This window comes from Pristis pectinata, chromosome 9 (assembly GCF_009764475.1).
Source record: "Pristis pectinata isolate sPriPec2 chromosome 9, sPriPec2.1.pri, whole genome shotgun sequence".
NCBI classification, from domain to species: Eukaryota; Metazoa; Chordata; class Chondrichthyes; order Rhinopristiformes; family Pristidae; genus Pristis; species Pristis pectinata.
Genome location: NC_067413.1, coordinates 76812650 through 77389365, shown reverse-complemented (window position 1 = coordinate 77389365; position 576716 = coordinate 76812650). Strand labels below are relative to the sequence as shown.

The 576716-nt window shown below is 40.7% G+C and overlaps 5 protein-coding genes across 9 annotated transcripts; 3 read left to right on the top strand and 2 right to left on the bottom strand.

The window, feature by feature from the left end:
• Nucleotides 1-18589: 18589 nt before the first annotated feature.
• ythdf3 (YTH N6-methyladenosine RNA binding protein F3) lies at nt 18590-49959 on the bottom strand. 3 transcript variants are annotated; one of them, XM_052022665.1, is made up of 5 exons: nt 49596-49959; nt 49292-49316; nt 45106-45185; nt 32943-34502; nt 18590-19550 (listed from the first exon to the last, which is right to left on the bottom strand). In XM_052022665.1, exons 1-5 carry the CDS (start codon nt 49617-49619, stop codon nt 19530-19532), a joined length of 1710 nt encoding a protein of 569 aa, XP_051878625.1. In that variant the 5' UTR covers nt 49620-49959; the 3' UTR covers nt 18590-19529. The 3 variants fall into 3 exon arrangements, with proteins under 3 accessions (XP_051878625.1, XP_051878627.1, XP_051878626.1); XM_052022667.1 differs by lacking the exon at nt 49292-49316 and adding an exon at nt 43359-43563 and having other exon boundaries at nt 49596-49616; XM_052022666.1 differs by lacking the exon at nt 49292-49316.
• Nucleotides 49960-74079: 24120 nt separating this feature from the next.
• On the top strand, nt 74080-104367 carry ttpa (tocopherol (alpha) transfer protein). Its single transcript, XM_052022670.1, has 5 exons — nt 74080-74309; nt 88132-88285; nt 95562-95755; nt 102716-102826; nt 103699-104367. The coding sequence occupies exons 1-5, from the start codon at nt 74109-74111 to the stop codon at nt 103870-103872; spliced, it is 834 nt and encodes a 277-aa protein (XP_051878630.1). The 5' UTR covers nt 74080-74108; the 3' UTR covers nt 103873-104367.
• A 15347-nt stretch (nt 104368-119714) lies between these two features.
• LOC127574059 (gamma-glutamyl hydrolase-like) lies at nt 119715-144867 on the top strand. Its single transcript, XM_052022671.1, has 9 exons — nt 119715-119894; nt 124418-124532; nt 127110-127160; nt 134373-134457; nt 136218-136356; nt 137627-137733; nt 142483-142576; nt 144444-144581; nt 144746-144867. Exons 1-9 carry the CDS (start codon nt 119744-119746, stop codon nt 144865-144867), a joined length of 1002 nt encoding a protein of 333 aa, XP_051878631.1. The 5' UTR covers nt 119715-119743.
• A 6064-nt stretch (nt 144868-150931) lies between these two features.
• LOC127574057 (gamma-glutamyl hydrolase-like) lies at nt 150932-180675 on the top strand. Its single transcript, XM_052022668.1, has 9 exons — nt 150932-151423; nt 154588-154699; nt 156212-156262; nt 159419-159503; nt 164770-164908; nt 168471-168577; nt 176272-176365; nt 177784-177921; nt 179079-180675. The coding sequence occupies exons 1-9, from the start codon at nt 151291-151293 to the stop codon at nt 179213-179215; spliced, it is 996 nt and encodes a 331-aa protein (XP_051878628.1). The 5' UTR covers nt 150932-151290; the 3' UTR covers nt 179216-180675.
• A 2180-nt stretch (nt 180676-182855) lies between these two features.
• LOC127574266 (sodium/potassium-transporting ATPase subunit beta-1-interacting protein 3) lies at nt 182856-507058 on the bottom strand. Of its 3 annotated transcripts, XM_052023122.1 has the most exons (7): nt 506789-507058; nt 323964-324101; nt 317211-317291; nt 228722-228919; nt 206425-206485; nt 199203-199284; nt 182856-186545 (listed from the first exon to the last, which is right to left on the bottom strand). In XM_052023122.1, exons 1-7 carry the CDS (start codon nt 506840-506842, stop codon nt 186536-186538), a joined length of 624 nt encoding a protein of 207 aa, XP_051879082.1. In that variant the 5' UTR covers nt 506843-507058; the 3' UTR covers nt 182856-186535. The 3 variants fall into 3 exon arrangements, with proteins under 3 accessions (XP_051879082.1, XP_051879084.1, XP_051879083.1); XM_052023124.1 differs by lacking the exon at nt 199203-199284 and having other exon boundaries at nt 206385-206485; XM_052023123.1 differs by lacking the exon at nt 199203-199284.
• Between the last annotated feature and the right edge of the window lie 69658 nt (nt 507059-576716).

Below are 576716 nucleotides of genomic sequence, written 5' to 3'. Positions count from 1 at the left end.
AGGTCACCCCCTCAGGCTCTGCCATTCCAGAGAAACAATCCAAGTTTGTCCAACCTCTCCTTATAGCTAATACACACCAATTCAGGCAACGTCCTGGCAAACCTCGTCTGCACCCTCTCCAAAGCCTCCACATCGTTCCTATTAATGAGGCAACCAGAACTGCACACAATACTCAAAATGTGGCCTAACCAACATTTCATACAACTACAACATGACTTCCCAACTTTTATTGCTGGGAAGTCATGTTGTAGTTGACTTCCCAACCCCGACTGATGAAGCTGTATGCCTTCTTTACCACCCATTCCACTTGAGTTGCTATCTTCAGGAGGCTATGGACTTGCACTCTAAGATCCCTCTGTACATCAATGCTCCTTAGGGTCCTGCAATTTACTTTCCTCTTGTATTTGACCTCCTAAAATGCATCATCTCACACTTGTCCAGATTAAACTCCATCTGCCATTTCTCCACCCAAATTTCAAACTGATCTATATGCCACTGTATCCTTTGACAATCCTTCCTCACTATCCATGCCTCCACCAATTTTCATGTTATCTGCAGACTTATTAATAAGTTGTAGATCAGTTCACCACTTTAAATTGCCCCTGGGGGGAGTTATGGGAATGTGGTGAGGATGAAGTAGGTTAGGGTAGCATTAGTGTAGATGGATGCTTGACGGTTGGCATGGATTTGGTGGGCTGAAGGGCCTATTTCATGTTGTATAATTCTATGAGATATTATACACCAAGCAGTTAAATACAGAGAGGTTGTCTGCATGAGAAACCTAGATCTCTCCATCCACAGAGGCTTAACAAATCTCCCAAATGACTACTTGGTCTCCTGGAAACCTTTTAAAACATGGCAGGGAATGAAACTACCATTCAGAATAAACATTTCTCAACAGCTTTAAACTTAAACTGGACTTTTATCTTTGTTCCAGCCATACGGAAATAAAACAGCTGTGCTTCTCAATTTCCACAGCTTGGGTACTGCTAAATATTCAAAATTGTAGATAGTCACCAGAACCTCTGATCTCACAGATCCACCTCCTGTTGTAACTAGTGAGACTTTAACCTGTTCCCAAGTATAAGCTTATTTGGAAGACAACAGTGACACCAAATGGTTGCTTAAAAGAATATTACCATTTATTTCCCTGGGAGGATAGAGCTGAAAGACCAGCAAGTTTGGAAACATTGATTGAGATTAAGGACAATTATTTACTTGGAGATAATTCTCTGAAAGATGTTCCTTAGAAAACTGAAATGGGAAAACCAAATTTATTCCAAGAAAATATATCAACAGGAATAAAGTAACACCAGAATAACTTGCATTACTATAGTGGCATAATATGCTAAAGCATTCCATAGAACCATAATTGAAAAAAAATAGTGAAAGTAAGAGAGTGAGAATGGGAGGACAGGTGGGTTTTGAAGCCAAGGATGGGGACCATATGATCATAGGGTTTCCATTCTGGGATCAACTGCAGCTCAGTTAGAATGGTAAGATTGGAGGTCAAAGGGATTCAGATCCAGCCAGCAGAGCTTTGAAAAAGTTTATGTAAAGTAGCTTTGGACCTCTCAATAATTAGTTTGAAGAAACTTCTGCTCTGTGAGACTGGACTTTGAACAAGCAGTGACACAGAACGTAAAACTGTTGAGGTGGTGAAGTAGAGCTGGGTGCCATCAGTAGTCATTTGAAAAGAACATATATAAAACCTACACGGATTTGTGAGTACAACATTTCAGCACTTAACTGTGTGATGTGCATTGCCAATTTTATTAATCCTTATGAAAATCCTGAAGCTAGAAAGGGGGGAAACTCAAAAGCTAATAAAAAAGGAATATCTTAATTTGTGTTTAGCATTACAACAGGTAGCTGGAAAACAATACCTTTGCAATATTTTGATTCAAAAAGCATTCCCAGAATTTGCTATAAAAATAACTGATTACTGCTATTCAGAATTCGCACACCATAGTAAATCCACAAAAAATGAGCAAGTTACAGTGAAGAATAGCACGAGGTGGGAATAACCACAAATTGTTGGACAATAATACCACTTTTTAGTTAGTCTCGTAAAAACAAAATTCTAAAACAAATTAAGAAATTACTGGATTAACTAGGTAAACAAGAATTGAACATTTACTGCAGAAAATTAGTACTGGTATTTTGTGTCACGGATCCCCTTTTCCTGCCATACCACCCAACCATGAAGAACAGGAAAGCAGTAATTTTCACTGTAGTGTCTCATTCCTGCAGGACATTGTTTCTGGGTTTTCTTTCTTTTTCTTTCTTTTTACTTTCACTTGACCCAATTGCTTTTCTGCATCTTTTTCTCTTCCTTTCTCCAATTCAGGTTATTACCTTTGCTGCAGTTCATTGGTATATCTTTTCTTAAATGTATTTTGTTAAGGAGATAAATTGTAATTTAAATGATTTGCCAAAGCCCCGGATGCCCTGTGAGATTATCAGCTTGCACTTCCAGCATCCTGTAGCACAGGAATATCGATTGGAGAGTATTGGAAAAGAAGCAGATCATGGCATTCACAAGATGCCCCACACCAGTAAGTTCTAGGCTAGTCATTCATTCAAAGAAAATGTATTTTGTTAAAAATATCTATGTAGGTTAACTGTAACTTCTATATTTCTAAATTTCCATTAAATTTTATGAATGGATTAAATACAAGGGTCCAGGATCATTATTAGGAAGTTAGGAACACAGAGGCAACTAATGAAAAATCTCCTAACAGTAAATAGACATGTAGAATGACATACCAGGAATAATCATTTAGCAGTGGTATAATTGTACCTAATAAGCATTCAGCAGCAGAGTAATGCCAATATACATTTTCTTTGATAAGATAAGATAACTTTATTAGTCACATGTACATTGAACCACACAGTGAAATGCATCTCTTTTGCGTAGAATGTTCTGGGGGCAGCCCGCAAGTGTTTCCACACTTCTGGCGCCACATAGCATGCCCGCAACTTCCTAACCCGTACGTCTTTGGAACGTGGGAGGAAACCGGAGCACCCGGAGGAAACCCACGCAGATAAGGGGAGAACATACAAACTCCTTACAGGCAGTGGCTGGAATTGAACCCAGGTCGCTGGCGCTGTAATAGCATTACGCTAACCGCTACACTACCATGTAGAGGCCTATACTGAAAGTTAAAAGCAAGTGTATTCCAGAACAGCTATCAAATGCACACTGGCCATTGTTACGTACCAGCAACAAAAGAAACACACCAAGTCATGTATAAGTGTTAGAAACTATTTAATTAATAACTACTTATGATAATAAGAAAAATAAAAATGTTAGAATGTTAGAAGTAAAAATGTTAGATCTTAAACATTAACCCCAAAACTAAACCCGAAGTGTGTGTGTGGCAAATTCCCAAACTCCAAGTCCAGGAATAGTTCTCCAAGTTCAGTTCAGCAAGCCATAAGGTGAAACGTGAGCAAAGGCTTCTACAAAACCACCATTGACTGAAGAGAAGATGTAGAGAGAAAATAGAGAGAAATTACGAAATCCAAATGTTCCACGATGGAACCCATACGACACCTCAGTCACCGAAGGTCTCCATTGAATTGTTCCGAAGTATCTGCCACCCCGAAAGGCATTCGAATCGTGGCTGTCCACCGAAATACCTCTTTCCTTCTACAGGTTAACGACAAAGTGGACTCCACTGGATTATTCCAAAAATCCATATGTGGATTGTAGTGACAGACAGTTATTGTTTTTCATGCATCGATACAGAGAGCAGCAGGCAGGGTGTCCCTCTCCCTCTTCTCTGACTGTCTGCTCCAAAACATCAGCACGTCATTATCTCCTGTTGTTGTCGTAATCATGCCACACACACACACTACTGTGCTATGTCCTAAAGGGACATTCACCAAATAGTAACCTAATCCATAACACCATTAGTGAATAGTAAATAAACTGATACATTTTGAGTAAATTAATGGTGATTTTCTCTTTTAATGTCGTCACGTAAAACAGAAATCAATGTCGATTTGGCTCCCTCCAGTGTTAGTTTGGTGCAACTACACCCATAGCCCTAAAAGGTTATTGATCATATTTCCATTGGGCATTCTATGCATGCACAATTAACCTGTTCCTGTTTGATCTAATGCAGGACAGATACAAATCTTGTGGTTTTGCCACCAGCTGACCACAATTTCAAGGACCATCCAACACTTCCTGCTGTTTATTACCTTGGTGCATATCCAAAGAGCCCATTTTACTGTGTAGCTGAATTTGAATATTAAGGCTTTGCCTGCACTTCTTAAAGGGAAGATGCTTTATGGTTGCAACTGGCAATGGATATCATTCTGGAAGCTCTGGAAACTTATAGAGCGGACAGCAGAGTCTTCACTGCAGTCCTCGAGGTCTTATGGGATGAGGTGTGGTGGTTCACTTCCTACAATGAACCAAAAAATCCTCCAAGGTCCCAGTCTAGCATTGGCAGGAGGAGGCAGTAAGCCAAACCTCAAAGACAGAAGACAGAGGAAGTGCTGGAAAAAAATTAATTACCTCATGTGCATGCTCAAGATTAGTGTATGCATCATCAAATCCCCCATTTTGTCAACTATGCTTAACATTGCAACAATCATCAATCACTCTCACAGACAGGTTTGGAATCTAACATTCAAACGGTACACCTTCACACATATTCTAAGCATCACACCCATCTCTGTTCGACACTCACCTGGGTACTTTATTCTCTATTGCAGGACAGGAGAGCACCTGATCAGAGTTAGCAGCAACAAGCTGCCAAGGCCAAGTGAATCTAAAGGCTCACCTACTGGAGGAGAAGGTATCAGCCATTTTTAGAGCAGCTGGCTTCTGCCCTCTTCCTTTCCAGTCCTGATGAATGGTCTCGGCCCAAAACATCGACTGTTTATTTCCCTTCATGGATGCTGCCTGACCTGCTGAGTTCCTCCAGCACTTTTTGTGTTTTGTGTCTTTGATTTACTCCTGTCTTTCTCCGTTCAATTAGCAAGAACTTCGATCTGGCCAGGTGGGGGCAGCTCCACAGCAAGGGAGTATCATTTCATCAGGTTTTGTTAGTGTTTGACAAAATCTGGTATTTTCAGTTATTGAAAAGCTTCTCTTTAGAGACCAAGGTAAACATATCCCTTACAAGTGCAAAAAGCTCACAATCAATAGCAATGATTACTAACTAGTTCAGGCTTTATCTTAATTACTTCAACAAATCTTCATTTTCTCCTTTTATGCTCATGAAACACCAGCTTTACATCCCAAAAGTGGGATTGGATAGTGGTCTTTTGAAACCCAGGCCTAGCACCCTTAAAGCCAAAATGGATGAAAATATCAGTTATGCATTGTTAATATTTATTGCTGGCATTGCAAGGTAAAGAAATAAAGCAATTTAAGGAGTTCCCTATTTTTAAATCGATATTAAAATCAGGACAATGCTCACATCCCATGACTAAATGTAAATGGCTCCTTTTTGATTTTAATCGATTTAAAAATAGGGAACTCCTTAAATTGCTTTATTTCTTTTACCTCATCGTTAGTAAAACCAATATTTAGCACTTAACCTTAAATTCCCTCCAGCATAGTGGTGGGGAACCACTGTCTTGAACCAGTCCAGTGCCTGTTGTGAAGGTTTTCCCATTAGATAAGGAGTGTCAGATATGGAATTTCGAGACTTTGACCCAATGACAATACATTTGTAAACCAGAGTAGTACGTGACATAGGAGAGAATGTGCAGATGGTGATCCATGCAATTATTCCCCTGGCCTGGATTGTGAAGGCAATAGGTTTGGGAGATGCAGTTAACTAAGACTTGATGAGTTTTAACAGTGGATCTTGTACAGGTTGTCTGGGGCAGTTATGATGCACCTGCAGGAAGGTCAGAACATGGATGCTGTATCAAACAAGTTAGCTGCTTTGTCCCTGGAAGATGTCAAATTTGAGTGTTGTTGGGGCTTCACTCACCAAGCAAATGCAGAGTATTCCATCACAGTCTAGACTCGCACCTTTCAAACAGTGGCGAGGGTTTGAGGATTTCAGTACTGAATATCTTCACCACAGTATATTTAACTACTAAATTGTTGTAGTCTGTATTAGGTTTCCAGCCAGATGTCACAGCTTCCAGTTAAGGTAATGGTACTGAATGAAAGAGAGGTCTTTGCCTTGCACTTGTATGGCATGCATTTTACTAGACATTAATCAATCTATGCTTGAATGTTCTCCAGATGTCACTGCATGTTTGCACAAATAATTTCATTTGAGTTATTTCAAATGGAATTAGGATTCTGTCTTCTGACTGCTTGGGCAGTAAGAGGCTCACTATCACTTTCTTCTCTTTTGCTACCTCCTGCTATTCTACATTCCCCTTATTGTGGAGGACTGAATTTTAAAAACTACTCCTAAATACACCTGCAATGTAGTAGAAGCAAGGGAGGTGTTTCACAATTCCTCAGTGACATTCCACATTTCAGAATGGTTTGCTTTAGCATTCCTCTCTGCTCCACAGGCTTTAGGTTGGTATTAAGAATACCCACCTGCCCTTATGTAGACACCATTTGATCTAGCAAAACATTCAATAACAGACAGTACTTTAGACTGTCACAAGATGAGAGAGATCTGATTTAATTTCTTATGCTTCCAGCTTAGTCCAAAACTCAATGACTTTCAATGTCCTAGCAAGGCAATTCTGCTCCAGTTTTGGTTGCAGGACATGGCAAATCTCTGCTTTTCTGGAGTTGCTTGGAATCTCCTCACAAAGATGAAAACTATAAGACATCGGAGCAGAATGAGGCCATTTGGACCTTCAAGTCTGCTCCTCCATTCAGTTGTGACTGATTTATTTTTCCCTCTCAACCCCATTCGCCTGCCTTCTCCCCGTAACCTTCAATGCCCTTACTAATCAAGAACCTATCAACCTCTGCTTTAAATATACTTAATAACTTGGCCTCCACAGCCATCTGTGGCAATGAATTCCACAAATTCACCATCCTCTGGCTAAAGAAATTCCTCATCTCTGTTCTAAAGGGACTTCTTTCTAATCGGAGGCTGTGTCCTCTGGTCCTGGACTCTTCCACTACTGGAAACGTCCTCTCCACATCCACTCTATCGAGGCCTTTCAATATTTGGTAGATTTCAATGAGATCCCCCCCCCCCCCCATCCTTCTAAACTCCAGTGAGTACAGGCCCAGAACCATCAAATGCTCCTCATACATTAACCCTTTTATTCCCAGGATCCTTCTTGTAAACCTCTTCTGGACCCTCTTCAATATCAGCACCTCCTTCCTTAGATATGTGGGCCCAAAACTGCTCACATACTCCAAATGTAGTCTGACCAACACCTTATAAAATCTCAGCATTACATCCTTGCTTTTATATCTAGTCCTCTCAAATGAATGCTAACATTGCATCTGCCTTCCTTACTACTGACTTGGAACTTTGCTGAACTTGGAAGAACTACTGAGTTTGGGCCTCCCTATCATTCCCTTCCAGCAAATCTGTAAGCCATCTCCTCCAACTTTGAATATTCAACATAATGTGACAAATTTAAGTCACCTGACTGCACCAAGTTTAGGCTAAAGTTTAATTGTATCTTCAGATATGGCATTTCCTCAAACGTCTCAAATTACTATGTCAAATGTCAGATGCTTTTCTTTTCACAATATTTTTATTAATTCCACAAAAAAAATAGAGTACATGCATCAAAGAGAGGATAAAGATACTACTGAATACATTGTGTTAATCATACTGAGATCACAATACTCTAAATTAATAATCACGTGATAGTTAAGAAAAAATTGAAATAATTTTTATTATAAAAATCTACACCCACTACCAGAAACCAGAGCTGTTTGGTTAAAAAAAAAGACAAGGAAAGACCCTTGAGACATAACAGTATCAGCCAATATCTGTACTTTAGTCACCAAATCAAAAGTTTCAAAAATAATTCAAGAAAGGTTGCCACAGGGTTTGAAAGTCTGAGTCAGATTCAAGAATTGAACAACAGATCTTCTCTAGATTCAGGTATGACATAACATCCCGTAACCATTGAACACGAGTAGGCAGAGTAACTTCCTTCCATTTAAGAAACCCAGCCCTCCTGGCTATGAGAGAAATAAAAGCCAGAATGTATAGATCAGAAGCCTCCAAAGTTATCTTTTTCTCTGACAATCCCAAATAATGCAGTCAAAGGATTAAGTTTAAAATTATTTTAAAAAGCACAGAAAAAGTTGAAAACACCCTCTGTCAATATTTTTTTAAAGATACCGACACGTTCAAAACACGTGAATTAAAGAAGCCTCTCCGTTATTGCATTTGTCACAATAAGGAGATATATCCAAATAAAACAGGATAGTTTGTCGTTAGACAAGTGAGCTCTGTGGACCACTTTAAATTGAAGGAGAGAGTGACGGGCGCATAACAACGAAGTATTAACCAATTTAAAAATTTCATTCCAAGTTTCCTCAGAAATTGACATCCGCCAAGTCTTGTTCCCAGGCATTTTTAAATTTTATCTAATGGAACCTTACTCATTCCTAATAACTTGTCATAAATATTAGATATTGAGCCATCATGAAAGGCTCAAATTAAAATTGGATCTAGTAAATTTTATCAGGACTCATAGGAAAAGAATGTAATTGATATCAAAGAAAATCCTCTAATTTGTAAATATCAGAAAAAATGAGTTTTTGGTAAATTATATTTGGTTGACAATTGTTCAAACAAAGAAAGATTCCCTCCAACAAACAGATCCTGAAAACAAGTGATACCCAATGTGTCCCACTCTAAAAACTACATCAGTCATAGAAGGTTTAAAAAAAATTAGAAAAAAATGAGACTAGACAAGAAAAATCTCGATAAACCAAATATTTTCTAAATTGTAACCAAATCCTCAAAGCGTGTTTAACTACTAAATTATCAGTTAATTTATTTAATGATCAAGGAAGTGAAGAACCAAGCAGAGAAATAATAGAATTTTTTTTTATACAGAGTTAGTTTCCAAAGAAACCCATATTGGACAAGCCTCTTGATTAATGTAATGTAACCAAAACGTAAGATTTCGTATATTGACTACCAGTAATATAACTAAAATTAGGTAAGGCTAAACCTCCATTCTTTTTAACCTTCTGAAGATGAGCTTTATTTAGTCTAGGATGTTTGTTTTTCCATATGTAAGAAGATCTAATTGATTCAAGAGTATCAAAAGAGGACTTAGGAATGAAAACAGGTAAAGCCTGAAATAGATATATGAATTTAGGTAGAATATTCATTTTAATAGAATTAATTCAGCCAATCAATGATTATAGAGAGGGGTGACCAACTTGACAAAAACCCTTTTCACATAATACAGTAAGGTGAGAAAATTTCTTTAAATGTTTATAGTTTTTAGTAATTGATACGCCCAGATAGGCAAAATGATTTCTTACGATTTTAAAAGGAAGGATAATATCAAGGGGTACCAGGTTATTCAAGGGAAAAAGTTCGCTCGTGTAAATTCACTTTGTATCCTGAAAACTGAATAAAACAGGAAAGGTAGAGAAAGCATGGGAGGTAACAAGGTTTCAACATTTGATATAAAGAGTAATAAATCATCAGTGTATAACGAAACTTTATGGTTAATACCTCATCTAGAGATACCAGCAATATCTCTAGATTCTCGGAAGGAAATAGCCAAAAGTTCTAAAGCCAAATCCAAAAGCAAAGGGCATCCCTGTCTGGTTCCACGTTGAAGTTTAAAAGGTTTAGAATTTTGAAAATTAGTAAGAACTCGGGCAGAAGGAATAAATAATTTATCCATTGGATAAAATCGGGCCCAAAGTTAAATTTCTCTAAAGTTTTAAATAAGTAATTCCATTCAATCTGATCAAAGGCCTTCTCAACATCTAGAGATATCACACATTCCGATATTTCCTTAGAGGGAGAATATATAATATTCAATCAATGATGAATATTAAAATGAGAATATCAATTTTTAATAAAACCAGTCTGATCATCGAATATAATTGAAGGTAAAATGTTTTCCAATCTACAAGCCAGAACTTTAGATAAAATTTTGACATCCCCATTAAGTAACAAAATTGGTCTGTACGAAGCACATTCCGTTGGGTTCTTATTTTCTTAAGAATGAGTGAAAATAGGGGGCTTCATAAAAAGATTGTGGTAACCTACCCAATTTAAAAGAGACCGAAAAAACAGAACATAAATGGAGGTATAAGCAAGAGGAAAAGGCCTTATAAAATTCTCCAGGAAATCCATCAGGGACCCAGAGTCTTTCCAGAGTGTAAAGATATTACAACCCTGGCAATTTCCTCATATGTAATAGATGATCCAACTGTTTTTGGTTATCGGTAGAAAGGTAGGAACATTTAATTGGTCCAAAGAAATTATTCATTACAGTGTCATCTTTAGGAAAATTAGAACTATAAAGTCTAGAATAAAATTCTCCAGAAGTATTCATTTATTCTAAAGATTCAGTTGTCCTCTCACCATTGGCTTTACAAATTTCTTTAATTTGCCATCTAGCTTTAGAGGTTTTTAATTGGTTAGCCAGTAATTTACCTGTTTTATCTCCATGAATGTAAAATTGACTTTTATCTTTTAAAAGTTGACTTCAATTGGATATGTTAAAAGAAGATCATATTTAGTTTTAATTTCAACTCGCCTTTTTATATAAAGCCAGATCTGGATCCAAAGTGTATTTTGATCTAATAGTTTCAACTGATTGACTAAATCGACTCTGTTAGCTTTTCCTCACACTTACCATATATGAAATAATTTGTCCTCTAATAAAGGCTTTAAAAGCATCACATACAATAAGACTAGAAATCTCTTCCGACGTATTCTCTTTAAAGAAGAGTAATTTGTTTCTCCAAAAATTTCAAAAAGTCTAGATAGCAAAGTTAGGTTAAAATGCCAAAATCTGTCTGAGGGAGTCCAGGGAGATTTAAAGATAGAAGCACAGGAGCATGATCTGAAAGAGCAATCTCTTTATACTCACAGGATCGAACTGATGGAATCATTTGGTTATCAATAAAAAAAAGTCAATCCTGGAATATGTATGGTGAACATGAGAAAAAAAACAAATATTCCCCATCTTCTGGATGTAAAAAGTGCCAGGCATCAGTGACACCAGATTTCATCAAAAACGATTGAAGAAATAAAGCTGATTTATTAGGATCAGCTGATTTAGTAGATGGCCTATCTAGTTTTGAATCTAACCAGCAATTACAGAGTGTAAAGATTCAAATCTGGCAGAAGTGCAAAAAATCGTTCAAAAAATCCTGGGTCATCCGTATTTGGAGTATAACTATTAGCTAGTACCATTGGTCTATTATTTATTTTCCCTGATACTATAACAAAATGACAATTAGTATCAAGTTATTACCTTATGTTGACCAAATGAAACTGTCTTATCTATAAAAATTGAGACCCCCTAGATTTAGCTTGAAAAGAGGAATGAAATTGGAACCCATTCCATTGATTAAGAAAACTTGAAATATCACAGTTATGTACATGAGTTCCTTGTAAGAAGATAACAGAGGCTTTGAGTTTTTTAGTATAGGCAAAAGTCTTATTTCGCTTTACAGGGTGATTTAACCCTTTCACGTTTAAACTAAGTAAGTTAACAACTCGATCCATTATAACATCGTCTAAATGTAAGTAAAAAGAGAATAATGAACAAACCATACTGGAATGTAAATTCAAAACAAACTGTGGAGTTCCAGATAAGGTAACTAAGCAACAGCTTTGGCTGAAAGCCCAAAACAGCTTCCTAGGAAGAAACCCACCACCCAAAGACAAAAAGCCAGCCAAGAGACAGCTGGCCACTACCTAAAGACAGATTAACTCAAATATCTGCTCACTAACTTTCAAGGTTAGTAAATTTCAACCCAGTCATAACAATGAGTTTAAAAAAAACCACGGTTACAAAATTGTAAAAAAAAGTATCCTTATTTCAAAATATATTTGAAGAAATGTATCAAAAAAAACATAGGCATCCAAAGGGGTTACCCTTTGGTAAGGGGTTACCAAAAATAAAAACAGAAAATGTTCATAGAGGAATACGAAATCATTCAATAGTCAGCTTCCAGAAAAAGCTGGGCTTCTTCAGGTGACTGAAACCACTTCTGCGAGCCATTTTTCAGTATAATTTTAAGTCTTGCAGGGTAACAAAGAGACCGTTTGTAACCTTTCTGATAAAGATCCGACGTGACCTTTTTAAATTTAACCCGTTCCTTCATAACTTCGGGTGAGAAATCTTCAACAATTCTGATCTTACAGTCTTGGTAATCAATCATTCCTCTTCAACGTGCTTCACAAATTAGAAGCTCCTTAGTTTGAAAGTCATGGAAAGAGATAACTGATCTGGGTTTGACTTGCGTAGGGAGTATATACATTGGAGATCTGTGTGCACAATCTTAGGCGAAGATTCTAAAATAAAGAAATAATTGAGACAAAAGTTTTGCAAAGAATTCCATAGGTTGATTACCTTCAGACATTTCTGTTAGACCCAGAATTCAGAGATTGCTTCTTCTGCTTCTGTTTTCTAAGTCAGTAACCTTCTGCTTTAGTTTTTCATTAGCTTTGGCTTGCTTTTTACAAAGGTTCTGTAAGTCATCAATTTTTCCATCCAAAGAGACGCTCCATTCACTTTAACTCGTTCGTCATGATCATCCAGGATTTTTTGAATAGAATCAAACCTGGAATTGAGCTGTCGAAGCTGCTCAAAAATAGATTCCAAAATTACAGGAGGATCATCTTCCTTAGTGGTTTTCGTAGCTTTAGCACTCCTTGTATTCAATGAAATAAAATCATGTTTAAATTTGTTACTGAGGATGAAAGAGCAGGATTTCGAACCAGGTTGAAGAGGTTAAATATAGTGGGAGCAGCAGCAAATAGCTCCATTAACAGCCAGCAGAGACTCTGTCAGATGCTAACAAATTTCTAAACTTCCCTTCCAATTAAAATGCCTGCATTTAACTTATGATCCTATTAAATAGTGCCGGAGGGCAAAAGCATTTTTCCATTTCAAAACACTGGTCCCTCTCTCTGATTAATACATGCTAATAGCTGGATTATCAAGATCCAACTTGACAGCATTGGAATCAAATTTGCTTTGCAGGAGGATTATGTGATTGGTCTATTTCTGGCAAAGAATCATAAATGATTCACAGATGCATCAGTATGAAATTCCTGTCAAATCAGTGTGTAAATCTCAGCCATTAGGCACGAGGATCCAGTTTCAGAGTCCATAGATTTGGTTAAAATTCTCGGTAAGGACTATAGTTCCAATCTTAGTCTACAAGTATACTTGGATTTCAGTACCTGCATATATTCCTTCATCCACATTTTATCTCACTCCCTTCCCCAATCTAAGTTTGAAAACCCCAAGGCATTTTGTACATCCTATACAAAAAGATGTTGTCTGGATTGGAGAGTACAGGTTCCATGTTAGAGGGGTTGCATCCTCAAAAAATGTTTCACAATTTTCTATATCACATCATGCTTCCCATAGATAAGTGGAGAATGACATAAGAGATGCATTTCTACTGAATGTTTTTCCTTTCAATGGTAACTAGTACCACAGCTGCTGGTTCATAGCAGGCTACCAATTAAGTAACTTGCTTTGGAAACTGATAAAGCAATCTCTTAAATGGTCAGCAGCTATGTGTCTGGAGGCGTAAACAACCGCAGATGCTTTCACCTTCCAGCCTTTGGTTTGAAGGGAGCTATTACTCAATTTCATATGCGTTTAAGTGTACGATGGTCTAGTGATAATTTACAACAGACAAGTGGTTATTTAGGTTTACAACTTGCTGACCCTGTTTCAGATATCTTGAGGGAAAATAACATGGAGAAAACTTAAACTGCTACGACAGCAAAATGAACCTACTGCAAAAAAAAGTAAACACCATATTGTGTGTGCATCCATCAAGAAATTAGTTGAAAAAAAGACAAAATTTGTTTCCTCCACATATTGCATTTATTTGTCTTTTGTACACCCCCCCCCCCAAATTCCATGAGTGAATTTTATTCCATATCTCGGAGTTTTGGGTAGTGATTTGTGAATTCTGTAAGGTGAAATTCCTGTAACAGCCACAATGCAGGGTTTGCTGTATTAGCTCTAAGGAGAGATTGGACAAACATGGATGTGTTTTTCTGGAGGCTGGGGTTGACCTACAGAAGTATGTACAATTATGAGAGGGATAAGGTGGCGATGTCAAGTAGAGGGCATAGCTTTGTGAGAGGGAAAGTTTAAAGGAGATGTGCAAAGCAGATTTTCTTTTTATGAAGAGTAGTAGGTGCCTGGCAATGCACTGCCAGGAAAACTGATAGCAGATATGATGGTGACATTTGAGGCATTTCGACAGACACATGAACAAGCAGGGAACAGAGGGATACAGACTATGTGCAGGTGGTTAGGATCAGACCATCATGGTCAGCATAGACATAGTGGGCCAAAGGGCTTGTTCTATGTTTGCATTACATTAAAAATTCTCCTATGCATTTATATAATCACTTTTATTTGGCTAAATTGCATTTCCAGAGCTCTGTAGGATTCTTCTATTGCATTTTTTTTTGCCAGTTTAACATACAAATCTCAATACTATTCCATTTTTCTGCTCCTAAAAAGGATGACGGCCACATTTCAAAAGATAAAATAGAAACAAGGTTTACATAAACAGAAAATCTGTAATGTAATAGCATTTTGTGAATTTAACCAGCAGAATACAACTGGGGATCCATTGCAAGTAGTATGTCAGGATTTTCAAACAGCAATTAGAAATAAGGACTTCCTGGGTTAGTACATAGGAATAAATAGATGGAGGATTGGTTAAAGGAAAAAAAAGATATAAATGGGTTAAAAGACATTAATATCGTGCCATGGTAGAGGACCTCAGCTATTACAAGCAACTAAATGAAAAGACAGAAGTGAACAATGGACAGGGTTGCAAAGAACCTGCAAAGGGATAAAGACAGATTAAGTGATGGTGGCAGCAGCAGTTGAGAATGCAATTAAGAAAATGCAAACTTATGCAATTTGGTAATTTAAAAGAAGTTTTTAAACAGTGCAAAACTAGTAAAGGTTGATGTACAGCTGATTCTTGATATGTTAGTTCACAAAACATAGAAAGTAAATGCATATATATAGCAAGTAATTAGGAGGGCAAATCATGTGTTGGCTTTTATTGCAAAGAGGTTGAGATACAGAAGGAAGCCTTCTGGAAGTTCTGCAGGGACCTAGCAACACCTAATTTGGATACTGTGCATAGTTTTGATCTGTTTAAGGATCCACTTGTCTTGGGATTTATTGCAGACTCACTGGATTGCTTCTTCGGATAAGGAGCTTGAGCAAGACCTGCTGACACTCATTGGAGTTTATTTAGAGAGGTGACCTCAGCAAGAAACACAAGTATCCAAGATGGATAAGATGGAATCTTGGGGGGGTGGGGGGGGGGTGCATTTCTTCCAGTTGTGTATTTTAAGGAAGCAGGACTTGGGGCTGAGATGTGCAGATATTTAAGGAGAGGGCTGTAAATCTTTGGAATTCTCCACCCCAGAAGATTGTGGAGTTGCTCAGTCTATTCAATGACTAAAAATTATATCAATTTCAACCTTAAGGGGATCAGAGGGGAGGGGATCAGGCAGATTTTTAAAATAAATTAGCTGTTTTCTCAGTTTTCTGAATTTAACACTCAGACCCAAGAACAAAGAGGCTTGATACTCACCAGCTAGCCTACTTTGATCCTCTGAAGTTGCCAGTTTCAATATTTTTGCCAATTCCAACCCCAGAAGAAAATAGTTTGCTCCCACTGCTCCCGAGGTAGATCAGGGGCTTCAAGCTTCAGTTTTTCCATTATGATTCTGTCAGTTCCTTTCACAGGTTTGTTCCCAGAAATGGAAACAGAACACTTCCCAAGTGATCTTCTCTCCATTCCACCCCCCCCCCCCCCCCAACACCCCAAATTTAAAACAGCAAATGCAATTGTTTTTCTTCATACCTACCTTAGGCTACAAGCCACACAAAAAAACTCTGGGCAAATGGTCAATTTTGTTCAGGAAACCAAACCTATTAAAAGTCAAGCACCACCTCCATTCCAGAGTCTTGTAACAGAACTTTTATCTTGCAAATTCATTCAATCTGAAAGATCTAAACAGTTGTAAAGTATGATCTCAGTACTGAAGTGTCTACTGGTTAAAAACACCTCACCAACAGCATATAATATTCAAATATTTCAGATTATCTAAAGAATAATGGAACCAATATCTCCACCTCGCTACATCAGTTTAAGACAAAGGATTATAAATGGATTAAACATCTGGTTTCTTTTAGAGGTTTCAAAATGGTTCTTGAAAGATGGCTTTGTAACCTAGAGCTATACCTCCTGAAAATCTACCCTTAGTAGAGATAAATAATAATCTTTATATCATATTTAATAAAGATTTCAATGTAAAATGAACTGATTAAACCATAAGAGATTTTGTACCATGACTGGTGGCATGCTTACAACTAGAATGCCCTTTTGCTCTAAATTCTAATTTCTTAAATACCCCTGAATTTCATCAGCCATCCTTGTTTTTCCCTCTTCCTCCATATACTTTTCCAGTTCTCTTCTTTTAACACTACCTCTGACCTAACTTCTTGAGATCTCTAATACCTCATTTCTTGTGAAATCTGATAACACTTATGAAACAATTAGGAACATACCATAGGCAAGAGTGACATGAGAATCTGTTGAGAGAAGGCACAAAAGTTCAGCAAATACTTAACAGCAGAATGCTTTAAGGTACAAATTGAGCACAGGAACACATTTCTTGAGATTATTTTTTTCCAAAAATTTAAGAGATATAGGAGGAAGTCATCTAATAGAACTAACATGCTGTAAGAGACAAAATTCATTCAATTCAGCCAGCATAAAGCAGAAATATGCCTGCAGTAAAAGTGAAAACATCAAATAGACAAATCAATGGAATGAGACAATTTGATCTTTTAACCTTTAATTATACATGAAACAGCAATTCAAAATTTCTGATAGAGAAAATGACTGATGGTGCATGGGAGGATAAAGTAAAGTGTAACTTGTGGGTTATTAGCGCAGGCATAAAACAGCAATTTTTTTTTAAAAAGTATAATAGAACAATAAGCATTTTATTGAAATGCATATAAAGGTATGGAAATATTATTGGCTATGAGAAAGAATAGACTCTTAAAGTTTATGATTGCATTGTTCTATTTCTTGGATAACTATCTGAATAATAAAAGTTCAGTTTTACAAAGCCATTCCAAAATAACCTTTACTAAACAAGTTATATTAGCACTGTATTAGAATAAGGGTTCCCATTAGGACTTGAGTTCCCTAACTTGACACTTCTACAATGTCAGAGATAAAAATGGAACTTTCTAAATTAAAGACTCGCGTATTTTTGCATTCATGCAATACTTTCACTTCCTTTAATACATATGCTGTTGTACATATTCTTTTACATTCTGTCTCTACTTTTGAACATTCTTCTTTCACTACCCCAGAATTAAAAGAAATTAAACACATGAAATTCTGATCGAGTACATTCAATTATTTTTGAAACATGGGAAGAAACTGCATTGTTAAAGCTCCCATCTGTACTGATAGTTCCTCTGTAGAGGTTTGCAAAAGATGTATGATTTCATACAATATACTGAACCAGAGACAAAAATGCATGCAAAGTTTGTGGATATTAAGGCTACAGATCTAATCTTAAAATACTCTCAAATGAATGGAATCAGGGATTTACATACAGTATCACACTTTTACCCATTACAGGTGCAAACTGTTTTTTGGGACAACATATAAACATCATACAAAGATTAAATTAAAGGAAAATTAAGAACAGTTTAGAAGTAAAAAGTCAGAAGACCAAGAAATGGCTCCAAAAGTCCGCTAAACTTTGTATTTTTGCATTACTAATTTCACCAAGTACTGCACCAACTGATGTCAGTATAATAGTTGGATTGCAAGAGAAAAAAATTACTACATTTGAGTGAGGGAACTCCATGATGTAAATGTATAGAAGTTATACATAATCGATGCTAATTCACACTCAAATGTCTTCATACTAGTTAATTTAATTCCAATATATGCAAGAATGAAGCAATGAAATCATTTGTGATAATGACCTCATGTACACAATGCACTTTTAAACTACTTGGGCACTGCAAACTCTAAGTATGCACCCCTAACAACGTCATAGATTTTAAATGACCCTGGACATTATAAACACATGACAACTACAGGATCACATAGGAGACTGCCAAATTTAAATACATTGAAAATAGTGCGCTAAAATAAATTAAATAGCCTTCAAGGTATGAACAGTGATTTAAGTACTGTGCTTATAAAAAGTCCATTTTGTTTCTATTAGGCTATTGGTACCTACTGAAAATACACATTATAAATTAAGGCAATTACATCACTGAGACTCAATATATGTGATATATGTAAACAGGAGACTATGGGCTCAGCATCTCCTAAATTGGTTGATTTCCTGTAAAGTAGTACTCAGAAAAATGAAAATGTGAAACCACATTGTAAATTAACTCATGCCATAACACTTGCTAAAGAAGTACTGGATTTATTAAGCTAATGAATCATTTAGAGGAGAAAAAAAATCACTTCCATGATAGTTTCCTGCCGGAAGGGCAAACATTCAAAGCAAGGAAGTTGTATTTAAAAGATATTACATAAGTCTAAAATTTTAAATCAAACTGAGGTACATTTACTTAGGACAGTTTCATCAATGGTCGTATCAAACATCTAGTATCTTCTCCCTAGACAAATGTACTTTTCTGAAGCCTATGTAATACAGAGTACAAGAAAAAAAAGGAGCATGGCATTCAAATGGTTGCACATACATTTTTAAAAATTATATTCAAAACCACAAATAATTTGGGTAAGAATCTTGCATAACTTCTGGTTTGTTTCACATTTGGCAAAATATTAATTCAATTTATTTGCTTTATTGACTACAATAATTTTCACATAGGCATTGTATTGGATTTATCAGTTTGAACTAAAAATTACATGATATCCAAATTGTTTCAAAAGAGCTAAAATTAACTTAAAAATAAATCCTACAACAGAAAGTATTCTGAAGAGCCAAGCATTTTGAAATCTCAGATCATTGACCAAACTACACTCATTAATTGTTAGTATTAAACAAATTCAAATAAAAAGTTATTGGTTTCTCACTTCCACTCAATTTCTGTAATTCATCTAAGAGGGTGAGCTTAGAAAGACAGAAGTTACTGATAAAAGCTTAGGATGGCAGAAAGTGCTTGACAAAGTTATAGCGCTCAGATGTGTTTTGTGAGACAAGAGTATAAGGGCAAATGCAGTAACGAGAACCGACACAGAAAGCCAATTTTGTGTTCAAGTGTTCTGTAGAAGTTGCCATGAGCAGTAAAGTTCCAATAATCATGTTCCTTGAAGATACTAGGCATTTCCAAGGTTTGTATCATTAGTGTTCTAAATCTGGTAGAGCTTCTCCATTCAGTCACTACTTGCTTCTATTCCGCTCCTGCAAACATCAGAGAAACATTCATGTAATAAAGATAAATATTTAGTACTTATCAGCTTCAGACAGATTACATTTGCAACTGCATTAAATACAAGGTGCTGTGGAATATAATTCACACTGCCATGGGTTTGTCAGCTAGCATCAATGGACACTTAACATTTGTCCTTCTAACTGGCCTGCTACTTTATTAGTTACTTGCTTTTTGCATTCTGAAATTGGCTGAGAGATGAAAAACCTTTTTAAAGTACTTCCCCAGTACTTTGCACAATTGGGCAAGATCCAAGTAAACCTTCTAAGACAGATTTTAGGGCAAAAAGAACAAACTGCTGGAGGAATTCAGCGGGCTGAGCAACATCTGTGGTTGGGGGGGGGGGGGGGGGGTGTGATGAGAAGGTATTGTCAACATTTTTGGATGTAGAGATTTTAGGCAATTTTGTTTCAGCACCCCTCTCAGGTAAAAAAAAGTGCCACAGAGAAAAAGAAATTCTTATAATATGAAAACCAGAAAAACAATAATCCAAAGCTTTTTGAAGTCATCAGTAACAAACAACTCAGTAATATTACTGTAATTAATGATTCCTTGCTCGCACATCACATTCACAAGTTAAATGGCTGATCCCAAGAAAAGCAGTCACAAGGTTAAACTCAAACACTGAGAAGCTGCTTATTAGAGTTGCTTCTACTAAAACAGCATCTCACTGAAAGCATTGAAAAGTCTGAAGATGTGAGTGGGACATACAAATTCATCTTGCTATTATCTTAACTCCTGGCCATTCCAGTTTAAGTATCCTTCCAACAATGTATACTACATGCATTTGAGCCAGATGTGAAGGGCTGATCTCACTGGTCCTTCAAGTCAGGTAGTGAGATCTCAGTGGTGACTAGGCTTTGGGTGCAGAGTTCAGAAGAACTGATGCAGGGTCTCGACCCGATACATCAACCATTCCTTTGCAGATGCTGCTCAACCTGCTGAGTTCAACCATCAGTTTGGTTTTTCTTCAGAGGAATTTCCCTGATAGATTTTGGCAGAAGGCAAAGCTGGAGAGAGAGCATTGTCTTCAATCATTGTCAATTATTTTAACATTTTAAATGATTCAAACAGATTTTTATAACTATTAAGGTTGAAAATAATTAAAAATATTTTTAAAAATAAGTTAATTAGAAACAAAAATCTTGGTAATAATTAATAGTAAAGCACGTAAAACAAACTTTAAAAAAAATGGCCTTCCCCTTTGTCCCCTAATCAGCAAACCTGGAATCCACACTGAAGTCAATGTGATGCCAGATCCTAGTCAGGTCTGATATGGCATATGATCTGAGTGGAAATTCCCAGGTGCAATGCTGAGGAATTGCAGTTCCTTACTAGACTCCATGAGGAGTCATGTCAGAAGTCTGACAACACAAATCAAGGCAAAATCTTACTGAAATTTCAACAGCTGTAAGTTAATTTGCCCTACTGTAATAAAAGAATACATTTACAAAACAGTACTGAAGAAGCTGCCAATGCAATACAATCCAATAATATTTCTGAGCTCAACAAACAATCTGCCGGAGGAACTCAGCGAGTCAAACAGAATCTGTGGCATCGGGGGAAGGAATTGTCAATGTTTCGGGTCGAGGCTCTGTATTGGGACTGAGTAGAGAGGGAAGATAGTCAGTATCAAAAGGAGAGGAGGAGGGGTCAGGAGATGTTTGGTGGACCAAGGAGCAGTGAAGGATGATGGGCAGATGAAGCCAGGTGGGGATGGGGAAGGGGTGGAGTTGTGATACAGAGGCAAGTGGATGATAAATGGAAGCAGTCAAGAATAAGACAAATGGAGCCAGGTGGGGATGGGAAGGGTGACACTCGGAGGGTGATAAACAGGACCACAAAAGCTATCAGTGCTGGAATCTGATGTGAGGAGGGGATACTAGAGGGTGAAGGGCAGGTGAAACCAGATGGGGGAGTGGATCCGGTGGATGAAATGTATGGGTAGTAGGTGGAGGAGAATTATGGGAAAGGGGACAAAAATGGGAAGACCAGAGGTGGATCGGAAGGAGAGGGGAATAAAGGAAAACACAGGAGGGTAAGGGTTACCCAAATTGGAGAATTCAAATGTTACCATTATGTTGAAGACTACCCAGGCAGAATAAGAGGTGTCGTATGTCTAGTTTGTGTTGGGCCTCTCTGGCAGTGGAGAAGACTGAGGACGGACAGGTCAGTGCAGGAATGGGAAGGGAAGTTGCAAAGGCATGCAACCACGAGCCCGGGATAGCCATTGTGGACGGAGAGCAGGTGCTCACCAAATCAATCACCTGGTCTGTACTAGATCTTGCTGATGTACAGGTCATATCAGGAGTACCAAATGCAGTAGATGAGATTGGAGGAGGTGCACATGAATCTTTGCCTCAGCTGGAAGGGCTGTTTAGTTCCTGTGAGAGTGCCCATGGCTACACCTGTGATTTGTAGGTGTGAGCAGTCAAAAGAGTTGTTCTGGGTAAGAACAAGTTCAGCCAGGCAGATGAGAGGTGCGATCTCATTGCAGTTGGAGGAAGTGAAGGATGATGTGCTGGATGCAGAAGCCAGTACGGTGAATGGTGAGGACTAGGGAAACTCCACCTCTGTTCTGTTTGGAGGGAGGTGGGAATGAGAGCAGAAGTCCAAGAAATGGAGGAAATGCAAAAGAGGGTTTCATCAGCCACAGGAGAAGGAAAGTCACATTTCCTAAAAAAGGACACTTCAGATGTCCTAGAACAGAAGGCCTCGCTTTGAGAGCAGATTTGACAGAAATAGAGAAACTTGGAGAAAGCAATGGCATCCAGGAAACAGGGTGGAAAGAGATGTAGTCTAGGTAGCTGTGGGAGTCGGTGGGTTTCAATAAATGTCAGTGGATAGAGAAACAAAGGACTGCAGATGCTGGAATCTAGATGAAAAACGCTATGATGCTGGAAGAACTCAGCAGGCCAACAGACTTCCTTTTGTCTTGGAACCCTGCAGCCCAATGACATGAATATTGAATTCTCCCACTTTAGGTAACCCCCACTCCCCCCATGCTTCTTCTCTTTCCTAGCCTTTTTTTTAAAAACTCTCTTCTTGCCTTTTACCCATCCCCTGGTGGATCTGCTCTCCCCTCCTCCACACCTGCCTATCACTGTCTCTTACCTGCATGTACCCATCACCTCCCTGCACCCACCCCGCCTCCCCTCTTTTGTTCACCTATCATTTCTCTGCTTTTCCCTCCTATACATTGGGCTTCCCCTTTTCCTATCTTCAGTCCTGAAGAAGGGTCCTGACCCGAAACACTGACCACCTGCTTTTCTCCACAGGTGCTGCTTGGCCTGCCGAGTTCCTCCAGCATCATTGTGTTTTTCAATGTTAGTAGATAGCTTGTCTCCTGAGATGGAGAAAGATAGATCGAGAAAAGGGAGGGAAGTGTCAGAAATGCTCCGTATATTTAAGAGAGGGGTGGAAGTTAGTAGGGAAGGTGATAAAATTGACGAGTACTACACAGATGCAGGAAGCAGCAACAATGCAGTTGTCAATGAAACAGGGAAAGAGTTGGGGAGTGGTAACAGAAAGTTTGGAACAGGGTATATTTCACATAGCCAATAAAAAGGCAAGCGTACATAGGGCCTGTAAGAGTTGCTATTCACACACCTTTGATTTGTAGACAGAGGATCAAAAGAAAAATTGTTCATGATAAGAACAAGTTCTGCCAGGTGTATGAGAATGTTGGTGGTGGGGAACTGGTTGGATCTTTGTTGCAGAAAGGGGAGGGCTTTAAGACCTCCCTGGTAGCGGATAGAGGTGTATAAAGACTAGACATCCATACTGAAGATGGGGGGGGGGGGGGGGGGGGGGGGGTGTGGGAGGCAGGAAATCACAAGTTGTCAAAATGGTGGCAGGCATGCGAGGTGTCCCAGATGCAGGTGGGATGGGAACAGGCATGGAGAGAACAAATAGTTGAGGTAGGAGGAGATATGAATAGATCTGTGACAGGGTGGGAGACAGTGGCCTGCAGTCGAAGTCAGTTCACTAGTCAACAGCATCGCCCTCATCTGCAGGTTTGATGACTAGGTTGGAATTGGTGCAATGTGAATGGAGTGCTGCATGTTGGGACCAGGCGAGGTTGGAGTGGGTGAGGGGAATGAAGGAATCGAGGCAGTTGATGTTGTGACAGCAATTGAAAATGGGAAAGTCAAGAGAGGATAAAAGAACCAAAACGGGGTGTCCAAGAGGATGGAGAATGTTGGAGATGAGGTCAGTGGGGAGAGAAGACTCCTTGTCAAAAAAAAAAATAGGCATGGAGGCAATGAAAGAACTCAACATCATGACAGGCCCGAAACTCACTGAGGTGCGGGTGCAGGGATACAAAGGCAAAGCCTCTGCTGAGGACTGACTGCTCAGTATCAGGCGTGGGTGGAGAAAATGGTGAAAATGCAGCAGGGGTTGGAACTGGGGTCTCTCTAATCCGGGAAGTGGGGGAGAAACAAGGGGGAAAAGTATGGTGTAGGGGCTGGGGCGTGGTCGATACAGGATACAAAGTCAGAGGGTGGAGACCATGGCAAGAATGGTGGAGACCATGGCAAGAATGGCAGAGACCTGGCAGAGCATTGGGAACTTGGGGCTGGGTGGGGGAGCCTGATGGTCTCGGTGGAGTTTCGGGAGCCTGAAGTCAGACATGAGTCTCCTTTCCCATACTCCTCCTCAAGCTCCCCATCACCCACTTCTCATCCCCTTTCCTCTCTGGTTCCCTCTGCCTACTACCCACAAATTTCTCCCATGAGATCCACTTTCACCATCTGATTCCATCTGCCCTTCACATCTCCCCGGTTTCCTTACTTAACAGATTCCAGCACTGGTAGCCTGTGTTCTACTTATCATTTTTCAAGCTATCTCCATCTTCACCCACCCCTATTTTTTCCTCAGTTTTCACCAATCACTCACCTGTTTCCCAACTCCCACCTCTCAACTCCACCCTCCCCATCTGTTCATCATCCCACACCCCTTCTCAGCCCACAAATCACCTAGTGGCTCAACTCAACCCTCCCCTCACCACTTTGTACTGGCTATCTGCACCCCCCCCCCCCCCCCCCACTATGTCGATGCAGGGTCTTCAAAGTAGAGGTTATTGTCATTTGCTTGAGTACATGTATGCACAGGTGCAATGAAAAACTTGCAGCAGCATCACAGGCATATAGCATCATAAAAGCAAAAAACAAATTATACAAAATTTTAAACAAAGAACAAATTAGAACAAAAGAAACTTCCAATTTGACCTAAACATTGACAATTCCTTTTCCTCCCTCAGATGCTACTCGAACTCCTGAGTTCTTCCAGTACATTGCTTATTACTCTAGATTCCAGCATCTGTGGTCTCGTCTTTATCTACTCATTTGGCATCTATGAATCTACTTATTCACAACACGGGCCCCAAACTTAAATCTTGATTTTATTTTCCCCCTTAGAGGCTTTAAAGTTTAACATACAAACTACTGATTAAGCAGGAACTAGCCTTCAATCCATTTCCAATGAATGTATTGATACGTGCAAGCAGTGATTGGTTTTGAAATCACATGGAGCAGCTGTGGAAGACGCCAGTCATTGAACACAAGAACGAACTATGAGGGCAGTACTGCTGACTGGTGAGTAATGCACTACAGAGAGTTGCGAAATGTACCAGGTGGCTAAGAACAGCCATCAAAAGAAACAAGGGATGAATAGGCCATGCATTAGATTAAGTAAACATTTTAGACACAGGTTGAAGGAACAACACTTTATATTCTGCCTTGTGAGTCTCCAATCTTCCAGTAACTCCCCCCCTTCTTTTTCTCTCCCACCCCCCCCACTCCTGTCTTCCCTTATTCCTATGACTTCTTTCCCCCGCCTTGACGACCTGCCCATCTCCTCTCCTCCCCCCATCCTTTATTCCATGGTCCACTGCCCTCTCCCACTGGATTCCTCCTCCTTGGCCCTTTGCCTCTTCTACCTGTCACCTCTCAGCTTATTACATCTTCTCCCCCTCCCACCACCTTCCCCCCTCACCTGAACTCACCTATCACCTACCTGTGTGTGCTCCTCTCCCTCCCCCCACCTTTTTCTGGCTTCTGCCCTCTTTTTCCGGCTTCTGCCCTCTTTTTCCAGTCCTGATGAAGGATCTCAGCCCAAAATGTCAACTATTTATTTCCCTCCGTGGATGCTGCCTGGCCTGCTGAGTTCCTCCAGAACTTTTTGTGTATTGCTCCAGACTCCAATATCTGCAGGATTTTTTGTCTTAGAGTTAAGGTATTTGGCCTCACTGAGGGTGATTGAAGGATCATTACATTTATGACTCAGGACTCCAAATGGTTCTTCAATTACAATAGTATTTAAACATTATAACATGCTTATGGGTTAATGCTCTTACAGCATCAATCATGGAATTGAATTTAGGAGCCGAGAGGTAATGCTGCAGCTATATAGGACCCTGGTCAGACCCCACTTGGAGTACTGTGCTCAGTTCTGGTCACCTCACTACAGGAAGGATGTGGAAGCAATAGAAAGGGCGCAGAAGCAATAGAAAGGGCGCAGAAGCGATTTACAAGGATGCTGCTTGGATTGGGAAGCATGCTTTATAAAAACAGGTTGCGTGAACTCAGCCTTTTCTCCTTGGAGCGACGGAGGATGAGAGGTGACCTGACAGAGGTGTATAAGATGAGGCATTGATCGTGTGGATAGTCAGAGGCTTTTTTCCCCAGGGCTGAAATGGTTACCACAAGAGGACACAGGTTTAAGGTGCTGGGGAGTAGGTACAGAGGAGATGTCAGGGGTAAGTTTTTTTACTCAGAGAGTGGTGAGTGTATGGAATGGGCTGCCAGTAATGGTGGTGGAGGCGGATATGATAGAGTCGTTTAAGAGACTTTTGAATAGGTACATGGAGCTTAGAAAAATAGAGGGCTATGAGTAAGCCTAGTCATTTCTAAGGTAGGGACATGTTCGGCACAATTTTGTGGGCTGAAGGGCCTGTACTGTGCTGTAGGTTTTCTATCTTTCTAATCTTTCTTTGAACAAGAACATATGAAAATCGGAGAAAGAGCAGGCCACCTGGATCCTCAAGCCTGCTCAATCATTCAGTATGACCAGGCCTCAACTCCTTGAGGGTCAGTTCTTCGTAGCCCTGAATTACCGAGCTTTCAAAAACTATCAACTTCCTCTTTAAATATCTCCTACAATCCTCCAGGGTAGAGAATTCCACAGATTCGCCCCCCTCTGTGAAAAGAAATTTCTATGTTCCTCAGTTGACCATCCCTTTATCTTGTAATTAAATCCCCTTGTTCAAGACTTCTCACACGAGTTGAATTAACATCTACCCTGCCATAACCCCTTAGGAACTCATGTTTCTGAGGTGTACAGCAGTGAGATAGATCAGCTGGTTGAGTGGTGTCACAACAACAACCTCACACTCAATGTCAGCAAGACCAAGGAATTGATTGTGGACTTCAGGAAGGGGAAGTCAAGAGAACACACACCAATCCTCATTGAGGGGTCAGTGGTGGAAGGGGCGAGCAGCTTCAAGTTCCTGGGTGTCAACATCTCCGAGGATCTATCCTGGGCCCAACACATTGATGCAATCACTAAGGCAGCATGCCAGCAGCTCTATTTTGTTAGGAGTTCGAGGAGATTTGGTATGTCAAAGACTCTTGCAAATTTCTACAGATGTACGGTGGAGAGCATTCTGACTGGTTGCATCACTGCCTTGTATAGAGGCTCCAATATGCAGGATCGAAAGAGGCTGCAGAGGGTTATAGACTCAGCCAACTCCATCACAGGCACAACCCTCCCCACCAACGAGGACATCTTCAACAGGCAGTGCCTCAAGAAGGTGGCATCTATTATTAAGGACCTTCACCATCCAGGACATGCCCTCTTCTCATTACTACCATCGGGGAGGATGTACAGGAGCCTGAAGACAGACTCGATGTTTTAGGAACAGCTTCTTCCCCTCCGCCATCAGATTTCTGAATGGTCCATGAACATAAAAGTTGCTACATAAAAACAAACATAAAAACAAAAGGGCAAAAGAGGAATAGTGAGGTCCATGAACCTTTTGTTTTTGTAACTTGTAGCAACTTTTATGTCTTGCACTGCACTGCTGCTGAAAGACAAATTTCATAACATATGTCAGTGGTAATAAACTGGATTCTGATTAAGATCATCCTCATTCTTCCAAATTCCCAAGAACACAGATCTAACCTCTAGCTGCTTGTGATAGGACAACCTTGTCAACCAAGGAATTAGTCTCTTTTGGACATCTTCCAATACTAACACATTCTTTCTTAAATAGCAGGTCAAAACTGTAAACAGTACTCCAGGTACAGCCCCACCAACACCCTGTATGACTGTAACAATACATCCCTATTTCTAAACTCCAACCCACTTTTAATAAAGCCCAATATGCCCTTTGCTTTTGTAACTACTTGCTGCACCTGGCAGCTAACTTTATGATTCATGCACAAGAACACCTAGATCTCTGTACTTCACTCAATTTGCAGCTTCTCTCCATTTAGATAACATTCTACCTTTTGATTCCTCTTGCACTTTGCCACATTAAACTCAATTTGCCAAATTTTCACCCACTCAATCCATAATCCTGTTGCAGAGTCCAAATATCCTCATGGCAACATGCCTTCACACCTATCTTAATGTCATCGGTATTTGGAGGATGTATTGGGTACACGAGGGAGCACTTTGTATCCGTGGGAAGTTCACACTTCTATCCCTCGCAGATAATGAGGATCTAGTGTATCAATCTGGAAAGAAACGTTTCCCTCAATAATCTCAAGACATAAATTTATGGAGATCTGCTAATTTAAACCATCACATAGGAGGGGACAAGGGTTAATTTATAATTTATCTTTCCAACCCAAAGACCTGAAATTATGGACTAAATTATGGACTCCCTTTACTCCATTATTTTACCAATGGTGCCTTAGAAATTATAGAATTACAACATAGTGCTAATGTAGCAACAACTTAAACACAAGAATGTCAAAATTATTATAGAAGACAGGACTTACACACCTTCAATTATCAGAATATTTCCACTTGCAGCTAATTTTAGTGTAATCAAAACAAATCTGGAAGCCAAAGTAACAACAGCAGAAAGTCTACTTTGAGCAATGAACAGACAGAAATAAAAAGACAAACGATGACTTGGTCAAGCTCATATTTTCACAGGTAAAATCTTGAAAGAAGCACATATTCAATTGGTCTACCTTCAGAAAGGCTGAAGTGGGCAAAAAGCATATGTATCTGGCTCATGTTTATACTATACAAGTAGACACAATGTTCAAATTAATTTCCATGAAATTAAGATCCTCAAATTGCTTTGACAGCAACATCACCATGCCTCAGAGGGTAATTACAGCTGATCCAAATTTATAACTTCTACCAGATGACATGGTTACACAAGTGACAAGGACAAGTAAAATACTAATCAGAACTATATTATCAAATATCAGCAAGAAGCACAAGATACAGCTGATGTTACAGGACCCAAACTTAGAAAGAAAATCAACAAATATCCAAGTATGGCCAATGCAAATTTGAGGCCAAGAACAAAATGCCAGCATGCATTTAGATAGAATCCATAGCAGCCATGCCATGTCCAAATCTCACTGCCTCACATCATTGAGCGACTAAAAATAAAAATTGACAAAATTTGTTGTTTCTTTCACATTGTTTATTTTATTCCCATATAAATTAAGGAAGAGCTAATTTTATTCCACCTCTCAAATTTTGGGTAATTTGTGAATTCTGCAAGAGTGAATTTTTGTAACTGAGGTGGCCGTGACGTGAGGGTCACATGTAATCCAACAATTTAGCCATTTTTCACTAAAATAAAATGACTGTGTGCACCAGGTAAAAGGTCACTGAGTGAAATGCACCAAACACATCTTAAAACATCTAAATATTGTGCTAAATTTAGAAAAATCAATATTATAATGCACTGTTAAATGTAACATTCTTATCTTAATGTAAGATGGGTGTCTGGAGTTTGCACAAGTATCTTTAATAAACAATGCACAATGTATTTATTGCTATCAATTCCCTTCCTACCTTTCAACGCAATGATTTGGATCTTGATTAATTCAAAGATCATAATTATACGCATTTGTGACTGTAATTTAAGAATGTTTGTAAAAAGACTTGCACAATAGCTGGGTGTCTGCAAAGATTCTCTTCTTTTAAATTCATAAATAGCTGCTCCTTCAAAAAAAACCTATGACTCTTGACCCCACTGATTTGTACAATAGCAGAGTGATTGATTTTCATTGAAAAAAAGCTTGATAACAAGGATTTTGTTTCAGTCCTTTCACATATTTTCAAATTACAAATCATCTCTCCTCTAATTAAAATTAGCACAGTCCATACTACGAATGTCCTTGTACCAACTGTTTCCATTTCTTAAGCAAAATTCCCACTTTCCTTGGAAAATTCAGGGCTGTGCCTCTTACCCATGGATCACTAAACCTGCAAAAATTTTACCATTCATAGATAGGAGTCAAAATAAAAAGTACTGGGAAACAGCACAAACTACGATGGGCACTGTTTCCTGAACTTGGGACATGGAGGATGGGCTTTTTACATTAATGCATAGAACATGGATAGAGTTAACAAGGCCAGCATTTACTACCTATACCTAACTGGCTTTGAGAAGTGGTGTGAGCTTCATTTTTGGCCTGCTGCAGTCCATATGGCCAATATATTTCCACTGTGCTACCAGTTAGGGAGTTCCATAATTTTGAACAAATAGCAATGATGGAACAACAATCTATTATTTACAAGCCAGGACAGCACAAAATTTTGGTACAAACTTGCACATCCTGATGTTCCTATGTGCTTGCTGCCTTTTCCTTCTTGGTAGGAGAGATTCTACATCTGGTAGATATTCCTGAACACTTTGTAGATGGTACAACTTGAGCCAGTGTGTTGAGGTAAAGGGACTGAATGCTTACAGTGGCAGCTGCATGTCAATCAAGCAGGCTGCTTTATCCTGGGATCACACTCCTAACTTTTTCTGTATATATACTGGAAAGTTTTTGCATCATTTGATGCTTTTTAATCAGACTCAGACCTGTTCTTGTAGACAGAGTATTAATGCAACCTATTCAATTAAGTTTCTGCTCATTGGTGACCCCCAAAGATGTTGATGGTGGAGAATTCATTGATGGCAATATGAAGGAGTGTGGGGGTCTAAATTTTCACTGGGATGGTCAGAGCCTGACAGTGGGGCACTAGACTTATTTATCAGACCAATAATGTGAAAGGAAGAAACATATGTGAATATTGAGGATGAATTCATTCACGAACAGGACTGAGTAAAACATGTTTTCTAAGAGCATTCAGCAAATATCAGATTCAGCAATCTTTTATAAGTTTTAACCAAGCAGGTTAATCAAATTTAGCAGACTGAACACCAAATGTATCCACAATATTAAGAAAAAACTGTTCCAAAACCTTTTTAATTTAACAGATCCTTTAACATTATCACATTTGTTTAATAATTCTTGGTATGACCCTTATAAACTTCTCTCTTAAGAACTTCCCATGAAGTTTCTAGTTTGTCCTCTCTCAACTGGTGGCCTGGAATGCAAAAAAAATGCCTTTTCTTTCTTCAACACTTATGTCCTAGTTCAAAACATCTCTAGCACATTGTGAACTCTGTTTTATACTGGACTGTTTTATACTACAGCTATTACTTTCCTCCAAAATGCTAATAAAATTTCCCAGGCTGTCCAACACCAGCCAACATCTGTTAAAAGCTGATCTATTTTCCCCCACCAGAAGCCCTGAATGTCCCGTTCTCCTCTGATATTCCTTGATGGTTACTTCACTAATTTAGTTTTCTCTCAATTAGCTCTCTTAATTCATTAACTTTTGTTAGGTCACATTTGGAGTATTTTGTGCCATTCTGATCACCATGACAGGGAGGATGTGGAGGCTTTCGAGAGGGGGCAGAAGAGTTTAACCAGATTGTTGCCTGGATGAGAGAGTATTAGCTATAAAAGCAGAGATTGGACAAACTTGGATTCTTTTCCCTGGAGCATCGGAGGCTGAGGGGCAACCGGATAGAAGTATATCAAATTATGAGAGGCATAGATAGGGTAGATAATCACTTTTTCCTGGGGTGGAAATGTTAAATAATGGAGGACACAGCTTTAGGGTGAGAGGGAGACAAAGTTTAAAGGAGATTTATGAGGCAATTCCTCCCCTCCCTCAACCCCAGACAGTGATAGGTGCCTGCAACACACTCCCAGGGGAAGTGGTGGAAGCAGATATGATAGCAATGTTTAAGAGGCATTTAGACAGGTATGTGAACAGACAGGGAATGGAGAGAGATAGACCATGTGCAGGCAGATGTGCAGTTTAAATTGGCATCATGGTGGGCACAGACATTGTGTGCTGAAGGGCCTGTTCCTAGACTGTAATGTTCTTTGTTCTATATTAATCTTATTCACTTATGTTTCAAGCTTCAGCTAGTGTCTCCCAACCCCACTGCTCTTTTTAAGCTCCCGAGTCTTATTTCTTATTGCTGGAACTCACTCCAACAACAAGAATGTGCACCTTTTGCTCTTGTACCAAACATTGTGATTTACTTTTACTCCTCTTAATCTTCCCAGCTTGAAATACACGAAGTAATCCACAGGTTACCAGCCATTTCACATTCATGGTTCCAATCTGGATATGACTTTTGGATAAACTTCCTGCAGTTTTTCCCAAATACACAACAACAACAAAAAAAGCACAGCAACACCCTGTTGTGATGGAAAAAGAAAAGGCTATATATATATATATCTATATGGACACACACACACCCCTGTGTCAATTTGAAGTGTACAAATTGTATACAGGAAGTCCCCAGTTACGAACCAGTTCTGTTTTTGAGACTGTTCGTAACCTGATTTTGTCTGTAACTCAGAAGTGTCCACGCACGCGCACTTGGCCCGGGGATCACGGCTGCGCATGACCCCAGCCGCACATATGCACTTGGCCCAGGGTTCCCCGGGCACATGTGCGCACTTGGCCCGGGGTTGGGCCAAAGAAGGTGTACCACCGCCGTGGTAGGATCGGGAGCCGGGCCCGCTTACGAACCGACCACGAAGGTTGGTTCGCGAGTACGGGACTTCCTGTATATCAAATTGTCTAAATAGACCCATTTAATTCATGAACTGTGCATCATTACCCAAAGTCTTAAATATTTCGAGGATCTAAGACCTATGAGAATTAGTCATACCTTATCATGACAGACATACTTGATAGAAATATCAAATAGTTACCTGATTTGTTTGTATATTAATTATAATAACCTGAAAAAATAAGCAGAACCACATGGTCTAAGTGGAAATGATAGATATTTGTTCTATACTTACCCTACGTATGGCTTCCTCCTCTTCTTGACGCTTTTCATAATGTGCAAAATCATCAAAGATTGAAGTGGTATGCTTGTAAGTAGCAATTATTTTAAGCACTAGCTTGGCTTTTTCTAGGGGCACCTCCTGTGTGTCCCTTGAGTTGGTAACTGGTTTGTTATCATTATTTTCCAAACGAATATGCCGTAGCTGGTTATTGGGCACATCTTTTACAAAGATCCACTTCACTTCAAACTTGCCCTTCCATTTATCTTGTGACCACACTCCAGCATAAGCATTATAGTCCACAGCTGACTTCATCTCAGCCACTCCACAAAAATGTCCACTTCCATTTACACTAAACAGTAAATAGAGTGGTCCTTTACCGTTCAAGGAGCGGAAAGCAGCATCCAAACGTTTATTACCATGCTCAGTACTGCACCAAATAGAATATTTGATGGAACGGTGTATATCATCCTCAGAGTAGCTTTTAATTATAAATACTCGACCCGTCTTCAGACTCCAGTCAAAATCTTTGGGGTTGTAGTTGTGTATGCCTTTCAGTTTTTCCAACACAGGATGTACTTCTCCTCCAGGCAGTGAAGTGCTTAAAGAGGCCATACCCAACACAAAACTCTCGCTATTAGTGCCACTGTTCTGATTGAAGCCAGCTCCCCGATTGCGAGGAGCCACCCAGCGGTTTTGCAACTGCTGCTGAACCTGAGGTTGTTGAGGCCCCACATGCTGTGGTTGTTGATGTGCTGGTTGGGTCTGAATAGCAATTGGCTGCTGTGGAAGCTGATGTTGCTGGATAACAACTTGAGGAGGCAGAACTTGCTGTGTAGGTGGGGCTTTGGGCACATTACCTTTGTCTTCCCAAGTTCCAATATTCATGTTATGTTTTATAGGTGGAGGTGGCACTGCAGATCCACCTAACCCTACGTTAGTCTTAGGCTTTAGCTTGGGCTGAGGTTTTGCAGGTTTCCTAGCAATAGCAGCCCACGATGTTGGTTTAGGCGCTGAAGTGGTTGTTGCTGGAATGCTATTAGCAACAATGCTACTGCACATACCTGTGTTACTAAGAGCTGAACCTACAGTTTTAGTGACAGCTGTTGTCATATCTCCTCCAATCTTCAGTCCAGTCATGCCTTGCTCAATGCTATTTATGCCAGGCACTTTGCTCAGAGAGTCACTTCCAAATCCAGCTTGTCCATCAGCTATGGCTCTTCCAAGAGAACTGGGTGGATATCCGTAACTGTTATTATATGCAGAACTTTGTGTTGACTGTCCTTGAGATCCACTCGCTCCCCAGGTAGAAAAGTCGGCATTCCCAGGAAAAAAGTTAAATCCATGTTGATTCAAAAATGGTGGGGTGCTCCCCAAGGCCCCTGGTTGATTAAATACACCATCTGGTATAAAGTGATGCTCACCATTGCTCATCTGTCCATATGTTGTTAAGTATGGCATTGGAGGATCTCCCCCTGTTGACCAGGGAGCTTCACCAAGTGAATATGGAAATCCAATGGAAGGAGCATAGTAACTGGGCATGTACGGATCTGACATTGGTGGGTAGCTGTTGCTCTGCAAGAAATAAAAACAAAATTTAATCTATCAACACTGTGGAAGTACTATATATTTTTCCCATATTCTATCAAATTTGCAGTGCTACTCACTCCAAACTAGCATACATGCTGTTATACATGATATCTGCAATAAAAGCAACTGCATTTAAATTAGTAGTCCTTTAAGCCCAGAAAATGCTATTCTTGGGCGAATTAGCTAAAGCCTCATTTGAAACCCCCAGCAAACTAAAAAGTTAGACCTTTAAACTGATTAGTCAATTCATAGCTATTTTCAGCATGTGGGAAAGTTTGTCTAAGCCAAAACAGGCAAACTTATTTTTTCAGCTATGTCACAAATGTGGTTATATGATACAATATTTTAACTGATTTACAATTTAAGCGCACAATGCACTTCCTCATTGTTGTTATATCCCAATAAAGATTACTATTCAACAAACATAACAGTATAGATTTTTTTTAGTTGCACATTTTAAACCACAGCTGGCAAATCATTTCAAATGCTCATTTGAGGCCAATCTACAGAAAATTAGTCAGGACTTCAAAGAATTATTTACACATAGAAAACTCACACCTTCCAGATATGTGGCAATGCTTGGAATTTAATTTTATCCTCAAGTATAATTGCACCACAAACCTAACTAAAAAATTTTAGTCGACTCAGTGGTTCAGATTGTGCGGATGAGTGGCCAGTGGTTGCCTAGAAAAATGCAGTGGCACATTTAAAACTTCTGCACCTGCGCACTGCAGTGCAAAATTCAAAGGGGGTCAGATGCCAGCACAAACAACCTTCTGCAGAGTGCCTTTACGTTGCCACTTAGTCTGGCATCGTTATTAATCTTACCCACCCAAGGAGCCAGAAACACATTACACAGAAACCCTCAACCTTACACATCTAATATGGTCCCATTGAGGTCATTAACCTTTATTTGAAAGGTAAAGCAAAAGCGGATTTTTCCAATTACTGGGCATGTTGCAATAGAACGCATTTCTCAAATTTAAATACATTTCCATTGTTTCTGAATGTCTGCAATCAAAGATCTTTAGAGTCAATGGAAATTGCTTTCTGGTAGTACAAGCTATGGTGGTCTGGCTTTATAGTTGTTAGGAGCCATGCAACTGCTGGGATTGTGTGGGAGGCAAGCTTGAAGCACAGGCCAGGTCAAGGACAATTCAGCTGATTGTTTCTATTAAATGTGAACTTACACTTCTAAAAATCCCCCAAAATTTTTCATATTACAAAGCTTAGATCCTGCATAAAAATTTCTCTGCAAGATCATAAACACAAGTTTATTTCAGTGCCCAAGTGCTCTGAGCCTCCATTAAATCAAACTGGTTTCTGCAATCATAATGCTGTGGAATAATCAAATGCCCCAACTATTTTTGCTTGGAATACCATCAGAACTTTCTTCCTTTCTATTCTGCCATTTGCCTAATTATGAGTAACTTCTCCAGTTCTGTCCAACAAGACCTTCAAAGAGCAGCTTGATTTAATGTGTCAAGCAAAAGAATATAGCCAGAAATAATTTTATCAAATGTAAAGATTCCAGTAGGCAAGTGACTAGAATGCAAGACTGGATTCCTGGTTGATTTTAATTGTTCTTAACCTAGGTTCTTGAGATAACTGTACAGCATTCAATCGTGATCAGCTAACTCATAGATAAGGCACTAAACCAGAGTCTTTTTTTGCTCTTATAGACTAGCATTCTATTCTGTAAAACCTGAATTACAATAGTTATCTCAACTACCTGTTCTTGCCTGCATTCCCCATTTGATACAAAAAGCCAGTGTAATTTTAAGTTGTCCCCTGTATTTAAAAGTAGTCCACAGGATCCAGAAAGTAAAACATAGTGCTGGCTGAACCTCATCTCCCATTTGCTTAGTTCCAAAATTTTTCAAAAATTGATTTATAGAGTTGTTTCTCAGGCCTCAGTCCAAAATCATTCTCTAGCATCCACTGACTATAATAAAAGTTTCCAGATAAATAGATGCTGTTGAGCTCAATGGCGTACATAGAATCTGTACTGTCACCACCATAAGCATCACTGTGGTAATTAATCAACATACAGTTCAAATAAGACGAGTAATGCTAAAACAGCACATTTCACTTTAAAACGAGGGCCCTGATAAATCAACTCTCATCTTCCTTCTCCTTTCCATAAATGTTCTATTGAAATTAGATGTCCTCTTGTAGGTGAATTTAACTCAAACAACTAATTTCAAGTTGCGACTTATACATGCAAATAATGCTAAAAGAATTCCCATGATTTTTCTTCAAGCAGGATTTTCCAATCTTTCATTTCAAGTGTCGGAATCATATTATACAGCACAGAAACAGGCCTTTCAGTGCAACTAATCCATGCCGACTAAGGTGCCTTCCTGAGCTAGTCCCATTTGCCTGTAGTTGGCCAGTCCTGGTACGTCTTTTAAATGTTGTTAATGTATCCACCTCTATCACTTCCTCTGGCAGCTTGTTCCATATACCCATCTCCCTGTGGGGAAAAATATGCCCCGCAGGTCCCCTTTAAATCATTCTCCTCTCACCTTAAACCTATGCCCTCTAGTTTCAGTGCTTAGAAGGTAGAACATGAACCTCTAGAAGTTCAAAACTCCAAGATTATCTGCTTGAAATGTACTCAATGCCTTAACCAAATGACTTTACTCAAAATACTTTAAACCCCAAATCTTCTTGCTCAGATATAAATGCCACCATTTAGACAACAATGACTTTCAAGTCCTTATCTCCATCTCAGATAATAACCATTCAACATCAGCAATCAAGCTTATTCATTCTTTATTTGCATTAGACAGCCTTTCGATAGTTGGTCCATACTAACCCTGTCTCCCCACATCATCTGGTGTGGTATTAACGCTTCTCTTTGCTCAAAGTTTTATGCACATTTTTAAATATACTTCTGATAACTATAAATAATACACAAGACTTCTTTATGATAAATACTTCAGAATAAGAACAAGGAAATAAAAATTTGCAAATAAAATTGTTTGAGTAAGCTAAACTGATGCCTAGGTAAGTTGCTCACTACTCTTGCTTACAACCTGAATTTAAATAATGATATACAATGCAACTCCTATCAGAATCCCTATCTCAAGCTCTATGCAGATAACCGTTCTTACCAGACAGCAGGGTTTGCCGATTAACATTTCAGTTCGGTATTCTTAGCACATGAAACATAGGGGACATTTAAGAATCACAGGCTCAATGCCCTGAGCATGCTTTCTTAAGATTACACCACAGGAGACCATTCAGCCCATTGGGTCCATGCCAACTCCCATTTAGTCTCATTCCCCTCTATTATTTCCCTGTATCCCTGCAATTCATTCTCTCATTCACACCCATCAACTACAAGTCTTTTTTTTAATTAACCTATACAGAGTTAATTTACTGTAGCCAATTTAATCTTTTTTTTAAAAAAGGGAGTGGCTCCTAGAAGAAACCCAGTAAAAGATCTGTACAGATAGCACCTGAGATCAGAACTGAACATGGGTCCCTAGAGCTGAGACACCAGCACTACCTGCTGTCATCCTGTCACCCAATTAATGGCACATTTAAGGCTGAACAGCACCCTTTTCTGAACAGATACTGAAATGCCAGGAAGATGACAACTGCAAAGTTTCACGATTTTGAATCAGTTGGAACTTAGCATAACTAAATGGTGATGGTATTTCCTCAACAACTGCAGACTACCACCTGATCAAACTATACCAACAGCACATCCCTTAGTTCTACTTAAAGTACTGGTGCATTGCCCATCAATTACAAAAGGAGTCAGCTGTGGCTCAGGCTTGGGTGAAAGCCCCTTCACTATGTCTGGGCTAACACTCCAGTACTTAACCAAGAGTTTGCTGCACTGTCAGAAGTTTTGCTTTTCAAAAGAGATGTTAACCAAGATTCCATCTATTCTTTCAGGAAGGAATAAAATTATCCAATTTCAGAGAATAGCAGAGTAATTAATTACTTCCATCCTTGGGCAGCACTTGCTACTAAATAGTAAATTAAAATAGCAATAAAAAAAAACATGTTTTTTCATTATTGGTCATCATATTTCCTCCATTACAACACTAACTTCAGAATAAATTTTATTGGGCGTGAAGGGGAGATGTCCTTCCGCAGCAAAACATTATGTAACTGCAAGTTACGTCAGTTAAATATTTCAATGGCAAACAAGGGTATCCAACAATGCAATTTACTTTTGTTGTGATTAAGGTACATTGCACTGTTAATACTGAAAAATAAAAACTTTTCTATTTTAGGTCAGCACTAAGTATTTCCCTATAGAAGTGGGCAAAATTTGATGTGGACAAATTGTTCTTCACTCTTTAGGTCGTATTTCAAATTTGAGACCCTCTGTCACTCATTCATCTTTAAATTTCCCTCAGCAGCCACCCTACAATCCAACTGACAAAATGGTTACCAATCCCAAATTAGGGATGCTGCACACTGAACGTCTATTGCAAGTGGAAAAGGGCTTGAACTCATTCACTTATTTTAAACAATGTTACAGCCAAACACAGGAGACCTACCCTAATTGGGGAACATACTTCTACTGAGGAGATTGGTACATCAGCTAACAAAATAAGATTCTTATTTGTTCTACCTTTGCATCTACATTTTTTTCTACACAAATTTAAATTAGATAACTAAATACCAGAAACTCACCAATACTTATGCACCCAGTATGCATTCCATCCATTCAAGGCTTTTGCAAAACTTCCTATTGCACCTAATCCACAATAGTTTAAACCAAAGCAATGAGTGAGAAAGCACAAGAAACAACACCATACACTGACCCATTAAGCTTCATTAAAATTGGAGAAATTAAATCTGTCATTTGATTTTGCCTGCCTACACTGTTAGTTAAGAGCTTTAAATGAACGGAATAGTAGAACAGAAATCTTTTTCCAAAAAGAGCCAATTGCTTTTGAATGGAATTATAGAATAAATCACGTTTTTCTGGCAAATGCAGAGATGCACGGGATTGAGAGAAGAGCAGTAAGGAAGGCGAGACAAGGGGTTCCTGACTGATCAAGATATTGCCAGTGACAATATGTCTGAAAAACTTAAGACACTTTACATGATTTTATACTGTTCATAAGACCCAATGATCTTTTCCCTTCAAATTTTACTCAAACATGCAAACATCTAACTTCATAACAGCATATTACATTTATAATTTTGCAGCAAATTCAAAACATCCCTAAAAAGGACAACAAACAGATGCATATACATTAGGTTTCATCATTTTGCTTGACGCAAGTTTGAATGTTCATAGGTGATTTAACTAAGCTGAGGATTTTCTAGCTGTACTAGTTCAATATTTACTGTCGGTTTATTGGATTGTTTAATCATGTTACTTGTAAATATCATTAATTAACAGATATGTAGCTTTCAAATCAGAGTAAGCAAACCACTAACATAACTTATCACTGCTGTACACTGTTCTCAATCCAGATTCAAATATATAAATACGACCAGAGATTACTGCCTATTTTAGGAATGTACAGTTTCGTAAACGTGCAGAGGGGTCAGGGCCTGAAATTATGAAGAAGCTGAACTAGAGAAATAATCTAGATTTTAGTGTAGCACCGAAAACATTTATAATAACTCTCAAAGTATTCTACAGTAATATCAGAAATTCATAAGCGCACAGTAAATTTCTAAAAAATAAGCCACATTGCCACATGCAAGTGATCCTTTACTTTTAACAGCAACAGTAAAATCTGGTTAACTCCACAGAAAAGTTGGATCAGAAGGTCCTGCATCACTTCCATTACCCTGGGAGGTAGACTGAAGTGAAAGTAGCTAACATAAGAATGTTACTCAATCAGCAAGGAAATTAGTTGTGAAAGATAAAGAATGATTTAAACAACTAATCTTCAAGTGCTACTTAATAATATTTGAGGTCTAATATTAGTAGATGATTCATAAAGCATTGTCAAGGTTGCCTGCTAAACAAAAGGACTAATGCACAGGATCACAAGAGGCTGCAGAGGGTTATAGACTCAGACAGATCCACCATGGACACAAGCCTCCCCATCAAGGACATCTTCAAGAGGTGTGTCTCAAGAAAGCAGCATCTATCATTAAGGACCCTCACCATCCCGGACATGCCCTCTTCTTGTTACTACCATCAGGGAGGAGATACAGGAGCCTGAAGACCCAAACTCAACGATTCAGGAACAGCTTCTTCCCATCTGCTGTCAGATTTCTGAATGGTCCATAAACACGACCTCATTCATTTTCTCTGCACTTTTTTTTTTGTAATTTATAGATTTTTGTCCTGCTGCCACAAAACAACAAATTTCACGTCATACGTCAGTGATAATAAATCTGATTCTGAAAAGGACTTTTTGGTATGCAGATTTGCAGTGACAAAAATTCAGCTTTAATCATTCTGGCAATCTAATTATTCAAAGAAGTGCAGCTCACATCTTATGCACAATGGATCTGTCTTCCATGGCAACAGGTAGTTGGCAATTACTCCTATGTACATGGTCATCTAGCGATGATTTTATTAAAGTGCATTTCTAATTGTAGGTAATTTAAAGAGAATTAGAGAAAAAAATTAATGGCCCCAATTTCAGCTGGATGACCCACTCTCTGCAACTGCTTACACAATATGGATGGCAAGGGCCTACGCTACTGGCCTGAAGCCATGAATGGTAACTTGGTGGCAACTAACATGAAAAAGCTTCACCCTGAAACTATGACTGTTGACAAAACCCTGCCCCCAAGTATCAGAAGTCTGTGTGAGTTTCCTCCGGGTGCTCCGGTTTCCTCCCACATTCCAAAGACGTACGGGTTAGGAAGTTATGGGCATGCTATGTTGGCGCCGGAAGCATGGCGACACTTGCAGGCTGCCCCCCAAAATCACTACGCAAAAGATGTATTTCACTGTGTGTTTCGATGTACATGTGACTAATAAAGATCTTATCTTATCAGATTAAGATGATAGTTCAGTTTTAGGAAATGTCTTAAAAGAAAAACCAGACACCCAGGAAAGAAATTCTTGAGTGTTGGGTCTGGTTGACAATAGGCACAGCCAAAGATGATTTGAAAAGAATTCAAGTCCTGCAGAAAATCAGAGTTGGAGCAAACCAAGACTCTTATCAACTTGGAAAGGATGTCTGATTCACCAGCAAGACCAGCATTTATTGCAAATCTCCACTCTCCTTCTGGAAGGTGGTAATGAGGTGCTGTCCTTTTGCACCGCTGCAGTCACATGATGAAAATACTGAAAGCACCATTAGGTAAGTGGGTAATTCCAGGTTTTAAGGAATTGCAATGCTTTCCAAGTGACTTGAAAGTTACAATGAAGAATGGATTGTGTCTAATGGTGTGCAGCTTCTTGAACAGTATTGGAGCTGTATTCATACAGGCACATGCAGACTATTCCAAAACATTCCTGACTTTGCATTGTAGATGGCGTGAAAGCTTAAAAGTCAGGAGACAAGGCAATCATTGCAGAATATGCAGTATCTGACCTATTTTTGTAGCTAAAGTAATTAATGGCTGATCCAGTTAAGTTTTTGGTCCATAGTGACACCCAGGCTACTGATGATGGGGGAGTTCAACAATATCATACATCAATTTCAGGGTTAGGTAGTTAGACTTTCTCTTACTGAAGAATGGCACTGGTGTGTCATTATTTAACATCTTCCCAAGCTGACAATTCTCCACGTCTTGCAACATGCAGGCACAGACACCTTTGTAGCCCAGGAAGTTGCAAACAAAACTAAATAGAATGCAAACGTCAATGTCATAGATAGACAAACACATTATGAAGGGAAGGGCATTGAAGCAGCAGCTGCAGATGGTTGGGTCTAGGAAGCTTCCCTAGGGCCCCATGCAGTAAATGTCCAGAAGATAACTATCATAATCACCCTTGTTGTTCTAGGCATAATACCAGATAAATGATTCCAATGCTCTCCTGGGCTCCCATTTTGCACCACATTTAAATGTAGGCTCATCCAAAATTTTACACTATGTATTCTAGCTCAGGGAAGGTATCTCTACCGCATCATCCCTGCGCCCAATTGCCACTCAGGCCCCTCAATATCATACAAAGTCAAATGGTGCCCTGATTGAGAATGCATCCCTTTGACATCACCTTTGAAATTTAGTATGAGGGGTCCAATTATGATTGACCCGTCACACAAGAGTAGTAATGTGATCATCTGTAGTTGTGTGCCTTTTCATCCACAAACTATGTTCACCACAAATTAGTGTTGAGTGGTGGAAGGGGTTTAAGAGATGGAATATGAAAAAAAATTGCAGCTTTTGCCCTCAGGTCAAGAATGGAATTTTTTGCTTCCTAGTCAAGAATAGAAATAAATTAGCAATTTCATTCTAAAATTCTATTTCTCCGGCACTTTTAGGACAAGATTCTTGAACTATGATTTTTTTCCCCAAATAAAATAATGTCTGTAAGTTTAATGTTGATTTATACCAAAGAGCAACTGCTACATCAAAGGTATAGCTGTGTACAGGGACCATCAAATATATTTCCTAACATTTTAGAAGCGTTTCTCATTTTAATGAGAGCACTGCTGCAATGTGGTAATTCTTGATGCATTAAATTCTGACCGGAAACCATCTAAGATTCCATTGGAATTGTATGTTGCTCGAGGTGGTATAATTTAAAGTTATTTGATGTATTTACTTTGAATATTTCTGTTGGATCACCTCTATTGACTGGATCTTGCAATGTAACATTCTCATGTGCCATTTTACTCCATTCAGTGTGGACCAGCATATGCAATTTCCCCTACCTGTTCTTTCTCCTGGTCTGTCAGACATACCAGGAGCAGAAGTGAACTGCAAAGCTCGAGTACCCACCTGCCGCCTTGGTCATTCACAGAGTCGAGAATTCCCTTTGGCTGAGCAACGGACTGGGCAATGCAAACACACGTGATCCCACAAACACGAGCCAGGCACCTTCACTTTGAAAAGGCCGACGGTAACCCGCTCCTTCATTTCAAATAAAGGACAGAGAAGGACCTCATGGAATTTGCAGAGGCACCACAAGCAGGGACAAAGCAATCTGGAAAAGAAAGTCCAAATCCCAAAGTGCGAACTCTACTTCCCTAAGATTTTTCTCACAAGTTACTCGCAGCAGAATCCAGTAGATAATTCTCAACTCTTGAAGACTCCTGCCAATTTGACAGGGTTGGAAATGCAATTTCTATTACAGCATAACCCTAATACAGCACTCACATGTATGGACTTCCAGCAAGAACTATTGGATGGCAATTAACAATGAGCACTGTGGCGAAATATACACCTATCCTAGCTAAAGTTAAAAGAACAATTTAAAATCAGAATTTGCTAAAGCTACTGAACAGATCAAAGCTATTAATTTCAAAATTCTATTTCACCTATATTCATGATTATAAATGTTGAATGAACATCTATACAACATTATCCTTCAAAATCATTCTGTACCACAATTTGATTTCCTCATATATTTGTTCTCGAGAAAAGAGAACAAATTTTGATCTGATATTTAATAAGACTTTGAAACTTCTGCTTTCTCAGAAGTGTTACCCATTGGATGGTATTTTAAACCCCAGGGTTGGGTCCACAATAAAAACCCCCACATCACTATGCAAAGTGGAAAGGAACAATTCTTCAAGTATCCTGATCTGTTTACTCGCATAATTGGGGCAACATTTTACACTCCAGTTAATTACTCGTGCAGCAATTCACAGCATCTAATTTGAGGAAGGCTTCCACATTTTTAAAAAAAATTAATGATGTAATTAGTATTTGAAAATAAACTAAATTGCACAAACCCAATTTAAGACAAATAATCTAACAACTTAGTCTTTCTGCAAATCCTCTCCCCTTAGGCTAGTATTTTCCAGACTATGCCTGCAGACCACCATCTCATCCAAGACTTTCTCTCACTAAAGTACCAAAGCACAAAGCACAGATGGAAAATGTCATCTGCACTTTGGGGATTATTGATTTCAGAGTAGATCAAAACAGCTAAATTCTTCAGCATTAGAATGATTTCATTGCCAGCTGCAATAAGTGCCTAAAATGCTGCTGTGCTTATCTGACAGCACTGCTACCACCAACAGTCCTAAATTCAAAAACAACAGTGAAATCTTAAATGAGGCAATACAAAGACAGAGTTCAAGATACAAGATATATCATGTAGGCAACAGAGCTTAGGCAGCAATATTATAATGCTGCTACTAGCAGCAGTTAGGATTGGCTACTGATCACTTTGGTTCAAGAAAAGCTATGGACCTATCTTAAACATATCCATGTTTGCCATAAGCAGTTGTCCTCCCTGATCAAATGTCAACGTTGCAACTTCCACACAACTTACTTTGATTCATTAATATATTTTCCTATTTTTGACCTACATCACAGGCATGCAGTCCCAGGTTAAGTCAACTTTACTGCTCTATACTTACTACAGTAATTTTATCAGCGTTTAGCAATTTGAAACACTGACAATGAAAAATGAAAGTAATATCTTTCCACTGTGCATGCATTTTTGCTTTAAGAAGTAGCAATGCATACAATATTTGTCAATACTCTGAAAACATTCTTGATAAATTAAGGTACTTACCTGATTTGCCTGGCTCGTTAAATAAGGTTCAAAATCGTCATCATTCACTGTGTCTTTCTGATGCATCGAACCGTTCTGAACTGTAATTAAAAATATTCCATTAGTAACTGCTCCTAACCAATGCAGCCACCTTTTAAAATACAACTTTCTAAAGTTTGTTTAATGTAGGCTAGCTTAACATTGATTTTGTTATGTTGTAGTAGCCAATGATGAAAAAGACAGGTGGCCCATGAAATGCTAATGGATTTATAAACAGCTTCAAGACATCCTGTATGAACGTATATGGTACACTTAACTGAACATTATGTAGTTTCTAAGTTGCAGATTTTTTTTTAAGTTGCATTCCCACAATACCCAAAAGAGATTTAGGACAGTTAAGAACAATATGAATGCACAGCATAGCTGGCTAATTTTATGGTAATATGATCAATATCTGCAGAGCATATAAACAAGAACCAAGAGAAATTAATGCCAACATCTGAACAACAGTCCAGCAAAAAAAAAACGCAACTAGGAAACCACTCTGAAAAGAAACATGAGCATTTAACCTTGTAGTACACATCATTCTGCAGGTAAGGGTCAACTTAAAACCAAAATAAGTCTAACTGTAAAATTGAAAGAACCTTAAGATCAAATTTTAATTACTCAATGAACTATGCACACTGTTACACACGATGTGTAACAGTGAAAAAAAGTATTTTAATATTACCTACAACTGTAATAGTGTATTATAAGCATGTACAATTTTTAATGTATTACTCAGTTTTCTTGAAGCACGATTTACATTAAACGTCCATGCAGATTGTAAAAACTCTTCTCAATTTTTCTTGATCAAATGTGGTTAATAGTAACAAATTTTCTTACTTCTTTTTCAAAACAATGGGTGTTTTACATCCACAATACTATACCTGATCCAATACACTATTGCATGTTTTTTTGATTAAAGATTAAAGAGTCTCCCATGGCAATGTTAACAGCAAGACAAACTATTTGCTAAAACAAGAATATTATAGCGCAAGTCAATATTCAAGTACAGATGTACCTACAAAGACTATTTATTATTAATTGTTTGGCAAGTTCATACCCTGGTGAGTTCACTTTTTTAAAACAATATCATGTGACAATGAAATTTACAGTGGCGAGTACAAGTGTGATCAGAAAGTTTGTACACAAGTTTTCATAATCTTAAATCAAGAGATATGCTACAACTAAAGCAATTCATGAAATGCATATTGTATTACTCTAATGATAAATCCTTGCAATGAATGCCACATCAGAATTGGTATTAAATACTGGGTTGTCTCAGATCAATTAAGAAGCTGCTGTTGATAAATGAACATGAAAACCGTTACAGCTGGGTTCCAAAGACCATTTAATTCCATATATTTCTCTGAAAGGAAACACACGTTCATGGCCAGCTGCGAATGTAGATATGACTAATTGCATTTCTAATTAGTAAATAAAAATTGGGCATCCGATTTCACTTTCAAGTTGTGTAAACGTCTACTTTAACACTTTGGCAGTTAAGTGGCAAGAATGAAAAGCAGACAGCGCAAGTAGTTTGTTTGATTGTTGAGTACTTGCTGGGTTACTGTGACACAAGTGAATATCTGCATGTAGTACATTCACCTGAATTGCAAATTTGTATAAACATTTTCTACCAAAATTAATTCATGGGGTGAAAAATGTCATCGTATCCACACCTGTACCTGTTCTGCAATGCACAATGAAAATGCTGCACAAAATATTTGATTGCCACATTGCACTATAGGTGGATAGCTGATTTATTTTTCCTTGGATAAAGATTTCATTCTATTTTTGATCTGACATCGACCATCAGTGCATTCTACATATACAAAATCCAATAACAAAATTATTGTAACTAAGGAAATCCACAGTGGACCACTTGTATTGAATTACAATGCAGAGTTGAAATATTCTCTCAAAAAATACTCTACAGAATTATATCTTGTTTTCCTTTCTCTGCCATTACACATCTTCCTTAAGAGAAAATAAAATTGTCTGTACTGCTGCTTTTGTTTCTGCAACATAACTCTCAGTGGCCATACTGCAAATCAAACAATGCTTTCCTGCATGCAAAAGTTATCAAACATTTCCATATGGCATTCAAATAGCAATAAATTTAAGGATTTTTAAAGCTAAGATGAATGATTTCAGATCTCTGCTATTTGAAATTGGTCCATCAACTGACCCAAATGTTAACAACTCAACCATTTGAGATCCCATCAGCAGTAAACAATGCACACTACAATTAGCTGGGCTCAGCAAATGGGCATAAACAGGAAATGAAGTCAAAGCTTGGTACATTCTTAAATACTTAGCTAATTTTATTGAACAATATATGCATAGTCTATGTACTGAATTTTCTCAATTTTCCCAGAGAAATTGTGGCATTTCACAATTCTAATGTAACTAATTTTCAGTTGCATGCAGAATGGGCCAAAACTTGCTTTCAAAATAAGCTAAGATCAATAGCATATTCTGTTATTTAAGTAAAAGGCACAGCAACTTCAATTGAGAGGCAAAAACGCATTTAAGCTCTGACATCCAAATGTTGTTGGCTGGTTTATGCCATTTCCCCTTAGCTTTGCGAAACTCTGCTTCCTGTCCCACTATTGAAATTCATTAAATAGCACAAAACTGCTGCACTTGCATTTCAGATATAAACTAAGCTTGCCATAGTTATTAAGTATTATAAGTATGAAATTTCACAACCTGAGGTTTTTATTGCTGCTTGAGATGACTTGAATTTAAAATGCATTTTAAAAAATACTTAATTTTCCTTTCTTTATAATGCAGTCTTTCTTTCCTTCTACTTTCTGCCCAATTCCATCTAATTTCCTTTCCAATCACTATACTGCTAATTTCACAATACTTCAAAATTTTTTTTAGTGGTATAACTGCATGCCTTGTTCACTCAGATTCCAGATGCTTTTATCTCCCTCATAGCACTGGTCAGCTTGCCCTCAAACCTGAGACAACATTAAAAACCTGGAGCAAGTCTAAGTAATGGCAAATGGGTGAGAAATACCATGCCACAATAAATTATGACCCTAATTTTAAATAGTTGAAGACAGTGTAACTAATTGAACTCAAAACTGCAAAAATAAAACAAGCAGTTTCTTAATCCCCATATTGTCAGTATTTCAAGTATGTTATAAGGTGTGCCTAAAATGTTTGTATATTTGTAAATATGAAAGAACTGGCAACAATTTTTAATGAGCATTATATTATCAATGCATAGTTTAGGAAGGAGCCATATGGGGAATTAAGGATTATAACGAACAAGCTGGAAAGTGAAATTGAGACCATGATCAGATCAGCCTTGATTTTATTTAATGAAAAAGCATTACTCCTGCTATGCTTTTAGGTTCCAAAAATATGTACAATAGTAGCTGAATGAATTAGATAGCAACTAAGTGAAATTTACTTAAGTATTTTTTGTATTTTTAAAAAGCAAATATACAGTGCTATTTTCAGAAGTAAACAGCAAATCCTTGGATTACAAATGTTGCCACTGTAAATCAATATTATTGCAAACAAAAACAGAATGGCAGAAATACTCAGCAGGTCAGTCTGCATCTGTGAAGAAAAACAGCATTAATGTTTCAGGTCAATGGCTCTTCAGAGATGTGTCTGATAAAGAAGCACTGGCCTAAAACGATTACTTTATTTCTTTATACAGGTACTGCCTGATTTGCTCAGTATTTCCAGCATATTCTGTTTCAGATTTCTAGTATCTGCAAAGTTTTTTTTGCTTCAATTACATCTTAATTTCATTTTCAGACGTTGAATCAAAGTAAAATAACCATTTTGAAAAAGGCTACAAGCTAAAGTTCAAATAAGTGAAATTAAACCTCAGACTGAATAATCACATTCATACGCCGTCAATGAAAGCAAACTGAAACTTGCGTCAGTCAATTTAATTAATTCCCCTGGACAAATTGCCTCAGATTAGAAAAAAAATGCCCTGCAATATAAACATTAAACATATCCTTAAATTATATAAATGGAAAAAAACTAAGTTTCCAAACATAGATGAGTTCTGAAACAAAAGCTGATGTTAGGAAAAGCTTCGAGTTAAAAACGCTTTAGTAAAAGAAACAAACAAAAAAAAGTAAAAAAACAATCTGTGAAACTAACAATGAGTTACGGACCAACTCACCTTTACTTCCCTGTCCTTTCGGTCTCTGATGTATCGCGTTTAATAGAAAGCAAAAGTGCAAAAAGAAAAAAAACAAAAAAAAGAAAACACCCGTCAGTACCTTATGGAAATTCGGAATTCAGTATCAAATTATCTAAATTTTAAAAGTAATAAAAAGACCTTGTTGCGAGAGTGTAAGCGACAGGAAATGTGCGAGGGAGGGTGCGAGGGAGGGAGGGAGGGAAGGAGGGAAGGAGTCGTGGCCTGCGAGCAGGCGGCGGGCCGGAGCCGAGCACTCGCTCCCCGCCAGCAGCCAGCGCATTACCTGCTCCACGCTGGTCGCAGACATTCTTCATTAAACAACAGCGGGCAGGGGCTCGGCCGCGGCCTCAGGCTCCGCCGACTCTTTTTTTTTCCGGAAAAAAATTAAAAGAAAAACCGAGCTCCCGGTGGATGGCGCAGCGGGCCGGGCCGGTGACGGTAAATCCCAGGCGGCGGAGGAGCGGCCGCTGCCTGCGTGCCGGCGGGCTCCCGGTCGGCTCGGGTCGGGTCGGCTCGGGTGGGACGGCGGCGGCTGCCCGTGTGTACGTGTCTGCAGCTGCACGGTCCCTACTCCTCTCGCACACAATGGCGGAGCGCTCCTGCACCCACTTCCGCTCGCAGCCTCTGACCTTCCGGCATCTGACGTCAATGCGAGAAGGACAACCGGAGGAATTGAAGGGGGGCGGGGGGGGGGGGTGTGGAAGAGCTGGGCGCCAGGTGCAGTGCGGTCCTCCGGCCGGGAGGGCGTAATAGGCGGGGCAGACCACGCCTCCGAAACTGGCTCAACACAGGTCCTTAGCCCCAAACACTGCCACCTGTTGGAACCGACCTGCACAACACTAGCAATGCAACACTGTGGATCATCTCTTGCACCACAATGGACTTGTCTCTGATTGTCTTTTGTTTTGCACTAATATCTTGTGTTTTTTTTCCACTGTCTTGTATGATTTATGTATAGTTTATATTCTGTGTATTGTCTGTACCTACCTGCAATGCTGCTGCAAGCAAATTTTTCATTCCACTGTACTTTGTGCACTGTACTTGATTTAAGATTTATTTATTTCCAAAAACAAACTTTATTCATAAAAAAAATATAGGAGATGCAAAACAGTGCATGGTTTTCTTCACATTCGTGGTGTCATCAGGTTAATACATCCTTTGTACAATGCACCAATGCCACTCATGTGGCCTCTTTGTACAATACACCCTTCAAGTTTTGCAGGCTATTAAACAGGATCCAGTGGCAAGATTGCAGTCCTTTCCAAGAAAGTTGTTGCGATGGCTGCACCAAGCTTTAGGGCATCCCTTGGTATGTACTCCTGCAGCCTGAAATGGCCCCAATGGACATTTTGTTGTACTGGAAGACCAACAAGCTTCAAGCAGCTGACTTTTTTTATTTTGCACATTTTGTATAAATACTGGAAGTGTAAATGATATGTCTTTCACAATACAGCAATGCTCACCAATGATACTTTTAAGTACTTGGTACATGGTGAACATGGTAGTATAGTTGGTAATGGAAGACCATATGGAGTTCAGCAAACTGAATAAGTTGAAGCTAATGGATACATATAGATGGGACATTGATTCGTAGAGCAAGACAAATGTTTAGCTTATAAAAACATGACCCAGGTATCATCAGCAGAGGGGTGAGGCATAGCCAGCAGAAGCAGTATTCCTCAAAAAGCAAAAGAAAGATGTAAGAAAAAAAAGAGCAGAAAAGGGCAAATTGGTCCATTTCTTTGCCATTCATCAACATATACAAGATAGAAAGGCAGATCTACTACCTCAAAATTTTCTGTGCTATCCCTATATCTGTTGATTCCCTTAATGCTGGAAATAAAAGCAATCTCTGTTGTGAATTAACTAAATGATTAAACTTCCACAGCCCTCCTGGGTAGAGAATTTCAATGATTTGCCATATTCTACATCAAGAAATCTCTTCATTTCACTCCGAAATGGCCCACCCCTTATTCTGAGATTACAACCTCTGGTTTGAGATGGCACAATGGTGCCACGAGTAGAACTGCTGCCTCACTGACCGAGATTCAATCCTGACCTCTAGGGCTATCCACGTGGAGTTTGCTTATTCCCCCGACACTGCATGGGTTTCCTCCAGGTGCTTTGGTTTCCTTCCAGATGTGGGTTGGTAGATTAACTACCCAGTGTAAATTTCCCCCAGCGTGTAAATGAGTAGTAGAATTCAGAGGGAGCTGCTGGAAACGTGGGAAGAATAAAATAGGAAACGTGTAGGATTAGTATGAATGGGTGGTTGATGGTTGACACATACTCTAATAGGCTGAAGACCCTGCTTTGTACTGTATGATTCCATGACTTCTCAGGCAGGGAAAACATCTTATTGAGCCCTGTAAGGATTTTTTTTACGTTTCAGTGATATCTCCTCTCATTTTTTTTAAACTCTAGAGAATTCAGGCCCAGACTATTCAATCTCTTTTCATATGGCAAACACACCATCCCTAGAACCTGTCTAGTGAATGTTTGTTGCACTATGGCAAGTATATTATTTCTAAAGTAATAAGACCAAAACTGCACACAATATTCCGGGTGTGGCCTCACCAAACCCCTACATAATTGCAGTAAAACTCTCCTACTCTTGCTCTGCCTGGGAAGTATGGGTTAGAATGCAGTGGCACAACATGCAGGGCTGTCACTTCACAGTTTGCTCCTGGCCTTCAGTGCAGTCTGTGTGGAATTTAGACACTGTCCCTGCAACTGTGTGGGCTTCTCCTGATTTTGTCCCACATCCAAAAGAAGTGCGAACAGATGAAGTAGCCACCGTAAATCACCTAGTGTAACTGGGTGGCAGCAGAATCCAAGTGCAGATGATGGTCATGTACAAGAGAACAGGTTACAGCAGAAGTAACTAGGGGGGATGGGATCACACTGAGAGAAAGCCTCCTCCTGTTGTCATGAGAAATATATAATTGCAGTAATGCTATCTAGACAAAAAGTAAAGAGGGGGAGTAAGAGGTCAGGGTAATGGTCTATACCTTTCAACTGCATAAGGTAGCAGCTGAGGAAGCTAATTTGAAACCGAACATATTTATTCACCCTTTAAAGACACTATATCTCAATGCACACAAGGTGAATGAATTAATGGCACAAATAGTCATACAAATGGATCTAATTGCTGCTATAAAATATGTGACTGTAGGGTGACCATGGCTGGTAACAAAATACTTCAGGATATTTGACATTTAGGAAGGATAGGCAAAAAGGAAGTGGGTGGAGCAACATTTATTAGTGATGATATCAGTACAGTATTGGAAAAGATTTTGGCTCAGCAGATCATGGTATAGACTTAGTTTTACTGTTTCTATATCAACAATTTGGCTGAAGGGACTAATCATAGCATTTCCAGATTTGTTGATGACAAAACCAAATGGGAATGTGAGTGGTGATAAGGATGCAAAGAGGTTTCAAGGAAACATAGGCAAGTTGATTGAGTGGTGAGCAACTTGGCAGACAGAGTGCAATGTGGAAAAATGGGAAGTTAACTACATCAGTAGGAAAAAAAACCAGAAATGCTGAGTATTATTTAAAAGATGAGAAAGTTTTAAAAATTGATGTTCAAAGAGAACTCTGTGTCCTTGCAGTAAAAATCATTGAAAACCAACCAGCAGCAGCCAATTAGGAAGGCAAAAGTTATGTTGACCATTATTACAAGAGGATTTGAGTACAAGATGTATTACTCTAATGATATATGTTTTAGGTTGAGACCCTGCATCCTGATGCAGGATTTTGACCTGAAGTGTCGACAATTCTTTCCATTCCCCCCACCCCACAGATGCTGCTTGATGCACTGTGTTCCTTGAACAGATTGTTAGATGTGGGGAGGTTGTTTCTGCTGACTCAGGAGTCTAGCACTAAGAATCACATTCTCAAAATAAGCGGTAGGTCATTTGGGCCCAAAATGAGGAGGAATTTCGTCACTCAGAGGGTGGTGAGTTATAGTAACTCTCTACTTGCGAAGGCAATGGTGGCTCAGTCAGTGATTCCATTCAAAAGACAGGCAGATAGATTGCTGGATATTAAAGGAATATTTAGCTGGGTAGGCCTGGAAATCATGTTTGAGGTGGAAAATCAGCCATGATCTTGTTGAATAGCAGAGCAGACTTAAGGAGCTGAGTGGCCTACTCCTGTCTTTTATTTTATATCTGAAAACTTTTACATATGACAATAAACTCGACTTTGACTCATAGATAAGAAAAAATTGATGTCAGAAAAGGAAAGATTGATTTGTCAATGAACTCTACTTTTGTCAAGAAGTAGAATAAGCGATTAATGGTTTACAGAAGGTGTCCCTAATTTTAGGATGAATCCTGATAAAATTTTGCCATCAGTTGCAAGTGTGTGTTGGGTTTGGATATACAGAATGCAGAAGGATGTAGATGCTAAAAAAAGGATGTTTTTTTTTGATGCCACAAATAAGACAAAGTTACACGTACTTTTTGGGTTCTGTTATAATTTAAAAGAATGGAGCAACATTTTTTCAATAAGGTTAGCAAAGCTGGGTACTGTGAACTTGTGCTTCAGATGATATTGCTTCAGGGCACCTTACACATTGTGAAGTGAATACAGCCAAAAATTACATTCCCCTGATTAAGCACATTTGCCCATGGTTTGTTTTTACTGCATGAATTCAATGACATTTTAGTTTTCACTCTGAAGAAATGTTCCATATTTAGGGGAAATGCCTCATGAGGGGAGTTTAAACTTGGGCCCAGGTCAACATGGATCCCCCAAGCCCCGCAAAACAGTCCTAGAGTCCTAAGGAATTCAATTGTATTTATTTTACATGATTGGTTATTTTCACTTAATTTTGTGGCCCTGGTGATTAGAAAGGAATACTTTAATTACCAGTGCCTTATTGGTGGATAAATCCTTAAACGGAATACCAAGATCTATTGGTCTCAGCAAGCCAAGATATACAAAATTAAATGAAACACGAATTTAACACTTTTATGAGTTCACCATAAAACACAGCTCTGTGATCAAGAGGCAAAAAATGGACCTTGAACGTTAAATCACCATAATCAAATCCTTTCCAGACCCCCAGCAATATCCAGAGGGTAACGCCTGGTTTATAAACATGGCAGACTGAATTTGCTGAAATATGGAGTGAGCAACCATCTGGTTACATGGATCAGAATGGGGATTGGGAAAAGTGGAGTTGATGGGGTCAGTGGAAACAGAAATGATAGCATGCTAACAACAACCTACATCTATATATCATAAGTAAAACATGTCAGAAGCTGGGCTAGAGGGGTACCAAAAATAACATGACAAAGCTATATAAGAAGATATTACGAAGATAGATTTGAGAACCGTTTTAAATAAGAAAAGAACTTTAGTGAGGGAGCTCCAGAATTTCAGATCTTGGCATCAAAGGCACAGCAACCAAAAGTGGAGCAATCAAAATTAGGGTTGCTCAAGAGATCAAATTGGAGACAAATTTTGTGATATATCAGTCATTGCTTCAGCTCTGCCCAAGTATATTTGTGATTCCTTTATGCCTTTCCACCAACCATTCCTCCTCAAAGCTCGATGTCCCCTCTTAATATCTCTACATCCATTTATTTCAGATTAAATCACCATGAATTTCCTTGGTGTGTTTTTATTATACCACAGGCACTGTTTAAGAGCGTGTAGTTGCATCACTCTTATAGTTATTGTGCAGACTAGAATTCTGTTTTCAACACACGTGAAATGCTGGAGGAACTCAGCAGGGTCTTGGCCCAAAACACCTACTGTTCATTTCCCTCCATAGATGCTGCCTGACCTGCTGAGTTCCTCCAGCATTTCATGTGTGTTGCTCCAGATTTCCAGCATCTGCAGTCTCTCTCATGTCTCAGAATTCTGTTTTAGTTCTGTTGGTTGGCCAGGGCACTGGGGTGCTATCCATGCTACATTTCAACTATTATCACAGGGTTGAACTTTTACATCCACCCAAGCAGACACATTGACCTTTAGTTGACATCTTACTCAAAAGACAACATCTTCAAAAGTGAAGGACTCTTTCTTGAGTGCACTGAAGTGTCTAGTCTAGTTTAAGTGTTTAGGCTTTGAATCCATGACCTTCTGAACAAAGTGCAAGTACTGATGCAACTTAATACCTACATTTTTAAGCAATTTAAATTGTATTTAGTACAACTTTGGCAATCCTAGAAAAAAATGTTGCAGGGTGTTGAATTAACCTGTCAGGCAACCAGAAGTTTGACTTCCAGCTTGAAACCAGTTCTGATGAAAAGTCCTGGACTTGAAACATTAACTGTTTCTCTTCCCATAGACACTGTCCAACCAGATGAATGTTTCCAGCATTTTCTGTTTCTATTTCTGAAGCTTGACTTCATAATTTGAGACTGCTTGGAAGTGTTGCACAGAAGCAATCTCTAAATCTATCTTTGATCTACCTGGTGAGATGGTGTCCACTTCAGACATGTTTCGGCGGTAGGAGAATTGCAGTGGGTTGAGGTTGTCTGGGAGGCTGGAGTAAATGTGTGCCATGACCAGCCTCTCGAAGCACGTCATGATGATGGATGTCAGAGTACGGTTCCCTTATACGATAAGATGGACCCTTGTTATGACCTGGCACCTTATTGTCTACCTGGAATGCACTTCCCTGTAGCTGTGACACTTTACTCTGTATTCTGTTATTGCTTTTACCCTGTTCTACCTCAATGCACTGTGTAATGAATTGATCTGTATGAATGGTATGCAAGACAAGTTCTTCACTGTACCTTGGTACATGTTACAAGAATAAACCAATACCAATCTTGGTTAGCATGGATTAATTGGGCCAAAAGGCCTGTTTCCGTACTGTATTACTCCATGGTGCAGAGGAGACTGCGTTATGAACAATGCATTATAAGTCATTGCTTCACTTGAAGGAGTGTTTGTGGACATAACCAAATGAACGATAAAAGAGGTGTTGCATCTCCTGTACATACCAGCAAATGGGGCCCCAGGAAGGGAAGGACTTGTTGGTGGTGAATAAGAAATAGACCAGGGTGTTGTGGAGGGAAAAGTCCTGATTTAATGCTGAAAGGGGATGCCAAGGGATGATTGTTTGTTGACGACAACATGCGGGGAGTGGCACACATGGCAAAGGATGACTATTTAAACTGGCAGAGAACATATGAAACACTATCATGGTTCTGGGAGAATTGGAAGGGCTGGAGTAGACAATTGGGAATCTTCATGGCTGAGTACCTTTGCAATTGTGCAGACGAGTTCTTGAGTGGGGTAAACAGAAGTAATAATGGAAAAACTGGCATGGAAGATGGCATCATCAGAACAGATACTATGAAACTAGAGATGCTGGGAGAAGAAATAGAGTCATTTAAGGAAGCAGTGTTGAAGGAAGTTTGGTCAAGGTACCCGTGGAAATTGGTGGGCCAATTATAGATATTGGAGAATAGGCCATTCTCAGAAAGTTATAATCTAATTTTATAGTTATAATCTAATCAAATCATTGACTAAGAAGTCAAAGATAAGAGTCAAAGATGGATCATATAAAGTTGCAGGAATGTTGAAAGGATGAAGAAAAATTAATTAAATATTCCACTTTAGACAAAAAGACTCCATACATAATATGAAAAGCAGCCATAGCAAGAAGTCTTACAGGTTCCCATAGCAATGCCTTTTATTTAAGGAAATGAATAAGGGCAAAGTGGAAGCTGTTCATCATGAGAACAAGTTCAGCTGGGTGGAGGTAGGTGATGGTGGATGAGGACAGTTTGGTGTTCCCTTCAACATGTCCCCATCCAGACTGCCCTAAGTGGGAAATGGATTAGTCACAATGAAGCAGATGCAGTAAAGTTCTGAGCTAGATACACAGATAAATATTTCAAAAGAAGTGTGGATGAATTTCCATGTGAAGTGCCAGGTAATGATGTTCCAGTTAATGATGCATCTGATATAAACAGGTTATATCCAACCAGTTGGCAGACATGACTTACACACCATGGCAACAGTCAATACATTCCAAAACAATCTATGCTTGAGTAATGCTAAGAGGATAAAAAGAAAGTTGCAGCTTTTTGCAAATTAAAAATAGGACCTAAATCTAATGGTTAAATTATTGGATTAGAAATCCTGCTGCCTAAACTAATGATCTGGAAATGTGAGTTAAAATCCCACCATCCCAGCTGACAATCTCAGATACCAGCAATTAATAATTTATAACAGACATTTCTTTGTTCTGACCATCGCTCCCCCTTCTCGGAGACACAAGAAATTCTGCAGATGCTGGAATCTGGAGCAATGCACAAAAAAGTGCTGGAGGAACTCAGCAGGTCAGACAGCATCTATGGAGGGAAATAAACAATCAACGTTTTAGGCTGAGACCCTTCTCCTTCTCTGCCTACTCGAAGCATGTTCAATTTCTTATCATTTCATAGTTCTGATGAAAAGTCATCAACCTTAAATGTTGGCTTTTCAGATCAATGATTTCTCACACTGGGAGTTTGTTGGCCTGGGCATAAATTCTGTTTTTTCTCTCTCCACAGCTACTGCCTGATTTGCTGAGTAGTTCCAGCATTTCCTTTTTTTGAAATTTCCAGCATATGCATTTTGATTTTGCTTAGAGGATATAACTCATACCTGGTGGGTTTATATATTTCATTCAATCCAATACCAAGACGAGACTGAACTGTGTAGAATAGAGAGCCACAGATCATTTGGCGTTGGGGGAGGGGGGGGGGGGGAATTACGGAATGGTGATAAAGGGTGGACCAGGAACAGAGATTCAAGAGGATCAGGCAGAACTGTTGTTGAAGGAGAAACAGTTAAAAATCAAATTTGTGATGCAATCTTATATGTTCAGAAAAATTTCACAGCAAAAGATTGTTGCTGATATTAAAACTGGTTAACATGGTACAAATCCTAGTGGTGTTTTATAAACTATTATACTTAACTCTTTGCTATTTGATACATTGAGTTACAACAGCAAAAAATTGCAGTAAGCAGTAAAACAATTAGATTAAATTAGGGTGGAGTGTAAGGTATTTAAAAAATTACAATTAGACAGATATTAATGGTTATGCAATTGTTGCAGGAGACATCAAAATATGCGACGCAATACAAGATGCAATCAGAAAAACCACCATACAACAGACAGATCTGAGGATCTCAAAGGATATTAATGAACCTGCAGTCCTTCCACATCTAGTGCTGAACAATTAATCACCTAATGGGAGAAAGAGGCTCCGAGAACGTCGCCATCCTCAATAATGGCAAGACCCAGTGTGTGTATGCTAATGACAAGGCTGGAGCATCCGTAATAATACTCATCCAGAAGTGCTGAATAACTTATCTGTCTTGCTTCCACTTGAGATCCCCACCATCGCTGCAGCTGGTCTGCCAATTTGATATACTTCCCTGTACTATCAAGAAATGGCTGAGAGCACTGGATACAGCAAGGATGATACAACCAGACAAAATCACAATTGTAGTGCTGAAGATCTGTGCTTCAGAACTAGCTGCTCCCCTAGCCTAGCTGTTGCTGTACATTTACAACACTGGCATCTACCTGACTGTGTGGAAAATTGGCCCGTGCAGAAAAAGCCAGACTAACTTAATTAGCCTAATTACTGCTCAACAGCAAGGTGATGGGAGGGGTCACTGAGAGTGCAACCAAGCAGCACTTAGTCACTAATAACTTGCTTGCCGAAGTCGGGTTTGGATTCTTCCAGGACCACTTGACTTCAGGCCTCAACACAGCTTGATTCAAATATAGACCAAAGAGATGGATTTCAGACGGGAGATGAGAGTGAATGCCCTCAATATCAAGACAGCATTTAACCAAATGTGGCATCAAGGCACCCTCATTAAATTGAGGTCAATGAGCATCAAAGGAAGATCACTCCAGTGACTGGACTCATACCCCACACAAAGGAAGATGGCAGAGGCTGTCAGAGGTTAAACATCCCAATTCCAGGATACCTCTGCAACGATTCCTAAGTGCAATATACTGGACCCAATCATCTACAGTTGTTTCACCAATGACTTTCTTTCTATGATAAAGTCAGAACTTGGTATGTTCACTGATGATTGGACAATGTTTATTTCCATTCGCAAATTCTCATCAATGAAGCAGTCCATTGGCTGCATGCAGCAAGACCCAGACAATATTCAGCCATGGGCTGATAAGTGGCAAGTAACAGTCAAGTCACAGGAGTGCCAGACGATAAGTGGTTTGTCCCTCTCCAACAAGAGAGGGACAAACCACTTATCCTTAAAGTTCAATTGTGTTACTTTTGCCAAGTTCCCCACCATTAATACCTGGGTGGGGAGGTGTTATGAGAAACGTTCTTTTGGATCTTAAGGATGGAGATATCTGGACACACAGTCTTTGTACTTCAAAAAGGAGAATTTTATTACAAAGACAGACACAGAAACAGAATGAGAAGGAAGAAATACACACTCACACTCAGGTGATCGCGAAACGTGGGGGGAGGCACAACAGGGGTGAAGTGCACACACACAACAAGCTAGTACAAATGATCAGGGAACAAACAAATACATTGTCTGAAAACCCTGAATCTGGGCAAACAACAGCTCTACGCTACTGGGAATCTACTTAGGACGCTCCTAGACCCCTGTGGAAAAGCACCCTCTCACCTGTGGTCTCGACCCCAGCAGCAATCGGAAAAGAGAGAGAACTGCCCACATGTACCATCTTTTATAGGGCTGTAGCTGGGTAGAGCCTGTTCAGGTAATTCAAACAAGCCAATGATTCGGGGTCAAGAACAAAGGTGAGTTACAAGCCAATCCTTAGGTATGCTCTTGATGGGTGGGGCGGAGCCAGACCCTTGATTGACAGTGGTGTAGCTTCCAACCCGACGGGAAATGCTATCATCCGACCATGGGGGTCAGTAGTGTTGTCACTGCCATCTGACCCCTGGCCTTTCATACTACAGGAGGGAGCTCACCATTGACCAGAATCTCAACTGAACCAGTCATGTAAATATTGTGGCTGCAAGAACAGATCAAAGGTTGGATAACCTGCAGCAAGACCTGTTGCCCTGAGGCCTTTTCACCATGCACAAAGCACCTGTCAGGAATATGATGGAATGCCCTCCATTTGCCTGGATGAATACAGCACTAACAACTTTCAAGAAGGAGCCCAATATGATCTAGACAGTCAAGCAATGTAAACTGTTTGACTGGCACTACATTAACCACCCTAAACATTCATTCCCTCCATGATGGCACACAGTGGCTGCAGTGTGTACCATCTATGAACTACACTACAGTAACTTGCCCAGGCTACTCTAATAGCTCCTCCCAAACCTGAGATCTCTACCACAAAGAAGGACAAGGGATGCAAGTATATGGGTATACCATCATCTGCAGGTCCTCCTCCAAGTCACATACTGTCCTGAATTGGACATACATTACCAGTCCTTTATTGGTTCTATGTCCAAATCTTGGGATTCTTGATCCAACGGCACTATAGTAATACCTTTATCAGAAGGACTGTAGTGATTCAAGAAGCTTCTCAAGTGTTGACCGTGCCAGCAATGTCCAGGAACCAAAAATGAATTTCAAGAAAATGCTCAGTAATTATCAATTACAGAAAAGAGTTTGATTTCTACTGAAGGATACAATTATGTACTAAGGTACAAATTACATTTCAGGTGTGAGGTTTATCTTTCAGTTTGGTTCGATCAAATATTTTAGATCATGGAAGGCTTTGCTATAGGGAATAGTACTTGTAGAGGCTATTGCAACCTTTGAAGGGAAGTCTAAATATATGGATATTTCTACACTAGATCTGTCTCTAACAAAGATAAAACATGGAAAGAACTGATTTCAATTGTGTTTTCAAAGAGTCTGTCGATTCCCCTCACAGTTATTGATAGCATTGGAGAAAGCTATGTTTCAAGGGTAAGGACATTTTCCTGCATAGACAGACACAAATAAATAACAACCGGGCAGAAAAATACTTATTTTAAAAAAAAGTTTGAACGCATAAGACTAATTGGAATGCTTATTGTGCTGTGTGATTAAATTTTATGTACAACCTAATTTCTAAATGTGACCAGTCCTTTGTGGAGCATATGGAGGATTTCTGTAAATTCATTCTGGTTCCTCCAAGCATATTCCATGTATATTTACAGAGGGCATTAGTGACATACGGTGTCATCAGATGATGTGGAATGTCATTTTGTGCAAAACTATTTTGTTCATTTGAAATCTGTAACCACTGCAGGCCATTCACGCTGAAGTAAGGCTTAACTAGAGCGAAGGCCTGCTTCAAAATTACTTGGAAGTTACCAACATTATCTTGTCTGCTGCTGTGATGACTGAGGTGTCTATCCTTTCGCAAGTAGCTCACTTCTGCTGAGGTCGGCATTTATTGTTCATAACTAAATGTATTTCAGTTGCCCAGTTTGTGAGGCCACTGCAGAGGGAAGTTAAGAGTTGGCATATCTGGAGTCACATCAAGGCCAGACTGGGTAAGATGGCTGATTTATTAATGAATCAACTTCATTTTTAGAGCAATCCAGTAGTTTTGTTTATTATTAATGATGTTCACTCCCTTCATCCAGCATATTTAGGGCAACATATCCCAACATATTTAGGGCCCTGATAGCTTGTTTGGCCATAGCCCCATTCTGAAACCTGCCTTTTTCCAAATGTATTCATTTTTCAGGATGTGGGTGTCACCGGCAAGGCCAGCATTTGTTACCCATCCCTAAATGCCCTTGTAAAGGTGGAGGTGTACCACCTTCTTGAATGGGTGTAGACCCTCTGGTGCAGGTACACAGAGTTCCAGAATTTAGAACATGCTGATGAAGGACAGAACATAGAACATAGAATAGTACAGCACAGGAACAGGCCCTACAATCCACAATGTCTATGCCGAACACGATGCAAAATTAACCTAATCCCTTCTGCCTGCACATGATCCATACCCCTCCATTCCCTGCATATTCATGTGCCTATCTAAAAGCCTCTTGAATGCCACTACTGTATCTGCTTCCATTACCACCCCTGGCAGCATATTCCAGGCACCTACCATTCTCTGTGTAAAAAACTTTCACTGCACATCCCCTTTAAACTTTTCCCCCTCACTTTAAGCTATACCCTCTAGTATTTGACATTTCTACTCTGGGAAAAAGATTCTGGCTGTTTACCCTATCAATACCTCTCATAATTTTATACACTTCTATCAGGTCTCCCCTCAGCCTCCGATGCTCCAGAGAAAACAATACAAGATTGTCCAACCTGTTCTTATTGCTAATACCTTCTAATCCAGGCAGCATCCTGGTAAAGCTTTTCTGAACCCTCTCCAAAGCCTTCACAATCCTTCCTGTAATGGGGTGACCAGAACTGCATGCAATACTCCAAGTGCAGACTAATCAAAGTTTTATACAACTGCAACGTGACTTTCTGACTCTTATACTTTATGACCCTAGAAAAGGAGGCAAGCATGCCATACTCCTTCTTTACCATTCTATCTGCTCGTATTGCCACTTTCAGGGAGGTATGGACTTGGACCCCTCTGTAGAGATTCCTCTGTACCTCAATGCTGTTAAGGGTCCTGCCATTAACTGTATCCTTTCCCCTTACATTTGACCTCCAAAGTGCAACACCTCACACTTGCCCAGATTAAACTCCATCTACCATTTCTCCGCCCAAAACACTAACCGATCTATATCCTGCTGTATCCTTTGATGACCTTCTTCACTGTCTGCACCTCCACCAATTTTTGTGTCATCTGCAAACTTCTAACCAACCCATCTACATTTTCATTCAAGTCATTTATATATATCACAAACAACAGATATTCCAGCACTGATCCCTGTGGAACACCACTAGTCACGGACCTCCAGCCAGAATAACACCCTTCTACCGCCTCCCTCTATCTATGGGCAAGCCAATTCTGAATCCAAAATACCTACTCATGGATCCCGTGCATCTTAATCTTCCTGATCAACCTACCATGAGAGACCTTGTCAAACGCCTTACTAAAGTCCATGTAGGCAACATTCACTGCCCTACCCTCATCAATCACCCTGGTCACCTCCTCAAGAAAACTCAATCAAGTTTGAAAGACATGACCTGCTCTGCACAAAGCCATGCTGACCGTCCCTAATTAGCCCAAGTTCTTCCAAATATGAGTAATTCCCCTCCCTAGGAATTCTCTCCGATAGCTTCCCTACCACTGACGTGAGGCTCGCCAGCATATAATTTCCTGGATTATCCCCACCCAGGAAATTATATGGACAATCGCATTCCTCCTCCCTCACAATCATGAACCAGTTCTTTGACCAACTCCCCACTCACCTAGACCACCACCAATTGTATGCCTGACACTCCCCAACACTTATGAATGTTGTGACCATATGTGCTGCTTGATCACCAGATCCCAGGGTCCTATCCATGATCCTACTCCCTCTCAAGGACCCATCCAGAGATCACTCTGTATTGATGGCCCATTTCCTGATGCCACTCCATTTCCCAATATCACTCCATCTCCCAATGGCACTCCATTTCCCAATGCAGCATCCCTCAATTCTACATCATCCTGATGCAGCTTCCACCAAAGCTGCTCAGTTGCACAACCCCACTCCATCCACCAAACTGCTCCACCACCTGATGCTTTTCCTCCCCTGGGTAGCAGTGGAAAGACCCTTATGTCAACTTCTGTGGTGTAAGACATGTTCGATCACACACTATGTCTTGGACCACAACAGAATTTTGCTGCTGGGGACCTTGCACAAAACGTGCAGATCCTCACACAGAACCACTTTGACATGTTGTTCCCATGGTGTATAAGAATTTCAATCCCATAAACTTTCAGAACATGAGCTTTTCACCATAGAAGATGTTATATCAGGCCAGGAACCTCTGTGATAAGAAATATGCCACTTTGAGCTAATCTTTCTATGACTGTTTGCAACAAAGCTGTGGTTTAGGAAGCAAAGGTAGGATGTAAAAATTTTATGTGAAAAAGTATAAGGTATCACATCATAAAATGTGATACCTTATACTTTTGTAAATGTTTGAACAACTGAGATGTCATAAAACATCAGATGTTGTTCTACTTGACAGGAGAATGGTATGAAAGTGATGTTGACCAGTGGAACTTTACCCTTGGTCACCTACATTAATTGCACCATACAGTTGAATATGTGCATTGGACTCCACCCCCAAAGTTCTGTTCCATTGAAGTCAATGGATCCAAATATTGGAAGCAGATTAAATAAGCACAAGAAATTGTACGACACTTCCATAACAAGCGATCAAGAGTGAATTTCTGTCCAATTATATCTTTATTTGGTTAGAAAGAAAGAGTCTGTATCTACCTTTGAGACCTGGTGATGTGCATAAGCCATCCTCATTGGTCCTCATGAATTTTAGATGTGGAGCTATTCTGCTTCACTCTGTTTGGCTATTAATTAATTTTTTTTGCCAATAGTAATTGAATTGCCAAATAGTACTGTCCATAGCTTTATGAACCTGTTTACTAAGCAAATAATTTATCCAACATTTCTCCAGTGGAGATGAGCTAGTACAGATACAATGGGCTGAATAGTCTTCATCAATCTTGTAAACTTCAATAATTCCATTCAAAACAGAACTTTTCCATGATTTATAAATACTAAAAAAGAAGGCAGTAATGATAGAAAACTAAAGTATTGCAGTTGCTCTAAATCTGAACTAAAAGCAGAAAATGGAGGAAGACTAAGCAAATCAGGCAGTATCTGTGAAGAGAATGGCAAAATTAACAGTTCAGGTTGATGATTGTTCATCAAACTGGGAACAGTTAGAAGTAAAAGAGGCTTAAGATGCAGAGGAAGGTTGGTGTTGATAGGAGAGAACAAAAGAGAAAGCCTGTGAAGGGGTGGGAGGCAGGAGAGGATTACGTGACAAAATTAATGATTGTGTAAGACTGGAGAAGGTAATGGAAGGAAATGAACCACAGTATCCTTATCACAACACACTCTTTTTGCATCATCGGCAAATTTGGAAACCTTACATACTGTTCCTTCCAGCAGGTCATTATTGCAAATAGTGAACATTTATGGGCCAAGAAGTGATCCCTGTGGTACTCCACTAGATACCTCCTTCCAATCTGAGAAGAAACCATTTATCCCAGCTCTCTGTTTTCTATGAGACAACCAGTCTTCAATCCGTTCTAACACTTCCTCAGATATAATGGGCTTCTAATTTATGCACCAACCCCCTGTTTGACACCTTGTCAAATGCTTTTTGGAAATCTAAATACACTATATCTACAGGTTCTTCTCTATCGACTTTCCTCGTTACATCCTCAAAGAATTCAATCAAATTTGTCAAATGATTTACCTTGCATAAAACTGTGTCGGTTAGGTTTAAATATATTCAGCTTTCCTATGTGATTAGCTAATTACTCTATGATTATTGACTTCAGCATCTTGCCAGTATTATTTGTTAAACTAACTGGCCTTCTCCCTCTCTCCTTTTTGAACAAAGGAGTCACATTCTTCTGGTACACTCCCAGAGTTTAGTGAGTTATAAAACATTTCAACCAAGAGCCACTTCCTTTAAAACCCTAGTGTGCAGTACTTTGGGTCCTGGTGACTTGTCTACCGTTGGTCCACCAAGTTTCTCCGATACTTTATCCCTTGTAATTGAGATTTTTATAAGTTCTACCACATTATTTGAAATTAGCCCATCCTAGGGATATCTTAGGGATATTAACAATGTCTTTCATGGTAAAGACTAATGCAAAAAGTGTATGCAACATATCTGCCATTTTTTGTTTGCTGTTATTAATTCACCAATCTTGTTCTCTAAAGGCCCCATAGAGGCTGCCCTCTTCCTAGTTATATATCTATAGAAACTTTTACTGTTTGTTTTTATACTAAATGCAAGTTCTCTCTCAAAATCCATTTTCTCTCTTATGAGCATTTTAGTCTTCTGCTGCTAGGTCCAAAAGCTTCCCAGTCCTTTGGTCTAACACTAGTCCTAGCCACTTTGTATCCCCTACTTTTTAATTTAACATTATCTTTTTCGTTATATTATATTATACCTCTTTTGTTAACAACATATTGTGCCTCTTTGTCATGGAATCCCTCTTTTTGATTGGGATAAATTCTTGCTGAGCATTATAGACCAGCTGTTTGAATATCTGCCACTCTTTCTCCATTGACCTGTCCCTAAGCTTTGTTATCCAGTCCATCTTAGACAACTACCCCCCTCATCCCATTATAAATACCCTTATTTAAATGTCTTCATTTGTTGTGGACCAATGGTGTTCATTCTCAAATTACATTTGGAATTCTATCACTTTGTGGTCAGTACCCCTAGGGGATCTCTAACCACAAAAACCCTTTTAATCCTTCCTTATTACATAAGACGAAATCTAAAATAGCCCATTCCTGGGTAGTCTCCACAATGTACTGTACTGAAAAGCAACTCCTGATGCACAAATTCTTCTACAATGTGCTTGCCAGTTTGGTTTGTCCGATAAATATATAGATTAAAATCTCCTATGATAATTAGAGTTCCCTTCAAACATGCCGTTGAAATTTCCTCATTTATGCTCTGACCTATTGAGAGATGGTCTGATCATTGAGTTGGCTGTCAATCAAATAAATGGGGTATTCACATCACTCCCCCTGTTGTGCCCTGTAAGAACTTTGCCCATTTCAAAAAAGGTCATCTCTCTTTCTTCTAAACTTTGCTGTCTGCTTAATCTCTCCTCATACAGTAAAGTTAGACAACAAAATTATAATGTATTTTGAATATTTTTTGCATTATTGATCACACAATCTTAAAGAGATTTAAATTATCATACAAATACAATAATTATTGTACACCTGGCAACACTGTTCAATTGACTTCAGCTCCTTCCCCCAACCTAACATGCCTGTGACTTGTTGACTGTTTTTCAAACTTCATTCACACTTTGGTCCCAAGTAAGATTTTAACAGTTCTGGACTGAAGTACATTTTCATATGAACACAGCAAATAAAAACAGAAGAAAGCCATTTAGCCTTGTGTGTCTGATCCATTCAATAAGATCATAACCTCTTACTTTAGCCCCTTACTTTACTCCCTATAAACTCGTGACTGTGTGGCCAGATTCTGCCCTAACTCCATTTACAAGATTGCAGATACAAAAGCTTGAGAACACATATCACCGGACTCAAGGCCAGCTTCTATCCTGCTGTTATAAGACTCTTGAATGGACCTCGTATGATAAAGATGAATTCTTGATCTCTCAACATACCTTGTCATGGCCCTGGCACTTTATTTATCTACCTGCACCGCACTTTCTCTGCAACTGTAATACTATATTCTGCATTCTATTATTGTTTTCCTTTTGTACTACCTGATGTACTTATGTATGGAATGATCTGTCTGATGGCATGCAAACAAAAACTTTTCACTGTATCTCAGTACATGCGGCAATAATAAACCAATTGCTAATTACCAATGACCAGCCAAGTTTTAACCTCAATATCATGTTCTTGCAATAACCCTATTCCTTTAGTACCTAAAAATCTATTGATCTGTTGTCTTGAACATAGCATCTTGGCCAGAGAAGATTCACTATCCTCTTGGTGAAGAAATTTCTTCTCACCTCAGTCCTGAATAGCAGCCCCTTTAATTAAGGCTGTGACCCCGGTTTCTAGCTGCGGTAAACATCACTCCCCCTGTCATGCCCTGTAAGAACTTTGCCCATTTCAAAAAAGGTCATCTCTCTTTCTTCTAAACTTTGCTGTCAGCTTAATCTCTCCTCATACAGTAAACCCACCAGACATAAATCTTGTGAACCTTCAGTATATTATCTCTATCACAAGTATATCATTCTTTACATACGGAATCCAGACCAGCACACAATATTCCAGGTGTGGGCAGCATGATGTCTTTGCTCTTGTACTCAAATCATCTTGCATTAAAAGACAATATAGTTTTACCTCCCTAATTGTTTTTTTTTATTTCCATGTTTACTTTTAGCGATTCCCAAATTGAAAATTATCCATTTATGCCTACTCGCTGTTTTCTGTGGTTAACCAATTCTCAATCTATGCCTGTGTATTATCCCTGCCACATCTTACTGCAGCAAACCGCATGGATGTATAACTGGCCACATCTGGATCTATGAGAACCTCTGGATCTGGCAGCACTTTTCTTCTACAGCTGCTCTATGATGACTCTGGACAACTCCTGGATCTTTAGTACTGTAGAACTACCTCAACGTGCGAATCCTCTGAAAATCCAAATATCTCCCAGATTTCAAATCCCTACAATGCCCATTCAAATTTGGATGCAGTTCATCAGTGCTGCATGGGACTTCTGAATTTAACTCTGGACTTTCCTTAATTGTCTTCTCTTTATTGCCCCTTCACTACAGACAATATGTGTCCCAATAATTTTTATTTAACCAGGTCTATGTGACTTGGGTTTTGTAAATGCCCATCCACAAGCTTGTTTTGGCAGCCTGTCCATCACACTATTTCTACTTTTCCCCTTTTTTACAATTAGGTTTCTCTTCACTGTTCTTAAACCTCTCTCTCCTGTTGTCATGCCTCCTTTTATTACTCCCTAATGATACCTCTGCCCTCCTAACTCCCTACTCCATCCCTCCAGAGTTTCAAACTTCCTCTTCCTCTTCAGCCAACACAGGGTTGATCCTCCCTGAGATAAGCCTACAGTTTCTCATTGTGCCTTTTGCATGCTTTAAAGGACTAATTAAGACATCCATCCCTATCTCTTTTTGAGTAGCAATCCCAACTACCCTTTTCTACTCTGTTACTGATCTTCCTATACAGTGTAAAACCAAACTGCTGGAAGAACACCATGGGTCAAACAATATCTGTGGAGGCAAAGGGATAGTCAATGTATTGGGTTGGGACAGGATCTGATACAGGGTCTTTCTTGACCCAATATGGCAACCATACCTTCCACAGATGCTGCTTGACCCTCTGAGTTCCTGCAGCACTTTGTATTTTGCTCCAGATTCCAGCATCTACAGTCTCTTGTGTTTCCTATCTAGTGTGCCTGCTGTAAGCCAACAAGCCCTTTGACTGTGCCTTCTCACCTGGCCTTGCTACTTACTTCATCACAATCATAGCTAGGGCTACTTCCAAACAAATCATTGTGTCCACATCCCTTTTCCCCTCCCAATCCCACTTCCTCAATGTATGTCTCTAAAGAAAGTCCTTTCCCAATTAACTCACAACTCCACTCAAAACACTCAGTCCACCCTCAGTCTTTCATTCACCATATCATCTTTGATACATCTATACTACAAATCTGATCAATCATACCCTCATTAATGCCCTAATCTTCTATATAATTATTCTCCCTCACCCTGGGTACGATCTAATTGCCACCATGTAAACATGGCTTAAGGGTTACTGAGACTCGGGCTGAGAGTTGAATGTTCATGGATATTTGTCATTTAGGAAAGGCAGGCAAACAGGAAAAGGAAGTGGTGTAGAACTATTAGTAAGGAAAGAAATCCATGCAGTGATAAGAAAAGCTCTTGGACCAGCAGATCATAATGTAGAATTAGAATCAATTTAGGTTGACCTCAGAAATAGCAAAGGGCAGAAAACATCGGTAGAACTTATTTATAAGCCATCAAGTAGTGGCTGTGATATTGGGGATGGCAGATGTCAGGAAATCGGGTATTCACCAAGGAGAAGGACATGGAGGATAATGAGATCAGGGAGGGGTATGCCGATATTCTAGGGAATGTTGATATCAAGAAGGAGGTGGTGTTCATTCTACTGAAGAACATTAAAGTGGATGTTGTCTACATGGACTTCAATAAAGCATTTGATGAGGTCCCTCATAGTAGGCTGATCCAGAATATTATGGCACATGGGATCCTCGTGATTTGGTAGATTGGATTCAAAATTGGCTTGGCCATGGAAGACAGAGGATAATGGTGCAAGGGTGTTATTCTGACTGGAGATCTGTGACCAGTGGTGTTCCATGGGGATCAGTGTCGGGACCTCTGTCTGTGATAAGTGATTTGGTGAAGAATATATGCAGCTTGATCAGGAAGTTTGCAGATAACACAAAAATTGGCAAAGTTATAGGTAGTGTGTGGACAGCGAGGAAGGTTGTCAAAGGTTGCAGAGGCATCTGGACCAACTGGAAAAATGGGCCAGAAAATGGCAGATGGAATTTAATGCAGACAAGTGTGAGGTGATTCATTTTGGAAGGACAAACCAAAGTAGGACATACACAGTAAATGGCAGGGCACTGAGGAGTGCAGAGGAACAAAGGGATCTGGGAGTTCAGATACATAATTCCCTGAAAGTGGTGTCGCAGGTAGACAGGGTAGTAAAGAAAGCTTTTGGCATCCTGGCATTCATAAATCAAAGTATTGAGTATAGGAGCTGGGATGTTACGGTGAGGTTGTATATGACATTGGTGAGGCCAAATTTGGAGTATTGTGTGCAGTTCTGGTCACCTGACTATAGGAAGGATATCAGTAAGATCGAAAGAGTGCAGAGGAGATTTACGAGAATATCGCCGGGTCTTCAGGAGTTGAGTTACAGGGAAAAATTGAACAGGTTAGGACTTTACTCCTTGGAGCGTAGAAGAATGAGGGGAGATTTGACAGAGGTTTACAAAATTATGAGGGGTATAGACAGAGTAAATGTGAGCAGGCTCTTTCCACCTAGATTAGGAGAGATAAGTACAAGAGGACATGGCTTTAGGGTGAAAGGGAAAAGGCTTAGGGGGAACATCAGGGGGAACTTCTTCACTCAGAGAATGGTGGGAGTGTGGAATGAGCTGCCGTCTGACGTAGTAAATGCAGGCTCACTCTTAAATTTTAAGAATAAGTTGGATAGATACATGGATGGGAGAGGTCTGGAAGGTTATGGACTGGGTGCAGATCAATGGGACTAGCGGAATAAAGTTTCAGCACAGACTAGAAGGGCCAAATGGCCTGTTTTCTGTGCTGTAGTGTTCTATAGTTCTATGGTTCTATGGATAAAGCAGGATAAAGAACAGTTGGAAATATGGGGCAGAGAAATGGCAGATGGAGTTTAATCTGTTCAAGTGTGAGGTGTTGCACATTGGGAGGTTAAATGCAAGAGGAAATTATACAGTACATGACAGGAGCCTTAGGAGCATTGATGTACAGAGGAATATTGGGGTGCAAATTCATAGCTCCCGAAAAGTGGCAACACAAGTGGATAGGGTGGTAAAGAAGGTGTATGGCATGCTTGTCTTCACGGGTCAGAGTGTTGAGTATAAAAATCGGGAAGTGATATTGCAGCTGCATAAAACTTTAGTTAGGGCACATTTGGAGCAATGAGTGGAGTTCCGGACACCATGTTACAGGAAGGATGTGGAGGCTTTGGAGAGGGTGCAGAAGACGATTTTGCCTTGATTAGAGAGTATTAGATATAAGGAGAGGTTGGACAAACTTGGATAGTTTTCTCTGACTGAGAGGCAACCTGATTGAAGTATGTAAAACTATGAGAGATATGTAGAGGGCAGATAGACAGAGTCTTCTTCCCGGGGTGGAAAGGTCAAATACTAGACGGCATAGACTTAAGGTGGGGGGGGGGGGGGGGATTTGTGACACAATTTATTTTTACACAGAGTGTGGTAGGTGCCTGGAACGCACTGCCACGGGAGGCAGTGGAAGCAGATACAATAGCAACATTTCAGAGGGATGTAGACAGGGAATGGAGGGGAGCCATGTGCAGGTAGATAGGATTAGTTTGGATTGGCATCATGGTTGGCACAGATATCATGGGCTGAAGTGCATGTTCCTGTGCTGTACTGTTCTATATTCTATGAAATTAGAGGTGAAAGAGAAAATACAGTAGTATGTGGGATTTTAACCTACGTATATAGACATGGGTGGTGGTTTAGTGTTGGGAGAGTCAAACTACCAGTAATTAGGTGGAGAATGAATTCATGGACTGCATACAAGATGATATTCTAGATCAATATGTTGAGGGATCAACTGGGGAAAGGTTTTTTAGATATTTTTTGTGAAATGAGAAAGGTTGAATGACAATCTTACTGTAAAGGGACCTTATAGAAAAGTGACCTTAATGTATAATAATTTTGCAGAGTTAGAAAGTGATGTAGTTCAATCCAAAGTAGGGTCTTAAATCTTAGCAAAGGAAACTATGAAAATGTGTGGAGAAAGTTGGCTGGCTTGATTGGGAAAATGCATTGAAACATTTGATGATGGACAGGCAATGGCTAGCATTTAGAAATCATGCATAAAAGGCAAAAATCATACATTCCTTTCAGGAACAAAACTAAATGAAAAGTTAATCACTTGAGGCTGACGAGAAATTAAAGAAAGCATTAAATCAAAGATTATAAAGTTGTCTATTATAGCAGCAGGCCTGAGGATTGGGACTAACTTTAGAACTCAGGAAAGGAGGCCCAAGAAATTCTAAAAACAGGCAAGACCTCATATAAGAAAACACAAGGGATCGCAGATGCTGAAATGTGGAGCAACAAACAAGAAGCTGGAGGAACTCGGCGGGTCATGCAACATCTCCGGAGGGAAACGGACAGTTGATATCTTGGGTCGAAATCCTTCAGTCCAGACCTGAAATGTCGACTGTCCATTTCTCTTCAAAATAGCATTCAAGATAGACTGGCAAGAAACATAAAAACACATTGTTAGAGCTTCAAAAGGCATGTAAATGGACAAGTTCTAGCAAATGTAGGTCCCTTATAGACGAGGGAAACGGCAGCAGAGTAAGATCTCACCTCATGCTGTGTCTGGGTTCAACTGAGAGAAGGAAAGCATTGGGTGCTGAAGTCCTGGCAGATAACTTTCTGCCCTTGCTTGTGAATACTAAAATTAATTTTAACTGCTAAAAACATATTTAAATCAGTACCTGTTCATGGTTTCATACTCTCAGAGTTGTGGCTTATTTCAATTTGCTTTGCTGTGTGAAAGTTTTGTCTGATAGCAGGAAACTAGACCACTAAAAATATAACACTAACAGCAGATATTGCTTTTAGATTATTATAATGCTTGCATTAAATATTCAGAAGTGGTTAACAATCAATGGAAGTCTACGTGGACTGCATTAAATATCCTCCTCTACTCTCCTTATTACCTTCTGTTCGATGGATTAGGGAAGTAACAGCCCTCAAGATCCAACGGAAAGTGGCAAGTTGGATGGAAAGTCGCCTCAGTGGAGAAAGCAAATAGGAGGCGTGTACAGTGTAGTTCTGCTGGAGTCGGTACAAAGTCAGTCACTACTTACTATACCTATTAAGGACATGGACTACCGCTATGGGTCATGATTGAGGAATTTGCTGATGATAACTGACATTGCAGCAGGGTTGATAGTATGGAAAAATGGATTAGGCTTGAGGAAGATATCAACAGACTGGTTAGGTGGGCACAAAAATGGCAAGTGGAGTCCACGCTGAAGAAATGTGTGGGAATGCATTTTGGGGAAGGCACACAAGACAAGTGAACAGAGGTGATGGGAACTACAGTAAGTTTATAAATCTACCTCCATCAGCTGAAAGGAAAACTTTAAATTGTTTGCAAAACTGATAAAAGAACATCAGCAAAAAATAATTGAATCTGGTTTTACTTTTGCTCTCTCTGCAAACTAGGCAACATATTAAAACATATCCACCTCCAGTTACATTTATTATAGAGTAAAATATCAAAGGAAACAGGGTAAATGAAATTAAAGTCGTGATTGGAGGACGGCTGCTGCCACCCACAATATAAATTTAGGCGTAACTTTGGACCCCACTGTGATGATCCCGAGTGGGTTCAGAGTGTTAGTTCCTGATTGCAAGTATGTCAGCAGAGTGCATGGCGAAGGAGCAGATCCCGGGGCACAGCAGCGCTGAGCTCCACCCGGACTCCGTGCTTTGCCCGGTGTCGCAGCTCAGGCTCCGGGCACTGAAGCAGAGCCTGAACTGGCCGCTGGGCTTGGAGGACGAGTTCCTACTCAAGTTTCTGAGAGCCCGCGACTTCGACGTCGACCTGGCGCTGAAGGTAAGATCACTTAAAACGGACAAACCAAGGGGAGGAAACTAAACTCGCCATATCACGGAGAAAGGCAGGGAGACTAGGGGAAAGGTCCGATCTTCCTGTGGTGACTTTGGAACAGGGCAGTGAGCTGAAGGAAAGACAACATTTGAAATAGAAACAAAGTGCTGGCAGCACACAGCGGGATAGGCAGCATCTCTGGACAGAAAAAGAACCAACATTTTAGGTGGCTGGCCTTCAAGTGGGAAGAGTTGGTGAAACAATGCAGCAAACTAACAGTAGGATCTGGGGGAGGATGGATCGGGACAAATCAAGTGGGAAAGGCGGGTGAATGGGTTGGGTGGACCGGCTATGTAAAATGAGAGAGGAATGAAATTTGAAGTGGTACAGGAGGAAAAGAACACACCAAAGGTTGGAATGGTGACATATAAAACAAACGGCTGGTTATCTGAAATTATTGAATTCGGGGTCGAGTCCTGAAGGTTGTAATGTCTCAAATCAGTAAGGTGAGGTGCCGTTCAAGGCTGCGTTGAGCTTTGGCGTCTGAAGAGATGAGAACAGGAATGGGATGGAGAGTTAAGGTGACAGGTGTCTGGAAGCTTGAGACCACTCTTGCAGATGGACTTCAACAATTTCAGTAATGAGCTATTTTGGTTTTGTATCACACTTTGAATTTCTTTCTCTCACCTACTCTGGCTTTTAAGATTTGATTATTCCCCCCCCCCCCCCCCCCCCCCATTAGACGTAACTTTTGATATTCGCTAGCCACATCACCTACACTACTACCACGTGTATCACTCAATCTTTCTCATCTACACAATGACAGGCCTTCCTCTTAGTTCTCTCTGCTTCTTCCGCACCCACCCCCCACACTTCTCGGCAACTTTATTTTTTTGTTTCAATTTTGATGACAGATCATCAACCTGAAACATGGTTTCTTTTCAGGTTTGTTTCTCTTTCCACAGATGTTGTCTGACTTGCTGAATATTTGTTTCCATTGAAAGTGGAGCTCACATTGGGGATCCATGTGCAGCTCAACATAGAGCTTTTTTTTATTTCTGTGCACTCATCCATTCTAGGGCATTGATAACAGGATCTAAAAGTGACTTCACAATATAGGGATATTAAACCTACTCTTCCTTAGTAGATAAAATGTTCCTGCGTGAAGTACAGTCCAGTGCTATAACAAAACTGTTTCCTTGTTTACAAATTAAGTTTATCTGGTGGCATCATTGCTCATTTGAATACAAAGCAGCAGAATTTGCATTGGAACACCATTTATGGATGATTGCCTCTTAATGTGAGGTGTGTCCTGCTTCATTGTGGAGGCTCAAGAGACTGCAGATGCTAGAATATATAGCTCGATGTTGCTCAACCTCGAGAATTCCTCCAGCAGATTATTTGTTGCTCCTCCTTCATTACACCAGTTTCAGAATCACACGAGGAAGACTGACTCTCAAGTATCTGGTTGAGCAATGCACAATGGTTTTAATGATGTTTCTTCATGCAACCATCATCCAGGCTAACCACAGGAGAAGTTGATCCAATGCAATCAATGATGTTTTGCAATAAACTGATCCCTTGTGTTGTCTTGTACAAATGCAGGATCATCCACTTCAACGTGGCAACCACAAACTCTGACCTCCTGTTTCTTCTTCTCTGCTTGTTGAGAGTCCACAGTTGTGCAAAGGCTTTGGCTTCACAAAATCCGAATGTGTTCTGACACATCTACCAGTCAGTCATTCAGTAAATCTGTTCTGTAAATGTATGTAGGGTATTCTGTAATATAGTAAGGAATATAAAACTTCTGCCTTGATTTCAACCTGTCATCTTTTTCAGTCCATGTTCCAGTCTGAACTGCCCTTTCCACTATACTGAGCTGTGTGCATCTGCTTGACTTGATTCCTTTAGAGGAAGTTGACAAATTCAGTGATATAGCTTCCATAGTCAGTCGCAAAATAATATGGGAAGGCCTTGTGCAGAAAAGATCATCTTCAACCTTAAATCATTATTTGTGATGTAGAAGTATCCATTGTTGCATCTGTTTGCTTTGAATGTGCACTTACTATTATCGTGATAATCTTTTTCCATAAATAGGCCTGAAAAATCCACATGTATCCTTGCCCATGGTTTATTCAACATGGGTTGAGAGGATCCACCCGTGGATTCCTGCAATGCTATTCACATTGCTTGCATTCCTTCATGGTGTTCTCCAACTCCTGGTTTATGACCAGACACAACTTATGGCAGTTTGCTTGATGTGAGATAAATTCAGAATGTTTGTCTTGTTATAATATTAGAATAGCTGCTTTTCCTTGTGGTGGAACATCAATTCTGGATCTCCAAAGGATCACATCATGGGTTATGCCTTCATCTTCACATTCTCTTTCCATCTGTGCTGATATTTCTGTACACCTCAAAGGGCTGTAGTGATGTCTCACCATGCTAGCTGTTGGGTTGTGAACTATCCATCTATTTCAGTAATGATACAATTTCATCTGGTATTAGTGTTTTGCATAGTAGTGTCAACTTGTCCACAGTTTTACTACAGGATGTACATAGAAGATACAACAGGCCCTTTGGCCCATGAAGTCTGTGCCGAACATGATGCCAAATTAAACTATTTCTCTTCTGCCTGCATGTGATCCATTCCCTGCATATTTGTGTCTATCTAAATGCCTCTTAAATGCCACTATTGTATCTGCTTCCACAGCTACCCCGGTAGCCTATTCTGGGCAACTACCACTCCTAGTGTAAAATAAAACTGGCCCTGCACATCCCCTTTAAATTTTCCCCTTCTCACCTTAAATGCACATCCTCTAGTATTTGACATTTCTACCCTATCTATGCCTCTCATAATTTTATATACTTCTGTTGGGTCTCTCCTCTGTCTCTGATGCTCCAGAGAAATCTACCCAAGTTTGTCCAACCTCTCCTTGTGGCTCATGCCCTCTAATCAGGCAGAATCCTGGTGAACCTCTTCTGTACCCCCTCCAAAGCCTCCATCCTTCATGTAATGGGACAACCAGTATCATGCACAATACTCTGTACAGACTGAGCAAAGTTTTGTATAGCTGCAACATGACTTCCTTACTCTTCTGCTCAGTGCCCCAACCAATGAAGCCAAGCATGTCATATGCTGCCTTTATCATCCTATCTACTTGCGTGGGCACTTTCCGAGAGCAATGGACTTGACCCCAAGATCTCTCTGTACATCAATGCTGTTAAAGGTCTGGCCATTAACTGTTTACTTTCCATGTACATTTGACCTCCCAAAGTGCAACACCTCACACTTGCCCAGATTAAACTCCATCTGCCATTTCTCTGCCCATATCTGTAACTGATCTATATCCTGCTGTACCCTTTCACTATCTTCTTCACTGTCCACAATTCCACCAATCTTTGGAGTAATCAGATGCAATCAATGTCAATGTCACCTCTTCACTCTAGCTGAATCTGTCTACTTATTCCCTTGAATCCACTTTAAAAAAAAAACCCACAGAGGCTTGTGGTACTTGAAAACCACAAAGTTCTGATGGTGCAAGTATCTGTACAGCTTTATTACTCCATTGATGAGTTAAGCAAATCATTGTCCAGATGTAAGTAAGATTCAAGTCTTTACCTTGAAGAGACTTTGATGCAAACTCAACAGTTTACTCATCTCCATTCTTCCTGGACTGTGAATATACGGCACCAACACTGCAAGGCCATGATTCACAGGACAGTGACTTCACATTGATCATAATGATTAAGAACTTGAGCATTCAACCTTGCTTCAAATCTTAGGTCACAGCTTCTTGATCTTTCCTCTGTTTTCATGTTGGCTTGTGATTCAGCAACTCGTGTAAACATCCTAACATTTTTGATGAAGATGGCAGGAAATATCCCAGTGGTTGAGAAGTCCTAAGGAGGCCTTCAACTCTGTCAAGATCTTTGGACTAGATGGATTGCATTTCTACTTCTCAGAATCATTGAAATATGCCTTCTAGATCCCACTTGTGTTCTTGCTCTGTCCTTCCAGGCACAAAGGCATCATTTAGGTAGCCCTTGTTACCACTTGGATCGAGCTATCCATTGTCCCCAGAAAATAAGCAGAGCTGATACTATCCTAAGTAGAAGTCTGTTCTGTTGGAACAGTCCAAGGTGTGCATTTATCTTTGAGTATTCCTCTGAACTTTCGAATGTGATTTTTCTGGTAAGCATGTGAAATGTTCCAGCTTGCAATCACTGATAGAGCAGTACCAGTGTCAACTTCCACTGACACTCTTCCTTCGGTGCATACTGATGTGCAGAAAGGTTTGGTAGAATTCTGACATTGTGAACAGTCTGTAGAATTCATCTAGGTCACCAACTACTTCAATTAGTTTATGATACCCTTTACTATTCTTCCCATTGGGCTTTGTATTATTTGACTTTGACGTGGACTTACTTTACATAGTTTTGCTTTCAGTGAAACTGTTGGTAAATTTCCCTTGAGGCCATGATTATACGAAAGAGGCACTTTGTCTGCACTCACTACCTCTGTTGTGTGCTGCTGCAGTGATAACTATTCCCATTTGGATAGTTCTTCCATTTTTCCCAAAGCCAGGCCTTAACAGTCTGAGCCTTTGATTGATGTTTCAAGTCCTGTGCTTGCTCAACTGTGGTCCCAATTGCCTGGGCAATGCCAAATGTCTGCTTGAAATTCAGTTTCTTGACACTGACCATCCTCCTTTGAATGCTATGCAATCCTGAAACACCACTTCCAAATTTGTACCACAATAAAAGTTAACCACAATCTGCAGCAAAAAAATTGTTCCATCCTTTTTACACATTCAGTCCATGATTCGGTTGAACTATTGAAAAATTCTGAACTAATCATGTTCACCACAACATATGCAATGGCATTCAACCAGGTTTCAGTAAACCATGCTGCTCCACCTCTCCAGGAAGAGACCTCAACATGTCATGAAAAGAAGCTGGGACCTGACTAAATGGCCAAGCAGGAGACCAAAGAAGCTGCAGATGCTGGAATTTGGAGCAAAAAAACAAACTGCTGGAGGAACTCAGTGGGTCAGGCAGCATCTGTGGAGGGAAATGGATAGCTGATGTTTTGGGTTGAGACCAGTAATCTGGACTGGAAAAGTAGATGGGATGGCTAATATAAAGAGGTGAGGGGGAGGGATGGGGCAAGCTTGTCTGTATTTCATTGGTGGTCATCATTGATTCCTTCACTGAAACTTCTGAGGATGGGCCTTAAAGTAAACATCTTGTAAATGAAGGTTCTTGATCAAACTGTCCCAGCTACAGAGTGCTGTCCTTTGTGATCAAAATCATGGTGAGATCCTGCAAAATGCAGATAATCTTCCATATTTTGAGAGCTGCTTCTCGGCAAAGGTAGCATTAATTAATGCGATTTTTAAAAGAGAACCCTAGGGAATTATGCAGCGCAGATCAATAGGAGCAAGTATTGATAACGGAGAAGGAGCCTGTTGGGTGTATTGATTTCATTAATGACCCCATGCACTTTATGGTTTGCACAGTGTAGTTAAATGGCACAGTTACATCAGGCTTCTCTTGTGCTTCAGGAGGAAACAAGATGAAAGTGCTAGACATCCATCAATTTTCTATTAGATATACCTGTTGTCAGCATATTGGGTGATTACAGTAATGCTGGACAAGGCATAAGAGCTTGGGCTGAGGTGACCTTGACAAGTTCAGACACTGTACTGCTGCCGCAAAACAACAGATTTCATGATGTATGTCAGTGATAATAAATCTGATTCTGAATCTTGGTTAATATATAGACAAGTCCATGTATCCCAGTCTCCTGTTAAAATTCTGGCTAGCAGGATAATGGTAAGTGAGAGCAGTACTTCTCTGCTTCTGATTCCCTTTTCCTGAGAGCATGACAAAGGTCATTTTCGGGTATTTAGTTCTTTGCATTTCCAGCAGAAAGGTTACAAAAAGTAATCATTGCCCCATGGTAACTGACCTATCACAGTGGCATTCATGTTACTGTTCTTGTTTACAAATAGTGCAATATTTACAACTGAATAAATGTGCACTGTTTTTGGAATAACTGGTCTTGAACATGAGGTCAAAATTTTTTTTCTCCTTTTCAGGGTATGCTGCATGTTATCCAAAATAGGAAAGTAGGAGAAATTTTTGATTTGAAGATCATTTTTAAAAAGTGTGTGATGGATGATACTGAGCTCTAGAGGCCTGAACTAATAATCCAGAGAACATCAGTTCAATTCCAGCCACTGCAGTTTAAGAATGCAAAATCTGGAAATAATGTAACATTGGCAAAAGATGTTGCATTATTTAAAAGATTACCTAGCTAGTGAAATAATATTATAATTTAAAGAAATGAGCCATCTTTTATCAACATGATCCATATGCCTCCAAATGGCCTTGCTAGCCACAGTATTGCTGGAAGGAAAAGCAAGCATAAACTGGAAAAACAACTCCTCCCCCCCCTGCAGCCTAGGCATTTAATCGGGACACAAAAGGTTCATTCTACTCAGTTGATCTTGAAAAATGCTCTTCGCTAACGTTGGGGGATTGGTGCCAAAATCAGGAGAACTGACCAACAAACTAGTAAAGCAACAGCCTAAAAGAGTAACACTTATTTATCACCATAGTGTACCAAATTCCTTAATTATCCTCAAATATTATATTCCAGCAAAATATCTACATTGACTCCAGCTCCTAAAGTTTTTGTTTTAAGTATGGTTAAGGAAACTTGTGCTTAACATCAACTGACTTCCCCTCCCCCACAAATACAAGCACCTAAAGTTTGTGTTGAAACTACTTCCAGAAAGCACTTAGTGGGAAGGGGGAGATAAGAGCCCACAATGTACTCTCTGGACCTCAATCTCTTTCACTCAGTGATTCATTAGTCCAACCAATAATGTAATCTTGAAGGGCATAGCAGACGTACTTTTGTTTGTTTAAAAATCAACTTGACCTCTTCATCAATATAGGTGTTGCAGATATGTCGTTCCATGAGCGACCATTTTGCACTCCCTTTATATTCCTTTGGTATTAAATGAGATGATTAATAATAGATCTAACAACTCAAATCACAGCATCCTTGAGGGTTAGGATGTAACCACAGCTGGAAACTACCATGGAGACACAAGAGACTGCAGATGCTGGAATCTGGAGCAAAAAATAAATTGCTGGAGGAACTCAATGGGTCAGGCAGCATCTGTGGAGATAAAGGGATGGTCAATGATTTAAATCGAGACCCTGCATTAGGAGACTAGAAATAACTATGATCCTTTGCTGCTCCATCACCATCAAACAGATGTTCATCCCCTTTTTTAATGAGGTAAGTATATGCAAATGAGTGTTGAACCAACAAATGGTCTTCACTCATGAAAGCTGCAATGCAGAACTGTATGGGTGTTAAATGGGGAAACCTGCATGTAGGTTAGGATAGATCCAAGTAACGGTTCTAATTGTTACACATCCTCAGCAGATCTACTCACTACATCCATTCATGAGTGGTGGGGAACAATTAAGTAATTGGCAAGATAAGATGATTGCAAGATCACCCATTCCAAATGACTCCAGAGTTCAGTAGTTGAGAGCAAAAGTCCTTTTTAGCTGAAAAGCAATAGGTGAATATTTCTTGAATAAAAATGTATTGCTAGAAATGCTCAGCAGATCAGGCAAGAGATGTCTGATTCTCTGAGGTCCTCTTTTTCAGTTGTCAGTCTTCTATCAACTTTATGATATGAAAAAGCAGCTGCATGTATTGTATATAAACTCTGGGCACCAAAAACATATTAATAGTACTGAAACCTATGCTCCAGAACTAGACCTAGCTATGCTGTTCTATTATGGCTATGACATTTGTATCTACATGGTAGTTTGGAAATGTGTCCAAGTCGGCCACGTACAAAATGCAACCCTTTTACCCAATTCCTAAACATTAAGTTTATAGGACAAGTAAACTATGCTTGCATGCATTACTTCCCCTCCAGTGCTCCAAATGGGTTCCACCAAGACCTCTCACCACCAGACTTCAATACAGTTTTGATCCAAACATGGTGAATTCCACCACAGCTATTGACATCAAAGCATCACTCAGTGTGGTACCAAAGAGCCTAAGCAAAACTGAAGTAATTGAGAACTAGTGTGGAAACACTTCAGCAAGCTGCCATCAAAACTGCATAAATGAAGGTAACTATGATGTTGGTTCTTAAAGTTCAGTTCCGCAAGCCATAAGGTGAAACATGAGCAAGGGCTTCTTCAACAACCACCGTTGTCTGAAGATAAGATGTAGATGTAGAAAAACATAGAGAGAGTACATACGAAATCCAAATGTTCCACGATGGAACCCAAACGACACTTCAGTGTTTACTCGGTAGTGACTTCCTCACCCCGAAAAGCATCCGAACCGTGGTCGTCCACACACAAATACCTGTTTCCTTCTACAGGTCAGCAACAAAGTGAACTCCACCGGATTACTTCCAACTTCCATACATGGATTTCAGTGGCAAACACAGTTATTGTTTCTCATCCATCGATAGAGAAAACAAGCAGGCTGGTGTCTCTCTCCCTTCTCTCTCTCTCTCCTTCTTCTTCTGCCTTCTTCAACAACGTCATTACGTCCTTTATCTTCTATTGACGTAAGCACGCCCCACACACACAAATGATTGGCTTCAACTATGATTGGCTTCAGAATGTTGTGGCACAAGTTCCTTAGGATAGCATCCTTGGCACAACTATCATCAGCTATATCAGTGACCTTCCCTCTCTCATAAGGTGAGAAGTGGGGTTCACTGAGTGTTCAGCATGCAGGTCCATGCAAGAAAAGACTCACCAGCAGCTGATCAAAGGCTGCTGGGGATGGGTAATAATTGGCCCATATATCAAAATTCTTTTATAAAACAAAAACTGGAATGAAACTGAAAAGTAATCCCATGCTTTGGAGAAATGACAAGTACAATGTTAAAGCAAATGTACTTTAAATATGTAGAGAAAATGCAACTACATAGAGTGACTGGGGAAATTAAGATTAATGTATTTAGAAGAGAAGCCAGATAAATTGCACTCATTATTCAGGTCCATTTTCAATTTCTCCAGTGATGAAATAGTGTCTGCTCACATGCAACAAGGCCTGGACAAGATCTAGACTTGGAATAGGTGCTAAATAATATTTGTCTCACAAGTGCCAGATAGCAACCATCTCCATGAGGATTCAATTAATTGTGGCAAGGCGTGAGATGTAGGGACGGTGGGGTTAGTAAACCTCAAGACATAGAAACTACTAAGAACATTAGTCATCAGCCTAATTCTGAAGATTACAGTTATCACACCCAGGGTGGTGAGTGGGTGCTGGGGGATGTTTGTGCCAGTCATCAGGAAGGTGCTTTAAATTCTTTGTAAAATAGAATTGGTTTATTATTGTCACTTGTACTGAAGTACAGTGAAAAACTTATCTTGCAGACTGTTCATACAGATCAATTCATTTACAGTGCATTGAGGTAGTACAAGGTAAAACAATACAGAATGCAGAGTAAGGTGTCACAGCTACAGAGAAAGTGCAGTGCAGGGAGACAATAAGGTGCAAGGTCATAATGAGGCAGATTGTGAGGTCAAGAGTCCATTTTATGCAAGGGAACCGTTCAATAGTCTTATAACAGCAGCATAGAAGCTGTCCTTGAGCCTGGTGGTATGAGCATTCAGGCTTACAAATAGATATTTAAGTAAGACAATTTGAACAATGGAGGAGTGGAATGAAACCTGGTTTGTGTTTTTTTTGGGGGGGTAAAAAACTGTTATCTGGATAGATTAAATAAATCAATACTTTTGCTTATAGACCCTGGCCAGGGCTGTGATATACGGTATGAAATTTGTTTCAAAGTGAGGGGTTTAGCATTGTATGACCTGTGGAGAGGATTGTACACTGTGGTTTACCAAGTGTAAGAACACTGCACGCAATTAAATGAAATTTGAAATAGTTGTTGAACCAGAATCTTCATTTAAATAAAGCTTTATTTCCCTCTGCTCTATTTATTCTGAAAAGGGATCCAATTATTGTACAGACAAGTTGATGGCTATTTTCTGCTACGACAGAAACCAGAAGCCTTTGAAGATGCTCATGATGACATGTAAATGTGGTATGATGGAATTCCCTAGTTGAGTCATTGTGACAATTGTTGCAAAACGAGCTAAAGAGGATTAATTATACACCACGTCAAAAAGTGGTGTGATTGCATTAATATAGTCCTCTAACTAAATGTGGCCATTATGGGAAACTAACACAGCATTTTGATAAATCAACAATTCAGATGACCTGATCACAAACAAGAGTCCCTGGAGCCCCAGACCTAACTCCTGTATTAATAGTCATGCAGGAAGACGCTACTTGTGATCAGCAGCCAAGGATTTTGTGGGACTCAGAAGCTTCGGGCTGGCTGGATTTCACAGGTGATGGTGGAAGATCTACGGACACGGGAGCCCGCGTCTAGTGACCCTCAAGGCATGGGGTCTTGTGAGAAGGGAAGTTTGCATGACAGCCTGATTCTGAAAGTTAGGAAATTGCAGCCAGAGTAGTGAATGGGTACTGGGAGATGGGAGTGCCAGTGCTTAATGGTTACCTTCTCTCTGTAAGGTGATCTGCAAGTTGGAAAGCACCCAGCCTTCAGGCCAACTGATTGTTCAGCAGGGATCAGGCTGTCATTGTGTACCATATTTTCTGTGTATGCAAAGGATCTAGTGTTTGCTTGAGATGTGGGTGAAGAGCACACTGTATATAACATGTGTCATGTGCAATGGATGAAAATGCAGATGCTTTGATGCCATCTGATGTGGTAAATGCGGGCTTGCTCTTAACTTTTAAGAGTAAATAGGATAGATACACGGACGAGAGAGGTCTGGAGGGGTATGGGCTGGGGGCAGGTAAATGGGACTAGCCGAATAATGTTTCGGCACAGACTAGAAGGGCCGAATGGCCTGTTTTCTGTGCTGTAGTTTTTCTCTATGGTTTCTATGGAACAGAACAGGGAAGCAGTAAAACAAACGCAATTCACTCATTGAGAGGAAGTTGTTGGAAATACACCCTCCAAGATGTGTTCCAGTGGCTTTCGAGGTGTTGGAGAGGCTGATTGAGGCAGGGATAGTAGTTGATACTCCATCTGGGAATTCAACCTGATGTGTCCTGAGAAATTAAGTGACAAGCTGAGAACTTGACTCGATCAAAGACACTTTAATGGAACTCTGAAGAGGAGCCACTAGCCTATGATAATAGATGCTTTGATCTAATCTTAACCCCTCCACAGGGAACTAAAGAGGTTGCAGTGAATACCTGTGAGGAAATGGGCACAAAAGTACAAAGATTTGGTTCTGCCCAGGCAAAGATTTGCATACAGTCTTCGTGTTTAGCTGAGGAACACTAGATGCCAAGAATACTGATCCAGAGATGATTAGCAAGGTGAGACATATTCCAGTTTTTCAGTCATTTGACCAGGAGATTGAGGAGGCTGCCAGACAAGTTAATACTAGTCAGCACTTGGACAGGATGGAAAGAACCATCCTGTGCAGATTATTCATTTCAAGTGCTGCATTGTACTAACTTGTGGCAGACACCATGGGGATGAACTCATTGGGTATGGCAGTAGGCAGTGGGACTGCAGAAATGCCACACCCCCAATCATACAAGGTTATGACAAAGGAAGCCATCCTATAAGTCTATTGAAGAGACTTGCTTGATGGAAAATACAGGAGGGTGCATCATACAGAGAGACAGGAACACTGGAACCCAACTACTCAGTCACATCCAATAATGAAGTGTCAAACTGACCTTAACTATTACAGGTAGCAATCCAAGTTCATTGTGTGAGTGAGACTGGCCTCTGAATTTGGCAGCAAATTCAGTATTGCTCTGGTTCCATGAAAAATTATGTGTTGTTTGGTACTTTTGAATGTGCCAGTCATTGGTCATCTCATTGATTACATTTTTGTTCCACCTTCTCGAGGCACTGACACCAAGATGTTTCCCCTTCTATCAGTCCTTCCATAATGTGGCATATGCACATCCTTCCTGTGACCGCTTGGATTTCCTCCACTGCTCCAGTTTCCTCCCACATTCCCAAGGATGTGTATGTTGGCATGTAAACGTTGGAATATAAATTTCCCCCCGTGTGTAGGTGAGATGGAGAATCTGGTGGGGAGCTGAGGGAATGTGAAGAGGATAAACTAAGATTAGTGTAAATGACTGGTTGATGTGGAATTGGTAGGCCAAAGGCATGTTTTTGCACTCTAAGAATCTAATCACTGGAAGTCATATAGTCGTACTCATTCATGAGCTTAAACAATGAAGGTTACCAGGCTCTTCAACCACTGAAGAATCACGTGTCAATTTGTTTTTAATACTCTGCTTGTTGTGGGTTTGAGTATCTCACTGACAATTGATTGCTAATCTAATCTGACTCTCCTTTGCAATTAAAGGTAATGCTGCATTATTGAGACTTAATGACAATCAGATGAGACACTAAATGCATTATTGGGCAAGAAATTCTTCAGTGTGCATTTTCCACTGAAGAAGTGTTGCATTGGGGAATCTACACTTTGGGGACCACGTATGGTAGAAGCTGCATTGCCTTTCACAAAAGCCTTTCATCCACAATTTATTACTGTAGTGGAAATGCCAGGAGATTGTGGCTGTAGGGAGAGAGATGGGGGTGGGGTGGGCCAGGGAGACCAGTTGTGCTGGGAAGAGGATGTAATGGGTGATGATCAGGGCTGGGGATAATTGAGAGGGGAGAATGTCAAAGTGAGCTGGGGAGATGAACTGGGACCAAGTGAGAGGAGGAGGAACAGAGCAAGAGATTAGATGTGGCACCGAAGAGGTTTGGTGATAGTGGAGAATAAGATATCTTTATTCATCACATGTACATCAAAACACAGTGAAATGCATCTTTTGCGTGGAGTGTTCTGGGGGCAGCCCGCAAGTGTTGCCACGATTCCAGTGCCAATATAGCATGCCCACAACTTCCTAACCTGTACGTCTTTGGAAAGTGGGAGGAAACCAGAGCACCCAGAGGAAACCCACACAGACACGGGGAGAACGTACAAACTCCTTACAGACAGTGGCCGGAATTGAACCTGGGTTGCTGGCACTGTAAGACGTTACGCTAACCGCTACACTACCGTGCCTTGTAGTGTGATTGTAGATAAAATCAGAGTTGGGATTGGTACTTACTAGGTAATCAATGGAGTATTCCTGAAGGACTTTGACAAGGCATGGAGATGAACTGTAGGGTTAGGGGATGTGGTTGTTGTTCCTTGGGGAGGGGCAATCACTGTGGATGAGAAGATAAAATAAGGATGTAACAACTAATACAGTGGATTCCCAGGCAGAAATCCAGGCAATGATAGGCCATTTAACACCATAGTATGCCTCAACCCTTCAGTTCAGACCTTCTGCAATGTTTGTGGTCTGTGCCCATGGTAGGTTGCATACACACAGTTTAAAAATTAGACTTGTGACTGTGTTAGACACAGATTGACGTACCTGTGGATGCTCGGCTGTGTCCATGGGTACATGCAAAATGCATATGGAGGGCGGGGGAAAATATATCCAGGAGTGTGCATGTGCATAAAGTACTGATTTGAGTTTGGTTAAAATTCATTTGTGCAGTATACTGGGATTTGTGGCATCATTTGATATGTTATCTGGGCCTGTGCATTAAGAATGATAATTTCCAGAGTGGACAATATAAAACTGAATTTTTAAAAATAAAGCAAATATTTTGACATTAGTTCTCAATTAAGAGTGAGGATTTCTATCTAATTGCCCAAATAAGACCTTTTCACATTCACTTCACAGTTACTGTCAAACTACCATAAATGGAGAGCTGAATGCCCTGAGATCAGTGCAGACCTGAGGCCTTTATCCATCTTGGGTCTTCTAAAGGCTGGTTACCATGGGGTTTTGAGGTCTCGTGATTCCAGTGGAAGCAGAGTTTTGATATATAAAATTGGTAAGTACTGCATCTTCCAAATCTTTCTTTTCCCATTGATTTTTTTTTAATTAAAAGACTAGCTCATTGTACTGCACATGAATAGCATAAATGTACAGTATATTCTCTAGTCAGGGAATTATTTGCTAAACAAACAAAAGTGGTAAAAAATGTTTGAATGTGTCACATTGAAGTCTAATTCCATTGACTTCAATGATTTAAACAGTTACAATACATTAACATGAGGGATGTACAAATATCTCCTCATTAGCTGAAGAATGATTAGACAACCACATTGATTTTTTTTTCCTCATCAAGATTGCAATATTTTGAGTATATTGGAAATTTTGTTGTGCAAGTTTATGGAGACAATGTTGCAGTCTTTCTAGGTAAGCATTTTCATGCATTCTACCTTCCCCATGCCATCTCCTCGTTAAGCTAGTAACATTATCTCTGCAGTGTTTGGTATTATTACAACACTCAGTATTTATATTTTGCAATGCAGATGCACATAATGTGAATGTCACTCAGGACATTGTAAGTAATCTTTCTATAGACATTTTTTCAAAAAGGGGAAACTAGAATACACAGTAATATAGGTTAAAATGTAATACCTTTCGTTGGAAAATTTAGTTGTTCTTTTGAAGTTGCAAAACTTGCAATCAGTTGATTCTGCTTTCTGCTATGATTCATGCCAAAACAATAGTCCAAATCCCTTGGAAAATGGAGTTTTATGAATAGTTAGTAACTATACTTGTAAATGAGACAAGTGAAGCATGCAATTTGAATGCAGTCCTATATGGCGATGGATGCAAGGGGAGTTCCATATTTAAATAAGACCAAACATTCTGCAATGACTACAGTTAAAGAAGCTTGTCTCCAATGCTGACTGTTTGTTTTGTCATGTGAGTTAAAACCTTTCAAGGGAAAGACATCCCAAATTTTTTTTACTGTTCATAAACATTTGGTAGAAAGTATAGCCTAGAAATGAAATTTCACCCTTTATTTGGTTTGCTAAAAGAACATTGCATTTATCTAGTGTAGCAGTTAGCATAACGCTATTACAGTGCAAGCGACCCAGGTTCAATTCCACCACTGTCCGTAAGGAGTTTGTACATTCTTCCTGTATCCATGTTGGTTTCCTCCCACATTCCAAAGACATAGAAGTTAGGAATTGTGGGCATGCTATGTTGGTGCTGGGAGAGTGGCGACATTTGCGGGCTGCCCCCAGCACATTCTCAGTAACGCAAAAAGACGCACTTCACTGTGTTTCAATGTGCATGTAACTAATAAATATCTTTTATCTTATCGTAACACCCATTTGGACCCAAAAATAAATAGCAAAAATTTAACTTTTGACTATTACGGAGGAGGGGGAGGAGTTTTACCCTGATTTCCAAACTAAAATGTGACTTGTGCCATTCCCGACAGCAGCTGCCTGCAGAAATCACTGCAGTATCTTTGCTGTTAGGAATCATGGGAAGCAGGTCACAGCCCTCTCTCCTCAGCAGCCAGATTACAACAGTTTAAATGGCTACCATGGAGATGAGACAAAAGCAGTGGAGTGGGAAACAAGTCATTAATGTGTACGGCCACAACACCTACCCTTGTGATTGTTCTCACAGATTGTGCCTTGTATCCACTGTGAGACATGGGCTCATTATTAAGGCAGGGATCACAGTATGTCTGTTGTGCATGATTTTGAAAGACCATAATAAGCAAATTGAGATTCAGTAATAACCAAGTATGTTCATCATTGAAAACTCAGGCAGGCATAGGCAGGCATGTGCAGGCAGCAATATTGCAATCCTGGTCTTAATTCTTTAATGCATGTCTTCTAGACAATTTGTTGCAGGGTTTGCTTTTTATTTTACTAGAAGCTATAAATTGAGGTCATAGGTTGCACATTATTACTCCATTTTGTTTTGGTTGAGCACTACAGGTTTGGTTAAATTATCACATGGGGAAATAATACCAGAAAAGCATCAGCTACGCTAAGCTGAGTTGCATGCAGAGGTTGCAGTGGGTAGGACTTTACCAGAAATGGTCACGATCTTTTCAAAGCATGTACAAAACGGCGTGTTTATATAAAAAAAGGGCACAATTGTAGAGAAATAAAGGATTGCAGATGCTGGAATCTAGATGAAAAACACTATGATGCTGGAGGAATTCAGCAGGCCAAGCAGCATCTGTGGAGAAAAGCAGGCGGTCAACATTTTGGGTTAGGACCCTTCTTCAGGACTGAAGATGGGAAAAGGGGAAACCCAATATATAGGAGGGAAAAGCAGAGCAGTGATAGGTGGACAAAACAGGGGAGGTGGGGTGGGCACAAGGTGGTAATGGGTAGATGCAGGTAAGAGATAGTGATAGGCAGGTGCAGGGGAGGAGGGGAGAGCAGATGTACTGGGGATGGGTCAAAGGTAAGGAGGAGCTTATCTTCCTATTCCTAGCCTATCTCTCTTTATTCTACCCCCCTTTTTTCCTCCTTACCTTTTGACCTATCCCCTGGTGCATCTGGTCTCCCTTCCTCCCCTGCACCTGCCCTTCACTATCTCTTGTCTGCATCTACCTATCACCACCTTGTGCCCACCCCACCTCCCCTCGTTTGTCCACCTATCACTGCTCTGCTTTTTCCTCCTATATATTGGGCTTCCCCTTTTCCTATCTCAGTCCTGAAGAAAGGTCCTGACCTGAAACATTGACCACCTGCTTTTCTCCATGGATGCTGCCTGGCCTGCTGAGTTCCTCCAGCATCATCGTGTTTTTCATGGGCACAACTGTATCTGATTTCTAGGCATATGTGTGTATTAGGATGTCGAATGAGGACAGGTTAGTGTTTGTGATGCTGTTTTTTTTTAAATATCATTTTGCTATTCACTGTTTCTGCTGAAACATAAAGGATAGTCATTTGGGTGTCACGTGGGAGAGACTGCACTGAAGTGTATCTTAACAAGAGTAATTAAGTAGTAACATAAACAGAAAATGCAGGAAACACTCAGCTGGTTGGGTAGCATCCATGGAGAGGAAAGCAGTCAGGCATAATACTTGATCAGAACTCTTCTGCTGTATTAAATTGTATTTGTGTGAACACACAAACCATTCAAACAAAATCAGTGTTTCAGTAGAACTGGAAACCATGGAGGATTATAATGCAATAGAACAGAACAGCACAGGAACAGGCCCTTTGGCCCATGATGTCTGTGTCAACCATGATGCCAACTTAAATTAATACCAACTGCCTGCACATGGTCTAATAGAAAAATAGCTGCTTGGATTTGAACAAGACTGGGAACTTGATATATCTGATTATAGTGTGTTCAGAAGAGAAAGCAAAGTAAAACAAAAAAAGTACAAGGCTTACAACATAGCACTTGTAAAGAATTATGGCTGCATTTTGTTTAATCCTGTGCCTCATGGTTGGAACCTTCCCCCCCCCCCCCCCCCAAACTGTATTATCACACCAAACTACTTTGGTTCCATGGTTTAAATCAAGCTCTTATTTGCAGCCATGACTGTCCCACAAAGTGAAGTGTCTAGGCAGTGACTTCTGTTACGGATTAGGTTACTATTTGGTGAATGTCCCTTTAAGACATAGTACAGTGTGTATGTGTGTGTGTGTATGTGTGTGTGGTGTTATTACGACAACAACAGGAGATAACGACGTGCTGACGTTTTGATTCAGTCAGAGTCAGAAGGAGGGAGGAGAAAGAGACACTGCCTGCTGGTCTCTATCGATGGATGAGAAACAATAACTGTGTCTGTCACTACAATCCACGTATGGAATTTTGGAATAATCCAGTGCAGTCCACTTTGTCGTCAACCTGTAGGGGGAAACAGGTATTTCTGTGGATGGCCACATCTCGAATGCCTTTCGGGGTGACAGATACTTCGGAACAAAGCAGTGGAGATCATCAGTGATGGAGGTGTCGTATGGGTTCCATTGTGGAACATTGGGATTTCGTAATTTCTCTCTATTCTCTCTCTACATTTTCTCTTCAGTCAACGGTGGTTTTGCAAAAGCCTTTGCTCACGTTTCACCTTATGGCTTGCTGAACTGAACTTTGAGAACTATTCCTGTACTTGGAGTTTGGGAATTTGCCACACACACACTTCGGGTTTAGTTTTTGGGGTTAATGTTTAATATCTAACATTTTTACTTCTAACATTCTAACATTTTTACTTTTATTTTTCTTATTATCATAAGTAGTTATTAATAAAATAGTTTCTAACACCTATACATGACTTGGTGTGTTTCTTTTGTTGCTGGTACGTAACACTTGGTCTTTGGCAATTAGACCTGAAGGCACTGCTCCTGGGCTTCACTGTCAGCCTTTTGATGTTAGTTGGTGTCAAAGATCCTTTCAATTGTATCAATGTGTCCCTGATAATTGGATGCATTAAAAACAATTTGAGAGGATTAAAATAACAAATAAAAACTATCAAAAAGCAGAGTTACATGATATAAATTAAAAAGAAACACTTATCTGCACCTACCTTTTCGTAGAATCACAGAATATTTGCAGCACTTGGTCCATTGAGGGCATTTGGCCCATTGAATTTGTACTCCGTGTGAAAGCAATCCAGCAACTCCCACTCAAGTTGAAGTTTATTGTTATAAGCATGCATACAAGGGGTAGAAATGCCATGAAAATTAGTTTCTGCAGTAGCAGCACAGTGCATTACAAGATGAGGACAAACCAAGTTCACAAACCTAAACTAACATAAATTGTACAGAACTTGCTCATGCAAAATAAACATGATGACACTAGTGCAAGACAACAAAATAAACGTAATTCCCTCATTCTGTTCCTATGGTCCTGGAAATTCTTTTCTTTCAGGTAGTTATTGAATGCTAAAGATCCCTTTTGAATGCTAAAATCGAATCTGCCTGTCCTACGGCACCAGGCCTTAACCACTCGCTGTGTAAAAGAAACTTTCATCATTTCACTTTTATACTCTTCCCAATCAGTTTCATTCTGTGTCCCCCAATTTTTGACCCTTCTTTCAATGTGAATAATCTCTATCCACTCTGTATCTTTCATGAATTTAAATATCTTCCGGGCATTTTAGTATCTGTTCAGAAAAGGCTGCTGTTCAGCCTTAAATGTGCCATTAATTGGGTGGCAGGATGACATGGCAGGTAGTGCTGCTGCCTCACAGCTCTAGGGACTGATATTCAATCCTGATGTTGGGTGCTATTTGTACAGATCTTTTACTGGGTTTCTTCTGGATGCCACTTCCTTAAAACAGTTAGGTTAATTGGCTGCAGTAAATTAACTCTCAGGGGAGATTAATGATTGGGGGGGAAAAGAAAAGACTTGAAGTTGATGGGTGTGAAGGAGACCATAAGTTGCAGAGCTACAGGGAAACAGAAGGGGAATGGGACTAAATGGATGGCTCCTCGGAGTTGGGATGGATCCTATGGGCTGAATGGTTTCCTGTGTGTAATAGTAAGAAAGCATGCTCAGGGCATTGAGCATTTGATTCTTAAATTTCCCCTATGTTTCATGTGCTAAGAACACTGAAATGTTAATTGGCAAACCCTGCTGTCTGGTGAGAACAGTTATCTGCATAGAGCTCGTGAGATAGTGATTCTGATAGGAGTTGCATTGTATATCATTATTTAAATTCAGGTTGTAAGCAAGAGTAGTGAGCAACTTACCTAGGCATCAGTTTAGCTTACTCAAACAATTTTATTTGCAAAGTTTGTTTCCTTCATGTTATACTTACTCTGAAGTCTTTATTAAAAAGTCTTGTATTATTTATAGTTATCAGAAGTATATTTAAAAATGTGCTTTAAACTTTGAACAAAGAGAAATGTTAATACCAGATGGCTTGTGGAGGTGGGGTTGGTATGGACCAACTATTGAAAAGCTGATTAATGCAAATAAAGAATAAGCTTGATTGCTGGTCTCAAGTAGTTATTAGCTGAGGTGGGAGTAAGGACTTGAAAGTCATTGTTTAAATGATGGCATTTATATCTGAGTAAGAAGGTATGGGGTTTAAAACATTTTGAGTAAAGCCATTTGCTTAAGGCATTTTGAGTACATTTCAAGCAGATAGTCTTGGGGTTTTGAACTTCTGGAGGTTCATGTTTTGCCTTCTAAGCACTAAATCTAAGGGACATAGGTTTAAGGTGAGAGGGGAATGATTTTAAAGGGGACTTGAGAGGCAAACTTTTCCACACAGGGAGGTGGGTATATGGAACAAGCTGCCAGGGGAAGTGATGGAGGCGGATACAGTAACAACATTTAAAAGACATTTGGACAGATACCAGGGTTGGCCAAATATAGGCAAATGGGACTAGCTCAGGAAGGCACTTTAGTTGGCATGGATGACTTGGGCTGTAGGGCCTGTTTCTGTGCTGTATAACTTGAAATACCTCTGACAGATCCCCCTGCAATTTGCTGAGGTTCATTATGACTTCTTTGCTCTTGTACAAATATTATTTGCCTGTATAAATACTAGATTCCCTTCTGCTCTTATAACAATGTTCTCAATTTGGTCTGCCATTGTCAACAAATTTGTGTACATGTGTCCCCTAGATTTTTGTTCTTGCACCCCTTTTAGAATTGTGTCCTCTAGTTTATATTGCCTTACCCCATTCTTCCAACCAAAATGTAGCAGTTCATATTTCTCTGCCTCTTATCTGCCTGTATGCATCTCCTCATACTTCATTACACCTCCAAATGTTGATATTTGCATATTTACAAATTGTGGTTTGTACATCCAAATCATAACCTTTAATATGTAATATATTAAAGCAATGGTTGTAGTACCACACTCTGAGGAAGCCTACTGTACACCTACCTCCAGTTTGAAAAATAATCTTTCATTATTACCGTTTCCTGTTACTTAGCACATTTCCTATTCATATTGTTGCAGCCCTTGTTCCATAGCCTTTAATCTTTTTGACAACCCCTAGGTCAGTGTTCCCATTTAAATGAATGAGGTCATGCTAAAGCTGAGGGTCTGGAAACAGTCTATCTGGTCCCTCAGTTCAGCCCGACTGAGTCTCATCTTGATTTCCAGTAGATTCCTGACTTTTGCATTGCAACTCCTGGTTGCAGTTCAACATGATCCTGGCTGACAATACAGTGCTGGAAGATAAGGATGTCTTGGGATCATGTGAAAATGGTGATGGAGATAAATAATGAATGGAATGAGAATCATGCTTTATGTTCCTTAGAGGTCACCAAACAGTAGAAATGAAATAGCTGTGGAAACCTGAGACAGTTCTGAGGTTGGAATAAAGGAAGATGACTGGTATATGATCACTGCCCATTTCTTTTTCCAGGACATTGGGATCCCAAGCTTTTTTCGGTCTATGACGTGTTTCGTGTCAGCCTAATCACATCGGAACTAATTGTGAAGGAGGTCAAAACCCAACAAAATGGTGTGAAGGTTATCTTCGATCTTTATGGATGGCGATTTGCTCATGTTTGGCAGATCAATTCAACAGTTGCTAAAAGAATTGCTGCAGTGATTGTAGTAAGTTTGTCTTTAATTAAACTTGGAATTAAAGATCTGCTTTATGACAAACCTCAGTGACAATGGTCTTGCTTTCTACCACTGTATACCTGCTGCTGTGCTACCGTACTATGTTCCCTTTCACACTACACCCAGATTTTTTGGGTCCATGTCAATCTAGCTAGATCTAGGATTCTTCCTAGAATGACCATAACCTTAGTCCTGATCCTAATTATATGAGACCACATTTTTAAGTTTTCCCAAACTTTACAATTTTAGTACCCACCTTCCAATAATTTATTATCTTTCAGTGCCATGAAATCCACAAATCTCCACAGTTTCCCAACATCCCTTACTAGTGTCTTATTTCTGGAACTTGCACCTATGTATTAACATCCAATCATTGTAGAAAACATCAGCAAAAAGGCCCACTTTTATCCCACTGATTTCAATTTCACGTTCTTAAATAGCACCAAACCTGAACTCCATGAATGTGATCAAATGAGCAAAGTTTACCAAAACACCCTTCTTTTTGAAAGAAAAAAAAATCAGTACCCAAAAAAAAAAATTGAATATCATTCCAGCCTTAAACCCAGCCTGCTTCTGGAATGCGATACAAATTCACTGTTCAAAAAACAAACTGAAGGAATCGTTACTCAAATCTGGTCTGATTTTATTTCTTTCCCCATAATCTAAATACCTACAATTCAAGATTTAGAGTTTTTAGTATATTAAAGTACTTATTTCATGACATGACAAAACTCAGATAATTTTTTTATTTTGGCCATCATAATTGTCACAAATATTTATCAGTGTTTATCCAAGGTATTAGATTATGTTGGATATTTTTCCCAGAGTTAATACTCTGTAAGCTGGAAGGAATTTCCAGCTACCATTTTTGGCTGTCAAACCTGGACTCCATAAGGCAGGATGCAGCATTCCTCATTATAATATCACTTCCAAGTAATTTTAAAAAAATTGGAAAATATTTAAAGCTTTGATTAAAATTATGTTAAATTATGATTAATTGCTAAAATTTATTACCAAGGGAGAAAATGAGAGTGATTACAATTCAAAATGGCAATTTTTACCCCTGTGGAATTCAGTGCAAGCAAGGTGAAAACAAGAAATTCTCTGAAACTGCACAAATGTGAAACTGTAATGTATATTGAAAGAACACCAGATATAATTATTATGCATTTATAATATAAAATTATTGGATCCTCAGATAGAAACTGTTGAACTAAGGGCAGCATTAACAGTATGTGTTTTAATTAAACATGGATGAGAAACTGTTAACGCCTCAATCTTTGGTGTTAAGCAATGGAAGATGATTTGTTTGAGGTGCATGTTCCACTTGGAACAAGAATCAAATTGTGAGTAAAGAGATCAAGCTGTCTAGAATGATAAAGTATATGAATCATGATTTGTGCTCAATTCGGATGAAGGATTCAAGTCCTTATTTTGCCACTCTGACTTTAAGTCTTTTCTTTGAATCCATTTTCCCCAAACTTAACTGGCCAAGAAGTATTGGTTGGCCTAGTGAGGAGCACCAATGGAATTGAAGATATTAGGAATCCTTAGAAGAATGGGATGATTTTAATAAAGTGAACAAAATCTGCATGAATATTACTGGAGTGAAAAAAGGGAGACTTAGGTGGCAGATGAATGCAAATTTAAAATATATGAAAAATGCAGAAAAATATTTTAATGCATTGAGTTGATGTGATCTGGAAGACGCAGCCTGAATGGTATTGGTAGTGGATTAACTTTCCACTATAAAGAAGAATAAACTTTCAAAAGGGAATTAGCTAAGTACTGGGCTGTAAATAAGTAATTGAAAAAACTTAAAATGTGACCCAGAGAAAGTCAAAATGTATCAAAGGCCTAAGGAGACTAGTGGAGTTGCAATGCAGAAATTCATGACGAGATGTGAGAGAAGTGACACTGCAGAATTGGCTAAAAGGTGACCATGAACTGGAGCATTCAACGTACTGAAAGGTGTTTAAGGTGGATTAGGAAAAAACAGCTGGAGGGGGATGTTTCAACACTCCAGAACCAAAGAACCTTCCTAAGAATGATGGGGGTAAAACATTGGCAGTCGATAAACTAACTGAACAAGCTGTTGCGAAGATGGGAGGACAGTAAAATCATTGAGGGAAACAATTGGAAAGTGAAGGACAGCAGGGCCCTGACTGGGAGTCTGGGAACTTATTTACAACAGGAAAGGGAAGGAGGGGAATTATTTAAAGCATAAAACAAAAGCAGCATGCTTTTAAGTTTAAAAACAAAATTACCCATGACAATCACTTTTAGAGAAACCAGAATGGCACCCAATTGGCAGAACCATTCCAACAATTTGCTTCTAACCCTAATGCCAGTGTGAGGCGAGAGTGTGAAAGTAAAGACAGACCTACTTGAAGATATTGTTGGAATAGAACCTTTGAAAGTAAAGCAGGGAGAATACATCATTTTAATAACCTATGCAATCATGTTACAAGAACAGTTTTATTTTTCTTTATGTAAGTTTATTAGCATTGCTTGATTCATTGCATCGACAACATAAGTTAGTTTACCAAACGATCTGATAGTAAACTGTAGGACATCATCAATGAAGTTTTGTGTAGTAGAGATTTATTGGGGAAAAAGTTGGTGCATTTTGTTTACTATACAGGCACTGGAATAAGGCTAAAGGTTGAATCTTTGACATACAATAGCTGCTGATCCTGCAGGCACCAGTTTGGGTCCATCTGCCACAGGCCCATAAGATAGAAATAGTTAGAAATGAGCACCTTCAGGGCACAAAGTACAACTGAGGAGGAACAAATGGGAAGGGTGGAAGGAGAATAAAACCAGTCTGAATAGAGGGCAAAGCCCAGACGCTGTTATATTCTAATTTAAGGGGATTTATCAAACAGATGTGCTTCAAGCCATCCTTTGTTAATGTATGGAACACATTGTTCATCATACTGGAAGCTCTTTAGAAATGCTGTCTTAATATCTCTGCAGTTATGAAAGACGGAGAGAGAATGGAAATGCTACAATCCATTCTGGAGCCCTGAGCATTTCTGCATTTAATTTTAAGCAAGCTTCAAACATAAACATTCAAACAACATCTGGTCGATTTTTTTTTACTCCAGAAACCACAGCACAGGTGCCCCAGCACTGGATATTGGGGGGAAATCAAATCAATCCAGTCTTTATGCCTCAGAATTTCATTGGTGTTTTGGCTGGGTGGTGAAAGCACTCATTCAAAATAGGCAAAAGCTTCATGAATATATGGAAATAGCTGGAAGGGATGCCATGTGGATGTCAGTGATTTTTGTAAGATTTCTATCAGTATTATCCCAGATCATGATCCTATCCAAAGAACTTGGGATGTACATGGATATAATGCAAGTGTTTTAATTGTAAATCATGCAGATATGTTTGTAACATTTTCTTTTCATGCCATATGAATTTCATGTGAATGAATTTTCAAAACTTTTTTTTGCACTTAGCATGAAAGAAGTTTTGAAAACCTAGCTTTTGGACAATGGGTGACCACTTGAAAATCCTTTATCTGGAGAAAGATTAATAGGAAGACTGCAAGGATGCTGCTGAAGGAACATCATCTAGTAGGAGGCTTCCATTTGGCCCATATTTAAAATGCCTACGGGATTGCTAGAACGTGGAACAGTACAGCACTGCATAGGCCATTCAGCCCACTAAGTGCCAGTAGAGACCACAGTCCCCCAGAGAGACAATGCCAAGTTGTCTCATGTGTAGCAAAGTGACCAATGTTTAACCTCCTGGACGAACAAGGCATTTGTTGGAAACATTGCAGCCTTGAGCTTATATTTTTAACTCCAACTTCTTTGGAGCTCATCATTATTATAAAGCAGCTGAATAATGTGTGAAAACCTTTTATCATCCCATCAGTGCAAGAACATTGAGTGAATCTGTAAAAGCATAGTGAGATAAGATTGCTGAAAACCAAACGCAAGAAAATAGGAGCAGGAGACATTACGAGGTTCTGCAGATGCTGGAATCTAGAGCAACACACAGAGAGTACTGGAGGAATTCAGCAGGTCATGCAGCATCAATGGAGGGAAATAAACAGTCGATGTTTCGGGACGAGACCTTTCATCAGGACTGGGAAGGAAGAGGGCAGAAACCAGAATAAGAAGGTCGGGGGAGGAGCACAGGCTGGCAGGTGATGGGTGAGTCCAGGTGAGAGGGGGAAGGTAGGTGGGTGGGGGAGGGGGGAGATGTAAGAAGCTGAGAGATGATAGGTAGAAGAGGCAAAGGGCTGAAGAAGAAGGAATCTGGTAGGAGAGGGCAGTGGACCATGGAATAAAGGGAAGGAGGTGGGGAATAGAAGGGCAGGTCATGAGGATGGGGGAAGGGGAAAGGGAGTTGTTCACCTGGCCCCCCGAGCTTGCACCACCATTCATGAGATCATGCCTTAAGTCCTCTTCTGTGCCATTCCACATAGCCCTCAATTCCTTGATATTTAAAAAACATTTACCTCCTCTTTATATACCCCACAACTCCAGCCTGCATGACGCTCCAGGATAGATAATTCCAGATGTTCTTCACCTTCTGAAAGAATAAATTCCCACACACCTCAGTTTGAAATGGCGAGTCCCTTATCTTGTAACTATCCCCCTCATTCGAGACTCTCCCTCTGTCTACCCTGTCATGCCCCCTTAGTTTTTTCTCATTATCAGTCTTCTCCCCTTGGATTAGCTTTTTTAGTTTCTCGCTGTTGGTTCCTGAAAAAAATTCCCAGTCTTCTGGTCTACCACTAGATTTTGCCACTTTGTAAGCTCTAGACTTAGAACTTAATAGTTTTCCTAACTTCCCTTGTTTCCCAGGGATGGTTCAACTTTCTCATTGAGTCCCTCTCTCTAAGTGGATAAATTTCTGCTTGGCATTATGAACTAGCCACTTAAATATCTGCCACTGTTCCCCTACTGATCTTTCCTTCAGCTTATTTCCTCACTCTGCTCTTGATAACTCTTCCTTGATGCCTTTGTAATTGCCTTTATTTAAGTTGAGGACACTAATTTTGGACTTGAGATTTTGCCCTTGAGCTGTATCTGGAATTCTATTATGCTGTCATCACTACTCCCTAGAAGATTCTCAATTACAAGATTTCTTATTAATCCTAACTTATTACATATGACCAAATCTAAAATAGTCTGTTCCTGGGTAAGTTCTGTAACATATTGCTTTAAGAAACAATCCCTGATGCACTCCACAAATTATTTTTCTATGATACCCTTGCCAGTTTGATAAGTCCAACCAATATGCAGATTGAACTCACACACAATCATTGCAGTTCTCTTCATACATGACTTTAATATTTTGCTTTCCTACTCTGTCCTATTGCAAGGCAACACTATGGGGACCTATGGATCACTCTTACCCATGTCTTTTTTACCCTGCTATTCCTTCTTTCTACTAAAACTGTTTCCACATCACAATCCACTGCATCTGAATCACTACTCACCACCGCACTGATACCTTTCTTGACTTCACAGCATTCATCTAAACCGAAATTTTGTAAAGTTTGTTTATCGCTAAGGTGGAGGTCAATTTGAAAACCCTTGCAATGGTGTAAAAGAGGTGATAATTGGCTCCTGATGCTATCTGCCATTTGATTTCAATGTGTTGAATGATTGAGGAACTAACTACCTATGTGAAATATTGGAAGCATCTTTTCAAACGGAGCACATCAATAATCATTAAGCAGAACCACATGTCAGGATATTCTTGAATCCATGGGGATTAATGGTGGCAAGACTTCTACCTCAGGCTTGTAGACTTTCTAAATGAAATGTTTCCTTAATAGTTGTAAATACAGACATTTTACAGCTGCCAGTGAGTTATCCTGGTAACTGTGTTTCTGGAGCAGATCTTCCAAAACTTGCTTACCCACCTGCCATTCATTATTGAGCTGTTCCTGTTCTGAAGTGTCAAATTGTACAGCATCCAGCAAAGGGTAGTTTATGCTTGAGTATTTCCCTGACTGGAGGTCTGTGACTGGTGGTGTTCCACAAGGATCAGTGCTGGGACCTTTTTTAAAACTTATACAGCATAACAGGCCCTTCGGGCCCAACGAGTCCATGCCGCCCATTTAAACCCATAGTAACCTACCCGTAATCTTTGGAATGTGGGAGGAAACCCGAGCACCCGGAGGAAACCCATGCAGACACGAGGAAAACGTACAAACTCCTTATAGACAGCGACGGGAATTGAACCCTGATCGCTGGTGCTGTAATAGCATCACGCTAACCACTACGCTACTGTGCCACCCTTTGTCTGTGATATATATAAAGTGGACAAAAACATAGGTGGGCTGATTAGTAAGTTTACCAATGACACAAACATTGGCAGAGTTGTGGATGCTGAGGAGGGTTGTCAAAGGATACAGCAGGCTATAGAGCAGTTGGAAATATGAGAGGAGAAATGGCAGATGGAGTTTAATTTGGATAAGTGTGAGGTGTTGCACTTTGGGAAGTCAAATGCAAGAGGAAAATATGCAGTAAATGGCAGGACCATTAGGAGCATTGCTGTACAGAGGGATCTTGGGGATTTTGGGGTGCAAGTCCATGAATGGTAGGGCACTAGGGAACAGAGGGACGTAGGAGTACAAGTGCATAGTTCATTGAAAGCAGCGTAACAGGTAAACAGGGTGGTGAAAAAGGTGTATAGCATGCCGGCCTTCATCAGTCAGGTCACTGAGTACAGGAGTAGGGACATTATGTTGCAGTTGTATAAGTTGTTGATGAGGCCGCACTTGGAGTACTGTGTGCAGTTTTGGTTACTCTGTTATAGGAAAGATGTGGTAAGACTGGAAAGAGTGCAGAAAAGATTAACGAGGATGTTGACAGAACTAGAGGGCCTGAGTTATAGGGAGAGGTTGGCCAGGCTCGGTCAATGTAGATAGACAAAAATATGAAATATAATGAGGGCCTCTTTTATTATTCCCAGGACTCCTTTCCACTGAAGGTCCGAGGCATTCACATGATCAATGTACCTGTGCTATTTCATCCAGTCTTTGCTATAATTACAAAGTTCTTGCCAGAAAAAATCAAGGATCGTGTGAGTAACCTTGCACATTTTTTGTTAATTGTAGAAGGATTAATTGGTTTTTTAAATTTTAATAACAGTGAAAAATAAGGCTTTATTTTAATTGAAACATAATCACATCAAAAGCATCGGAAGCCCATTTGATCTGTTCTTTTGTTTGCTTGGGAATGTTGTCATTGGGACAAAGCATCAAATGATTATTTCACTTATCAGCATGATCATCCCTCATTTAAGTGAATGGCAAGTTCACTGTTTTTAAGGTTTAAAACATCAGATGTCTGTATTTTTTAACTATTATACTTCAAACTGATGAAAAAGTGCACAGATTTTAGAGTCTCTATTAAGAGCATAACGGTTACAACGGATTAACATAATATGTATAATCTGACAAAATCAAAATACAGCAAATGCTAATAACGTGAAACTGCAGAAATTATTCAGCAGTTCAGACAGCATGTGTGAACAGTTAATGTATCACTTCAAATATCATGGTTTTCATCAGAACTTTGGGCAATCTGCTATCTTATGGATCCTGTAATCATTTGATCAGTAGATCATTTGGTCTACTGAGGGAAATTTCAGAGACATTCAGAGACATGCCAGAGACATTCAGAAATATTTAAAACCCCTGCAGGTTTAGCATCTGCCAAAGGTGGAGGCTAGGCTTTGTCAACCTGCAAAGTTTTTAGTGGAATTTCTGGAGTGGAGCTCCTCCAATGTCCCAATGGAGACCCTACCATCCCAATAATATCAAATTCATTGTCTTTATTAGTTGTTTAGATTTTTGTTGAGTTCACACAGAAAATATATGAGAACTTCTAAAATGGCAAAAAGAGTAAATGAGGATACTCTGATTTAACTTGAATCCATTGTGCTTATTTCAGATTCACATGCATGGAAATAATTACCAGTCCAGCCTTAGAAAGCACTTTTCAGTTCAGATTCTTCCACCTGAATATGGTGGCCAAGGACCTCCTTATGAAGAACTCTGCCAGGAATGGACAAATTTTGTGCTGCAGTCTGAGAAAGAGCTTCTTCAGCTCTCACTTGTTACTTGATGCCATATGGCAGAGTCTAGAGTCTGAATAACAGTGTTTTCATGGTGTTAAATCATTGTAACATGTGCCAAAAAATGAATACATATTACAGAACCAGTCTATATCCAGTAATGCACTGACATGTTTTATAAGTACATTTCTTTTAAAAGATATTAAATATTGAATACAATTGGTAGTTTATTTGGTATTGTAGATTATTGTGTATTAAGTATTTTACTGTATATTTTGGTTTCCAACTGTTTGTTTAAATTTTAGAAGTTGAACCTTTAGGATCTGAAGTCTTTTTTAGCTATGTTTCTACAAATTTGTTCATGAAGTTAACATAACTACCTTATTTGGAGTATAATTCTTTAACAACCATATTTTGAGCAAGGAATTCCTCTCTAATTTTAACTGCTATAGTAAGTATTTGACCATAATGGTCTTCTGAAAACAAAATGGTGATGTCCTTGGATTATGAGATATCAAAACCAGTAAACTCTGTTTCTGAAAGAAGCCATGGTTGGTGGAACTTCAAGTCAGTGATGAAGGTACAGTAAATAGGTTTCATTCTTTGGTGTGTGCTTCTATTCATTCGGGGTCTGCACATTGAGTACACTGACCATTTTTAAGATCCATGTTCTGTAAGCGGGGCTCTGCTAGCAAGATGACATTGGAAGGTGTGTCATATAATATTTAACAGATAAATCAATGTGCCTAAAAAAAAAGAGAAGCTTCCAGGTCTTGACCATAAATGGAAGCCAGTTTTCAGTGGGAAACTCACCCTATGCTCCAGATGTGACACCCTGGCTATTTTAAATCCTGTGGATAAGAATAGTCTTTCAGCTTCTGTGCATGTTCCTACCTCTCAATGAATCTACGATTGATCAGTATTTTCATTTCATTTACCTACCTTTGTTCATAGCATAGAAACAGAAAATTAGGAATTATGCCTCTCAGCCCTTTGAGCCTGCTCCATTATTTCAGTACAATCATGGCTGATCCCCTACCTCAATACCAAATTCCCACTCTGTCCCTGTAACCAATGAATCTTTTTCTTTTGTCTAGAACTCCCATCTGTCATTCTTAAATATATTCAGTGACTTGACCTCCACAGCCTTCAGTGGTAGAGAATTCCAAAGGTTAACCATGGAGGAGAAACTTCACCACATCTCAGTCCTTTGAGTCCTTAAAGGTCTCCTTAAAGATCCTGTGTCTGTGACCCACGCTCCTAGTCAACCGTAGCTGGGGAAAACATCCTCTCTGCATTCAGCCTGTCAAACACTGCCAGAATTTGATATGTTTCAATGAAATCTTCTCTCGTTCTTCTATAGTCTGGTGAGTACAGGCCTAGTCAATCAATCTCCCCTCTTACAGCAGTCCTGGTGCACTATTGTTGTACTCCCTCTATCACAAGTATATAATTTCTTCGGTAAGGAGACGAAAAGTGCACACAGTACTTCAGGTGTGGTCTCAACAAGGTCTTGTATTTAGATATCTTTGTTTAGGTATTCAAAACCTCTTGCAATGAAAGGCAATTTACCATTTGCCTTCTTGACTGCTTGACTACTATTGCTTTCAGTGACTCGTGTACAAGGATACCCAGATCCCTTTGTACATCAATATTTCCCTATCCATTACCATTTAAATTGTATTCTGCCTTTCTCTTTTTCCTACCAAAGTGGATAACGACATATTTTTCGACAGTATTCTGCATCAGCCATGTACAGTAAAACAATGATAATCCATTATCTGATTTTTCAGAAAATCCAGTGTTTCAGCATCTGGTTCTGTATAAATCCACAGGGGTCCTTTACTTGCACTCTTTTTAAACACACCAGGGCCCTGTTCTTGCTCTACCTTCAAACTCAATCAGGCTCCATTTCCACACTCCTTTGAAACTCACTGAGGCCCAGTTCTCATGTTGCCTTTAAACTCATAGGGTCCCTGTTTCCACAATCTCTTTATGCTCACCGATGCCCCTTTTGCGACACTACCTTTAAACTATATGGGAACCCATTCCCACGCTCACCCGGTTAACCGCAAAATTTATTATACCACTTTGAAACATCTAAAGCAAAACTTAATTTAAAGTGTGCTGGGGTATTAATAGGAATAACATCCAATAGTCCAGAAAATCTGCCCCTACCACTTCAACACTACAAAATCCTGAGGGTGCCTGATTTTTGGAGTTTTACTGTATTTCCCACTCCCTCAATTTGTCTAAATCACCTTGAAGTACTTATATGCTCTCCTCACAAAGACCAATTTGTATTGTTGGCAAACTTAGAAATATTACATTCTGTTTCCTCATCAAAATCATTGATATACTGTATATTGTGAATAGTTGAGGCCCCAGCACTGTTCACTGCAATACTTCACTAGATACTGCTTGCCATCCTGAAAAGCCCCATTTATTACTATTCTCGGTTTCCTATCTGTCCACTAGCTTTCTATCCATGCCAGTACATTACCCTGACTCACTTCTGCATTAATTTTTCACCCCAACCCCCTTTGTGGGTCTTTATCAAAAACCTGCTTCAAATCCAAATATACGATATTCACTGATTCTCTCATATCTATTCTATCGTTTGCATCTTCAAAAACTCCAGTACTTTTGTCAAATTCGATTTCCCTTTCAGAAATCTATGTTGACTTTGTCTAATCTTGTTGACATTCTCCAAGTCTCCTGATATCACATCATTCATAATAGATTCCAAAACTTACTACTGAGGTTAAGCTAACCAGTCTGTAGTTCCCTGTTTTCTTTTTTTAAGTAGAAGGGTTACATTTGCCACCCACCAGTCTGCAGGAACTGATTCATAACAAACAAGGTTTGGAAGATGACAACCAATATTTCCAAGCTACCTCTTTATTCTGGGATGCAGATCATCAAGCCCTGTGGATTTATCAGGTCTCAGCTCCATTAATTCCTCCAGCATTATTTTTTATGATACTAATTTTCTGGTAAAACATGATAAAACTCCTATAAAGCACTTTCCAAAAATCAGTCAATCGACTGAAAATTTATAGTGACATTGCATCAACACCCAATTGGGGAAGGTTTTTAAATTGCTCTGGCTGACATACCCTACCCTTCCCAGTCTCATTGGAAATTTCAGGGGCTTGGATGCTACAAAGGATGAGTGGCAGGGTCAGCTGTCAGGCTATGCTATAATTGGTCAATGAGTAAAAATGTGGGCACGGAAGGTTGGGGGTAAGAGGTGTCTGTTCATGATTTTAGCAGGGGAGGACTATGCTTTTGATAAAAGGCCTGGCTGTACATACCCATTTTCTTATGGCATCATGTGGAAGGTTTTCTAAAAATTCTTGCCCTTTTGGGCCTCTCCTGACCTTGAACCATTTTTCTGTTGGTTTGACTTGGGAGGAAATGCTGCCAGTTGTCTGGTGACGGTCAATTAGCAAAACTAGCAATCATCTCAATGACAACATCAGTCTAGATCAAGCGTCTGTTATAAAGAACCCCATAGGGTTTTGCTGGGCGTTCCTGCTATTTGCAGACTGGAAAGTTCTGCTCAGCCCTAAGGCAGGTAATTACCCCTGTTTAATTTATTGTTGCCAAGAAGAGTTAAATTTTCTTCTGTGTAGAAGACAAATAGTCTGATTTCACACTCATGGAAAAATGCAAACTTTTAGAAACTAGGTTTTAATGGCAGTCCTAATGTTGTGAAGTGCAATTGTTCAATTTAACCTTGTTCTTCTCATAGTGCAGCAGGATAGCAGCACTGAATCTTATTCTTGGATTTTCTAATGCTTAAGCAAAACAAGAACATGCTGGAAACACTGAGCAGGCCAAGCAGCAATTGTTGAAAGAGATATAAATGTTTCAGGTTGACATGCCTAACCAGCTGAATGTTTCCAGATTTTCTGTTGTATTGTAGCGACTCACCGCACCGGCATCAAACCAGCTCCCGACATTGCGAACGTCGTCGGAGGCCCCGATCCAAGATGGCGCGGGGCCCTCCTTCTTCTCCATCGTCAGGCTAGGAAAGCCCGCGTGCGGGAAGGTCAGGTGACCTGCGCATGATGTCAGCGCGGGAACTGTAGCACGGGAAGTTTTCGGATATTAAAGGCGCATCACGCCCCTGTCGTTCATTCAACTTCTGATTTCAAACCAGCGACTCTGTGTCTTCATTTCGTAGTGTGTAGCTAGCCGCTACCTTGGTGACCCCGACGGGCCCAAACGTTTTTGGACCCATGATGTCTGCACAACAAGAGGTACAGGCAGTAGCCCTTAAACTGCCCACCTTCTGGACCCTCAGGCCTCGTGTCTGGTTCGACCAGGCCGAGGCCCAGTTCCAGATTCGCCAGATCACCAGGGACGACACCAAGTACTACTACGTGGTGAACACCCTCGACCAAGACACCGCAGCCCAGGTCGAGGACTTCATCCAGGTGCCCCCAGAGGAGGAGAAGTACGATAAGTTCAAGACCCTCCTTCTCGAGACTTTCGGCCTTTCCCGACGCGAACGGGCCTCTCGCCTCCTCCACCTCGATGGGTTGGGTGACAGATCCCCCTCTGCACTCATGAACGAGATGTTGGCCCTGGCAGATGGCCACAAACCCTGCCTGATGTTTGAGCAGGCCTTTCTGGAGCAGTTACCCAACGACATCCACCTGCTCCAGGCAGATGCTGATTTCAGCAACCTCCGGAAGGTGGCTGCCTGGGCGGATGTCCTTTGGCGGGCGAAAAAGGAGAGCGTGGCGTCCATCGAGTGCGTTCCCACACCATGTACCGAGCAGCCCAGCAGGCCAGACCTGGCAATTGAACGCACCCCACCCGCCACCAGGTCTGAGACACTGACCGACCAATGGTGTTTCTACCACCAGCGGTGGGGCGCTGACACCCGCAGGTGCCAGCCACCATGGAGGTTTCCAGGAAATGCCAGAGCCAGCCACCGCTGATGGCTACGGTGGCTGGCCACCCGGATAGCCTCTTGCATGTGTGGGACAGGTGTTCCTGCCATCGTTTCCTGGTGGACACCGGAGCCGAAGTCAGCGTCATGCCTCCCAACAGCCACGAGACTCGCAACTGCACACCAGGACACGCCCTCAGAGCCGCAAACGGCAGCGCCATCTTGACCTTTGGCACCTGTTCGGTGCGACTCCAGTTTGGCACCTGCAACTTTACTTGGAAATTCACCCTGGCCTCCGTCGCGCAACCACTCCTTGGGGCAGACTTCCTTTGCACCTACAGTCTGCTGGTTGACCTGCGGGGTAAGCGTTTGGTACATGCCAGGACCTTCCATATGTTCTTGTTGGGTGAGGCCAAGCTGCCGGCCTCACACCTTGACTCCGTCACCACGTTGACCACCGAGTTCGCCAGGGTCCTGGCAGAGTTCCTGTCCGTACTAACGCCCCAGTTCTCCACCACCTTGCCCAAGCACGGCATCCAGCATCACATCCTCACCCAGGGCCCTCCCGTCCATACCTGCGCTCAGCAGCTACCCCCGGACAAGCTCCGCCTCGTGAAAGAGGAATTCAAAAGAATGGAGGAGTTGGGGATCATCCGCAGGTTGGACAGCCCATGGGCCTCTCCGCTACACATGGTCCCCAAGGCAGCCAGAGGCTGGTGACCCTGCGGCGATTACTGACGCCTGAACGACACTACTACCCCAGACCAGTACCCCATGCCGCATATTCAGGACTTCGCTGCCAACCTGCACGGGCGGTCCATTTTTTCCAAGGTTGACCTCGTCTGTGGGTATCACCAGATCCTGGTGCATCCAGATGACGTTCCAAAGACGGTGCTGATCACACCTTTCGGCCTCTTTGAATTCGTCCAGATGCCCTTTGGCCTCAAGAACGCTGCTCAGTCCTTCCAATGACTGATGGACGCGGTTGAGCACGACCTTGACTTCGTCTTCATATACCTCGACGTCATCTTGATCACCAGCAGCAGCTGCCAGGAACATTTCACGCACCTCCGCCAATTCTTTTCTTGCCTGAGGGATTTCGGCCTGACTATCAACCCAGCCAAGTGCCAGTTCGGGCTTGAGACAATCGACTTCCTGGGCCATCGGATTAACAAACACGGCGCCATGCCCCGCCTGGAAAGGTTGACGCCATGTCCCATTTCGCCAGACCCACCTCCATCAAGGGCCTGCAGGAATTCCTCGGTATGGTAAATTTTTATCACCGGTTCATACCATTCGTGGCCCGCATCATGCGCCCGTTGTTTGCTCTCCTGTCGGGCGGAAGCAAGGACATTGTTCGGTCGGAGGAGGCTCACACCGCGTTCATCAAAACCAAGCAGGCCTTGGCGGACACAGTCATGTTAGTGCATCCTCGTACGGACGTCCCAACTGCCCTCACGGTCGACGCCTCCAGCACAGCGGTCGGAGGTGTTCTAGAGCAGCTTATCGCAGGGTGTTGGCAACCACTGGCATTCTTCAGCAGGCACCTTCGACCACCAGAGCTCAAATATAGCGCCTTCGACCGCGAGCTGTTGGCGTTGTACCTGGCCATCAGACACTTCCAATACTTCTTGGAGGGCAGGCCGTTTACAGCTTTCACTGACTGTAGTATGAAAGGCCAGGGGTCTGGTGACAGTGACAGCACTACTGACCCCCATGGTCAGATGATAGCATTGCCTATCAGGTCGGAAGCTACACCACTGTCAATCAAGGTTTGGCTCCACCCCATTAGGTAAACACCTTTGTCCTTGCTGGACGACTCGCATTGGTCTGTGCGAGCACCTTTGTTCCTGGGCACACCTACCATTGGCCCGTTTAAAACACCTTTGTCCTTGCTGGGCCACCCAGCACCCCAGCAGCATAAAAGTGCTGCATGTTTGGTTTTTCTCTCTCTCTGTCTCTGAGGATGTTGAGGTAAGCTGTGCACTACTTCAGGGCAGTTAGTTAAGGACTCCCGAGACCAAAGAGTCAATGTTTGTCCAGAATATCAGGGTGTTCAAACATCGCATTGTTTATTCCCTGATCATTTGTACCCAGTTATTTTGTGTGTGTGTGTGTGTGTGTGTGTGTGTGTGTGTGCGTGCGTGCGCACCTCACCCCATTGCGATCCCCTCCACGTTCACACGTTCGCGATCTCCTGCTTGAGAGTGTGCATTTGTTCCTTTCCATTCTGTTCCCGCGTCTGTCTTTGTAAATAAAATTCTCCTTTTTGAAGTACAAAGACTGTGTGTCCAGACCTTTATCTTTAAGATACCAAAAGAACCTTTCTCACAACACCGACCACAAGCCGTTGACCTTCGCTTTCAACAAGGTCTCAGATCCCTGGTCAGCAGGGCAGCAGTGGCACTTGTCGTACATCTCAGAGTACACCACTGACGTCCGCCATATGTCTGAGAAAGAGAACATGGTCCGGATGCACTGTCATGGCCCACCATCCAAGTTTTGTCCCGGGGGTGGATTTCGGCACCTTGGTGGAGGCACAGCGGACGGACATGGAGATGCCCAGCTATCGCACCGCAGTCTTGGGCCAGCAACTGCAAGACCTACTGGTAGGCCCTGGTGAGCGCACCCTGCTCTGCGATATCTCCACAAATAGACCCCGCCCCATTGTCCCAGCTGCCTGGTGTCGACAGGTGTTTGATTCCATCCACGGCCTTGCACACCCATCCATCTGGACAGTAGTCCGGATGGTGTCCAACAAGTTCGTCTGGCATGGCCTGCGTAAACAGGTTTCCAAATGGGCTTGGTCCTGCACACACTGCCAAACCTTGAAAGTACAGCAGCATGTCAAGGCCCCCCTGCAGGACTTTCAACCTACCCGCCGATGGTTCAACCATATCCATGTCGACCTGGTCGGCCCCCTCCCAGTCTCCCGAAGAGCGGGGTACCTCCTCACGATTGTTGACCGTTTTACCCGCTGGCCTGAAGCCAGTCCCCTCGCAGACACCTCCACCCAGTCCTGTGCACGGGCCCTTTTGTCAACTTGGGTGGCCCGTTTCACCTCAGACAGGGAGCTCAATTCACCTCCGGCCTGTGGTCTGCCGTTGCCGACTTGTGGGGTTCCCGGATCCACCTCACCACCGCCTATCACCCGCAATCCAATGGGCTGGTGGAGAGGTTCCATCGACACCTGAAGTCGGCACTCATGGCCCACCTTAAGGGGACCAACTGGGTGGACGAACTCCCCTGGGTCCTGCTGGGGATACGCACCGCGCCAAAAGAGGACCTGCATGCCTCGTCTGCGGAGATAGTCTATGGAACGCCCTTAGTCATCCGGGGTGAGTTCCTACCAGCCCCTCGGGGGCCAGAGGAAGAACCTGCTGCGGCTCTTGACCGGCTGCGTGAGTGGCTTGGAAACCTGGCCCCAATACCCACCTTGCGACATGGACAGGCCCCAACCTGTATGCCAACTTCCCTCCGAGACTGTAAGTTTGTCTTTGTCAGGGCGCCGCTGCAGCGGCCGTACGAGGGGCCATTCCGGGTCGTCAAGGACAATGGGTCTACGTTTGTGCTGGACATTGGGGGGGCGCGAGAAGGTTTTTACAATTGACCAGCTGAAGCCGGCTCATTTAGACTTGGACCAACCCGTGGTGGTACAGCGGGCACGGCGCAGGCCACCCAAGTCATAGTTTATTTAATTCTGGTTTTCGCAACGGTATCGCCGGTTCTTGGGGGGGGGGGGGGGGGGGGGGGTATTATGTAGCGACTCACCGCACCGGCATCGAACCGGCTCCCGACATCGCGATCGTCATCAGAGGCCCCGACCCAAGATGCCACGGGGCCTTCCTTCTTCTCCATCGTCGGGCTAGGAAAGCCCGCGCGCACGTGTTAAGGTCAGGTGACCCGCGTGTGACGTCAGCGCGGGAACCGTAGTGCAGGAAGTTTTCGGATATTAAAGGTGCACCACGCCCCTGTCGTTCATTCGACTTCTGATTTCAAACCAGCGACTCTGTGTCTTCATTTCATAGTGTGTAGCTAGCCGCTACAGTATCTTAATTAAATCCTGCTAACAATGACACAATAACTAATCAACCACTAGAGGGCAATACAGTGCAACTATTAAAGCTCATTTTGGGGGGGACACTTGAAATCTTGAGAACTCAGCAAAGAAGCACGCTAATTAAGAACGTGGACGTTGAAGGTTATGGTTTTCTAGCCCAATATCCACAAGTGCACCTCCAAATTGGGACCATAGGAACTGTGAAGTTTTATTTTACCATGAAGCTTGAAATTTCTTGGTACAGCAGAACATAACTCCTGACTGAACTGAACAGTCTGGAACCTGACTGAAAAATGTGATTGGATTGTTTGAGTGTATGTGGTCTGTGCTGTGCCAGTGCGTGGAGGCTACATTGCAAACATGGTAATTGCCAATGGCGTCCAATGATATTTTGACATCACATGAACAAAATTGTTTTGTGCATTTTTCAGCCTGTGGAATCACTTACATCAATGCAGGCCTTAACTGGAATGTTGACACCTACTTCTGCAGTGGTTAAAAGAGAAGTAAATATAGGGAATTCTGGAAACGTTTGGGCGGTCAGGCAGCAGCGGCAGAAAGAAAAAGAATTAATGTTTCAGGTTGATAACACTACATCAAGGTTATTAACTTGAGACATTCACACCAATTCTCCACAGATGCTATTTACCACACATAATATTTTCTGATTTTATCTCAGATGTCCAGCATCTGCAGTATTTTGCTAGTTTAAATCTAAATAACTCCAAACTACTAGCTGTGATTTTTTTTTTGTAGGCAGATCCTCCTTAAGGTATTTTCCTTAGTGTTTGTTCTTGCCTTTCCACCTCACTTGCATTGTATGTCTGAACCCCTTACACTGGTATTGGTATTGGTTTATTATTGTCACTTGTACCGAGGTACAGTGAAAAACTTGTCTTGCATACCGATTGTACAAGTCAGTTCATTACACAGTGCAGTTACACTGAGTTAGTACAGAGTGCATTGATGTAGTACAGGTAAAAATAATAACAGTACAGAGTAAAGTGTCACAGCTACAGAGAAAGTGCAGTGCAATAAGGTGCAAGGTCACAACAAGGTAGATCGTGAGGTCATAGTCCATCTCATTGTATGAGGGAACCGTTCAATAGTCTTATCACAGTGGGGTAGAAGCTGTCCTTGAGTCTGGTGGTATGTGCCCTCAGGCTCCTGTATCTTCTACCTGATGGAAGAGGAGAGAAGGGAGAATGTCCTGGGTGGGTGGGGTCTTTGATTATGCTGGCTGCTTCACCAAGACAACAAGAGGTAAAGACAGAGTCCAAGGAGGGGAGGTTGGTGTCCGTGATGTGCTGGGCTGTGTCCACAACTCTCTGCAGTTTCTTGCGGTCCTGGGCAGAGCAGTTGCCGTACCAAGCTGTGATACATCCAGATAGGATGCTTTCTATGGTGCATCGGTAAAAGTTGGTGAGAGTTAAAGGGGACAAATCACTCCACTTCATGTCCAACCGTCCCCCATCAATTACCTGAACTTAGCCACCAGTGCTCCATCCCTCAATGTTCCAACCTGTTCCTGTTCTCTTTGATACTTAAAGACCAAACATTTCCTAACAATTACCTCATCGCCATGATGTAATTAAGCCTTTAGGCATGTGAAAATAATTCTAAATGCATTTGAAAAACAGATTACTAGGCATTAGAATAATACTTTCATTGGCTACTAAATGAAACATTCCACGCAACGTGCTTTGCATCTGGCAACTTGAAGTGCATGAGTTAAAAACTTTTGAGTGTGTATGGTGTTACGACGTGATACAACTTACTGCTGGAACTAACCTAAATTTTAGTCCTTTCTCTGCTACTCTGCCCAAGACCGCAAAAAATTGCAGAGTTGTGGACACAGCCCAGTCTATCACCAGAACAAGCCTCCCCTCCATTGATCCTTTCTACACTTCCCATTGCCTCAGGAAAGCAGCCAACATAATCAAAGACCCCTCCCACCCCAGTCATTCTCTTTTCTCCCCACTTCCATTGGGCAGAAAATACAAGAGAACACATACCAGTAGGCTCAAGGACAACTTCTCTGTACTGCTGTTGTAAGACTCTTGAATGGACCTCTTGTATGATAAAGATGAAACTCTTGATCTCTCAATCTACCTCGTCATGGCCCTTGCACCTTAACTGCATACCTGCACTGCACCTTCTCTGCAACTCTTAACACTATATTCTGCATTCTGTTATATTGTTTTACCTTTCGTACTACCTCGATGTACTTATGTATGGAATGATCTGTTTGGATGGCATGCATAAAAGCTTTTCACTGTATCTTGGTACATGTGACAATAATAAACCAATTACCAATAACCATTTATGTAGAGGCAGAATCCACAAGGAGAGAAGCATGAATAAACTTGAGCTGTTCTTGAGCTTTCCTTACAGTCAGCTGAAGTACTGCAGGGAGACAAATCAAGATGACACCTGGCTAGATGCTCTGCAGTATTTCATTCCAATATGGCAGTTTCCCCTTTGACTGGCTCTTTCCCTGCTCATTATCACTATGTCCAGCTTGTGCCCACTGTCCACCACAGTGACCTGCCTTTGAGTTCCTTACTCAGTCTGGTTCTTTCCCTTTCCTCCTGTCTCAGCTGTGCTGCTCCAGCATTTAGAAAATACATTGCTGGTAAACTCAACACTTGGACCAAGTGTCCCTTGTGTTGAATCAAAGCTGATGTGCAACGTACTGCAAGTCCCCCATTGAAAGGCTTCAGGAAACCATTGGGCCCTACGGATCACAGACACTAAATTTAAAGGTCCTGCTCCACCTGTTATGTCAGTCTACGCTCCCTAGGCATCACTACATCATGCTCCCACTATGTCTTACTGCTAGTCCTTCTTGCCAAGCTCTTATAGCAGTCTACTCTGTCTGATGCAGCTGCACGAAGACTACCAACAAGTTTGAAAGATGGTTCTGCTGTTAGCACTTTTGCTCCTGAATCAGTACATTGTGGGTTTTATTCCTACTTCAGAGATTCGAGCCCAAAAATCTAGGTTGACTTTTCAGTGCAATATGAGGAAGTGCTGCAGGATTATTTACTAATCTCTTGGCCCTATTCCAAAGAATAGGCTGTGCTGGATTACATTTATCTCTAAAGTTACACCTGATTAAAAAGTTTACTGGATTATTATCACATTGCTCCTTGTGCACAACTTCTGTTTACAAATTGGCTATCATGTTTTGTGCATTTCAAAGTAACTGCATTTCAATAATTCTTTGAATTGCCTTAAGTGTTTGAGAATGCACTGAGGTTATGAAAATGCTACATTGCGAAATGGGAATTTCCAAAAGTTCTTTTGAAAGGTCCCAGACCTATAGTGTCAATTTCTCTTTGACTGATGCTGTCTGACTTGTTCACCTTTTCTAGTATTTTCTGTTTTTATGTTATATTTGAAGACACTATTCCTCCATTGCTATATATGTCTTTCTTTTGTAAAATAACCTCAAAAAAATAGCTCATGTGTTGTGGATGAAGAGGAACTGATGGCTGTTCTGCACTTTCCTGATAAGGTCTGCATCAAAGGTTATTGAAGGAAATAAAAGCTTATGGTATAGGAGGTAACATATTGGCATGGACAGAAGATTGGGTGGCTAACAGGAAACAGACTATAGGCATAAATGGGTCTTTCCTGGTTGGCAAGCTGTAATTAGTGAAGTACCGCAGGAAAAAGAGCTGGGGCTCTACTTTTTACAGTTTATGTACATGACTTGGATTAAGGCACTAAGTTATGGTTACTAAATTTGTTGATGGCACAACAATAGGTAGGAAAGTTATATGTGAGGAAGACATAAGGGGTTTTAAGATGTATATAAATAGATTAAGTGAAGAGGTAAAGATCTGGCAAATGAAGTATAATGTGGGAGTATGTGACACTGTCCATTTTGGCAGGGTAAGTAATACATATTTAAATATATATTCTAAATGGTAAGAGATTGCATTGCAGAGCTCTGAAATGCAGACGTCTGGATATCGATTTTCATGATTCACAAAAGGCTAGTGTGCAGATACAGCGAATAATTAGGAAAGCTGACAGAATGTTATTTATTACAAGAGGAATTAAATACAAAAGTAAGGAAGCTATGCTTCAGTTACATTGGGCATTGGTGAGATTCAATTTGGAGTATTGAGCTCATTTTTACCTCAATATGCTTGGTTTATAATCACTGATATTTAGAAGAGTGAGAGGGGATTTGACTGAAGCTTACAAGATCCTGAGGATTCTTGACAGAGTGGATGTGGAGAGGATGTTTCCTCTTGTGAGAGAATCTAGACCAAGAGGGTACTGTTTAAAAATAAGGGTTGTCCATTTATGACAGAGATGAGATGATTTTTTTCTCAGAGAGTCTTGAGTTTTCAGAATTCTTTTTAAGGTAAATATAGATAGATTTTTGATAAGCAAGGGGTTGAATGGTTCCTGTGCCTAGATTGGAATGTGGGGTTGACAAAAGAATCAGATCAGTTGCAACTTTATTCGATAGCAGGGCAAGCTTGAAGAACCAGGTGGGCCTGTGTTTGCTCCTACTTTATATGTTCACATGTACAAGAGGCACAGGCAAATTGGTGACAAAGGCTTCAATTTTACTGTGTAGCTAAAGGACTTAAAGATGGAGAATACCAAAATCACTGTAGGAAATTAAATCAAAGGAAACTGACTACAAAGGTAACTGCCACCTCACCATCACAGATTCAGGACCTCTCCACTATTGGGTCACAGCTGGCCATGGAAATCTTTCACCAGCTGTCAGCAACAACCATAATAACACCTCACTCTACAGCTTCCAGACTCTGCCTCATGACCATTATCATGACATGCTTTGATCTCTTGTCTCTTATCAACAACAACAGAGAATGTTGAGAATATTCAACCGGCTAGGCAGGCATTAGCAGGGAGAGAAACAGAGTCAACGTTTCAGGCCAAGGATGCATCATCAGAGCTGGAAAAGTGAGAAAATAAGTGCTAGTTAAGGTGCAGAGGGATGGAGAGGAGGAGAACGTCTGCGATAAGGTGCAGACCAAAATTGTCAAGGGAACAATTGCTTTAAAAACTGACAGTTGGAACATAATAAATTGAAATCAGAAAGTACAGCTATAACTGTGGGAAAGAAAGGGGGATGGGGTATTACCTTAATGTTAAACTTTAAGTCCTGAGGGTTGTAATGTGCCTGGTCAGAAGATGAACAGCTGTTCCTTGAGTTTACGTTGGGCATTGTTGGAACAACATAGGGGGCCGAAGACAGAAAGGTCAGAGTGTGAGTGAGAGAGAGAATTAAACTAGAAACTGAAAGCAACTGGAAGCTTGGGGTCACCCTTGTAGAATGAATGGAGGTGTTCTGCAAAGCAAGCCCTTAATCTTTGGTTTCTCCGGTGTAGAAGAGACCACACTGAGATCACTGAATGCAATACAATAGATTGGAAGTAGTGCAAGTGAATTTCTGCTTCACCTGGAAAGACTATTTGGGTCCCTGGGTGATGGGAAGGGAAGCGTAAAAGACAGGTGTTGCATCTCCTGCAGCTCCATGTGAATGCGTCATGAGAATGGAAGTGGTTGTCATAGATGGAAGAGGTGACCAGGGAGTTGTAAAGGGAATAGTCCCTCTATAAGGTTGAAAAGGGAGGACAGGATGTGCCTGTTGGAGCTGTGGAAATTATGGAGGATGATTCATTGAATGTGTAGGCTGGAGCAATGGAAAGTGAGAAGGGGAACCCCATCCTTTTCCTAGCTGGGAGGAATGTGGTTAAGAACAGAAGTGCTGGAACTAGGGAGACACCATTGAGAACTCTCTCAACCATGGTAGAGGGAAAGCCATATTTAGGGAAAATGGAAGACATCTTAAAGGCATTGGTGTGGAAAGTTTTGTCATCAGAGCAGATCTGATGGGGAAGGAGAAACTGGGAGAATGGAATGGGTCTTTGAAGGAAGCAGGATGGGAGGGAATAGAGTCTAGCCAGCTATGGTTCAGTGGGCTTATAATGGCTATTGGTATCTAACCTATACCTTGAGACAGAGATAGAGACATCAAGAAAGAGAACCGAAGAAGCAGAATTGGACAACGTGGATGTAAGAGCAGGGTGGAAACTGGCAACAAAAGTAATGAAATTTTCATGTTCTATATGAGTGCAGGAAGCAGCACGAACAGGGTCATTGATGTAACAGAAAAAATTGGTGAAGGAAAAGTCCTGAACAGGACTGAAAGACTTGTTGCACATATCTGATATAGAGACAAGCATTGCATGAACCCATGTGAGGGTCCAAACCACGCTTGTCTCATAGCTATACATGCTTGTTCTCATTGCTATACAATTGACTTGAAGAAAGTGAGTAGAGTTGAAGGTGAAGTTCTTCGATGTAAGAATGAATTCAGCCAGGCGAAGGAGAGTGGTGCTGGAAGGTGAATGACCTTGTGTGCCTTCCCTGCTGATCTCTTCTGCTCCTGACCTCAAGCGACATACCTGCTTTGAGCCTATGTTCTTGGTAACTCAAGGTAAGGTAGTGTAGTTATTGTTGCTTGGGAGTGATGGAGAAGGACAGCAATCATATGCAGTGGGGTTGGTGGGAGTGGTGTGGGCTTTGTAAGGACCATGTAAGTACTCTGTTTATCCATCATTTTATTCAAGGTTATGAAAGTCATGTGAGTTACATGTGGTATTCCTTTCATGTGGCTGGCCAGATAACCATTCAGCTGGTGGGGAGAAAAATCTGGAGTCTTCAATAGAAATGGGATGATAGAAATACAAAGGCTAAAATTGTTCAAACTAACGTTCCCGGGAAAAGACGAACAGCACTTTCTGTTGTTACCTTTGTATTTCCAGGAGGGCAACAATTCCCTTTGCTGTAAACGTGCCGCCACTTTGAGTGCCACCCTGCCGCCTCCAGCACGCGCACGTTCACTGCGCGGGAGCGCGCCCGCTCTCGGGAGTGCGCCCCGCGGCCTGACGCGGTTTCTATGGTTACGCAGCGCTCCGAGCCCCCGAAGCCGATGCTGCGGGGTAGGCGGATGGCAGCTGCCCGGCCGCATTTCCTCGCACTCTTGCTGTGCGTCGGCCTGCGCGGTCAGCAGCTCTCGGCCGCCCTTCTCAACCAGCGGCCCGTCATCGGTAAAGGACTCAACTCCTGGGCGAGCGCGGAAAATCCACCCTGAAAGTCAGTGCAGCGGGGGTGGGGCTGAGCCCGGCTTGGCGCAAACTCTTGCAGAGAGGTTACAGAGCAACCAATTGAGAGATGAACTGGGTTGGAAGGCGTGAAGCATATTTGGGATGCTTTGGCCATTATGTATTCCAGTAGCTTGTGGGAGCTTGTGTTTCCCCAAGAAATTATCCTCTGCGTTTTCCGTTTTCATTCCATATAAATGGAAATTGTCGTTGTTATCTATGAACCTGCTGTAATTGTACTTGCCTCTATAGCTTCATCTGGCAGCTCATTCCATTACAGCCACCACCCTCCGTGTGGAAAAAGTTGCCTGTCAGATCCCTTTTAAATCTTTCCCTTCTGGCTTTAAATCTGTGTTCTCTGGTTTTAGACACCCTACCTTGGGAAAAAGTCTGTGACCATCCACCTTATCTTCGCCCCTCATGATTTTATATATCTCATAAGGTCACTCTGCAGCAAACTACACCAAAGAAAAATGTCCAAGCCAATCCAGCCTCTCCTTATAACTCAAGCCCTCCGGTCCTGATAACCTCCTGATGAATCTTTTCTGCACCCTTTCCAGCATAATCACATCTTTTCTATAGCTGGGCAACCAGAACTGGGCAACCAGAACTGCGCACAGTAATCCAAAGTGTGGTCTCACCAACGACTTGTACAGTTGCAACATGATGTCCTAACTCCTGCACTCACTGCCTTGACTGATGAAGGCAAGTGTGCCAAACACCATTTCCCCACCCTGTCTACCTGTATCACCACTTTCAGGGAATTATGCACCGTACTCCTAGATCCCTCTGTTCTACAACTCTCCAGGGCCCTACCATTTACTGTGTAGGCCCTGCCCTGCTTAACTGACCAAAGTACAACTCCTTCACCTGTCCAAATTAAATTCCATCTGATATTCTTTGGCCCACTTCCCCAATTCATCTAGATCCTATTGTAATCTTAGATAATCTTCTTCACTGTCCAATACACCACCAATTTTGGTGTCATCTGCAAACTTACTAACCATGTTAATGACATTGTCATCCAAATCATTAATATATATGACAAACAACAGTAGACCCAGAGTCGATCCCAGAAAGATAAATTAGAACAATTTATGAGGCTAAAGGCAGAGAAGTCAGATTGGGAGTGGGACAGAGCATTAACGTGTTAGGCAACTGGAAGCTCAGGGTCACTGTTCAATATTCTGTGGGATCCATTGTCTCAGCCTGTTCTTGTTCCACAGGACTAATTTCTCCCTGCCTTGACTCTCTACTCCCGTCCAGTCTCTTTCTACTTCCATTCATAGTATCCTCTGATGCCCCATGCTGCTTTCACAGTCTTCTGGCCCCAACTGACTCGTTTTCACAATGGTGAAAAATATGCTGGAGGAACTCTGCAGGTCTGGCAAACATCTGTGGAGGGAAAGGAATGGCTGACGTTTGGGGTTAAGACCCTGCATCAGGACTGAGAGCCTAGAGGGAGGATAGAGAGAATAAAGAGCAGAAGGCAAGGGGTGAGGCAGGGGCTAGTGGGTGATAGCTGGGCCCAGGTGGAGTGAAGGATGATGGGCAGATGGAACCAGGTGGGGGAGGGGGAGGGGTGTAGTTGGAAGACTGAGGCTGTGGGTGATAGATGGAAACTGACAAGGAAGGAAAAAAAGGGGCACAAGGACCCGGAGTGGGTGGTGCAGGTGAAAGCAGAGACAAAGACTGGAGGGTGATGGGGAGACTCAAGAGGTGCAAGCGCTGGACTCTTAATAAGGAAGGTGATAAGTGGAACCAGATAAGAGACAGCTGATGAGAGCTGGAACCGGGGTTGTGGGTGGGGGATAGGAAATCCCATGGGAAAAGTGTGTGGTTGATAAATGGATGGAGCCAGTTGGGGGAGAGGGGACAAAACTGGATGGTGAGGGGCTCGGGGGAGGGAAGGGATATATAAGTGGACTGGAAGGACAGAAAGAGAGAGAAGAACACAGGGATTGCAGGTTATGTGAAGTTGTAAACAATGCAGGTGGAATACGAGGTGTTGTTCTTCAAGTTTGAATTTGGTCCTGCCCTGGCAGTGGAGAAGGTTAAGGATGGACAAGTTGGTGTGGGAATGGGAAAGGGAATTGAAATGGCATGCAAACAGGAGCTCAGGATGGCAAATGTGGACAGAGCACAGGTATGTGAACTATTTGCTTAGTCTGTGCTTGGTCATGCCGATGTAGAGGAGGCCACATCTAGAGCACCAAATGCAGTTGATGAGGTTGGAAAAGGTGCCATGAATCTTTTCCTGGAAGGGCTGTTTAGGTCCCTGGATGGTGGTGAGGGAGGAGGTGTAGGAAGAAATGTTGTATCTCCTGCAATTGCAGGGGAACATGCAGGGACAGGAGAGGGGTGGGTGGCTAGGGATGAACGAACTAGGGAATCATGGAGAGAGTGGTCCCTGCAGAAAGCAGAAAGGGGTGGGGCGGGGCAGATGTGGCTGGTGGTGGGCTCCCATTGCAGCTAGCAGAAATGATGGAGAATGATTTGCTGGATACAGAGATAAGTGGGGTGAAAGGTGAGGATCAGGGGAACTGTATCTCTGTTGTTTCCCACAGCTACCTCGACAATGGAATGGGTTGGTGACCAATATTCATCACAAGCTCACAGACTCTCACAGCTATCTTGACTACACATCTTCTCACTCTGCTTCCTATAAGGACTCCATTCCATTCTTCTGGTTTCTCCAGTTCATTGCATCTGTCCTGAGGGGGACATTTTCCACATCAATGCTTCTGAGATGGCTTCCCCCCGACCATAATTGACAGAGCTTTCAAATGTATCTGTTCAATTTTCTGCACTTCCTTGCTCCTTTCTCCCACCCAGAGCAAGGATAAGGGCTCTCTTTGTCCTTCCATTCCATTCTACTAGCCTACACATTCAACAGATCAACCTCCATAATTTCAATGAGGTGCCACCTCTGTTCCCCTCCTCCTTCATAATTCTGAAGGGACAATTCCCTCTGCAGCTTCCTTGTTTACTTTTTCATCCCACCAATATCCATTTCTTTTCTCATGGCACCTTCCTATGCAACCACAGGAGATGCTTACCTCTTCCCTTCCAACCTTCTAGGTTCCCAAATATGCCTTTCAGGTGAAGCAGTGATTCAGTTGTACCTCTTCCATCTTAATGCACTGCATTCAGTGCTCACAATTTGATCTTCACATTAAAGTAACTAAACTCATATTTAGTGGTTGTTCCATTCAATTCACAAGGTTGATTCTAATTCTAGTTGCATATCACTCTGACGTCTCTGTCGTTGGTCTCTTAAACTGTGCTAATAAAGTCCAACATAATGTTGATGGGCAACATTTCATCTTCCATCTAGGACACACTTCAGCCATTGTGGCTCAACACTGAATTAAACAATTTCAAGTGACTAGCTTTTCCAGTTTGTGTCAGAACTGGCTGATTCTGGTGTAAGAACAGGGGATGTCAGGCTGTATGGCATCTGTTGGGAAGGGAGGTGTGGGCAGGCAGTATAGCATCTGTTGGGAAGGGGGGGGGCTGGTTTCAGCACTGCTTGGCCTGTTAAGTACTTCCACGTTTTCTATCTTTGCTTCAGATTTCTACTAACTGCAGTTTTTTTTGCTTTTCAATCTCTGGATGGTTTGTAGCTCAGTTTTTCTCTCTCCACAGATGCTGCCTGATCTGTTGGGCTTTTCCAACATTGTCTCTTATTTCTGCTTTTGAGCTACTGCTGTGTTCTGTATGTCAAAGTTTCAGCAGGATTTTTCATCTCCCCTTAGTCCTCCCTCTGTCTATACCTCCTCCAATCAGATTGGCTTCCTATAATAAACCTTCAGCATCCCCTCCTAATCAAATCTAATTTTCTCATCCATCTTTTCTTAGTCTCCACATTATCACAAATATTTCCTTTTTGCCTCCATCCCTCCCCCTTCCCTCCAAGTTTAACCATGCCTACGTTCCAGTTTGTTACATTTCAGAAAGATCATTGACCTGAAACTTTAACTCCTTCTCTTTCCACAAATGCTGCCTGACCTGCTGAGTATTTCCAGCATTTTGTGTTTTATTTCAGATTTCCAGCATCTGTAGTTTGTGCTTTTCCATTTATATAGCACTTTTAATACACCAAAGTGTAATAAGAGTATTATCAAACAAAATTGATGCTGGGCCAAATAAGTTATTAGTTCAGGTGATCAAAAGCTTGCTGAAGTAGTTTGACTTTAAGAGATGTGTTAAAGGTGGATAGAGAAGTTGAAGGAGGAAATTCCATGGCCCTGGACCTTTAATTGGTTTGTCAGTTGCATCTATGATGGATGTCATAAAATCTTTAAGAATTGTTATCCTCTCACATTGCAGCATCCAAAGTATTACTGTCATACAAATTTATGCAAAACAATATCATGTTTCCTACAGTCACAAATAAGACATCAATGTATTACATTTTTATGTGCTCGTATTATACTCCTTTTACTTTTATTTTTCTGTTTGTTAAGGTGTGCTGGCTCAGGAAACAGGCGGTGATATTATCAAGTTTGGCAATAGCTATATTGCTGCTTCATATGTGAAGTTTTTAGAATCTGCTGGTGCAAGAGTGGTGCCTATAAGGGTGTTGGTAGGTCTGTTTATCCAATACAGAACTCCTCTCAATAAGTTCATAAAGTTATTACAGTTTACCTGAATTCAGTAATAGGCTTAGATTTCTCACTAAACTCACTCCTGGCTCCTGGACATAAGCAAAATGAATTGGGGAATTCTTAATGAAATAATATTGTTTATCAAATATTGATATTATATTGGATTCAGAAGTGATGACAATACTTCCAGTGATTTGTATTTTAATGAGGTGAATGCTTCTGAGCATTCTTCTACACCACCAGGTTCAAGAACAGCTACTTCCCTTCAAACATTTAGTTCTTGAACCAACCAGCAAAACCCTAATCACTACTGTTTAGCAACACAATGACCACTTTGCACTACAATGGACTTTTGTTCTAATTGTGTATAATTTGTTTAACGTATGTTTTTCTTGTGAATGCTGCTTATCTGATATTATGTGCTTGTGATGCTGCTATAAGTAAGTTTTCATTGCACATATGTACTTGTACATATGACAATGAACTTGACTTTGATGTTGAAACAAATTAGGGACCAGGTGTTCTTTCTGTCTTTGCGTACCAAAATGACTAAGAATATGTTCATCCGTGGTAATTTAATGTAGTCCGCTACAGTGTTTCTCTGGTCCATTTTATGTGGGCTCCTAAGCAGGTATCAAAGGCAAATTCATTAAATGACCCTGACCCCAAACCTTGGCAGGGATTAGCAGTATATCTTAGCGATGTTGCTAAATTTCCACTTGGCCACACTTGCATTATTCCTGAGTAGGGTAATATTACAGAGAATAATACAGAGATGCAGAAGTGTTTGTACAGTTTGGATCATTCACTAAGGTTCAAGCAGCTTGGGTTGTTTGTGGAAAAACTATAGACTCTTTTCAAGTTTTCTTTCTGAATATAGATCAAATAAATAAAATACAAAGATAAAAACTGCACTTGTGAAAAGGTAACAAGTTATAAATATATACATGCAAATAAAGACTTTGACATGAGGTTCAGTATTCAGGAGATAATTTGTTAATTTTCATTTTTTGTTTCAGAGAATAATTTATTGGGAAACAATTATTTCTATGCAAAATTCTGAGGGGCTTTGATAGGGTAAACATTAGGAAGCTTCTCCTTACAGCAGAGGTTTAGGCTAAGGAGGTTTAAAGGGGATCTGATAAGACCTTTTTCTTCCAGAGTGTTTGAAATCTGGAATGCACAGTCCAAGAGGGTGTAGAGGCAGAGATTCTCACAACATTTAGTAAGCTTCTAGTTGAGTGCTGGATGGGTATGTATTGGCTTGCATGGGCATGGTGGACTTAAGGGCTTGTTTCTGTGCTGTGTGACTATGTTCAGAACCTTCTCAATGCAGTTAATGAACTGATTATTTGAATTGCTTCAAACAGAACTGATGTTCCCAATAGCATTTGTGAAGCACTAAAGCATGGATAGTTCTAGAAAACATTTGAGGTGTCAAGTGATTTTGATATTGCTGGCACAAAATTCATTTGCACTATTGGGACCTGTGAATTATGCAGGGCATTCACACTGAATCAGGTCTTGACAAGTTAGGCAAAGGTCTGCATCTGAACTACATAAAGCAGACCTGCCTTAACTCATCCATGCCAGATGAATCCAATGGGTGGATTCACTTGCAGGTAGATCCTATAAGATGTTTGCTCCCACCACCAACCCATCATTGCACATGTCATTCTAGCTGCCATCACATTTTGGACCTCTGATACCCAACACATGAAGTCAGGGTATTCTTATTTAGCACTAAGACCCAACTTTTGATGTTCTGATCCCTGCCTTACCCCCTCCAACTAAAGGTCAGATCTTCCAAACCTCTCCAACTTCCCTTAACCAAACTACCCCAACCCCCTAGACTTATGTGAGCTAGATGACAGTTGCAGAAGAAATGCCTTTCGCAAAGCCTTGGGCCTCGTGCAATAGAATATTGTTGCAGAGGTCCATGCACAAAATGTGCAGTGCCCCCACCCCACTCTGCTGTTGCCTTTCAAAGTGCAAGAAAATATCTAGACCATCAGTTGCAAACACTAGGGGTGTATACCAATTAAGTTATTGGACTACCAGTTCCAGGCTATTGATTCAGACGATGATTTGAATCCTGTCATGGCAGCTGGAGAATTTAAGGCAAAATAATTACTTTATGAAGACAAATATGGCTTTAAAAGCAAAGCTAGTCAAAATGATATTAAACATGAAATACTGGATTGTCATTAAAAAATCATTGGTTCATTAGTGTCCTTCAGGGAAGAAATCTGCCAGTGTGGCATTTATGTGACTTCCGATCCACCTATGCTGGTTATTTTTAGTTACCTTGTTTTTCCACCCCCCCACCTCCCCAGGGGAAGTGAGGGATAAACAACAAATTCTGGCATTGCCAGGATGTCCACATCCATGAAAAAAGTAAAAAGCCAATTCTATTGGATTTTACATTTTATTTGAAATACATTCCAAATTCTAGTCCTTGCACTTGAACTACACAATTTAAAAAAATAATGTCTTATTGTAATCACTTTACAATGACCATTTATTATTTTGTTTGTTTTATTTAATGCAGTATTAAACTAACAGTTGCTGAATACAAGGAGCTGTTTCATTCAATAAGTGGGTGAGTTATTATTCAATTGACTAAGCTATGATATTCTTAATTCTATAAGAGGATCAGTTGTTGGAGTTATTCCAATGAGTGTTTCATGCTTGTAAGCAGGATTTCCTGTTAGTTGGGTGATATTGATATTCTTTCATTCACTGTTTTTATAACTAGTTGTCTTATTGATCTTAAAGACTGTTACGAGAGTTGGTATTGTCAATTCTGCAAAGAAGGTAGATGAAAACCAAGGGGAATCAGGCTCACTGCCTCAGTAGAGTAGACAACATAAAAGACCCCACCCACCCCAGACATTCTTCTCCCCCCTCCCATCAGACAGAAGATACAAAAGCCTGAAAGCACATGCCACCAGGCTCAGGGACAGCTTCTGTTCTGCTGTTACAAGACTATTGAACAGTCCCCTAGTATGATAAGACAGACTTGACCTCAATCTACCTCATTATGGCCTTGTACCTCATTGTCTGTGTGCACTTTCTGTTTCCAACACTTTACTCTGCATTGTTATTGTTTTACCTTGTACTACCTCAATGCACTGTTGTAATGAAGTGATCTGTATGGACAGTATGCAAGACAAATTTTTCCATTGTATCCCTGTACATGTGACAATAATAAACCAATTAGCAATAACCAAAACATTTGATCTGTTGGCTTTTTGAAATTATAACTTTCATGGCCATCCCTCAAACCTGATCTCCTGTGGCCCCTCTGCTCCCACGGTCTTTATTGCAGGCAAGGCAATTTCTGACCACTTCCACACATCCACTTTTGCACTTGTTCCCAGCAAAATTTTCTCCTATCCTGATGGGGCTGTCAATTTTTTGTCATCTTAATGGCTGCAGATTTGAATATTTCTGGTACACATCTGGTTAAACCCCTATCAATGAATCTGATCAGCAAAACCATCTCAGTACTTAACTAAAACTAGCCACTACTCAAGAATCATCCTGGATGATAACTCAACTTCTTTTCTTCACTGCTAATAATTTCCTTAAATCCTTCTCTATTCTTTCCATCAGCTCTAATTAGAAAATACAAGGATCTCTATATCTTTATCACTTTAATTTGAAATCATTATTGCAGCTACTTTGCTACTTAGTCCACCCATTTTACTCTTACCCATTAATCACCCTTGTCAATCCAGAAGTGATACCCACAAATTTTGACTATTCATGTGCAGGCAGATGTGTAGTTTAAATTGGCATGATGACATAGTGGGTGAAGGTCCTGTTCCTGTGCTGTACTGCACTATGTTCTATTCAGTTTCTCTTGGCCACAAGCTAAAAGAAATCATCCTCCATGCCTTCTTGCAAGTTCTGACACAGTTGATCATATCAACACAAACCTTGGTGCCACTCTTTTCCATTAAGATAACAGGCAACAGTGACCATGCCACCCAGAATATCTTAAAACAGTCAGAACTGTTTAAAGCAAATCAAGAACAATTAAAAACTACACTAGTCCAGCACAGTGCAGAATTTCCTCACTATAAATGGTGGGGAATTATCTGCATTTCTGGCTCCTTTGACAGATGACACAAGGAATTCACCATTAAAGTGCATTCAGAAAAAACAGTGGCAAACCACTGACTGCAATTTTGGAAAGTCACAATTGCATAGAAATTTTGACATTGATTATTGTTACATGGAGTAATATTGGCAGTTACAGAGAGAAATGCTGGATTTCTCTGAAAAATATTATCTATGAGTGGAATTGAAATAATGAGATCATTTTACTTTCTCTAAACACATTCTTCTTTACTTCTTAGACAGTCCCTCAAGGAGGATGACTTGCTTCTGCTCCAGTTCTGGGTTCTGAAGAGTCCTATGCAAGATTTGCAGGCTTCGCCACAATTTGGGGCAGGTGCTGCTTTGTGGGAGGTGTAACCAATTTGGGATGTTTTATACTTCTGTTATTTATGAAAGACTTTCATGTGCTCCAGTGTTAGAGACTTAAGGTATTGGTGCCTTCCCAGGTGCTTTTGCATTTGAGTAGTCATGGGCCAGGGATTCCCACAAGTGGGTGAACATCACCTTTCTTTCAAGGAGACTGAGAACTGAAATATTCTCTTTGCCCTTCTAGAGCACTCTTCCCATTGGCAGAGCTGAGAGTTGGTGCTCATTTTGGAAGTCTGGTATTGGGCAAGAATTGTGGCTTGTTTACCAGAACTGATTGACATTGATCAGAGCTTCTGGGAATGTTGGCCTAGGAGGACATTAATGTCCCTCCTATGCTACCAATTGATTCAAAGGATTTGAGTCACAGCATTGATGGTGTTTTCCAGTACTTTGAGCTGCCACCCTCCTTTATAGAAAGGAACAGTAAAGCACAGTATGGGCCCTTCAGCCTATGATGCTGTGCCAACTTGTATAAACCTACTCCATGATCAATCTAACCCTTCCCTCCTACACAGCCCCTAACCCTCCATTTTCTTACATCCATGTGCCTATCCAAGAGTCTTTTAAATGTTCCTATTTTATTAGCCTCTACTGCCACCCCAGCAGTGCATTCCAGGCACCCACCACTGTTTAAAGTCTCTCCTAAACTTTCCTCCACTCACCTTAAATGGATGTCCTCTGGTATTGGCCATTGCCACCCTGGGGAAAAAGCTGGTGCCTGCCCATTTTATCTATCCCTCTCAATCTTATACACCTCAAGTTGCCTCTTATCCTCTGTCACATCAAAGAGAAAAGCCTTAGCTCATGCAGCCTTTCCTCATAGGACAGGTTTTCTAATCCAGGCAGCATCCCAGTAAATCTGTTCTGCACCCTCTGAAGCTTCCACATCCTTCTTATAATGAAGCAACCAGAACCAAACAATACTCCAAGTATGGCCTAACTGGAGTTTTGTAGAGCTGCAACATTACCTCACGGCTCTTGAATTCAATCCCCTGACTAATGAAGGCCAGTACACCATATGCCTTGTTAACCACCCTATCAATTTGCATGGCAACTTTGAGGGATCTATGGACTTGGATCCCAAGGTCCTTCTGTTCCTCCGCACTGCTAAGACTCCTGCCATTAACGTTGTATTCTGCCTTGAAATTTGATCTTCCAAAAGGTATCACTTCACACTTTTCCAGATTGAACTCCATTTGCCACTTCTCTGCCCAACTTTGCATCTTATCTATATCCCATTGAAACTTATGACAACCTTCTACACCACCCACACCGCCAACTGTTGTGTCATCTGCAAACTTACTAACCCACATACTATACAAAAACATCACAAGAGCAGGGGTCCCAGAGCAGACCACTGAAACACTAGTCATCAACCTCCAGGCAGAATACTATCTACTACCACCCTTTGCAGGCAAGCCAATTCCAAATTCATTCAGCCAAGTCTCAATGAATCCTATGCCTCATGACTTTCTGGATGAGCCTACCATGGGGAACCTTGTCAAATGACCTACTAAAATCCATACACACCACATCCACCACTACCTTCATCAATTAGCTTTGTCACCTCCTCGACAAACTTAATTAGGCTCACGAGGCACAACCTATCCCCTCTCAAAGCTATGTTGACTATACTTGTAAATCCTGTCCCTAAGAATCCTCTCCAATAGTTTACCCACCACTGATGACTCATTGGTCTATAATTCCCAGGGTTATCCCTATTACCTTTCTTGAACAATATAACATTTGCCATCCTCCAATCCTCTGGTACCACTCCTGTAGCTAGGGAGGACAAATATCATTGTTAATGTCCCATCAGTCTCTTCCCTTGCTTCTTGTAATAACCTGGGGTATATTACATTTGGCCCAGGGAACTTATCTATCCTCATGTTTTTCAGAAGCTCCAACACTACCCCTTTCTTGACCTCAATATGCTCCAGCACATTAGCCTGTTTGACAAATGTGAGGTCAGAGTAAAAGCCTCACTTCCCAGTGAACACTGAAGCAAAGTATTCATTAAGGACCTCCCCTTCCTCCAGGCACATGTTTCCCCCTTTATTCCCAAGCAGTCCTACCCTCACTCTAGTCATCCTCCTGCTCCTCATGTGTAGAATGCCTTGGGGGTTTTCCTTAATTCTACTCACCAAGGTCTTCTCACATCCCCTTCTAGCTCTCCCAAGTCCCTTCTTAAGCTCCTTCCTGGCTACCTTATAATTCTCAAGAGCCCCATATGATTTTAAGTATGCTTCCTTCTTCCTCTTAACTAAATGTTTCACTTCTGTCAGCCATGGTTCCTTCACTTTACCATCCTTTCCTTGTCTCAGTAGGACAAACCTATCCAGAACCCTATGCAAGTGGTCCCTAAACAACCTCCACATTTCTGCCGTGCATTTTCCATCTGTTCCCATTTTATGCTCCCAAGTTCCTACCTAATATTGTAATTAGCCCTCCCCCAATTAAATACTTTCCCATATCATCTGCTCCTTTTGTTGTCCATTGCTATGCTAAAGGGTAAGGAGTTGTGGTCACTGTCTCCAAAATGCTTTCCTACTGAGAGGTCTGTCACCCAACCAGGTTCATTACCTAGTACTAGATCCAGTGTGGCCTCTCCTCTAGTCAGCCTGTCCACATACTGTGTCAGGAATCCTTCCTGGGCACACCCAACAAATTCTGCCCCATCTAAATTTTTTCCACTAAGGAGGTACCAATCAATATTGGGGAAGTGGAAGTCATCCATGACAACAACCCTGTTATTTTTGCACCTTTCCACAATCTGCCTACTCAGCTGCTCCTCAGTGTCCCAATGGAAATTGGGGGGCCTATAGAATACTCCCAACAGAGTGATTGCTCCCTTCCTGTTTCTGACTTCCACCCGTACTGACTTAGACAAACCCTCCATGATGTCCTCCCTTTCTGTAGCCATGATACTTTTTGATTAATAATGCCACTTCCCCCCCTTTTTACCTCCTCTCCCTTTTGAGGCATCTAAAACCCAGCCAATCCTGCCCTTGCAACAGGCAAGTCTCTGTAATGGCCACAACATCATAATTCCATGTACTGATTCATGCTTTAAGTTCATCACCCTTATTCTTAATACTTCTCACATTAAAAGTGAGCACATTTCAACCCACCCAACTCACTGTATTTATGCCCTATCCACTGCCTATCCTTCCTCAGTCTCTCTGTATATTGCATCTACATCAATTCCAACTGCTCCATCATCTGACCTAACACTGGTTCCCATACCCCTGCCAACCAAAGCCAAATAGAGGATAACAAAATAAAATCCTACCTGTACTCACCTGTGCCTTTGCACTGAAGACTTTTTTCCTGAAGAGTTGCTCTCACTCCCAACACATGGGCCACTTACTCCACCTCCACACACCAAAGCCTCAGCTCACCACTCTGACACTAACCACTCCAACAATGAGCACTCCAAAATAGCCACTCTGGTTGACCCTACCTTCTTTTTATTGGCTGCTGCTAATTAGCCAATCAATTATTAACTAACAATATGCAAATGTGCATCTCTTAGGGTCCTGCTAGCTGAAACTGAATAGAAAGTCCCAAGACTCACCTCTTTTAAAATCTCCCGCCTCTCGCTCCAAGTCCTGGCTCCTGCTAGCTGAAACTTTATACTTCAGGTCAATAACATTGGTGCTGACTTTGAGGTTTTGGTCTTCAAACATTCTTGATCTCAATTGGCCAAAGAGATCATGATGAATTTTGTAATGATGTCTTCCTTTGTTGGAATGTGGGTTCTGTGATCAGGCAAGTCACTTGTTTTCCAGCATCTTGCTGTGGATCTTCATTATTCGGGTTGTTGATTTGGAATCATTGTTATTGGTGAAAGACCTTTATCTTCTGCATATTTAATGCAAGATCCATGATAAGTGATTCAGTGAAGTTATCACCTTGGTCTCTGAGTGTACACATGTAAAAAAATTACCTGCATACCTTAACTTGGTGACTGAAGTTGGGGGAGATTTTGATTCTGTAGTAGAGAGGATAAAGGGTCAACATCTTCCAGCTTTTCCTGTAGATTAACTCCGCTCCAGCTGGAAGCTTGTTGGAGGTAAGTTATGGTACTGCAGCAAGGAAGATTGAGAAGAGGCTTGGTGTGATGCCAGGGGTTGCTTAATCTCACTGTACACTGTGGTGAAAGTTTTAGTCAGGATCACAGCTATATGTCATTGTAGAATGGCAAAGAACTTCTGGATGCAGTCAACTTTGAGAAGGATTTTCCATAATCTTTCTTGGTTGACAGAGACAAAGATATTTGTAAGGCTGAAAAAGGCCACACACTGTGATTTGTATTGTTCTCTAAATTTTTTTTGGAATTGTAGTGCAGAGAGGATCCATTGTACCTCTTGATGGGTGGAATCCACGTGATTCTGGGAGGAGTTCTTTGGCCATTGGAAGGAGGTGGTTGGGGAAAATCTTTGCAATGACATGCCCTGTGGCAGATAGCAGAAAGATCCTTCTGTAATTCCCACCATCAGAATTGTATCCTTTCTTAAAGATAGTCACAATAGATCATCTCAGAGGTGCTTTCCCATGCACTCCTCTTTCTAGATGAGCGAGATGAGGTAATGATTTTGCATCAGAATTACTTCTCTGCCATGTTTTAACACTTTTACTGGGGTTTTGTCTGCTCTGGAAGTCTTATTGTTCTTATGCTGTTGAATAACCTTTTCAATCTCTTGCCTGGCTGGGATGGAGCCAAGACTGCAGCAGATATTTTGCTGTGGTATGGAGTCAATCACATGCATTAAAGATAAAGCCTCAGTAGAGAAGATCTTCCATGAGCAGGCTCTGACCACTGCTCTGTCTTTGATATGCTCTTCTCCATTCTTAGTTCTCAGTGGCATGAGTGCTCATTTGGTTGTAGATGATCATGAGAGCACTAAATTCTGTGGCCTTTTCACCTACTATCCATTCTTTAGGTCATTTTTTTTATTGGAGCTCAGCCTTTAGATGCTTGTTTTTATTTCCATTGAAATATGTTGTTTTCAATCCAACAATGCCTTGCATTTATAATAATTTACATCCTGAAACTCATGGTGATTCTCATCAAACCAGTCTTGGTGTTTTCTGATGGAGCAGCCAAGAGTCTCTCAAGAGCTATTTATGATAGGACTTCAGGGCACACCAAGCACTATGGGCATTCTGTGGCTCCTGTTCATTGGGAGTTATCTTACTGTTCACGAGTTGTTTACTGAATAGAGTTTTGCAGCATTTTTTTTGTGGCAGTGTTACTGTTGCTATCACCATTTTGGATGCCAGGTTGATGGACTTCTTCTCCATCTTCATTCAGGGTGCTCTTTCCAGGAGGTGATATTACTGTTCAAGAATCCAGATATTCTGAGATTTCAGCCATCTTTTATAATCTTGCACTACAGGTAACTTTATAGCACTTATAGAAAGTACAGACGAGTTTTTTAAAAAGATATAAAGAAGAGAGGAACTCTTCATCAAAGTCATTGTTTCCCCCAAGAATATTTAAGTAACTAGTCATCAGTATGAATGGGAGCCATAGAACCAGGGCTTTGGAAAAAAGATGCTCAAGGATGATAAACTAATATAGAATAATTGTTGTAGCTATTTATTATGTATAAAAATATTCCAAAACCCTAGTCATGAAAACACAGTCTCACAATTGGGCTTTAGAGGGAATGTTTAAACCTGTTTGCCTTGAGCAGCATTTTGCATCTCCTAGGCTTCTTTGAAGAGCTAAACACATTGGGGGAAAAATTACTCAAAGAAAAAGACTATTTAAAAGTAAGTGTCTTAAGTCCCAAAAATTAAAATTAAAGAGACAAACAAGTCCTAACCGATATATCTAATGGACCTAACTGCTGTTCTGGAAATCTATATGGAGTGCTTAAAAGTGAGCCCTGAATTTAGTAATGAGATCTGGGTTTTTGTATTTTATATTTGGGGTACTCCTAAGCTGATATCTTTTGTGTGAAAGTGAGTAGAAAGCAAAACGTTCCCTTCCATGTTTCTATGGGTTATTTGCCTATTTCCCACACTGTACTCTGTAAATCAAATCAGCCAGAAGTCCCTCCTTATTTGATACGCTCACACTGCAAACTACTTAAATTTTGTAGATCATAGATTTCAAAGTCCATGCCCCTCTTTTGCTTCAACCAATGTCTATTAACCACTGCACCCTTATGGCCTGGCTCAACTTCTGCAGCCTCTAACTTTAACCTCTTTTGTATTTCCTTTTCTCTCAGTTCCACCAATTATGGCATAACTTTCAAGTATGCAAAGTCCTTTGTGCTATATGTCAATGACATGGACTTGAGTACAGAAGTGATGATTAAGATGTATGTAAATGGTATAAAAATTGGCTGCTTGATTATGACTGAGAATGGACTGGTGAAGTGGAAAATACTGTAACATATGAATTCTATCTAAATAAGTTTGAAGTAATGCATTTGGGAAAGGAACCTAGGGAAGGGAATACACAAAAGGTTGCCAAGCTCTGTAGAAGAAGAAAGGGCTCTTGCTGCTTAGGTCATCAAATCCATGAAGGCTGCACTGTATTAGATAAAGTGGTTAAGAAGGAATTTGGAATGCTGCCTATTGGGTGAGGTATAAAATCTAAGAACGATGATGTCATGCTAGAGTTAGCAAACTTTATTTGTGAGGAGAGATTGGCTGGGCTGTGTCTTTGTTTAGGAACAACAAAGGTGAATAGAAGATTATTGTCTAAAATTACAAGAGACCTTGACAATGAGAGGAATGATTAGTTTCCCTCAGCAGTGAAGTCAAGTAATTAGTTTTAGGTAATTGGTAGAAGAACTTCATTCTTAAAATGTATGGATGAGCACTTGGTGCTGTAACCTACAAGGCAGTGGGCTGGAAAGTGGTATCAAAGTGGTTTTTTTCTTTGTTGACATGGTGATAATGTGCTATAGTTCACCCCCTCCCCTAATAACTCTTATCTTACTTTTACATTGCTAGATTTTTAAGTCTTGCTCAAAGTCTACCATTTCAGCCTTGATTTTGGTTATTTTCCTAGCTCTCATTTTATTTGTCTGTGTTTAGAAACTTGTGACATGTTAAAGGTGAAAACCCTGCTAATAAAGACTGGATGCATTGTTAATGAGTTTTTTTAATAGTGTGTGTTGCAACTACCTTTATTTAACAGGTAAAAGATAAAGGTATTTACTTCCCAGTGTGGGGAACTTGTCTTGGGTTTGAAGAACTAACAGCTCTTACCAGTGGAGAAGATCTTCTTACTATCACGAACACTTCCAATCATGCTCTCCCTTTGAATTTTACAGATGGTAAGGAATGCTGAACATGCCCTTTAGCTTTCCGCTAACATGCCTCCTTTCAGTTGTACTACTTGATCTAACGATCTTGGTTACCGTATTTTTTCATAACTTCACAGCGCATATGCACTACTGGTAAGGTCATTCATCTAGAGGTACTGAAAGCTGTTCTTGGTGTTGGACATTGAAATCACCCATTCACAGTACAATCTGCTACACTTGGTGCCTCTTCCACATTTGCTCAGCATGGAGAAGTATTGGTTCAAAAACTGAGGGAGGCTGATAGATGGTAATCAGCAGGAGATTTCCTTACCTAAGATGCCATGAGATTTCTCTTGTGGTCTAAAATCAATGTGGTAGAGTGCTTCCTGACTCTGTACCACTCTGCTGTTGCCTTCAGTGGATTTGTTTGCCATTTGATTCCTGTTCATGAATTGTGATGCGGGAATCTGGGACTGTCTGCCAACAGCCTTACTTTATTCAATGTCAGTATTTCTTAGAACACTCCTAATGTAGAAATCTCATCAAATGTTTGTAAGGGCAACTGGGCTATGAATGATATTGCCTTATCTAATTGTGATGCCAAGGCTGACGTTGGGGTACTCGTCCTGTTTTATTCTGCACCCAGTTTTGATTTAGCTGGAAGGCTTGTGAGGACCTTTCAGAAGGCGGTGAAGAGTCAAGCATATTGCTATGTGCCTTGAGTAATACAGTATATAGGCCAAGCTGGATAAGCAGAGGAGATTTTCTTCAGTGAAGGACTTAAATGAACCGGATGGATTTTTACTCCAATTCTGTAGTTTCATGTTTACCATTACAATTATAGATTATTTTAATTAAATTTATATTCTTCAACTGCTGTAGTGTGAATTGAACTCCTGTCTCCATTTCTAGGCCTCTAGATTACTCTAGTAGTGTCATTATTCCCTTAACACAAAGCTGTATTTTGTTGCCATGTTTACAAATGGGCTAAGGTTCAATGTATTGGGTGCCATGTGTATACTAGATTTATATATTTTTTTCTAAATCAGATGCATTCTTAAAGCTCATTGTAAGTTAATATATTTCTAGCTTATGAATCTGGGTCTTATTTTTATTTTATTTTCTTCCACATGATTTTAAAAGATAAAATAACATGCTTTCTTCCACACTCTTTTTAAGATTTAAGTTGGTTGAGGGAAAACATAGGGCAAGCATGATGAGAGGGTGACAAATGAAAAATTTATAATTGTGACTGATGGAGTAGCTGAATAAATATTTCAGCTTCTGTTATTTTGTTCAGATGTTTTTCATAGTCGAATGTTCAAGAACTTTCCTAAAGATCTGTTGCAATCATTACAAACCAAACCTTTGACAGGAAACTACCACAATTGGAGTATTTCTCGGAAGGTAGGATTTAGCGAGGTTTTTTAGCTACCATTGTTTTACTTAATATGCTTTGAGTAACGTAATTATTTTTATACTGTTGATACATGGGCCTAGAATTTGCAGTGCTATTAGTTTATCTGCTACAGTTTTCCATGTATGTATAATTTTGATAGTGATTCATGATCACAACGTTGTTGTGTATTTCATGCTTAAACATAACAAAGAATTGTATGGATATGTACCCCTGAAGTATGCAGCAGTGGTGTCAAGCCTTGTGCAGCATTTATTTGCCGTCTATTCTGTCCCATAAATATATACATTCTGTTGCATAACAACACTACACAGAGTGGTGATCAGTTCTGAATATCAGGAAGGTACATCACACCTATCCTAGTTAAAGGGATTCATGATTATATACAGATTTGTTAGGGATTCAGACCTCTTGCTGTTCAACAGGGCTGAACTTGAGATTTGCCAGGATCACAAAGGGTTACTGTCCTGCTGTGAAGGATGCTTATTTTCTTGTGGTGACTAGGGGGAGCCATGGCTGAAGACCCAAAAGAAGATCGTCCCCACTGTTTGCCTAGGCTATGGAGTCCACCCAATGCTGGGGCACCGGAGAGTGATGTAGACAGGTCTTCCTTAAAGCATTAACTACAGATTTATTGAGTTCTTTTGAAGAGTTGTTACAGGCATTGAGCTGAGGATCCTATTGACCTACCATTCTGTTCCTAGCTTCCCTCCCATATTTGCTAGAGCCAGGCAAATAGGTCAATTTCAGGGGTTCTGATGCTGGTAAGGACAGTGTTTTTTCAGGTTTTCAGAAGAAATGTATCTGACATCTTGACTTGGAAAAGCTGAGGAATGTTTGTTATCTGATATTAAGTGTGAGCAGCTAACTTTCTGAGAAAAAGTTAATATTTATGTATTTTTGCTGAAGGACTTAAGAGTTTAGCATTTGGAGTTTAATCATAAGATTTCAGGAATAGGTAACTGGCAGATCCTATACTGTATTCCCTTTTATTTACTATAATTTCATTGTTAGAGGAGGCACTTTGGCCCATTGAGCTACTCTTGGAGTCTTCTGCTGTGCTGCGATACAATAACAAGCTTTACCCACAATAATCCCCACTCACAACCTGGCCCTTTTTGTTGAAATGCTTGCATAGTTGGAAGTGTATGTAAACTACTAGGCAGGTATATGTTTTGGAGTAGTGGCAAATATTCAAGTCTGCAGGGCATGTGACTGTTGGGAGGAGAACTGATTGATAATGAACAGTGTGTGAATATTACATAGTAGCTTGTGCATGGACTTCAGAGATGTTTTCCCTGACCTTGGCCAGACCTGTGAGGCATTTCTTTGTCACCACTATTGTTGTTAATGGAGCTTGCAGCAGAGTTAAAGGGCAAATTAGAATTGCTTTTGTTCTATTTTGACAATTTGGTTCCACCATAACCTCTAACACAGAGAATTAGCCTGAGACTTGCTTTCCTTATCTCATTTAGAGTAGTTTGGTGAAAAAAGAACACACACTTTCATTATCTTAAGATGGAACTCATTACAGATCCACATATATCCCAAATGGCCTATCAAGTTTACACAGACATTTTTGTCGAGATAAGACACCTTATTGTCTTACTTTGTTTGCATCTTCGCCTTTTAATATCATTCTTTTCACTCTAGTATTCATTTTGTTAAAAAAAGGCATTTATGACTGCTCCAACAACAGTGGAGAAATAATGCTAAAGTTGTATACAGTACTACTTCAAGTATTATAAAGTGGGTGTGGAGGGGTATAAACTTTCTCCAAACTAAAGATGTAGCCATGGGCATTCACATGATTCCAGCTATGCCTGCCTCTTTGTCAGCTACGTGGAACAGTTCATGTTCCAAGCCTACACTGCCCCCCAACTCTTTCTCCACTACATTGACGACTGCATTGGGGCTGCTTCCTGCACCCATGCTGAGCTCGTCAATTTCATCATCTTTGCCTTCAAATTCCACCCTGCCCTCAGATTCACTTGGTCCATCTCCGACACCTCTCTCCTCTTTCTGGATCTCTCTGTCTCCATCTCTGGAGACAGATTAACCACAGACATCCTCTACAAACCCACTGACTCCCACAGTTACCTTGACTACACCTCTTCCCACCCTGCCACTTGTAAGGACGCCATCCCCTTCTCCCAGTTCCTCTGCCTCCACCGCATCTGTTCCCATGATGAGGCTTTCCATTCTAGGACATCAGAGATGTCCTCCTTTTTCAGTAACCAAGGTTTCCCTTCCATCATCATCTATGCTACCCTTATCTCTTCCATTTCCCGCACATCTGCCCTCACCCCCTCCCCCCACCAACATAACAGGGATAGGGTTCCCCTTGTCCTCACCTACTGCGCCACAAGCCTCTGAATCCAACACGTCAACTTCTGCCACCTGCAACAGGATCCTACCACCAGGCACATGTTCACCTCAACCCCTCTCTCTGCTTTCTGAAGGGACCGCTCTCTATGTGACTCCCTTGTCCACTCGTCCCTCCCCATTGATAACCCCCCTGGCACTTATGCCTGCAACCCACCAAGTGCTACACCTGTCCCTACACCTCCTCCCTCACCACCATTCAGGGTCCTAGACAATCCTTCCAGGTGGGGCAGCGCTTCACCTGTGAGTCCGAGGTGGTCATTTATTGCATTCAGTGCTCCCGGTGTGGCCTCCTGTACATCGGTGAGACCCGACACAGATTGGGTGACCACTTCTTCGAGCACTTTCGCTCCGTCCGCCGCAACAGCCAGGACCTCCCGATGGCCACCCGCTTCAATTCCACATCCCACTCCTATACTGACATGTCTATCCATGGACTCCTGTACTGCCACGTTGAGTCCAGATGCAGATTGGTGGAATAACACCTCATATTCTGCCTGGGGAGTCTCCAACCTGATGGCCTCAACATCGATTTCTCCAACTTCTGGAAACCCCACCCCTTCTTTTTCTTCCCTCCCACTCCTTTGTCTTCCCTCATTCCTGTGGCTTCTTTCTCCTGCCTTGATGACCTGCCCATCTCCTCTCCTACCCTTCCCCATCCTTTATTCCATGGTCCACTACCCTGTCCTACCGGATTCCTTCTTCTTCAGCCCTTTGCCTCTTCTACCTATCACTTCTCAGCTTATTACATCCTCTCCCCTCCCCCATCCACTACCTTCCCCCTCTCACCTGGACTTGCCTATACCTGAACTCACCTATCACCCGCCTGCGTGTGCTCCTCCCCCTTCCCCTACCTTCTTATTCTGGCTTCTGCCCTCCTCCTGACCAGTACTGATGAAGGGTCTCGGCCCAAAACGCCTCCTGTTTATTTCCCTACATAGATGCTGCCTGACCTGCTGAGTTCCTCCAGCACTTTTTGTGTATTGCTCCAGGTTCCAGCATCCGCAGAATTTTTTGTGTCTCCCCTCCATTAACTCTGCCTACACTTCCCACTGCCTCGGGAAAGGAGCTAACATAATCAAAGACCCCTCCTACCCTCGTCATTCTTTCTTCTCCCCCCTTCCATTGGGCAGGAAATACAAAATCTTGAAAACGCGCACCACCAGCCTTAAGGACAGCTTTTATCCCGCTGTTATAAGACTCTTGAACAGACCTTGTATGATAAAGATGAACTCTTGATCTCTCGATCTACCTCATTGTGGCCCTTGCACCTTATTGTTTACCTGCACTGCACTTTCTCTGTAACTGTAACATTATATTCTGCATTCTGTTATTGTTCTTCCTTTCGTACTACCTCTGTGTACTTATGTTTTGAAATGATTTGTCTGGTTGGCATGCAAAACAAAGTTTTTCACTGTATCTCGGTATATGTGGCAATAATAAACCAATTACCACTTAGCCCCTCAAGCTTCATTCAATATGATCATGGCTGATCCTCCCCAGGCCTCATCTTTTCTTCTGCACTAATTCCCCATAGCTCTTAATTCCTTGATCTACTTCCACTTTAAATACCCCCAGTGATCTCGCCTCCACAACCCTCCAGGATAGGGAATTCCAGAGATTCACCATCCTCTGTAAAATGAAGATGTTACGGACAGTTTTAAATGTCCATCTCCTAATCTTGTAGCTATGTCTCCTTGACAAGATTCTCCCAGTAGTGGAAACATCTCAACATCTACCCTGTTGTGTTCTCTCAGGATTGTATATGTTTCAATAAGATCACCCTTCATTGTTCTAAACTCTAAAGAATATAGCTCTAACTTCTTTAGCTGCTTGTGATAGAACAACCCTCTCATTTCAGGATAAATCTTTACAATTTTAGTAATTTTTTCAGTTAATTTGCAGAGCTGTGCTTTAGTGCATTACTTTAGCATTAATATTTGCTCATAATCCTGAAGGCCAATAAAGTCAGCAAAACACAATCATTTGAAACTTACTATTAAATGAAACATAGCATTGTTTGTCCAAGCTTCACTGAACTCCACAGTGCAAAAGGCGCATTCTGAAAAGTGCAACTATGAATAGCAAGATAAATATTATTTCAAGTCGCTATATTTGAAATTGGAGGAATTATGTTTTGGCAACCTGGGCAATTATTTTTGAATGGTGACTACTAGATTACTTAACAGTTTTCAATATTAAGTCAACATATACTTTGTTTTGTGTGAGCATACAATTTATATACCTTTTACAAAACAAATTTTATAGTTTGGTTGCACAACATACATAATAGATACTTAAAGATTTGTTAATTTCTTTTAGTATTTCTCATAATTATTTATAATATATTTCAGAATTTTACAAACAATGAAAAATTAAAGAACTTCTACAGAATCCTGAGTACAAATATGGACAGCCAACAGATAGAATTTGTGTCCACCATGGAAGGTAAATTAAAATAACTGCAGCTGATTTTACGTCTTTGAACAAAAGACTTATATTCTGCATATTGTGCATATAATTTATTAATTTTTATCTGTAGGTTGAAAAAGCTGAATCTGATATTCCAATTTGCATTAAGTTTTCTAACTTATAAAGATCTGATTTATTGAAGCTGCCAAATGGTCCCCTCCATTACAGTTAAGAAGAAATACTGGTAAATGATTAGAGAAGACTGAGAGAAAAGACAATATTCCCTTTTGTAGTTGTATTAGTTATAAAGCTGCACATTCAGTTTCAAAGGTTATTTATTCTACCAAATACACTTTATGGCTGTAATAAGCTAATGCTACTCATTACAGCACCAGTACACTATAGCATATAGAGGTTTCTAATCTGAGTATTATAACTATTCTTTTAATTAATTTTTGCACTGCCTCCTTTCCTGGAGAAAAGGACTGCTTGTGTTATCACATTTCCGAGGACATTAGCCACCCTAGGATTTCTTTGTGTAGTTGAGCAATATCTATTTGCAAATTATGGTAATTTGTTGTGAATAAATTGACTTCTATGCTTTAGCTAAATAATTTATTGTACGTAAGCACTTAAATTTTTGAAGCTTATTTTACCACTATAGCATTTGAAGTTGAATCTAACGCAGCCTTTACAGTGAATGTTAACAATATATGTAATGTAAATGCCATAGCAGTGAAACCAAATCATTTTTCTCAATCTGTGACCATTTACCTCCACATTAGGCAGAGATCACCGGATGCCTATCAGAAATGAGGGCCTTGATTTTTTTTCTGTTCCTTTTGCCAAGGCACATTGAGGCCTATTGAAATCTTCTGATGCCCACAGATGAAGTAACTCACCATACACTGAAACCGAACTCAGGTCTTCCAATATGTACATCATAGCTACTTAAGATTCCAATAATCCTGCACCCTAGGGACTTTGGAGATGCTGGATGAGCAGATTTTCTGGACTATTAGACATTACTCCTATGATATCCCAATACACTCTTACTTCATTTTTTTTATGTCACACAGTAGTATAATACATTTGACAGTGAATCTGGTGAGTTTTAAAAGAGTGGAGGAAACAGGACTCAAGTGAGTTTAAAGGGAATGTGGGAAATGGGACACAGGTGTGTTTAAAAGTAGAGTGGGGAATGGGGTTGCAATATGAAAGGAGTGAGGAAACTGGGGCCCTAGTGAGTGCTGGAAATGAGGCCTCATGAGCCAGGTGCCAAACCATCGGGATTTCTGGAACAATCGGATAACAAATTACCAGAGTTTACTGTCTAAACTTTATGAGCTATTAAATGAATTTTATTTGAGCAGATCTATAGGACATAAATAAACTTTGATAGAAAAGTTCCATTTCTCATTGAAATGAACAAAGAATGTGATTTTGTGGATTGCAGTTTGCCTGGATAAAATGAATTACTTTATAAATGGTAATCTATTGATCGTTTTGTTTTACATTTGTCATCATGTAAAAGAAGCGAATGTTGATCTGTGTACACGATGTTATGTGCTTGTAGCATGAATAATAACTTTATCATGCAGTTTATATATTTTTGTACTACTTTGAAATTGAGTGTTACAAATGGATTTGACCTATTTCAGTGAGTGCTCAAGGTGAGTATGATACAATACCCCACAACCCCTCATAATTTATTGGTAAAATAATTTTGCTATTATATTTGTGTGTACATTCATGTTAAACTTTGTGATAGTTCTTCACCTTGGAAATTTTCACTATAGTTTTAACCACTTACTGTGGTGAATAGGCTTTAAATGTAATGTAATAGATGAACTTTTGGGTGTGATAGTCCTGCTTAGTCTGATTACTTGCTCTGTAAATGTAGCTTACAGATACCCTATTTATGCAGTACAGTGGCACCCTGAGAGAAGCCCTTATGAGTGGAAGTCAACAAAGGAAATCCCACATTTCTCTGAAGCAATTGAAGTTTCTTGGTATTTAGCTGATTTTTTTGTTAATGAAGGTACGGTTGGTAACACACATTGTTTTCTGTATTTAGCTTTTTTTTTCTAGCTGATGAGATTTGCTGAGCTAACAATTAAATATTCTTGTTCAGTTTTTATATGCAAATATAAGAAATGGTCAACAAAATTTTCTCCTGAAAAAAAAATGCATTTTGTTTTTCAGCACGGAAGAATTTCCATCACTTTTCTAATCGGGCAGAAGAAGCGAAGGCATTGATTTATAATTATTCACCTGTTTACACAGGAAACATTTCTAACTTTGAGCAAATTTATTTAATTGATTAGATTGAATTCAGGTGTACTTGTCTCAGTCAGTCAATTAAATTTAAATAATTACTTGTTGCAGTTTTCCTATTCTTGGCCTATTAGTAGAAACTGATTACCTGGTGTGTTATACTTGCTAATGTGTGGGCATATGCCTTTCACAGCAAAGTAAGTGCAGTGAACTAAGGTCAGGACCTATAATTTTTACAGGTGAAATAACTGATGCAATAATATTGGCGAAGACGATGGTGTGAAAAGAACATTAAATCTTTCCAGGCAATAGTTCCCTAGTAATAGCCTAGAAATTAATGAAACATAATCTAATACAACTATTTTTTTTACTTAGTAATAATGTCTTGACACTAAGTAATGCTTTTGTTTTATGTGGCTTTAAGAACACATTGCTACAATTCTGAAGTTTTGTAGTCAGGGTACGTTTTAACATTATTCATATTGGCACATAAATAAGAATTCAAGAGTAAAAAATGTGAGATCTTGCTATTGTTCTTTGTTGAGAAACAAAAAGGGTTTGGTTCCATTATTTGAATTCTTCAAGCTTCAGTGCTCTATAAGAGCCAAGTGATGGAGACAGAACTATGGCTGCCAGAATTTAGTATATATTTTCAAGCTACTAGATATGTAACTGTCAACTATGGTCTAAATCTGCAAGTGGAAGTGACACACTGAGAGAGTACATCCGAGCAAGTCTCAGTTCATGATTCTGATTCAAATTTGAGGGTTAGACCCATTGTACATTTTTGCCCTTAGTCTTAAGTAGTTCAGATTCAAAATTCTGAGCAGTGGCAGTGACCACTTAACCTGGAACTAATTGTCAATTTCTTTCCTTTGGGACTATTTGAGTTGATCACAATTTTATTGGTTAAGCTCTAAAAACAGAAAAGTGTATTTTTTTTAATGATTGTGGGCAATTCTGGCACGGCCAGTAGTTATTGCCTGTTCCTAATTGTCTTTGAGAATGTGATGGTGAGCTTTCACCTTGTGGAGCTGCATTCCATGTGAGTACTCCCACAGTTGGTTAGGGAGTTTCAATATGTATACCCAGTGATAATGAAGGATCAGCAGTACATTTTCAAGTCAGCATATTATGTGATAGTGGAGAATTGCAGGTAGTGGTATCCCCATGCATCTGTCTTTGACCTTCTAGGTGGCAGTGATCATGGGTTTGAGAAGTGCTATCAAAGAAGCCACCATGAACTGCAAACCAAATTGCAGATCGTACAGACTGCATCAGCAGTGGAAGAAATGATTTTTAGTGTGGTGGATCACATAACAACTTGCATATTCCATTACTGAATAAAAACATTAAGTCTAGGTTATCATCAGTGGCATGACTTAAACATGAGTCAACCATCATAGAACCTCTCGTCTCTAGATGAGTTCAGAATAACCTGACACAAAAACTGCCAAATATACCTCTGACCAGGTAAGGTGTTATCAATTATTTCCACCTTCCACTTGCTTTATTGGACTTTGTTCATCAGCAAGACTGAATTACCCAAAATTCAAACAGCCATTTGTGAATGTGATCCATTAATTAAATAATTTAGTGGCTGTGTGTTGTGCAAATAAAATTGAGTGATAAATTTGCCTTTAAAATGACAATTTGCATTTGAAACATACAGATCTGTGACATGCTTTGAATCTGAATGATCAAATAAATCAATGGAATTCAAAATAATTGGCCTGCTTTAACTGGAACCATCTTATGATAGCCACATAAGACTCCAGTGAGAAAGTTACAGCATCCAATGTCATCTCAAGTAGATAATTAAAATATATTGACTTGCCACTTTGAATTGTGATATGACTTCAATCCCCTCTGTGCAAAAAAAGTTGGACACCACTGCATTATAGCAGAATCAAAGTTTCCTGCCTGGGGAGGGCTGGTGCTCTCCTGGCCAGAATATTTTTCCATTCTTCCTCCTGCTACTTGGCAACATTTCTCACTACACAAAACTTTCAGACCTCCTTGCAGTCAGCCATTCCCATCTCTGATGATAGTATTTAAAGCAATACTAAGGGAATCTTTAGACCCTACAGTAAGCAAATATAGAATGAGCTAATGGAAACCATAGATTCTTATTGTTTCACACCTTCATCCAATTTGGTTCATTTACCCCACCCCCTCACCCCAATCACCAGACACTTCCCTGCTTCCCCTCTTCTGCCATGTTTTTTCCCTACCCCTATTGTTGTCCATCACCTTCCGTTTTGGACGCCTTCCTGATTCCAGGAATGTGCTGCATGATAGCTACTGGTACCAAACCACCATGAAAAATTCTTGATTGCAGGTATCCCAATCTCCATAAAGTAATGCAATAATAATTCTGGGAGTTATGTGATTGTGAATGGCGTATGTCAGAAAACATATAATGCAATCTCCAGGAGAAAAAGGAATGCAGGAAACAAAGTCCCGGTGAGAAAAAAAGAGCACAGTAAACAGTTCTAGTGAGTTTAAACAAAGAGCTGGAGTTTTAAGATATTTGTTAAAGTGAAGTAATGGAGTAATTTAATAGTAATATTTAATCCTTATTAATTGTTAATTTAAAAACTTGGAAGCACGGCAGGGTAGCTCAGACCTACAGAATTCTCTGTCATGTAAGAACTCTAGTATCCCCTTTTGTATCCTGGAGGAAGGAATTGTCAACTGGAGGAGATCGAACTCTGGTTTTGAAACTTCTTGAGCAATAGCAATTGTCATGGCAGTCCATCGTTGTATCATGGATTGCACATTTTAGGAAGTGGTTGAGGCACGGCACTGGAGAGTGCAGTCAGAAAGGGAAAGGCTGATCACTAATTCAGAAGGACAGGCATGAGGACATCTTGCTCTCTGATCATTATTGGGTTCTGATGGGAAGGTTTCCCCTGGGGAGTGCAAACAGAGCCAAAACCATAGCACTGTGGTTGGCTCAACTGTACAGGGAGGGAGAAGAAGAATCAAGAGAGCAATAGTCACAGGGGATTCTTTAGTTAGAGCAGACAAGCATTTCTGTGGTTGCCAGGATGACTTGTCTCCCTCAAAATGAGGTTAAAGATATCACTGCAGAAAATTCTGGAGGGAGAGGCCAGGCATCCACATCAATATCAATGGTATGTGAAGAAAAAAAGGACGGTCCTGTAGCAAATAATAAGGAATTAAGAAAGGGATTAAAAAGTAGGACTTCAAAGATGGCAATGTATCATTTACTCCCTGGCCCACAAGCTAATGAACAGCAAAATATAGCATTAGTTAATGTATAGTAGAAGAAATGGCGCAGAACAGAGAACTTTAGACTCTTGGAGCATTTGGACCAATTCTGGGGAAGATAGGACTGCACAGATCAGACTGATTGCACTTCAGCAGAGCTGGAACCAATGTTGATACAAAGTGTTTAGAAGAAATAGGGAAGGGAAAAAAAAGTAGGGAGAATGGAAGTAATGATTATGGAGAGAGAAAGAAAATGTTTGGATTGATCAAAGACAGAATCCATCAGTTCAGAATTAGGAAACAGTAAAAGGTGTGTTAACACCACTGGTACTATTCTATAAATGGCAAACTAGTAGGAAGAATATTGAGGAGCACATTTGCGGAAAATGCACAAAAACCCTGGAATGTGATAATTGGTGACTTCACCTATCCAAATATGGACAAAGGGGCAAAGAGGAAGCTGTCCCTTGGAATGTGTTCAAGTTAATTTTCTCAATCATTATGTTTTCACAGAAGCCCGGGGTGGGGGGTGGTGGTGGCAGCATTGCTGGTCCTAAGAAATGAGCAAAGCCAAGTGGAGCAAGTATCAGTTGGGGAAGATTTAGGAAACAGCGATCATAATATCATAAGTTTGGAATAGATTGAAAAACAATATAGTCAGCTCCAAAGTGAAAGAAAAGTCAGAGGAGAAGGGCTAATTGCTATGGAAGGAGAACAGATCAGGCCTGAGTAAATTGGAATCGGAGCCTGGTAAGAAAACTCGTAATCAAACAACGTGAGGCAGTCCAGGTGGAGGTTTTCAGCTATAGCTCAGGTACATTCCTATGAGAAAAAAAGATAGTGAATTAAAGCCAGAGCTCCCTGGATGACCAAATTGATAAAGCAAAATAGGGCAGAGAAACTACATACTGTATATCAGATGCCACATTATTAAAAAGTGAGAAACAAGCTTTCCACAGAAAGATTACGGAAAGATGGGGCTGTGTAAAGACCAAAAAGGAAATTTACTAATGCTGGCAGAAGGGATAGCTGACATGCTAAGTAGTACACAATTCTTTATCAAAGAAGATGCTGCTGGAGCCTCAGCAAAGAAAGATGGCGTTCTCGATAGGCTAAAAGAATTGACAAAGGTACTGCAAAGGCTAGCAATGCTTAAAGTGGATAAATCACCTGATTCAAATAGGATGTATCATAGTTACTGAAGGATAGAAGGGAGGAAACTACAGAGGGGCTGGCCATAATCTTCCATTCACATAGACTCAGTGGAGTTGCTTGGGGCATAGAAAAGTGGAAATGTTACATGACTGTTTGAAAAATAGGTGTTGGGATAAACCCAGTAATCAGAGACCAGTTGGTTTAACCAAGGTTGTTGGGAAGATCTAGAAACAATCGCGGACAGAATTAATAATTACTTGGATAAGGTCAGTTTGATCAGAGAAAGCCAGCATGGCAAATCATGTCTAACTACTTTGATAACTTTTTTAATGAATCAGTAGAGGGTTGATGAGGGAAATATGGTGATGTGGCATATATGGACTTCTAAGATGATAAGCTTGTCATCATTGCTCTAGAATAAAAGCATCTCTGGAGCACAGATGGAAAATTGGCTACATACAGTAAAACTCTGATAATCAGGATGTTTGATACTTTGGTAGTGCAAGAGTGGTAGAGTTTCCAAAATATTGGATGTCATTCCCATTAATACCCAACACACTTTTAATTCACAATTTTTTGACGTTACACAGTAATATAATGAATTTTCCAATGAACCCGATAGTGCAGGAAACAGCGCCCCAGTGAGTTGAAGGAATGTGCAGGAACCAGGGCACCGGTGAGTTGAAAGGGAGAGAGTAACCATGGCCCTGTTGAGTTTCCATGGATCCTGATTCTTAACCATCCGGATTTCCTAATAGTCTGATAGTGGATGATCAATGTTTTACTATAACGGGAAACAGTGATTGTGAAAAGTTGTTTTGCATATTGTAAGGAAGTGTTTGTGGAGTTCCCCAGCATCAATTTGAGAACCACAGTATTCATATATCAGTGACTTGGACCTGGATGTACAGGGCACTATTTGTGAATTTGTAGATGACACAAAACATGGAGTCATAGTCTACTGTGAAGAGGGTAGTAATAGCATCCAGGTAGATATGGACAGGCTGATGGAATGGGTGATAGGTGGCAAATGAAATTTAATGCTGAGCAATAACAAATGTTATCGTTAAGTTGGATGAATGAGAAGAGGCATTATATACCATGGGCCACAATTCTAAAAGGGCTACAAGAACAGATCTGGTGTCAGGACAGGTTGAAGTGGTGTCCAAAAAAGGCATATGGGATCCGGACCTTTACACATAGTACAAGAGCAATGAATTTACCATGGACCTTTATAAAACATAGATTAGCTTATTGTGTCCAGTTCTGACAGTGCATTTTAGGAAGGATGTAAAAGAGAGGAGGCAGAAAATGCTTAGTAAAAGCGTAAGTGCAATGAGGGCCTATGATTATGTAGATAGATCGGTGAAGTTGCGGTTCTCTTGGAGCAGAGGACGTTGTGAGGAGATCTTCCATAATATTATCAACATATAGAACAGGTGAACGCTGTGGGTGAAAGAGTTCAAGGACGAGGGGACATGGAATCATGGTGACTGGCAAAAGAACAGCCAGTGCTCAGGGTCTGGAACGTAGTCCAGGGGAAGCAGAATTTAAAAAAAACATGAGGACATAAGAAATCAGAAAAAAAGAGAATGGCGACAAAAGGGTCTTCAACATGAAAGGTAATTTTGTTTCTCTTTCCACCGACGCTGCCTGACCTACTGAGTGCTTCCAGCATTTGCTGCTTTTATTTATAAAAGTGAAGGCAGCTTGAGCTACAGTGTTCGAATGAGAGCCGGACATGTAGCTGAAAAAAAACATTTGCAGGCCTATTAGAAGAGGAGATTTGGATGCTACCAACCAGTCAGTGCGGTATGAATGGGGCGAGTTGAATGGGACATGTTGCAACATTTTTGTTTTCTGAGCATGTGACCGATTTAATCTCGCTTTGACGTTGAATCTCGAATGCTGAATGGGCAGTTCGTGCGGGACGGAAGTAGGGAATAGCTGGTACAAACTCCATAGAGCGAGAAGTCTGAGCAGGCATTAGGCTGCAGGAATTCAGTCGCCGTGAATCTGGTTTATTGAAAGATTTGTCGCAGCAGCCCTGAAGTTGTGTCGGTAATTTCCATAAAGGGAGAATGGAGATTCTCCAGCCGCGCGTCATTGTCCTGCTGCTGTGCGTCTCCGTGGCTCTACACTGGCAGGGACTTTCAGCTGCCCCATTCAGCCAGCCGTCCTCAGCTGCCCCGCTCAACCAGCGACCCATAATAGGTAAGGAAGGCGAGTTATTCACGACAGGGCATTGCTCGCGGTAGAAATGACTGGTAGTGTTTTTTTTCTGGTATAGCACGTATCATTTCGGCCTTCCTCGACAATATCGACAGCTCTAAGGGTGCTATCGGATTTTTTCAAAAATATTTGTGTCTTTTTTTTCTCGAGTGTCTCACTACCAGTGCCACTGCCAACTCGGTTTCTGCCAAAGTTTACAGCCTATCGATGCGGTTACCTGCTCTATCTGCCACCGCGGGGAATGCCTACAATATGATTTTTTTGGTAAATTTCAAAAATGACCCTTATCCGAAAAAAAACTGCTGGAGGAACTCAGTGGGTAAGGCGACATCTGTGGGAGGAAATGGATGTGGAAGGACTGGCGACCCATAACGTGAACTGTCCCATTTCCCTCCGCACATGCTGCGTGACTCGTTGAGTTCCTCCAGCCGTTTGATTTTTTTTGCACCAGATTCCAGCATCTGCAGTCTCTTGTATCTTTTTTTTTAATCCATAAAAATATGTACAAAGAACACCATACATTAGCACGTCTTTATGTAAACAATGTCACAAAATCAATACATTCTATTTACAAGGCATCAATGCTACTTGTGTGGCCTCTGAACAATACACCCATCAAGTGTTTGTGAGACTTTCACAGGACCTAGACCCTCAGGGCCTGGTGCTGTCAGAACCTTAGACTGCAGTCCTTCCTCACAAAGCCTTTGTGGTGGCTGCACCAAGCTTCAGTGAGTCCCTCGGCACATGCCCCCTGGACTATGCTGGTTGGCAGCATTTGCATATGCATTCGTTGCACTGGAAGAAATTTCAGAAGCCAGTGATGCTATACATGTAGAGGGAGGCTTTGTTCTGAGTGGCCCCACTGCCTGGCATCATCATCATCCCTCTTATACTCCCATCCTACCTGATGGGTTCAGCGAAAGGTTCAGTGCAACACACAGACAAGATGGGAGAGTAGGCATCCTTGCCTGTTTCCAAACTTGATGGGGAATCTTTCTGTATCCCACCTGTTAATTTGGACTGCACTACTGATGTCTGTGTAGTGCAGTTGGTTCCAATTCCTGGTTCTTACCCAAAGCCCGTTTTGGAGAGCATGTCCATCATGCAATATTCTGTTAATGGCATTCTCCTGATCCAAGCTGACCAAGCAAGTGTCCAATCCCCTGTCCTGCATGTAAGTGATAGTGCAAGACTGTCAGAGATTTTTCTGTTGAGTATGGTGCAGACTTGGTCTGGGTGGCTCACTCCTGTCCCAGAACAGACTTGATTCAATTGGTGATGACTTTTACAGACTTTGTAATCCATATGCAACAGTGATCCATAGGCAACTGTAACAAAACCTTCCTATTCTTAAAACATTAACCCCTTTGCGACAAAGGGCAACGTGTAATTTGCCTTAACCAGTTGTTGAACCTGCCTGCCAATTTTTTGTGACTAATGCACCAGAACACCTAGATCTCTTTGAACTTACTCATTTGCCATTTCTCTCCATTAGAAAATAATCTTTGATTCCTCTTACCGAAGTGCATGACCTCGCACTTAACAATATTAAAGCTATTTTTTAGGTTGTTGCACAATCATTCAATCTATGTATATCTTTTTGTAGAATCACAATGTCTTCCTTGTCACAGCATGCCCTTCCATCTATTTTCATATCATCAGCAAAATTGGAAACCTTACATTTCGTTCCCTCCTCCAGATCATTAATGTAAATAGTAAACAATGGAAGGTCAAGAACAGATCCCTGTGGTACTCCATTAGCTGCATCCCTTCAGTCTGAAAAGGACCCATTTATTCCAACTCTGTTTTCTATGTGTCAACCAGTTTTCAATCCATGCTAATGCACTTCCTCCAATACCTTAGGCTCTTAATTTATACACCAGCTTCTTATGTGACACCTTGTCAAATGCCTTTTGGAAATCTAAATGCACTGCATCTACAGGTTCCCCTCTATAAACTCTCTCCTGTCACTTCTTCATGGAATTTGAGCAAGTTTGTCCAACATGATTTGCCTTTCATAAAACCATGTTGACTAGGTTTGATTATATTCAGTTTTCCTAAGTGATTAGTTATTTCCTCTCTGATTATTGACTTGAGTGTCTTGCCCAAACTGGATGTTAAACTAACTAGCCTACAGTTCCCTGCCTTCTGTCTTTCCTCCCTTTCTGAAGAAGGGAGTTATATTGGCTATTTTCCAATCTTTTGGTACCCTCCCAAAATTTAACGAGTTTTTGAAAGATTCCACTGATAGGTCCGCTGTCTCTGCACCCACTTCCTTTAAAACTCTTGTTGTAGGCCACTGAGTCCTGGCGATTTGTCCACTTTTAGCCCTGTGACATTCTCTAATAATTTATCCTTTGCAATTGGGGGATTTTTACAAGTTCCTCAGTATTTGAATTTAGCCTACCCGTTATCACTGATATTTGCAGTGTCCTCCATGGTGAAGGCATGCAAAAAAAAATTGATTTAACTTATTTGACACTTCTTTGTTTCCTGTTATTAATTCATCAGCCTTGTTTTCCAAAGGCCCAAAATTACCTTAGTTGCCTTTTTCTATTTATATATCCGTATAAACTCTTACTATTTGTTTTCATGTTATGTGCAAGTTTTCTCTCAAAATCAGTTTTCACCCTTCTTAAAAGGTTTTTAGTTATTCATTGCTGGATCCTAAAAGCTTCCCAATTCTCTGACCGACCACTAGCCCTGGCAACTTTGTGTGCCCTACTTTTCAATTTAACATTATCCTTAACCTCCTTTGCTAACCACAGATTATGCCTCTTTCTTATGGAATCCCTCTTTCCAATTGGGATAAATTCCTAGTGAGTGCTGTGGATCAGTATTCAGCTGTGATGATCTTTAAAGACTCTGTGAATGACTTGTCTTAGACTCATTTGATCTAGTGGAAATGAATTACTTAATATTTGATTGTTAAAGTTGGTATAAAATAGTCCAGATTTAGAATTTCATATTTCACTGGCATTGACCTGAAATGTTAATTTTTTTTCAAATGCTGTCTATTCTGCTGTGTGTGTCTAACATCATCTTATTGGCTTTAAATTTTCCAGCATTTGTACCGTTTGGCATTTTGCATTCCCAATGCATTTAATAAGTGTTTTATTGATGCTTATATTTTTGTTTTGCTTCAGGTGTTCTGGCTCAGGAAACATTTGGTGCTTTTGCAAACTTTGGCAATAGCTACATTGCAGCATCATATGTGAAATACCTGGAATCTGCTGGAGCAAGAGTTGTACCCATTAGGTCAGTGAGGATTTACATTTTTTTTACTCAGTATGAGCTTTGTTTATTGCACAGGAGGAACTACTGTATTGCAGATCTGTGAAAATGGAAATTTCCAAGTTTAAACACATAATCAACTGTTTTAGTATTTGTTTTAAAAACATATTTAAGATGTCTTTCTAAGGCTACACCATACTCATTGCATCTTGTTTTTACTTTGCGGACCAGGATCTCCTAGTCCAGTTTGCATTCAACGTGTTTATGTTGTGTATCTTTCTGGCATTAACTTTATATTTCGTGGTCTCAATGATTTGTCTCACTCAGATACTGATCACCTTGATTTAAGAAGATCATTTAATCTGTATTAAATGGCCGTCTTTAATTAAGAAGGCCATTTAATCCATCATAGCTCCAACACCTAAAAATGCAATAGTCTCCCCAATGTAACATTAAACAATTTCCTCCGCTATTCAGCCTAGGTACTTATCCAGCAGTTAATCAATCCTTGTGTGATTAAAATCATGTCAATTAATTTCTAAGTTTTTCCTTTCCATGTCTGATCCTCCAATTTCTTCTGTACCATTTAAATTGAAGTACTATTCCAGATTTACCTTTTTTTTATGTGTTATGCAATGTCATTTGCAGATCAATGGGACCTGTAAACTAATTGCATTTCTGGAGATTAAATAAAAATATTTTAGTACTTTGATGCCAAAGAATGTTACCATCTTGAGGCTGAATATATTCTTGGTATTCAAAATCTATTAAGAGGAGTAAGGTTTCTGCAAGTAAATAAAATATGAAAAATACTTTAACATAATAGAATTAATTAGAAATACATGAAACCACTAAGAAATAATTAAGAACATCAAAATAATATGTAAATAAAAGTAACAAAATTATGTTTTTCCTCTTAATCACCAGACTGGGAATCCCCTTTCAAGTGATAGGGTTGTCATGTTCTCCATAAATTCATGCATCATTTAAGCAACATCACAAGAGCTAGTAGATAAGATATCTTTATTGGTCACGTACATCGAAACACACAGTGAAATGCATCTCTCTGACTACATTTGTTGATCTCCTTTGGTCAAGAAGTCAGGATCAACTTGAAATTTTCAGGGTCAGTAGGCTAAAAGTATGGGGAATAATGAAATTGAAATGGGGGAGCAAGGGGCTGGAATTGTACTCAATGGGAACATAAATTCTCCAAATCTTGCTCATTGAGGGCCAAGGCCTTTTCTGATTCAAGTTAATGTGACATTTATTTAAGTGTCTTTAAGCTGGTTTATAATGAAGTCTATGACCATTTTGGTTATTTGAACACAGTGATAGTGTCCACTCAGTTGGAGTGGTGATGAACACTTCACCAGATGCCTAGTATTCTCATCTTTAGTTGTGTTTATTTAGTATATTTAGCCTGAGTGTGACAAAATTCAGATTTTAGTTTTCTACAATGAAGCTGTTTAGCAGCAGGCACTGTTTCCAAATAAAAAAAGTTAATGTAATGTTTATATTTCTCTTTTCCTGTAGCATTAACCTAAGCGAAACTGAATACCAGAAAATATTTTATTCTATAAATGGGTGAGTATTTTATTAAGCCATAAGTTTTGTTTTTGTATTGGTTTATTATTGTCACTTGTACCGAGGTACAGTGAAAAGCTTGTCTTATAAACCGATCATACAGGTCAATTCATTACTCAGTGCAGTTACCTTGTGTCAGTACAGAGTGCATTGATGTAGTACAGGTAAGAAAGTTTGGCTTTTTCATGTCTTGTCTGCAATCTGCCATAAATGTGCTTTTTTAAAAAAAAATGAAAAAGCATAGGGTAAGGTTCAATTAATAAATTGCTGTTAGCAAAAGAGTAGTGAATGAATGTAATACAGAGCATCCAGCTTTGGTACTACTTTATGTAAAAACACAAAAATCAACTACAGTTATTGAGAGGTTTGGTAAATTAATTTGCATGGATTTGCCTAGGTAAGGATGAAAAAATATTCTGGTTTGTCATTGTTGTACTTGAGTATGAGTCTCCCTTCCACTTTTTAAGATGCTAGACAATTTTGAACCAATTTCTGAGCTACAGCAGTTGCTTTTACAAGCATTAAAGCAATGGATTTAAATTAAGCAATTTTGAAATGAAGAGGAATCAATTCTGTTTTGAATGTCTAGACTCTGGGAACAAAGTGAGCCAGATCTTATTTATTATTGCTGTCGTTTTCAAATGAGACACTGGCTGTCAGTTGTTTAAAAGGCAGGAAGTCTCAGAATTTTGTGCAAGCAATGTCAAACTTGAAAGTTCCAAACCTGTTAACAGGATTTTAGTATGAAGTTTGTCAGTTTGTTCTACTACTGTAGTAGATTGACAAATCACCTCTTGAATCCTGCAGTAGGTCAGACTGATGCAGATTCTAAGACTCTTTGATTTTTAGTAGAAGAAAACTTACAATCAACAGGACACTACAATGCATGTGTTGTACTTATGACCAGTATATCTGCAACCATATAGACTTGTTGTAGTCATGGCAAGTCTCTTGAGTTAGTTTAAATCAAAACTTGAAAGTAAGGCAAAACTACAAATTGGTAAATCTTCTACTGATAGTCTGGAACATGTATGTATCAGGAAAGAGGAAGAGTTAGAGATACTGATGGACATTAAGGTGGACAAATTCCCAGGTCCTGATGAAGTCTATCCTGGGTGTTATGGGAAGCAAGGGAGGAGGTTGCTGGTTGTCTTATGGAGAATTTTGCACCATCCTTAAGATAAAATATCTTTATTAGTCACATGTACAGTGAAATGTATCTTTTGCGTAGAATATTCTGGGGGCAGCCCACAAGTGTTGCCATGCATCTGGCACCAACATAGCATGCCCACAACTTCCTAAGCCGTACGTCTTTGGAATGTGGGAGGAAACTGGAGCACCTGGAGGAAACCCACACAGAACGTACAAACTCCTTCCAGACATTGGCCGGAATTGAACCTGGGTCGCTGGTGCTGTAAAGCATTATGCTAACCACTAGACTGCCGTGCCTGCCCATTAGCCACTGGTGAGGTGTGATCACTTGGAACGGCAGGGACTGATTAGAAGGAGTCAGCATGGTTTTGTGCTTGGGCAATCCTGCCTCACAAATCTGATTGATTTTTTTTTGAGAAGGTTGCTAAGAAAATTGATGAAGGTCGGGCAGTAGGTGTGGTATACATGGACTTTAGCAAGGCTCTTGACAAAGTCCCACACAGTGGCTGGTCCAGAAGGTTGGAACTCATGGGATCCAAGGTGTTTTGGAAACTGGATCCAACATAGGCTTGGTGACAGGCTGCAGAAGGTAGTGGTGGAGGATTGTTTCTCTGACTGGAAGTCTGTAACCAATGGTGTACCACAGGGATCCGCGCTGGGACCTTTATTGTGTGTTGTATATGTAAATGACTTGGATGAGAATGTCTGCGGTCTGATTAGTAAGTTTGCTGACAACACAAACGTTGTTGGAGTTGTTGATCTCAAGGAAGCTGCCTGAGTATATAGAGGGACGTAGATCAGCTGGAAAGTTGGGCAGAGCAGCGGAAGATGGAATTTAATCTAGACTAGTGTGGCATAATGCATTTTGGGTTGTCTAATACTGGCCAGACATGTGTAGTAAACAGTAGGGACCATAGAATTGTTGACGTACAGAGGGATCTTTGTGTGCAAGATCATAGCTCCCTGAAAGTGGCAGCACAGGTGAATAAAGAAGGAATTTAGCTTGCTTGTCTTCATAGATGGGGGTATTGAGTAGAAGAGTTGAAACATCATGTTGCAGCTGTGCAAGACTTCAATTAGGCTGGTCACCACAATATTTAAAGGACGTGCTAGAGCTAGAAAAAATTGCAGAAGAGATTGAGCAGGATGTTGCCTGGAGCAGATGGACTTAGTTACAAGGAGAGCTTTTGCAATTTATCAGACTCTTCCCTTCGCAACATCCTCATTTGCTTGTTCTGTTCTCCAGATGGTTCACGGAGGGATGTGAAGCTATCTCAGCTTTGCTCTCACATTGTTACAGACCTGGTATTGATCATGTGACCTTCCTTCAGTGTGCCTCTTTGTTCCTGGTTCCTAGCATCTCTTTCTGGCCAGCAGTGTGTCCTCCCAGAGCCTGAAAGGATACTTGACATCGCTCTGGCTACTATACTGGACTCAATAGCACAGAAGGACCCATGCAGGCCATGATTATTGGCTAATTGCTGGATCTCCTGCACTATTCCATTGCCCATAGATTGTTGGATTTTAACCTTCACATGACTCTGGACCTTCTGCTTAATCTTAAAAAAAAAATGAACTAATGTAAATGCTCTTAATAAAAGTAATTAAGGAAATACTGGGAATACTGGCCGTGTGGTTACAGATTATGATTGTATATAAATCTGCTGCTGTTCCACTGTACCCTTTAGATGCCCAGTTTAGAGAAGCTAAATCTGATATTCTATTCAGTTAACCTGGTGATGATGGCACATGATATAACTGTGGGCATCCTGTGTGTGAGGAAGGGTCTTAATTGGAAAAATGCCTGTGCAAAGTGCCTACTAACACTTTAAAGAGTAGGTATATCTTGCCAGGTGGATTGGTGAGGACAAAGTCAAATGGATTATTCCTTATGAGAGCTCAAGTCAGTTCAACGTGGTTTTCCCTCACAGCTCCTCAGCTGTTATAATATATGCTTCAAAATGTTGTTGTAAACTAATAATATCATGTGCTGATTATTTTCAGGGTGCTTTTTCCAGGTGGTCAAGTAGACCTTAAGACATCACAATATGCCAAGATTGCATCTTTGTTTTATAATCTTGCAATACAGGTAATTACATTTGTTTGTTAGAAAAAATTATCAAGTATGGAAGATATTGTGTGTGTATAAAGGCTATTTTCTGCACACAGTTCAAATGGAATGACAATTGTGCCTATGTATTTTCAAAAATAAGCTTCTGTATAGGAGATAAGATGATAAATGGAAGTGTGGCAATATGGATAGGAGTCTTTGAAGGAGAGAAAACTGAGATATTGGTTAGATTATTTTTCTGAACTTAAATTTTGGGCCCATTTTTCTTGGTTTTTGCTCATTTTGTATCTGAATGTAGCACGATATTCAGATTTACAGAAAGAAAATAGTGAGTGTGATTAACCATTAAAAGAACTTCAGGTGAATTCAGAAGAGGTTAAAAGATTGAGTTGATACTTGGCTGATTATTGGTGATACTTGGAATGATTCCTTTCTACCTAACCTGCCCCCAAAATGAATACATGGAGCTAAATGGTAAAATTTCACATGAAGTAGAGAAGCAGAGACATTTAAGGGTTCTAATATATAAAGCTTTGTGAGCAGACCCAAATTTGGACCAAAGAGCAGAATTCCAGTGGTGAGATAGGAGTGATTGCCCTGGTTATTAAGAATTTTTAGAAGTCAATCATCTCAGCTGCAAGACATCACTGTAGGCATTCCTTAGGTCAGGGATTCAGGCCCAGCCAATTTCAGCTGCTCATTGATGACTGCCCTTCCATCATAAGTGGGGATGCTCATTGATGCTTGCGTAGTCACTTCAGACAATGAAGTAGTCCATACCTGCATGCAGTAAAACCTTAACAACATTCAGACTGGCAGTGGCAAGTAACCTTCATCAGGTAATGAGCAACTGCAGGCCTTGACACTCCTCCTTCAAATCCCTCCCAGTTAACATTTTGATGGTCATCATTGACCAGAGACTGAGCTAATTCACTCACATAAATATTGTATCTCCAAGAGCAGGGCAAAAGCTGGGTGTCCTGCAATGTCTTGCTTCCTAACTTTGAAAAGCCTTTCTGCCATCTGATATGTTAGGAATGTACTATCCAATGGCCTGAATGCATGCAGTTCCAACAGCACACAAGTCAATTGACATCCAAGAAAAAGCAGTTTGTCTGATTGGTACCCCATCCACCATCCTTAACTTTCTCAGTCCTTTCCGTGCTGTTACACCTCCATTAAGAATAATTTATTATGCATTGCATGTAGACACCTAGGCTATTCTGATAGCACCTTCTAAACTCAAGACTTCTCCAACAAAGAAGGGGAAGGACAACAGACATATGGGAACAGTAGTGAGACCACTTAAAGGCTTCTCTCCAAGTTGCACACCATCTGAAATTTATCGCTGTTCCTTCACTGTTGTTGGCTCTAAATCCTGCAACTGGCTATCCAAAGGCAGTGTGCAAGTACCTTCACCAGCAGGACAGCTACAACCACCTCAAAGATAGTCAGAGATTGGCTATTAATGTTGGTGGTGTTAGCCATGTTTTCATCCTGTGAATTATTTTTGTTTGGAAATTTATGCAGTAATGTTTAAATTACCTTAATTATTAGTTAGACCACAGTTAGAATACTGTGAGTTCTAAAGGAAATTGAGACAATGGAAGGAGTAGTAGAAAGACACTAATAATAATGAGAGGCTCTAGTAGAGTCACCAGAGTAAAACAGCCCGGAAATGGCCCTTTGGCCCAACTTGTCCAGGCCAACCAATTCAATCCATCTAACAATGAAGGCCAACATTCCATTTGCCTTCTTGATAACCTGTTGCACCTGCAAACCAATCTATTGCGATTCATGCACAAGTACTCCCAAGTTCCTCTGCATAACAGCGTACTGCAATCTTTCACTATTTAAATAATAATCTGATCTTCTACTTTTCCTTCCAAAGTGGATGACCTCGCTTTTACCAACATTGTACTCTATCTGCCAAACCCTTGCCCACTCGCATAACCTAGCTATGTCTTTCTGCAAACTCTCCGCATCCTCTGCGCAATTTGCTTTTCCACTCATTTTCCACTCATCAGTAAACTGAGATATGCTACACTCTGTCCCCTCTTCCAAATCGTTAATGTATATCATGAACAGTTGCAGGCCCAGCCTTTGCAGAACCCGCACTCTGCTCACCACTGATTGCCAACCAGAGAAACACCCATTTATCCCAACTCTCTGCCATCTATTGGTTAACCAATCCTCTATCCGTGCTAATACATTACTACCAACTCCATGCATCCTTATGGATAAGTCTTTTATGTGGCACCTTATCAAATGCCTTCTGGAAATCCAAGTATACAACAACTACCTGTTCCCTTCTATCCACTATGCTCATTACATCCTCAAAGAACTCCAGTAAGTTTGTCAAACAGGACCTGCCCTTCCTGAATCCATGCTGTGTCGGTCTGATGGAGCCACTTCTATCCAGATGTCTTGCTATTCCTTCCTTAATGATGGCTTCAAGCATTTTCCCAACTACAGACGTTAAGCTAACTGGCCTACAAGGCTACCTGCCTTTTGCCTACATCCTTTTTTTAAACAGTGGCATGACATTTGCTATCTTCTAATCCTCTGGGACCTGCCCAGAATCCGGAGAATTTTAATAAATTGTCACAAATTATAACTTCCGCCATTGCTTTCAGTACCCTGGGATGCATTCCATCATGCCCAGGGGACTTATCTACCTTTAGGCTCACCTAGTTTACTCAACACTACCTCTTTAGTGACAGCAATTGTATCGAGGTCCTCACCTCCCATTGCATCCATAACATCTCTCTTTGGCATGTTAGACGTGTCCACCTCCGTGAAGACCAACACAAAATATTCGTTCAAAGCCGTGGCCATTTCCACATCACCCAATATTAATTCCCTCTTCTTGCCTTCCAAGAGGCCAACATTCACTTTAGCCACCCTTTCTGCTTTATATAATTATAAAAATTTTTGCTATCTGTTTTTATATGTTGTGTTTGTTTTCCTTCATAATCTATCTTCCCTTTCTTTATTGCTTGCTTAGTGGTTGTTTGTTGCTTTTTAAAGTTTTCCCAATCTTCCAGTTTCCCGCTACTCTTGGCAACTTTGTATGCATGAGTTTTTAGTTTGATGCCTTCCTTTATTTCCTTATTTATCCAAGGTTGGCTCTCCCCACCCCTACTGTCCTTGCTTTTAACTGGAATATACTTTTGTTGAGCACTGTGAAAACTCTCCTTGAAAGTCTTCCACTGTTCCTCAACCGTTCCACCATATATCCTGTGTTGCTACTCTACGCTAGCCAACTCCTCCCTCATTCTGTTGTAGTCTCCCTTGCTTAGGCATAATACACTGGTTTTAGATCGAACTATTGCACTCTCCATTTGTGTGAGAAATCCAATCATACTTTGATCACTCTTTCCAAGAGAATCCCTAACTACAAGATCGTTAATTTTACCTGTGTCATTGCACAGAAGAAGATCTAAGATAGCATGTTTCTTTGTAGGTTCGGTAGCATGCTGTTCAAGAAAGCTATCACGGATGCATTCTATGAAGTCCTCCTCAAGGCTGCCTTGACCAACTTGATTTGCCCAATCTATATGCAAGTTAAAGTTCCCCCATGACAACTGCTGTTCCATTCTTTCATGCATCAGATATTTCTTGGTGTATTGCCTGTGCCACTATATTATTATTTGGTGGCCTATAGACAACTCCCACCAGTGAATTTTTTTTTCTTCGCCCCCCCCCCCCCCCACCCTTTACTATTCCTAATCTCTACCCAGATGGATTCAATGTTCTGCTCCTTGTATCTTGTATCATCTCTCACTATCACCCTGATCTCATCCTTAATTATGAGCGCTATCCCACCTCCCTTACCTGCCTGTGTATCTTTCCATACTACCTGATACCCTTCGATATTTTAATTCCCAATCATCTCCACCCTGCAACCACGTTTCTGTAATGACCACTAAGTCATTACCCCTTTGTACTGATTTGCACCACAAGTTCACTGACCTTGTTTAAAATACTAAGGGCATTCAGATAAAGTGTCCTTGCAGTCATTGTCCTTTTAGAATCTAGTAATCTTTGTGTCTTTTGCATTTGGCTTTTCTGTCCTCCACTCTTACTTTTCTCTTTTCTAACTTTTGCTTTGGTCTCTGCATTGCTTCCCTCTCTTTCTGCATGGATTCCCATCCCCCTGTCATAGTAGTTTAAACCCTCCCCAACAGCATTAGCAAACAATCCCCCTAGGACATTGATCCTGGTCCTGCCTAGGAGTAGACCATCCAATTTGTGCTGGTCCTACCTCCCCTAGAACTGGTTCCAATGCCCCAGGAATCTGAAACCCTCCCTCCTGCACCACTGCTCAAGCCACATAATCATCCTAACTCTTCTGCTATTCCTACTCTGACTAGCATGCGGCACAGGTAGCAATCCTGAGATTAGCCAGCCTTCCCTCCGTTGACTCTTATCTACGCTTCCCACTATATCGAGAAAGCAGCTAACGTAATCAAATACCTCTCCCACCCCAGACATTCCCCTTCCATTGGGCAGAAACAAAAGCTTGAAAACACGCACCACCAGACTCAAGGCCAGCTTCTATCCTGCTGTTATAAGACTCTTTAACGGACCTCTTGTATGATGAAGATGAACTCTTGATCTCTCAATCTACCTCATCATGGCCCTTGCACTTTATTGTCTACGTGCACTGCACTTTCTCTGTAACTGTAACTCTGTATTCTGCATTCTGTTGTTATTTTTCTTTTTGTACTACCTTGATGTACTTATGTTCTGGATATTGTTTTATGTTTGGAATGATCTGTCTGGATGGCATGCGAAATAAAGCTTTTCACTGTATCTTGGTACATGTGACAATAATAAACCAATTATTGTGCTGCCCATTACACACGGAAGATTTAAAGTACAAGTGCTATTCCAGGGAAGATTACTATGGGGATAAAATAAAAGCAGCAACTCCAGAGCAAGATGCTATATGTATCATTAACATGCACAATGTCATTTCAAAAGGCATATCACTTTTGAGTATGGCTGTAATATTGCTTAAACTTCAGAATACAGTAATTGGAAAGAAGGCAGAAGGTAAAAAGGATAGAAATAGCAGCCACCAACCAAAATATTGCTGCAATATTTGTGTTTGCTAATGTAAATGCAGTGGAGTAACTGCAGCAGATTTAGACCTGTCAATCTAAGTTGTATAGTATCAGTTATGAATACAAAGCCCTACTTGTACTAGTACTTGATATGATTGTTACTGCCAAAGGCTGGCAGTAAATGCAATTTTTCTGATTTCGTTTTAAAATAGGCCAATGATAATGGGACTTATTTCCCAGTCTGGGGAACTTGTCTTGGATTTGAAGAGTTGACTGTTCTTACCAGTGGAAAGAAACTTCTGATTGCTACAAAGACCCAGAACCTGCCTCTTCCTTTAAAATTCAGCAAAGGTAAAACATTGATTGGGAATGTAAGATAATTTTGATTATGAAAATTGTGGTATATGAAAGTGTAAATCGGGTGGCTCAATTAACATATGTGTTACATGATCAAAGTCAAAAAGAGTCTCTGCATTATTATATTGTGGAATAGTGCAACCAATATTCTCCCAAGTGGAAAGTAATTCACAAATAAAAGGGGTATGGCTTCTGAAAACTGAAGGTCTTCATGGTTATTGAATGTTATAATGTATGAAAATATACAGCCGTAAAAACTTTAGTTCTCTTCACTGTTATCACGTCCTTGTTAGCCATGTACTGTTAACCTTTCATCCAGCTCAATTTCTTATTCATCTGCCTGTAGTGGCAATTATATATATTCATCACCTTTTGTCATTTATTTTATTTTTTTAACTCTTGACTTTTGCCACCTACTTACTACTAGAAAGGGATAAAAACCTATTATATTAGGCTTAAACAGCATGGAAGAAACACTGCACCAGAGCTCTATGTGACAAAGATTAAACTCCAGGAAGTTGGTGTACGATACAAACTAATAGTCCAATGCAGTACTGCATTGTTCAACTTCCTGCCTGTTAGATTGCATGTAATATCCATTTGCTTGTTCAGTTAAATGTTTCTTTTAAAAAAAAATCTTGTGGTACAAGACAAAAATTCAGCATTTTGATCAACATTTCCCCCATTATCTATAAAACTATAAGCAAGGTAGCTGGTCATTTATTTCATCTTTGTAGCATAATGTTCCACATGGGCTGAACAATTGCATGCACGACAATGGCTAGGGTATGTCAGGTTTTGTATAAAAGTAACATTTTCCTTTCTCTTTCTCCTTTCGTGTGTGTGTTAAGCTTCTATTAAAATTTATAAGAGCAGGTCTTCAAACTGCAGTCTTCAGTTGTGATTTTACTTTGGACCCAGTGGCAGGCACACCTGCCTACAGAATCTTGTGAGGCAGCACAATTATCTTGGCAACAATTAATTGCATGCAAGGTCTTACTCAACAATGTAGCTGCTATTTATTGTAAAGGTTATCCCTATCTCGTCAGAATACGAGTCCAACCAAAGTTCAAAAATTCATTTCTTTTTTTATAGTTCACTCATTGTAAGTGTATGTTTAAATTGGTTGCAGATTTAGGCATTCACAGTTTTTTTTTATGGCTGTCAGCTTATCTGTTTCTTATACTGTTGTTCAGGGAAAGTTGAGTTATCATTTTCTTTGTCATTTTCTGCTTGTGTTCTAATGTTCACTGTTTCGGCACTAAGATTCTATTGAATTCGGACATCTGAGAGACTTGTCAGTATATCCCATGGTTCCTTCAATTGAATCCATGACTTTGTAATATTAATCAATTTCTATGAACTCATTAACCTCACCAGCTTTGGACTGTAGTTTGATTGCAGATATTTGTTCTTGCAGTTTGCAGCTAGCTTTAAATAAAACAATTATATTAAACATATAGGTAACAGCTACCTGACATGGTACTTGTCATTGACTTGAAATAATAACTCTATAGAATTTCTTACCTTTTCAGATAGTGATTGCCTAGTAGCAATATGAATGACACTGTTCTATTTGCAGTAAAGCCTGACTACCAATTTGTGTGTCATGAACTTTTTAAAAAAATTTCCTTTAAAAGACAGATCCTTAAGGCAGGAATTAACAATAGCTTGCTGAACTATATTTTAAAAAAAATACAACTCAGGAAGCTACACATATCTGACTGAGTTCTGTTCTGTTTCTGAACCTATTTCTATTCACCTCCTGGGTATTGAAGTTGGCATTCTAAGTCCACAAGTTGAAAGGAAATCTGCTCTGTTTGTGACTCTGAAAAAGATGGTGGTAAACTACTGGTGATGTTAACTGCTATTATGATGAGGCCAGAGTTAATCCAGTGATTCTATTAAGAATTCATAACTGAGTGTCCAATTATTTAAGTGCCCTTTTCAATATGGTACAATCTGCTGTAGTTGGCCTGAGATGTGTAAAGGTGAGGTATGATGTAATGGATTCTGCTGCTGGATCTCTTCCCCACTTGTCCTGGCCAGGTTTCAAATCCATCCACCATTATCTGTGCCTGTGGAGGGATTTGATTTCTTATAACTCCAGTACATCTGCTGAGCTTTGTCTTAAAATTTTCTTAATTTGGATTTGAAAAGTTTGTAGACTCGTGCAGCATGAAAACAGGCCCTTTGGCTCATTGAGACTCCACCAGCCATCAAGTACTGCTGTATCGCATTTCCTGACACTTGGACCAAAGTCTTCTGTGTCATAGCGTTTCAAGTGCTCATCTAAATGCTGCTAAAATCTGGTGAGAGTACTTGCCTCCATCATCCTCAGCATCCCTTCCAGCAGTGGGCTTGAGGATGGAAAAAAAAGCTTCCTCAAATTCCCTTTAAATCTCTTACCCAATACCTCAAATCTATGTTTGCTCGTCACAGACACTTCACCTATGGGGAAAACTTACTCGCTGTCTGTCTTTGTTCCCCGTACTTACCACAATCAGGTCATCCCTCTGCCTCTGTTCCAAAGAAAGCAAACCCAGCCTATCTAGTCTCTCTAGCTGAAATGTTCCATCCCAGGTGACATTCTGGTGAATCTTCCCTGCGCTCTCCAATGCAGTCACATCCTTCCATTAATGTGGAGACCAAAAGAGAGAACAGTACTCCAGCTATGGCTTACTGATTTATCATAACCTCTCTGATCTTGTACTCCATGCCCTGGCTAATGAAGACGAGTATCCCACAAGCCTTCATAATCACCTTACCTATCTGTGCTGCTGCCTTTGGGGATCCTTGGTCCTAAGGTTCCTCAATGTTTCTAATGGTCCTACCATTCATGATGTACTGTTTCTGGCTTGACTAAGGGCTAATCGTATTCAATAAATGTGTTTTCTATGGGTAGGAAATAAACCTGATCTTTTATTTTCCTTTCCTCCCTTTGGAGAATAGGGATTAATATATTTAAACCAGTTTTGGCTGCTAACACATTCAAACTTGTATTATGATTATGAAAGTGCACGGATTCATGTGCCCTGAATGCATCATTCTCAAAATGATTGCACATCTGCCAATATATCTTCCCATTTCATACTATTATGTGTCATAGGCTTAGACAATATTAAGTGTGTCTAGACCCTAGCAAAGCCTTGTAACTGTTGAAAGTTTCAACCCAATGTTCTGTAAAGTAAACTGCTAGGTGTCAAATAAACTAGCTTATTGTCAGAAGGGAATTAAGTGCACTGTGAAAATGCAATAAATTACTTTATATGCTTAGTTTGGAGAAAGTTATTTTTAGAACATAGTCTACATAATAGAATTAAGATGTTAATGAACTAGAAAGGAAATGACTTAACTCTTCCACAGAAAGTAAGGACTTGATGCATACATCAGAAAGCTGCCCTTGAGCAGACGTAGAAAAGCCAGAGCATAAAATTGTTTGGAGTATACATTCAGGGGTATCCCTGATTTATGGGGAACTCTGGAAAAGAAAAATAATTCTAATTTATTGAATAAGAAAGTAGTTATTGTAAGTCATTTATTTCATTTTGTTCAGATGCAGCAGGCAGTCGGATGTTTAAGAGCTTTCCTGAAGATCTGATGCATGCATTGGCTGTAGAACCTTTAACTGCAAATTTCCACAAGTGGAGTCTCTCTGTAAAGGTCTGGTAATTAGCACTTTCGAGCTATAGAGCTCTTGAGCATATAAAATAAAAGGTTAATGCACAATATAGGTAACCAGTTGACTCTGTCTATAAATTAAAACTGCTTTGTGTGCTGTGTTTTGTTCTGTCTATAGATATTACTGGTTAATGTCTTGTTAAAGCATTGACAAAGTTTTAATTGAAACTGCAAATGTAATACTCAAAGAATACAGTTCATCTGTAAATACTTCGTCTGCAGTGACCTGTTGACAAACCACCTGAAGGGACTTGGTTACTTTTGAGAAAATTCCTCATCTGTCATTCTTTTTCAGTAACTGGAATTTCTAATACCTAAAATAAGAACTTTGTATTTCTTAACATTTATCGCATCAATCTTAAAATAGCAAAATTAATATATTAATAGCTGTCTTTTAATACCATCTTTAAAAATGTTTAAAGTAAGGGTCCCAGGTTCTTTGAGCACTTATACTTGGACTGAATTTTTATTTTGTCAACTGAAGAATGGTTGTGATATGTAGAGACAAAGTGTGCACAAATTCCCACAATTCATCAATAGCGTTTAAGCTGGTGAGCGCATCGAACCTACAGAAACGGTTTAGAATGACATCTGTGTAGATTTTCGAACAATATTTGAAGAGCTAGAGGACAAATTCATTTTATATGCTCTCTTACCCTAGTTTCAATATGCAACCTGCCTGAGGTGGGGTCGGTGATGGAACCAGGCTAAGTGACGCTTTCATTGTCAGCCCCGTGGGAAGAAGACCATCAGGGTATCCCCATGGTTGGCTGAGTCCAACAATCATACACCTGACTTTTATGTAGATAAAATCAGTAAAGAAATCAATTAAAATAAAATAAGACATAAAAGTGCTAGAAATACTCAGCAGGTCAGTCATCTTTTGGAGGGAGAAACACAGTTAACTTTACAGGTTGATTAGCGTTCATCAGAACTGGAATCAGTTAGCGGTTAAGAAAGCTTGCAGGGAATTGGAGGAGACAACTGGAATCTAAAATCGCCAGCCTTGTGTCTCACATTTCTAGCACTCACATTTTTTCTGTAATTTCAGATGTATTTTACTTTTTCCTTTTTATACTCTAAAGAAGTAACTTTTGCTGTTTACTAGCTTTTACTACCCTCTTTCGGCAAGTTCTGTCCTTTGATCTTTCCTGCCTTCCACCTTTTTAACTCTCTTTAATTTTTCCCTGTGTCACAAACCAGCAACAAAAGAAACACACTGAGCATGATTCAGTGTTAAAAACTATTTTATTAATCACTACTATTGATAATACGTAAAATAAAAGTAAAAATGTTAGTATGTTAGAATTCAAGAATGTTAAACCTCGAACGTTAACCCCAAAACTAAACTCTTCGTGTGTGTGTGTGACAAAGTCCAAAACTCCCAGTTCCTGAATGGTTCTTAAAGTTCAGTTCCGCAAGCCATAAGGTGAAACATGAGCAAGGGCTTCTTCAACAACCACCGTTGTCTGAAGATAAGATGTAGATGTAGAAAAACATAGAGAGAGTACATACGAAATCCAAATGTTCCACGATGGAACCCAAACGACACTTCAGTGTTTACTCGGTAGTGACTTCCTCACCCCGAAAAGCATCCGAACCGTGGTCGTCCACATACAAATACCTGTTTCCTTCTACAGGTCAGCAACAAAGTGAACTCCACCGGATTACTTCCAACTTTTCCATACATGGATTTCAGTGGTAAACACAGTTATTGTTTCTCATCCATCGATAGAGAAAAACAAGCAGGCTGGTGTCTCTCTCCCTTCTCTCTCTCTCCTTCTTCTTCTTCTTACTTCTTCAACAACGTCATTACGTCCTTTATCTTCTATTGACGTAAGCACGCCCCACACACACATACACACACACTCTCTATCTTAAAGGGACTTTCACTGAGTCCGTAACACCTCCCACCTAAAAAAAAAATTTTCCCAAGAAAATCTTAACCGCGCATAGAGTTAGTAATGTTAATAATTATCATGTTACACAACTACAGACTATCAGATTAGTACAGATATATGTTTCCCATTTAACATCGGGAAAGACAATCAGCAATCACATTATCTTTGCCTTTAATGTGAGTTATCATGAGATCAAACTCTTGCAAAATTAAACTCCAGTTTAACAGCCTTCTGTTCTTGTTTTTGACTCGGCTCAGAAACACCAATGGGTTATGATCTGTATACACAGTCAATGGTTTCTGAGCGGTGCAAACATATACACTGAAATGTTGCAAGGCTAAAACAAGCGACAGTAATTCTTTCTCTATGGTGGAATAATTCTTTTGATGCTCATTAAATTTCTTTGAAAAGTAAGCTACAGGATGGTCAATATCATCAAGGTCACCCTTCTGCAACAACACAGCTCCTGCAGCTTCATCACTGGCATCTACTGCTAATGAAAATGGCTTTTCAAAGTCAGGTGTTCTGAGCACAGGATGGTAGCATAAAATGGCTTTCAGCTTCTCAAATGCTTCTTGACAAGAATCTGTCCAAACAAACTTTACTCCCTTCTTCTGAAGATTAGTTAGGGGAAGAGCAATATCAGCAAAATTTTTACAAAATTTTCGATAATATCCAACCATTCCCAAAAATCTTCTAACAGTCCTCGTACCTGTGGGAATAGGGAACTCAGATATTGCTTGAACTTTTGCCTGAACAGGAGCTTGCTTGCCTTGACCTACAACATAACCAAGATACGTCACAGTGGCATGGCCAAATTCACTTTTAGCCAAGTTAACTGTAAGGTTAGCCTTGGAAAGTCTTTCAAACAACCTTTCTAACGCAGAGATGTGATCCTCCCATGTATCATTCCCAGTCACTAAGTCGTCAATGTAGGCATCTGTATGTTTTAACCCATGAATCACTGAATTAATCATTCTTTGAAATGTTGCCGGAGCATTTTTCATTCCAAATGGCAAAACATTGTATTCATACAATCCAGAAGGGGTTACAAAGGCTGAAATCTCCCTTCCTCTATCTGTTAATGGAACACACCAGTACCCTTTTAATAGGTCAATCTTTGTAAGAAATTTTGCCTTTCCCACTCTGTCTATGCAATCATCCACTCTAGGAATAGGGTAAGCATCTGACTTTGTTACAGCATTCACTTTCCTGTAATCTGTGCAAAATCTAACAGTTCCATCAGGTTTAGGTACAATAACACAGGGCGAACTCCAATTTGAAGTAGAATGTCTAATAATATCATTTTCCAACATGTATTTTATTTCCTGATCCACAAGTTTACTTTTTTCTACATTCATTCAATATGGGTGTTGTTTGATTGGTTTTGCATCCCCAACATCAACATCATGGGTAATTATCGATGTTCTGTTTGGAACATCTGGGAACAGATTTTTAAATTTTAAAATTAATTCTCTCATCTGTTGTTTTTGTGAAACTTGTAAATGGTCCAACTTCGTTTCAAGGTTCTCCATGATATTTTGGTTTTTCAGTTTCGATGGAACAATATTTGGTCTAAATTGGCCTTCCTCAACATCAACATCAGGCATTCTAGAAACAACCTTTTCACCATCCACCAAGGCCACAACTGAATCCCTCTCATAATAAGGTTTTAGCATGTTTACATGACAGAGTTGTGTTTTGTTGCGTCTATCTGGTGTTTTGATTATATATGTTAGATCAGTCACTCGAGATTCAATAACATAGGGTCCAGAAAAACGAGCTTGCAAGGGATTATTTTGGCTAGGGAAAAATACCAACACCTTTTGCCCCACTGCGAATGTCCTAGGCCGAGCACGTCTATCAAAATATGTCTTCATTCTTATCTGGCTTGTTTTCAGATTCTCTCTCGCTAGCTGGCAGACTCTCTCCAACCGAGTTTTAAATTTTTGGACATGGGGAGGTCTCCATTTCCTCATTAACACTCCATTTTTGACATAGTATCCAGTTGGCACCTTTTCAATCTCCTCACATGAGAGAGCTTTTTCTTTCAATTCTGTCAACTCAGGGTCCTTTGTCTGTTCCACCATAAAATCCTTCCTTGACAAAGACAAATCTTTAAATTCAGGCTCACTGTAAGGATGTTGATCCTCCAGTGAAGACAGAAAAGTCTCAGATAAGGCATCAAAATTTTCTTCCTGTTTAGGACTGTCACAAGGAACTACATCAGACTGCACCGGACTGTCTGTCTTGGCTAATTCTTTAGCTCTAGCTCGAGTCACCGCACATGATGGGTAAACATCTGAATCATCCTCAGACTCATCAATCCTTGGTTTGGTTGTTAACCGTACCACAGGATCACTTTCTCCATTTGCAAGGTCATTTCCCAATAACAAAGAAACTCCTTCCACTGGCAAACTAGGTCTTATCCCTATCTTGACTGGTCCTTCTACGAACTTTGACTTTAAAATCACCTGTGAAAAGGGACAGACATGGTCTCACCTGTAACGCCTCGTACTAGATTTACTTCACCAGTGTCACTTTCTTCACCAAAATTTAAAACACTGTCCAGCAAGAGAGATTGACTAGCCCCAGTATCTCTAAGAATTTTCACTGGCACCTGGGGTGACTCATCATTCAGTGAAACAAAACCCTCTGATACATAAGAACGGAATTCTTTTCTCACCTCCTCCAACTTTTCCGCTTTTCCCTCTTGCAAGGACTGATCTTTAACAGCATCTCCTGAACCTTTTTGATTTTTAATTGCCTGAAAGCAAGCATTGGGCCCAGCTTCCTTCTTTTTCTTCAAAAGGGCACAATTAGATATCACGTGGCCAGGTTTCCTACAGTAATAACAAGTATGCTCAACAGGTTTCTCCAGCCCTGGCTTCTTTTCATCTTTTCCTTTTTGATTACCTCCCAATTTAATCTCTGGTTTACCTGGATTGTCTTTGTAACTCTTTTGAAAGGTTTTAGGTTGTCCCCATTTGGATTTATGGGTTAAAGCATAATCATCTGCCAACCTAGCAGTTTCTTGTAAAGTTTCCACTGCCTTTTCATTTAAATATGTTGTTAATTCAGCTGGAACACATCTTTTAAAGTCTTCCACCAGTATCAATTCTGTCAATTTATCGTAATCCCCATCTACATTTTTAGCCAGGCACCATCGTTCAAAACATATTCTCTTTCCATTGGCAAATTCCATATAAGTCTGATCTGCAGATTTCCTCAAGTCTCTGAATTTTTGTCTATAAGCCTCCGGGACCAATTCATAGGCCTTCAATATAGCTTGTTTTACCTTGGTATAATCAGCTGCATCCTCAACAGACAAAGCAGAATAAGCTTTTTGAGCTTTACCTTTAATCACACTCTGTACCATAAGAGCCCATCCTTTCCTTGGCCAGTTTGAACTCACAGCAACCTTTTCAAAATGTTGGAAATACTGATCAACCTGATCTTCTTCAAACGGAGGGACTAATCGAACCTCCCTGCTGGCTGAAAAACCATCATCAGAATCAGATTCCGAACTCCTACGCTTCATTTGTAACTCATGCTGCCTCTGTTTCTCCTTCTCCTCACTATCCAGCTCCATCCTCTTCAATTCCATCTGCTTCATTGCTAGATCAGCCTCTATCTTCATCTGAGTTAGCTTTTGTTCGGCCTCTAATTTCTTTTGTTCGGCCTCTAATTTCTCTCGCTCGGCCTCTATCTTTAACTGGGTTTGTTCTCGTTCGGCCTCTAACTTTGCCAGCTGCACCTGTGCCTCAGAAATTGCTATTTCACTGCCAGGAAACTGTTTTAACACTTCCTTCTCAAACACCTTCTTTTCCACATAATGGCCAGCTATCAGTCTCTGAATATCTGCCTTTCTCATAGACTGCTTTACTTCTGTAAGGTTTAGCCTTGTAGCAATCTTTATCAGATCATCCTTTTTCGCCACCTCCAATCCCTTTTGGGTTGGTGACTCCAAAAATGCCTTAATATCCATTGCTGCTGGTTTCCACACACACAAGCCAATTAAAAAAGAATTTATCAGACCTCCCTCAAAAATCTTTGGATTGAATCTCGAACAAATCTCGTCAATCTGGGGTACGATCCCAGACGACACTCGTTAACCTTGGGAACTATCCCGGACGAGCCCCCAATTTTGTCACAAACCAGCAACAAAAGAAACACACTGAGCATGATTCAGTGTTAAAAACTATTTTATTAATCACTACTATTGATAATACGTAAAATAAAAGTAAAAATGTTAGTATGTTAGAATTCAAGAATGTTAAACCTCGAACGTTAACCCCAAAACTAAACTCTTCGTGTGTGTGTGTGACAAAGTCCAAAACTCCCAGTTCCTGAATGGTTCTTAAAGTTCAGTTCCGCAAGCCATAAGGTGAAACATGAGCAAGGGCTTCTTCAACAACCACCGTTGTCTGAAGATAAGATGTAGATGTAGAAAAACATAGAGAGAGTACATACGAAATCCAAATGTTCCACGATGGAACCCAAACGACACTTCAGTGTTTACTCGGTAGTGACTTCCTCACCCCGAAAAGCATCCGAACCGTGGTCGTCCACATACAAATACCTGTTTCCTTCTACAGGTCAGCAACAAAGTGAACTCCACCGGATTACTTCCAACTTTTCCATACATGGATTTCAGTGGTAAACACAGTTATTGTTTCTCATCCATCGATAGAGAAAAACAAGCAGGCTGGTGTCTCTCTCCCTTCTCTCTCTCTCCTTCTTCTTCTTCTTACTTCTTCAACAACGTCATTACGTCCTTTATCTTCTATTGACGTAAGCACGCCCCACACACACATACACACACACTCTCTATCTTAAAGGGACTTTCACTGAGTCCGTAACACCTGTTCCAATGAAAGGTCATCAGCCTGAAACATTAACTTTGTTTCTCTCTTCACAAATGCTGCCTGACCTGAGCTTTGGTACTATTTTCTGTCTAGGTTTAGATTTCCAATATCTGCAATGTTTTGCTTTTGAAATCGATGAAAGTGGTTGAGCCAAAGTTTGCCATAAGGAGCACAGAATTGAGATGCATAGGCTCAATTGTTGGACTGGATCATGTGACCTGCTTTGTTTCTAGTCATTAGGTGGTTGGATCAGCAGAGTGGCTTGCAGATCACTGGCCAACCATCTCCCAGCCGTCAGCGAGGTCCTTCCCTCATTGCAATCCATGAAGCTAGATTCTCCTGACCTTTGGCAGCCCCAGAGATTCCAGCCCTCATCATTTGGTTATCAGTGCAGATAGGATTTTTTTTGGATCTCAGCTACCAAGTGGTGGGAGGCTTCTTGCAGGGGAAGATCCTGGCCATTGCTAGGGTGGTATGGATCATTCTGGGACTCCAGGTATGGAATGGGGGAAATTATGAAGTTAATTTTATTAACATTATGTGCCCATATCATTGTTTGCAGAAAATACCAGTAAACAAGGCAAAATCTTCTGGGCAAGTATCTAAATACAGAATTTCTATTTTATTTACATTTTTCATGTGAGCACCTCCTCTCAGATAACTGACCAGGAGGTTCCAGTGAGGTCTCTCACAAGTGTCCTTTTTTGGGTTGTGAGGGGGATGTGAAGCCATGCACCACCCAATAAAGTTTGCAGCAGAGAATAGTCACCAGGGGTTTCTGTGTCAATCTCTGTGAAATGAAGGAAGTTGCATCATCATTAAGTGGTTTACTATGCCCAGATCAGTAGACCATCATTGAACGTATGTTGATAACATGCATTAACACCTTTTTATGATTTAATTTTAGACATTTACAAGCAATACAAAATTGAAAAACTTCTACAAAATCTTGGCTACTAATACCGACAGTCAAAAGATTGAATTTATATCTACAATGGAAGGTACTTCCAAATTAACAGGAGTTTCCTTGGATTGATTTCAAACCATTATGTTTACAAATTATTGTCATAATTTTTCTCATTCTTAACAAAATAAGCTACTGCTGTGACTTCTTCCTTTCATTATTACTATTTCTAAAGGTATCTGTTTGTATGACACCACCAGATGGTACAGGTGTGTGGAGAAACAAGCACTTAGGCGGTGATTGATAAAGATGAGCATTCTCCAGCTGTACACTGACTGTGCATTCAGATCCCAAGCTCCCTCATTCAGCCAAGCATGTATTGAGAATGTGTTTGTGCTATTCTGCCATTAGCAGATTATAAAGCTTGTTTTTTTTCTTGAATACTTAAATACTATTTTCATTTTCTGTTGCAGTGCTCCAGCACATCCTACCAAAACGCAAGAGTGATTATGGACAAGGTCCAATTCCAATACAAATAATTTGGCATCCATTATTTTGCTGATGAATAAGGCATCCCTGTCTTAAAATTAGATTATTGAATCCTTTTATGTTTATATGTGGGATCATGATGTATATTAGTTCTCAAGAATAAGTTCTTAATTGGCAGCCTCAGTGATTTCTATTAATAATTTACTTTGGAGACCTGCAGCCAAAAAATCAGTTTCTGGTTAACATTTAAAACACTTAGTGTAAATAGAATAGGACTGGATCAAAAGATCTGCACCCCCTTCCTGGGTCTTAATCAATTAAGTCTCTTATTCCAAACTTTAGGGGGAAAAAAGGCCCGATTTAGATTTTACCAATGGAAGTTAGTCTAATTCTATCTAGTCACTAATTAGTTTTGTCCATTTTCCTAGTTTAATAAAAAAAATTGTTTATTTGTGTTTTTTTTAATATTTGGATAATTCTTCAGTAATCCACTCCTATCTCCGGCAAATCTAGCATGGAGCAACACACAATGATTAAGCCACAGAGTGTATATAATTTCCACAGAGAAATGTTTTTTAATGGAAAAGCAATTGTTCAGCTGTACATGCATATGTATATTAATGAGAGAAGAATGAAAAAACTAAACCTGATAACAATAATGTGTTTGCGTTGCAATGCTTCTGCGATCTTACTCTGCAAAGTGCAATCAGGAGTAGCTTTTTTATCAATGAAGTTTGTAATTTCTATACAGTATTGATTTTTTTTTTCTGTGAAGCATAATTACCTTCCACAGAAAAGAAGTTGGGGGTGGAGGGAAACCACTATATTTATTCATTGATCAGAATCATGTATTTTTAAGAACTTTGTACAAAGAGAGAATCGATCTGTTTTTAGACATAATATATGTAATTGAAGTGCATGTTTCCAGTAAGGTTTTCAGTAAGTTATTGTGAAGACTGCCATAAATTTGGAGAACAGTTATGCTCATTGTATAAAGGGAATGATGATTGGTTTGGTTTATCGCAGCACGCAGATATCCTATTTATGCAGTTCAATGGCATCCTGAGAAAAATCCTTATGAATGGAATCCAAAAAAGAGCATCCCACATTCCAGCAATGCCGTGAAACTAGCATGGTACATGGCAGACTTTTTTGTTAATGAAGGTATGACCATGTGAAATAATTAATCTATTTTGTATACTATAGTGCTATGAAGAACTTAGTTTTATATTAATTGATTATCATTAGCAAAATGGTTTAAAGAAGCTAACGAGATTGATCTAGTTTGGGAAATCTGTGGAGTTGAAATTTGCCCAAGAAAGCCTTTGAATTTAGAAGTAATATTAGCATCTTGCTGCCGTTTAAGAAACAGACTTTTGCAAGTTGTTAAAGTTACACTGTGGCTGTCTGTATTCTTCAAAATTGAGACTGAAATCAAAAAAAACAAGATTGGTCAAGTTCGCCAGCATCAAAGTTGATAATGCACTAATTGTAAAGAGTAGAGTATGTTGGGCAAAATTTACAGGTTAAAAAATCTATTGTGTTCCCCTCATAACAACACCCTCCACAGCCAATCTATCCTACTTAAATAAGGTAAAAGCATACCATTTGTTAGAAACAGAAACTAAACAAATAAAGCCAAATTATTCATTGACTTTCTTCTTTGAACTGACTTCGTCAGCTGCCTTTCCCCCTTAGTCCAATTCTGAGACCCCCTGTTTTCCATTAACTCATTCGAAGTTGCATCTATATGGCCTAATATCTGTGAGCCTGCTCTTGCAGTTGATACTTTTATTTTGTGCTTGATATTTGGATTGTTCTCCCCTACCACCTGGCAATCTCAATATGGATCTCAATACGGTTAGCATAACGCTATTACAGCACGAGCGACCTGGGTTCAATTCTGGCCACTGTCTGTAAGGAATTTGTAAGTTCTCCCCCTGACTGCGTGGGTTTCCTCCCACATTCCAAAGATATACGGGTTAGGAAGTCGTGGGCATGCAATGTTGGCGCCGGAAGTATGGTGACACTTGCGGGCTGCCCCCAGAGCACTCTACGCAAAAGATGCATTTCACTGTGTGTTTTGATGTACATGTGACTCATGAAGAAATCTTATCTTACCCTTACATATTTCTCATAGATAAGCAGAAGGTCTAGTTTTACCTGCTTCTGCTCTGTCTGGTAATTCAGCTCGTCATCACATATAGAAGCAATTTCCTTGCATTGGCAATATCACCTTACATATCTTTCCCTTATTCATTTAAGAATTGTAAATCAGTACAGAACTGTTAATATCTGAAGATTATTTTCTTCTTTTCCAGCTCGGAAGAATTGGCATCATTTTCCTAATGAAACAGAAGAAGAGAAGGCTTTGATTTATAATTATGTACCAGTTTACACTGGCAACTTCTCTGGCTTTGAACAGATTTATTTAATTGATAATCCCCACTTCACTTAAGAAGTGGCCTTTGGCAAATAAGTCCTCTTTGTGCCAAGGTGGGGAGAACTATTTGAAATTGTATGGTTTCCCAACCAGGCAGAAGTCAGAAAATGTCCTTTAAACTTAATCATTTAATTCTAATGATCTCTGTATAAAAATGGTTATGTTAACTTTGTGGCCTATAGGAAATAATATATAATTGTCTGGATAGTGGCACTATCAGGAGAAAATTAATGAATGTTGTGAGATTTTTGCTTTTGCTTGCTTTTTCTGACTGATTTGGATTATCCAGTGGGTAAAGCTACAGTTTTGGCTACAGCAGTTCATTTTGATAGAAGCACACCATCTCTGCTTCATTATACTGACAAGGTAGGCTATCAGTGCTGGTTTCTGTGTTTGTGAAATAAGCTCCATAAGGAATATGGTTTGTATCTTGGTGGTGAAGTTCCTTTAATTTATAATTTTATCAAGTCACACTAAATGTAAAATCAGATTCTCCATTTTGTACTTGCATGAACTCTAAAGGAAATTTATCTGAAGGGAAGCATCTGAATAACATATCTGAATACATTATGCCTTCTCCATCCCAGAATACTTTCGTAAAACTAAATTGTCATCCTTCATGTTCCCTCGACAGTGCACGTCAGAAAATCTAGCAAATTTGATCCAGGTTTGAGTAGAGAATCACTGTTACTACCCAACTGACAGTCTAATGTGAATCTCTCCTGTTGAATGCAGAAATGCTAAACATGAAAATTTATCCTGTCTTTTTTAGACAAAGGATAAATTTTGAAGCTTGCAGGTGAATTATATATAAGCCAATTTGCTAAAAATGTATTTTCTTAATTATAAACTATAATTTCACCACAAATCCCATTTCAATACAAAATGCAATTTGCCTCCAAAAACTTTAGCTTGGGTGCACTTGCAGAATGGCTAAATTCATCGCTATATTTTCAAAGAGCTTTTGTGAAGGCTAAAGTTAACCAAACTATGTCTGTAAATCAGGATTCCTGTTTATTTTAATCAAACAGTGTGAGATTGCATACTGCTTCTGCAGAACAAAGGGGGAACAAAATCGTGCAGCTTCTAAACTGAGCTGTCAGTTCACCTCTCATCCTCTTGACACTGTCTGTCCAATTTCATTTCCAAAGTTTTTGTTTTGTTTTGTCGTGAAATAGCATTAACCAAGTAAAACGAAAGGCAAAGCATTTTTTATAATTTAACTGTTTAAGCTCTCCTTATGAACTACATATAATCTTGCATTTCAGTCTCTGATTTCAGTGTCTGAATTTGAGAAAACTGTGGTCTTTGTAGTAAGTGAATGTTTTTGCCAAGTATGATTTGCTGAATATCAGAGGACATTTTTATGCATTGCACAATTCTGCACATCTGTTCACCTGTAATACAGGGTATACAATAGCTTTTGGAAAATGAAATTGTTTTCTTGATCTGTGATAAAGCTCAATAAAATTAAACATTGTCTTTTCTTATTTCCCAAGTAGTCCAGATGTACAGTGAATTTAATTGTGTAGAAAATTCAAGTACAGAATGCAGCAAATTATTAATTTTCAAGTTTGCTTTAGTTACCATGATATTTGTTTTAAGCTTATTGTGGACCAAACCACTAGAATTTAAGGTTGCATCATTTTACCACAGGTGTGTGCTGCATTTAATTCTTTAACTACTCAAGGAAGAAACTTAACACTTCAATGTGCTTGATTCTTTGCGACTATTCAGGGTGAGCCAAAACTAGTTTTAAAAAAAATATATTGTCAGGGTGGAGCTATACAGGCCTCGAACTTGTAATAACTTCAGGAAAGAACTTGTTGACCTTAATGGTTTTTGAAGACCACAATGAGAATCTTTCTAAGGTGGAAATGAGCTATTCTCCAACTAACTTCTCTAAAGCAATAATTTAAGGACTTCTACCCTGGAACATACCTATATTACAGCCCTCTGCAAGGAAGTTCCTAAGGATGGAGGGACCGTTGTCAGTTGCCATATCTGAGATTGACTTATTTTGATAAAAATAATGCCCTGTTTTTGCCTGAAGAACGGCAAAGGGTAATCATTTGATCATTGGCATTGACCTCTACCTTTTAATTATTCCTAGTAAGAATAGAGCTTTTGGGATATCTTCAAATGTAAAAACAAATCGGGACAACAGAATACTTTGTATATATATATTTACTTCAGTCTTTGCAATTTTTATTTATGTTGCTGTGTTTAATACTTACCATGTTTGTTTAAATGCATTCTTATCACTGCAGCAATGCACAGGTTAGGAGAAGATGTTGCTTATTATAATCAGCAAACCAAGTAATACTGGGATTCATTTTCCAAGTCGGTAACATGTGATGCACTTAAGCCACTGGTAAGCACCAGAGGGTACGATAGAAATCTTCATTTCTGGCAGTTGCTCTGGGTGGAGGATGAATTCATTCCACTCCACTTTTGTGGGCTCTGAGATATCTGTTGAGACCAATATGTGATCCATAAACTTGGCCACAGCTGGAGCAGGAGGTGCTTGATGGAGGTGGGCAGGAGTGGTTCATGAGCTGGTGCATGAGTTGTTTTAGTGGGATTCTCTGTTTTGCCAGTGAGAAAACTCAAAGTTCTTGGCACAATCCCAATTGCTGTTCCTCCATTTTGAGCAGTCATGGGCTAGAGATTCCCATGAGTCAGTGAAATTCTACACTTCTCAAGATGGTTTTCAGAAAACCCTTGAATCTTTTCTTTTGTCCTCCTGCAACTGAGCTCTGGTGCCTGTTTCTGATGTCTGGTGTTGGGCATGAGATGACATGATGCACCATGTCCCATGAATGGATTTGGAGGATTTTGTATTGGATCATGTGCTTTGCGATCCCTATTGTAGATAATCTGCATCTCAGAAGCATATGGGAACCAGGGGATCACTGCTGCCCAGTAGTCCATTAGTTTTATGCTGGATTGAGGCCCTGATTTTTAAACATTTCCTAAGAAGGCCACTGGAGGCAATGATGTCTGAGTTAACGGAGAGGTAGCTCTGAATATATATGAAAATTAGACCACATTTTCCAGGGTCTCACTTGTTATTGTTGGGGATTGCTGCTGTATAGCAGGGTAGGTGATGGAAGACCATTATAAGGACCACTCTTGCCTGTGTTTCTCCAACCATCAGTTGGAGTAACACAAAATGCTGGAGGAATTCAGCGGGTCGGGCAGCATCTATAGAGGAAGATCGACAGTCAACGTTTTGGGTCGAAACCTTTCATCTGGATTGATAGATGCTGCCTGACCTGCTGAGCTCCTACAACATCTCATGTGTTGCTTCAGATTCCAGCATGTGCAGTCCCTTGTGTCTGAACAATGACTCGAAGTTTACCTTCATCTGCGTCCTGCAGCTTGGAGTGACTTTGGAAAGAAAACACTAGCAGAAATGATCTTTATAGTCAGTACTTAACAAATTCTTTGTGTGCATCTGTGTGCACACGTCCATGTGTGTGTGAGAGCACCAAACCAGAGGGACCCAACTGGCTGAAGAAAAGTTTCTTTATGGACAATTTAGTAACAAGGTGCAAAAAAAAAAGAGGAATCCTTACAAGCTGGTTGTAATCCAATGTACAATTTAATCAGTTTAAGCTGATATGAAGTATTTACCATCCATGTGAATTTTTACAAGGTGCCCAAGTGATGGGTTTTCTACATAAGTAAAAATTGTTTACATAAAATACTATCAACAAACACCCTCAATACACTTAATGTGCATATATGTACAAGTTTTTTAAAAAAAAATTGTTATGCACAATGTGCTTTATTCATCAGGACTATGCAACAGATCCAGTATCCAAAGACTACCATTAATGTACATCCAGTAGCTGTGTTAGTAACCCTACACATTTGCAATCAGAAGGATCTTGGCAGTTTTCTTTGAAACCAAAAGAATTGCAACCCATAATTAAACATTACTTTTAGTTCCTCCTCTGCATGCCATTGCTGCGCAGATGGCTACAGGAACAATGGAATGAATTAAATTTAGCACTGTGCACAGTGAGGGGTGTTGCCCAGGAATCTAGTCCAGCAGGAGTGATTCAACAGGATGAAACTTGGCTTCTCAGGAGAAACAGTCTGAAATTTAGGGTTATATTTTGCAACATCAGCCTGGGTTGTTGATATCCTGACAGAGGAACAGAAAATTAGAATGTTTGCAAGAGGCCTGGGAAGGACTTAGCAACTGATATGCTTGATCAGAATTTTGGGGCCTGCACTGTTCAGCTATTCTGTTAAAAATGCGCCCACTGATAAAGCAGAAAGCAAAACACCTCCACAAACTGTTTTGCTGAAGCTTTTAGTTAGCTTTCTTGACCCTTGTATGCTTTTATTCTTCTGTTAGTAAATTTTATAATGGTGGCTGCTCTCTCTGCAATTCAATTTATTCTGAGTATGGTTGACATTGGTTCAGGGCTGATGGAGTATGGGAGTAGTCCAGAAGATGGGCGGAGGAGAAGGCAAAATCGGGCATTGGGTTGACTGCTATTTCAACAGTAAGTATTGAAGGAGCATTTATTGTACCTCAACAACATTGAGGACCAATGTTACAAGTGATTTTGTTCACTAAAGAGGATATCATCAAACTACGTTACCAGTTGCAACCATAACTCAGTCATTGTTGTCCTTAGATTTTATGTCATGGTGCTGTGGCTGCTGTAACAAGTGACATCTCATTGTGCACCCTAGTTATAGCAAGGTGACAGTACATGCTGCACTATCTCATGGGAAGAGCAGAGATGAGACTTTGCTAACATTGCAAGCTTCCTATAGACTCCATCCCAGCACCTGCTTAGTGTATTTTTTTCAGAAGACTCAGATAATGTTCCTGAATGCATAGCTGATTTGTAACCACAGACAGCACTCTGCAAACTGCTCCTTTTATTCTGACCCAATGTCAATGGATATCTTTTCCAAATATGATTCGTGATCTCTGAAATTGAGTCAAAGACTTAATGTTGGCCAACAATGCAAGTCATAGTGTTACCATCGACTACTGAAGAAGTTATGCAGTGCACCTCTTACCTAGCTTATCATTTGGCCACATGCTAAATGAAAACATTAGAAACAGGAGCAAGTGTAGGCCAGTCAGCTCCTTGAGCCACCTTTGCCATTCAATAAGATCATAGTTGATTCAATCCTGCCCCCCACATCACTTTCCCGCTCAGTTCTCATACCCCTTGACTCCCTTGTAGTTTAAATGTCCGTCAAAATATTGAAACACCCAGCCCCCACAACTCCCTGTGTTGGAGGCTTCTGAGGATCAATGACCTTCGTGAGAAGAAATTCCTTCTCATCTCCATCTCAAATGGATGATACTCCTTTATTCTGAAACTATACTCCTTAGTTCTATATACTCCCACTGGTGGAAACATCCTCTCAGTAGCCACCCAGTCAAACTTGACCAGAATCTTATGTTTCACTGTCACCTCATTATTGTATGTTCTAAGGAGTAATAGACCCATTCCATCCTCCACATTGTCAACCCCTTCAGCCTGAGTTTGTCTGCACTGCCTCCAATGCAGGCATGTCCTTCCTTAAATACAGAGACCAAAACTGAACTCTCTGATACAGTCTCACCAGTAGTTACAAAGTTGCGTCAAAACTTCTCTACTTTCCCCATCCCCCCCCCCCAGGTAAAGGCCAACATTCTATTATCATTCCTAATTTCTTGCTACCTACATGCTAACTTTATGTGTTTCTTATACTAGGACCTTCAGATCCCTTGTAGTCTCACACCAGTTAAATTATTTGTTTTTACTATCTTCCTCACAAGTCTTTCATTTTCCCCATTAAGTTCCATTTGGTGACTTCTTGCCCACTCATTTAACCCATCTCTATCCTTTTGTCATTCTCACAATATGCTAACCCATCTATGCTGCCCTTGGCATCAACAAATGGAGGAAGAGAAGGAGATAGAAGAGCACTATTGACCTACCTGTTCCTTCGTTGCTAGGGCCCATGGAGTGATACAAGAACATTTCACCTGAACTCTTCACAGTTCATTAGCTGCCCTGCCATTCTTGGATATTGGTTGTTAGGACAATGCTTATGAATACCTTTACAGTAACACTGAAGACACTCAGTCCTTTTACTTTCATACCCTCAGAAAGATGGGTGAATGCCTATGGATCCAACACCCATGTTTCTTCTAAGGCAGTCTCCTGGGATGAAGGATGAATTGCTTTCTCCACTTTTGTGGGTCCTAAGATGGCTGATGAACCCAATGTGACATCTGTAGATTCTGTCCCAAATGTAATGGGAAATGTTTGTGAGGGTCTGTAGCTGTATGGGAAGCGGTGCATTCCTTCCACCCTTTTTATTGGGCTTCTGCCAGTTCTGGGCAAAGACAATCAGGAACTCAGTGACATTCCTGGATGCTCACCCATATGAACAGATATGCACAGGTGACCCATCCCCAACTGTTCACTTGCTCCTCTTTAGGCATGATGGAATTCCTGGGCTCTCATATTTAGAAGTCTGTGGGTGTTTTTGTTTAAGTATTGTGTATTCCAGGTAAAGGCTTTAAAATGTAGCTTTCTGTAGGCTCTGAGATGAGGATATTTAAAACTGTCAAGTGCCTGTGAGAATGTGAATGCTGTAAATTTGATCTAGCAGTTAGGGTAATACAACCATGTCACATGCTCCATTCAACAGAAGACTTACAAGATCCTCAACTACTTCAGAGAGCAAAATGCAGCAATAATGAGAATAAAAGGATTCCTTTAATCGCCTACTCTATAATCCATAAATAGCCTAAAAGATATGTTTCACATAAAATGTAACATTCACAAGACTACAAAATACTGGAGTGCTAACATTATCTTACAAATGTGTTAAGAATTAATAATTCATAAATTCATAAAAAAGTATTTTTGTACAAGTTGAAAACGGAATTGTTTAAATATTCTACAGAGAAACAGTTGCTACTGTCAAAGGACTGATTCACTCTCAGCACAAATCCAGCAATGTTTTCCTTTTGCACAGTGGGTTTTACCTGAAACAAATCACTTGACTTTACCAAATTCACTGTTTGCTACAGTGTACATACTTTAACTAGACGCTCCATACAAGATACCATTACTGTACAGCAAAGGACAAAAAACACAGTCATAATCAGAACCAAGTATTTCATACTCAACTTGGATTTGTCTAAAATTAGTCCTTGACTTGAGTTTTGGTCAGAAATGAATTATGTGGGAGTACCTGCCCACACCTGATATTACATATAACTTGTTTTTCCCTCTGAAGTTTGAAATACGTCATTGCCAGAGGCCTCCGTGTCGATGGTCATCTGTTATCTGTCATTTACTTCGACCTGGAATAGAAGCAAAAACTTCAGTAATCTCACTTTTGGACATTTTTAAACAATACTGTTTTCCATATATACTGTATAAATCGTACCTTGAAAGCATTAACCTTTCCAGGATAAAATATCAGAAAAGTTATTTGAATGCATTAATAAAAAGTCTGATGGCGCATCAACTTACACATCTTATTACAAATCCCTGTTATGATTGTCAAATGTTTTAATTGATAAGTACAACACATGGTACAACTATGTACTCATATTAATTGAAATTTAAAATGATCCTGAACAAGCTGATCTCAGACAAGACATCAATGAGCAACAATTTATTGCAACAATGGGTATGTTTCAGAAGTAACTCATTAGTAACATGAAAGGGACAATGTAAGTAGAAGTGATTTTAGTACAGTCATGAGATGAAGGTATTGATAGCAAAGCCATCCTTAGTTTCCCCTTGAACTGAATGCTTTGCTAAGCTACTTCAGGGGACAGTGTTGAATCAAACACATTGCAATGGCTTTGGAGACACATACTAACCAGACAGGATAAGGAAGGCAGACTTCCTTCTCTGAAAAGACATTGAAGCAGAGATATTTTTACTACATTCAGGTAATAAACAATCACCATTGAAGATGCTATCTCGTATTTCCACATTGTTTAATTAACTAAATTTGAATTTCTTGTTGGCTGAATGTGCTATGGTGGGATTTGAACTCACATTGCAAGTCTTTAAAACTGGCCTTAAAAACCTGGGTGAGGAAGGGAATATTGGCTGCAAATCCCTTATCATAATCCAATAACGCCCGCTGGAACATGCACACATATTAATATCAGGTCAAGAAAGGAACTGGATTTGGCTAACAGTTCACTAACCTGCCAAATCTCTATATCCATAATAATCATGACTACTTGGAAAAGTTCTGCTGAATAGAAAAATGTTCCCTTGAGAGGGTCAAATGTTTCAGCAGATGGAGAGGAAATTTTACCTATAGAGATTTCTCATTCTTATGGGAGGGTAATGCTATGCTTCAGAAATTTCAAAGGCATGTCTATTAGGGCAGGCTAATGTTCTGCTAATTAGTGGGCTCTGCTAAAGTAACTCCCTCAAGTTTGAACACTTTGACTTCTTGGGAGCAGCTAAAACCATTCTAAACTTCACTGTGATTTTTTTCCTGAGATTGAAATTTGAATTAGAATTTTCTGAATGAGAGTTAATCTCTCAGTTTATCGATCTTATGTCACTACATTAAGGTTTCGTTGCTATTGTTGAAAACTAGCCAGAATCACCCAAACCAATGCCACGGAACTTTAAACAATAGTGAACAGTTGGTTCAATGTTCAAAATCTGAACCAAGCTCTGTCCAAAAGCTAATCACAGAACCTCACAAGATTCTGCCAGATGCCATGATGCTGGAAAGCTTCAAGTTCCGCTCATTTTCAGTGGTGCAAGAAACCTTATAACCTTTTCATATAAGGAGTTAGGTCATAGGTTTTATATATTAAAATACTAAGTAGTATATGGTTATTAACGTGTTTCATTACCTTTTTTTTGAAGATATCTCCAGTGATTTTAGTTCAGATGAGGTGGAGGATTGCACACTCTAATTAAAGATGCCTGTTCATTTTCACTATATTATGTTCATGCAGTAATACTTTTAATAGGAATAGTTAAAAAGTTTTAAAACTAAGCTTCCTGATTTGCACTGATCTATGGGAAACTTTATATTAGTAATTACACATATTAATTTTAGTGGAAATTTAGAAGCCTGGCCTAACTAACTCAATTTCAAGTACATTTTGGTGCTGTTTCCCAATTGTATCTAAAGCAGAAACTGTAATCTCAAGTTGAACAAATAAGTGATTTGGCTATTGAAAGTGTTACCTTGACTGCTAAAGTATGTCTTGCTTCTGCAGAGGATGGAGCTTTAGTGGTTAAATTACTGGGGTAGTAATTTAGAGACCTGAAATAATAATCTGGAGACCATGATTATAGAACCCTCATAATAAACAAATATTAAGTAACAATAATAAGCTAGTCTGGGTAATGGTGACAATGATGCTGGTTTGTCATTAAATACCATCTGATTCACTTTTGCTCTTTGAGGGTGGAAATTGCTACCCTTACTCCTCTACCTCTTGTCCACCTCAATGGTGCATTTGACTAAATTTTGCAGCTGAAATCAATAAAAACCAAGCAGAGAACTCTCTACTGATTACAGTCATAACTTGCCCAGACAAAGGTGGTTCAGTTGTTGGAGGACAGTCATCTCAGGATATTACTGCAGGAGTTTCCAGGGAAATGTCATGGACCCCAACTACCTTTTGCCGCTTAATCAATAACCTTTTTCATCATGTTCAGAAATGTGATTGGTTGCTAATGATAACAAAATTTTATTTGCCATTTAGAATTCCTCAATGAAGTTCATGCCCACATGCAGCGAGACCTGGGTAACATACAGGCATGAGCTAACAAATGGCAAGTAATATACAAACCACACAAGTGCCTGGCAATGTCCATTGCCACAAACTGAACCAGGTCTTAAGTTGGGAGCTGAGACTTGCTTCAGAGACTGTTAAGGGGCTTCATCCTACCTGGTCCGCCACTGGTGAGTCAGGGTTGTCCATCTTTCTTCAGAGAGGTAACTTTTTAAATTTTGCAACACACAGTTTGATCATATCCTCCCTCATTATGAATTTCCTCAGCCAAACCCTCTCTCCATTATCTGCCTGACCAATCCTTACATTACTTATCCAACCCTTTCATAACTTGCCTGACAACCTCAACATCCCTACCCTCCAACCCAATTGACTGTCTCCCTAACTCACTTCATTCCTGAAATCCATTCTCCACAATGGCTGGAGATCACAGGTCTGTTTTGTTTTGAAAGCTGTGCTACCAGTGTTATCAGCTCTCAAAACTGCCAAAGAGATTGAATGTTTGTGAATGTCTGACATTCATAAACATTCAAAAGCTATGATAAATATCCTTAAAATGTTATTTAAGGATGTAAAATTTCTTAAAAATTAAAGTGTTTTCAGAAGTATCAAAACATTAACTAGCAGCCTTAGCAGCGGAAGGGAGCAGCCAGCAGAGTTCAAAACTTGTTTTGCAGGTATAAAAGGGAGGCAGGCTCTTGCAGAGTGGCTGTTTTGGGGGTGGCCCTGTTTGAGTTTGAAGTGCAGAGTTTGAGGTCAAAGTGCTGAGGCTTTAACTGTGAGACTTCAGTGAAGAGGCTGAGAAGAGTTAAGAGTCAAGGTAAGCACAGGTAAAGTTTTTCAAGTTTAATCTTCATACTTGGAGCATCAGGATGGCAGTTAGGGCAATGGTATTCTGCAGGATGTGGGAGATCAGAAAGACTTCCAGTATCTCTGAGGACTAAACCTGTAGAAACTGTGGCCAGCTGACTGCGTTAAGAAGCTGGAGCTGGATGGACTTAAGATCATCTGGGATGCTGAGAGAATCATAGGTAAGAGTTTCATTGAGGTGGTCACACCTAAGCTGCAGGCTGCAGGTAGTTGGGTGACACCCAGGAAAGGTAGAGAGGGTAGATAGATAGTGCAGGTTCCCCTGGAAAACAATTATATTGTTTTGGATATTGTTGGGGGGATATCGTTCCGGGGAAAGCAGCAGAAGCAGCCAGATTTTGATGGTATCAGACAGGAACTTGCAAAAGTTGACTGGAGTAGGTTGTTTGCAGGCAAAGGGATGTCCAGCAAGTGGGATGCTTTTAAAAGTGTGTTATAGAGAGTTCAAGATCTGCATGTTCCTGTAAGAGTGAAGGGCAAGGCTGGTAGGAGTAGGGAACCCTGGATGATGAGGGATACTGAGGTTCTGGTCAGGAAAAAGGAGGCATGGGTCAGGTACAGGCAGCTGGGATCAAGTGAATCCTTGGAAGAGTATAAGGGATGCAGGAGAATACTCAAGAAGGAAATCAGAAGTGTAAAAAAGGGGCATGAGAAGATTAAGGAAAATCCAAAGAAATTTTATGTATATTAAGGGAAAAGGAGTAACTAGAGAGAGAATACGGCCCTCCAAATACCAAAGTGGACACCTTTGTGTGGATCCGCAGGAGAGGGATGAGTTACTCAATGAATATTTCTCCTCTGATTTTACTGTGGAGAAGGACTTGAAGATTTTGGAACTTGAGATAGTTAATGGGGATGTCTTGGGGATAGTCTGCATTACAGCAGAGGAGGTACTGGAGTTCTTAAAGCATAAGAAGGTAGATAAATCTCCAGGGCCTGATCAGATATATCTAAGAACACTGTGGGAAGCTAGAGAAGAAATTGCGGGAGCCCTGGCTGAGATATGTGCATCACCGTTAGTGATAGATGAAATGCCAGAAGACTGGAGGGTGGCTAATGTTGTGCCTTTATTTAAGAAGGTCTGCAAAGATAAATATGGGAACTATAGACCAGTAAGCCTAACATCTGTGGTAGGTAAGTTACTAGAGGGGATTCTGAGGGATAAGATATACAAGCATTTGGAAAGACGGGGTTGATTAAGGAAAGTCAGCATGGCTTTGTGTGTGGAAGATCATGTCTCATGAATTTGATTTAGTTATTTTAAGAACCAAGAAGGTTGATGAGTGCAGGGTGGTAAACATAATCAATATGGACTTCAGTAAGGCCTTTAATAAGGTTCCACATGAAAGGCTGTTATGGAAAGTTAGATCGCATGTGATCCAGGGAGAGCCAGCTAACTGGATACACAATTGGCTTGATGGTAGGAATCAGAGGGTGATGGTGGAAAGTTGTTTTTCAGACTGGAGGCCCATGACTCGTGGTTTTCCCCAGGGCTAGATGCTAGGCCCATTGCTATTTGCCATCTACATCAATGATTTGGATGAGAATGTACAAGGTATGGTTGGTAAGTTTGCAGAAAACACTAAAATAGGTGGTGTCATTGATAGTGAAGACAGTTATCAGGATTTACAGGGGATCTTGATCAGCTGGATAAGTGGACCGAGGAATGGCAAATGGAGTTTAATTTGGATAAGTGCAAGGTATTGCATTTTGGGAAGTCAAATCAAGGTAGGACTTTTGCAGTGAACTGTAGGGCCCGGGGAGTGTTGTAGAACGGAGGGACCCAGGAGCCCAAGTACATGGTTCCCTAAAAGTGGTGTTGCAGGTAGACAGGGTGGTTAAGAAGGCTTTTGGCGCATTGGCCTTCATCAGTCAGGGCATTGGGTACAGAAGCTGGGATGCTACATTGCAGTTGTACAAGATGTTGCTGAGGCTGCGTTTGGAATACTGTGTTCAGTTTTGGTCACCCTGCTTTAGGAAAGACATCATCAAGCTGGAACGAGTGCAAAGGAGATTTACGAGGATGTTGCTGGGACTCGAGTGACTGAGTTATGGAAAGAGGTTGAGCAGGTTGCAACTTTTTTCATTGGCGTTTAGGAGAATGATAGGTGATCTTATAGGGGTTTATAAAATCATGAAGGGCATAGATAGGGTGAATGCACACAGTCTTTTTCCCAGGGTTGGGGAATCAAGAACCAGAGGGCATAGGTTTAAGGTGAGAGGGGAGAGATTTAAAGGAACCTGAGGGGCAACTTTTTCAGCCAGCGGGTGGTCAGTAAATGGAATGAGCTGCCAGAGGAAGTGATTGAGGCAGGTATATTTAAAAGGTACTTGGGCAGGTACATGGATGGGAAAGGTTCAGAGGGATATGGGCCAAACAAGGACAAATGGGACCAGTTTAGGTGCGTGTCTTGGTCAGCATGGACCAGTTGGGCCAAAGGGCTTGTTTCTGTGCTGTATGACTCTATGACTTTAAAACTCTTAAAGTATTAGAGAAAAAAATAATTAAATACATTTATCTAAATTTTAAGTTACTTTGTTCTTACCCTGCTTCATCACAGCTGTTCTCAGTTCAAATGGATGTGCTTGATTAACTTGCACCAGGTCTAAATAGGCAGCATCAGAAATTTCCTAGATTTCCTCTGTGAAATCTGTGGAAATGTGTGCTCTGCTGCTGGATTCCATAGAACACCAACTTCTGCACAGTTACAGAGGTAAACTCCTGCAGTTCCACGTAAAATTGATGGCATTACTGCCGATGATATGGGTCATTATTACATCTCAAGGCAATAGATGAAAGATTGCATGCATTGTAGCTCAAATGTTGCTACACTGGAGTCAGATCCACCGTGAGTTGCTGTGCTAAGCCACTGGATGGCACAGCTGCATCAAAGTGCATTATTAGGAGTAAAATGTGCTCTATTTTTAGTAGTAAGTAGAAAATACATCAACTGGACAGCATATTACTTACTTCTATATGGATGACTATTTCCAACATTGTGATCTTTATCCATGAACTTCATAACGAGTGCCTCATTTATATGTAGTTTAGCTAAGGAGCTTTCAATCTTATAATTCTATTTGCAAGTGCACAGGCTTTGAACATCCCAGAGATAAAGGCGACAACACAATCAGAAGCTGTCAATCTCTAATAGTCTGTTCTTCTGTCAACATTTCATAAGCTTTGACTGCAAACAAAGTTCATACATAACACTGAGGAATATGCTCTATGCATGATCAAGAGTTGTCCACAGCAATACCTGTCAGTGGTAATTATGGATTGTCATATATAAAATATAATTTTCCTTATAATTTATGAATATCAAAAATGCATGTCTATATATGATATGGTCATTAATATTGTACACTGCAGGTAGAAGGGAGGAGTCTGCTAAAAATATTCCTGCAAGAGATAACAAATGCCATTGGTATTGAGTCAGCTATTGCCAAAGTTCACCTTAGGGGCTGGGTCAAAAAAAAATTAACCTAACTTCCTGCTCTAGATTGCTGCTCAGTGAATTCTACTGAAAAACAGACATTGCTATGGACAGAATTAAATATTTAATGCTACCAGCAACTAGTCAGATTTCTTGAACCTAATTCAAAAGGAAATAAGTTATATGACCAGAAAATTCATACCTGAAAATCAACCTTTAAGATGAGCAGTGAGGTAAAGGTAAATAAGCTATTTCAGTTTTTGTTATCAATACAGCAAACATATAGTTTGACATTACAGTCTTTCTCTTCTATTAAACCTTAAAGGGCTACATAGGGTAAAACTGATTGGAGTGAATTGATCATCTTTATATATCATGTCCAATTTCCAGTGACGTAAATTAAAGAAAAATCACGTGGGTCATATAACAGACAGGAGATTCAAGGCTGCTTATTTTCTCTCTCCTGCTAAAGTTGAATTTCACCTCCAAAATCTGGTGATGACTGGCCTATATGCAAAGTTAATTATTTGACTGTTTATAGCTATGTTAACAAAAGAAAGCAATTAATTTTTGCTATGCTATGCCTAATATACTTGTAAACTGCTAAGACTGTGAAAGAGAACCTTTTCAGAAAAATATATTTTAATAAAGTGTCTTTAGTTGCATTGACCATTTCATCATTGAAGGTATCTGTTTGTTCCATAAAACTACTAAGTTTCTGAAACAATAATTTCTTGAATGACAGGAAAAATGTCAAATTTTAAAAATCCATTTTCCTATCAAGTCCATCAGTAAGAAAAGTGAAGGTCTTTGTAATCCTGTTTTCTCCAATCCCATTGGAAGAAAGAGGAAAATACTAATTTTTACCTGGTGATTTATTATTTTGGCCTAATTTTACATGCCACATTTTTTTCTATTTTTAATATTACATTCATTCTTTATTTCACTTTAATCAGTATGATTTCTCTATCATTCTTCTACTCATTGGCATATTTCTTTTTTATATAAGTAACCTTAACAGTCAAAAATTACTAACTGAATATTTTCTAATGAGTAAAATGTAACAGCTCAATCTTTAGTTCTTAACTATTGAATGGCGACTGTGGGTTTCCGTCTTTACTCCAGTGTAACGTTAGTGTGAGTTTAAGTGGTCCTTTTCACCCTCATCATTTGAGAATAGAATGCCTGCCAGTTGTACAACAGGCCCGATATTCATTTCAATTCCAGTGAATGGAAATGAAAGTCAGGCAGTTCCAAAGAATAGGGCATGAATCAGTTGGATTACACTAGGAGCAAATACGTGCAATACAAAGTTCAGGAGAATGTCATTATTTTTTCCATTTCCCTGATAAAGACTCTTAAGAAACATTAGTATTTACAAATGAAACACTTTCCATTTCAGAAATATAGACTTAACAATCAAACCCTCCCAGATCAAGTGCAACATATTTAGAAGAAGAGTAAAGGCCTTGACCATATACTTGAGCAACAATCTCAGAAGAGCATCTTCTACTGCTTTAATGTGATATTTTGGTTGCCAGATCCTGTGACCAAGATGTGAGATTGGCAATAGTCTTGCTTGGAGTTGAATTAGAATGAAATGTTTTGTAAAGATGGCTATTCTATAGAATGGACTAATCTATATTGGGATAGACATTTATTCTCAGTCACACATTCTAAACACACAAGGTAGTAGCTTCTGAAATTTTTACCGTTGAAGTCAATCGAACCTAAGTTTGAAATTGGAGTTCAATGCACATACGTTACTATATCAGACATTTAATGCATGTAGCCAGGGACAAATTTCTTGCTCTGGAGTCTAGTAAGAAAAGTATAGTCATGTTACTTGCCAGTTCTGTCAATTGAAACAATAACAATTTTGGGGTTAAGTTGTTGATCTTTATTTATTTCTGATTCTTTCAAGAAGTTAGTTTTCCTTCTCAAATTTGTTCTTAAACATTGCTCAATCAAGCCAGTTGAAAGGCACTAGGAATGGTCATGATATTTTCAAATAAATCTATTAGAATAAATCCCACAATTTCACTTTAGTTAGATACCATAAAAACAAACAAAAAAACTTGAATATGACCTTAAAATATGTCCCGATTATGTTATATTATTGGCTGTAATTCCACTGTATTTTTGCAAGAAGGAAACATTAGTCTTTTAATGATAAATGATAAATGAATGCTGAAGTAGGCTCTGTTGCAAAATGTAACCTAATTTTCCTATGTTCCTTCCAATCATTAATAACTTTGAAAAATCAGCAGTAACAGTGGTATTAATTAATTATGCAGAAGAACAAAACGAAACAAACTAAGAGAACTCATCAGTTCCTGGCTGACACATATAATCCAACCCTAATCTCTTTACATAACTTGTTTTTGATTAAGGTGCTGTTTTTATCCTTTGAAATAAAATGGTTTCAACCTCTTAATTTTTGCTTATCCCTGGGGAAATTCAGAGCAAACCCTTGACGTGGACAATGCTCTGAGAAGCCCTTTATCTGATGCTTATGAGTAAAAAGAATGTTGTTTAACTTCCCTGGGGATACATTCTTACACCTTATCAAAGTGATTTTGGCTGCAGATTTTAAATTAATACAATTAATCCCAACTTCAAAAAGCTAATTTCAAATATCATCTGCTCAGATCACTCATTCGTTTAAAGCCATTTTAAATTTCCTGTCTTTGTTCTGCATATTTCTTCCTATCTATACTGTCACCTGACAACTCTAGCAATGTTTCCATCTCTGGAATTAGTTAAAGAAACAGACATTCTAATGAAAAGAATATCATCTGAAGATTTTCTCTAACCGTAAGCACCATTCTTAGTGTAATTCTATCAAACAAATCTTCAGTGACACTTAGCTGAATTAAAGATGTGTGTGTGTCTTGACATACAAGTAACCCAATAACAAATATGAACATAATGCACAGCATTCAAATATCATGGATTATAAACTAAGGAGACTTTTTTGGATATATTTCTAACTAGAAAAAACTGATGACTTAGATACACATGAAGTTTAACATATTTCATAGACCACAGTTCACAGGTTTATATCTAGCCCTTTGTTCTGTGACTCCCTGGTTTGCTCATCCCTCCCCACCCATCCCTGTCCTGGCACTTTCCCCTGCAACTGTAAGAGGTCTAACACTTGTCCCTACACCTCCTCCCTCACCACCATCCAGGGACCTAAACAGCCCTTCCAGGTGAGCAGAGATGCACCTCTACTGCATTTGGTGCTCCTGATATATCAGACTAGGCGGATGTTTTGCCGAGCACCTGCACTCTGTCTGCCATGGCCATTTGGGGCTCCCGGTTGCTCGCCACTTTAATTCTCCTCCCCATTTCCACATTGACCTGTCTGTACTTGGCTTTTTCCACTGCCATGGTGAGACCAAATGCAAACTAAAGGAACAGCATCTCGTATTCTGCCTGGGTAATATAGAACCCAACGGCATGAACACTGAATGCTCCAATGTCAGGTAACCTGCTACCCCTCTGTCCCTTTCTCTTGTATTCTACCCAGGTCCTCCTAGACACAACCTTCTTTCCAACCACCACCCCTCCCCCACAACCCCCTATCACGTAGTTTCTTTCCCCTCGCCCAACTATTCCATCTGCTCATCATCCACACCCTATTCCCAATGGGTCCCCTTCTCCCTCTATTCCCAGCTGCCCACCCATCTCTCTTATTTGGTTCTAAGCTCCACTTCCTTTCTTATCAGATTCCACCATCTGCAGCCTTTTGTTGCTTCCACCTATCACCTCCCTGTCAATCCTGAAAAATTGGAATATTCCTACCGACTCCTGGGAATCCCCGGCACATGTCCTCTCGAAGTGGAGGAGGAGCATTTGGGATGGTATTGAGATACAGGCACACTTGCCTTGTTCATCCAAGTCCCATACTACCAAGTTCCCTCACTGTGACATGATTGGCACACACTCTTAACACAGGCCATTAGAAATCTAAACGCAAAGCGCCAATTTAACTAACAGGAGACATCGATGTGTTGGATCACACTGGATCCAGCCCATGCCTGTGTTTGCCTCTTTTCCAATGCCCAAGGCCACAATGTGGTTCCTGACTTGCTGCCAAACTTCACTGCTGCAGCCATTCCACAAGCATCAAACGGGCCACAGGCAGTGGGAACCGAAGCCCGAGGCAAAGGTAATGTGCTGTGCATTAGTGTGTTGGTGAGCCAATGTAGACTAGGATATGCAAGTGTCTCCTGGAGCAGCCAGTATTCAAGACATTAAAAGCTGTGATGACTTTAACAGCCAATGACTGCCTGGTGTAGCAGATGATGTGACTAGAGGGTTGCAAACTTCTATAGCAGCCTGCTGGACAAGCTCTGCCTCCAGAGATACTGGTCCTTCCACACAGAAAGACATAGGAAAATGACACTTAGCCTATAGATTCTTTGGTCCTCGTGAAGTCTCTGGGGACAGCTCACTCACTTGCTGCAGTCCCTCCTGTTCCACTTCTTCAACCTTCCCAGGCAGTGTAGCAAATAGCACCCATAATAAGCTGCACAATCTTAATTAAAGTAAGTGAAAAACTCTCAGAGAAAAAAAAATTTTGAAGTTGAACATTCCCTATAACCAACTGGCAGGTGGCAAGTGCCCCTGATGGACTGTGCACTGTATGTCTCCTGCAATTACGATTATGTTGTGGTTTTAATGACAATTTGAAAAGCATTGATGAGGCCCCAACTTCCTCTGGAACTTGCCTCGACCACTGGAAATAAAAAGTGTAGTTAAAATAGCAGTGAGCAGAAAAGCAGTAAGAAAGTGTATGGAGGCAATTTTCAGTGAGCACTGCTTGCTTGCTGCAGGGCAAAGCAGGTTAAAATCACTCCTCTCATATTGAATTTAAGTTTGACTTGTCAAAATTCTCTTCACATTCTGTGAATAATTTGATTTAATCCTCTGAGCTAAGTGGCTTCCAATTCACCATTATTTCCAACTAAGGGCTGTCTGAGTTATGGTGGGGAGATCTGAGTCAACCTAATGTATACTACCTGGAATCGTAGGAGAATAACACTAACAATTTAATCAGAATCTTCTGAAGCAATAATATCAAAAGATTTCCACTTTCAATTTAACTGCTGTAGTTGTTGTACCTAAGATTGCAAATATGAAACATTTTAAGAATTTAATTCATACACTTTGCTACGTTTCTGTTGTTAGCTTAAAGTATTAGCATATTGATATTATTCTGAATGTTTCCTTAGGCTTCCATTTTCTGGACAGATGTTGTATATTTAAAATAGGGTGCAGAGGAGGATATAGCACCTACATACAAAGGAACTGTGTTTTAATGAGCTGCTGCATAAACCTTTCTGTGCATGGTTTTTCCTCAGTCTTGTCTGAAGTGCTATCAATACAATAAGAGCTTCAATATTAATAAATGGACCTGTAATAGAAACTATTTTTGTGTCCCCTTTGAATTTGTATGTACAGGCCGTCCCCAGGTTACAAACACCTGACTTACAGACACCCATACATATGAACAAACTCCCATAATATTATTAAATTCAGAAGTCTCATGTATGTACATATGTTCATTCCTATGAACAGCAGAACTAGCTCCCTCTTTCTCTCCACATCTAGTAATTGTTCATTTTTATTAGTCTTATGTTTTTGATTAGAATACTGTGGAGGTACAGTTACCATATTGAGTAATTGTGTATTTTCAGACTTATGGACAAAATCATTTTAAGGATATCTGTAAAAATAGAACCCGTTTGTTACCCAGGGATGGCCTGTACATAGTTTGAAGGTAGCAGAATGATTGTAGCTTGCTATAACATAATAACAAGTAATATAATCACACAGCAGGCAATTTCTTCTTGTTAATCTGGTGCCTACGCCTGTAGATTAGTATTATATTAAAACACTAAGCCTTACTTACAGGTAAACAGGCCTTAACTGTGCATGGGAGGGTTTCTGGGGTGCGTGGTAGGTGTAGGAATCAAGTCCACCTATGAAATCAACTGAAACCACAACACAACCACAAATAAATACATGAATGAAATACACACTGAAATGAAAAATGAAAGGAATAAAGCCACAGAAAACTGATAAATAATAAATACAAATAAAAATACATTTAACAAATGAAGTCACACTTGGGTCCCAACATTCTTCAATGTGCTATTTAATGCCTTTCCCCATTTTATGGTGACATAGCAGATTTAATTCACCTTTCCATGGTAACTCAATGCTCTGTAGATAATTCCAGGGTTTTGTTTTCACTACCTTAAAAATTGCTCCAGTCCAGTTATCAGTTATTTATTGTGTGATTCAGAAACTTCTAAACTCAATTTTGAATATTTATTCTGGCAAGTTAATTTCTTATTTATTTTGAATGGGTCGACGATTCTAATGAGACAACAGACAGTGGAACTGATTTGTCCAGGTTTTGCTGGATCTGGCCCATACCTCACACTTGTCTCTCAGCAGGATGCCTGTTACCGCCTGTGGCTGGCCTCACTGCTGCGGCTGTTCCGTGAGACAGGGAGTGCCAACTAGGCCACAGGTGGAGGAAACTGAGGCTCTGTCCATGGAATGGCCAAGTGGCCTTCTGACAGCTCGGAAGACTTCTCCACAGTTTCTAAATGTCTAAATGAGCAGAGACATTGAGAAACAGTTGAAAACATTATATTAATATAACTTCATATAAGTAATTATAAACACATTCAACTTATGCAGGTTAATTGTAGGCATTAATATTAAAGTAAAAAAATCTTTTTAAGGTAGGTGGTGAGCCTATTCTACTGAATGGGGCTGCATTAAATACACGCCAGATATTGCTGCCTTCACGCTGCAAGGTGTGTCCAACCTCTCAGCTCAGATGCCCCACCATCTGACTTCCAGTATGTTCCTCACCTGCTTCTCTATAGATCCACTGGCTCATCATCAACATGACCTGGCCCATTACCTCTCCCTCCACTAGGTCAGTTACAGAAAATTTTGCTTGGAATCTTTGCTTGGAATGGTGATGAAGCTGTGTGTTTTCTTTAGACTATGTACACACTGTTCAAGTTGAAGAATGTCAAAAATGCAATTTTCCAATTTTGCACACCCAAACACTGAGACTGTAAGGTTTCACCAAACATTGCAATATTGTAAAATAACCAATGTGCATTTAAATTATGAATATTATTTCAGTCTCCTTCCTCCAGTTATGCGGTCAGAGGTATTTGCTACAGCTGGGAATCCCCAGTCTCACCAAAATACTGCAAGTTCAAGAATTCCCATTCAGCAAATGCAGCAAATTTCTGTTCCCAGCTCAGCCTCTGGATGAGGTGCCAGAAGGCAATGTGCACAGGATGGTGCACTTTTCTGGGGTGGCACCATTTACTCAGATCCTGCAATTAAATACAGCCACAATCTTCCAGTGATCATGGTTGTGTTTAACTGCAGTGAACCATCCACACTCTCCTATCTGTTCAGAGTAACCATTGCTTTACATTTCTGCTTTCAAACTAAGTAAAACCTCAAGTGAATATTCCACTTTAATATCAATGAATGCCATTTTACAGGCTGCTGTGGGGTGTGGAGCCGACTCTCCAGGGAAATGGGTTGAGAGTTCCCAAGCACATTTTACCTTGGATCATTACCACTGTCTGAGAATGAAATCTAGGTTGGTAATTTTTGATAAATTAAAAAAACTCCGTAAATGAAACATTCTATATCACATTAAATCCTGTTCCCTATGACACACTTTTGTCAGCTGCCACAATTCCACAATTCCATGATGTCCATGGTTTTCTCCCAGCCTTCGTCTTACCACAGGCAACCTTGTTTATGCTAATTCATTAGTCCTGTTCCCACATGTAGTCAGACTCTTCAGTTTCCCATTTGCTCTGGTTTTTCTTCAATTCAGTCATAGCCCCACAATTGCAATGCTATCCCTGAAACCTCTGTATCTTGCCTGTTCTCTCCTCTTTCTGAGACTTGGTCACGGTTTCAGGTATCTCCTTTATCTTTCCTTTCCTTAGTTTTTATGTATTTTTGCCTTGAAGAAGTATTTTGTGGTATGTTATTATAGGTGTTGCAGGTGATTTTTTTTTAAATCCTTTCTTTTCCTGAATTTGAGCTGGAGGACAGATCAACAGGCTTGTTATCAACAATGATTTAGCATCAGCTCAGTCTAACTATTTTCCCTACTTAAACCTAGCTTTTAAGTGGCTTCAAGGTACTTCAGTGTGAGACATTCCAGGACATGTACCGATAAGAATGAATTGTTTCATTTGACAGATTATAGCACCTAGTGTGGGTTAGAAAGAGTTACATTACATTACACAACTAAATATGTGATAATTAATGTTCATTGGTGCCCAATAACCATTTGAATGCCCTCAGATGAGCTCTCTATTAAAACTCAATCGCTTATACAATTAGCTGTGTTCAAGCGTAGGTGGAGGCTTGGAATTAGTTGATTAGCTATATTAGTCATTTGACAAGACTGTACTACTTAGGTTGATGTCATCTACATTTATTGTCTCCCTTAAAGGAGAAAGGCATAAAGTAGCAGGCACTCATTTAACAACACGGAGAAGGCCATTAACCATTCAGAAGTTGCTGGTTAACAATGGGATGGTTTTCTGTGGTTTCTACACTTTTTCCATCACTTGCCTCTTAAGCTTGAGCACGGTTTACTGCCAGTATTGGAAGGCACATCAAAACAATTTATTATGGTTAATTTTCCTCCTAGTCAGCAGTAATCTTGTCAGAAGGAGCTTTGGTACATGTTATTTCAGCCTTTCCCATTTGAGAACTAGGCTAAGGTAGAGACTGAGGAGGAGAAAGAAAACCCTTTAAAAATTAGTTTATGAAAATAATTATTCAAATCCTGTAGCTGCTTAATTTAATAATAACTATATTGGGTCATGCAGCAGCAAGTAAAATCTAATTGATGTGTGCTATTATTGTGGAAAGTGTATGATTTGTAATAGCTCCACATGAGCCCTGTTTTTTAAGGGAAAGTAGTTTGATGTTCATTTAAAAAATTCACAGCTTTGAATCAAAATCAGCCAATTACATTTAATTTTACACCTGAGCTTAAAATACAGAGCTCAAAGAGAAAATAAATCTTTAAGGAATTCTAAGCTGCAGTTGACCTTCAGCTAACATCCACAAATTCTACGGTGGTATATATCAAGTCAGGAAAAGACTGCAATGAAACACTGAGGTGCAGTCTCAGCATGGAATCTAATTCAATTCTTGGAATTTGTCTGTCAATTGCTCTTGCAATATTTTTAGACCAACTGCCAATTCCTTCTGGTTATGTACATTGCTGGATCATCACATTAAACCAACAGTTAAACTTAGAAGATATTATATCTGTTATTGCCAAAGTACATTCTCTTGATTTGTATGTTTTAAAACTTCATAGCTATTGACTTTGATTTTCATCAGGATAAAGGACCTTATTGATTTTTGACTTACCTTGACACATTAGATATAATAAAATTGCCTTGCATTAGCCATTAAAATAAACCTCAATAGGCTTTACACAACTACCAACAATTTTAGCAGAGGAACACTTAATAGGTTCAAATGGCATTTCTCCAATCCATTATCTAAATGAAGGTTGTACTCCATTTATTTTAAATGGGTGTCTGCAATGGAAATGGGGATAAAAAACCATTATAACATGAAGTGATAAACTTCTGGGGTTTGGGTGAGGATCCAGCCCAATGGACATTAGTGGTTGTGTCAGAGACTGGCCTCTCGCAGGGTTCTGCCACCACTGCAACTTTTAAGATTGACCAGAGTGACAGGAATACCTGGGTGGCAGTTCAAAGGAAATAGCACAGCATTGAGATGAACTGCTGTAGGATAAAGGGCATTGGGAAACACCCGAGCATGCTGTACAATGGAAGATATTTTAAAAACATTGCAAGTTATTCTGGAAGCTGGGACAAGTCTTGGGCTATAATGTCCTTATATATGATCAGACTGCAAACATTGAGGCTTGGAATGAGCACAATGGAGAGAGCCTTCTTGGCATTCTTTGTAACCAATTGCATTTGACCACGAGGAAAGAATTTGTTGATGTTATCAGTACATTTAGGACCGCTATTTCACAGGTAGGTGGCGGTGCAGAGTGAGCTCTGATACTAATGGCATGACAAGAGCAGGCATGAATAACGATGCTGTCACAGGATAGCAGGAGCAGCTCTTTTGCTGGCTCTATCCAGTGCCCACAGAAAGCTTGAACTCACCCATGCAGCAGGTTGAGGGGACAGCCTGCAGCAAGATGAGGGCCAGTCCCAAATTCTTACTTTATTGCCGCTCGGGTAAGACCTTGGCAGAAGCATAAGCTTGGGTTTATGAAAACCCAGTTCACACACTTATGCCAAGGGGGCAAGGAGTATCAAGACACACATTCACACTGTAGATATTATGGGAACTGAAAGTGGGTTTGGTGAGATAGAAGCAGAACATAGGTACATCAACAATTTCATTGGAAAAGCAATAAAATATATGATCCTTTTTGCTTCTTCCATCAATCAAGGAATTGGGATCAAAACCAAAACCCATCAGTGACTTAACCCATATACTCACCTTTCTTTTATGTTCCATATTACCTTCAGTTAACAGTAACCTTCTAAACTCAGATTTAAATTTAACACTTGGCTCAGCATAAATTGCCATTTGTGGGAAAGAGTTTTAAATTTCTACCATGCCCTGTATGTAGAAGTATTTTTTTAACCACCTCCAGAATACTTAGCACTAACTTTAGACTATACGTCCTTGTCCTGGGCTCCACAACGGGTCGAAATGGTCTCTCTTCATCTGCTCTGTCCATTTGACTTAAAATTTAACTCAGAGCCTAGGGCCTAGAAAATGTATCATAATTGAAAAATCCTTCACGAAGTGCATTCTGGGAGTTATTGAGCAATCCAAGATGTCCACAACTTTCATTCCAGATCCTCTGTTTATCTATGGCACCAACACATAAGGGCATTAAGTCGTGTACAGTGGTGTGCAACACATGCTTAGATGTTACTTCTGTAATTTTTATGGCCCACAGACAACACTAGCTCTAAAGTGACCCTTCACTACACAAGAGGCCTACTTCACCATAACTTAAAAGGCTCCCACATTTCACAGTGTGCCAGTCGATAGGTTAACCAGGCACTGCATGCTTAGGTGAGTGCTAGAATCTGAAGGGGGGAATTGTTGGGAACGCGGGAGATTAAAATGGGATCAGTGTAGGATTAGTGGAAATGGATGCTTGATGATTGGCAATGGACTGAATGAGCCTAAAGGCCTGTTTCTGTGATGTGGGGTGGGAATTTAATGACCCACCTAATAGCTCTAAATTAAGTTTAAAAAGTTCTGCTCTCCCTCAACCCCCAACTCTCCCTTCTTTGGTTGTGACCTCCAACCTGCTCATGAGCTGATGCTTCCTTGCAGCACAGGTTGCAAATCCTTCTCCCTGAACAACCCCCCCCCCCATCCTCCCATCCTCCCATCCTCCCATCCTCCCAGTAATGTCCCAACCCCATGACATTCTGACTGACTTCCAATCCCAACCGCTCCTTTGGCTTGTTCTGCAAATCAGCACCCATCCCCCCAGACACCTCCCCACCAATCTACCTCCTTTCTTCATACTTGTAGAGTGAGTGCAGGGTGAGTGCCTTTGAAAACTACAGTGATGGATAGGCAACTCTGTAATGCATGACATCTTAGGCCTCCGTCACTATGGATTTGTCCACCAGTGGGATCTTGAACAAACATTTCTTGGCTTTCCTCCCATTATCTATTGAGCATGCCTTTCCGAGCACCAGCATATTTCTAGTCCAGGCTGTCATTCCAGAAAATCGATGCTGTGCTCACTCTAAACCTAGACAGCTCATAGTACTTCATGCGTGGTCAGTTAAAGGTCTGCAGCATAACTTCTACCCTTTTGTATGACAGACTTATAGACATAAAGTTCAATGTCACATTATCATTTTTTGATTATTTTCTGTACCTGCCCATTGCAGTTCAATGATCAATTTACCCGAATCCCCAAGTCACTTTGAACCTTCACTGTTTCTAGCATTTCATCTTTTAGAACAAGTTTAATCCTTTTTAGGTCTGAAGTCACATTGTCCTAAGTTACTACAGTTTTGCTTATTGGCTTAATCTACTAATGCTGGTATCTCCACTACTAACCAGCCTACTTTTTTCATTGGTTAGCCTAGATCTGTGGCTTGTTATCTAATTGTCTAAGCAATTCAGAAATAGTTGCAACCCCAAAACAGATTCTTGAGAGGTCCCACCAGTCACTTCCTATCCACAGACCATTGGATCACAGCCCAGCTGCGAATCCCCACACAAAAACTACTGGGCAGTGTGTTTTTGTTTGTTTATGTGGAAGTGTCTTGTCAAATGCATGACATTTGTTCCTGAGGGGGAGAGAAAAAGGCAATAGTGATCAGCTATTTTATACCTTTCCTTTGAAGCTAATGGAAATGATAATGGAGAATCCGTTTAAAGAGCACTCAGTCTGCATTTACAACCCACCAGTGCTGGACGTTCTGTCCTATAATTCCATCTATTCTTTTCCCTCACCTTGTCCTGCACCCCTACCCAACTCACCCCTAACAATGGAATAATATGTTGGTTTTTTTGAATGCACTTTCAATCAAAAAGTAGAAATGATCTTCATTTGTATCCCAAACAGTTCGTCACCTGACAGGAATGAATACCAGCCAGGATTACAAACCCTGTCCAGCCTTGGTGAATTGAAATCATTTGAATATCTGATTGGTATCCAATGAAGATCAGATAATACTCAATGAAAGGCTTTGCACAAGGAACCTTGAACATTGCTTTCCATAGGTTTTGAAACCAGTGCTTCCCATTGCACATGAATCTGTGGGACAAGTGGTAATTACTACCTTTACACCCTTACTTCATATTGAAGAAATAAAACTTTACACAACTTACATAATGTTACGAGTTTTGTTATTGGCTCATCAAAGCCAAAAAGAGCTGCTGTCAAAAGAAAATTCTCATTACTTTAATGCATGCCTGATGAAATGCAGTCCAAACCCATGTCAAATTAGTTATTACAAAGGTCATGTCTCACCCTGGAGTGATCCAGAGACGGGTGTTTTTTCAGTACTTACAGCTGTCCTCTTCTTCAGTGAAAACGCTGATCACATAGCAGGCATAGACAAAACCAATGAGCTGTAGGGAAATGTAACATAGAGATGTCAAGGTTATCTACTGTTTCAAGTAGTTTTCAACATATCTATCCTAGACTAATCAGACCAGAACTACATAATACCTTATCTACCTACTCCTATTACTATGGGCCAGTTCTGTCAAACAATATTGTTTTTTTACTCTTTTCCTTCTTTTTAGACAAAGTTGTGATCAATTCAGGATGGTTTAATATCAGTTCACCAAAATATATGTAGGAATTGAAAGCTATGTTCATGAAATGAAAAACTAAAATTTAATAAAATATCTTGACTACTTTTCTAAAATGTCTTTTATAAAATATAAAGCAATTGCCTGGTGAAATGAGCAACTAAGCTATTTCAAAAACAATAATTCAGGTATCTGGAAATCAGCTTGATAGCTTTTAAGTGGTGAAGAAATATGCCATAAGACAGATTCTTTCTATAACTGCTGCAGTTCATTTTCATCTTTCTGGTGCCCTGATTGGGAGGTAAAGAAAAGGCGCTATTCCCCCAAGCTGGTACTTCTGGTTCTTGGATTTCATGAACTTTCTTCCAATTGCCCTTGGACAAGTATTTTGTCTCTGTTAACATCAAAGTAAATGATATCAGAAGGTTTGAGCAGATGTGTTTACAGGGAAAAGAGAACAGGAATGATTGGTGTTCTGTCGAAGTGCTCTGGTCCAGACCTGTATCCCAACATCTTATTTTGACCAATAATGTCCCCTAAATGGTACTGGCAACAGCAGACTTTAGTGAGGTGACAATGAGGCTCGAAAAACTGCCTAATATTTCTGCTGGAAGGCTTTCTACTAACATTTCAATCATAATTTCCCATAATTTATATGGCATTGCATCAAAGAATGCAATGTCTATTTGATGTCACTAGTTAAGATGCCATCAACTGCCAAATAAACAGAAGAAGGAATAATTGCGGTAATGTCGGGAAGCTACCAGCTAATATCATCTCCTGTTAGAACACCTTGCAAATTAGATTAATTGTCAATTGTCTCTTGTGCCTTCAGACAGTCATATGGAATGCTATGAATGATAATGATATTCTCTCAAGCAGCACCTCAACACAAACTGCCATCAAGCAGGAGGCCAAGTACTGGGCTGCATGATTCACACTCACGTCTTCACCTTTCCCTGCCTCCTCCTTAATCCTTCAGCCTTCGAAAAGGTTGCTCTCTGAAGCTCTCCAATTCTAAAGTTCACCTTTGCCATGTTGGAAGTTTCTGGATTATTTGTCCCTGTTGCTTTAAATTTATGTTGTACTGTTGCTGAACTCTGCTAAATTTGCAGGAAGTTGCAAGCAATTATATAATTGAGGATATAGCAGAAAATTGAGAGCAATTAGCATTTGGGATTTAAAGGGGATTAAATCAACGTCAATCAAACCACAAAGGCTTTACATTAAAAGATGAAAATCACCTTCATTATTTTATCATTGGCACCATGTTGAGTTAGTTATGTTTAAACAAAGATTATGACATTTATTTTACAGTAAGTAATTCAAACCCATGTAGAAAGATACCTTGGATTTTCTTAAAGTTCTATTTAGCGATGAGCTGGATTGGTCCTAAAATCAAATAATTGTCTGTAAATATTTCCTTTGTGGTTTTGCCATCAGCCTCCTATATATTGGCAGTGATTGGATGAAAGCCAGTCAAGAACTCTCATATATGCCTAAAGAACTCAAGGTAGTGAATGGGAATAATCCCTGAGGAAATTCCCACTAATCAATACATAATTGTTTTCAAGGCTGTACTGAATTACTAACCTGTAGAACTATCAATAGTTGATTAATAAGCTTGAGTTCATTATTACCAGAAAACACATGCATTCAGTAAGAAACCACTGGTAAGTTTTGAAGGCTGGCAATGTTAATGTTTAATGAATAATTTGGTACAGCAGTGACCTGGCCAATTGTCATACTGACACTGGATGTTGTCTGTCAGTCCAGCAGCTTCTGTTTAGTATCAGATGCAGCAAGGTACTGATTCTTCTTTGGTATTTCTCATGGGGATCAACAATATGTAATATCTGGTAAAGCATAACTTCTAAAAGAGGATTGTTTTTCCCACATGTGCTGATTTAGCATTCTACAGACACTTATTTAAATTGATTTGCGTTGTTACCTCAATCTTACATCTATTAAAAACCTTTTATGATTCTCTATTAAAAACCTTTTATGATTCTATTTCTCTCACAATAAGCTTACATTCATGTCAAGCTTAAAAAACATTCAATGAGATAGAATTTTCATGGAGGTGGGGGAAGCCTTCAATTTCCCGTCATTATTTCAGAGTTTATTTCTCCAGGCAAAACCACTGAGAAAATACCAACAGACAATTCTTTGTTTGATTTTCCATTAAAACTATGACAAGCAACCAGCAGAACACCTGCACAAATACTAGTCCCAATTCATGATCACATTTTACTGCACAGAAGGCGGCACGGTAGCGTAGTGGTTAGCACAACGCTATTACAGTGCCAGTGATTGGGGTTCGATTCCCGTCGCCGTCTGTAAGGAGTTTGTACGTTCTCCCGTGTCTGCGTGGGTTTCCTCCAGGAGCTCTGGTTTCCTCCCACATTCCAAAGACGTACGGGTAGGTTAATTTGGATTTAAAAAAAAATGGGCGGCGCGGACTCGTTGGGCCGGAAGGGCCTGTTACCACGCTGTAAATAAAATTTAAAATTTAAAAAACCTGTATTTCATTCCTCTGAAAAACATTTATTTTCTTTACTTGGGATCCTTACAGAATAGGTAGGAAGTAGAGGCAAGTAAGAGGTTAATGCTTCAGGATTTGGCAAAACGTGTGCAACAGTGATTAAATGTTGATCAATATTCTGCATGGTAATGCCCTGAAGTCCTGGACCAATTCCACCCAATGTAGGGAAGTCATCCCTACAAATTTCTGAGCATTTCTAAGAATGTGAGATCATAAGAAGTAGAAAGCAGAGCATTCAGCTCTGTAAATCTGTACCACTATTCAAAACCATTTAATACTTTACCTCAATTTACCAAGTATCCAAAAACTTCTTAACCTTGGCTTGAATATGCTCAGATTTCTAAAGATGTATAACACTTTGAGAAAAGAAATTTCTCCTCACCCCTTTCCCTTTGTAGCCAAGTTCTTATTCTGAGACTGAGATCTTCAAGCTAAGGGAAACATTCTCTAAGCATCTACCGGGTCAATCCCCATAGGTACTTAATGTTTAATGATTTCACCTCTTGTTCTTCTAGATGAGACAATATAGGTCTAGTCTATCCATTTCATTAGACTACTTAACGGCTGCACTCTGAGGAGTCTAATGCTGTCTAATAGACCAACCTCTATTATTAAAGTCTTCCTCAAACTTCTCCTCATCTCAGCCCCACATGGCCTATCCCTTATTCTGAGACTGGGATACTTGGTCCTACATTCCTCAGCTAGGGGAAACATCCTCCCTTATCTATTCTCAAGCCCTCTAAGTCTTCAGTGATTTTATTGAGCTCATTTCAGCTCAGCTCTCATTCTTCTAAACTCTAGAGCATACAGGGCTAGTCTAGTCAGTCGCTCCTCATGCAGAAAACCTGCCATCCCAGAAACCAGCCTGGTGAATCTTCATTGCATTTCCTGCACGACAAATATATCAATTCTTAGGTAAGGAAACTGTAATTGTAAACACTATCGAGGTGTGGTCTCATTGCAGTAAAATATCATTAGTCTTGTACTCAGATCATGGATTAATTAAATCATATTTTCATTCAAGCTCGGGTTTAGGGCCAGCCTACTTATTTAGAGTTGTCAATCATGGGCATGTTGTGAGTGAAACTCATTTAATTTTCATTCTGCTTTAAGACGGTTAGTAAAATACTCTTGTTGAAGTAGCCAAGATACAGAGTCTTTCTTGAAAGTCTGTTTATATTAATCTATGATTACTAACATAGTGAGATGAAATAATTTTAAACTTCTGAACAATGAATGTGATTTGTGTTGCGTTTGTCATCTTGGGAATATAGTTTAGTGTTGAGGAGAATTGTAATATAATAGTTTTAGCTCTTAACACTTAAGCACTATGTCGATGAAGTATTTAATGAAACAAATTAGTTTCAAATGCTATTATTTTAATGTGGCAAAATTATTTTAATTAACAATTTAATGACCTAATGAATATGTCCACCTGTTAAACAACTCAGTGAGCAACCTTTAGCACAGTGTATAAAGACTAATATCATTGCTATATAGAAAGTCTCCATTGTCTAGCTGGGATGAATTTAATGACAAATATACTGTTCGCAAAAATTTGGTGTCTGGCACTTGTGCACATTCACTAATTTATAGGACTACTTAATATAGCTACACTCTGAGGAGTCTATCAGATACTTGCTGTCTAAAACAGTGACCTTTAAGCACTTTTATTAAAATCTTCCTCAAATACAAAGAATTTCTGGCTTATGATCAACAAAACCATGCACGAGTGACAGCATGAAAACTGCCTGCTATATCTGTAATTTGTCTGAAGCCAGCATTTTATTTTAAATGAGAGTGTTTCATTGTGCTGCTCTGTTATATTTTACTTTCAAAATTATGCTGGACTCAGAGATTCCCAATTGTACTCCTTCGAAATACAATTGATGAACCTTCCCAGAAAAAGCAGCGAGTTCTGGAGACAGCTCAGCTCACTTCATGGCCTTAGGTGAGCCACGTTCCACAGAAGTTTTGTGCTGAGAAGATAAGATATTCAAGGGGGGGCTCTTGGAGAAATAGTTAAATATTACACAGCTTGGGAGGCAGCACACACTGTGGTGTAGCTATGGCTCAGGTGTAGTGCCAGTGGTAAAGAATGTCATCAGGACTAGGAGTGGGCAGATGCCCACAAAGGACCACAGCACTGGGAAAAGGCAGAGTCCAGAATTTTAATGAGACAAAACTCCTGGATGAAGAGCTGAGAAACAGAGAAAGATCCCTGGCATTGGAATTGAATTCGGAGGCAGACTATAACAAGCTGCTTCTTGAGAATTGCTGGAGCTGCACATATTCAGGCAAGTGGAGAGTATTTTATTACATTCTCGATCTGTGCCTTTTACATGGTGGAAGGCCTCAAAGAGTCAGGAGTTGAGTACCTCGCCTCAGGATATCCAGCCTCCAGCCTGCTCTTAAAGCCACAGTACTTACATGGCTGGTCCAGTTGAGATTCTGGTTAGCGGTGAGCCTCAGGATATTGATGATGGGGGACTAGGTAATGATAATGTCACTGAATGTCAGGGATATGTGGTTTGACTCTCTCTTGTTGGAAAACGTCATTGCTTGACACTTGTGCCACAAATGTTACGTGCAACTTATCAGCCCATATACAAATGTTTTTCAGGTCCTGTTGAATACAAACATGGACTGGTCCATTTTCAGCTGAGTTGCCAATGGAATTGAACATTGTGCATTTAGAACATAGAACATAAAACAGTGCAGCACAGGAACAGGCCCTTCGGCCCATGATGTTGTGCCGAACTAATTGAACAGGCAATTAAATGCTTAACTAAACTAATCCCTTCTGCCTACACAATGTCCATATCCCTCCATTCCCTGCACATTCATGTGCCTATCTAAGAGCTTCTTGAACACCCCTATCGTATTTGCCTCCACTAACACCCCTGGCAGCACATTCCAGGCACCCATCACTCTCTGTGTAAAAGAACTTGCCCCGCACGTCTCCTTTGAACTCCCCGCGCACCCCCCCCCCTCACAAATGCATGCCCTCCGGTATTAAGCATTTCAAACCAGGGAAAAAGATACCAGCTGTCTACTCTGTCTATGCCTCTCAATCTTATAAACCTCAAAAAGATCTACCCTCAATCTCAGCTGATCCAGAAAAAACAACCCAAGTTTGTTCAACCTCTCCTTATAGCACATGCTCTCTAATCCAGGCAACATCCTGGTAAACCTCTTCTGCACTCTCTCCAAAGCCACTACATCCCTCCTATAATGGGGCAACCAGAATTGAATGCAATACTCTAAATGCGGCCTGACTAGAGTTTTATAAAGCTGCAACATAACCTGTCAACTCTTGAACTCAGTGCCTTGATTAATAAAGGCAAGCATGCCATATGTCTTCTTTACCACCCTATCAACCTGTGCAGCCACCTTCAGGGAGCTATGGACTTGGACCCTAAAATCCCTCTGTACATCAACACTGTTAAGGGTCTTGCTGTCCCTTTACATTAGATCTCCCAAAGTACAACACCTCACTTGTTAGCCCACCCATCTACATTTTCATCCAGGTCATTTAAATATATCACACCACCAGTCACGGACCTCCAGCCAGAATAAGTTCCATTGACCACTACCCTCTATCTTCGTGAGACTCACTGGTCTATAGATTCCAGGATTATCCCTATTTCCCTTGATGATTAACAGAACAACATTAGCTACTCGCTAGCCCTCCAGGACCTTGCCTGTGGCTAGAGAGGACACGAGCTTGGTCAAGGCCCCAGTAAGTGGCAAATGTTATTTCTTTGTTCAAGGAAGGGAGCAGGGATAACCCTGGGAATTATAGACCAGTAAGTCTTCCTTTAGTGGTGGGCAAATTATTGGAAAAGGTTCTTAGGGACAGAATTTATGAGCCTTTGGAGAAGCATAGTCTGATTAGGGATAGTAAGCATGACTTTGTGAGGGGCAGGTCTTGCCTCGTGAGCCTGATTGAATTCTTTGAGGATGTGACAAAATACATTGATGAGGGTAGAGCAGTGGATGTGGTGTATATGGACTTTAGTAAGGGATTTGATAAGGTTCCCCATGATAGGCTCATTCAGAAGATCAGGAGGCATGGGATCCAAGGAAATTTGGCTGTGTTGATTCCGAATTGGCTTGCCCATAGAAGACAGAGGGTGGTGGTACATGGAGCGTATTCTGCCTGGAGGTTGATGACCAGTGGTGTTCTATAAAGATCTGTTCTGGGACCCCTGCTCTTTGTGATTTTTATAAATGACTTGGATGAGGAAGTGGAAGGGTGGGTTAGTAAGCTTGCAGATGACACAAAGGTTGGTGGTGTTGTGGATAGTGTAGAAGGTTGTCGAGGGTTACAACAGGGCATTGATAAGATGCAAAGCTGGGCTGAGAAGTGGCAGATGGGGTTCAACATAGAAAAGCGTGAAGTGATTCACTTTGGAAGGTCAAATTTGAAGGTAGAATATAAGGTTAATGGCAGGATTCTTAGCAGTGTGGAGGAACGAAGGGACCTTGGGGTCCAAGTCCATAGATCCCTCATTGCTTTGCAAGTTGATAGAGTTGTTAAAAAGGCATATGGCGTGTTGGCCTTCATTAGCCGGGGGATTGAGTTCATGAGCTGCGAGGGAATGTCGCAGCTCTATAAAACCCTGGTTCGACCCACACTTAGAATATTGTGTTCAGTTCTGATTGCCTCACTATAGGAAGGATGTGGAAGCTTTAGAAAGGGTGCAGAGGAGATTTACCAGGATGCTACGTGGATTGGAGAGCATGTCTTATGAGGATAGGTTGAGCGAGCGCTTCTTTGGAGCGAAGGAGAATGAGGGGTCACCTGATTGAGGTGTACAAGATGATAAGAGGCATAGATTGAGTGGACAGCCCGAGACTTTCTCCAAGGGGGGAAATGGTTAACATAAGGGGGCATAATTGTAAGGTGATTGAAGGAGGGTACAGGGGGGATGTCAGAGGTAAGTTTTTTACACAGAGAGTAGTGGGTGCATGGAATGCACTGCCAGGGGTGCTGGTAGAGGCAGATACATTAGGAACATTTAAGAGACTCGTAGATAGGCACGTGGATGATAGAAAAGTGGAGGGGTATGTGAGAGGGAATGGTTAGCTTGACCTTAGAGTAAGTTAAAAGGTTGGCAGAACATCGTGGCCTGAAGAGCCTGTACTGTGCTGTAATGTTCTATGTTCTAAGTCTCATCTCTTGCCTCTCTCAACAACCTGGGGTATATCCCATCCGGCCCTAGGGACTTATTCACCTTAATGTTCTTTAGGAGATCCAACACTACCTCCTTCTTTATCTCAAAGTGCCCTAGCACATTAGCATGCTCCACACTGATCTCCCTATCCTCCATATCGTTCTCCTTGGTAAACACTTGATGCAAAGTACTCATTTAGGACATATCCCACATTCTCCCCCGCCAAGCACATGTTCCCTCCTTTATCCTTGAATGGTGCTACCCTCTCCCTGGTTATCCTCTTGTTCCTGATGTATGTATAGAATGCCTTTGGATTCTCTTTAATCCTACTTGCCAAGGACTTTTCATGGCCCCTCCTGGCTCTCCTAATTCCCTTCCTGAGTTGTTTTCTAGCTTCTTTTATTCCACAAGGGCTCCATTTGACTTTAGCTTCCTAAACCTTACATACACTACCTTTTTCTTCTTAACTAAATTCACCACCTCTCTTGACGTCCAAGGTGTCCTTACCTTGCCATCCTTGTCCTTCCTTCTTACTGGAACATACCTGTCCTGTACTCTGTGCAGTTGGTCTTTAAACACCCTCCAAATGTCAGATGTGGATGCCCAAAAACAGCTGTTCCCAATTAACTGTCCCTAGTTCCTGCATAATACTCTCGTAATTTGCCCTGCTCCAATTTAATACTCTCCCACCAAGTCCATGCTTATCCTTATCTAGAGCTATCTTAAAACTTAAGGAACTGTGGTCACTGTTCCCTAACTGTTCTCCCACTGAAAGATCGGTCACCTGGCCAGGCTCATTACCCAATACCAGGTCCAGTACGGCCCCTCCTCTTGTTGGACTATCTACATACTGATTTAAGAAATCCTCCTGGATGCACCTAACAAATTCTGCCCCGTCTAAACCTCTTGCACTAAGGAGGTCCTTAGATCCATTGTTGGTGAACAAACCCACTTCTGATTCTATGACAAAAGCAAGGACATTGTTGAAGCAACTAAAGATGGTTTGGCCAAGGACACTGCCCTGAGGAACTCCTGAAGTGGGTACCCCTGGGCTGGAATAATTGACTCCTAAACACCACAACTGTCTTCCTTTATGCAAGGTTCAACTCCAACTACTGGAATGTTTTTCACTTCACGCCCATTGGTTTCAGTTTTATCAGGGCTCCCTGATGCCTCATTCCGTCAAATGGTACCTTGATGTCGTGCATGGTAACTCTTAACTCACCTCTGGAATTTAGATCTTTGGTCCATATTGACCCAAGGCTATAATGAGGTTTAGAGCTGAGTGGTCCTGGTGAAATCCACATTGGACATTTGTGAGCAGTTAGAAACATAGAAACATAGAAAACCTACGGCACAATTCAGGCCCTTTGGTCCACAAAGCCGTGCTGAACAAGTCCCTACCCTAGAAATTACTAGGCTTACCCATAGCCCTCTATTTTTCTAAGCTCCATATACCTATCCAAAAGTCTCTTAAAAAGACCCTACCGTATCCACCTCCACCACATTCCACACACTCACCACCCTCTGAGTAAAAAACTTACCCCTGACTCTCTTCCTTCATCAATGTGTTTAGTCACCTCCTCAAAACATTCAATCAGGCTCATAAGGAAGGACCTGCCCTTGACAAAGCCATGCTAACTATTCCTAATCATATTATACCTCTCCAAATGTTCATAAATCCTGCTTCTCAGGATCTTCTCCATCAACTTACCAACCACTGAAGTAAGACTCACTGGTCTATAATTTCCTGGGATATCTCTACTCCCCTTCTTGAATAAGGGAACAACATCTGCAACCCTCCAATCTTCTGGAACCTCTCCCATCTCCATTGATGATGCAAAGATCATTGTCAGAGGCTCTGCAATCTCCTCCCTCACCTCCCACAGTAGCCTGGGGTACATCTCATCTGGTCCCGATGACTTATCCAACTTGATGCTTTCCAAAAGCTCCAGCACCTCCCCTTTCTTAATATCTACATGCTCAAGCTTTTCAGCCTGCTGCAAGCCCTCAGTACAATCACCAAGACCTTTTCCATAATGAATACTGATGTAAAGTTATTGGTGATTAAGTGTCATTTGACAGCACTTTTAAAGACAAACCCTATCGTTTCACTAATGATTGAGAGTAGGCTGAGTATCCTTATTGGAGATGTCTTACTTTATGTGGACAAGACATATCTGGCAATTTGCCACATGGTCTGGTGAATGCCACTGTTGTAACAGTACTGGAATAGCCTGGCTAGAGGAACAGGTAGTTCTGGAACGCACGTCCTCTATGCTATAGCTGTAATGTTGACTGGTCTAGTGCTCTCAGCTGTTTCTTAATATTGAATGGAACACATTGAATTGGCATAAGTCTGGTTTTTGTGATGGGTGTGATCTCAAGCGGAAGCCACGATGGATCTTCTAATTGAACATGGTTGCAGATGTTTGCCTTTAGCACTCAGGTGCTGGGCGCCACTATTGTTTAGCATGGGAAAATGCTCGAAGCGTTGTCTTCTGCTGGATATTTAAATGTCTACTACCATTCATAACTGGATGTGGCAAGTCTGCAAAACTATGTCTGATTATCTGGTTGTGGGATCATTTAGCTCTGTCTTTTGCATGCAGATTTTGCTGTTTAACACGTATCTAGTCCTGTGTTCACCAGGTTGATCCTTCATTTTTATGTCTGCCTGGTGCTGTTCCTGGAATGCCCTCCTGCACTCCTCATTAAACCACAACGATAGTGCCACACTGCATGATGAATGGGGTCCTCCACAAGGACTGTGTGGTGATCACTCCTACCAGTACAGCCATGGACGGATGCATCTGTGACAGGTGGATTGATGAGGACCACTCATTGATTTATCTTGTGTTGGTTCACTCATAACCTGTCACAGACCCAGCCTGGCAGCTATACCCTTCAGGACTTGGCCAGTGGAGATGCTATCAAGCTGCTCTTTGTGATGGACATTGAAGAGCTCCTGACATTTTGTGTCTTCCACACTAGGGACTTAGGAGCCAGGTTAGTAGTTGAAAAATAAGCTCTTATGTAGCTCAATTTCTAGGTTATTGGCTTTGTTAAATTGGGAAGGAATTTTATAGTAACAAATAAATAGTGCGCTTTTGTAGTCTTTCCCTTCTCTTTAACTGACAGTTGAAATCATACAAATCATCCATCAATACTGTTGTCTCTTTTAAAAACTGAACCTAGGAAACATTTATACATTTTAACTTAGCCACAGAAATACACAGCTTTTAAAAACACACTATCGAAGTGGTCGTCTATCACTCTATCAATTTATCTACTAAACACATGATTCACTGAACTCCATTACACTCTCTAATCTTCAGGAACCTATCGATTTAAACACCATTTATCCTGCATGCAGTGTTCCGTTCTACTCTCAGCACCACTCTCAGAGTATTTAATGCATGGAGCATTAAACAGTTGCATTGCACTGAGAGGAAAGTGATATTTACTCATGGGGCCTAGTTAAAATCTACAATAACACCAATAGCTCTGGCTTGCTGAAGAATCCATAGGACAGCAGCACCACCTGCTCAAGCCCCTGAAGGTGGACTGTGTATTGAACATCCTCAGCCCATTAAAAAAAAATGCACTGAAACAGTGCTAGACACGGGACTTGTGCCAGTGTGTTCCTGTGTCATTTGTATATTTTTCTGTGTCCTCTGGAAGTTTGGAAGGATTGATCAGGATTTCTTTTATGCACAAGTAAGTTCAGGAGTCCCAAGCGCCCTCTGAAACTGACCAGTGCTAAATGGCATCATGCCGGTATCCTTTAAATGGGATACATCCACTGCAGGAGGTCATTGTGCAGCTTGGGGAGCAGTTACTCCAGCACGAGCATGGCCACCTCATTTCATGGACCCAAACATTTTATTGGAAGGTATGGACATGTTCAGGGAGGCCCTGGATACTGGTAATGAAGAAAGCCCTTTAGAGTAGAAATGAAGCACCACTGGAAGCCATGGCAAGAGATGAAGTGATAGCCTGAGGACTTGATCCCAGCCTGATAAGAAATGTAATAAACTCTCCCAAATGGTTGAGGTCAATGTCTATAGCAGTTTGCTTGATGCTTACCTGGGAGAAGTGTTAGTTGGGGACTCTGACATTGTTGCTATGGTGGCAGCTCCAACACTGTCAATGAGCAAACACTTGGCAAAGAAAAGCTATTTGGAAGTGACAGTGATGTATTTTTTTCAGTCTATCTTGACCAAGTCACAACTACCTTGCCTTTCTGGGAACTTCTCATTGTGATAGGGACAAAGTCACTGCTTCCCAGTTGAATAATGGCACACATTCAGGCATTGTGTCAATGTTCCATTGCAGTACAACATCAGGATGGAGAGTGGGTTTGGAAATACTTTGTGTTGAGTGAGGTGGAACGTTGTTCAGTGTCTTTGTAAATGAACTCACAAAGGCAAATTGAAAGCACATTTCAGTCTCTTTGGAACAGCAGAGATTTCTCTTACAGACAAACTTGAGACGTTCAGATGCCGGAACAACTCAAAGAAATTGAGTCCTTCACTACAGCATTAGGAGCATTCAACATGCCCTTGCAACCACAGTAATGGTCCTATTCAATGATGATCAAAAGGATGTTTGATTTGGAAAATGCCAATAGGAACGTCACTTAGAAATGCCCAATCAAACATCCCCTGAGTGCAAAAGACCCCTCATGTCACTTTTGATGCTTTTGTTAATCATCTTTATACTACGTTCCCAAGTTCTTGACCCTCCCATGAATGTGAAGGTTCACTCAGACTACTCTGGAGACAACCCCAACTCTCCAGTCTTTCCAGATAACTAAAGCCCCTCATCTTTGACGTCACTTTAGGAACTCCTCTGCACCCTCTCCAAAGCCTACACACTTTTCCTAAACTGTGGCACCCAGAATTGGTTACAATACGCTGGTTACAGTTGAACCAGTGTTTTATAATGGTTCAACACGAAGGCCTTGTTCTTGTGCTGTGCTCCTATTTATATACTGCAGGATCTTGTATGCTTTTATAATCACTTTCACAACCTGCCCTGCCACTTTCATTGAACAATGAACATGCACATTTACTTCTAGGTCTTTCTGTTTTGTATCTTTTTTAGATTTGTGACCTTCATGTTATATTGCACCTTGTAATTCTTTAAACCAAAATGTTACATTTCATGTTTCTCAGCAATAAATTTTATCTGCCATCAATTGCCCCATTCTACCAGCCAGATTATATCTCTCTGAAGGCTACTGGGGCAGGAACACCAATTGTTTGGTCAGTGTGGACTGTTTTAAAAAAAAAACATTTTAAGAGAGGGAAGCAAGATAGTGAGCCAACATATTTGAGGGGGAGTGGGGTGGGTGGGATGATTACAGAAAAAGGGAAGGTTGAAGCCATGGAGAAACTTGAAGACAAAAGTAAGATAGCAGTATCCTCAAGGACTTTGGAATAGGAATGATTGGTGATGGGATGGTGGTTTGGAAGGCAGAGGTGGCCAAGGATTGGTTTACTGAGAATAAGGAAGATAATAACTCTTGGAGATTTGAAACCACCCATTATCAGAGGAAAGAGAAGCGTTAATAATATCAGCATTCATGGAAGGAAAGTTGGGTGGTCAGCTGCTTAGTTGGAATAGTTTGAGTGGGTCTTATGGACAGGGTAAACTCTGAGGGGGGATAAACAGAGGAAGGGATAGAACTGGAGAAATTTGAGAGCATGAGGCTAGGGATGGAGCAAACCTTAAGAGAAAGTCTATCCTGGTGAGTTGGGAACATGTGGAAGCATCAGAGAGGCACCTAAACAGACAGTCTCAATTTTACTGACAAGTCTTCAACCTGAAATCATGACCCTATCTTTTTTTTTCCACTGATGTTGCATGACTTGCTGAGTATTTCCAGCATTTTCTCTTTTAGTCTTAGAAATCCACTGCAATTTAGGCTAAGGCAACAGAGAGTCCACAAAAAGAAGCATTAGAGTCTACTGCTAGGAAAGTGGGTTTAATTACAGCATGATGTGTTTGTATTTCTGGAAAGAGTTAGTAAAGAAGTAGTCTTATCAAGGTTTCACTGCCTTATGAGAATTTGGTTACTCAGTGGAGGCACTCCCACATCTGAATCAGAAGGTTGCAAGTTTGAGTGGCCATATAATTCAGGCTGACATCCCAATGCAACACTCAGGGAACATTGTCATGATAGAGTGCAATCTTTCAGAAACGCTTTTACTATTACCTTGGAAAAGGCAGATCTAATCACTTAATTCATGTTCCTTCACAGCCTCTTTCTGTCTTCCTCACACCTTATCTTCTATTTTGCAAACATTATGTGTATTACACTCAGTTCCCTCATTAAAATCATGTTTGACTGTGCACAGCTGAGTCCCACTGTCCCACCAGTTTTAATCTGCTACCCAAAGATGGCCCGTTTATTCCAATTCTCAGTTAATCAATTCCCAATCCTCCGTGACCTAATTTTGTGCAGGATCATCTTGATGTTACCTCACCAAACTTACTGAATACAGAAATACACACATCATGATTCCTCTTTATCAATCCCAGCAATTACATCCTCAAAAAAATCTCCATTTATTTGTCAAGAACAAATTACCTTTCACAAATCCATGTTGCAGCTACCCTATCATATTCTCCTTTCTCAGTAGCCTCCCAGCAAATCCCTATAAAAAGATTATAGCATTTTCTGCCTGACCCACACAAGCCTAATTGAGCTTTAGTGCTCTGACCCTTTCTTCTTGAACAGCTAAATTATTTTTACTATGTAGCCATCCAAAATAAAAACAGTTTAAATTCTAAGCACACCGCAACATCTGGAGTCATCAACAATTTCAAGTATTCAGCAGTTCCAGCATCTCCACCTCAGATTTCCAGCATTCACATTTTTTCCTTCCAGCAAGTTCAGATAAGATTTTTTTTCTCCATTTACACCTGCTCCAGACATTTTGTTCCTTAACTTGTACTAATAGCATCCTCTTTCGCTTTGTCCCATTGACCCACTTTGTCAATCAACTTGGCAAGGAATGGAGGTGAGTTATGAGGGTGTGTGTGCAGATGGTGAGAGGTGGAAAACACTTTGGATCTGAGTCTAAAACAGGAATTTGTCTTAAGGAAAATCAATGCCTTGAATTTATCAGCAATAGTCCAGATAGGGATGGGTATTTTAACTAATGCCTCAGCAGGCTCCGGTGTTTGAGAACTGAACCATTCATCTGTATGGCAAGAATTCGTAGAAGGGATGTTAATTGTGTGCTGTGTACCAAATGTCATCACTGCATGTGACCAGTTGCCAGCGTGCATACATGGGTTGTACTCACAGGGAACCAGATCAAATTTACAGATGTGTACACAGGTATACAAAGTACCCAATCGTATTGTAATCACTTGTGTGGCAGTTTGAGAGAACTTCTAGAGGCTTTCCTTTAACTACCATATCTTTTAGAATACTTAAAATGAAGGATCCTCCCAAATGATTAGACATTCTTAAACGTTGTCCACAAAACATAAAGCACCTCTGAGTTATTTATCACGATTTTCCTAATTCTCATCTTCAAAAGCTGAAGCGAGCAACAATTTCCTTACTAAATTCAGTTCAGTGCAATTCTTTTTGAAGCAATAATATTCAATTACGTTGCATCCATTTTTACATTCAATTATTAATGTCAGAGCAGGTTTTCTTTAAACTAGGGATCCACAACCCCAGACAATAATTCATAGTGAGATGTAACATTTACAATGTGTCAGGAGTACGAGTCACTGCTTACTGGGCATGGAGCATTTTAGTTATTGGTATTGGGTAATTCTTTGAATTTGTTAGAGGTAGTTGTTAAAGTCCTGCTCATATTTCTATGATGCCAGCATCATTTAAGTATTGAAAATATTTACAAACCATTATCTCCATCAGAGAATTAGAATAGTCTGAGTGAAATCTAGTAAAACTTAATGGTCAATGAACACTATATAGCTATCATCTGGCAATTACTGTTAGTGTGAAACTACTGGGATTGACTGAGTGCTATATTTAGTTGGATTTACTAACCATAATTGTATGTGTCCGGTTTCCTGGAATTGCACAACATGAAACAACAATATCAATAATACTGATAATGGGCTGTGAACAGCAGCTGTAAACTGCTGTAACAACTGAAATGCCTTGGGAGAGGCCGAAACAGTATTTTTTCTGAGTTGTATTAGAAGAATGGAACATAGTAATGGGACGAAAGCTGGACTTGCTGCCCAAACACTGGAATGAGTTAAGGAATTATGAGCACCATTCTCTGAAGATATAGCCAGAATGACAGGAAGAGTGAACGTGGTTTTCAACACCAACGAGAGCCAGCAAGACGTAAAAATTTGCCACAGTAAGCTAATATACTTATTTTGCTTAATTAGTTCCTGCTCCAAGAACATTTACAAGAAAATCTTCCCTGCTAAAAGTTGAACTCTTCAGTTCTGGAGAATGATGAGCAATACGACAGTTTCAAGGGGACATAGAATACATAACTGCCCAAATGAAGAGCAATGAGCGGTATTGCTGGCATCTGGTGACAGGAGATCCAGCGTACTTTCTGTCATTAGTACAGCAAGGTACAGCGTGTTCTTGGCAAGCTGTGATGCCAGCAAGAACAAAGTTACCCACGCTGTCAGTGCTATAATGCACAAATTCCCATGTCATCTGGATAATATTTTGGCAATAATTGCAACATGGCTGCAAGGTGAACACAAAATGGCACTCCTAAATGATTGCTTGGTATCCCACTTCTCAGGCATTAGTGTCAATGCTGGCAATAACCTCTGGTGTATTGACATTCCTTATGTAGGCCATGTATGGCTCGTCTGTTGCTTGAGTCATAAATGTTCAACTACTGGATAATTTTCTTCCTTATTGGTTATGTGATTAGGGAAGCTCCTGCCTGTATCATGTGGCAAAGCAGATCAGAGACCAAATTCAGTGCCCATATCTCATTTAAAAGTGTGGATTTCTGAATTTGAATGTAATCCCTGTTAAAATGGCAAGGCAGACACTCCCTGCTTTACTACCACAATTAGAATGCACAAAAGAGCTTCTGCAGAGAACCAATGCTTTCCTGAAATCACTCTGCCCACCGTCAATCAAGTGATCTCAGTCTGTTCTTGGAAGAACCTGCCTCAATCTTGATCTTACACAGGAAGGTCAACTGCTGCCAACCTAAACTGCTTGAGGATCATCTGAGCTAACTCTTTCTGAATGTGCTGGACAACTTTCTATTCTGGTTTTGTTTATACACATATTTAGATAAATGGCAAAGTGGTGATGATAGAATCATAGAAAAGTTATGACATAGAAGAAAGCCATTCGGCCTATCACGTGGGTACTGGCTGAAAAAGAGCCCCCTGCCTAACCACACCACATCGTCCTTAGCCCTGTGGGTCATGGCTATTCAAGTACAATCTGAATACTTTTTAAATTTGATGAGAGTTTCTGTCTCTACCACCTTTTCAATCAGTTACTTCCAGCCCCCTATCACCTTCTGTGTGAAAATATATTTCCTCATCCTCCTTCTAATCCTTCTGCCAATTACATTAAATCTATGCCCCCTTGTTCTTGACCTCTCTGCTAAGAGAAATAGCTCATTCCTATTTAGTCTATCCAGGTGCCTCATAATTTTATACATCTCAGTTAGGTTTCCCCTCAGCCTCCTCTGAGCCAAAGAAAACCATCCTGGCCCATCCAATCTTTCTTCACAGCTATGATTTTCCAGTTCTGGCATCATCCTTGTAAATCTCCCTTTAGTGCAATCTCATCATTTCTGCAATGTGGTGACCGGAAGTGCAGATAATACTTAATCTGTGGGCTAACTGGTGTTGTACACAGTTCTAAAGTAACCTCCCTGCTCTTATTAAAAACTCAACAAACAAAAAATGTTCCAAGGCTCTTCAGCAAGGGTATCAAACTACAGTTGACCCCGAGCCACATTATAGCAATGTTAGCTCAGATCAAATTAACCTAACATTTTCCATTCAATTCCTGCATGCGTTTATAATATTTGAAAAGCTCCAACTAGCTTCATGAGTTTCTATCTTGGACCAAAATCTACACATGGTTTGAACACACACACACAACTCATAGTAAAGTAATTCCAAACTTTACTGTGTTCAATACGCCTCAAAATTGCAAAACATATTTATCTCCTGACTATGTAAATTTTATCTTTATTTCACTAAACACTTGAGTAGTCTACTACTCATTTTATGGTATTATTGATTATTCAGTTGCATTTTGCAGGTATGATTATGAACTTAGATTCTCTTCTTCACAGAAACTCGTTATGTATCCTCCAGATATAGTTTACCCTGTTGCTGCACAGACCTTGCTTGGTGTCCTGGGCTGAGGGAGTGACCTTATAGAGGTATCTAGAATCATGCAGGGCATAGATAGGGTGAATGCACACAGTCTTTTCCCCAGGGGAAGGGAATCAAAAAAGGTTTAAGGTGAGAGGGGAAAGATGTTAAAAGGACCCAAGGGACACACAGAGGGTGGTGCATATATGGGATGAGTTGCCAGAGGAAGTGGAGCAATGTTGACAATTCCTTTCCCCCACAGATGCTGCTCAACCTGTTGAGTTCCTCTGGCAGATTGTTTATTGCTCCAGATTCCGGCACCTATGGTTTCTTGTGTCTGCCGGAGGAAATGTTTGGGGCAGGTACAATAACAAGATTTAAAAGTCATTTAGACAGATACATGGAGAGGAAATGTTTAGAGCAATATGGGCCAAACATGGGCAAGTGGGACTAACTTTGATGGGCATCTTGGTCGGCATGGAAGAGTTGGGCCAAAAGGCCTGTTTCCTTGGTGTATGACTTTATGACCATGACTAAGTCTCCCTGAAATGTTCCGAAAGCAGGGAGTAGCATCGTCTTTTAAATGACTTCACACAGAAGTCAAGTCAGTTGAACAAGGATAACTCAGGGTGGGAAGTGCCAGCAAAATGACCTAGAAACGATGCTTGTCATGGTTTGAGTTTGACTAGATACATTTCGAGGCGTGTTCTTGAGGGCTGATCCTCAACATCTTTTCAAGAGCACTGCTTTCTTTCAATGTCTTCAAAATGCAGCTAAAACATGCTGAAACTGTTAGAAACCAGTGTGATTTTACTGACCCTTTGAGAAAAGGAGGGGGTAATTTTGCCTTTGTGCCATATTGCAAAATGTGGAGATGGTGATTGGTGCCATTTTTATATTTCTCCTAGTTTGATTTTCATTGAGTTGAGGAAGTGATAATAGAGATAAAGTAATTCAGTCCGCTGATAACTATCGTCTGATTTATACTACTACATTACGTGAAGATTACTCCTACAATTTTTGTAGACAAGACAAGCTTATCAATTCTATTTTGTTTTGATCTACAGCTGACAGGAGCAACACCTAATTTATTGCAGATGTTTTTTTTAATGTTCTTATCTGCTTCCTATTCATTTCTAAGGCACTAAATCTCTGCTGAAATCTAGCTATTAATCTTAGGTTTCCTTTGGCATTCATCTGGGCTGGTGAGCCATTGGTTCCTTGTACTAGCAGTCAATCATCTGTCAATCCAAGTCTTGTTAAATTTTTAAACATGGCTGCATTATTTGTGATCCCCTATCATGTGCCATTTATGCTTAGGTACAAAGGGATACATTTTGCAAGGACTCTTTCCATAATAGATGAAAATGCACAGTGGACTCATGATTTTCAAATGTGCACTAGCTAATTAATTACTTAAAGAGGCAGCATCACCACAATGCAACCTACATGCATCAGAAGGCAAAGATAGAGCAGTAATTTTTGCAGAAGGTGAAACAAAGTGAGATTAAACCCAGACATGACAGCATTTATCTGTGAAACTTTCAGCAGCTTCAGGATTCCTACATGAATGCAGAAGTCCTGAAATCGTGATTGTTGTTCACAGCGGTTTTCCCATCTGCACTCCCATGATGGGCTAATCATGGAGTGCAGCAAAGGAGTACCAAACATTTCCATATTACTTAGAGTGGTGACTCACAGAAACACCCTGTGGTGAGTTGGACTTTCTGTGGGAACTTATTCTCCATTGAGGCTAATGGAGAGGAAAGGCTGGGAGCGACTAAGGTTAGATTTTGTTAATTTGGATTTTTAAAAAATTGTTTGAGTTAATTTTCCTGCTCTTACGTGTTTTCAGTTTTTAGATTTGGTGTGTTTTTTAAAGTGTTTACATTGTAGAATATTGTTAATAGTTTTTGAATGTTTCTGAATGTCAGAATCATTCAAAAACATTCCATTTTTTTGAACACCTGTAATAAGCCAGCTCAACCAGTGGTGTGACCTAGCAAACTACAAGTGTTTTTTTTTCAGCCATCTTCTGGGAAGGCCTTGTTTTGGGCATGGCCCTCTCACCATATGAATCTGTAACATCATGGAAATCTGTGTTATATGAGATTAACTTGCCTATCAACCATGGTTCCATGGACAGAACCTCACAAGTAGGTTCAACTTCATTTGAAGGTTAGCAGTGAGCAATGGTGACTCCCTGTTGATTACAAATTTAGGGCCAATAGTTTTCAGCAGTAATATTACTCTGGTTGAGTAAAGATGGCAGAAATAAAGAAATGAAAATGCTGGGATTGTGTAACAAGTCAAACAAACTCCACTTTTATGTTTTTTATAGAAGAATTTTACATTTTCAAAGCTGCTGCTTAGTTTTTCTGCTGGTCCAAGTTGCTTAACTACACAGCATACAGATTGTGGGAACATTCATTGTTGACATCAGCTAACATAGATCACCAGGAGTTTTTTATTTGTTGCCAGAAAGCTGACTCTGAAATGAGTTAAGAAATGGAAATTTAACATCATTACTTGTTTAGAATTTCCTTACATTAGTTTTCCATATTACATCATTAAAATAAGCATCTCTTATTCTAATATCGAAATCAAAGGTTCAATTTCTTTTGACCAGTAGAAATACAGAAGCAAACAGAAATCATTTACTCTGTGAGCTGCATAGAGGCAGTACCAATATAAAGATACCTTGTGGTGTCTTTATTGTATAACTAATGGGTTATGTCTTCAGTACTGAATTGGCCCTATATTTCAAAACACTTTCTCAACATTAAGTAGTTGATGGAAGACTAAACTTGCTCCATACTTGAGTTTGCATTCAGCACTTATGAGTTATCTTTTGGCTATTTATTAAATTCACCAGCAGTACATTTGACTGCATGATGTCCGTCCTTCTGTGTCCAATAAATGCTGAACTGAATAAATCCTGATAGAGGTAAGATCATGAAGGGCATAGACAGGGTGAAAACGCATAGTCTTTTCCCCAAGGAGGAGGTGCTAAAAACAAGAAGGCATAGGTTTAAGATCAGAGGCGAGAGATTTAAAAGGAACATCAAGGGCAGCTTCTTCACACAAAGGATGGTGTGTATTTGGAATCGGCTGCCAGAAATAGTGGTTGGCCAAGCACATTAGCAAGGTTTAAAAGCTATCTAGATAAGTACATAGATAGGAGAGGTTTAGAGGGCTAGGGGCCAAACGTGAGCAGATGGGATTAGCTCACTGGGCAATACAGTTGGCATGGATGAATTGGGCTGAAGGGCCTGTTCCTATGTTGTAAAATTCTTTGACTCTATGACCATAACAATTACATTGAAAGTGTCCATTAGCTGTTGTTTCCACAGTAACAAAGCACTCAAAAATAGTTAAAAGGCTGGAAACATAGTTTTGTTCATCATCTAATTATGCTCTTGTGTGGTTTAAAATGTGTAGATTTTTTTCTGTATGTTTGGTGAAAAAAAACCCTGTATCAAATAAGGTTTAGGTGCTTGGGACAAAACGTTTGGTCACATCACAAAGGCTTGCCTCACTTTGCCTTTGTTTACATGACTGAAGTTGATGGAAGCTCCCACAATGAATGCATTGGTGCATGAGCTCTATATGTGTTCATAGAATTTAAATTTTGGCAGGTAAAGTTTAAACTAGGATAAGTCTGTTCAAAGTAGAACGCAAAACATTTTGGGAAAGTGTGTGTTTGATTCGTCTGGTAATGAGCTGCTTTAGGGCACAATGATTGTGTGTGGGAAGACATAACCATTTTTAGTTTTTTAAATGCAGACAGGTCAAGTGTCTGCATAATATAACAACAACTCTGATATATATCGCAACTTCAATGCAGTAAAATGTTCCATCAGGAACAGATAGTCCAGAAATAACAATGACCTGAGTGAGAGTTCCAGCAGCAGAGGAGCTGAGGCAGGGGAAGAATTATAATGCAGTTGCCTGGATTGTGATCTCTAACATTTGAACCACATTTTCAAGGACCATACTTACTGACAGTAATATTTGGAAGGAGCTGTGAATAACCTCCAGGTACTGAAAGTCGACAATGCAGCCTGTCACTGAGATATAGGTGCGATCATCCAAGCTTTTGCTGGCTGAAGCAGTCAACTCCTTACGCACGCACCCAGGCCCATGCTCCCTCCACCACGATCGGTGCATCGAGATATTAAAGGTCATCAGATCACTATCCTGCAAACATCACAAAAGAAGGCAATTTAAATCCAATTTACTTAACTGGGTTACTAAAATCATAGTTATAGACATAATGAAACTGTTGATTGTGTTCTGGACCCTATTAGCATTGCCACTGCAAAACTCTATCGTTTATCAAAATTAAGTCATTAAATGGAGTACACAGCTTTATTTGTTTCCTAGTTTGAGCTGAAGCTGCCAATTTCAGCCAGTGCATCAGTTGAGATGCTACAATTCTTGGGCACCTGAGTCAGCATAGAGAAAGTCTGCTCTGCTCAGGTTCCTGATTCTGATTGGTACTGAGTGATTGCTACAGTGATTGGCTTAGAACATACATAAGAGGACAGGACCATGCTTGGCTGCAGTGTTATCACCTTGGCAAGGTGATAACCTACCTTAGACTACTGCCTGGATTGCCAATGATGCTTGGTCAGTTGAGTGAGGTTCTTGAGGATGGTTTTCCAGCGAGAGTAAACATCACCAGCACCCTCTAAACCCGAGCTCTCTACTATATTTGCCATTGTTTGTTACAACATAGAGGAGGACATTTCAGCTCATTAAGTTTATGCTGGGTCACGTGAGCAATCCCATTCCCCACTAATTTTCCATGTAACCTATTCTTCCCACAGTCCCATCAACTTTCCACCCAATCCAAACACTTTACCGCTCACCTACACACTAGGGGTAATTCACGGTAGTCAATTAACATATCAACATGCACATCTTTGGGCCGTGGGGAGAAACAAGTGAGCTTGCAGGAAATGCACACAGTCAGCTGGAACGACACAAGCAGCAGGTACATTGTAGCATCAGCACCTGGATGTTACCCTCTAAGCTGCATACAAGAACACAAGAACTAGGAGCAGAAATAGGCCATCTGGTCCGTCGAGCCTGCCTCGCCATTCAATAAGATCATGGCTGATCTGGTAGTGGACTCATATCCACCCACCTGCCTTTTCCCCATAACCCTTAATTCCCCTAATATGCAAAAATCTATCTGTGTCTCTCCCGAATCAATCTGGGGAACCTCCTCTGCACCACCTCCAAAGCCAGTATATCTTTCCTCAAGTAGGGAGACCAGAACATAATTGCTTGACTTGGAAATATATCACTGTTCCATCATCATCAATGGACCTAAATCCATGAACTCCCTATAAAGCAGTACTACAATAGACCTAAATTGCAGAATTCCCTATCAAGCAGAACTACATGGGCACCTTCATTAGACAAGCTGCTACAATTCAAGAAGGTGGCTCACCAGTACCTCCTGAAGGGCAGATCAAGATGGGCAATAAATGCTGACCTCACCAGCGATGCCCACACCTTACAAAAGAAGAATAAAATGTAAAGAGAATGACAGGATGCTGCAGAAAGCGATTTGAAAAACAAATCTGCAATGAAATTCAGAAGTATGGATTTCTCACTGCACTCTGGAGATTAACTACAAGATGTCTTTTTAAATTTCTCACACGTTTCCTGTCTAACAATCATCTGGACTGACACAGATTCTGCTTGATTTTCTAAGTGGTTCCAGCATTTTTTGACTGTATCTCAGTGAAGTGGGTATATTGTTGTGCTAATGGCATGGATTGAGGTCTTCTCTCCTTCAGATACCTCCTGGGATATCATGCAGCCTTCATAAAAAACAGTGGGTTGGTCATGTACAGCTATGCTGCCTCCTGAGATTGATACACACCACCTAGTTCAGGTTGTGAGAGTGACTCCTGCCTCTAATCCACCCCCACCCTGAGACAGACAGGTTCCTTCCTCCATCCTGCTTCTTGAGAGTAACACTCATCCTCACCCTCACCCCACCCTTCCCAAGTCTGCTCTCTTGAACCACAAATGGAGAGTTTGGAGCTGCTCGAGATTTTCTTTCATTTTTTTACCTCTCCTTGTGGTTAAAATTTCCTCATGCTTATGTAGGTGTGGTATTAAAATTATCGTACTTACTGAGGCCATCCATCGGTATAAATGAGACAGCTCCATGATACCGTCTCATCCAAATTAAGTGTCAAATTTTTTCTGCTTACAATCAATGCATCACTTTTAAGATTTGGAAACCGAAGAGAAGGGGAATTTTAACTCACCCCCGCAAGATTAGAAATTTGATTACATTCTTACCATTTATAGGTGTAAATGGGGACCTGGAGGCCAGAACTTAATCCCAAACTTGTTACAATGAAGATTAAATTACATAATGTGCTATCTCTCTTCAAATAGTCGCATTCTACACTATATCTCTAACCCGGAGAAATCTATCCCTGCAGCACTATCATTGCTTGCTCAGTTTAGTGTTTTCTCTGGTTATAGATTAAATCTTAATAAGAGTGAACTTTTCCCATTAAATATGCAAGTCCCAATTTATAGGCAATTACCATTTAGATTAGTAACTGATTATTTTACGTATTTGGGTGTTAAAATTACCAAGAAACATAAGGACTTACTCAAAGTTAACTTTTTACCTTTAATTGATCATGTTAAACAATTGTTTACTAAATGGTCCCCACTGTCTCTATCATTGATTGGTCGAATTAACACGATTAAGATGAATATTTTACCAAAGTTTTTGTATTTATTTCAGGCAGTTCCAACTTTCATTTCGAAATCCTTTTTCAATTCTATTGATTCTAAAATTCTTTCATATATATGGCAGAATAAAAATCCAAGGTTAAGTAAGAAATATTTACAAAAATTAAAAAAGGATGGTGGTATGGCTTTGCCTAACTTTAGATTTTATTATTGGGCAATTAATATTAGATACTTAATTTTCTGGGCACAAGATTTAGATGTAATTCAATGTCCTTGATGGGTGTATCTTGAGTATGAATCAGTGCAAGGATTTTCATTAGCTTCTACTTTGGGAGCCTCACTCCCTTTTGCACTTACTAAATTGAGTAAACAAACGATTAACCCAATAGTTAAACATACAATACAAATATGGTTTCAATTTTGTAAATTGTTTGGATTGAATAAATTCATTTTATCAAGTCCTATTCAATCTAATTTTTTCTTTCAACCATCTAGAATTGACTTAGCTTTTTCTTTATGGAAAATGAAAGGAATAACATGTTTTTGTGATTTATTCATTGATAACTGTTTCATGTCTTTTGAATAGTTGTCTAATAAATACAGTTTGCCTACATCACATTTTTTTCGATATTTACAGATTAGAAACTTTTTAAAAGTCACTTTACCTTCTTTTCCGATACTATATAAAACTGAAATTATGGGAAAAATCTTAGGTTTTAATCCTTATCAGGAGGGCTTGATAGCAGTAATTTATGATCTGATTATGAAAATACATCTAGAGACACTTGATATAATTAAGAATGAATGGGAAAGAGAACTCCAGATACTTTTGCCTACAGAGCCATGGAAGAAAATTCTTCAATTAGTTAATACCTCTTCAATGTGTGCTAGACACTCTTTGATACAGTTTAAGGTGGTCCACAGGACCCATATGTTGAAGGACAAGTAGCCTGTTTTTATCACCATATAAACCTTATATGTGACAGATGTAATTCGGAGGTGGCTTCCCTGACACATATGTTTTGGTCCAGTCCTCTTTTGGAAAAATATTGGCAAGACATTTTTAATATTATTTCAACTGTATTGAATATTGACTTACAACCCCATCCTACTACTGCAATTTTTGGGTTACCAATGATGGATTCTGGCCATTTACCCGCTTCTGCTTGTCGTATGATTGCTTTTGTTACATTAATGGTCAAGAGATCCATTCTACTTAAATGGAAAGACCCTATACCCCCTACTACATTTCAATGGTTTCCTCCAACTATAACATGTTTAAACTGAGAAAAAATTAGGAGTGGTACTGTTGATCCTTCGCTTAAATTTGAGGAAGTTTGGAATCCATTTATTCAATATTTCCATACAATATAATCCCCTTCAATAACCTTTGAATATAGAGGAGCGGAGCTGATGACATAAGAATGTGTTTTTTTTTAATCGAAGAAATATCAGTCCAGTTTTTTTTTCATTGAAGTTTTTGGTTTGTTTCTGTTTAATATTATATATTTTTTTGATCTGGGGGTTTTCTCTTATAATTAAATTTCTTTTCAATTATTTTGTCTCCCATCATGTACACTTAGCTAGAGTGCGGGAGGTCTAGATTACATATTTTACTCCTTGTATGTATAAATATTAACTGTTATTATTGTTATCCCGATCTTCTTGTATCATATGTATAATCATTAATGTTATGTATATTAATTTGAATTGACATGAAATTCAATAAAAAGATTGAAAAAGAAAGAAATAGTCACATTCTTATTTCACTAGTGGGAGTTAAATTTAACAATTAACATGATAGAAATTAGGATATAGCAGAAAGGATATATTTGATTATCCAATCCAAATATTTTTGCAGATCATTTCTTCTTAAAAGATAGAACACTTTTCCTGGAAATGCTGATATAATGGACATAGATAATTATTTGAAGCAGAATGATTTTCAGGATTAGGGAAAGTGAACCAAATGACTTTCCCATCTGCAATATGATGCTATGATTTGCCAGTAAATGTATGTTTCCCTTTTGTGGGAATTTCTTTTAGCTCTAGATAATATGTTTTGGCCTGGAAATTTAACTCTGATTGGTTGTGTAAATTGTATTGTATAGTAGAATTGGTACGTTGTATTCTATCTCCAGGATTCATTCCATTGAAGTTAATGATCTCTCCAGCCACTGTACAACATTGCTTTGTACCCCAGTTATTAGGTGCATTTTTATTATTATCATTAATTTCAAATTATTAATTTATTATTTGATTCCTGTCTATTCAAAATGCTTCCTTAGCTTTAACGTTGTGTCCTTTCACAATTTACCCTCTATTAACTTTTACCCAGCCTCTTTCCAGTCTAATTATTGGCAACTGGGCAATTATTTCTGCCACAGAGACATTGCAGTGGGACAAATGCTGATGGCTCTCTCCATCATTTGTGGGTAACCAGCATAGACAGAAACTTCAGATGAGGAACGAGGAGAAAGCACTACAGATGCTGGAAATCTGAAGTAAGGGTAAAAAAAGTGCTGGAAATAGTCAGCAGATCAGATTGCCTCTACCCGAGAGAAGAACAGAATTAATGTTTTATGTCAATGACCTTTCATTAGAACCTTCATCACCAGTTCTCATGAAAGGTAATCCACCTACAACAGCAACGCCACTCCACAAGTACTGTGATTTCCATTTTTTTTTACTTCAATAGTTCTGCAATTACATGAGCTCTTTTGATGATGCTACAAGTGTTGATTACTGCTAATCAAGCTAATTGGCCCCCTAAAATGGTGGTGCAGCTAGTAAAGCTGCTGCTTCACAGTGCCAGAGACCTGTATTCAGTCCTGACCTTGGGTGCTATTTGTGTGGAGTTTGCACATTCTCCTTGTGACCACATGGGTTTTCTCTGGGTGCTCCAGTTTCCTCCTACATCCCAAAGACATGCAGGCTGGTAAGTTAATTGATCACTTTAAATTGTCCCTAATGTAGGTGAGTGGCAGAATCTGGGGAGAGCTGATGAGAATGTAGGATCAGGCAGATTTTAAAACTATCATATATAAATTTTAATTTATTTTTGTTTGTCTCTATTTTCTATCCCTTTAAACCCAATCTTTCTTTATCTCTTTTTATTTCTCCTCCTGCATTAGCTTTGACATTGTATTCCTTCCCTTATTTTACCCTCCTCAGGTTCTTAATTTGTTTCTGAATCCTTTCATATTATTTGTTAAGGTGATGCACAGCTGGTTTCTCCCTTTGCTCAGATTCCAGACATTATATTTCTTGCAATTTCCTTAGTTGCTTACATGTGCAACTGCTTGGTTGGAAAAATTTATGGACCTGGGGAAGATCCAATGAATAAAAGATGTGGTTAAATGCACTGCTACACCATCTCTGGCCCAATGTTTATTCTTTTTCAAAGTGGGAAAAGGCTGTACCAGGTCATGTCACGGAATATCAAAAGAGTTATTAACATTTCAACTGAGTGCTGATAATGCATGCTGTTAGTAGTAAGACCTCTTCAGAGACCCTATTTTGACGATATTCAAACTACGTTTCAAACTGTGTTGCGGTCGGTAGTGTAATCTATCATAATTACCTGCAAACCAAAATAACAGAAGGCAGATGCTAAAATATTTACTTCTATGAGTTTGCTGTCATGATTTTTTTAATACAAATGAAAAGCTTGCAGAACTGTGATCCTGATCATACTTAATGGCAGGCGTGGTGACTCCACTGCTGTCTTGATTTGCTCCATTGAGATTTGATTTTAAGTTAAATGCCAAGCAATTTTTTTTCCACAGTTGAGATTCAAGGTCAAATTATGTTTATTCTTTGCATCAGCATCTTACAGCTTTTTATTTTAAACAATGTTCCAATGCAATATTGCTTGTGACCACAGAGTACGTTTCAAGCAGTTAGTTTACATTTGCCTTCCTAAGAGTTTTCTCTCTTTCCCTTGTGAAGCTACAGTGAGAGCCAGCTCTATTCTGAGTACCTTCTCCAAAGAACCATTCTTTATTTCGAAATCCGGATAATTAATTTTGCTGGACTATTTGACTGTAGAGGCATCACTTCCTATTCTCATGCAGATTCCAGCAGAAGTGCATGAACCTACAGGTGTTTACTGCATGGAAGAAGACAGTTTGACCCATTATATCTATGTTGACTCTTTGATTGAACAATCTGAGAATATTGTCATGCCCCTTTTCGTCTCAGAGTTCTGCAAATTTCTCTGCTTCAAGTATCTTTTCCCATAATGTAGGAATTAGTATGCATTACACCCATTTATGTGCTGCTACATAATTGAAAAACATATCGATGTACCTGTGAAACAATCTGCACCAATTACCATGCAAAAATTCATCCCACAGCGAAAATTATGGTGCTTCGCTTTAAGGTGTCTGGGTAGACACCTAAAACAGATAACAATGAGCACATAAGTGACTGCTGATGACCCTATCAAGAATCTAACTAAACTTTGCATATGGGAGGCTTATTGCCTTACAAGCTCAGGATGTTTTGCAATAGTAGGGCAGGCACGGTAGTGTAGCGGTTAGCGTAACGCTTTACAGCGCCAGCGACCCGGGTTCAAATCCAGCCACTGTCTGTAAGGAGTTTGTACCTTCTCCCCGTGTCTGCATGGGTTTCCTCTGGGTGTTCCGGTTTCCTCCCACATTCCAAAGACATATGGGTTAGGAAGTTGTGGGCAGGCTATGTTGGCGCCGGAAGCGTGGCGACACTTGCGGGCTGCCCCCAGAGCACTTGACGCAAAAGATGTATTTCACTGTGTGTTTCGATGTACATGTGACTAATAAAGATATCTTATCTTAGTTGAGAAATACTAATTTTATTTGGGTTAATAAAAATCTTAAATTGTAGATCCGGAAAAGCAGGAGTGCTTCTCTGATTTCATAGGTGTTGTCATCAAACACTTCACTACAGCACAACCTGCTCCATTTCCCCCTTAAGGGACCTAACTGTGGGCTACCAAGAGTGGGTTTGGTAGCCTGACAAGATACCACACTTCATAAACTTTTAATATTACTATTGTGACCTTCCATCAGTGGGGTCACCAGAAAACTTTTGATGAGATAATATTATTACAGCTTGACAAATTGACATGAGCTATTTTCAATATAAACCTGGATTAGAAAATTATTGTGGATTATGTTACACAAAGGCACACACAGATGTACACACATATGCACACTCACACAATAAATAATTGAGCTAAGTTGTCACAATGTTGAAAATTTTAAGCCTTCATCAACATCTTGGGTTAGCAACGCTAGTCTCTCTTTTCTTTTTTGTTTTTTTGCCTTACATCAATGATGTGAAGTGAATTGGGATGCAAGTTCTTCTTTTCATACAAATGCAAGTTCTTCTTTTCATACTTTCCATAATATATCACTTTAAAATGTAATGTTACTGACAATATGACTTTACCAAGAAAAACAGAGGCATTGACGGCACCAGAGTATTTCATTGCAAGAAATGTTGATACTTAAACTATAAATGAAAGAAGGATTAAAATAAAAACAAAACAGAACAGAAAATTCTGGAAATGCTCAGCAGGTCAGGCAGCATCTATGGGAAGAGAAACAGGGCTAATATTTCAAATCAGAGTCCCTGCAACAGAACTGGGAAAGGGAGATTAATGAGGTAATTTTAAATTGCAGAGAAGGTGGTGAGAAAGGGATTATCTGTGATAGGGAGAGACACGACAAGTGGTTTAATGTGGCACCTAAATAGTGATTACATTTCTTTCTCTGTGTTATGTGTTACTCATAACAGGGCTGTGGAACAGACCAAACAGGTCAGCCTGTAGCAATGGAATGAGAAAAACTGAGTCAAAATCACAGACTGATAACTTACAGCAGAAATGTCCAGTTCTGATATAAACAGAAAGAGTGAGTTAACACAAGTTGGAGAATTCGATATTGAGTTGGGACAGAATACCACTTTTGAGATGCTGTTTTTAAACCTCTTTCCTAAGTCCTTAAAATCTGCCTGAAGGACCACATCCCATGGTTACAATATTGACTTGGCATCTGCCTATTCACCCCCACCACCACCCCCCCCCCCCCCCCAGAATTCTCTCTAGCGATATCTTTGACCCTGGTGGGAGAAGATGACGAACTATTCTGGAATCTGTTCCACAACTACAGATATGTCTATCTGCTCTGCTCACTATAGAATTCTTAATAGCTTTGGTTCCTTTGACCTTCCTCCTCATCTCTGTGAAGTTGGACTCTCATATTTCCATGCTCTTGCTTCTGCCTGCACTTCCTGGAAGAATCCTCCCTCCTATCAGTATTCAGAACTAAATACTGTATAGAGCTCAAGATTCCTCAGGGGGCACTGAACTATCCGTCAGGTGCCCACCTCCTACAGTCCACCAAACACTGAACCTTACAGATTTACCATGGAGATGTTGGGCTGTTGCTGAAGCTCCAAAATGTGTAGCGTGAGCTTCTCCAGTTGATGACTCTTCCCTTCCCCGCGGTTGTCCAGTACATGGGAAACATCCTGGAGTTCCTACATGGCAATAGCATGCACATTGCGTGGGGCCAAAGTGCCCTGCCATGTGTCTATTTATTAGATCAAATCAATTAATAGATAAAGAGTATAATTACAATACTGTTACCATTGAGTTGCTTGCTGATTTGCATTACCCTGAAGGAACCTTTTGAATTCCCAGGATCTTTCTTTTAAGCAAATGCCTGTTTAAATTCACTGGGGCACTGTTCCCACATTCCTTTTAAAGTCATGTTTCCTGCACCCAGTTTAGAATTACTCCTTACTCCTTTTACTCAGCTGGATTTTGTTTCCCATGCTCCTTTCAGCCAATGGGATTATGTTTCCCAGGTCTGCAGCAATCCCTTCTCGGATTTAGAATCCCCTCATAGTGGAGAAACACCAAAAGAAATGGTATGATTTATCAGGGGATCTTTACACCACTGTTTATAGCTGCAGAGTGGAAATCCTCATAGAAAACGTATGATTCTGGAGGTCTGACTTACTTAAGCAAGGTGGCACTAATGAGGAAATACAAAGACATCCCCTACCAACCTCATTCAGCTACTGTGCTGCTCCACGCCAATCATTTTTTAAGATAAGATAAAATAAGATATCTTTATTAGTCACATGTACTTCGAAACACACAGTGAAATGCATCTTTTGCGTCAAGTGCTCTGGGGGCAGCCCGCAAGTGTCGCCACGCTTCCGGCGCCAACATAGCATGCCCACAACTTCCTAACCCGTACGTCTTTGGAATGTGGGAGGAAACTGAAACACCCGGAGGAAACCCACACAGACACGGGGAGAACGTACAAACTCCTCACAGACAGTGGCTGGAATTGAACCCGGGTTGCTGGGGCTGTAAAGCGTTACGCTAACCGCTACACTACTCCTCGTCCTGGTTCTTTATGCTGCTGCTGTTCCCTCAACTACTTCTATTTCTCAACTCGACTGCATAAGTAATACTGGCACCAATATCAGAAGGTATGTGTTAGGGTGAGTGAAGCTACTATCATGGAAATCTAATAAGCTTTGCTTCACAAACATCTCCATGATTTCTTTATTTCAAGAACATTACATTATTCATAACATTGCCATTATATTAAACAGTATTTTCATGGGTTACCATTCTTAGTACAACTGTATCATTCCATTAATGTTAGTGTGACTTCACTTTTCATTTACACATGTTTTTTGAACAAACACTATGAAGGATTCTCATGATGATTCCAGTCCCTCAATGTGTAATGGTGGCAGGGCCTTGAACTGTGACCTTTCCCCTTTGAGACTTTGCAGCAACAGCATCAAGTGAAATGCACCTTTTGCATCAAGTGTTCTAGGGGCAGCCCACAATTGTCACCACGCTTCCAGTGCCAACGTAGCATGCCCACAACTTCTAACCCGTACGTCTTTGGAATGCGGGAGGAAACAGCGTCAAGTATTAGCACGTTCCTCAAAATGTAATCCTGCACTTTAGAACGCTTGGATATGCAACACTTGGTTGTGGACAACTCCTTGAACAAGCAAGTTTTGGCAAAACAGAGGGTGAATTCTAACCAATCTTCCAGCAGTAACTCCACTCTATGATCTCTTTGCCTTTAGTTCAGTTTCCCTTTAAGGTTTTGTGCAAATTTAATCAATCAATCTTTAATCAATTCTGTCCGATTGAAAGATCATGGGGTCCTAATGACACCTGGAAATCAAAAGTTGTTTAATTATTCAGCAGCCTCCTACTTCTGAGATGGTCTTTCTGACACATATCAGTGCAAGATTTAAAGTTGTAGTATCATCCAAGTTTGTTCCTTATATCATCTGTAGTTGTATGAGGTATATTTATTTACAAAACTTTAACCCCACAGCCTTCCCACTTGTGATGTGATTAGTTGAATTATTGAACTTTCTGTGCAGGGAAGATGCTATCATCACTGATGGGAAGCTGTAACCCTGATAAATCGATTTTGTGATAAATCTGCATGGGAAATTTCCATTATGAATATGGTCACAGCAAATTTTGAATGGAGCAGAGCCAGATGCAGAATTTGTAAAATATTAGCTCACTCTTGTGTGAAAACTGTGTTGGCCCACAAAGAATAATAACTGCAAAAAATAACTCATTGGATGTTAAGTGTTTTCGGGATGCACTGAGAGATGTGATAAAGCACTGTATAAAAGCAATATTTTTCTTTATTTATTAGGTAACATAAATTGTAAGCTGTCTATTTGTCTTTGGAGCATAGAACTAGAACCCACGGGATTAAACTACAAGCCTCAAGCAAGACAAGAAATAATAAACATAGTTCTTTCCACTAAAGAAGAATGGATATATAAAGAAAGCATTGCAATAAAAGCAGTTTATTGGCATCTTCAAAAGGAGAGCCAGATAAATATCTACTTTCACACAGGATTGGACATTATCAGCACATGAAAGGCATGCAATCAAATAGTGTGAGGAGTGTACAGGAATACACAGAATAAAGAATGTACGAGGCTGAATTATGTTTTGGAATTTATAAAAAATTGCTTGTCAATTGTTGTTAAATCTTGATTTTGGTTTCAGCCTTATTTCTCTTGCCTTGTGAGTTGGAAGGTTCTGGATTTAATCTTCAAATGAAAGATTTGACTACTTAAGCTGGTACAATGGTAAGGAAGGTTACACTGATGGCCGTGCCACCTTTTCAAATGCACAAAAACCAAGAATCAAACTCCCATCTCAGCTGGAATTTAACCCTTCCATAGCTCCACTTGAAGATAATGCTAGCAGCTCATTATTAATGAGGTTTGCAGAAAACGCTATCGTTTTATTGATTTGGATATCTGTTTAAGATTATAGAGAATCTAGGTGGCTTTGAAACCATTTGAAGTTATTTGGACTTCAAAGGAATGCCCATTTTGGCTGCATACAATAGGAAAATACTTCCTAATAGAAAAACAAAATCCTCCTCAGTGAACACTGATGCTGTGTAATTATTCAACATGTTTGCAATTTCTTTATTTTCTGTTAGAATATCACTCGTACTCCTTTTTTGTAGCTCATTACTCTTTGTGTTGTCACTTTTTGGTCTTTGTGTTCTTTTCAGTCACCAGAATCTATGCTAGTTTTTATCATTTTTTGTTTTCTCTTTTAGTATTTTATTGCATGTAGAAATCTGGCCTCTTGTATCATGCTAAATTCATTTCTGAACACTTTCCACTGATCTTCTGTTGGTTTACTTTTTCAAAAAAATATTCATTTTACCACATTTAGTCTCTAGAAAATCGACTTATCCAAAACAAGAAGCTGAGTCACTGTATGCATTTCTTCTTTTCAAACACTCCATTGAACTCAATGAACTCTTCAGTAAAATTCATTCATTGTTTGGCTGCTCACTAGATCAAAGTTAGCTCTCATTATGAAAGTAATTTTGGCCTGCCTCTTTGTTGGCTTTCGTGCAGAAAACAAGTTACTAATGCACTATGGAAAGTGAAGAATTTCCTCACATGAGCTGTCCTACTTGTTCCAATTTTCATGAAAGTTAATTCTGAATTAATCTTTTTTCAACCCTGTGTTCTCCTGTTTCTGATTTGACTCTAGGATCATACTTTCCATAATCCGCAGTTCTCTAAATCTCACTGATGAAGCAGTAGCTTGGTTCCGAAGTTTATTGTGGTCCCAGACTGTATCAGCTCAAACTTCCAGTTATTATAGCGCAAAACAACTTAAGATCATTTTTGCTCCACTTAGTGTCACGAGTCTCTGCTGGAAGTAGATGTGCCTCTCTCATGATCATGAGCTGTGACGGGGGTGGTATAACATACCAACTAGTACTTAGATGTAGTTTCACATGGTCTTAGGAGTACAATAAAACTCCAGTTATCCAGCATCCTTGGGACTTTCTAGTGCCACAATAGCAGATTCTTTAGATTATTTGATGTTATCAATACACAAACACTCTTTCATTTCATTTTTTTCCCACACATTACATGGTAGTAGTATAATACATTTTCCAGTGAACCCAGTGAGATTGAAAGGAGCAGGAAATATACAAGTACTCCTGACTCCAGCTCCAGGCACAACCCCCCTATCCACATTCCTAAACCCCTGGCAATCTGGATCCCAACCCCTGCTCCGGTAGCACCTTCTCTCCTCCCACCCTTCCCACTGTCTAGACCACAGCACCAGTTACAGTCCTGACCCCTTGCTCTAGCCACACACCCTGCTTGCACTCAGGACCCCCAGCTCACATTTCCAGATGAATGAGTGAGCCAGATTCTGAACCACTGATGCCATATTATCAGTCTTACTGTATAACAGCATGATTCCCCTTGGTAAGTGTATTATATATTTTAACTCTCACAGCCCCCACATACACTACCTCAGTCTTTCAAAAACTGAACTGGTTAACACTTCCATTAGATAAGGCCCGAATCTAATCAAGTGAAACAGAGTAATTTCGGGAATTTATGATGTGAGGTCAGGCCTGGAGAAGTAAACTGCCTTCACTTTACGGTGACACTCAAGCAAGTAACTGGAGCTATCCTCTGCTTGAAGCTTCCTGCCATTGGCCATGATTTTACTACCAAGATAATGGCAGTGGCAAGTTTAAATGTGTCTGACATTAATGCTGTGTAAATCATCCAACATCTCGTGGTGAGGAAAGACAGGCTGTGAATCGTGAATTGCCACGTTGCTGGATGATCTGCACCACTCTGTCATCAGCCTTGTGAAAATGGCAGTTTGCTCTGAGCCTCTCCATTAGTTGCTGCATTTGCATCCTAATTGCCAGTTAAATTAGCTGCAGTAAGTTAGAGCTGCTATTAGCACCTTTTCACTGAGAATTATGTTCCTGCAATGTCAATCAACCTCTCTAGCTCAGAAAGAGAACACTTGAAATTGTGGGTTCTCATTCCTAAGGTTGTTGTTGAGATGTGTACAAGAGTGAAGAAAAAGCTCTTAACTAATGGGGCATACTGTAAATGCAAAGTTCCAACAAAGTCAAAGCCTTAATTATTTTTAATTGATAAATTGATGATGATGTACTGCTGTTGACAATTAAGGATACGACTTACTTTAGAAAAAAAATTGGAAATAAGATTAGTTAATAGCTTTGTGTAGGTGGCCACAAAACAGTAAAACACACCCAGAGCCAAACAGCAGGATTGAACTGTTTTATTGATCTTCACTATTTCTCACAGATATCTAAAAGACACCGATTAGACACAAAGGTGGGAAGATGTGCCTGGAAGCTGTGGAAGTGGGTGAGGTCCTCAATGAATACTTCTCTTCCGTATTCACCAAGGAGAGGGGCATTGATTGACGCTGAGGGACAGTGTTGGTAAGGTTAATGTTCTAGAGCATGTGGATATCAGGAAAGAGATTGTATTGGAGCTGTTGGAAAATATTAGGGACAGATAAGTCACCAGGGCCTGACGGAATATTCCCCAAGCTGCTCTGTGAGGTGAGGGAGGAGACTGCTGAACCGTTGGTTAGGATCTTTGAGTCCTCGTTGTCCACGGGATTGGTACCGGAGGATTGGAGGGTGGAAAATGTTGTCCCCTTATTCAAAAAAGGTAGTAGGGATAGTCCAAGGAATTATAGACCAGTGAGCCTTATGTCTGTGGTGGGCAAGCTGTTGGAAAGGATTCTTAGAGGTAGGATTCTATGGGCATTAGGGAATCGTGGTCTGATCAGGGACAGCCAGCATGGCTTTGTGAAGAGCAGATCATGTCTCACAAGCCTGATGGTGTTCTTTGAGGAGGTGACCAGGCAGATTGATGAGGGTAGGGCAGTAGATGTGGTCTACATGGATTTTAGTAAGGCATTTGAACAAGGTTCCACATGGTAGGCTTCTTCAGAAGGTCAGAGTGCATGGGATCCAGGGAAGCTTGGCCGTGTGGATTCAGAATTGGCTTGCCTGTAGAAAGCAGAGGGTTGTGGTTGAGGGAGTGCATTCAGAATGGAGGGCTGTGACTAGTGGTGTCCCACAGGGATCGGTTCTGGGACCTCTGCTTTTCGTGATTTTTATAATGACTTGGATGAGGGGGTAGAAGGGTGGGTTGGCAAGTTTGCAGATGACACAAAGGTTGGTGGTGTTGTGGATAGTGTGAAGGATTGTTGAAGATTGCAGAGGGACATTGATAGGATGCAGAGCTGGGCTGAGAGGTGGCAGATGGAGTTCAATCCAAAGAGTGTGAGGTGGTACACTTTGGAATGACAAACCCCAAGGCAGAGTACAAAGTTAATGGCAGGATTCTGGGTAGTGTGGAGGAGCAGAGGGATCTGGGGGTTCATATCCACAGATCCCTGAAAGTTGCCTCACAGGTGGATAGGGTAGTTAAGAAAGCTTATGGATGTTAGCTTTCATAAGTCGTGGGGATCGAGTTGAAGAGCCGCGAGGTAATGATGCAGCTCTATAAAACTCTGGTTAGACCACACTTGGAGTACTGTGTCCAGTTCTGGTCGCCTCATTATAGGAAGGATGTGGAAGCGTTTGGAAAGGGTGCAGAGGAGATTTACAGGATGTTGCCTGGTTTAGAGAGTATGCATTATGAGGAGAGACTAAGAGAGCTAGAGTTTTACTCTTTGGAGAGAAGGATGAGAGGAGACATGATAGAGGTGTATAAAACCATTAAGAGGAATAGATAGAGTAGACAGCCAGCGCCTCTTTTCCAGGCCACCAATGCTCAACACAAGAGGGCATGGCTTTAAATTAATGGGTGGGAAGTTCAAGGGAGATATCGGAGGAAGGTTTTTTACCCAGAGAGTTGTTAGGGCATGGAATGCGCTGCCTGGGGTGATGGTGGAGGCAAGTAAATTGGTCAAATTCAAGAGATTGCTAGATAAGCATATGAAGGAATTTAAAATAGAGGGATATGTGGGAGGAAGGGGTTAGATAGTCTTAGGTGAGGTTTAAAGGTCGGCACAGCATTGTGGACCGAAGGGCCTGTATTTGGCTGTACTGTTCTATGATTCTATGATTCTATGATTAACATCTGTTCAGATGTAGCTGTTGACGTTGAATTCTGTAATCTGCAAATATTTGCCAGTTGGAATACTAAACATCAATGACATCATTGGTACTGGTTCCAATTTTAGTAAGTTGGTAATGTAAACTCATTCAACAATAAATTGTTAAAAACGTCATTGCTTTATTGCTATTGGGGTGCAACGCAAAAATATTTTAGAGTGGTAAACAGGCCCTTCGGTCCACAGAGTCCATGCTGACCTTCTATATTAACCTCACTTTTAATTCTCCCTGCATTCTCATCAACCTCCAACACCCACCCAGATTCTACCCCTCACCTACACATGAGGGGCAACTTACAGCAGCCAATTAACCCCAAACCTGCACATCTTTGGGATGTGAGAGGAAACTGGAGCACCCAGAGGAATCCCACACGGTCACAGGGAGAAACTGCAAACACCACACAGACAACACCAGAGGTCAGGATTGAACCTGAGTTGCTGGCGCTGTGAGGCAGCGGTTCTACTAGCTGCACCACTGTGCCAAGAAAATATTTTCTTATTGTCTTGGTATAAGAGTGGTTGCCTGCTTATAGTTCACGGTGGAGCCATTAAACAAGTTCACAAGAATATGTGCATATCTACTCAGTGGTGTTCAGCCAAATACCAGCTTTCAGGTGTCATTTTATCTGCATTGAGTAACCCCCACTACTGTCACGAACCAGCAACAAAAGAACACACTGAGCATGATTCAGTGTTAAAAACTATTTTATTAATCACTACTTATGATAATACGTAAAATAAAAGTAAAAATGTTAGTATGTTAGAATTCAAAAATGTTAAACCTTGAACGTTAACCCCAAAACTAAACTCTTCGTGTGTGTGTGTGACAAAGTCCCAAACTCCAAGTTCAGGAATGGTTCTTAAAGTTCAGTTCCGCAAGCCATAAGGTGAAACATGAGCAAAGGCTTCTTCAACAACCACCGTTGTCTGAAGATAAGACGTAGATGTACAGAACATAGGGAGAGTAATTACGAAATCCAAATGTTCCACGATGGAACCACAGCGACACTTCAGTGTTTACTCGGTAGTGACTTCCTCACCCTGAAAACCACCCGAATCGTGGTCGTCCACACATGAATACCTGTTTCCTTCTACAGGTCAGCAACAAAGTGAACTCCACCGGATTACTTCCAACTTCCATACATGGATTTTCAGTGGCAGACACAGTTATTGTTTCTCATCCATCGATAGAGAAAACTAGCAGGCTCTCTCTCCCTTCTCTCTCTCTTCTTCTGACTTCTTTAACAACATCATTACGTCCTTTATCTTCTATTGACGTAAGCACGCCACACACACACACACACACACACACACACACACACACACACACACACACACACACACACACTCTCTCCATCTAAAAGGGACATTCACTGAGTCCGTAACACTACATTTCCAGAAATTGCCCAGTCAAGTTTTTTTTAAACTTATTTATAGACTTAAACTTAAAGTATAAACATAAAGTCAGCCTGCAGAGAAAAATCAAATCTCCTCAGTTCATGGTGGTTCCACGTAGTGCATTATTAAAAGACATAAATGTATTGATGTATGAACTATTATGTCTTTTATTTGTGCTTCATTCATTTATTGAATGGTTGGATGATGTATTGGGTTAAATATGACACTGGAGCAATTCACCCTCTGTTATAAAAATTATAAGTTGGAAACACTTTACAGCTTTTCAATTGCATCAGTTAACTAAATAAATACATTTCTAAAGCTTTATGGTGTGCTTTTCAATAATTTCAAAAGGACAGAAAAAGCAGGAAATTCCTGTATTGCTACATCTTAAGCCAAACAACATTAATTAGACTTTTTAGATTTATCTCACTGTATGCACACCTTAAATTGCTGATATTGATCTGACATCATCTGAACACCGTCAATGTCTGGGATCTCACAAGTAACATACACAATGGGTTAGCTCACCGGGCCATGAAATGAATGGCTAAAGAAAGAAAGCAAAAGACAGCAAAGGAAATAGGTGAATTAAGGTCAAAATTAGGACAGAAAGGTAACAAAGAATAAGTCTAGAGAGAAATATAAAGAGAAAAAAATCCTAGGGAAATATTAATGAGAACAAGGAGGAGAGGAGAACATAGTAATTCAATAATTCAAAAGAGGAGAACTATTTCTATTGTAATTCACTCGGATTTTGAAACTTATTATCAATCTTAGAAGTTAATGTGTGAATGGCAAGTTACGTGCGAGGAATATTCAAATATTCTTGACTTAATGAAGTATAGAACCAGACAGCCCCAACCTTCACGATTAGGAACAATGCAATAAGCAATGGATTGCCTACTACACTGCTTTTATAGGAATATAGGAAATGCTGGATGATGATAAGAACAAGGACTATCTGGTTCACCTTCTGGTAGGTGTATGAAACAATTGCAATAGAGTTGTTGACTAGTTAAAGCATTTAATTGCATTCAATTAAATTACAGTTCCAGAAATGATGCAAAGAAATATCCTCTATCCTCTGTTTCATTTATCCACCTGATAATATCTTGCTGTGATGAAGCTCAGAGTTCCTATTTCAGGATTTAGGGATTGGGCTTGGGAACAAAATGGCCTGACCAATTGTAATTAAAGCCTTAATGCTGAAAATATTGGCCTGGAAGAGGACACTGATGTTGGTTCATTTATTCTGGCGGGGAATTTGATGGATTTTGACCTTTATTATAAATGTATAAGAGGTGGCTCCAAAGATTTGGGAATTGCTTCACATTTTCTAGGGTCTCGTGGATCTTTATGGTATTGTTGCAGCAGGACCAAGTTGTTTAGTGAGCCTTAAGTCTATCTCACATCTTCTCATATGCTTTGGGGAACAAGTCAGTGATGAATTGGAGCTTGGCCTCTGGTTGCACTCATGCACGAACAATATCTGTGTGGGGTGCCCTAATGACACAGGTTAGAGTCACCATGGTTCTGGGGTGAAGATGATACAGATTGAATCTATGTCTGTAGATTAGCTATATTCTAATGGAAAGCTTGTTGGAGTTGAGGTAATAACAATGCAAAGAGAATGAGTGAGAAAACTTTGCTTGATACATATCTGCACTGAAATTGGGTCTGCAATAGATCTGTTGGTTAAGATCATGGCTTGCATGCCATGACATATCAGATCTAGGATGGAGACTAATTAGGGAATAGCAAGGCATAGTTAGAATGCATATAGTTAATATAAGAACCATTGACATTAGCAAAAAAGCATTATTCAAACACCTTCCAAATGTAACTGAGAAGCAGTAATCAGTTTTGAAATCATAAGGTATCTTATGGTGATTGAGAGATTTTGATTATATTCTTTTGTGTAGCACACAAAAAATTGCTCTAAAATAAAGATCTTCCAGCCTTGAATCTTTTTTTTTCATCTAAAAGTAACATCCATTCAAGTATTACTCATGGGTTCCAAAATCATTTTGATAATGAATTGCAAATACATTGCAAAAAATATATATAGTATCATACTTACCAAGAGTCAAACTTTTGGCAAATTTCAAGTAAAAGCTCAAAGTTTGCATTGCTTAGTATTGGAAAATATACTATTACCAGTGTAGCACTGAACAGACATCATCTACCCTGTGTGTTGCTACTATTACATCACAAGGGATGCAAGGTCGACTGCACCAGTTCAATGGTGCATTAGGGTGAGAAAGACTCGCAAAGTGCTAAGGTCTTGAATTATTCATGTATTGGGAGTTAGATGGCTGTGTTTTTTTTGTCTGAAAATATGAGCTAAGTGCATATTTTCTCACAGTTTTTTCCACAGTATCTAGTAAATGGGGAATATCATGTAATATTCATAATACTAGCATGTATTTTAGCAAAGCCTGGGAGAAATTTTTTTAAAATAAACTTTCTGGTGAGTTGGCTCATGTGGGAAAAATGTCAGGACCGGTGTTTTCAAATAAAAGCCTCACTTTCAGCATCTAATAAGTCTTTCACTTTTCCTCCTTCTTTCCTTCCTTGCTGAAGGGAGATTAAAAAAAATGAAACCAGGTAATCAAATTTAAGACAAACTTTATTGACCTGCAATGGTGATCCAGAAATAAATCAAAAGAAATGTCTGCTAAAAGGACCCTTGCTGATATTATATCCTGCAAGGGAGTGGGTGGTGACGTGGAGCAGGATAGTTTACTTGGCTAGTGCATTATGATGTAGATTTGTTGTCAAAGTGAAACATTGAACAGGGAGATAATGTGAGGCAGAATGACTAACTTAAGTTTATATGGTACATTCAATGTCATAAAACATCCAAAGGCACTTCATGAGAACATTATCAAGAAAAAAAATTCATGTCTTGCCACAAAGTATAATGCCAGGATGGTAAAGTGACATAGTCAGGAGAATCTCATAGCTCCAGTGACATGGGTTCAGTACTGACCTTCGGTGCTGCTTGTGTTGAGTTGCACATTCTCCCTATGACCATTTAGCTTTGCACTGCAGAGCTCACTGGATTGTACAGAAACATATTCTTTGTATTTTTAATCTTTTCAAAATTATAGTGGCTTTTACCAACCTTATGACATGGAAACAATTGGATTAATTTAAAACATGCATACACTTTGCAATCAATTTTGCAGATTTCATTAATTTACAAAAATTTTTGTTTATAAATCCAATGTAATCTTTGATTTTAATTCCCTTTGGCAAATATATGTGTAAGATGCCTTTATAGGTTTATGTTATCAGTTCTATTATCAAATACACTCAACTGACAAAGGCAGGTATGGTGTTACCAGGATGTAGTGGACTTCACTGTGCCTTAATAACACAATAAAGGGCTGAGTTTCTTTGGTCATGCTCTTTCAACACCATGGGTTTGTGGCCTTTCTGAAACGTGATTCACTTGGGGCTGGGAATTAGGGCATGAATGTCCCGTGAGCTGTTGTCTGTGCTTTAAAGTGACACTTCTAGGGCATGTGGAGATGCGTAAGAGGTGGAGTGCCCAGAGATGATAGTGAATCCAGAACAATTTAGAACTTAAAGACAGAAAGTTGTGAACACACCAATGCTGTAGCAGGTTAACAGAGCGGCTTGAATTGAACACTATCCTGTTACCAGAATGAAAGTCTCCAAAGTAGCTGGATAGAATATGGGGCAGGAGTTAACTGAAACATCTGAACTCACATAGAAATATACTGTACGTTGCTTGCAGCACTGAAAAAGCTGACTAACTGCACAAGTAGGGGCAACTAGCAATGATTCTTACCAAGGGAATGGCAAATAATGCCTCAACACCAATTTGTTCTGTTCTCGCTATTTTTATTGCTTTGCCAGAAAATCTCCTGATGTTCCCAGATTGCATCCTTTTGGAACATCACACATATCCATTGCTAAATGCTCCCTGGATCTTGTGTCAACTCATTGTTCTTTCACCAGACACCTTATCATCTCGCCAAGTAAATTTGAACAGCTTTAAAGAAAACTGTGAAAAATGTGTATATCTAGTTTACAACAATTTGATTAATGAGGAGAGGGTCCGGACATCTATGAAATTTGCTGGGCTAGATAAAAACCATTTCAGGCACCACAAACAATCCCTGTACATGAATGAGCGAAGCACTTTGAATTTTGGCTTGATGCATCAGTTAAGGCAACCCCTGGCTGGACGGTTGAAGGGGAAGGAGACACAATTAGGTGGGAGTGAATAGTGGATGGCGGTAAAGGGAGAAGAGAGTCAGTTGAATGATCAGAATGGGAGTCAATTATGTGGACAGGACAGAGGACAATCAGAACTCAGTACAGGGTTTTGCAGCGCAGTAGTGGAGTGGCACTGAGGTGGCAGTGGAGAGGTGGTCAGGAGCAACCTACAATTTTTCACTTGGGGGTCAACGGTTTGGGGAAAGTACAGGTAAAAATTCTTCACAAACCTACTTTTGAAAAGGCAGTTATCTTTGAGCACCACTGATTAGTCAATTTGCCTACCTAATTTGACTGCATGTCATTTATAGGTTTTGATTAACCATTTAACTCACAGAAGACAAACATGGCCTCATCAGAGCTCTAGGTAAATATCAGTTCATGTTGCTGAGACCCTCATTGGTTTCTGGAGGGGACTGCTTTGTTCTGCACTGTGTTGAAATATTGCAATGAAAGCCAAAGTACTCACCTCAATTTGATGCATAAAAAGAGGGTTATCAGTTATTTTGAATGCTTGAGTGAGATACCAGTTGGAAGTTCTTGCCCAGGGAATAATACCCCAGTAAGAGTCGGGGCTATTAGGGAAAAACTGGAAGACTGGGAAGAAATAAATTAGTAAAAGAGTTGGTGATTATTTTCTATTTGGATAGCTGCCATTTATCACAGTGGAGGTCTTGCTGTATAATTCTGGGAACTGACTATTAACATGTTTGAAACCCACCACCTGCAGGAAAAGAGATGCAGAATTTGTTTCAGGATTGTTTTGGAGTCTTGTCTTACAGTTGGCAAGGAGAAGGAGAATGAATTTAGTTATTCTGGTTATTGCTTGCATAGACAGACCTAAAATGGCTTGGTGGGGATGGTAATAGCTTTTGTTTAGCATTCAGTCTCCAAACACCTGTGCTGTACACTGACAACTCCTACAGGCTCTCCCTTTAATAGGACAGCAGTTTAAATGTCACTAGCGCAAATTAATGTGGACTTTGCTCCTTAGCAGCACAGTAAGACACTAGGAATAACTGGAATATAAAACCTGTCAGGCAAAACAAGATGTAGCTTTCAATTGCAGTAGAAATTACTTCCCAACTGAAGAATACATTCAGTGCTGCAGCAGTCTGCGTGATAAATATTTGTACACACTCGTTTGTCTTTTTGTTGCCAAATACCTGTCAGTGAAGAGAATCTAGTGCATTCATTTCCAGGCTGAGTTAGGAATATATTCTTCAATCTTGAATATTGTTGCAAGTAAATTTTGTGTGACCTTTGCAAGGCAAATCACAGCTCTGTTTTTTACCTGTTGATGTAAGGCCTAGAATGGAATATTCCACCATGACTAATTTTCAGGCCTATAAATTTTTTTCATGCAGCACAATGTTTTTTCACACCATGGAAAGGAATTTAATCAAAAGCCTGATTACCAAATATGATCGTGTGTGTGTGTGTGTTGCATTAGATTGTTCTGGGTCTTCTGTGCATGTGACCCTAGCACAGGGCTTGCTCAATAGTGTCAAACAGCATGCAATGCCACTCTTTGACCTTACCATTGTAAAATTCACTTGTGCACTCATGGCCCATGAATGCTGCCAGCCACTGAAATAGTATAAAGCCTTTATAAGACACAAGCGCTGCTACTGCATTTCTTAAAGAGGACCAGCCTTACCCGGTCCATTGCTGTTGAGCTCACTGCATTAATTCTTGCAGGCAAGTCCTTTTTAAGACTTTTACGCACACTCGGCAACCCCAGTATTCCCTATACATCTGTCTTAGGCCCCTCACTGTTGGACCCTAATGCTATTGTGAACACTTAGCTCCAGTGCAGCACAAGTGCAACCACCACAATCTCTATACTCCCTTCACATAATACCTGACTTTCTATGCAACCTCTTCCCCGGGTCTCTTTCAAATCGTCCACCAGAAAGTGGCAACTCTCAAATTGGAGAGGGGGAATGGAATTGATAGGATTGCTCTGGCATCACAACAGCTCAGCAGGTGGCCTTGCTACCTCACAGCTCTTGAATGTCATTAAAGAGGCTACTGATGGGCGAGTGCAGGTCCATCTCTGATTGATTAACTCTCATTCAAAAGTTGTGTATTTCATTTGCTGATTTCATGAAGAAAGTCTTTGAAATTTCTCTTATTTTTCAATTGGATGCTATTCGTGTCAAATATATTTTCCAAACCTGAGTTTGCATTTTGGAATTCAGCACATCTGCAGTAGAACTTTTGAATCACAATATAAATTGGTAAATTGGTTTATTATTGTCACATGTACTGAGGTACAGCGAAAAACTTGACTGCATACTATCCATACAGATCAATACATTACAACAGTGCATTGAGGTAAAACAATAACAGAATGCAAAATATAGCATTACAGTTACAGAGAAAGTTCAGTGCAGGTAGACAATAAGCTGCAAGGCCATATGAGGTAGATTGTGAGGTCAAGAGTCCATCTTATCGTACTAGGGGACGATTCAATAGTCTTATAACAGCAGGATAGAAGCTGTCCTTGAACCTGGTGGTACGTGCTTCAGGCTTTTGTATCTTCTGCCTGATGGGAGAGGGGAGAAGAGAGAATGTCTGGGGTGGGTGGGGTTTTTGATTATGTTGGCTGCTTTACCGAGGCAGCGAGGTATAGACAGAGTCCATGGAGGGGAAGCTGGTTTCTGTGATGTCCTGAGCTGTGTCTGCAACTCTCTGCAGTTTCTTGCAGTCACGGGCCAGAGCAGTTGCCATACCAAGCCGTGATGCATCCGGATAGGATGCTTTTGTGGTGCATCAATAAAATTAGTGAGGTCAAAGGAGACATGCCACTTAAGAGGCATTTAGACAGATACATCAACAGGCAGGGAATAGAGGGATACAGACCATGTGCAGGCAGATGGGGTTAGTTAGACTGGCATCATGGTTGGCGCAGACATGGTGGACCAAAGGGCCTGTTCTTGTGCTGTACTGTTCTAAATTCCACATTCTGTGATGCATTTTACAGGGAATATCTGAATATATTTTGATATGTAACATGAAATATCTTAGAAGCCCTGAGCTATTGCCTTACAGCTGGGTGCCTCTAACTATTATAAAGTATGCAATGTTACCTAGTCTTCAAGCTGATGAAAGGAAGGGTTACCCTTATTCCTCGTGGGGCTCCTGAACAAAAGCTGCTTTTCCTACCAGCTAAACAATGTGGTAAATTCTTAGTTACTTGCTTGAATATTTTCCTCTGGAGACCCACAAAGGAACTACACTAAGCAAAAATTGCAAGCAATGAAATTGTTACAGCATATTGTTCAATCTATTAAATAGATGTTTTCATAACAAAATACAAGATTTATTAACAATAGGAAGAGAAAGCTGGGACTGTTTACCAGCATGGAATGTAATTTCACACCTCCAAATAAGATTCCAACTTATTAGGATTAATCTAATACCCTATAGGGACTAACGAACAGGCTAAATGGACTGATTGCCTCCAATTACTTGAAATACTACTGAGAACTTGCAAACATTCTTTTTCCATTGGGAAGGAGTGAGAGCTTGCATATACCACGCTGTTGTGATAGCACAAAAAGTTCTTGATGAAACTTATGCCCCTTATTGTGGTGTTCATTTTCAAGTTTGCTCACTACAACTTTCTCCTTTGATACTAATTCCATTCTTTCTCTGGTTTCTCAGTCTGACAAGGATCTGGTATAATATTGATGCCTATCTTAACCCTAAGCTAAGCTTTGCCAACAATGTCTGATTTTACAGAACTCTTAATATAGCAAAAATATGCTGAGGCACTTCAAAGGAATGTCATCAAACAAGCACATTGATGCCAAGCCTTGCTGGGGGATATTAGGACAGGAGACTAAAAGTTAAAACAGAGTCTTAACAGGGAAACAAAAGATGTAGCGAGGCAGAGAGGTTTAGGGACAGGATTACATAGCTTAGTGCCCCGACAAAATGGGCACAGTTGCCAATAGCGAAACAATTAAATTTGGTAAGAGCAAGAAATCAGAATTATAAAAGCACAGATGTCTTAAGTTATACACGTATAGAGTGGTGGTGACAGGAATGGAGTGCTGAGGCAAAGAGCATTAAGGAAAGTGATTGAAAATTTGGGTAAAAACATTAGACCTTTAAGGGCTGAAAAGGAGAGAAACACATTCAAAGTAAATTCCAGGCAAAAAGTTAAACTGTCTGATAGTGCTGCTGCAGAAGGATACCAGCAAGAAGAACATTGGAATAAATCAAGTCTGACATAAGTTTGAAGAAGGATATTAACATCTTAATTTTAATACAATACCAATACCAACATCTGTTGGGCTAAGAGGCAAGCGGTGTTGTAGAGATGGCTTAACAAAGAGTAAATTATGGTACTTTCCATTCTCTGTAATCTCCTCCAAGTTTTCTTAATGCCTTCACAAATGCTTTAAGGCACAGTGTATAGAGGTAGCAGTTTATTTGCAAGGCAGAACTATTAACCTACAGTATATACATACTGAGACTTCAGCTACAGACTGAGTGTTCCTGTAATTGATACAAAGCAAGCATACCACCAGATCATTCCATTCAACACAATCACTGTATGCCTACCCACATGGATACACCACTGCTCGAGGTTGGAAGGTGCCAGCTGCCGACATCCAGGTAAGTGGTAGGGAGGGTCTTGTGTGAGGAATAGAGGGAGGTGGTGGCAGCAGGCTGCAAGCTTCTTCCTGGAGCATGGAGGAGCTATCCATCGTCTCATGGGAACAAAATAAAGTTCTGTGACTTGGGTGCTTTATACCTCCCATCTGCTTTATAATTGGTGAGAAATCTTTCGCAGGTTTAGTGTTCAGGCCATGGATTAATAAAATCTCAGTCTCAGGCTCTGCCTGCAGGTTAATATTATTGACAGCAGGAAAGAGCTGACTTCTGAGAGCATCAGTAACCTCTTCACTTTAAACTGTCACCTACTGATAATTCTTGCTGTGGGAACCATTACTTGATCCACATTTCCTGCTGTTGGGACTAAAGCTGTTCTCAGGAGCACAGCACTCAACAGTGGCATCTATGTCACTTTCAGCTGCTCTTACAACTGATTTAATCCTATAATTATTAAATGTCAGTAAAATAGTAGCATTTTAGACAGCCTAATTAATATTTAAGTGGAAGAAAGTGAAAAGATACACTTTTTCAATAGAATAGATAGTGTGTAACTGATTATATCTGTCAGTACTGAAGAAGTAATATTAATTCATGTAATGAAAACTCACAATATGAAATGAGCTGCATGAGTCACAAATCACATTCAGTTTTACCATTGACTTTATTTTGAGCTTCTATTATATATATATATTTGCTGCATATCTGTTAGGGTAGCGGTTTAGCGTGATGCTATTACAACGCCAGCGACCCAGGTTCAATTCCGGCTGCTGTTTGTAAGGAGTTTGTATGTTCTCCCCGTGTCTGCGTGGGTTTCCTCCGGGTGCTCTGGTTTCCTCCCACATTCCAAAGACGTACGGGTTAGGAAGTTGTGGGCATGCTATTTTGGCGCCGGAAGCATGGTGACACTTGCGGGCTGCCCCCAGAACACTCTGCACAAAAGGTGCATTTCACTGTGTTTCGATGTACATGTGACTAATAAAGAAACCTTATCTGATAATCTTATCTTAATATTTTGCTATGAATTGGTTCATAATTTAAAGATGTACATTTGTGAGCTTATGTATGTGCACTGTTGCAAAGTTCTAATGTGGGGATGTTAGGTTGATTTCTCTCAATTCTCACTTTGGGAAGTACACTGCAACATTAAATTTACCATTGTTGCCCTATGATTCTTCTGAAGTCAATGATAATACAGTCACGGTGACAAGGTTTCAGTGAGCATTTGTGGACACTCGCTGTAACATTGATTAGAGCTTTCAAAGTAGGAAGTTAGAAAATTGGGGGTCGTACTTATTGTAAAATCTACTGCATTTGCTTACATTGATACTAAAATTATACCCAACTACCAAAACTTTACTTATGGAAGTGCAGTGTAAACTTTACACTTACGTTTGAAGCTCATAAAGACCCATATGACTGAATGACTGGTTATTGAAAAATGTAGGACTGTCTATGTAATCAGATATGGGGTAGGGTTAGGGGGCAGAGGAGAGAACACTTAACAGTGTCTGTTAATTTGAAAGAAATCAAAAATACCGATGGTAATCAATGAATGGGCATTTCTATTTGTCGGGATATTTTATTGAAAAGCTTCGACTCTCTGGATGTCCATATACAGCATACCAACATAGCTTAAGGTCCCTACATAAAGAAAGGAAGGAAGAAACAAGATTTGTAATGATCAATTCATGCATTCTATTTAAACATTTTCTCAAAGGGTACCAAAGCTGCTGGTTCAGAATGATTTACAGAGAATTTACTGCACAGAAACTGGCCAAAAGGCCTATTAATGCCTTACAATATTTTTCTCTTCTCCGCACATCTTCCCGCCACCTAACTTTTCATTTCAACATTTCAGTATGTTTCCTATTGCTTTTTCTACCTCATACTTAACTGGCTTCTCTTGTGTTCTGATTAATCTGACAATATGAATTGATGACATGGCTTCAATTTGGTACTTAAACTGGAAGATTGGGATTGAGAATTTGTATACGAGGAATTATAACCAACCTATGAGCATGTGGGAGAGTGCAGTAGCACAACTTTCTACCATAACACTAGGCTGAGGCTATATTTGACATTCTATTCACCTCATCTCCTTTATCAAGATCTGACTTAAATAAAACCTCTTTTAGATTCCTGGTCTGTGCTGTGTTACCCCATTTTATCAGGATGGTGGTGATGCTGCACATTTACATCTACAGACCAAATACAGAATGGAATAAAGAACTATTGTTCTTAGTTGCTGTCCAAAGAACCCAGCTGGAGAGTTGTTTTTGTTAGATCAGAACAGAATTGCAGCCAACACAAGGTAATGTTTATTCCCCCAAACTCAACTCCCAGTGCTCAAACTGTTGATATTCAAAAGTCCATAATGCTACATAGACTTCTGAGAAAAGAAAAGGAAGGTTGGAAAATGTGGTATAATTGTAACCAAGCACAAGACAGCTCCTTTAGGAGAAGACGTGTAGCTGGGTTTTAACTCAAAGCAGTTTCCTGGCAGTTCATCATCCCATGCTTGCCTGCTAAAGGCAGCTGTAGGCTGCAGTGAGTCTTATTGCTGGATTGGCCAGGAGTCAGACATTGAATTCCAAGTTAGTCTCATGGAGAATATGTGGGTTTCAGGAGAATCTTACAAGAGTGAAAGGAGAGGAAGGGTGGGGGTCAGGGAGGTCTGGGGCAGAGGACAACCTGACTTTCTTCGGTGAGAACTTGTGGGACACTCCTACACCTCTTGTTTCAACACAGGAACAGCTGGATTCTTTGTGCTTTCCATCAGCTGCCAACCTACCGCAGTTGTCAAGAAAGCTGTGGCAGATTGCCTTCCCAGATTCCACTAACGATACAATTGGGGTTCGACTGAAATACCAGGATCTGTAAGTTATATAAAGCTGTGAGAGTCTCTCACTTGCACAGGTTCATATTGGATTCAAGCAAAAGGTGCTCATTTGCAACTACTCAGCTGTCTGAGTCTAGGCCAGGAAGGGTTATTTAGATTGGAGAAGGAAATATCATTTTGATTGCAACTATGTCATTGCAAATAGGATGTTTTTTTGTGATTTCTGTCACTGAGTTGATGACTGGTAAACAAAGAAGGAAAGTTTTCTAAATGCTTTTCATAAAAGAAGTATCACACTTCAATAAATTTTTCCTCAGTTGAATATGATATGAAGCAGATTTTGTAACAGTGGTGAATAATGAAAAATGTATAAAAAATCATTATAGCTGTGACATCAATGCTTGAAAACAGTATAGGAGCTCATGCTTCCAGAAACCCCTGGCTTCAGGTGTCTGTATGTCCAAGAACTGCAGCAATTTCAAAAATTGCATGAAATATTGAAAGACACGCACTCCCCATTGTCATCATGTATCACCAAGGGAATTTGCTGTGCATTTGCCTCTTTTTCTGTCTAAATAATAGATCAACAAATTTCATCTATATCCATCCCAACCTACATTTCCATGTACACTTCCTAAAAACAACAAAAAGGACAACAGTGCTGAAGAACTAATTGACTGAATTTCAACCTGCACCATTTGGAACAAGATGATGAACAAATTCTTTTTAAACCCGTCTTTGTTTTTTTTTGCTACAAACAGCACACAGGATTGAATTTTACTTCATAGTGTCAATTTACAATTTGCAGTGCAGAATCAAAGCTTTCTGGTTCAGTGTGCTGCATTCATTCCCACTGCTTCTTTGACATCTAGCACCATCTTAATCATCCAAACCTGTTAAATCAACTGCCCGTTCAGGACAGACAGCAGAGAAATAAGCAGGATTTTAAAGTGTAAACCAGCTGGATAGGCACAATTCTAAAGTGAGAGTTGGGGTGGGAAAAAAACTTAAAAGTCATTGTACGACCATCTAAAGGTCCACGTGGGTTCAAATTTTACTATAGGTTGGGAATTTAAATTTAATTAAATAAAATCTGGAATTAAACAGCTAGTTTCAGTATTAGCAGGCTACCTCACTGTCATAAAAATCCATCTGGTCCATCAAGGTCCTTCAGAAAAGAAGATATGGTTATGTGCCTAAATTGGCCTTTATGTGACTCCAATGTGGTCGCCTCTTAACTGCCTCCTCAGTTCAGCAGCAATTAGACATGAACCACAAATGTTGGATTTGCAAGTGTGGATGAATCGGTTAAAAATATCTAAAACTAACGTAAGAAGAATATAATTCCATCTTTTAAAAGACCATTCCAGAATCCTCATTCTGTGGTAATGTCCAGAGGAATTTTGTGTGGTCTGTTCTAACCTCTGCTTTTCTCCAAGTCAATTAGGAATAGGAATGAACACTGCAAGCATTGTAAAAGTTACTAACAATATCACACTGTGCAAGCAGGTGGCAAGTATAAAGAAGAAAAATAACATATGGATAGATTGAGCCAATTTTTTTTGAATTATTAAAAAATGAAAATTAACTTTTATGTAAACAGATATAAACTAAAACATACCAGAAAAGTAAACAGCAACAATATGTTGGAACAGATAGTAACAGTGAAGAAATAGAGTTTTGAAGCAATTAATCATTATTTGCTGAATATTTCCATGTTAGCATGGTTACCAAAATTACTAAAATCTACCTCTGAAATATTTGACTATAAATCATAAAAAAAATTCTATGATAAAATTTCTTTTGTTTAAGTTCTAGCATGGGTACTGTGTTATTGTAATTCCTTCATAATACCAACGGCAGAAGTCTATTTCCATCCATAGAAAACATGCACTGGTTTATCGTTACCCTTAAGTTCTTCCCTAGCATTCAGTTCCGATATAAAAGTCTTGTGGGATTTATTCAAATATGTATTTATTTGATATCTTTTCTGTATTTTGGAATTTCTTAAATTTACTTTGTGTTTTTCTCTGGCTTTCAAGAAAATATTTCCCAGTCTAGCTTGTTTTTTGTGTTCATTCATTCAAGGGATTTAGGCTTTGCAGGCTGACCCAGCACTTAACTGCCCTTCCCTAGTTGCCCTCGAGAAGGTGGTGGTGGTGAGCTGCCTTCTTGAAACACTGCAGTCCTTGAGGTAGGGAGTTCCAGGATTTTGACACAGGGACAGTGAAGGAACAGCGATATATTTCCAAGTCAGGGTGGCGTGTGGCTTGGAGGGAAACTTCCAAGTGATGGTGTTCCCATGCTTTTGCTGCCCTTGTCCTTTTAGCTGGTAGAGATTGTGTGTTTGGAAGGTGCTGTTTAAGCAGCCTGGTTCAAAGTGTAGAATCTACCTGAACCCTTTTGTAGACTGATGGTCAGACTACACTGACAGTTAGACTATGGAGGTGAGCAAATGGAAAGAACTGGGAATTCATAGTCTAGCACAGAAGTCATAGTTGTGTCGTGTTTTTTAACAGGTTTTGATAACTACCCCAAAACCTATGTTGTGTCTTTTGCTATTTTCAGGACTTAAAGTATAAGCCAGAGTGGGCAGGACAGTTGTGCAGCAGATAGTGCCTCAGTCTCACAGCTCCAGGGACCTGGGTTTGGTCCTGATCTCGGGTTTGTCTGTGTGGCATTTGCACATTTTCCCTGTGACCACTTGGGATTCTCCTGGGTGCTCTGGTTTCCTTCCAGAGATGTGCCATAGGTTAACTGGCTATGGTAAATTACCCCTAACACAGCTGGGTGACAGGAGAATCAGGAGAGTTGGTGGGTATGTGAGAGCAAATAGGCTGCACTGGTGAATGTGCTCTGAGAAGTGGCACAAACTCGATGGGCTGACTGGCCTCCTGTGTTGTAAGGAAAAGTGAGATAATCTGAGAAGTCGTAGTTCAAAGAATTGCCTTCCAAGGTCAAGAACAATTTTACAAGAACGCTTGACAAAAATTAATAAACCAAATGAAGGCCCTCCATTAGATCTAAGGGTACAATACCATCCAGATAGTATAAGTCCATTGCTTTTAACTAAAGATTTTTGTGGCAAGCATTCCATTGGTTTAAAGAAGTTTATTCCCCTTATTTTCAGTGCCTAAGTAGAAGAAAGAAACAGCATTAAAATTTTAGGTCGACGTCTTTTCATCAGAATTGGCAAAAGTTAGAGGTAGTCAGGTTTTAAGATGCAGGGAATGGAGGAAAGGGCAAAAGGGAAGGGGTAGAAAACAGGAGAAGCTGCTTGACAAAAGGGATGATGGTGCAAAATGCAGAAAGGTGCAATGGGGACAAAAAGTGAGCAGCAATCAACCTGGAGGAGCTGTAAATGGGGGAAGCAGAATGATTATCTGAAACTACTAGTTTACTAGGAAATTTGAAATGAAAATATAGGAAATGCTGAAAATTTCAGTGCAGTGTTGAGTCTGGATGGTTGTAATGCTCTTAGTCAGAAAGTGTTGTCTCTTGAGTAGACATTGAACTTCGTTGGAACAGTGTAGGAGGCTGTGGACAGAGCAGCTGGAGTGAGAGTGGGATGGAGAGTTAAATTGACAGGTGATCAGAGGTTCAGCATCGTGCTTGCTCTCCAAATATTGATGATTCACAAAGGGGTCACCCAATCTGCGTTCAGTATCTCCAGTGTACAGAAGGCTGTATTGGTAGCAGTGAGTACATACTAGATTGAAAGAAGTGCAAACAATTTGCTCCTTTAAGGGGGGGGTTCATGGACAGAGGGAAAGGAGGAAGAAAAAGGACATCATGACAATTCCTGCAATTGCACAGGAAGGTGCCGGGGAAGAGAAGTGAACATTGCTGGAGATGGAAGAGAGAACAAATTCCCAAAGGGAAGATCCTTTTAAACTGCTGAAAGAGGAGGAGAGGGGAATTGTGCAGGATAATTTGTTCAATGTGGAAGCCTCTGAGTGGGTTCCTAACAAAGGGAAGCAACCCAGTTCTGAGTAAGAGGAGAAGGAGTGAGGGTATAAGTGTAGCATCAGACACTATTGAGGGCCCTCTTGTTTATGGTGGACAGGATTCTGCAGTTGAGAGAAAAGGAAGGCACATTAGAAGCACTGGTATGGAAAGTGGCATCACTAGTACAAACACAGTGTAAATGGAGAAATTGGGAGAGTGGTATGGACTTCTTACTAGGAAAGACTGTGCAGTCAAGATAGCTGTGGAAGGTCAAGGGCTTGTAGTGGATATCGGTTGATAACCTAATCACTGAACTGGAGATGGAGAAGTCAAGGAGAGTAGAGGGATGGACTAGCGGGACAGTCAGTTAGTAGATTACTTAAAAAGGAACTACCTTGGGTGAGTTTGTAGAGCCCAACTCAACAGACTGGGACCTTTTCACACAAGTCTCCTTCATGCACTGTTGAAGCAAACCTCACAAGAAGTGTGAAGGCCTGTCTCTGCACCACTGGCCTGTACCATCCTCATGAACCACATGCCTAACAGTACAAAATGCTGGAAGTAGATTCCAGGCACGTTACATGCTGTAGGACACACCTGCCCCTGTCTGATCTTCTCTCCTGTGCATTTGCAATCTGTAACACTAGACTCGGGAAGGTCACGGACTTTCTGGAACTTGCAGTAAGTTGATGATTTTCCCATCTAAATGATGCTCTTTGTAACTGAATCTAGACAAGAGTTTGTTTTGAATGCACAAGACATTAAACTATTTTTTCCATATGTGACACATTATTGGTAGCAGGATTTTCTGTGTTAGTGTTTCTTTTTCTGCTTCATTCCTAACTTTCTTGACAGCATGACTTCTGCAGGAATGTGATTCATTGAGACCCGTGTTCTCTCTACTACCTCAATGTGGCTATTCTTCATTGGGTGATCCTTGAAATTAACCACGAAGAGGTCAGAATTGAGTCCAGAATTGTCTTTACTCAATGTCTATGCACACAAAGTTGCAATAGATATCAACAGCCTGTTTTATTTCCTGCTGTTTTTGCCCCCTTTAAAGGCAAATAATTCAATACCAACAAGAATCTTATGCCAGATATGACTTGAAAACACACCATCAAGTTAAGCAGTGAGGAAATGTTGAGATATTTAATTTTTATTAATAAAAGATTGAACCACAAATTATTTTTAAAAGCAACCACTGTATATCAGTGCTCAAGGAATTTCTTACTGGAAAATACAAAGCAAGCACAGGACAGTTTGACCATTGGCAGCATTTTGCCAAGTTCTCCGGTCTACCCAAAGGTGGATAATGGTGAGGAAAATGGACTTGCACTTGGGAGATTTGTCACATATTGATAGAACAAAATAGCTACATTTATTTTTAAAGAAATATTCAGTGAGCAATACTTTGAGCTAAAGCTATTATACTGCTTGATTGTGGGATAAAAATAATAGGAAATTCAGAATGCTTTTCAAATTACAATTGTTGTGCCAACTGCCTATAAATCCTTACTATTTTTCTAAGTTTTTCCTTTCCAATCAGTTCTACTTTCTGTATACTTTGATTATACTGGGGCATGCACAAATCATGTCAAGCAAAGTAGTCATGACTGATGCTGACCACTCTGTGAAACCTTTTAACTGATGTGTTGTAACACAATAAGAACACAATTATTAAATCAGAGTCTTCTCCACTTTATTCCCCATCTCTAATGTATTGCACTAAACTAGAAATGATTAGCCATGTTTTTTTACGTTCTAGTTATATTAAAGTAACTTTTACAATGTTTGCTCCACAACATTTTCAATGTTTTTTTTTTGCTTTTTGTAAATCTGGAAGAGAATGGTTGTCCAAAAGGGAAAACAGTACTGTCAGTGGTAAGAGGGGCTTAATGAAAAATAGTTTTGAAGTAGCTTACAGGAAACAGGTACTACGGTAAATGAAAGAACTTGCCCAGAATGATTGTGGTGATAAAATCACTGAGAGTACTTAAAAATAAAACTGAATGATTTGATATAAAATTTACATCTTTCAAATTATCTTTTCTAATCCCAACCCCACTATAAGTTCCTATGTTCTAATTTCATCTTTATGGAAGTAGAGTAACTAAAAGGATTTAATATTTAGTAATAAATTTCAAAATTTGCTTTTTGGATAGACCTTTCAATGCATTTCTGGGAAAGCCAGACACATCTAACAACTACAATGCTTCCCTTCACTGAGTCCGTCACGAATAGGATTTGTCCCATAGGGTCAATTCAAATTGGTCCAGCAGAGTTGTTTACCCAGTTTTGGGTGCCGTGACATAGGACTCGACACTGTTCCATTCCATCCTTTTGGCATTATAACAGCATCACAGGTCTTCCGAATGCTGTATCTAAAAGTTATGTTAAGATTTGAATCTTCAATTGTTTGACTGACAGAAAAGGATTGTTGGGTTTCCCTGTGTAACACTGCGTTGAAAGTCAGATTCACTGTGCTGTTTTATTAATGACACATTGCAAGTTCTCAAGTTCTCAGCAGGAAGCACAACAGGTGTGATCTCTGGAGTCACCTTTTAAACGGACACAGCCTAATTCAAACAATACTCTTCTAGCTTCTTTTCTACTGAGTGAATGGTTGCTGCAATGATATGAGTAGGGTAGAGTGCTCCCAGAGGGTCAGAGAGACATGGTATATTGATGAAGAAGTATTCACAGAAGAAATGCACTTTGGACAGTGATACCTGGAGATTTGTCTGCAGATGACACTAAAATAGGTGATGTCATTGACAGAAAAGATGGTTATCAGGATTTACAGAGGGATCTTGATCAACTGGGCAAGTGGACCAAGGAATGGCAAATGGAGTTTAATTTGGATAAGTGTGAGGTGTTACATATTGGGAGGACATCTGATGGTAGGACTTTCACAGTGAATGATAGGGCACTGGGGAGTGTTGTAGAACAGAGGGACCTAGGACTACAAGTACATGGTTCCCTGAAAGTGGTGTCGCAGCAGACAGGGTGGTGAAGAAGGCTTTTGGCACAATGGTCTTCATCAGTCAGGGCATTGAGTATAGAAGTTGGGATTTTATGTTGCAGTTGTACAAGATGTTAGTGAGGCCACATTTGGAATATTGTGTACAGTTTTGGTCACCCTGCAACAGGAAGTTGCCATTAAGCTGGAAAGAGTGCAGAGGAAATTTATGAGGATGTTGCCGCAACTTGAGGGACTGTGTTATGGAGAGAGGTTGAACAGCTTGGGACTTTTTTCATTGGAACACAGGAGAATGAGGGGTGATCTTATAAAGGTGTATAAGATTATGAGGGGCATAGATAGGGTGTATGCACACTGTCTTTTTCCCAGGGTTGGGGAATCAAGTAATAAAGGGCATAGGTTTAAGGTGAGAGGGGAGAGATTTAATAAGAACCTGAGGAGCAACCTTTTCACCCAGAAGGTGGTCAGTATGTGGAATGAGCTGCCAGAGGAAGTGATTGAGGCAGGTTCATTAACAATATTTAAAAGGTACTTGGACAGGGACATGGATAGGAAAGGTTTACAGGGACATGGGCCAAACATGGGCAAATGGGACCAGCTTAGATGGGAATCTTGGTCAGCATGGACCAGTTGGGTTGAAGGGCCTGTTTCCGTGCTGTAAGATTCTATAGCTGTTTGACTTTCCAGGTCTACAGCCACATGGTCCTGCCAGGAAGTTGTCAAAAAGGCCTTTCTGAAAGGTATAATGCTACATGAGGGTTGTCCCTGAACGCTTGCACTTGAGGGAAGCCTGCAATGAAGGCAAATGACCTTGCCTGCCCTACTCACTCCTGTCAAAGTGGAAGTGTCTTTTCCTCAAGTATGGAGTTTGGACACCCTCCCTAACGTGACAGTAAGCAGAGAACTAAGATGCGGCAGAGTCTGGAATGACCCTGAGGCTAGGAAGCTGAGTATGGCATGAGCTTAAGACACACCTGCGAGGTTATGTTTGAATCCAGAGGAGGTCAGACACTTCATCAAAGGCAAAGAATGTGATTTAAATGTTGGCTCTTTAAATAGCATGGGAAAGTGGTATTAATTGTTGTTGTCGGGAAAGCCATTAGAAGCATAGTAAACTGTGAGGAGGATAGTAATAAACCTGATGGAGATACAGGCAGACTGGAGGAATGGACAAATTGGTGGCAAATGACATTTAATGCTTTTTTGGTAGCAATACTGTGAAGAGAAAGTATAAACTAGTGGGTACAATTCTAGCAGGGATGCAAGAATAGAGTCAATGGAGGGTAACAAACACAAAATGCTGGAGGAACTCAGCAGGTCAGGCAGCACGTATGGAGGGAAATGAACAGTCGACGTTTCGGGCCAAGACCCTTCGTCAGGACTGAGTCAACTGTTCATTTCCCTCCATAGATGCTGCCTGACCTGCTGAGTTCCTCCAGCATTGTGTGTTGCTCCAGATTTCCAGCATCTGCAGTCTCTCTTGTGTCAATGGAGGGTGTATGTCCAAGGTTCATTGAAACTGACAGGGCAGGTTGAGAAACTGGTTTAAAGGTCCATACAGGATCTCAGGCTTTCTAAATAGAGGGAAAGAATAGAAGAGCAAGGAAACCATGGTGAACCTTTATCAACTGTAGATTCTGCCACATTCTTAAAAGAGGCAAGTCTCGGTACTTGTAAGTTCGATTTTCCAGGAGTTAGGACTTGGAGCGAGAGTGAGAGAAGAGGCAAGTGTCGGTGCTTGTAAATTTCATTTTCCAGGAATCAGGATTTGAAGCGAGAGCGGGGGAGTTTTAAACAGGAAAGTCTCATTGATTGGCTTAGCTAATTATCAGCAGCCAATAAAAAGAAGGTAAGGTCAAACGGAGCAGCCACTTTGGAGTGGCCAGTAATAAGAGTGGGGAGCTCAGGCTTTGGTTCAAGAGGCTTTGGTGAGGAGGCACAGGTGAGGAGCAGGTAAGGTTTTATTTTCCTGTTCATCCTTAGCACGTGACTCAGTGTAGGCAGGATGGCAGTTAGGGCAGTGGAATGCTCCTCCTGCAAAATGTGGGAAGTCAAGGAACCCTGACGTCTACATCTGTGGGAAGATGCAGCTCCTGACAAACTGGGTCAAGGAACCGGAGCTGGATTTGGACGTACTCAGGATCATCCGGGATGCTGAGAGCATCATAGATGAGACTTCTATTGAGGTGGTCACACCTAAGGTGCAGGATTCAGATAGATGGGTGGCCACCAGGAAAAGTGAGTGGAGTAGGCAGACAGTGCAGGCTTCCCCTGTGGCCATTCCCCTCAATAACAGGCATACATCTTTGGATACCATTTGGGGGGGGCGGGGTGGAAATGATCATGATCTTTCAGGGGCTAGCGGCAGTGGTCAGGTCTCTGGAACTGTGAGCAGCTCGCAGGTTCAGAGGGAAAGGGTGCAGTCAGACAAGGTGATAATGATAGGAGACTCAGTAGTGAGGGGGGACAGACAGGAGACTCTGTGTCCACAGAAGAGTCACCAGGATGCTGTGTTGCCTTCTGGGTGCCAAGGTTAAGGATGTCTCTGAGCAGTTGCAGAAGATTCTTGATGGGGAGGGTGAATAGCCAGAGGTCATTGTACACATTGGTCAAATGATATAGGTAGAACAAGGGATGAGGTCCTGCAGAATAAGTGTAGGGAGTTAGGTAAGAAGTTAAAAAGCAGGGCATCGAGGGTAGTGATCTCCAGATTACTCCTGGTGCCACGTGCTAGCAAGATCAGAAATAGAAGGATAGGCCAGATAATACAGGGCTGAGGAGCTGGTGCAGGGGGCAGGGATTCAGGTTCTTGGACCATTGGGACCTCTTCTGGTGTAGAGGCGACCTGTACAAGAGGGATGGGTTGCACTTGAACTGGAGAGGGACCATTATCCTTGCAGGAAAATTTGCTAGTGCTGCACGGGAGGGTTTAACTAGATTGGCAGGGGTGTGGGACTCTGAGCAGGAGCAAGTCATGGATAAAGCAGTAGCCAGTGAGAGCAAGTTTAGTAATGAGGATAGCTAGAGGCACAGTAAAGGCAGGGAAAGGAATACGCAGTTAAACTGCATTTATTTCAATGCATTTTGGCTCCTGCGACCATAATTCTATTAGTTTTAAGGTAGTAATTGAAAATGATGGGACAGATCCACAGGTTAGGGTTCTACACTGAGGCAGGGCTAGTTTTGGGGGAATTAGGCAGGATCTAGCAGAGGACGACTGGGTGAGCCTGTTCGATGGGAAAGGAATGAATGGCACATGGGAGGCTTTTAAGAGCATGTTATCAAGAGTTTAGGGCAGCTTGTTCCTGTTAGGATAAAAGGTAAACTTGGCAAGTTTAAGGAACCCTGGTTGACGAGAGATATTGAGGCTCCGGTCAAGAAAAAGAAGGAAGCATACATTTGGTTCAGGAGGTTGGGGACAAGTGTAATCACTTGATGACTTTAAAAGATTAAGAATACACTTAAGAGGAAAACCAGGAGGGCAAAGAGAGGGTATGAGATGGATCTGGCAGGTAAGGTTTAAGGAAAATCCCAATAAGTTCTATAGATATATTAAGAATAAAAGGGTGGCTAGGGAGGGGAGTAGGTCCCCTTAGAGATCAGCAGGACCACCCATGGTCTCAAGCCATAGGAGATGGGTGGGATTTTTAACAAATATTTCTCCTCGGTTTTTACTGAGGAGAAAAAAATGGTTACTTTAGAGATGAGGGAACAAGTGGAGATGTTTTGGAGAATATTCATATTACCAGGGAGGAGGTATTTGCAGCCTTACAGCACACTAAGGTGGATAAATCCCCAGGGCCTGACCAAGTGCATCCTCTGAGAGGCCAAAGAAAATGCAGAGACCCTTGCAGAGAATTTGCTTCATCATTAGCCACTGGTGAAGTTCCCAAAGACTGGAAGGTGGCTGATGTTGTTCCATTGTTTAAGAAGGGTAGCAAGGACAAGCCAGGGAACTACAGGCCGGTCAGCCTGACATCAGTGATGGGGAAGTTACAGGGGGGAATGCTGAGGGACAGGATCTACCAACATTTGGATAGACAGAGCCTGATTAGGAGGAGTCAGCATGGCTTTGTGTATGGGAAGTCATATTTGACGAACCTTTCAGGAATTTTTTGAAGAGGCAACCAAAAGGGTAGATGAGGGTAGGGCAGTATGTGTTTTCTATTTCGACTTTAGCAAGGCCATTGACGAGGGTCCCGCATGGTAGCTGGTCTGGAAGGTTAGGTCCCATGGAATCCAGGGACAGCTAGTTAAGTGGACTCAAAATTGGCTCAGAGGAAGGAAGCAGAAGGTGGTTGTTGAAGGTCATATCTCAGAATGGAGGCTGGAGACTAGTGGTATGCTCCAGGGGTTGGTGTGAGACCCCTGTTAGTCATTATTTATGATGGCTAATGATGAAGCGAATTTATGATTTGGATGCAAATGCACAAAGCTTGATCAGTAAGTTTGCAGATGACACAAATTAGGAGGTGTTGTTGATAGTGGAGAAGGTTATATATATATTCTATGCCCTAAAGAATGTCCTGTCTGTCTTCTTTACCTCCCTACCTGTCAGGGCATTGAGTACAGAAGTTCAGACATCATGTTGCAGTTGTACAAGTCACTGGTGATGGCCGTACTTGAAGTTTTGGTCACCCCTGTTTATAGGAAAGGTGTGGTTAAACTAGAAAGAGTGCAGAGATGATTTACAATGATGTTGCCAGAACTAGAAGGGCTGAGTTATCAGGAGAGGTTGGGCCAGGCTAGGTCTTTATTCCTTGGAACGCAGGAGAATGAGGGGCTACCTTATAGAAATGTTTAAAATTATGAGAGGCATGAATACTGTGGATGGTAACAGTCTTTTCCCCAGCATAGGGGTGTCCAAACCTAGGGGGCATAGATTTAGGGTGAGAGAGGAAAGATTTAAAAGGGACCTGAGGGGCACTGTTTTCATTCAGAGGGTGGTGAGTATATGGAACAAACTGCCAGAGGAAGTGGGTGAGGCAGGTACAATAGTATCATTTAAGAAGCACTTGGGTAGGTACATGTAGGGGCGGGGCTTAGAGGGATATGGGCTGAATGCAGGAAATTGGGACTAGGTGGGTGGGCACCGTGGATGGCATGGACTGGTTGGGCTGAAGGGCCTGTATCCGTGCTGTATTGCTCTATAACTCTATGAGTGTCCAGTTCTGGGCACCACACTTCACAAAAGAAAGACTTTAGAGAGGAAGCAGAAGAGATTAACCACAATGATTCTATAGTTGAGGGGATTTAGTTATATAATAGACTGGAAGAACTGATTGCTTTCTCCTTAGAATGTAGGTGGTTGCCAAAGGAGGATTTTCAACAGAGATTCTCCTCCACCCTGCATTTGGGGGAATTTACAGTGGCCAATTATCCTACCAACCTGAACAATTTTGGAGTGTGGGAGGAAGCAAGGACACCCGGGAGAAACCCACAGAGTCACAGGAGGAACATGTAAACTCCACACAGATAGCACTAATGATAAGGATCGAACTTGAGTTGGTGTGGCTGTCAGGCAACAACAATAACTGCTGCATTATCACGCCACTGCTGGTTAATGACTGCACTGCCGGGGGTAATTTGGAGGCAGCTTCAATTGAAACATTCAAATGGGAGCTGGATAAGCAGCTGAAAAAGCTGAATTACATTTTCATAGATCCAGTAGGCCAATTTACTTCATTCCCTCTTGTATCTATTCTGTGAAACCTGTTGTAAATGTACAACATGTACATGTATAACCCGTACAGCAACTGTTTAACCTGTAATAAATAATAACTTATATCTTTCAGACAAGTTAGGTTGAAAATCTTATTCCAGTTGAATATGTTGCGCAACTGCTAACATCACTTGATGGACTTTTACACTGGAAAAAAGTGGCAATAGTTCTGCTGATAAGCTTCTTCCCCTCCACCATCAGATTTCTAAACGGTCCATGAAACCATGAACATTACCTTGTTATTCCTCTTTTGCACTATTTATTTATTTTTGAAACTTATCGTAATTTTTATGTCTTTATGTCTTTCACTGTACTGCTGCCGTAAAACAACAAATTTCATGACATATGTCAGCGATAATAAACCTGATTCTGATTCTGAGTATATGAATTTAGCAATGGGCACAAAGGCACCCAGAAATGTGTGAGAATAACCTTTAATTCAGGTATCCCAATCTTTTACATTACAGTAGTTTTATGTTGAGTTGTGAGAACAAATTTCTCGCCTGTGGTCTTTACTCTGCAGAAGGCCATACTGTAACCAACCTTGGGATATTGATCAGATGCCTGACCACAGCTGTATGGAAAGGAGTGGTTCTCAGCACTGAGATCATAAGGACTTTGTGGAGGCCTCTCCGTGAGGTCAGCTGTGAGCACCACTGCTTTGCTGGTGACTGCAAGTTCTGGGCTTTTAGTACTTCAGGGAAATGATACAGAAGCAAAATACCACTGATACTAGAAATGTCAATAAAATAGAGACTGAAGTTGAATGACAAAGTTGTGAAAAGTTATTCCACACTAAGTGCCTTTCAGCAGAAAATTCACTCTCCTGCTGTTCAAAAAGAGAGATAAAATATGCATGTTGCTGAATTTGTTTTGCATTTGATAATAACACTTAAAATGATCAATGAGTACATGCGAGTAGCAGATGACATTCAAAGCAACATTCTTGGACATACATCCACTGCAGAAGTTCCATATAATTAACATGTTTAATAATAATGTTATTTAATAAGTATTTAATAATTTTGATCCTTAATTTTTAAATTATAACTATTATTTATTTACCATTCAATATTAAGAGTTTTAGTGGAAATTCAATTCTGCAAAACAGTCTCTTGCAAAGAAAGCAAGCTGTTTTTGATGTTGGCTGTGAATTTTCTGGAATCATAGGATATCTAGGATGTAAAGCCATTTTCCAGTCATCCACCAGACTCCTTCGATGCTCATTTAGACAGCTCTGCCCACAATCAAAGCAGGTCCAGGCACAAATTTCCAATTGATGCAGATATTGTCATGGTTATGCCAAGGTATCTAGACACATCTTCTGACAAAGTCCTTTATGGGAGATACAAGGCCTGAACTGGGAGGACATCTCTACAGTTCAGAATGATTTCTTCTGGGTTTGTTTAGCTCATGTCCTTCTGACGTCTTCAGTTTGCCTGACCAGAGTTCTGTAAAGGTCTGAAACCAATAATTTCAAGAACCTGGTAATAGGTACCTTTGGGCAAAGTAGCTACGTTAGAGTCATACAGCATGGAAACAGGCCCTTTGGCCCAACTCATCCAAACTGTTCAAAATTTCCAGCTAATCCTGTTTGCCTGCACTTAGCCCATATCCCTCTAACCTTTCCTATCCATATACCTGTCCAAATGTGTCTTAAACATTGTAATTGTACCTGCCTCTAAAGCTTCCTCTGGCAGCTCATTCCAGATAATAGGTTGTCCAGTTTAAAACTTCCCCTTTCACCTTCGATCTCATATCTGCTAGTTTATACTTCCCCACCCTGGTAAAAAGATTGTGACCATTCACCTTACTTACACCCCTCATGATTTTATATACCTCTATAAGGTCACCCCTCAGCCTCCTTCACTCCAGAGAAAAAAATCCCAGCCTATCCAGCCTCTCCCTACAACTCAAGCCCTCCAGTCCTGGTAACATCCTTGTGAATCTTTTGCATCCTTTTGAGCGTTATCACATCCTTCCTATAGCTGGGCAAGCAGAACTGCGCTCAGTACTCCAGCTGTGTCTCACCAATGACTTGTACAGTTGCAACATGATGCCCCAACACCTGTACTCATTGCCTTGACCAATGAAGGCAAGCGTGCCAAACATCTTCTTCACCACCCGTCTACCTGTCTCACCATTTTCATGGAACTAAGTACGTGCCTTTCAGGGAACATTAACTGCCCTTCTGGGCAGATCCTTATTCATCATTATTGTAAATGCGGAAGTGAAGCTAGAGACTTCATTTTAATGACATTTCTACTATACGCAGTATTTTGCTGTTGTATCATTTCCATAAATTGCTGAAGCCCAGAATTTGTAGTCATCAGTGAAGCAACAGAGCTTGCAGTCAACTGCAGAGAGGCCTCTACAAAGTGCTTGTGATCTCTGTGGTGAGAGATTCCTCTTTCCCAATGGGCCTGGTAGTGGTTCAGCAGTTCCATTATTGGATTAGTAATAAAGAGGCCTGAACTAACAATCTTGAGACCTGAGTCCAAACTCCACCTAAGGAACTATGCAGCTATGGAATTTAAATTCAGTTAATAATCCAGAATGTGGAAAGGATGACCACAAAAACTCCAGTTTTGTTGTAAAAACCCATTTACTTTGCAAAATCCTTCATGGGAGGAAACCTACCATCTTTATCTGGTTTGGCCTACATGAGACTCTGGACACAACCCATGTGGTTGATTCTTAAACTTCCTCTAAGCCATTAGCAAGCCATTCATTTGTCATTACCACCTTCTCAAGGGCAATAAGGGAAAGGCAATAAATGCTGGTGTTGTCAGTGATGTCCAGATCCTGACAAATGCATTTTTAAAAAAGCTGGTTCTGCCAAGCATTGGTAAGGGTAAGCCAGGCATTCACCAACTGAGCAGCCAGTCACATTATACAACTTTTGACAACATATAAGAAAGAAACAAGAACAGTTTTTACACAGGTTTTCAAATCTTATTTAGACTGTTAAATGATGCTTGGGATATATGGTGGTAGCAGAAATATGAATAAACTTTTCACCAAAAAGTAACCCTTTTTATGAAATATTCTTGTGAATTATATTGCACATATTGTCTTTTAGGCTCCAAGTGTATGCTAAGCAGTTTGAAGCTAGTAATTATGGCACAATACACTCTTAAAAGCTCACTCACATGATGCAAAGAATAAGAATTTTAGGATGTTTTCCAGTAGTACTACTTTATTAATACCTCCACCCCACTACCTGTTCATCTGAATTCCCCTGATTCTATTGGAGAAGACTGTGAGAATCAAGACGTGTGGAAGAGCGCTGAATCATTGACAGCAGCTTCGGAATTTCTAAAATATAAGATCTGAGGAAAAATGTCCGAACATATCTATGTTTCACAGTGTAATGGTGGTGAAGACTGATGGAGTAGCAAACATTCCTACTGGAAAATTGGCAATACATTTTCCTCTGCACCACTGCAGTTTCTAAACCACACCCACTTAGGTGACAGTGCCATTAAAATAGGCATTAATCCAGACAATGCATAGAGCTCTGACAAACATGTTTAGCTTTATACAGGTTTGTAGCAAATGAATGTTTTGATGCACTGTAAAGAATTCCTCACACAGGATATATCAGTTAAAAGGGCATGGTTTAGCATAACTCTATTAGTATTCTGGCAGTTTAGAGATCTATTAATCCTATGGGATTTCATTAGTTTGATAAATTCAAGTTATTATGAGAGTGAAAGTCTACTCAGAACATTATAATAATCCTGCATCTCAGAATTTTATAGTAGTCTTGTTTATCAGGCAGATGGTTGGAGGTCACCATTGGTAAATGCAGACTTCAACTTTGTAATTCTTGGAATTGTAAATAGAGTTAGGTCATAGGTTTGTTGAAATGCAGAATAGGCTTAAGTTACAGCAAGGTGGTCTACTCCTTGTTCCTATGTTTCCATAATTGATAAATGTAAGCCATCTAGATATATATCCTACATTGCTCTCTTATTTAAGAAAAATGTTCACGGACATGATGGCTTCATTCTGAGGGCCTAACATACATTTTTCCTCCAATTTATTTTATTTTCTCTCAAATGTTTAAAATTACTCCTGAGATTAAAAGATGTTAACAAACCATTAGAGCTTCCATCTTCACTATTGTAACAAAAAAAATTGGCTATGAGTGTAAAATGCCAGCAATTCTGTTTACTTTATTATTGCCATCATACAAGAGAGGACTGTTAGCTCTTAAATATATAGGTTGTGCTACAAAATGTTCTTCAAAGGGAAGATACATAACAGCAATTTTCTCTTTTCATTTTTCTGCTCCCATTGATATTAAGTTAACAGTCTCTCTCAGAGAGCCACAAGATTGCTAGTGACAAATCACTACTGTCCTCCAGAAGCTTGTGAAAGTAAAGCCTTTTATATGTGAATTCTGGCAAAAATATTAGTGATTAACCCACTTTAAGGATGCTATAATAATCCTTTCCCCATCTTCACCTGCTGTCCAGACATGGTCACTTTCACTAGAGGTTACTGAATCAGAATCAAATTTATTATCACTGAGTTATATGACATGAAATTTGTTGTTTTGCAGCAGCAGTACGGTGCAAAGACATAAAAATTACTATAAATCACAAAATAAATAGTGCAATAAAAGGAATAACGAGGTAGTGTTCATGGGTTCATGGACTGTTCAGAAAATCTGACGGCGGAAGGGAAGAAGCTGTTCCTGAATCATTGAATGTGGGTCTTCAGGCTCCTGTACCTCCTCCCTGATGGCAGTAATGAGAAGAGGGCATGTCCCGGATGGTCCTTAGTGATGGATGCCACCTTCTTGAGGCATTGCATCTTGAAGATGTCCCTGATGGTGGGGAGAGTTGTGCCTGTGATGGAGCTGGCTGAGTCTACAACCCTCTGCAGCCACTTGCAATCCTGTGCATTGGAGCCTCCATACCAGGCTGTGATGCAACCAGTCAGAATGCTCTCCACTGCACATCTATAGAAATTTGCAAGGGTCTTTGGTGATATACCAAATCTCCTTAAACTCGTAATGAAGTAGAGCCGCTGGCGTGCCTTCTTCGTGATTGCATCAATGTGTTACGCCCAAGATAGATCCTCTGAGATGTTGACACTCAGGAACTTGAAGCTGCTCACCCTTTCCACTGCTGACCCCTCAATGAGATCCCTCACTGAAGATGATTAAGGGTGGCAACAATAGTTGAGTTTTCCCAGAACACTGAAGTGATTCCCATTCCCCTCAGCACATTCAGATCGGCTAACTTCACACAAAATACAGATTAAAGCTAATACTTTCACTCACACTAACCCAAGTTATTGGTATTGTTATAGAGTATTGCATGAAAACAAATAACATAGCATAAAGCTGGAAACTTTCTGCTTTGCCAGTGTACTAGATAAGTTCACTGAGCCACTGAGAAGCTTGGTGGAATTGGTTTGTTAGAGGGTGTTAGTTTATTATACTTTGATCACTGCATTAGGATTGTGCTTTCCTTAAGTAGGTGGACATCAATGCATTCGTCATTGACAGAAGTTATCAATCAGTTCTGTTCTGCTTAAGTGCTAGAGCTTGCTCTGATAGAATTGCTTCCAGCAGCTCATCAATACTGAAATGAAAGTTTGAAAATTAACAAATTTCTCTTGTTCAGTCACGTCACTGAACTTTCTGTCTAGAGTATTTAACTTATATTGCTACTGCCCTGGGCTACAATCCAGGACATTTATTTAAAAACTATTAACAGAGGACTGTGTGATGCAGTGTGACAAAGAACTGTAGTGCTACTGTGGTTTAAATCCAACCCGGACTGATAGAATGCAATTTTTTCTGACTATAAAGGATAAGTTTAACCGTCATTTTGTCCCATGTTGGTACTGAATTAACAGCTTCGCTGGGAGAGGTCAGAAAATTAGCTGCCAGAATTATCACATGCTACAGGAGGATGGCCTAGATTAAAGTTCAATTCAATGCATTTTCTTGAATAGTGAGGGAAGAGGCCATATTTGGCCCATGAACAGGCAGGGAATGGAGGGATATAGACCATGTGCAGGCAGATGGGATTAGTTTAATTTGGCTTCATGGTCGACACAGACATCGTGGGCTAAAGGGCCTGTTCCTGTGTGGTACTGTTTTATGTTTTATGTTCTATTACATACTTGAAATAGAATTGCTTAATACCAATTTGCTCATTACCTTACTTTACCTCCAGCCATGACCTGCCCTTCATTATCTCTCCTATTCTGTCCCACATCAGATTACCCCAGACACAACCTCTCTGCACCTCCACCCCTGGACTTCTATTCAATGGGGGTCCTTGTGGAGCTGCCAGGCAGCCAGACAGGTTGGCTGTTGGATAAGAGAGAGAAAAGAATTGAAAGTCATTGGGGAAGCTGTATTTCTAAGATCCCTGTACTCCAAACACTCAGCTCACATAGGGGCAAAACCATTAAAGCGGTGCAAATTTAAAAATCAATTAGTTTTACTGACACTCTAATGTATGTTATAGGCATATACCATCATTATTAAATACTGACTTCTCTCATTTAACTTTGCAATTTAGTAAATGTGGAGAAATTCAATGGATGTTACCTCCTGTTGGCTGACACCATTGCCAGTAGTCTGGGATCATATTGCTGTGGTCTTTCCAAGATACAATGTGTATGTGGACACATCACTGGAGAATTTCACCATGGCACTACATATAGCAAAATCATACCTCTATGTCTTGTAAAGTGCCGGCAAGGCTAATAATACCAGAAAATTATGAGTATTCTGCTTGTGATATTTCCTTGTTTGTGGCAAGGCTGGAAGTGCGGGCAAAACAAAACCCATGTTCCTGAGCGGGGCATGCTGCCTGCACTTGATTATGTTGCCTATTCCTCTGCAATTACCTTCCCTAAATCTAGAAGCAGAAACCCACTGCAGTCCCAGACCCTCAGCAGTGGCAGGGGACTGAGTGCCGAAATGGGGTGATGTGGATGGGCCTGGAAAATCCCCACCAAGAGAATTCCCTTGGCAGTTGGCAAAGCCCCCATCCCCGCTTTCTGATATTTAGAAACACTTGAAGAAATTAAGGATAAAACAAATGATCTAAATATCTTAAAATTTATCAAACATTTCAAAAAAATTGAAACCAATTAAAACACTTAAAGATTTTGAAACAATTAAAATGCACTCCAAAAATGTATTGCATTTCAGACACAAGCTAATCTGCTTATTCCAATCTATATGAATGTTTAAAAAAAACACTAACCCACCTTCCTTTGCTACATGCTTACCTAATTACTAAATTTACGCATTTTGCTGGTGCAATGCTGCCAATGAGTATCCTCGACTGCCTCAAGCATGTTTCTATTAGTTAAATTTGTTAAATACCAATAAAGTCTCTACTGCCAGCTTCACTTTCATTATATCCCCTCTCATCAATGTCATGATTTCACCAACAATCTGCAAGACTCCTCCTCTCCCTCCCATTTTTTCCCATCTTTCCTGTAGACATGCTTTGTATTTTTTGTTTTTATGTTAGGTTTCCACTATCTGCAGAATCCTGCTTCACTAATTTCGTATGCTTTCTATTTTTCTTTTTTCAAATGATCAATAAAAGAAAACTTAGTTCCCATTCCTGAGAGTCTTCACGCCATATATAAGCAGTGGCTATCACATCACACCTATCTGGCTGAATTTCAAATGACAGGTATCCTTGTTGCTTCTTAGAGTGAGGTTGCTAATTTAGTGATAGCTATGAGTCACAGACAAATGTTTACTTATAAATTGAAAAGCAAAAAAAATACAAATGCTGGAAATCTGAAATAAAAAAGAGAAAATGTTGGGGATACTCAGCTGATTAGGTGCCAGAGAAAGAAGTGGTTAACTTCAGGTTGATGACCCTTCAGATCAACTGCTTCACTCTCCACAGACGTTACCTAACCTACTGAGTATTCCAGGCATTTTCTGTTTTGATTCCATTTAGAAATCAGTTTATTTTCCCTGAAAAGTGTTGAGAAAGTGAGACAGTCTTCACTGATCAGTCTAAACTAGAATTAAAGCCAAACCTCAAAGCTGAAATAATCACACTGCAACCCCAATCACTGAGGAAAAATTATCATTAACATAAAATGGAAATGAAAGCATTAAAAGAACAAAACAGCTCGGGACATTTTGATGGGTCTGCCAAGTGAAGTAGGAATCAAAACTTATCTATTTCTCAGAAAACAAGCCTCATGGTGCAGCACACTTCTGTTTTTATCAGGACAACTTCATTCTTTTTCCCCCCATTTCTGAGCTGATAACCTTTCAGTAAAGAAGTAGAAATCTGAAGACATGCCTGGCAAAGCATGTAATCCCAATGGGCCTCAAAACTGAGCAGATGTTTCCAAGTGAAAATATTTCCATTTCTGGTAAGAAGTTGACAGATTCATTTTTCAAGTTGATACATGGCACGAATATTTTACCTGTAACCATCTGAGTACTGGAATAGGAAATCAATCATTCAACATATTACTTTAAAGAATTGAGAATTCACTGGGTCTGTAAATATATGGCCAGATCTGATTCTTTCAGTAAGCTTTCCAGGACACATAAAGTAGACTAATTATTTTAAAAAGGAATTTCAGATGCGGTACTCTTAGTGACTGGGGGTGATTTCTGCACACAAAATACAATGATAGCTGTCACAAGTAGTCAGGGTCCTGTGATGTAGACAGGTCTATACAAAAGTAGAAGTTTACTGATCAGGAGAAGATTATTTGGGTCGAATTTTTTGTTCCAGCTTTTTGCTGGAGCAATTGAAACCCAATTACAACATTCTTTTTCAGTGAATTTGCATCTCCTCCACTTCAAATATTTTTCTTAAAAGGTTAAAAGCTCTTTGCCTCAACAATCTCTGCAGTGCGACTGAAAAACTTCTGCATTAGGGAACTGCTTTTTTACCCCTCTGTCCTCATAGCAATTTAGAATTAAAGACCATAAGCTAAATAAATCATTTTATTAATGCTCATTGCATCAAATTTCTTGGTAATTAAAGAAAACCTTCATGAATTCTCCTATCTTCTTTTCTCCAGTGAAAATAATCCAAGCACAGTGAGCATATATGGCTCATCCTTTGCTGCCTTTTAAAAAGTGGCTCTCAGCTTTCTACATGAAGCACTTGTCATAAAGATATTCCTGCAATATAGAGAGACAGAGAGCTCTAAGATCTTGACCAAGTCAGAATAGTGTGAAAAATCTCCAAGCACAAGTGAGATTCTCAGTTGCCTTCCAATGAGCTATTTTGTTAAGGCTCTTTTGTTAAGGATCTTTTGTTCTGACTGATTCTAATTCTGCCTTAATGTCAAGGATAATTGCTCTCACCTTATTGAGTTCTGGAGTCAAGTTGTGCTGCCAGAGCCATTCAGTAACCTCAGCCTCAGTATCAGTGAACAAGTTATTAGTTAATAAGTGGCACTTCATAACCATGTTAATAAATCCTTCCATTGTGTTGCCATTGAATGAGAGCAGGTTAGTAGAGTACTTGGAGAAGAATTGGAATTGTCCTGCTCAATCTAGACAATTATCTATAGTTTTGTGAAGATAGCTATGTTGTTGCTATACTGAAATTACTTTGTTAGAGGCCCAGTTAGTTCCACAGCATAACTTATCAGCAATACAGCTAAGATGCTGCCAGAAACCTGAGCACTTGCTTTGTCCAATGTTTTCTGTTATTTCTTAATGTCATAATGAATTAGGCAAATTAGCTGAAGACCATGTTGTCAGGCTCCCAGGAGATGGCCAAGAAGAATCACCCACTTCGCGCTTCTGGCTTAAGATTGTGCTCCTCAAGTCCAAGTCATCTATATATACTGACAACATCACTGACTCTTGAGATACATCACTTCATTCCAAATCCAATACAATAAATGCCCATTTGCTGTAATACTCTTATTTGTACCCATCAGCCAATTTTCAACCCTGAATAGGTGAATCTTCTTCTGCACGAAACACTTGATTTTTTTTTCAAACAAGTCCCTTGTGAGGTATCTTACTGAGACTTTCTAAACATTCAGACACACTTCATTTGTCTTATGCAACATGTTTGTCATAAATCGGTGCTGCTGGTACTTCTCTAGCCTTGCAATTCTAAATGCTACTAATTTCATTCTGCATTATGTCATTCATCATATGTCAAGGGTTGGTTCACGACTGCCTTTAGATGATCTGGTCTACAGTGGCCAGGTTACGTATTCGCTCCACCTGTGAACATGGATTATCTCCCAGGCCCATGACATAATGTGAAAGGATGGAAAAATTGCTTTGACTTCGTTTTACTTGTTTTTTGTGATGGCAAGGCCAACATTTATTTCCCAACTATAATTGCTCTTCAGCAGATGGTGGTGAAACCCCTTCTTGAACTGCAGCAGTCCTTCTAGTGAAGGTAATTTCACAACACTTGTGCAGGGAGTTCCAGGATTTAGACCAAGTGACGTTGAAGGAATGCCAATATATTTCCTTGTCGGGATGGTATGTGAATTTAGCTCTTTTGTCCATGTTTGGACTAGGGCTGTTATGAGGTCCAGAGCCAAGAAGTCCTGGCAAAACCCAAACTGGGCATCTGGGAGCAGGTTATTGGTGGGTAAGTGTCACTTGATAGCACTGTTGAGAGCACCTTTCATCACTTTGCTATGATTGAAAGGAGGCTGATTGGACACTAAATAGCTGTGAAGAGAAAGGAGACTGCAGATACTGGAATCTGGAACAATAAGCAAAACACTGGAAGAACTGGCAGGTCAAGCAGCATCTGTGGATACAAAAGGTGTATGTCGATGTTTTGGGTTGAGATGTTGCTCTGTAATTAGCTGTGTTGGATTTGTCTGACTTTTGGGGAACAGAATATTCACAAGCAATAGATGTCAGTGCACAAACTATACTGGAACTGCTCGGCTTGAGGGACAGGTACGTTGTGTGCAGGCCATCTGTACCACAGGTGGAACATCGTCTAGACCCAGAGACGTTGCATTCACATGAGGGTAAATCAAATTGCCTGAAAACTGGCCCTGTGATGTTGGGGATCTCAGGAGGAAGCCAAGACCGATCAACCAGTCGGCACTTCTGACTGAGCAAGATTGCAAATATTTCTGCCTTATCTTTAGCAATCACATGCTCCAGCAATGTTCTTGAAGCCTTCTCCACCTGTTAGCTGTTTAATTGTTTACCACTATTCATGACCAGATGTGGAGGGACTGGCGAACTTTGATCCGATATTGGTTGTAAGATCGTTTAGCTCTATTACATGCGAGCTTTGCTGTTTCAAATTCATGTAGCCCGATGTTGCAGCTTTCACTAGGTTAGCACCTTATTTTTCTGTATGCTTGGCTTAATAAAAATGATAGAGTGAGGGATATGCAGGGCCATGAAGTTACAGATTGGTGTACATTTCTGCTGTTGCTGATGATCCACAGCAACCCATGGATGCTCATGCCCATTCAGAAGCCTTTCAACAACTTAGGCTGAATGCCCAGGGAGAAATAATAGAGCCAAACTGTCTTGTTTTTTCACCACCCCAAAACATTTTGTCTGCTATAATTAGATCTGATAATTGTTCCATATGTTCTAATAGTGAATATTCATATTACTTAAATCTAGAGCGGCATTTAATGTTTATATGTTTGTAAAGGATGCCTTTTAACTTCTTGTGAGACAATTTTTGAAGCTCTATTTCTGCTCCTTTTCGGTAAGGTAATATTGGAGAGTTGAGAAAGCATGTGTGGGACGACATGCATGGTGCACTTTGCGGCACCTCTATTCCCCAGTTACACTTCTGATGTAATTTTGCTGGATTTTTTTCAATGAAGTCACACACCAGTGCTATTCAGATAAATATAGAACGTTCTAAGGAGCACCATTTTCACATTTTGGCTTTACATCCCTCAATATGTGGACATTTGCTAGGTCTAATCTTAGGGCATGTCTAAGTAATGAAGACCTGTAAAACTTCAGATCGACCTTGACATATGATTTGTTGCTTTGAGCTACACATGTACAGTGGCCAGCCTGTGCTATTGCTGCTCCTCCACTGAGATATAGGAACTGCAGAATCATATGCAATAAATTCTATCACAAAAAAGGACTCTGCTGTGAACCACCCATTGATGTCCCTCCCTTCCTTGAATAAAAGCCCTCTCTTTCCTCATGTGCTTTCTCTGATGAGGTGGTTAAAGGTCAAGCTTTGTTTATGGGACTCACAAGGATAAGAATATAACATGCCACTTTACAATACTGAATATGCTTTTTACAGTGGCAAGAAATAGGAAGCACAAATGATTTCAATATACAGTATAAGACCTTGAAAGGCCAAACGTTTGACACCTGGGGCTTTGAAGGCTCTTTTTCATTCAACTACAACTTGAAATGCTGCAGTGGCTGTACATTACAGATAACATTATTCAAACTTTACAAGTGACTGGAAAGATGTTTCCTTCCTGTGTTTAAGGAGCCCCACTCCTTAGCCATGTCACTATTCAACTCAATGTTATTTTGCAAAGGTACAAATCTATTGAGAACAAAGCCAGTTAACATGTAATATCAAGCATAATTCACAGTGACAACATTGGCATTCAAGTCATTTGTTAAGCTGACTTGAAATCAGAAAGTAAGGCAACGCAAAAGTAATGGTGTCCATTAAAGTCTTCAGCTTCATGCAGAGTCTCAAAAGACTATCCCATAAAATCAATGGGAGAAGACTGCATGTACTACATACACCATCCAGTGATCCTGTGAACTTGGCTATGCCATCAGAAAATTTAATATATAGAAGATTAATTTAAGAAGGAAAGAATTAATCTAAGAAGGAAGATCTAAGAAGGAAAAATGGATTAAATCACTGACACTGCTCCCCACAAACAGTCACTTCTGAGGGAAGAAGAGGCTTTGGGGCATGTTGCCATCCTGCTCAGTTGTGGGATGCTACATTACAGGCTTCTCAGAGCTGAACAATGTTGGAGCTTAAATGAAGCAGAAAAAGAGTTAAATTCCTGAGCTGCACAGAAATAGAAGCAATTATCGATGCATAATGTGCACTATTTTTAAAGAATTTTCAAAAAGTATACTCATAACTCATTGATAATTAAACAATGGGAACTTCTTTCTTTCATGAATAGAATATTTAAACACAGGACCTTGTATAAATTTGCAAATTAAGCACCTATTTTTCTTGAACATACAAGGTTTTGCAATTTAGTCTGAATTGAATATTCAGAACTCTAAATTATTGTTTTGACAAAAAAGTCTTCATAATTGAAATATACAAATATCTGACTTTAAACCCACATACAGTGAACTGATGTGCAATCTAGCACGAACTATCTTTGCTAGTTTAATTTGATTAATGTAAAGAGATTGACCTGTTGCCTGGGCAGGTTGCAACAATTATGCATCCATCTTCCATTAGTATGAGACTCCTGCCAGTTGAGTGGAAGGAGAGTTGGGAGATTGAAGGCCAATAAACTGAGAGAGCAGGAGAAAACATGAGCAAGCCTCAATGCTCTGCTGATAACTTCCTACTGCAAATTCCCTGAGCTCCAGTAAGCACTCATCAATAATATGCTTTTGACACATTATTCCTGTTCACTTTACAAGGACAGAAACACTACATTCCGTTAGTAGTCAGTCTGTTAATGTGCTAAGAGATTCAGTAAGTGTGCGTTTGTGTTTATTTGAATATGTGTATATTTGTTTATGGATGCATATGTGTCCCTGTATGTGTATTTATATGTTTGTATGTGCTTGCAATTTTGTGTGTTTGCATGTATTCACATGTGTTTGTGTAAGTATAGATGCATATGTGTGCATATGTTTGTGTGTGTGTATTTGCACATGTTTATAAACATACCAAATTTTTTAAGAGCCTCAGAAATCACACTTACACAGCAGAACTTTTCTGTCACATTCCAGCATTTTCAAAGGTTTCTTACATTTTTTATACACTATTTACTTTCAGTTATAAAGCATATTTACAACTCCTGTACAGAAATCAAGATTCAGAGGACTTCATGATAGGATCATGATATTAACTGCAAGGGTGTGAGAAAACCCAGAGCCTCAGGGAGACTATAGCATGACAGGGGACACGCACCCTGCCGATTTTAACAGCAGCCCTCATATTTAAAAGTTGCCTCCCTCTCAGCAGCCTGGTAGATCCGGGAGACTGGGGGAGATCTTGGGCATGGCATCCTGCACTGTGAGGGGTTGGACATTTGGAGTGTGTGTCTGTCTGAGCACCCATTGGTGAGAATAGGACTGAATGCCTTCAAGTCAGACCCAATTGAAACATAACGATGGTTTGTAAGCACTAGAACTGAAGAAGAAATTGGCGAATGGAGGGGAGGCAAGTGAGAATAATGGCTTCCTAAAGAGTTCTGGGGTAAAGACAGCTGCTCCTGCTGACCTACGAGGTGTGCTGAGAGAAGCCCCATGCTGAGAGAAGCCCCATGCTGCAGAGTCAGCAGTTTCTACCTTGGATTAGCTGTGAGGAACTCCATAGATCACACTTCTCCTCATTAAATTACCATCCAATATTGTTTATTAATAGGATAGTAGCTTGGATCATGGTCTGATTCCTGCATTTTAACTTTAAGAAGATGGAAATGAGACAGACTGCCTTATCCCAAGATTTCAAAACTTTCCCCCTGATGCCCTGATCCCACACCTTCCCTTCTTGCTGTGAGGGGAGGGAAATTAAATCAGGTGTCCATGGAAGACGGGAAACTGAATTCAATAAGTTGGGTAGTCTTTGGACTGACATTATCATGAGAACTATTAGATCATTGTAAAATACCAACTGATTTATCAATGACTTTCAGGGAAGGGAACCTGTCACCCCTACTCTGCACAAGGTACTCAGTTATGAATCAGTTCCTACAATACTGGAACAACAACATAAAAAATTAGACAGGAGAAATAACTGAACCATTGAGTCAAGATAAGGCTCTGACATTCCCAATTCCATCAACCCTTTACGACCTAACCCCAAGCTGGGAGAGCTCCCTCTGAGAATAACTCAAGGAAGGATCTGATGGAATTTTACTCACAGAATCATACTCCAATCCTCTGTAATTTTATTTGATTGTGCCCAGTCACCAATGGCAGGGCTAATCAGGGAACAATCCTGCATCCCGAGTCTAATGATCCATTAAGCACTTAGGCCCTAGAAAAACAACAAAACTAGGCACCACCTTTCAGTCAGGATATTAAATCAATGCCATGTTTTCCCTCTCAGATAATGTGATAGATTCCATGGCACTATTCCAAAGAGGAGAAGCAGACTTTGTGATCATATTGGTCAGACATAACCTCTCAACTAACATCACCAAAACCCAATACCAATGTATTTTCTGTGTTCAAGGATCCAGGCTGTACTCCTGGTCTGGATTCTTTTTTGCAGAAAATACTCCGTGGAAGTATTTCAGGCCCCTCTCAAAAGGAGGAAATGTCTTCTTTATGGAAAGGAACCCTGGCTCTCCCAGAAAAACCAACTGCATTTCCCTTGAGTGTAGGTGCGAATTAAAGTGATTTCATATTGCCCATCTGCAGAGGTGCCATCTGGACACAGCCAGACACACAACGGGAACTGGCAACTAAGAAATTTTTGAGTTTTTTTTTCCCTAAAAGCTGTGCTTTGGCGACAATCCACCTTTGTGTAAAAACACCTCTTCACAGTTACTTTTGCATTCTGAGTTATACTTCAGCCTCTGAGAGGTAGTTGCTCCCTCAAATAAAAATTAGAATCCCCACATACAAATGCCCAGGATGCATTCCATCAATGAAACATGAAAAAGTACAGAACATTGAGGAGCATTGATTTTTTTTTGGCTGAAGACAATCGTAGGAAGCAAATCAATTGTGTTACTCTGTCACTGGTGAGGCAAAGGCAGTGGAAATATGCTTTTCATTTTAACTGATATTTCTCCTCAGCTGCAATAAACAGGGTGACTTCAGTGTGGTGATATGAAATATGGAAATATTTGCTGTGCAGCATACACCATGCGGCACTGCTCTTCATCACAAATGAGAAAAATAATTGGTTTATTGTTCATTCCTTCAGTTGTGTGATGTCCTTTTCTATTCATCTTCACTGTGTTTGTTGTGTTCTGTGTAATTCATCAGGGATGCATAACAACTTGAATAACCCATCAATGAAGAGAGATGGAAAATATTTTTATAACTGTGACACCCAGTGAGACCAGACTATTCTGTAGGATGTAATAATATCTTGAAGCACTGATTACACATGATGAATATTTCTACTTTATTCCTGTAACATAGAAGCAGGAACAGGGTAAAGTTTCACTCAGACATTTGAGTTAATAATTATGTTGGTGAAAGCTTGCACATAAAGCTGGATAAGTAGCTGATTGGGAGTGAGGATGAAATTCATACAGAGATACTCAGATACTCTGTACAGCAGCTGAGGTTGAAGATGGACTGTGTGGTGTCATATCATGAAACCCCATGGTTTTAACAGACTGTGCTTGAGAGTTGGCTGGTAATGGTGCATCTTTTTTTAAACCAGGATCCCCACCCAGTGGTTGGTGGGTTTACTATAGCAGGTGGAGGGGTGAAGGAGTGGGTGGGAGTCCCAAGACCTGATGTTGGGTCATCTTATCCTCAACTTTCTGGCAGGGGCGAGGTGTTGTGAGGTGTGGGTGGTGAGGAAGAAGGAGCGGCAAATCCTATCAGTGGGATCATACCATTTTAGGATTTTTGCTCCCCCACCTCAATAAGAATGGTTGAATTCTGATCAAGGGAGTCAGGGATTGGTATGGGCTAGACCTCCAATCACAGTACTGTGTGGATGTAAAGGAAGGCTGATGGGGGCTGTAGTTGAGTGGTGCTTCCGATCCCAGGGAGCCTTTGGGGTCAAGGCCTCCTCATTCTTTATTCCTGCTAGTTGTATGGGTGGACACCTTTTCTCCAAAGCTGTCCTCACCCATAGGGTTTCCAAAGGTCTTGGAAGCTTAAAATGGCCAATGTCTCCTGGGAGAAAGAATTAAATGATAAGCATTTCAGAAGAAACAATTGTTCTTTTCACTGAAGCCTAAGGAGAACTGTTTCTAATGGTAAACCTAAAAGTGGGGGCATTAGAAATGTTCAATAACATTTTAAAAAGTCTCTCTCTATCAACGAGAAGTAGTATCTTGCTGTGCACAGTATGTGCTTAACTTCAGTTGACTGTTGAAGTACTTGGAGCAAAGAAGCTAATAATAGAGACAGAACTAGGGCAGTTGCAATAGTAAGTTTCTTTCTCATACATCCAGCATATCATACAAAGAGAAGAGTTCAAAGTACAGGCACGTACACAAATTTTAAGACCTAAAAACCAATTAAGAAATTCTAACACTAAAGGATATGCAATAATGAGGTATAACTTTTCTTTCCTATTGCTGACAACTTCACAACTTCAGTAAGCCATTCTCAAAGGATATTGCATGTGGACCATCAAAACCAAAAACATTTTTTAAAAAAGGAGTAGAAAGTGAGGAGAAATAAGAAACAGGTGTTGGGAAAAACTGAGAGAGTTCTGCAGAGATCAGAGGAGTGGAGGAGAGGAAGATTGGAATGCATGTCTGAAAGACTAGTGGAAGTAACATGGCTCCCGTGCAGTAATATTCTATTGTGGACTAAAATCCAGGGGCCACTTCTTCTTTCTTCTGCTAGATTCCACCCACCTCCACCTACCATGGTGCTGGTGGATGTAACCAGGTAGGTAGATCATCACAGGTCACGGGCTGTCAGGTTTGGTGTCAGTTGAGAAATGCCTAGAAGGTTGGGAGTCTAGAGAAGGCTAAACTTAGTGTTAGGCAGAGGTAGATCAGGACTTCAAGAGCACCAGGTGATGTCATTGCCTTTGTCTGGTGGGTCTATCCATTGGCACATCACATGCATGTTGGACGCAGAATATAGTTAGTAACATGCAACCTAGGCTGAGAGGATCTGATTTTGTTTAATAATTAGTTCTTTAATCCCTTCATTCATCATGTAAGAACATTGCAGTCTGCATTCTAGCCCCTCATCTCATACCACTTAAAATCTTTGTTTTCCTTGGATGCATGTACTTCCATCTGCTACTGTTTTATGCCAACACACTTAGTCTGTATTGCATTTCTAAATTTCCACTTTCACCTATGCTACTTACTGTGATTCCTAATGTGGTATCTTCCAAAACTGTGGAAGCATAACTCTGCTCTTTCATCCAAGTCAACAACATATGTAAGAGATGGTTCCATCAAGCAGAGTGTTACGATAATCCAAAACACTGTTAGTATCCAGCAGTTAAGGTGAGAGATCTGAGTGTGTTGCCAAGATAAAAGACAATCACATTACCTGCTTGTCAGAAGCTAGTAGATACCCTAAGAACCCATAAAGTATGACAAGGAGTATTTATTAAAAGGAAGAACAAACTATACGAGATAACAATAATGTATTTAATGTAAAGCTGATGCCCCACTACACAATGCTAAGAAGATCTATTGCTCACTTACTAACTCAGACTGAAAGCTCATTTCAGGTTTCATACACTATTTTTGTTTCTGCATCTCTTGTGTGGAGCTGTATCAATTGCCTTATTTTTGCCAAACAGATCCAAGTACACAGAGGTGGAAAATATCAAGTCCTGAAGACTTACCTCAGGTCCAATTGTTCCGTTCATTACCACTTTTTTCTTAAACTTATATTAAATCCATTAAGTTCCTCCCCTTGAAATATTTTTAGATTCTCCTTATATAGAGTCATAGAGTCATAAAGTCTTACATCACAGAAACAGGCCCTTCAGCCCAATGAGCCCACTTACCATCGAGCATCCATTTTCACTTATCCTATTTTATTCTCCCCAGATTCCTATTAACTCCTCCCAGATTCTACCACCCATCTACACACTAGCAGTAATTTACACTGGCCAATTAGCTCACCCACCTACATCTTTTTGGGATGTGGGAGGAAACCAGAGTATCTGGAGGAAACCCATGTGATCACAGGAAGAATGTGCAAACTCCACACAGGCAGTGCCGGGGGCCAGGATTGAATTTGGATTGCTGGAGATGTGAGACAGCAGTTCCACTAGCTGCACCACTGTGCCACCTACTTCTTCTTATTCTATGTAAAAGTAAGTCCTTATTTAGCATGGAAGCCACTTCCTTATTGTTGGTTAAAGTATTACCAGCATTCATCTTTAAAGAGCTAGATTTCCCCTTCATTATTCTATTTTTATCAATATATTTTTAAAAATTATATTTAGATTTGCACAATTATATTTAGATTCCCCTTTTGCAGCTAATTGCTTTCGTCATCTGCCTTTAATAGCAATTACATTCTGATGAATTTCTAGTTCTCTTGAATCAGTGTGGCCATTTCCTTCACTTGATGCTGCTTTTCAGTCCATTTGTTGGCCATGGGTCCTCTAACTTCTCAGCATACACTGCGGCAGGTAGATCCCTGTTTAGAACTGTGCCTAGAACTTCTTGAACCTTGCAATTGTGTATCTGTAGCTTTACAGTATTGCTACATGGTTTTCTCTACTGAATAACTGCATTTTATCATTGTCCATATTTTCTCAATTCAATACAACGTCTAAATGGTCAAACTCCTCACCTCTCCAGGGAATTCAAAGCTCACAACATTATTACAACAATCCAAGCAACCATTGTGTGCTGTCTGTTCTATATAACTTCCTCAATTCAATACAATGTCTAAATGGTCAAACTCCTCATCTCTTCAGGGAATTCAAAGCTCACAACATTGTTACAATAATCCAAGCAACCATTGTGTGCTGTCAATTCTATATAATTTCCTGCATAACAAACTTTGTTTTTTCATTTCGCATGAAAAAATGAATATGCATTAAATAAAGAAGTTGAATACTACAATATGCATTCCATACCTGTCCTAAAAAATCCCACGTCTTTCTGAAAATGCAATATTGGCAGGAGAGCCCTTTAGGCTTCTTTTCCTTCAGCTCCATACCCCATCGATGTGAGAACATGAGGTTAATGGCAAACTTCCAGTGATGTCACAGCAAAAAAAACAGGGAAAGCGCATGGGAAATTCCTTGTATCTCAAAGAAATTGCTCATAAAATAGAAGTAACACCTCCTTTAAGGTACACTGTTTTGAGAGGAGGCTAGGGTAAGGGGCATGAGGGAGGAACCTGATGGAGCCATGAAAACTATGAGGGGCTCAGATAAGAAAATAGGAGATGTCAAAAAGCAGAGGGAATAGGTTTAAGGTTAGGATTAGGTGTGTTTTGTGACTCTGGAATATAATGGTGGAAGCAGGGACTTTCACTACATTTAAGAAGTATCTAGATAAGCATTTGAATTGCCAATTCATAGAAGGCTAAATGCTGGTAAATGTGATTAGTATAAATCAGTCTTTGATGGTCAACATGGACATGCTGAGCCAAAGGATCTGCCCCTGTGCTCTATGACTCCATGATTCTATGACTCTAGGGTGGTGCTTATTCTGGAGATCATCTTCAGCTAAAATATGACCAGCATTCATCTTTATTATTCTCTTTTTCATCTCTTCAGGTATCTGTTGAAGCTCTTAGAAACTGAAAAGAGATTACTTTGATGTACTAAGTGCGATGCCTCAGTATCTCACTGCACTCTGTACAATTTGTAAGATGAAGTGGAAATTTCACCAAATATTCAATACAATCTTCAATATAAAATACAAATTCTTCATGCATTTAATAATGCCCAAATAGAAGACAATTTTCTATTGTGAAGTACAAGAACGTCGGGGTCGCCATGTAAATGAAAATCGATAAAAACAAATGCAGATGCTGGGAACCTAAAATGGGAAGAGAAACAGATTCAATGTTTCAGGTGGAAGATCTGTTTCCCTACCCACAGATGCAAGCTGACCTGCTGAGTACTTCCAGTGTTTTCTGTTTTTATATCAGGGTCACATTCCTCTGGTAGCCAATGTTTTAAATATCTTGACAAAAACCCTTCAGCAGAGCAATGAATCTGGGACAATTCTGCACATAAAAATAAAAGATTAATTTGATTCATCCTCTTTCCAAATATGCCCTTCACCATAAGATGACTTCTTGCTTCAAAACCACTGCATTTAGCCAAGATAAACAGCCTGAGGTGGATGTCGAACAAAAAAATCCTCAGACACAATTTTCTTTAAAATTACCAATTGTTGAGGGTGAAAACTGGATTCATGAAATGCTGTTCTTAAAGGTCTTGAAGTCATTCCAGCTCCAGCAGGTTTTGAAAATCATTTGGATATTGCTGGTTTACCATAAAATTCATGGAATCACTCCATGGAATCGGCTCCCTGTGTGTAGCTCTACTCATCCACAAAGGAAATGCACTGCAAGGGATTGGTGTGCTGTTGTTAGGCAAGTTAAGCCAAGTCAATTTATTGTTTATCTCATATTTCTGGTTATTGAAAAGATATGTCTGTTGGTAATGAGGTAAAATTTAATAAACCTACTAATACTGCAAATAGCAGCTCCAACAGCTCTAAAGAGGAAAGATGATTTTCAACTGAAATCACAGGGGTGAAAATTAGTCCGGTTCTACAATGGGTGAAATTGAAAATTAACGATTTCATCTTCTAACATCAGTTTCAAATTCCCCAAAATAAAGCTGAGGAAAATAGGTTTTTAATAAGTCTCTGAGGAACTTCTAAAGGGCTGTTTCGGAGACCCAGATCACTTATTCTGACTTTTGTGTCAGCCTCTCTCCCTGAGTTGAGAGACATCATTCATCAACAGTGACACTTCCTCTAATGTGGGGAGACACCAAGTAAACAATCCAGCTGATGACTGCACCATCTGCATACACCAGTCACTTTTTGTGGATTTTCAAGCACAAAGCTTTTAGAGAGGCATTGCCATTTTCAGCCACTTTCTGACAGTTAAGGATACTTTCAATTTGGGCATAAGGACTTCCTGACTGATGAAATGTTATAATTGAGCTGTGAAACAGGCTTTTCATTTCCAGACCAAATGATTCTCATGTATCTCAAATATTGCTAGTGGGTTCCTCAAGGTTTGAAGAGTGTTTCTCCATTTAAGGCACTAGCTACCAGAAAAGATACTACGTGCTTAAACTTAAATCCTCTCAGGTAGAGAAATTTTGAAGTGTAGAATTATAAACTAATTGTGTAGGTTACATTTCATATACAATTCTGGCTGTAAAAGCAATTTTAATGTTGAAAAGGTCACTGCATAATATGTAACTGTATGAAATAAATAATAAATGCACTTCTAAATTAAAATGTAATTGAACTTTGGTTTATGAACTGGTTGGTTGCCTGGCATGCTGGTCACAAACATTAGAAATGGATTTTAGGAAACTACAGGCAACCTCCCTGTTGAATGTAAGAAGTGAATGAAAAGTCAAGCACAGCATGGCCATTGGTTTGCCAGTGCTGCACGGCAGACACAGCTGTTCTGTTCATTTGTAAATTCTTTATGCCTGGAAACTCATTTCCAGTCAGTAGCACTAAACATACTTATAGTAACATCAACTCATTGTTCTCTGCCTCCATTGGAATGAGTGACCAAATGAAAGTGCAAGTACAACATGCTGAGGCCTCTAACACAGTGAGAGCTATTGGCCAAAGATAGATGTCCATAAATCTCTTACATTAGCATTCCCTCATCAGTTATAAAGTTGGTCTATGAAAATAGAATTTACTTGAATATCTTTCCATAAAATGTATTTTTATTCTAGTCACTAGTTGTAGAAACAGTATTGTTTTAACAGGACAGTTACAGAACATAGTTTTGAAGGCAGGCCAGACAACAAATCAGGCTTTGTAATGTAATTGTGAGTGATGTTGGTCCAATCAAACATGACATTACTTCAATAATGTCTCATTTCATCTCTTTGCCTTCCAATTAGCTGCAGGGAAAGGTGCCTCTAAAGGAATTGTCTCAAAAGCAAAATGTTGTGGAGGCTGGAAATCTGAAATAAATGCAGGACATGTAGGGAATCTATCTGGACAGTCGAAGAAAATGACTAGATTTAAAAAATACTCAGAACACCAGGCAGCATCTGTAGAGAGTGAAACAGTCTGTGGCTCAGAATTTGTGGTTAGTAGCTCCCCACACCTGCTCCCTACTGAGTCCTTTTCCTGTGCAAATCTCCTGTGAGTAAATTGCTGGATAAAAGCTGCTCCATCTATTGAGCAACAAAGTCCTGTGTTGTGGTAGGACCTTCTGTAGCTGAATTGTGGGAGGCTAGAAAAAGCCCATAAAAACTCTGGGGTAAAAAATACTGGTTAAACCGCATCTCAAATTAGTCAGCTGTCAAAGCTATCCAAATACTATGTATGTTTCTGATTTAATACAAGTCTTACCTAGAGCAGGATACTTGACCTGATTCCCCATGATGCGTCAGGAAGTTTGGGACTTGCCTACCTCTGTGCAGGAATCCTGAACTTGCAGACACTTCCATGGGAAAATGCCAATATCTCCATGCAGAACTGCTGACAGTTCCCTGCAAAACTGTCAGGGACAATATTTCAGGTTGATGATCTTACTTCAGAACTGGAAAATATTAGACTTGTACATGTTGCATCTCTATCTTTTTTCCAGCTCAGATGAAAGGTCATCAGCGTGAAATTATTAGCTTATTAGCTCACTGTGTAGCCTATTGAGTGCTTCCAGCATTTTCTGTTTTTAATTCCAAAGCTTCCTGAAAATCAGTCCACTGTCTGCAACCACTATAAATTGCAATATTTTCTGTATTAGCGGTATTCTGCTTAGCTCTTCATTAAAAAGAAAAATTCAACTCGCTTGGGCAGGGAGCTTTATTGCTCATGTGCAGACCTTGGGGGCAGGTGTTCGTGAGGTTCAGGTCTGACAGCTGCATATCAGGTCAGATTGGGAGTGGATGTTGATGCACACCATCTTATAAAGCCTGTTATCTGAGGAATTAGCATAGGCTTTTCCTCAGCAAGCTCCCATAGTGGCTCTATCAACCATTCAGTGGAAGTGGACCTGGGAGGGAGATGTGGGAGAAAGTTGGTGTCCTGAGTAAAAGACTCTTCATTGGGTAGATTTGTGCAGAGCTGTGGGCAGGGTGGGGCAAGCCGCTCTCCACAACGAGTTCTAATAAAAAGTGAGGTTGTGGACACATACGAACATTTGTCCCATTAACATTACAAGTACCCATGAATTTCATCTCGAAAAATTGGCAAGTTTAATCTCCTGTAGTTGTAGTAGTTGGCCTTTTATCTCCTTGTGGGACAGATAAATCTACTATTTGTTCCTCAACATTTCAAACCTGCATCCACAACCTTTGTGTTTTTTTCCTCATGTATCTCTGTTCCATTTAAAGAAAAACTTCTTGTTATTTCTACTTGCTTTTGTTTGAGATTTACAGAATTTGCAATTTGCTTCCAAGGGGTGAGAGAAAATGAAAAAATTGTCATACTGCTGATACATCTGGGGCACTCTCTGAGATTGGTCTGAGGCATGTTAATGGGGCAATGCTTCACAACCTTTGCTTCACAACACATAGCTTTTGTGTTGATACTTAAATGTGTTCCCTTCTTTCAATGTAACATCCTCACTTTGCTAAGGTTAATATTACCACAATAACAAAAATAGATTTTTTAAGGAGAGGAGAGACAAGTTAGTATTTCAAATACAGCCCATTTGCCAGGTGCTGATTAAAAGGTTGGGGCATGCATCCTTGATGATGGAAGAGCGGCAATTTTTCTTAGTATTTCAGACATGTATTAAATATTTATGTGTTAGTTTTCCAAATTTCCCCATCTTATCATCTATTTCCCTGAGCATTTCCAGTACTTTAGTTAATTATAAATACTTTAATTTTATTTGATGTCATTCATTTCCCTCTTTGAGGCAATCCTTACTGAGAAAACATTTCATATTGCATAAAAATGTAAACTAAGAAAATCACCCAGATTATTGTGCACAAAATTGTTGTGCCAATCTGTGAAATAATTTTATCCGATTCATTATGCTGTTGCAATTTCAGCAAATTCTCCACCAAATAATATTCCTGTATGCAATTCTTTTCTTGTTTCACTGTGAATAAAGCCCATAGTCAAACTGTCAACTAAAAGAAGTCTCCTTTCTTTCTTGATAAATGGGCTCTTGTAGGAAATATCCTTTCATGTAGGTCAGTTTGGTGTGTCTATCTCTCGCATGGTTAACAACTGGGGGATATGTCAGTTGAAACCTGAAGCAGACAACAATTTATAAAACAAAAAAAAACACATAAATGGAGATGTGATGGCACTATGGAGTAAGTAAATTCATATTTATTTACAGTTTAAGAGAAATTTAAGGGATAGGTATAACTGATTCTGCCTTTTGTGAAAACAATGTAAAATCAGGTAGAATTAATAGTTCTTTCCAAATATCAATTAAAAAAAACATTTCTTCTAAAAGGTGCTGTTCCTTTTATTTAATATTATTGTGTAAAAGGCAACTGCACAGCAAAAAGCAACTTACTTTACCAGATCAGAAGAGTCCAGTTTTAAGTTCTGGCATAACTGTATCATGTGGGGCCCAGGATGGGTGTGAAGAACTGCATCAGTATTATATGAAAATTGGAAGGATTTTAAATCTAGGTCACTGGACCACATTTGAGGTAATAGTCCCCAGTGCTATGTAAAGGCCGGGGCTTATCAGAAGAGGTTTATGATTAGGTTCAGACAGAGGATGCCCAAGGTTTCCTTGTGGGTTCAGCAGCAACACTGTGGTTTTGAATAACAAACAATGAAACTCTTTAAAAAAAAATCAAATCAGAGATCTTCCTGGGCCTTTTCTTGTCCACATTTTTGGTACTATTGAGCTTCACTGGCATACCTAACACCATGTCTGATGTCCATGATCTGTGGAGAAAAAAGTGCCACAAATTGTAATATTTGAATATTAATTTGGTGTGCCATCCCCAAGATTAAAAGCACTGGGTTATTTGGGAGAGGTAGAAGCTTTCATCCAAGCATGTTAACATGGCAACAAAAAGGCAATTTAATACAAGATATGGAACTATTGTGAGATATGCAACTTCTTCATTGTAATTTTGCTAAATTGAATCTTTTTGAAAAAGAATGACAGAGAGATTTAAAAAAAGAACAGAAAGCAGTCTGAGAATTGCGGCTGGCAAAATTGCACAAAGTGATGAACTTATCATAGAATATTCATATAAATGTAAATCAAGGAATTTAGAACATAAAACAGAACATAGAACAGACGAGGATGGGAATAAGCCCTTTGGCCCACCATATCTGCATTGACCACAACACCAACCTAACTAATCCCATCTGTCTGCATATCCCTCTATTCCCTGACTGTTCATGTGTCTGTCTAAATACCCATTAAACATTGCTATCATATCTGCTTCTACCACTTCCCTGGCAGTGTGTTCCAGGCACCTACCACTCTCTGTGTAAAAGAAAACTTGCCTTGCAAATCTCCTGTAACCGTTCCCCCTCTACCTTAACCCTATGCCCTCAAGTATTTGACATTTCCACCCTGGGTAAAAGACTCCGACTATCTAGAATGGAAAAGGTTGATAGAAAATATTTAATGAAAGCACAATAGCAGAAAGGCAAAGAAGTGCAGACAAGAAATGAATGTTGTCTTAAAACTGTAATGCACTATACATAAATTGTTCAATATTCCACAAACACAGGCAAGACATTCAATGTTTGGTCCGATGTACTTTGGTCATCTTCAGCAGTGTGAAATTTGAACCATGTTGAATCTATGTATTTTAAATTACAAATTCCTAAGCATTGAATGGAAACAGAAAGTGGTGAAACTTATCTCCTCAATTTAATTCTCATGAGGAAGCAGGGTCTGGTTTCCCAATGCAAGACCAATATTCACTTAAAACCAGCCAAAACTGCATTAAAAAAGTCAAATATTTTAAGAATGAATCACATACTGCACAAATCAAATTTCTACAGGTTTGTCCTCCACCCTTAGAACTGACAGAGCTTCTACATCAAAGTAACCTGATAACTGTGTCCATTTGCAAGCCTTCAAGATGTTCTTAAAATTAATCTATTTTTAGTGTTAAGGATGCTAATAGGCACCATTTAAAAGCTTTTGCTAAAATCCAGGGAAAATTAACAGCTGCTCTGGTATTGGTATTGGTTTATTATTGTCACTTGTACTGAGGTACAGTGAAAAACTTGTCTTGCACACCATTTGTACAGATCAATTCACTACACAGTGCATTGAGGTAGTACAGGGTAAAACCAATAACAGAATGCAGAGTAAAATGTCACAGCTACAGAGGAAGTGCAGTGCAGGTAAATAAGATATAAGATATTTATTTATTAGTCACATGCACATCGAAACACACAGTGAAATACGTCTTTTTGCATTGCTTAGAATGTGCTGGGGGCAGCCCACAAGTGTCGCCACTCTTCCGGTGCCAACATAGCATGCCCACAACTCCTAACCTGTATGTCTTTGGAATGTGGGAGGAAACCGGAGCATCCAGAGGAAACCCACGCAGACACAGGCAGAACGTACAAACTCCTTACAGGCAGCAGTGGGAATTGAACCCAGGTCGCTGGCGCTGTAATCGCATTACGCTCACCACTATGCTACCGTGCCGCCCTACAATAAGGTGCAAGGTCATAACAAGATAGATTATGAGGTCAAGAGTCCATCTCATCGTATAAGGGAACTGTTCAATAGTCTTATCACAGTGGGGTAGAAGCTGCCCTTGAGCCTGGTGGTACGTGCTCTCAGGCTCCTGTATCTTCTGCCTGATGGGAGAGGAGAGAAGAGAGAATGACTCGGGTAGGTGGGGTCTTTCTATGGTGCATCGATAAGAGTTGGTGAGTGTCAAAGGGGACTTGCCAAATTTCTTTAGCCTCCTGAGGAAGTAGAGGCGCTGGTGAGCTTTCTTGGCTGTGGCGTCTACGTGCTTGGACCAGGAGTGATATTCATTCCAAGGAATTTGAAGCTCTCAACCTCAGCACCATTGATGTAAACAGGTGTGCACCACGCCCCCACCCACACCACCCCCCTCCACCATCCTGAAGTCAATGACCGGCTCTTTTGTTTTGCTGACATTGAGGGAAAGGTTGTTGTCATTACACCATGTCATTAAGCTCTCTACCTCCTTCCTGTACTCTGACTCATCGTTATTTGAGGTACGGCCCACTACGGTGGTATCATCTGCAAACTTGTTGATGGAGTTAGAGCAGAATCTGGCCATGCAGTTATGAGTATATAGGGAGTAGAGTAAAGGGCTGAGGATGCAGCCTTCTGGGTGCTCTATACCATGTTCTTGACAAATTGGTAAAGATAGAATTTGAATTGTAATTCATAAGGAAAGAGGAATTTTCTGAATTCAACATCCCAGTAGGGAGTCTCAGCCACTGGAGCCATAGGCCAACCATGAACAGTGGAATTTTGAATACTTTCTCCCATTGAGAGTCAGTAAAGCTCAGTCAGTATCTCCTTCAGTCTGGAAATTATGGCAACATTATTCCATGCCTTTTAATAATTGAAAGATAAATTCTTGTGCTATTCCTGGTTTTAATTCCAGATTTCAGCTGCTTTTATCTGCCTTTCCGTTTATTCAATTGCTCTAGGTGATAACTCCTGCAGTGATAGATGTCCATCTCTGATATAACACCAATTTTACATGCAGAAGTCCAAATGTGAGTTTTATTGTGCTATTTGGCTTAAGAGGACAGAAGCAGATAGCATTACAGCCAATCTTAACTCTATCCTGACTTGATGATCACTTCCAGCTGTGGTTATTTAATGGTGATTATTACAAGAATTTGGAATCATGGGTTGATGTATCAAACTCAACAATATGATGTGCACTGCTACTTCAACTGAAATGAATTAATTCAGCAAACACTGAGTATTGAGCCCAGGACTTCCCTGATGATTCTAAAACACATTAAAAAGGATATTCACCCACCAAGGTGACTCCATGGGGATCTGAGTAGAGGATACCTAACAACATAATGAAGTTTAACCATTGTGCAAAGTACAAGAAAAATGCAACCAGCTACAAACTTACAATATATTTGAGAGCAGGATTAATCAGTTTGAACTGCAGTATAAATCCCTGCTCATTTCATACTCAATGAACTTTGATAGCATTGTAAAAAAGGAATTTAGTAGCAGATTCAAAAACTGGCTCAAGATAACTGTATTCTGCTCATGTTTACTCACAAAATTTGAAAGTCCTCAAAACATTCAAATTATATCTGCTCATAAGCTAGTTCTGTGGACATCAATTTTAGAATGACTATAGCTGCAATTGTGCTCGATATTTTTGCTTCACATCATTAAGCAGATTTAGCTGCTATTGTTAGTTGTCTTCAAAACAGCAGTTGAAGTCATGGGTAGTTTAGTAAGACATTCATGATACAGGGATCCTTAGCAAGTCCACAAGGCTGCCTTTATTTCCAAACAAGCCAGTGGGTTACAGGCTGGCTGCCCAACAACAGATTTATGCCTTGAGTCAGTAAGCCATAGACTGAGACACATTGGTAGGTCAGAGATGAGAAGATGAGATATGGGGAGAACATGGACACACACAGGGCTACAAATCACTTCATGAAAACTTGAGAGGAATTGCAATAAAAGCTATATTGACCTCTTACAAACAGTAACAGGGAAAATAGCAAGAAAGGGTACGAGACCAATGAAGTATCTGCAATGAAGCCAGCTACTATTCAAGAGGAGTCAACATCTGATATTTCTCTTGTGAGTCAAGGCGATACAATGTCCTTAAGTCCAGAGATAATTGATACACTAATAACATTTGGTGAATTTATGATTTCAAAAGAAATAGCATCAGCACTTTTATGAAATTTACAAAGAATTTGGTGACTCAGTAAATTTGTAAAATGTTTAAGTATATGCTAAATAAGTTTTTCTTTTTTTTTGAAAGAGAAGTAGTGTAGCATGTGTTATATTGGTTGTGAACAATGATTATAACTGTAAAGCCATCGTCCTGTTAAGAACTGTTTCATGTGACAAACTGCACTCTGTGTTGTGGCAATGTTTAGTATCAAATTCCAGAGAAGTGGTGTGTGAAGAGCCTCTGAATAAATGCTCTGAGCTCCTCATGTCTCATGTATACAAGTCTTTACATTCTGTAATGGACTTTGTTAGAGGTTAAAAACCAACTGAACACACTGTTGTTTACCGAGATGTTCTGGGAGTATTCTCCTCCAGTTAGTCATTAATTGTTCACTACCAATCATGACTAGATGTGCTATGACCATAGAACTTTGATCTGATCAAGACAAAGGATTTCATTTTATAAAATCATAATTATAATAAAATGATTTCCTCCCACGTCCCAATAGATGTATAGGTTGGTAGGTTATTTGTCTACTGTGAATTATCCCTAGAAGTCAAAGTCGAGTTTACGGTCATATGCACAAGTACATGTATGCACAGGGGCAATGAAAAACTTAGTGCAGCAGCATCACAGGCACGCAGCATGTAAGTGAATGGTAGCATCCGGGGGGAGTTGATGGACTGCGAGAAGAATAAAATGAAATTAGTGTCAGATCAACGTAAGTGGTGCTTTATGGTTGGCATGGACGGTGGTCTGAAGGGCCTTCTTCTGTGCCATATGACTCTATGGTCCCATAAGGAATGTATTGTAGCGACTCACCGTCCGAGCAAGCGAACCAGCTCGGCGGTCGGGTCGCGCGTCATCGGAGCGGCGAGGCCCAAGGTAGCGTTGGGCCTTCGTCTTCCCCGAGTGACAGGGAGAACCCGCGCGCGGGGAAGGTTTGATGACGTAGCGTATATGTCAGTTGCATTTTTGGTGGGCGGGAACAGTCTTTCTTAAAAGGCCCGCGCAAGGCGGGAAAATAAACCAGTTCTTGTTCTGAAACCCATAGACTAGTGTCGTGTTTTCACATCGCGGTAGCAGCCGCTACATTGGTGACTCCGACAGTCCAAATGGATTTTGGACCCGCACGATGGATGACAGCGCAGCAGCCAACGCACTGGTACTCAAGCTGCCCACCTTTTGGACACTTCGTCCCCGCGTGTGGTTCAACCAGGCCGAAGCACAATTCCACCTTCGGCAGATCACCTCCAACTCCACAAAGTACTATCATGTGGTCAGCTCTCTGGACCAGGAGACAGCCGCCCAGGTCAGAGACTTCATCCAGTCTCCTCCTCCGGAGGATAAGTACCCAGCTTTCAAAGATTCAGAACTTCGGCCTCTCCCGTCACGAGCGCGCCGCCCACCTGCTTCATCTCAACGGCCTGGGGGACAGATCCCCATCTGCCCTAATGAATGAGATGCTGGCCTTGGCTGAGGGACACAAGCCCTGCCTAATGTTCAAACAGGCCTTCCTCGAACAACTACCCGATGACATTCATCTGCTGTTGGCCGACGCCGGCTTCAGCAACCCACGTGAGGTAGCTGCCCGGGCAGATGTCCTGTGGAAGACCAAACGCGAGAGCGGTTCGTCCATCAGCCAAATTGTCAGGCCGCAAGCCCAACGCCTGCCTAAACCAGTCCCAGCAACCAAGCGACCACAGCCCCAGAAACACAGAGGACGACACTGGTGACCAGCTGTGTTTCTACCATCAGAGGTGGGGCGCGGAGGCCCAGCGATGCCGCCCACCCTGCAAGGTTTCAGGGAAATGCCAGGGCCAGCCACCGCTGATGGCTACAACGGCTGGCCGCCAACACAGCCTCCTATTCGTTTGGGACAAACAGTCCGGGCAGCGTTTCCTCATCGATACTGGAGCAGAGGTCAGTATTTTGCCCCCAACCGGCCGCGATACTCGTAACAGGCAACAAGGTCCTTTACTCAATGCCGCAAATGGCACAACAATAGAGACTTTCGGTACCCGTACACTTTAATTACAATTCGGCGGCAGCCGTTTTACCTGGACCTTTACCCTTGCCACCATTGCCCGACCACTCCTAGGAGCCAATTTCCTTCGGGCCCACAACCTGTTAGTCGACCTGCGAGGGAAGCGGCTATTCCACTCCAGAACTTTCCAAGCCAGCCTACCAGCCCCGCGCCTGGACTCCATTTCCCTGTCTGGCAACAAGTTCACCAAGCTTCTAGCCGAGTTCCCATCAGTTTTGGCACCTCAGTTCTCAAATTCGATGCCCAAACACGGGGTGTGGCACCACATCATTACCACAGGGCCACCCCTTCATGCCCGAGCACGACGACTACCTCCAGACAAGCTCCGCCTGGCAAAGGAAGAAAGGAAGAGTTCCGTCGCATGGAGGAGCTGGGGATCATTAGCAGGTCGGACAGCCCCTGGGCCTCCCCCCTGCACATGGTCCCCAAAGCCACCGGTGGGTGGAGGCCCTGCGGAGACTACCGCAGGCTGAATGACGCCACCACCCCGGACCGCTACCCCATCCCTCACATCCAGGACTTCATAGCGAACCTACATGGGGCCCGCATCTTCTCCAAGGTGGACTTCGTTCAGGGATACCACCAAATCCTGGTCCACCCGGATGACGTCCCCAAAACTACAATTATCACCCCATTTGGCCTCTTTGAATTCCTTCGAATGCCGTTCAGCCTTAAGAACGCCGCGCAGACTTTCCAGCGGCTGATGGACGCTGTAGGCCGAGACCTGGACTTCATGTTCATTTACTTAGATGACATACTAATCGCCAGCCGTGACCGCCAAGAACACCTTTCCCACCTCCGCCAACTGTATGCCCATCTCCGTGATTTCGGCCTCACGATCAACCCTGCCAAGTGCCAATTCGGACTTGACTCTATCGATTTCCTTGGCCACAAAATCACCAGCGACGGAGCAATACCCCTACCCGCCAAAGTAGACACTATCCGCCATTATGCCCGTCCCAACACAGTCAAAGGCCTGCAGGAGTTCCTGGGGATGGTCAACTTTTACCATCGTTTCATCCCTGCAGCAGCCCGTATCATGCGCCCTTTGTTCTCACTGATGGCTGGTAAGGGCAAGGACATCGCCTGGAACGACGAGGCTGCGGCTGCCTTCGTTAAAGCCAAGGATGCCCTGGCAGATGCCACAATGCTTGTACACCCTAGGACAGACGTCCCAACCGCCCTCACAGTGGACGCATCCAACACCGCAGTTGGTGGAGTACTGGAACAATTAATTGAAGGCCGTTGGCAACCCTTGGCATTTTTCAGCAGGCACCTTAGACCACCCGAACTGAAATACAGCGCTTTTGATCGGGAACTTCTAGCGTTGCACCTGGCGGTCTGGCATTTCCGGTACTTTTTAGAAGGCAGGCCTTTCACCGCTTTCACTGACCATAAGCCTTTGTCCTTTGCCTTCTCCAAAGTCTCCGATCCCTGGTCAGCTCGTCAGCAGAGACATTTGTCCTACATTTCCGAATTTCCAACGGATATCCAACATGTCTCTGGATAGGACAATGTCGTTGCTGATGCACTTTCCAGACCGACCATCCACAGCCTGTCCCTGGGTGTGGACTACATGGCCCTCGCTGACGCACAGCAAGCTGACGACGAGCTGCCCAGCTACAGAACCGCAGTGTCGGGCCTGCAGCTCCAAGATTTCTTAGTCAGTCCAGGTCAGCAGACCCTCCTTTGCGACATCGCAACAGGTCAGCCCCGCCCTATAGTTCCTGCAGCCTGGCGGAAACGCGGTTTCGACTCGATACATGGGTTGGCGCACCCGTCCATCAGATCAACTGTCCGACTGGTCGCCAGCAAGTTCGTCTGGCATGGCCTGCGCAAACAGGTCAGTGAGTGGGCCAGGACTTGTCCGTACTGCCAGACATCAAAAATCCAACGACACACCAAGGTCCCACCACAGCAGTTCGAGCCTACCCGTAGAAGGTTCGACCACATCTACGTCGACCTCGTTGGTCCTCTGCCAGTTTCAAGAGGAGCCCAGTACCTCCTTACCATCGTGGACTGGTTCACGAGGTGGCCAGAGGCAACCCCTCTATCTGACATAACGACTGATTCCTGGGCCCGGGCGCTGCTCACAACTTGGATCTCACGTTTTGGTGTTCCGGCCCACATAACTTCAGACAGGGGCACCCAGTTTACCTCCAGCCTCTGGTCTACATTAGTGAACATGCTGGGAATGCAGCTGCACACCACCACGGCCTACCACCCTCAATCAAACGGGTTAGTGGAACGTTTCCACCGCCATCTAAAATCAGCCTTGATGGCCCACTTGAAGGGTCCTAACTGGGTCGATGAATTGCCTTGGGTCCTGCTCGGCATATGCACTGCCCCCAAGGAAGACCTCCACGCTTCGTCAGCTGAACTGGTGTACGGGGCACCCCTGGTCGTCCCAGGGGATTTCATACCTGCCCTTCAGGGCCAAGGGGAACAACCCACGGCAGTCCTGCAAAGACTGCACGAGAGGCTCGGCAATTTGGCACCGATTCCCACTTCGCGGCACGGTCAAGCCCCATCCTGTGAGCCCAAGGAACTACGAGACTGTAAGTTCATTTTCGTTCGCAGGGCACACCTCGGGCACCGCTGCAATGACCATACGAGGGGCCGTTCCGGGTCATCAGGAATAATGGGTCCACCTTTATTTTGGACATTGGGGGCAAGGAACAGGTCTTCACGACGGACCAGCTCAAACTGGCCCATTTAGATCTACAACAACCGGTCGAGGTTCCAGCACCGCGACACAGAGACCGACCTCCTAAGCAACGGCTAACACAGCCTGTGGACCTTGGGGACCATATCGCTGGTTCTGGGGGCGGAGGTTGTGTAGCAACTCACCGTCCAAGCAAGCGAACTGGCTCAGCGGTCGGGTCGTGCGTCGTCGGAGCAGCAAGGCCGAAGATGGCGTTGGGCCTTCGTCTTCCCCGAGCGACAGGGAGAACCCGCGCGGGAAAGGTTTGATGACATAGCGTATACGTCATTTCCATTTTCGGTGGGCGGGAACAGTCTCTCTTAAAAGGCCTGCGCAAGGTGGGAAAATAAACCAGTTCTTGTTCTGAAACCCATCGACTAGTGTCTTGTTTTCACATCGCGGTAGCAGCCGCTACAGTATAAATTCATTAGCAATAAAATAGTGCATTAATCTAATACAGCCCTGGTGTCCATGTTAGGTTTGTGGCCTTTCCCCTGCAACTTCTGGAAGGGATGGGACATTGAGGGCGGGAATGATACCCAGAGAAAAGAGCAACATCATGGAAGGGGATGACATCAAGAGAAGGGAAATCAGTGTCAGACATGTGATTGGGTGGCGCAAGCGTGGACTGGTGTCGGGCATCTGATTACCTGGGGACTGGACTGTGAGGCTCAGAAACATGAGCTAAAACAATCAGACGTGTAGTACCCATTTTTCAGGCACAATCCAATCCAGTTTCAATTTTACACAGAGTAGTACGTGCTGGAGATCATTTCCAGGTGAAATCACAGCAGTTTCAGAACTGAACTGTGCACTTCTGGCTGTGATCCAAGTTAGTGCACCCAACTTTTTCCCCACGTCTGGGGTGCACCATGTGACGACTCTAATTGCACATCACCTATTTCCTTCTGTAACAACATAAATTGGAGTAGAAGGCTTCACACTGCCACTGTCATGGAACCGTCCCAGTAGATCCAGCAGCTCATTATACCAGTTGCTTCTCCTGCTATTTAAAGGAAAACCCTGCTGATATCAAGATACAGCTGTGCATCTTCAGGTCTGACTGCAAGTTCCTCAAACATATTCCAAAGTCCACAGAGTAATACAACTCTAGGGAGTGATTTAGTTGCTGAGATACTCATTCAATGGTTGCCTCAGTAGTGACACCACTGGCAGTGCTCTGGGCACAGGGTGGGTTGGGGACCTCAGGCAGGAGTCAAAGAAGTGCCCATCATTGAAGAGCCTCCTCCCCCAGAGACTTCTGAGACACTCAGTCCCACCTGGAGCTCTCTGATGAACAATGTAGCTGTAGGTTCTGGTATTTCTGAGGGTCCTATCACTAGAATATGCAGCATTTTTGTGGGAAAGGCCATCAACAACTCTCTCCTGCCTGGACTGACCTCTCCATGGAGATCAAGGTCATGCTGACTCTCAACTTTCCAGTCATGGGATCTTTCCTTGTGGCTGATCTTTGCTGCGTCTCCCAACCTCTGCATTCAAGACACTGTAAATCTTCCACTTTGATTTCAGTGAGCAACAGGTGACATCTGAGACTCTGGGATCTTCCAGTATTGTTGGTTTCCCATGAGAGCACATAGTCATTGCCCACATGCTCACTAGGGATCACCTTAATAATGCTAACCTTTTTATGGACTGGAATTGTGTCCATTCTCTGAACATACAGCAGTAGTGAGTCACAAAAAGATTTTTCTCGTGGGGAATGCTATATTTCCAAAAAAGTACAAATGACAGTATCATCCTAAGGGAATCCACATTGCTGGACACTCTTAGTGGCTGACAATGTCCGGAGGGATGGATCCTGGGCTACATATTGATCAGACTGATAATTAATGTGTAGGGATGTGCCTTGAAGGGCCAATGTCTCAACCCAAGGAAGTCCATAATCATTCAACAAAGAGAGATTACTCATGAGACTCTAACTGAGGTCCTTTTTAAAGCCATGACACCAGGATAGACAATGGGGCACAAGCAGAGGCAAAAGAAACACCACAATTCATTCAGCTCACAACAATTGGATCTGATCAACACAGCATCACACTTGTCTGCACAAGCCATCAGTTCTCTGTAATATTTTCTCATTTAATTATATGCTTTCAATTATCTACATAAAGGGTATCCTCAGAAAGGGGCACTCTACAGCAAATATTTCATCTCAGCATGCATATTCCCTCATACTTCCCTGTATCTCCTGGGAATCTTTTCTTCAGAAGTGGCCACGATAGCTATTTTAAGATTAGAACAAGCAGAGGATAAGAATTGCAAGACAGTCATCAATGTCACATTGGAGGGTCATACACCTTCATTGCCAGAACAACACAGCAGCTTTGGCATGAATCTAAATATATCACAACCATGTGTTCTGCTGCAGTGAATCTGTAGCTTGTAAGGTGAAAGCATCCCTCAGTGTGCAGCTACAATCAAGATTTAGCTCAGGCACATGCACATGACATGAACAACCTTTCCCGGTGAAGCATTGCAGAATATGCAGCAATGGCAGCATCTGCCACACCACTGTGACTTAGTGCTGAAAAATGAAATATGGTTTTCGACTTAAATGGGAATGCATTTCAACAGTCTTATTGTGTTGAGAATAGTTTATTGCAATGCCAAATAAAAATGATACATTGATGGAAGTCACAACATCTTTCAGTAAAATGACACACCCTGGTGCCATTTCCATTTCACAACCTTGCATGTGGGCAGTGAGGGGTGTGTTTGGATGATATGAGTGAGCACTATGTAATATTTTTCAATGGGAGCAAATGACTTTGTGCAAAATAAATTATTGCTCTCTGCAAACCAAGTTCTAGAGGGTGAATTGGGAAAGAAAGCAGAAAGGTAGGTTAGGAGTCAAAGAGTCGTGAAACATCACCAGCTTTAGCTGATTCACTTTACAATTATTTAAATTGCATGTTAATTGTTTTGGGAACTTTTGCCTCCTATACAAGAAGCAAGGCGTTATTTTTGTAAATCATCAGAGCTTGAAGTGTTTCTTTATGTCTCAAAGAGAAATTCTCCTGACAAAGTTGTCATTGGGAATGTTGTTCTCCTAAATGTTCTGCTGTTTGAACTTCAGTATTCATTACACATCAGTTTTTGAATGAAAGAACACTATTTATTTGAGGTAATAGGCAAAAGACAATAGAATCCATTTATTTACAATTAATGAGTCATGATTAACATATTTCATATTTTGTTTTGATCTATTTGAAAACAGTAGCATTACAATAAGTCACATGCCATAACTTCAGAATCTCTAAGACTATAAGCTACAAACTTTTCATCTGAAACCGAAATCAGTTTTAAACACAGAACACCCTCAAATCAAGTATCCATTCGAATTATAAAGAGGGGTGATGATCCCGAGCAGAGGGGGCACTCTGGTCAAAGCCTCCCAATGGAGGGACAACCTCACCATTCTTCTGCTTGGATCTACTGTCCATCCACAGATTGATGAACATCTGTAGCCAGTTTGAACTGGCTTGGGAATCAGAGTTGATCACAACAAAATAGAGAACCTGTTCTCAGACAAATGGTCCAACCCATCCTTCACCGTCAGGTCCGAGTAGGTGAAGGTGCTGGGAATTTGGTTTGGATGTGGCAAAGATTGGCTGGAAGGAATACTCAAGGTGAAACAGAAATTGGGAATGTAGACATGCCACTCTGTCCTGATCACCAGAAAGCACCTTGTCATCAGTGCGAGGTGCTCTCAGTCCTGCTGTATGTAGCCCATACCCTGCACCAACAGCTATTTTCCATTTCATCTGGAGGTCCAAAATGGATTATGTCCATAAGGATGCGATGTTCAGTTCTCCAGAGAAAGGGATTGGGGGAGTGGGGAGGGCGGGAAAGATGTCCCAACATAGGGCTCATCCTGATGGCCAGCTTTGTGTGTGACTGCATCCATTTCTGCCAGGGTATGCAAACACCAAGTGTCACTACATGCTAAGGTTCCACATGTCTTCAATTTTGCAAAGGATGGGCTTGGCCTCATTGATGTAGAACCTTGCATTTTAGTTGGACTGTGCCTTGTGGAAAAGTTTCTGCAGAAAACACCATTGGCAATAATTCAATAGAGCAGATGTCTACATGGCATGTCCGAGAGGCTGTGTGTGTGGATACTGCAGGATGGTCTCCAGAGTACACTGCAAAGTCATTTGGCTGAATATCTCATTACCAGAGCTCTCAACCAAGCACCAAGATCTCACTTGCCTAGTGGTGAGAGGGGCCGTCCTTATCAAACCCTTCATGCACACACAGCCAAAGTTTCAATCTCACCCCATGCTCCTCTCAAGGTGGCTGCAGTGCAGATGAGATGCTAGTTCACTTCCTTGTGGACTGTGCATTTTCCAATATTTGAAAGTGATGCCGTGGTCTTTGTCAAAGTTTGTCCCAAGTAGCTGTGTAACACAGGCTTTTGCGCTCTACAGGATGTTCCCAGGAAGGCATGCTGAGACAGATATCAATTGCTGTAATTCACTCTTTGATCTGCATGAAACTGGGCCCTGTGTAATAACTTCTCAGAAGTTTCACTGATGGACTGTTTGGGGATGAAACATACGTGACATGTCGACATATTCTAAATGTTGTAAGAGAATATAAGGATTTTGTTTTCCACAATGTGGGCTTGTTTACACAATGCATGATGATAATTAGCTTTCTTTGGTGCACAATGCTTTTTACATCAGGCAGTAGGAATGCCAGAAGTCTGCAAGCAAGTCTTTCAGAATAGAAACTGCCATTTGTGCCTCAACTTGGCTGCACTGCATAATAATAAAACACAGTCCTGTATATTACCTGGACGGCGAACATTTTCAATGGTAGAATGCTGGGAGGTTTCTCAGGTATGAGTTGGGTTCTGGGGCTACTTATCCTGAAGAAAGTGTAGCTTTGCATTGGGAGTATGAGAAATAATGTGAAAAAAGAACACCAATGTAGTAATTAACTTTAGCAAAAAAGAAAAAAAACGGTGTGTGAAGCTGAATTGATGCGGCTTGAGATAATTTAGAAAATAGATTTGAGAGAAGGTCAAAATGTAGACAATGCTTACTGCACTCACACAAATGTCAGAGCTTTCACAGAAAAAAAAATCAGGTTCCTGAGACCAAAAATAGACAAAAAGCATTGAGTGAAACTAGGCTGCCTGGCTGTGGAGCAGGCACACATTCTCAGCACTGGATTGGTGGATTCCTAATTGGAGAACTGAGAGTAAGCAATTTACCTTTAATTGTTCACCCTAGCTTGTGTGTGATTATCTACAATTATAGTCACTTCTGCATTTCTGGCTCCATTGAAGTCAATCAAATCAAATGAGTAGCAGTGAGTTCCCACAAGCAGAAAATATTCTCACATACATTTAACACTCACAACAAAGACAAATTTCTTCTGCCTAGGTATCCTGATCCAACTGTAACTTGCAGCATTAAGACAATGCTTAGAATTGCTGCCACTGAGTGTGCATTTCAAAAGGGCAGGAGGCGACTCTACAAAATATGCTGTCTCTATTTTGATAAAATATGCACATTACAACCAGGGTGCAATGTCAATCAAAATCATTAAAATCCTACAAAAGTTCTGGTCGCCTCATTAATAGGAAGGATGTGGAAGCTTTAGAGAGAGTGCCGAGGAGATTTACGAGGATGCTGCCTGGATTGGAGAGCATGTCTTATGAGGAATAGGTTGAGTGAGCTAGGGGTTTTCTTTTTGGAGAGGAGGAGGATGAGAGGTGACTTGACAGAGGTGTACAAGATGATAAGAGGCATAGATTGAGTGGACAGTCAGAATCTTTTTCCCAGGGTGACAATGACTAACACGAGGGGGCATAATTTTAAGGTGATCGGAGGAAGATATAAGGGGGATGTCAGGGGTAAGTTCTTTACACAGAGAGTGGTGGGTGCATGGAACGCACTACCAGCAAAGGTTGTGGGGGCAGATACATTAGGGACATTTAAGAGACTCTTAGATAGACAGATGAACGATAGAGAAATGGGGGGCTATGTGGGAGGGAAGGGTTAGATAGATCTTAGAGCAGGATAAAATGTCGGCACAACATTGTGGGCCGAAGGGCCTGTACTGTGCTGTAATGTTCTATCTATGTTCTATGTGCACAATCTTACACATCCATTATTGGCTTTCATGGACTGCTTTATTTAGCAAATTTTAGAAAGCAATCCTCAGTCCTTGCAATTGAAGGAAAACGCATGGCAGGAGAAAAATCAAGTAGTCTGCAGTCTTTAAAAGATGCTTCAAAACAGCAAATGGAACTCATACACATTGCGAGGAAGAACAAGTACTGTGTAGATTGTTTATTGAAAGTTTTACCCAGTACCCAAGTGGAGGCTTGATTCTGAGTTCTTTTAAATAAATGTATCGGCAATTTTCCAAATCTCAACACCTATGATAAAACACTTCCATAATTTAATCGCACGCCATAAACCTAAGACTGAATTTCTCTTCACTAATTTACCTGCCCTTTTCACACTACTTTTTTTTAATAAAGTTGTACAATTCCAAATTGATGCAGAGACAAACATGAAAATGACAAAACTGCTGACAGATATTTTCACAGTGCTGATCCACATCAACTGTCAAATTTTTCATCTTCAATAATTCAGAAGCTCTGGCAGCATTACCAGCCACACCATCTCTCATGAGGGAGTACAGACAGTAATGGAATCTCTGAATGAGCTGATGTACTTCAAATTCATCTTTATGCCTTAGCTGCATCTCTACATTTATTAACTTCAAACACTACAGAAATACAGTCTTTCTCCAAATGCCAACAAAAGTCTGACAAAATGAAAGTATGCAGCTGTTATTCTCAACGTGAGAAAAGGCTGCAGCCATTTTGTGCCATATAAATTAGGTGGATTGCTCTTATTAATTTATACTTTAAAGAACTTGGCCAAGAATAATTTGACACACTGTGCCAAATTTCACTTTTTTCATTCCTCCTCTGAAAGATGTAATGAGATGGACAGAAGGTTAAGTAGCAGCTTGAAGCTTTTTCAGTTTCAGATTTTAGCTTTGCTAAGAAAAATTACACCGACAGTATGTCAATAGTTTGAAAACTGATAAGGTTATTCAACCTCTTCCTTGTGGAGTCTTTACATTGCAACAGTGTTGGGCAAATCTACTATGGGTCTCTGCCCATCAATGGTGATGTCTTCAGTTTATCTCATAAAATATTTTCATTGAACTCATGTCAGCTTCTTTTTCATCTTCATTCTTTTTCTTCACTTACATCACTTCCATACTTACTCATTTGTAGATGTGGATGTTGCTAAAAAGGCAGAATTTATTGACCATTCTTATTGCCCTTGATAAATGTGCTGAGCCACCCACCTGAAAACTGAATGTCTTCCTTGGCTGTTTCAGACGGCAGCTAAGAATCAACTACATTGCTGCAGATGAAGGGTCTTAACCCCAAACATCAACTGTCCATTCCCTTCCATAGATGCTGCCTGACCCACTGGGTTCCTCCAATATCTTGTTTGTTGCTACATTGCTGCAAGTGTATGGTCCCATATATACTATATATCAGATTGAGCAATGGCAATTTCCATCTGAAAAGGACATCATTGAACCAAATGGGCCACCCAAGAGTTTCATGATTACCATTACTGAAACTCACTAGGATTTTTTAAATTTCAGATTTAACTGGTTAAGTGAATTTCAATTCCTCATCAGCTTAAGCATTGTAGATCTCTTATCTCTGGATCATTAGTCAGACTTAACTTAGACACCATATGTTATTTCCTATAGTGTGATGGGAGTAAGTCTTGCTAATTGGCATGTGGCTGATTCTGGTGAGTGACAACAGTGTTATATTTCTCTTCTACTGAAGTCTGATAAATGGTGGCCGTGCTGTTACAACTGTGAATTACCATATTGAGAGACACGTACATTAAAGCAACATGTAAATGATGCATCAGCTTGATGCTGACAGCAAGAAAGACACACTGGGCTTTAAAGAATTCGTTTTATTCTGATTCTGGGTATTTTTACTTTAAAAATCTTATATACAGAATTCCTTCCTTTTGTGTTATATTCATTCTATTGCCTTGTTATTGAATGAGGCAAAAAATACTTGGGAAGTTTGATGAACAGAGATTTGTTTGAATCATGCCAGCTCAAAAATTTTAGTCACTGATCCTGGGACAAATGGATAGGAAAAGGTCCTTCTGTTTAATGTCAACATAGACATCACAGAAAAAAGGGAAAAATCTATATGCTCACCACCTGAAGCCATAACAGAGTGGCAAGATTCACTGTTGATGCTAAAATTCAAGGATTTAAACCCATCATACTTCTCTTACAAAAAGAATTCCACTACAGGAGCTCTGTCCCATCATATTCTTTAAATTAATTTTGCACCATTTGTTTGTGTAAATAGCCAAGACTATTTGTGTGATCATTTTAAGTGTTCATAACAGAGTGTTTTCATTACATATTGGATACTTTTATTGCTGATGTCTCAATGCTAGTTAACCCATCTCAGAATCAAAGCAGGGGGATGACATGCAATGCATTAGCATGCAATTGGACAGCCAGTGCGTCAAGTGGGTTGGATCAATTTGTAAGTCGGGAGGATTCAATTTTAACTGTTCTCACTGTGCCTGAAGCAGGACAGCAGATCAGTCCTTTGTTTTGCACTTGAACATAAATTTCCTTTTAATTGAAGTCACTGAAAAAGAGAATCAGAAGCCGTCCAAGACAGGGGTCAAACTATTCTAGCTGGTTTTACAACCAGAGAGAAAAAAAGAACTCAAAATTGTCCTTGCTAGATTGAGAACAAAAATGATCCCCATGAAAATACTGCCTAAACTATATAACTGCCAAATATTCAGTATCAAGTCTGGATTAAGTTTGCAGTGCCACTCAGAAAGGGCACAGGATAGCAGTGTGAGAAATGGGAAAACATTTTGATCTAAGAGGGACTTTTGGAAGATGACAATCAGGACATCCATTATCTCCACAGCTACCTCTTTCAAAATCCTGGGAAACGTGCCTTCATGTGCTTGGGATTCATCCGTTTGCAGTACTATTAATTTTTCCAATACTATTTTTGCACAAATGTTAATTTCTTTCGCAGAAGAAATTAATTATATAGAAGATTATTCCAATTATTTCCATGTGGTCAGAATGAACTGACCAAGCTCTAATTTGAAAGCTGCTAATGATATTCAGTATTTAACAGAAATGTGCATCCACAGCCACAGGAAATAGGTCACTACTCAGAATCAGATCTATTATCACTGACATATGATGTGAAATTTGTACTGTACTGCTACCGCAAAACAACAAGGACAAAAGTCTATCAATTACAAAAATAAATAAATAATGCAAACAAGATAAGATATCTTTATTAGTCACATGTACATCGAAACACACAGTGAAACGCATCTTTGCGTAGAGTGTTCTGGGGGCAGCCCGCAAGTGTTGCCACGCTTCCAGCGCTAACAATAGCATGCCTACTACTTTCTAACCCGTGCACCTTTGGAATGTGGGAGGAAACCGGAGCACCCAGAGGAAACCCATGCAGGCACGGGGAGAATATATAAACTCCTTACAGACAGTGGTGGGAGTTGAACCTAGGTCACTGGCGCTGTAATAGCATTACGCTAACCGCTACACTACCCTGCAAATAATGAGGTCGTGTTCAAGGGTTTATGGACCATTCAGAAATCTGATGGCAGAGGGGAAGAAGCTGTTCCTGAATCGTTGATTTTGGGTCTTCAGGCTCCTGTACTTCCTCCCTGATGGTAGTAACAAAAAGAGGGCACGTCCCGGATGGTGAGGGTCCTTAGTAATGGATGCCACCTTTTTGAGGCATCGCCTCTTGAAGATGTCCTCGATAGTGGGGAAGGTTGTGTTCATGATGGAGCTGGCTGAGTCTATAACCCTCTGCAGCCTCTTGTGATCCTGTGCGTTGGAGCCTCCATACCAGCCTGTGATGCAACCAGTCAGGATGCTCTGCACCATACATCTGTAGAAATTTGTAAGAGTATTTGGTGACATACCAAATCTCCTCAAACTCCTAATGAAGTAGAGCTGCTGGCTTGTCTTCTTCGTGATTGCATCAATGTATTGGGCCCAGGGTAGATCCTCTGAGATGTTGACGCCCAAGAACGTGAAGCTGCTCGCCCTTTCCACCGCTGAGACCTCAATGACGACTGGTGTGTGTTCTCCCGACTCCACCTTCCTGAAGTCCACAATCAATTCCTTGGTCTTGCTGCCGTTGAGTGCGAGGTTGTTGTTGCGACACCACTGAACCAGCTGATCTATCTCACTGCTGTACACCTCCTCATTGCCATCTGTGATTCTACCGACAACAGTGGTGTCATCAGCAAATTTATGGATGGTGTTTGAGTCATGAGTGTAGAGAGAGTAGAGCAGTGGGCTAAGCACATATCCTGAGGTGCGCCTGTGTTAACTGTCAGCGTGGAGGAGATGTTACTACTGATCCGCACTGACTGTGGTCTCCCGATAAGGAAGTCGAGTATCCAGTTACAGAGGGAGCTCCAGAGGCCCAGGTTTTGAAGCTTGGTTATAGTACCAAGGGAATGATGGTGTTGAATGCCAAGCTGTAATCGATAAACAGTAGCCTGATGTATGTCTTGCGGTTGTCTAGGTGCTCCAAAGCAGAGTGAAGAGCCAGTGAGATTGCATCTACTACAGACCTGATATGGCAGTAGGTGATTTGCAGCGTGTCCAGGTCCTTGCTCAGGCAGGAGTTAATTCTAGCCACGACCAACCTCTTGAAGCACTTCATCGCAGTAGATGTGAGTGCTTCTGGGTGATAGTCGTTGAGGCAGCTCACTCTTCTCCTCTTGGGTACTGGAATGATTGCTGCCCTTTTGAAGCAGGATTTGCAACAATGTGGGATTTTTAAAAAATTGAGAACAGGGTATAAACTGATAATGTTCACCTAATCATGTTTTCAAAAGTGTAAGTGAGCTTAGAGGGAGGGCAATGGCCAACTTGATAAATGACATTCCAACTGTGCAATTAGTGGCAAGTTGAAGGAAATGTGACAAATTATAATGTTTATCGTGGATGATCAGATTTCAAATTTCAACTTGATCCAAATATTGATTGCTGCTAATCTCTTACACTCAATAATGTTATCTATTCATGTGGGGTTCTTATTCATTTTCCTCTTGATTTGATCTGATGTCAGCTGGAAGTAGAACATATCCACTGAAATAGTATCTCATAAATTATAACTTATTTTGTTCATCCATGATAATAATTATGCTTTCATTCTCCAAAGATAAAAGCAGCAAACAAATCCAAGTATTCTGGCCGGGTTTATTGCAATTGCGAAACAAAGGCACTCAATTCGTTGTCCAAAAAAAAAAATAAGATTAATTATTATGCCTGAAGATATTTCACCTTGAACTATCAGATACAGGATGCTTCATACATTCAAAAGAGAAATTGCAGCAATTAATAAAAGCTGGTTAATTAACCTGCAGACATTTTTCCCAGAGGATGCACTTTACCTAATTACAAAGATTCTGAAGCATCTTTTGTTCCACTGTTTTTGTTTAGTTTTTCAGTGTTAGAGAAATAAAACCTGGAATGTAGAGACACTTTTTTTTATAAAGACTAAAACTGATTAAAAACATAAAAAAACTAGCACGAGAGTAAATGTATTGCAAGAAAAAGAGTCACTACACCAGACCTTGGTTAGCTAAACTGGAGCACCCATTGAAGGGAAGAAAGGGCAAGGAGAAAGCAAATTACATATTTGACATCTAACTAGAGGGAGAAGTTCCTGTGGCAAGATTTAAATGTATCATTCACTCCAAGACTATTATAAGCTGAGAAATCTCCAGCTGACTTTGGATACAATGCATGTTGTAAAAGCTGGTCCTTACCTTTGAGAGTCCTCCAACCTCCAAATAGAAGCAGAAAATGAATACATTCCAGGCGACCCACAGGGCTGTCCAAATAGTGTACTGGACACAGAAAGAGGGAAAGAAAAATAGTTAAATCAATAATAAATAATATAGTAGAGTGAATGCACACAGAATTCTGTTCCTCTTGCCTCTCCCCCATCAACTGTCCAGCTAACCTTAAGGAACTAAAGTCAATACAGAGGTTCCAAAAATAAACCAAGAAATATAGATTTATGTTTTGTCAAGAATATGTTTAACACAGTCCCAATTTTTTGGTGGTGCTGGCATGAACAAAACGTTATTATCATTGCTCATAAAGAAACAGTGGGAAGTAAAACACGCTTGGAAGCAGAAATTTTAGAATGTCTCTTTTTATAGCTGTCATGGATCCTCAGAATTGATTAGTATAGCAGATTTTTGAGTGTTTGACATGATTAGATTAAAAATTCTCTTCTTGGGAGTTAACCTTCTTTTGATCTGAAGTACTTCTGAAAGCAACATCGTGCCAAGGGATAAAACCCTTGAAATTTCATAAATGCTACATGTCCCTAGTTAATTTGTCCATGTCACCATTCCAAATATGTGAAGCTGGATAATCTATTTAAATTTGGGAGTAATTTCAACTGTGCATTTTATAGATGGTACACATTGCAGCTACTATGTGTCAATGATAGAGGGAATGAATGTTGAGTTGGTTGATGGGGTGCCAGTCACGTAGGGTTCTTTGTCCTGGATGGTGGTAAGCTGCTAGAGAGTTGCTGGTCCTGCACTCATCCAAGCAAGGATGTTATACAGAGCAGGAAGGGGTGAAGGACCCTGCCAGCTAGGGATTCCCATTACCCCAGTTACAGTACAACTTTGTATCAGTGTGGAATTTGGTACCCATCAGAGCTTCTTGATGGCAGAAGAGCTGTTTGTAACTGTAGTGTTGGGGAAGGAGATGGTGAAGTGGTTGGGTGTGAAAGCCAAACTAAACACCTTTCCCAGACACAGCAAAGACAAGAGACTATGACTTGCAAAGAGAAAACAGCAGTCAACAGATAGTTCAGGTCGATAAGAGATCCTCTAACTCTTCCACCAAGCCCATATTCAGGGACAAGGATAGCGCAGGAGAGCAACTATAATCATAAACTCACATTAACTCACAAAGGAGCCTTTGCAATGTTAGTTTTTGCTTTTAAGTCCTTGATAGTGTTTGAACTACAGCCAGCCAACTAGCAGGAAGGTTGTTGTCAATCATCTGTGACAGTCTTTATATTTATACTTCACAACTATTGAAAAAAGTAAAATTGGCCAATGAAATGGAACCTCACACTATTAATATCTATTCTTGTGACAATACTCTTGCCTTAAAGAGGTCTGCACTCCCTTAGTTATATTAGTTTTGTTTTGCCCCTACTGTCTGCTTTTGGATTCACCTTCCTCGGGGGATAACACTTAGTTCACAGAGCTATACATGTGCACAGGATTTAACTAGTGTAGCTGGTGAAGTTAGTAATTCCTGTTTCAAGTTTGGCCACAGAACATCTCATGGGTACTAGATTTAGGCATTATGTACTCTACCCATGAGAGAAAATCCAGGTGCATGTCAACAGAAGAAAAGGATGAAATTATCCTTCTTGTTTGCAACATTTACAGCCTCATTAATAACCACATTTACATACTGTGCAACCAGTGACAGTTAATTTTAGTAAAATCAGTTAGTGTAGATTATACCTGTTACCTTTGAATTTCTATCAACAATTCTTTTATGCGATTTCATTAATAGTGATTTAGAAATGAAGTGTAAACTAGATTCATGGAAGTGATCTGTATTGAAAAAGCTAGCAGAATCAATTTTCTGCCTCAGTTGAATTTTGAGTGAGTATGACCTTCCCCTACTTCAATCTCGGTACATAAACACAATCTTTCTCTTTGAGAAACATCTTGAGAAAGTTTACTTTACTGCTCGCACCTGCTGCTTACTGACAGAATTGAATATAACAGCTGAATTATTCCTCCCATAGCACGGATGCAGCAGTCCTTGTCAGGTATTTATCCACTGAGAAGAAACAGAAGGACGGGACATCCAGAGTTGAAGAGGGTGCAGGTGCTGTCTGACTCACTGAACAAAATGTCCTAAGCAGATAGACTGCCACAGAGCACAGATACAGGACATAATGATAGAGCTCATGATCACAAGGGAGGCTGTTACCTCCCCATACCATCTGGTCCACAAAACCTACAGTGATGGTCAACCAAATGCTCTGCAGTGCTAGTGGCAGTTAAGGTCACAACTGCCCTCAACTCTTCAACAAGTAGACCTGATAAAGCACCCACAGGGATATCTCAGGAATTGGTTGTTGTCCTGTTCGCTGCATTACTAAGCAAGTCACTGGGCTCTCATTTCACTACATACTCACTTGGGATCATGTATGCCGTCTGAGAAAAATCTCAAGCAAACAAACCATGTTTGTTAAATCTCTTCTTGTTCCCAACCATTACTCTGCACATTGGAGCATTTCTGCACTTAAGACTGCGAACCCAGAGAACTGCATACATACTGGTGAGGATGAGATAGAAAGTAAAATTGAGTGATGCAAAACAAAAAATTTGTCAAATGCATCATAAAAACTGTATGGTTATACAGTAGAGCATGCTAATCTCAATGTAGAGTAATGGGCCTCAAGTTTGGACTCTAGCATAGGAGAAATAAAGAGCGATGCACGGTTACTGTAGAGTATGAGCTTTGTAATAGTGTAGCAGAAACAGTGCACAATGGCAGCTCTGATCGAACTTTGGTCTCATGGAAACTTTGATGTTTATGATAAAATGTGTGGATCCTTCAGTTCTTATATAAAACATATGAAATGTTCTTCAGGGCCAACATCATTGTTGGAAATGAAGGCAAAAACAAAACTGTACTCTTCCAAAAGAAAAGCCATATGAGAGCATTAAAAATATGTTATGTATAGATACAGGCAGAGGCACATGTCACGCAGCAGACTTCCTGATGCCACACTAGACAAATAATATTTCATTTGATGAAATGAAAGAGCAATTGCAGAATCACTTTGATCGAGCACCCCCTGAGATTACAGAGGGATATAAATTCAGGAGCAGAAGCAATAGTCAGGTATACCAGCGGGTAGCAGAGATGGGAGCTCCAATACTAAGCCCAGGTCCCGTGAGTGAGTTTGGCACAAAAAGTGAGACTGGTAAGAAATCCATCACAGAAATGCCAGATTAGACACTGAAATGCTTCAACTGGTAAGAGAAAGGCCACACAGCCTCAGTGTGCAAAACCAGACTCAGGATGACAAGCCAGAATATTGTCAGTCAAGTAAGTTTTCAGTTCACGGGGGACATTAGGAACAGAAGCCACGGAGGAAAAGCTCGTACAATATTAAAGCAGATGAGCAAGTTGAACAGCAAAGTTTAAAACTATATACACCAACTGTGGCAATAATGGAAAATGGAGTGACTTTGAAGTCAGTGGGAGTTGATGACAAGTATAGAAATACAAACACTGATACAGGTACTGATTGTGTAAAGTATGTACTTATTGACAAAGTTATGTACATAAGGAATTCATCGAAGTGACATTAACAAAATAGTGCTGAATTTAAATAGATATTCAGGGAAGACAATAAAATCCCTTGGTGTGATCCCTTAGTGGTCAATAAGTGAAGCTACCAATGGTAGTAGCTGATTATCCCATCGACTAAGTCTACGAGGAAAAGATTGGTTCAAAGAATTAAAAGTGAATTGGAAGAAAGTACCTATAAAAGACACACTCTTCCGATTCACTTTTAATTCTTGAGCGCTATGAAAATCTGTTCAAAGAGTCATGCACTGACTTTAAGGGGAACAAAGATCACATGCACATGAAGCCAAACACAAAGTCTGAATGACACGGCATATTGGTCAAAACTTCACAGAGTTAATAGGTAACATGTAAAGTAGGCCAAGCTGTTGACTATGCAGGGATTATAATGTAACCCTCAGCCAAGCTTGCCAATGAACAATACCCATTGCCCATGGCTCAGGATCTGTACACTAAATTGGCAGTACACTAAAGTGCTCAGTAAGGACCAACATAATGTCAGCTTTCTGCTGAACCTCAACAAAGGCCATGCAAACTGTGTGCAACTCTAAGTAATGAGAACTTCCTGGTGCACTATGGCATCATCTACAAGCGAAAGCTATCCTGTGAAACTCAGGTCATGGAATTGGGGCAGTTATTATGGACAATGTTTATTGCCTTTGAACTGCACATACTAACAAAAAGTGAGAATTGGCTATTGGCAAACATAGTTGGAATCACAAATGTAATATATTTTCATTAAGTATGTACCTTTAAGAACCATGTGTGCCAAAAGGTGACTTTTGATACATTGCTGTATCAGCCATTGCTGTTAGTTGAGTGTTATTCTCCCTCAATTATGCTTTTTTTGACTCACAGGTTGTAGGTAAGGCCAGCAATATTTTCCATCTCTATTTGCTCTGAAGGCAGTTAAGAGTCAATAACATTTGTGGATCTGGAGCTGCAGAGGCCAGATTAAGGGCAGCAGATTTACTTCCTTGAAGGATGTTAGTGAACCAGATGGGTTTTTACAGCAGTTCCATTGTTCTGTACTTATTTGTGATTATTTTAGTTTTAATTCCAGATTGGTTTAATTACTGAATTTAAATTCCCCTGCCGCCGTGGTGGGATTCAACGTCATGAATCTGGATCAATGGGTTAGAACTCTGGTTGCTGGTCCAGTGATTTAACTGCCATGCTTGCCGGTCTCCACTCCATCTTTTACTTGCTTTGCTAAACAGCAACACAAAAATTAATTTACCAATACTACACTGGCAATGAGTTTGCAATATTGCTACTGGGAAATGCAAGGAAGTTGCGGTCAGCAAAGTTTGAGGATGAGGGATTGAAAGCAGGAAATCGATCTTTAAATAGCTGGTTTCCCCGGTGTGATTCTAGATGGTCTTGAATGGTTCAGGGTAAAGAAATTCCAAAATTTGTACCTTACATCAGTGCAAGGTTATTTGTGTGCACATACTGCAGGTATGTAGAAAAGATGTCTCTTTTTGTAATTATTAATCTATGACAATTAGTGCGCCCAGCAGGCAAGTTTCTACACTTCCTGGATTTTTTTGGGGGGCATCAGGAGACCAAGTTGCATCAGAAAATGGGTGTTATTTGGCACAATTTCTCGGTCATGCACTTTAATTTAAAAAAGCTGAAACATTACAGTCTTTGAAAAAGAAGGAAATGTGGGTCCTACCGACAGTCCCTGTTACTCTAGATTCCTAATTCTAACTATCTCATTTTCACCATGAGAACAGTATCTGCCTTGAAATGGAGACCCAACAACCACCAACATTTGATCTAGAAATGCAGGGTTCAGTTAAAGCGTTCATTCTATTACACTGTAACAAGACAAGTGCTCCTTTTATACAGTGCCTTTAATATAGTCAAACATCCCAGGGCATTTCTTAGGAATGTTCAACTAAAAATGATACCAAGCCCCATAAGGAAATATTAGGGCAGAAGTCCACATATATGGTCAAAGAGGTGGATTTCAAGGAGGGCTTTAACAGCAGAGATGTAGTGAGGTGGAGATGTTTAGAGAGGGAATTCCAGAGCTTTGTAGTTGAACCTATGGAACAAGTACCATCAGGGATGCCAAAGACACCCCAGAGAGAGGATCACAGATACCTCAGAGGATAAATGGACTTGTTCAGTGGTTTGGGATTGACAGGAGGAGTTTGAAAACAAGAGCGAGAATTTTAAAACTGAATCATTGCTTAACTTGGAGCTTAAGCCACATAACACGCATAGAGGTGGTGGGTGAACAGGACTTGTAACGAATTAGGAATTTGGTGATGGAGCTTTGGATGACCTCAGGTTGACAGAGGGAGGAGGAAGGAAGGCATTGGAGTGGTCAAGCCTAGAGTTAACAAAGGCATGGGTGAGGGTTTCAGGACCAGATAAGCTGAGGCAGAAGTAAAGTTAGGCAACGTTATGTTGGTGGAAATCTTAATGATGGCATGAATTCATGGTTTAAAATCCATTTTGGTTATTGTAGCATAGGAACATAGATTGTGACCCAAACTGATGGCAGTGGATTCAGTTTTCATCAAGTGGCTTTACTGTATAAAGCACAAAATATCATAGAATTTGATTATCGTTCCTAAAATTATTGTTGGCATCTTGTATTTCCTTTCTAATGCAGACATGAAGTAGAATTGGGGTGGGCAAGGTAGCATAGCGCTATTACAGCGCCAGCAATTGGGGTTCAATTCCCGCCGCTGTCTGTAAGGAGTTTGTAGGTTCTCCCCATGACTGCGTGGGTTTGCTCCGGGTGCTCTGGTTTCCTCCCACATTCTAAAGACATACCGGTTAATAGGTTAACATGGGTGTAATTGGGTGGTGTGGGTTCATTGGGCCAGAAGGGCCTGTTACCATGCTGTATAAATAAAGTTTAAAAAATTTCTTTCTATGCCATCAGTTAAAGGGAACAAACGTACACGTTTACAGTGCAGTGCTACTAGTCCCAAACTAATAGTGTTTGCATTAATGACTTCTTAATGTCTTTTTCATTTTTTTTCACCCCTTTCCTACTGAAGGCTAGGTAATATTTTCCATCACTAGCTGCCCTCCAAAATATTTCTCTATTTGTGGTAATGTTATTTGTCACAAGATGAATTTTGTTTATTTGAATGCAAATATCTAATTTCACAACTTACCACCACAATGTAGCGAGGCCTGTATTGAATTGTTCCAAATAGTCCCAGAATGACAACAATTATATGAAGGAAGTTGGCCAGTATAGGAGCCCACTGGTAACCAAGAAAATCAAAGATCTGTCTCTCCAATGCTGCCAACTATGAGAGAAGACAAGAAAATGCTTTTTAGAAGTTGTGTAATACACATTCAACTCATATTATGATTGACATCTACAAATGCAGTTGACCAAGCTTAAAAAACTAAGACATTCTAAATTAAATTAAAAGTTCACAAGGCATAAAATATAAATTTCTATGAAAATGCCCTTTAGAATCTCAAATTAATTAGAAACGCTTATCGCATCTACCCTTCAGGACAACCGAGTTTCCACAAACACCCACAAGCATCTATGCCACTTTTCAGAACGCTGAAAAACATTCATTTTTAGGAGGCTCCACTAATTTCACACTTCAGGTAAGCTTTAACATTTCAGCCAGAGCTTTTAGCCACAAAGATAGCATTAGGTATTTTCTTTTCAAAAATAATTTTTGCTTTGGTTACTCAGATGTTAACCCACTGTACCCTAAATAAAGAGTAATAGCTGTATTTCTTCTTTTAGGTCAGATTTAAAAACCTAAATACTCTAAAGTGACAGCTTACTTTAATGGCAGACCTTTTTGCTCTATTGCCGAATTACCAATCTCAAACATATGAAGAATTTTGCAGATTGTACACTAGGCACATGCAAAGGAATTTGAATGGAAACTCGGTGGGGGGAGGGAAAAGATTATTTGAGATTGGCATAATTTGGACAAAATTTTGAGTGATTGCAGATGAAGCAGAAACTCTATTTTAGTTACGTACACAGTGACCACTGTTTAAAATACTATCAGATGAAAATATCACAATGGAAATAGTAGATTGTAGAATAGGTTTACTCAGCCCGTCACACATGCAAAGCCATCATCCCTCATGCTTTTCAACATGTCACACTTTGCTATACTTTTGTCATTAAACACCAAATCAATATAAAATATTCAGTGTTATTCCAGAGAGGAATGAAATAAACGGTCCACTTTGACTATTACAGAAATCTAGATGGACCCTAATTTAACCATAAATATATGCGACTATCACAAGAGAGAATTCTAACATTTAATTGCATTTTCCTAATGTAAATTTGTGAAAATCCAATATTGAATAAAACAGTGTGTTCAGATGAAGGCAAGTGAAGGTTTAATGAAATATTTACTTGCTGTACTGTGTGGATAAGGATTGGCCACAATTTCCCTAGGGGGTATAAGGAGTAAAATAAAAGTGCCAGAACCCTTAATTCTGATCATTATCCAATAGCGGCAGATGGCGAAGCTAGTAGAGCTGTTGTCTCATAGCTACAGCAACCCAGGTTCAATCCCGAATGCTGGTGCTATCTGTTTCCTCTCACATCTCAAAAAATGTGAGAACTGGTAGGTTAATCAGCCACAGTAAATTATCTTCATAATCTTCATAAGCAGCATGTACATGGGCTTTTACAACCTCAAAAAAAAGTCTCTGACTCCTTTATCCTACATTGAGTATGAAAAGTCTTTTTCAAATTTGGCAGTCTTTGGAAACTTGTTACTGTTCTACGTCTGCTACATAACGCCATACAGGTCACGGTCCTAACCAACAGTCCCATCATTGACCTGATGTACAGACTGGAATCAAGCAAGACTGTGTCATCACATCAACCCCCTTCTCAGTCTTACTCACCACAATACTACACCTCACCTCCAACAAAATCCAAGCTGGAATGAACTTGATCTACAGGATGAACAGGAAACTATTCAACCTTCATCACCTCCACTCCAGAACCATATGTATCCCAATCTCAGTCAGAACACAGATAGTACTTACACATGTGCATGCTTAGGGGCTGAGCTCTATCATTGCTGATTCCTTCAATGACATATAATGAGAGGATAGGCCTTACACCAAACATTCAGGAGACAGTGAAGATGGTTATCAGGAATTACAGAGGGATCTTGATCAGTTGGGTAAGTGGGCCGAGGAATGGCAGATGGAGTTTAATTTGGATGAGTGCGAGGTGTTGCATTTTGGGAAGACAAATCAGGGTAGGACTTTCACAGTGAAGGGTAGGGCCCAGGGGGTGTTGTAGAACAGGGGTACCTAGGAGTACAAGTATTTAGTTCCCTGAAAGTGGCGTCACAGGTAGACAAGGTGGTGAAGAAGGCTTTTGACATGTTTGTCATCATCAGTCAGCACATTGAGTATATAAGTTGGGATGTTATATTGCAGTTGGTGAGGCTCCACTTGGAATATTGTATTCAGTTTTGGTCACCCTGCTATAGGAAGGATGCTATTAAGCTGGAAAGAGTGCAGAGGAGATTTACAAGGATATTCCCGGGACTCAAGGGACTGAGTTATGGAGAAAGGTTGAGCAGGTTGGCACATTTTTCCTACGCTCCGTAGGAGATGATGTGTGATCTTATAGAGGTGTATAAAGTTGTGAGGGGCATAGATAGGGTGAATGCACACAGTCTTCTTCCCAGGGATGGAGAATCAAGAACTAGAAGGCATGGGTTTAGGGTGAGAGGGGATAGATTTAATAGGAACCTGAGGAGCAACTTCTTCACCCAGAGGGTGATCAATATATGGAATGAGCCGCCAGAGGAAGTGGTTGAGGCAGGTACATTAACAACATTTAAAAGGTACTTGAACAAGTACATGGATAGGAAATGTTTAGAGGGATCTAGGCCAAAAGTGGGTGTATGGGACTCCCTTAGATGGGAAAGTTGGTCAGCATTGACCAGTTGGGCTGAATGGCCAGTTTCCATGTTGTATGACTCTATGACTCTAAAGATCTTCTTCTGGGCACCCTGCCACACACCACCACTGATTAAGGTTTATCTTGCAACCCTTGATAAGTGAATCAATTTTCACATCTTAAGAACACCTTTCTGTGATTGCCAAGTTCAATGATAACATTCACCACCAATTCCAACAAGCAAGCACAGTCTTCAGCCAACTGAGGAAGAGACATCCTGTGTGCTTTGAGGCTTAAACAATCTGCACAAAGCAACTTAAAGCAATGGAGAAATAATGTCGAAGCTGTCTCTGCAAAATTCTCCAAATTGGCAGAATAAACAAACTAATGCTCTCTCCCAGGCCAACATCCTCAGCATCGAGGTTCTATTCATGCTTAACCAGCTCCTAACTCCCAAAATGAGCAATCCAACTACAAGTTCCATGACTGCAAGAGATTTCCAGCTGGACTCAGAAAACACTCAAGGACATTCTCAAAGCCTCCTTGAAAAATATAACATGTTCATCATCTCGTGGGAATCCATGGTCCATGATCGCTCAAGACGCAGAGGAAAGGAGCTTCCAGGAAGACACCAAACACCTTGAGGCTATATGCAAACTGCAGGAGAGTGTGTAACAATTGAAAATACACCAACCTGCCCCATCAAGCACCTCCTGCCCCACCTGTGGCAGGATCTGGGGTCCCACATTGACTCATCAGCCACCTCAGAACCAAAGAACTGGAGTGGAAGTCAGCTGCAGCCCCGAGGGACTGCCTACGAAGAGAAGAAATGAGCAAGCATGACAAATATCTTACTGTTCCCTGGAGACTGAGAAACTATAAATAAATTAACTGAGATCCAAGCAGGTAAGCAAATTTTTTGAGATAAATTGAAATGGAATAAAAATATAATGCTTTTAAATTGTATGTGCTGGTGGTTATGTGCACATCTCTAGAGCAGCAGTCAAATTTAGTGTAGTGATGATGAAACAGATATTTTATTATGCCTAGGGTTAACTCAAATGGAATTGTCCTGTATTCCTCTACTCTCACTTGCAAATGTGCTTTGAAAACTATGTCATTACAGAGAGTGATTTACAATGCATGACCATGTTTTATATTCAGTACTGAATGCTACATCAATTCTAGATTTTTATAGCCACTGTTACAAATATAAACACTAAAAATAAATAGCTACAGTAACCTGGGAGCCAAACCACAATTCCAACCACACTGGCTGGCAACCATCAACAGGACAACGTTAAATTGGTTTAATTTTCAAAGTGAGAACAAAGACAAATTCCTGTCAAGAGGCCATCAATTGCTTATTTTTATGAAATGTATCTTGACAACACAGGAAAACAAACTAGGGTCCAACTGAAAGCTAGCTTTCAAATGCCAATTCAGTGGGTTACCATTTAATCTTTTTAATAGTGTGCTACTGGAGGCTTCAAATCCTGAGATAGTCTGTTCTGAAAGTCTTGATCGGATTCTGGCTTGTTGGCAGCTCAGAAGAGTTAATGCTGCAAAAGATTTATTTTAAAAAAAGATATATTCAGCTGTTCATTTTTTTTTACCTTGTATTAATTTCAACTTAACAGCTTCAGTACTGTGTACAGTTCTTCACACTACATTACAGGAAAGAGGGTGCAGAGGAGATTTACCAGGATATTATCAGGACTGTAAAATTTAAGCTCTGAGGAAAGATTGGACAAGCTTGGGTTGTTTTCTTTGAACATAGGAAGGGAATGAAAGATTTAATCAAAGGGTATAAAATATGAGGAGCCTAGATAAAGTAAATGAAAAGAATTTATTCTCTTAGAAGAGGGGTCAAAAACCACAGACATAGATTTTAAAATATTTGGTAGAACTTGAGGGTTGGTTTGAGGCTAGGAAGCTCTTTTTTGATCAGCACCAACACAATAGGCCAAATGGCTTCCTCCTGCATCCTAAATTCCCTGTGATTCTATCGGGATAGGAATCCTGAAAATGGAATTTAGAGAGTTAAGCCTGACATATTCCTCTGAATATAAAATATGATCTCATGCTCTTTTGTGTAAGCCTACTTTAAAAGTTAAAGAGTGCTTGCTAATGCAAAATCTCCTTATAACTCAATACACCAATTTTAGTTATCACTATTGTTGCCCTTTGTACATTTTTATTTAAATTTAAAATTTTGGGGGATATAGGCATTGCTGGCAAGGCCAGCATTCCTAAATGTCCACAAAACTGCCAAAACAGACTTTTCCAGGATTTTTTTTAGACTAGCTGTAGTGCACCATTAAAAAGATTATACAATGTAACCATTGAACTGGCCTTTGAAAGCCAGCTTTCAGCTGGATCCTAGTTTGTGTTCTTGTGCTGACTAGATTTGGCTCCAGGATTTAAAGCCAATGACAATAAAAGAATTGCAATATACTTGCAAGTCACGTTAAGGAGAACATGCAAGTGGCGAACTTAGTGATGCAACTGCTGCTCTTATCCTTGGTGACAGAGACTGGTGGTTTGGGAATTACCACTGAAATAGCCAAAGAGAGTAACTAGAGTGCATTTTGTAGATCATAGATACTGCAGCCAGTGAAGGGAATGAATCTCTAGGGTGGTAGATGAGGTACCAATAAAGTGAGCTGCTTTGTCCTGGATGGTGTTGAACTTCTTGAGGACTGTTAGAGCTGCACATTCAGGCAAGTGGACAGTATTCCCTGACACTCCTCACTTGTACCTTGTGGACGGTGATAAGAACTTGAGGTGTCAGGAGGTGAGTCGATCGATACAGGATACCCAGCCTCTGACCAGTATTTTGTAGCCACGATATCTATGTTGCTGTTCCAATGGGTTTCCTGTAAATGGTAATTCCCAGGATATTGATGATAGGGGATTTGGAGATGGTAATGCCATTGAATATCAGGAGTACATAGATAGAATATCCATTGTTGGAGATGGTCATTGCCTGGCATTTTGGTGGCGTGAATGTAATTTGCCATGTTAATCCATGCCCGAATGTCGTTCAGGTCTCACTGCACCCAGGCATGGGCTGCTTCATTTCCTGAGGAGCTGTGAATGAAACTGAATATTGTGCATTCATCAACAATCATCGCCACTTCTGACCTCATGATGAAAGGAAGGTTATTGATAAAGCAGCTGAGGATGGTTGGGACTAGGACACTGCATTGAGGAACTCCTGCAACAATATCCTGAAAGTGGAAATGATTAATAACCAACAATCATAACCATTTTCCTTTCTGCAAGATATGACTCTGGATATTGAAGTGCTTTCCCTTGATGCCCATTGACTTTAGTTTCACTGGGGTTCCCTGATGTCAGGTGTCTAGTGGTGCCTTGATGTCAAGGGCAGTCACTCTCACCTCCCTTCTGGAATTCAGACTATGATCCGCATTTAAACCAAGGTAATGATAAGGTCTGGAGATGTCCCCTTTGTTTTACCCAACCCTCTCCAAACTTCTCCTCTACTGAAAACTAACCTTTTCTTTCTCTCTTTCCCAATTCAGATGAATGGTCCTGCACCTGAAGCGTTAATTGTTTCACTTTCTACAGATGCTGCCTGACCGGTTGAGGGTTTACAGCATTTTTGGTATTTATTTCAGATTTCCAGCATCTACAGATTTTTAGCATTCATTAAGTGATGAGCTCTGGAGCCCAATGGTTTTAGTGAAACACATCCATTTATTGGTAAGCAAGATATTGAAGAGCAAGTAGAAATTCTGTGCCACTTGGATATTTTTATTAATTTCTAAAGATTAGAAATGAACATCTTGGTTTTATTTCTTCTGATTTCCCAAGTATTTCAACATCCTGTTTACTTTGATAGATGCTGCTTAAGAGACATGGTCAATGTATGATTCAATCTGGCCAATGTAAAGTCCACTTTCACTTCCAGATTCCTCTCCAAGATCAGTCTCCACCACTATTTTTTTCTATCGGCAGGCCTAAAAGGGAGGCAAGCTCTAGCAAGAGCAGCCATTTTGAGGATGGCTGCTTTGAGGTCAAAATGCAGTGATTGAGGTCTAAGTGCAGATTTTAGAGTCCATTATTATGGATGAAGAGGAACCATTTATCCCCACTCTCTGATTTCTGCCAGTCAGCCAATCTTCTAGTACCTTGCCTCTAACACCATGAGCTCTTGTTTAGCAGCCTTGTGTACGGCACCTTGTCACAGGCCTTCCGAAAATCCAAGTAAATAATATCCACCACCTCTCCTCCGTCTATCCTGCTTGTTACCTTCTCAAAGGATTCTAACATATTTGTCAGGCAAGATCTCCCCTTAATGAAACCGTGTTGACTTCACCCTATTTTGTCATATACTTCCAAGTACTCCAAAATTTTTATCCATAATAATGGACTCTAAAATCTTACCAATCACTGAGGTCAGGCTAACCGACCTATAATTTCCTGCCTTTTGCCTCCCTCCCTTCTTAAACAGGGTTGTCACATTTGAGACTTTCCAGTCCTCTGGGACCCTCCCTGACTCCAATGACTCTTGAAAGATCACTACTGTTGCATCCACAATCCCTTCAGCTACCTCTTTCAGAACTCTAGGGTGTAGTCCATCCGGTCCAGGTGATTTATTCACCTTCAGGCCTTTCAGCTTCCCCAGCACCTACTCCATAGTAATGGCCATTGGCAAATAACCTTGTAAACAATCTGTGGAGCCATAGGATATGAGTGATATCCTAAATGAATACTTTTCATCAGTATTCACCAGGGAGAAGGTTGTGGAGACTGGATAGTTAAGGGAGGTGTACATTGATATTCTGGAGCACATTTGGATCAGGAAGGAGGAAGTGCTAGAAATATTGGAGCACATTAGGGCCTGAGGGATTTATCCCAGGATGCTAAGGGAAGCAAGGGAGGAGATTGCTGGGACTCTGACAGAGATTTTTGCATCTTCATTTAGCCATGGGTGGATATCAGAAGACTGGAGGATGGCTAATGTTGTCCCCTTGTTCAAAAAGGAGAGTAGGGATAAGCCTGGAACTGACAGGCCAGTGAGCCTTACATCAGTGGTAGGGAAGTTGTTGGAGAAGATTCTGAGCGATAGGAATTATTTTCATTTAGAAATGGCAGGGATTTCATGCAATTTTTCTTAAAAGTTTAAGTAAGCAAAAGCTGAAATGATTAAAATGTTCCAAGAAGATGAAAAAACAATTATAGACCTTATCTAAACAATTATAAAAACTATAAGTTACCTCATGCTTATTTGGGTCTCTCTCAGTAGTTCCTCTCCAATCAAATAAATAGTGACATTATTCCTACATCTGATCTAACTTGGAACAGATTTTTTATAGAATTCCCAGATTCCCAATGGAGTGTTGGAAAATTGCTGTAACTTCATGCCCTCTACCTGGGTTCCATGTCCAAAGTCCAATATCATAGCACAGCAAAGAAGAGACTGGAGAATCACAGTAGTGTAGCGGTTAGCATAACACTACTACAGCGCCAGTGACCTGGGTTCAAGTCCCGCCACTGTCTGTAAGAGATTTGTACATTCTGCCCGTGTCTGTGTGGGTTTCCTCCGGGTGCTCCGGTTTCCTCCCACATTCCAAAGGCGTACGGGTTAGGAAGTTGTGGGCATGCTATGTTGGCGCTGAAGCGTGGCGACACTTGTGGGCTGCCCCCCAGAACACTCTACACAAAAGATGCATTTCACTGTGTGTTTCAACGTACATGTGCCTAATAAAGATATCTTAAGTTTGGGATGTCTGTGTTTCTGTGGATATATGAGGGAACCTTGAGGCTGCTAGCATTTTCCTGCAAAATCTCATCCCTCTAATGAATTATTCATTAAACCAAAATCTGAGAAGATCTTTATTCCTTGATAACAGCTTGTGTCAGTAACACAGATGATATTATTCACTTGCCAAGGCTGGCTGGCTGCCTGCCACTCAAATCTATGCATGGCAGCTGGGTTCCATTTTGTCAGTTCTCAGCTGATCAAAGGATTAAAAGCTGCATTTACTTCTCTCCTTTAACGACAGACCAAAGTGCATTCCCGGCAATAAACTATAGCTGAGGTGCAGGCACTGTTGCCAATTCACACACAGCAATGACCCGCAAAGAGAAATGTAACAATAATGAGACAATGTTGAGTGGGTAATATTTTTCTGTGAAATACTGTTTTCCTTTACATTAATCTAAGAGAACGAATATCCTCTTGGTTTAATACCTCATCCAAAAGGCAACATCTGCAATAGTACAGCGCTCCCTAATTACATAAATAAGAAATTCGAAGCTGATATTCTGTGGAAGTCACCAGACTGAGAATAAAACACGCAGCTTTTAGACTCAGTGGCAAGAGTGGTACCAACAGAGCCAAAGGGGAATGTGAAGTGGAATCACACAAGAGGTTCCAACCACCATCTGTAAGGAAGGCAAGTAGAAACCAGGGGTATCCTATCTACAACAATGCAAATAATGGCTCCTTTTCATTGATAACACCAGCAGCAATAGATTTGATTATGACATTTAGATCATAACATTTACTAACTAGCCCATCCAGCAATATGATCATTGTGAAGAGACAAAATACTGAAACTTTTTTTTATGAAGAATTAGAAATAGGAAAAAATTTTAACATGAACTGAATATTTTGAAGCAGCTGACAGATGCAAGCACTAATTATAGCTGGGCATTTGCATTATACTGAGGCAACTTGTCATTGAAAACAGTTTTTGACAAAATGCGTTTCACCACATGGCAAGTGTACACCAGCTGGATGAAATTCAAGGATTCTGTTTATCACCTAGGACAGTGATCTATTGCAAGAGATACCTTTGAAGGTGGGTAATCTTAATTTCTGGGTCCAAAATACTTTGCTGGAGGATGCAGATGATACTCATATTTACATTGGTCCAAGTTTAAGAACTCAGCAAATGACAAACCTTATTTATCTCATACTGAAGCTTCAGAAGAAAGTGAGTTTATTGCAGCAGAACCACATAACTCATTGAGAAGCAGAAAGAAATGAGTTACCATCAACTTATTCTTTTTGAAGAGTGGTATATATTTTAATATATACTGTATACCACACTTATTCAGAGAACATCAGACATCAGGGAATAAGGTTTCAAAACCATGAATTCTAAAACAATGCAGTTTAAAATGAGATTGAAACACACTAAGTTGTGCCTTTATGGATTGTTTTGCATTGTTAAATCACTTTAAGTGCTTCTTCAATTGTCATAATTAGTTTTGTTATAGAGTCATACAGCATGGAGATAGGCCCTTCAGCCCAACTTGTCCATGCCGACCGTGTTACCCAGCGAGCTAGTCCCATCTGCCTGCGTTTGGCCCATAGCCCTCTAAACCTTTCCTATCCATGTACATCTAGATGGCTTTTAAATGTTGCTAATGTTCCTGCCTCAACCACTATTTCTGGCAGCTTATTCCAAATACGCAGCACCCTTTGCATTTTCAATTTATCTAAAGTAGCTTTACCTGCAGGGATTTCAACCTCTCTTTGAATGGAATTGGTAAGTAACTAATGGTTTGAAATAATCAACTCTTCACTCTTTTAGAAAAAAATAATAGCCCAGAATTTGAACTGAGTATAATGGAAGTCATCTGACAACAACTGTAAATACAACGCAGCTCTCTGCAGAAGTCCCGAAGTTGCTACCAGATTCTCTCCTGTTCCACACATGCACTGCTGCAATCTTCATTCAAATGTAAAAATAAAGAATTGTCAAAAAAAAACTCAGCACTTTGATTTTTTTTCCAAATGTAGGAAGACTCTGAAGGTGTTTGCCTACAAATCCATGCCTGGTAAGCAGCACTAGATGTGTTATCTAATAGCATTAAAGAGTTGTAGTCGATCTCCGAAATTCATTCCATTAACTTCAATGTGCATTGAATGTTGACTGAGGATGAATTTCAGGCAGCGATGCTTTGTTTATTAACATTGAATGGAGCTTTAAGTGACAATAGAAGGTACAAAAACTGTTGAGCATCTTCTCTAGTCCAAGAGAACTAAATTTGTGGTGTGGTTTGTCATTCTTTCAGAATATTAAATTCAAAATTTTATTGATTTATGCCAAAAATATATAGCTTTTTAGTTTATCTTATTTTAGCTTCTACTTTGTATGTGTGGCAATTTATTTCCCTCTTGTACAATGTTAAAAAACATTATACTTAAAAGTTAGAGCTTTTTAATTTCAGGATTGGTGTCTTGCAAAATTCTTCAATCTGAAATGCTGCTCTATCAACCTACCCTTTATAAAATGCACCTGGCACCAACTGATGTCAGTTAAAGGGATTGTTCCAGTGGATGGACAATCTGTAAAGTAAATTCAAATCCAATGGCATATGTTGTTGAACAAAGCACTAGACCACATTGCAAGTTAACAAGCAATCCAACACCAAGCAACAAGTGAATTGTAAAGTTTCTTGCAGATGGTTTTGGGGTCAAAACAATGAAACATACAGCAAATTGTAATGATAATATTGTATTTATAATGTGTGCATTTGAACAGCTAGCAATAGGTTAACGTGTATACATAGTGCAGAAATGATGCTTTTAGTTCCATTGAAATGTTACTGTCCCAGAATAAAGGTTGAGTTCTGCTTTGCCAATTATAAGCAATAAAACAAGCCCGGTAGCTCTTTCAACTCTTTAAAATTAGCATATTGAAAAGCTTCACTCCATTAAACAAGAGCTTTCTATGCTAGTGCATGCAAATTTCATGCCAGTGTATATACACCCACTCTTATTTCCAGTGCTGCAAGTGTCATGCAGTTCAAACATTGAAGACTGAAATGGAATCAGTTCATACAGAATAAGAAAGGCCAGTCAATTGAGAAAAAGAAAAATAAACTTGCATTTACATAGTATTTTAACATACTGTTTGGACCAAATCACTTTGCAACCAATGAAAAAGTTTATAGTGCTGAATCTACTTTCAGTTGGTCAAAAGTAATAATAAATTGTGATTCCACAAACAGGTCCACCTGAGACCATGGACTGTTATCCATGCAAGCCTCATTCTTGAAGTCCAGCTGGTTCATGCTCTAGATTTGCCACAATATAAGCAGTAAAAGTAACAGCAGGGTCAGGTACACAGCTTGAATGCAAGTCCCTAGGCTCCATTGTGCCTACTGCCCACATTGAACAACACGAGATAAAAGGATGAAGATATCATGATAGTGAGCCATTGAGAGATTTGAAAATAAGGGAGAATTTTTTTTTAATTGATCTCATGGTGTTCCTGCCCAGCAGAAACTATTTGAATTAAATTTGCCATATGTAACCCGTCATATTTTAAAGTGTTAAATTATGGATGTGTGATAAACATTAAAAATAATTTAAATTACAATCAAATATCTCAAAATTCAACTAAAACAGCTGTTCACACCTTGTCTGGAAGTGATTGATATCATTAATTTTCTTATTACTTGATTTAAAAAATATATTTTAGCAGTCCATTAGAATTGCATGCATTTCTTGATATTTTCAGCCATCCTGTTTCGACTGCATATCACAATGAAGCAGTGGAAGGGGCTCCACAAAGATAATTGCCCATGTAACATTTCATCTAAGTCTAAGATTCAAAGCTTTTAAAATGGATTTTTGGAGATTTAATACCTCTTATTATCTTGGAACATTCTATGTGCTAAGTATTGTACAGGTAGATTCTTGCACTGTTGGTGGCACTTAACTAGCCTGCTAGTTAATAAATTGGACTATTAATCTGACTTTTTTCACATTTTAGAATGGCCAGAGAAATAAAGTGGGCACTCTGTGGTAAACAAAAAAAAATCACTGATGTAACACACCATCTCACTCAGTTAACACATAACATGGCAAGTTTCAGTTTTGGGAAATACAGATATGCTTGTAAAAGCTGACTCTGTGTACTCAAATACTGATTCTTGAAGAGAAGAGAGGAGGCTGTATTTTAATACCTTTGAACTCATTCCTAACTATGTTATTTTCCTGATGAAAGGTCATTGACCTGAAACATTAACCCCATTTCTCTCTCCACAGATGCTAACTGGTATTTTGAGCTGTTTTTGTTTCAGATTTCCAGCATCTGCATAATTAGATGTTTTAACCATATAGTTAGATTTAGCATAGTTATGGGCAAGGACTAATATAGACTAGGACTAAAAGTTCTAAATGGGGAAAGATAAGCTTTTACAAAACTGAGCACTGACAGGAAAAGTGGTCTGGAACCAGCTTCTTGAAGATAAATCAGTGTCAAAGCAATGGAAGGCAGTTAAAATGATAGTGGGAGTTCACGGCAGATGTGTTTCTGCAAAGGAAAAGTGTGGGATTGCAACTCTAAAACCCGTTGGATATCAAGGATCACAGGTAGACAAAAAAAAAGCTCATTAGATACCAGGAGGATAAAGAAAGTTCAGGGGTGGAATGTAAAAAGGAAATTAGGAAAACAAAGAGAGTGTGTGAGAAAATAATGGCAAGAAAAAAAATCAAGAAAACTGCACAGATGAAGAATAAAACTAAATGAATATAAATCCTGAAGTCTCAAATGAAACCAGAAAGAACTGATTTTGAAAAATATGCACAGAAAGAATAGCCAATGCTGTAGTCAACTTGTTATCAAGAGGAAGTGAGTAATAGTATCACAGAAATTTACAGCACATTCAAACCATTCAGCTCACCATCAACCTAACCTGAGACTCACAGACACCAGCTCAGATCCTGACAGTTCAGATGATGTCAAGGTTACTTTAGAGGCAGTATCTGCCACTGGTGAGTCACCAGGTATGAGTGGCCTGCAGTCCAGACAAGGTGCAATGGTAACTCTGATGTCAGTCCATCCAAGAGTTGGGACACATCTGTTCATAGACAGAAGACTCAGATCAGGGCAACCTACAGAAAAGGACTGATATATGTGCAGGATGAAATACGTGATGGACTGACAGGCCTGTCTGAAAGCATAAATACAGCGTCAAGTTTCATGGAGTCTTCTAACATCGACTTTACACATAGCTATGCTTTACTTTGAGTACTGTAGACCATCTTATTCAGTGTGGAAATGTGGCCAACTCCTTTACAACACTTGTGGATCCAATCATCATGCCATGCCTAATGGATGATGTTTCAGCAATCATTGCACCCCAAGCAGAAGACCATCTCTGCAGTGAAACCTCAGACTGCTGCCATCATCCCTCTGGATACCAGTGTTTAAATGCATAAAATTCACAGAGACTGATTGCAAACTGTCATTTCCATGAAGCTGATTCCATTGTGATGCAAATCATCTGGCAATTATTGCTAATTTGCAACCTAGGGGTATCTTCTCCTCTGCATAAACTGTTATATCATTTATGCCATGTGTCTTAAATGTACCATTATTTTGCCAGCATATTCTGGCAAATAATTGATTTAATTTGGATTTCATGTTTGTTTCTAGTTCCAATCAACATGCTCGAACTGCTACTCCAATAACGTGCCATCACTGAAAGGCTATTTCTTTATCAAACAGAGCAAAGCACAAGAGTCCATTATTAACCTTGACACCACAGCTGCTAGTTTGTCATGGCTAATTTCCTCTCCTCATACAACCCCAATTAAGCATTGAGCTAATTAATTAACATGCCTTAAAAGAATAAACATTGATTATAATGCTTTGCATTCCAAAATTTCATGAAAACATCAGATGCAATGATCTGAAAAAGGACATATTACAATGATCTAGCCAAAAGAGGGGCATTCAGAACACTGGGTTGGATTGGGGCGGGGGGTATGTCTTCTCATTGTGCAATAGTGTAAAACAAGTTGTCAATTCACTATCATCCATTTTACATCAACACAAAAGGTCTAAATCAGTCCCTGTGAGAAGTAGCAGGATAAATGCTAGTGGGTTGTTCTGTTTTATAGCACATTTGTCTAACATTTGAATTTCACTGTCAATGAAGAAATGCTGTAAAACATTGTTCTTACATGTTGCCAGAAAACACCATTAAGTACTTCCAGAGGAACAATAAAATTGCATAATATTTGATTATTTAAAAATATCTCCAACTTTCTTCCTCACCATCAACATAGCAAAAAGTACAAGAATGTGGGTCAGAGATCCCAAATTTTTATTTTGATTATTTTAGACATCTGGCCATTTTTCATTTGGGAGACAAGACATTGAGAGACCAGCACAGTTCATCATGAGATGCATCACTGTAGAATCTTATGTTTCCCTCCCACTATCCAGATAGTACACTTATCAGCAAGAAATGGTTAGACATGGTGAGCATGAACTTTGAGTGTTCCTTCTCTTAGCTTAACTGAGGGCAATGGAGGTTCAATTGTGGCATATGTATTTATTGACCATACTAGATCAACTAATCTAATAATCAAAGCAGCTTCTTTCCATGTCTGATTTAACTATGCATTCAAAAAGTAAATAAAAACTCAAATATCACCTTGTGGGGCCATCATAGGGACCAGCTAGTAAGAGTTTTGCATTCCCTCTGTTACAGTAGCATAGCGGTTAGCACGACGCTATTACAGCACCAGCGATCGGGGTTTGATTCCCGTCGCTGTCTGTAAGGAGTTTGTACGTTCTCCCGTGTCTGCGTGGGTTTCCTCCGGGTGCTCCGGTTCCCTCCCACATTGCAAAGATGTATAGGTGGGTTAATTTGGGTTTAAAATGGGCGGTGCGGACTCGTTGGGCTGGAAGGGCCTGTTACCACGCTGTAAATAAAATATATAATATAAAAAATTATTACAGTGGACATCAGTGCAAAAAGTCTTATATGCACATGTCAGCAACCTTTGTAGTACATTTTTTTTCCACATTGGTGCATTCTCAAAGTATGATTTGCACAAACTGACAACTATTCTCATTTCTCAATAATATACACTGAAGTACTCACAACTTTAGTAAAGATTTACATTTCTTTGGTGTCTTGAATATTTAGAAGAGATCCAGAAGAAAGATAACTCACCGTCATAACATTACTTTGTTCCTATGGTATTGTCTTTCCAAATATGAAGAATGAATTCAGAAGACATTGTACCATGGGAAATAATAGTGTTTATTCCCAGAAATACAGATAATGCATTAAATGTTCTAACAAAGATCATATTAAAGTGACAGAACAAAGGTGTTCTAACAAACATCTCAATGAAGAAAAATTGTCAGTTTATGCAAAAGCTTGGATTGGCAAAGTGAAACATTATACGCAAGAGGGAGAGGGAGAGGGAGAGAGAGAGAAACTATAATCAGGTGTCTGGTTTATTCCATTTTATTTCTCAAGTTGTGCAGCTATGTTCTCCTACAAGATAATCAACCATAATACTAACGCAGCAAAGAGCCTGCTCCAATCAGGCGCACATAATCCTGATTTGAAAAGGAAGGAGTGGTAGTGCTTCATCTCTTGGGCTGCCCTATTTGATGCATTGGAAGGTTATAATATGTTCAGTAACTCTAATAGATACCCAGGATATTTCTGCTAAGGTATGATAGTGAAATCTTCTCTTGTACTAGTTTCTGGGTGTGAAGCTGTCAAAATTAATTTTCTTTTACTGTTGGGCTGCAGGAACTGCTGGAATGGCCATTCATTATAGACCATTCTAGTTGTTGATATGATACAACTGAGGGGCTGCTAAGCCTCTTCAAGGGGAAATGAATGATAAACCAAATTTAGTGTCCTGGAGTCACATTAGGCGGTCTAAGTAAGAACAATAGGTTTCCTTCATTAAAGAACGTGGGAGAACTAGTTGGGCTTTCAGAATCTTTGCTGGTATCAGGTTTCTTTTTCTGGATTTTTAAAAAATGCTTTCAAATTCTCAAACTGTCAGGATAGTATTCGAGCTCACTGGATTATTATTCAGTCGTGTACAGTAAACAAACCATTAAACAACTGATCATCTGTAGACATCTTCCTGTATTGGACAGTTCCTGTTGCTTCAGATCATGCCAATCATTCAGCACCGAGAAAATCTTGCTAATGTGCGCAAGTTGTTGAAATGTATATCATCCCATCCAAAGACAACATCAGCTGTTGAACTTTTTTTGCACAAAGTCCATTGGTTTTATGATGCCAATGCATTTAATGTCATTGTATGTGCTGGAAACAAGATCTACCAAAAATACAGAGGGAAGAAAATATTCTGCTTCTTTCTCTAAAAATCACAGGAAGCAACACACCTCTTCAACCACAGAAATTCTATTCACCACATTGCAACATGGAAGTCTGCTTTGGAGTAAGCATATGATGACAACTTTGGATATAGAATCATGCAGAACATGTGCCCAAATATAAATTATCTCACTCATGATTTCCTGATTCCAGCTTCCCTAATCCATTCTCCAAAACCCTGATGTTCCACAAAACATTAATTGAAAACCAAAAAACTGCAGATGCTGTCAATCTGAAATAAAAATCAGGAAATGCTTTAAAACTCAGAACGTCCAATGAAAAGTCATTGACCTGAAATATTAACTTTATTCCTTATTCACAGTTTCTGCCTGACCTGCTGACTATTTCCACCATTTTCAGTCTTTATTCCACAAAATACTAGTTTCCTTGTTTTTGGAATAAATCTTTTGAGCCAGTATTGTTTGAAATTGTTTCTCAATGCCAACTGAAGTACAGATTAGCACAATGATTTTGTAATTATTAATAATAATATACGCACACAAAAGCAGCTTTGATTGCACCAGGCAATCTAAAAATGCAATTTTTATTATGTTTCATTTGATCCTGTGCTAAGAAAATTCTATTATTAGCACACAGTACTAAAGGTATTATGGCATAATTAATATCCACATAATATTTTTGGTACTGGGTGTTAATAATATGTTCATGGCACAGTCTATTTTGACCCTTGGAAATAACCTTTGGAAGATGTAGGATGCTTGGGGAAAAAGATGAATCATTTTGCACATCATCATTGAGCTTTAAAGCAACATTAGGAAATACAAAGCAGCAAATCTCCAGCCCATCCTTCATGCTCTGAAACTGGGATAAAGATAGCACACAGAGAGAAAAGAATATTAAGTATTTAAACAATCTTACTTACTTATCATGATACAGAAAGCAGCCTTTTGGCCCATCAGGTCCATGCCAGTCCCATGCAGAGTAATCTCATTGGTCCCAGTTCCCCTCCCCTCATTCCCCTGCAACATATTCTCTCTCACGTGCCTTTCAACTCTGTCTTCAGCTGCATTGATGTAACTGCACCTTTGTGATTACCCACAAGTTCTTTCAATCTAAGACAGCTCAAAAGAAAGGTCTTTTATACTTCGAATAGGTGCTGCTTCTCAGCACTTTCACTAAATGTGTCTTTTTCTGACCATGCCAAAACCCTGCTTATCCATATCCACAATGAAATTTGTTTTAAATATACATGATCTATTCACTTACTCAATAACTAAAATACATTGGGGAAGGTTTTCATTTTGCATAGTAAAACAACAATGACTGGAAGTGAGTTGGCAAGCCTTTTTACATTGTTGCATATTTGATCATTGATTTATATTGAGTCAATTAATCTCAGGAGGGACAATGAGGTAGTGGTGAGTACACTTGAATTCAATGTCAGCAGAGGCAGGGAGAGGATCCAGCTATTCTCTTGCTCTGGAATGTTATACAGCATCTCTTGTTGGTATGGGCAGGATCATGCAATCATTGAGTACCCTCCCTAGAATAAATAATATGATAAGTTCTCAGCCAGGGAAGTTCAAGAAAGTTTTACAGTTTCACATCAAAATTCTGAAAAAGCACCAGGTAAACACCCTTTCCCCTCAGGACCCTTTGCCATTGCAGATATGGGAGCACACCAGTGAAGTTCTGGTTGTGTCATAAGCTTGGCACCCTGATTGCCCACAATACAGCTTATAATAAAGTACTGCATCACAATGAATAAGAAAGGGTTATTATGTTCCAATATATTCAGGGAATATATTAACAACTATATCTTTTCTGAATCACTTATTAAATCAGGTTTATACCTTGGTATCACTATCCAAAAGCATATTACCTTTATTCCTTTCTCAAATTTTGAACACCTGTTCTTTTACTCAATTGCAAATGTAGAGATTTCCTATCAATAAATACACTGCCTATCATTTTGCTGTGCAATATCCTGCTATCTAAAGCAAAATAATAATGCCCCTATTAGGAGTAACAAGTGTCTATGTGATGAGTTATTACACCCATTACCTATTTGGAAAACTACCCATACCTCTCTGGCCATTGGTAAAGATTTGCTTAAAAAAATAGAATAATTGCATTTTATTTTTCACCTAGAAAAACTGAAATCAAGTGCACAACTTTAGTGTGAACATCACAGACCTCTGGACTACTGAAAAGTGAGTTCCTAAAAAGCATATTATAAACACTGATTACTCAGTCAAAATCAGTCAAACACCAATTATTATTAATTGAAAGCTGTGGATTTTTTGTAGAATTCTTGTAAAGTTAAACAATATGGAATGGATTGTAGTGCTTTTCAAGTAGCTTGTCAACTGTAAATGTTTTAGTTTTTAAAGTGTTGATGTGCACAATATCCACTTACACACAATTCATCTGAAGCTCCATAAAAATGCCCATGCCCTTCGGAAAAAGGACTGGCTACATTTATCCAATAGTTCCATTTCTCAAGTTGGACACAACTCTAGCAGTAAAATTGACAATTTAGTGCTTCAATTTAATTTAAGACAGCTGGTGCTCATTGACAATTTTAACAGCCAACAGCACAAAATATGTACCCATCCAGTTTCTTCCTAAACTCTTGTTCATTATAGTCAAACAAGGAACTTAATTAAGTAGGAAAATGTTAAACAAAGGCCAAGGGTAGCTTTGTTTAGGAAAAGTAGATTATTTATTCATTGTTATGCAATCTATGACTCTAATAGCATTTTGATTTTATAAAAAACACATCAGCCACATGGAGCTCTGCCTATTTCCTCATCTCATAGCTGCAACATTTAAAGCCAACATTACAAATTTGCACTTACTTTTACATCTATCTCATTTTAGATTGCAATCAATTCCTCTTCAACCTTCTTGAAATTAAGGGCTCAACCATTCCTGATTTGCCTTAAGAAAATTTGAAACAAAAAAAATGACAAACACCCTGTAAACCTTCCAACATTTGGAACAGCAGTTCTAGAATTACAGACAATTGTAACTGCTGTTCCATTTATACAATATCTACCACTGAAGCTCATAAATGCTATAGTCTTTGTATTCCTCTTGCCAGCAGTAAACTGCTCTATCATTCAGATAATGCCTTGAAAATACAATATGCTAATAATGAATTAAAACAATTTTATTAAAGCTCTTAACAAAAACATAACTTGAGGCTAAAATGATGTCACATGGCCATTCCAGCCCTAACAATGAAATCTAAAACAATTGTCAGTTCTGTCATTATGTGATACATTTTCCTTCTTGTCACTTCTCGCTCGCTCAGTAATTAAAATTGTTTAGATTGCCTGAATGGATAGGACACAATGTTTTAAGGGTTAGTGCATGAATGGAAAGAATTGCCATTGTACTGTAGGATCTAACAACGTTTAGAATATGAGCATTATGCCATTGAGATATATTGCTTACAGCAGGATATGTCAAAGACATACAAAGAAAAATGCAGATAGATGGCTTGACAATTGATTTAAAGCACACACTTTCAAAGCTTATAGGATATATCATGCTTGTAAAAACATTATGAACTAATTAGAGATTAGATGGTACTGTTTTCTATAATGAATCACAGATGAAAATATGTCTATGTTACACAATAATCATTCCACGAAATCAGTGAACTGAATTTTACACTTAATTATTTGTATTAAATCACATATTTAGATCCAACTGAAGTCATTTGGTTTCAGATCCAAAATTAGCCACAGAAACTATGATAATTGTTGATTTTTTTAAACTATATTGTGTTCCAGTTGCAAATACTCTATCTTGTTTCATGAACCTTTAGATCTTTCTAAAATACACCAACTTTCCTTATTTCCACATTGTCCCAGTGCCAATGGTTCACAAAAATGCGAACTACTTCTAGCAGTGGAAGAAGGCCACTCAGCCCGAGTCCACATTGACACAGTCCACAGGTATGAAAAATGCATTTAGTCCCATTCCCCTGCCCTCAAGCCATTGCCCTGTAAATTCCTTCCTTTCAGATACTTACCCAGCTCTCCTTTGAATGACACAAAGAATTTGTATTCAGCACTGCCGCTTGCAGTGTATTCCACACTCTGAATATTTCCTACATAAATGTTGTTTCCTCATGTCACTTCTGAATTTTCTGTCAATCAGCTACATCCCTGAAGTCTTTAAGACACAGCCAATGGAAACAGTCTTCTCCATCTGCTCTGTCTTCATGATTTAAATACTTCTATCAGATCCCATTGCAACCTCCTCTTTTTCTTGGAGAACAACTACAGCATCTTCAGTCTATCCACATAATTAAAGCCCCTCATCTATGGCATCATTTTTATAAATCTCTTCTGCACCCCCTCCAAAACATTAACATCTTTCCTCAAGTGTGGCATCTAGAACTGAACACTGTAATCCAACTGTGGCCAAACTATTTCTATTTGAAGGTTCATCATGATTTCCTCGCTTTTGTACTCCATGCCTCTATTTGCTTGGGTGAAAAAATCTTCCTCAGATCCCTCTAAATCGCTACCTCTTACCTTAAACCCACCCCTCTGCTTTTAAGTACCTCTGATATAAGGAATAAATTCTCACTAACTGCCCTAATGCCCCTCATAATTTTGTATTCCTTAATTACCTCCCCCCTTGGCCTCTTCCACTTCAAGGAAAACAGACCCAGCTTATCCTGAGTCTCTCCTCATAACTAAAATGCTCCATCCCAGGCAACATCCTGGTAAATCCCCTCTACACCCTCTCCAGTGCAATCATATACTTTCTATAGTCTGATACCAGAACTGTACACAGTGCTTTGGTTGTGGCCAAGCCTATGTTTTATAAAGCTGTACCATTAAGAGCTCCCTGCTCTTATATTCAATGCCCCAGATAATGAAGCAGTATCCCATATGCCTTCTTTGCCAAATTATCTACATGTACTTCCATCTTTAGGGATAGAACCATAGAACCATAGAACAATACAGCACAATACAGGCCCTTTGGCCCACCATGTTGTGCCGCCCTACAAACCACACCTAAGACTATCTAAACCCTTCCTCCCACATATCCCTCTAACTTAAGTTCCTCCATATGCTTATCTAACAATGTCTTGAACTTGTCCAATGTATCAGCCTCCACCACCACCCCAGGCAGCGCATTCCATGCACCAACCACCCTCTGGGTGAAAAACCTCCCTCTGACATCTCCCTTGAACTTCCCACCCAATAGCTTAAAGCCATGTCCTCTTGTTTTGAGCGTTGGCGCCCTGGGAAAGAGACGCTGGCTGTCCACTCTATTTATTCCTCTCAATATCTTGTATACCTCTATCATGTCTCCCCTCATCCTCCTTCTCTCCAATGAGTAAAGCCCTAGCTCCTTTAGTCTCTCCTCATAATCCATACTCTCCAATCCAGGCAGCATCCTTGTAAATCTCCTCTGCACCCTCTCCAACGCCTCCACATCCTTCCTATAATGAGGTGACCAGAACTGGACACAGTACTCCAAGTGTGGCCTATCCAGAGTTTTGTAAAGTTGCATCATCACTTTGCGGGTCTTAAACTTGATCCCCCGACTTATGAAAGCTAACATCCCATAAGCTTTCTTAACTGCCCTATCCACCTGCGAGACAACTTTCAGTGATCTGTGGATATGAACCCCCAGATCCCTCTGCTCCTCTACACTGCCCAGAATCCTGCCATTTACCTTGTACTCCGCCTTGGAGTTTGTCCTTCCAAAGTGTGCCACCTCACAATTCTCTGGATTGAACTCCATCTGCCACTTGTCAGCCCAGCTCTGCATCCTATCAATATCCCTCTGCAAGCTTCAACAGCCCTCCACACTATCCACAACACCACCAATCTTTGTGTCATCTGCAAACTTGCCAACCCACCCTTCTACCCCCTCATCCAAGTCATTAATAAATATCACAAAAAGTAGAGGTCCCAGAACCGATCCCTGTCGGACACCACTAGTCACAGCCCTCCAATCCGAATGCACTCCTTCCACCACAACCCTCTGCTTCCTACAGGCAAGCCAATTTTGAATCCACATGGCCAAGCTTCCCCGGATCCCTTGGCCTCTGACCTTCTGAAGAAGCCTACCATGTGGAACCTTGTCAAACGTCTTACTAAAATCCATGTAGACCACATCCACTGCGCTACCCTCATCAATCTTCCTGGTCACCTCCTCAAAGAACCCTATCAGGCTTGTGAGGCAAGATCTTCCCTTCACAAAGCCATGCTGGCTGTCCCTAATCAGTCCATGTTTCTCCAAATGCTCATAGATCCTATCTCTTAGAATCCTTTCCAACAGCTTACCTACCACAGACGTAAGGCTCACCGGTCTGTAATTCCCTGGACTATCCCTACTACCTTTTTTGAATAAGGGGACAACATTCGCCACCCTCCAATCCTCCGGTACCATCCCCGTTGACAACGAGGACTCAAAGATCCTAACCAACGGTTCAGCAATCTCCTCCCTCACCTCACAAAGCAGCCTGGGGGATATTCCGTCAGGCCCCGGGGACTTATCTGTCCTAATATTTTCTAACAACTCCAACACATCCTCTCTCCTAATATCTACATACTATAGAACATTACCCTCACCTACACTGTTCTCAGCATCAAGACCCCTCTCCTTGGTGAATACTGAAGAGAAGTATCCATTAAGAACCTGACCCACTTCCACAGCTTCCAGGCACATCCTCCCACCTTTGTCTTTAATCGGACCTACCTTTACCCTAGCCATCCTTCTACTCTTTACGTACGAGAAAAAAGCCTTGGGATTCTCCTTAACCCTACTCGCCAAAGCCTTTTCATGTCCCCTTCTCACTCTCCTCAGCCCTTTCTTAAGTTCCTTCCTTGCTACTCTATATTCCTCACGAGCCCTGTCCTATCCTTGCTGCTTACACCTTATGTATGCTGCCCTCTTCTTCCTAACTAGACGTTCCACCTCTCTCGTCACCCACGGTTCCTTCACCCTACCATTCCTTCTCTGCCTCACCAGGACAAATTTATCCCTAACATCCTGCAAAAGATCCCTAAACATCGACCACATCTCCATAGTACATTTCCCTTCAAAAATGTCATCCCAATTTACACTCCCAAGTTCTCACCTTATAACCCCATAATTCACCTTTCCCCAATTAAATATCCTCCTGTCCTCTTTGCTCCATCCCTGTCCATGACAATTCTAAAGGTTATGGAGCAATGGTCACTGTCCCCCAAGTGCACCGATAGATCTGTCACCTGACCCGGTTCTAAAACTAGATGTAATATGGCATTCTCTCTAGTCGGCCTGTCAACATACTGTGTCAGGAATCCATCCTGGACACACTTAACAAACTGTGCCCCGTCTAAACCTTTGGCACTAAGTAGGTGCCAATCAATATTTGGATAGTTGAAGTCTCCCATTATAATAACCCTGTTATTTTCGCATCTCTCCAAAAATTGCCTCCCAATCTGCTCCTCAGTATCCCTACTGCTACCGGGGCGCCTATAGAATACTCCCAGGAGGGTAACTGCCCTTTTCTTGTTCCTAACTTCCACCCATATTGACTCTAGAGAGGATCCTTCTACATTATCTACCCAGCTGTAACAGTGTCCCTGACCAGTATCGCCACCCCTCCTCCTCTTCTACCCCCCTCCCTATCCCTTTTAATACACTGAAAACCAGGAATATTCAATATCCATTCCTGCTCTAATGTCAGCCATGTCTCCGTAATAGCCACAATATCATAGTCCCATGTACTTATCCAAGCTCTCAAGTCATCTCCATTATTCCTGATGCTTCTCGCATTCAAGTAAGTGCACTTTAGCCCATCCACCTTACTACTTTTTTAGCCTGTACTCTGCTTCTCTTTCCTCAAAGCCTCTCTACCTGTCAGATCTGCCTTTTCCCCATCCCCTTCTTCCTCTGACCTACTCCTCCGGTTCCCTTCCCCCTCGCAATCTAGTTTAAATCCTCCTGAACCACCCTAGCAAACCTGGCTGCAAGGATATTGGCCCACCTCAGGTTCAGGTGTAACCCGTCCTTTCTGTACAGGTCCCACCTTCCCCAGAAGAGATCCCAATGATCTAAAAATCTAAAACTCTCCCTTCTGCACCAACTTCTCAGTCACGCATTTATCTGCCATCTCCTCCTATTCCTACTTTCACTATCGCATGACACTGGCAGCAATCCTGAGATCGCTACCCTCGAGGTCCTGTCCTTCAGCCTTCTGCCTAGCTCGCTAAACTCACTTTTCAGGACCTCATCCCTCTTCCCACCTATGTCGTTGGTACCAACATGAACCATGATTTCTGGCTCTTCTCCCTTCCGCTCTAGAATCCTGTGGACCCGATCAGTGACATCCCAGACCCTGGCACCTGGGAGGCAACATACCACCTGGGATTCATGCTCACTGCCACAGAACCTCCTATCTGTTTCCCTATCGAGTCCCCTATCACTACTGTCTTGCTGTTCTCCTCCCTTCCCTTCTGAGCAGCAGGACCAGTCCCAGTGCCACAGACCTGGCTACTGCTGCTAGGCCCCAGCAGGTCATCTCCCTCAACAGCCTCCAAAGCAGAAAACCTGTTACTGAGGGGAGCAGCCTCCGGGGTCCTCTGCTCTATCTGCCTGTTTGTTTTCTTTTCCCTTTTCCCTCCCCTGACAGTCACCATTCTATCTACTTCCTGGACTCCGGAATTACCTGCTCTAAGAGGGGTGATCACCTCCTTATGTACAGTATCTACAAAACTCTCCCCCTCCCTGATGCTGCACAGTGCTTGAAGCTGGAAATCCAGCTCATCAATTTTGAGCTGAAGTTCCTCCAGCCTCAAGCACTTACTGCAGATGTGGCCACCTTGGACCACAGCAAGGTCCACGAGTTCCCACATCAAGCAGCTGCAGCACACCACCATGTCCTCCATCTGAACTAATTCCATTTCTCCTCCTAGTTTTTCCTACTTAAAAATTTGTAACAGATAATAGGTAAACCTTACCTTTACCTACCTACCAGCTACTCACCTGCCTTGCCCCTTTACGCCAAAGCCCCTTAAGCCAAAACCCGACCACTCTGCTCCCTCTCACTCCACTGCCCGCTCCGACGCTGCCCGCTGGATATGGCGGTTTGCTTTTTAAACTGCCCGCACCGCGCCTGCGCAGTCCAGCCCCCACTCCTCCCAATTAAAATTTACAAAACACTTAAAAAAGAACCTTATAAAAGTCTAACCCTAATAATAACAACCCTATTAAAAACTAACCCTTATAATTAAATTCCTATTAAAAAAAAAGATAAAAAAGAAAAACTTATCTGCTCCGAAGTCTTTCGAAGCGAAACCCACGAAGCCGCCGAAGTTTTTTTTTCTCTCCCCTCTTTTTAAACTGCCATGCCTGCGTAGTCCAGCCCCCACTCCTCCCAATTAAAACTTATAAAACACTTAAAAAAGAACCTTATAAAAATCTAACCCTAATAATAACAACGCTATTAAAAACTAACCCTTATAATTAAATCCCTTTAGACCTGTACACTAAGGTCCTTTGTACCACAATACTCCCTGGGGCCTTACCATTCATTGTGTATGCCCTATCCTTATTAGTCTTCCAAAGTCTTACCAGGATTAAATTCCATCTGCCATTGCTCTGCCCATCTTACCAACTCATCAGTATCATCCTGTAGCCTAAGACAACCTTCCTCACTATCAACAACACCGCCAATTTTCTTGTCATTTGCAAACTTACTAATCATATCTCCTACATTCACATTCGAAGCATTAGTGGATATAAGAAACAGCAATTGTCCTGGCAATGATTTCACAGATTTCCAATCACAAATATTACCATCTACCAAACCCTCTGCCTCCTATTATGAAGCTAATTTTGGATTCAATTTGCCAACTTTCTCTGGATCCAATGTGCCCTAAATTTTTGAACCCGGATCCCATGTGGGATCTTGTCAAAGGCCTGACTTAAGCCCATGAAGATGACATCAACCACATTGTCCTCTTTTCATTACAATTTTTGTTACTCCTCAAAATATTCAATTTGTTACCTGGCTTATCCCTCCGGCCCTTCTTGAATAAATGTACCACGTTTTGTAGCCATCCAGTCATCTGGTATCTCACATGCGGCCAGCAAACATTTAAAGATCTCTGAAATCTCTGTTGGGGCCCCAGCGATCTCCTACCTTGTCTCCCATTTCAGCCTGAGATATATCGCATTAGGCCCTAGGGATTTATGCACCTTTAAGCCCATTACGACATCCTCTTTTTTAAAGACAACACGCTCTTGAATATCACCATCTCCCTCCCTGCAATCTCCAACTACAATGTCCTTTTCCTTAGTGAAATAGATGAGAAGTCTTTTGGCACCAGAGTAAATATAGGCAAGGAAACCTCCTCCTGATTATCACCTATCGTCCTTCATCAGCTGATAAATAGAGTCACAGAGGTCATAGAGTTATGGAGTCATAAAGCATGGGAAAAAGGCCATTCACCCCTACCGTGTCCTGTTTACCAGTGGGCACCCATTCATATTAATCCCATCTTCTAGCATTTGGCCCAGAGCCTTCAATGCCTTGGCGATTCAAGTTCTATCTAGACACTTCTTAAATGCTGTCAGCGACTCTGCTCCCATCACTCCCTCTAGCAGTGCATTCCAGGTACTCACCACGCTCTGGGTGATAAAAGGTCACCCTTCGATCTCCTCTAAATCTCTTAACCCTTACCTTAAATTAATGTCCCCGAGTTTTATTCACATCTGATAAGGGGAGAAGTTTCCTGCAGTCTACCCTATCAATATCTGTCATAATTTAAATACCTCAGTAATGTCCCTTCTTAACCTCCTGTACTCCTGGGAGAACAAACCTAGTCTCTCCTGTCTCTCCTCATAACTGAAATACTCTATCCCAGTGCTTTATCACATTGGACAAATCTTGGAAGAAGCACTGAGAGTAGCAATGGCACAGAACATACTCTGGGTGGGTGGGAGACCGATGCTCATCACCGGTGGTGGCTTGGTCGTACCATCACAGACCGAACTGGCCAAGTCCTAAAGGACATAGACTGGTTCTGCCTCAGGAAGTGAGTGAATCAACATGAGGGATACTTGAAGGCAAAGGACACTGGAATTGCGAATGTAAAAAAGAATGCTGGAAGGACTCAGCAGGTCAAACAACGTCTGCGGAGGCAAAAGGTGTAAGTCAATGTTTCAGGCTGAGACCCTCAGGACTGAGAGGGAACAGGAAAGATTGCCAGTATATAGCAGTATGGCGGGGGAGTGGTCTGATAGAGGCTGGTAGGTAATAGGTGGAACCAGAAAGTTTGGGGGGGAAGGGTGATGAGAGAGGTGATTGAAGAGAGAAGAAAGCTAGGTGTATGGTTGAGTGTGTGTGGGAGGAGAACACCGGGGCTGTAGGTTACTTGAAATTGGAAAATTCGATGTTCATACCTTTGGGTTTTAAGTTAGCCAGGCAGAATGTGAGACGTTGTTCCTCTGATTTACATTCAGCCTCTCCCTAGCAATGGAGAAGGCCGAGGACAGATAGTTCAGTGTGGGACTGGGACTGGGACTGGGACTGAGAGTTTAAATGACACACAACCAGAAGTTCGAGATGGCCATTGTGGACAGGGCACAGGTGCTCTGCAAAATAGTCGTCTGGTCTATGCTTGGTTTCACCATTGTAGAGGAAGCCACCGTGAGTGCCGAATACAGGTTGGAAGAGGTGCAGGTGAAATTCTGCCTCACCTGAAGGGCTGTATAGATCCCTGGATGATGGTGAGGGAGAAGATGAAGGGACAGGTGTTACACTTATAGTTTCGGGGGAAAGTGCCAGGGGACAGAAGGGAGTGGGTGGGGAGGATGAGGAGATGAGGGAGTCAAGAAGGGAGTGGTCCCTGCAGAAAGCAGAAAGTAGGGGGGGAAGAGGGAAGGTCGTTGTTGACCAGTGGTGGGACCACATTGGAGCTGGCAGAAATGGCGGAGGATGATGAGTTCGATGTGGAGGCAGGTGGGGTGAACGGTGAGGACCAAGGGAACTCTATCACTGCTCCGTCTGGGGAGAAGGGCAATGAGAGTAGATATGCCGAAAATGGAGGAAATATCTATGAAGGCTCCATCAGCTATGGCAGAGGAGAGGCCACACTTCTAGAAGGAGGAGAACATTTCAGAAGCTCTAGAGCAGAAGGCCTGATCTTGAGAACAGATGTGGCGGAGATGGAGAAATTGAGAAAAAGGAGCAGCATCCCCACACGAGGCAGGGTGGGAGAAGGTGTAGTCGAGGAAACTGTGGGAATCAGTGGGTTTATAAAAGATGTCAGTGGCAAGTCTGTCTCCTGAGATGGAGAACAAGAGATCCAGAAAAGGAACAGAAGTATCAGAGATAGTCAGGTGAATTGAGGGCCAGGGTGGAAGTTGGTAGAAAAATTGATGGAATTAATGATTCCTGCACAAGTGCAGGAAGCAGTGTTGATGTGGCAGAGAAAGAGTTGGGGGGAGGGTTGTTTTGTTGGAATAGCCTTGGAACAAGGACTGTTCCACATAGCCATAGGCGCATATGAGTGCCCATGGCTACATCTTTGATATGCACTTGACCTCAAGTTCACAAAACTGTCTGCATAGGTCCACGATAACATTGATAGGAGTGACCACTGCACAGTTCTTATGGAGACAGTCCCACCTACACACCAAATTGTGTGGCTCTATAAAAGATAAACTCAGAACAGATCTGGCATCTCAAAATTGGATATCCATGAGGCTCTGTGGACTATCAGCAGCAGCAGAAGTAATCTGTCATAATCTGGAATCTCATGATTCAATGAATCCCCCACTCTACCATTGCTATCATGTCAGGGGATTAACCAAGGGATGAGGAGGAGTGCAGAAGAGCATGCCAGGAACAGCAGCAAGCAAATCTAAAACTGATGGGTGCTAGCCTCGGGAACCTGTCAGGCAGGATTAGTTGTGTGCTAAACACCAAAAGCAGATGCAGTACAGACAGAGCTAAATGATCTCACAACCACTGGAATAAATCAAAGCTCCGTATTCCTACCACATATAGTTACGAATCAAACAAGATGAGGCTCAAAGAACATCCCCATCCTCTATGGTGGTGAGGGCTAAAGTATTTGCAACCACGTTTAGCTAGAAGTGCTAAATCGATGATCTATATTAGTTTCATCCTGAAAACTCCACCATCACAGAAACTGGTCTCCTGCCAATACAACTTACCTATTAAGATGGCTGACAGCACCAAGAGGCTATGAGATCAAACATCATCCCAGCTGTAGTACTGAAGACCTACACTCCAGAAATAAGATGCACCATTATTTAAGCTTCTCCAGTATAATTACAACACTGGCATCTACCCATTCATGTGGAAATTGCCCAGGTCTTTGTCCCGTTCATAAAAATCATAAATCCAATCCAGCTAATTACTACCCCAGTTAGTCTGTTTTCAATCATCAACAAAGTGATGGAAGCTGTTATTGACAGTGCTATTAACATACTTACCAATAATCTACTCATTGAATCCCAGTTTGGGTTTCACCTGGACCACTTGGCTCCAGACCTCATCATAGCCTTTGTCCATGTATGGACCAAAGAGCTGAATTCTAGAGGTGAAGTGAGAGTGACTTCCCCTGATGTCAAGGGAGTATTTGACCTAGTGTCGCATCATGGAGCCCTGGTAGAACCACAGTCAATGGTCATCAAAGGAAAATCACTCCAGTGTCTGGAGTCATACCTTGTACAACCAAGATGGACATATCTGTTGCAGATCAATCAGCCAGAGGACATCATTGCAGGAGTTCCTCAAGGCAGTGTCCTGACCCAACCAGTTTCCGTTTCTTCATCAATGAACTTCCTTACATCATAAGATCAGAACTAAAAAACGTTGCTGATTATTGTACAATGTTCATTTCCATTTACAATTCCAAAGCAAATGAAGCAGCCCATGCTTACATGCGGCAAGACCGAGACAATATTCAGACGTGGGCTGAAATATCCCCAACCATTAAGTTCCAGAGGGTTGCCATTGACCAGAAACTCAGCTGGAATAGCCACATAAATACTGTGGCTATAACAACAGGTCAGAGGCTGGGTATCTTGCAGTGAGGGACTCACCTTCTGACACCCCAACATCTTTCTTCCATCTCCAAGACAAATGTCAGGAACATAATGGGATACTTCCACTTGTTGGATGAACTAAGGAAACTCAACTCTATCTAAAGCAAAACAAATCACTTGGTTGGTGCCCCATCAACAAATATAAACATTCATTTCCTCTAGTATGGTACACAGTGACTACAGTGAGTACCACTGACAAAACACACCAAGTTAGTCACCCAGGCTACTCCAACAGAACCTTTGAAGCCCACAACCTCTACCAGCAAGAAGGACAACAGGTTCTTGGGTACACCACCACCTGCAGGCTCCCTTCCATGTCACCGGTCCGTCATCATTGCCAGGTCAAACTCCTGGAACTCCCTACCCAACAGCACCATGGGACTACCTTCACAGGATGGACTCCAGTGGTACAAGAAGGTGGTGCTCCACCAACTTCTCAAGGGCAAGCAGAAATGGGCAGTTAATGCTGGCCTTGCTCAAGTTGCCCAGATCCCCATAATTATAAAAGAAAACCCTGGGCATTATTTGTAAACTGTTCTAAGTCAGCCCACTTTGACTGAAGGACAGTATAATTGTAATATTGTAATTGGCTAAGTAGGAGAAAATCAAGCAGGCTTGGTGTTCCCAATCACTAAACCTGATTCATGCCTGAAGTTGTGGACATACACAACTTTGGTTGACAGGATACATACTTAAGTTTGGTACTGCATAGATTCACCCATAAAGAAAACCATTTCATTAAGTTAACAAATAGTAGTGAGTGCTTATGCAGCTCTGCTCTAGTTTGATTCATGACAGAAAAATGGAAAGTTAGAAGATGAGGACTGTTGCTTTATAACTTGGCGTTGTACAATATATTGTCAGCCATCCGGCATCATTGGGGAATGGGGATTGTTGGTTGCATGAAAATTGCTCACAAAAACATGTACTTTACATCACGCATGTATTCAATGCATAAACCTTTAAATAAATTGCCAAACTATATGTCATCTCCTCACCCTTTTAAATAACAACATTTTACACTGGAATTCTATGTTTTAAGGATAACCAGTATTAATGTAAAATAGAACAAAGATAAATCAAGTGAACTCAAATGGTACTCACCATCACATGAAATGCCAAAGCTTCAAAGAGGATGTTGCTGCTAATCAGCCTACAACTGCACAGCTCTTTTGCATAATGTAAATAAACTAAAAATGTCTTTGCATAACACTTGAAATAAATTCATTGTTTGAGCTTAGTTGATAAAAACAAAACAATCTTATGTAAGCTACGCATACAACTTACGCATAAACCTAGCCTGGGTTTGCACAGTAGCCAGATCATGTTCAATAACTAAATTCTTGAAAGTTTCGCAAAAATTCTCTGCTACTTTTGTATCAGCAGATTTCTGTTTGCTGGAAACATTTCATCCTGAACTCCATGCTGAATCTTGAAAGAGTGAGCCAGCCTTGAGAAAAGGGACTGTGATTTCAAAGTGGTCATAATGTCTAATACTAGAGGGCATGCATATAAGGTGATAGGGGTAAGTTCAAAGGGTATGTGCGGTGAGTGGTGGGTGCCTGGAATGCACTGCCAAGGGCAGTAGTGGAGGCAAATACAATAGAGGTGTTTAACAGGCTCTTTGACAAGCACATGGATGTGCAGAGGATGGAGGCTTATGGACATTGTGCAGGCAGAGGGATTGGTTTATTTAGGCTTTTAATTACTGGTTTACTTAGTTTGGCATAACATTGTTCTTAAGCAGCATTCTTAAGGGGGAGGGTAGGCAACCAGAAGTCATGGCACACATTGGTACCAATGACATAGATAGGAAAAGGGATGAGGTCCTGAAGAGGGAATATGGGGAGTTAGGAAGGAAGCTAAAAAGGAAGAACTCAAGGGTTGTAATCTCTGGATTGCTGCCTGTGCCACGCGCCAGTGAGGGTAAGAATAGGATAATATGGCCGATGAATGTGTGGCTGAAGAGTTGGTGGGGGGGGGCAGGGTTTCAGATTTGTGGATCACTGGGACCTCTTCTGGGGAAAGTATGACCTGTACGAAAGGGATGGGTTGCTTCTGAACTCAAGAGGGACCAATGTCCTTGCGGGCAGGTTTGCTAGAGCTGTTGGGGAGGGTTTAAACTAGGTTGGCAGGGAGATGGGAACCAGAGTGTTAGATCAGATGATGAAGCAGTTGGTGGAAAGGTAGATGCATTGTGCAGAGAGACTGTGAGGAAGGATAGGCAGTGGATCGGTCATAAACACAGTCAGTCAGATGGGTTGAAATGTGTTTAATTTAATGTGAGAAGTATTAAGAATAAGGGTGATGAACTTAGAGCATGGATCAGTGCCTGGGATTACAATGTTGAGGCCATTACAGAGACTTGGCCGTTGCAAGGGCAGGATTGGCTGCTTGATGTTCCGGGGTTTAGATGTTTCCAAAGGGATAGGGAGGGAGGTAAAAAGGGGGTGGGGGTGGGGGTGGGGGGGGGAGTGGCATTGCTAATCAAGGCTAGTATCACATCTGCAGAAAGGGAGGACATCAGGGAGGGATCGTCTACTGAGTCAATGTGGGTGGAAGTCAGAAACAAGAAGGAAGCAATTACTCTATTGGGAGTATTCTATAGGCCCCCCCAATAGCCACCAGGACACTGAGAGCAGATAAGTAGGCAGTTTTGGAAAAGTGCAAAATTAACAGGGTTGTTGTCATGGGAGACTTCAAATTCCCTAATTTTGATTGGCACCTCCTTAGTGCAAAAGGTTTAGATGGGGCAGAATTTGTTAGGTATGTCCAGGAAGGATTCCTGACACAGTATGTGGACAGGCCGACTAGAGAAGTCATACTGGATCTAGTACGAGGTAACAAACCTGGTCAGGTGACAGACCTCTCGGTGGGTGAACATTTTGGAGACAGTGACCACAACTCCTTGAACTTTACCATAGCCATGGACAAGGATAGGAGCAGGTGATATGGGAAAGTTTTTAATTGGGGGAGGGCTAATTACGATGCTATTGGGCAGGAACTTGGGATTGTAAATTGGGAACAGGTGTTCTCAGAGAAATGCACAGCAGAAATGTGGAGGCTGTTTAGGGAGCACTTGTATGGGCTTCAGAATAGGTTTGTCCCACTGAGATAGGGAAAGGATGGGACGATAAAGGAACTATGGTTGACAAGAGAGGTGAAACATTTAGTCAAGAGGAAGAAGGAAGCAAAAATCAGGCAGGGCTCTTGAGAATTATAAGATAGCCAGAAAGGAACTTAAGAAGGGACTTAGGAGAGCTAGAAGGAGACATGAGAAGGCCTTGGTGAGTAGAATTAAGGAAAACCCCAAGGAGTTCTACATGTACGTGAAGAACAGGAGGATGACTAGAGTGAAGGTAGGACTGCTCAGGGAAAAAGGGAGAAACATGACTCTGGAGGTGGAGGAGGTAGGGGAGGTCCTTAATGAATACTTTACTTCAGTGACTTCAGTGTTCACTAGGGAAAGGGATTTGATGAATGTGAGGTCAGAGTAAAACAGGCTAATGTGCTGGAGCATGTTGAGGTCAAGAAAGAAGTAGTGTTGGAGCTTCTGAAAAACATTAGGATAGACAAGTCCCTGGGGCCGGAAGTGATAATACCCCAGGTTACTATGGGAAGCAATGGAAGAGTTTGCTGGGGTGTTGACACTGATCTTTGCATCCTCCCTGGCCATAGGAGTGGTACCAGAGGATTGGAGGATGGCAAATGTTGTTCCCTTGTTCAAGAAAGGTAATAGAAATAACCCTGGGAATTATAGACCACTGAGTCCTATGTCAGTGGTGGGCAAGCTATTGGAATGGATTCTTAGGGACAGGACTTACAAGCATTTGGAGAAGCAAAGTCTTATTAGAGATAGTCAGCATAGCTTTGTGAGGGGCAGGTCATGCCTCACAAGCCCAACTGAGTTTTTCGAGGAGGTAACAAAAAAAAATGATGAAGGTAGAGTAGCGGATGTGGTGTATATGGATTTTAGTAAGTCATTTGACAATGCTCCCCGTAATAGGTTCGTCCAGAAAGTTATGAGGCATGGGATCCATGGAGACCTGGTTGCGTGGATTCAGAATTGGCTTGCCCACAGAAGGCATAGGATGGTAGTAGATGGAGAGTATTCTGCCTGGAGGTCGGTGACTAGAGGTGTTCTGCAGGGATCTGTTCTGGGACCCTTGGTCTTTGTGATTTTTTTTATATATATAAATGACTAGGATGAGGAAGTGGAGGGATGGGTTTGTAAGTTTACAGATGACACGAAGGTCGGAGGGGTAGTGGATAGTGTCGAAGGTTGTCGTTGGTTACAACAGGATATAGACAGGATGCAGAGCTAGACGGAGAAGTGGCAGATGGCGTTCAATCCAGAAAAATGGGAAGAGATGCACCTTGGAAGAATGAACATGAAGGCGGAGTACAAGGTTATTGGCAGGACTCTTAACAATGTGGAGGAATAGAGAAATCTTGGGGTCCAAGTCCATAGATCCCTCAAAGTTGCTGTGCAAGTTGATAGGGTGATTAAGAAGGCGTATGATGTGCTGGCCTTCATTAGTCAGGGGATTGAGTTCAAGAGCTGTGAGGTAATGCTGTAGCTCTATAAAACTCTGGTTAGACCACACTTGGAGTATTGTGTTCAGTTCTGGTCACCTCATTATGGAAAGGATGTGGAAGCTTTACAGAGGGTGCAGAGCAGATTTACCAGGATGCTGCCTGGATTAGAGAACATGTCTTATGAGGAAAGGTTGAGCAAGCCAGGGCTTTTCCCTTTGGAGTGATACAGGATGAGAGGCAACTTGACAGAGGTGTATAAGATTATGAGGGGCATAGATGGAGTGGACAGCCGGCACCTTTTCCCCAGGGTAGCAATGGCCAATACCAGAGGACATCAGTTTGAGGAGGAATGTTTAGGGGAGATGTCAGAGAGGTTTTTTTTAATGCAGAGAGTGGTGGGTGCCTGGAATGCACTGCTAGAGGTGGTAGTAGAGGCTGATACAATAGGGAAATTTTAAAGACTCTTAGATAGGCACATGGATATGAGAAAAACAGAGGGTTATGGGCTGGCAGGAGGGAAGGGTTAGGTTGATTGAGGAGTAGGTGTTTATATAGGTCGGCACAACATCATGAGCCAAAGGGCCCATACTGTGCTGTATTGTTCTATGTTCTATCGTGGGCTGAAGGGATTGTTCCTGTTCTATACTGTTCTATGTTCTATTATCAAGCTTTGCTGTGTGCATTGTATGATGCTTTTCAACACCTTTATCACTGAGTTCAGGAAGAACTCTTTAAGCTAAATCTAATGTCGTCAATCAATATTGAGGAACCAATATTGATTTTTTTCATAAGAACATTCCTATGTTCACCTTTTTCCAGTCTTTTACATATTTCCATTTTCTCTTTCAAAGTTGGAACAACACCATTTCACTTTGTTCCTTTGCTGGGAGTATTCTTTTCCAACATATTGAATAAATGGGAGAAATACAGTATAGTTTAAGAAACCATCACTTGTAAGTACATGTGGGGGACTGATGCTGGGCCGATTTGCTGTAGGATGGTGGGAGACAATGTGTGAGCAAAATCACATCAGAATCCAGTGAGCGCAAATTCAAACTTCTTTTTTTGAAAAAGAAAGAAATTCTTTGTATTCTTAAATAAAGTGCTGGTTGCATGAGAACTCTGTATGAATAAATACTGGATAAATGAGAATTTACTATTGTGGTTTCTAGTTACTGTGTCTGCACACACAGTAGATTTTAGGAAGCAGGGTATTGCAACCTGAGGCATTTCATGATGGTAATACAATTAATGATGGTTCAAATTATCATCTAAATTGCAACTCTCTGCAATGCAAAATTTTTCAACAAAGATTCCATAAATCAAAAGCAAATTTCAGGCCTCAATAAATATTCATTTCATGAAAAATTTGCACTCAAAAGAAAATGTAATTTGTACTGAATGACTCACAGAGGGAAAACTGTCTTAGTATCTCCCTTATTAAATCTCTAAGATACTGGAGGTAGCCAACAAGTGTATTTTATTCATGAAACAATTTATGGAGCCAGCAAGCAAGCTTATGGGTGTGGTCTATAAAAGAGCCTCTCATTCTGAAATCTGCTTCCCAAAACTGTTGGAAAATGAGTCTGCAGAAAAATCACATGATATATTCTTTAAAAGGATGACAGCATAAAAGCAACAATTATTGTCCATGTGTTTATATTATTTGTAACACATGCTACAAAAAGAGCTCCATTATAACTAGCATGACTCTTCCCTTCTCATCACGTACCATTCATTTTTGAACACAAAATAAATTTCACATGGTTAACAATAATTAACCAATATGAAGAATATTAGAACAGGAGAGTAAGGCATTTAGTCCCTCACTACTGAGTCTCACAGGCTGTTTCTATCCCACTGTTATAAGACTATTGAAAGGTTCCCTAGTACAATAAAATGGACTCTTGAACTCACAATCTACCTTGTTATGGCCTTGCACCTTATTGTCTACTTGCACTGCACTTTCTCTGTAGTTGTTGCATTTTATTCTGCATTTTGTATTGGTTTACCTTATACTGCCTAAATGCACTGTGTAATGAATTGATCTGTATGTACGAATATGTAAGACAAGTTTTTCCACTGTAGCTCGATACATGTGACAATAATAACCAATTCCAATTCAATTTAAAAAGAAGACTAATCTGTGATCTAATTCCATATAGCAGCTTTGCCCCATGTCCATTAGAATTTTAGTAAACAAACATCTATCAGTCTCAGATTTAAAATTAACAAATTGACTGAGCATTGTTGGAGCAGATTTTACATTTCTGTCGCTCTTTTGATTTAGGAGGGTTTCCTAATTTCAGGTCTAAAGGGGATGGCTCTGATGTTTAAGCCATGTCCAGTTATGCCAGATTGCTCAACAAGTGGAAACAGATTGCCTATCCTCTTAATATCCTGAATGCGAAACGTTAAAAACTGTCAAGAGATAATAAAGCACAAATTAGAAGATGAACTGAGGCTGGGGTGGAGTCAAGTGATGTTTCTGAGCCGGAAATCAGTCCTCTTGGAAATAATGGTGATTTTAGATTCAAAGTTTTATATGGCTTTATAAGTTTTTATCCAAATGACATCAAGATGGTGATTAATATTGTTCATTTTCGCACAGGTATTCAGGGGTAGGAAAGAATCAGTGGTGAGGAAACAGAGTTTGAGATGGGGATCAAATTCATTAGCTTTAGTCTTTTCTATATTTAATTAAAGGAATTTTCTGATCATCCGAATTTAATATTGAGCCTGCTCCACCATTTAATAAGGTGAAAGCTAATCTAATTGTAACTTCAACTCCAATTCCTGTCTACCCCAGATAACCTTTCACCCCCAGCTTATCAAGAATTTTTCTACATCCACCTTAGAGATATTCAAAGACTTTGCCCTTTGAGGAAGAGAGTGCCGAAGATTCACTAAACTCTGAGAGAGAAAAAAAATCATGTCATTTCTGTCCTAAATGGGCAACCCTTTATTTTTAAACAGTCACTCCTAGTTGTGAATTCTCCCACAAGAGGAAACATCCCCTCCACATCCACTCTGTCAAGATCCCTTACAATCCGATGTTTCAATCAAGTCACCTTTCACCCTCTTCTAAAATTCAACAGGATCAAGCCTAGCTTGTTTTCATTAACACAGTATATGTCCCCAATGAGTAGGATGCAATTGAAAAATTGAGGAGAGCCAAGCCTTGGGAATCATGGGATGTTATAGTGCAGGCATGGGAAGAGAATCTACTACTGGTGATTCCCTGGCTACGGCTGGTCCCATTCACTGGACGACAGTGGAGAGGCGTTGAGGGAAAGTACTGCAGAGAGTTCAAGAAGACAAAGAGGGAAAGAATGGGGTAGATCATCTGACCCAAGGTCAGGTGGGACTTGCCTTCGTTTCCATTTGAAGGCTGGTTAGATCAGCAGGGTGATTTCTGATTACTGACTTTTCCAACTGCACGTTAGCCAATGAGGCCAGTCCTTCACCATGCTTCTGGGAGTTGGAATCTCCCAGCTTCTGTGCCAGCAGGTAGTCCCCACCATTCAACAATCCAAATCTGTTGGCATTTTTCAGTGCCACTGGATGCTGAATGATGGGAGGCCTCTGGCTGAGTGAGACCTGAGTCTCTGGCTCAGTGTGGGATGACTTGGGTGGGAGGGGTGGGATGAGCAATTTGATTAACATTACCTTTTTTTTGCCCATAATACCGGTCAACAAAGCAGAGGTGTTCTGGGAAAGCAATTAAATGAAAATAGAAGGTAGTCCCTTTACAAAACATTTTCATATTTATGCTTCCTCCCAGGTGATTGACATGGAAATCCTAGTGACAGTTCTCAACCGCATCCTTAATCAGGTGCCGGGACTTGTATGTTGCACATCCACACCCCAAAAAAGGTCATGGCCAAGAAACATCCTCAAGAGTTTCCACATCACCACCTGTGAAGTGAGGGAACTGACACGATGAATGCATTGGAAGGTGGGTCACGTGACCTCCCCTGGTCAAGTGGTGTGGTGTGCCGTGCAAAGTCAGTGTCCTGAACCCGCATGAGAGTCTGGCAGGCTCAACTTCAGACAGCAAGGAGGGTACATTGCAGTCGCAAGCTCTCAGGGACTCATGGGCAGATGTGCAATTAGATGATCCAACTCATTACCTTTTCCACAATCACAAAGGATGTCATGAGTGCAACTGATCAGAACTGTTTTGGTACTGTGGCAGGGACAGAAACTTGATTGGAGGGATTAAAATCAGAAAGTCTAGATAAAATACACCTGAATTTGAGAGAGTATGATGCATTCAATAACTTGGGGAGAAAGGGAGCATGAAGATGTGACAACAGTTTGCAAGGATGAAAATGTCTAGGATTGATTTTGGAGGAGAGAGACAATGAAGGCAGATTTAAAATGGAAAAATGAGAGACAATATTGGTTTACACAGGGCCAGGAAAGGAAGTTATGTAGTCAGTAGCTTAGTGGGTCTCACGGTTAAGTGAGTTTACAGGGGGCATGTAGTGAAATAGGAGAGAAATTGGGGAAAGTTATCTGTTTGAGACTGGGACTGGAGGAAGGTTAAAATTTTTGCCCAGCTGCATAGCAGAAGAAAGAGAAATGGCAGAAGCAGTAGATCAGATGGTCTCAAATATAGCAACAAACAAAAAATCATGACCATCTTACATTTGATATTGGAAAAGATTGTGGGAAGAACAGGGGATATGGCATTAAGAAGATGGTCGTGAATAGAGAAAAGAATCTGGGGCTACCTTTGCCGTTTAAGATGATCCTGGAATGGTGAGCAGAGGAGTTGGATGATAGCAAGGCTACACTGTGTTTGATGATGTCCAGCCAGGTTGAATGGTGAATGGGTTAATCAGTTGTGCACCAGACCTGATGGTCAGGTGGATAACTGATCAACCCATTTATATCCTCCGGGTGCATTGATGCCTCTCTTAAGGTTGTTTCGTGGAAGCAGTCAAAGTGAGAGAGAGCAATGGTTTCATGGGGACTAGGATGATTAAAATGGAAGTGAGGCAGTGGTTGTGAAGAACTGCAGAAATGTTGCAGCAAATAAAGGTGACAAGTTTGACAGAGGAGGTTTTGAAAATGCTGATTGTAAGAATAGAGAAAGAGCTCTTTCCCAGTGGGAGACACAGAGGTAAGTGGAGTAGGGTTGGGGAAGGAGTGAAACAAGGAAGGAGATCAGAGCTCATTTGATCTGTGATTAGAATGAGAACACACGAGAACTAATGCCAAAATTTAACTGCCTTCCCATCCCAACATGAATAAAACCAGACCTAATGTGATTAATTTTGTTAAGCCTATATTAATTTGTTTACAGGACTTCTGTTTCTAAAATATAAAAATTATAGAAAATTAACTCTGGGAACAAGTTCTAGAAAATGTACAGCAGCAGCAATTTGATTACAAGACGAACTGACTTCTCCTTACCACTGCATGGGAAAGGCAGCAGCCTGGAAATTCACTGATGCCGTCCAGTCTGAAGTGTAGCTATCCAAGGCCTGAAACACAAGTGCTGCGCAGACACTAAAAGGGAGAAACTTCCAAGAAATGCTTTCTCCTCTGGACAAAATAGAAATTGGCATTTTAGAGAGATCTACCCTGGATGAGTAGCAATGATTCCAGGGATAAACAAGTAGATACTTCTCACAATAACACCTCCCCTGTTACGTACCAATGGGAAGCCACAAGAACAAGACAGATCCACCAGGTCCCCTTCAGCCAATCTCCAAGTATGCACATTATGAGCATCTCATGAGCACTTAACTAAGGCACAGCAGACTTCCATATTATACTCTATTGTTTTACCCACGTGGACTACTTGGTAGAAGCTACAGACTACTTAAAAGAGTAGTTAAGATAGGGACCTTTTTTTTAAACCAGGATGATTAATTTGTGATATGAATATGGAATTTATAATTCATTTACACTAATTGTATCCAAAGGGCTTCTGTATTATCCATTGGGTTGACGTTGTTATCAATGTTCTTCTTCAGTGTCACTCTTGGTCTTTGGGTGGAATCCAATTATTGGAGGATAAAAGGACATGCATTGGGCCAGATATTAGATCATATTAATAAGATATTTATTTATTAGTCACATGTACATTGAAACATACAGTGAAATGCATCTTTTTGCGTTACTGAGAATGTGCTGGGCACAGCCCGCAAGTGTCGTCACTCTTCCGGCACCAACATAACATGCCCACAGCTCCTAACCTGTACGTCTTTGGAATGTGGGAGGAAACCAGAGCACCCGGAGGAAACCCACGCACATATTAGTGCAGGTAAACATGGATTCTTTAATGAAAGTGTTGCTCATTAAGTTTCTGCTAAAGAGTTTTGGCAGCAAGCTACCATTGCAACCTTCCTGCCCCCTCTTCCTCCACACAGCCATCTTTAGCAGCTCTCTGATCATGCTGAAAGTTCCCCACTATTGGCACTTTGGTTTGATGTTTCAAAGTTGTACAGTCTGCTGAACATCACCATAATATGGGACCGTTCTTGCAAGCTGACTTGCACCAAGCCACCACCAGGGCTGATGCTTCAGAAGACCAATGAGCTCTACACTGACTACATGGGTGGAGCCTTGGATCTGATTATGGCACTGTGCCCCTGGGTGAGGCTGACTTCCTGAAAGAAACCATGGATTAAGTGTAGAGGGGATCTCCTGGCCTCTAAATACTGAAGCTCCAGGCAAGCAGCCTTTGACGAGCAGTTTTCGATTAAAGAGCAGGGGGATTGAATATTGGAGCAAGATAAAAATATCATGGCAGTCACTAGAACAGATGGCACAGACCTAAAATGGAGAGCACAATGGTACTGCCAGTTAGAGCTTCTGCCTCATGGTACCAGGCACTCAGGTTCAATCCTGACTTCAGGTGCTGTCTAGGTGGAGTTTGCACATTCTCTCTGTGTCCCTATGGGTTTCTTCTGGGTTCTCTGTTTAACTCCCATGTCCAAATGATGTACAGATGGTAGGTTAAATGGCCACTGTAAACTGTCCCTAGTATGTCCCTCCTGATCCAGAAGGTTAAGATACATGAGATCTACGGTGACTCGGTAGTTTGGATTCAGAATTGGCTTGGCCATAGAAGACAGTGGGCAGTGGTGGGCGGCTGCTATTCTGGTTGGAGACCTGTGACCAGTGGTGTTCCGCAGGGGTCAGTGCTGGGACTTCTGTTGTTTGTGATGTATATAAATGATTTGGATGAATATGTAGATGGGTGGGTTCAGTAAGGGTGGAGAAATGGCAGATGGAGTTTAATCTGAGCAAGTGTGAGGTGCTACACTTTGGGAGGTCTTATGTAAGGGGAAAGTATACAGTTAATGGCAGGACAGTTAACAGCATTGATGTATAGAGGGATCTTGAGATTCAATTCCACAGCTCACTTAAAGTGACCAGGCAAGTGGATAGGGTGGAAAAGAAGGGATATGGCATGCTCGCCTTCATTGGTTGGGGCATTGAGTATAAGAGTTGGGAAGTTATGTAGCAGCTATATAGAACTTTGGTTAGGCAGCACTTGGAGTATTGTGCACAATTCTGGTTGCCCCATTATAGGAAGGATGTGGAGTCTTTGGAAAGGGTGCAGAAGAGGTTTACCAGGATGCTGCCTGGATTAGAGAGTATGAGCTATAAGGAGAGGTTGGACAAACTTGGGTTGTTTACTCTGGAGCGTCAGAGGCCGAGGGGAGACCTGATAGAAGTTTGTAAGATGTGAGGCATAGATAGGGTAGACAGTCAGAATTTCTTTCCCAGGGTAGAAATGTCAAGTACTAGAGGTCATACATTTAGGTGAGGGGGGAAAGTTTAAAGGAGAGTTTTTTTTTTACACAGAGAGTGATAGGTGCCTGGAATGGGCTGCCAGGGGGAGTGGTGGGACCAGACACAATAGTGGTATTTAAGAGACTGTTGGATAGACACATGAATATGCAGGGAAATGGAAGGATATGGATCATGTACAGGCAGAACAGAATTAGTTTAATTCTGCATCATGTTCGGTGCAGACATTGTGGGCCGAAGGGCCTGTTCCTGTGCTGTATTGTTCTTTGTTTTCTATGCTCTACGTAGGTGAGTGTTAGAACCTGGGGGGGGGGGGGGAGTTGATGAGAATGTGGGCAGAATAAAAAGTGATATTAATATAGAATTAGCGTAAATGGACGTTTGCTGGTCAGCGAGGACCCATGGCGCCTCAGGGCCCGATTCCATGCTGTATGACATTATGACCTGCATGAGAAGCTTGGTGCTCAGCATCACAAAACCAGTTCCAGTCCATTCATATGCAGCTGTTTTCATTCTAAAGTGCAATAGAATTTTGTTTGAAATACTATCACCTAGCAAAACAAAAGAAATATTATTATGATGGCTCATTACAGCTAATTTCAGTCACACGTTGACAAAAATGTCTATGATACTTTAGTTCTGCAGTGACCAGAATGAATTGCAAAGCAATTTTTCCTCACTTATAAAAGACATTCAGTTAGTGCATGATTAACACTCAATTAAGATAATCTTATCTTAATTGTACACATCACTAATTTTGGTTGCTGTTAAATTTTAATTAACGCTTCTCTCCCCAATGGCTTTTGTTCACTTTCAAAATGACAGAGTGTGCTCAGAATTACAAAGAACGACTTCACTTTTCATCACTTGAATGCTTTGAAATGTGTGAAAAGTTACTTACTTCTTAATTGGAGAAGTCAATGACAAGAGTTATTATACAAAATGACTACTAAAATGATAATTCTTTCTGCTATCAAAATGATTAGTCTATACATCAAACCAGAAATACAATGTCTTCAGCTAATTTTGAGTCCCTTGTTTTGCCAAGTTAAATGCATCATGGAGCTTTTAGTAATGATTTCTACTGTTGGTTGATAATGTTTCAGAATTTGAATCTAGTGCAGGTATTCTTTCATTGCTTGGGAAAGTGGTGGTGTTGTAGGATGGGTTAAATAGGGAAGGGTGAGGACCTTCCAAGCCCAACTTTGGTAATCCAGCCTCAGTCATTTTTTAAATGTACAATGAGGAATTACTGTCAGGCAGCACTTCGGGTGTCCGACAGAAATGTTAACTCAGTTTCCAACACCTTCTGTTTTTATTTCAGATGTTCAACATATGCAGTTTTTTTCCATTTTCATTTTCAAAGGAAAAAATTGCCTTACATTTATTAAGCACTTACATCTCCCAGTATCAAGGCACATTCTTACTGAGTATAACACCAGGGAATCAAAACAGACAAAGTCACTTGAGAACAAAAAGGCGAATCTGCAAATGTTAGAACCTCATCAGACAAAATGGAAGGTGTTTGTTGGAGACATTTTATCACAATTCCAAGACATCATCAAAGAAATATGCCAGTGAAATATCACTGGACAAATAAATGATCTTCTGGTACTTTAACAAAGACCGTCCCTTTATCGTAAGATCAAGAATAGGAATGTATGGGGCAGGCACGGTAGTGTAGCGGTTAGTGTAATGCTATTACAGCGCCAGCGACCCGGGTTCGATTCCGGTTGCTGTCTGTAAGGAGTTTGTACTTCCTCCCCGTGTCTGGGTGGGTTTCCTCCAGGTGCTCTGGTTTTCTCCCACATTCCAAAGACGTACGGGTTAGGAAGTTGTGGGCATGCTATGTTGGCGCCGGAAGCGTGGCGACACTTGCAGGCTGCCCCCAGAACACTCTACGCAAAAGATGCATTTCACTGTGTGTTTCGATGTACATGTGACTAATAAAGATCTTATAATTATGATTCTACAATTTAATATTATAGATAGCTCCTCTGATAATTAACCAGTCCATGCTAGCCTACCCTTTGACCTGAAAAGCATTTGAACTCAGGCTGCTAGTTGGTGGGTAACACTTGATTCACGTAAGTGCTAGGCAATGACAATTTTGAACAAGGGAAAAGCTGGTGTTTTTCTTCAATGGCACTACCACTGCTGAATCTTTCAGCACCTACATACTGGCTTTAGGGATGTGGTGGGGGTAGGATTGGTCACTAATGACCACAACCTTATCTGGGCCAGCCACATCAACAGCATAGTTTCAAGAACAAAACAAATGAGTGACTTCCTTTCCAATCTGTCAAAGCCTCTGCATCATCTGCAAGGTACAAGTTGGATTATTGTCAATAAAAGCTTCCACAGCACTGAGGTGAAGCTGATTGAGCTGTAGTTGCTAGGTGTATCCTTATTCCCTTCTGTGAACAAAGCTGTAATTTCCACAATTCTCCAGACTTCTCCTGCCCCACTTGTATCCAAAGATAATTGGAAAATCATGGCCAGTACAATCTCCACCCTCACTTCCCTCAGCAACCTAGAATGCATCCCATCTGGACCTGGTGACTTATCTATTTAAAGTACAGCCATCCTTTCCAGCATCTTCCCTTTGTCAATTTTTAGCCTATTCTGCATCCTGTCCACCTCCTGATTTGCTACGACCTTGGCAGCGTCTTCTTCTCGGGTAAAGACAAATGCAAACAACACATCGAGTGTCTCAGCATTATTTTTGCCTCCATCTCCGTTTGGTTTCTAATTGGCCTCACTCCTTCTCTTACTAACTCTTTAGCATTTATAAGCCTACAGTAGTTCTTTTGGTTCCTTTTTAAGTTAGTTGCTGGTGTGTTCTCATTTTCCTTCTTTGTCTTGCCAATATCCTTTTGCGATTCTCATCTAAGCCTTCTGTATTCTGCCTGGTTCTCACAATATGGACTGTGGGAGTGCTGAGGATAAGAAATGAGTTTTTTAAATGTCAATATTGTAGAATAACTGACGTGCAAACAGGAATGCGGCATACATCCATTGCAGAGCGAGCTGAGTCAGCTGTCAACCAAGGAACGATGAAGGTAAATCCAAGAATGATCACTATCAGCCATAAATTGTACTGTGTTTATTATAAGAGGGAATACTCTGCGTGCATTGATGCACTCACACTGTAAGCACAACACTAGAGAGACTTCACTGTTTATTTTGTCCTATATTGAGAGATAAACAAATAAAGATCCCTGCTTCTGCCTCAAGCTGCAATGAATGCTGCAGTGGGACATGGAGAAACAAAGTCATTCAGCAGATCTAATAACCTGTGTAATAAATAACACTGCTCTGTCCACTGTCTCAGGTAGTGGATTGTTACTTTTGTGACTTATAGTTTAATACTAACTCTCAAGAAGGAAGGAATAAAACATTAACACATTGAAACAATGCTACCAGACTTGCTTCTTCAAATCCCATTTACTCTCTTACTTTTTCACTATGCAGTTATGGTTTTAATTCCTTTTTCCAATCTCTCATTTCCTCTTAACCTTACTTTTTTTTTATTATTCTTGGTATTCCTATTCATTCAATACCTCTTGACATTTTTCTTAAGTAATTTTGTTTCTATATTCCCTCACCCAGACCATGGTGAAGGCTAGCCAGCAATCTTGTCAGAAACAGCCAGCAGTTCCACTGCACATACCAGCATATGCCTTACTTTCAGATTGTAACACTGGGGAACGTACTGCAGAGCACAGATACGTACACAAGTCCACTCACAGACTGGTAAAAGGGGCAGATATGGCAGATAGAATTCAACATAGAGAAATGTGAAAGGATACCATTTGGCTGGAAGAATGAGAATATGTTGAAAGAGTTTTAAATTATTTTTTTCAGATTTTAAAAGTAATTTATATTTTATTAAATATTTAAATATAATGAAATGTTTTCAGATATCTGTACATAAGGAGTAGGAGGCCTCATATGAAAAAGGCTGAGAGATTGAATTTATCAGTGCATGGAAGAAGATTCTAACCTTGTCTGCTGTGGTAGATTTCCCAACAATGGCTCAATTATAGACTGTCTCTTTAAGAATTGTTTAAGTGGGCCAGCATCCTTCCATTAGGACATGTATTCATGGTTGAAGCCCAGACTGTCTATTTAGCATATATTCAAGCTCCTGCACATAATTGACATCACGGCCGTATGTGCCCTGAAGCCTCCTTGCACATGCATGTTATGAGCACAGAAGCATGTGATTCAATTTTCCATTACATGGTATGTGCACTAGGAAGTTTTGATCATCTTAACAATCAAGCTTACACTTCAATTCAATCGCATGAAATGAAACAAAGCCTTTGTTTTTCAGTTTCCTGTCATTTTTCCAATTATTTCAATTTTTTTTGCATTTATTTCTCTTGGATTGCTGTTTCCATTCTGTTTTCAATTCTGATTCTTCATATATTCCATTTCTTATTTTTATCTGGAAGTCTCCCAACCCATTTTCTTCATATCTTCAGTAACATTCCTGATTCATGCACATTGCTACAGCCATTCATAACCACAGATGCAGTTAGTATCGCAATGCTCCACTGCTCTGACTCCACAGATCCATTACAGCACGTATATCTAATTGGCTAAAAATCATCACTCTGAAACATTAACTCAGCTTCTTTCTCCACCATTGCTGCCTGATCTGCTGAATCCTTCTGGAATTTCTGTGTTTAGTGCTTGAAGTTTTTAAGCTTGGATGAGAATGAAGTTATAATACACCTTTAGCCATACAACATCCTCTTTCTTCTGCATATATGTGTGTGTGTGTGTGTGTGTGTGTGTGTGTGTGTGTGTGTGTGTGTCTGCATGCATTTATACTGAAATGTATTGGACAGCAGTGTCAAGCGGTCTCCCTGCATATCAAACTATGTGACAGTTTGACAGACAGTCTGGGGTATACATGTTACAGTAAGTCTTAAAGACTGAACAAGTAAATAGCAAATGGTCTCATACATAAATCTTTACCTCTCCTTGGATATATTTGTGTCTCATTGCATTGATGCCATTATAGACATATGGGTAGAAACTGCATAGGTGCTGACTGCAATTTTTCAATCTTCCATAGCTCACGGATGATAGCAAAGAACTAGATGGTGTAGGATGGTAGACCCTTGTTTTAGGGAGGATAAGTATGGCAATCGTAGTTGATTCACTTCAATGTTAGGGGTGGGAGAACTTACAGAAACTGGGAGAGCTTATAGAAACTGGGAGAAAATACACTTGGACTCATGTAGATTAATACAGACTGCAGATTAACAAAGGAGAGCCAACACAGACCTGTTAGGGGAAAGAAACGTAGTGTTTGACCAATTTAATTCATTCCTGAGGTGTGCGAGTTTATTTAGGGAGAAGTGATCGAGTTGACTGGGCCTATACTCTCCAGAGTTCAGCAGAATGAGGGGTGATCTTACTGAAGCATACAAGTTTTTATGGGGCTTCACAGAGAAAGATGGAGAAATGATGTTCCCTTGAACTAGGAATCACAATGTCAAAAGAAAGGGTCTTTCCATTCAGAATTGAGATGAGAAGAATTTTTTTTCACCGAGATGATAGTGAATATTTAATTCTCTACCCTGTAGCAGGTCAGTCACTGTGTATATTCAAAACAGAGATTGATAGATTATTGGATAGTATGAAAATCAAGAGTTATAGGGTTAGTGCAAGAAACTGACACAGGTAAAAAAAAAATCAGTCATGTCTTATTGAATGGCACAGCAGGTACTAGGGGATTCTGTTTCCTATGTGCATCATTGCACTTCTTGATGTGATGGTAGAGAGGGTGGATCAGAGCCATTTGGTTTCCACGTACCCATAGACAATCAAAAGGTACTTTCTACCAGCTTGCTGGAAACATTGACAGCCATGGAATGAAGGCAGGGAAAGCAGGAATTCAAAATTTGTTGTTATAGAAATCAGAGTTGAGTCAATAACTGGTGCTCAGATTGAAGCGAAGAGTATTTCCCAGAAATCAGACCAGATCTGAGGATGGCTGGAGAAGCTGAGAAAAAGCAATGGGATGCTTGAGTTGATTGTTAGAGGAATTGTGTACAGAAGTCAGGAAGTTATGGACTAGGGTTTACAAGATACATTTTCAGAGTCTGCAGAAGATAACAAAAGCAGTGCACAGTGAGGCAGACAGAATTAAGCCTCAGGCAGTCATTGATTGGCCAAAAGGTGGCAGATGAAATTTAACCTAGAAAAATGATACAAGTTGGTTGGAGGAAGGAAGGAACACAAAATGAACTAAATAACACTATTTTAAAGGGATGTGGAAAGAAAGACCTATGGGTGAAAGTACAAAGTCATAGACAGGACAAGTTGAAAAGGCTGATTACGGCACATGGGGTTCTTGGGAACTCAGAACAAAACCCAGCAAGTACAATAAATATGCACCGGTTTGGTTTGCCTCTAGATTGAGTGCCATTTTCAGTTCCAGGCATTTAGACATGCTACTAGGAGGAAATGAAGCTTTTGGAGAAAGTATAGTAGAGATGTACAAGAATAGGTTTAAAGATAAGAGCTAACAGTTATACAGACAGATTGGAGAGGTTGCATTTCTTAGAATAGAGGTAGCTGAGAGAAGACTTGTGGTGCTTAAAATCATGAAAAATTTGAATAGAATAAATAAGGAAAATTATTCCTAAGAATGAAAGGACACAGATTTAAGAAGATTGCCTTAAGAAGCAGAGGTTACATGAGGAATAAAACTATTTTATGCAACAGATAGTTAGGATTTAGAAATTTTCTTCCTTACAGATGCAACAATAGTTTTCAAAAGGGAATTAGATAAATTGCAGAACATGAAAAAGATAGCAGAGATCCTGGGAAAAGATCCTGGAAATGTGACTAACTGGGCTGTTCTTTGAAAGAACAGACTTGAGGGGTCAAATAGCTTCCTGTTGTGCTGCAATGTTCTGTGTGTCCATCATGCATTAGGGCATTTTGAACATTTGCAAATGTTCAAGGGCATTTGATCTTAAAGGTGAGGAAGTGATACTTCAGTTACGCAGAGCCTTGTTCACAGCTATTATAAAGAACTGCATTCAGTTTTGGTACATACTAACCTTGGATGAGGAACTGAATAGACTTATTAAAGTGATACTTCGATTTAAAATCTTAACCTGACAACGCCTTGCATAAACTTGTCTTGTCCTATGACTTGAAAATTTTTGTGGGTGACCAAAGTGCTTAAAATGATTAAGGGATGAAAAGCACAAAAACTCGTACTGGTGTTGATCTGTAGAACAATATAGCATAATGGAATAAGTGAAGAAAGGGCAATTCAGATTGAAGACAGGAAATACATTTTTTTTAAATACACAGAGAGTAATGTATTCACCAGAAGACTAGTTCGACTGAAACGTTCAAGACTTAGGTCAGTAGATTTTTATCTCATGGGTTATCAGTGATGAGCAAAGACAGAGTTGTGGGACAGATCACCCATGATTTAAGTGAATAGAAGAAAGAGCTTGAGTGATTTATTAATCTAATCCAGTTCTATTGCTTGTGATATGATAATTATCAGAATCTGTAGTCTTTTCTTCTACATCAAATAATTATCTTATTTTCCCTTAGCAGATGCAGTAATCTTTATCTTAACCGCCCTCTGTAGTAAACCATAGAATGGTCTAGTACTTTTCTTTACAAAGTTATTTCTGCTGATTTCACTGTGGGAAATTGAATGATAAGCTCTTCATCGCTAACTCACCAACCAGGAGAAATAATCTTTCCCTATCCACTCAGTCAAAACTCTCATCATTATACAAAGCTTTTTTACATCATTATTAGTTTTCTCTATTCCTGGTATCTTAAACTGCCCTGAAAATTATCAATGTGCTGGGATCATCCTGATCAATGTATGGTCTTAGTAATGTTAATACCCTTTGTACAACAAAGTATCCACAATGGAAGGGCTACTCAAACTGTAACTTAATAAATATGTTTGATTAATCTTTAGTATGCATTTCATAATTTATTATCTCAAGATTCTATTATCACTTTGGTCGTTTCACATACTTTCACTGTACATCTACCAGAGTGAGAATGTTGAATTTTAAATTGTAAATTGTTGATAGTGGGAAGCCTAACACAATGTCAGTCAATATGAACAGGGATCAGATGTGAGCTGGATAAGACACAAATGGCAAAAATTTGGATGAGTTATAACTTACAAATGCTGAACAATATTGAACTAAACCAGGAAGTATGTAGATAGCTGGGTCTGGAGATGACAATGGCAGGTGCGTTCGGCAGCAGATGAGTTGAAGTAGATTTGGTGGCAGATAATATGATGGTGAAAGAGAGAAGAAAGAACTAAAGAAATCAGAACAGGACAAGGCCTTAATGCCCCTGAAGCCACCATTGACATTCAAAGTGATCGTGGCTCATGATCTTCCTCATTTCCATTTTCCCACCACTTTACAAATCCCATGGTTCCACTTCCATCCAAAAGTCTATCATCTCAGCTTTGAAGGTACTGTACAATATCCATAGCCCTCTGGGAGAGACAATCCCAAAGATACGCACATTTCACCTTCCCTTCCCATTCCTAATAAATCAAATCTTATCCTGTGACCACGCTTGCTTGTCCTGGACTGTCCGGCCAGAGAAAGCAGAACTCAGCATTTGTTCTGTCAACCCCTCTCAGAACTTCTATTTCAACAGAATCATCTATCATGCTTCTAATCTCCAGGGACTAAATGCCTATTCTCAATCTAGTTTCAGAGAACAATCCGTTCTTTCCAGTAATCAATCTTCTGCAGGATTTTGGCCTTTATGGAGAAAAACTGAGATTTGATGTGAGCAACAATCTGGTTTGAGTGACATTATTGAATTAAGGTTGACGTCACAATTTACTTAGAACTGTTCAAGCAGCATTTAACAATACCACAGAATATGAACATTAGCATTGCCGTAAGATGGAAGGCTCAGCGGCTGTCAGATTTAGTGGACATTTTCAGCTAATACTTCATCCAACTGTAGCCAATCTTTCAATGTTTTTCCTCTTCCTGTGCTTGTACTTTCTGTATTAAAAAGCTTTTATTCCATTCTGTTTAACCCAGTTTTGGGGGCTGGTTAACCCTATGCAAATCATTAAGTTCACATCCACCTTCACAACTGTCCTCTGGTAGAGAACATGCACACAATAGAGAACATAGAACAGTACAGCACAGAAACAGGCTCTTCGGCCCATCATGTCTGTGCTGACCGTGATGCCAATCAAACTGTGCATGGTCTGTATCCCTCTAATCCCTGCCTGTTCACGTGTCTGTCTAAATGCCTCTTAAATGTTGCTATTGTTTCTGCTTCAACCATTTCCCCTGGCAGCACATTCCAGGCATCTTCCACTCTCTGGGTAAAAAAAAACTTGCCTCACAAATCTCTAAAATTTCCCCCTCTCACCTTAAACACATGTCCTCTAGTATTTGACATTTCCTCCCTGGGAAAGAGAGTCTGACTATCTACCCTAGACTTTGACTATCTACTATAGACTCTATCTACCATTTTCCAGCTCAGGCTCCTACTCTGGAAACTCACCACCTCACTTCTTTGCACAACCTCAGCTCAGTTTCACAAACGCATTAGGATACTGGCAATAGCATGTGAGATGGCATTTACCTGACAAGATTTGCTAGTCCATCTTCCCAATGTAGTTCAATGGTTTCAGTTCAAACCTTCACTTTACAGATAAACTAGGATTCTGAGTTGTAATAATATCCTTTCTTTGAGACAGAGACTAAAATTATGCCAAATGAGGACTTACCAAAGCCCCATAGAATTGCAATAAATCTTCCTTACTCTTTTGCTCCATCTTCTTTGCAATAAAGCCCAATATTTTGTTTCTTTCCTATCCACCTGCTGTACCTGCATATCAATTTCCTGTGTTTCAAGTACAAGAACGGTCTTATCCCTCTGAGTATCAAGATTTATTAGCTCTAACATTTAACAATTTTTCCATTCTTCCTACCAAAGTGAATTACCTCACATTCCCCCATGTTATCCTTTATTTGTCTCCTTCTTTTAAGTTCACTTAACTTTTAAACATTCCAGATATCCCTGAGCTGGTTGTTGTCTCTCCTCCCTACAGCTGAGTTTCCCACCTAGCTTTATGCTGTCAGCAAACTTGCTCCTTTCAACTCAAACATCCACATAAAATGTAAAGGATGAGGCCCAGCAATGATCGTTGTGCCCCCCCCCCCCAGCCCACGACATCTTATAACTTCATGCTAATCTATTAACCAACCTTCTATCCATGCTAAAACCATAGAACCATACAGCGCAAAACAGGCCCTTCGGCCCACCTAATGAGCAATGAGCAACCCAATGAGCACTCACTTTATGTAACAATCTTTTGTGTGGCCCCTTATAAAATATTTTTTGAAAATCTAATAAACTGCATCCATTTAAGATATTCCTTAGCAAGCCTTCTCGTTACAGCCTTTGTGATGGAGCACATATGGAATCTCTGCAGAGGCTGTGTTGAAGAGGAGTTTTGCAGTATCATACTCAATGTAACACAATTATTATTTAAGCAGTGTTGTCTGCAACAAGTTCATTTTACAGATTCATACAATCAGAATGATTACAGCATGAAAGGAGGCCATTTGGTCCATTAAGACTATCCTAGCTCAATGCAAGAGCAATCCAGCTGTTTACCCTCTCCCCATAAACCTTGCCAATTTTTTCCTTACTGATACTTATGCTGCTCCCTCTCTGAACACCACATGTGAATCTGTTTCCACTACTATCCCTCATAGTGCACTCCAAACCCTATCCACTTACTTTTCAAAAAATAAATTCCTCATGTGATATATAGTTCATTTGCCAGTCACCTTCATTCTATGTTCTAAAATCCCTTCACCAAGGTGAACAGTTTCTCTCTACCTAGTCTATACTATTCATGCTTATAAACACCTTTGCTAACTCCTCTTGGAACTTACTTTGTTCAAAGGTAAACAATCCTAGCTTCTGCAATCCATCCATAACTGAAGTCTTTGATCCCTGCAATCATTTTCATGATTTTTTTTCTGCACCCTCTCTAAAGTCCTCACATCTTTTCCAAAGTATGGGTCCTAGAACTGACCCCAAGACTCCAAATGTGTCCAAGCCAATGGCTGAAAAGTTTCATCATGACTTCCTTGCCTTTGTACTCTGTGTCTCTATTAAAAAGCTCAAAATTCCCTTGGGCTTTCTTAATCACATTGTCAATCCACCCTGTCATTTTCAGCAAACTATGCACATATACCTCCAAGCCTCCATTCTTACACACCTTTTAAAGACATGACCTCTATGTTCTCATTCTTCCTACCAAAATATAACACTTCACCTTTCTCAACATTAAATTTCATTAGCCACCTATCCATCCATTTCACCAGCTTGTCTATACTTCCTTGAAATCTATTACTATTTCCCTTATGATTCACTCCAGCTTCAAGTTTTGTAACAAGCCACATGACAAGTTAATTACACAAAATATATTGCACAAGTACAGGCTATTCTGTCCGGTCTGTCCATGCCTGGATTGATGCTTCGTTTGCTCTTCCTCTAGTTTTTCCTCATCTAAGTTTGCCCTCATATGGATTCCCCTTAAATGCATCTATACTATTTGCATCAATTGCTCCTTGTCATGGCGAGTTCCACATGCTCACCACTCTCTGAAAAAAAAGGTTTTCTCTGAATGTTCTACTTAAATTATATATGCCCACTGTTCAGAAAAAATCCCTTCCATCATTCACTCAGTCAAAACCTTCCATTATTTTAAAGATTTATATCAGGTCACACCTCTTCAAGAGGAAACAGACCAAGTCTGTTTATCCTTTCTGATAGGTTCAGCCTTGCAGTTCTGACATTATGCTTGCAAATAGTTTTTGCACTTCCTCCAATTTATAACAACCAGAGATATTCAAGTTTGGTCTAACTGCCTTTCAATACAAGTTTAGCAAAATTTCTTTACTTCTCAGTTCCATCTCACTAAAATAGACACATCTTGCATTTCCTCATTGCAGCCTTATGAACTACTGGTAATTGGTGACATTCTTGATGTCTTACGCAACTGCAAAATTTCCTCTAATTCAGTCCTAATTAGCACCCTTGAAAGAAAAAAACTATTTCATAAAGATCATGTTGATTTATGTTGATTAATGTCAGAAATGCATAATATCTAAATGTTGCAGTAAAAAGCATGCCTAACTGTGCTATTTATAGATTTGAATATGTTTAAAGCTGATGCCCAGTGATTAAACTACCTGGCTGAAAATAAATTTTACCCAAATGAAATATAATAATGATGTTTTCTAGCTTTTTCATATCACTCTAGAAATTTGATTAGCCACACTCCAATGAGAGTTCAACTTGCACATCTGGTGTGATTTCAACAGCATCAATTGGTGTCATATCCCAATTAGGTCCCAGGTGTGACCACAATTAGTTACTCCAGGGGTAACTGTATGTTCACAGAGTAGCACCAGACTAACATCCCACAAAGTTCCATATTCACCTCCAATTCTTCAGGACCTCTTACTTCATGGTACAAACCGTACTCACTACCCTATCTATCTTGACACCTCTCCCCCAGCCACTTGACTGGCTCAGCTCCTGCCCCCAACCAATCAGCCCAAGACTTGACCGTTCCCCCCTCACTCAGCTAAGACCGCACTCTGATCCTGACTGTTGACTACCCATTGGACCTGATCCTGATTGATTCCCTCACTACACAGGTCCAAATCCTGATCATCAGTCCCCCTTTCCCCCTCCAATTCTGATTATAAACTCCCTGCCCATCAACTTCAATTCTAATCACATCTCAACTCTGAAGCTCTGATCCTAAACACCAAGTTGACCCACCTTCACCCCCATTTCCTGATGCTGCCTCTAATCTTCAGTCCATTCTACCACCGCATTGGTCCTGGCCTCGATTCCAGTGCTAAATTTTCTTCAAGCATTCCTCCAGAACAGATCATTGGCACACTGCTCTACAACCATACAAAGCCCCCATGATGGTGCATTACAAATTCCAAGTCAATGTGTTCCATCCAACATCAACAAAATCCTGTACATTAATCGGCACAACCATTCGCTCATTTAAAATGTGTAATCCCTTTGCTAGAGCAACTATATTACTTGAAAAGACATAACATTTATCAGGACTCATTACCTGACCCAATCTTCAATTCGAGATCTGGTATTTTATCTCATCTATTGCAATGGATTTATAATGCTGAACAAGAAGCATGACTGCTTCAAATTTCATAGATGAATCATTTTCCAATGCTCGGAATTGCCTGAGTGAGAAAAAAGATAATTGCAACCATAAAATGATACAAAGAATCAGGCTGTTATTACAGTGCATAGATCCACATCGATCACCCAATGTTATTGCTGTAAAACACTTTCCATTTCCCTTTTATCTGCTGTATTCATTTTTTTTTGAATCTTGATGTTATTTGTTTGAATCATAGTGAATGGATGCACAATTGAGCAGTAAGATTTATGGGCAAAATCCACAGATCCTTACAAACCCATTTGCCTTCTCATCTCCCAACATTTTTATACTGTAGCACTGAGTAGCTCATTAATGTGCTAAAGTCACACTCCATCTTTCCTGTAATTTGGTTTTGAAGAGACCAGGAGGAGTTACATTTGCAACTCTGACAAATATGCCCACAGGAATGGCTGCAACAATTACCACTGTTAAAAAATGTGTACATAAGTGTTTAGAAAGGGAAATAACAGCCAAAACTGAAAGCTGTGATTTATGATTTCAAATAGTTTGCCATTCACAACTGTTTTCTGTTTCTTTCGACTCTGTGGAATCAAGCTTGCAGCGTGGGAGCCAAGCAGAAGCAATTTTATTATCTACTTGGGAGTCTTGGCTAACAGCCACCACTCATGGAGCGGCTCTCCCTCAGACAACTTCAACTGCTGCTCTGCTTATTCCTCTCTTTCTCCTGGCTCCATTCCACCTTGGTGCCTGTTGTCAATATTTCCCACAGGTGCATCTTGGACTCAAATCTGGTGCCTTGGTCTCTGAGACATGCTGCTATATGATCCTAGCTTTTGGAAGCCTGAAGCTTTCCCGTGCTCCACGATAGTCAGCTTTCCTCATACCTTCCCTTTGATAATGTTGCTATCACTTTTAGCTTACTCACTTGTATTGTTGCATTCATCCTAACACTGACTGTAAAGTACTTTCTATCCTTGCATTTTCTTCTAATTCAACTTCTATCTTTGCATTATCATAAACAAAAGCATGTATTTATATAGCAACTTTAATGCAGTGAAGCATTATAAGATGCTTCACAGAAACGTTATCAAACCAATTTAACATTGAGCTATGCAAGGAGGTATCAGGAAATGTTAACAAAAGCATTGTCAGAGCAAAGTTGAAGGAGCATCTAGAGAGAGGGAGAGAGGGGGAGAGGTAAGTCAGGAATTCTAAATTTTAGGAGGCACGATAAGACTCTGCAATGTGGAAGAGTCCAGAATTAGAGGAACACAGAGACTTCAAATGTTTGTAGGGATAGGGAGTTACAGATAAAGGGGTGGGAGAGTCTGTGGACAGTTTTGTGAACAAGAATTGGAATTTTAAAACTGCATAGGTTAGTAGCACAGGGGTAATACTGGGTGTTGGGCACTTTGTGAGTGAAAGTTCTGGCAGCAGTACTCAAGATAAATGGAAGATTACAGAGGATACCAAGTGGGATAGGTGAACTGAGTTGTTCTGGTGGAAAAAGGGGGTCAAAGCTCAGCTCAGGGTCAGAAATGTCACAAAGGCTGCAAACAGTCTAGTTCAACCCTGGGAAGTTGTCAGGTAGAGGGATGGAGTCAGTCGCTGGAGCACAGTTTGTGGTAAGACAAAAGATGATGGCATTTGCCTTCACAATATCTAGCTAGAGGAAATTTCTGTTCATTCAGTGCTGGATATCAGACCAACAACATGATTAAAGTGAGGAGATGAGGGGCAGTGAGAGATGGTGGTGACATGGAGATGACTGTTCTCAAAGTTTGGGTGAAAACCATTGATCTGCACGAACAGTATGCAAGACAAGTTTTTCACTGTACTTCGGTACAAGCGATAATAATAAACCAATACCAATAATAATAAACCAATACCAAAACTGATAACAGCCTAGAAATGTTACTGAAGAGATGCTGCACATGGGACCCACATTAGTTTCACCCAGGCTGGGGCTGAGTGATTTTTGTGCAGGTAACAGTTGCTGCCCTCTGCCCATAGCATGGTTCCGAGAATTAAGTATGTGCAACTTTGGCAGCTGCAAATAAACTAAGCTGCACAACGTCCAATCATGACCAACAGTCTTAAAGGCAATTTTCCTCAATTGGAACCACTGCTGAAATAGTGAGACAAGTTGGGGTGAGCTGATGTCAGGATTGGTAGGGCTGGCACAGGAGCCAGTATCCCAATTCTTAGATCATCAAATGCACATTTTTTGTGGCTGCAGGGGCAAACACTTGGGGAGAGAATCAGAGTGGTCGGAGAGCCACACCAAACCCAGAGTAAAGGCCTTGCCTGCAAACTGCAGAGAAATCTGAGTCCATCATTAAATTACATTGAAACATAAAAACATGGAGAGGTACAGCACAGGAACAAATCCTTTGACCCACTATGTTTGTGCTGACCATGATGCCAATCTAATCCCATCTGCGTGCAGGTGGTCCATATCTCCCTATTCTCTACCTGTTCATGCATCTGTCTTAACTGCCTCTTAAACATTGCTATCATATCTGCTTTTATCACCTCCCCCGGCAACACATTCCGGGCTCCTCCTACTCTCTGTGTATAAAAAACTTGCCTCACAAATCTCCTATAAACTTTCTCTCTTTCACCTTAAAACAATGCCCTCTAGTATTTGACATTTCCACCCAGGAAAATTAGGTTATCTACCCTATCTATGGTTCTCATAATTTTATATACTCCTAGCAGGTCCCCCCCACGAGCCCCCCCCCCCCCGCACCCCCATGCTCCAGAGAAAACAATTCAAGTTTGTCTATCCTCTCCTTATAGCTAATACACTCCAATCTAGGCAACATTTCTGGTGAATCTCTTCTGCACCCTCTCCAAACCCTCCACATTCTTCCTATAGTGTGGTGACCAGAACTGCACACAATACTCCAAGTTTTATACAGCTGCAATATGAATTGCCAACGTTGACTCTCAATGCTCTGATCAATGATGGCAAGAATGCACTGTGTCTTCTTTACCACCCTATCCACTTGTGTTGCCACTTTTAGGGAGCTATGGACTTGCACCCCAAGATCCCCCTGTCCATCAATGCTCCTACGGGTCCTGCTGTTTACTGTATACTTTCCTCTTACAATTGACCTTTCAAAATGTAACACCTCAGACTTGTCTAGATTAAACACCTTCAGTCATTTCCCTCCCCAAGATTTCTAACTGATCACTAGCCTGCTGTACCTTTTGACAACTTCCTCACTATTCACAACTCTGCCAATTTTCGTGAAGAACTGTTGAAGCTGAAGAAGAATCCATTGTTGTCTTCTGTAGCAGAGTCCCTCACAATACACTGGGTAAGATTTATCCCTTTGAAAAGGGTGCTGCTCATTTGAACATAAGAAAATAGGAGGAGGTATAGGCCACTTGGTCTCTCAAGCCTGCCCTGCCATTCAATATGAAAATGGTTGATCTGCTCCAGGCCCCATCTCCTCTTCTGTGCCAGTTCCCCAAAGCCCCGATATTTCAAAAATTTACCTACTTTCTCCTTAAATACCACCAATGATCTCGTCCTTCTCAATCCTCTGGGGAAGAGAATTTCTGAAATTCACCACCCTCTTGTAGCTATGTCCCTTCGTTTGAGATTCTCCCACTAGTGGAAAGATCATGACATCTACCCTGTCATGTCCCCTCAGGATGTTATATGTTTCCATAAAGTCACTCTTCATTCTTATAAACTCCAGAGAAAACTAGCTTTCCCTCTTACAGCAACATTGTGTCTGTTTCTGTCTCCTGACTTTTTCGCAGGATTTTCATTCTCCACACCACCTTTTCTAAGGCATAAAAATCTCCCAAGTCACGTCAGCACTAGTGTAAAATTTAAAATTCATCCCTAGAGTGGCTTTGAATCTCATACCGAAGTTCTTATTTTCTCTTGGAACAACCAGCTTCAGATTTTGAACCCCATTTCTTCTCAAACCATGTTACTTAAAGGGCGATACTCAAACTTCATTCTTTCTTCTCACAGAGACCTGTGGGAAATGAACTCACAACCTTCTGATTAAGAAGCAAGGTTGTTACAAAATGAGAAACAGTTAACCCTTGAAGTATTCCCCACCTCATCTCTTACTTTAGTCAAAGGTATCAAAACTCTCACATACATATTTACTACCTCCACCCTCACCATCCACCATGGTTTCCCATTGGTTTCTCTTGCTCCATCCTGCATAAATTCTAACCTACTCAGCACCATCTGCATTTTATGCTGCATTATGTCCTGTTCCCCAACACTCCTGTTCTTGTCAACCTCCATTGGCTTCTAATCCATAAAAGCAAAGAAATCAGTCCATGACCACTAGGAACCTGCTTCAATTCATCTTAGTATCTGTTCTGCCTTTGCGCAGCTTTCATTTTCGTGAGTGCAAGTTGTGTTTATTGCTGAAGTGCCAAAACAGGATTTCTGTCAAACTTTCCTGATTTCCTGCCATGACTTCAACAGAAGATGTCCAGAAACCCTGGAGAAGCATAAATAAGAAGCAGCATAAATAACTTCACTCAATCTTCAACCAAAATTACAGTGTCAATTTGGGAGAACTTCTGCTTGATTTGCAGGCAAAACACGCATTGATGATGTGTCTCATTTCTTACGAGTACATATTCTGGTTTTGTGATGAGGCATTTCAGGTTGTCTTTCCTTCAATCACATGATATCTCCACGGTACTAAAATGAAAGTCTTAGCAAGAAGCTTGTGACAAAATACCAGTGAAAAATTGCAATTCCGTTGAATAATTGCTCAATAAGTACATATTTGTGTAACATTCTCTTTTTAAAAATCCACTAGTCCAGAAACATTGTGACAATTCTTTAGATTGCTTGGAAAACCACAGATAAATTAAAAGCCAATTACAATGGAAATCAACCTGAAACTCTGCATACTTTATAAAGATGATAAAGTGTGATATTTGCTAAATTGAATGACAATGTGAAGATCTCTGCATATACATTTAATTTGCTAAAAAAATTGCTCGCATTCAAAAGAGAAAGTGTATCAAAAGGGTGGTCACTTTTTTACTTACTGTAACTTTCCTCATTGAATTAGACCATTAGAATCACACTGACACAATTTATCTAGGTAATTTTAACTTTGAAGAACAGGTAAGAATGGGAATCAGGATAAACCCTCTGTTGGATGGATGTATACCTAGCACAAAAGAAGATGGTGTGATAGTTGGAGGTTAATCATCTCAGCCACAGAACATTTCTACAGAGTTTCCTCAGGGAGTGTCATAGACCCAAACATCTTCAGCTACTTCAGAATCAGGTTTATTATCACTGATGTGTGTCGTGAAATTTGTTGTTTTGCGGCAGCAGTACAGTGCAAGACATAAAAATTACTGTAAGTTACAAAAATAAATAAATAGTGCAAAAGAAGAATAATGAGATACTTTCATCATCAATGACCTTCCTTCAATCATAATGTCAGAAGCAGGGATGTTCACTGATGGTTGCACAATGTTCACCACCAAATACAGCAAGACCTGGACAATATCCAGGCCTTGGCTGATAGGTGGCAAGTAACATTCACATCACACAAGTGCCGGGCAGAGGTGATATCTGAGGAGAGAAGACCCAACTATCACCCCCTGACATTCAATGGTATTACCATCACTGAATCCACTACTATTAATATCCTAGAGGTTACCATTAACCAGAATCCGAATTGGAGTAGTCATATAGAACATAGAACAGTACAGCACAGGAACGGGCCCTTTGGTCCAAGATGTCTTTGCCAAACACAATGCTGAATTAAACCAAATCTCTTCTATCCCCCATTTCCTGCATATTTATGTGTCTAACAGCCTCTTAAATAGCACTATTGTATGTGCCTCCACCACTACCCCGGCAGCCCATTCCAGGCACCTACCACTCTCTCTGTGCCCCCACATCTCCTTTAAACTTTCCCCCCCTCACCTTAACACAATGTTAGAGCAGGTCAGAGGCTGGGAATCCTGTGGCAAATAACTCACTTCCTGACCTCCCAAAGCCTGTTCACCATCTACAAGGCTTAAGTCAGGAGTGTGATGGAATATTCTCCACTTGCCTGGATGAGTGCAGCTTCAACAACACTCAAGAAGCTTAACACCATACAGGACATGGTAGCCCACTTGATAGGTGCCCTATCCGCAACCATTCACCCACTCCACAACAGACACACAGTAGCAGCGGTATTTACCATTGACAGGATGCACGGAAGCAACTCATCAAGTCTTCTTATCTTGACCTGTACCAGCTAGAAGGACTAGGGCAGCAAAAGCATGGGAATCCACTGCCTGGAAGTTGCCCTCCAAACCACACACCATCCTGACTTAGAAATATATCGTTATTCCTTCAACGTTACTGGGTCAAAATCCTGGAACTTCCTCCCTAACAGCATTGTGGTGGTTCAAACAGCAGATCTCCACCACATTTCAAAGGGCAATTAGGGATGGGCAATTAAAAGCTGGCTCAGTGTGTGAGGCTCACATCCCTCGAATGAATTAAAAAAAAAGTAATCTCTTAAATTACTCTATCCCCACCCACCCCATTTCACTTGAATGGAGACGGGACAGAATGGAGGTTCCAGGTGACTGTCTGCCTTTCAATGGTTGGTTGGGGTGTGTGAATGACTAATTGACACTTAGAATGTAGCTGGGAGGAGATAGAAAATTGCTGGTGACCAACCAATGTGCAGGAAGTAGGTTTTAACTTGCGTTTTATTTTTACTCAAGGTTAAAGCCTCAAGAAAGCACAGCAGGTAAAAAGAGGTAAGAAGGGCCAAACCCACACGATAACTGAGACACAAGAGACTGCAGAGGCTGGAATCTGGAGCAACAAACAATCTGCTGGAGGAACTCAGCAGGTCGAGGGATGAAAGGAATTGTCAACATTTTGGGTCGAAACCCTGCAGAGTCCTTCGCAGAGCTCATGATTGTCTAATGGAGAGTATATAAGTGTTGAATGGTACAGTGGAATTCTACATTTCATCCTGGATTAGAAGACCTGGGTTTAGACAATTAATATCACTTAAAGTGCAGTGTGACATTCTGCATAGAGGCTCATCTAGTTTTGATAAATATGCCTGCAATCTGTGGCCTTTATTGTAAAAAAAAGGACTCCAGCAAATAATTCAGTCTTAAAATACAACACTTAAGCACAATTTAACTCTGTAAAAAAACAAAAAAAAAATCCAGAAGCATATCAGGCTCCTCATATCAAGTCCCGACCATGCTTACGCTGAGAAGAGCAATGGTCTGTCTGTCCCAGCATAATGACTGCTGGGACAGACAGTACCATTCAAATTAACACAGCTCAAAAAAAAGCCACATTTATTTGTCACCTTTTCTGTAACCAAGCCTTGCTGCAGCATTCCTTTTAATACATTCAATCCAATTTTATCAACAAACCTTCCATGTGTCACCTTATCAGAGTCCTTTGAATATATGTACACACACCCAATTCATTTTCTGCATCAATAACCTCCAGCATTATCTCAAAGAACCCTATTAAATTTGTCACACCCGGCTGTCCTTGATTAATCCATGTTTTTTTCAGATATTAACATTACACTGCATTGTGACCTCTAGACAGATACCCATAATCAATGTCACATGGACTGGTCCATAGGTCCCAAGTTTATCTCTTTGAACACAGGCATCTATCAGTCCATTGATATAATTTTCATATTCAATTATGTTTGAAAAACTGTGGCCAGATACTAAGACATTGGTCACAGTTGCCAAGCCCAGTGGATTTTTTTAAATTTCACTTTTATATTTTTTCAGTACTGCCTCTTCATCTATATTTATCCTGTTTAATTGTGTCACCTACACAATGCCACTTTCTCCTGTGTCACCATCTTAAGCGAAATGCACTTGATCACCCTGACAGCTGATGCACGTCAGGATGACAGGGGTGCTCCTGCATGATGATTCAGAGATTGATTGAAGCAAACTACTGAACGTTCTCGAGAACCCTCATCATTAAGGCCTCCATCCCACTATCTCCCCTCCCCCAACTTCCAATCACATGCAAAGTATTGTAGGTCTATATTGTCCTACGAGAAGGTGGGAGTGGAGTGCTGTGTTGATGAGTCTTCATTTCATTATTTTTACTGAAACAGAAGCACTTAGCTGTCATTTTATTAAAAGTCATTTCACTCATTTACTTTAAAAAGCAATCAAAACAGCAATGATTGAAGCTGGTTTTATATTCTGCGAACATATCTGTTTCAGCTGATTTCCACACTGAAGTGTAAACTGTTCTCAAGCCAATTTGTTAATCTGGAAACAAAGCAGCATATGCCAAGGAATCTTGAGGCAGTTTACTGAGATCACGATAATACAAGGAATACCTTAGTATTGTTTAACAACATATGTAACTTGGGGAAAAGCACTTTTTAAAAAAACATCCAATATGTTTAAATACCTGCTAACTTGAATCGAATAACCTGTGACCTTTTCACAATATATTCTGACAGCTATTTGAAGCAAATTAACTTCTTAAAGGAAATAACAAGTCACAATTTACATTAATTAAAAACATAGGTCAACTAAAACAAAGAACAACGGTAATGGAAAAGCAAAACTGCAGTTGCTGAAAATCTGAAATAAAATCAAAAACGGCATCTGTGAGAAAGTTAATGTTTCAGCTTAACGACTTAATCAGAACTAGAAAACTGAGAAAATTGAAAAAACAAGAATGTTTTAAAAATTGTAGAGAAAGGATGGGTGCCAGTGAGAGCTGAGGGAATGTCTATGATAGGGTGGAGAGCAAGACTGCCCAAATGATTACGCTGCAGCCCTCAGAACACTAAATGCAACAATGTCAGATAACCAGCCTTTCCTGTTTGTATCAAAGCTGGCCAGTTCCATCTTAAGGTCATCCAGCTATAACATCAACTCAGCATTTCTCTTTCTGCAGGTTCTGCCTGATCTGCTGAGTATTTCCACCATTCTCCTTTATTTCAGATTTCTAACTGCTGAGTTCTTCATCTCAAGGTCCCAGCACTGTTTTTTCCCCCTACTACCCTCAGTCATATCCCTCTATTTACATTACTCCAGAAAGATCAGCTGTGATTAATAAGCTTTCACCACCCTCCTTAGACAGCACCACAGCACGTGAGTACCCTGGACAATCTTAAACAGTTTAACCTATGGTCCTGTAATGCATTATACAAATATTTCTCTAGAATAGCATTTGCATATAAATATATCTTTATTACATTTATATTTCTGTGCATGTGTGTGCATTATGTACCCAACAATCCATGCTTTAACCACTGCCGTTTGACTCTCTGCATGTATCATGCAAAATTCATTTCAATTGCTTTTCTAAAACTTTATTTTAATGAAGGGGTCCTGTTGTGTTGAATCTAAGTTACTCCTTCTAGGTAAACTGATGTATTGATGCATACCATGCTAGAGTAAATCCAACTATTTAAGTTGTGATTGGGATGACTGGTTTTATATGTAGCAGTTCTGGCTATGTTCACTATGTTTTTAAGTAGGTCTTATATTTCTTAATAACATACATCAGAGTTGTGTGTGCTATCTACTTGTTCTTCAAAAATAAATTAATCAAAGCTCCATACGGTCCATCTAACCTTCTATTCCACATGAACTAATATTACATCGTACATAATATATCCAGCCAACCTTGCACGTTTCCAAGATTGTAGCAGTTCACAAATCATACTTCACATAGCTTTCAGTGACGTCCACCAATATATCCTTATTACCTTTCATTCTGTTCTTAGATATACAACTCCTTCCTAAAAGGTAAACTTTAACTTCTTTAGCTGGCACTTGCACACGCTTGCTAATCAGTTTGTTCCAAGTCCTGATAGAGATTTGTTAATTTTATGCTTTGATCACTTTCATTCCTCACAAAGTTAAACGAAAGCTATTTTCTTCTGATGATCCATTCTCATCATTGATAGAACTTGGATCATATTATCACTCAATCATGTTTATTTTTCCATCGTCAAAGTCCTAAATAATTTTAATTTCTGTTTTTTTATTCACATCACCAAACACTATTTCCCACCTCTAAAACATGTTAATGTCTGGGTGAAAGCGGAGGAGTCAAAACCATGCCGATCCAACCTCCATTCCACCAGGCGTTGCATAATCAGATAATGATAGACAGCATTTTCATTCACTCATGTAAAACAAGCCAAGAAATTTCTCCCATACACAACTGAGAAAAAACTTAGGGAGAAAAGCATAAAGTGCTAGAAATACTCTGCTGGTCAGGTAACATCTCTGGAGGTAGAAACAGAATTAACATTTTCTGCTTTTACTTTTGATTTCCGGAAGCTTTTGTGAAAGAAAACTTAGGGTTGTTTACAATTAACATACAAATATAACTTTAACTTAGTTAAAAAATTCTATTAATGAAATTTAGCATGTGATTATAAGGCACCATTCATAAGCAGATTTTGAGATTATTTCTGGCCTTTTCTATCTTTTACTTAATTAGTAAAACTGGCATGCAGCAATTTTTGTCTAAGAATGGTTCTCACTAGGCATTATTAAGTTAAATTTTTGCTGCTAGCAACAGCACTATGCATTACATCATTTTGAAGAGCCCAGCAGACATTGTTGGCCCTGGGTGCTCATTATCCTGTAATGGATAACAATGAACCAGTAATCACTACAAACTGCCTCAGACAATGCTGTTCTATTCAGCGATTGCAATTTATTTTGTTTGAATAAATCATGCCTTGAGGACAGCTGAGAAAAACCCAAATGCCCATTATAATTATTCTTGAAAAATTGTACAGATTTCTTGTCAGCCATCTGGCATTGCAATTGTTACAATTAAACTGAAGATGTGGAAATGTAGCTATACAGTATGCAGACATACATAGTAGCACACCTGATTTCAAACTAATGTAGAATAAAACTGGGTGATACTAATGGGGAAGTGTGACACTTTGCACTTGCTTTTATATTCATTACCAACCCCTTAATCCATCTTGTTCTTTTCCAGCTCCAATCACTGGCATTATGTGCACAAGCCCCACACCTTCACTTACCTTTCCATCAGTGAAGCTCTCCTTCCCTCAGGAAAAGATAGCACACAATGTTAAGAAAAGGATCAAGGCAGGAGAAAGGAGTGCAAAATATTATAAACCTCATGGAAGCACTGCAATAACTCCATCTTTTTCAATGTTGTTGACACAAGCAGAGTCATAAACACCAGGGACATTGAAGATTTTGGCTTAGATTGTCTGCATAATACTTGAGACAATTATTTGGGAACATTAAGAATATTCAAGCCTCCTCTACAATTCAATTGGATAGTAAACCTTTACCTGGGAATACAACACCTGATCACCATCTCTACCAACCGCCAAACTCTAATTGTCCATCTTGGTTCCACATCTCTCAGCATCCTTACCTAACAAAATTACACACCTCAGTGCTGAAAATTGCAGATTTTCCATCCTGCTGTGCTTCCTGAAAAATGTCCTCAATTTTGCTCCTGACTGACCTGTCTGTAATGTTAAGATTGTATTCTTTTGTCCTTGGTTTGCCCCACCAGAACAAATAGTTTCTCCATCTACACTTAAAAAGCCTCCTAACATGTTAAACTTCTCACTTAGATTTCTCATTAATTTATGCATATGTCCTCATAATTTAACTCTCTGATCTGTCAATCTCCATTTATCCTTTTCAAGGCCAATAAATCTTACCCAAGGTGCACTGCCCAAATGCAATATCCCAGAGGGCATCTGGCTAAGGTTCTGTATTTCCTCTAATTTGTATTCCTGGCCCTTTGTAATAAAGTTCAATATCTCCGCAGCCTTTCTGAAGGCTTTTTGTACATTTCCACCAGCTTTCCATTTGTGCTTGGATTGTCAAATCTCTCTGCCATCTGTTCATACTACTTGTGTTTATCCCAACCAACTGGACTACCATTTGTCTAGACTATATTTACCTGCCACAGCACCTTAGCCCAATTTAATACATTCAGTTAAAGTTTCCTCCCTGTGAACTCAGTCCTAAATTAGCTTAAATCCTGGCTTGTGAGTTTTCTCCTTCTGAAAGGTGTCATATTGTAGTTATATATTGGAAGATGCTCTTTACTCATTGGAGCCCTAAACCCTGAAACTATCTATGTTTCATCTGCACTATTATTAATTTCATCATGGTATTGAGTAGTTAAATTGCCAGTATCACCTTTTTTTTCTTCTTCTTAGCCAGACCCTCAGAATGAAGGATGAATCCATATCACTCCTTGTCTAGCTGGGACCTTTGCTGTCTGCTCCTCCCACCAGTGGAGGTAAATGGTCACTGACCCCTTGTGCATGTCCCACTCTCTAGTGAGAGTTGCAAGTGTGCACTTCTATCAATTCCTCTTCTTAAAATCTGTTCCTAGCACTTGGGGTCCTGTAACATCAGTTCTATTTTCTTCAAGGCTAACCCTGCTTCCCCTCTTTGCAGTAGGTATACAGCCAAGAGCCCAGCAGGCATTTGCAACTACCTCTGACCAAGGGAACTAGGTCAGGCTTTGGAGAGAGAAACAAGTCTGTGCAGAAGTCATAGAATCATACAGCACAGAAACAGGCCTATCAGACCACGAAGTCCACATTGCTCATCAAGAACCCATTTTGAAAGACAAAAGGGACTGCAAGTGCTGGAATCTGAAGCAAAAAAAAACATGATACTGGAAGAACTTACTGGGTCATGTAGCATCTGTGATGGCAAAAAAATGTAAGTCCATGTTTTGGTCAATACCCTGCATCAAGATTGAGAGGGAAGAGGGAAGATTGCCAGTATACCACAGAATGGGGTGAGGTGAGGGGGAGGTGCAATAGAAGCTGGTAGGTGTTAGGAACCAGATGGGGAGGGGATGATGGACAGATGGAACCAAGTTGGGAGTAGTGTTTAGGAAAGACAAACGAAGGCTGAAGAAATTGAGGTCAACAGATGAATGTGTGTGGAAGGAGAATGCTGAAGCGTGTGTGTTACCTGAACTTAGACAATTCAACAGTCATACCGTTGGGTTGTAGGCTGCCCAAGGTGGCACCCATCCTCTCTATCCCCGGCACATTTCCCTGCAACTGTAAGAGGTGTAACAACTGTCCCTTCACCTCCTCCCTCACCAACATCCAGGGACCTAAACATCTCTTCCAAGTGAGGAGGTGTAACAACTGTCCCTTCACCTCCTCCCTCACCAACATCCAGGGACCTAAACATCTCTTCCAAGTGAGGAGGTGTAACAACTGTCCCTTCACCTCCTCCCTCACCAACATCCAGGGACCTAAACATCTCTTCCAAGTGAGCCAAAGGTTCCAACTGGGTCTACTGCATTTGGTGCTCACAATGTGGTGTCCTTTACATTGGTGAAACCAAGCAACCATTCTGCAGAGCACCAGTGCTCTGTCCACAATGGCCATCATGAACTTTTGGTTGCGTGTCTATTTTAACTCTCCATCCCACTCCTACGTATGACCTGTCTGTCCGTGACCTTCTCCACTGCTACACAGAGGCCAAACTCAAACTGGAAGAGCAACATCTCCTATTCCACCTACCAACCTCTATCCCTTCTGCCCCCCACACCCGCTACGTACTGGCAATCTTTGCTCTTCCCTCACAGGGTCTTGACCTGAAATGTCGATTTGTACTTTTTGCCTCCACAGATGCTGCTTGACCTGCTGAGTTCTTCCATGGCTATGATTTCAGCACTCATTCTACACTGATCCCATTTATTCCATCTACATTCTCATTAACTCTCCCCAGACCTACAAACATGGCAATTTACAATGGCCAAATAACCTACCAGCTTGCACATCTTTGGGATGTGGGAGGAAACTGGAACACTCGGGAGGAAACCTCATGGGGAGAACATGCACTATCCCCACAGACAGTGCCAGAAGTCAGAATTGAACCTGGGTCGTTGGAGCTGAGAGGCAGAAGTTCCGTTAGCTGTGCTACTTTCCCACTGCATCAGAACTCCACCCCATGATGGAGAATCCCAACAGTGATTCAGGATTAACAGTGTTTTTCCAAAACATCTTAAATACTCTGGAGGTAGTCAGTGCCAATTCTAAAGCACTGTCAATGCTCATCTATTCAAATAGTGAATTTGCAATATTCTTTGTGAATAGTAACATTGTGAATTTCCACAGTCCTTTCTATGCTTCGAAGTTGCCTCTTCAATTTGTTTTGTATATTAATCTATACAGTTCTGTTCTCACATAATGTTATAATGATTCAATCCAAATAAACAATTAAAATATTAGACAAAGCACAAATGGAAAGATGAGTAATAGCCACAGCTATAATAGTACCAAATATCATAAACTTCCATAAAAGTTAACCAAATGCCAGAGTTTGATTATTGGCTTGAGCTCTCCCTGCCTTTGGTTATTTTTATAAATATACGTGTGCACACATTGTATGCTGTCCCATTTATTTGCTAGGCTGTTCATTTAAGCCACCGATATCTGGCTGTTGCAGTGTGCCTTCAATGCCTGATGCCATTCAGAATTTGTTGTAAGGATTTGCTCCCTTCAGTATCAAAAAGATGGATAGATAATAATGAATATCACAAAGTGTTTACCAGTAACAATATCATCAAAAGTTCAGATCATTGTTGTTAACAAATCATGGGTGAGACCTTGAGGTATGTCAGTCCCAGTATTGATTCTTTTGCCTAATAAATGCATAAGCTTTATGGATTGAATGATTTACATTCCCCACATTTAGATTACTCTCTTGAAATTACTTCAGGTACCTGAACTTTACTTAACACCCTGAATCTCGCACTGGAAGGTCACTTTGAAAAATGAAAAATCCACAGGCAGTTAAATTGTTAGCTGAAGCGTAGGCTAAGGCCTCTCCAGGCACCTCTTGCTAAACATAAAATCAGAAGATCCACCTGGTGACTGGATTATTGCTGTTGGCCTCAAATCCTTGCAGCCTCTTTCTAGGTTGTGGTACCCAGACTGCTGCTCGAGAAGGTTCCTCTTGCTTACAGTGATCCTGGGCCAGACAAGTCCAAATAAATAAATGACATCTCCAGCCTAGTACTAACCCTGGTCTGCAGGCACCCCACCCTTTGCTTGTCCTGGAGAAATTCTGAACCATGGGAGGAGAGGTTTCTTCATTTTTCAGGATCTGGGCATCATTAGCAAGGCCTGACTGCCCCTTGAGATGGTGGTGGTGACAACTGAGCAGCTTGTTAGATCATTTCAGAGGACATTTAAGTCAACCACATGGAGTGGGTGTGGAGTTATATATAGGCCATACCAGGGAAAGGATAGCAGATTCCTCCTCTAAAGGACATTAGTAAACCAGATGGCTTTATTACAACAAACTAGTTGTTTGGAGTCATCAACCTTAATGATTAATTGTTTTTCCAAATTTCAGGTCTCTGGATTGTAAATCCAGTCTTCTGGAAGACTCATCCAGACTTAACCATTGTGCCATTACCCTAGCCTAACAAACTGCCAGCCTCCCTCCTGCAGTTCTTCATGGTCACAGCCTAAAGGAAAATGAGGTAAAGACTAGGAACTCATTCTCCCAGTCATTTGAACAAAAGTAAGATGCCCACATCGAACGTTAATGCAGGCCAAACTTCACTGATTGAGGAAATCCTGAGAGACCACAAATAGGACAATTTTGATTCCTGGCAAATCTGATTCACCTTTCTTGGGAAGAAGTGAATCCATTAATGTCATTTATTACATATCATTTCTCACCTTCTGGGTTATCTTCTGTTTTGTGGACATCATTAGATTGTCTCCAGAACATTGTGAGGGTGGGGAGGTTCATGTCTATACTTGGCTTGTTATCATATCCTTACTTACTTCATTTTAACATCACTGACATCATACCCAATGTCTACTGCTACCATCACTGCACTGCCTGTCATTATATGTAATACTTTCATACAACTATTAAAAATGCAGCAGTATTAATGCAAATTTATTGTGAAATAATTTTTTGTAAGGTGGTGATTCCATGAACAGTGATTGCTCAATGCTCCTACTCTCTCTAACAAGTAACCAAATATAGTGATAACAGCAATACTAAATACAGTGCACCATTTGAAACACCACAATCGCTGTAAGGTCAAAGCTTGGGTTAACTACACAGCACAGACTGATGAGTCCAGAAATAAATAATAAGCAGTTGAAATTCTACAGTTTTATAACAAGTTTTCCTCACAGGCTAGAATTTTTTTTAAGAGAGCTACAGCACAGAAAAAGGCTCTTTGTCAAAATCCCACTGACATGCAAACAATGCTGGAAATGTGCAGATATCCAGTTAGCATTTTAAAGTTAAAAAAGTACATATTTCCAGTTTAATCCTTAGTCAGATCTGCCTTGGAGAGGCTGCAAATAGTCTTATTTTGTATTCAGCAAACAAAGGTGGGCAGAGAGAATAAGACTCAAGGTTTGAGCATCCAAGTATTTTCAAATGAGATTGTTAAATCTGTTTAATTATCTACCAACAAGTTTTAAAGTGAGCTGCAGAATTCTGTGTCAATAAATGGTAATCTTTGACTGCAAGAGATATTTCTCTCAAGCTCAGCAAGAAAGGTCGCTTCTGGAATCCAGTTTAGGCCTTATATAAATAATATCTGCTCTAATGAGGCCAAACTAGATATTCTTATAATGACAACATAAAGTAAAAGAGCTGTAAACACTCAGGAGGTCAATGGGCAGAATTATTAGTTCAGTCTTGCTGCCTCCACACATTTTGTGTTTCTGGTAGTTGGGTGGGTTGGAGGTTTGGTGGGTGGGGGGGGGGGGCAAGATAGATAGTCAAGCCAGTGATGTTGATAGTCAAGGGTTGGGAGTGAGCTTCGCAGACAGGAGGTAATTTTGGCATTGGGGCTATTTTGTTTTGGGGGGTAGGTGTTGATAGGAGTGTAGACCTTGGAGGTTGAGAGGTAGATGTTGGTCATCAGGAGGTAGACCTTGATAATCAATGGTGAGGTTGGTAACTGGGAGGCTGAATATGGCATTTGGTGATGTGATGTGGGTTGTTATCGGTGGTTGGCAGCTAATGTTCCCTGGTCAGGTGAACGCCATACTGAGCTGGAAGATGGGTGAGGGTTCTGCTAGGTCTGCTTCATGGGTGGATCAGACCAGGTGGGTAGTTGCTCTGGGGATGTGTGTTGATAATTGAGGTGTCCTAAGGGGAGCTGGTGAGAACCAATATAAAAGGTGATCTACCCAAGCTGGGTTCCCACTGCTTGCTCAGGTAGGTCCAGCTTAAGTCACTCAGCAGCAGGCTTCACAGGTGGTTCTGCACGTGTGGCAGTCCAATCTGCATGAAAAATTCTGTCTATAATTCAGTAGTTGTGAGGTAGTTTGGTTTGACCAGGGTATTAGCAAGACACTGGACAAGTTAGAAACCATAGAAACCATAGAAAAACTACAGCACAGAAAACAGGCCATTCGGCCCTTCTAGTCTGTGCTGAAACATTATTCTGCTAGTCCCATTTACCTGTCCCCAGCCCATACACCTCCAGACCTCTTTCATCCATGTATCTATCCAATTTACTCTTAAAAGTCAAGAGCGAGCCCACATTTACCACATCAGATGGCAGCCCATTCCACACTCCCACCACTCTTTGAGTGAAGAAGTTCCCTCTAATGTTCTCCCTAAACTTTTCCCCTTTCACCCTAAAGCCATGTCCTCTCGTACTTATCTCTCCTAATCTAGGTGGAAAGAGCCTACTTGCATTAACCCTATCTATGCCCCTCATCATTTTATAAACCTCTATCATATCTCCCCTCATTCTTCTCCGCTCCAAGGAATAAAGTCCTAACATGCTCAATCTTTCCTTATAACTCAATTCCTGAAGACCCGGCAACATTCTTGTAAATCTCCTCTGCACTCTTTCAATTTTACTGACATCCTTCCTACAGTTCGGCGACCAGAACTGCACACAATATTCTAAATTTGGTCTCACCAATGACTTATACAACCTCACCAAAACATTCCAACTCCTATACTCAATACTCTGATCTATAAATGCCAGGATTCCAAAAGCCTTTTTTACAACCCTGTCTACCTGTGACTCTACTTTCAAGGAATTATGTATCTGAACTCCCAGATCCCTTTGTTCCTCCGCACTCCTCAGTGCCCTACCATTTACTGTGTATGTCCTACCTTGATTTGTCCTTCCAAAATGCAACACCTCACACTTGTCTGCATTAAATTCCATCTGCCATTTTCTGGACCATTTTTCCATTTGGTCCAGATCCCTCTGCAAGCTTTGAAAGCCTTCCTCACTGTCCACTACACCTCCAATCTTAGTGTCATCCGCAAACTTATTAATCCAATTTACCACATTATCGTCTAGATCATTGATATATACAACAAACAATAATGGCCCCAACACAGATCCCTGAGGCACACCACTAGTTACAGGCCTCCAATCTGAGAAACAACCATCCACAACCACTCTCTGTCTTCTCCCACTCAGCCAATTTCGAATCCAGTTTACAACCTTTCCATGGATACCCATTGACTGAACCTTCTAAACTAATCTCCCTTGTGGGACCTTGTCAAAGGCCTTACTAAAGTCCATGTAGACAACATCCACAGCCTTACCTTCATCTACTTTCTTAGTGACCTCCTCAAAAAACTCTACAAGATTCGTTAAACACGATCTACCACACACAAAGCCATGCTGACTATCCTTAATCAACCCTTGGCTGTCCAAATACTTATATGTCCTATCTCTCACAACACCTTCCAATAATTTACCCACTACTGATGTCAGGCTCACTGGTCTGTAATTACCCGGTTTACTCTTCGAGCCTTTCTAAAACAATGGAACAACATGAGCTATCCTCCAGTCCTCTGGCACTGCACCCGTGGCTAAGGACATTTTAAATATATCTGCCAGGGCCCCTACAATTTCTACACTAGTCTCCCTCAAGGTCCGAGGAAATATCTTGTCAGGCCCTGGGGATTTGTCTACCTTTATTTGCTGTAAAGCATCAAGTACCTCCTCCTTTTTAATCTCTATATGTTCCATGACACTAGTGCTTGTTTCCCTTCCTTCCATATCCACGATGCCAGTTTCCTGAGTAAATACTGATGCAAAAAACTGTTAAGACCTCCCCCATCTCCTGAGGCTCCACGCATATACGACCACTCTGATCTTCTAGGGGACCAATTCTGTCTCTTACTATCCTTTTGCTCTTAATATACCTGGTTTACCTTCACATTATCTGCCAAAGCAGCCTCATGTCTTCTTTTGCTTTCCTGATTTCCTTTTTAGTATTTTCTTACATTTCCTATACTCTTCAAGTACCTCATCTGTTCCTAGTTGCCTATACCTGCTATACACCTCTCTCTTTTTCTTAACCAGCTCACCAATATCCCTTGAAAACCAAGGTTCCCTATGCTTGTTACCCTTGCCTTTAATCCTGACAGGAACATTCTTCCTTTAGATCCAGGATGTATAACACGAGGCCCTGCCAACGCCAGGCCCCAGGACCTCAAGCACCAGGAGAGACCAGAGACCGTGAACTTCCCTGGAACCAGGATCACCACTGGGCCTGGCACCAGAGTCTATGGGATCATGTTATGATTGTCTGATCTTCTGGGCCTGGCTCCAGATCCAGATCCAGATCCAGATCAACATCCAGCATTAGGCTGAGATGTACTGCGCTGGTGGGCATGGTCTGTTGGTACAAAATTACAGATTATTGTAGGTACAGGTCTGTCACTAAATAACACTGGGTACATCACTGGGAGGAACAGGAATAGCACTGGGGGTGTGGAGGGGGAACAGCAGGTGAGAGATGTCTGGGATTGGGAGAGGGGAGGGAGAATGAGTGAAACAAAGGGGTCAGTGACTGGAAGCACAAATAGGCAGTGACTAGAGGCAGCAAGGGGCAAGGGACAGTGAGTGAAGTAGCGAGTAAGCAGTGAGTGAAGCAGGTGCAGGGCAGTGAGTTGGGCTGTGGGAGGGACAGTGAGTGAGGCTGAGGGGGGAAAGTGAGTGGTGCTGTGGGAGGGGCAGTGAGTGGGGCTGAGGGAAAGGGAGGAGTGAGTGGCAGCTAGGTGGTTTAGGGAGCCAGTGAGTGGAGCGGCAAGGATCCGGTGAGGGCAAAGAAACTACAGATGTGTAAAAACTCCATTTTTATAATGGACAATTTTTAAATACAAACATTTAATATATTTGTTATTAATTCTTCAAGATGACATTTTAGTCTGTTCTTCCAAACACATTTGGAATAGATTTGCTCTGCCCTGACTTTAGCCAGCCAGCTGGTGAAGCATGGTCAGTGTTAATTTGAGGCCTGGCTATTTTCAGAGCTAAGCCTTATTAGTGCTGAGTAGGTCATCGATGAGCAAGTGTCTTTTGCACTGTTAAGACACCTGTTGGTTTTGGGCAAGAGACACGTTTGTTCATGGAGGGGTTCCATCTCAGCCAGGATGCATTCCCAGAGAGCCAGTTGCCAAGGCTGGCTTTGGATAGTCTGACACGGCACTTTTGCTTCTCCTAGTACTATAACATTAAAGTAACATGCCTGCTCCATAATGATCCACCAGCTGATACTGAGCAGACCATGTACAGTGCACATTCTCATACTGCCCTGCAGCAAAGACTCGCAATCTACACATTGAAAGACAAATCACAAATTATTCCCTGTTAATTTTGGGTGCCATCCTCCATTTAAAGTAGGAGGCTTTAAGATCTTCCCATGTATCCTCTATAATAAAAGGATACATTGAACTAACCAAGCCTAAATATTACCTAATTATATAAAACTTTAGTCAGACTGCACTTGGAGTATTGTGTGCAGTTCTGGTCACCTCATTATAGGAAGGATGTGGAGACTGTGGAGAGGGTGCAGGAGAGATTTACCAGGATGCTGCCTGGATTAGAGGGTATGAGCTATTAGGAAAGGTTGTACAAACTTAGTTCCACATGCTAGGCTTGGTTCCACATGCTAGGCTTCTTCAGAAGGTCAGAGGGCATGGGATCCAGGGAGGCTTGGCCGTGTGGATTCAGAATTGGCTTGCCTGTAGAAAGCAGAGGGTTGTGGTGGAGGGAGTGCATTCAGATTGGAGGGCTGTGACTAGTGGTGTCCCACAGGGATCGGTTCTGGGACCTCTACTTTTCATGATATTTATTAGTGACTTGGACGAGGGGGTAGAAGGATGGGTTAGTAAGTTTGCAGCTGACACAAAGGTCAGTGGTGTTGTGGATAGTGTGGAGGACTGTAAAAGATTGCAGGGGGATATTGAAAGGATGCAGAGCTGGGCTGAGAAGTGGCAGATGGAGTTCAATCCGGAGAAGTGTGAGGTGGTACACTTTGGAAGGACAAACTCCAAGGCGGAGTACAAGGTTAATGGCAGGATTCTGGGTAGTGTGGAGGAGCAGAGGGATATGGGGGTTCATATCCAAAGATCACTGAAAGTTGCCTCACAGGTGGATAGGGTAGTTAAGAAAGCTTATGGGATGTTAGCATTCATAAGTCGTGGGATCGAGCTTAAGAGCCGCGAGGTAATGATGCAGCTCTACAAAACTCTGGTTAGACCACACTTGCAGTACTGTGTCCAGTTCTGGTGGCCTCATTATAGGAAGGATGTGGAAGCATTGGAAAGGGTGCAGGGGAGATTTACCAGGATGCTGCCTGGATTGGAGAGTATGCATTATGAGGAGAGACTAAGAGAGCCAGGGCTTTACTCTTTGGAGAGAAGGAGAATGAGAGGAGACATGATAGAGGTATACAAAATATTAAGAGGAATAGATAGAGTAGGCAGCCAGCACCTCTTTCCCAGGGCACCAATGCTCAACACAAGAGGGCATGGCTTTAAAGTAATGGGTGGGAAGTTCAAGGGTAATACCAGAGGGAGGTTTTTCACCCAGAGAGTGGTTGGTGCATGGAATGCGCTGCCTGGGGTGGTGGTGGAGGCAGATACATTGGTCAAGTTCAAGAGATTGTTAGATAAGCATATGGAGGAATTTAAAATAAGGGGATATGTGGGAGGAAGGGGTTAGATAGTCTTAGGCGAGGTTTAAAGGTCAGCACAACATGGTGGGCCGAAGGGCCTGTATTGTGCTGTATTGTTCTATGGTCCTATGGTTCACCCTGGAGCGTCGGAGGCTGGAGACCTGATAGAGGTTTTTAAAATGATGAGAAGCACAGATAAGGTAGGCAGTCAGAATCTGTTCCCCAGGATAGAAATGTCAAAAACCAGAGGACACGCTTTTAAGGGTAGAGGGGGGGAAGTTTAAAGGTGATGTGAGCGAATTTTTTTTTTGACAGAGAGTGGTAGGTGCCTGGAATGGGTTACCAGGGATAGTAGTGGAAGCAGGCAGTTTGGTGGAGTTTAAGAGGCTTTTAGATAGACAGATAAATATAAAGGGAATGGATGATACGTAGGATGAGGACACTTAGTATAAATAGGCATCAAGATCAGCATAACATCGTGGGCCAAATGGCCTGTTCAGGGCTGTGCTGTTCTATGTTCTATGTACCTCAGCAGAAATGCAGTCAGCCATTGGCATGAAGAATTTTCATTTTTCATTGCAACTTTAAACAATGACATTTGCAATTGTTGGTAACTCAGCAAAGATCCTACTTTGCTCGTGCACCTGTAGTTATGTGGGGCAGTGGTTGTAATCTCCAGCCAGGCACTTTCTCCAAACACAAAGTGCCTGGCTGGAGATTACAACCACTGCCCCACGTTCCCCCCCAAAAATATCAAGATTACTCAAGGGCCTTTAGGATTAATATTCCATTATTAAGTATAACAGAAATGATTATTTTGACACTCATGGGAAATCTCTAAATAATGATGGTTTAACCAAGGTAAACGAAGCTGATGAAGGTGAATCACATGGGAAATCTGTCTGTGGGCTGCAAGGATTTATACTGGCGTATTCAGGTGTCTGTTTACATTGTATTTTAGATTTATAGGGATATTACTGGAAATGGTTTCTCCAAGTAGAAGTAGGCATAAGTTAACTGCTGCAATTTAGCAGCCTTAATATCTTTTATCTGCCTATGATTCAGGAGTGAAAATGAAACTAGCAGCCAATAAAACCTGAACTTCCACATTAGCTCAGGGAGTTCATCCAGTAATTTATTGTGCCACGCAGATTAGGAAAGTGATGGATTCAATCCAGAGAGTTCTTTTGAAGATCTCAACTGGGCTGAGAATACAAAAGCTACAAATGGCTTCGGATGCCCTGGGATAAACATCAACATTTTCAAGTGAGGGGAGCATCATAAGATGCAATAACAGTAAAAAAAACAGACAATGGCATCACTGCTTCAAAGAGCTATTCACTGTGTGGAAATCAGTGTACTATAGTTTGCATTGAAAGATCAGGACAATTACAGAGCACTCAGAACAGCCAAATCACATTTGGTGGATAAAGTGTATCCTGTGATACACATTTGGATGGAAGCCACAGGCTGCACCTTTTGCAGAATTTTGGCAATCTCCAGGTAAACAATGGATTTTCAAGCTGGCCCAGGAATAAAGGTAACATAGCTAAAATATCACCATAGATTCAGGAGGCCTTGGTGGAGTGAAAGCTTGTGAATACTGGTGAATACGTGATTATGCTTCAGCTAGGCTATTACATGGGTCAGTGGGTAGCATTTTCAGCTTTCATTGTGATTTCCACCTGAAGACTGAGGCTTCGTTGTCTCACTACACAGTAATGAGTACAAAAAATCTAGGTTAACACTTCAGTGCAGTGATAAGAGAATGGTGCCGTGTGAGAGGAGCCATTGTTCAGATGAGATGCTCATTCAGCTCCCATCACACAACACCGAAAGAGAAAGGGGAAGTTCTTCCTGTGGCCCTCTTCTATAATTATTTCAAAGAATATCATTAAAACACATTATCTGATCATTATCATTTTGCTGTCTATGGGACCTTGCTATGCACCGGTTAGCTTCAATGATTCCTACATTACCATGTTGAGTAGATTTCAAAAGTACTTCATTAATTTTAATACACCATCAAAGCATGGAAAGTGTGATAAAAAAAATCAAGTCTTTCTTCATTATAACTCCCATACATCCAAGTCAAAAATGCTTTGGAGTCCAAAAGGTGGATAAGCTTCAGCTGCATACTTAATCAATTTTGATGGTTTAAATGCAGTGGGGAATCTGCTAGGGCTAGTCACCCTATGCACAGATTGCTCATTGGTTGGAAGGGCAGGAAATTCATACAGACAGGTGATTATCATGGGCTGACAACAGCATCCAGTGGAGTTGACAGAGAGAGCACTTTATGAGTGCATACATCAGCGAGGAGATGACACGGTGGAAGTGTGTTAAGACTAAAAATTCTCAAAAGGAGGAAGGAAAAAGAAAGAATGCTCCTAGTTTTCTTTGACTCCATTTTAATGTCTCATGAAATAGCTGTCTCACTGGTCCCAAAGAGTTTCTGGTAAATTGTGATGCCCGTGCTGTCGATGACTATGGATTCGATTCCTGGCTAAGCCATTGAATATCAAGGGAAAATGGTTAGACTTCCTCTTTTTGGATAAGCCCATTGCTTGGCACTTGAATGGCACAAATGTCACTTTTCACTTAAACGTCCCATCACTGACTATTGTCCAGGTCTTGCTTCATTACCTGAGAAGTTGCAAGTGGTACTGAATACTACAGTCCCAGGGAATATTCCCAACTCTGACCCATGATGGAGTAACATCATTGATGAGCCAGCTGAAGGTATCCTGAGGCTGAGGTAATTGGTCTCCAATAACTATCTTCCTTTGAGGCAAGTCTGACTCTAACCTTTTTCCCTCGACTCCCATTGACTTCTTACTGGTGCTCCTGGATGCCATAGTCACATGCTCCAGGCACCTTGGCAGAAGTTCAAACTCTGATAGGCTTAAAATTGGTGCAGAGAAATACGAGAAAGGCCAACTGCTTTTTAAAGTGGGTAAGTAATCCCGATGAGATGCATCCAAGGTTGCTGAGGGAAATAAGGGAGAAAACAGCAGAAGCCCTGGCCATAATCTTCCAGACATTTGTAGATTCAGGGATTGAAAATTACAAACGTTAAACCCAATATCTGCAGAACATTGAGCTTAACCTCAGTAATGGGAAAGGTCCAGAAACAACAATCAGGGACAAAGTAAAAGTCACTTGGACTGGAGTGGATTGATTAGAGAAATTCAGCATAGAATTTACAAAGGCAAATTTTACATAATTTTCTTGACAGAGTATTTTTTTGATGAAGTAGCAGATGAAGGAAATGTAAATAATACGTACTTCCAAAAGCTATTTATGGAAGTGCTACAATATAGATTTATCATTAAGATTTAATTGAAGGGGCTGCAGCAGCATGGATAGAAAATTGATTAAGAAACAGGAAAGAGAGAGTAATAGTGAATTTTTTAAAAAATAAACTCAAAGAGAGATATTGTGGAGATCCCCAGAGGCTGGTACTAGAGACCGTTGGTTTTATAAATATAATTAATGATTGGGAGAAATGCTCAAGGCACAATTTCAAAACTTGCAAATGATACAAAACTTGGAGGCATAGTAAACTGCGAGGAGGATAGATTAATAGCAGAGGGCAAGGATCAGCTGAGAAAAGAGTTCAGCAGTGGGGGTGGGGATCAGTAGTTTGGTGTGGGACCACTGCAGGCAAGGTAGCCTACGAATTTATAACATGGAATCATAGGTGTCTGTGGGTTCTTTCATACATTTAACATAGTGATGTGCTATTAGAGCTCAACACTTGGCTTGTGGACAGCAGGGGTGTTTGAAAACTTACAATGGATCCTGAGTGGCTGAACATAGAGATCTTGAATTGAGATTCACTTCCTAAAACCATACTGTAAAAAAAACTCTACAAAATTGCAATTGCATAGCAATAAGGCACCATGCTGAGTACAATTATACACCAATGTTAACTGGTTAATTAGTAGACATAACACAACAACAATGTAACCTATGTAGTTGCTCATGTATTTTAATGAGTTCTATTTTGGTGGACAGGGGACAATTTTAAAACTTGCAGGTAAAACATTTGAAAGCACTCTACACAGTGTAATAATTATAAGAGCAACTTAGGCTGAATGAATGGAAGAACATTCATCAGATATAATATGCACAGGCAGATACAAAATAATTAATTTTAGTTGGAAGAGTGAGGTGATACAGTAAAGGGTGCATTTCTAAAGGGGATGAAGGAACCAAGAGACCAGGATGTATTGGTATTGGTTTATTATTGTCACTTGTACCAAGGTACAGTGAAAAGCTTGTCTTACAAACCGATCATACAGGTCAATTCATTACACAGTGCAGTTACATTGAGTCAGTACAGAGTGCATTGATGTAGTACAGGCAAAAACAATAACAGTACAGAGTAAGGTGTCACAGCTACAGAGAAAGTGCAGTGCAATAAGGTGCAAGGTCACAACAAGGTAGATCGTGAGGTCATAGTCCATCTCATTGTATAAGGGAACCGTTCAATAGTCTAATCACAGTGGGGTAGAAGCTGTCCTTAAGTCTGGTGGTACGTGCCTTCAGGCTCCTGTACCTTCTACCCGATGGAAGAGGAGAGAAGAGAGAATGACCCAGGTGGGTGGGGTCTTTGATTATGCTGGCTGCTTCACCAAGGCAGCGAGAGGTAAAGACAGAGTCCAAGGAGGGGAGGCAGGTGTCCGTAATGCGCTGGGCTGTGTCCACAACTCTCTGCAGTTTCTTGCAGTCCTGGGCAGAGCAGTTGCCGTACCAAGCCGTGATACATCCAGATAGGATGCTTTCTATGGTGCATCTATAAAAGTTGGTGAGAGTCAAAGGGGAAAAACCAAATGTCTTCAGCCTCCTGAGGAAGTAGAGGTGCTGGTGAGCTTTCTTGGCCATGGCTTCTACGTGATTTGACCAGGACAGGCTGTTGGTGATGCATTGTTAGTGGAATTTAAAAAGCATAAGTGATTCTGGACTCCATAAGTGGAGACACTGGATGCAAAGGTGTGGAAGTGGCTATAAAACAATGGCACACTGCAACCAATTTTGGTCACCACACTCGAGAGGGAATACAAAGATATTGGAGAGGGTGTGGAAACGATTAACAAGATTGGCTCCATGGTTGTGAATCTTATGAAGAAACTTGGAGACTGAGAGGGAGATGTGACAGAGGAGTTCAAGGAAATGAAGGACTAGAAGGAGAAAGGAGAAAGACAGAGACTGGTCCCATTGGTGGAAGGGACAAGAATTTGAGTACCCAGATTTAAAGATTAATTGATAAAAGAACCATAAGCAACAAGAGGGGAAACTATTTCATGCAGCTAGTTGTTATCATCTAGAAAGCATTATTGGGGAGGGTAATGGTGGCAGATTCAATTGGGGGTTTAAAAACCTAATTAAATGAAGACTTGAAGAGAAAAAATAACAGGACTAAAATGAAAAGGTGGGGGAGGTGAAACTAACTGCACTGCTCTTGCAAAGAGTGGGTGTGGCTTTGAAGGAACAAATGATTTCCTTCTCTGCTGTTACCACTCTATGAGAGTAGTTACTGGAATGAAGATTTCTGACCCAAACGAGTTTGTTCTCCCCTGACGTGTCTGGCTTTTGAAAACACTTCCGACTGTAGAAATTTAGTGAATGTAACAAATGGCTACATTCTCTCTTGGACAGATTCCAACTGCATCTGCCGTTAGGTAGAAATCCTTGCACACTAAGCTTTCAATTTTTTAGCCATTGCAAAAAGTTACTGAAAGTTTGAGCAGAGAATGAGGAATCCAGGTAACCTAGGACCAGAGTGAAGAGGACAAGCAACTGTGCACTCCACAACAAATTAGATTGAAGGATTGTGAACTTAACATTGCAAGAACTGAAAAGGTACTGTAAATTGGAGTCAATGAGTTCATTGTCAAATCAAGTATAGAATTAAAAGTAAATTGAAAGTCGTTAAACTTGAAAGAAAATAGATAAAAAGGAAAAATAAAAACCAAATTTTAATTTTAAATGATGAAAGTACCCAATAAGTAAACTCTGAAAGAGTTTGATTCCATATTTGCAATAATTAATTTTTAGTGGCAGAAAGGTAATTAGCAATAATTAGAATTTATCACATCACAAAAATGATACAGAAAATGGACAACTTTCAGTAGCAAGTTTAATGCTCAAAGCTAAACAGCAACATCTTTTGAGTTTCCACATTTAACCTCATCTGTTCTTCCTGATGTTAATACAGCATTTGCATATTAATAATGGTGGGTGTTATACAGCACATTATTAATTTAGCAACAAATTATGGGCCACTGAGTTTATTACAAGCTGTAATTACTGTCATTTTAAGGTACTGAAGTGTGTGGGCCTTTGAAGGGAAAAGCTATACAGTTCAGTCTATAATTTCTGACATTTATACTTAGCATGGCATAATTAACATGATTCAGTTACCAATTCTTTGCCAGTGAGTTAAGATCATTGCTTTTTGCTGACCTTAATTGATTTTGCAATGTCTATGAAGCACAGATGCAGCAGTTGTGCATCCAATAACATTGTGATGACACTGCTGTGAGGAGAGGACTTTTCACACACACATCAACATCCATAACTCTTGTTTGTGCTGTTACCTAATTGTGGGGAAATCAGCAGATGTCAGGGCAAATTCAGAGCTGAATATTAATATTCATGAAATTATTGTTTTGTACCTTTGATAAATTATAAGATTTCAAGAGTTAATAAATGAAGTACAAGACCAAAGTAACATAGAAAACATGGAACTCCTGTTAACTTATATTAAAATGGATTTTCTGCAATTTACCCCTGCACTTTGCTGGATTCTGCTGGACACCTCATCCTGGAAATAAAGCAAGACCTTTAAAGGATGGTAAAGAGGGGGAGCCAGAGCGGGCTGCAGTGGGGAAGGTGAAAGAAATGCAGCTATCAGACCAAAATCCCAAAATTCATAAATACAACTAGTACATTGGAGATATTACCATATTTGATTATAATTAAGTTGGCTACAAACGAATAAGTTACATTGTCCTTACAGAATGTAACAACACCAGGCAGCAACAGATAGAGTGGATTGCATTCCCAATTTGTATTCCATGGAATGATAAAAAATCAACTGAGCAGTACCTCATAGCTAGCAATGTTAAAAATTTCTGCCATATTTCTTTAAGAATGTGCAGCATAAAGAATGATGGGGAAAATAAATGAATAGAATAAATAACCTCGTCCATATCAAAAATCTCTACAAGTCTCAAGTAAGCAAGATAGGTGACATGGATGAGACTGAAAAACAACAGATAAAGTTGGAAATACCAAGAACTTCAGTAAATTCCAAGACTTGACATGTCCTAATCAACACAGAGCAGCAATTCAACAAAGGACATTGGAAGTTTAGACCACATAGCTAATACAGGGAAAATTTTGCTCCAGCTGCTTTGAACATATCCAGTCCTAGTCAGCAAGGGATACATTAAAGTTTTGAAGGCAGTACAGAGTATTACATCCAAAGATACTGAAGGTCATGAAGTTGACCCTTGTTCTTTGAAGACTGCGTTATGAGGAAGAACTGGAAAAACTTGGCCTTTTCAGCTTGCTGGAGAGTTGATATTCCTGAAACATGAACATTACAGAACTAGAGAAGTAAAACCATAAAATAACTTTCAATTAATTGCAAGGGTAAGTCAAATGCCATGGTTTCATATTTTAATATAGGACATATTACATCTCTTGCTAATTATCCTTTTACAGCTTTCTTCCAGTTTAACTGTTAGTACTTATTAAGTGCTTGGTATCTCACTGACCCAATTCAAATGAGGTGCAAATCTGAAAATGATTCAGTCCACAAGCTACTGGTATTTTGTGACTGGTGGAATCATTGACCTACCACCCACCGATGGTGGGCAAATTTGATAAAAATCACTTCACCCTTTCTTTGAAAAATCTCCAAGTCCTATATTCCCCAACTATCCCCATCAATCCTAACTGGACACTAAAATCCATTTTTCCATCTAGGGCCTCTTGTGAATTATGCTGCCAACTTACTCCACCACTAACACCAAAGATTTTAAGCTAGCTGACCCTACTCTAGAATTCCCTTGGTAGGTGTCTCAGTTGTCTGCCTTTTTTTGTCTCTTATCCATTTAAAGACATTCTGTAAATTTACTTATTCAGTCAAGCCATCCTATTTTTTTTTCCATTTCAGATCCTTACATTCATCTATGAACTGCCTTTGGATTGTAATTATATAAACAGCCTTAAATTAATGTAAGCTTTTGCTGTTGTATTTCCAATAGTTCCATATTATCATTTAATATATTTTCCAATGCAAGTAAAAATTAAGCTTCCTACAACTTGTATGACAAGCCTACGTCCAGCATCATTTTGCAATAAAATATTTATTTTGACATATTGTAGGTTTATATACAGAGTTGTTGGTTTTACCTGTAAGGGTCCTTTTTTCTTGAACGTGTTGTAGAGATTACATGTGTTGCTTATGTATTGAGATAACCCAGACACAGTTTATCTTCTGTATAATGTTTGCATTGTTTTGCAAAGGTTTGTTAAATCAATTGTTATTTCCTTTCTTTATTCAACCTATCAGCATATTGGGCTGGTGCCACTCAGAATCTGTGTTCCAGGCAAATATGTGGTTATTGCAATTGGTGCCACGACCTATTAGTCTGCCCATAAAAATACAGGAACAACATTTTAGTTTTATACTAAGTAATGGATGCAAAATCTGGTCTATATAGGTCGAACCAGTCATCTCCCCTTCTCATTCTTTTAGGCTGTGCCTTGGGGCAGGAATCCATTTATATTGTTGATTAATAATATCAAAGCCATCAATATCCAGACTCCACTAATCATGATATCCGTTGTGATTACTTGTTTTGATATTGATGGCACATACCCATCTAATACTGTTATTTCTTTTACAAAATGCTAACTGATATCTTTGAGCAATTCTCAGAGTACATGCTGGATCTTTGTTTATTGGTTTAGAGTCAGACTTGTACTGCACTTCGAACATCTACAATATAAAATGCATAACTGAAAAATTTGATTTTGATTGGAAGTATTTTGCTAGGAATTCACTTTTATAGGATAAGATATCTTTATTAGTCCCTTTTATATTGAAACACACAGTGAAATGCATCTTTTGCATAGAATGTTCTGGGGGCAGCCCGCAAGTGTCGCCACGCTTCCGGTGCCAATGTAGCATGCCCACAACTTCCTAACCTGTACGTCTTTGGAATGCGGGAGGAAACCGGAGCACCCGAGTTGATGTGCAACTTCATTTTATAAATCAGTCTGACAACAACGATAAGCAAAAAACAAGCTGCTGGAAGGACTCAGTGATTGAAGCAACATCTCTGGATGAAGTGGAGTGGTTGATGTTTTAGGTTGAGACGGTGTTTAAAAATATAGTCATTCTGCATGAGATAGGTAGGGTGTGAAGAGCCAGTTTTGAATGAAGCAACCAAATCCAATATTGCACATGGGGCCCCAAGGCATCGCATATGGTTGAACAGACCTTACATGCACAAATGTATATACAGTTTTTCCTTCCCAAATCCAGTGGAATCATTAGAGTGGACATCATGAAGGAAGTATGGTGCAGAGTGGATTGGGCCAGGGGATAGAGATTAAGGTGATGGACTGGGATAGTGAGAGAGGAACTTAGTGGGGGTATGTAGAACACAAGAAAATAGTAGCAGGACTAGGCAATCAGGCCCCTCTTGCCTGCTCCACCATGTAATATTATCATGGCCAATCTATACTGACCTTAACTCTTCTTCTGTGTCATTTCTCCATACCCCTCTATTCGCTGATCTGGTAAATATTTATCCACTTCCCCTTTAAATACTACTAATGATCCAGCTTCCAGCACCCATGGGACAGAGAATTCCAGAGATTCACCACCCTCTATGAGGAGAAATTCCTATATACCTCAGCTTTAAATGAGCAGCCCTCATCTTGTAGATATGTCACCTTGTTTGAGACTCTTCCACAAGTGAAAACATCATAACCCCAACCTTGTCGACTCCTCTTAGGGTCTTGTATCTTTGAATAAGGTCACCCCTCATTCTTCTAAACTCCAGATTGGAGGAGAAGATCGTGGAGTGTGCAGAGAATTGAGCAGTCCCCGGGAGTGAGATGGAAATTATTGGGATGGTGAGTCAGTCAAGGAGATGATGGGCCGGGGGCAGGGTGTGCAGAAAGGTGGTCATGGACAGTCAGAGTAATGGTCACGCGGAGCTTGAGGACATCATCAGGAAGCAGAGTTAGTGTAATCACACCTTGGACTGTCCATCAGTGGCCGTGCTAGGCTCAGGCCCTTTAAATGCCACCAAAGCAGAACTCCACCTCCAGTTAGTACCCACTTTAGTGTTCAAAGCCCATTTGTTTGGGACATCAAAGTAAGTCTTATGCTCTGGCACACCACCAGACACAGGCCTCCATTTGGAGAAACAACCCTCAACCATCACCCTCTGCTTCCTAGCACTGAGCCAATTACGAATCCAATCAGCTATCTCCCCCTGGATCCCATTCGATCCAGGGGGAGATAGCTGATTGGATTCATAATTGCATCATTGCACACACCCAGTAGCCTGTATGCACACAATACGCAGAGGAGCCAGATGAAAAATGCATTCTGTGGCAAGGCTGGGCTTTGGACAAAAACACAATGTGATCATGTAAAAACATTACACAACAGCGGGAATTCTACTGGAAGGAATTCTGAGGGACAGGATCTACCAACATTGAGAGAGACAGGGTCTGATTCAGGACAGTCAGCAGGGCTTTATGTGTGGGAAGTCATGTCTGACAAATCTCTTGGAGGTCTTCGAGGAGGTAACCAAGAGGGTAGATGAGGGTAGGCCAGTGGATGTTGTCCATTATAGACTTTAGCAAGGCCTTTGACCAGGTCTCTCATCGCAGGCTAGTCTGGAAAGTTAGATCACATGGGATCCAGGGGGAGATAGTGGATTGGATTCATCATTGGCCCAGTGGTAGGAAGCAGAGGGTGATGGTTGAGCGTTGTTTCTCAGACTGGAGGCCTGTGTCTAGTGGTGTGCGACAGGGGTTGGTGCTGGGACCTTTGTTGTTTGTAATGCATACAAACGATCTGGATGTAAATGTACAAGGCAGGGTTAGCAAGTTTGCGGATGATACTAAAATAGGTGGTGTTGTAGATAGTGTAGAAGGTTATGAAAAATTACAGGGGGATCTTGATCAGCTGAGGATTGGCAAATGGCTTTCAATCCAGATAAATGTGAGGTATTGCATTTTGGGAGATCAAATCAGGGTAGGACTTATACAGTGGATGGTAGGGCCCTGGGAAGTGTTATGGAACATAGGAATTCAAGTGCATAATTCACTGAAAGCAGCATCTCAGGTAGACAGAGTGGTGAAGAAGGCATTTGGCACACTGGCCTTCATCAGTCAGGACATTGTATAGGAGTTGGGAAGTTATGTTGCAGTTATAAAAGACCTCGGTGAGGCCTCACTTGCAATACTGTGTACAGTCTTGGTCACCCTGTTATCGGAAAGATGTTATTAAACTAGAACGAGTGCAGAAAACATTTACCAAGATGTTGCCTGGACTTGGGGGCCTGAGTTACAAGGAGACATTGAGTAGACTAGGACTTTATTCCCTGGAATGTAGGAGATTGAGGGGTGACCTGATAGAAGTATACAAGATCATGAGGTGCATAGACAGGATGAAAGCACATAGTCTTTTTCTCAGGGAGGAGATGCTAGAAACAAGACAGCATAGTTTTAAGATCAGAGGTGAGAGATTTAAAATCAACATCAAGAACAGCTTCTTCACGCAAAAGGTGATGCATATCTGGAATGAGCTGCCAGAAATAGTTGTTGAGGCAGGCACATTAGCAACATTTAAAAGCCAGCTAGCTAAGCGCATGGTTAGGAGAGGTTCAGAGGGCTATGGGCCAAACGTGGGCAAATGGGACTAGCTCGCTGGGCAACACAGTCTGCATGGACGAGTTGGGCCAAAGGGTCTGTTTCCATGCTGTAAGACTCTATGACACTATAACACAACAAGGTCAAAGTCTTTTGATTATATCAGTTGTACCTGATGCCACCTGGTTGATATCTCTTCCTCGGGGAAGGTATAAATGTTTATGAACTGGTTTACTTTAGTAGGTACTCAGAAGAATGCAAACAACTTTACTTTGAGGTCATGAAGCATTTATATACTGCCAGCACTGTTATGCTGCCTTTCTGCTGCATTGGATCAAACTAGTAAATTCTCCCGGTTTCTGTCAATTTGGATGCATGTGAGTATATTCATAAAGTGAAGTGACAACCAAGTTAATACTACTGGAATCCCACTCACCATGTCACCTTATGGTGATGTCTGCCATTGTTTAACCTCATTCTAGGCCTGTCACATCAGTGCTAAATTTTAAGCTGAAAGTCGCATTTCAATCCATGTGGCAATGTTGCAGCAGCCCTCAAGGAAACTTAACATTTTGCACTGGGTTTGTACATTGTTATTATCAACCAATCAACTCAGCAAATGCATATCCATTAAAATAAGTTCCACCACCAATTAATCTTCTTGCAGGGAATCAGAATCAATACATTGGATTTTAACTGCCACCCGACGATTGTTGAAATGGGAGCCTGTAAGAGGCAATGCGATTGGATGCAGGAGGGGACTGCAAATCACCAGAACCAATCAACTCTCCCATTGCTGATGTTGCACAAACCTGAGGCAGTGAAGTTTCGACACGAGTTGTGATTCTGATTTGCAGTCCCTGGTGTTTAGTAGATGAGAAAAATATTAAAAATTGTCAGTAAAATTTCAGTTTGTCAAAGGAACTTTCTGGGATAGGGTCGTCAGAACGATCGAGGAGGAGTAGGTCATCTGCACGTACATCAAACATATGAGCTGGGAGCGGAAAGAGGCCTCTCAGCCCCTTACACCTGCACTGCCACAAAATACAATCATGGCTTGGCTCCACATTCCTCCCATCTCCAGTAATATTTACCCTTTTGCTTACCAAGAATCTGTCTACCTCTTCCTAAAAAATATTCAAAGACTCCACTTCCACCACCCTTTGAGGAAGAGAGTTCCAAAGATCACAATCCTCTGAGACAAAACAAAATGCTTTCTTTCTGACTTGTATGGGCAACACCTTTTCTTTGTAATTATCAATCCTTTATTCTGGATTCTCCCACAAGAGGAGGTGGGCACTTCAAGGATACGCTGAAATCAATATTTATTTTCATGGATCAAAACTACAGAATCTTTTATATTTGCATTATATTTGCAGGATTACAGATAATTTCAAAGTGCTGGCAACAGCTTCACACAAAATTCCCGTCCAAGGCCCCATGCAGCAAAGACAGAGGGATAATTCACTTCACCATTTGATTGAAGCTTAGCTACCAGCAAAGCCTCCACTGGCAGCTTCTTGTCCACTCATCTTAATCAGTTCCCCACAGCAGAATTGAAGAGATTTATTCTCCTGCCCATTGTACTTTCTACCGCCTCCCGGTATCATCATGTGGAAAATGCCAATAGGCACTTGGAAAAGGCAACCAATGGGTTAAACACCCTCCTTTCCCTCCCTGCCCCTTCTAATAGGAGGAGAGAGGCTTCCTGCCCCTGAAAGAGGAGCACAGCATTTACCACCTGAAGACCTTAGTTTCAACCAAGGCCTTGTAGGAAACTTGACGCCGTCTTCAATAAGCTCACAGCACCTCTTCTAGTGTTACAGCAGTGTTACGGCTACAGCAGATTCTGTATCTAGTCCTCTTACACCCACCCTAAAACAAAACCCAATCCCAGCTCTGCAGCAGATTGTAATAGGCCAGCTCCTGTCCCAGCTAAGAGAGAATGCCTTCCATTCAGATAGCACCATTTTATAACTGCAGGTCATTCCTAAATTATTTGCCACCAGCTAAATACTTTAAAATGTTGTTACTTTTTTTTATTGTAAGAAACACAACAGTGAATTTGAACACAGCAAAACCCTGTAATCAAGATTGTGAGAATGACTACTCAATGGGTTGATTCTTCACTCCTAAAAACCGGTGAGTGGTGGGTGACTTCAAGGGTCAAATTGGAAAAAATCTGGAACAAGAACCTACCCTCTTCCCATTTTAACAAAGCGACAGTGAGGATTAGGATGTGGGTTGGTCATTTAAATATTTTTGTGAGGTCACTTTTTTTTCCATTTCAAGTCATTCTCTTTTTAACAGTTTACAATCTCCAGGAAACCTGGCATTTGAAAGTAAGAAAGATGGGATGAATCTGTGAGGTGAGTGCATTTACAGCACTGCTTATGGCTCAGGACAGGCAAGAGCATTCCCTCCAACACACTATCCAACAAACTCTCTGCCTCCTGCAAATTGACCCCTCCACACCCATCCCATCCCCTCCAACCATCAGCTTATCCAACTCAATACTCCTGTAGTCTTCCTGGATTGCATGGCTACTATATCAAAACAGGCCTTCAATTTTCCTTCACTGTGTGAATGTGCTTTGCTTGTGCCTGTGGCCAAAATCTCTTTAAAACATCCAAACAAAATCACCGTTTAAAGAATAATGCAGTAATAGGATGGGTGGTAGTGTTTTGATAATTATTCCTTTTAACCAACATTCCACCATCTATGCCATTTTACTGATACATCCTGAAACTGGTGTATTTGAGTACATGATCATTAGCAGATTCTGACAGGGAAATTTGCCTCATCACTCAATCTGTTTCCATTCTTATCAGTGACTAACTACATAAAGAAAGGAAGTCACTTCTTAGCATCCATCAGAGTGAAATTAAACCCATGGACTCACAACCATTTCCCTTTTCTCTGAAGACTTTATAATGAATAATGCTTTTTTTTTGTTAAATCAATCTTGACTTGCTGCCATCTCCAAATCCCTAATAGCTGCTTGTGTTTAGATTTAACTTGGGGAAACTGACTGTTGAAACAGTATCTACATTTTGCACAGAACTGTTAAAAAGATCAATCAAATTACTCAATACAAATCTAATCTGTACTATTAAGAAACTCTGGCAGTGTTAGGATTCTGCAGAAGGGAATCCTCCAGTATTCATCACAGTTGCCTTCTCTCCTCACTGAATCAATTATACCACTAATACCAATCAATATGACCTGACCAGCTTTCCAAAACATAGAAGCAATAGTTTAATCCCTAATATGGTCATCAATTCCCTCAAGCAGACAAGTTTTTTTGAATTATCTTGTTTCAATGCTGAAATGATTCACTTTAAAACCAAAAGGGCACAGAGCAAATATACATTTTGCAATCAAGGAATAGGGAGCAAGGCACTGAAAGGGTTATGATGTTAATAATACACTGCAAGAGCAATGCTTGAGTGATATATAATGTCATTTCAACCCCATAATATATTAATGCCTTGGAAGTAGTGAATCAGACAGATCAGAAGGTCCCTGTTCAATCTCCATAGTGCTGAATTAGCTTATTTCAGAGAGTAAAGCAATATGGATGTCCTATTTGGAATCAGGAGTGCAGGAAACTCCGGGGGGGCTCAAAAGTTTATGGCAAGAATTTATTTTTTGTAAAGTTAAACTTAAGTTTCAAGAACACGGATAATTTGTGTAAAGAATGCCATATTTCAGTCAGAATAATGAGATTATAAATTGGAAAGTCCCTCATCCACTTTTCTCTAGATCTATTCATGTCTAGAAGCCATTCATCTCTAACCTTTAGTCCTGATGAATGCACATAGATCTTAAAATTTCATCTGGCTTCTAATCTCTGCACATTCTATCCGAGCTGCTGACTTGGTAATATTTTGTACTTTCACTTCAGTTTTCCAGCATCTGCGGTATTTTGTGTATTGTAATTTAATGAGAAATTCAATGAATTAGCACATTCAAAACACTTCCATTCAATACACATGGGATAATGGGATGGCTAAGTTTGTACATCCACAACATGGGTTTATGTGGCTGGGATCCTCATCCAAGGTATTTCAACAGAAATGAGTCTTGAAAACATCCAGGGATAGGAGGCTGGTTGGAGATACAGGGATACCCACACAATACCAGTGCAACCTGAGTACCTGCTGTTGGAATGACAGGGAGAGAGCAGAACTGGGTAATTGCTCCAAACATGCCTTTTTTTTAAACAATTATTCATTGACTCCTTTTACATAGAGGTCACTTCATTCAAGTGCATTCACATTCTGCTGGATTCGGGCTGTACCTGTGGCTACTTTCTATGAGAACTGTAGGTGAAACCACAGCAGCAGAAACCCTTTCCACAGGTTTTGGTTCCTTTGGAACAACATAGAACATTACAGCACAGTATAGGCCCTTTGGCCCACAATGTTGTGCCAACATCTAAGATCTATCTAACCCTTCCATCCCACATAACCCCCCATTTCTCTGTCATTCATGTGGGCCATGCTTAGAGCACACAGAAGCATAGCTGCCTCAATATAAAGTCATCCTTACTGTTGTATTGGGAGAAGATACAACAATATTTGCCCCTACCCTTCCCATCTTGATTTTCTGCCACCATTGGACCTACCCCACCGATACCCTACCCATGCAGAGTCCCCCTCCCATCCCACTTCACCCTTGAACTGAGGAAAGCAAGGGCCCTCTCAGATTAAATTTGGATGTGGCATTTTAAAAGTTTGCTATAAATTAAGAAGCTCAATCAACAAGAAATAAGAAATCATGGAAAAAATATTTCATGAGTTTCATGAGCCATAGATAAGTGTGGTCAGTGTAGAAGTCTCTCCGTGGTGGATGTTCCCAGCCTCCCTCTTGTTGCACAGCCAAGATTACCTTATGGAGAGGCTCTCCTAGTTTATGACTTGCAGTGCAAGTTTCAACTTTATAGGGTCATAACCAGCTAAACATTAGCCTGCGAATGATGGGAATTCAGCCCTGTCAGCTGTTGCCAAAGCAATTGGAAAAGATGGAGAAACTAAGATACCTTTTAACATTGAGGTAGAACATGTAGAAAACTTCTAGCCTAGTTCTGTGAAGCAATGGATCAGTGTTCTCATCTTTGTAAGTGTTCAGTTAAAGCAGAATCAGGTCTGGCCAGTCCATGGGGGCAATGCCCCCTGGGAATACCAGGTAAAGTAGTCTTGAGGCCTGGAAATGGATGACCTAACAAATAAACAAATTCACCCCCCAACAAGACTCTGAGTCACATGGCAGTTGCAAAACGAAAACAGGAAAATTTGATTTTGATCAAATAAAAAAAAACATTTATTCATTTGAAATAGAGACTGAGAGTAATTGTTTTCACTGAAGCAATAGAGGAACTTGAACAGAAGGTCATGAATGCTAATCTTTCCTCTGGCACATACTTTATTCATCGCTTAGGGGATGCAATTACATAATAACATTTCATTTCAGATCTTCATGCACTAGAGTAAAAGGGGCCATATGTTTTAAAACAGTTGATGTGAATTCCCTATTTATTAGCCTTATTGAAACAGTAACACCCAACCTTTTCCAGATGGACCCTCATGGAAGCAGTTAAAAACAGGTTTCCTGCACATGTCTTTGGCCAGGAATTTTCCCAAAGTTGCTCCTGCTCTGTCTCCTTAGCTTTGTCGTAAAGGGACTGCCACTGTAATTCTGCCAAAGTTACACTTACAGAAATGTAAGCAGTGCAGGGACTTGAGTTGAAAATGCAAGCCTGATGTTCCTCTTGAGATGCAATTACACTGTAATTCAGGAATGTTATAAAGTACTGTTAGATTCTTTTCTGTGCCTTTGAAAAGCTATGTATTTGAAGTAATGCTAGTTTTGGAAATACGTAATATTACCATGTTTCCTCTTTGTGAGGGGCGTCAAAAAATTATATTATTTTATTTTGAACCTTGTAATGTATTAATGTATCATTAATAAAGGACATCTGTAAAGGACAGATCAGCAAGATTATAGCCTTGTAATTCAGCATTGTTTAAAAGCATTAAAATGGAACTGCCCCATGCCACCTTGATTGGTGTCACAAGGAAGTGATTTTTGCAGGCATCACATTATTCATGCACTAATTACAGGGTGATTTGTTGTCATACTTAGAGTTCCTAAAGTGTTGTTCATTTAATGGAACTGCTGCTGCTTGTAATGAGATGTCTTGTGAGGAACCAGGATACCAGAATGGATCTGAGAATGGGCACTTCATTTCTTTGGTGCTGCTCTGGAGACTGCAGTGCCAGAGCTGGACACCCAGAGGCAGGATCAAAGCATCAGGGCCCAAAAAGTGCAGAGGCCTCACCTGAGCAATGATCAGAAGTCTGGTCCACTTTTGCACCAGAGTAGGATCCATTGATTTCTCCTGTAATAGATTTCCCTAGAAAGGTGCAGGTAAGTCATGCCTGAACAGGAGAATTTAAGTTATTTGGGATCGGCATTTCTGTTCGTAGCCAGCACTGCTTCTTTGAAAGAGGTCCACAATGTAATATTGCAGAATGCTGTGTGGCTAAAAACATTGATGCTGTATGCCCAGCACCACCTCACAAGCTACCCACCATCTACCCCATCAAGCATCGCCCTGTCCCATCTATGAATCCGGAGGCTCCACACTGTCTTCTTAGGTCATCTCAGAGCCAATGGAAGCATGCAAGTCATCTATAATCCCAAGGTTCTGCCTAAGAGAGAGTTCTTTCACCTCTCAGCCATCATGTGCACAGAAGTACACAATCAAGTTCCAACGCTTGCTATTAGTACTGTAAAGTCCCAATAGCTTTCAACAATTGATTTTACTTTACAGATAATTATGTGGTACATATAAACATGCACTACATGATTGAACTTCCAAGGTTACATTTTCACAGAAAGTATTAGATTTTGAAATATTTTGCTTTTCCTAAGTTTCCCTTTGTCATTTTTATAATAATGCTTATTATAAGGTCCTAACCTGTATCAAACTGACTAAATAGTGGTTAACGATGGAATGCGATGCACTCACCAGCAGGGATCTTTCCCTGTCAGCACCAAATAGATTTACCAAATCCCTGCCAATTAGACATTGGATATAATAATGTCAGACAAAGAGGAACAGCAGTGGAGATTTTTTTTAAACAGCATAGTTTCCTGGCAGACAAACATTTTGTTTCTTGGAAGTGCAATGAGGGGTACACTTGCATTGGCTGAAATTGAGCTACAGCAGTACAGATTGAGCCATGCGGTACCTGGGTTAGCAAGTGTTCCATTGCCCACCACTCCTTCACTTTGATTCACAAAAGCAAAAGAGAAAAAAACTAATGTGATGAATGTGTGCCTGGGATAGGAGATTTCTAAAACAAGTTCATAACAAGATAATAATTTTCATCTGCCCCAAAGGGAAAACAAATGAGTGTCACTAACAACAGGGAAATAAAATGATTTGCTTATTGTGTGGTGTTTATTTTGATCACCCATAGAACCTACAAAATGTGACAACAAAATACAGGCAAGGTTTCTGGGTCTGTATGTTACAGTGAATTTTGGAAACCAAAGTTCCAGAATATTAAGAATTTTACCTGATTTACCTCCATTCATTTAAACAGAAGTTAATTAATCGTTCAGTGGCTGGTCCAACAATTAGGTTTTTAATAGTCATTGTGCACAAGGACAAAGGACCTTTGGGCATACACCCTGGTAATTCTTTCCATAATGTCAAGTGGAAACCAAAGTAATACTGTGTAAAAAGAATTAAAGTGGCATTAAATAGCGACCAACTGCATAACTTCAATAAAAATTCACTGGGGAAACCTCATAATGCAATAGTACACAACTGATTATGTGACTACTATCAACAGTTACCATTGACCCTTATAGAAAATTGAAAATAATTATATTAGAAAGCAAATATGAAATCAGAATTCAAGCAGGCTTTTTAAGATCAGCCATTTCTTTTCAAAATCTGAAAGTTGTAGCTGTAATTTGTAGATAAGAGAAGGAATTGACATTGCAAGAGAATTTCAATGACATTTTCCTCATATTTATTTTTAACCTGTTAAGTTTGTCAGTTTTTGCACCAAGCACACTCTTAATTTAGTAATTTTATCTCATTAACTCATTAAACGATCCACACGCCATTCATTTTCAGGTCAGAAACTTTTCAGGCACAAAAGGCGGTTGGAAATTGTCAGAATTGGTTATCAGGAGTCCATGAATGCATTTACGGTAATTGATACCTGAACTAATGGCTAATGTTAAAATGCTTTTAGCTGCAGCCAACTGCACAAAGCAGGTACCACACCATAAAAATAACTGATGGCTGTTACTGACACAGCACATCAAGGGCTTTAATTATATTGGCACTGGGTTATTAATGAATTCTGATGGCAGGACCAGAGATAAAAGTGGACGAAAGATGTGTGAAACCAAAGAACGAGCTGTGAATATCAAGGGAATGTTAAGTGTAGCATTCATAACTCCCCAATGGACTCCTTGCTGGGTAATTGGCATTCCCAACTGAAAGTTCTAGGATCTATCATGCATTAGCTAATCTCAAGTGGTCAACGGTTGGAAAGTTATAATTGACTTCAATTTTCCTGCAGTAGTGAGGGGAAAGGTCAACCCAGATTCCTAATCCTTTTCGCTATCTAGTAACTACTGCAAAATGCACGCTTGTAGACAATGACTAAAGAATAAAATTATGGATGGTACAGAAGCCAAACACACCCAAATAGCCCAAGACTCATTATTTATGACTGAAGACGACATCCTCAGAGTTAGCACTTATACCTTTGGGTCAGAAGGCTTTACGTTCAAGCCTCATTTCAGGTCTTAAACATACATTATAAGTTGACATTTTAACACAGTCCAGGGACAGTGCTACAATGTTAGAAAACCCATCTTTCAGCCATGTTAAATTCTCATGTGGATGCAAAGGTGTCCCAGACAAGAGTCATCCTTCAACTAATATCATCCAAGTAAAAAGGGATTATCTGGTCACGTTTCCTGTGACTGTTTGTGGGCCATGCATTTGTAAACTGGCTGCTGCCTTTTCCTACATTGCAGTAGTGGAAAAGCTATGACATTGATTGTGAATATCCTGAGATTGTGAAAGGCACTGAATATAAATGCAAATTCGTTCCGTGTCTTGGGAATTTTCCTATTGCATTAAGATCTGTCTATGGTCATACCTGCCTGGTAATTTTTATTCAATTTGTGCGAATTGTTATTGACAATGGCCAAGACAAAGATTACAGAGCATTCACTATTTTCAGCACTAAGCAATCAAAAATGGATACATTCTGCAGTAAATCTCAAGTATTCATTTCCATCCCAATCACAAAATTGGACTGGGTATGTCCTGTTTGCATCCATGCTAGCATGTCTGACAGTCTCCTGACATCATATATACAGCTAATGATGACAATCGCTGTGTGCACATATTTGAAGACGTTGACGTAACTTGAAGCTACGAGGTTCAGAAATAATTTCTTGCTTAGCAGTCACAACAACACAAAAGAGCAAAAGGCCCTGAGATCTACATTTAGGTGACAAGGAAAAGGGGGAATTTCATAAGGCAGCTTCAAAGTTCACTGAGAACTGCTCAGACTCTGCTCAAGCCAGCAGAGTACTTTTCTTTTAGAGAACTTAACTACCAAGGAACCCATTTAATTGTTGCCACAGTGATTCCTATGCCCATGAGCAGAAGGAATTTCTCCTTCAGCCTGGTGAGGTGCCCTGCCCAAGACGGTTCCCTTCTGGTCTGACAAACGATCTGCTGGAGGAACTCAGCGGGTTGAGCAGCATCTGTGAGAGGAAAGGAATTGTCCATGTTTTGGGTCTGATGCAGGGTTTCAGCCCGAAACATCGGCAATTCCTTCCCCCCGCCAAGGATGCTGCTCGACCCGTTGAGTTCCTCCAAGAGGTTGTTTGTTGCTCCAGATTCCAGCATCTGCAGTTTCGTGTCTCCCTTTTTGTCTGGGTGGTCTCCCTCCTATTTCTGGCCATAGAAGCAAATATCGCAAATATCATTTTTTTATCATACATCTTTACGCCTGCTGTATGTGTGCGTGAGTTGGTGTGTGTGGATGGGTGTGTGCATGTGCACGTGAAGGGGCGCGTGTGTGTGTGTGTGTGTGTGTGTGTGTGTGTGTGTGTCTGTGTGTGTGTGTGTGAAGATGTGCATGCAGAGGTGTGCGTGTGCGTGTGTGTATATATTAAACGGCAGTATTTACAATGCTGGAGACACCATTTTGACACATCTAATGATATTACTCCATTATAGTTCTCTCTCCTAGCATTCCTCTTATTTAACAGTTCCACAATATTTCTCTCAAAGGACATTGGTGCTCTCTCCGTGTCCTCTCCAGCCTACTCGTTCCATAGTGTGTGATCCTGCCTTTGAGAGTGTGCCTTTAAGGTCTGACACTCCTCTCTGACTGCTGTGCAGCAAAGTGCTGGATGTGTCAGGACTTGAGCAAATCACTATATAACACCTTTTATAGCAGAATCCACCCTAATGCTGTCATACACTGGTTTTGCAGCCAATTTCATAATCCTCTTGGGCAATCTGATTTGGTATCAGAGCTGGAAGCAAAAATGGGGCAGTGCCAGAATGTCTGTTGGGAATTACCCACATATCAACATAGAAGTCCTGAGGTGTGGCACAGGTGCTAGTCTAAACAAGCGGTGGCAACTTAGTTTGACTCTCTGTGCTGCAACTGCCCCTGTACTACTGATCAGGGCTTTTCCCATAGAGTGGAGACACAAGAGACTGCAGATGCTGGAATCTGGAGCAATAAGAAAGATGCTAGAGGAACCCAGCAGGTCAGGCAGCAGCAGTGGAGGGAAATGAACAAAGGTTTGGGTTGAGAACCTGAGTGTTGTACAGAAACAGAGACTGCCCTGCTGGGAGCCTCTGCTGTACCACCTCCAGTGATATCCTGCTTGTGCCATCTGCAGTTGGCACAAGGTCACTTCTCCAGCCAGGAGTAAGTGATCTACAGACTCCCTGGGGTAGTGAAGAATAGGGTTGAGGTGAGCAGGCCATCTGGAAGATGGCTGTGTTGATTGAGCTTTGGGGAGGGCAATGGGGAAAATGACAGCCGGACCGGACGTTAGGCTCCATTAATTCGGAGCTCATCAGTTCGGTCCCATGGAGAGGCAGAAACAGAAAATGCTGGAAAAACTCCACAAGTCGGGCTGTATCTGTGCAAATCTGTGTTAAACTCAGCAGGTCATCTGTGACCTGCTCAAAATTTACAGCATTTTTCTGCTTTTATTTCAGATACGCAGCATTTGCAGGTTTAGTTACATTTGCACAGAGAGGCAGGGTGCGGTCTGAGGGACAGGCAGAAGGCGAGAAGCAGAGGCGGAGGCAATGGGAGGGAGGTGTAACAGGGAATAGTGGAGATGCAGAGGATGGGAATGATGGAGAGGAAGACGGGGAGGGGGTTGAAGGAAAGGCAGAGCGAGGGAATGGCAAGAAGGCAGAGCTAAGGCAATGCAGTTAGATTAAAATAAATGAATTCTTGATTGATGGTATTGAGTAGGAAGCAAAAAAATTTGCTTTAGTCCTTGTATAATCCCAAGTAACAGATGTGCTCTCTTTGGCAGTCAAACAGGCTTTTGTTTATGCAGCTTCCTCTGAAATCATTGACAAGAGAAAAATTGCTTTGAAGTAGGGAAACTCTGCTACTCTTTTGTTTACACAGATGGCCAGCCACCATTTGACTCTGGCACTCTGAAATTTACCTGTACTTTCAGCAGAAGTGGCTCCATTACATAATGAATAAGCCTTCATCATCCCTTTAACACATGCAGCTAACTCATAGTTCCACACCTGGCACATGCCCAGAGCTGTTTGCAGCCAGATCTGCCCTAGGGCTGAGGAGGGATCAGCAGGAGACTGCAATGGAGAGCAGGCAACTGGCAAAGAGGTTGTTGGGAGCCCATAGAGTTGTCCATGGAAAATGTGGGCAAATGTCTTTGTGTACTGAGAAATAAGGGGAAATTAGATTTCTGGCCAAATTAAGTTATTCTAATTTCCATTTTCACTCACTTTTTTCCAAATTATGTCCCTTAGGGTCTGAGCTCTTTGACACATTAAAGAATGCTTCCGTCAATTTTACAAATTGCCTTCACAAACTTAGAAACAAAAATGAAATTATTGATTTCCTTTGTGTGACTCATAGGACAAAATATACTGTATGTGCTGGGAAACATGTGCTTACAGCTTAAATCTTTACATTTAGATGAGCAGCATGATTAAAACAGAACTGCTTTAAACCTGTGACTTGTTATGATAAGTTAGCCTGGAATGATTTTGACCCTCTCTGGGAGTGACTGCTGCATTTAGTTACAACAGGCATTTGTCTGTATTTATCTGCAGAGATCACTTACTCTGCCACCTAAGTAACCAGGGATCTGTGAACACAATATTCAATTCACAAGACTTGCCTAGGATGTGAGTCAATTGAATTTAAAATGTGGACTTTGATTGCTATCATCAGTCATGGGTGTTCACACTTTCATCTTGAGGAGAAAAGACAATAGATTCATCAAAAACGAATGCCACTTCAAGTATCAGTTAAATGAAATTCTATGTGCCAGTGGGTGTAAATGGCTGGAGTGTCAGTCCTGGCAATTGCCCTATCATAATTGGCCAATTTAAGCAGACCCATTTTCTTAGCTTGGTTAGAAGCACTTCTTCCCATGGAGAAGTTGTGCTAATGGTCAATGTATTTGAGATAGATTTTAATGCAAAAACAGTAAGTAGAATAGGCATGAAAAATATCAGAAAAATAAGATAAAAAGAACATATGAATGATCATCTAAATACCATTTCCTCAGAGGGTGTGGAAGACAGGAAAACACATTCAATTTAGGGAAATATTTCTTCTGTTTTATTATCATTGTTGGCAGATATCATTGCTTGTTTTCTATCCATAAAAATGACATTGTTTCCTCAGCAGTAAAACTGATTCTACAGATGTACAGGTTATGGATTTAAGTCTTAAGAGCTCTTACAAATACTTGTCAGAAAATATGAAACCTCCAAAAAAAAGCTCCAAAAAAATGTCAAGAAACTCTTCAGTCCAGAAGTATTTAACAAGAAATCTAGTAATCTTAACAATTTTACAAATTGTGGAAGAATGCATTTTGCCATAAGGATCACAATTACTGAACATTTTCAAAAGATTACAAGATACAAGAAAAACATGGCCTATTCCAGCCCTCTAGTCACCCAAGAACACATTAAAAATGATCTTTCAGTGGTCACTGATCCCATTCATTTCCAGTGTACGCTTTGTCCTTTCTGAACCAGATCAAGATGAGCATCATCTCCCACAGCTTCTCTCATGCACCAAGTCATGGAGTAGTCAAGCATTATATATTCCAGCTCTGACTCCAAACTACTTGACCTGTCTCAAATTATACTTGATTTATTAAAATAATGTGTTTGTTTTCACATATCCTAGCTTTCTTTGCATATTGACTTGCCCTTCTGCTTGCATTGACTGATGGGTCTATGGTAAAATTTACTGATTCTAATGTGAGGAATACCCAAGCAAGGATCAGGTATCCCACTTCTCGAAGACACGTTAATTGTGCAATGGGTCTGACATCAGTTTTAAATTACCACATTGACTGCCTGAACTTCATCTAAGGACAATAGAGTTCTGTACTTTTAAAGCTGTCCTTATAATGCAGAATATAACAACAGGACATCATTTCTGGAAGACAGATGTTTAGATTTGAATTATGTATATTCCACTATAGATTATATTCAATTCTTTTCAAAAATCAAGGAGAAATAAACATATTTCAATTAGGTAATACCGATTAGATATATCAACAAAAATGAATGAAAGCACCCAGTTGTAAGCAGAAAAATTAGAGGGAATTTCAGGGGACTGAATAAATGGAGTATAGTCCTTGAATGCGCACTTGAATGTGTAAATTATGGTATACAATCTGAGAGAAAGAAAGGATATGAAGAACAGAATGCATCTTATTTTCCTTAAGATGGTAATTTTTTAAAAATAAAACTTATTTGGATCAAGAAAAGGCTCAATTTATTTCCCAGATAATTGTTCTTAAATGTTTTCATTGTTCTGCAAGTGTACTACAGGTTTGAAGATCAAGTGACAACTGTGGACAAATCATCTATTTTACTCAAGGTATGGCTGACAACATGGGCACAATGAAGAAAATGGCAGATGTGCACACTCGTACCCAGACTAGAGTTCCACCTCTATGACATACAACAAAGTCAGAGAAAAACTGAAACAAACACTGGCTGATAAAAATCAAAACCAATTTCCAATGTTAGGTTTGCAATTTGTTCTGTTGACATTTTAGATTCCTGTTACTGCCTCAGTAGCATTAACTTGATTAAGAAAAGATTTTTTTGCAGTCGGTACACTTGATTAAACACTGCTAAGCTACATTATTCATGAGCTCCTGTCCTTCCTTTGCATGCAGCTGTGTAAATCTATTGCTGAGAGAGTTTGTATCTGTCTTGCACTATCAATGCTGCTTCGAGGTTGTCACAAGAGTTCATAGTTGATATCCTCAGGCACAATCACCTCCAAATGATTCCTCCCACTGACATCAAAGGTGAACAGAAGGCCACCTATTTTCTGATTAGTTCAATGAATCCGCAAAACCACCAGTTTTCCTTTAAAGATGCTATTCATTTTATATTAGAGAAACAAAGGACTGCAGATGCTGGAATCTAGATGAAAAAACATTATTTTGCTGGAGGAACCTAGGACATCTGAGATGTCCAACTTCTTTTCTAACCGGGGCTTCCCCCAACTGTGGTCGAGGGAGCTCGCACCCCGTATCTTTGCCATTTCCGGCACCTCTGCTCTCACCCCCACCCCTCCCAGACCCAACAGGTATAGAGTCCCCCTTGTCCTCACATTTCATCCTATCAGCCTATGTATCCAACATATCATTCTCCGCCACTTCTGCCATCTGCAACGGGACCCCAATACCACCCTTTTCTGCCTTTCGCAGAGACCGCCCTCTCCGTGACTCCCCAGTTCACTCCTCCCCGCCCCCCCACCCATCCTGCTCCCACCCTGGGAACTTTCCACTGCCCCCACCATAGATGCAACAACTGCCCTTACACCACCTCCATCACCTCCATCCTGGGACCCAAACAATCCTTTCAGGTGAGTCAGAGATTCACCTGCACCTCCCTTAGTATCATCTAATGCATTTGGTGCAAAGTGTGGCCTCCTCTACATTGGTGAAACCAAACACAGGCTAGGTGACCGTCTCGCAGAACACCAGCGCTCTGTCTGAAACTGCGACCTGCATCTTTCTGTTGTCAGTCACTTCAGCTCCCCCTCCCACACTATCACTGATATGTCAGTCCTCGGCCTCCTCCACTGCCAAGAGAATTCCAAGCGCAAAACACTCTCTCTTACCTGCATCTACCTATCACCACATTGTGCTTTTATTTGTCCACCTATCACTGCTCTGCTTTCCCTTCCTATATATTGGGCTTCCCCTTTTCTTATCTTCAGTCCTGAAAAAGGGTCCTGATCCGAAACGTTGACCGCCTGCTTTTCTCCACAGATGCTGCCTGGCCTGCTGAGTTCCTCCAGCATCATCGTGTTTTTCATTTATTTTGTATTGATGATCTTTCTTCCTTTTCAGTTTTTCCCCTGCAGTATTACAAAGAAATGCACAAGGACAAACATTCTTTCATCACCATGAAACACAATATTTGAAAATCCAAATAATGAAGTCTGAAGTTGCTCTTCATCTTCCCACATTAACACTCTGTACCTTGTATTACTCCAAAGACTTGAGCACAAATGTTAGAATGGTGCTTATGGCACAGCACTGACAGGACACTGCATTGTCACCATCTTTTGAATAAGATGTAATCCAAAGTCAGTCTTTCATCTCAGGAGGATGGGAGAGTTCAAAGAAGAGCAAGAGTTATTTCTAGTACTCTGGCCAATATTTATTTATTCTTCACCGGTAGTTACTACAGATTAAATGGTCAATTATCTCATCACTGCGAAGTATTATGAGATGTCTCAGGATCATTTAACCCACATACAAATGCACATCTTTCTTAGATTGAGGGAAATGATAAAGAAATTTACTCCTCGTCACTGCCACACTAAGTTCAATGTTGTAGATTTCAAGCTGAGCAAAAAAATGTAGTTTAACCTTTGTTCTTTTGTCTTTTCTTGTTAGGAAGCCCTGTGCTTAGGCCTTCCTTAAGAGTATAATGATGACTTGGAAGCCACCACAATAGGGTATGAAAAATACATGTGATAGTGAATAATTTACTATTCTATGTTAACATAAAGGGCTAAAGGATCATATTGGTTTTATTTCTTCCCTATTCACATACATCTTAAACAGCAAATAGAGGAAGAATAACAAAGCAATAATTTAATCAAAGGATTTAAGAAATAACTTTAAAAACCATGAGAGTTCATTAGGACAACCTCCAGGTATTATTCAAGAAGTTGATTTTATCAATGAATTTTGTGTATTTTGCGACATTCATAGACCTACAGAGACTATTCCCACTTTCCAGTTCTTGGTCTGTAAGTTAGTGCCCGTCAAGTGCTCTCATTCAGGTGCTTTCTAAATGAGTACTTCTGCTTCAACCACTCTTTTAGTTATTAATCACATTAAGCAAGTTAATTTATAAGGTTACAGATGACACTATGTCTTGCACTTTAGTGATATCTCCAACCTCTTCAGAAACCAAGTGCTGGTCAATCAGATTAAGTACGAGATCAGGAAACTTTGCAGCATGCTAGGTGCTTGCTTATTCCAGCAGCACCCCGTATCAAATGGTAACTGTACCAATGTGATGTCTTGGTGATGATGGCTGACACTATGTTCAACAGCAACTTGTATTTATACAATGCTTTTATTGTAGTGCCTATTGGTACGAGGCTGAAAACACCTCATCTTAGAAGCTGTGCAGATTCAGGCTGATTAGCACTTAGATGTTTGACAACCAAAGAATACTAAGTGCAGCTAACTGGAGAGAGAACGGGCACTGCTTGGTGTCTCTACCTGCCACTTCATCTGTGACACAAATCTAGCTGAAGCACTTCAAGTGATGTGGTGCCTTGGGATGACCTTCAGCCTTAACTGTGTTTGTATAGAAACATCAAAGAGCCTCATATGAGCTCTGTCTGACAAAATATTGATGCTGAGCCATATAAGATAATAGGGCAGAAGACCAAAAGTTTGGTCAAAGAGGTAGGCTTTAAGGACCAAAAAGCAAGGAATGAAGAAATGCATTTGTATGATGCCTTTCTCAGCTTCACATTGTTCCAAAGCACTCTGCCAATAATGAACTAAGGCTAGTTGAGTCACCTTTGTAGCAGGTAATTTGCAGACATCGAACTCACACAAAAAATAAAGTGATAATGCCCAGCTAATCTGTTCCACTAATATTGAGAAATAAAGGCCAGAGCACTGGTAAAAGTTCTCCTGCTGTTTAAGAAGCAGGCAGGACCTTGGACAGCACCTCCAACAAAGTAGTGCGGTGTTGGAGGACCAGCCAAGATTTTTGTGCTTCATTTGCTGCAGTTGGGCTTAAATCCACAACTATACAAGTCTGAGGTCAGAGCCCTACAACATGAGCCATGACTGAGGTTTTAACAATTCATCAACAGCAGCTTTGTATGTATATAGCAAGAGGGAGAGAGAGAGAGTCTTGGCTGGAGGCACAGGTGCCATTTGTGGACTGATTAAATTCCAGGACGATACAGACGCTGGAAGTGGGAGAATACAGATACTGGGCTAAAAAAAATTACAGATCTATAGAGAGGCAGCATAAAACAAATTGGAGGAACTCAGTGGGTCGAGCAGCATCTGTGGAGGAAAGGAAATGACATTTTGGGTCAAGACTCGGCCTCTGCATCAAGTGAGAGAAGCATCAGAAAAAAAAACATTTGAACAAAGAGGGGAACTGGAAAGTCAAGTTGTTTCTTAATTGGGAACCAATGTAGGTGTGAGAGACTTATTGCAAATTAGGACTGGGGCAGCAGGGGTTTTGATGTCCTCAAGTTTACAGAGAGTAAAATGATGAAAGCTGGCCAAGAATTCTTCGGTATGGTCAAGTTTACAATTAATAAAAAGGTGAATGAGAATTTCAGCAGAATGTGAGCTGAGGGAGTGCGGGGGTGGGAGTGAGGCCCTGGGGGTGAGCGGCTGGAAATTAGTGATATTACAGTGGAAGAAACAGGCACCATAGTCACAGTGCAGATATATAAGCCAAAGCACATCTCAAGGTCAAATATGACACCAAACAGTCTGACTTAGTTTTACGCAGTTGTCAGGGGACGGGAACATAGCGGTGAACAGACCTGTATTTGAGGGAAAGGGGATGGGTGGTGGTGGGGGATTTGTATGCTGAGTTGGTAGGAGTTTCACCCACCTAGGCACAATTAAACATGAATGAAAAAAAACCAACACATCCATAAGGGGTTTCAAAGTCAAATTTATTGTCATATGTACATGTGTGCACAGGTGCAATGAAAAACTTACTTACAGCAGCATCACAGGCACATAGCATCATATAATTAAAATTCACAAGAAAAACAAACATAAATTGAATACAATTTTTTTTACAAGATAGAACACAATTAGAACAAAAAAAAGCCCATTTTACTGCAAAGTGATCAAAGTGGTCATAATGTTGCTAAACTCTAGTGATTAGGGTTGTGCTGGTTGGTTCAAGAACTGAATGGTTGAAGGGAAGTAGCTATACCTATGTTGGTGTACTCTTATACCAAGCTGCCTTGTGTCATGAAGCCGTCACCCAAAATATCAGAAGCCACCAGGAACAAGGTACTAAAGTGAGACAAATGTTGTCCACGCAAACAAGACAACATTTTGATTGCAACTGCTGCAGAGGAGGAGGAAAATCTCTGAATATTTGAAAAAGGTACTGAAGAGACTCTGTGAGCATCGTGCTGAGCTCCAGACAAACAATTGTGCCCTTGCACAGAAAGAACTGGTTTACTTGGACCAGGCAAGGACACAAATGGTCCACAATGGTCAAGGAAAAGGTCAAGGCCATTGTCAAAGCCGACAAACCCGAGAAAGTCACTGAAATTCAGCACGACGTGTCCAAGACAAAGAGTACAAGTTAGGTGTTCAAGTGAGGAGAAATTTCAATATTTCAGAAGAAATGCTAAGGGAAAAGCGAACTGAGTAAAGATAATCAGGTTTGGTCAAGAAGCGACAGAGGGTTTATAGATAACAATGTATCATCAAATGGGGTCCAACCACGGAGAAAGATAAAAAGATCAGTCAAAACAGCACTGGATACCTTAGTATTTTTTTTACTTACCAGCTCTCCTTCAGGCCTTGCCACCTCGCTCTAACACTCCACCCACAACCTCACTACTCTCCCACCACCCAAGCTCATGAGCCTTGCTCAACTTGCCCCTACACCATCTAATCACTGATCCCCAAACAGCACCTGCAGGCTTCTTCTTCTGAGTCAATCTGCAATTTTGATTGCCCCACGACTTTCCTTCACAAGGTCTCTCTTCCCTTCAAACCTCCAGACCTGGCCATAACCCAAGACCTTACTTACTTCCTTTGCACTGCAGCAGCACACAAGAGAAGGCCTTTCCTCATGGAATACTGATTCAGCAGTGCCAGATCAGAACTGGTCCCATACTTTCAAAGAATACTTGCATTTCAAGGTGCCATAGTCTAATTCCTGTGTGAAATATTATGTTGCTATCCATTGTCCCCATATGTTTATAAATAATGGGATGTACACTATGAAATTCCAAGCCTAGAGCCCATGAACAGTCACTGCTGCACCATGCAGTGACCATTTAACACATCTCTGCAATGACTGAGGCAATCCCAGTACAATTTTTGTCCTCAACCTGCAGGTAATTTGGCTTTGAAATTGAATTTCAAGGTAAGTGAAGGGGATTGTGTTTATGCAATGCCTTACACTCTGTCAAGGTAAACCAAAGCTTTGCCAAGTAATCTTTGTGTGGAGTTATTATTGTAACATATGGTGGTATGAAATTCTACATAAAAAAGAGAGCTCTTCTTAAGTTAATATCCCAGCAAATAAGAAACTTAAGGGGTAGAAATTTGTCTTTGGTTGCCAAAGCTAAATGTGCATTAGAATAACAGCCGCCATTTGTCCTCATCCCACAGCATCTACTTCCACCCAAGTCAATGGAAACAAAGGTTGTGAGGTGAGTGCAGCTGGTGCTCGGAACTCTTGCATCAATTTAGCAGCAAAAAAATGAATTTCTGCCCCTTTAAATGGTCGTCTTCAATTAAATTTGACAAATCAGATCAGCCCTCAATAAATTGTCTGGTTTACCTAACTTGCAATGCCCAAGATTCTGACTCCTGGACTGGAGGCTATTTCAGAGTCTACGGATTCCTCATATAAAAGAAGGAAATTTATTTAAATTGTCATTAGCTTTGTAGATTCAGATGACTTGCTTTCCATGATTGAATGAGCAGAAAGTTGGATTGATGTGGTAATAAATTAGGCTACTGATTTAAATTGCTAATGACTGCTTTTAATATAAACAACAGAAGTTATTCCGAAACAGTTGTTTATTGTCCATTTTCAAATCTCTCTTCACATTTAGCTCCTTCACATTTTTCAGGAAATGTGTGGCAAAGAAAAGCAACAGCAGGAAGCCAACATATTTCCTGTTATTTAATGTGAGATTTCAATTAAATTTAATACATTTATGGAAAAAAACTAGCCATCCAGCATTTCATCCTCATTCTGGAATGTGGTCAAATGGAGAACTTCACCACCCAGAGATACTATACACAGAATAATTAAAACCCTATGAGTACCGAGATCAAACAAAGCACCAAGTTCTCCAACCAGAGGTTGGGTGTTTCTTCTTTAGAACAGTTAAAGATCTGACGCTGGTTCCTGTAGTTGAAAGTGCATTGATTCCAGTCAGGTACAAGAAGCAATGAGTCAACTTGCCTATTATTATCCTGAAAAGAGACAAGTTGGCCTTGATAGGAAGAAATCGGCAAGGCTCATTGAAACCAGATTGGATATTTTGTGTAAAGTGCAATTCACATCACGAGGTAAAAATGTATCCAAAGGTTTTAAACAAAAAGACACTCCAGTTCAAGGATTCATGTTTAGGAGGAGGTTTGGGAGGACTGCAATACCTGTTTGTTACAAATCACACCCAGTATCCTCTTCTCCAAGAGGAAATGTAAGGCAAGAACTGAAAAGATTTGAATCTGAGAACATCTTTGTCAAGATTGAACAAAGTCATTGGGTTATACCCATAGTTATGAAGCTAAAACAGAATAGGTGGTGATTATGAAGTAATTTTTACTTATCTACTTTTTATTACACAGAAGGAAGCCATTCAGCCCATCAAGTCCATACTGGTAACCAGCAGAGCAATCTCATCAGCCCCATTCCCCCTGTCCTAATGAGTAGCCCTACAACTCATTCTCTCCCACATCCTTGAACTCCTCCATAATTCATCAAGTTCTTGGATGTCATTCACCTAATACTTTGCCAAATGCGGAAGATTTGCTCAAGCCTTGACAGGAGATCTTTTTGATGTTCCATCTAACCAATACTTAACTTGAATTCAAGTTAGATGAAGAGTCCAAATCATACTTTATAATCTATGCTCACCAGTGTCTTTTGCAGCTCAATGGGCTGCTGTTTGGTGTTTCATTTGTCCCAAGAATTGCTCGGGGTGAAATGAAAATTTTGCAGGTAATCAGAGGATAATTGGATGATAATTGCTTTTCATCCCCAAAAAGCAGACCCATAATGACAGGCTGGAAAAAATGCTCCAACATTTGGGAAAACATGGAATAGATATTAAAGAACACAAATGGGAAGTGTTTCAGAAGTCCTTGGGTTGTAGGGTAGGCAAGGATGATTTCTATCTTATCAAGGAAAAGCTTGATGCAATCAAGAATGCACACACTCCCAAGAACATCTCAGAGCTCAGATCCCTTTTGGACCTAGTGAATTACAATGATAAATTCATGCCATTTGAGGGAAGTTGTTCCACGGAAATGGACAAAAGATTGCAACAAAACATTCAAAGGTGAAAGTCAATTTCTGGAACATAGTATATTTGTACACCATGGTGTGTCAAAATAGATCAAACTAGATTATGATGCATTTCTTTCTGGTACTGGAGCAGTAATCTCTCCTTTACTACAGATGGTCTCTTGAGACCTACTGCATTTGCATCTTGCACCTTCAGTGCAAATGAGCCGAACTATGCTTAAATTGAACAAGTCGTCCTGTCCCTGATTTTCGAGGGGTAGAATGCCCCAGAAACATTTGTACAGTCACAGGTTTTGCTATCATAACTGACCAGGAGCTGTAGGCAACTACTATAAATGAAAAGCTGTGGAAAATTTCAGACAAGAGACCAAATCCATCATATCTCTGCTAGTTTAAAAGGTACCTAACCTAACCCCAACACTAGAGCCGTAGCCCTGTGGATCATGGTTCATCGAGTACATATCCAAGCACTTCTTAAATGTGATGAGGGTTTCTGCATCTACTACCCTTTCAGGCGGTGAGTTCCAGACTACTGCCATCTTCTGGGTGAAATAATTTTTCCTCATCTCCTCTCCAACCTTTCCACAAATTACGCCAGAGTTATGCTCCCTGTCCTTTGACTCTTCAACTCTTGGAAATAGGTCCTTCCTACTTATTCCATTTAGGTCCCTCAGCTGATATCTGAACACAAACTACCTAAAGGAATCCTTATCAATCAAATACTGGATCAAAGAAACATTAATTAGCACTGCATCACATACTCCTTCTGATAACTCACTGGAATAGTGTTCACACGACCTCTGGCAGAGCACCAGCTGAGCTGTTTCTCAAACCACAGCCAGAAACCCATGTTCCCACTGCTAAAAGCAAATTGAATGCAGACAGAAGACAAACAAAAGAGTTGATAACAGCAGAGTTCGAGAAAGAATTCTGAAAATGAAACAGGAAAGTCAATTTGAAACCATCACCACAAACAGCTGAACTGTTTATATGAAATAATTACCAAATAAGGGTTTTCACACATTTGGTCAAGATGCTTGTGAGTGGCAGGGTTAGTTTTCAGCATAGCAATTGCATCATCCTTTTCAAGATCAAAGGAGATACAAATTGGGATGAATCAAACTATTCCAATGAGTCAGTAAGTCTGGTTCAATGAGAGTGCCAGCAGTTACTCCAACACAGCCTGTAGCAGAAACAGAGCAAAGGGAGGGTCAAAATTCAGATCTGAGGCAGGTTAAAGTAAACATGCCAGAAGTGGGGACTCCTGATATAGTCAAAGTCAGCAAAATAACAAACTGCTGGAAGGAACTCTGCAAGTTGAGCAGCATCTGTTGGGGGAAAGGAATTATTGACATTTTGGGTCGAGACCCTGCATCAGGACTGAGTGTGGAGAGGGAAGATATCCAGAATAAAGTGAGGGGGGGGGGGAAGGATTTAGTAGGTGATTGGTGGACCGAGGAGGGGTGAAGGATGATGGGCAGATGGAGCCAGGTGGGGGAGTTGGGAGACAGAGGCAGGTGGAAGCAGACAAAAATAAGGCAGATGGAGGGAGGGGAGGATGAAGGTGCAGACGGCTAGGAGGGTGACGAGTGGGAACACAAAGCCTACCAGTGCTGGAATCTGATAGGTAAGGAAGGTGATAAGGGGAACTATTAAGGGAGAGATGAAGGGCAGGTAGAACCAGATGGGAGATCGGGTCTGGTGGGTGAAGGGAGACAGGAGGTAAGGGTTACCTGAAATTAGAAAATTCAATGTTCATACTGTTGGATTTGACTGTTTTAAGTAGCTTTTTTTAAACATGTATAGTGTTTAATACACCTCAAGTGGTTGCACAAGGAATGGCCACTTCCTAGCTTATTGGTTTTCCCATCAGATGAATATATGTTTTCTCATTGGTTGGTTTTTCCACAGGTATCTAATAGGTTTCCTGATTGGACTATTGTTAGCTAAGGAGTGCCTCTTATCTCAGGTATAAAAGGTGTAGTTTTTTGTTAATCTCTCTCTTGCTTATCTTGCCTCTGTCTCTCTCTTGCTCACTTCCCCCCAACACCCCACCTCCGGCCCTAGCTCACTTTTAGTCCCTTTTGTCTCGGCTCATCTCCTAGTAGTAAAGCTAGTGCCTTGTGCTCTGTGACTGTTTCTTTGTTTTAAACTTTTATGATAAAACTTTGTGAAGCACCAAGTTGTTTTCAACTCATTCTTGGACCCCTGAAAGAACCTGCAGATTTGAAAATAACTGGATCCGATAATACCAATGGGTTGTAGACCACCCAGGTAGAATACGTGTTGTTTGTGTTAGGCCTTGGTGGAAAATATTCCTCATCAGATTCCGCCCAGGGTAAATCAAAATTCTGCGCAAGTTTTAAAAGCATTGATCAAGGGATCAGTTAAGCTTAATGTGTAAACAGAAAGAAATAAAAATGTGTACCTGTTAAATTTGGGGTTGCCTTATCTAAGTAGTTCATTGAGTTTAGTTAAGAAATCATTTTTACGACCAGACACTGCATTATAACTGTAAACAATTATCACTGAAATTCAATGATATACTAATAATATGTATGTACAATTGCAAACATAATGATTTGCACCTTTTCATCAGCTTGGAGAGAATTGTGTGTAATAGCACTCTCTTGCAGCTGGAGGAATAAATTACTGGTCTGAGCAGATTGAACTCAGGTTATGTAGCTAATCAAAAATATCCCTCACCCCATCCCCCACAGTCCCCCACCATACTCCAGCAACACCATGGTTGACGGGGCCCTCAACGATATTTGTTCCATTTCCCACATTTCCACTTTCATTCCTTTTACTCTGACCCAGAACACGAGTAAGGTGCCCCTCATTCCGACTTCCACCCAACTGGTCCCACGTTAATGCATCATGCCACAACAAAACTCAGCCTTCTCTCCCCTCCTCTTTTAGCACTCTGAAGAAACTGTTCCCTCTGGGACACTCAAGTTCCACTACTGTTCATTCCCCTTCCATGACACCTTCCTGTCCAAGCCCAGAAGATGCAACAACTGCTCTTTTACCTCTTCCCACACCAAGTGTTTAGGGCAACAAGTACTCTTTCCAAGTACAACAATTCACTTGCACTTCTTCCAGTTTAGTCTACTGCATTTGCTCCTCTCTACATATGGGGGAAACAGTTTCCAGATTGGGTGACCACTTTGCAGTGCATCTCCATTTATTCCACAAGCATGACACTAGGCTTCCACTTGCTTGTCCCTTTAATTCACTATCCAAATCCCACTCTGACTTCTCCATCTTCAGCCTCTTACACCGTTCCAAAAAAGCTCAAAGCAAGCTCAAGAAACATCACCTCACATTCCAACCAGACACACTGGAACCTCTTGGACTCACTGAATTCAAATATTTCAGATAATCAGCATGTCCATGCCTTATATTTCAAATTTCCAGTATTCATATTTTCAGCTTCTGGTTAATTCAGGTCATCATTTGTCTCCGCCTATTTACATCTTTTCCAGACCTACCTTTTGTTGGTCAAACAAATCCCTTTTTACTTGGCACCTTCAATCCTCCTGTCATTTAATCTCCCCTGTCTTCCATATAATCACAAACCTTCCTTTGTGTTTTCTTCATCCCACCCTCTGTGTTTCTCTAGACCTTAAAACTTGTTTTACCTCAGTATATCACCAGCACCATCCATTTCCTTGTATTTTCTCAAAGTAAACAATGACAGTGTGCAATAAGAACAGGAAAGGCAGAAAATGCCCAGCCGGGTGGGTAGCATCTGTAGAGAAATAATGCTTCAGGTCAAGTGATTTTCCATCAATCTGAAGTCTTAACCCCACTTCCTCATCTACTATCATCCCTTTTGTCTCTTAGTCTCCACTTCCCCACAAATCACAAAACGTTTTTGTTCTCTCAGCCCCTTTATCTCTTCTCTGCATGTAAACACATTCAATCTCAAGCTTTTCCCAGTGAATGGTGAATGACCTGAAACATTAACTCTTTTTTTTCTCTAATATGCTGCCTGATCTGCTGAGTATTTCCAGCACTTTATCTTTTATATTTGCCCTCTCAGTTGAATGTAAAATATTGCCAAGAAGTGAAAGGATGACACACAAGAGACTGTGGATGCTGGAATCTGCAGCAAAAAACAAACTGCTGGAGGAACTCAATGGGTCAGGCACCATCTGTAGAGGGAAATGGACAGTCGATGTTTCGGGTTGAGACCCTTCATCTGGACTGGAGTAAGGATATTCTCCCCGATGATCAAAAAGTTCTGATGGAAGTCAACTTCATGAATTATTAATTCCAGCTCCCTATCCACGAATGCTCTCTGACCTGCTGATCTCTCTCGTGACTTGGCCAAATATTTATCCTTTAAGCAGCATTACTAAAACAAATCAATCGGTCATTATCACATGGCTCTCTGTGGGGCCTTCCCCTGCTACATTCTGCCATGCAAATAGAGACTCTGCTTCAGAAAATATGTACTTCACTGGCTTTTAACCACCTTCAGCCTGCCTGAAGGTTGCAAGGCAAGTTATAAATGCAATTACTTTTATCTTCTCTCCGGGCCCTCAGGCTACCCAGGACAAATATAATCTGTCCTGGAGAAGTAACTTATACTCAGAAGCAGTTTACATCTTTCCTATCAGTTCCACCATCTCTGGGGCTGGTATGGTGTTGGTCTCCTTTCTCTGAATGCAACTGGTATGACAGGCACAGATCTCCTGACCCAAGGGTTTATTTGACCCGTCTCTGAAACCTGCAGCATGATCCACTGCATTTTAATGGCTGGACATACCCTACATCCCTGGGGCCCCAGAAGTAAAGGAATAAAAAAATTGTAAGTAGTTAAATCAGACAAAATATTAAAAAAGTTAATAATAAAACACTTAGTACAAAATAGCAGAAGTGCCAAACCAAATAAATTTGGACTAAATTGCATGGGCACTCCCATGTTCAGAGTTCTGCTCCCCACCACCTCCTATTTTGAACCCAGAATTGAAATATTGGTGTAGATGGTCCTGAGTATAAAACCTTTGGGAGGAATTAGAAAGGCGGTGACGATATAATGGCATGAAGCATAAGGAGTTATATACAAAAGCATCTATTATGAATCCTATTGAGCTGAGTAAAACCCAAAGGTTGATCATTTTACTGGGACTACAAAGAATAAAAAAGGAATCAAGGATAACATTTGTTGTCAAATTAGAGAAGTGTATGTTCCCACAGTTAAATTCATAAAAGATTTTAATTGTTCAGAAATGCAGTTGAACATGGAAATATTTCTGGTAGAAAAGCAAAGGTTGGTATAAAAAGCCTTTACACATGGGGAGTGCAGAATTTCCAGAGATGATCATTGAGATGTGCATTCACTTTTTGAAAGAGGAAGTTATAAATTTTAAAAATTGCAATTTGAAAGATTTGTAAAACATTTTAATTGTGCTTTGAATATGACAGACTATAGATGCCACATAAATTCTGCATAATTTTTGACTGGACTATCAGTGTCTTCCAAATCGGGCTCCCAACAGAGCAATATGAAAGACAATCTACCCTAGATGGTCCTGAGTCCTGCAATGACTATCTTCATTGCAGTTGAAGATAGTTGATAACTTGGCTCATTTTAAAAGCTTATTGTCCAGAGACCCATGGCAAGGCACTAAAAATAACAGTCATCATCAAGTTTTATTGAGGTCACACCTCTCCACTTTTCTGTGTGTAATAGGTATAAAAATGACAGTATCCCTTTTCTTTACTTTTCATTTGTCTTGCATTAAAAATCAAAACACTGGCAACTTTCTGAATTTCTGTTATGTGTTTCATTGTCTCAAATATTATTTAATTATTATTTCTCACAACCTTGAAACAACTCAAATGCAGGTGTACTAACAATTTCAATGCCAGGGAAGATTATTATACAAAATGGATTTATTGAAAATGGAATAGCTTGACCTACTGTGTTTTGCAAGACCTCTTTTATAAATTCACAGAACATATACAGCACAGAATGAGACCACTCAGCCTGCCAAGTCAGTAAGGCTCAATTTATCATTTTCACTTGGTGATGCTAAGCATTTTGTTGTAGAACAGTTTGTAGAAACCATTCTAAAATGGAGTGAGATAGCATGTTCTAATTTGCAATCTGGCAGCCATGTACCACCAGTCAGAAAATGTGGAAGGTGACTGAAATTAATTGAGTATGATTATCAGATGGCATTGAAGATGTACTGGACAAAACTGAAATGTTAGTGGTAAACTCCTTTTCCAGACAGGGAATCTTTGTCATACCCAGTGCATGCTGCTGGAAAGTAGGTCTATTCAGGCAGGAGTTGGGAGATGAGTGCATTCTGGTATGATTCCCTGCCCTAAAGACAGGATGGCTAACTCATGATCTGTTTCAATGACTCCCAATGGAAGCTAGTCAAAGATTAAGCACAGAAAATAGGAAATGCAATTTAAAAAATGGAGTGACATTCAGAGTATCCTCCTGGCATGGAGAGAGATCAGAACAAATAGATGGTGGGGTACAGATCCCTAAGCTATTTCTAGCTGGCAGTTCCTGCTGACAGGCACATTTCCAGACTATTGCTCTTACCGTGTTTGTCATGGTATTTGTGTCTCTCCAGAGTTTGCATTACAAACAAAGTGCTTAGGTTATTTTATTTTTTTTATTTGTTTTTGATCAGTGGATTTCCCTTTCTGGGCCACTGCTGCAGTGTCATCAGCTTTTCTTCCATGTACAATCTGCCCATAAACCAGTGCCTATTTTAAGAATTCATGCTTAATTGAGGTTTTATTTTAAGCACAAGCTATAACGTACAGTGGAGCCACTCCGAGGTCAGCAGTGCTGTATCAGCAGTTTGAGTTTGGAGGTAACCTTTATGAACTAGAGTATGGGCAACAATATGAAAGACAATTTAGAAACAGAGACACAGATTTATGTCTAAAATTATCAGTAAGGTGAAGGACTAAATAATGTACCCTTCTTGGTGGAAATATAACTGAAAAAGCTGCAACAAGAAAACAAAGTGGAAGTTTATTTGTGTCAGTTGTACAGTACAGGGAATATACAAGTTGTGAGAAAATTGTTACAATTTACCTTTAAATTCCTTGTGTCAGAAATAAAGAAGAGAAAAATCAAAAGATCTCTGCAAGGCCTGTGTTTGCAGACTCATGCTCTCTGCAGGCTTTAAGAAAATAAATAAGCTTCCTAACAAAGGAACAAAAAGCTTGAGTGTGGCAATCTCAGGGTGAGGCAGACTTTGCACATACTATCAATACATACAGATTTATAACTGATCAAAACTGGGTATCTGACAATTGCCTAATGCATCACCATGGTTCTGAACCTCCAAAATTAATAATGAGAAATGCAAACAAGTTGATCTCCATTTACCTGATACTTAATTCACTTTTTCTTCCCATGAGGACATTGCTGCTTCTCTAAGTACAGTGAGGTTTGGTGTAGGTTGGCAAGAACCAAGGACTTGGCAAGATCCCCGACTATGCACAGTAGTACAAGTGGAGCTTGGTATATCAGCACAGGGTATTGGGTAAGCTTCCTGCTCTTTTCCAACCAAGACCACTTTATAGACTTGGCTGCAACTTTCCAGAGCTAGCTGGAGCCCAATGATGAAAAGCCTTTTCCCCTGTACAAAAACAACCTTTCCAAATTCTACCAATGAGCCAAATCACCCAGTCAATCATTAACAGCACCAGGCAATACTGCAGCCTGCTTGATTCAGATATCTAAGCCTGCCATGGTAAAGGAACTCAGTTCCTGTCATTCACTGGTGCACGTTTCATCTTTGATTTAATTAAACGCTAAAAAGATTAAAGACGAGAAATGCTAGAAACACAGAGCAGATCAGGCAGCATCTGCAGAAAGAGAAACAGACTTAAGATTTCAGGTTGAAGACCCTTCGTAGGTTCAGCTGAAATCCTAGAAACTGTGGACTTTGACATGAATGAATATGCAAAGATATTTGTTATCAGTTTAATATCATTGAAACAATTAAACACCTGAACCTGTCAAACTCCCCACAGAAAATACTGCAGAGAACAAAAATGAAGAAAATCATATCTGCCTTCAATTCTGATCAGTATTCCCACATTGTGCTCAAAATTGAACATTGCTGAACAGAAAATCATTGCTAATCAATAAACCTTGACTACAGTGGTTGACTTGCTTAGTTACAGAAAAACTTTAGAAACTGATCCTTCAAGGCAGGCTCAATATCACTACTTCGCAGTAGATGTCACACTATAATTAAGATTACAGGCTTCCACCTGAACTTGGCTGTCAAATGTATTCAGGTAGCAGTCACGACTTTGTACTGTTCATGTGAATGACTCTCAATGCAGAAACACCAGCCTTATGGACATCAAGAACATTGTATGCTGAAAATATGGAAACATCTATACCAAATTAAATTGAGTTCATGAAACAGGCTGTAAGAATTCAAGGGTCTTTACCTTTCTGACACTTTCATATATGTAAACCCTGACTTGAGTGAGTTGTGATTCATGGAATACAATTCAGGCACTTTCTGATCTTTATCATACCATTACTTTCTTACCTTTAGCAACACAGAAGAAAGTGATTCAGTCAATTGGATCCATGCCAACTCCCAGCAGAGCATTCACAACAGCTTCATTCACCCCCTCTTAATTTCCCGGTATCCTTGCCACTTATTTTCTTCCAAATGTCCATCAACTTTCCTTTGATTCTTTTACAACTTAAGTACACTAGGATGTAATTAGCAGTGGCTAATTAACCAACCAGCTATGTCTTTGAAATGTGGGAGAAAACCAGAGCACCTGGTGAAAACCCACATGGTCACAGAGGGAACATGCAAACTCCACACAAACAGCAAGCCAGGCTAGAAATGAGCCCAGGTGCCTGGAGCTGCGAGGCAGCCGCGCTGACTGTTGTGTCACTGTGCTTGCCCACTGACCCCCCCGCCCCCCCCCAAACACCGCACCTCCTACCACTACCTTGCAATAACTGTTGGACTTCCATTCAATCTTTGACAAGCAATTTTGTAACAGCTCACCTGGATTCCTCCCTAATGTCTAACTGCCTGCCCCCACTCCTTCAACAATCACCTCCCAATCTCCGACCTCACTCCCCAATCTTTGATTGCTCACTCTCAGTCTCCAACAGTTCACCCTGACTCCTTGGCTGGTTACCTCCCCAAATCTGTGTGTTCACCAACCCACCCACCCCCCCATTCTAAGACTGCTCATACACCCAATCTGTCAGTGTTCACAAGTGCAAAATCCTGACTGCCTCTCTCATCTCTTATTGCTTGCCCAGTCATCGCTGAGAGATCATCCTTCATTGTCTGCACAACACCAACCCCCTTCACCAATCTCCCTCTGTTCACCCCCACATTATTCACTGACTTCTCACCCCTGTCAATTTCTGACTATTCATTCCCCAGTTTCTTACAAGATGACCCTCAAACTCTGACCATTTACCCTAATTGAAAACTAGTTCCACCCCCAATCTCAGACTGTTCACCATCCATCAACATCAGACCAAATGACTTGCTCCAGTGCCATAAATTTCATTGATTCTGTGGTCTAGAAACTGGATGTCACTTGCTTTTGATGCATTTAGTTGTCATTGCTTTTCTTGATAATGCTGATTAGATCATCCATGATGAATCATGAAAAGGCAGTACAAGGGTGGTTTATATGTACATATATGGAAATACGTGCAAAAATAGGACATGCAGTTCCCATGAGAGATACAGAAAATTAGTTATTGCCATTCCTTTGCCAAGATATGGACAGGGAAGGTTGTCAGTCCTTAAAGGAATCCATCGCATGGCAACTGCAGAACAACCACATAAAAGGTTGCCATGGCAGTGATGGAAAATGGGGGGGGGGGGGGGGGTAAAAATATGATTTTCAATGCACCATCACCCCTCCCCCCACAAACCTGCCAAGCAATGCATTTTCCTGAAGGAGTCCCATGCCACAAGTAGACTGATGCTATCTCAGCCAGATAGTCAATTATTATTAAAAATAATCAATATTTATTAAAAATAAGAACTGTCATTTAATTCAAGACTGTCGGTAATTTTAACAAGTTAAATAATCAAGATCTATTGATGACTGAACCCTCATTAGAATGCCTGCTCTATCATTCAATGGTAAGCAAGATTCCATTGCTTGTCACAAAAGTTAACAGTTTATCTTGTAACTGCATAGACAACACGTCAGAGCCAACTGATTAAAAGTCAGATTTTCTATGTTGCTCATAGAATGAATTCATGAAGTGCATTTTAAACCAGCATGAAATCGTGAACAGGAAAGCAAACCAGGAGTAAGTACTAGAATGCAGATCATTCTTTGAATGTTTTTATTTCTGTTTATGAGCCAAGTGAATTTGGTTTAAAATATTCCCATTTGCATCACACCTTTGAGAATAATATCTGTTTTTGTTTGCAAATTATAACATGAACATCCCTAGGTGGTTTCCTTAGAGCAGCCTGTTGGGCCGAGCATAATGTGAATAAACTGAATTTCAAACCTCAGTCAAAGTCTGTCAGATGGTGGGAGGAATTGCTTCTTTGATTTTATTGCTGATTGAACGTGCACTATTTTTGTGAAATCTTTAATTTTGATCAGTAGTTTAGTTCAGATTAAATGCAAATAAAATCTACCAAAGCAGACAGGCTTTAAAAATAAAAGAACTGTACATTGGAATGAATTAATCTCCAAGTAGAGTTAGGTTTCAATTTAGATTTAATCAGAGGTAACAAAATCAATACTTTTACTGCATGGATCTAAGTAGAGTTTTAATGAAGAGAAAAGCCGGATTAGAGAGCTTGAATAAAGTATGAACTCTCCATCTCTCTCACTCTCTAAAACACTCCCTCTCTCTCTCTCTCTAAAACACTCCCCCTCTCTCTCAATTTGATTTCCTTGCTTTTCTTTCATTTCCTTTATTCCTTTTTCTTCTCACTAGTTCCATTCTTCATCTTCTCAGCATTCTGGAGCACTTTCCTCAGTTCACAGCCTCCAAATCAATCCTTACATACAGCAGCTAGGTTACCTGGCTTTCCTTACCCATGCCTTCACAACATTAGCCAGATTAAATAGACCACTTTGGATGTTTTCCAGGTGGAGAAAAATACTGGGTTGATTTTAAGTGATTTATTGAATAATGCATCAAGGATGACGGACACAGGATTTGGGGCCCTGTACATTCCCCAATAAAAGTGAGCTACAAATTGACTTACTGTATTTCTTGACTTTAACTGATCCAATGAAACATGAAAATCAGGAATGCCTGGGAATACTTATTTAATACAAATTGATTCTGGTATATGATATAGATAGAATAGATGAGAAGTAAATTGACCATCAAAAAAAATCAATGGTAGGAACCTCGAAAAAAATTTTGATGAAGTAAGCTTTTTGACTTGATGCATTTACTCCCTCAGCTTCTCTTTTAGTTATTGCAATGTATTAACAAATAGCACCTTAAGGACCAGTTCAATGTTTCCTGCTAACCATTACTTTTTTTCTCATATGTGAATCTTAGTGAATGAAGCAGTTTCCATTTGAAATATTTCAGTGTTGGTCTTATGGTGAAATATATAGAACGCAATGTGCAACTTTCCTAACCTGCCTTGATATACATCAACAACACATTATTTATGCAGTGACTTTAACATATTAAATGCCCCAAGGCACTTCACAGGAGCCTAGTGTAGTAAAAATTAGTACCAAGCCATACAAGGATATGTCTGGACAGATATCAAAGAAAACTTCAAGGAACATCTTAAATGAGAATAAACTACAGTATTAAGAGTCAAATGATGAGAAAGAGCCATTAAGAGTCAAAATTAGTTAGGGAGGGAGCTAATGTTCTTGGCAACTGAAAGCATGAAATGATCAATTGAGCAATTAAAATTGAGTATGTTCAGTGTGCCAACTGGAGAAGTACAGATGTCTTGGTAGGGTGTAGGACTGGAGGCCATTGCAGAGATAGGAAGGAACAGGTTCAAAGAAAGAGCTGGATCTCTTTGAAAACAAGGATAAGAAATTTAAAACGGAAGAGTAGCTTAAGCGGGAATAATTGTAAATTGTCAAGCACATATGTTAAACCATTGGGGCTTGGTATGTGTTAGGACACTGGCTGCAAAGAGAATGATCTCAAGTGTACAAAGGGTAGCACATTAGACTGCAGCTGGAGTGCTTTGGAATCGTCAAGTCCAGAGGTGAGACATGCATGAGGATTTCAGCAGCACTTGAGCTGGGATAAGCAAATGTTATACAGGGCAGAGATGGGAAGCCTTGGTGAAAGCATTATGTGTGGCTATGAACTAGTCTCGATTCAGATATGTAACCCTGGTTGTAAATAGTCTGGTTCACCACTAAGTAGGAAAAAGAATGGCGCCTGTGACCGAGGATGAAGTTAGTGGCTGGGTCTCTGGTGATGGCTTTAGTCCTCTCAATATTTAGTCCCATTTATGCTTATTCAGTTTTCTGCTTATTCAGGGCTGAATGTTGGACAAATACTGCAACTATTCAGAGAAAGTGGAGACATTTAGAAAGGGGATGGTGAGGTGGAGCAGGATGCCATCAGCATGCATTTGGGGAGAGTGGGGTATAACCCGGGTTCTGTGAAAAGGGCAGAGTTGCAGATCCACGATCAAGCACAGTAACAGCCAGGCCACAGCTTGTGAGCTGCATGAAGCTCTTTAACTGTTCTCAGGGATCCACAACAAACACATTTGGTGACATTCTGACTTCATTGAGAGGGCTATGGCATTCAGAACATATTGGCAGGTTGGCCCTGAAGGTCCACGACTTCAGATGCCACGGCCAGAATGTGTTCAGCTGTTGTGACTACATATGGTGTGTTTGCAATTTGCCTACTGAATATTTCTGCAGAATACATGGCATATGTTTTACAGGCTGTGCTCCCCCCCTGAGCTTTCATTTAGTGGTCCCACATTAATTTTTGTGGATGACAATGGCATTGATTTGTAAGAAAACACAGGAATGATAAAGTTCTAAGTCAGAATGGTGAGAAGATTTTGCATTAACCATTAATGGTTTCAAATCATTGTATCTCATCTGCAAGCGTCACTCAGTCATTCACTACAAAGAGAGCAACTTGAAACATCACCATAAATCACAATAAATTTTCAAATCAAAATTCGCCTAGTTTAGAATTGTTAAAACCAGACAACGGCTTTAAAACCAAGCCTTAACAGCAACCAATACTAAATTCTGCATTCAGTAAGGAAGCTGACAAGATAATGGAAGTTAGCTTTATTATTTCAAGGAATGTTCGTATTTTGATGGAGAATTTGTTCAGAATGAAATTGCAGAAGTGGCTGCAACTTTAGATCCGTACAAAACTTCAGCACCTATGCATAAGGAGCACAGGCAGACCATGTCAGGAGTTTATGGCTTGTTCTCACAGCTAAGATCCAAGTAGGTTGGAAGGGTATGCTCTGAGTTTCCCTGTGGACCCTGGAGTAAAATTTTTTTTCTAGGCCCACAAAGAAACTTCTCCTTTAAAAAAAAAGTTAATTGGCTCATTGCCCTTATTCTGGGCCAAGCACTCTTTTGCACATGATGATTCCAGGAAGACAAGCATCTGGCATGAAACAAGACTGCTAGGGGTTATTCTGTGGAAGGAGTCTAAATTATTCAATTATTGATGCAAGGATCTTATTGGCAAGCACCTGCCAAAAGAGGGTGGGGCATGGTCTGACAGGGATTATTGCAGCATAACATACAAAGCATTTTAGCCATTATGTACACATGAGCAAAGTGGCAAAAATATAATAGGCCCTCTATTATTCATAGGTATTTACTAACATAATGCCCTGGATCAACAATACTGTCTGCCTCAGTGATCTTAATTCTAATCATTTGCTCTTTCTTCCCCCATCAGAATTTCCACAATTACAACAGCTTTGATTCCTATAAATTTTTGTCTTGTTATAAATAAATGCAATACTGTGATGGATGGATTTGTTTTGCTGGTTTGTTTTAGTGCTGAAATACAACTTGCAGCTGTTAATTAAGATTAGCATTCCGAATGGTTGCCAAATGTTTTGTGCATTCCTAGTTCCAATTTCAATTGTTCACTTGAAATGAGCAGATGAAAATTTCTATTCATCCACAAGCTGACGGGGATTGATGACAGAGGAACAAAGTGAGTGACTGGAACAATAAATACCTAAATTTGCATTGATCAAGTGAGAAAGGTCTATTACGATGTTCAATAAATCAAAACAGGAATTTATGTTAAAAGACTCCTTGAACAATAGTATATCTGAAAACTATGCCACCCTTAGGCAGATGTCACAGTGCAAAATCCCATGTGTTTTCAGAATATTTTATTTTCTATGAAAGATTAAGCCATCTTTCAGTTTACTCTCATGAATGCAATGTGCCATCATTTTTATTTCCAAATTCTGTCACCAAAGCAGAGGTGTCACCACACTGGAGTGCAAATAGGAAAATGAAAATTGTTTTGATTCCTATAAACTGGTGCAGTTTAAAACTTTAAAATCATACAGTATAAATTACATCAGGGGTGCAATCATATTTTAATATGGGTCTTGCATTTTAGAGATTCAAACACCAGTCAAATTGGTATCTTTGTAAAGAATAAACGAAACTAAAGGCTACAGTAAAGTCCATTTCATTGATTATTTGTGACAGAATTTGATTTTAAACAGGATTTATCTTTGTAGTTAATTAGTTTGACTGACAAGTCGTGGGAAGATTTCAACATATTAATTATGTCCCTTGTTAAAATATTTTTCCCCTCAGTTTAAGGGTGACCCCTTGCCCTGAACTATTGCTTCTCAAAAGGAAAGTTCACTTATCTGCTCCCAAACTCTTGCTAGGAGGGAAGAATGGGTTAGTGGTTGTTACTGTAACTTGAGGCTTGCACTAAGACAAGTTCACAGAAGCTGGGGAATTTAAATTCCATTTATTAAATAAACTGGATTTTACCTTTAAAATACTAGTTTCAGTAATGGTGATTATAAACCACTGAGCTATCATAAAAACCCATCTGTTCATTAAGATCCTTCACAAAAGAAAATCTGCTACCCTCACCCAGTCCGACCTCTGAGAGACTCCAGGCCAATTGCAATATGGTGACTGTAAACTGAGATGCCAGCAAGCCAGTTATACCAAAAATAGAGTCGGAGCTATCATAGAACAGTACAGCACAATACAAGCCCTTTGGCCCATAATGTTGTGCCGAACTTTAAACCTCACCTAAGACCATCTAACCCCTTCCTCCCACATATCCTCCTATTTTAAATTCCTCCAGATGCTTATCTAGCAATCTCTTGAATTTGACCAATGTACCTGCCTCCACCACCACCCCAGGCAGCGCATTCCATGCACCAACCACTCTCTGGGTAAAAAAACCTTTCTCTGATATCTCCCTTGAACTTCCCATCCATTACTTTAAAGCCATGCCCTCTTGTATTGAGCATTGGTGCCCTGGGAAAGAGGCGCTGGCTGTCTATCTATTCCTCTTAATATTTTGTACACCTCTATCCTCCTCCTCTCCAAAGAGTAAAGCCCTAGCTCCCTTCGTCTCTCCTCATAATGCAAACTCTCTAAACCAGGCAACATCCTGATAAATCTCCTCTGCACCCTTTCCAACGCTTCCACATCCTTCCTATAATAAGACGACCAGAACTGGACACAGTACTCCAAGTGTGGTCTAACCAGAGTTTTGTAGAGCTGCATCATTACTTCACGGCTCTTAAACTCGATCCCACGACTTATGAATGCTAACATCCCATAAGCTTTCTTAACTACCCTATCCACCTGTGAGGCAACTTTCAGGGATCTGTGGTTATGAACCCCCAGATCCCTCTGCTCCTCCACACTACCCAGGATCCTGCCATTAACTTTGTACTCTGCCTTGTCCTTCCAAAGTGTACCACCTCACACTTCTCCGGATTGAACTCCATCTGCCACTTCTCAGCCCAGCTTTGCATCCTATCAATGTCCCTCTGCAACCTTTGACAATCCTCCACACTATCCACAACACCACTGACCTTTGTGTCGTCTGCAAACTTGCCAACCCACCCTTCTACCCCCTCATCTAAGTCATTAATAAAAATCACGAAAAGCAGAGGTCCCAGAACCGATCCTTGTGGGACACCACTAGTCACAGCCCTCCAATCTGAATGCACTCCCTCAACCACAACCCTCTGCTTTCTACAGGCAAGCCAATTCTGAATCCATACGGCCAAGCCTCCCTGGATCCCATGCCCTCTGACCTTCTGAAGAAGCCTACCATGTGGGACCTTGTCAAATGCCTTACTAAAATCCATGTAGACCACATCTACTGCACTACCCTCATCAATCTGCCTGGTCACCTCCTCAAAGAACCCTATCAGGCTTGTGAGACATGATCTGCCCTTCACAAAGCTATGCTGGCTGTCCCCGATCAGACCATGATTCTCTAAATGCCCATAGATCCTATCTCTAAGAATCCTTTCCAACAGCTCGCACACCACAGATGTAAGGTTCACTGGCCTATAATTCCCTGGACTATCCCTACTTCCTTTTTTGAATAAAGGGACAACATTTGCCACCCTCCAATCTTCCAGTACCATTCCCATGGACAACAAGGACTCAAAGATCCTAGCCAATGGTTCAGCAATCTCCTCCCTCACCTCGCAGAGCAGCCTGGGGAACATTCCGTCAGGACCCGGGGACTTATCTGTCCTAATATTTTCTAACAGCTCCAACACATCCTCTTTTGATATCAACATGCTCTAGAACATTAACCTTACCAACACTGTCCTCAGCGTCATCAAGACCCCTCTCCTTGGTGAATACTGAAGAGAAGTATTCATTGAGGACCTCACCCACTTCCACAGCTTCCAGGCACATCTTCCACCTTTGTCTCTAATCGGTCCTACCTTTACACCCGTCATCCTTCTGCTCTTCACATAAGTGAAAAATGCTTTGGGATTTTCCTTAACCCTACTTGCCAAGGCCTTTTCATGTCCCCTTCTTGCTCTCCTCAGCCCCTTCTTAAATTCCTTCTTTGCTAACCTATATTCCTCATGAACCCTATCTGATCCTTGCTGCTTACACCTTATGTATGCTGCCTTCTTCCTCCTAACTAGATGTTCCACCTCTCTTGTCACCCATGGTTCCTTCACCCTGCCATTCTTTCTCTGCCTCACCAGGACAAATTTATCTCTAACATCCTGCAAGAGATCCCTGAAGAACGATCACATCTCCATCATACATTTTCCTTCAAAAATGTCATCCCAATTTACACTCACAAGTTTTAGCCTTATAGCCTCATAATTTGCCCTTCCCCAATTAAATATCTTCCTGTCCTCTTTGCTCCTATCCTTGTCCATGACAATGCTAAAAGTTAGGGAGCGGTGGTCACTGTCCCCCAAATGCTCACCCACTGAGAGATCTGTCACCTGACCCGGATCATTACCTAATACTAGATCTAATATGGCATTCCCTCTACTCGGCCTGTCAACATACTGTGACAGGAATCCGTCCTGGACGAACTTAACAAACTCTGCCCCGTCTAAACCTTTGGTACTAAGCAGGTGTCAATCAATATTTGGGAAGTTGAAATCTCCCATGATGACAACCCTGTTATTCTTGCACCTTTACAAAATCTGCCGCTCAATCTGCTCCTCAGTATCCTTGCTGCAACCAGGGGGCCTATAGAATACTCCCAGTAGAGTAACTGCCCCTTTCTTGTTCCTAACTTCCACCCATATTGACTCTAGAGAGGATCCTTCTACATTATCCACTCTTTGTGCAGCTGCAATAGTGTCCCTGACCAGTAACGCCACCCCTCCTCCTCTTCTCCCTCCCTCCCTATCCCTTTTAAAACACTGAAAACCAGGAATATTCAGTATCCATTTCTGCCCTGGTGACAGCCAAGTCTCTGCAAGAGCCACAATATCATAGTTCCATGTATTTATCCAAGCTCTCAGTCCATCACCCTTATTCCTGATACTTCTTGCATTTAAGTAAATGCACTTTAGCCCATCCACCTTACTACTTTTATACCCTATACTCTGCTTATCCTTCCTCAAAGCCCCTCTATATGTTAGATCTGGCTTTACTCCATGCACTTTTTCCACTGACCTATCCCTCTGGTTCCCATCCCCCTTGCAAACTAGTTTAAACCCTCCTGAACCACACTAGCAAACCTGCCTGAAAGGATATCGGTCCCCCTCGACTTCAGGTGTACCCCATCCATTCTGTACAGGGCCCACCTTCCCCAGAAGAGATCCTAATGATCCAAAAATCTAAAACCTTCCCTCCTGCACCAACTCCTCAGCCACGCATTCATCTGCCATCTCGTCCTATTCTTAACTTCACTATCACGTGGCACTGGCAGCAATCCTGAGGTTGCTACCCTTGAGGTCCTGTTCTTCAGTCTTCTGCCTAGCTCCCTAAACTCACTTTTCAGTACCTCATCCCCCTTTCTACCTATGTTGTTGGTACCAACATGTACCATGACTTCTAGCTGCTTTCCCTCCCACACAAGAATGCTGTGGACCTGATCAGAGACATCCTGGACCCTGGCACCTGGGAGGCAACATACCATCCAGGATTCTCGCTCATGTCCACAGAACCTCCTGTCTGTTCCCCTGACTATCGAGTCCCCTATCACTATTGCCCTCCTCTTCTCCTCCCGTCCCTTCTGAGCAGCAGGACCAGTCCCAGTGCCAGAGACCTGGCTTCTGCTGCTTGATCCCTGTAGGTCATCCCCCTGAACAGCATCCAAAACGGAATACTTGTTATTGAGGGCAACAGCCTCCGGGGTCCTCTGCACTGTCTGCCTGTTCCCTTTCTCTTTCTCTCCCCTGACAGTCACCCATCTATCTACCTCCTGGACCCTAGAAGTACCTGCTGTAAGGGGGGTGACTGCCTCCCAATGCACAGCACTTACATATCTCTCCCTCCCTGATGCTTCACAGTGTTTGAAGCTGCGACTCCAGCTCATCAATTCTGAGCCGAAGTTCCTCCAGCTTCAAGCACTTACTGCAGATTTGGTCACCGTGCACCACAGCAGGGTCCATTAGCTCCCACATCATGCAGCTGCAGCACATCACCATGCCCGCAATCTGAACTAATGTTTCTTCCTACCTCGCTGTAGTCTGCTTAAAAGATTATAACAATTTCCAACTTATCAATATTAATTCTTATCTTTTTTGTCTATTAACATGAAGCATTGTGATTTCTAGTGTGATTCAATACAATCTATTTTGTAACATTGTTCCTTTTTTTTCCTGTTTCATGCACTTTGTACTTTTTATTTGAAATTAATAAAAATATTGAAAAAGAAAAGATTATAACAATAACAGTGAACCTTACCGTTACTTACCAGCTACTCACCAGTGTTGTTGCAGATGGCCTCCACCTCTTGATGCCGAAGCTAGACAGGCCCTTTGGCCCAACTCATCCATGCTGACCAGATTGCCTAAGTGAGCTCGTCCCATTTGCAGTAAAATAAAAGTAAAACCAGACAGACCACTTGGCATCAACTAAGGCACTGAATTCAGACACAGCAAAGTCACTCCCAGCTTATTTGTACACCTCATATGTGGGGACTGATTTGGGAGAGCTGGCTCAGAGACTAGTCAACCAACATAGTTGTTCTCACAGAATCACAGCTTGCAACCAAGATCTGGGCTCCTCTATCACAATCTCTGGGTAAGTCCTATCCCAACAACAGAACAAGCCAACAGATGAGAAGAAGTGAGCCTTGGGAATCCTTAACATTGAATCTGTGCCCCATAAAGTTTCACAGCATCAGACCAAATATGGGCATATCCTGCTTTCTTTCTTTTTCAATCTTTTTATTAATTTTCAAATTAATACAGATTAATACATATAACATTGGTAATTATACACGTAATACAAAGAGATCGGGAGGACAATCATGACATATATAGTCATAAAGAATAAAAAATATATTCTAGGCCCCACAGTTTCTTGGTAAACAAGTATATTACAAAAAAAAATCAGAAGGAGGAAGAAAAATATTTATTATATAAAAAAACCCAAATCGAAAAAAAAATTGTAAGTAATAAAACAAAACAAACTAAAAAAAAATTCAAAAGAAAACAAAACTGGACTGATATTTTTCAATGAACAAAGGGCATTATTATGTCGTCAACTCCACTCCTCTAAAGTCAAAGATTATTGAAAAGGGATATATATATATGAAAATATTGAATAAATGGACTCCAAACTTCCTCAAATTTAAGTGAAGAATCAACAGTGCCACTCCTAATTTTTTCTAAGTTTAAACAAGATATAGTTTGAGAAAACCATTGAAAAGTGGTGGGAGGTATTGGCTCCTTCCATTTAAACAAAATGGATTGCTTGGCCATTAATGTAACAAAGGCAATCATACGACAAGCAGCAGCAGATAGGTGGCCAGAATCCATCATTGGTAACCCAAAAATTGCAGTGATTGGGTGAGGTTGTAAATCAATATTCAATACAGTTGAAATAATGTTAAAAATGTCCTTCCAATATTTTTCCAAAAGAAGACAGGACCCAAACATATGTGTCAGGGAAGCCACCTCCGAATTACATCTATCACATATAGGATTTATATGGTGATAAAAACGGGCTAACTTGTCCTTCAACATATGGGTCCTGTGAACCACCTTAAATTGTATCAAAGAGTGCCTGGCACACATTGAAGATGTATTAACTAATTGAAGAATTTTCTTCCATGTCTCTGTGGGTAAAAGTATCTGGAGTTCTCTTTCCCATTCATTCTTAATTTTATCAAGTGCTTCTGGACGTATTTTCATAATTAGATCATAAATTATTGCTATCAAGCCCTTCCGATAGGGATTAAAGCCTAAAATATTTTCCGTAATTTCAATTTTATATGGAGTCGAAAAAGAAGGCATAGTAACTTGTAAAAAATTTCTAATCTGTAAGTATCGAAAAAAGTGTGATTTAGGCAAATTGTATTTATTAGACAACTGTTCAAAAGATAAAAAACAGTTATCAATGACTAGATCATGAAAACATATTATTCCCTGCATTTTCCATAAAGAAAAAGCTAAGTCGATTCTGGATGATTGAAAGAAAAAATTAGATTGAATGGGGCTTGATAAATTAAATTTATTCAATCCAAAGAATTTACGGAAAGGGCACATCCTGCTGATAAACACTCACTGTCCTCCCTTAGAGGATGAATCATATTAAACACTTAAGAAGCACTGAAAGTAGCAAGGGCACAGAATGTACTTTGCATGGGGAATTGCAGCATTCATCAGCAAAACTGGTTTGGTAGCACACTATTAATTAAGTTCTTAATAACAGAGCTGCCAGACTAGGCCTATAGCAGGTGGTGAGTGAACCAAAACTTAATTGACTTCATCCTCACCAGTCTGCCTGCTGCAGATGTGTCAGTCCAATACAGGAGTGAGCAATGCAGAGACCTTGTGGAGAAACTCCCATCTTCACACCAGCACACTCTCCATTGTGTCATGTGACACTGCCATCACATTAAATAGAACGCATTCAGAATAGATCCAGCATCTTACAGTTGGATAGTCATGAGAAACTTTGGGCCATCTGCAGGAGCAGAAATGTGTCCCATGCTCTGGCATATTCCTTATTGTACCATTACAATCAAGCCAGTGGATCAACCTGGTTCAAGGATCAACCTAGTTCCAAAACTAATGGATCGGATCAAAGATCTTCAGTCCAGCCACACTCAACCTTAAATGTTGAAGCACTTAAGCAGTTGAGGATGAGGTTTCAAAAATATTCCATCCACATTGATGGCACAGCTCAGCATATGAGTGCTGTAGACAGAGTAGAAGAACTTGCTGTCTGGAGTTAGTCGGAATCAAACTGATGGTCCTTTATCAAAATAGTTTTTCTGTGGCTACTTATTTTATAAATCCAACTGGATTTGAACAGCTAATATAAACATCTCAGAGATTTTGTTTAAATCCAACTTTTTATGGTAAAAGTTCAATGGAGAATGAAGATTCGGCAGTTGATGTCCTCTACGCTTACAGAGTATCAAAGGATGTAAAGCATACCAGAGTTGTGAAGTTCCTGTAACACAGTGCATGAGTCACAGTGACATACTGCAGGATAATTAGAAGAATTCACAACCATGTTCAGTGAAAACTGCTAAGCGAATAATCCTCCCGAGATTCTGGCCAACAGAGACGCCATTCTCCAGCCAATTCAATTCACTCTACATAATATCAAGAAACAGCTAAGAGCGCTGAATGTGCCAAGGATTATACCACCAGCCAACACCTTGGCTGTGATAATGAAGACTTCCAATAGCTTTTGTGTCTAAAATTGTTTCCTGGCATCATTTGCTCTAATTTTAATGTTATGTCTTCTTGCTCTGGATTCCCCACTTCAGGAAGTACATTCTTCTCAATGAAATTGGAAAACAAAATAACTAAAGCTGAATAAGAGCAATGCTGATTCAACACCATGGCTTATAAATAGGAATGACTTTAAATGCAAGTTTGGGGTTTTGCAATCATTAGACTAATTCTTCTAACAATTTCTTCACAATGTTGCTATAAATGGACATATCTTTCTGTTGTTGATTTGAAATTATCCTGCAGTATGTCACTGTGACTCATGCACTGTGTTACAGGAACTTCACAACTCCGGTATGCTTTACATCCTCTGATACTCTGTAAATGTAGAGGATGTAGCGGTTGCTACCGCGGAATAAAACAAGACTCTACTCGGAGGATTGCCAAACAGAACTGGTTTATTTTCCCGCCTTGCGCGGGCCCTTTAAGGGAGAATGTTCCCGCCCAAAACAACCGGCAATGACGTAAGTCCTACGTCATCAGGACTTTCCCGCGCGCGGGTTCTCCCCGTCGCTCGGAAAGACGAGGCCCGCCGCCATCTTCGGCCTCGTCGCTCCGACGCTGCGCGACACGACTGCCGAGCCGGTTCGCCCGACTAGACGGTGAGTCGCCACACAACCCCCCCCAGAACCGGCGAGACAGTCCCCAAGGTCCGTGGGCTGTGCCAGCTGCCGCTTAGGGGGGCGGCCTCTGCGTCGCGGCGTGGCAACCTCGACAGGCTGTTGCAGATCCAAATGGGCCGGTTTGAGGCGGTCCGCCGTGAAAACCTGTTCCCTGCCTCCAATGTCCAAAATAAAAGTGGATCCGTTATTCCATATGACTCGGAACGGTCTCTCATATGGTCGTTGCAATGGCGCCCGAGGTGTGCCCCTGCGAACGAAAACAAACTTACAGTCCCGTAGTTCCTTGGGCTGGCAGGATGGGGCTTGACCATGCCGTGAGGTGGGAATCGGGGCCAAGGCGCCAAGCTTCTCGCGCAGTCTTTGTAGGACTGCTGGGGGTTGTTCCCCTTGGTCCCGAAGGGCAGGTATGAAATCCCTGGGGACAACTAGTGGCGCCCCGTATACAAGCTCAGCTGACGAAGTGCGGAGGTCTTCTTTGGGGGCAGTGCGTATGCCGAGCAGGACCCAAGGCAGCTCGTCAACCCAGTTAGGACCCTTCAGGCGGGCCATCAAGGCCAATTTCAGGTGGCGGTGAAAACGTTCCACCAACCCGTTTGATTGAGGATGGTAGGCCGTGGTGGTGTGCAGCTGCGTCCCTAGCAGGTTCGCTAATGCAGCCCAGAGACTGGAAGTGAATTGGGTGCCTCTGTCTGAAGTGATGTGGGCCGGAACGCCAAAACGTGAGACCCAAGTTGTGAGCAGCGCCCGGGCGCAGGAATCAGTTGTGATGTCAGTCAGGGGGGTTGCCTCAGGCCACCTCGTGAACCAGTCCACGATGGTAAGGAGGTACCGGGCTCCTCTTGAAACCGGCAGAGGGCCCACGAGGTCGACGTGTATGTGGTCGAACCTCCTACGGGTACGCTCGAACTGCTGTGGTGGGACCTTGGTGTGTCGCTGGATTTTTGATGTCTGGCAGTGCAGACAAGTCCTGGCCCACTCACTGACCTGTTTGTGCAGGCCATGCCAGACAAACTTGCTGGCGACCAGTCGGACAGTAGATCTGATGGATGGGTGCGCCAACCCATGTACTGAGTCAAAAACACGTCTCCGCCAGGCTGCAGGGACTATAGGGCGGGGCTGACCAGTCGCAACGTCGCAAAGTAGGGTCCGCTGACCTGGACCAACCAAGAAATCTCGGAGCTGCAGACCCGAGACTGTGGTTCTGTAGCTGGGCAGTTCGTCGTCGGCTTGCTGTGCGTCAGCTAGGGCCGTGTAGTCGACACCCAAGGATAGGTTGTGGATGGCTGGTCTGGAAAGTGCATCAGCAACGACATTATCCTTTCCGGAGACATGTTGGATGTCAGTTGTGAACTCGGAAATGTAGGATAAATGTCTCTGCTGACGAGCTGACCAGGGATCGGAGACTTTGGAGAAGGCAAAGGACAGAGGCTTATGATCGGTGAAAGCGGTGAAAGGCCTGCCTTCTAGAAAGTATCGGAAATGCCGGACCGCCAGATACAGTGCTAGAAGTTCCCGATCAAAAGCGCTGTACTTCAGTTCGGGCGGTCTAAGGTGCTTGCTGAAAAATGCCAAGGGTTGCCAGCGGCCTTCGAGTAGCTGTTCCAGTACCCCACCCACCGTGGTGTTGGACGTGTCTACCGTGAGGGCAGTCGGGACGTCAGTCCTGGGGTGTACCAGCATCGTGGCGTCTGCCAGGGCGTCTTTGGCCTTAACGAAAGCAGCCGCAGCCTCGTCAGTCCAGGTGATGTCCTTGCCCTTACCAGCCAGCAGCGAGAACAGAGGGCGCATGATACGGGCTGCTGCAGGGATGAAACGATGGTAAAAGTTGACCATCCCAAGGAATTCCTGTAGGCCTTTGACTGTGTCGGGGCGGGCAAAATGGCGGATAGCATGCACCTTGGCGGGTAGGGGTGTTGCCCCGTCGCTGGTGATTTTGTGGCCGAGGAAATCGATAGAGTCAAGTCCGAATTGGCACTTGGATGGGTTGATCGTGAGGCCGAAATCGCGGAGGCGGGAATACAGCTGGCGGAGGTGGGAAAGGTGTTCCTGGCGGTTACGGCTGGCGATCAGTATGTCGTCCATTTCGCAGGTCCAAAAGCCGTTTGGACCGTCGGGGTCACCAATGTAGCGGTTGCTACCACGGAATAAAACAAGACTCTACTCGGAGGATTGCCAAACAGAACTGGTTTATTTTCCCGCCTTGCGCGGGCCCTTTAAGGGAGAATGTTCCCGCCCAAAACAACCTGCAATGACGTAAGTCCTACGTCATCAGGACTTTCCCGCGCGCGGGTTCTCCCCGTCGCTCGGAAAGACGAGGCCCGCCGCCATCTTGGGCCTCGTCGCTCCGACGCCGCGCGACCCAACTGCCGAGCCGGTTCGCCCGACTAGACGGTGAGTCGCCACAAGGACATCAATTGCCGAATCTTCATTCTCCATTGAACTTCAATTACCACAAAAAGTTGGACTTAAACAAAATCTCTGAGGTGTTTATATTAGCTGTTCAAACCCAGTTGGATTTATAAAGTAAGTAGCCACAGAAATACTATTTTTGATAAAGGACCATCAGTTTGATACTGACAAACTCCAGACAGCAAATTCATAGCCAGTCTCTTGTTCCATTTTGCTCCCACTGTTCGTCAACAGGGATCTCTCCCTGGCATCTCTCCCATTTTTACTGGAGAGTAGGTTCTTAAATCTGGTAATTGTCTTAAAGTGCACATCAATTTGAAACTAAACTTCTGACTTCCTAGATATGCTATTTGGCTGTCAATGGCTGAAAGGAAATATGAGAATGAACCTTTGACCTTGCTACTTGAATGTACAGACAGGGCAGATGGATATACAAAGAGCTCTCAGTGAGAACATTTCATTATTTTTCATCACAATGTTTTCAAAATCAACGCTAATCCCAACAATTTGCATTTGCTGGAATTTTTATCATTTAAACACACAAAACTGAGAGTTATGAATTTTCATTGGTGGTTAAATTCCAATGACATCTTAATGAAAATTGGGATACTACCCATAAACAATCAAATGACTCATAACTTCTATTAACGAAAGGAGGACACTATTCTCAATTTTAATTCAGGGTGAGATCAGTGCAATTCACTGAGAAATGTGAAAATTGGTGAAGACTGGTTGATCAAACAGGCCAGGTTTCATTCACACCTACTTGATGTCGTGTCAGTCATTAGCAGCAGCCCATGTACAACATGCTATTTCCATCAGGTCCCACTCCACAATGTGAAGGGTAAATGCACTTCTTACAGGAAGCTTGGATTCACTCAAGGTCAACTCAGCATTTGACTTCTGCATTTAATTTTGTGCTTCTAAATATTGGCTGAAAAGAGTGTTAAAGTTGCCTCTTGAGACAATGCTCACTGCAGTGAGAGTTCAAGGGAAGTGATGTTTCAGAAAGTGCTATGAGAAATAAAAAAAAAGTGCTGGAAACACTCAGAAGCTCAGGCAGCATCTGTGGAAAAAGTAACGGAGTCAACATTTCAGGTCCAAGACCCTTCATCAGAACTGGTAAAGGGAGAAAACAAGTTAGTTTTCAGTGGAAGAGAAGGTGGGGAAGGGACGGCTAAGAACAAAGACAAGATACAGTGAGAGCAAGTGTGCTAGGATCAGATTACGCTTCTTTGTCCACATTGTGTGTTGCTAATTGCAGGGCTGCGGGATATACCCAGCAGGCCACACAATGCTAATGGAAGGAGAAAAAACTAAGCTAAATTCAGGGTGGAGCTATGAAAAAGTCAAGCAGTCTGGTTGGAGTGGACGGCAAAAGTCAGCAACAGCAAGGAGCTGGGCACAGTGCTGCAAGAAATTCAAAGTCATCTCCAAGTAAGAAAGGTAGTTAAACTTCCTCCTTTCCCCATGTCTTGCTTACCACCTTGCCATTGGTCACTTCCAACCACTCCAACACTCTCCGTCACCAACGATTACGGATCCTTAATAACGTTTTGAAGGTATAGCCCTCAATAGTCAGGAATGAAAGCCTACAGATCACAATGGTTGTTTTGAGTGCAGTTAGAATAGGGAATTTAGGTAATACTCATGTGCATCAAACATCTTCCATTTGAACCCCAGATGTCTATGTCTCTGTCCTACTCAGGAGAGAACCTTCCTTCTGCCAGGTTGCCCCTTAGGCAGTCCATAAGGGAACTTCTACCACCAGTACTTGCTCCTGCATATATATAGATGTTTTACCCGGTATGGGTTCCTCTAATTAATAATCTTTGAGACCAGGGTGATGACAGTGACTGCACTTCTATTAGAGAGGGCTGCATTTCACTAAATTAGGCAAGATATAAAGCAGGTAAAAAAATCGCTCAGAATTTTAATGGAAAGAAATGAAAACCTTTTATTCATTTATATTCTAGTTGTGTTGACAGAATTCCATGCAATAAATTTCATCAAAGTGTTTCTTTATGTCCTGATTATGGATGCAGTTAATTAGTATGCCTCTTGGCAGAATGAGAGAAAGGAAAAGTCTAAAAGATGGGTCAATAGAGAGTATCAAGCTAAAATGAATAATGCATTAAATACATCATGCAGAGATCGCTCTGCAATTATACACCCAGACCAAAGAATATCTTGCACTTATGAATGTGAATTTCAGTAAAACTGCAGTCACTAAATGAGAGAAGCCTCTTTCTCCCAGTTGTTTATGCTGCACACTGAGGACAAAGTATCCAACAGATTTACTTTAATCCATTGTTATTTACACAGGTCAGAGCAGTTATGCCTCAGCACCAATTTGAATTGGAAAGCTCGGCTGAATCGATGAGACTGCAGACACAGGGGAAAGGAGAGTAATCAAATCTGATGGTCTTTAATTCTAAAAGTCTCACGTAAAAACTCTTAAAGAGTGACCCTCAAGACTCCAGAATGAAAAACCATCCCAAGGCTACCAGAATGCAATTATCGCAGGTGCTGGCAGCTGGAACGTAGACAAGAGAATTTATCTGCAGACCATGACCCAACCTCAGAACAGACACATGGACAAGAAAATAAGACACTCTCCGATATTATCCAGGACCCTGTAGTAGATACATCCTCATTTTATACTTTTGCGTTTTGCTTGAAATTGTTAGTGAAAATAATTTTCTCCTATAATAGCCTTCAAGGAGATTGAGATGGGCTGGTGTATGAGCAGATAGATGGCAGATGAAATAAATGCTGAGAGATGTAAGATGTTATATTGTAGTCAGAAGATTTAGAAGACAATATAAACTATTCTAAGAGGAGTGAAAGAACAGGGAGATCTGGTAGGGGTTAGGGGTGCGCATGTGCAAAGTTCATTGGAACTAGAATGGCAGGGCAAGAAAGGTATTTTAAAAAATCATCCAGGATCCAGGACATAAAAGTAGGGCTTACAAGGGCAAGGAAGTCAGGATGGACCCTTATGAAACACATTTGGCCACAACTGTGCACATTTCTAGTCACCACAGCTTGGAAATATATGGCTTTGAAAAGAGTACAGATTTACTGATTCTGCAGATAAGGGGCCTTAGTTACATGGATGGCTGGAGGAAGCTGGGGTTCTCCTTAGAAAAGTTGGGATTGTGCAGGGATCTGATAGATACGAAGTTATATACAGCATAATTAGAGAGGTACATTTCCTAACAGAAGGTGAATGGCAAAAACTAAGATGAGGTATGCAACAAGTGATCATGGTCTGAGTGCACTGCCAGAGGCAGACATGGAGTTAGATTCCATTTTCATATTCAAAAGGGAAGTCAGACAAAATTAGAAACTATTTTGTTTTTTTTCCCCATAATACGAGGAGTTTTTAAATAATACAAGACTTTAGCTTTCACCACTGGCAAAAGCCCACAGGTGAATGATTGCTGTTACATGTCCAGCCCACTGCCCAACCTGCTGTTCGACATCCAACTATTTCTCCTAAACAAAAGCAGAAAATGCTGAAAGCATTCAGCAGGTCAAAAAATGGAGAGAGAAACAGAGTTGACACTTCAAGTCAAGGATCCTTCATCAGAATGGCAAAAGTGACAAGACTTCAGGCAAGACTAAAGTGCAGGGTGCTAAGGCACCCCCCCTGCCCCCCCCCATCCACCCTTTCTAGCATCCTCCTGGATGATGTGCGGTCATTAGAAAACAAGATTGAAGGCCTCAGAGCAAGATTGCTTTATCAGAGGGATATGAGGGACTGCTGTGTACTCGGTTTCACAGAGACATGGCTCACTCCCAACTCCCCTGACATAGTGCTCCAGCCAGAGGGGTTTTCGATCCACCACATGGACAGACGGCAGTGTTGGGTAAAGGCAAAGGCAATGGCATCTGCTTTATGATAAACTCATTGTGGTGCATGTACATGGCGGTCTTGTCCTATCTTGTTCCCCCGACCTGGAACACCTGGCAGTGAAGTGCCGACTGTTCTACCTTCCACAGGAGTTCTCCACCATCATCCTGACTGCAGTCTACATCTCACCTCAGGCAGACATCAAGCTATCACTTGAGGAACGAAGTGCTGCGATCAACAAGAATGAAGCAGCATACCCCAATGCCTGTCACATCGTGGCGGGAGACTTTCATCAGGCCAGCTTGAAGAAGTCTCTGTTTAACTACCATCAACACATCACCTGCAACACCAGAGGGCCCAACACACTTGACCACTGCTATACCACCATCAAGAACGCCTACCGTTCCATCCCTCGCCCGCACTTCGGTAAATCCAACTGCCTCGCTGTGCTTCTTCTGCCTGCGTCCAGAGGCTGAAGAGAGCGGCATTGAGGAAGAGGATTACGGGGAGCTGGACGGCAGAGGCGGAGAAGTGAACTTGGGAATGCTTCAAGTCAGTGGACTGGACCATGTTCAAGGATTTGTCAGCGGACCTAAATGAATATGCCACAGTCATCACCGACCTCATAAGGATATGTGTGGACTCGTGTGTACCCACGTAAATATCCTGAGTCTTCCCCAACCAGAAGGCCTGGATGAACCAGGAGATACATAATCTGCTGAGGGCTAGATCTGTGGCATTTAGGACTGGCAACCCAGAGTTATACAATAAGTCCAGGTACGACTTCCGGAAGGCCATTGTGAGCACAAAGAGGCAATTTCAGACTAAACTGGAATCACAGATGGACACGTGACAGCTGTGGCAGGGCTTGCACAACATAACTTCCTGCAAGATGAGATCAGGTAGCATAAGTGGCAAAGACCCGTCACTCCTGGATGAGCTCAATTCCTTTTATGTGTGCTTTGATAGGGAGAACTATGACACACCCACATGAGCCCCACATCTCCGGATGACCCTGTAATTTCAGTCTCTGAGGCCGACATCCGGGAATCCTTCAAAAAGGCGAATCCACGAAAGGCAGCTGGTCCCGACGGCATACCTGGCCGAGTACTAAAGATCTGTGCGGACCAACTGGCTGGAGTATTTACAGACATAGTCAACCTCTCGATTCTACGTTCTGAGGTTCCCACCAGCTTCAAAAAGGCATCTATTGTACTGGTGCCCAAGTAGAGTACAGGGACCTGCCTCAATGACTACCATCCAGTAGCACTTATATCAACCGTAATGAAGTGCTTTGAGAGGTCAGTTATGGCGCGAATCAACTCCTGCCTCAGAGGTGACCTGGATCCGCGCCAGTTTGCCTACCCCACAACAGGTCAACAGCAGATGTGATTTCTCTGGCTCTTCACTTGCTCTGGACCACGTGGACAACAGGAACTCATACATCAGGCTGCCGTTCATCAACTACAGCTCGGCTTTCACCACAATTCTCCCATCCAAACTCATCGTTAAGCTTCAAGACCTCTGCCTTCAAGAGCTCCTTCTGCAAATGGATCCTCATTGGCAGAACTCTGAGGATCGGTAACAACATCTCCTCGCTGATCATCAACACAAGTGCACCTCAAGGCTGCGTGCTTAGCCCCCTGCTCTACTCTCTATACACACAATTGTGTGGCTAAGCACAGCTCCAATGCCATCTACTAATTCACCGATGACACTACTGTTGTTGGACAAATCACAGGTGGCAATGAGTCAGCTTACCAGAGCGATAGGACACCTGCTTGAGTGGTGCTGCAACAACAAACTCATGCTCAACATCAGCAAAACTAAAGAGCTGATTGTTGACTTCAGGAAGGGGAAGGAGGGCAAAACGTGCACTAGTCCACATTGGGGGAAAAGAAAATCGGTGGTGGAGCAAGTCAGCAGTTTTAAATTCCTGGGTGTTAACGTATCGGATGACCTGTCCTGGGCCCAGCACATAGATGCAACCATAAGGAAAGTGTGCCAGTGTCTTTACTTTCTTAGGAGGTTAAGGAGGTTTGGCTTGTCACCAAACACTCTAACAAACTTCCACAGATGTACTGTTGAAAGTATTCTGACTGGTTGTATCATGGTCTGGTACAGCAATTCAAATGCACAGGAACGCAAGAAGCTGCAAAGAGTAGTGAAGTCAGCCCAATACATCATGGGCACATCCCTCCCCATTATTGGTAGTATCTACAGGAGGCGCTGCCTCAAGAAGGCAACATCCATCAAAGATCCCCACCATCCGAGCCATTCCATCTTCTCACAGCTACCATTGGGCAGGAGGTACAGAAGCCTGAAGTCCCACACCACCCGGTTCAAGAACAGCTACTTGCCTTCAACCATTTGGTTCTTGAACCAACCGGCAAAACCCTAATCACTACAGTTTAGCAACACTATGACCACTTTGCACTATTATGGACTTTAATTTTTTTATGTTCTGATTGTGTTCTTTCTTGTAAAATTGTGTATAATTTATGTTTAATTTACGTTTTTCTTGTGAGTGCTGCTTATGTGATTCTATGTGCCTGTGATGCTGCTGCAAGTAAGTTTTTCATTGCACTTGTGCATACATGTACTTGTGCATATGACAAATAAACTTGACCTTGACACGTGTGTTTTAAGTTGTAGAGGAGAGAACAAAGGGAACAGCTATGATAGGGTGCAGACCAAAGTTATCACGGTAACAATTTAAAACATAGCTGTTGGAGACAGAAAAAATAAACAAAATATCAATAAGACAGAAAGGTACAGCTATATCTGGAGAGAGTGAGAGCAAGAGCGAGAAGTGGTTACCTGAAATTATGAAGTTCAATATTAAGTCCTGAGAGCTGCATGGTACAGAGGAGGAAGATGAGGTGCTGTCTTCAGAAAAGATATACTGGCTTTGGAGGTAGTGCAGAGGAGGTTCACCAGCTTGATTCCAAAGATGAAGGGGTTAGCCTATGAGGAGAGATTGAGTCACCTGGGACTATGCTCACTGGGATTCAGAAGAATGAGAGGGCATCTTATAGAAACATAAAATTATGAAAGGGATAGAGGCAGGAAGGTTGTTTCTACTGGTAGGTGAGACTAAAACTAGGGGACATAGCCTCAAGATTCAGGGGAATAGGTTTAGGATGGAGATGAGGAGAAACTGCTTTTCCCAGAGAGTTGTGAATTTGTGGAATTCTCTGCCCAAGAGAGCAGTAGAGGGTATCTTATTAAATATATTTAAGACACAGTTAGATAGATGTTTGCACAGTAGGGGAATTAAGGGTTATGGGGAAAAGGCAGGTCAGTGGAGCCGAGTCCACAGCCAGATCAGCCATGATCTAATTGAATGGCAGAGCAGGCTCAACAGGCCAGATGGCCTACTCCTGCTCCTATTTCTTATGTTCTTATGTCCCTTGAGTTTATGTTGGACATTGTTGAAGCAATGTAGAAGTCCAAAGATAGAGATGTCAAGAGTGAGAGTGGGATGGAGAATTAAAGTAACAGGAGGCTGAAAACAGGGTAGCTCTCCACAAGACCACAAGACAAGGGAGCAGAAGCAGGCCATTTGGCCCATCGAGTCTGCTCCAAGGAAAGGGAAATAGAAATGAGAATTGGGGAATGGGGGAAGAAGAAGAGAAAAAAAAACTATTCCAATCCCAATTTCCGGCCTTATCCCCATATCCCTTGATATCCTGACTATTTAGATATCTATCTATCTCCTCCTTGAACGCCCCCACTGATCTGGCTTCCACTGCTGTACGTGGCAAGGAGTTCCACAAATTCACCACCTCTCATGGACTGAATGGAGGTATTCTGCAAAGCAACCACCCAATCTGGCTCTGGTTTTTCCAGTATAGAAGAGACCACATCATGAGAACTAAGGTCATACACTGAATTGTAAGTGGGAGCAGACTGTTGTTTCACCTGGAGATTTTGTTTGGGTGTCAGGATGGTGGGAAGGGAAGATAGAAGGGTGGGTATTGGATCACCTGTCATTGCACGTTGAAGTGGCAGGAGAAAGGGAGTGGTAAATGGAGTAGAAGAGTGGAACAGGAAGTCATGGACGGAAGGATTTCTTCAGATTGCTGAGAAGGGTAATGAGGGGAACATGTCATATGGTGGAATCCCTTTGGAAGCAACAAAAATTATGGACCATGATACATTGAACGCAGAGGCAGGAAAGGATAAAGGGAATCTTAGTTTTATTCTGGCTGGGAGGAAAAGGGGTGAGAGCAGAACTGTGGGACATGGGTGAAAACTCTGTTGGCTGTTGCAGAGGGGAAGCCACAATTAAGGATAAACAAAGCCACTTAATGGCACTGATGTGAAGAGTCTTATTATCAGGGCAGTTGTGACAGAGAAGAAGAAACTGGGAGATGGAATGTAGGCTATACAGGCTGCAGGGAGGAGGGACGTGTAGTCAAGCTAGCTGTGGGAGGCTTGTAATAAATATCGTCTTATAATCTATTTCTGGAGATGCACCATGTGAACATAAGAGAAGGGTGAAGACTGAGTTCTGATAAAGGTTCAGAAGCAGCACCAACACGATCATCAATGTAACAGAGAAAATGTTGAGGAAGTGGCCCTGAAAATGATGGAAAGAAATGGTTCCTGTATCCAACAGAAAGGTGGTCATTGTTTGGGTCCATGCAAGGTCTCAAAGCCATACCTCTGACTTGAGTTGAAGGAGAAGTCATTCTATCTAAGAATGAGTTCAGCCAAGTGAAGGAGAGTGTGGAGAAAGGGCATCTCTTCATGGAAAAAATGGTGGGCTCTTAACCATTCTCATAAGGGATGGAGGGATAGAGGGATTAGATGTTTATTGTGAAAATAAGTCAGCTGGGACAAAGAACCTGGAAACTGTCAAGGTGGTGGACATCAGAGGTGTCACAGAGCTCAGTGGGACAGGACTGGACTCAGGGGAAGTAATAGAGTCAAGGAAGAGCCAAGTCCTCATAGATTCATACAGCAGGGAAGCAAATCATTCAGCCCACCATGTTCATACTAACCAGTAGGCACCTGTCCATATTAATCCCATCTTCCAGCACTTGGCCCATAGCCTTCTATGCCTACACAATTTAGGTGCTTGTCTAGAAACTTCTTAAATGCTGTCAGTGACTCTGCTTCCATCTCTCTCTCCAGCAGTGCATTTCAGGTATTCACTAATCTCTGACTGATGAAGGTCGATAGAGCAAAAGCAGGCTGAAACAATGGGTTTACCAGGACATTTCTGCTGCAGGATCTTGGGGAAAAGAGGTCGAAGCAAGCTATGTAGGGTTGAGGGACTACAAGGCTGAAGGCTGTAGAGGGATGATCTTATGAGGAAATTAACTCACTAACTGTCTGAGAGACAATAGCCTGATGTTCAGTGGTGGGAAAATGGTCTAGTGGGAGGCATGAGCAGGAGTCTGAGAGTTGATGTTAGTCTTCTGTGAGGTAGAGATCAACTCGCCAAACAGCACTGCCCTTGTCAGGAGATTAGATAATGATGTTGGGGTTGGTCCTTAGTGCGCAGGGTCCTGGAAGTTGAGAGGGAGAGCTGTTGGAGTGAGTTGTGGCCATTATCACCACAGCAGTTAGTGTTGGATAGATCTATAGAAAGCAAGAGAAGAGAGTGAGGGAATGGTTGGAATGGGAATTCTAGACACAGGAGAAAGTGTCCACAGTTTGGGGTGAAGATTCCAGCCAAAGAGATGGACGTGGAGGCAAAGGCAGCAGCGCAAGAGTTCAGCATCGTGTCGGGCTCTAAATTCGTTAAGATGGGAACCTGGGGTGATGAAACTGAGACGGTTTCTGAGTGTACAGAGGACTGATTATTCAAAAAAAACAAAAGGGGACAATCAGGAGGGATAATGATAACAAGTCAAGGAGTGGAACTTGGGGGAGAGATGGGGGTCAGAGGAAAGTAAAAAGGGGGAGAAAGATCTGACGGAGTATTAAAATTCAAGTGCTGTTGAATTCCAGCTGTTGATCCTGCCTATTCCATGTCCAAAACACTGCTTCTCCTTCCTGTTCTGTGTCCTGCCCATTGCACATCTCGCACACTGATTACCTGCCCAGCTTGTTCCATATCCTTCTCATTACATGTGACAGCCTATTTCCCTCTCCATGGATGTCAATAGAAAGGAAAATCTGACAGCATGCACAGCAGATGGCCAATCCTCAGAGCCAATTTTGCTGTCAAATTCTCTACTCCAAAATATTTAAAGAATAGGTCTTGGCCATTAGACGAGAGAACCCAGCTACCAAGGGTATTATGGGAATCAAGGATATGCAAGAAAGTGACAATGATCTTATTGAATATCAGAGCAGGCATGAGGGGACTATTGGCTTCTTCCTATTCCTTATATTCTTAAAAATCTCAATCCCTCTGTTTACTGTCATCCTATTATTTTTTGAACTCTTCTACAGAGAAGTTACAATAGGTGGATCATTAAACAACAAGATAACTTGCATTAGGGTTCAAGTTAAGTCATACTTCAATTGGTTCCAGTTTGCACACAATTAGTAATTAAGCAGTTTTTAGAAGCTACTTAAAGGAAGGCTACTTGAACCTCTGTAGGAGGTGAGAGACTGGGCAATGACACATCCACCCTTGTCCAGCAGTGGATGGTTGCAGATCTCTGATCCCATGCACCTTGCACCTCCTGGCCTCTAACTGTGGCTCACCCTCACAGTGTTAGGCAATAGCAACGCCGCACAGAACAAGTGGATGCAAACCTACCCTAAGCAGCAAGATCATGTTCCGTATTCCTTGGCACTTTCATTAACATTGTTAAGGTATGTTCAAAGAAAACATGGGTTAGGCTCCTGAATCATAACATAATGCTGTCAGATCACGTACTGTCTATGTTTGCAGTCATTAGTGAAACAATAGAGAACTAACAAAATCTAGGGACCCCAAGGGTTCTGGGACCCTAACCTTGTAGACAGGAGTAGGTCATTCCAATTCGAGCTCAAGCTGACCAGCGGCCTGTCAATTCAATAATCTCTTGGTGTTATGTCACAGAACAGTGTATTGTGCAGATAACAAAAACAAAACACGGGCCAATGGTTAGTGACATGTGCTACTTCAACAAAGTGCATTTGGCCTTGTACATCTTCATGACTTCCAATTTCTGAGAAGGACACAAAGGAAACTAAATAATACAAAGCTTTTGTTCAGCTGCTAATAATAAAAAGGAAAAGAAACAAAAAAAGAGATTCTGACTGAGCACACCAAACAGCCATTCAATTGGAATAGAAGAAGTGGTAGCCACCGAGAAACTGAAGTGAGATCAAGCAAAAATGAACCAAACATAAAGACATGTAAACAGAAGACAGAAATAGAAAAAATGCAGGGTTAAAATCAACTGTGGATGCAGAAAGCTTTGAGGCAGGATGATAATCAAAACTGAGATGCTGCACTTTTTGGCAAACATCCCCACATTCAGCAATAGCCTGCTTTTTAAGTTGAAATACTTAAAATTGGGGTTTGCCAGTGTTTTGCAAAGCGAGGCTATTCTGACAGAAGTTGCTGAAAGAATGTGGTATAGTGAAAAAAGTTTTGGTAGGTTTGTGGGTAAATATTTACAGTTTAGCAATTTTTGAGATCAAAAAAATCATTCATAACAAAGAATAGATAAGAGAAAATTTCAGTAAAACATAGAAGAGATGCAATTCTCAAAAGGACTGCAAAATCACATGGCCATTTGTGACTTGAAAATAAGTGCTCATTATATTCCCTAATGTAAAGGACAGTCAATTCTGTACCGAGGCAGACTCCAAGACTACCACACAATTTTCTCCGAGACTATCACAAGCATGTTATTAATAAGACTGGTACTACTTATAAATATTCAGTTACTAACCATGGTAAGGTTGATCAGAAAACAATTACAAAAAAGGTATTGCAGTGGTGAAGAGCTTCAAAAAAAAAAGAACTTGCATTTATTTAGTTCCTTCACAACACTAAAATATCCATAAGCAGTTTACAGAGAAGCATGGGGGATAGCAATCAATTTATACGCAGCAAGCTCCCACATAAAGCAAAGATGTATTGATTAAGTGATACGTATTTGCAAGAACCTCACAGACCTCCCCTGTTCATCTTTGGACAGTACTATGGCATACATTATGTTCTAGAAGAGAAGATGGGGCCTCAGTGTAATACCGCAGACAAATGACACATTTCATTTAGCTCTCCAATTCATGCTGAAGGATCCACTTGTTCGTTTCTCCAGACTCCTGCAATCACTGGGAGGAAGGAACAGGTTTTATCAGATCAAAAAACAATTTACTGAATTGATCGTCTTTATATTACTTTAATATCCTGAAGTTTGATGTGAAATTTAGCATGTTGCCAAGAAACTCCTTTTCCCATTCGGATTGTTACCTTCTGGATAATGAGCCTAAGAAATTCTGATTGAATGATCACAGGAGAACTAAATCAGAATTTCAAAGTTAAAAAACCACAGAAATTGATGTGGCAATGTTTTAAATTGGCTTTTAGAAATCACTTTTCTCCAGTTATCAAAAGGCCACAAAGCCACTGCCTTTCTGACATTCTCCCACTGTAACATCAGGGAGAATCTGCTGGACAAATCATGACTTAGTATAGCAACTGGTTAGACCAGGTCCTATACTTACAACTCAGGTTTTCCCAGACTTGTTAAAGTCAAACTGGATCCCCTTCTTATCAGGGCCAGCAATGCTAGGGTGGGTGGGGTGGTTTATGAATTCTCAGTGCACCCCTGTGGATTGCTAGGAGACAATGGGCCCAGAAGTTCTTGTTTGTTTCGAAATGTGTGCTAAAATGGCACTGCACGGAGACCCATCCCAATTGGTTCTTGTTGCTGGGAAAATAGTTTTTATCTGCTCATGTCATGCAAGGCTATGCACAAGTGAGAGGTAAATTCCATGAATTTTCCACTGCTGTGCATACTAATCATGCATACTTTCAGGAACTGTGCACAAAGTAGGTACAATTCTGCACTATGAGCCACCGTGGCTGGGGTTCTTTTAAACTCCAGAGAATACAGGCCTAGCTAACCCACTGTCTTCTCATACAGCAGACGGCCATCTGAGGAACCAGTCTGGTGAACCTTCGCCATACTCCCCATGTATATCCCTTTTTTAATTTAATGAGACCAAAACTGTACATTCCAGATGCAGTCTCAGAAAAAAAACCTTTATTAGTGCAGTCAGAAATCTTTGCTCCTGTGCGGAAATACTTCTTGCAGTAAAAGCCAGCATGCCATTTACCCTCCTAAATACTTGCTTTACCTACATGAGAGCTTTCAAGGATTTGTGCACAAGGACACCCAGGTCCTTGTGAACATCAACATTTCCCTATTTGTCACCATTTTAAAAATACTCTATTTTTCTGTTTTGTGCACCAGTGAGTAATCTCACATTTTTTCCATTTTAAATTTCATCGGTCACGTTCTCATCCACTCACTTAGCTTTTTAAATCCTGCTCACGACTCACATGCCCACTAACTTGGAAATATGGTAATTGGTCCCTTCAGGCAGATCATTGATAGGATTTGTGAATAGCTGCAGTCCCCACTAGTCACAGCCTGCAAACCTGAGAAAGACCCATTAATTCCCGCTCTGCTTTCTGGCAATCAATGTTGGTATATTACCCCCAATTCCATGTGTTCCAACCTTGTGCAAGAGTTCTTATTGAAAGCCTTCCAAAACTCAATATACACATCCCTGGGTCTCCTTTCAACATTCTACTAGTGAAATTCTCAATAAGTTTCCAATAGTTCAGTCACACATGCTTTTCTTTACGTAAATTCATAATGATCAGCTGAGCTCATTGACGTCTTCTGTTACAGACTCTCCACCAAAGATGCAGTAAGGTTGCACCCTTTAGCTAGTTCCTGAGCATGTCTGCTTCCATGTGATAGAACTTGCTTTCCTATTTGTAGTCCACAGTCTCCGGACAGCAAATGTGTGGTTCAGTATGTCAGCAATGACATCAAACATGCAATGCACAAAGAGTGACCTCATCGCTGTCTTCCTGGCACTCTTCATGCCAATGTGTGATCTGCCCTTGAAAGCTGTGCATACTGAAACTCACGAACATCGTAAGAGTGATCGATTTACCGCGACAATTCATTCCCATGGTACATAAGAAACATGCACAATGTGATCAATTTCCTAGGTGAACTAGGCTGAGCAATAGAAGTTCTGCTCACTCAGGAGTTTCCATTGGTAACTATACTGACCATTGGTATTTTTCTTTCCTTGGTTAAGGATCCACCATGTGCAGGAGCTTGGGAAAGCCTCTTTTTGAGTCTGCTTCCCATTCACTTTTACCAAGATGTGCAGGTGGTGTGGAGTGGGGGAGGGAGGGGGAAAAGAAGGGGTGGGAGGTGGGGCGCAGGTGTTTGAGGATTTGCACCTCAGTGAAGTTCAGGTTGGAGGGCTGCTCCCTCCTGCCTTATTTGTTGGTCCTTCTCAATGCAGCCGAGCAGTCTGCCCACAACCACAGTTAATAAAAGTGCAACAGAAGCTAAATACATTTCCAGAGTGCTAAGATATCAAAAATTTCCAGTTAATTAGCAGCCTATAATGAAAAGCCAGCAATAATCTGGAAGTATCGCATGACACCATTAAAAATATAGCTAGTGAGGGGCCTGCCTACCAATTCTGCTACGTTGTGCCATTGAGAGGCAAGCATGTAGCAAATGAAGCACTGATGTTTTCAAAAAGCATAAAATGTATCCTGTGGAGTGTAGTACCCACACCTAGACAAAATACTTCTCCCTTTAATCCCAATAAGCAGTCTTATGAATTGTACCTTTCATTTTGACCTGATGAGCATTAGACTTCTGGCTGGAAATGTGCAAGCACTTGCTATCCTCCAAATTGGACCAGTTTAGTCCCGAAATAATATGCACCATCCATCCAAGTTTCTGGGCCAATCTATTTTTCTCTGCACATAATTAACTTGCTGGATGTATTCTGCACTGTGCCTATTTATTAAAAGTCCTGTATGAATGCAACAACTTATCCTTTTGAGTGCTTTGTGATTGTTGCAGAAACCAAATACTCTATTTGTCAGATAGCATGTGCAGAAGTGATAATTCCATAATTTAATGCTTGATAATGTGAAATGGACCACTTACTCAGTGGAAAAGCAAGCCTTTGAAACTGTGCCCTACACTTAGATAAGAGTTTTGCAATTCTATTATTCATGGGTGAAGAGATTTATAACAGGGCAGGAGAATATTCTTCACACAGAACTGGGAGAGAGTGAAATGTATTTCCAAGGTAAGTGAGTGAAATAAAAACTATGGCCTGGAATTTTAGCTCAGTAGTGAAGTGACTGGGCTCACTGCTGACCTTGAAGGAAGCTCCCCACAAAGTTCCCTCAGTCTTGGTGGTGTGGATTTCACTTCTCCTGGTGTTGGCAGATGTCAATGGAGAACTGTGCTATCCAATAACAGTGATATTATTAAGCTTATTAAGCTGGCTGAAAGTCTATCACATTGAAGATGTATCAAATACTGAAATCCAGCAAGTAAAACTTACAATTTTTAACTAACATTTCAAACATTTTACTGACATAAAGATTGGACCGTATAAGTAAATAAAGATAAACATTAAAATATCATATACATATGAAAATCAAAATAAAAATTGTTTTGTTTTAAAGGTATCGTGAATTTTCAAATATTTATCTGAGAGACTGATGATACTCACATAAAACTGTTTATCAGAATCAGAAAGGTTGTTAGATAGCCTAGACTACCATTAAAAATTCAGTTGTACCTCATGAAACAAAGCATAACATTTTCTGTGTATTTTAGAGCAAGAATATTTTATAATTATCGTCCTCATCTACTTATTGATTATACCAGAGATAGCTTCAATAGTGCTCCCTAAACAAAAGCATGGAATCTGCTTACAGCAGCTTCAGGATTTCCAAGTTTAACTGTGCACTTGGAGCACAAAGGAACAACTGTGTACTCTTATTGTCCTATTTCCTCTCTTATGAAGTGCTGCACCTCAATTTATTATTGCAAATTCAAGAATAGCTTGGATGGTGAAAGAAAAAGAGGAGTACGAATGTGATTGAGAGAATTTCTGATGTGGGTAATAACACCAATACTGCTTGGTTTGGCCAAATGACCTCTCACTATATACAAATATTATGATATAATATGTCAACCATTGACTGCAATAATTTTTTTCCATACCCATCTGGGAACCTGGTCAATAGGATTTAATTATATCTGATGAAAAATGCATTTTATGCACAGTTGGGCCTTCAAGTTGACCACCTGACTGGATGAGCCATACAGATCTGGAGGGTTCAGTTCAATCTTCAGTCTGTGCTGAGTTAGTTCTTCTCAGCAAGCCTGGCATTATTGATCCTCCAACAGATAGGACTATCTGTGTGAATGTCAGATGAGGACAGGAATTGGGGAGGAGGGAGGGTAGAAAGTGTCACTGTTCTCTCCTCACCTCTCCATACTGAAGAATGGAAAAGGGAGAAAAGTAACAGATCACATTAATGTGAAATGGAAAATAAAATCTTTGTCACAGTAACATAAGGGTCTAGATAACCAATCTGAAGTTGTTACAGGCACAGTAGTGTAGCGGTTAATGTAACACTATTACAGTGCCAGTGACCCGGGTTCAATCCCAGCCGCTGTCTGTAAAGAGTTTGTACGTTCTCCCCATGTCTGCGTGGGTTTCCTCCGGGTGCTCCAGTTTCCTCCCACATTCCAAAGACGTACGGGTTAGGAAGTTGTAGTCATGCAATGTTGGCACCAGAAGCGTGGCAACACTTGCGGGCTGTCCCCAGAATACTCTACACAAAAGATGCATTTCACTGTGTGTTTCGATATACATTTGACTAAGAAAGATATCTTATCTTATATACCTGAAGCCTTCACGTAACTGTTGAAAACTAGAAACAGCTCAACCAAATGATCAGATCCCTTTAATATCCCTTTGCAGGGGAGAGAGATCTTCAGTCTCCAGCAGCAATAAGTAGCCCCAAATAGACAATGAGATATTAACCTGCCGAGTTCATAACCGTTGGGAATTAATTGCTGATTTCTTTACAACTTGTAACTGTTTCAGACCCAGTTTCAATTTTGTAAAAAGTCAGTTAATATCTGACTAATTTGAATATCCATATCCTGTTACCAAAATCAAACACTTGCACATCAATTGCTGCCATGTAGTTTCAATTTCACTGTGGTAACTTATACATTTTTTAAGGAATCTCTTTGTTTAGCTTTTGTTCAGATATCATGGTATTTTATTTTACTTATTATTACTTAGGATGAAGTTCACATGTGGTGTAACAGCACACAGGTCAAAATACAAATGTAAAGTTCCTGGGTGTGCTCTCAACTTCAAATGCACAGAGTTAGACCAAGTTAACAAAAAAAAGCACTCAGAAATTTAATGTGAATCTATCACTGACTCAATTACTCTCCATGTACTTTCCAGCCAAGAGGACATCACTGCAGCCCATTTCTTTTGCCCATATTTTTCCCCAGCTGCTTGCTAATGCTTTGTAACAGCCCAAGGCAACATTCTGCAATTTTCTCCATTAGCTTCTTAATTAATACATCAGCTTCATTTCTACTTTTCTCAGCATTACTGGTGTCAATAGCATGCGTATTCTATCAAGTTTCCTGAGCAATAAATAATTGAATCTTCAGTATGGATAACTATTTCTTGGAGGTGTATTTTCTTAATTTGCTGCTGAATCTTGGTTCAAAATTGTCTTCCATGCATTTTTCTTCCAAACACCAGAAGTATAGTGTGAAATAGGCTGGACTGCAGCTCTTCAAGTGCTGATTAATGATGGTGACAGACCATAATGCCCTGTCTTTGTTCCAAGCACCCTGCTACTTTTCCAAGCACTATGACTGCACATCAACTTAATTTCTACAAGCGGGTTGATCAATACCATTTCAAAGCTAATTGTGCTCTGAGCCCCTTCATTTCCTGACCACCAAAATGCTAACTGGATTTCTTCTGGGACCAGTTTAAAGCATAGTACTGCAGCTGTCACCTTGAGGTGTCAACTTGTTACTACATGTCATTCTCCAAGCTATTAAATATGTTTCTAGGAAAAACAAGGGATTTCATAGGCCAGGAACTTATGCACCATGAAAGTTAGCAAAGCACTTGTATCACTTGTTCCTTAGCAAAAATAACTGAACTGGAATATGGAACACAGCGTAGGGAAGTGTATGGTCATGCACTTTGGTAGAAGGAATAAAGACGTAGACTATTTTCTAAATGAGGAGAGAATTCAGAAATCAGAGGTGTAAAGGGATTTGGGAGCCCTAGTGCAGGATTCCCTAAGGGTTAACTTGCAGGTCGAGTCAGTTGTAAAGAAGGCCAATCCAATGTTAGCATTCATTTCGAGAGGACTAGAATATAAAAGCAAGGACGTAATGCTGAGGCTTTATAAGGCATTGGTCAGACCACAGTTGGAATATTGTGAGCAAAACACAAAAAGTGCTGGAGGAACTCAGCAAGTCAGGCAGCATCCATGGAGGGAAATAAACGGCCGACATTTCGAGCCGAGACCTTTCATCAGGGACTGGAAAGGAAGAGAGCAGAAGCCAGAATAAGAAGGTGGAGGGAGGGGGAGGAGCACACGCAGGCAGGGGATAGGCGAGTCCAGGTGAGAGGGGGTTAGGTAGGTGGGTGGGGGGGGGGGGTAAGATGTAATAAGCTGAGAGGTGATAGGTAGAAGAGGCAAAGGGCTGAAGAAGGAATCCAGTAGGAGAGGGCAGTGGACCATGGAATAAAGAAGCGGAGGAGGGGAGGAGAGGAGATGGGCAGGTCATCAAGGTGGGGGAAGAGAGCCACAGGAATAAGGGAAGACAAAGGAGATGGGTGAGGGGAAAGAAAAAAGGGGGGTGGGGTTACTGGAAGTTAAAGGAAATCAATGCTGAGGCCATCAGGTTGGAGAATCCCAAGGCAGAATATGAGGCATTGTTTCTCCAACCTGTGTCTGGCCTCAGTGTGTTTATCCATGGCCTCCCCTTCTGCCACGTTGAGGCCAGACACAGGTTGGAGGAACAACACCTCATTCTGCCTTGGGAGTCTCCAACCTGATGGCCTCAGCATTGATTTTTCTAACTTCCAGTAACCCCACCCCTTTTTCCTTCCCCCCCCCCCAACTCTGTTGTCTTCCCTTATTCCTGTGGCTCCCTCCCCTGACTTGATGACCTGCCCATCTCCTCTCCTCCCCTCCCCTCCACCATTCTTTATTCCACGGTCCACTGCCCTCTCCTACCAGATTCCTTCTTCTTCAGCCCTTTGCCTCTTCTGCCCATCACCTCTCAGCTTACTACATCTTGCCCCCCCTCCCCCACCCACTACCTTCCATCTCTCACCTGGACTTGCCTATCACCTGCCAGCCTGTGCTCGTCCCCCTCTCCCCCTCCCCCCACCTTCTTATTCTGGCTTCTGCCCTCTTCCTTTCTAGTCCTGATGAAGGGTCTTAGCCCGAAACGTCGACTGTTTATTTCCCTCCATAGATGCTGCCTGACCTGCTGAGTTCCTCCAGCACTGTGTATTGCTCCAGATTCCAGAATATGTAGAATTTTTTGTCTCTCTGTTGGAGTATTGTGAGCAGTGTTGGGCTCCATATCCAAGCAAGGGTGTGCTGGCATTGGAGATCGTCCAGAGGAGGTTTACAAGAATGATCCTGGGAATGAAAGGGTTAACGTATGAGGCATGTATGATGGCTCTGGGCCTGTACTCGCTGGAGCTTAGAAGGATGAAGGGGGACCTCATTGAAACCTACCGAACATTGAAAGGCCTGATAGAGTGGATGTGGAGAGGATGTTTTCCAGTACTGGGAGAGTCTAGGACCAGAGGACACAACCTCAGAATAGAAGGATGTCTCTTTAGAACAGAGATGAGGAGGAATTTCTTTAGCCAGAGGGTGGTGAATTTGTGGAATTCATTGCCACAGACGGCCGTGGAGGGACAAGTCATTGGGTATATTTAAAACAGAGGTTGATAGGTTCTTGATTAGTGAGGGGGTCAAAGGTTACAGGGAGAAGGCAGGAGAATGGGTTGAGAGGGAAAAATAAATCAGCAATGATTGAATGGTGGAACAGACTCAATGGGCCAAATGGCCTAATTCTGCTCCTACGTATGTCTTCTGGTCTTAACTGAAGACCAATTATCTGGTTATCAGAAACAGCCTTCAAGCATTACCGAGACCTCTCAGTGCTTATTCTTTTGCAATTATTGATTCTCTATTTAAAACTATTTAAAAAGCTTGCAACATGGAAAATAGTGTGATATGTAATTAATTCAGAGAACAGGAGTTCTAATTTTTGAAAACCTCTTAGTCATTTCCTGATCATGTCCCTACATCTTTTGCTAAAATTTCTCACCAATCAACTTGTTGCTCTCTCCACAAACACACATTTTATACTGTAAAAGCAAAATATTGCAGATGTTAGAAATCTTAAAATAAAAACAGAACGTGCTGGAAACACTTAGCAGGTTAGGTAGCATATGGGATGCGAACAAAAGAGTTAATACTTCAGGTCAAAGAGCTTTTTTCAGTTCTTTTTCCACAGATACTGCCGGACCTGCTCTGTATTTCCAGCATTTTCAGTTTTTAATTACACTTTATACTGTGACAAGTCAGGAGCCACAAACTGAAAATTTAAACTGGGGTTGATTAATCCATTGCTTAATTTCACAGATTTCACTTGGGCCCCGAGCCCCAGTCTCAGCCTTACCCTTATCAACCACTCAATAAAAAGATGAGACTAAATCCTGCTGGAGTGGGAAAGTCTTGTAATAGTATCATTAGATAAGACTTCTTCCTGCATTCTAAAATGTGAAATAAAGTTTCACAACACAATTTACTTGAAGTGTCAGCTGCTGCATATACTATGAAGGCAACAGGATCCCTGGAAACTCAGTGAATGAGGGCAGCAAAGACAATACGTTTCCCTAAGAAACAGTTACAGTTTGGAAAGAGGCAAAGGAATGAAGTGGCTTGAATTAAGAGTCACAGAGTTATATAGCTCTGAAACAGGCCTTCAGCCCAACTTGTTCAGGTGCCCTCCTGAGCTAGTCTCATTTGCCTGCATTTGGCCCTTATCCCTCTAAGCCTTTCCTATCCATGAACCTGTCCAAATGTCTTTTAAACATTGTAATTGTACCGGCCTCTACCACTTCATCCCATATACCTATCACCCTCTGGTCCCCTTTAAATCTTTCCCCTCTATGCCCTCTAGTTTTTAGACTCCCCTCCCCGGGAAAAAAACAGTGACCATTCACCTGAACAATGCCCTCAGGATTTTATAAAGCTCTATAAGGTCACACCTCAGCCTCCTTCACACTAGGGAAAACAATCCCATCCTATCCAGCTTCTCCCTCATATCTCAAGCCCTCCAGTCCCAGCAACATGCTTGCAAATCATTTCTGCACATCTCTAGCTTAACCACATCCTTCCCATAGTATGGTGACTAGAACTGCACACAATATTCCAGGTGCAGTCTCACCAGTGTCTTATACAGCTGTAACATGATGCCTTAATTCTTGTACTCAATGCCCCGTCTGATGAAGACAAGCATGTCATATATCTTCTTCACCATTTTGTCTACCTGCGTTGCCACTTTCAGGGAACTTTGTACGTGTACCCCTAGGTTTCTCTGTTCTACAGCACTCAAGAATGCAATTAGAGTTATATTGGGTTTAGAAAGAGAAGTAACAGAAAAAAGAGCCCAAAAGGAAAAGTAAAATCTCTGCTACATTACTTGCAGCAATGAAGCAGCACTATTTAAGTGTTTGGTTTCTGGTTTGAGTACTAACTTGTTAAAAAGACATTTACACCATCTTAATTATTGCTCCCAACTTTATGTGGAATCCACAGCAGGCAAATGATGTGCAAATCCAATAAATTCTTATAAAAGGCAGGGAATCTTAGGGAGTGAGATACATTTTGAGCAAAAAGTGGAACAAAGCAAGTCAACCAGCAAGTTCTGGATTCACAAGCTTTGGTATATTTCTTAATCTCTTAAACCATTGGTCAACTTGCTCATTAATTACTAAAAAAAAGTTTGGAGCGATGATCATTGATCTAAACCATTAGCTTCGTTATTTTCTTTCCATAGGTGCTGCCTGGCCTGCTAAGTATTTCCCACATGTGTTGTTCTTCATGTGCTATTATTTTTCCAGCAAGATTTAACCCACAACTTCCCTCTTACCTCTCCTCTTTGATAAACTCAACCCCATGCCTTCCCCCACCTGCCCCCATACATTCCCCCCAATCACCACACCCTACTGCTTATTCTTTAAGTATGAATTTAGACCCAAGGGGCACAATATCACTCATTCCTTCATTCTCAACCCTAAGACTCCATTACAGGCAAGAGGGTGGATGGTAATAAAGGTAGTAGACTAAATAAAAACAATGTGACGCTAACAATGCAAATTAACTGCTGCCATTTCTATAGCATTTCTACATGGCAAGCATGCCTTTCTTTGTTTGACGGCCAGCAAGCCAGCTAATATGCTGAGAAACAAAAGAATAAAATTATTTTCAGGCCTTGCCATCAGATTCAGCAGGTCCTCTGTGTCCGCAAGCTTTCTAGGTGCTTCAGCCACCTCTGGCCCCCCATATACCAGCCACTCCTCCTGGTATGCACCAGGGCCAAGCTATCTGCAAAGCACTGCCATCTCTAATTTAACTTTTAAGTAACATACAAATTATTTGCATTAAGCATTTCTCTAAATTCACCTTCATTCCTCCTAGATTGCTTTTACAATTATCTTAAGCAGGCAGAAATGAAAGTCCCGAATATTCTCATGTAATGATAAATGCTAATTAGCAATTAAGAGTTTTCTCTGCAAATACTCACATTATTTTACTGATAAAGGGTGTCCGGCCTGAAACAGTAACTCATTTTCTCTTTCCACAGATGTTGACTACCTGCTGGAGTAGATTCCAGCATTTTCTGTTTTTATTTCAGATTTGCAGCATCTGCAGCTTTTTTTGCTACTGATTTTCATTTACTGTGTACGTGTGTTCTAAGTGAGGATCTTGTTCTCACCAGGATTACAGGATATTGCAGTAGCTGTTTAAAAACACCAATAAAATTTTTGCACAGTACTAATACCATACTAATAGAGAAATACTAAAACATTTTATGGCAAGGAGAGTTTTTGAACAAGCCTTGAAACAGAACAGAGCATGATAGAATGTTGGGCTTCATCTCAAGGGGATGGAATACAATGGTGTGGGAGCTAGGTTACAGGTGAGCCAAAATCTGGTTGAAACATTTCTAGAGCACTGTGTTGGGTTCCACACACTAACTCAGGAAGGACAAACTGATCTTGAGCTGGATAAGGAGGAGATTTGCCAGCATTATAACAACCAAAGAGGTATCAGTTATGAGAGAGGTATCAGTTATGAGGGAGGTCTGCATGAAATCAGTCTGTATTCTCTTAAATAGAGAATATTAAAGGATAATATAACTGAGGTGCTCACAATGATTAAAGGATTTGATAGGTTTCACAGAGAGAAACTATTTCATTTGGTGGAGCAGTCCAGTGCACGGGGCATAACAAAACTAGAGTGAGGATATTTAGGGCTGACGTTGGAAAGCACTTCTAGCACATAAGGCAAAGAAATTTTGAACTCTATTTCAGAAAACTGTTAAGAATTGCCCAAGGTCCAATTGGCCTTTGCTATTGTAGGGCATGGTTTGTTGCAACACTAACCTTTTGGTTGGATAGCTGTAACAAGCAGATTGATTGGCTCTGGGGTATTGGGAGGGGCTCTCACAGTTGAGGTTAAATCCCCTGGAAATCGAAGACCTAGATTCAGAGATTTTAAGGTGTTAAGAATAAGGAACCAAGGTCTAAAAGTTAAGATCTGATTGAATGGCAGAACAGCACCAAGGGGCTGAATGGCTATTTATTTTCTGATTTTCTAATTGTAATACAGGTTCAGTTCTTGATGGATCGGAGAGTTAGACAGCTGGTCAATGCTGTTGTCCAAAAACAACAACTCATTAGACTGGAGTAGGTGAGTAAACTCATTTATGGTGCCCAGTCCACTACCCTCCAGCTGGTCAAAAGTAAATTTCTGCACAAGTGTAATTAGGTGGAACATCCATCTGCCAGAAAAATGCTCCATCAACTCATCAGTAGCAGTAAAATTTTCTCCAAATGCATAATACTGCAGATGCTGGAAATCTGAACCCCCTTCTGATACAAATGTTTTGAGAGAGAAATCAGCAAACACTAGAAATGCTCAGCAGGTCAGCCAGCATTAGTAGAGCAAAATCAGAATTAATCTTTCAGGTCAATGTAACAGCATTGACCTGAAATGTTAACTTTGTTTCTCTCTCTCCATCAATGCTGTGTGACCTATTGAGTATTTCCAGCATTTTCTGGTTCAGGGCACAAGAACACAAGAAAATAGGAGCAGGAGTTGGCCATCAGGCCCTTTGAGCCTGCCCCACCATTTAATAAGATCATAGCTGAACTATGTTGACCTCAACTCTTCTTCTGCGCCAGTTCCTCATTCCTCAATCTATCAAATATTTATCCACCTCCAATTTAAATACTTCAAATGATCCAGTTTTCAGAACCTGCCAGGGCAGAGAATTTCATTCACCATCATCCATGAGAAGGACTTTCTATGTACCTCAGTTATAAATGACCAGCCCTAGCTTGTAGTTATGTATCCTCATTCAAGACTTTCCCACTAGTGGGAACATCCCAACACCTACCCCGTCAAGCTCCTTTAAGGACTTATGTGTTTAAATAAGGTAACCCCTCATTCTTCTAAATTCCATGGAATACAGGCCCAAACTATTTAATCTCACTTGGTAGGGCAACCCTCTCATCCCAGGAATTAGCCTGGTGAAAAACAAACTGTTAGAGGAACTCAGTGGGTTGAGCAACATCTGTGTGGGGAATAAATAGAATTTGCAATAAATTCCATTTGCAATAAATGCAAACTGTCTCACTAACCAGCGTGCACTTTGAAAGACACCTTCCTCTCAGATTATCTGGTTTTCCTTGGAGACTGAGAAGATTACAGAGATAATTTCCAAGTCTCTTGCTTGTCATAAAGTACAATCTTGTCTTATTATTTATTTCTTTACTATTACGTTAAAAAATTGGTTGCAACAATGACTGAATAGCAACTTGTCCACCCTACCCCCACCACACCACTCACAACCCCTCTCCCACAACTCCTCCTCACCACCACCATCATAATTATTTTTCATTAAAATATGAAGGGCTTTCTTCCACGATCCTTCTGACCATTATGAGAACGAAAGTGAGATTCTCTTTGGCAAGTAGTTATAAGATTGCACAAATAGAAGCAGAATTATTGTTTTAAAGTGGAAATTCAACATTTCTTTTAAACAGCTAGTTGCGTTTGAAGACCCAAGGAGGCCCTGATCTGTGAAAAACACAGCTGCAACACAAAGCAAACAGCAACTGACATGACCAGGGCCCTAATTACAAATTCCGGTGGGCGGCTGAGCAGCTGGGATGCCTGTTTATCTGTAATGAATGAAGGGTTGGTTAGCACTAATTTTTTAACATCTCAAAGGCACAATTAAAATCAGCCATGCCTATCCAGGTCCACCTGTGTCCATGAAGTAACTCCTCAGTGCCTTCTGCACACAATTGGTGTGGCGGCCTGATATTCTCATTGCCCTGCACAAAGTCTGCCCTGCTTATGGCTTCACACACTGGCTTCCAAGGGACATCAAGCAATATGATTAAACCCATAGCTTATAAAGCATGGAAGAAGGCCTGTGCATTTCTTTTAGTGTTCATTGATATGTAAAAAGGTAACATGTAACAATCTATCAAGTTATAAAGTGGTATGTCTGGCAGACGTTCTTGATCCATTTACCCACCTGAGTAAAACTTCAACTGAATGCACTTTGATTCAATGGAGGCAAGTACATGGTGCACAGAATATTTGAGTGTTTCATTTACTGGGGTGCTGGAGGGCAAAGAGTTGGTCTCTTTATCCAGTCTGTGTACAATTGCAGTGTAAAATTGAAATGTTACCACTGCTTCTCTTACCACAGGTGTTGCCTGACCTGCTGTTTCCAGCATTTTCTACTTATATTTCAGATTTCCACCAGATTTTTGATTTTCATAATTACAGATTTGCTAGTTAGCAACACTCTCATCTGAGAGTCAAAAGGTTTTGAGGATTCGAAATCAGTCCAGAGGCTTCTAGGCTGACACTCCAGTGCAGGACTGAAAGGCTAATGCACTACCAGGGGCTGAGTACTTCAGCCAAGATATTAAACAGAGGATATACTTAATGTTAAAGATCCCTTGACAACATTTTGATGAATAGTGGGGGAATTACCCAGCATATTCAACTCACCCAACATTAGCAAAACACATAAGTTGGTCATTATCACACTGAAGTTTGTGGGAGACTGCTGTACTCAAGATGGCTGTTATAGCAATGCATACATATCAAAAATGTGTTGAAAATATTTCGGAACCTGGAATAATCTATAAAAATCTACAACTTCCCCCCGCACTCCCCCCCCCCCCCCCACCCCACAGCAACCCTGGAACATTTTCTTAATTAACCTAATACACAATATAAATTAACACTTACCACAACATGCCATGGAGTAAATCTACAATGTCAAGACTGATTCAGAATTCTCTAATGCATAATACCACTCATTAAAGGGGCACAGTATCAGAGAACCTAGGTTCAATGTGTGCCCCCACTGTGAACAATATCCTTGCAGACATTGTGTGTGTGACAGATCTTACATATGAGAAGGCAAACAAAGGCCTTTCCTCTGCCAGGGATCATGGCTCAGATTCAGCAGAATGATGAATAGAGTTTAAAAAGGTTAAATTTTGAGGACAGGTTGTATAATTTTGTTTTGTATTCACTTAAATTTAGTGGGTTTAGGACTGCAACCGAAAAAAGGAATTGTTACAGTAGGCACACAGTAACAATTCATCTGGCAGGGAAATTCAGGACAAGGAGGCATAATCTTAAATTTAGAGCTAACAAAAAAAAATCAGGGAGAATCTTTTCACTCAAAGGTTGGTAAAAATCTGAAACTTGTTCTCCCAAATGACAGCAAATGCTCGCTAAATTCTTCAGGAATGAGACTGACAGATTTTGTGATCTTAGGCTTTCACGGAAACAGCAGGTAAATACAGACACTAAGCAGGTTAGGCAGCATCCGTGGAAAGAAAAACAAAGTTAAATTTCAGGTCTGAGACCCTTCATCACAACGGGGACAGAGGGAAAATAAGTTGGTTTTAAATTGCAGAGTGGGTGGGGAAGGGATGGATAGGACAAAGAGAATATCTTTGATAAGGTGACTTAAATAGAGTTGAGACATTGGCCATTCATGATCTAACTGAGTGGAGGATAAACCCTGGGGATTAGAAGATTTATTCTTATTTCTGCGAGACTGACTGTCCTAACATAATTACATCTTCTCTTACAAATGAATCAACCAGGAGCCGGTAACAAACAATAGCTAAAAGAATGTGCCATTTTCAACAGCGGCAAAACTTACTTTGATAAACACATACACTCTAGAAAATTTCAAACAAATATCTGGAAAAACTCCCAATTAAATAAAATAATTGGACAAACACAAAGCAAGTGAGAATGCATTTGATTAAAGAGAATAAAACATGATACATATTGCAATAGAAAAGGAAAATCAGGACCAAGATGCACTTGAACAAAGAATAAACTGAGATAACTATTGCATTTTGGCAAAGACAACATCTGAATTGAGGCTAGATTTTGATGCATTGGACAACTGATGCATAAATAAAGGTAAACTGAAATAAATGAAACATTTAGATAAACTTACAATTGAAAAAGGATACACCTGGATAAATAAGGCATTGGAGAAAAGAAATCCATTTTTTTATGCACTTCTGCAATTCCAAGTCAGCATTAACACTGATTTCAAATATATTGCTGATGACCATGATTAAAACACGATTAAAACACTGATTGTGTTTGCTCTTATCAAGCCATCAATCAGTTCCAATTTTTGTCCATGAGCTTTGTAAGGCAAAATGAAATTGTGCACTTGATTAAATACCTGAACTTTTACTTTTGACCGCCCTGTAGAGATCTAAATTCAAAGCAATGCAGCAAGCAATAAATCGCGTAGCCTTTAGCTTGACCGCACATTAATGTACGCCTCTGGACATAAGTAACATTTTTATTCCTAATTATAATTCTTCAGTGCCAGTTTGCAATTTATGTAACAATTGAAGAGCAGTAATTTCAACAAATTGAATACTGTGTATATTATACTTATTTCCCTCTTTTGTGAGTCCACGGCCAGATCAGCCATAATTTTATTGAATGGCGGAGCAGGCTCGACGGGCCAGATGGCCTACTCCTGCTCCCATTTTGTGTGTGTGTGTGTGTGTGTGTGTGTGTGTGTGTGTGTGTGTGTGTGTGTGTGTGTGTGTGCGCGAGAGAGAGAGAGAGAGAGACAGACTGAGAGTCTGCTAGTGTTTGTATATGGATGTCAGAGTTTGAGTGGATGTGTGTGGTGTGGATGTGTGTTTTGCTTGTGTGTGTTTTGAGTGGTTTTGTTTTGTGTGTTGTACGTGTTGTGTGTAGTGTGTGCATACATGCATTAGTGCACAATACAGGCATACATTGACAAAGAATTCCACAATTCTGTTCAGTTTATACAGCTGTTATACATTCAGTGCAAACAAAACTAGTGTTTACCAGATATATTTTCCTTTTTAAATTTGTTTTTGGAATACTCCACCTAAAAGACTGCTTAATTTGCTGGAATCTTCTTGGCAGAGGTGGAAGAACAACAGACCTACAGAGTATACAAACGTCGTATTTTTGTGATCTGGTGACTCATCAAGAAAACAGAATACCAACCATGACAGACATTTACTTAGGACAATGTGCTTTAAGACCAGTTTTAGTCTATACCCCAATTATTTCAATGGCATGATTTTGTCCTGTTTGCTTCATCTTGAACAGAATGCAAGAACAGAGGGCAGAAGATAATATAAAGAAAAGAAACTGCTGCCCACTGGTTGTTCAAGGCTCAACTCACTTTATTTTGCATTCCCTCAGAGGGGTACCACTATCGCTGGACAAACATGCTAGATGCTTAAGATATTTAACTCAAGATCCTGAGCCATTCACGTGATTCTAACACAAATTGGAGTTGTATTTGGAAGAGACTCCGTCTAAACCTGTTGGTAACTCTGGGCCAGGAAGAACATAAATACTACATATATCTTTCTGCCCCTGCCATTCAATGACTGAACCCGCCTCCTCAATTGTCTCCAATCCCTTTAAAAACTCTATGGTGGAGATGCTTGGTTCATAATCATACCCCATGCCTGATCTGCCCATCCACCTTCTTTTGATATGCTCCCTCCCCCAACCAACTGAATGCTCATCAACACCAGTGCAATGCTGTCTGTACGTTGATCAAATTAAATTGATGCCTGACCGTGAAAACTGTTCAGTCCATCCTGCTGATATGATCAATGTGTGGTAGACACCCTGTCAGCTCCTCACCTGATCTGCATGATCTGAGTAAATTACCAAATGTTCACCAAGAAATAATGTTTAACTTTTGCAAACATATTGAGCTATACCAGGGTTTTCTTTCTTAGAAAGGTGTCTTATACACTGCACATCCCATTCTGGAATTGATTATGTATGGTGAAGAGTAATTCCATACAAAAGCACAAATGGATATGTCAGGAGAAGAACGCATACCATAAAATCTACACAGTCAGCTTGTCCTCATTGCTTTTTCATAATGCAAAAGGAAGTGCATTCTCTGAGTTTAGCTTAGTCTGAAGATATACATATAGGCTTGGCAGAAGTTAATTTGTATCAATAAAGATCAATAAATGGTAATTTCACCCTACACTCAGATAGATTAAAATCTATTTCTAGTGTATATGCTCAGGATTTATTAATGTCTGCACAATGATGCCTAAATCTTTTGTTTGGGATGCTGGAGACAGAGCAGCAAATTGGCCATCGATGTGTTCATTCAGCAGTAATGCTATGATGAATTAAAGCAAGTATGATATATTGACTTATGCATATTGACTTTTTATATTTTGAACAGAGACCATGTAATTTTTTTAAAGGATAAACTATTAGATCATCTGGCCCCACACTTCCAATTTTGTGCAAACATGAAAATTCAAAATTGATAGAAATGAATGTTAAGAATTAAATATAGATGTATTTTCTGCCAAAATAATTAATAAATCAAAATCATGTTTGACTCAAGCAATGTGTGTCAGGAAATATGAGCAACTCAGTCCTCTTACACTAGTTCACCCCGGTTTCATTTTCACAAACTTAGAAGTTTAGAATGACCTTATTTGTGAAAGCAGTCCTGTTTATTAGCAGCAGTTTATTGATAAACTGAGGATTGCAAGTTATAACACCCAATTTTGTCTTGTTCTTCTCACAGTGGTTTGAGATTTATGCAGAATATTTTATGACAACTGGCTAGACAAGAGTATGTCATGAAGGATTATTCCGAGAATTTGGGATGTGATAATGTCCTGAGACAATTTCTAAATGCCACTAAATACGAGAATAAAGTAGGAAACATGTTCATCAGATAAATGTACCCAGGGCTAAGTCACTTTGCAGAAGCATTTGACCTCTCACCCCTCCTTGGACTTACTATAACATACTGAGTCAAGGAGCCTGATACACTTGGTTTCCAGGTCTCAGCTTTATTCCAGCCGAGGCTGATGCATCGAGCACAGCTTCATTCATTTGAATGCAGTCACTGACCATCACTAAAAGGAAAGGGAAGGGAAAAGGTTTGATCTTTTTTCTTCATTTTGGTTGATATTAATGTTTTAGTTAATTTACACAAGTTTAGTGTGATCTTGATTGGATTTCTTATCTTGTGACCTTTAATAAATATAGTCATACAGCATGGAAACAGGCCCTTCAGCCTAACTGGTCCATGCCAACTAAGATTCCCATCTAAACTCATCCCACTTGCCCACGTTTGGCCCATATCCCTCTAAACCTTTCCTATTCAAGTACCTGTCCAAGTACTTTTTAAATGTTGTTAATGCACCTGCCTCAACCACTTCCTCTGGCAGCTCATTCCATATACTGACCACTCTCTGGGTGAAAGAGTTGCCCCTCAGGTTTCTATTAAATCTCTCCCCTTAAACCTATGCCCTCTAGTTCTTGATTCCCCAACCCTGGGAAAAAGACCGTGCACATTCACAGTGTCTATGCCCCTCAATTTTAGACACAAATACACTTTTTTAATTATTCAAATGTCTCTGATGATCAACGCAAAAGACCTTTGACGGCGTGAGCTGTCAGAAGGTCATTAGGCTGGTCCTTGATGGGGCCTTAGTTCCATGACCTGCATCCTGGTCACCACTCACAGACCATCTCTCCTTGCAGAAGGGCTGCTGTATTGATGCTGGGAACATGTTAGGAGCCAGGACATCCAAAAGGCAAGTGCAACCGAGTCAAATGCAGGCAGTGACTGAGAGGAGATTGCCAGGTTCAATATAATCTGGCCCAGTTTGTAGGTAGAAGTATATCTGTACATCCATTTATTTGTTAACATTTATAATTGAATCCTAATATTAAATAATCTACTGACATCAATGACAGAAATGCTCCTTGAGCAATGTCTTTCAGATTTGTATAGAGAAATACATACCATTCCATAACTAATGAGTTTAGCCTCATGGATTCAGCCAATTAAGGCTTGCTTCCAGTGAATTAAATGCAAAAATATTACTTAATATTTTTCATAACCCATTCATCAACCTCAATTCATTTACCTAAAGGTGAGAAAATGTTTCAGAAAACATGTATAGGACATCTGTAAAATTAGCACGGCTGTATAACAGTATGCTGTGCAGTGGATGGAAGCTCTGTTTCTTAACTCGATCAGGTTTCCAGCCTGCTCAGCCAGAAGCAGTGTAAAAGTAAAGTGCATTTTCACGGGGAAAAAGACAACAGGGACCAAAATTGCAAGAGATTAACTCATTTAAAAAATGTTGTGGAGCATCGCTGCTTTAGATTTCAACTAAAAATGTCACTGGCGTCAATAATCACCATTTGCAACTTTTGTTTTGAATAATTTTTGGTCAATATTTCTTTTCACTTAAAAGATATTGTGGGAATAATTTCACACTGGCCCCATAAATATGATCTGTGATCACAATGTGCAGTTAGCTCACACCCATTCAGTGCAACACAGGCAGCATGCAAACTTCATGCTGTCCAACTATTATGACTGTAGTGTCAAGATAGAGCTGACTGCAATGTTCTTTGTCCTTTGCACCCTCTCTAAAGCTTCTACATCCTTTCTACAACGAGGCGACCAGAACTGAACACAATACTCCAAGTATGGACTAACCAGAGTTCTATAGAGCTGCAACATTACCTCACGGTTCTTGAACTCACCTTGACTAATGAAGGCTAACACACCATACGCTTTCTTAACAACCCTATCAACCTGCGCGGTAACCTTGAGGAATCTATGGACATGGACCCCAAAATTCCTCTGTTCCTCCACACTGCTGAGTCCTGCCATTAACCTGGTATTCTGCCTTCAAATTCAATCTTTCCAAAGTGTATCACCTTACACTTTTCCGGGCTGAACTCCATCTGCTACTTTTCAGCCCAGCTCTGCATCCTATCAATGTCCTGTTTTAACTACAGCAACCTTCTACACTATCCACAACACCACCAGCCTAACCCACCCTTCCACATCCTCATCCAAGTTATTTATAAAAATCACAAAGAGCAGGAGTCCCAGAACAGATCCCTGTGGAACACCACTGGTCACCAACCTCCAAGCAGAATACGCTCCATCTATAATCACCATCTGTCTTCCATGGGCGAGCCAATTCCGAATCCACACAGCCAAGTTTCCCTGGATCCTGACTTTCTGAATTAATTTCACCATTTACTTTCCTAATTGCTTGCTGCACCTATGTGTTAGCTCTCAGTAATGCGTGTACAAGGACACACAAGGTCCATTTGAATATGAGCACTTCCCAATCTGTCCCCATTTAAAAATACTCTGCTTTCCTGCTTTGTGAACTGGTCAAAGTCAAAGTTGAATTTATTGTCGTATGTACCAGGATGCTGCATGGATTGGAGAGCATGTCTTATGAGGAATAGGTTGAGTGAGCTAGGGCTTTTCTCTTTGGAGCAAAGGAGGATGAGAGGTGACTTTACAGAGGTGTACAAGATAATAAGAGGCATAGATTGAGTGGATAGTCAGAGACTTTTTCCCAGGGTGAAAATGGCTAACACGAAGGGGCATAATTTTAAGGTGATTGGAGGAAGGTATGGGGGGGGTGGGGATGTCAGAGGCAAGTTGTTTTTTTATATATACACAGAGAATGGAGGGTGTACGGAACACACTGCCAGCAGAGGTGGTGGAGGCAAATACATTAGGAACATTTAAGAGACTCTTAGATAGGCACATGAATGATAGGAAAAGTATGTGGGAGGGAAGGGTTAGATAGATCTTAGAGCAGGATAAAATGTCAGCACAGCATTGTGGGCCAAAGGGCCTGTACTGTGCTGTCATGTACTGTGTTCTATGTATTGGCCTTTATTACAATAGGATCCCAGTACAGGAGGAAAGATGTCCTGCTGAAAATAATATGGTGCCTTGGTGAAATTGCATCTGGGGTGCCGTGTACAGTCTTGGTTCCTTAACTAAAAGAGGATGTACTTGCCCCAGAGGGAATGCAGCAAAGTCTCACCAGATTGGATCATGATTTGTCATATAATGAGAGATAGAGGAGATTAGATCTGTATTCTCATGAATTTAAAAGAATGAGAAGATCTCATTAGAACTTACAAAATTCCCACCGGGCTTGACAGAGTGGATGTCGGAAGGATATTTCCCCTGGCTGAGGAGCCTAGAACCAAGGATAATGGTCTCAGAATAAAAGTATGGTCAGATGGTGGTGAATCTTTGGAATTCTCTACCCTGGAGGATTATGGAGTCTCAGTCACTGATTTCATTCAAAACCGATATTGATAGATTTCCAATATTCGGGGCATCAGAGGATATGGGGATAGTACATGAAAGTGGCACTGAGGTACAAGGTCCTCCATGATCTTGATGAATGGTGGTGCAGGCTCAAAGGGTTGGATGGCTTAATCTGACTCTTAATTCTTAAGTTTTTATATATCCTAAACTCTTACACAAGAACACAAGAAAATAGGAGCCTGCCCCATCATTCAATATGATCATGGCTGATCTACATATACCCTGAGCATTTTTAGTTATGCAACACTTTATTTCTGTAAACTATGTAGACAGTTATTTACTGGAATTAAAATATTAGGATTCACGAAAATTTAAGGGGAAATTTTTTTTAAAAACTCATACTTCAAGAAAATATTTCATTAAGTGTAAAATGAATGGAATTCATGTTTTGTTAATAATTTTAGTAGTACTTGCCTCATGCATAGACAACAAAACATACAAACTTCTTGTGCACTCTAAGCGCAGAGAGGATTGACTTAGTCAGCTGCATTCAGATTTTCCCAATCTGCACCTGGCTGCTTGGGGTGCAAGAAGGCATTTAATGCAGTGACAAAGGAAATAAGACTGGCTTTCATAAAACCATTAATAAAGATGCAAAGTAGATTCTGTTTTTCATAAGTGCAGAGTACTTCTTATGATATTATAAATGGTCTCTCACATGATTATAATACGACTTGAGCCTTGTATCAGAAAAGCGCTTAAAGCCTGCACTTGATGCATTATGTGAAAGAAAGAGTCTTCCCTTGGGAAAATACCCATCTGGACAATATGAACTACAATGCTTCCAAGCTAAAGGGTACCAGCTTGGCAGACTCCCTTGTTTAATTCTTTCTTAATATTAGCTCCCTTTGATTATGCTTGCATTTGAAAGATTTGAATGGGTCCAGAAGCAGATTTTCAGCCTTTACTGACTCTGAAAGGGAAGGGCCAAAAGAGGGCACCACTTACACTCAAATGTTCATCATATAGAAATAATTACTTTCTGTAACCATGGACTTCATTCAAATTTACCAGCTGTTAGGGAGGAGAAATAACGTTTGTTTACATATCACCCACCACTACCACACAGCATTGCTTTAACAATGGGAACAAGGCATGACTGTCTCATACTAAGAAACATAATACTCCAGCTTTTGTTCAGCAATAAGAATGAGTTCTTAACCTTTGTTAGTAATGCCATTTCATTTGATCTGTTGCATGCAATCTTATTTTTACAGGCACTGAATAAGTATTGGAAAATAAGAATTATGTACTGAAACAAGTGGAGTACTTAATATCAATATCTAACCTTCACAACATGCAATCAATTCCAAAGTTATCATGCCACTGATATGTGAACTCTTTTTCACAGTGACATGGAATAGGATAACAATGGGAAGCGAGGTAATCATTTTGCAATCAGACCTTTCAATTCACATTTAAATGCAAAGATTCTATGTATAATGCCTAGCAGACGTCAGCACATAGAATTAGACCAAACACTAAAGTCACAAGCCATCCAATGTAGGTCAATTCACATTGGTAATTAAGCAGTAGGCATCATTAACTGGTCATTGCTGCTGTTGTTTTGACCAGCCCCTGCACTGTGGTGATATTCTCATTGTTAGATTGGCTTTGATATTCGATGTGAAGCAGCACGACTGGTTATAAGAGTAAGCTGGCTTCTTGCCAGTTTCTTTCTCAATCCAAATACTGACAAACTGCTGGGAGTTTTTGTTTTTTTTTATTTTAGCTAATTTGCAAACTAATTGTAACCTATTTATTGTTCTTCACAATCCTAGGAGAACAGGGTCGTCTATCAGGATGCTTTTAAACAAAATAACATAAACTTGTTGTACCAATGTGGAACTGAACCATTCATACATGGTCCACAGTGAAAGTGCTTATCTCATTGCAGGCAGTGAAAGGTCAATAAGAAATTGTTTTGGAAATAGTTGCCTTTTGTGGCCTCAAGGCATCCCAAAATGTGTTGCACCAAATTAAGTAATTTGGTTGAAGTGTGGCTTCTACAAGTATGGCTTTTTATAATGAAATATGACAGACAAGATGTACAGAGCAGGATTCTACAGAAAAAATGGTCCATGATATTGGTCAGTTAATCTGTTTTCGCGATTGAGTGAGAATAAATCTTGGCGAGGACATAAAATACCAACACCCACACTCCCCCACCAACCACTTTCTTTAAAATTCCAAGCACCAGATCATTTACATCCATCTGAGAGGGCAGATATAATATTCCAAATAATCTCCAGATTGGAGGAAACCTGTCAGAGATCCAGCTTCTGATTATTATCCAGAGATTCAGCCAGAAAGTTCAACATTAAAGGAGGACAGAGTTTGGTTTTGCCAATGATGTCCCTTGATCTACTACTCTGCAAGTGCTCACTGACTAGTTCAGCAAGTGAATTAATGACCATTTTAAACAAGGCAACACACATGGAACCACACTATATCAGGAATTACTGACCTTATTAGAAGAAGGGAGTCAAATGGAGAAGATAAAGCAAATGCTGTTAGGAATCTGTGGTTATTAGAACTTGTGCACATTGCTGTATATTAAAATTCAATCTTACAGTATTGGAAGATATTACAAAGAGTTTCACTTTCTAAGCTCAGATGTACATTTTGTGGAAGAGTTATGACACATATTAACCATTGGCCACAGCATTTACTGGCAAAGATTCATTATTCAAGGAGCAGAAAGCAGTGCCCTATTGACAACTTTTTATAGCCACCATGCCAAAGACTTTCGTTCATTGCCCATTTATCATGAAATACTGTTTCACCATCACACCAGTCATAATGGAAGATACTTTAATGGATAAATTCTACCGATTGATTAGCAGGATAACTGAGCGGGATAGTTAGCATTAATCTTTAACTAATGCCAAGAAAACGGAAAAATATAGATTAATCATTCAATTATAATCTAGAAAAATAGTTGCTTTCTCTTTGGCTGTATTCAAAAACTTGTGGGGAATCCTTAATATGATTAAGAAGCTCATAAACCATAATTTCACAGTATGTCATAAACCGATTATGAACTAATTCTACGCATTCGCACACAGATTCTGTCACAAATCCAGTCTTCATTTTTCTGTGCTCAAGAAATTACAATGAAGATACCACATTTTATATTCAATGAAATACCTCCACTTTCTTTCATTGTTTTGAGGTACCTATACAAAAAAAATAGCAAATATGCTTTAACATTGGAAAACTTGTTAGTTGGTCTGCATTGCAGCCAGAATTGTCAACCTGTCAAATTCATTATCAGAACCCTGAAAAGATTGAGGTATCAGTTCTGTAAACCTCTGTTCACACTGAGATCATACAGGAATAATAGACACTAGATGTACTATTTCACTGGACCACTGAAACACACAATGGTTACAGCATGGAAGAAGGCCATTTGGCTAAGTCTGTACTGGCTCCAGTTAGTCTCACTTCCCATCCTCTCCCTGTAGCCCTTCAAATTCTTCCCTTTCATACAACCATCCAGCTCCCTTTTGAATATTACAATTGAATTTACCTCCACCACTACTACTAGCGATGTATTCTAGACCCTAAAAACTTGCTGTGCAAAAAGAGTTCTTGGCCAATCACCTTCATTCTGCATTCCTAGGCTCCTGGCTGGTCTATCAATTCATTTCTCTCCATCTACTGTGCGTAAACACTTTATGATTCTAAATATTTCTATTAGATCTCCAAGTTCCAAGGAGGACAACTTGGCTTCTCCATTCTATCCACATAACCGAAGTCCATCATCCACAGATGCAACCCAAGAGGCTGCAGGGAGTTGTGGACAGCATCTACAGGAGGTGCTGCCTCAAGAAGACAGTATGCATCATCATGGATGCCCACCATCCGGGTCAAGCCCTCTTCTCACTGCTACCATCAGGAAGGAGGTGCAAAGGGCTAAAGTCCCACCAGGTACAGGAACAGCTACTTTCCTACAACCATCAGGTTCTTGAACTGACCTGCACGACCCTAACCCTCCCTCAGCAATGGAACATTACTGACCACTTCTTGCACTGCCGTGGATTTGTCTTCAATTGTGTCTTTGATTTTTTTTTGCATTAAGGTCTTGCTTTTGCAGTCTTTTTTTCTAGTGTATGGTATAAATTTTATGTATAATTTATATTCTGCGTGTTGTCTGTTCCTATGTGCCTGTGGTGCTGCTGCAAGCAAGTTTTTCCTTGTTTTGTACCTCACTGTACTTGTGCACATGACGATAAACTCGACTTGACTTGATTGGAACATTTTCATAAATGTCTTCTGCATCCTCTCTAAAGCCTTTGCATCTTTCCTAATTTGTGGCACCCACAGGTTGTGGGCAAACCAGTTTATTATGAAGGTTCATCATGACTTATTTTCTCTTTTACTCCAGTAACAAAAGCCAGGATTCCTTAAGCTTTTTTGTTTCTCAACCTGCCCTGCTACTTTCAATGAATAATGCATATATAACCCCAGTTATCTCTGTTGTCATATACCTTTTTGGAGTGTGTCATCCATTATGCATTACTTCTTAATCTTTGTATAAAACTCTTCTAACTTCTCAGCATTAAATTTCATCTGCCACCATTCTACCTACCTGTCTATATCTCTGTTAAGTCTATTACTCTCCTCCTCACAGTTCTCCATACAAGTTTTGTGTCATCTGCAGATTTGGAAATTATGCCTGTATACCCAAGTCAGAGCTACTGATGTATATTGAGAAAAGTAGGAATAGTAATACCAATCCCTGGGAAACTCCAGCCTAAAAAAAAACATTTTCCTGCTACTTTGTTTGCTCCTACTTAGTCAATGTTCTATTGGGGCAGCTATAGCCCCTTTTATTTCATGTTTTTAATTTTGACAACAAATTCATTAATTGGCATTTTGTCAAATCATAGATATCACATCAACACTGTTTCCTCTCTATTACTTAATCAGCAATCTAATCCAAGTAATTGCTAAATCTGTTCCTGATTATCGTTTATAGAACTTACCCTATAATCAAGGTTACACTGATTTGTCTGTAATGACGGAATTTATCCTTATTCCTTTTTTTCTGAACAGGAGCTAACATTTACAATTTTCCAGTCCTCAGGCACCATCCCTGAATCTATAGATGCTAAGGCCTCTGCTATTTCCTCCTTTAGTCCCCTCAAATGCATCCCATCCGGAACTGGTGATTTATCCACTTTCAATTCAGCCAGCCCTCCTTATACCTCCTCTATCAACTTATAGCCCTTCTGGAATCTCAATTACACCTTCACTTGCTGAGACTCCAGCAGCACCTCCCTGCTGAAGACTAGGAAAGTGTACACTCAGCACCTCAGCCGTGCCCTTGCCCTCCATGAGTAAATTTCCTTTCTGCTTCCTCTTCAGTTCCACCCCTCTGTTTACAAGCCTTTTCCTGTTAACATACCTACAAGACACAGTAAATTGTACAAGAATATTGCTGGATTCTCTTTAATGCTTACTGCCAGCCTTTACTCATGGTCTCTTTTGCCTCTCTTGTTTCCTTTATTACTCGCCCTCTGAACTCCCTGATTCTGACTTGTACTAACAACCTGGCATCTATTATATGCTCATTGTTCTGCTGTCGTTTTGGTCATCCAAGGAGCTCTGGCTTTAATTTCTCTACCATTCTACCTCATGGAAATGTACCTGGAATTGTAGCTGACCCACTTCCAACTTCAAAGCCTCTCATTCTTCAAAACAGTTTTGCCTGCCAAGCTGTTATTCCAGAATACCCAGACCAGATCGGTTCTTTCGTCTCATTGAAACTGGACTTCCATCAATCGTCTTTTCTTTTATTTTGGAGTGGTCTATATCCTTTTCCACAGCAATGCTGAACCTTATGATATTATGATGACAGTTCCCTGGATGATACCACTGATATTCGCTGCATTTGGCCTGGCTCATTTCTTAGAACCAAGTCCAGCAGTGCTGCCTACCTCACTGGACCAGAAACAAACTGGTAAAGAAAATTCTCCTGAACATACATTGGAAATTCCTCCCCACCTTGCTCCTCACTTCATTGCTCTTCCTGCCTATGTTTAGATAGTTGAAGTTCCCAGTATCACTGCTCCATGGCTTTTACATGTCTCTGAAACATCCCTGAAAATTTGCTCCTCAATATCCTCACCGCTAGTTTTTAAGCCAGGCCACTGTTATTGCCATGATATCATAAATACACTTGGATAATTGCACTTAGAGCTCACCAATCTTGTTTAAAGTGCTTCTTGCATTAAACACATGCACTGTTAGCCTATCTTAGACCCTCTTTAGTCCTATCAAAAACCTTCCTATTTCTTGTATGGTGCTACTTATCTCCAATCCTTTTTGCAGCTTTTTAATCCCCTTTCTGGTGTTCCTTTCCCGTGCCCAAGCCCCTGCCAAATTGATTTAAACCTCTCACCCACAGCACTAGTAAAATTTATGTGAGAACATTGGTCCCAAGTCGGCAAGACGCAATCTGTCTCGCCTGTACTACTTCCCCAGAACTAGTCACAGTGCCCCAGGAATCGAAAACCCCGTCTCTCGAACCCTCTCGCAAGCCACACTATTCTTTCTTTTCTGTATTCACTCAAGATTGGCACCATGAGTAATCTACAGATTATTACCTTTGCTTCTTACTCTTTCCTAACTCCTTAAAAATATCCCTAGAGGACATCATCCCCTTTCTACGCACGTCATTGGTACATCGACCACGACCTCCAACTGGTCACCCTCCCCTACAGAAGCTTGTGCAGTTGCTCAGTGGTATCTTTAACTTTGTCTCCAGGGAGACAATGTTCCATTCTGGAATTACTTCTGCAATCTCAAAAACACTTACCTGTTCGCTTAAAAATAGAGAATAGGGAAAAGGGGCAAGTATTCAGACTGGAGAAAGACAGAAAGCAGTGTTCTACAAGGATTAGTCCTGGAACTATTGATATTTATTAAACGTTTAGACTTAGACACACGTGACTTGATATCAAAATTTGCAGAATATACCAGTTGAAGGATTTAGCTAATATTGGAAGAGGAATGCAACATATTACAAGAAGACATTAGAAAACTTATAGACTAACGGCCAAGTTGCAAATGAACTTTAATGTAAATAAATGCCAGGTAATGCACTTTCAGAAAAATAGTAACAACCTAAACTTTAGAAAGTAAGAAACTATATAGAATAAACAGAACACTGGAGAACTGGAATAAATGAAAAAAAAGATTTACTAAAATAGTACCAAAACCAAGACCTTCCAACTATAAGGGGAGTAAAAATAATATCAGGAAGAACTGAAGAGTTGATGCTTAGAGCTAGGAAACCAAAAACTACTTCAGTCATTCTCCTCTCAACCTTCTCATAAGCTTTAATTTTCCCCAAAGTTGTAAGAATCAAACTTCAACACAATAGTCCGACTAAACTAGGGTAATGTACATATGTTCTGTCATCTATCCAGCCTTTTGGTAGAGCATACAGAAACATGAAGGAAACAATAACACTAAGTTATTTCACTGGTTAACCTTGCATTTATAATCAACACTATCTTGGATACGTCTCCTGTAAACATGTGATTAATTTAATTGTTATTGGAAAGCATCTCGGCAAAATTTATTACCAGAGTAATAAGATTCAATTAACTACAACCATGATCAGTTTGTTGCACTAGCAGTCATATCGTTGCATTTGTGTACATGTATACAGGAACATTACTGCTCCTATATGCATGTGCACAAACTGAAATGCTGCACTTCAGTCTGCTTTATAATAGAAGGATCCAGCATGGTTAAAGGATTCAGGACCAATATAATTTTCAAACAACAGAAAACTATAAAACCTGGAGTGCCACCATCAACAAAAGTTTTAAGATAACTCTTTATGAAAGATCAATAAACAATACTAGAGTCAACAATCACTGCAGATTTTAGGGGAATGTTTGTTTAATAAGTACCAATAATATATTAATAACCTGAACTGGCAGTATACGGAGATCTATAGTGTGAGAGAAATTAATATACATGGATGAAATAACACCTTCTAAAGTGCAATTAAACCAAGCAGAGTGTTCAGTTTTTTTCTAACATAGATATCAAATGATTTTGAAACACAATTTCAGTACATTGATGACACATTTTGTTATTTTTTTCCATTCATCGAGGTGAGACTATTGAAATATTTTACCAGTTATGCACTGAGAAACCATAACAAAGTAAAGCCAAGCACTAATCATGTGTACTAGTCCAAACAACAAATACTAACCCTAACCAAGTATATTTATGTCCAAAATTTTAGACCCGATTTATTATACTATATGCTGTGGAACTCCAGAATCAACACAAAAATTGGGTTGAGAATCCATAAATGCAGAAGAGGAGGCAATAGCACTTAGAGGATGCAATTTTGAAACTGAGTCTAAAAGTGAAATGAAAAGTATGTTTGCTTTACAGTTTGTTGTTCTGGGTTTACATTAAGTTGCCTTTGATATGGCTTTTGGTAAGATATTTTTCCAAATGATGGCATTTACACTCCTAGCAGAGGAAAACTTAAATTAGAAGTCATTTTTTAAAATGTTGATGGTGAAATCTCTTTAAAACCAATTACATGCATTTGTGATGAAATAGAATGCTTTATTTGCATTGCATTTTAATCAACTGCGATTAGGTCTCTGGGCTAATACTGATCAGTTCTTGTTTTGAAATCACAATAATTCCTTCCACCTCTTCATGACTTACTATTAAATAGCTCACACTTGCAAGGAGTTTGCTCTGATTGTGAAAGAAGTCACACCTGTGAGTAGCTCTGAAGCTTTCACATGAAGTCCTCCTGTCACACAGCCAGCAGAGCAGCTGCTCATGGCAGTAATGATAAATGGACACCATAGAGATAAATGTGTCATCACAAAACATATTATAACTAAAGGGGATGATAAGGTGTGCAGAATACAGAAACTATTCCATTTTAGATAGTGCAAAGAATTCCCTATATGGTAAATGGTAAAGAAATATATGTGATTCTGAGGCACATTGATCAGGCGTGTGCTGTGTCAGTTAATCCCAGCCCGATGGTAATAGAGACCAATTAGTTACATAGTATTTCTACGACAGTAAGGAGAAAATACAGGACTTCGACCCATGATCACAGATGGAAACTGTGTGAGAATCTCAGTTGTGAGCCCACCCTCCCCCATTCTCTGACACCCCACCCATGATGATTAAGCTGCCACACAGAGGAGTTACTTGGTGGGATAGGTTGGCTCTTGGTGTCTCCAGTACGCTCACTCAGCTTGAGTCGACGCACTGGGTGAGGAAATTAAAGGGGATGACAGTTACATTGGAAAAAAATCATGGGAATCAGATCTGCTGAAAAAGCACGATAGGCAGAAATGACATAGTTAATAACTTGACACGAAGCTCAGGCCTTTGAGTCCTGTGCGTCATCCCAATAATACCAGCCTATCCAATAATTTCTGATAGGAGCAATGTTGCTGGATTTATGCCCGTAGAGCTGCACTCTTGGTCCTTGCACTATTGTGCCGGGAAACTATTAGGATCGATTAATAATCTGGTCTGGAGGTAGTTTGGTCTGGAAATGGTTCATTTCTCAGTTCCTTCATTCACCAGAAGCCTGTATCGCCCAGATAACCAAACAAAAAAAGGGTCTCCCTTAGAATAAGTGATTTCTAAGGCCAAAGATATCATCTCTTTCCCAAATATTTATTTACAAATAACAACATACAATCTGAGCTCAGTCCACTGCGGGACAAAACCTGAAAGACACTAAATGTACTTTCGGTCTGAATATCCCAGGTGCAAAATGCATTCGCAGGACGACACCGCACCTGCTTCCAGTGCTCCCACCAGGCAGGCGTTCGGTGGGCGATCGCAGCCTTTGTCAGCTGCATTATCCATCCGGTCCCGCTTCATTTTATTCACCAACAGCCAGATGCTTCCCCCTCTTTAAAAAAATCAATACGATGCAAGCAGCCTGCCTCTAACACATATTTACCCAATGATCATTCCATTTTATTTCGCGGTTTCCTAAAAGGCGTTCTTTCCGCTGAGAACAAACGTTTGTTCTGTTGCACAGTAGACTTCAGCGATGTGCACCGCCAAAATGAGCAAGCATGCAAAAATGATCCACAGTATCCAATTTAAATCCACACACCACAGCACCAAACCGATTTCTACAATAAAATGTGCATCTAAAAGAGATTTCACTTCAGGCTGTGCCTGCCTTATTTGGTGACTGTGTTCTCAAAGAACAATCAGTTGGATCAGGCGAGATAAACCGGAGCCAAGCACTCGGTCCCCCTGCCAATCCCGGGGCTCCCGGTTGCCTTGTATCCGAAATGGGCTCGCTGAATGAATAGCTATTTGTCTCCACGATGTTGCTGTGGGGTTGGAAGCAAACACATTGCCAGTCATTGGCGGTATACTGGTGGATCTGGGTGAAGTGAGGAAAGAGATGACAAGAAGCCGGTGATATCAATTTTTAACAAAAAAAATAGTTGAACTACAGCAAAACACACAAACTGAACTGTCAGTGCTACTCGAAGTGCCGATGGCAAATACAAAAGGGATAGCAAACAAGGATGATTTTTTTTTAATTCCATCTTCACAACACACAGACAACAAGCCAGCACAGCGCGATTAAACACAACAAAGAGATGGTAGGATAGTGAGACCAAACGGAGGGCAGCAGCTGAAAGGTACTTGGTGGAGAAGACATTAGCTTCCTAGCGATCCATATTCGGAACCAGGTGTACTATCATTTTAGCTTAAAGTTGATGTGCCCCAACACACACACGCATCCTATTATATCAAATATATTAACCATGACATGCTGACTCTGCCGTGCACGCAGTAAACACAGATATAGATTTAAGCATACAACCGCTTGCCTTTTCTTTTGCCACTAATTAATCTAAAGTACGCAGATCCCCTCAAAGGTCCCAGATCGTTTTTGGTAAACTGTGGTCACACACTGCCCAAACACAATGGGTCAGGGTAGAATACTCACCAGCTGTAAAGTACAGAGGAATATTAAAGTACAGCGACCTGTGCAGCAACCCATTCCAACCGGAGTGGAAGTCTTACGGGAAGAATGTGATGGGGTTTCTCCCTACACCTTCTGAATCGCAATCAGCGAGTCTGGTTAACAGAGTCTGGTGTGGGCGGTCACTCCATGTACACGGTGCGAAGAATGGAGAAGCCTGGTACAATCCAACAGCGCTGGGATCGTGGCGGCTGAGAGGACTCGAAACCCTTCTGAGACGACAGCGAAGCCCGATCCGATCAGCTGGTGGGGAAGTCAACTATGAAGTGAGAAGGTGGGATGGCCGGGGTTTATGGGCTGGCTCGGAGAAAGTTGAATTGAGTTGGTGGGATTTTCTGAGACGTAACTCGTCAGGACGCTCTGGGCGGGGCCGCCCTTCCCCAAAAAAATGATTAATTCGAAAAGCGGAGGGGTTAATGTCAGCTGCAGAGTTGGGAATAGGGCAGCTGAGGTTTGCGTTGGGCGGGGGCAGTGTGCGGGGGTTGGCAATGGTCGGCAAATTCAAGGGGCGAGGCAGATGAGAAGTGCGCTGGGGTGTGAGGGCTGCCTTGATCATCATGGGTGTTTGGTTGTGAGGGAGTATTTGACACCTTGTCAAACAAAACAATGTAAGAATGACAGGCTGTGGTGAATTGGCAGGAACTCTGCCGTCTCCATTCAAGTGCCAATTGGTTCAATCTAACACGGGAAAGTTCGGGTACTAAAATAATAACAGAAATGCTGATCAGCGGTGTCCCTGAGACAGTTAATGGTCCAGGTCGAAGACCCTTCATCAGAACTGGGAAAATGAGAAAGCAAATTAGTTTCAAGTTTCAGAGGGGATTGGGGAGGGAGGTTTGGGACAAAGGGGAGATCTCTGATAGGGTGGGGCCAGTAACGCTCAGGTGATCTCAATGTGTACAGGGTTCGTCCGGGTTAATGTGGGGGTTAGAGGTAGAATTTTTTTTTAAAAGGACGGGTTAAATCTGTGAAATACAAGTCGTAACTGTTGCTGAAACCTGAAACAAAAAGAGAATGCTGGAAATAGCCAGCACATCAGGCAGTAGGAGGAGGAGAACCAGGCTAAATTACTGTTACAGATGGATAACCTTACAGCAGAACTGGCCTGTTCTGTGACAAATGAGAACATCTGTAATTGTTGAATTTGATATTGAGACCTGAAGGCTGCAATGTGCCTGGACAAAAGGTGAAGTGTTGTTCCTTAAGATTATATTGGATTTCTTTGGAAGGTGTAGAAGGCCGTAGGCAGCTGGATCAGATTGGGAGTGGTATGGAAAATTAAAGTGACAGGGAACTGGAAGCTCTCAGTTGCCCTTTCAGACTGAGCAGGAGCATACTGCAAAGTGAGCAACCAATCTACACTTGGTCTCTCCAGTGCAGAGGAGACCAGATCATGAGCATCAACTGCAGTGCACTAAAATCAAGGACGTACAAGTGCATTACTGCTACAACGAGGAGTGCTTGGGTCCCTGAATGGTGAGAAAGGAAGATTTGTGAAGGGCAGGTGCTGAATCGCTTATCATTGTATGGGAAGATGCTGTGAGATGGGGAGTGTGTGTTAGCGGAGAACAAAGTGTTCCAGGGATGTGCAGTCTGGAACTATCATGCTCTTGATGCTACTAGATGATTGGAGGTTTACTGCAATTGAAAAGTATAAAAATACTGGAAATCTGAAATGAAAACAGAAACTAATGTAAATACTCTGCAGGTGAGGCAGTAACTGTGGAAAGAGAAACAAAGTTAATGTTTTGATGTCAATGATCTTTCATAAGAGCTGGAGAATGTTAAAAATCAAGCATATTTTAAGTAGCAGAGAAGTAAGTTGCTGAGTTTTTTTTTAGGCATTCTTTGTCTCATTCCAGATTCTCAGCATCTGTAGCGGTTTGTATCTCACACTTTATGTATTTTTTCCCTCTCTCCTGCTCTTACGTCTCCCTGTTTTTACATCTCATCCAGACAGATCAGCTGTGAGTAACAAGCTTTCACCATCCTCTCTCAGACAGCACATTCACCACTTGTGTCATTCAGTTTCTCTTGGTGTTCACCCTAAGACATGCATTCCTTTTGTTCTCTCCATTCCTCCTCTCCTGCAACAGGTTTGAGTTCAGACTTGTCTACCAGCATTTGGAGAGATAAGGTCTAATTAGGGATAATCAGCATGGCTTTGTGTGTAGGAAATCATGTCTCACAGATTTGATTGAGTTTTTTTGAAGAGGACTGAGGGCAGGGCAGTGGACATTGTCTACATGGACTTTAGCAAGGCCTTTGACAAGGTTCTGCAAGGTAGGCTAGTCCAGAAGACCTGATCTTATTGGATCCATGGTGAACTGGCCAATCGCTTACAAAATTGGCTTGGTGGAATGAGTCAGAGGGTGGTAGTGGAGGGGTTGTTTTTCAGATTGGAGGCCTGTGACCAGTAGTATGGCTCAATAAGTGCTGGGTCCATTGCTGTTTGTTATCAATTATTAACAATTTGGATGAGATCATAGTTGGTGTGGTAACTATGTTTGTTGATGACAACAAAACTGGTGATATAGTGGACAGTGAAGAGGGTTATCTAAGATTACAATGAGATCTAGATCAACTGGGGAAGTGGACCAAAGAATGGCAGATGGAGTTTAACTCAGACAGGTGTGAGGTGTTGCACTTTGACAAGTTAAACCAGGGTGGGACTTGCACAATAAATGGTCAGGCCCTGGAGAGTGTTGTAGAACAGGGAGATATTGGAGTATGGGCACATAGTCCCCTGAAAGTGGAGACATCAGTAGACAGGGCAGTGAAGAAGCTTTTTGGTAGACTTGCCTTCATTGGTCAAGGCATTGAGTATAGGAGTTGAGTCTTCATGTTCCAACTGTACAAGTTATTGGTGAGACCACACTTGGAGTATTGTGTGCAGTTCTGGTTGCCCAGCTATAGGAAGAATGTCATTAAGTTGGAAAGGGTGCAGAAAAGATTCATAAAGATGTTATTGGAACTGGAGGGCTTGAGTTATAAGGAGAGGTTGGATAGGTTGGGACACTTTTCCCTGGCGTGTAGGAGGCTGAGGGGTGACCTTATAGAAATAAATGAAATCATGAAGGGCATAGATGAGGTGAATGATCGCAGTCTTTTTCCCAAGGTTGAGGAGTCTGGAACTAGAGGGCACAGGTTTAAGGTGAGAGAGAAGACTTAAAAGGGACCTGAGGGGCAATTTTTTTCCAGAGGGTCATGGGTATATGGACCGAGCTGCCATAGGAAGCTGTAGAGTTGAGCATAATGCTTAAAAGACATTCAGATAGGTGCATAGATAGGAAAAGTTTAGAGAGATGTGGACCAAGTGCAGGCAAGTGGGACTAGCTCAGGTAGACAGCTTGGTTGGCATGGACAATTTGGGCCAAAGGGCCTGTTTCCATACTGTAGAACTCTGAGTTCTTCCTAAAGTTCACTGACTTCAAACTCTGCTCTTCTATCCACACATGTTACCTGGCCCACTGAGTGTTTCCAGCCCTTCTTGTTTTTATTTCTGGAACTAGTACATTAGGCAGCATTGCATATCCTCATAATGAATGTTTAGCTCAGCATGCATTTGTACTATACTTTTTTTTCTCAGAACATCAGCAATGTATCCTCTGTCACCTGATACAACCCTTTACATGCCAATATTGATTTTGTTGGATCAATTTCTCAGAATATATAATAGGTTCTTTGTTCGGGTTACCTTTCATTGAAATCTACTGATAAAGCTAAATAATAACTATTAGAACATGAAAATGACCAATTGTAAATATACTATCTTGAAGCACTTCAATATCACGATACACTGTTGTAATTGGGTCAAATTATTTCCTGATACTATACACGTAATATACAAAATTTAGCAAAGAAACATATACTTATCCACTAATGTGTAGCCTAATACCAGTTATGATTTAAGGATCTTGTCAATGCTGGAGATAAAGATCATGGAGGTAAAAATTCTTTAAGCATTCCATTTACATAACAGATGATTTTTTTGACCTTTGTGCCAAAATTATTTGTCACATTTTTTTCCAAATTGCAAAACACAGACTACACCAAAAATACTTAACTTGCTGTAACTAACACTGGGTTGTTGAATTCATGAAAGGGTCTTTTGACTATCATTATTATTCATTGTACTCATAAAAAGAGAGCACCACTCTGCTTTCCATAGCTGAAACTATCTTTCACAATTTAGGTCAAGAGGCTTCCAGGATGTGACTGTGTGCAGTTCTTTGAATATTTACAATGGGAGAGTGTGAAAAAATTGAAGCAGTCTCATACCGAAAGACCTTTGGAAGCAATTGTACTTTGTTTCTTAGACAGTCCTTGGGGATAGACAATGCCTTGCTTCCACTCCGGTCCTGTGGATTCTTAGGTGACTGCTGAGGCCAACAGATTCCACCGCAGTTGGGGCAGGAGTTGCTTGGCATGGCAGGCAGGTGGGTAGTTTGTGAGGTGCTGGGCTTTTTCCGCCACTTATGCCAGTGTATTCCCAATTCATAGACTCAATGTTTCCAATAACATACTGAATTTTCCTTCTCCACTTTGAGAGGTTGTGAGTCAAGGATTTCCAGAAGTCAGTGGGGATGTTGCATTTTTTCCAAGTTTTTCCTGTGGTTTTTCAAGGTTTTGGAAGAGAGTATCTGTTTTGGAAAGAGTAATGTTGAGCAAGATCTGCCCAATGGAGTGTAATTAGATTCACTGGGAAAGAATGCTGATTGGTTCATTTATCCTGCCACTAGATTTGGAGGATTTTGCAGAGACAGCTTTGGTGGTTTCTCTTCACTTCTTTGAGGTCCATTCTGTATCGATGCCACAACACTTTTCCATCTTTCATGTTCCACCTCAGCTCCAACAAGCTTCCTGTGGAATTCATCTACAGGATAGATGGGAAACTATTCAACCTACCTCACCTTCACTCCAGAACCAAGGTTACCCCAACTTCAGTAGTCAAGACAGTCATGTATGCATGCATTGGAAGGATGACCATCAATGACTCATTGGCTAAATGGACAAGAGGATGAGCCCTTCACCACAATCCTCTGCCAAATTGCCTCTGCCGTACAACATGGCCCTACAACAATAAAGGTTCACAACGAGACTCTGGTCGATGTTGACTACTTCCCATACCTCCAGAGACTCTTCTCACCTTCAGTACATCAGCACGGCCTTTGGCTCTTCTGAGGAGAAAGGTGTTTGAAGATCAAGACCTCAAACCCAGCACAAAACTCAAAGTCCACCAGGCAGCAGTGATTTCTGCCCTCCTATATGTTTCTTAGACTTGGACTACTGACAGTATTGTTTTATGGGTATTGCAGCCTGTCTTGGTGCTACATAGTGACAACTGAAAGAAATGAACTGAAATGAAAGAAGTGAACAATAAAGGAGCAAACCCTAAACAGCCCTTCCAGTGAGGCAGTCATTCACATGCAAATCCTCCAGCCTTAATTATTGCATCCAGTGCTCCCACTGTGGCCTCTATATTCGTGAGACCAGGTGCAAACTGGGCGATGGCTTTGCCAAGCACCTGCACCCCATCCGCCATTGGTCATCTGGAGCTCCCTATTCCCAGCCGTTTTAATTCTCCTCCCCATTCCCACACCAACATGTCCGTCCTCGGCCTCCTCCACTGCCAGGGTGAGGCTAAATGCAAACTGGAGGAATAGCACCCCATATTCCACCTGGGTAGTCTGCAACCAGATGGCATGAATATTGAATTCTCCAACTTCCAGTAAACCGCGCCCCCCTCTCCCTCTTCACTCTCCTCCTGATCTACCCAGTTCTTCCTGCTCTCACTCCAGTCCCATCACCCCCATGCCCTCTGGTTCCCCTCCCCCACTGTTCCAATCTGCCATCCCCACCTCCCTCACTAGATTCCATGCTCCACCTTCTTCTCCTATCAGATTCTATCATCTACAGCCCTTTGTCACCTCCACCTATCACCTCCCAGCTTCTGGCACTATTCCCACTCTCCCATCCTCCATCTGCCTATTACCCCTCCTCAGCAGGATCCACCTATCGCTTGCCAGCTCTTGCTCTGCCCCTTCCCTCCACCCCTTTGTACTGGCTATCTCCCCTCTTTCTTTCAGTCCAGATGAAGGTTCTCGACTCGAAATGTTGACTGTCCATTTCCCTCTATAGATGCTCCCTGACCTGCTGAGTTCCTACAGCATCTTGTGTGTTGCTCTGGAATAAAAGAACAAGGGCCATCAAAACTGACACATTAAAACAAAATATTCCAATATGCTGTAAAATCACAACAAAACACAGAAATGCAGAATTATTCAGGTCAGGCAGCTTCTGTGTAGAAAGAAGTAGAACATAGAACATTACAGCACACTACAGGCCCTTCAGCCCACGATGTTGTGCCGACATCTTATCCTACTCTAATACCTATCTTACCCTTCCCTCCCACATAGCCCTCCATTTTTCTATCATTCATGTGACTATCTAAGAGTCTCTTAAATGTCCCCAATGTATCTGCCTTTAAGTAGAGTTAATATTTTAATCTTAACTCCTATGGTTATTTAAGTGTGTTGTCTGCAGTCCCGGTGTTGTATATTCCAACAATATTTGTCAATTAATCACAGCAAACATTCTCTTTCAATTGGTTTATTATCAGACCAATCTATGAGGCAAGGCAAACAAGAACCCAAGGAAATAGGAGCAGGAGTAGGCCACCAGGCCCGTCAAGCCTGCCCTGCCATTCAATATGATCATGGCTGATCTATTCTGGATCCTCTTCTGTGCCAGTTCCCCATAACCCTCAATTCCTCAATCTTTCAAATATTTATCTATCTCAGCCTTGAATATATCTAATCATCTGGCCTCCACCACCATTGGGGGCAGAGAATTCCAGAGATACATTACCCTCAGAGAAAGGAAGTTTCTGCCCACCTCAGTTTTAAGTGACTGAGCCCTTGTAGTATAGCGACTGTATGTCACTGTTCATGACTCTCCCACTAATGAAAACATTTCACAGCTACCCTGTCAAGCCCCTTTAGGATTTTATATGTTTGAATAAGGTCACCCTTCTAAGGAATACAGACGCAAACTGTCTGGCCTCTCTTAATAGCAAAACCCTCTCATCACAGAAATTAGCCTGCTGAATCTCATTTGAACTGCCTCCAATACCACAATATCCTTTTTAAGTTAGGGGACAGCTTTCCAAGTGTGGTCTCACCATCACCCTGTATGACTGTAACAAGCCCTCTCTATTTTTAAATTCCAGCCCCTTTGCAATAAAGGCCAATGTGCCGTTTGCCTTCTTAGCTACTTGTTGGATTTGCCTGCTACCTTTTTGTGATTCATGCACAAGAACCCCAGATCCCTTTGAACTTCACTCATTTGCAGTCTCTCTCCATTTAGATAAGAATCCACCTTTTGGTTCCTCTTACAGAATTGCATGATCTTACACTTCCCCACGTTAAGTGCCATGTGCCAAGTTTTCACCCATTCACTCAATCTATATCCCATTGCAGAATCACAATGTCCTCATCACAACTTTCCCTTCCATCTATTTTTGTATCATTCACAAACTTGAAAACATTATACTTTGTCCAGGTCATTAATTTAAATAGTAAACAATTGAGGGCCAAGAACCGGCGGCACAGTAGCTTAGTCAGCGCAACGCTATTACAGCGCCAGCGATCGGGGTTCAATTCCCGTTGCTGTCTGTAAGGAGTTTGTACATTCTCCCGTGTCTGCGTGGGTTTCCTCCAGGTGCTCCGGTTTCCTCCCACATTGCAAAGATGTACGGGTAGGTTAATTTGGGTTTAAAATGGGTGGCGCGGACTCATTGGGCCGGAAGGGCCTGTTACCACACTGTAAATAAAATTTAAAATTTAAATTTAAAACCAATCTCTGGGTTACACCACTAGTTATAAGCCTCAAGCCTGAAAAGGAACCATTTATTTTAAGTCCTTGTTTTCTATGTGGCAACCAGTTTTCAATAAAATCTTGTTGATCAGGTTTGCTTATATTCAGCTTTCCTAACAGCCTGTATTGGAAATCTTCAGGAGCCATGGATCTACAAGTCAACTGCTCCTCCCAATCAGGCTACACATACCTTATGATATATTTCACTTTATTCTTATACATAAAATTCATTCTGAAATAAGTCTACCTTGTTTTGCATTTGAATGAATTAACTGTTTCCGTCATCTCTCTCTGGAGTCGCTTCCATTTATTCACCAAGTTTAATGTATTAATGAGGGCAATTTTAATCTAACTCAATTGGACAGTAAACCCTGGAGATCAGATAGAACAGTCATTTTACACTCTATTCAGTAAACCTCTCTGTTGACGTTGGTGTAGAACCTGCACTTTACTTGATCACCTTCAGGCTAAGGACATGTGCTCTGGTTCTATTGCTCTGGAGAAGGTGAACACAAAACCAAATTCAGGTCAACGTAGACAGCTAATACTGAGACAGTGGTGAAATTCCTCTTTTAATGAACATAAAACAGAACAATACAGCACAGGAACAGGCCCTTCAGCCCACGATGTTGTGCCAAACCAATTAAATCAGTAATCAAATGCCCAACTAATCCCTTCTGCCTACACAATGTCCATATCCCTCCATTTCCTGCGCATTCACATGCCTATCTAAGAGCCTCTTGAACGCCTCTGTTGTATTTGCCTCCACCACCACCCCTGGCAGCACATTCCAGGCACCCATCACTGTGTAAAAAAAACTTGCCCCGCACATCTCCTTTGAACTTACCCCCTCTCACCTTAAATTCATGCCCTCTGGTATTAGACATTTCAACCCTGGGGAAAAGATACCAGCTCTATATTTATGCCTCTCATTATCTTATAAACCTTTATCAGATCTCCCCTCAGCCTCTACCACTCCAGAGAAAACCACCCAAATTTGTCCAACCTCTCCTTATTGCACATGCCCTCTAATCCAGGCAGCATCTTGGTAAACCTCTTCTGCACCCTCTCCAAAGCCTCCATGTCCTTTCTGTAATGGGGCGACCAGAATTTAATGCAATACTCCAGATATAGCCTAACTAGAGTTTTATAAAGCTGCAACATAACTTCTTGACTCTTGAACTCAATTCCTCGATTAATAAAGGCAAACATGCCATGCACCTTCTTTACCACTCTATCAATCTGTGTAGCCACTTTCAGAGAGCAATGGACTTGGACCCTGAGATCCCTCTGTACATCAACACTTAAGGGTCTTTCCAATAACAGTGTACAGTCCCTTTCATTTGATCTCACAAAGTGCAACACTTCACGTTTGGCCGGGTTAAACTCCATCTGCCATTTCTCTGCCCATATCTGCAACTGAACTATATCCCACTGTATCCTTTGGCAGTCTTCTATGCCTTCCACAACACCACCAATCTTTGTATCGTCTGCAAACTTACTAACCCACCCATCCAAATTTTCACTAAGGTCATATATATATTTATATATATCACAAACAGCAGAGGTCCCAGCACAGATCCCTGCGGAACACCACTGGTCACAGATGTCCAGCCAAAATAAGTCTCATTGACCACTACCTTCTGTCCTTCTGTCTTCTATGGGCAAGCCATTTCTGAATCCAAATGGTCAATTCACCAATGGATCCCATGCATCTTAATCATGAGCCTCCCTTGAGTGACCTTGTCAAACGCCTTACTAAAGTCTATGTGGACAACATCCACAGCTCTAACTTCATCAACCACCTTCATCACCTCCTCAAAAAACTCAATCAAGTTAGTAAGACATGACTTGCCCCGCACAAAGCCATGCTGACTGTCCCTAGTTAGGCCATGGTTTTCTAAATGCTCATAAATCCTTTCCCTAAGAATCCTCTCCAGTAACTTCCCTATCACTGACGTGAGACTCACAGGTCTATAGTTTCCAGAATTATCCCTATTTCCCTTCTTGAATAATGGAACAACATTAGCTATTTGCCAGTCCTCTGGGACCTTGCCTGTGGCTAGAGAGAACAGAAAGATATTGGTCAAGGCCCCAGCAATCTTATCTCTTGCCTCTCTCAATAACCTGGGGTGTATCCCATCAGGACCTGGGGACTTATCCACCTTAATGTTCTTTAAGAGACCCAACACTACCTCCTTTATCTCAAAGTGCCCTAGCACATTAGCACGCTCCACACTGACCTCCCTTTCCTCCATATCCTTCTCCTTGGTAAATACTGATGCAAAGTACTCATTTAGGACCTCTCCCACATCCTCTGCCTCCAAGCATATGTTCTCTCCTTGAGTGGTCCTACTCGCTCCCTAGTTATCCTTTTGCTCTTGATGTATAGAATGCCTTAGGATTCTCTTTAATCCTACTTGCCAAGGACTTTTCACGGCTCCTCCTGGCTCTCTTAATTGCCTTCTTGAGTTCTTTTCTGGCTTCTTTATAATCCTCAAGGGGTGTTTGATTTGCACTTCCTAAACCTTACATATGCTTCCTTTTTCTTCTTACTGGAACATACCTATCCTGTACTCTGTGCAGTTGGTCTTTAAATACCCTCCACAAGTGATTACTACCTTTGAGGTCCAGCTTTTCAGCCTCTTTCCTAACTCCCTACACTCACTGCACAGGATCTCCTTCCCCCTTTCCACTATGTCATTGGTGCCGATGTGCACCACAACCTCTGGCTGCTCACCATCCCCCTTGAGAATGTTCTGCAGCCGCTCTGAGACATCCTCGACCCTGGCACCTTGGAGGCAGCACACCATACTGTTGTCTCTTTCGCAGTCACAGAATCTCCTGTCTGTCCCCCTAACTATTGAGTCTCCTGTCACTATTGCTGCCCCTGCTGAGCCTCAGAGCCGGCCACAGTGCTACTGACCTGGCTGCTTCTGCTGTGCCCTGACATCATCCCTCCCAGCAGTATCCAAAGAGGTATACTTGTTTGCAGAGAGGAATGGCCACAGGGGACCCTGGCACTGTGTCTATTTCTCTTACCTCTCCTGGTGGTCACCCAACTATCTGCAGCCTGTAACTTAGGTGTGACCACCTCACTAAAATTCTTGTACATGATGCTCTCAGCATCCCGGATGTTCCTAAGTATGTCCAACTCCAGCTCCAGTTCCAGTTTCCTCACATGGTCAGTCACAGGTGAAGTCATCAAGGACACTGGTAGTGTTCCTGATCTCCAACATCCTGCAGGAGAAGCATACCACTGCAAATCGATGTTCTTCTTAATTAATATCCGTTGACAAAAAATATGCTTCAAGACTTAATGCTTCTACTCTTTCTGTCACAGGTTGTTATTTTAGAAAATAATTGTTACAAGGGAAATTCCAAACCTGTCTAATTGATGTATTTTATTAAGCTGATCGTGAGAGATAAATTGGCCTCCTCAAAAGCACTTTCTCTATCCCACTATCACAGAGTGTCAGCTTAATGTTATTCATCATTCCCAGAAAAGAAAAAGAAGTTTATTTTAATTCATGAACTAATAAAGCATCACATAAATACAGAGAAAGAATGAATGGTTTTGCTAATGGAAAAATACTACTTGTCATTTAAACTTCACACTCAATTAAGTTGTCTAGATTCACCTTTTAATCAAAGCTCAGCTTGACTGATTTAATGAAACAGGCTTTCATTTTACAATCCATTATCACATCTTTCGGAAATGTCTTAACTTGTTTCGCATACAATATATTTGTTTGAAGTAGAGTTTCTTTTTATGTTGACAAACACATGAGGAAGAAAAGGAAGGTGTTAAATGAAGAAGAGCAAGAGGTTGAGTATGTGAAGCACAAACACAGATCTGTTGGGCCAGTAAGTTTGTTTCTTGTCCATAGATATTTATTAATGCTTTGCAATATGCACATCAAGATCCCAAATTTAGGTGAATGAACTGCTTTACTGAAAGAGAAACATTGGTGAAAACGCCTTTGTTTTATTCAATTGTTAACTATTATAACCTGCTCTGGGCCACAGGAACAATCTGACCATTCCTCAACATAAGACTCAATTGAAAATTAGTACTTCTAACAATGCAACATTTTGGCAGCGCTGCACTGAAGTGTCAATCTTGTTTATGCATATAAGTATTAAGGGGGACCGAGAAAGATTCAGTTAATAATGTTGGAACACAATTTAATAGACCATTTCCCTTGTTCAGGTCAAGAAACAGACCTAAGAGGGTATTTTCAAGGTGGTAAGTTTGACTCAAACTTGACTTTCTAGTGAAAGCAAACATGTGCTTTGTGAGCGTACTTAAACATGGCCCACACACACTGTTCTTTCATTGGAAGAGCTTGGAAGAGAAGGGAATTAGTGTAGCTGCAGGCCTATTTATAGGTTTCAATTCATTACCTGGCAAATTTCACTCCCTCAACTTCACAGCAAGCAATCTGTTACCTACAGATGTTATTGCAAATTGTAATCTATGACCATGTAAATAGTAGAAAACTCTAAACTAGTTTGCACTTTGATTAATCAAACATATAAAGACTTATTTCTTTGTGGTAAAATTTTGCCACTGATACACTAAACATGTGGTCCAATATGCTGCCCTGAATTATTTTCCTTTTAATGGGAATACTGGAAGTAGTGTATGTCTCTGAAGCTGCAGTTACATAAATTGTGATATTCTGGGCTACATTGCCTGGCTACAAATTAACTGATTCCTACTTGGAGATATCTTCAAGCACAGAGGTTTAGACACAAATACAGGACTCTGCTTTCAGGTAGCATTTTTTCAGAGTACAAATCTACTGCTTAACACACATTTACCCAGTATGTTTAAAAGAAACCTGAGGTGTGCTGACTTAATCCACAAAGTGCTGTATGTAGTAGGTCAGGTAGCATCTGTGGAGAGAGACCCAGCTGAAGCTTCCAGAGTCAAATCCAAACACAAAATAAGATAGTTTCTTAATATTTATCTTCAGTGCATGCTGCAGACAAATTGAAACAAAATTTGCCTAACGACTAAATCTTTCCAGATTTTGGTTTTGTATCCTGTATGTGTGATTTGGCCCTTATGTTTTATTTCTCATTGCAACATTTGCTCTGCCTGTGATCTTCAATTAACACCTAAATTATGTTTTGCACTAAATCAAAAGATTTAAGTTAAGAGCAATGGAAAAAGGGAAAAACCGCAGATGCTGGAAATCTAAAATAAAAACAAAGTGCTGGAAACACTTAACAGTAGGCAGCATCTGTGGAGAGAGAAACAGGGTTAACCGGTCAATGACCCTTCATCAGATTTAATTTAGGGGTTTGACAAAATTCACATTGTTGCTACATATTTAGCAATTGTTAGCTTATGGAGCACAGAATGACCTAACACACTGGATGTAAACATTGAAATGCTGCCTTCTAACCATTTTCCAAGATATTATTCCCTGCTTCTAAATATGCACAGAATGCTAGAGGCCAAATCAACTCTTTGGGTCATCATAGCTGAAACTGCCTTCACCTACCAACTTGTTGAATGTTTCTCCTTGGGCTCAAAACCCTCCATGTCCTCACCTCTCATTCTTTAATCCAAATCATCTTTTAATTTTCTATTTAAATAATTGATTTTAGATGTAAAATAATGACAGTAGGTTTTATAATAATAGACATGGACTAAATATTGTTTAGCATATTGTGATTATATAACACATCAAAGCTCGATTGATCTGAATGATGAAAGTTTCAAGCAAGTTTAAAGAGTATAGTTAATATTTATGTACAACAGTATCATGTTTCTGACAGTATGTACAGAAATGTTTGCCTCAAAAAATAACAACTCCCTATGCAGCAATCTGAAGGCACCTTTAACTTTCTTTTTATTAAATTGAATTTAGTTTTGTACTCAAAACAAAATTTTGTTTATTTTAAACTAAATTTGTTTATATTTTGGTGACCAAATTTTTATTTTATGCTCAGCTTGCTGTTTGTGAGAAGTGTTCAATGTGATTGGCTACTCTGTTAGTTTGATGACATCACTGTTGCTGGATGTCAGAGATCCCAAAGAACTGACATCTGACAGCAAGTGATGTCATAAAAGATGAAATTCGCACCATTGGTCCAGCAAAGGCAGTGGGCGTGTCTGGAGTGGATGGACTACTGTTCTTATAGGTTTGAGAGTCTGGAGGAGATACAGAGAGTAAGGGGTGAGGACGTGGAGGGACTTGAACTCATGGAGAAACATTCAGCAAGTCAGGTGGTATCTGGCTAGATCACTATGAGCAGCCTTTCACAAGGTCAGAGGCACACTCAGTCACTTCTCTGCTGACTACACAATGCAGGCCATTATATTATTAGTTTCTTGAGATAGAGTGCAAGGGTGCTAAATCAGTGTTCTTTAGCTGGAAAATGAAAATGTGTGGATATAGTCTAGGTCAGCACTAGGTTCATCTGTGATCCTCTCCATGTAGAATTGGTGAAAGTGGCCAACATTAATGGAACAGTACTTCAATATTCACAACCAATCAACATGTTCAAAATAGAAAGACAACATTGGAAAGATGCTTTTGTTCCAACTCTATTAGTCAATGATAGAGTCACTATGTACCTTGGGTGTCATGGACAGTTATCTATTTTAAAGAAGATACATTACTGTTCAAGCAGAAACTGCAAGTCTGGTGTTTTAGATCTCTTTATTCCAAGAACTTTTCTAGCAGATCCTGCATTCTAATTATCTCTAAATTTTGCTTTACCATGGTTACCAGAACCTAAAAAGCAAAGGTCATAAATTCCAGAAAATTTACAGTGGCAGTAAATGGCTAGTATTTCTTTCATCTCATTAATTATCATTCACCTTCTAAACATTCTGTTATATTGTTAAATATTTTGAGACATCATTTAACTCTAAAAACTGCAGTTATTTTAAAATACTTAACTCTTTAAACACTGCAATACAATGGGTACATATTTGGTTACTAATTAGTTACACTGTCACATGGTACATTGTTGGAATGAGTGGGTTTTCCCCCTCCCCATTATAAGGTATGAACAGTGGTAGGGATCCACACAGAAAATGGTATGATGTTAAGTATTTTGTTTCCTACCATAATCAGCCAGAAGATTAATCTCAACCCCATAATAGACTGGATGCAGGGTTTAGTTTGGTTGTAGTGACAGTGTAAATGCTACAGAGATTTACATCAGAAATACGGTGTAGAAATAGCCATACTGCTCAGCCTGTCCTTGCTGGTATTTGTTATATTTCCCATATTTTTGTGTTTCCTTACAACAAAAGAAACTCAGCCCCTCAAGTGTAAGTTAGCTCTCAGAGCAATTCCATCAGTCACATTCCCTCTGTAATCGATTCACTCTCATGTGCTAACTTGATACCTATTTTTAAGAAGGGATAGAAAATGTCCTGGGAATTATAGACCAGTCATCTAAAGAAAAAAGTGACAGAATCCTTACTAAAGGAGAAAACAGTAGAACAAGTAGAGATAAAAGGTGATATAGTAAATAGGTATCCTGGATTTCTAATGAGAAAATCTTGCTTGATCAACTGGGAAGTGGGGTAGAGGAACAAAGGGATCCTGGATTACAAAAGCACCAGTTGTTAGCAAGGTGCCAAAGGTTAGATGAAAAAGTAAAACAAGAAACCGGTTTAATTTCTAGAGTGGTAGAAATGAAAAGTAGGGAAGTTATGCCAAACCTATATCAAGACTTCAGTTAGACCATGCTCCAGAATACTGTGTACAGTTCTCATCATATTATTATAAAAAGAATAAAGAACCATTGGCAAGAATATTTACATAGGTTTTACTGGAAATGTAAGTACATATATATCAGGAAAGGATGAAAAGGATGGGTTTCGTTTCTCTTGAGGAAGAATGGTTGAGGGGGTTACATAATGGAAGTGTTTACAATGATGAAAGGATTTGATAGAGTGGATATGGAGAGAATGGTTCCACTTGTGGGGAAGAGCGTTACTAGAGGACATCATGATAAAATTCTCACCAAAAAATCCGGTAAGAAATTCAGAAGAAAGTTCTTTGTCCTAAGAGTGCTAATCTCCTCTGGTACCACACCTCATCCAATGAATTATTAAATGTGTTCTGCATTACCACTGCTGTGTATTCCTTAGATTCTTTGAAAATACGTGGATGCAATCTATATGGACCAGATGGTTTATCTTCTTTGAGTTTGATTTAAACCATCTGGTCCATCCAGCCCTGGCACTGGGTAGGCGATTCACCTTCAGCATTCCTTCTTGGAATTGCACAAATTATAAAATTTTCTCTCACTACAACATTTCCATTCTGAATTTTCCCTCTACCTTGGACAGCTTTCTTAGTTACAGTGGCTTGGTCTGCATTGTGGCTGTCCATCCAACAATCTTTTCCTTGTATTCAAAGGTAACATGTACACCACAACCATTGGACAGGACATCCTTCTCAACCTTGAGTAAATCCCCACTACCCAGGAATACACCCACCCTTTCTTAACCAGTCCTTTCCTCTGAAGTCTCAATATATTTTGGATAAAACTGTCTAAAAGTTCTGTCTCTGCCCTTATGTGTCTGAGAGACTCAAATTCACAGATAGGGTCTGGAATGCACTGCCAGGGTAGAAATGGATACAGATTCAATTGTAGCATTCAAAGGAGAGTTAGATAGGTATCTGAAAGGAATGAATTTGCAGGGCTATAGAATTGGTAAATCGGTTTATTATTGTCACATAGAACATAGAACAGTACAGCACAGTATGGGCCCTTCAGCCCATGTTGTGCCGACCTATATAAACCTTATCCACATTCAATCCCCATAGATATTGTCAGTCCTCGGCCTCCTTTATTGCCAGGAGAATTCCCAGCGTAAACTGGAAGAACAGCACCTCATTTTCTGTCTTGGAACCTTGCAGCCTAACGTCATGAACATTGAATTCTCCCACTTCAAATAATCCACACACACAGACAACACCCACCCCCAACCATGCCTCTTCTTTTCTTCCATTTCCTAGCCTGTCTTTCTTTTTTCTACCCCCCCCTTTCCTCCTTACCTTTGACCCATCCCCCAGTGTATCTGCTCTCCCCTCCTCCCTCCGCACCTGCCTATCACTATATCTTGCCCACATCTACCTGTCACCACCATGTGCAGGGAGTTGTGGTCATTACCCCTGAAATGCTCATCCATATACTGAGGTACAGTGAAAAACTTTGTTTTGCATGCCATCCACAGAGATCATTTCATCACATCAGTGCTTTGAGGTAGTACAAGGGAAAACAATAACAGAATGCAGAATAGTGTTACGGTTACAGAGAAAGTGCAGTGCAGGCAAACAATAAGGTGCAAGGCAATAATGAGGTAGATCGTGAGGTCAAGAGTCCATCCTTATTGTACTAGGGGACCATTCAATAGTCTTATAACAGTGGGATAGAAGCTGTGCTTGCGCCTGGTAGCATGTGCTTTCAAGCTTTTGTATCTTCTGCCTGATGGGGGGGGGGGGAAGAAGCATGAATGTCTGGAGTCTTTGATTATGTTGGCTGCTTTACTGAGGCAGTGAGAAGTGTAAAAAGAGTCCATGGAAGGGAATCTGGTTTCCATGATGCGCTGAGCTGTGTCCACAACTCTCTGCAGTTTCTTGCAGTCTCAGGCCATACCAAGCTGTGATGCATCCAGATAGGATGCCTTCTATGGTGCATCAATAAAAATTGGTGAGGGTCAAAGGGGACATGCCGAATTTCTTTAGCCTCCTGAGGAAGTAGAGGCACTGTCTTGGCTATGGCATCTACGTGGTTGGACCAGGACAGGCTATTGGTGATGTTCACTCCTAGGAACTTGAAGCTCTCAACACTCTCCACCTCAGTGCCGCAGAGGGCAGGGCTAAAGGATAGCTGTTATATGGAGATAAGGACTTGATGGGTCAAATGCTCACCTTCTGTGCTGTAACTACTCTGTGATTCTGTGAAGGAGAGCAAAACGGAAAGGTGGAGAAGTCTAAAGATATATTTTCACAGATGATAACCAAAAGTGCAGCAAAACTGATGGAGGATGCACAAGAGGCTAGTGTTGAAGAGCCATAACATTCCTGGAGGATTGCATGGCATAAGAATATATATTAAAGAGAGGATTGACAGGCTTAAATACAAGGAAACACTCAGCAAGTCGGGCAGCATCTGTAGAGAGGGAAATAACAATGTTTCAGATCAATGATCATTCACGAGAAATGGAAATAATTGGTGATAAATCAGGTCAAGCACATTGGATTGATGTGGATTAAAGGAACTCTTTGGCTATACATCCATGTCTTAATACTGCTGTCAGTGTGATCTGTCTTTATCCAATTACTTATGTGCTGCTTTCCTCCGTCAAGTGTCAAGCTTTCCTCAGTCCAGCTGAAATAACAAGCAAATATAGAAATAATAAAAATAAAAGTTATGTTCTATTATCAAAATCACTATCTGAGAGAATGGTAATCCATATCTTTTCTGGCTCTGAAATAAATTAGCAGTAGTTATGGATTAATATATTATTAGAAGCTCATTTAGGCTTCATGGAACACAAAGTGTCCTACTTTCCATGTTTTTTTTACATAGTGAGGATAGGTAGTATTAATTGATGTTCTTGATTTATTGTTTTTCATTGATTATGCACAGCCACAACAATGATCCATGTGGAGGAGGAAGGAACCACTGACAGCAGTTTCTGGATTTTTCCAGTTAGCATCACATTTGACTACTTGGGAAGATGCTGTCAGTTCCATAATCCAATGATGGCAAACACAAACCACCCTCCCATCAGAATTGCAACCCGACAAAATTTTAAGTAGTCAGCTACTGCGATAAACAGACTGATCCTTTTGGCAATCTCAGACAAACCTCTTGAAATGTCTCCCTTGATATCCTCTTCGTTATTTGTTAGCAGTGTGGCCTGTGAGGAAGATATGAGCGGTGAACACATTTGTACGTGTTAAGTGTCCTTGGTTTCACATCAGCCCATTTGAAATTAGCATCATATATGACTTAGCAAAGTCTGAGGTGTGTTTGATGTTACACAGAAGAGCCTGTAAATTCTGTTTTTAAGAAGGATTCAAAGGAAATCAACTGTTTAAAACTCAACTGATGGGATGTGCACAGCTATACATTGAATGGAACAGGTATGAGTTTTATGAGTTTGCAGGAAGATTTATCATACCTGGAGTTATAGTCTGTCTTTTTTCACTCTGGTCTGTTGGAGATGGTTAGGTTAATGAGAAGTTTCATTTGTGATGATATGGGTGGAGAAAGTAAGTATCTATTTTTATTACCTTTTATTTCCAATACTGTGAATAACAAATTGACCACAGTAAAAATGGATGCAGCAATTCACTCTGGCTGATTTGCTACAGTTTGCAAGTTTAACTTTTTTCTCTGGGCAGGACTTCCGCTGAGAGCAGCAGGATACTTCTTTAAATGTTCAGACCACAGTTTTAAATAAAGGTCCGCAACAAGAAAAATGGCAATATCCAGATGCAAGGCCCAGGAAGACTCAGAGTTAAATCATTTCTGTTTCATCATCCTTATAATAATCATTATTGCCAGGACCATTTAGTTGGTCATCAACTGAGACATCTTGTCACCTGAAGTTCTGTGGCTTCTCACAAGCCAACTTGCACATCCTTGTGTATTTGGGTGGGGAAATTGTAGCAGTTGCTACCTGAGGTTTCCCTAGTTACATCTGGTTATTAACTACCACTGCTTTAATCTCAGTACAAGTCAATACCTGTCAAGATCTATTGGTGTAAATTACTAGACAGGATCCATGAAACAATCCACCAAATACTGAGAGAGGAGGAAACAATATAAGAGTAAGTTTTTGTAAAATACCCAGAATTCCATGGTATGAATTTCCTTTTTTTAATCTTTAATCACTTTGGCATGAGCTGGTGCAACTTTAGCTTAAAATTATTTCATGCTCTAATGTAATAATTTTGATCAAGTCTCATGCTTATCAAGGATTACATTTGATTCAACATTAATTTATTTTTCTTTTTCTTGAAGCAGTGTGTTGCCAGCGATTCCTGTTTCAGTTTTTATTAAGGTTTTTTCTGAGTCTGTGCATTGATATCTTAATGGTGTCTGGCTTAAAATTACAAGCAGAGCAAACAGCAATCAAGATATCTCACTGCAAGCATGGACTCAGAAAATATAACCTTTAATGTCTCCACATTGTCTGACAGTTCAGTGCTCCCATTAACATTTATTTGAAATAATCAAGGGAAAGATGTAAATTGTTAGCCAAGCTGAAGTAAAAATTAAAGAGAAATAAATATTTATTTTAAATTTTGTAAGACCTGAACATTGAACTCTTTGGTCAAATTTATTAAATATCATCATTACCGCATGACTGTTGGAAAATTAAGAACAGTAAGTACTGGAAATTTACAGCATAGCTTGTTAGAACTGAAAGGAAGAATGTTGAAATTTCAGCTGTAGATGCTTAATCTATGAGAGACACTTCAAGAATTAAATGCTCTGAAATCACATTGTGCAAAATTTGTAACAATTATGTTAATTTATTCATAGCAAATTGCACAGTTATTTAATGGAAGACATAAACTCACTTGATGTAAGAGGGTTAGAACACTGGTCAAGATGGGTTCACATTTGTAACCAATTAGGAGTATAATTTCAACTCAGAAGATTAAGGCGTTAACCTATTTTTGTTCAACTGCTGGCAGACCAGCTCTGCTTTGGTAGTATTTCCTATTTTTTTCAGATTTGTAATGCGTATTTTTTTAATCTGGAAAGGAATTCAATTGAAAGTTCTGATAATTTTGGTTACAGTGGCTCTTGATTGTACTACATTGTTCATTCATTATTCCAAAATATATCAAAATAAACGATAGGTGTTTGTTGTTGGAATATTTATGAGTTATTTTCATAATATTTAACTAGCAAATGAATATTCATTTCTGCCAATTATTTTGTTCCAGAATTTTACCTTAAATTTAAAACCCTTAACAAGATGTTAATTTATAATCAGAGAGCATTGTGATAGCTCCCTTCAAACAGTGAGAGCTGTTTTAAGGGAGCTATCACAATGCTGATGAAAAAGTAAAAGAAAAAGTTGAGATATTGCATCAAGATAATTGAAAAACACATACATAATACTCAATTTGAGGAAGAAACACTTATTCAAAGCAGCAATTTTTCAAAGTCTTCCAGAGAAATATTTCTGATAATGTTACAAAAGCAAGATACTGATGTTGCAAACCTAAAATGAAAAATATCTAGATGTACTCAGCAGCACAGACACCAGGAACAAAGATAACATTTCAGGTCAAAGACCCTTCATCAGAACCAGAAAAGAACAAGGGATGTGTCAAATTGTAAAGAAGTACAAATGCACAGAAAGAGGGAGGGTAAGAAAGAAGAAAAGGGAAAGATTTTAAAAGATGGATGCAAGGGTGTGAGGGAAGCAGGGGTATGGCCTCCCTTGAAAAAAAATCCAGGAAAAATATTCATAATTGCAGTTTATATCCTGCACATCACACTTCCAATACACACTAAGGGAGTGTACACAGGTCCTTCCAAGAGGCAGCAAATTTAAATTTCTGTGCAAGTCACTGGATGGATCGTAGGGGAGCTAGAGAGAATGATGGTGCAAGGCAATGTAAAGAGTAAAGAAACAAAAGAATGGCCTAAAGGATCTTAAAGTAGCATTGGTAGAATCACTGCTAATCAGTACCGACCAAAAAAATGGGAGCAATTAATATTATTTGAAATCGTTAAACTGTGTTGAACCCTAATGGCTGTATGTTCCCGAATCAAAAACCTTTCAGTGACTTGCATGTTAATGGAACTGCTGACTGATCCCTTCAACTTCTGAGTGGGGGTCCTTATCTCTGGCCAGATCACTTATGGTTTCATAGATCTGGGATACATAAGTTGATTATTATTGTCTCAAGAATGATAAGTGATCTCCCAATAGCCAATCCATCCGGCTTTAATGCACATCCTCAACATCTCTTCTTCTAAGGCAGTTCCTCAGAATCAAAGATGACTTACTGTTGTGTGAAAAAGGTTCTTTTGGGATCTTAAAGATGGAGGACTCTGGACATAGGCTTTCGATCTTAAAAATAGTTTAATTGCAAAGGGAAACGCGGGAACAGCATGAATGGGAATGGATGCGCACTCACACACAGACGCAGGAGACTGCAAACGTGAGGGGCAAATCACAACGAGGATGAGATACGCACACACACAATAAACAAGATACAGCTTATCAAGGGATAAACACTTCAATGCCTGAACACCTTGACCCAAACAAGCATTGGCTCTAACACCGCCTGGAATCTGACTAAGACACTCCCAAACCACATGGTGGTGCACACTCTTACCAGTGATCTCTGCAGCGTTGTCTCACTATTCCTGGGGCAGTCAAAAGAGAGAGAACTAGGAATGTGCAGCACTCTTTATAGTGCTGGAAGGCTGGGTGGAGCCCAGCCAGGTAATTTAGACAGTCCAGTGGCTTGAGGGGGGGTCAAGGACAAAGGTGTTTACCAAGGCCAATGGTCAGGCAGGCCCAGGAACAAAGGTGCTCTCCAAGGCCAATCCCTATGCCCACACCGGATGGGTGGGGTGGAGTTGAACCTTGATTGACAGTGGTGTCACTTCCGATCTGATAAGCAATGCTGTCCTCCGACCAGAGGGGTCAGTGTTGTCACTGTCACATGACAGCCATGTGCTGTCATACTACACTTGCTTCCACTCTGATTTTGTGCGTTGTGAGGCAACTAATGAGACCAGTGTGGGAACTGTAGACACTTCCACAGATGGGACAAGGGGTCGCTGATGGGGTAGGTGGGTGGACAGTCTGTGAGGTAATGAGTTCCTTCTGCCACCTAAACAGGCCCTCTGCGTGCTCCCAATATTTGGTCCAAAGATTCTCAATGCCATCCAGAATGGTCAAGGATCAGAGATTCGCAAGAGTTAGTGGCAGTGTTAGCTTTCTTCAAGAAGACTTTGAGCACATCTTTGAATCTTCACCTCTGTCTACCTGCTAATCTCTTCCCTTGACAGAGCTCAGAATGTTTGTGTCAAGAATCTGGAGTTAGGCATGTGACTGAGGTGGCCAGGGCCTCAGTTTGGGGATATTATCCTCGGAGAGGACATGGATCACCAGCTCATTAACAAATAACCTGCACTTTGTCCCAGCAGTTGCAGCAGGGAGAATCTTTGGGAATCCAATTTAAAACTGAGCATCTAAATGGAAATAATTTTAAAGTCTTTTCTGAGCAAAAAAAATCCCGGATTGTAACAGATTGTTTATTTTTCAATTCTGTCAAGAGAAAGTTTGGTTGTAGCGACAAGCGGCTTCAAGATTTGACTTGATGATCACTTCTGAAGAAAGGATAGCAGATAATCCAGTAACCAGTTTTAATCTACTCTTGGTGAATAAATTTGTCCAACATATTTACAGAGCAAAGTTAGATTTTCTTCCGTGTAGTCTGTCTGCAATGTGATTAGCTGAACCCCAAATAATAAAGGATCCTCGTTCACTGTGTCTGGAACCAACAGTAAATCCCTGTGCGGTTTATTGCCCTGAAAAATCAAAATTAAGACAGCTATTTGAGCACAGATAATTGCAAACAATTCCTTACACTCAGCTTGTAAGGTGAACTTTGAAAAATAGTATGTATCACAAATGTGCTTCGCAGATAGGTTTTCGGGACACTTTTTCAGGGTAAGCATTCAAGTGCAGAGCTCTCTCCTGGTTCTGAAGCCAAATTACAGCCAAGGAACGACTGGTTCGAAGCAACAACCGCTCATTGAAAATTGATGACTCCAGCACAACTCCGTGGTTAAATAATTTTAATTTTGGAGGAAACAATATCAACATGGGGCAACGTTTGCTTCTACTTTTGGAGGTGGGCTTGGGAGGTGGTGGGGTTAACATGGATATTGGTGGTGGGGTACTTATCAAGGTAAAAGGAGTTAACGTGACGGCATTGTTTTAATATCCGCATTTCCTACATTCACTAAGCACATAGATACCTGTTTTTGTCAGTTTCTTCCGCTCTAGACATAACTATTCCAACAATACAGCTTTGGCTGTTCTTCCATTTTCCGCCCTATAATACTTAGGGCCACGCAAGACTTCGTTTTCAATATCTCACTTAACACCAAATCCGATTCGCTGATTTAATAGGCTCTCCGTTAAGTAACACTTCAATTTTAAGTTTTACGATCTTACTTTCGAATGACTGCATTGCTTTAATCCTCCCAGAATGTCTCCAGGTCCTACAACCCTCGGAAGTATCTGACCTCTTCCAAGTCTCTCTTGCTCGCCCCCAAATATAATCGCTCCGGCAGTGGGCTGGCATTTTGCAAGCAAGGAACAAGCTCATCCGAAACCCTGGTGCATGAATCCCAGCTTGTAACAGGTCATGAACACCCATCACAGCCATGGATCTCGACCTTCTTCGGCTCTTGGCCCTTAAGCGGTTTGATTTTAAAATTTGAATCCTCATGCTCAAATCCTCTGGACTCTGGCGTGGGCACTGTGTGCCTCTAAACTCAGCGGTATGTACCCTGTGTGTTCCTTAACGTCAGCGGTGTGCATTCCCTGAACTGAGGCATGATGATCTGCACTCCCTGAACACAACATTGTAAACTCGGTGCATCTGTGAATTCAACATTGTGAGAGGGGTGCTCACTGAGCTCGACAGTGCGAACGGAGTGCACCCTCTGAACTCGACAACCTGGACTCTGCGTTCTCCGACGTCAGGCGTAGGAGATGTGTGCGTTGTCCGGTTTGTCAGTGTGAGATCTATGTATTTTCTGATCTCTGCAGTTTGAGCTCAACTCGGCAATGTGAGATTTGTGTGCTCGTTGCCTTGTCAACGTTCCCTGAACGCGTTAGTGTAAGTACTGTGTACCGTGCGTCCTCTGCATCTGGATTTGTTCTCTGAATTCGTCAATGTGCGCTTAGTGTGTGGTCTGAACGGGGTAGCGTGAGCGACGTGCGTTTTTTGAATTCAACAATGTGCGCAATTAACAGGCTGAGCAGGAATGCGAGCGCTGCATTCTCTGAACTCAGCAGAGGGAAGTGTTTTCTCTGAATTTAGCAGCGTGAGCGCCGTGCCTTCTCTGAATGCAGCAGTGTGAAGCCAATGTATTCCCTGAACTCGGCATTGTGTATCCTCTGATCTCAGAAGTGTGGGCGCTATCTGTCCCCTGAATTGGGCGCTGTGCGTGAAATGCATTCTCCAAACACGGCTGTGTGAGCGCTGTGCTTTTCCTCAGCTCGACAGCGCCACTGCTGTACACGATATAGACTCGGTCGCTGTGCACAGTGTGTGCATCGCTCTCACCCTAGTGTGAGCCGAGTGCGTTGTCTGCACTCGGCAGGGTGAACCCAGACTCTTCTCTCTACCCAGTAGTGTCAGCTCAGTGTATTTTGTGAACTTGTGAGCTCTTTGCGTTCTCTGATCTCAAGTGAGGGATGTGCAATCAGGCAGATTAAGCTCGGTACATTCTTTCAACTCGGTCGTGTTCCCCGAATGCGGTTCAATGAGTACTGCTAACAGTGTCATAAAGAGACACACCACGGCAAGAGATCACGCCGATCATCAAGTGACCATTTTAACACCCGTCCTACCCTAACTTATCTTATTCTCCCTACATTCCCATCAACTCCCCCAGATTCTACCACTCACCTACACATTAGGGGTAATTTACAGTGGCCAATGAACCTACCAACCTGCACGCTTTTGGGTATGGGCGGGGGAACCCATTCGGTCACAGGGAGAACGTACAAACTCCGCACAGACAACGCCAGGGGTCAGGGCCGAACGTGGGTGCCTAGAGCCGTGGGATAGCGGCTGTACTGCACCGTGCCACCTGGAATCTCCGGAACACGTCAATTGGAAATGTGAATACTGCATTTCACAAGGCCACAGCTGCACCTTGTCTGATCTCCGCCTTGTGCCTACCGCGCATTCTTGGAACTCGCCCGTTCAGTGCATCCACTGACCCGGGCAAGGTGAGCTTCGGTGCTTTCTCTGGACACGTATCCTGAGCGTTATCTTGAGTTTTGTGTGCTGTGCGTTCTCTTAAGCTGGGGACTGAGAACTCGGCTGCTCTTCTGAATTGTCAGTGGGAGCATCAAGCGCCGTTTCTTCCCGACAGCGTCACTGGTCTGAACTCGCTGATCCGGGTGCTTTTGCATTTTCGGAGCTTGGTTGTGTGAGCACCGACAACATCGGTAGTCTGAGCTCCGTTCATTCTCTGAAGCCCGTGGTGTGAGCTCAGGCCTTCTCTGAAGCCCGTGGTGTAAGCGGAGTTCATTCTCTGAATTCAGCCGTGTGAGCACTGCCGAATTCAAAGAATGCACAGCACTCACGCTGTTAGATTCAGAGACTTCAGAGTTCACTCTGCCGGATTTAGAAGTGGACAAATCAGAGAATACACAATGCTTACCCAGTGATATCAGACATCACACTGATGTCACCCTGCCAAACATAGAAAATGCACAATATCATGTTCAGAACACTCTAACAAACTTCTACAGATGTACTGTTGAAAGTGTCCTGACTGGTTGCATCATGGTCTGGTACAGCAATTCAAATGGACAGGAACATAAGAAGCTGTAGAAGGTAGTGGACTCTGCCCAATACATCACAGGCACATCCCTCCCCACCATCCGTAGTATCTACAGGAGGCGCTGCCTCAAGAAGGTAACATCCATCATCAAAGATTCCCACCGTCCGGGCTATGCCATCTTCTCACAGCTACCATCAGGCAGGAGGTACAGAAGCCTGAAGTCCCACACCACCAGGTTCAAGAACAGCTACTTCCCTTCAACAATTTGGTTATTGAACCAACCTGCAAAGCCCTAATCACTACCTCAGTAGAGCAACACTATGACCACTTTGATCATTTTGCACTAAAATGGACCTTGTTTCTTTTGTTCTAATTTTGTTCTTTCTTGTAAAAATTGTGTTTCATTTATGTTTAATTTATGTTTTTCTTGTGAATGCTGCTTATATGATGCTATGTGCCTATGATGCTGCTGCAAGTAAGTTTTTCATTGCACCCGTGGATACATGTACTTGTGCATATGACAATGAACTTGACTTTGACTTTGACTTCAGAAAAGAACAGCACTTATACTGCTAGGTTCAGAGACCCCACAATCATTGCTGGGAAGGTTATGCGTCCAGACTGCTGACTTCAGAAAATGCACCGAGCTTACACTGCCGGATACAAGGAATGCACTGAACTCAAATGGATGGACTCATGGAATATGCAGCACTCATATCAGCAAGTTCAGTAAATGCACCACAATAGTGAAACTGTTAAGCTGAAATAATAATGATGACACAAGGGATTGCGCAGATGCTGGAATCTGCAAAAACACACACAAAATGCTGGAGGAACTCAGCAGGTCAGGGAGCATCTAATGGAGGGAAATAAACAGTCGACATTTTGGGTCAAGACCCTTCATCAGGACTGTGTTAAGCGAGCACAGTGCCCTCACCCTGTCGAAATCAGAACGTAACAAGCTCACACTTCAGAGTTCTGAGAATTAACTGAGCTCACACTGCTTTGTTAATAGAAGGGAATGGGCTGTCGCTGCAGAGCTCAGAGAACTCACTGAGTTCACATGGCGGAGCTCAGAGAACAATTGATCCCACACTACTGAGATTGGAAAACACACTAAGCTTACTATGCTTGGTCCTGGCAGAGTGAAAGAGGTTGCACTGCTGTCATCAAAGAATGCATTGATTTTGCATTGACAAATCACAGTGCTCACGATGCCAAGTTCAGAGAACACACAACATTCACATAGCTGAGTACAGAAAAACACACTGAGCTCACGCCGCTGTTCAAAGAACACATGAACCTCATACGGCTGAGTCCAAAGCATTTTCACACTCTCTCCTAGACTGATTGGGTTTCCTCGTGCTGCTTTGGTTTCTTCCCATGTCCCAAAGATGTACCAGTAGGTGTATGAGCTATTGTAAATTATCCCTTGGTGAAAGTCAGTGACAAAAAGAATCAAAAGGCGAGTTGATGTGTGAGGCAGAATATTGCAGAGGTACAGCAAAATAAGGAGAGAGGGAATGATCTTAACTGCTTTGAGGTCCAAGTGCTGCTGGTAGGTTAAAGTGCAGGCTTTGGTGAACACCAGGCTTCAGTGAGGAGGGTGAGCAGCATCAAGGTAAGGCAAGGTAAGGTATTTCCTTTATCTTAAGTCCGCTAGTTTACTAAAGGGGCAGTAATGGGAGTTAGCGGAATGGTATGCTCCTCCTGTGAGATGTGGGAGGTCAGGAAGCGGTCAAGTGCCCCTGATGGCTATGTCTGCAGGAAGTGTGTCCAGCTGCAGCTCCTCTCAAACTGCATGGATTGGATGGAGTGGCAGCTGGATTCACTGAGGAGCATACAGGAGGTAGAGAGTGTCATAGATAGGACCTTCAAGGAGGTGGTCACACCAAAGGTTCAGCCAGATAGATGTGTGACCGCCAGGAGGGGCAGGTAGGTAGTGCAGGATTCACCTGTGGCTGTCCCCCTATCAAACAAGTATACAGTTTTGGATACTGTTGCGGGGGAATGGCCTCTCAGGAGAAACTGACAGCAGCAACCAGATCAGTGGTACCATGACTGACTCTGTTGTACAGCAGGGTAGGGCTAAGTCTAGGTGAGCAATAGTGAAAGGAGATTCTTTAGTCAAGAGTACAGACAGGCATTTCTAATGGCCACAAGTGAGACTCCAGGATGGTATGTTGCCTCCTTGGTGCCAGGGTCAAGGATGTCTCAGAGCAGGCACAGGACATTCTGAAATGTGTGGGGGGGGGGGGGGAGCAGCCAGAGGTCATGGTCCATATTGGTACCAACGACATAGGCAGGAAAAGAGATAAGATCCTTCAAAGAGAATTTAGGGAGTTAGATAGAAAGTTAAAAAACAGGACCTCTAGGTTTGTAATGTCAGGATTACTGCCAGTGCCATGTGCTAGCAAGGCAAGAAATGGGAAGGTAGTACAGATAAATGTATGGAGCTGGTGTAGGAGGGATGTCTTCAGGTACATGGATCATTGGGCACTCTTCCAGAGCAGGGGGGACCTGCACAAGAAGGATGGGTTTCACCTAATCTGGAGGGACACCAATATCCTTGCCAGTCAGGAGGGTTTAAACGAGCATGGCAGTGGGGTGGGAACTGGAGCAGCAGGTCAGCACGTGGAGGAATTGAGAGGAAGGTACAGCTGGGGTCAAGTAAGCCTGAAAGGAAGGATAAGCAGGGGCAGGTTAATGAACACAGTGGGGCTGATGATCTGAATTGTATTTATTTCAATGCAAGGAGTATTACGTGTAAGGCAGATAAACTTAGAGCCTGGATTAGTACATGAAACTGTTGTAGCCATTAGAGAGACTTGGTTGAGAGAAGAGGAGGACTGGCAGCTGAATGTTTCAGGAATCAGATGTTTCAGACACAATTAAGGGGATGTAAAAGTAGTGGGGGAGTTGCATCAGTCACTGTACATGGCCTTTTTTTGACTACAACAAAGCCTTTGATTCTATCATTCAGGAGGGATTGTGGAACACCCTCCTCAAATCCCACAGAAATTTATCTTCATTTTACATTGGCTCCATAACCGCATGCAAACCATGATATTAAATAATTGGTCCACAACTGAACCAGAAAACAAACTTCTGGAGGGACTCAGTGGGTCAAGCAGCATCTGAGGAGGCAAAGGGGCAGTTGACATGTTGGGTCGAGACCCTGTATCAGTAACAAAAGTGTAGAGAGAAGATAGCCGGTATTAAGTGGTGAGAAGGAGGGGTGAGACAGGAGTTGGTAGATGCTGGTTGGAACCAGGTAAGATGGGGGATGATGGGCAGATGGAGTCATGTGGAGGAGGGGGAAGTAGGAGTTTAGAGACAGGTTGGTGGGTGCCCGTAGAGCACAGACTCCTGCATTATGTGGCTGCTCGACAGAGATCACTGTTCTGCTTTCCAGGCCCTTGAACAAGAGCATCATTCACAATTTTATTAATAAACTTTATTCATAACAAAATATATATAAAGAAAGAAAAACACAGTGCAAAACACTTAGTGTCATTTGGTCCATACATTCAGTAGTGTTAACACATTTTCATTTAACATAGCACCATTGCCACTCATAGAGCCACCTGGGGCGATAAACTCATTGTTTGAGGGGTTTCCTCACCGGACTCAACCCTTCAATGTCCAGTGCCAGAAGGACCCTAGACTGTGGTCCTTCCCCACTGAGCATTTGCATTGGCTACACAAAGCACAAGTGTGTCCATCAGCATGTACTCCTGCAGCCTGGAATGTGCCGGTTGGCAGCGTTCGCTTACAGACATCTCGCTGTGCTGGAAGACCAGCAAGTTTTGGGCAGACCAAGGAGCGTCTTTCACTAAGTTGGTGATCTTCCAGCAGCACTTGATGTCCGTCTGCTTGTGTTTTCCTGAGAACAGCTCATGGATCAGAGAGCCCTCTGTTACGCAATTGCTCGGAATGAACCATAACAAGGACCCTTGCATCCTTCTCCACACCCTCTTAGCGAATCCACAGTCTGCAAAAAGGTGGGTGACCATCTCTTCCCCGCCGCAGCATGGTGCGTAGGGGGTGATATTCTGACTGTACAGCAAGGATCTGATCAGGAGGGCCCCTCTCACCACCAGCCAAGCAAGGTCTTGGTGCTAATTAGTGAGTTCTGGCGATGAGGCATTCTGCCAAATGATTTGGACAGCTTGCTCAGGGAACCACCTCACACTATCAATCAACTCCTTGCCTTGCAGTTGCCTACTCTGTGAACACTACAGGGCTCTACCAGAGCAGTCCAGGCAGTGGAATTATTGTTTCAGCACAACAACAGTCTCTCCTACCTCAGTCTCTGCGGCACCTGGTAAAAGTTGTACGCATGCTGCCCACATATGTGGGTTACTCATCTGTCATGAGTGGTGTTGTCAATGGATAACCTTCTTACTCAATCCAGCCGTCACTCTTTGGCCTTTATGACACCGCTGTACATCTCAGAATTTACGTCTGATGCCTACAAAACAGCATGCGTACACCATGGGAAGGCAGTTAATCCTTAAAAAGCAGTGTGCTCCCCCTGCTTGCTACAAGGAAGAATGAAATGAAGCCAGTTATCTGACTGGTATTATTTATATAGTAAATGGTAAACCAGAAAATAGTGCCAATATGCCTACTTACACAATTTTAAATAACTGCAGAAAGCTCCAACAGTTGTACAATTTCTTAACGGTCCATGAACACTACCTTGTTATTCCTTTTGTTTGCACTGTTTATTTATTTTTGTAATTTATAGTAATTTTATATCTTTGCACTGTATCGCTGCTGCAGAACAAATTTCACGTCATGTAAGTCAGTGATAATAATTCCGATTTTGATTAGCATCTAAACTGTAAGTAGTCTAAGATCCATTTAACTGGTGCTGGAGGAGGAGGAGGACCTTTGCAGCAGCTGAAATGCCAGTTCAGATGTGTAAGCTTAATAGAAGGCAGTAATTTGAGCACTGAGCTCAAAAATGGTTGCATGTCCATTGATATGTACGCAAAAGAAACTGGATCTATATTCATTGGACTTCAGAAGAATGAGAGGTAATTTTACTGAAACATGCAAGATCCTAAGATGACACAATGGGGTAGATGGCAAGATGTTTCCACTAATGGGAGAAACTCAAACAGGGAGACATAGCTACAAGATTAAGAACGGTTACTTGAAACAAGTGCATAGAAACTTATTCTCACAGATAGTGAATCTCTGGAATTCTCTACACAGAAGGTTGTGGAGGCTAGATCATAAGGGTATTTAGAGAGGAAACAGATACATGTTAGAAAGGTCAGAGAATTGTCAGCTATGGACAACTGGCATAGAAGAGATGAGCCTTGGGACAGATCAATCATGATCACACTGAATGGCTTAAGGGGCTGAATGGCCTTTTCCTACTCTTATGTTTCTTATGTTGATATCACAAACTACCCATGCTGCATTCCTCCAGCAGGTGTTAGCTGTGCATATTTGAATGCCTGGAGCAACAGGGGCTCAGATGTGTCTCATACCATTCTAGGATGATGTTGCATAAAATATGTACTTCATGGTGTCAAATTGTGTCCCAATTTCCAACTTCCAGGAGCAAATTGTTTCTACAATTTCATTATTCCACGGGCTTATTTTTGGTAACAGATTTTAATTACTTCTTCACATTGGCATAGATATGCTGAGACATCTAACTAATCTTCTTATGTATAAATGTCAGCCATCTGCTGAATAAAAGTGACCACAAAGTAAATGCCTTTACCAAATTACCAATCTATTTTGTGCACATGATTTCTTCTTAATTTTCTCAAATGACATAATGATGTAATCTCAGAACATCCTATTGCACTTTATAATTAATAAAGGGAATTTGAAGCAGCTTGATGTAGGGAAACTTGGCCACCACTTTACCCACTAGTTTGCAAACCAGCAGTGAGATAAAGAACAAGATCATTTATGTTTCACTTATTTTGTTGGCAGTACAATATTGGACAGGATGAGGGGATCCTTCAAAGGATGTAGATAGGGCCCTGGCATAATGGTTTATTGAAAAAGCAGCTCCAAAGCATAATCCTGAATTATCTCTGGAGTTGGTTCTGAACCATGTCTTGCAGACTTATAAGTAGGATTTCTGTTATTGAGCCAAGACTAGTACATAAAAATGGTCTAATTAATGTCACTTAAAGATAAAATGCTCAGAACAAGGGTCTCAAGATTCATAGGCTGTAATAAGTATAAATCATAATTAAACCTTGAGGGGCCTACTATAAGAGTTGCATGCTGGACTTCACTGCATTTGGACTAGGTCTTTGTACCCCAATTGTTGGTAGGGGAGGATTGGTTGTGGTGGTGCTTCTGCCTGGACCACTCAATAGTAGCATATTCCCAAGACTCTAGTTAAAAAATATCTCCCGATACCTGCTTGAATGATTAGACCACACTTTTCTGCTCAGACAAGTTGCCAGTTCTTTTAAAGTCTGTTTAAAGACCCAAATTTTTACTAAACTGAGTTCATTGATCCTGGAGAGCAGTGTGGGAAGTGGGATTGGTGGTGATACTTACTTGACTGATTTGGGTCTCTGGAAGATTCCACACCACTGGGACCACCACCCAAGTTGTCTCCTTGTGGAAGACCATCATTCATTTCAACTCTACAAATATCTCTGGACCTAAAACTTAGTTCTGTAATTCCAGATTTAGAAAAGTCAGTGGGCTCTCCGTTTAATTGCACTGATGTAAGTATAGTGGGTCCAGGAATTTTCTAGTCATATTGTTCATTTTCAAAATTAATACAGGGCTTTTCAGTGCAATAGTGTGTTTCTTATTGTTCACAAAGTACTTCATTGAAGTCTTTCCCAATATCACTTTATAACTGCAGGTCTTTTTTATTTAGTTCTATGTATTTTGTGTCCATTGTTTTGCACACTCTGGGGAAGCCGGTGATTCTATAAAAGGATTATATGGAGTTCTATACAACGATCCAGACTTGCAGAATGTAAAGACCTTAGTCACCTTTAATTTTATAATGAGATTTTGGCAGTATGTGGATAGAGCATAAAGTCATCCAATGACATCCTCTATGAAGCAGTGATGACATACAGTCAGATCCTCAGAAATACAGAATGTCATTAGCAGCCATTACATCCACCAGGTGGTTCACCAGCATATTTATTGTATTCTCCTTCAGTGGTACTTCTCTTTGGGTACATATTTCTAAATGTCTCCCTTTTCCTCCTCCAACATTACAAAAAGCAGTGATACAACAATAAAAATGAGACTTCTTCTTTCATTTAGTCAAGAACACCCTGCAGAATGGCTTCCTGTCACATCGAAAAATGACAGTGGCTTCACCACTCCTTTCGCCAGCTGGTCTGCACTTACTTCAGAGATTTGTGCGGCTAAAAATCTGCACCCAATAACAGATCACAAAGTAAGTGCAATTAGCAGTCATTCTCACCTCAGACTCGTGGTCAATATGAAGGGAGATTGGTTCACAATCAGGGTTTATGAACATACGAATAAACAAAAATATGCAGAGGGAATTGTATTTATGTGAATAACTCAATTAAAAAAATCATGTGATTCTTTAAGTCTTGTAATTTCTGTGTTGAATTTACTAATTGTCTTAAATATATTGCAAAAAAGTAGAAATGAATAAAAATCCTATCAAAAGGGTTACTATTCATCAATGCTCAGCATTAATGTGTTAATATAAAATGCTTTGTCAATTCAAACTGTGTTTATGAATGTACCAAGCCTCAGTATACTCTGTTTCACACTGCGTAATTTCACAGTATCAGTTCCCACTGCAATCATATCAGCACTGAACTGCGTTACGCAAATTTTATGTGAATTTTCTGAGAATTATCCAAGGTTTGCTACTTAAGTGTGATCACCAGCTTCTGATAGGGCAGGCACAGTAGTGTAGCGGTCAGCGTAATGCTATTACAGCGCCAGCGACACAGGTTCAATTCTGGCCACTGTCTGTAAGGACTTTGTACATTCTCCCTGTCTGCATGGGTTTCCTCCAGGTGCTCCGGTTTCCTCCCACATTCCAAAGACATCCGGGTTAGGAAGTTGTGGGCATGCTTTGTTGGCGCCGGAAACATGGCGACACTTGCGGGCTGCCCCCAGAACACTCTACACAAAAGATGCATCTCACTGTGTGTTTCGATGTACAGTACATGTGACTAATAAAGATATCTTATCCAGATGGAGAATGCATCTGGCAATACACAAGATGAAGTGAATGCTAATTGCTTATTGCCAGTCAAAATACCCAGATTAAGTACTTTTAGATGATTGCATTTTTTCTATTGAACATTACATGATTAAGAATTATGTCACTGTGAGACTAATTCCAGAAAGGCACTAAACTATACTCCAAGGTAGATAAAGCTTGGAATATTTTCAGAAAGAAAGATACTTAGCAAACAGCATGAGCCCAGAGTATTTGTCTTTTTGTCTACTAAGGGTTAGGGTTATTTAATCTAAAATATTTTTTAAGAAGACAAACAGAGAAAGCTAGAAACATTCAGCAGGTCAGGCAGCATCTGTGGAGAGAGATACAGAGTTAACATTTCAGGTCCAAGACCCTTTGTCATAACTGGGAAAGAGAACAGAAGTTGGTTTTCATAGCAGAAGAGATGGGGAAGAGGTGGGTAAAACAAAGGGAATACCTCTGAAAGGGTGAGACCAAATGTCCCAGTCAGATCTCATCCCATCTTTTCCTCTGTTCCAGCCCCTGCTATGTTTTCACCATCTTTTCTGATCTTCTCATCTCTGGTCCCAAGCAATCAGTCCTCAGCAGAGGCCTCAGCTTTGACTACCTATTAGCCCAAATCTAACTGAAACATTTCAGATCTGAAACGTTAACTCTGTTTCCTATTCCACAGATGCTGTCTGACCCGCTGGCTGTTTCCTGCATTTTCTGTTTTTATTTCAGATTTTCAGCAACTGCGCTTATTTTTCATTTTTCTTTTTTAGAAGAAGAACCATTTTGATCACCTCTTTGATATAAAAGAAGTTTGCTGGTATCATATGAAGAAATAACTTCAATTCTGTTTAATCCATGAAGTTATTGCCTAAAAAGATGTATATGGTAATTTACATTTCTTTAAAATGACTAATTATATGTATATTATCAAACAGCACAGAGGTAGAGAATTACTGCAGGGCAAGATTTCTTCATTTATTACTTAAATCAAATAATAATTGTGCATAAATAGTGAACATTCCCCCACCCCTTGCAAATTCTTATCAAAAAGGCAACTTGACTTGCCTTCAAACTTTGGCTCAGCCTCTGTTAAAAACAAATCACCCTGTGGCCACCTTCTACTGGTCATTTGCAGAGGACTTTGCATGGTCCTTAGTTCAATCACTGGCATGACAGCACTTTGCTACAGCATGCCAGTTGGCAATGAGATATAAACAATTTTCATACAAGTAAAATCAGAAATAGTCAAACATTAAAAGGACTTAATGTTTTCACCATCCTAATTTTGCACGTTATGTCCAATTTCAAATCATTGCAGTAAATTAGAAGAGCTAAATAGAATTGGCTTTCATCCATCATCTATTGTGACAGTTCTCTTACATGGTACTGAGATGTTAAAACGCCTCACAACTGCAGCAGAAAGCAAACACACATTCTAATTATAGTTAGGAAGCAACATTTCATTTCAATAAGCCTCTATGCTCAAAATAAGTTCCTTGAGTCACTGAGGACTTATGCACATCTCAGCACAATAATTTGCCACATACTAAAAGGTCATTTGATTCTATACAGATAGTGTACCATGTCTTAATTTTCATAAACCTTTAGCGGTCCAGTAGCTGAATGCAGAAAATAACAGATCAAATATGCATTAGTATTTCACAGTATTAAACACATTTGTAATTGTACGTGCAATAAAGCAATGGGTGCGTTAATATTTTTATAGAATGAAGGAACCAAAAGAAAATTTAGCAATATTTTAGACATGCTTTGTGATAATAGCCAATAATTCTAATAATATGGGTCAAATCATGCAGGCTGTAGTCAATAGTTTTTAAGGGAACTGCCTAGATTCAGTCATTTGACATTAAGTAAGTCCTAGAATTATATGGACCAGCACTAAATCTAGAACATGTTGAGTGACAGATGCCAAGCATCATTATTCTGGTGTAGAAGTAGAGTCCCTAATCACTTGAATGGGGATTTCTGATTTGGAGATTAGGTGGAAGAAGATAAGATATGCCATTGTGCAGTGAAATCAAAATCAATAATTAACAAAATATTTTATGAGCTATCAGCATGATCCCTAAAGAATATTCATAAATGAAAAACAGAAGAGGAAACCTCTATGAGAAACTGAATTCTGAAACATGTCAATGGCATTCCCTATATTAAAGGAAAGATAATGCAGTCACCTAATTGCCCAGCTCTAGAAGTTTCACACAAGAACATCACCAATAGCCTGTCTTGGTCCAATCACGTAGACGCCACGGCCAAGAAATCTCACCAAGCACCTTCCTCAGGAGGCTAAAGAAATTTGGCATGCCCTCTTTGACACTCACCAACTTTTATCGATACACCATAGAAAGCATCCTATCTGGCTGCATCATGGCTTGGTATGGCAACTTCTCTGCCCGGGACTGCAAGAGACTGCAGAGAGTTATGGACACAGCCCGGCACATCACGGAAACCAGCCTCCCCTCCATGGACTCTGTCTATACCTCTCGCTGCCTTGGTGAAGCAGCCAGTATAATCAAAGACCCCACCCATCCGGGTCATTCTCTCTTCTCTCCTCTTCCATCAGGCAGAAGATACTGGAGCCTGAGGGCACATACCACCAGGCTCAAGGACAGCTTCTATCCCACAGTGATAAGACTATTGAAGGGTTCTCTTATACTATGAGATGGACTCTTGACCTCACAATCTACCTTGTTTGACCTTGCACCTTATTGTCTACATGCAATGCATTTCCCTGTAGCTGTGACACTTTACTCTGTATTCTGTTATTGTTTTTATTGGTATTGGTATTGGTTTATTATTGTCACTTGTACCGAGGTACAGTGAAAAGCTTGTCTTACAAACTGATCGTACAGGTCAATTCATTACACAGTGCAGTTACATTGAGTTAGTACAAAGTGCATCGATGTAGTACAGGTAAAAACAGTAACAGTACAGAGTAAAGTGTCACAGCTACAGAGAAAGTGCAGTGCAATAAGGTGCGAGGTCACAACAAGGTAGATCGTGAGGTCATAGTCCATCTCATTGTATAAGGGAACCGTTCAATAGTCTTATCACAGTGGGGTAGAAGCTGTCCTTAAGTCTGGTGGTACGTGCCCTCAGGCACCTGTATCTTCTACCCGATGGAAGAGGAGAGAAGAGAGAATGTCTTGGGTGGGTGGGATCTTTGATTATGCTGGGTGCTACACCAAGACAACGAGAGGTAAAGACAGAGTCCAAGGAGGGGAAGGCTGGTGTCCGTGATGCTACCTGTACTACCTCAATACACTCTGAACTACCTCAGTACACTGTGTAATGAATTGATCTGTACGAACGGTATGCAAGACAAGTTTTTCACTGTACCTCGGTACAAGTGACAATAGTAAACCAATACCAATACGTTGTATAAGTGCATCTAGGATTTCTCCTCTGATGTCCTTAGCAATAGCAATTGGCTTACCTGAAGAGATATCCAAATGTGTTGAGGAGATAATATCTATTGATTATAATAATTCTGCATTTAAAACGTAATTAGACATAAATGTGCGAGTAGACATCAAAATAAATTTGTGCAGATTATGGGTATGCAATATTGTGGTGGTTAAGTTATTAGACTTCTAAATAATACTTAAACTCGCCATTCAGAGAATGAAAGTTCAAATCCAAGTTGACAATTTAGTACATATGAAACTAATCATTTTGGGAAAAAAAAGTTAAATCAACGTCATTTGTAAATGAAGGAAGTCCAAAAAAATATAGGAGTACATAGGTCACCTTGAATACGATAGTTCAGTTAATAAGTTTACATCTAAAATTGATGGATTTTTGCTTGGCATTGTTGTTGAATGATATTGTGTATAGACAAAACAGGTAAATGGACTTAGGATATGTAATCAATCATATTGAATGGTGGGACAGACAGAAAAGGCTGAATGGCCTTTTACTTTTCCTATCTTTCTACCAAAGTGTTGCATAGACTGTTTATATACAGTATGTAAAAATGCATTGATGGTTGGTGAATTAATGATATGATATTGTGAATACTACAGCTTTAGGCACCCACAGAAAGGAAGGTTAGATATGAAAGTATTTTCATATTTTTTCCTGCCAAAAGCTTAAATAAGCTTGGGTATCTATAAGACAACTTAAAAATCACATTTAATATTCTGGAGGATAGTTGATCCTGAAAGTCAGATTATTGCAAATTGCAGTGTGGTGTTACAAATTTCTAAGTTGTCTTATAGATACCCAAGCTTATTTAAGCTCTTGCTTTCTGGCACAGTCTAATTTTTATATTTTTGTAGCATGTAAGAGATTGCATGCTCCATTTGTATATTTAAGGAGTATATATTTATATTTGTATATTTATATTTTTGTATATTTATACTGAATAACATTACAGTATTTTTAAAAGGAAATTACATCAAGGTTTGCATTATCGAAAATCTGAAATGGGTTCGTAAATCCTTTCCTAATCTTGTTTTATATATATATATATATATATATATTGCTATAAAACCTTTTTCTCAGGTTCACTTACGTGTTGGGCAGGCACGGTAGTGTAGCGGTTAGCGCAACACTTTACAGCGCCAGCGATCCGGGTTCAATTCCGGCCGCTGTCTGTAAGGAGTTTGTACGTTCTCCCAGCATCTGCGTGGGTTTCCTCCCACATTCCAAAGACATATGGATTAGGAAGTTGTGGGCATGCTATGTTGGTGCTGGAAGCATGGCGACACTTGCAGGCTGCCCCCAGAACACTCTACACAAAAGATGCATTTCACTGTGTGTTTTGATGTACATGTGACTAATAAAGGCACTGTATCTTATCTGTTTGCTACTTCTGCTGGGGGTACATGCTATGCCTTCACCGTTCTGTGCAGAGAAACTTGAGGCCTTTTTTCCCAATCAAGATTCCTTCTGTTTATTATTATTCTCCACTATTATACAACCTTTGGCTCCACTTCAGGTGAAATCTTCCTCATCCAGGAAATCTCTTCCTGCTGTAGTCAATTCCAACTCTACAAAAGAGATCTAAAAGTGGCTAAACTCAATAATCATTCATAGCACACAATTAACTTGTGCCTGTTCTACAGGCAGCTAATTTCAAAACTGTTGGACAAAGTCATTAGTTTTTCCAACAAAAGTACTGGAACAGTGATGGAGGCAGACAATTGTTTGTGTGTGTCGGACAGAGCAAAACAAAAACCATATTTTGATTTAAAATGATCATCCTTGAGCGATGCAAGAAAAAGGGTTGCCAACTTTCCAATAAGTTGGAACTTATTTTTTTTATTCATTTCCTAGCTGCAGGCATCACTAGCAAGACTGCTATTTGTTACCCACCTCTAGTTGCCCTTGAGCAGGTAATGGTGGGTGCTTTGATTTGTTGCCATCATGTGGTGAGGGTACTTCACAATGCTGTTAGATTGGGAGTGCTAGGACCCTACAAGATGAAGAAGCAATGTTGGTATATGTTCAAGTCAGCATCCAGTGGTGTGTGACTTGGTTGTTAAATCATCCCTTGCATATGCAGTCTTTTCCCTTCTATATGGTGCAGGTCATAACTTGGAGGATAAAGTAGGATTGCCCTTTGAGATACTTTGGGGAAGAGCCTGCTTGGACAAGTTGGAATGAGAATCGTCATCAGATTTCTGAATGGTCCATGAACCCATGAACACTACCTCATTGTTCCTTTTTTTTGCACTATTTATTTATTTTTTAATTTATTTTTTTATGCCTTTGCACTGTACTGCTGCTGCAAAACAACAAATTTCACTTCATATAAGACAGTGATAATAAACCTGATTCTGATTCTGAATGAGGTGGCACAGGCAGTGATTGAATTAGAACCCAAGGGTACAACTACAATGCTATACAAAGTTTAATGATCTGACAAGGGCAAAGATAAGTGCTATGACATCTATGCACTGTATAATTAGATCTATATCATTACACTGAAAATGACATTTACTCAGTCATCTGGATGTCTCTTTGCCTTCCCTGTTGCAATATCCACAGCTGTCTTCTTGTATGTCATATCACATTTCACAATCTTCATCCATCTGTCAGTCTTCTTCCTCAGAAGGTGAAAAGTCATCCAGATTTCTAAGGAAAGGTGGGAAGAAGTTAAATACAAATAAAATCATCCATTTTATGCAGGATAAAACTGTTCACAGTACATGAGAACATTAGGTAACTGATAGACAACTACTGGTACAGATCTCTTGAGGAAATTTGGAAAAGATATTGATCCCGTAGCTGCAGTAGGTTCATTCAGAGCACAAGAACATGCTGCAGTGGAAGCTAACATGATAAAAGTTTATAACTATTGCCAGAGACATCTAAAATTAATAAAATGGTTTATTATGGGTATAATGTCATTACAATAATTCTGTTTGTTTTTCAAAGAAGAAGCAAGTAGTCATGCTGTATAAGAAAATAGAGAAGATAAATTACCTCAACTTCCAGCATTAAGAAACAATCCCCTTTCTCCCATTCAAATACCCCCACTATTAGCACTCACCAACACATGGTTTTAGATAACTGAGGTGATTAGTAGCCATTGGATGAGTAAAAGAACATAATAATGTCAAAAGATCCTGTTCTTAACTTGAACCTCATAAAAAGCCAGTCCTTCCTTCTAAACTATGAAGACCATGATCCCAAGGATTCTACATTAAGGAGAACATCACACAGAGCATCAAACACATATGGAGGCTCTGCAGTCTCTCAAAAGACATAGCAAATATGAAAATGTTTGAGACTAATTGCATGCTCTGTGCAACCAAGATAAAGAGATACTCAATGATGCAGTGCATTATGTAGCATATGGGTGATACAGGAACATCTGCATTCAATTCCCACAGCAAGAAAAATATTACTAATGGGTTACAATTCTCATGACATTGAAAGAGGCATTCAGTGACTACCAGATTTCAGAGAAGCATTAAAAGAGTCTGAGGTGTACTAGCTTTCACTGAATTAGAAAGCTTTTTATTTGATTTGCTTCAGATCAATCTTGTCTTCAGTCTGTTATGAGTGTGATAATACTCCAAGTTTAATCTCCATCATAACAGTTGTACAGGACAGCTACATAGACCGATACCTTCATTAACATGATTAATTATACTGACACAAGCTATTAATGAACTTATCCCAGAGTACACCCTTTGTAGATCTGTCCTGGTGTTCCTGAAATAATAGTCACTTCTGCTCAAAGGAGCTTCATGTAAGGTATTTACTCTCATCACAACCTTGGAAACCAACCCTCCATCAGCATAAAATCAAACCAAATACAGGGGTTCCCATAGATTATGAATGACCTGATTTGCAGAAATGCAACTTTACACAAATTTTCTCATTTTTAAAGCGTTTTCAAGCTAGTAATAATAATAACAATAATAATAACACACACAAAATGCTGGAGGAATTCAGCAGGTCAGGCAGCATCTATGGAGGGAAATAAACAGTCGATGTTTTGGGTTGAGACCCTTCATCAGGGATGGAAAGGAAGAGGCTAAAAGCCAGAATAAGAAGGTGGGAGGGGGAGGAGCACAGGCTGGCAAGTGATAGGTGAGTCCAGGTGAAGGGGGGGGAAGGTAGGTGGGTGGGGGAGGGGGGATGAAAGGGAGAGATGTAAGAAGCTGAGAGGTAATAGGTACTAGAGGCAAAGGTGTTTCATGGTATTCATTAATGACTACAGTATATAGTCTATTAGTTTAATTGTGGGTAGTGTTAGAATGATTATTCAGTGAAATGAAAGAATTATAACAAGTGTATGTAGAACGATACAATATGGTGTAACGAAAATATTTTCAAATTCGTTCCTTGTTCTTTCTTGATTCAGCAGCAAGAGGTATTCTCAAACAAAGGAGACACTTTTCATGTATTAAAGGTTATATAAAACTACTCTATTAGGATTATATACAGACTACTCACTAACCACTATAATACAAAAAAGGGAAAAAGAAACAATACTTATCAACCGATCAATGAATCGATTTTTATAATGCCGGAGGGAACCTCAGGTGTCTGACAGCCCTTCACGCAGCCTTCTCTCTGTCTCTTAGTGCCGGTTGTGACCCAGCCTAAGGGGAGATTCCAACTTGCACCAAGAAGTTGCCCCTTTTTATACCCTTCAAAAACCTAATATAACTTTTACCCCAGTACTTTTCCATCCCCTCATGGTACCAGCCTGTATCTTATCTCTCACAACCTTCAGCCTAGGCACATAACTTAGAAACAGAGACAGCAGGTCTGCAAGGCAAAAAAACATTCTTTATCGGTATCTAATCTCAAGGATGGGCATCCATGCCCATCTTCAAGGTATTATCACATTCCAAACTGACACCATTTTGTCTTATAACCACCATTTTGTACTACACACTACCGCACTTACTAAGGAGGAATCAGAAATGACTTCAGGCTAATTTAACTCTTTCCTTACACTCCACCCCTTGATTCCTCATTAGTACATCATAACAAAAAGAGTAAAACACTACATTAAATACAAATTGATTATAATATAAATGTTAAACAGCGGGATTATCATAATGACAGTTCCATATAGGTAATAAATCATACAATATAGGGGAGGCCTGGCACTGCAGTCACCTAACCTCTCACTTAAGGTAGTAAGCTTAAAATAAACTGCACTACAAGCACAACTAATATTACAATTACGGCAAGATGTGACAAGATCCTAAGTCAGGGGTGTATCTGAACATTTGTCCCCCAATTCCAAAACTTATCCCAAAAATCTGGGTTACCCAATACGTCATTTGCCTATCAGCATGAATTTTAATTACTTTAGTGTGTTTAGTCCATTGACTGATGATTAGTCCCTCTGGGCTACTTGACAAGGTTACCTCTAGAATTTTATTACATAAGAACTGTATCTTTGTACCCCCCCAGGGTATCTAAGGTTTTGTTCACACACGTCAAATCATCCACCCTTGCATAGTACAAATTCAAGTCCTCTAGTTCTGGAGCAAGACCGACCATGGCCCCAGTCACGGTTAATTCCATCACAGTGAGGACAGAATCATTCTCTTCACGTTGGGGTGCGGTCTTTGTGTGTCCTTCCCACATGTCCTGATGGCATTCTCTACTTGGAGGAGAGTCTATGTTGTTGATAGGATTACATCCAGCACCTCCATTACACCTAAAAGAAAACAAACCATCTGTTAATATCAGTTTTGCAGAAATTTCGAGATTACTCTCATTATGTCAATTTCTCTCTGTTTAAACACACCCGACTGTCTTGCCCTTGTACTGATACCCAGTTACTGTTACCATATCCGTTTGCTACAATCTCCCCCTTGCAAACCAGAGAATTTGGCATGTGCACCCATACTTCCCCACCCATTGTGGGAGCCTTTTCTTCAGTGCCCTCTTCCTCCTCAGGTTCCAGGGTACACTTGATCATTCTGGTCATAGGTGATCCTTGGGGTAAGGGTCTGTTATTCAGGTTGTACGAGGCTTGATTCATTGCAGCCAGCCACCCCTGTAGGGTGTGTGTTGGTGTTAACAGACAGATTTGTTTCTTCAAAAGTCCATCCATCCTCTCAATGAGCCCTGATGCTTGGGAGTAATAGAGTATGTGATACACCCAATAAAGGCCTTTGCTGGCGGTCCAGTCTTTCACGGCTTGTCCTGAGAAATGAGACCCATTATCTAATCGTATTTCATGTGGGTCCCCATTACAACTGATTAACTTCTGCAATCCCTTCAGAGTATGGTCCTGATCAGCTTTTGTACAAGGAATTGCCATCAGAAGACCCGAATATGTGCCAACCGTAGTGAGCAAGTATTTAAATCGTTGTTGCTGTGGCAGGGGTCCAACGTAATCCATCTGCCATATCTGGGCTGGGCCAGTCCCCCTTTTAATGTGGGCAGCCGGTCTTTCAGGGAGAGCTCTCCTTTTAACCTGCTGATAAGCATCACATGCAGTGACAACTTCCTCAGTTATGTCCACTGGTAATCGTATACCTTGTTGCTTAGCCCATTCAATGGTACCATGCACTCCCAGTTGGCCAGCTGCGATATGTGCCCATTGTCCCTTTGCACAGGATTTGGGGGTATTAATCTGGTTTACCTGGAGTAGCTGGTCCACTTGATTATTAAAGGTAGTGCATGAAGAGGAGTCTTTCTGGTGGGTGTCTACATGGAAAACAGTGATCTTCGTTCATTGGGCCGCCTCCCAAATCTGTTCCCAGAGTGCCTGCCCCCACAGGGGTTTTCCCTGTATCTGCCAGTTACTATTCTGCCACCCCGTCATCCATAAGGCCATCTCATTCGCCACTGCACCGGAGTCTGTGTGTATGTGCAGCTGATCTGTTTCGTGCTGTGGTGGCAAGGTGACTGCCACCAGTTCAGCATGCTGGCTGGAACCGCCCTCCCCCTGTTGTTGCAGAGCTGTTCCTGTGGCTGAGTTTAGCGTAGCAGTTTTCCACCCCTGAATACCAGCTTACCAGCGGCTGGAGCCATCCATAGACCGGGTGCGGCGTTTGTCTGCTTCGGGCAGCTGTTTGTATGGCACACCCCACTTAACAGGGGAGAAGGGCACTGGGATGGGAGGTTCAAAGGTCTCTGTGCATCTATCCATAGGAGCATGGGCTACACATACATGCAACTTACTGACGCCCTCTGGACCCTTACTTGCTCATTCTGCATTGTACCACTTCCACTTCACAACAGAGGCTTGCTGTGCCTTCCCCACCCAGTTGGCGGAGCTCTCCAAGAGCATCCACGTCATACTGTGGAGGTCGGGTCTCATGGTAACCTGGCTTCCCTCTGCGGAGGCTTCTGTCTCCACTAATGCCCAATAGCAGGCTAGCAGTTGTCTTTCAAAGGGTGTATCATTCAGCTGCATCAGGCAGGGTGCGGGACCAGAACCCTAGGGGAGTGTTCACTCCATTCTGTTTTTGCATGAACTCCATACAGCAGTGTTCTGATGTACGGATACTTGTAGCTCAAATGGCAGCCCGGGTAAACGAGGGGCAAGGGGCAGGGCCTGAGCCACTGCTTCCTTCACAGCCTCAAATGCCTGTTGTTGCTCTGGACCCCATTCAAAAGCTACCTTTTTCCCCAATTACTGTGTATAGAGGTCGTAGCAGGACAGTTAGGTGCGGTATGTGCCGCCTCCAGTAGCCCAATAGCACCACAAACCTTTGTGTCTCTTGCTTATTGGTGGGGGTAGCCATTTCAGCTAGTGTTTCGTACTTTATCCGGGATCATTTGATGTCCCGAGACCCACTGGACACCCAGAAACTGGACTGTCTGACTTGGCCCCTGTACCTTCTGTGGGTTAACTACTCATCCTCTGTCCCTCATGTGGCTTACCAGCACGTCCATGGCTTTGGCTACCCCTTCTGCAGTGGGTCCTCTTAGTAAAGATGTTGTCGATAGAATGGGCTACCTGTATATCAGGCGAGAGGGTACATACGTCAAGGTCCCACGCTATCAGGGTAGGGCTATGTACATATCCCTGAGGCAATCTGGTGAAGGCGTACTGCCTGCCTTCCCACGTGAAGGCAAATTGATCCAGTGACTCTGGTGACAGGGGAATGGAAAAGAATGCATTGGCCAGATCTTGGCATTGCCATTGGCATTGGCCAGGAGTTTGCATGTTCTCCCCATGTCTGCGTGGGTTTCCTCTGAGTGCTCCGGTTTCCTCCCACATTCCAAAGATGTATGGGTGAGGAAGTTGTGGGCATACTATATGGTGCCAGAAGCCCGGTGACATTTGTGGGATGCCCCTAGAACACTCTACACAAAGATGCATTTCACTGTGTTTCGATGTATATGTGACTAATAAAGATATCAGGACTGTTATACTCTGAGGTCGCATGCCTGATCACACCTTGTTTTAATAACTCCACTACTGTGTCTGAGACCCCCGAGTGTCTTCCTGATATCTGATACTGCTTCACACAGACCTCGGCACCAGGTGGCGGTATCGCAAGAGGCTCCCACTTCGCTAGTCCCACTAAAGCAGTTGCCTTTAGAATTCCAAATGTGAATTTTGTCCCTGCAGCACCTTCATCCCAATCATGGTTTCAGGTAACGCAGCGATCAGTACTCGGGCTTCCATCGCCAGTCCCTCCCCAATAGCCAATCGGACCGTTGTTTCTTGTGCCTAACCCCTCTCTCCGCACCAGGGGCCCCTGATGCTGGTCAGGGTTACCACTTATAACTGAGTGTTCAGCGTCCGTGTCTAACAGACCGTTAACCCTTTGCTTGTTCCCATCTCTCCACCATAAAGTGATGGTTATATAAGGTCTCGGGTCCCCCTGGTAGGGAGGCTTCATTGTTTTATCTGCCCGAGGACACTGACCCCACCCCTATGCGAGAGGTTGGTGGGGGGTGGGGTGAGCTGGGCCACTCTGGATCAGTGCTTGTGTCCCTGTTGTCAGCTCATTTCTTTATCATTTTCTCCACCTCAGCCCGGGTCATGAATTGTCCTTCCACGGGAGGGGCACTGGGCTCAACTTTCTTATTGTCACAGTGATGCTTCCATAAGGCGTACATGATTCCCATGGGAATACCTGCCTTCAACAGGGCCAGGAGCATTTCTCTGTGGGTTAGCCGGGGGTTACTGCCTGCGTTATTTTTACTGCCTCCCGTACCTCCCTTTGACCACAAAGCCCTGACTTTCGCTTTTTCCTCATCAATCTGCCCCTCCATTTTAGCAGCACAAGTGGCTGTCCCACTTGTGGTGCTGTTGGATTCAACTGTTTGAATTAGTTTTTTTTAAACATGTATCGTGTTTAATACACCTCAAGTGGCTGCACAGGGAATGGCCGCTCACTAGCTTATTGGTTCATCCATTAGGTGAATATGTGATTTTTTTCATTGGTTGGTTTGGCTGCAAGTATCTAATAGGTTTCCTGATTGGACTATTGTTAGCTAAAGAGCATCTCTTATCTCAGGTATAAAAGGTGTCGCTTTTTGTTAATCTCTCGCTTGTTCTTCTCCCCCTTGGCCCCGAGCTCATCTTTTGTTCCCTTTGTCTTGGTTCATCAAAGCCAGTGCCATGTGCTCTGTGACTGCTTCTTTGTTTTAAACTTTTCCAATAAAACTTTGTGAAGCACCAAGTTGTTTTCAACTCATTCCTGGACTCCTGAAAGAACCTGTGGATTCGAAAATAACCGATCCAACAGTGCTAAGAGAGCCAACAGGGCCCTCTTTAGTCATGCAGGCACATGTTGAACAAATCTGTTCACATGTCCCTGATTCAATAAAAACCTTCCACAGTCCACAAAGTATGTTTGACCTAACCCTGAGGGTTACATTTATATTTACATTTAGCTGCTAAAAAAGTAATTCCATGGGTGCCACAGTGGTGACATCCGTCACTGGATATATCATTTTTACCATAGTTAGCCATGCACAGTGGGTTGGGCCCTTCAGGCCTGGAGGCAAGGACATGCCCATCGGTAAGGAGACTACTCTCAGAGTCTTCAGGGACACCACATCCTACCTGGACTTCTCTGATGAACAATATCTTTACAGGTCAGATTTTCCAAGGCATGAATGATGTTCCAATTTTTCAATATATGTGACATTCTGTGGGAAGACCTTTGACTGTGGAGGTCAAGGTCACACTGACTCTGATCTTCCTTATTACAAATAATTCCAAGCACCTACAGCAGATTTCTGCCATATCTCCCAATTTGTTGCTTAATGTGGCGTCAGTGAGGGCACCTAGTCAATGTATTAATGAAGAAATTTAATCTAATTTGATTACAATGATGCACTTGGCTCTGGAATTTGTCAACGTTGCTGGCTTCCGATGAGTGCAGGCAGCCACTCTTTGTCAATAAGGGCTCTCCTTAAAAACCTGGGCCTTTTCCTGAACAAGAAAAGGTTCCACTCTCTCAATGTGCAAGCGGTCATGGATCACGAGAAACAGTTTGTGATGGTGAATTCCATGTTTCCGTGAAACACTCTTGCCTCACTCATCCTGAGGGAGCCTGCACTCCAGGACATTTTCAATAGCTGGCATTAACCAGAGCAATGGATCCTGGGATACAAGAATATCCCCTACTTCACTGACTGCTCATATCAGTATACTTTCATACTGCAGAACAACAAGAATCGCCAAAGTATCAGGATTGTGGTGAAAACACCATGAGAGAAAAACACAAAGGTGAGATTTTGTTGCCTGCATCATTCGAGATGGCCTTGCAGTTAAAGCCAAGCTAATGTGAATATTCCATCATCATCTGCTAAATGCTGCACAGGCTTGCCAATTGAAGATAGCAGCTGGTGCCAAAGGTAAAGCTGCAAGGAGACCTGGAGCCTAAAGGTTATGAGGCAGAGCATGGAGAACAACAGGAGTATGAAGAGCAGCAGGAAGAGGATGGCTGCTAGGGAAATGTCCCTGCTTGGCGTTCCAAGCCTCTTTCCCCACAGGAGTGGAGGAGGCAAGTATCGGCCACATGCGATATAATGGATTCCCTGAGGGAAAGACAAATTTCACAAGAAACCTGCAAAATTACAGCTCCAAATGCAAATCAAGTGAATTTCTCCACACTACAATTCCCAAATGCAACAAATTAAACAAACTGTAAGCCAGAAAAGTCCAGCTGAATCTCACATCCTGCTGTGCAAATTTCAACGAATGATTCCCTGATTCTCTAACTTAAATAGCTTGTTACAAAATCTCTGTATTTTCTGTAAGTGGCCAATTGCATAAACTGTCATGACCTCTGCACAAAATATATTTTCCTCTGGTCAACTCTGTTCTGTATCTCTAAACATAGTTCGCAATCTTGAACTCCTTAGGCTGCTGCTCAACATAGATGGTGGCTAGTCAGCATTGTAGTCACAGCTGTTAAGGGTACTGCACATGACCATATCTTAATCTGATTATTTTTATGCTGTTTAAACTTATTTTTGATCAATTTTGCAATATTTTGAGGGGACCCAGTTTGCTGCTAGCTCTAAATGCAACCATGTTTTAGTGCACAAAAAATTAAGGTTTAATCCAAGTTCTTGATAAATGTGTTTCAGTAATTTTGATTTAAGAATAAATATTGGCTGGCCAGCAGGAATGTTTGCTGGCACTTCTCTGGAAAGTTGATCCTGTCTGATTTTAGAAGCTGAGCAGCTCAAGGCTAGATAGTATTTGGATGGAGGACTGCCCTAAGAAAATGAGGTGCAATATCTAAGATACTTCACCAGATGCAATGGCCCAAGTGATGATTTTGATTTCTTGACACCAGGGATAGTCTTCCCTGTTTTTCTTTGAAATAGTACCATGGGATCTTTCGGTTTGTCTTAGAAAGAAGATTTAATTTCCCATCTGAAAGACAGGACCTTTGACAGTGCAGGAATGCATCATTACTGAACGGGAGTGGCAACCTAGATTTTTGAGCATGAATCCTCTTTGGTTGAACTTGGATTCATAATTTTGTGGCTTAGAGGTGAGACTCCCACCCACTGACACAAAGTGACTTCACCAGATGCAATGGCCCAAGTGATGATTTTGATTTCTTGACACCAGGGATAGTCTTCCCTGTTTTTCTTTGAAATAGTACCATGGGATCTTTCGTTTTGTCTCAGAAAGAAGATTTAATTTCCCATCTGAAAGACAGGACCTTTGACAGTGCAGGAATGCATCATTACTGAACGGGAGTGGCAACCTAGATTTTTGAGCATGAATCCTCTTTGGTTGAACTTGGATTCATAATTTTGTGGCTTAGAGGTGAGACTCCCACCCACTGACACAAAGCTGACACCAGTTTTATTTTTTTCTTGTTTAATTGTTGCTTAAATCCCTTAGCCTCTTTAGCGTAAATTATAATTCAGTATCTAGGCTTGTGGCTTGCCTTTACAATAAAATCTTGATAGTGTTGGAGTCAAACAGATATTTACTTCACGCACTGGGAAGCATAATCAGATACTACGTTAACAGCAATTACATGTTTGAATAATGATCTTAGATGCAGGTTTTATGAGCATTCATCTGGAGAATGAGACTATAAAGATAATGTCACCACATAAATGGGAACAGTGCATCACCTGTACTCAACACACAGAGATTGGTATTAAGAAAGGCAATTTCACACCATGAATTAATTAGGCACTTACATTTGTTTCCTACTCATTCATTAATATTTTAGATTTTACTCTGTCCATCATACAGAAAATTAGATGGATAAAGAGGAACAGAAAAACTTCAATTGTTCCATTGGACTTAAAGACCTTCGATGTAAATCTTGCATTAACTGTTGTATCAGAATATTAAGAATGAAAAAAATCCATATCTCATTGCCAATACTCAGGTGCTCTAATGAAAATAGTGGTTGTACTACTTTTATATCAATGAAATACTACGTGAACCAGCACACCAGAAAGGATTTCAAATGAAAATGTGCTTCTTGGGATGAAAAGGAAATCAGTGAATTTATTTATGTTTCTGAAAAATGCAATTGCAATGCAAACGTACTTGCCATCATTACTATTAACCATATATTAACTCTCTTTTATTCTGATGTTTTTAGCCCCATTAGAAAGATTTCAAATGTAATGGTGACACTGTCTAGAAATCTATAGGTAAAATAAAGTTCTGAAAATAAATCCAAACACTTATCAGAAAATGTAGTCAAATAATTTAAAACTCTTAAGCTTCTTTAGAACCAGTAAAGTAGAAACTATTGTTGCTGATGCTAAATTAAAGACACCAAATTCTTTTCTGATGATATATTTTCCATGTGATGCTACTTCCATCAAGACAGCAGAGTGAATAATTTAAAATAAAAATTAATTTTTCTCCAAAAAAATTGTTTTAGGATCATTGTATTATTAAAGCATTCCTGTTGATTCTAATTTCAGCAGCACTTTAACTTTGAGCTGCATCCTCATTTATGTGACTGCAGCCAGCACTAACTGTGGTATTAAATAGCTTCACACCTCAGCAAGAGACAGATATTGTGAGCAAGAACAATTTAATGCTTGCCTGCATTAATGAAGCCAGACAGAACTGTGGCTACCACAGTGCTGGAAGGCACTCTGAAGCTCTTTCCTACCTGGGAAATTGTGAAGGATGACACAACATGGAGGAGAACTGACTCCAAGATTTTCTGACGCTGCTTTGGACACTTTGGCTCATTGTCAAAAAGAGATGTGCTCTATCACATTATAGTTCCTATATAGATTACACTATATGCTCCTATTTTGTAGAGTTTGTCTGGAGGGCCTCCTCCAGACAAACTCTTCAAAATAGGAGCATATAAGGACAGTTACCAACACGAGGACTCAAACCCTAGTACCTGAATGCAATGCCATGAGGTTCAACAACCTTACACGTGGTCAAGGTCAGTGAAAGACATCCCATTAATTGCATCACCAGTCTCAAACACTGCTCATTGCACCACGGCACCATCACTAACTTACCAACAATAGTTATCAGTCAGTCAGGGTTATAGTCTTATATTCACTGGTTCATATCACCTTCACACAATGAACACTGCTGCAAGCTTTACATCCACATCTCAAACATTCATGTCACAGCCTTTCTTGACATAAGGTGGCACACAACTGAATGCTGTAGCAGCTAACCAGCAGACAACAGGCCTGGAAGCAAGACACGAAGAGATGGTATTGAAGCAGTCACTGCTGAGGCCTCAGCCAACACTAGAGTGGAAACAAGAGAAGATGACAGTATATTCCAAACTAATCTTTCTCACACTCCAGTTCTCTTTATCCTACAATCTGTTCTAACTTACTCAGTAAGTAGTGTTGTCTTCTCTGAGGCACAATGTGCTTGGTTAAAATCCACTTCCCAGGCATGAACACAGAGAATCAAGTCTTGAACTCTGGCGTGGCAATGAGAAGGTGTTCCACCAGCAGGGTCCTGGTTTTCAAATTAGGCATTAAACTATGCAAGGCTCATTCTGACCTGGAACACAGTGAAGGTAGACATAAAAGAGTCTACAGCACTGTTTTGAAGACTGTTGGGAGTTAATTCTAGTCTTGTACCCAATATTTATCCCTCAACCAACATAAAAAAACAGATTGATCTGTCATTTTTGCTTTGCTGTTTGTGAGACCCCAATGCACAAATTGGCTGTGAAGTTTCTTACATTACAATACTTTGACTATACTTCAAAGAACCTCATTGGCTGCAAAGCGTTTTGGTGTGATGTGATAGCTGCTATGGAACTTTATATATTTATTTCTTCCTCCATCCTCCCTCCCCTCACCAAATTCCTACCCTTATGTCTTTCCCTTTATCTTTTCAGATAATCAAGATGGGCAAACTAGCCAGATCATACTGCTAGAGAACAAAGATGAACATGTGTTATCACTAAATTTAATACTTGAATCTACCAGCCCACACACTGAGATTGCACATACTGTAAGAGTCATAGTCACTGACAAATACAGCATCGAAACGGGCCCTTTGGCTCAACTCCTCCATGCCGACCAAGTTGCCTAACTGAGCTAGCCCCATTTGCCTGCGTTTGGCCTATATCCCTCCGAATCTTTCCTATCCATAGACCTGTCCAGATGTCTTTTAAACGTTGTAATTGTCCTTGCCTCTACCACTTGCTCTGGCAGCTCATTCCATATACCCACCACCCTCTGTGTGAAAATCTTTGCCCTCAGGTTCCCTTTAAGTCTTTACCTTCTCATCTTAAATCTATGCCCTCTAGTATTAGACTCTTCTACCCTGAAAAGAAGACTGTGAACATCTCTTTGGATTCTCCTACTAAAGGTTAGCTTAGAGACAGTATCTGCGTGTAGTGAGACACAGTCATGATTAGCCTGGAACCAGGGCAGGGAGAAAGGAATGTACTTGTGCCATTTCTCCTGATGGTGAGATTGCACATGTTTCACTACAGAGGACTCGGATTAAAAAAAGATCGATGAGGCAGCCCTCAAATGAAGGCTGATGTGTATACACAATAAGATGATTGAAAATCCAGGTTCAATGTCAAGGAACATGATGGAGTCTGACACCTAATGTCTGTGCTGCAATGAATGCTCAGACTTCCACAGGGCTTGACAGCGGGCCCTTTGGCCCAATTTGTCCACTTCCTCGTTCCATATACTCACCACTCCCTGTGTGAAAAAGTTGCCCCTCAGGTCCCTTTAAGTCTTTCCCCTCTCATTTTAAACCTATGCCCTCTAGTTTTGTGTGCTGCACACCTCTATCAATCGGAAAGCTAAGAAATGACATTTACAAATAATTGGTTAGGGTGCAATTTGTCTAACACTACATCCAGTTTTTAATATCTTACTTTGGAAAAGATGTCTAAGGTGAAGTTGCAGAAAACTATGAGGGGCATGGGTAAGGTAGATGTTCACAGTCTTTTTCCCAGGGCAGGGGAGTCTAATAGTAGAGGGCATAGATTTAAGGTCAGAGGGAAAGATTTAAAGGGGATCTAGGAGGCAAGTTTTTCACACAAAAGTTGTTGGGTATATAGAACAAGCTGCCAGAGGAGGTGGTAGAGGCAAGTACAACTACAATGTATATAAAAAAAAATTTGGAAAGGTACATCGATGGGAAAGGTTAGGAGGGATATCAGCCAAATGCAGGCAAATCGGATGAGCTTAGATAGATACCTTGGTCGGCATGGATGAGTTGGGCTGAAAGGTCTGTTTCTGTGCTGTTTAACTCTATGAATTTATGAATCTATAAAAGTCTACTAGGGATGCATTAGCTGATAATTAGAGGACATAAATTAGAAATCATGAGCAAGAAATGAAGGAAGATGCTTGAAGAATTTTTTTCTGCTTAAGGTTGTTAGAACCCAGAATACCTAACCACAGACAATAGTGGTAGCAGAATTCTAACTATACTGTTAAAAGAGAGGTGGATGAATAGTTGAAAAAGAAAATCTCTAAAAGGTTTGGAAAAAAGGTCAGAGAATAGAATAGTGCTCTTGTTCAGAAAATGTAGGATGAATATCCTCCAGTTATAATGTAAAAATTTATGATTCTTTGACAATCATGTGCTCTTAACATATAATTCTAATTCTGATAGCATACTGATAGCCAGTTTCTCAGAGGTCATTGTATATGTGTTTATCTGCTTTGGAATAATGCAATTAAATCTTCAGCACAGGCTCACACTTTGGAATTCAACAAAGGCGCCACCTTGGCATACTTCTTAATCTAAAGTCTGTTGGTGAAACACATAAATAAGGTCAGTTACTGGCAGCGTTATAACAGTTGATATGTCTAAATATTATGAAATAAAAGCCCAGATCCACACAATATGCTCTATCAGTAAGTACATAATCATTAACAAATCACTTACAGTATCCCTTCAGCGAATGAAATTTTTGACCTGTTTCTCAACAGAGTTTGCAGCATTGGGATGACACTAACCTTTGAGATTTTGAGATTAATAAAGTTGACCCAGGGGAGAAAAGGAGGCTTTCTCACACAGGTTAAGATCAGTAGGACAAAATACTTGAGACTGTTGTTGCTGCTACTATCCAACAAAGATTGGTTTGAGAAGTAACAGGGTTACTGGTAAGACACTCCGTTTACAGGGAGTTGGTAGATCTTTGTGCCAATACTGGTGCACCTCCAGCATCTGCCTGCTTGTCTACCCAGAAAACCTGCAGCATATCGACACTGATGGGAGTTGAGTAAGTACTCCCGGACCCCCTTCCACTTCAGCACACCAGCTATTTCCCCAAACCACCCACAAGCCCCCACCAGCCCCACTGCCTCCACGTTTGGCTCACTGTAAAAAAGGATAATCCAATAAATTGTATGAATTCACCAGCACTTTGGAGATAACACTGTCTATTCCATCTCCTGTAAAACGGTAGCTATTGCAAACCATCACCATCACTAATTCTCATCTCACTATGCTGGTCTCCAGACTAATAACAGATCTTAAAGAGAGGTAAGAAGCAAGCTCTAAAAGGAAAATTCAACTGGTTCTTTTACAAATATCTGATGTTCTCAACCTGATTTTACTCTGTAGATTATAAAACATTTCTACACATGAACTGGTTTTCTTATGATTGGTAAATGCTAATCAAAATCATGATGTCTTACCTATTATAGAACTATTAAGAATCCATTTACAGTTGAAAAAGAAAATCATTAAAGGGTTTAAAAACATAGTAAAGGAATAGAATAGCACACTCAGTGAGCTAGTTCTTAGGGATTTTATCTGTTTTCACCAAATATGTATTGGGAAATGAAATTATTTGAACTAACAAATGTGTAAGTCACCTACTTCATAACTGGAATGACTGCAGGTTAAATGCACTGTTTTTGTTATATCAGCAGCAAGTAATAGTGTGTTCCAATTAATTAAGTTAGGGAAGGCCAGAAGTCACAAAGTTTTATAATTTCATTGTTTCAACATCCAGCACTTTGATACCATGTCTTAGTATCTTTTACAATCCCTCTTTGACATCTACATCTGGTTTAGATGTCCAGACACATTTCTTGTTTCAAAGGAAAGTTAGAGATGTTGGAATGTTTAAAGTGTGTCCAAGGGAGCTTTTTGAGCTAGTACAATGTACAGTGTACCCTCACATTACAGCAGTTTGGGGAACGGAAATCCATTCTTATGTAATTCACAAACCACTACCAAACAGTTTGAGATACAGAACTAAAAATGAGCACTTATGGAATTTATAAGAAAAAAAATAAACAAAAAAATGCAGAAGAAACAACATATTTTGTGAATTTTTGTCGAGGGTTTGTGTTATGGTAAGTTGTGATACATTTGGTTTTCCAGGATAGCAACCCTCCCATACCGTAGATAGTCCAACTACAGAAGGGGCAATACTGAACCTAATCTTAGGGAATGTAGTTCGGAAAGTGGTTGAAATGTCAGTGGGACAGTATTTTGGAGATAGTGACTGTAACTCTAAAAGTTTCAAGGTAGTTATGGAAATGGATAAAGATAAGAGAGAAATTAAGGTCCTGAACTAGCGGGGAGGCCGATTTCAGTATCATAAGACAGAACCTGGCAAAAGTAGACTGAGAACAGCTACTTGCAGGTATATCTACATCAGACAAGTGGGAGTCATTCAAAAATGAGATAACGGGAATTCAGAGTCAACTTAGTCCCATAAGGTAAAAGGTATGGACAGCAAGTCCAAGGATCCCTGGATATCAAGACATATCATGGGCTGGACAGAGGAAAAAGAGAAAGCATATGGCAGGTATAGAGAACTGAAAACAGGAGAGGCTCTTCAGATGTATAGAAAGTGTAGAGGAGTACTTAAAAATGAAACTAAGTGAGCAAAGAGAGCCACACAATATCACCCTGGCTAAGCATTTTATAAGTACGCTAAGGGTAAGAAAGTAACTAGGGAAAGAATAGGACTCATTCGGGACAAAATAGCAATCAATGCATGGAGCCAGAGGATGTAGGTGAATACTTCTCATCTGTATTCACTAAGGACAATGTGGTCAGAGGATTCAAAGAGGGAATGATGAAGATTCAAGGATGTTAAAAAGGTACAACAAGTCAGGATGTTAGGATACAGAATGTTAGGATAGGGGATGAGGTATATAGGAACATGTCTAAGGTAGTATGTAGTGAAGATGGTAAGAAGGATAGACAGGTGGAAAGCCAGGATAATCTGCCGAACAATAGAAGTACAACAAAATTAATAGCAGATACCGGACTAAACGTACTATATTTAAATGCACGTAGCATTAGGAATAAAGAAGATGACCTAGTGGCACAACTACAGGTTAATAAATACGACATTGTGGCAATCACCGAGTCATGGCTTTATGATGGATGTGATTGGGAACTGAACGTCCAGGGGTACACAGTGTATAGGAAGGATAGGCGGGTAGGCAGAGGGGGAGGTGTGGCCATGATGGTTAGTAGTGACATAAAATCAATAGAAAGGAAGGATATTGGGTCAGAGGAGGTGGAATCCTTGTGGGTGGAGCTAAGAAATAGCAAGGGTAAAAGGACAATAGTAGCAGTCATATATAGGCCCCCTAATAGCAGTCAGCAAGTGGACGATAAGTTGCAGTTTGAGATAGAAAAAGCATGCCAGAGTGACAATGTGAAGATAATTATGGGGGATTTTCACATGAAGGTGGACTGGGAAATCCAGAATGGCGGTAGTACTCAGGAGAGGGAGTTTGTGGAATGTCTAAGGGACGTTTTTCTGGAGCAACTTGTTGAAGAGCCCACCAGGGGATCGGCTGTTTTGGATTGGGTGCTGTGTAATGAACCGGAGGTGATTAGGGAACTAAAGGTAAAGGAACCACTGGGAACCAGTGATCACAATATGATTGAGTTCAGTTTCAAGTTTGAGAAGGAGAAGCTGATAACTGGTGTATCAATATTTCAGTGGAACAAAGGAAATTACAATGGTATGAGAGAGGAGTTGGCCCTAATTGATTGGAAGAGTAAGCTGGCTGGAGGGACGGCAGAGGAGAGATGGAAGGAATTTCTACAGGAAATAAGGAAATTGCAGGATAGATATATTCCAAGAAAAAAAGGTTTTGAATGGAAAAAAGGCACAAATGTGGATAACAAGAGAGGTGAAGGCTAAAGTAAAAGCAAAAGGGGCGGCGTACAAAGAAGCAAAAATTAGTGGGAAAACAGAAGACTGGGAAGCTTTTAAAAACCTGCAGAGAGAAACTAAGAAGGTCATTAGGAAAGAAAAGATGAATTATGAAAGGAAGTTGGCGGATAACATTCGAAAGGATACTAAGAGTTTTTTTAAATACATAAGGTGTAAAAGACACGGGTTGATATAGGACCAATTGATAACGGTGCAGGAGCTATTATAATGGACGATAGAGAGATGGCAGAGGAATTGAATGAATATTTTGCATCGGTCTTCACCGTGGAGGACATCAGTAAGGTGCCGGTTAGTCAGGAGTCTCACGAAATGGAACTGAGTTCAGTTAAGATTACTGGGGAGAAGGTGCTAGGAAAACTAAATGGGCTAAAGACTGATAAGTCTCCCGGACCGGATGAGGTGCATCCCCGGGTTCTGAAGGAGGTGGCTTTAGAGATAGCGGAGGCATTGGCGATAATTTTCTAGAAATCGATAGATTCTGGCATGGTTCCGGAGGACTGGAGGGTCGCAAATGTAGTTCCATTGTATAAGAAAGGTGGGAGGCAGCATAAAGGAAATTACAGACCTATTAGTCTGACGTCAGTGGTGGGAAAGTTATTGGAATCTATCCTCAAGGACGGGGTTACGGAATACCTAGAAGCGCAAGGCAAGATAGGTCCTAGCCAACATGGTTTTGTGAAGGGAAGATCCTGCCTGACCAACCTATTGGAGTTTTTTGAAGAAATCACAGGTAGGGTGGATAAGGGAGAGGCAGTAGATGTTGTGTATTTAGACTTTCAAAAGGCCTTTGATAAGGTGCCTCACAAGAGACTGATTAATAAGATGAGAGGTCATGGAATTACGGGTAGGATAACAGAATGGGTGGAGCATTGGCTGGTTGACAGGAAGCAAAGAGTGGAAATAAAAGGATCTCGTTCTGGTTGGTTACCGGTTACTAGTGGTGTGCTGCAGGGGTCGGTGTTGGGACCGCTCCTTTTTACCTTGTACATTAACAATTTGGATGATGGAATAAATGGTTTTGTGGCTAAGTTTGCGGATGACACCAAGATAGGGGGAGGAGTAGGGAGTATTGGAGAGATAGGAAGGTTGCAGAGGGACCTAGACAGTTTAGAAGAATGGTCAAGGAAATGGCAGATGAGATTCAATGTTGAGAAATGTGCAGTTGTACACTTTGGAAGTAGAAATAAGCGGGCAGATTATTATCTAGGAGGAGAGAAAATCCAAAGCACGGAAGTACAAAGGGACTTGGGGGTACTCGTGCAGGATACCTTAAAGGTTAACCACCAGGTTGGATCGGTGGTAAAGAAAGCGAATGCTATGTTGGCATTCATTTTGAGAGGTATAGTGTATAAAAGTAAGGACGTGTTGATGAGGCACTACGGGGCACTAGTGAGGCCTCATTTGGAATATTGTGCGCCGTTTTGGGCCCCACATCTTAGGAAGGATGTGCTGACGTTGGAGAGGGTTCAGAGGAGATTTACGAGGATGATTCCAGGAATGAAAGGGCTTACGTATGAGAAGCGTTTGTCGGCTCTTGGACTGTACTCACTGGAGTACAGAAGAATGAGAGGGGACCTCATAGCGACATTTAAAATATTGATAGGAAAGGACAGAGTAAATGTGGCTAGGCTGGTTCCCTTGGTGGGTGAGTCCAGGACCAGAGGGCACAATCTTAGAATTAGAGGGTACAGTTTCAAAACAGAGATGAGGAAAAATTTCTTTAGCCAGAGGGTGCTGAATTTGTGGAACTCCTTGCCACGTACAGCAGTGGAGGCCAGATCAGTGGGGGCATTCAAGGAGGAGATAGATAGATATCTAAATAGTCAGGATATCAAGGGATATGGGGATAAGGCCGGAAATTGGGATTAGGTTTTTTTTTCTTTCCCCCATTCCCCATTTCTCATTTCTATTTTCCCTTTCCTTGGAGCAGACTCGATGGGCCAAATGGCCTGCTTCTGCTCCCTTGTCTTGTGATCTTGTGAAGGTATTAGAAGTTTTGGCGAGCTTGAAGGTGGACACATCCCCAGAGCCTGATGGGATGTTTCCCAGACTGCACTGGGAGGCAAGAGAAGAGATTGCATGGGTCCTGACAAAGAACTTTAAATGCTGACTTGGAGTCATTGACTCATTGCGTCATACAGCATGGAAACAGGCCCTTTGGCCCAACTGGTCCATGCCAGCCAAGATACCCATACAAGCTAGTCCTATTTGCCTGTGTTTGGCTCATAACCTTCCAAACCTTTCCTATCCATATATCCCAACTGTATTTTATAAGTTGTTATTCTACTTTGGGGCTGGGGTCTGGAATGCTTGTATATTTTTTGCTCCCTTCAAATTCAGCAGATGCACTGGAAAATTTATTATACCAATGCGTAACATGTAAAAAGAAGTGAAATAAAATTGAATTTTGGTTTTAGTAGGAGCAAAATCCAAAAGTAGTCTGTTAGTCTGGCACCACCAAAGTTCCAAGGGTCTCAGAATATCAGAATTTTGCTGTATGTGTTTTTTCCTGGCTCATCCTGAAGTTTCCATCATCAAGTTTATTCACTCCAAGTGCACATCAAGAAACCGCCAATGCATTTGGTATAGAAACACACAATTTGACCAGGGAGTCCAAATAAAATTTAACTCAATGGTGATGGGCAGAAATCTTGCCAGTTGATAAAACTGTACTGAGAACAAAGTAAAACAGTTGTGCTTAGTGAGGTCAATCAGTTAAGCCCCAGAAAATCACTGCAGGAGTTCTTCAGGCTCCTTTGAAAGACATCCAACATCAGTCACTTACCAGTGACCATCGCGCCAATCTATAAGGAAGAAGATGGTGCTGTCTACTTATGTTTCTGTGCTGTTTACCTCCATTACCAAGTTCTCATGGCACAAAACTTGTACAACACCCAGGCTTAGACTGTTGAATCACAAGTAACATTCATGTTAAAGACTATAACAAATGAGGCATTTGTAATATTGATTGAGTACATCTTTAGGAATTGTACCAAGTGACCAAATGTCTCTGTGTTATTGGTGACAATTTTCAGTTCATTAGTTTCCAGTCATCCATGTGTCTCTGTGGTTTTCTTTTATTAACTTTGTTAGTTTGATTTACTGGCTATCCTCCAGTAATTTAAAGTGGAATTAAGAAAGATACCAAGATGGAGTGTCAGAAGCATGATCAAACTTTGAAACTTAGACCCTGCCCTGAATCAGAATGCCAAAAACTGACGGTCATCCGTCCCAATTGACATAATGTGGACATGTGCTGAGTGACACTGAGCTGTGTAATTCAATTGAGATAGCACACAATAGGATAGATAAAGATTCCCAAGCCGATGAATCTTCAGGCAAGTAGACTGTTCTTTAGGACAAGTAGTCCTAAAGAATGGAAACAGAGGAGGGAAAACATCCTACTGTACTTACAAGTGGCTGCGCCACATAAACCAGAGCAGTCTAAAGAAATGTTATCTCATTAGTCACAAGGGGAGAGAATTGTACCATATTATAAGGTCCTCAAATGAGGCCCTGGAAAAACCATTAGATGCATTACAAGCATATTGCAAACCTTGGGAAATGAAACAGTTGACCATTACCTGTTGTCTGCATGCAACCAGAAACAGTGAGAAGTCTTTGATATTTTCTTGACAGAGTTAAGATTGTTATTTGATTATTCCAGTTTTGTAGATTTATAGGACTCGGTGATCAATGGAATCGAGGAGCACATCCTGAGTGAACAGCGACCACATGAACAGGAGGTAAATCTAGAAAAGTCTACACAGGAATGAAAAGCTGCAGAGCTATCCAAAGCCAGGCTAAAAACATTGGATTGGCAACAGCAGGAGCTTTTTGCAGTTAAGCACAAGACACAGCAAGCAAGGATTGCTGATCACTGATAATGGGCCACCGTTCACACCAGACAAATACATGGGGTTCTCAAAGGACTGGCAGTTTCATCATCAAATAACACCACCTCACTTTCCACGAAATATTGTGCAGGTGGCCAAGAAACTGCTGAGAAGGAGCATCCGGGTCTTTCATATTATCCCACCCCAAGGGGTGATGAGCAAACCTGTGTGGAGACTTATGACCAGACAAGCTAGGACTCTACTCCTAATAATAGAAGGGTTGCTAGAAGCACATACAAGAAGGAAATGACTGGTAGAAGCCAGGCAGACTACAACAACTTAGAAAACAACTTACAAAAGACTTAGAACACAAGGCGTAGGAGAAACCGTGAAGATGAAATCCACATCAGAACAATGCCAGATGTGGCAAAAGAAAATGGGATGCACACCACACCCCAGGTCACGTGACATTATGGGGGTGGGTGGCATTCCACATTGGAGGAACAAGCTCCAGCTCAAAGTCCAAAAAAGAGACTTGCTTGATGGAGGAGATAAGGAGATTCCACAGAGTGAGAACACCACACCTCCACATTTGGTCTTTCTGGACTCAATGAGAGTGAAACTTCTCTTTTGCTGGGGTCCAATCACTGAACTATGTAATACTCCATTAGTTAAAAGGGTTTCTCCAATGCAGAGGAGACCACGTCACCAAATGCTGTACACTAAATTGGAAGAAGTGCAAGTGAATTTCTACTTCATTTAGAAAGAGTGTTTGAGTCTCAGGATGGTAGGAAGTGAACAGATAAAAGGACTAGTGTCGGATCTCTTGCTATTATATGGGAAGGTGTCATGTAAAGGGAAGTGTGAGTTGGTGTAGGTGGATGGTGAACTAGGAGCTGCAGAGTAAATGGTCCCTTCGGAATGCTGAACGAGGAGGGAACAAAGAAAATGGGTCTGGTGGTAGCACCTTACTGAGGTGGTCGGAATTATAGAAGATGATCTGTTGAACAAAGAACCGGTGGGGCAGAATGGGAGCCCTGTAACTGTTCTGGGTGGGAGGTGAGGATGAGAAAACAGAAAATAGAAAAGATGCAGTTGAGAGGTCTGTCTACTATGGAGAAGAAGCCATGGCTAAAGAGAAAGGAAAATACCCAAGAAGCAGAGATTTGAAAAGTGTAGTCATCAGAATAGATACAATGGAGGCAGAGAAATGGGGATAATGGAATGGAATTCTTATATGTAACAGCGTGGGAGGAGGTGTAGACCCTTTGACTTTAGCCACGGCTTCCTCTCCATCATTGACAGGTCTCTCAACTGACTGTCTCTGAAGCTGCAGTGGATATTGGTAACTAACCTGTCCCCTGAGATGGAGATAGGGAAATCAAGAGAAGGATGTCAGAGATCGGCCATCTGAAAGTGAGAGCAGGAGGAAATTTGGTAACAAAAGTGATGAAACCTTTGAGTTCTGTATTAGAGTAGGAAGCAGTCATTGATATACTGGGGGAAAAAAGATGAGGGAAGGGGCCTGAGTAAGAATGAAACAAGGAATGTTTCACATATCCCACTTGGGCATATGCGAGTTCCCACAGCTACACCCCTGACTTGAGAAAGTTAATGAAATTGAAGGAGAAGTTGTTCAACGTGTGGCATTTGTAATTTCGATTCTGCATTTCAGAGACTCCCTGGGCAGAATTAGGGAACACCTTATGACCTTTTGGCTCAGCCTAAATGGAAGTAACATCAGAATCAGGTCACTGTCTTATATGACGTGAAATCTGTCAATTTGCAGCAGCAGTATAGTGCAAAGACATAAAATTACTATAAATTACAAAATAAATAAATAGTGCAAAAGAAAGGAATAATGAGGTAGCGTTCATGGTTCATTCAGAAATCTGATGACAGAGCAGAAGAAGCTGTTCCTGAATCATTGAGTGTGGGTCTTCAGGGTCTTGTACCTCCTTCCTGATGGTAGTAACAAGAAGGGCATGTCCCGGATGGTGCGGGTCCTTAGTGATGGATGTTGCCTTCTTGAGGCAAGGCCTCTTGAAGATGTCCTCAATGGTGGGGAGGGTTGTGCCGGTGATGGAGCTGGCTAAATCTACAACTCTGTGCAGCCTCTTGCGATCCTGTGCATTGGAGCCTCCATACCAGGCTGTGATGCAACCATTCAGAATGCTCTTCACTGTAAATCTATAAAAATTTGCAGGAGTCTTTGGTGACATACCAAATCTCCTCAAACTCCTAGTGAAGTAGAGCTGCTGGCATGCCTTCTTCGTGATTGCTACAGTCATCAATGCTCAATACAGGTGCCCCAACCCTGGAAGCTTTAGATGAAGCCAAAGAGGATTCTACTCAAACCTCAAAAAAATCCTGGTCTGCATCCCAGAAGAAGACAAAATTGATCCTCTAAATGACAACTCCAGGTAAAATGTAGGGAACAGCCTCAATGGCTGTATACAGTATATAGGCTTTTTTAAACTCATTAAGGATTTTAACTCCATCAGTCGATTGGGGTACAGAAGACCCTCCTCAAGTTCGAGTGTCCACAAAAATCTGTCACATCTTTACATTTGATTCACGATCCTAAGCAGCAGATCTACAACAGAGCTTATCTCACTGAAAACCGCTGTCAATGAAGGCTGCATCATTCCCTTGACACTTTTCTCAATGTTTTTCACTCTAATGTTGCATCTCATCACCAACATACCCCTTTATAGGAATGGAGCTAATCTTCAGAACTAATGAGGAACTGTTCAACCTGCGATGAATAAGCTCCAGAACCAAGATTACTTCATCCCCTGTCATCAAACTGCACTATACAGACAAAGCTTGCATTTGCATGTGCTCAGAGGCTAAACTCCAAACCACCATTGACTCCATTAAAACATATGAGCGGATGGATCCAAAAGACAAAGATTGTCTGCCAATCTGAACCCCACTGCAAAATACTGTCTTCTGACAATAAAAGTCTATGGTGAGACCCTCGAAAATGTGGACTACTTCCCATATTTTGGGAGTCACCTCTTGGAGAATACAGACGTCGATGATAAAATTCACTTCTGCCTTCAAAGCATGAGCATAGCCTTTGGTTGACTGAAGGTCTAGACCACAGATCTGGCAATAAACTCTTCTGGGCAGCAGTGATCCCAACTTCACATATATTGCTGTGAGCTGGACTACGTACAGCTCAAGGCATTGGAATGATACCACCAATGCCACCTCTGCAAAATCCTTCAAGTTCACTGGAAGGACATGTCCGTGTCCTCTCCTAAGCCAACGTCCCTGGCACTGAGGCCCCAATTACACCCAAATAGCTCCAATGGTCAGGGCATCTCATTTGTATGCCTGACACCAGACTCCCAAAACAGATATTCTATTGTGAATATCAGTTAGACTGCACGTCCAGTGAGAGCTGCAGTGGATTAATTCAAACCACCATTCTATCACTTTCTCCATCTTTCACACTAGTGGAAGAGTAGCATTGTGGTTAAACTACTAAATACTAATCCAGAGGCTTGGGCAAGATCTATAAATGTGTCTTTGAATCCCAGCATTGCAGATGGTGAAGTTAAATTCAAGTGATTGTAATGGTGACCATGAAACCAACAGATTGTTTTAAAAGCACATCTGGTTTACAAATGTTTGTCTGGAAAGGAAATCTGACAACATTTGCATGGACTGACCTACATCAGACTCCACATATACCACAATATTGTCTTTTAGCTATGCTGTCAAAAGGCCCATCAATCTACTCAGTTCAGGGGTAATTAGGGATGGACAATAAATGATGGTCCTGCCAACATCCACATTTGTAAATTAATAAGAGAAAATGGAAGTAGATATGGAGCTGACAGCCATGAGGCCTGGGACAGTTGATCTGATGCAGAAGGCATAGAGTTTCTTAGAAACCTGGGACTACTTGGATTGAATTTTTTTTTCAAAATTATACATAGCACTGGGTGGCTCCTTAAAGAGTGAAAAGAGGCAAATGGAGTCATGATTGAAAATCCTGGAAAGCTTGCTGAGAGGCTAAAAAGGCTACATGTCAAGGTTTCAACTATCTATAGCTTATGGAGTGGTGAATATTCCTCTGCCTGAAGCTTTTGTCGGAACCTATCATACCCTAGCTGGCTTTTGGACAAATAGAAGTGTCTATTAGTATTGACAAGTCATACAGAGGCCAACTTAAAATCAAGGGCAGCATTTGCAGTCCTTTCCTCTGAATATGATAAAAGTTGGGAAAAAAAATTGCTAAAGTTGGTGGTTGTCTTCAAATGCATACTCATTCTCTAAATGTGATATTCTGGATTTCATGTACACTTTGACAGGGATTTGATCTGCTGATGAGAATTAAATGACAGTCTCTATGTTCTTTTACCCATTCTTTCCACGGTAACACCCCACTGGTAGTGTCACATTCATTTAGTTATGTGATGATATTGCATTGGCCTTACAACATGATGCCTTCCAAAAACAGAAGTTCTTTAAAACAATCTGTACACCATTGAGGATTACTACTGAATCTGGAGTTTGAAAACTAATAGAACTCAGGTGAGTGCTTCCTCATTCCATCTTAACAGCTTTCTAGCCAATTAAAAGGTTAAATGTGCCCTTTGGTGGAATGAAACTAATGCACTAAGGAGAGCCACTATAGAGTCATACAGCTAACTTGAAGTTCCTGTAGATCAAACTCTCAGTAACTGATAACATCTCATAACTACTGACAAAATTACAAGAAAGACAAACATAGTGAAGCTTGATTGAATATGCTGGGAAACAATGCTCCCAACCTTTCTAGAATGACCCACATATTTAAATAATGTGATTCCTTAGGTGCCCAGTCCTCACTTCTGAAATGCTGACACACTGTTGAATGTTGCCATGTGAGTAATAAGTAGTGCCCTAAATTCCACACCAAATGTGGCTAACAATGTTAAATTTCCCTTCCTGTATGGTGAGAAGGAATTTGGCCATTTTTTTGATAATATGAATACGTCATAACTGACCCTGTGTCATTGTGTAAAGATATCGTCCGACTACCAAAAATAGGCTCAAGCCAAGGAAACCTTTCCGGTCACATGTACTTCAATTTTTACTCAATTGGGCACTCAGAGCTAAGGATATTCAATGTGCAGCATCAGAGTCTAACAACAATTTGGTTGGATAGCAGACCATCAAACACTTTGATGTTTCTACCTGCAATGTAAATATTGGACCACAGTGAACAGCATTCATATAAAACATGGAAGGTAAGGCAATGTATTGAACAAATGAGAAATTATGGACTGTCTGAATCGAATGTGCAATAAATTGTGGACTGAGTCACACTAAAAACTCCTGCTCTGAACTTGCTGAAGGTATAGATCTTCCTCAGAAAGGATAAAGCATATTATGGAGGGAGAGAAGCAATGTACATGCTGGCCCAGATATAATCAATTAATGATGAAACATCAGGATAAAACTTTGAATATACCTTCTGCCATTGTTTGCCTTTGCTATACAAAATATGAAAAAGGCAGCTTGAAAAAAGATTGAACCCTCACTTTTTCTTTATCTATACTCATTACAATTCTTTCAGAAATATTTCAAAATACAAGGGTTCCCAATATTTTAAATTATATTTCAAATTCTAATTTAAACAAATGCACATGATTCAGTCTTTATTTAGCATAATGCTTAAAACGTAATTAAAAGCTGATTTTTTTGCTTCCTGGTTTGCTGTCTGCAAGAATGTTTTAAGGTGGGTGGCTGTTGAGATAGCTTGATCATATCTGGATGCCTGGGATCCCGATGAGCTGAGGCCTGACAGCTGTAGGTGCTGCGAGGGAGGAGGAGCTTGCTTAGCGATCAGTTGCGAGTACCCTTCTGAGCCATTGTTTCTTCTTTGGTATTGCAGGGTTCCATATTTCCCATCTATCCTGATCCAACTTAAACATGTCCGAGTATAGTGCCATAACTATCTGAAGGAACTTAACGGGATGTTTGGAAGGGAAAATAGACTGTCTTCTAATGTAGTCAATTGGTTGGGAGGTTCAACATTTGTTTATATTCATGAATGGTATCCAAGTGAGAGTACTATTATTGTCTAGTGCCTAACTGTTGGTGGGAGGACTGTCCCTATACTGATCGATTCATTCAAAACATCTACCATCACCTCGAAGCTTCACCAAATTTGCAAGGACAGCATTATACTTATCCAGGCACTGATGCCTGTTGGATTATGTCATTGTCTGAGTGAGAAATGGTCAGGGAATCCATGCCATGACAAATACCACTGAATGCTGGACTGATCTCTATTTAATCCATTCAGTTTTCTCCATCAACTTGACCCTTAAACAAAACTTGCAACAGAATTAGCTCTAGAGGAAACTGAGGTCCAACAAGGACATGAATTACCAACAGAAGGTACCTCAAAGCACTGGAAAAATACCCACAATTCTGGCTCTGCAAAAATCCTTCAGATCCACCAGCAGGATAAACAATCCAATAACGGCATCCTCTCCCAGACTCACATCAATAGTTTTAAGACATAAATTACACTCAGTGGAGTCCTGCTGACACATCGCTCCAGAAACAGGTATTCCATTCTGAGCTCCATAATGGCAGGAGGTGACCAGAAGCACAAAAGAAAGGATTTAAGGAAGTTCTCAAAGTCTCCTTAAAAGAGCGTAACTACCAACTCGTAGAGTAATACAGCATGGAAAACATGTCCTTTGGCTCAACTCATCCATGCCAACCAATAGGTGCACTTAAGCTAGTCCCATTTGCCTGTGTTTGGTCCATATCCCTCTAAACCTTTCCTATCCACGAACCTGTGCAAATGTCTTTTAAATGTTGTTATTGTACCTGTCTCAACCACTTCCTCTTGTAACTCATTACGTATACACACCACCCTCTGTGTGAAGAAATTGCCCCTCAGGTCTTTTTTAAAATCTTTCCCCTCTCACGTTAAACCCATACCCTCTAGTTTTGGTTCCCTTTCCATGGGAAAAAGACTGTGTACAAGATCTATACACAGATCTATAAGATCACCCCTCAGTCTCTTATGCTCCAATGAATAAAGTCCCAGCTTACTCAACCTCTCCCTATAACTCTGGCCCTTGAGTCCTGGCAATATTCTTGTCAATCTTTGCACTCTTTCCACTTAATAATGTCTTTCCTATGACAGGGCAACCAAAACTGTACACAATACTCCAAGTGTGGCCTCACCAATGTTTTACACAGCTGCAACATAAAGTCCCAACTCCTATACTCAATGCCCTGACTGGAGGGCAGCAATACCACTATGATACCACCTACTTTAGTGTCATCTGCAAACTTCTTAACCATACCTTGTACATCCCATCCAAATCATTTATAGAAATGACAAACAACAATGGGCCCAGCACTGATCCCTGTGGCACACCACTGGTCATAGGCTTCCAGGCTGAAAAACAACCTTCAACCATCACCCTCTGCTTCCTACCTTCCAGCCAATCACTTAGCTAGCTCTCCCTGGATCCCATGCAATCTAATCTTCCAGGCTAGCCTTCCATGCGGGACCTCATCAAAGGCTATGCTAAAGTCCATATAGGCAATGATCACTACTCTGCTCTCATCAACCCCGTTTACCTCTTCATAAAACTTTGACAGATCTGTGAGACATGATTTCCCACACACAAAGCTGTGCTGAATATCCCTAATCAGTCTTTGTCTATTCAAATGCTGGTAGATCCTGTCTCTCAGAACCCTCTCCAGTAACTTACCCACCACTGACGTTAGACTCACTGGCATGTAGTTCCCTGGCTTGTCTTTGCTCCCCTTCTTAAATAATGACACAACATTAGCCACCCCCCAGTTCTCTGGAACTTCACCTGTGGCTAATG

Bases quoted from the DNA above. Each gene is read 5' to 3' on its own strand.
- ythdf3 (XM_052022665.1), bottom strand. From the start codon at position 49,619: ATGTCTGCGACCAGCGTGGAGCAG. The intron at 45,186-49,291 runs GTGAGTTGGTCC...TTTTAATTACAG, and splicing joins GAAAGGACAGGGAAGTAAAG to TTCAGAACGGTTCGATGCAT. The intron at 34,503-45,105 runs GTAAGTACCTTA...TATTTCTTGCAG, and splicing joins TAACGAGCCAGGCAAATCAG to AGCAACAGCTACCCACCAAT.
- LOC127574059 (XM_052022671.1), top strand. From the start codon at position 119,744: ATGGTTACGCAGCGCTCCGAGCCCCCGAAGCCGATGCTGCGGGGTAGG. The intron at 119,895-124,417 runs GTAAAGGACTCA...CTGTTTGTTAAG, and splicing joins CAACCAGCGGCCCGTCATCG to GTGTGCTGGCTCAGGAAACA. The intron at 142,577-144,443 runs GTAAATTAAAAT...CTGTAAATGTAG, and splicing joins ATTTGTGTCCACCATGGAAG to CTTACAGATACCCTATTTAT.
- LOC127574057 (XM_052022668.1), top strand. From the start codon at position 151,291: ATGGAGATTCTCCAGCCGCGCGTCATTGTCCTGCTGCTGTGCGTCTCC. The intron at 159,504-164,769 runs GTAATTACATTT...GTTTTAAAATAG, and splicing joins TTTATAATCTTGCAATACAG to GCCAATGATAATGGGACTTA. The intron at 176,366-177,783 runs GTACTTCCAAAT...GGTTTATCGCAG, and splicing joins ATTTATATCTACAATGGAAG to CACGCAGATATCCTATTTAT.
- ttpa (XM_052022670.1), top strand. From the start codon at position 74,109: ATGTCAGCAGAGTGCATGGCGAAGGAGCAGATCCCGGGGCACAGCAGC. The intron at 74,310-88,131 runs GTAAGATCACTT...TTCACTTCACAG, and splicing joins ACGTCGACCTGGCGCTGAAG to TTACTGTCAAACTACCATAA. The intron at 88,286-95,561 runs GTAAGTACTGCA...TTCTTTTTCCAG, and splicing joins AGTTTTGATATATAAAATTG to GACATTGGGATCCCAAGCTT.
- LOC127574266 (XM_052023122.1), bottom strand. From the start codon at position 506,842: ATGGGTTGCTGCACAGGTCGCTGTACTTTAATATTCCTCTGTACTTTA. The intron at 324,102-506,788 runs GTGAGTATTCTA...CTTCTCTCATAG, and splicing joins TCCTCTGTACTTTACAGCTG to TTGGCAGCATTGGAGAGACA. The intron at 317,292-323,963 runs GTAAGTTGTGAA...TTCTGTGTCCAG, and splicing joins GGCCTCGCTACATTGTGGTG to TACACTATTTGGACAGCCCT.